The 461,134-nt window shown below is 36.7% G+C and overlaps 1 protein-coding gene across 4 annotated transcripts; it reads right to left on the reverse strand.

Moving 5' to 3' along the window:
• Nucleotides 1–108,375: 108,375 nt before the first annotated feature.
• LOC145687978 (ETS domain-containing protein Elk-3-like) lies at nt 108,376–391,045 on the reverse strand. Of its 4 annotated transcripts, none has more exons than XM_081761599.1 (6): nt 390,670–391,045; nt 313,909–313,967; nt 228,800–228,976; nt 158,842–159,094; nt 148,964–149,127; nt 108,376–111,535 (listed from the first exon to the last, which is right to left on the reverse strand). In XM_081761599.1, exons 2-6 carry the CDS (start codon nt 313,943–313,945, stop codon nt 110,871–110,873), a joined length of 1,296 nt encoding a protein of 431 aa, XP_081617725.1. In that variant the 5' UTR covers nt 313,946–313,967; nt 390,670–391,045; the 3' UTR covers nt 108,376–110,870. The 4 variants fall into 4 exon arrangements, with proteins under 4 accessions (XP_081617725.1, XP_081617726.1, XP_081617727.1 ...); XM_081761600.1 differs by lacking the exon at nt 390,670–391,045 and adding an exon at nt 331,149–331,263; XM_081761601.1 differs by lacking the exon at nt 228,800–228,976 and having other exon boundaries at nt 390,670–391,044.
• Between the last annotated feature and the right edge of the window lie 70,089 nt (nt 391,046–461,134).

Below are 461,134 nucleotides of genomic sequence, written 5' to 3' on the forward strand. Positions count from 1 at the left end.
TCTTAGACATATTACTACATTGTAATGAAGTTTATCCGCATATCAAATGAATTTGTCTCTTTCCGGTCGCATAGAATTTACTCAAAATATACTTCTCTATAACTAGGAGGTCTTGGTTTTTTTGATTATCTTTGACTTCTCACCAAATATTTTATACAGTTTGTTGCCAAGGAAATACTGAACATCTACGCACACGAACATAGCAAATTATACATACAAGGGTGAGTCAAAAGTCTTTCAAAATCTTTGAACACAACATGTCTGTATTTATTACAATACAATGATAGCTGGTTAACATTCAAAGTACAGTCCTTCGTAGGAATTAGGAATTAGATTTATGGGCTTGTCGGCATCTAAGGCCATTTAGCCTGTCACATAATATGAATGATGACGTCCTTCGGTGAGTACACTATCCGGGGAATGGGAAAAGAGAAAATTAATAGGGAAGGAAGGAAGCAGCCTGGGACCATTATGTTAGGTACCATCCCAGCATTTGCCTGGTTTGAATGAGGAAACCTAAGAAAAATCTCACTCAAAATGGCTGGCATGAGAAAGCTGTTACACTTTTTCGACAGAGTGCCCCCCACCGGGAATCGAACCCGAGACCGCAGGACTGCACCTCGTATTGAACTGTCTGCAACCACCTTCCTGCCAGTTTCTCTATTCCATATCGATACCCCATCATGATTTGGTCTCGTCAGAGGCAAAGAAATCAGTCATTGCTTTTCCCGCCTCCTCCTGGTTGGTGAACCATCTTAATTTCAGGAAGTGGGCTGTGAACCGAAACAGGTAGTAATCCGAGAAGGCAAGATCAGGACTATATGCCAGGTGTGGCATAAGTTTGATATTATGAAGTGTTCGAAATTTTTGTTGCGTTTTTCGGGCAGTGCACGAAATTTCTGGATCCAAAGAGTTGGTGTACTTTGGTTGACTGCACCTACTCCTTTCTCAGGCCAAATATTTGTCGTAGCTGCGACAACGTTACACTCGAGTTTGGACTCACAGAGTAAGAGTTCATTCCGGAAAAATGATTTTCCGGTTTCTGAAATCCCATTTTCCGTTTTCCGCTTTTCCGGAAAATTTTTCCGTCTTCCGTTTTTTCGGAAAATTTTACGTCTTTCGTTTTCCGGAAAATTTTCCGTCTTCCATTTTCCGGAAAATTTTCCGTCTTCAGTTTTTCCCGAAAATTTTCCGTCTTCCTTTTTTCCGGAAAATGTGGCCATCCCTAATCTGAACGTCTTCGCACTTCAGCAACTTCTGTAGCATCATCAACGTTTTCATCTTGAGAAAGTGTGGCCGTTTCTGTATTTTCTTCTATCATAGTGGGATGTCGCTCTCATGTGGTACCATAGACCACCATTATTGTTTCCAGACTTATTGTTAGTTACAGAAAAACAGTATACACATTTTGAAGTTAAAGCATTCTTCTCACGTTTGAAATGTTTCCAAATGTTCGACTTCTCCATTTTTTAGGTATGACTATTACCTTACGAGGTCTCAGCAAGCGATCACTGAAGTGTTTGAAATCAAAAGTTCTTTTAATTCCTGCCAGGGGTCTGCCCTCAGGGACAGCATAATCAGGGATTCCCCGAAAAACGCATGATCAGGAATTTTCCGGTTCATACGAATGCCCCCACGCAAACAGAAAAAAAAATAGGTGATTGAGCGAGTGTTCAAGTAGATGTGGCAGGAAGGAATGTTTCTACGCTGAGTTGCTCGACCTGTGCTCTCCAATGCTTTGTTAAGTTTGAGTTGCGTTTCTATAGCAATAGATGTTGAAGAGCATTACTTCATTTGTTTGGTTTCGCGTAGCATTTTTTATTTTTCTTAACCCGTCGTTGGTTGCAGTCCATTTTTGTCACGCGGTTGGTCGCGGGTGAGCCAAGCGTTCACCCAGATTACCAGACGCCCTGCTTTCGGATTATATGTCTTCATTTTTTACCCTTGTCGTTCGTCCTTCCCTTTTTTCTAAATACGTTTGTTCTATTCAAATCATCCGATTTTGTTATATATATATATATATTCAACATATTCATCCGAGCATATACAACATATTTTTCAAAGTAATTTCAGTAAATTTTGTAATTTCTTTGCTTTTAGCTGTAAGCCTCAATAATTAACATTTTTATTGTATAAGTAAGTTTTTGTTTGCTATAATTTAGTAGAATTTCAATTACATATGTTTGTTTATTAATATTTTTAATGTTTTATATCTGAAGAACAAATTGAATTTCTATAACTCTGAAAGGAAGCATTTGTGCACCCAGGTTGGTCTATACTTTTCGTCCTATCTTGGCGTTAGGAATCACCTCCCAAACGTTGTCGGTGTTGTTTTCAAACACCCTATATATATATATATATATATATTTGTATATAACGAAGATATTTTCCTGGATCTAACGCAGGGGGGCGCGGTGGCTCAGTGGTAGAGCGTTCACCTCCGGTGCTTGGGGTCCCTGGTTCGATCCCAGCTCGCGCCGTGTGGACTTTGTGGTGGACAAACACCGTGCTCGTGGGTTTTCTCGGGGTTTCCCCGTTTCCTCCCACTTTCTTCATTCCACCATTTCACTCATCTCTCATCATCACCGTCTCCTTTAGCCTAACCGGCATAACCGTGGGGCGTAAAACTTAAAGATTTCATTTCAAAGATTTCATTTCATTTCATTTCATTTCATGGATCTAACGCACACATTCAGTTTATTTCTTAATTTGTTGTCAAGGAGCTGACGAAAGAAATAGACTGTTATAACTACATTGTCTTCCTCTGGAAGAACAATGTGGTAACAGTGGTATGATAAAAGTAAAGAGAAGCTTGAAACTGCTTTCAGGCAACTTTGGGTCAGACTGTTGTTTCCATTTATGTCTCTATCTTATGTTCACTTCATATTATTCACTTATATTGAATATAGTTTTCAATTCGAAAGTGCTTTCGGCAACTTTGACCCACTGACAGCCTGACGAATGATGATGGAATGATTGGTGGAATGAAGAAATTGGGAGGTAACGGGAGAACCCCTGGAAAACCCATACACACGTTGTTTGTACCCCACAATGCCCACATGATACGAGCAGGAATCGAACCGGGAATCCCATGCACCGATGGTGGGCGCTTTACAAATGAGCCACCGAAGCCCGAAATATAGGCCTAATTTTCAAGTTTATGGGTTTACAAAGTGATGTGTACTTGCAATATAATAAATAAATATAGACAGAAGAAATTAAAATTGTAAGTAAATCATAACAAAATCCTTATAAAAGTTTAAGAACATGTTGAAAAGCACTGGAAATTTCTCTCTCGCGTGCCTATATCATTGTGCTGCTAAAAAAAACGTTGAAATGTTATGTTTTTAAAACACATTTTAAAAAACTCTATAATCTCACCTACAGTTTGGATGACGAACAACCTAGCTTTTTTAAAAAAGTGTATGAGTTCAAATTGATTAAACTCAAAAGAGACATTCACACTTTTCTTCTTCTTCTTCTTCTTAAACAGTACCGAGAGTGCCACAATTCATCTTAGCGTCCCTGAAGACTATGGATTCGACATTAATATTGATCATTTTCGATTACTTTTGGAAGCTCACACCTTCAATTTCCACCCCAGGCATATATTTGAACTTCAGGAAACTTGTCACTATTCATCTCAGCGATCCGAAAATTATTAATTCAACACTAATATCGATTTTCCCGACAATTTTAAAATGTCACCCTCCCATCCCCACTCTTAGGGATGCTTACCCCACCAGTATTTCTTGCTTCCCAGGTTATGCTTTAAAAGTAGCAGATTTGAACTATTTATAGCCCAAACATAAAAATGAATTATTTAGCAGCTATACACTTTTAATAATTAGACCTAATATATATATAGATAATTATATATCGATTTAATGAAGGCACCTAGAGTTGCAAATACGTGAGATGTCTTGGTTGCAGGCGATCAGGGTTTCGGACTGTTGGCATTGGTGTTATGCCAAACTCTATAATACGAAAGGAATAGTAGAACTCAGTGTGCAATGAACTGGGCAAACGGTAATAGAGATGCGTTCGAGTCGAGTCGAGACAGTATTTTCCTGTCAAAATTCGAGTCGAGACACAGCTCTTCCAATAGAAAAATATATATTTTTCGAGTCGAGACATCACTTTTGCAGCACATTTTCGAGTCAAGACAGTCTCAAATCTTGACTCGTGCGCATCCCTAAACGGTAATATTATAAAATGGTCGATCTTTCTGATTTCCAAGGAGACATGTTTGATTCAGTCAGTTTTGTGAGCTTTTAAATACACTTTATAACGTTTCAGTATGATTTTTCACTGTTGTTCCTCAATTCTTAATTTCATTTGGTAAATTCTTTAATTGGGAGCCATGAATTTTGGAAGTTTTTCACTGTCATTCCACTCACTCATTATATTAATATGGATAATACATTAAACACTTATTCTAAATATGCGATGTTCATGTGTACAGCCAGCCATAAAAGTAATTCCCTCCCCTAAGCGCTCTAATTCCTTTACTTGGGGTCCAGGTCATTTCCGGTTGTGAGAACGCCTAGAAAGATGCAACCCAACTTACACGTAACTTTTCTCGTCACTGACAGCAGTTGGTAGCACTGACTCAAGTCTGTGTGGAAGTAAAATTGTGAGTAGATGACGCACGAAACATTTCTGCATCTGAGATCAATCTCTCTGGTCCAGAGCGTGTTGTCCAATGAACATCATATGTTAATCTCACTATTGCTCTGTATGTAATGTATTTTTTCATTATATACTGTATAATCAAAGAAATAAAAACACTGATCACATATGAATCAGAAAGTGCATGAAAGTAGCTGAAAATATCAAATCTAGAACAACTGCTGGAAATAACTTTGTAAATGATTGCCTCCATTGAGATATCTTCTCCAATTCTCCTCATTCCAACATCTTCTTCTTTCTGGAGGAGAGAAGTTCTTGCTTATCACACTGAGTATGCATTGAAATTGAAACAAGAAAAGTTTCAGCCTGGTCGGGACTCGAACTTGGGTCCAGCAAATAGAAGTTCAATGCGCTAACCACTCACCCACTAGTTTTATTGTTCATGTGCTTGTCTTTATACAAAAAGTGTACAAGAACCAGACTGACTCCTAGGAATACAATATAATACAATACAATACAATATGTCTTACATAAAGAAAAGGAAATTGTAAAGTATAACAATAATCGTGAAAAATAAAAAAAAAATAAATAAAAACGAAAAGATAAACCTACATCATGAGTTGTAGCGTTTTTTTTTTTTTTTTTTTTTTTTTACGAGAAGGAAGGAGATTACTGCAATAACACTTCTAAAATCCTACTAAAATACTGCCTGTCCAACTCGGGGGGAAAAGAGCTTTCGGCGAGTGCGTTTTAAAAAATCCAAGTAGGTGCGAGCATCCAGCAAAGGTACATGGCGATGGATATACACAATTGTACACGCCAGTAGAAAAAGCACCGCGTGGTGTTTGGTCTGTGGAAAATAACGAAAATCCGGAAACAAAACATAGGATACTGTGAACTGGTGTGGAGGTCGACGACAAATTCGTCCTAAGAAGGACGTGAGACAGTTCCAGATAGCTGGAGCACCCACACACTGATCGAACCGGTGGGATAGTGTATCTTCTTTGGCGCATCGAGAACACAGTGGGTCAGGAACACGTTTCAGCTCAAATAAACGAGCGCGCGTAGGCACCAACTGATGCACCACTTGAAACCATTCAACCTGTAGGTATGAAGGTAATACAGGGGCAGAGATATTAGCCCATACCTGTGACCACGTAGTCTGAGGATATCGGTGAGGAATTCGGAGAATAATCTGATCGTTAGGCAACGAGAGAAGGAAGTTATACAAAGTGCGAGAATTGTATCCCGTAGGGCAGAGAACCACACCACTGTATGTCCAATAACGTATTAGTGAAGTAATGTACGCCGGACAACAATCAGCAAAGTTAATAAACGGGGGGCTCACAGGTAATTCATAACTAGGCCAAAAACATCGTATCCATTGCTGTGTGAAGGATTCGTTAATAGCAACTGCAGCATAGAAATCGAGCATAAACAGAGTTTCACATTTCAATCTGAGATGTACTAGACCCAGCCCTCCCTGTGAACGGGGAAGATAGAGTCCTGCACGTGGGATACGAAAATAGAAGCCACGCCATATATTCCATAGGAATAAGGAGTCAAACCGCTTAGCGAACAATTCCGGTAAGGGGAAAATTCGAGCCCGATACCACAGCTTAGGTGCAATGTATTAAATAAATATTGATAAAGTGAATACGATGAATTAAATGAAGGCGACGGAAACGCTGAGAAAACAAAAGCTGGCGAATTTGTAACAACAACGGGGACCAAATCTCCTCGAAAAGGGGAGTAGGTTGTGACGTAAACGGGATACCTAAGATCTTCAAGGAAGTGACGTGGGGTACACACGGCACCCCAGGCTCGTTAGCAGGTAAATGAAAACCATTGAACTGTAATAGGTTAGTTTTCTGTACATTATACTGTAATCCGGAACAAAGTGCAAAATGTTGCAACACTGCAAAAACCCGCGCCATACGAACAGGATCTACGCCGGTGATGGTGACGCCATCCGCATACCCAAATATATTTTGACTCAAGAAACGGGAGGGTCCAGGGGGGGTGCAGGGTGGCCAACCGTCGAAGTAAAGGATCTAATGCGAGTGCAAAAAGTATCGTTGACAAAGAACATCCTTGCCTTAATCCACGTTTCAGCGGAATAAGAGGCGACAGGTGTCCGTTAATCTGTATACGGAAATTGGCCGTGGTATATAAATTGTTAATGACTGTGCGGAAGGCTAAAGGAAACCTCCAGGCTTCCAGCACCTGCAACAAAAAACTGTGATCTAAACTGTCGTACGCTTTTTCTAAATCTACAGCTAATGCGCCCGCAGGCACCTACCGAAAATGAAAATAAGCAAAAATATCGCGCAAAGAGCGAAGAGTATAGGAAAGGTTATGCGTAGCATGGAGTGCTGCCTGATAAGGACTAATGTAGTGACGGATGATTGGTCGAAGTCGGGCTGTAAGCACTTTAGTGAACAACTTAAGATCGACGGGCAATAAAGAAATAGGTCAATAGTCCTGAACATAATGCGCTGCGCGGGATCTCGGAATGAGGACTAAGATAGCGGTATTACGACCCACTGCTTCGCCTCGTAACCAAGCATTGAATAAAGCGGTAAGAGAGGGACTGAGGTGAGACCAATACTGTTTATAAAACTGGATATTTAATCCGTCTTCTCCGGGGGCACTATGGCCCTTTGCCCGCCTGAGGACTGCGAAAATTTCTTCCGCACTAATGGGATTGATCAATGTCTGACACTCGTCATCCGTGAGATGGTGAGATAACGTGGACATAAACTCCGGGGCATATGAGTAGTCTATGGGACGCGCACGTGCAAAGTCTGTATAGTAGCGCGTGAATTCTTGTAAAATCTGCGAACAATTTGTAGTAGTAGTGCCATCTCCCAGAATGAGAGAATGAATGGCGGTGGAACGCCGTTGTCGCAAAATCCAATCAACATGATAAATAGTTATAGTCTCCTCCGGAAAGCGATGATAAAAGTCTTCCGACAAATACGCACTAATCGACGTGTGGGAGTAAATAGTTTTCAATCGGTGTTTGATACCGTTAATACAAGCCAGGTTCTCCAGCGAAGGCAGAGCATTCCAAAAGTCACAGAGAGCTTGATATAAAAATTCATGTAAATGGTGGTCGTCTTCCCTCGCGACCCGCCCTTGCCATTGAAAAAAACTGCGTAATTTAGGTTTACAATATAAATTCCACCAGGAAATAACAGAGGGGTAGTACCGCTGCATGCTGCACCAATAAGGTAAGCGACGCGAGAATTCCTCTACAACCTGCGGGCGAGACATGATGTCATTATTAATCTTCCAATAGGAAGGGCCCTGGGCCGGTGGTAGCAAGAAAGGCATTTTAAAGGCTACTTCAATCGCGGCATGATCGGACAGCGCCACAGGAATTGTATTTTGTTGTATCACCGCAGTGCATAAACTCTCTGAAATGTAAGCTCGGTCGATTCTACTCTTCGTCGTAGTAGTGCAGTGGGTGAATACATGCTTAGAGTTTGACACAACTAAAGCGTCTTTTAACTTTAGGACACGAATAAGCTCTGACAAAGTAGGACAAGGCGTGGTAGGCGTCAGAGAATCTCGGGGATCAACAATTGCATTGAAATCTCCGGCAATTATACAATGAGGAATTCCCGGAGGAAGTAAAGAAGAAATGGTAGTTGCATAAAACTCATTCCTCTCTTTTGCACGTGTAAAGCCAGAATGACCATATAATGCTATAAAACAAATGTTCTGAATATAACAACGTATAGCCCTTCCTTCAGGGGCTAACACAACACGATCATAACTCAGACCCTTTCGCACCAAAATCGCAACCCCAGTCTCTTGGTCGCGGTTAATAATAACTTGGTAATTGGTAAGAAAAACCAAAGATGTAAGCAGAGAACTTATTTCTTGTAGAAAACAAACGTCTGGTCGGCGGCTTTCGATAAACTGTTTTAGAAGGGCCTTATTATGATCGGAACTGATTCTATGAATATTGAGTGATATTAACTTAAATGAATTTACTGTTAACATTAGAAAATCACTCAAAAAGAAAACTATAACAAAAAGAAAAAAGTACTTACAAAGGTGAAAGGGATTCTTTCCCATGAACACTAGTAAAGTGACGCATTTTGAGACGAATAGAAAACAAACCGAGTGAACTTACCTGTACGAACACAAACACTAACACTGCCAAATACATCATAACCTACAATGTGGACGAAGCCCTGGAAAGCAGGTGTGAAGGTCAATAGCGAAGAGTAAACACACCACGCCTCAGGGCAATTCTGAATCAGATATTGCCCGATGTTGTGATCGTAATTCGCGTGGCTCAGCTTGGTCTATCCCTCGTGTAACATCAAGGGCACACTGTTCTTTCTTTCGTGTAGACGTTCGAGTAACTTTCCTTCTTTTTTGTTGTGAAGAAAAATCAGCTTGCACAGAAGTAACAGTATGTTCAGCTGAAGACGGGACATTATTGTCTTGCACTTCAGACAAAGAACCGGACGGAACTGTTAATACTTCCTGCTCCGACGGACGAGTCGAGTCAAGTTCCATGACATCCACAGGCGTATTCTGTAAAGGCGGGGGTCGCAGTTTCACTTCAGAATCTTCCATAACTAGGGCATTAGTTGTTCGAGATGAATTCACTTGGGATGTTCGTACTAACACTGGAAACTCGTTGGTATCAGTCAATGAAGGCAAGCCTGAGGAACTCTGATCAGGGGCCCGGGGGGCAGTGACAGAGAGCGAAGGTGAGCCAGAAGAGGGAAAAGAGCGATGCACTTTGCCAATCTCCGTCATGTGTAGAGACGTCTGTTCAGGGGCGGCCGTAGTTGGTTTTGCGTTCTTCAAAGGGCACGTGGCAATCGTGTGAAAATTACTCTGACATCGGAAACAAGTAATAGGCTGCCCTTCATAAGACACACTCACCTTACAACCGTGCACTATGATACGGGACGGTATATGCTTATGTATTTCCATGTGAACAATACGTACGCCACTGTCTATGCCTGGGGGAAAAGGGGCACTCCATAGTTGTGGTTCCACTTTGCGCACTTTACCATAACTTTTGAAATGATCTTCTAGGAATGATAACGGTAATTCAAGAGGAAAGTCATATATACGCACCAACCGAATGGGGTCATCAGCGGGGACGATCCTTACTATGCTTGTTTCCCCAGACACATGCGTGAATTCTACAGACGAAGGAGCTGTTGCTGCGAAATGTTCATAGGCTTGTAAATCTTTAAACTTAATATATATGCTATATGATTCCGCATGTAACTGGAGCGCACAAATGTTGTCGAAGATACGAGGAAACTTATTTTCCAACCACTGATATACTTGACTAGCATTAGGTTTGACATTTCTATATCTTCGGTCAAATATTAATTGAAATTGTAAGTCCTTCTTATATTCCATACTACCACAAGCTATTTAAACTGCAAAACACTGTACACACAGGGTGAGATTCACCGAGCACACTAAAGCACAAAACTTGTGGAAGAAGCACAAGTCTTTTCAACTAACGTATGAGTAGCGATATCAGGCACTCCAATGGGACCAAAATTACTCACGATGTGAACAGCTCGAGACAACGAGCTCAACTGCCCACCGCGCCATTTACTCTTCCACACTAACTAATACCTAGTTAAAATCGTTTCATTGAAAAATATAAACAAGATAGTCAAATATAGCAAAAACAAACAAATATAAACAAAATATAAATAAAAATATAAATAAAAAAATATAAGCAACTTGTGTGTGTGTCTTAATGACTTACTCGAGATTTCCTTGTTTAACTCAAAAACAAGTTATATAGACGTTCCTCAATGAGGAAAATATCACGAAATGTTCTTCAAGTTGAGGCTACGCCATTGGCAGGGCCGTAACTTGTCGAGGCAGGGGGCAACTGCCCCCCAGAGAAGCTCCCCGCCATTCGAGGGGGCCCATTTTGAGACAAAATTTTCTTACTCGATATACGATAGCAACATGAAATTAGAAATGAAGCTTCAAATAGGGTCTCTACATTACATAAACAAAACAACACACAGAAGGTAAATAGAACAAGAATGAGCCTTGGACCCATTTCAGTAAAAAAAAAAAAAATGTCTACTATTAGGGGCTCTAGAAATAATATTTATTCGTATGGCTTTGAGATGTATCAATATTGTCCCCTTAATAATTTTGTCATGTATCGAATGGGCCCAGGAAGTAACTAACGGAACCGCAGACCTTGCGTGTGCGGGAGGGCGCACAGGCTCCGGGAGGCCCATAAGGATTAAGAGAAAGTTGGAAAGAGGGGACCCAAGAATCAGAAGAACAACTTTCTCTAGGGGGCCCAAATAAGCTTATTAATGCTTGCTCCCCCACCCTCAGAAAAAATCTAAGTTACCGCGCTGGTCATCGGTTGCAGGCATTGTCCCGATTTACATTACATTTCGTCTTTTACATAACTTCTAATTTTCAAAGAAGAAAAGACGACAGAAATTATTTTCACATTCTTTAAATTGTATCAACACGTGTAGAAATAGACACTTCTATGTTTATGTTCCATTACTACTACTTTATTTTCTTATGTTCATATGAGGAATTTGTGGCAAATTGAGGCCACATGATCATGAGGCTTCTGATCATGAGACGCAATCCACTAGGGGTTCGAATTCCTCTGAGGAGCAGGGTCGGAATTTTAACTGTCCTCAGTATTTCTGTGTTCGTGTTCCTGTAGTGTTTGGAATACGTCGAAAGGACATGAGGTGCAAGTGGCGAACAATACTCCGGTTGGAGCGATATGTTTAAAAGAAATTGTGAAAGCAGGAAACTCCCATTGCAGCTACCTGGATCAAATCCCGTCGTAGCAATTATTAATTTCTCTGAATGGGAAGATAATGTTTATGTAATTGGTGTTGTAATTATGTCATTCCTTTATTATTATTATTATTATTATTATTATTATTATTATTATTATTATTATTATTATTATTATTATTATTATTATTATTACAGAAGGAAAGAAAAAGTAACATAGTCGAAGGTATTCATAGGAACAGGAAAGATATAGAGTATATCAGATGTTTCTTAGGTTTACACATGAACGCAATAATATTATTACGTTTACAGATAGAATCATCATTTTATGATAAGAAATGGAATATAAAGATTTGTTAGCTGATAACAGTAATGCATTTTGTTTCGCCTTTCTTCTAAGTAGAAAGGTGAGGTGACATCTTAAATAGGATCATTCTCGTGACTAGCGATCCCTACTTTAAGTTCGATCACTATTAGCAATTTGTGCACAGCTACGAACAATTCCTTGGAACTCATTTTTGGCTCATACTACAGCAGTAAGGACGTGTTTAGCCCTTATGTGTTCATCAATTCTTGTCCAAACACGTTACTTGCCAGACAGTTACGATGGTTGATACAGATGACGTAATTTTGTGTTATTGGTGTTTCCCCTGTAAAGAAATTTGTCTCAACTCTTAGACCCAGAGAAATTGAATATTATTCATGTTACTATACATGAGAAGTATCAGTTTTGTAGATTGTAGAAATTTACTGAATTGCCACACCCGGAATCGAACTCGCCTGCCCAACATTACGAAACTAAGGCTTGAGCCACTACTCTAAGACATCTAAGACATCACTGTTCTAGAAGAAGAAAAAATGGAACTGTAGTGAATTCAGGAATTACACACTTTTACGATTCCAGTGTAATAATGCTGAAACTTTCTGATTTCAGTCATGAAAAATAGTCAAGTATTATGCAGAGAGAATAGTGTAGAATAGAATAGAATACGCAGAAAGAAAAATAACTTATTTAGTTTGTAATAACTTATGTAAGTTATTACAAAATAAGTGCAAATGTGATTTAAAAATTAGTTAACAAGGAACCAAGACAACATGATAAGTCATCAATTACCGTTGAGTCCATTTTTCTAGTCGCTGCCTTAATCTAGATTTTTGGATAATTCAAATTTTTCTGGTCACAATGTGATTTCTATGGACGACAACACTGAAAGTTCTTCAGATTCGTGTTTTCGGGTGTAGAATAACATTATCTATTATTGTGGTAAGTTACATTTCATTATCTCTTTTCACTTAACGAAAAACGGGCAAAAGAAAAATTGTTAGCTTTTGAAAAGTATTTAGTAGTTTGCCCCCTTAACCCTCCATAGCACGCGTGGTCAATTGTAACATCAAGGCACGGGCGCGGAGTCTCACTCCGCGATATTTTTTTATCTTATTTTAATGTGTATTTTGTTTTGAAGCGATATTAAATTGTTTAATATTTTCTTTGCAATGTTTCTGACAATTCACCACGTATATTTTACAGCACAAACTTCTTTAACAGTTCTAAGAAAACTAAAATTTCTCTATCCGCGGAGTATCTGCGTCGTGTGACTCCGCGGCGCGTGCTACGGCGGGTTATCATGAGAATTATTTTACTACTACATGCATGCGCGCCGACTACGTGGGTGCTCCGGGCCTCCAGCACCCAGAAAATTTTTAGTTTGGTAGACACAAAATAAAATAAATATTTCTCTCTGGCCATTATCAAAAAATAATGAGGAATTAAAACGTAGAGATGGAAGTTAAAATTTATATCCTCTAACACATAATTGTTTGTTTTAAAGGCAACCAAACAACACATTTAAGTTAGTCATAGTGCAGTTTATGTTCACAACAAAATCCTTGCACAGTTTTTTCTGCAATACCATTAAAATTATTTGCTTTTATGACGATTTTTTAAATATTAATTTGTATGAATGTGGTATTTTTTTTTTTTAAAAAAAAGTAACGTGCTGATAATATGATTACCTCTTGCAATCATAGTGCATCATGTAACTTGTTTAAAATGTACAATTACATATGTACGATTACATACTAATGTTACATACGATTACATATGTTTAGAATATTCATTACTATAACTTATCCTTAAACTTGGACTCGAGTTTCAATCCGTTTCTGTTGCATTAATTCAGCAGTGTTACCGACTGACCTAGAGCAGCCTCTACTTATCCTTATAGTACCGGTATATTTTACTTTATCACAGCACAGCTCTTTATGACAGTATTCATAAAAGATTTCAACTTAAAAGAAATCAATCAAAAAAATATCCAGACTCCCCTGAAAACACATAACGCGTCCCACGATTGATATGCACCCACATAAATTTTGGAAAGTCGGCCCCGTTGACTACATGTATCTACAAATGCATTTTTTGTTACCACGTTAAACAAGTTAGTTACATGAGATTTGCTTTTGCATCAATCCGCTGTGTAAGTTGTGTAAAACACACACATAGATATAAATTACTCTAGTTGTGACTTTTCTTAGAGCATGACACAACGCTACCAATGCTAAGAGATGGCGTTAGTTTCAACGTCTATCAGACTAAAGAAAAGTATGAGCAATGACAAATTGTTCTGCAGTTGAAAAAGGATTAGCCAATTAAAAACGCTGAAACAGACGACAAGCCAATCAGCATGTTCGTTATTATCCCCAGTTACCCTCAATATAATCGATGAAACTAAGTGAAGAATTCGAGAAATAACTCGTAATGTTTCAAAGATATATATATATATATATATATATATATATATATATATATATATATATATATATATATATATATATATATATATATATATATATATAGGGTGTTAATGAACTATACCGACAAACTTTAAGAGGTGATTCCTCATATCAAAATAAGAGAAAAAATTCTTATGGACCTATGGCAAAAATTGCACAGTTCCAGAGCTAGGGCTGTCCAAAATCGCGAAAAAGCCAAATTTCAAGAAGCCCTGTTTCGAATTCGAGAAACTGTGGATAGTGATCCTTAACAGCGTAAACAGAGACACTCATACGCAATCCAAAAGTGCATATTTCATTAATCTTCAATGGGTGTAGAGATTATTCCCTGCAGGGTGAAGTTCCCAGACATGCCAGCAACCGAGTTTTGAGGTATATTCTAACTTTATGATTGGTCCAAAGAAGGCAAACGAGAAGACTAGATAGCACTGAACACGGAATCCTTTGGCGCGATGTCGGAAGTGTTAAGGATCGTCAGCAGCACGGTCTCTCGTACTCGAGAAAACTCATGGTGTGATGTTTTCTTTCTCGCTTATAAGTGAAGAAAACGTGAAATATACCGTGACGAAATATATATCATAACACATTATTCCTAACACAAAGAAACATGGAGCTGCCGGTTTCTAACACTTCCGCCTTCCCTCCGAAGCATTGGATGTTCATTGTTGACAAGGTTTATCTCCTGCCTACTTTGGATCCTTCTTGAAATCAAGGTATATCTGAAAACTCTATTGAAAACATTTCTGAGAATTACAACCTGTACGGGGCCGCGATGGCTCAGTGGTACAGTGTTCACCTCTGGTGCTTGGGGTCCCGGGTTCGATTCCAGCCCCCGCCAAGTGAACTCTGGGGTGGACAAACACCGTGTGCGTGGGTTTTCTCGGGGTTTTCCCGTTTCCTCCTACTTTCTTCATCCGACCATTTCATTCATTACTCATCATCACCGTCTCCTTTAGCCTAACCGGCATAACCGTGGGACGTAAAACTCAAAGATTTCATTTTCTTTTTACAACCTGTAGGGAATACCCTGTACATCTATTGAAAATTGATGAGATATGCACTTTTGGATTGTGTATACATGGCTTTCTTTACGCTGATAAGGACCGCCATCCACAGTTTCTGGCACTCGAAATAGGGACTATTGAAATTTAGATTTTTCGCGATTTTGGACAGCCCTAACTCTGAAACTTTGCACTTTTCGCCATAGGTACATATGAACTTTTTCTCTTATTTTGATGTGAGGAATCACCTGTTAAAGTTTGTCGGTATACTTCATTAACACCCTGTATATATATGTATGTATGTGTGTGGGGGGTGAGTGTATCTAAATGTTTAGGCCACAGACACAGGGAGAGAGTGATGGGGAGGTGGGGAAGATATTTTTTTTCACCCATAGATCAGGCTCCATCACATTAGGAACAAAAATTGTTACTGTGAATTAAAATTTGCGCCCTAGGCTTTCTGTGGCCAAAACCTTTCTTTAGTAATTGTAGTGAATAAAGAGAAAATGTAAGAAATGAGGCAAGTTTCAGAATTGAGGCCCTGAAAAGAAGGGTGAGAACATGAGAAAAGAAAAAAAGTTAATTTCTAAATATAAATCAAATCATAAACGTAACAAGAGGTAAAGGTAGAAATAAGTCTAAAACGTGAGAATAAGGTATTCGACCAGTTCTTGCTCCAACTTACGCAAAAAAAGAGAGAGATCTTCCTGATTTGGTAGAAATTACTTTGTCAGGAGTTTTATTCAGTGTAGACAGAGCCGTAGCTAGGAGGGCGAGCGGGGCTGTAGCCCCTCGCGCTGCTGGCAAAAGGGCACCGAAAGAGCAAGAAGAAAATAAAAAAGTGTTGTAAATGAGTAACGATGCGTCGCCCCGACAAGATATTGGTGCCCTATTAAATCAATATTGTAATTGGTTTGGAAAGAAACAGATTTGTTAAAAATTCCCTTGGTGGTTTCGCTTACAACCCAAATTTTTCAATAAGAGTCACAACAAGTTTTTACTTATTACTTAAAGAAAGTTATTATATATGATTACTTAATGATGATGTCATATACAAGGTGCCGAGTAATGACTCATAGTGTACCCAGAAGCGTTTTCAAAATCAGAAATAGTCAAAGTCTGAAATACGTGTTAGGCGTTTTGATGGTGATGAGTTTGCTTAGTTAATCATACTTTTCTACCCAATCGGAGTAAACACAATGGGTAAGAATGAAGGTATGAAAATGATAGGAATGTTGTTGCGCACGGAGAGTTCCTGCCTTTTATAAACCACTCTTCTCAGCTTTAACAAGATACCGAATATCTCAATCATTACGTGACTTATCGATCTTACATAACCACAGTACTGCTCCTCATGCTCCACCGCCTTGCATTATAGGCTTTAAACCATACTGCACAAGTGACCTTTTCCGAGTTATTGCATCCTTTACAAAATCAACTTTTCTTTTCTGTTGATGTCAATACTGTTCAACGACCTTTCTAGACTTGGAGTCAGCGTAAACAGTTCTTGTCAATATTTAATTTAAGGTGTCCAAAAAGTTAGTACCGCACTTCCTGTGTGCGCCTCCGCGTTTGCATTTTACACATGTTTCACGTTATTTCTCGAAAATTTTGCAACACTGATCTGCGTTTACCATTTCTTTTGTATTTATTTTCATTGTACTTCCAATGCTGATATCCAATTTAGGTCATTCGATTAAAAAAAACTTTCTCTTGGTTTGGCAATACTGTTCATCCGGTGATGTTCGTCAATACACGGGCAGGTGTCCTCCCTTCTCTAGTTGCTTTGTGGAAAATTTCGTTTCTCTGTCTCTTTTAGTTTCTTCGTTATCATGGTTGGACATTCTAAATTATATTATAATGTATAAATATAATTTCATGATTTTGTCGTCAAGTCGGCATGGATTAACGTTCCTGTAGGGAGTGGCTATTTCACGTATGCGTGTTTACGGTCAGATAGAATACATTTAGGAGGTGTGCGTATCGCAACACAAAATTACCCTAAATAAGGGACACCCTAATATATGTGTTTTAATATGTAAATTAGTAGCAAGTAACCTAAATTCAGAACTTTCATCAGACCTTTCATTCATCAAGAAATTTGAGTAATTACTATCATTTCAAACAAATACAGAAGCCAACTATATTTTGGATTTTAAATACAAACATTAAACTAGAGATGCAAGGGCTCGGAAAAAAACCGGCTTTTTTGGAAAAAAACTCGGTTTTTTCTGCTTCGCTTTTTTGCTTGGGAAATTTTGGGCTTTATTGAAAATTCTGCTTTAAATTGATAAACCAGATTTTGTTTCGCTTCTCTACAACACAAAAAGTCATTTAATTAGCGGTTGATGCCGATAATAATATAAAACCTCGAAAATAAACCATGAATTTCGAAAAGACATTTCAAACAGTTTTACTTCTCAACATATTTACATTATGAATTCCAAAGGATTAACCAATGTATATAATAAGATTTTTTTTAACCTCCTACATACAAAAGTAAGCAGGGTTGGCAAGAGCCATGGTTGTTTTTGAAAATGCCAAAAACCCGTTTTTTGGGGGGAGTTTAAACTAGGCTTTTTTGGTTTAAACCAGGTTTTTTTGGGTTTAGATATTTTGCTTTATGTATTTATATTACATATTGACAGAAATAAGTTTGTGTCGCCTTGGTGTTATTATGCAACAACGGGGTTATACTGGAAGAGGTCGCATAAGCTTAAAGAAGTCCGGTCAGTAAATTTCTTAAATTGAGAAACTCCCGCCCTAGCCATCGGGAAAATCCCGTCATTACTCTAAATGTAAAACAATAACGGAAAAAATCCTGTTATTGCTTTGCATGTAAAATTTAAAGGTCAACGTATCATAATCAGTACGCTAAAACTGAGGTATTAAATTACAAATTTAGTGCGTACATATCATTGAAAATACAATCCAAGCTAATGTTGGAAGCTACGTAGCAATCGATAAATTTTGTCAATTTATATCAGTATATTTAAGCAACATTGGCTTCTTTATAAAACAACAGGCATTGAGGCATGCAGAAATATACAATTTAGTTTCGTTTCGTATGTTCAGGCTTAACATCCTTACGTAATACCGAGGTTATCAAGGAGAAGACTTTCGCTTAAAGTGACATCCGAACCGCTACTTTGTTTACGCATGAAAGAAGGGTTGTAGTTCGACCGAGAATTGAACATGGGACACCTTGATTAAAAGGTAAAAAGGAAATAAAACTAATGCAGATTTTTTGATGTATGGAAACGTCACCATGAAGTTCACACGATTCGCATTTTTCGTACCTTTTATTTTTTTTCGGCTTAAACCAGTTGTTTATTTAAAAAAGAAGAAGAAAAACAGCTGGTGTAAACCAGCCAACCCTAAAAGTAAATACTTCTTTTAAAAAAATACTCAAATAAGTAGCAAAATTCTATGTAGTATTTTTACTTCAAAATATTCCATACCCTCTTTTTGAAACAAAATAAAATTAAAATAAAACATAAGAAAAATACTTAGATTTATATTATACCCTTAAAGGCTGCACACCTAGAGCTTTTGGTTTTGTATATTCTTGAAATTCTACAGTTTTATATAAGCACCATCACGGTTTATTCAGTCCTCAAGTTTTCTGTATTTTTAACAAGAGGGATTGAACATGAAGGGTGTGAGATAAGAACATGGTAACCCATAATTTTACTATTTTAAGAAATTAGAAATTTTCTGCTGCACAATCCATTTTGAAAGTCGGAAAGCTGATTTTTCACATAAGTCTATACATGAGGGATTAAACGAAGCGGTATGCATTGCTGCCTATCTGATGCTGCGTAACTCAGCAATTGAAAATTTGTTAGTTACCATGTTCTTGGCTCACACCCTTCATATAATTATGGAACTCTCCCCACCCCACCAACACACACAAAAAAGGACTACGGAATATATTTAAGTTAAGATAAATACAACTGCACAACAAACATGATTGACTGGAGCTTTTGCGCTTCTATCGAGAAGTCCGGAATTCAACTCGGCATTCGACCATTCTGACAAAACTTTTCTTCATTCCATCTATGAAGTAGAAATAGTGCGTATACTGTGAGTTGGCTGACTTCATTTCTTATTGTTTTTAAATCGTTATTATTACTAATTAGCAGCAGTGACGGTTTTGCGAGGGTTAGGGGGGCGGTCTTTCGGACTGAAGCCTGTTCCCCAAAATTACGGAATGTCTAAAACAAACGAAATATCTACTAGTTATGCCTTTACTCATTAACTTTAAGCTGCCGTCAAATAAAAATTACGAATGTTTAGAAAAACTGAACATTAGTAAGAAAAAAACCCTCCCAAAATACTTTTCTAAATCTGCCACTGATTCTCAGTATAAAATGATCTTCAAGGTTGTATCCGGAAGATTATCGCTAAATATATAAACGAAACGAAATACAGTATTAGTTGTGCCTGTACTCATAAACTTCAAGCTCCTCCCAAATAAAATTAGGAGATTTTAGAAAATGAAACGATCAGAGAAACCCGTCCCAAAGTACGTTTCTAAATCCGCTACTGATTATTTGTATAAATTAGTATTCCAGGTTGTATCCGGAAAATTATTGCTAAATCGTTGCACAGCTACAGTGTAACAGAAATGTGGAACTACGGTTAGACGGATATATTGAAAAACGTACGCTTTGACGGATATATAGAAAAACGTAAGTTTAACTTCTGCGTTAGAAGCTAGAGTACTAAGCTCTTAGAAATGAAACAGACGACAAACTGAAATGATATCGAGAAGAAAAAATATCGATAACTCAAAAGTTAAAATAAAGTTAAATAGCCTCTAAAATTGTCCTCAAATACTACATTCTTCATGTTAGCTTTAATTCGTAAAACATGTGCTCCATCCATCTTGATGGTGAATTTTAGAGCAAAATATGGCATTTAGGTCATGGAATTCTTATCTAAGTATAGAATATACTATAAGAAAGCTATTTAGATAGAAAAATCATGAAAATGAAAAAAGCCAAAATTTCCAAAATTCTCGTTTTTTTTTTCAAAAAAGCCGGCTTTTTATGTGAAAAAAAAAACCATCGATTCAAAAAAGCCGGCTTTTTTGCATCTCTACATTAAACATATTATTCACCTCCATTGATCAATGTTGAGAAACTCGAGAAAAGGTTCCTTCTGAATTTCCGGACGCTGTAATATCTAGCTACGGCTCTGATTGAAGATGTAAGCGTAAAGAGTGTTGATTTAGGCGCTTTGAAACATTTGGATGCTTTCATTTCTATCTGCTTAACCACAATTAATGTATGTTCCATATGATTATTTCAAGATCATATTTTCTTTGAGGAGTTTGCTATAGCATCTCTCAAGGAAATTTAACGTAATCACAACCTACGACGCAACAGAAGTTGTAATATGGGAGTCATAATTCCGCAACATTTCCATATTACTACCCGTACAATGTCTTCGATCAACCTACCTAATTTGGGCCTTCAAATGATATTACGTATTAACTTCTTGACGGATATGGCATCAAATGATCCCACATATTTATCGGGAAAATAATACGATGTTTTTTTTTTCACTAAGAAAAGTGCGAACTAAAGGTAAGTAAAAATAATATTCTGAAGCACTTGTTTTTACTTACCTTCAATTCGCACTCTTCTTCGTTTAAAAATTAGGATTATTTACCCGATAAATATGTGGCATCATTTGATGCCATATCCGTGAAGAGGTTGAATGCAAATATAATTTTTTCGGTTACCCACGTACGCACAGAGCAGTAGAACGGCAGTGTGCAGTGAACTGAGGAGATGGTGATAGTGTAAACTGGGAGAATTCTCTGATTTCCAAGGAGAGCATTTCGCTTGGTTATGTGGTGTTGAAATGCCAAATGTGTTGGTGTGTCGTGAGGAATTCTAAAGTGATGACATCCTACAAAACTCATGGCACCATGTCGGCGAAGAGGAACAGTGATAGGGGGAAAAAACTGGGTGAAAAGTCCAGTTGAGAATTACAGCAGATTTTCACTCAGAACCGTCGCACGACTGCAGTGCAAGTGACGGAGGAAGTCAAGCAGCATCCCTCACACTCTATGCCAACAATTACAGTTTGCAACGAGATTCATAACGTGGCTGTACAGTGTTGGGTTGTTCGGGCGAACCTTCTGATTAGAGATCATAGCGCTTTAGCGTAACACTAATAGTGCCGCGAACATGTAACATGGATCGCTGATAAATGAGAACGTAGGGTGAGTCATGGCTTACCTTATTTCAAACCACGAACCGTGTTTATGTGTGGCGAATTCCCAAAGAAGCGTATGATAATCAGTGTCTTTGTTCAACCGTGAAACCTGGCGGCGGCTCTGTGATGTTGTGGGACACAATATCCTGCTTTTCAAAGGGACCTGTTCTGACACTTAGGGTTAGGCTATTTGAGAAAGCGTTACCCCTGTAGCAAACGCGGCCAAGGTGGCTATTCAGTAATTTTACTTTCACCAGAGTTGTATATCATACTGTGAGCCAGTCAGGATGTCCGGTTCTTTTTGCCAGGTTTAGGTGTGTAATAGCAGAGTTCCAATACTCTGCACAAACCATCTTCCAACCAGCTGTTTCTTACTACAATCCCCTTGCCTGGCAACACGTTTTCCCTTTTTTCCCTTCCTTTTGAAATCTTTTAAACAGCAGGTGGTCTATTGTTCCGAAATGCACCAAATACGCTCGAGCTGACGTTTTTTCTGCGTTTTTATCGCTTTCGCGTTTGTGATTAGCCATCTACATTTAAACACATGGTTAGCGTATTCCAAGCGTACGCATGAGCAGTAAATACGCTTTGCTATCGCCTTAAATAGCCGGGTACTTACCGGTGATATCACTGCAAGTGATTATGTCGCCATTTAGAGAGCCATGTTCGTCCTATTTTCCACATGATGTTTTCAGGCAACGTCATCATATTACTGGATTATAATGCGCCCATTCGCTATAATGGAGCTTAGGTTGCGTGGTTTGAGGAACATCGGGATGAAGTTGAATTGCTCTCCTGGCCTGCTCAATCCCCAGCCTTGCACCTAAGGTGGTCATACGCTATATTAATCTGGTAAGTTGCATTTTTTCAGGTGTTCCCATTAAATTGATAAGGATATATATCCATTGGCTGAAACGCATTTAAAAATACAGCTGTGTATCTTCCAATTCAAACAAAATTCACTTGGTGAGCTCCTTCGTGGCTAAGGAGTTAACGTAAGTGCATTTGGCATGGGCGGTGGCTCAGTGGCCCAGTTACCCTCAATATATCATATAATTTCAATTTACTTTGGGCCTGTCAGCTATAACTCCATCTGGCGATAATCGATGTAACTAAGTGAAGAATTCGAGAAATAACTCGTAATGTTTCAAAGTTATATATATATATATAGGGTGTTAATGAACTATACCGACAAACTTTAAGAGGTGATTCCTCATATCAAAATAAGAGAAAAAATTCTTATGGACCTATGGCAAAAATTGCACAGTTTCAGAACTAGGGCTGTCCAAAATCGCGAAAAAGCCAAATTTCAAGAAGCCCTGTTTCGAATTCGAGAAACTGTGGATAGTGATCCTTAACAGCGTAAACAGAGACACTCATACGCAATCCAAAAGTGCATATTTCATTAATCTTCATGGGTGTAGAGATTATTCCCTGCAGGGTGAAGTTCCCAGACATGCCAGCAACCGAGTTTTGAGGTATATTCTAACTTTATGATTGGTCCAAAGAAGGCAAACGAGAAGACTAGATAGCACTGAACACGGAATCCTTTGGCGCGATGTCGGAAGTGTTAAGGATCGTCAGCAGCACGGTCTCTCGTACTCGAGAAAACGCATGGTGTGATATTTTCTTTCTCGCTTATAAGTGAAGAAAACGTGAAATATACCGTGACGAAATATATATCATAACACATTATTCCTAACACAAAGAAACACGGAGCTGCCGGTTTCTAACACTTCCGCCTTCCCTCCGAAGCATTGGATGTTCATTGTTGACAAGGTTTATCTCCTGCCTACTTTGGATCCTTCTTGAAATCAAGGTATATCTGAAAACTCTATTGAAAACATTTCTGAGAATTACAACCTGTACGGGGCCGCGATGGCTCAGTGGTACAGTGTTCACCTCTGGTGCTTGGGGTCCCGGGTTCGATTCCAGCCCCCGCCAAGTGAACTCTGGGGTGGACAAACACCGTGTGCGTGGGTTTTCTCGGGGTTTTCCCGTTTCCTCCTACTTTCTTCATTCCACCATTTCATTCATTACTCATCATCACCGTCTCCTTTAGCCTAACCGGCATAACCGTGGGACGTAAAACTCAAAGATTTCATTTTCTTTTTACAACCTGTAGGGAATACCCTGTACATCTATTGAAAATTGATGAGATATGCACTTTTGGATTGTGTATGCATGGCTTTCTTTACGCTGATAAGGACCGCCATCCACAGTTTCTGGCACTCGAAATAGGGCCTATTGAAATTTAGATTTTTCGCGATTTTGGACAGCCCTAACTCTGAAACTTTGCACTTTTCGCCATAGGTCCATATGAACTTTTTATCTTATTTTGATGTGAGGAATCACCTGTTAAAGTTTGTCGGTATACTTCATTAACACCCTGTATATATATATATATATATATATATATATATATATATATATATATATATATATATATATATATATATATATATATATATATATATATAGATAGATAGATAGATAGATAGATATAGATATAGGTATAGGTATAGGTATATAGATATATATCTTTGAAACATTACGAGTTATTTCTCGAATTCTTCACTTAGTTACATCGATTATATTGAGGGTAACTGAGGGTAAGCTCCTTCGTGGCTAAGGGGTTAACGTAAGTGCCTTTGGCATGGGCGGTGGCTCAGTGGTAGAGCGTTCACCTCCGGTGCTTGGGGTCTCTGTTTCTATCCCAGCTCGCGCCGTGTGGGCTTTGTGGTGGACAAACACCGTGCTCGTGGGTTTTCTCGGGGTACTCCCGTTTCCTCCCACTTTCTTCATTCCACCATTTCATTCATCTCTCATCATCACCGTCTCCTTTAGCCTAACCGGCATAATCGTGGGACGTAAAACTCAAAGATTTCACTTTCATTTTTGTTCATATCATAAAAATTTCATGTGCGCTACAAAACCTGCCCTGCATTCCGTGCCCCAATTTTGGCATGACTGTGCAGCAAAACACGCTTCCAGTTTATTGTAAAACGTCAACTGCTACTACTTGCCCCATTATGTACTATAGGTATTTTCTACTATTCGTGTAAGAATTACATATGTCCGTTCTGTGCATATTTTTTCCAATTTTTGTTCGCTCGCCACATTGGATCATTCATATTGCATTTTGCACTTTTAATATCGAATTCGTACACAGCGACCACGAAATCCTTTACCTACCCGCTTTCAGTTCCATAGCAGTCTTTTGCATTTTGTCCGCCATCTTGGATTCGCCATTTTGAATTTTTCACTTTTGGTATCCGACTCATACATAGCGACGTCGAATATCTCGATATTCCCAATTTCATATCCATAGTGTGAAGCAAAAAATAGAAACATACCAATAATTATGATGTACAGTGTACTGAGGTTTTCTTGATAATCAGGAAACTTAATGTTCTATCCTTTTTTGTAATTTATGTCCGCCATATTGGATCCGCCATTTTAACTTTAAATATTTGATGTCAGATTCGGATTCAGCTACTTTTTAAAACTATATATAACACGTCTCAAAATAATTACATCATAGCTTCCTATTTTGCCCAAGTTTTCTGGTGTTTCGGAGCGTCCCTTGTTCTGTTCTTCAAATGGTCGCCACGCCCCCTAAAGACCCCATTCAAGCGGGATATTTCACATGTGAGGTGTACTCGGTGTGACCTTTCCAACGATATATAACACTTACAGATCCTCGCGCACCACTTCAAGTACTTCCCTTGCTAGTTTGTTGGTGTTTTGCTTGTGTATGATACTGTAGAATTTGTTTACATTCTACAGTACATGGATTAAGTTAACATTGTAGGGAGTAGGATATGCTTTCCATGAGTTTAGATTATTGAAAAATAGAAAGTAGAAATAATGGTAGATTTATATGTAGAGCACGCCTTTGTAACAAATTGTACTAGTATGAAGTAAAATATAGAAACATACCAATAATTATGATATATGTAGAGTTTTCTTAATAATTAAGAAACTTAATGTTCTGTTTTCATTTTACAGCGTTCCCGTCTACTAGGTTTGTGCCTTCTTAATCTTACGAAAATAATGAGCAATAATTAATATTTCTTTAATCTTATTTAGAATATTTACATTCAACATGCATTTGGTCATTGTTTATGTTCTTAATTATTCAAAATTCATTATTAGTGGGTTTTCTAGTGGTATTCTGTGTACAATTTAATAGTAGAGTATTGTGGATGGTATCATTTTGTTCCTTATAAGGTAGGGAATTAGAAAAGTGATGATGGACATGTCAGATCCGAGACTGGGAGGGGGGGAGGGGGGAAAACTAATGAGTCATCGCTTACTTAACCCCTTATAACTTTGTTCCTAACCATTCGATTTTAATTTTCTTTTTTAAAAAAGAAAGGTCTAAGTACGTTCCACACATTATGTTATTAACGTAAATGTAGCCGTTTTGGTTAAAATTTCAAAAAAAAAGGTGATTTTCCTAAGAAAAAAATATTTCATTTGACAAAATTATCATTTTTATATTATTTATTTATGCCAAATAGCTAAATTTATAAAAGGAGCATGAAATACGAATAAATTTTTATTTTCAAAATCGTTGTTAAATAAAACATAAGGAAAAGAACAGTATACAAAATCTAATATTTCATTTAAGAGAAGCAATTAATACTTTTTAATTATCATTACACCTATTCCTAGAATTTATTGTATTATATGATCCATATTAATATTAATTCTGTAGATGTTCATAAGTATTTTAAAAATATGTTTTGTCATGGAATAAGCACTCCAGTCATGTGTTTTCTTATTATATTCATTTACTGAAAAGTAAAGGATACTCTTCTTTTGGTATGAATCCACACATTAGTCTTCGGGACATTTCCAGACTCTTGCTTCTTCTTCAATCTTCATAACATTAATTCTTCTTAATATTTTAATATACACTATACTACGCCATGACACCACATTCAGAACGCACTAAGAGAAGACAAGAAACAGTTAAAAGGGGGACAAAGGAAACACACAAACACTTCCTAATTTTCGTTCCTTCACGTCACAGGGATTTTACGCTGTTCAACCGATCGGCAGCAGGTCGAAAGACGGACGGGCTGGTTCATGAAAGAATAGAATAAGAAGTCACATAACAAAGGCTTTCCCTTAATCGAGTTATGACAGTGCTCAGTTCCTTCTTACTTCACGAGAGTTTATTATCCTTCGCATTATCCTAGTAACAGATTCCATATCTGCATAGTCCGCTTCGAGGTACCCATCTCATAATCATGATTCAAGTTCATCGCTGAGAGAAGCTCTCTAGGTCCACAAGGAATATCACACATTATTGCCTGGTATTGCCTTTTTCCATTAACAGTTTAACCCCAGTCAGTCATTGAAGGTAGTTCAGGATTTGCAACCTGTGCTTAACGTCATATTAGGGCTTGAAAATGTGCTCTTTTTATGGTCGGACGCAGAGTATCTTGTGTTGGAGGCATGCATGATCCATCGACTTGCTTTTTAGTGAAAAACCATCACCGCAATTCTTTCACGGATGTTATCTTCGGGATTCTTAAGTGTACAGAGCGTATAAATGCTTCCAGAACTCGGAACGTTTCTTCATTAAAAGTATCTGTTCCCAGTGATGACAAAGGGCCAAGTACTGTCTCATCAATGTCCATAAATGTATTAAAGAAACTTATTTTCGTTTTACCATAAAGTGATTCGGTGGTATCAGTCCCTGAGAGAGAATGCAATCCAATCAAAGCATCTGCTCGTTTGCGAACCAACGCTTGATATACCATACGAACAGAAATCTCACGTGTTTTACCTCCTGAGACAACAAACCAGGTATCGTGTGGAAGTTGAGTGTAGAAATTCGTCATCAGCGCTAGGACATCAGTAGCAGGAGAAAATATGTTTAGAGTTCTGCTCCGTTTAAAGTTGCGCAAAGAATGGCCCAGGTGATTTCACTGACAACAATACTATAAGATTGCTGCCAACTCAAAACAGTGTTGTAAAAATGGCATTGCGCGGACATCTATTTAGCTACGAAAAGAACTACTTAGCGAGGGGAAACATTGGTAATAAATGTATACCGCCGTGCAACGTCTACAAAAATTCTCTAAAAGGTGGTATAATATTAGTACCACCGTGCTTCAAAGAGTTAAGAAATAAATAGCCTGTATGTTCATTCAATGACTGGAGCATTATAGGAGGGAGGGGCAAAAAAACTACACACACATGGATCGTGTCTGGTTCTCATTCAAACGCATCGTACGTTCCTGGCATCGTTAAAATTGTCCTCCGCTCTTTGACTATTTTACGGGACCTCATCTTCCACCGCATCACAGGGTTACCATGGGAACCTAGTATGATTCACTGCATCCAGACCACCTTGAATAGTAAAATAATATATTTTACCGTAATCAGCCTAGAACTATTGAAGCCTTCCTTGTAGTAAGGGAGAACTCAAAAAATTCTTTATCAGTTATTATTATTATTATTATTATTATTATTATTATTATTATTATTGAAATTTTTGTTATCCTCATTATAACTTTGGGCAAATGAAGGATGGCCCGATGTTGAGTTTGCGTTTATTACCCGGAACGCCTCAATTAAAGAATTTGAATACGAATATCGCCACCGAAATCAACATTGTTGACTTAGAGGTACTGTAAGGAATACTCAGAAATAGAATTACCTACAAGAGAAGAGTTCAAGAGGCTGTCTTCCAGAAAAGTTGCGGTGAAAGCTATGTCTCGTCTCGGAACATATTCTGCTTCTATTTGAAGAGCTCAGTTACGTCTCGTCTCGTAAGCAACCCTGGCCAGAGACACGGAGAGATGGGTACGAGTGGATCTGCAGAAAGTTAGAGACCATTTTCAACATCTTCCCTTCATCAAATATTTTCATACCCATTGCTACCCTTGATTAGGAATGGCACAGTTTTAGAAACTACCCATTTTAAGTGAATCAACAGGGATATAAAAAATGTGTGCTATTGTATGCCTTATAGAAATCTTGTTTTAGTCTTCTGTTGATATTATGTTAGCCTTCATTTCCAGCGTGTAAGGGGAAAATAGGAAAAAAGTCCATACAGAATAGCGGCATGTAGAATCAAGACCAGGATCTTTTCAAAAATGAAAATGAGTTTTACGTCACATGTTTATGGTTTATGTCATGTAGGCTAAATGAGACGGTGATGATGAGAATGAATGAAATGATGGAGGAAACAGCAGAACCCTGAGAAAACCCACGCACACAGTCAGAATATCTTCAAGATAAAGATTAGGATTAGCAATTAGATTTCTGGGCTTTCAACATCTATGGCCATGGTAGCTCGTCACGTATGAGGGACAACGTCCCTCGGCGATTACACTGTCCGAGAAAAGGGAAGGAAGGAAGCGGCCTGGGATCTGTAAATTAGGTACACTCATGTCCAAAATTATTGTCGCATGTCTATAAATATGTTGTAGGAATATAATTTGATAACGAATTCTCTCGGTATTTCTTATAATGTTAGTATGTGTATAATCGGCAAAGACATGTATGTGACAATTTTCATGTCAAAAGAGCAGTAAATAAGAACAATAAAACGAAAATAAAACTTTCTTGTCCATTTAACAACATTTTATTTTACTCATTCTAATTTTCGTATTTATAATTATTTTCCTATGAAATTTACCTCAAATATACATTTCCCGATTATACACATAGTATCAGTGTTAAAAGTACCCTGCAAAATGATTTTCAAATTATATTCTTACAAGAAGCCAGTTATAGATATGCGACAATAATTTTGGACATGGGTGTACCATCCCGGCATTTGCCTGCTGTGAATGAGGAAAACTCAGGAAAACCTCATGCAGAATAGCTTACCTGAAAAAGCTTTTACACTTTTCGACGGAGTGTCTGCACCAGGAATCGAACCCGGGTCCGCTCATACCAAAGGTGAGAGCGAGAGCGACTACGCTATGTGGGTCCACTCTTCAAGAAGATAAGGTAAGAACATATAATTAATTACTGTCTTCAGTAACACTCTCTATATATTCGGAAAAGTCAAACATACGGAAGTAGAAGTAATTTTCGTCTTATAGTGTAGAATGTAATAAATATTTACAGAGAAACATAGAGTTAAAGTACACAAAATGCAACTATTTATGGTTACCAGAAGGCGCATGTTGAATTCAGGGATGTATGAAAAATATAACGAATCCCAGTCCAATTATTTCTGGCTTTCTAAACCGGAGTTGCCCCCTTTTAATTCAATGAACTTCTCAATTGCCTTCTCACTGGCAAAGCAGTGCTGACAAATTGGTACGTTGAGCAGGAATTGAATACAGGACCACTTTAACTAAAGGCAAGCGCTCTAACTATTTGGCTCTATGGAAGAAATAATGCAGCATTTAAAAAAAAAAATATATGAAGAGAGCATCACATGAATTTTAAGAAGAAAACATCAATCAACTTTTGCTTAAAACTTAGAAAGGAGAATCAATAATATTGTATATACATACGATAATAACACTATAATTAAATTTGTGTCCATATTTTGTTCTACCTGAACTAAATATGGAATCCAAAAATGTCCTTCTTTACACTAAGAACATTATATCGAAATGTGTCTTCCTTTCTTTCCGAACATTGTCATCTTCTCAAACAGAGGCTGGATTTCAAGTGGTACTTGACTATTCTGTAGCCGCATCTGATTTACGCTTACCTATGCATCCTCAAGAGCCCTTGTGGAGGGGAAAATCTTGCTGATTGGTCAAAAATGTCACGAGCTCATAGAGAGAGAGGTATGGAAAGTCAGAACTCTGGTAAATGGGTCATTGATTCATCGATATTGGTATTTCGTAGAGTTTGTTCAAAGAATTGCTCTTTCAATAATTGAAGGGAATGGATCCATAATCCAGTTAGTGTACAAAAAACTACAACTAGAACCCGTATAAATTTACTCTGCCGTGACTAATCTACTTTGGAGGATTAATTTCTCTTTCTATCTAAATTTTCCAATAAATGTGAATGTACCCAGTTTTATGGTATAACATGTAAATTGACTGTATTCTTTGTTGTCACTGAACACATAAAGTGGGTTCCATTTCCGTAACCTTTGCAGTTTGCACCTCTTATCAGGGGCGAACTAAAGTTTAAGAAACAAGTCATAGTTTTAGTAAAGTCAGTAGTAAACTTACGTGGTTATTTAGAGGGTCTTTGTTCCTTTCAAACTGTTGGCCTAGTGAGGCCAAACCTTGGACATCTAGTTACTGTATATTATTAAGAATAGTTATATAAGCATGTACTGTATTATCTTAATTGAACTGTGGTGGTTATTTATTTGTCCATACAGAAACGATGTTGATGCAGGTCAGTCGTCAGATAAGTTTAAGAAAGGGTTTATAAATAACTTTTTCTGTCCAATTCTTATATACTGTACAATGATAAAGAAAATCATTTTCGTGCGATGTAAGTTTAATCTAAAAGAGAGATACGAAACCTTTTGATTTTATTCAGCTGAGATATCGAAGCTCTTACGTGTATACTTTGTTCTTCTTTCTTTGTATTCTAACCCACAGGAAAATTGCCAAAAGTGAATATTTTTTAGTTTTTAAGCGGTCTAAAGTGAGGATGAAGAAATATCCATGTTATTTAAATGAGCGGTTTGTTGGGATACAAAAATAAACGGCGTTGAAAGTTGGGGCTCAAAATTCTAGTTTTTGTTTCCTGATATCTTATATATACATTGACCAAGAATGCAGTTAGATAGAGCACAATTTTAGGATTTCAACGGTATGCATAGCTCAAAATTGAAAATTTTGAACATTAGCCCATAGAAGAGCTTCAAGAAACTTGTTAATTTGTAAGGGTTACGTAAACCCATATACAAGCGTTAAAAAAAAAAAAACTTTCACAACGCGATAACCTAGTCAAATCAATTTTACGGGACTCTAAAGCGTTGGATTTGCCTCAATTTATGCAAATCGACGATGCCGATCAACCCGAATCCATTTTCACTATCGAGGGAGGAAGAAAGCTGAGAAGAAAGTATGGTGATCGTGACAATATAAACCGATTTCGTGATTTCAACGGATTTACACGTTTTACGGTCCATAAATAGCTAAAAAGTGATTTTTTTGACATCTGTCCGTCTGTTCGTCCGTTCGTCCTGGAACACTTATACGGAAAGTATGTACAAAATATACTCTTTCAGTAATACGTTTGCTGTACACTGAGAAAAATCCATTATCCGGACAGCGGTATATTGTACAAATACAAGGATTCGTTATGTTTACTAAGGAAATCTGTACGGAGCGTACTTTATCCATATACTACACAGGTACTGCCTTTTACCCGCTTAGATATTACATCATTTCGCTGCAGGATGTCTGACATCTAACAATCTTCTGTATTTTACATACATATACGTATGTTAAGTACTTCAGTTATACGTTATATACGTCCATCTGTACGTGAGATCCAGACCGCCTATAGACACTCTTTCTTTCGCCATGGCTGACGTCATTGAACTAGCGTCTTTTGCTTGCGAAACGAGGTTGTTACAATCGGAAAAGAAGAGAGGAAGGAAACAAAAACATGGGTAAGTGCACTAGTTAACTATTACTTTAGTTAAATATTCCATTAATTATATATTCTTTTAGTGTAACTTGCTTTAGTATAGTACTAAGTAAGTAATATAGTTTATGACTACAACTCGTTAATGATTGAGGAGAATGGAATGGGTGAATCTGAATTTTGAGAAATCTTTGAATATTAATGTTTTGAAACATTTTACGTTACAAGGTAGCAAAATGAATATTCATTCCGTTTTATATGTGACGATTTATTACGTGGTGCAGAGTTACTACAGGACTGCTTAACATAATTGCTAAGAAACCGTTTTCAGCGCGAAAATTCCCTTGTGTAGTGAAGATTTAGGCTTTAGGTCTCTGGGCTTTCGGCATCAATGGCCTTGTTAGCCCGTCACATATGAGGGATGACGTCCCTCGATGAGCACACTATCCGGGTAAAGGAAGGGAAGAAAGGATTTGGGAAGGAAGAAAACGGCCTGGGACCTATATGTTAGGTACCACTCCGGCATTTTCCTGCTGTGAATGTGGAAAACCCAAGGAAATCTCATTCAGGATGGCTGGACTTAAAATCTTTTGATACTTTTTCGACTGAGGAAATCGATCCCCAACGGGATCGAACCCGGGACCGTTCGCACCGAAGGCGAGAGCGTTAGCAACTACGCTACGCGGGGCCACTTGTGTAGTCTAGAAAACTCATTTTTATTAGGATATTTGCATTTTTTTTTTTTTTTTTTTTTTTTACTTTTAGTTTAACGCCCCATGATTGTACATAAACGTAAGTGAGAAGGTGACGATGAGATACATGATAATGGTGGAATCAAGAAAATGTAAGGAAACTGGAAAGTCTTAAGAATAACCACACCTACAGTGTTCACCAAAAGGCTATTTGTCGGGAGCAGGAATCGAACCAGGGACCTAACAGGTCAGAGGTAAGCGCTCTACTACAGAGCTTTCTTTTGTTTAAAGAACTTGTTTACATTGAAATATATATATTTGACGAAGATATTGATATATTTTACAGCCTCACTGAAATTTAAAAAAAAAGTAGTCAGGGAGAGCTTACTTGTCAGGTTTTTATTTTTTAAATTTAATTTGATTTGATTTCTATTTATTTATTTTTGCTTGTTATGTTCCCTAGTTAATTAATGTTTGGGTTACTGAGAATTAAAACCTTTTTAGTATTATTGTTATGGCATCACTTTGGAACCAAAAAGTTTGATTTTTTTTCTTGTGTTTTCATATAGGAAGTTGGTAAGTTTGTGCCTTAGCATTGGTTTGGTTTCTACTGTAGAACGTAATTGAAGGTCATGTTGAGTTGAGTCTTGGCGGGTTTGAGTTCGTGAAGTGTCAGGCACTGATTGTGCCCCTGTCTTCTGTCTGTGATGTTTCCTGGTTTTGGGCAGTGACGTATTTATGTTGAGGAGTATCAACGCAGGCCGCGTAACTACAACACAGCTTCAACAGCTCTACGAGTGCCAGGCGTTTGAATTTCACCCTTCGTTCCGGCGTGACTAATGCAGTATAGTACTAGGTTCAAATTCTATGGCTGGTAAAAACGGTATGGTAAGAAACACAACGTAATAGTTATTAGTTTAATTAGTGTTTCTTCATAGTATTGTTTCACTATTTCTAGAAGGAATTAACTATTAACGAAGTAATGAATAAGCAAAAACACACTTTGATTGACGTTTACGATTTCTCATACTCCATTGAGGATGTTTTGATCCTCAGTTGCGCAAACATCCAGTGTGCGTTTTTTTTTTTTTTTTTTTTTTTAATTTTTTGTTGCTTACACTGCCTTACAGATGAGGGTTATAGTTAAGGAGCCGTACTTCCCATTTAGGGAAGGACGAGAAACGCCATACTTTCAGGAATTATTCATTGACTATCTAGGACAGCGTTTCCCAACCGGTGCGCCGCGGCACACTGGTGTGCCGTGAATGGGCCGCTAGTGTGCCGCGAGGAAGTCGAAGCAAATTATTAATTCTATAGCAATCAAATTGCAAGACGAAGGAAAAATGTATATTTTTATTTCACATTACTATGAACCTCTACTATGAATCTACAACTTTAAGTTTCATACCGTGTTACTTTTCTGTACATTTTTAATGTTGAAAATATATATTGGTTATCATTGTTGTGACTATTATTGCTTCTTTATTGTTGCAGACTATTTTGTAACTTGAAAATTTAAAATAACATTCAATCCTTTCGACAAATTAAATACATTTGTATTTTAAAAGTAAAAAAGATTTGTTCGTTCGTTATTTAGTGATCTTATTTCTTAGTGAAAGGTTGGATACAGTTTTCGAACAAGAAAGCTTAGTTTTAAAAACCTGAGTCCAATATTTCATTGCAATTGTTTTATATTTTTAAATTAGAATGAAAAATAAGCATAATAATTTACCACGGGGAAAAAAACAGTGATTGAGCTTTCTTCTCTGTGAGAAGGAGATCAATAATCGCAGAAAAAATACTAGTTTTATATTTACAAATGATAATATCTATGAGTGCGCCGCGAGAATTCAAGTTACATCCGTAGTGTGCCGCAAGTTGAAAAAGGTTAGGAAACGCTGATCTAGGATGTTAAAAAGCAGGTAATAGACTGAGTTCTTGCCCTTGTACTTAGGGTGTTTAGGTAGTGCAACAATAAGATGTATCCCCGTGCACGGGAGATGAGAAGTATCTGTTCTTAACTATTACCCAGATGGGTTCCCTCGTGGCTAAGTGGTTAGTGTACACGCCTTTGGCGTGGGACACCCGGGTTCGATTCCCGGCCGGAGCTTATGTGGTTCGGATTTCACGTTAATCTGTAAGTCCATGTCTCATACAGCCTTGCTGCTGAAAGGAACGTTAAAATCAACTCAGCACTGCTTTACAGATGCAATTGTTCGATTCCGAGTTCGAATGAAGCTTTTTACGGGCAGGGGGTGACTTTTATATATACAATCCAAGCATTTTAGTTATCAGTCAGTGATGTAATATATATATACAGTAATATATACTGTAATATATATATACAGTATATATATATATTACAAAATTGAAAGTGACTAAGTTTATGACTCTCAATCTCTTAGGGCCGCGGTGGCTCAATGGTAGAGCGTTCACCTCTGGTGCTTGGGGTCCCGGGTTCGATCCCAGCTCCCGCCAAATGAACTTTGTGGTGAACAAACACCGCATGCGTGGGTTTCCTCGGGATTTTCCCGTTTCCTCCCACTTTCTTCATTCCACCATTTCATTCATTGCTCATCATCACCGTCTCCTTTAGCCTAACCGGCATAACCGTGAGACATAAAACTCAAAGATTTCATTTCATTTTCATTTCCATTGTAGCTCTCCCCGCAACCAGTGTTGCCAAACTGTTGACAATAAGTTTGCGAAACGAGAGGTGGCGACTCGAATTTAGGGTGAAAAGTCGCTATAAAAAATAATCGAGAAATTCATTGTCTATAAGCATTGTTTTAAAGTTGTAGATGTAAACTAAACAATATGTTCTACTCACTGCCGCAAATCCCGGGGGGGGGGATGACGGATACATGTCCCCTCCAATCTTGGAACTGAGGGGGAGTTTTCCCCAATAATCCGATTTGAAATGTGTTTTTTGGGAGAAATTTGATGATTTTTGTCCAATTGCTACAAAGGAACGTGAGATAAAATAGACGTCTCCCACAATAAGCCTCAAATCTGCAGCTTCCCAATGCTGAAGACAACTCTGATACTCCACAACATTGTTTTTCAACTTCATAACTATTTTGGACATCGCAAAATAAAAAGTATGGTAACGGTCTTACCCTTCCCCCCCAATGTTGAAGACAGATTTGCGCCGCTGGTTCTACTCACATCTTTGTAAACAGGGCGCAACCAATCCTTGAATTCAGGGATCATTTCAGATTGTTTCGGGTACTTTTGTTCATATTGTGGAGTCAAAATAGTTCCGAAATAATTAACACTACAGTACTTACGTTAAGCAATTTTTTGTAAAAGAAAAACTGCAGAATAATTAAAAGACCCCAAAGAACAAATATAACAAACATCCACATCGCCTTTATTCACGCATCTATAGCTAATCTTTTTGCTATCGGTAAAGATGTATTACGTGTGTCTCTCAACGGAAACTGCGAACTAAAGGACATCAAGTTTGTAGTTCTTCTTCGTTAGAGGACAAGGGCAACATAACAATGCAGGATTGTGGGCCAGTGGGTACGCTGTATTTCCAAACTCTTCATCACTTGCGCTGATTAAAACAAACAAACAGAAAAAAGAACAAACAGAAGCATTATTAGTTCAAAAACTGTTTTGAACTAATAATGCTTCTCTACAGATGAAAATTTTGTTTGCAGCAAAAAGTCGCTAAATGTATAAGTAGCTGAATCGTCATTTAAAAATCACCCATAAAAGTCTCCAATCGGAAAAATTATTCGTAGGGCGACCATACGTCCCGTTTTGACCGGGACAGTCCCGTTTTAGGGGCGTTTCCCGGCCTTCCCGTCAGTAGATGGAAAAAAGTAGTATTCGTCCCATTTTATGTAAATGAAAGAAGTAAATAACAAACCCAGTACCTTTACTCCTTTTAAAAGTATTAATAACAACAAAGAGGCAAAAATTGAACTGAAATTCCCTATATTAAACATACTCTATAGTTCGTAGTACTGCTCGAAAGACAGCAGAGATTTAGCAGTTGGTTGTGTGTTGAACAAACTTCAACGTGTCTTTCCTTTTTCATAAGTACCCGCTCAGTAACAAAGAGAGAGAGAGGGGGAACTCGGATATCAAGGCACTGATAAATGAAATGAAATGAAATTTTTGAGTTTTACGTCCCACGATTATGCCGATTAGGCTAAAGGAGACGGTGATGATGAGAGATGAATGAAATGGTGGAATGAAGAAAGTGGGAGGAAACGGGAGAACCCCGAGAAAACCCACGCACACGGTGTTTGTACACCACAAAGTTCACTTGGCGGGAGCAGGGTTTGAACCCGGAACCCCAAGCACCAGAGGTGAACGCTCTACCACTGAGCCACCGCGGCCCCAAGGCACTGGTAAGAACAAAGGTAGATCTAAAAGCCAGAACCTATCCCGTTTTTAACTGAAAATTTTATGGTCACCCTACGCTATCGTTGAGGTCGAATTCCCCTGATTTAGTGACTTTTCCCAAAATTGGCAACATTGACCCCCACCGAACAACACCAAGTCATCTGTAGCCTAGCAAGCATAATAGTGGGACGTAAAACTTAAAGATTTTATTTCATTTCGAACAACACCCCCAGAAACCTACTGTTATACCATTCCCAAAACACCCTTTTGTACAATTCTCCCTATTCGAAAAAAATTGTAAATAGCAGGGTTCATACATAAATATGGAACTCAATTTCCCTGAATTTTCCAGGTTTTCCAGGTATTAATTTTGCAATTTCCAGGTCTAGTGGAAGAAACTAATAATACGAGAACACATAAATTTTAAGAATACTATATTTATATATTTGAGAATGGCCACCCTTCTCCCCAATGAACGATTGCAATTAAATATTGAGTCACAAGAAAATAAATAATCAAAACAAATAAAATTTAAGTTGAAAAATATCAAGTTGAGAAGCCTACTAAGGGAATTAATTAAACACTTTTGTTCCATACTTGAATACATTCAAAATATATAAAAATATTGGGTTGGGAAAGAAAAAAGGGCCCGCGAGATTTTAACTGATTCTTGTAGTACTCGACGACAGAAATCGATTACTGAAAGAATTTTCAAAATCGGCGCAGGCAAATATGGAGAAAATCATATTTTCATGTACCTGTTCAAAATGGGGAAGGAAAAAGGGCCCGCGAGATTTTAACTGATTCTTGTAGTACTCAACGAGAGAAATCGACTAGTGAGGGAATTTTCAAAATCGGCGCAGGCAAGCATGAAGAAAAACCCATTTTCATGTACCGGATCAAAATGGGGAAGGAAAAAGGGCCCGCGAGTTTGAACCGTTACGATGTATGTTCACGAATGTGCTCGTCTTCTCAAATTTAGTTAATTACTGTAGCACTGAAACATGTGACACAGAGTCACGTTGTGGATGACTCTGCAATCGGCAACCACTGCACATATACTCCTCCAGTCCCACAGTTTTATTATTTCGATCCATTCCTCACGTGCTAACGGCATGGTTTAACATCTGCAAGAAAGAGGTAAATGTAACGTTCAATTGGCAATAGCTTTTCACCAAATTAAGCTGCATGAAATCTGATTGCATTTTTGACATACTGAGAAAATTCTAGCCCGTGGCCATATGTATCACATATCCCACCAGTTCATAATAAAAATTTTGAACACAAAATTACGGTCGTCCGTGTGATGTACTCCCAAAAGGCCTAATGTGTATCACCCACCTCACATTCAATGAAACCACATCCGTGTAGAATTTAGAAAGGAACTTCTTATGATGTATACAGTATGTCTCAAAAGTTCCCTGACATAGGGTAACTCTGTTATTATCAGAGTTACAGCAAAATGTAAGAGGAAAAATCATATCGAAATATGACGTTTTCAATCTAAAGTGAACACTTTTTTTTTTTCAAAAAAAATCGGACGAGATATTTGTGCTGTATACTCTTTATGCACCCAAATTTAAATGAAAATGCAACGTTGTCATTTACCTGGACCCACAACATAAGTGAATGAAGTTCCTGTTTGAAACGGGGGCTGGCCATCGAAATGTTAGCGCAAAAGAAAGTAACTTCATTCACTTATGTTGTAGGTCCAGGTAAATGGGAACGTTGCATTTTCATTTCACATTAGGCGCATAAAGAGTGTACAGCGCAAACGAGTCATCCGATTTTAAAAATTCCTTCACTTTAGATTGAAAACATCATATTTGGAGATGCTTTCCTCTCCTACATTTTGTTGTAACTCTGATAATAACAGAGTTACCCTATGTCAGGGGACTTTTGAGACACCCTGTATACCTTATTTAATGTATGTTTTATGTCACTATAACTGTAGTATAATTTAGTTTGTTTAAATTTACAATTTAATATAAGTAGATTCGGATTTACATGCGTAGGATTTTGTATGCATCTAACTAATGAATTCTTTTATATTCATGCTTCACTTAGTGACTTGGCTTTGGACTGCAACTGATTATTGTAACCCATTATTGCTTGAGAAGAAACAAGATATCCGAATCTTCATTTGAAGAAATCAAAGGTCTATTGGAAAGCTGGGGATTACAATCATTAATTTCTACATTTCAAGGTGCGTAAATTATATATTCTGTGTTTCTTGTTAAATTACTATTACTATTATTGGGTTTAGAATCAATCAAGCACTTCATGATATTTTATGGGGATCAAGATGGGTGCCGGATAGATAAGTATTTAAGCGTCAGGTTCTTAATTCTTTTCAATTTAATATTTAATCAATGATTATTTTCTCCCTCGTTATTCGGCCAAATCGTATTCCAAGATCATCAATTTTCATTACTCAATTCTGACCGTCAACCTACATAGCATATTCGTAGGACGTAAAACAAAGATTTCCTTTTTTTTTTTTTTTTTTTTTTTTTTTTTTTTCTATCTCTTTCCTCCATAGCTGTGAAAAATAACGCCTTCAGCATCATAAATTTGTATGCTACTTGCGCCTTCAGTCGTCTACTCTTCGGTGGCTCAGTGGTAGAGCGTTCACCTCCGGTGCAGGGGGTCCCTGGTTCGATCCCAGCTCGCGCCGTGTGGACTTTGTGGTGGACAAACACCGTGCTCGTGGGTTTTCTCGGGGTTCTCCCATTTCCTGCCACTTTCTTTATTCCACCATTTCAGTCATTTCTCATTATCACCGTCTCCTTTAGCCTAACCAGCATAACCGTGGGACGTTAAAGATTGCATTTTTTATTAATCTCAGTATTTTATAGTGTATTCTTAAGCTTAAGGTGATGTATAATTAAATTTTGAATTCAGTTAACTTATTTTATTTCTCAGATTGTTTTTAAAATGAATGTCAAACGTTTATTTTCATTCTTGAGTGTTTAAAGTGATGTATAGTTATTGAACATAGTATTTAATATTGTACTCTTAACGTGAAAGTGATATACAGTTAACTTTTGAATTCAGTTAACATTTTTCTTTCTGAAATTGCTTTAAAAAGTATGTAAAAACGTTTCTATTTTCTTTCTTGAGTGCTAAAAGTGATGCAAAGTTATTAAGCTTACTACTTTATATTGTATTCTTAACCCTAAACTGATACACAGTGCGTTTTTGAATAAATTATATCAAGTTATTTGAGTGACGAATACTGGTAGAAAATCCTGACTACTACTGGAACATTTTGATTTTAAGGTGACGACTACTGGTGCAAGGATTTTAAAATATTGTTTTTCCTTCAACGGCTACTCCTTTTTGAATTCTGACTATATGGTCATTATAGGAAGGATCAGTGAGTCCTTCCAACTATGGTACAGCTCCGACAGATTCACGATGCTCAGAGAAGAGACAAAATAGTGTTTTCAACCTTAAAGTGAGAACCATTGGCGTTTTTACCCTGCTATGCAAAAGTAAGTGAGTACTCCAATGGGGTTCCAATGCGGTACCTAATTTCTGCATTTTAGATATTTGGAAATACATGTCTCTAAAATGTAAACAACTGATTTTTTTTTTTTTTTAACTGAAAACTGCAACTCGGTAAGCCTTATGGATACCGAGATATGGGAAAATAAAGAGCGATACTATAGGTATGTGGGACTTGCATACTTGACGCTAGAATTCGGAAATTGAATTAAAATATGACTAACGGCTATCAAGATGTTGTCAAATAAAGGGAGGACCAACACAGTTAAGGGGTTTTAGTGTTAGATGCTAAAATTTCCGAAATCGGTCATAGAAAGTTAATAAACACCAGTAGCAATTTCATCTTAAAGTAATTAGATATCTTCAGGGGGTGTTAGAACATCATGGAGTCTACCAAAATTAAATTTTAAAAGCTTTTGAAAATATAATCTGACATTTGTAAACAATATTTGAAATATGTGTTTACCCAAAACTTCCAGCTAGTACATCTAACATCTGGAGAAACACTGAAATAAAAGCGTATGAGATCTTGAAATTTCGGAAACAATTATTGGTCGCAACAAAATTAAATCAGATGGGTACTTCTATGGGTTAAATGAGTACCTTAGTACAATTTCGATCGAAAATTTAGTTCAGTCCTAGGTTTTCTTCAGGCAATTCCAAGGGTTCATCGAGCTGTGCAAAAGAATGAAAAGTCGCTGTCAATATCTAAGATAGTCGAGAAGATATAAGGAATTATATATTTTATGACGTAAAAATAGATCTTTATGGATTTGTACTTTTGGGTCTTTCCCATAAGAAAAAAATTCAGGAAACTACTGTATATACCTTAATAGACAATTCAATGGACGGGGATACAGTAGCTTAGTGGTAGGGTTTTTAACTAGTCTTCTTTTGCAGAAACTATTGGAGTTTTCACTTATCCCATAGAGATACGATCATACTTAACTCCCTATTTCATTTTAAAATTAAATAAAAGGAAATATTTCAGTGTAGCGACCCACGATTATGCATTTTAGTCTCAGGGAGATTACGATTAAAGCAAGTGAATGTTGTTGACAGAATTGATGGAATGCAAAGGTGGGAGGAGAGGTAGTACCCCTAGAAAACCCACGAATACGATGTCCACTACAAACTGACGGCCGCGGATCGAACCACGAACCCAATACACCAGAGGTAAGCACTCTACCACTAAGCCACCGTGCTCCCGCCCATTTAATTTTCTATTAAGGTATATACGGTTGTTTTCTGAAATTTCTTCTTACAGCAAAGACTCAAAAGTACAAATCCATGTGGGTCTCTATTTTTACGACGTCATAAAATAATTTCTTATATCTCGCTTGCTGTATTAGATATTGACAAAAAATGTTCACTTATTTCAGAGCCCGATGAACGCTTGGAATTGTCCAAAGAAAATTTAGAGCTGAATTAATCTTTCGATCGAAATTGTACTGACAAGTCTGAGGTAGTCACTTAACCCATAGAAGTACCATCTTATTTAACTTTTGTTAGGATCAATAATTGTTTTCTGAAATTTCAAGATCTAATACGCTTTTATTGTATGGTGTCTCTCTAGCTGCTAGATGTACTAGCTGGAAATTTTAGGTAAATACATATTTCTAATACTCTTTACAAATGTCAAAATATATTTTCCAAAGCTTTTAAAATTTAACCTTGGTAGACCCCATGATGTTCTTAAACTCCATGGAAGTACCTAATTACTTTAAGATGAAATTGCTACTGATGCTTATTAACTTTCCATGACCGGTTTCGGAAACTTTACCACCTAACACGAAAATCCCATAACTGTAGGGATCCTCCCTTTATTTGACAATATCTTGATAGTCATATTTTAATTAATTTTCTAAATTGTACTGTCTGATATGCAAGCTCCACGTACCTATGGTGTCGCTTTTTATTTCACCATATTTCGGTAACTGTTAGGCGTACCGACTTGCAGTTTCGGCAAACACACACCTCTAACGTTCTTTAAAACGTTATTAAGACATATTTTAGAATATTTAGAAATGAGAGTTCTGCGAATATCATGGTACCCGAAAAGCCCCATCAGGGCGTGTGTGTAGTGTATTTAATTGAAATTACTTTTGAGGTTGTTGTAAGCCCTCGTAATTACATTTCCGAAACTGCACCATCTAGTACTCAAACCCCACACTTCTATGGTGTCGCTCTTTATTTTCCCATATCTCAATATCCATAAGGCTTACCGAGTTGAGGTTTTCGGTAAACAGATGTCAGTTCCTTACATTTTAGAGACATACATTTCCATATATCTAAAAAAATACAGACATTAGATACCCCATGGTACCCCGAACACCATTGGGGTACCCACTTACTTTTGAACAGTAATACATTTTGAGTTGTTATTCAGCATCAATAAACACTTCGTAATTTTTCTATGTGCAACCTAAAAGTCCATACCTGACCGAACAGATTTTGTCCATTTAATCTCAAAAATGTTAAGATACTTTGTATTGTTAAGGTTGGTGTGCCCACCCCCTTGTCCAAGCACTTCGCCTTTTCGCCACCAGATGCTCACTTTTTCATTTAGGAATCACTGCTGGTACCTCTACTGGGAAGAACTGAAAGATCGTAGCGCTCAGTTTGAATGTGTCCAGGATATCCACACTTGAAGTGGGCGGGGAGAGGAATCCAACAGTTTGTTTCTTTCATTTTTCTTTCTTTCTTTTTTTTTCGTGCACCTGCAGTCAGTCAGTCTATCTTTACAAGCCGTGTTCAGCTGGAGGGCAAAACCTCAACCATCGACGGGTAACATAAATCTTTTCTTTCTGCAGGCAGAAATAGAGCTTTTGTAAGAAAAGCGGGAATTAGGTTGCAGAGAATGGTCTTTCGCATCGCGGTGACAAATTTTCTTTCGTCTGTTTATTACATGAAGTTCTTCTTTTTTCTTTTTGACCAGAATATGAGGTAAATAACCAAAATGGTTCTTTGTATACAGAAAATAAGCAAACAATACTAATATTTTCTTACAATTATCAGTATTATATGATTTTTTTTTAAAGTATGATGCATGAAAAATGGACAGAATGAATTTTGACTTTCCTATTTGGGCACTATCCTTCTTAGTAGAGAGAATGCTGTGGCCCAACTAAAGGAGTGAAGGGCCGCAACACTGGGAGGCCCAGAACAAAAAGCGGCCCATTTCAGTTTCGAAGATAAACTTTATAATGTTAGGATGTTAAAAATTATGTGATGTTGTAACTATATCTCATAAGATAAGAGCTACAAGGCATAACACAACTGCGCGCCAAACGGTAACAGGAATCTCACTCGATTAGTCAGTGTGGTGCTTGTGCCTTGAATGGGGAAGGACGACGATATATCAGTGTGACTAAATGGCTGGGAGCTTCATTTCGAAAACAGCGCGACTTGTCGAGTTTTCGCGATCTGCACTACTTAGTGTATTTCAAAGGTGGGAAAAGGACAGTGTTGTTTGGTTCGTGAAACCAGCATTGAACCAAACAACAAAAAGTGGGGCGACCACATCTCATTAAAAATGTTGGATGTCGTAGACCTTTGAGGTTGGTACAGCAGAATAGGCGAAAACTATAGCACAACATAATAATAATAATAATAATAATAATAATAATAATAATAATAATAATAATTTTTTGCATATGTGTAAGTAGTGACTCACTAGTTAGGACACAGAAAGTCAAAACTCTGTTCTCTGTAAATTTTACGTCCCTCATGAACGTGGGAAAAGGGGGTCCGTTTAACATTTTTGCGGGGAGGAGCATTCGTCCTTACTTACGATACTGAGAGAATGTAAGGTAAAATAACAACACCAATATGTATATATATAAACTCTTGGCGCAACAGTCCCATGTGATCCGAGTGCAGCGGGCTTATATGAGTGGTCAGCAAAACTACACCCAACGTCGCCGCTATCTTTCAGTTCTCCAAATTTTCTCTCAATGTTTGGTCAACACCGCAATGTTTGAGTGTCAAACTGGGAATTAAATCCTGGACGACGCACGCCGTATCACTGTCGCTAATCATTTGGTGAAACTAAGGTTAGGGTGTTACTGAATTACTTTTGGAATATGCCATTCTTATAAGGTAAGTTCAAAAGTATTATTACATAATTAGAAAGCTCATTATCAGCCACGTATTCTTCCCTCTAATATTTCTAAATGTTTTCGAGATGTCATGTGTCAACAATGGTTGATGCACTTGAAGTTAATTTAGTTACTTGAAGAAGATGGTGGATTTATACATACATGATTAAAATTACTCCAATTTTTATTTTTATTCTTCTTTTTCGTAAAAAAAAAAAAAAAAAATACAAAATCATAATTTCAAACATTTTGGTAAATTTTTCATAATTTCAAGCGCGAACAGCCGGTTTCTTTCCTTATGTTTTGAACTTGGGATTTATATTCTACTTGTCACTTATCAGGAAAGTCATGTAATGACATGGGTCCCATAGCTAGAATCAGGGGCGGATCCAGAACCGACTTTTGGGGAGGGGGCGGTGGGTTGTCATACTGCTAGGGCTCCAAACTTTGAGATGGGTTTTCTTTATCTGGCTAGAATACATTATGCGGATAGAGGCAATGACAATTTTTGTCATTTCATCTCTCAAGATCTGTTAAATTTGACATTTATTGGACGGCATCAGTTTTATAATACGAATAAATTTTTCGCAGCAAGGTGCACATAGTGGTCGTAAGAAATGGCAAAAGCTACCATTGACCTTTATAGTTTGACTGATGCTTTTTCGATCATATTTTTTTTTAATGTATAATAATTTAGAAAATGCAAATTTATTCAAAATTCCTTTAAAATTAAAGTCGGCTAAACAGATATTCTTTGATTGTCTATTTAACAATGGTGGTCTCCAGCAATGAAACTAACAGCAATATGTGGAATCGACACGTACCATTCCCTAGATATTTCAATCGTAAATAATTGTGCCAAGTTTGGTCAATTTCTGGTAGAAAGTGTAGCAGATAAAATTGATTGCCCAATTAACAATGGTGGCTTGCAACAATGACACTAACAACAATATGAGAAGTGGACACTCCCATTTCTCGATATTTCAATCGTAAATGGGTGTGCCAAGTTTGATCAGTTTCTGGTAGAAATTGTAGCAGATAAAGTAGATTGTATATTTAACAATGGTGTTCTCCAATGATTGTTTATTTAATGGGACCCCCAACAATGAAACCAGCAACAATATATGGAATCGACACGTATCATTCCCTAGATATTTCTGTGATGAATGAGTGTGCAAAGGTTGGTTAGTTTCTTGTAGAAAGTATGGCAGATAAAGTTGATTGTTTATTTAACAATGGTGGCCTCCAACAATGAAACTAACAACAATATGTGAAATCGACACGTACCATTCCCTAGATATTCCAACGGTAAATCAGTATGCCAAGTTTGGTCACTTTCTAGTACAAGGTGTAGCGGATAAAGTTGATTGTTTATTTAACAATGGTAGCCTCTAACAATGAAACTAACTACAATATGTTGAATCGACACATACTATTCTCTAGATATTTCAATCGTAAATGATTGTGCCAAGTTTGGTCAGTTTCGGGTAGAAGTTGCAGCAGATAAAGTTGATTGTATATTTAACAATGGCGGTCTCCAACGATTGTTTATTTAATATGGTGAACCCCAACAATGAAACTAACAACAATATATGGAATCGACGCGTACCATTCCCTAGATATTTCAATCATGAATGGATGTGCAAAGCTTGGTTAGTTTTTTTGTAGAAAGTGTGGCAGATAAAGTTGATTGTTTATTTAACAATGGTGGCCTCCAACAATGAAACTAACTACAAGATGTGAAATCGACACGCACCATTCTCTAGATATTTCAATCTTAAATGATTGTGCCAGGTTTGGTCAGTTTCTGGTAGAATGTGTAGCAGATAAAATTGATTGTCTATTTAACAATGGTGGCCTCCAACAATGAAACTAACAGCAATATGTGAAATCGACAATCAATTTTATCTGATCGCTTGATATTTCAATCGTAAATGGGTGTGCCAAGTTTGGTCAGTTTCTGGTAGAAATTGTAGAAGATAATTTTAATTGTATATTTAACAATGCTGGCCTCCAACGATTGTTTATTTAATATGGTGACTCCCAACAATGAAACTAACAACAATATGTGTAATCGACGCGTACCGTTCCCTAGATATTTCAATTATAAATGGGTGTGCCAAGTTTGGTCAGTTTATGAGAGAAAGTGTAGCATATAAAGTTGATTATATATTTAACAATGGTGGCCTCCAACAATGAAACTAACAACAATATGTGAAATAAACACGTACCATTCCCTAGATATTCCAACGGTAAATGAGTGTGCTAACTTTGGTCAGTTTCTGGTAGAAAGTGTAGCAGATAAAGTTGATTGTTTATTTAACAATGGCGGCCTCCAACAATGAAACTAACAACAATATGTGAAATCGACACGTACCATTCCCTAGATATTTCAATCGTAAATGATTATGCTAAGTTTGGTCAGTTTCTGGTAGAAAGTATATCAGATAAAATTGATTGATTATTTAACAATAGTGGCCTCTAACAATGAAACTAATAACAATACGTGAAAGTGGCACGCACCATTCCCTAGATTTTGTAACGTCCATTAAGCAGACTGTATTCGTTTTGGGCTAGTTTTTGAATTATTCATTTTATTTTTGATTGTTTTAATTTTATTAGTTGTATATGTTAACATTGGTGACGGTGGCGCCATCTACCGTGTTAGAAACAAACTATTTGGTCGTTCAGAATAACCTTAAGTACAACCAAGTTGAGCACACCGAATGTAAAATTTTAAATGTTTTCTGATTTTTGTTTCAGGTATTTCGTGCATCAAACCAGGATTCTGCTTGAAAGACAGTGAAAAGAAGCAGTGTAGGTTGTGGCTAAAAATACGTCCTTTCTGAAGACAGACCCAATTGTACTTACATTCTTTTGTACGAACATATAACCCTAATAAAGATACTGTACTACAAATTATTTCTTTCTTCCATAAATTAGAATAAAATATTGTCTCTGTTTAAAGAAAATGTTTGTTACTGTTAAGTCATTTCAACTCTTTTTCTCTGTAATAAGAACATTATCTTTCGCAATATTTTTTTATCTTCGTGCTATTACGTTTGAATGAAGTAAAATTCTATACGAAGCACTATTATTTCAGACATGCATTAATAACTAATGTATTGTTCTGTATGTAAGACAATGTGTATACTGAACATGTCTAGCAAAGGTGTTGTTTTAATACAGAATCTGTAACTCAGCTTTTCAGTAGTCAACTTTATTGGGAATCCGAAGAAAGAAGTAAAAAAAAAAAAAAAAAAAAGTTCGACTTACCAACGTATATGTGTTCGAATTCTGGACTAATCCAAATTATCCAGAGAAATCATATATTTTTTGTTGCAATTTCAGATGTATCCTTTATCCAAGTCGTATGAAACGGAGACTTCATACATCGCTATACTTTGTATGAACTATGTTCCGTATTTACTTAATCACTTTGTAACTTTCTCTAGTGTTGACAAGGCCGCAGGTGTCAATCGAATAGTTTAGTGTTTCACTCATGTCACCTTGTGACTAAGGTACGTCCTGTCGGTATATATATATGGTACTGGGTTCAAGTAGCGATAAAATACATTTTTAGCATTAAACAAATGCAAAAGTCTACACGAAATGAGATACCATGATCTCTGACTTACGGATAACACCATGAACTAATGGTACTGAGTGTGATTGAGTTTACTAGTTACTATCTGGCTAAAATCAGTGTTCCTTTAGCTATAGTTCTTTTCGTGCTCTGAATTGCAAAGTTTGAAATAACAGTTTTAAATTATTGTATATATATATATAATATCTTCCGAGTAATTCTGAGAATCATTGCTCTTTCTTTAAGCAATGTATGAGACTGTTAATGCGCTCGTTGCTTAAAATGTTGCACTAAGAAGGATGCACCCACGAAAATCCAAATTTGCAGAATGTCTAGAGCAGGGAAGGATAAATATGTTTAGTCGATGGCTGCACAACGCCTCCGCTGTCACCACGTTGTCGCACAGCGAATACGGCGGACGTTTAAGAGTATTCTGCACTTACTATTAGGTATCGGCCTGGGAACTTTGGCGCAGCTACCCAGCCTCCTTCTTGGTGTTGCATTTTTATGGCGAGTACTGAGTAGAAATCATCTTGTGAGCGAACACGTTTTCAGCTGACACCATACTTTTAATTGTTGCGACATAAAAAAAAAAACATACCTGTTAATTAAAATGTACAGAGAAGTTGTTTGAGTTTGAATATAGGATTGTATATGGCTGTGCATTTTGCATTATTATTAAAGTGCTGGAACTAACTAACAACAAAGCATATGATAAATTCTTACAGTAATATATCACATATTGATTTACTCTGTATGAAAACGAAAATAGTTTAACATATGGTTAACCTCCTTTGTGCCCATAATTTTAAAATTAACGCTTGTGTCACTTTTCAACACTTGGCTTTGCAGTAGCTTCCCAACGAATTAGCAGGAAATCCAAACTTATAGGACACCCTGCAGGTAAATACATTTCTTTGGACACTTTCACTGCTCCAAACTAAGATTGTTAATTTTATTATTATTGGCACAAAGGAGATCAAACATATTTTAAGCTATTTAGTTTTCATACAGAGTAAAACAATATTTGACAACATTACAGTAAGAATGTATCATGCATTTTGCAGTATGTTGCAGCACTTTAATAATGGTGCACTATACGTACAATCTAGATCCTGCATATGTCCAATCCATATATTACAAGAAGGCAATACGTATGCGATACAGGTAAAATCCGTATATTTCATATGGACAACCTATTAGCTATATACATCCAATCCATACATTACATATGGCCAACCTGTACGCGACATACGTATAATCTATATGCTGCATGCATACAGTCTGTAAGCTACATATGTGCACTCTGTATGGTGCATATGGATATTCTGTATGCTGTATCTGGACAAGCTGTGTGCGACATAAGGAAAATCTGTATAATACATACGTACAATACGTATACTGTATCTAGTCGTACGTACGGGGCACAAGTACAATATAGATGCTGTCTTGGGGTTGAACGAAAGAAACATACGTAAAGAACGTATATTGCATACTTCTTGAAATTATGCTCCGTCCTGATAGTCAGTGTGTGTCGTCATTATTAACCCACATGCTACATACGATCCTGACGTCACAAAGCTAGATATCACCTCCGTATATATTTGTTACTGCAGATGACGTCACACGAATGACGTCATTGCACTTATGCAGACAGTGCGTATAATACATACTTTTTCAGCTATACGTTTGCTGCAGGATGTTATATACGGTTGTACGTTAAGTCCAGAAACTACAGGAATTACGAATGTAACCTACGTTTTTAAGTATGCCACCTACATTTTTTTTCTCAGTGTATGTTAAGTTCAAAAACTACAGAATTTACACATGTAACATATGTTTTTACGTATGCCACGTACGTTTTTTTCTCAGTGCAGATTTGAAACCTAAAGTACTAATAAATTTCAACCACATCTGCTTTTGGTAGAGCGTTGTGGGTTGCAATGATATATATTTTTGAGACATTGTTTCGATTGCAGAAAACCGTTTGTAACTATTTATTAACATTTCTGTTTTATGATTATAAACGTTGAGACCGGGAGTGGTTAATGCATAGAGGGTAAACGGAGGGGATGCCACTTATTCTTGTTATGCTAAATCGATTGCCGGAAACCACAACTCGATATCTGTTACCACTTTTGTTCAATGGAAATTAGTATTGAAACCAGAAGCAATATTATACTTGAAGCACTTCTGCTTTCGGTGAAATGTTCAGAATACTCATGGTGTCCTACCCTGAGAAGCTAAATCTTTTTTTCTTAAACTTCTTGCTATTTGTTACCGTTTACGATCTCTATCGATAAACGTTGAAACCGTAAATGACCAATCGGAACGACTTCTGGTTTGGATAAAGAGTTCTCGGAGATGGAAGCTATCCTTCGGATGCTGAATTGCCATCAAAGAACTGGATCTTGATATCTCTTATCTTTCTTTCTCTATGAAAATAAGTATTGAAACCGGAAGTAATAGTAAATTTGAACCAATTCTGATATTAGCAATATGTTGCGGGTATATTGCTAAACATATTCATAAAAGAAAATATATATTAAATATTTAGAATTATGACGTCATCACCTCCTATGTCTCGACGCAGGAAGGTGTGAAACCATACGTAATGTCTTCTACAATGCCTCTGGACTTAAAAAAAACGGACGGAAAAGCTCAAATAGGAGAGTTATAACACAATGTACCATGAAACACCCTTATGGTACAAATTGTACCATAAGTACCCCAAAGGGTTAATTATATGTTCTTTTGAGACCCTGAATCGATTGCAGAATACTGTTTGTCATTATCCATTACCATTTTTGTTCTATTGTGCAAAATGTGAAACCCCAAATTGTTAATTTGAACCGTTCCGGCTTGAATAGAGGGTTAACATGAAAGATGATTCCTATCCTTGGCAAGCTGAATCGATCGCAAGAAACCGTACCTCGATACATCTTACCGTTTTTGTTCTATGGAAATCAGTATTGAAACCGGACGTACTGATAAACTTGAACCACTTCCGGTTTTAGTAGTGTGTTTTGGATATTGTGATTGTATGATCTCTTGATACCGTAAACCAACTGGAGAAAACCGTTTGTCGCTATCTATTATCATTTTTGCTCTATGGCCATAAAAGTTGAAATCGAAAATGGTTAATTTGAACCATTTATGGTTTGAGTACAAGGTTAAAGGAAAAGACTGAGCAATTCTCGGCAAGCTGAGTTAATTGATGGAAACTGCATCTCGATATCTCTTGCCGTTTTTGCTCTGTAAAAATCACTATTAAAACCACACGTAGTAGTATATATCAGAAGAAGACAGAATTCGGTAGAAGACAGTCTAGCATAAGTGATGTTCGGTTGTTCAGAATAGCTGACTGTGACACTGATCACTACTTGGTAGAAGCGATAATAAGAGAGCTATTATCGTCGAATAAAGGTAATATTCAATGTCTGAATAGGGAGAGATTTAATTTAAAGAAATTAGAGGAGAACCAGTGGAGAGAGGAATACTAGATTGATGTTTCGAATAGGTTATCGGTTTTAGAACGTTCGGAGTGTCCTAGTGTTGAGGATACTTGGTTTGAAATCAGCAATAACACTAAAATTTCAGCAAAAGAAAAACTGGGACACGCGAAAATACGTAAGAACAAACAGTGGTTCGATAAGGAGTGTACTATACAAGCAGAGAAGAGAAAATAGGCAAAATTACGTTGACTACGAAATCCGAATGAAATAACTACACAAAATTTCGTAGACATCAGGCGCGAAACTTCCAAAACTTTTAGAACAAATAAATCCGATTTTTTGAAAGCTAAAATTAAGGAACTTGTAGATGATATTAAAAACAAAAATATTTGGGACATGTATAAGAACATCAACGAATTCAAGAAACGCTATCAACCTCGTCTCGCGCCACGAAAGAAAGTCAACGAAACAGTTCTCACTGATACAGATAGCATCTTAGATGGAAAGATTTCTTTGACGATTTGCTTAACACACAGCCAAAAAAGTAATGTTCGTGGAGAAAGGGAAATGCACACCGATAACGTATATTCCAGAGCTTAACCGAATAGAAGTAGAAATCGCTATAAAGAAATTAAAGAAACTGAAATCTCCGGGTGTAGATGAAGTTTACTTTGAGCTAATTTTTGCTGGATGGGAAAAAATGTGGAGCAAGATACACATACTCATTATCCTTATCTGGAACAAGGAGGAATTGCCACAAAAGTGGAAAGAATCAATCATTGTTCCAATTCACAAGAAAGGTGACAAACCTGCCTATAATAGTTATTGAGGCATCTCTCTTTTGTCAGCATCTTCAAAATCCTCTGAAACAATCTGTTAGGAAGATTGACTCCTCACACAGATGAGATTATTCGAGATTATCAGTGTAAATTTAGGTGAAATGGATCAACTACTGACCAGATATTTACCATTCGACAAATACTCGAAAAAGAAATGTGAATACAATACTCCGGATCAACAATTGTTTGTTGATTTTAGAAAGGCATACTTCTCGGTTAGGAGAGAAACATTGCACAACTTTCATACAGAATTTGGAATAATAAAAAATATAGATTAATAAAGATATGATAAAATGGATCCCAAAGTAATTGTCTTTAGCCATTGGCACTCGTAGAGACGATCACCACTGGAAAGTTTCTCTCTTTTTTAAACGTATTATTTGTGTTGTTTCTAAATCAAAGAACCCACTTGACTGCCACTTGGTTACATACTATGTACCTTCGAAGTACTAAACGACTATGGAGCCCAAAATTTGGATATTGCACATCACTTTTAATTTGTTTTCAACATTTTAAATAAATGTCCTCTTCACAGAATCACTAATTGTTGCTGCCAAGGCTTCTGCCCGCTGTGCACTATAGGTTGAAATAGTACGATACTAAAAGCTCCAACTCGTTCAATTTGCACAAGGGAATCAAGCCCACATTTGGTCATTTGGATTTATTTCGTTTTTAACATTTCTATCTGTGTCTTCTTTCAGAGGTTAAAATATCAGTGTCCAAATATTGTAAAGAACTCTTATAGTGTAGAAAAACAGTGCCAATTTCTCCATCTACTTAAGCGTACCGTACAAACTTTGTCTCTTCTTCTCAAATTTTGGTACCTGGTTTTCATTCCCTTGTGATTTGAGCGCCCTATTTCTTCTTCTGCTTCTTTTTCCTATTATTATTATTATTATTATTATTATTATTATTATTATTATTATTATTATTATTATTATTATTAGTAGTAGTAGTAGTAGTAGTAGTAATTATTATTATTATTATTATTATTAGTAGTAGTAGTAGTAGTAGTAGTAGTAGTAGTAGTAGTAGTAGTAGTAGTAGTAGTAGTAGTAGTAGTATTCGAGTTTCCCCACCAACCACCCCGAACTCCGTGCCATATTTTTTATGCAATTATTCAAGCAACGTCTATTAGCGACGTCCATTAGCTGCAAATACGCAAGTTATAGTGCACATAGCGACATCTATTAACGTGACTGTTTACTATTTAGGAATTAGCGTGACGCACTGAGTCGTTTGCCGTTTACTACTGTTTAAGGAATTTTCATAGCCCCTTGTATTTCTACAAACAACATTACACATTTCTTAACTAAGGTTGTATAACATTCTAGAATACTGTGACGCATAAACTAACATGTTTCTATTTTATGACTGGGATTCTAGTTTGGTTTGGTTCTTGAAGTTTAGCGCCCCTTTTCAGCACTGAGGCTATGAGAAACGTGGACCTTCAGTTCAAAGTGGAATCCGAATAATTGGAATGTATTCAAAGTTCAATGCTCTCTAACCGGAAATCGAACCCGGAAGCACGCAGATCAAAGCCGCATGTGCTAACCATTAGACCAGTGGAGAATTTTAAGTGGAATTCTGTAACATTGTACTTGCTTTCTTTGATTATTTTGTATGAATGATGGCCGGTAGAAAAATTTTCCATAATTTTCTTAGACAGAAAAAATCTAACAGATTTCCGACAATGGAAAAACGTATTACGCAAGTAGTTATTTAGTTTCTTGGTAAATGCCCCATTGAGAGATTTGTACTCTTTGTTGTCTCCACTTATGATTGATTGTTAATGCTGACCTGACCTCTATCCTCATCAGGATGTTTGCCTTTTCTTCTATCGGTCTTTGATGAAAGGCACCGAAGTATGGACATGCTACAAATAGAGTAGCTCAGTAGTCCAGGTAGTAAGGGATGTATTCATGGAAACCAGCAACAAAAGTGAAAGCAGACGTAAACATCTTTTGTCACTCTGTTGAAATGGAAAGCCGTAGAAACGTCGAACAAAGTTAAGTAGTGAAGGGAAAAACAGAAGCAACAAAATGCAAGGAGCTTTGCTGCTCGGAAACCAAGAACTTTAAGAATGACTGGTCTCTTTCATACACAGCCTGTGATGAAGCTAGTGTATCACCGTGATATCAGTTCGATCATTTTATTTCCAAGCAGTAACCAAAACAACAAATAATAATACGTTAGTTCTAAACGTTAGCTCGATTGCAAATTTTTGTCTTACGGCCAGTGTTGATTTCAGATTTCCCCGATTGGACTTTCAATACATACGAGGGGGGTACAAAATAGTACTGCAAACATATTGATAATTGAGATTGAGCGAAGGGATCATTCACTTGCCTTGGTCATCCGTCTCCCTTAGCCTAAAGGGCAGGGGTGTAGCCAGCAGGTTTATGTAGGGGGGCCTCGTCGTTTTTGAGGGGGGGGGGGGCAGCTACAAAGCCAAAAGAAATTATGTTGCAGCTAGTGTTTTTGAGGCCTGAAGAAACCGGCAAATTCTTGTTTCCTTCCGGGAAACTAGAAAACACTGGTTTCTAGCTTATTATTATTATTATTATTATTATTATTATTATTATTATTATTATTATTATTATTATTATTATTTGCTTTTTGTCCATAAATTATATTCCAGGTAGTTTTTATTATGTTTAACCAATAATTACTGTCCCGGACCAAACATTATACCTTTGTGCATAATTATTTTAGTTTAAGCCCTTGCACACAGAACCTATCTACATAAGGCTGATTTTCTTTGAAATTTCACTTATTTTCTTTAAGATTTCCTGACAAAAATAATTTATTATTATTTGTGACTAAAAAGAAACATAATTATTTTATTAACATCCATGTCTCATTTCCTGTTCTAGGGGTCGCCCACATATTACGTAAGGCTATTTTTGACCAAATTTTACCCCCTCCCTCCTGCTTGTCACACTTCGTAGCGCAAGGCCGAACCTCTCCCCTTTGTTACTTAACACTTTTGATCTTTGCTTTTCATTATTTTGATTATTTTACGAGTTATTACAATAAAAAAACTATTTTTAATGGTAGAACTTTTTATTACAAAATGCTTATATTATTGTGAATATATTTGTAGCGTTTTTCGCCAACAAATCAAAGTATTAGAGAATGGTAGACTCGTAATAATCTTTTATCCCCATAAGGTTGTTTAATTAACCAATCCTAATTCTTCAAAACTACTGTCGTTTCCCCAAGGAGATCGCATCCATCATTTTAGGTCACTGGTGATTGGGAAGGAGAAAGTACTGCGGAAGATGCAGTTTAAACAGGATTTAAAGAAATAACATCGACCTCTTCTTCCGAGATCCAGGATGTTTCGTGCATTTGAGGTTCGCCAGTGTTAACGATGCCGAGTTCTGTTGCTCGTCGACCACAGATTCGAAGTGGCTGCACACATGAAGAAACAGGGACATCTCGTTTGTAAACAAGCTTTCGAGCATTTTCTTTGGACTTCGGACTTCAGTTTACCACTTTACAAATTCTTTTTTTCCTAAATCAGTGCGAGAATACGAATAAAGTCGATTTCTTCAGAAATATTCAAATCCAAAAATAATAATAAAAAAGTAGTACGACATTAATATCCGACGAATTAGGTTTTTAATATCTTTAGGTCTGCAAATCGTGCATTGTTCCGTCGCGGAAAATATTTCACGAAAAAAAGTTTCTTCTGTTTTACATGCGAAACTTCTTCGAAGAAAAGAGTGGGTAATGATTCGAATCAGTAGTTTTAAATAATATTCTCAGAAATAGTGATACAAGTGGGAACGCGAAGGAATTTTAAAGCCGAGGTTACAATCACTAACAACTAACTCCAGAAAAGGGTGTGACGTAAATGTAACGCTGTGTTAGCCGCAAAACGGAGTTTTATTGTATTGTAATACACACAGGGTTCTTCACCAGTCATGCTGGTGTCTAGTGCGTCTTCGAATAGCTTCTGTATGATTCAATTTATATAGGCTGTAGTTCGCAACTTTCCGAAATAATGTAATTATTTATTTATCTATCTATATATATATATCTATATATATACAGGATGAACGGTAACTACGTGGACGAACTTGGACCTGGTGATAGTACATCTTAAAAAAAGCAAAAAAAAAAGTCCTAATGAGCATGGGGGAAATTCCATCCTGTTTAGGAGTGACAGAGTGTCGAAAGCGTGGGAACATGAACTTCAGAGGCCAACAGCTTAAAAACAATACATCGTGGAGAGTGCGGTTAAAAACGTCACTTAGAAAGTCGTACCTACTCTATTGAAAAATGCATATTTGAAAACGCAGCTACGTGTTCGCACGGGATTAACAACGTGTGACACTTCTTTCATTTACAGCATGTCTGGGAATCCCTCCGTTACATTGGGGAATCCCGTGCGCACGCATAGCTGCGTTTCCAAACATGCATTTTTCAACAGAGTAGGTATGACTTTCTAAGTGACGTTTTTAACCACACTCTCTATGATGTATTGTTTTTAAGCTCCTGGCCTCTGAAGTTCATGTTCTCACGTTTTCGACACTCTGTCACTCCTAAACAGGACGGAATTTGTCCCATGTTCACTACGACATTTTTTTGGTTTATATATATATATATATATATATATATATATATATATATATGTATATATATATAATGAAATGACTACATTTGTAACAACTCTTGAGCCACCCGACTGATTTCGATTAAATTTTCAACGTAGATGAGGTTCGGGCCCTGGAATGGTTTTTATAGCTTCACTTTGAAGGTGCACTTTGAAGAGAAGGGGAAGATATACAAAAATGATCGAAAATGACCAATATTAATGTCGAATCATAATTTTCGGAGTGGCTGATATGAACAGTGCCACTTCCGATGCCCCGTTTAAATCCAAATTCAGCCCCCATTGGTACTCCTAAGGGGGATAGTGACATGTAAAAATAATTGAAAATTACCGATTAATTGAAATCCATACTGAAAACGTTGTTTTTCACCACATTTTTAATCTAGTTACAGCATATAAAAAATGTGATGCAGGCCTACTTACAAATCAGTTTAGTACCATTGTTTTATGGTAGTATTTACAGTACCTTGTTGAAACGTTTGTCTTCAAAGTGTCAGATATAAATCGCAATAAATTGTGTAATCTGCTGTAAAATAAATAAATAAATAAACCATACTGTTTTCCGATAGGTATAAGCAGCAGATACCATACTATTTTTTGATTAGTATGGTAAAATAGTATTTTTCCATACTATTTTACCGTAAATTATTAATTATATGTAAACGTTGTTATTTGTAAGTGACTGAAACGAGGTAATCTTACAATGATGTTTTAAAAGCTGATCATTTGGGGGGGGGGCAGGAAATCATTGGGGGGCTGGCCCCGATGAGCCCCCCGTGGCCACACCACTGCTAAAGGGCATAATCGTGGTACGTTAAACCGATAGATTTCATTTCCCTTTTCAAACTGTTACCTCCTGCCATAGTGAATAAATGTTCTAAATCAGTGAACGAAAAGGGGGCCACGGTGGCTCAGTGGTAGAGCCTTCACCTCTGCTGTTTGGGGTCCCGGGTTCGATCCCAGCCCCCGCCAAGTGAACTTTGTGGTGGACAAACACTGTGTGCGTGGGATACCTCGGGGATCTCCCGTTTCCTCCCACTTTCTTCATTCCACCATTTCATTCATTACTCATCATCACCGTCTCCTTTAGCCTAACTGGCATAAGCGTGGGACCTAACACTCAAAGGTTTCATTTTCATTTTCAGTGTACGAAAAAAAAAACAGCACTCTTATAAAAAATTGTTGAACTTAGAGGACAGTTCTTTTTTACGATTGTTGACAGTTGATTGAAGCGATTGTTAGGATCCCACGTTAAACTTCAGCTCTATTCTTCATGTAGTCTCAGTGCTGAGAGCCAAGTGCTTCAGCATTATTTCCTTTATTTTTATGGTTTGGCGGGCGATTTTAGATCAATCCCATTAAGACTGAAATATTTCTCTTCAACACAGATTTAATAATAATAATAATAATAATAATAATAATAATAATAATAATAATAATAATAATAATAATAATAATAATAATAATTTGAATTTATTGATAGTAATGACCACAGGTTAAGCCATAAATGGTCACAAATACACAAAGAATATACAATGGAGGATTATGCCAGAGTAAATACAAAATAAAACAAAATAAACAAGTTAAAAACAAATGGTACATCAAAATATTTCGATCGGACACAAAATTGTATGTTATACACGAACTTAATACTAGCTTAGATTACAAAATAAAATTTCAACATGACCTCCATTCAAGTATCCCCGGGTTCAAATCCTGCTCCCGCCAAGTGAACTTTGTGGTGGGTTTTCTAGGGGTTCTCCCGTTTTCTCCCACTCTTCATTCTACCATTTCCTTCATCTCTCATCATCACCGTCTCCTTTAGCCTAACCTGCATAAGCGTGGGAAGTAAAACTCAAAATTTCATTTCATTTCCATTCAAGTATCTATAAAATTAAGAACTGTGAAGTAATGTATAACAAAATAAAATATAAAGAACACTGATAAAATTAAACAAAATTTCTGAAGAATATATATAACAAAGAACATGATTAGATAAAAATAAATGTACATCAAACAAAAAACAATTGGAATTTCATAAACAATATACCAGACGGAACAACGGTGAATTTATATATTTACTTGTAATACATTCTAAATATTGTTTTTTTTTTTAAAGTAGCGCAAAATTTACATTGAATAGATAGATTTTCAGAGATTTTTGTTTATATTCTCTACACTAATAAATAGTGTAGTATCAATTAATTTGTTGTTATATAAAATAGATCGATCGTCCCTGGGATTATGTGAAGGAACTCTAATATATAGATGTACAATTAGGTTCACCCTGCATGTGTTACAACGTGAATAAGCCTCATTTGCCTCAGATTTCTCCTAACATCAAGAGAGAGCAAATTAAGCCTTCTCCCCAATAGTCATCTCCTTCAATTTAAATTTGAATTTAAGCCAAACCAGGAAAGAGATTTGAATTGTCTCAAGAACTTGAGCAATACTAACAAGATTTCCGTTCCATATTAAAATTGCATATTCCAGATGAGATCAAACATAAGCACAATATAAAATTTTAGAGGTTACAATATCTTTAAAGTCTTCAGCAACCCATTTAATAAGCCCTAGATTCCTTATGGCTTTAGATACCATAGTAGAAATACGTTGATCAAATAATTGCTTATTATCCATCATAACACTTAAATTTCTATTAGTTGAAACAACTTTTATTGTATGATGATTGATTAGATATGAGAAAAAAATGATACATTCGTTTTCCTAGAAAACGATATAATTTTGGTTTTATTCATGCTCAAAGGTAGTGCATTCTGAATGGACCATTGGTAAACTGAATTAATATCAGCTTGTAATTTCAAGTGTTCCTGACAATTTACGATTTTAGAAAAGATCTTCAAATCATGGACATACAATAGAAACGGATATTTCAAAGATTTACTAATATCATTTATATATATCATAAACAAAAGAGGACATAGATTGGATCCTTGAGGAACACCCGAAGAAATATTGTACACAGATGATTTACAACTCATATATCTGACCACAAATCTACGACCATGCAAGTAGAAAGCAAATCAAAGTATCAAAGATTTAGGAATTTCAAAGGAGTCAAGTTTCTTAAGAAGAATGTAATGAGATATCTTGTAAAAAGCTTTAGCAAAATCAAAATAGATTGTATCGACTTGACCACGATTATGAACAACAGGAGAAACCAATGTCAAAACTTATTCTGGTTTAATTCCGTAGTTTTGCCTTTCGTAAATACACACTGTTCAGGAATAATACAATGTGCAACGGGACTATACATGTATACTATATACTATACTAGTTATAAATGAGTTGATCAAAATTTTTAGATATTACATCAAGAATAGAGATGGGTCTATAGTCAGTTACAGTCCTTCCATCAGTTTTCGGAATTGGGGTTACTACAACAGTTTTTCATACATTTGGATAGAAATAAGATGCTAAACTCGAATTAAGCAATGATTCGAGCAATTATTTCAGATATACCTTTAATTACAAAAATCGGAATTTGATCAAAACCTGCAGAAGCTTTAACGTTCAAAACTTTAATAATATCAAGCACCTGTTTGGTGTTAAAAGTTATTTTATCACTACAAAATTGATTGGCCATAGAAGTATCGTTACTATCATTTACATTAACTTCATCTTTGTGATAAACTGCTTTAAATTGCTTGGCTATAGCCTCAGATAACAATCGAGGATCAGAGACCAATTCCTTGTTAACTAATATTGCCTTATGACCCTCTTTATCATTAATTTTGTTTTTCGTGTACTTCCAAAATCTTTTAGGATTATTTTTAGGCTTTTCTTCATTTTATATTTAGTTGTATCAATAAGAAATTGCTTCTTAGAATTAGAACGATATTTGGAAAATGCTATATAATTCTGAGCAGATTGGGTTCTTTTGTACTTCTTATAAGCATTATTCTTTTTAAACAAATAAATTAAATTACGATAATATTATCTCGGATATTTAGAAATTGATTTGGTTGCTAATGGAACATTATTTCTAATTGATTCCAATATAACATTGCTAATATTTTGAGGAACAGTATCAATATCTTGATTCAACAAAATATTGGCCCACGGAATCAATTGGACTTCTCCATATAAAGAAAGATAATCGCCCTTCTGATATAGCAAAAAACTATCACTTGGTATCACATGTATTGAAGATGATAATTTGACAATTTTAATAGGATCGTAATACTGATCAGGTGGAACCAGAGACGTTACATTATTACTAGATTGAACATAGGTGTTAAATCGAGACTAGACATCCCAGAGTCAGCATTCGAATTCATATCATCCAAGAAATTAAATAAAATTTTAGCCTTGGATTTAGAATAATAGTTTATATCATTTGAAAAATTTCTGTCCGTCCAATCAACTTTAGATATATTGAAATGACCAATAATCACTATTTCATAGTTCAAAAATTTCACTCTTGACACAATATAATTAAGATAGTTCATAAAACTTGTAACAAAATAAATTGGATGAAAGTAACAGCATGCAACTAATAATTTTTCCCATTCAATGTATCAACCTCAATCCAAACACGCTGTTTCAGATGCTAAATCAAATTTCCTTTCACAATTAATGTTTGCTTTAACTGCTAGTAAAACGCTACCACCTCTGCTAAATTGATTAGCAATATAATTCCTATCAGAACGAAAACATTTGTAAGTTTCAGGAAAATAGTCACCAGTATGTTGATTATGACTAACCATGACTCTGTTACAGCAATAATATCAAAAGAACATTCAGCAACAGAAGAAAAAATATATTACTTTTAGTTCTAAGTCCGCAAACAGTTTTATACCAGATGTGGACTTCCATATTGAACTAGTTTTTGTTGTTCACATTATTGATCTGGTTTTCGGCATTAGTTGTTAAGAGTTTACCATAAAACGGACCAATTAATATACCACTGGGCCAAATCGTAGGGTCGTTAATAATTCCAAAATCAGTGCCAAACACTTCAACATGAAAATAGGCATAGGTATCATATTTTGTTTTTAATCTAGTACATTTGACATAAGTTACATTTCTATTACTGACAATATTTTCAACATCGCTTTCATATACTGATGGATCAAATCTAGTAACAAATAATGTTCTTTTTCTGCTTTTAGCAACCAAATCAATTTTGTCAGAACCACTACCAGAAACCAACTTACGTTGATTTTTAATTGAACCAGTACTGAAGTTCCCTCTATTGTCTGTCTCTCTTGATCTTTTATTTTCAAATCTATTTTTATTGCGTGAAATGATTTCAACGCATTGTTCTTTATTCGTATCAAGCTCTACTTCTTCCTGGCTACAATCTAGAAACTGTATATTCTCATTTCTAGTTAATTTAGGGAATTGATCAGGATCACTTTCATCTACAACCTTTGAATTCTTATGAGGAGGTTCTATTGATTCCTTCATCAAACAATTATAATTTTTTTTCAAAAGTAATTCTTTTAAGTTTTTTTTTCATTTTGGGACCTTAATTGCACTATTTCCTCTTTCAAGCGTTCAAATTCCCTTAGGAATACACGCTTCAGGTCATTCAGTTTATTCTCCATTTTTTTTTTTAATAAAAAGAATCGCCAGCAATTGACCTTTCAAGATCTCCATGATTACCTTCATGCTGAGATACTTCAGAAACCCTATCACCCTTTACACAAGTATTACATAAAAACTCGGACAACTGAATTGAATTACTGTCCATTTTCGAGTGTTATTCAACACATGCAAAATGACAATTAAACAATTATTGCATTTGATGGTCTACCATAAATGGACTGACTACAGAAAGAACAATTCTCGCCAGTAGGGACCATAGTATATTGTCTATAAAATAAATTCAATATTCACATGCATATATACAAAACAATTCTACACACTACTGGTCCTAGTATGTGAACTAAAATAAAAAAGAACAAAAAAGACATGTTAAACAAAATACACAAAGTTCACAAAAATTCGCTTCTCGACCTGCATTAAGATCTAAAAAAAGACCACACGACCCAGTTTTCCAAGTGAGGGACACAAAAACAGCAAAAATAGTAATTCCCTTTAGCCACTGGGAGCCTTTCTGCGACCCCACATTGAAGGTTGGAAGGCCGACTTACTGCTCGCAGTGTTACCAACCCTTCCACGAGGAGGCAGGGACAGTCGCTCACAAAAGGAAATTGGCCAGAAAAGAAAGGATGACCTTAAAGAAATGAGCGACCAAGGGACCAAAGGCCGAGAGGCGATAATAATAATAATAATAATAATAATAATAATAATAATAATAATAATAATAATAATAATAATAATAATAATAATAATAATATTTTCTCGCAAATAAATTTGTTGTTCAATTCGCATGATGTCAATTTACAATTTTAATGTAAATGTACATTAAGACTTTCACCACTTTATGTTGTCAGATACCGCTCAGCAATTAGTTAGCAGTGACAGAGCTATGTGGAAGTTTCCGCTGATTTGATAAGCTATATGAATATTTTGCTAATTGCAATTAGATTGGCCTTTCTCATTTCGCCCCCAGAAACCAGATAGGTACTAAGTGCCAAAATGCTAATTTCTCAGGAGAGCATAAAAACGAATGAAACACTAATTAATTCCGATTGTTTCTTTCTTCTAGAATTCAGTTTTCACTGCAGACCTTTCATATTGTCTCCTGCCACTTGTCTCCTTTCTGCACAACGTTAAACATGAAATGGATAGTGAGAATATGTACTTAGTTGGAAATGAAGGAAAATGGGGCTTAGCACCTTTCTGCTTTCTGGGGGCGATTTGTTCTCACCAGCAGATGTGAGCGTCAGCTGGACTTGCCCATCTTATTCTACAATGTCAGTGAATATTTGGTACAGAAGTATCTGTCTACGTACACTAATGTCCAGTGGCGAGGCTTGAGGGGAAACAGGGTAGAGAGCATCTATCCGTTAGAATTTCATGTGCATTAATTTTCAGTCTTTTTCTAACTTAAAATTTCCTATAATTTATTTTCCTTCTTTTTTTTTTTAAAGTTGACAGTGGATCCTTATTTAGCCATTGTTTCCTCGTAGGTAGACAGATCGTCCAGCGTCTAGCGGAACCTTGAACATTATCCCTGTGTTGGATCCATATTTCTGCATCACCCTATAGAAGCGTAGGAGTACGAGCCGCACGCGATTACATACCCAACTGTTTGCTTTGTATATACAACCCCTCAGAAGACGTCAGGCACTCTGTTACAAGGTTGGCAGTGTAGTATATGTTAAGCTAGATTTGTAAGTGTTAGAAACACCGCTACTTTCTTGTTATTTATTTTAAATCACCTTTCGAGCTCCCTCTATAAAATGCCAAATTGTTATAACGTACCATTGAAAAAACGATTTATTTTTACTCATTTTGTCATCTTGCGTGCCTAATATCCGAAAAAAAAAGAAATTAGCAGAAAGTTCAGATGCTGCATTGGATAGTCTACCACTATTGTGTATTTCGCGACAGTGACAAGTAGAAGTGAGATGATTACGGCAATTTTTTTCTGGGTAAGTGTTTACTTACACTATTATGAAATCCCTAACGTAAAAAGTTTCCAAAAGTTATGTGAAGTTTAGTGTCCCTTTTCAGCAACAAGGCTATATAAGACGTAGAGCTGCAAAATTAAGTTGGAATTGGAACCACCGTAATGCGTTGACAGCTTCAACGCTCTCCAAACGGAAACCAAACCTGGAAATACGTTTACCAATGGTCCACGCACTAACCACTATACCAGCGGGAAGAGCTTTTTTTATGCTGGTTAACAACTCATTTAAAGAAACTATTCTCACTATTGTGTGCAAGTTACTGAATATATTTTAATAGCTTATGATAAAATAATTTTCAGTGAACTTTGATGTTTGTGACTAAGATTCTTTTCCCCTTAATTGCCTCTACATCAAAGCAACCTGAACTAGTATTGGAAAATAATCTTATTGTTTCAGTTTTACGTCGCTATGTCGTTGCAGAAAGGTATCGTTCGCGTAAGGCTGCTCAGAAAATACGATTTGAATTTTACAACCTATCCATCTACCTACAAGGATGTACATGATAAATTAAAGAACAACGGAACTCACTCTTACACTGAATACATGTATAGATAGAGATCAGTGACGGATTTAGGTATTTTACGGTCTAGGCAACTTACGGTCGAAGGCCCCTCGCCGATCACTACACAACTCCTTGATACGCAATCCACGAATGAAATTGTTCCAAATGTTGATATTCTTTTTCTTTTGAGATCCCAGACAGGTTGCCTTGTTTGCTAGTCGGAAATCTCACCCTGATGGAGGGAATAATGGGAATACTTTTACTCATGCTGCATGTTCTAGTGGGCTACTTAGTAGAACTGTAAACGGGTCGATTAGGATTTTGTAAACTTCGTAATTTTACTGGAAGGCGCACTTGACCATGGTCATTATGGTGATATCGACACTCAGGAGATTTCGACACTTTTAAGGTCTGTCAAAGCTAGTGATCATACATGCAAGCGAGAAGAAACATTCAGTACGTGGAAGGTTAGTGTCGGTTCTCAGTGACAAGTTGCAGATAAGTTAATTTTGCCTGTTGCAAAGGAGGCAGAAGCCTCTAAAATAGATACATAAAGCTTTATTGAAGAAAAATATCCATGTTATAAGTTTCAGTAAGTAAAAAATAAGATATAACGAAAATATATATTGATGAAAGGAGGCAAAGGATTGGTATTATGATAGAGTATACCCTCTGTATGCGTGTGTGTCAGGCTGATACACATTGCTTGTTACAGTGATAACACGTGCCAGCTTTTGTTGATCAATGCATTTAGGGAATAAATCGACACTGATTGTAGAGAGATTTCGCATGTACTTCCTTTGTTATAAGGAAAGTCATCAGACAAAATTACTATCGTCTGGTTCATCTTATTAGTATATACATCGTAGGTTTAGGTTACATAACAAACACGCTTTCTCACCTTCTAGGTCATTTAGTCCTTATCAGCCTAATGGTAAAGTACCTTTGGTTTCAGCACAGTGCACTTATCAAAGATTCTGATGTATTAAAGAAAGCCCCTAATGTTGGTATAGAAATGTTGTCTCCCACTACACAGTACTCAAAATTGTCAATCCTTAATGTATCTTTCTTCTGCAGTTTGAAAAACAATTTCTCGTAGGAACCCTGGCAAAATGTTGTGAAAGAAGACTATGAGAAAGTCGTATCAGTTGGAAGAACAGTCTCTGTTGGATTCTTCGCATATGGATTCCGAAAATGGTTGTATTAAATTGTGATTTTCGATTATTGTTTATTATGCATAGTGAAATATTGAAAGCAATATGTTGCAAAACAGGTTGAAAATAAAATTACATGTTTTTATTGTTTCAGCAACGATGGAACAATGCAAAAACAGTGTTATTGTATTTCAACTCAGGTTGTAATGAATCGCAGAAAAGTTTGAAAATAATTTATATGTAGGTATCAGAAACCTTGTATCTAGTATTTCATTACGTTTTATGTTTGTTGTAATGGACACTGTTTTCAAAGATGTGAAGGATTTCATTGTTTATATAGTGTGGACATCTTCCATAGTAAGTGTCGATTTCTCCCGTAAGACTTCCAAAATCTACTGACCCGCACCATCCCGATTATGTGTTCTTGCATTTGTAACTACTGCATTCAAGGGGAAGATTTTGTGTTTTAAAGCTAGAGCAAGAATTACTGTGGAGCATTATCGCTTTTGCAGAATAAAATTATCGTAACTTTCAGAGTGGTGTCGAATTGTTTCTTAACGTGTCGAAATGTCCCTAAATGACCTTTATGTTTCGAGTTTTCTATATTGTTTTCTATATATACTCTTTTTCTTTGATATAAAGTATAAAATTTTAGCTATAATTAGTTGATTTAAATATATGTAGTCCACTGCTAATAGCTAACTTAAATGATTCACTTAAACATGTGGCCAATTTAAGAGCTGGTTGCAGTAAAATAGGTATTACGGACTTTATTAAAATAGTTTCATCTGGCTGCAGCGTTGCCAACCTTACTGATTTTTAAACTTACCTGCTGATCTACTGATGGATTTCAAAATAACAATAACAAATCTCAAAATAACAATAACAATATTTACCTTCGGTAGCAACCGAATAAGATAGGCTTTTGGCTGCAACAACTATCCTTCAGAGACTAGAAAACCCTTATAATAAACTTCCAGTTTCTTGATGTTGTGTTGCCTATAGGCCTATTCAGTAATTTTAACAAATTCAGAGTGCAGATTTTGGACACAAATATTGCTGCTTCCTTGAGAACCGTTTTTGAGCCTGAGAACCTGTGCAGTACAGGGACCAAAGGGTGGACTATTGGAAACCAAGTGTCTTTTTACCTCTAGAACAAATGTATTTTGGTCCGAAGCTAGGAGCTTCTTTACAATCAACAAATCTCCCGACACAAAACATGAATAGTTGCAAGACAAGGTGTTTTGATAAAAAATAAATAAAATAAATAAACTTAATTATTCACTGACAAATCCTCAATTATTCATTAAGAAAGGTGTACGTTTTATAGTTTAGAATAAAATATAATTGAACGAAGTAGATTTAAACAATATCATGTAAATTTAATTGAAAAAGAACTTTAGAATGCAGATTGATCGTTCGATGTTTTATTAATTTTAAAGATACCTACTAAAATTACTGAAATTTTCGAGCGGTTCTATTGATATCATGAGTTCTGAGGTTAGTGACGCTCTTTGGTTGTGTTGGATGATTATTGAAACGTTAGGAAACGTGTAAAGCAGAAGAGCTGGAAGGAAGAATCTAGGTGTGTGCACAAGTTTTTGTAATTAGGAAGGTGTCATGAAAATGGAGGAGTACAAAGTTTACCTATAGAACGTACGATCTCAAACTCTGAAAGCTGTTTCCGACGTCTAATAGGGGAGAGGGATGAATAATCTACTTAGATGTAGATAAACTACTTGAGAAAGCAAATCGGTAATTAGTTTCATTTGCCTAAACGATATTAAATATTAGTGTAGACCCTAAATCCTGCGTTCTTGCTTCGAATCCAGTGGCTGAATATCTTAAGATTTCGTTCACTTCGACGCAGGTGGAACTTTCAAGCATAGATTTGAATGCCTACCTTCCTCTTCATTTCTCATTGTTGTTGCTGATGTTATTACTGATATTTTATATATCATCTTATACAACCAGTATTGACGAAAATAATTGTTTGCTTTTATCTGAGAAATTACACAACAAGAGATTTATAAATTCCCATTTCATGGTTAGATAGTGGATATTCTAACCATCCATACAATATTATCGATTATCAAATATTCAATTGTTCCTAATAAGTAGACATCGGATTTTTCTGCACTTAAAGTCCATGAAATATGCATGCAACTATGCTGTTAAATGTGTTAAAATATACACTGACAATGCAATAAAAAGATAACATTTTTAAACATGCAGCAAAGCTGTGACAAAGTTTGTAGGTGAAATATAACGTCGAAAGTGTTCTTCCAGTGTACTACGTTTCCAGTGTACTAGAAAAAAAAAACAAGTTTTCGTTTTTAAGATTTACTCTTTCCCGTAACTATTCCTACAGTACATCACAAGATGTTTTTCTTCATTTTTTGGTGTCAGTTTGTGACATTTGTAACCAGAAAATGACCTGTTAACATGAATATGTGTTACTGATAATATTTATAGAGAGGAGCAACTTTAGTATCTATATTTTCTGGCAAGTTGAAATTGAATCCTTGAAAGTATTTTCCAATGGCTTCATTTTTTTCTTACTCGGAGTTTCTGACAGTAACATCGTCAACTTCTTTTCCACAGAGCGTCTGAATTCATGAGGAACAAACTGGAACACGCGCTGAACTTCATCAACCAGAGCTAAGCATTCACTGAGCAGCATTCCTCGCGTCTCTTGTTCTGAATTGATGTCGGCACGATATTACAATGAGTCGTTATCATTATCAGATTTTTCTTAACGTTTTAGCAATTGTAAGCGTCTTTGCTCTGCTGATCGGTTGCTAATATTATTGGTCCTTCATAAACTAGGCATTCTTCCATCCTCCCATGCAAAAAGCTGTTCTGTTGCGTAGACGTGTAAATGCATTAAAAATATAAACTAAAGCTGAATTTACTCCATGCTATAAGCTGGAAACATGCTATACGTCTGAAAAAAGAACTTATGTAATATGCGCTTAAACACTAATGAATGCTCTAACCTTTGAAATATGAATTATATGCACTATAGAACTTCAAATTCGAACTATACTATTGTTGTTGGAAACTCCTACCAAGTTTAACAGAGATGCATATAAGCAAATGAAATATGCATTTGCATAAAAATTCGATGTCTACTAATGAGTTTTCCTGACCAAAAAGTATGATATAGATATCTTTAACCAAACGCATTCTGTTAAACAAAATGTTGATATTTCAACTCAAAAGAATCAAATATTAGTAGCGGATGATGCTTACGAGCTTCAAAAATAATTTACATCTGAAGCGTTTAGAAACGATAAATTACAGCGTACTCTTTTATAAAATATTGCAAATATGTATTAATACCCACAGGGAGAGCTGCAGCTTTAAAGCACCATGTGACTGTGGTAGTAGCACTATCATATCAATCACCCCTTCTACAATATATTTGGAAGTTACTATCAAGCATTCCGGCAGGTGGCAATAGGGAATACCGGAGAGCATTTTAGCAAGGAACAGGATACAGACTTTCTCTCTCTCTTGGCCAGAAAGGGGAAAGAAATCTACCCATGGGAGCCCACTACTTTCCCAGTGGATGAAGTGCATCGAGTGTCACTTGGAATAGTGTACTATTGAATTATTGAGTGATTATTCAATTGTGGACATTATATGATATCATTGTGGCTGAAGAGGATATTGGATCATCGTGGGTTAATCTTTGTGGATGAAGAGACAAGTACCAGAAAATATAATCATACTATTTTACTTATACCTATCTGTACAGTCTGTCGAAGTCATCCTTTGTAACAAATCAATTTTAATATACAATACAAGGTAACACTTTTATCTTTCTTTTTGAAACCATTTTACTGACACCATTCACCACAAGTGTTACTGTGGTTACGTGCACCCTGACATTTGTTCCTAGGCAAATGCGACGGTGACATAACCATAAGTTGCCAATGCTCAAATGCGTAATGCTCAATGAAAATGCACAAATTTTCAATGAAACAATTTCTTTCTTTCTCTTCTTTTCGCTTTATATTTTATTTGTTCCATGTAGGTAATAATGCAATCTTTTATCATGAAACGCGTTTTATTATGAAAGTTGTATTATTTTATGAGCCTATAGTTTCATACATAAGCAGTATTAACAAAATAATTGATTATTTTTATCTATGCAAGTACACCTCAAAAACTTTAATGTATAAGCGCTCCAGCTATAGAAATACGTTTTTTGATGCTTGTATTTTATTTCTAATACGTTTTTTGTTTTTGTTTTCAACTCCCTTTTGATTGTTGATAGAGTTATAAAAGTATTTTCTTAAAGTTCAGAGGATAAATTAAATTGAACTTGCTGAATATAAGAAACTGAACCAGAAAATAACAACTATTTCTAAAATATAAATGAGAGAAAGTAAAGCGTAAAAGAAAATCTAATACAAAAAAAAAAAAGAAACATCAATCAGCCTTAAACGCTAAGTATAACCTGATAACTGAAACTAAAACATTGGAGTCACTGAAACATTAGAACCTTCATAACAAAAACGCAATACCAAGTAGGAGCGCTAATATAAACTAAGTGATTGAAAATTTTATAACAGTATTTAAAGGGATCACTCTTCGGGCCACTAGGATTAAGAAAATGATAACATACGTCGTCGCGTCACGGTTAAGAGGATACAAGTGTAACAAAATAGTATGGATTAGATAGCGACAAGAGCAACCGTTTAGCTCCTGTCAGGTACAAAATCACGGAAACGAATAGAGAAATATTCAAAAGCGCACCATTTCCACGATTGTATATTTCACCCTGATGACGCATGGAATCACAGCTTCACTGCAAGATCTCTGGTTTTCTCCTGATTGTCCTACACAAATGCTTAACATATCGCACACAGGTGTAGTATACACAAGTATTTTCAAACAGCAACCAAAGATCAAATAGTCGTCAAGGGATATTTAGTGCTCCTCCTGCACAACTTTTGAGACTTCCGATTGTGTATGGCTATGATAGAGTGTTAATGTGTGTGTGTACTCGACATAAGACTATTATTATATACGTAATATTAATTACTTTACGTTGGGGCGTATCTGTCGAGTTTCCTCAATATGTTTTACCCAAATGATGAACTAATGTTAATGTCTACCTATGCGATCTAGCATCTACGACATAAATTGCACTCCCGGTACGACCGCTAGGTCTCCAAGGCATTACCATCTGCCAGTTCATAGATGATATTAATTCCTTTCAATTCTACGACAGTAAATATAGTGCACCATATTTGCTGCACTAGTACATTACGCTACCTTTCGCGAAGAAGATTCGGATTTTCTTCCCGGTGGTGGCTCATGTCTTTTAAATTACATGTCAAACTACAGGCTCGGCCTGGGCACTGGAAAGATATCCTAAATTCCAACACAGCCAATTACTATGCATTTATTGTGTCTATATGTTACACAGAGTCTTTCGTAAAATTTAATCGATTTCATTGAAATTTGGAGTAGATCTTTATCTGAAACGATCTAAATAGATATAGCTATTATGATTCGGGTAATAATCGGTCATGAATATGTTGAATGAGTTTATTTCTAACCCTAAGTAAATATATGAGAATAACTTTTGTATTTTAAAAAAAATCAATTTTCGTGAAACATGGTATCTGTTTCATATGAGGATTAAAACTTGAACCTACTGTTTGGGGTTGAAAAGGGCAATACACTCAACTTTAAGGAAGACATCTTTCTGTCCCTTCTTCTGTACATGATTTTATAAGTATAGGTTGTGAACAGTCCTTTCCTTTTAAAAAGAATTTAAAAAAAAAACTCATATATTTTCTCCCATTAAGATACTAATCCACGCATTTTAGTGAAAGTGAAATAATAAAAACCCATGCAAAAGGCACTCAATCTTTTGCTGAAAATTTAAAATTCTACTATTCTATCACAAATTCCAACTTTAATAGGTTCCAAAACTCATTTCAAACAGCAGACAACGTCGATTTCAATGTACCTAAAATATTATAGAAACTGCTCCTTCCCCTTAAAATCGGAATTTTGGAAAATACTGAGACACGTGCTCACTTATTTCTAGTAAGAAGTTTATATACCGACTTCGTCTTCCTAACTTGAGAACTTTGTAAAATAATATATTTTTACAAAATTTAAACTCCTGTATCCCTTAGAATACGCCTTTGATCAGAGTGACATGATAAAAAAAGCAAACTAATTCAAGATAGGTACTAAGCTCCAAAATTCATTTCAAACGGGTTAGTCGATTTTCCTTGATAATTTACAAAGGCAACGTCGCTTTCAAAAAATGATTTTTTTTTTAGTTTTACGTCCCTCGGTTATGCCAGCTAGCCTAAAGGAGACTGTGATGATGAGAAATGAAAGTTTGGTGTAATGAAGAAACTGGGAGAAACCGGAAGAACCCCGAGAAAATCCACGCACACGGTGTTTGACCACCACAAAGTTCACTTGGTGCGAGCTGGGATCGAACCAAGGAACTCATGCACCATCGGTGAACGCTCTACCACTGAGCCGCACACATACACACACACACACACACACACACACACACATATATATATATATATATATATATATATATATATATATATATATATATATATATAGTGTCCCTCTATATCAAGTTTCATCGTCGTTAACTTAAGAAGCTCGTGAAAACTGTTTTTGGCATAAAATTTTAACCTCCTACCCTATTAGAATGGTATAGACAGCAGCTTTAAAAAAGAAAGAAGAGAGTTCTTTTTGTTTGAGAACATACCATTCCTCAAGATCAGTGAGTGCTATTCATATTGGCTAAGATATGTGTACATTTATGGAAACATCTCAAGACTTACCCTGGAGAGCAAACAGTGCATTTCTACTTGAAAGTAAATAACTGGATATATCTGTTGACTTTGTCAGAAACGCAAACAGATATACGTATACATGTTCACTTTCATTGCAATTTAGTGGAATTCGTTTTCAAATCGACATACCTTTCTGTGAGACTGTCAAGGAACTTTTTCATTTAATTGTCTTGTAAAGTATTATGTGCTTATTAATGTTTCTGATTTTTTGTTCAAATTGAAGCAACAAGGAATACTTATCCGAGTGTATGTGTCTTGGCTGTGTCATAGAATACTTTTCTCAAACTTGGAAACTCTATCCAAAAAATCTCTATCTTTCTGTTTGTTCTGCATATTATACGTAAGTGAGAGAAACATAACGGAAATACAGAGTGTCCACAGGAAACCTCCCTGATTACAAATATTAACCATGTCGGTCCCGGCGCACAGTGGGGCGAAAACGCAAAAAGCTGGCCAAAAGCAAAAAAAAAAAAAAAAAAAAAAAACGAAAGTTAGTAACATAGGAATTTTTTTATGTAATTGGCTAGAGTGATGTTAGAAGGACCCAAATCCATAAATAGAATAGAGTTTTTACTTTATTCCGACTACCTGAGCCACTCTTAAGTAGACCGTTCAGCAGGTCAAATGCGTAGAGAACAATAGAGGAATTGTGACGCGTCCGTTGAAACGGTTGTAACTTTCGAACGCTTTCATAGTTTTTAAATCTGTAAAGTTTTCCTATATCGTACTGGTAAGTAGAATAAGTGTATGAAGTGAAAAATTAATAATAATGATCTAATAATTTATAATTTGAATCGCAAGTCAGGCAAAATTTTCACATTGTTTATATATTTTATTAACTTAAAGCGTTGAAAACATTATGTGCACCCTCGTGCACCACGTTCATATTTTGTAGAATGGTAGTCTGAAAATTAAGTAATGCTGCCAAAACGTGCCAATTATGAAGCGTGTTGATGTTAATGATTGTTCATTTAATGTTACAGTAACAAGTTGTTGCAGTTATCATAACCGAATCAAATACCAATAATTTGTGTCGTTTAAGTAATAATACATTTCTAATAAATAAGAACGTAAGTAACAAGTAATTTTTCATCAAAATATGTGAAAAAGGTGAATGTTGTTAAAAATACATTGTGAAAATTACGAAGTATGTTGACATTCTTTTTATTCCGACGTTTTGGATCCGCCATTTTTTCAACTTTAGCTGCAGAATCGTAATCAGCAACCTCAATAACCCCTTTATCGCCACTTTAGAGAACATTTCTACGATTTTTTCGACTTTTGCAAATTTTATTCCGCCATTTTGGATCCGCCATTTTGTTTTTTTTTTTCAACTTTAGTTGCAGAATCGTAATCAGCAACTTCAATAACCACTTAATACTAAATTTCATTCAACTTGAATATAGTTATCATATTTTGGCCAGCTTTTTGCGTTTTCGCCCCACTGTGCGGCGTCCCCAACAGGGGACATAAAATATGAAGACATTATTTCTTTACAATTTTAAAATCAGACTGGCAACATTGAAAACTGTTTACAAGGGATGATCCATATATGATCATCCCCTATAAACAGTTTTCAATGTCTTATTTTAAAGTTGTACAGAAATAATAATGTCGTCATATTTTATGTCCCCTGTGCGGGACGCCGTTACTCATGTTTAATTGCATGGAAACTATTAGTGCTAGAGAATGACGGGTCGCGGTATCTTGAAGAGCAACTCAGTTTTTCTTTCTTTTTTGTCTATATATGCATTTCTATATGGGCCACGTTAGTAGCTCTCAGAATGTCCAGTCAATATTCAATCTCCCGCCGTGTATTGTGTACCATATCTGGAGTGATCGAGTTGATGGCTTCTTCAATTTTGTGACGAAGAGCAGGAATATCACGTACAGGTGTGGCGTAGACTTTATCTTTGACATAGCTCCATAGGAAGAAATCCATAGGGGTTATGTCGGGAGATGGTGGTAGCCAAGGAGTGGGTCCATCGCGTCCAATCCATCGCTGTGGAGACCGGCCTAAAGCAGTACGAACATCTAAACACCAGTGCGGTGGGGCACCATCCTGTTGGAATATCATGTTTGGTTGCAAAGGGAGTAGCTGTGCAAAAGCAAAGTGTTGTCCAGATAAACGGGACCAGTTATTGTGTGTTCCATGAAGAAAAATGGTCCGATAATTCTGTCGAGTAACAAAGCACACCACACATTCACTTTCTTGCTATCTCTGATATATTCACGAACAACGTATGGGAGTTCGTAATCCAAAAATGAGGACATTATAACGATTCACCTGGCCTGATGTGTGGAAGGTCGCCTCATCACTGAAAATACCAAGTAATCGGGAACATCCTCGATCCGTTCCACAATCTCCGTTGCAAACCTGGTTCGTTTTGGTAGGTTATTGGGCTGTAGCGCCTGAACTATTTGCACCTTATATGCATACAAACACAGTCTTTTGTGGAGCACCTTATGGACTGTTGGATGTGGGATGTTCAGCTCGCGTGATGCTCGGAAAACTGGCTTTAGTGGGCTTCCAGTGAAGGCCTCCCTGACCTCATCCACAGTTTACTTAGATGTTCGTGCTTTGCCAGAACCAGGCTGTCGGTTGATACTCTCCGTGGCTAAAACCTTCTTAAACCAGTTTTAATGGTTTTAACGTCTGGTGGGTCCCGTTGGTACTTTCGTCTGAAGTTACTTTGTACGTAATTGTTGATTTAATCTCGCCCAACCACATCACACACTGCGCTCTCTCTTGTACTGTTGTCATCTTTGTTCATGAACACCTGCAGCAAATAACAAAAATTCATATAAACTTTGTTACTGAACACCTACAACAAATAACAGTTAACAACCAACCACGAAAAAAAAAAACTTAATTGCTCTTCAAGATGCCGCAAACCGTTATTCTTGGCACTAACAGTGTCCATGCAATTAATATTTGTAATTAGGGAGGTTTCATGTGGACATGGGTGGCAAGGGGGCAAGGGAGCAGTTGCCCCCCACTTTTTTGAAGTAGCTCATTAAGGTATATAGTTTCATTGGGAAATGTAAAGTTTTTGTATGTATTACTAATTCATAGAAAAAAAATGGTACCATATAATATTGCCATTGCGTGAGTACGTTTTGGTTGTCTTCCCGTGGAGTTAAGAAAGCCACCGAAAATAACCCAAAAATTAACCTATTGGAGCACAACAATTCTAGCATACTTTCACTTCTTCTTACAAGGGCTCGATATGTTAGTCAACCGCTTTGAAACTAATTGACAGAACATTTCGCAAAAAAAAAAAAAAAAAAAAAAAGTTTTTCACAAGTTATTCTTTAATTGCACAAAAATTGACAGTTCCTAAAATGCCTTTTCTTCTTTCTAATAGTAAGGAATATTGATTAAAGAGAGAGAGTAGTATGAAACAACTTATACCTTTTCCATTGTTTTGCAGTTTAATATACAAGTGTGTATACAATTAAATTTAGTGAATTCAACATAATTCTAGGTTTTAGGATTATTTTGTATAACCGAAGTGTGGAGAATTCTAAGTATTGTGTTTTGATGAAGTCCAAAAAGTGAAAACTGCACCTAACAGCAACAAACATGTTTCGGGAAGCTGCAAAAGTAAATATTTCTTTAAAAGTAGCATATGCTTGTAGTATTCACACTTTCATTTTCCAAGAGTAATAACATACATTTAGTAGCATGTGTGGAATTAAAAATTCAGTTGTTCATTAATCCCCAGTTTCAAAATAACTTCTACAAAACAAACCTCATTATTTGTTACTGTAATTAATATGATCCTTTCTATTTACCGTTTTTTTTTTTTTTTTTTTTTTTTTTTTTTTTTTTTTTTTGCAAATTTGTTATTAAATAATCTGATCACATAGTTTTCCAGACAGAATTTTAAGATGTTCATGAGCAAGGAATCAAATTTCTTGTTACATCTTCATCGTTTAAGAGTACAAAGAGCAAGTGCCTACTTCTGTTGCTCTTGTCAATTTACTTAATAAAATATGAAATACGATATATGGTATTTTAACAGAAAAAGATAGTATCCTATTAGTTATACAATTTTTCGTCAAATTAACAAGGCAGAGTACCCAGGTGTAACACGCCGATTGTGATAAGATTGCACAGACATAAAGAACATCGAAAAAGAAGCGACACTTCTTTTTTTTATATATCGGCCAACAAGCACATTGAAAGGGTCAAATAGGGGCATAAAAATGGGTTCAAAATGAAAAAATGAAATGAAATGATTTTTTTTTTTAGTTTTATGTACCATGGTTATGCCGGCAAGGCTAAAGGAGACCGTGAAGATGAGAAATGAGTGAAATAGTGGAATAAAGAAAGTGGGAGGAAACGGGAGAAATCCGAGGAAACCCACGCACACGGTGTTTGTCCACCATGAAGTTTACTTGGCGGGAGCAGGGTTTGAACCCGAGACCCCATGCACCAGAGATGAACGCTCTACCACTGATCCATCATGTTTTTGACAATGACCGATTTATGCCATATTGCCAGGTTATAAGTGAAATATTCATTTACGAAATATGGACAAATTTGTCCGAAGTCTGTTTTGAGAAAATAGCCTGGAAAAAGTCACCCCCCACCAACTAATCCTTGTGAATATTTTAAGGACAAACGAATTTTGCCATATTGTTAGGCTTCTAAAACAGTATTCATATGCGAAATGTGAAGAAAGTTGCTTGACTCATTTCTGAGAAAATCGTTCTAAAAGAACTTATCACTAAAACTACCCTTAGCATATTTTCCCACAGTAGTCATACCACACATAGTATACCACAGTATAGGGTTGTTAATGAAATATTGATGTATAGGAGTTTAAAAAAAAAACTGTTAGAACCGTTTTGAAGTAAAATGTAACTTTCAATTTTCACCTTTCAGTAAACTACCGTTAAGTTTGAAAGTAGAAAGAAAACTCAAAGACACTCCTACGTATGCTTATAAAAACCTTACATTTAAAATCTGGTGTGGATACTTTGAATGGTATGGTCTGTAGGCGAGTAAACACATTTACATCGATATAACGTACAAACAAACGGGCAGACATGGAACAATCACTTTCCAGGTATGTAGAGTCCATGAAATGTGTAAATCTGTTGAAATCCCGAAATAGTTTTTTTTTTTTTTTTTCATGATCACTACACTTTCTTCTCTCCTATTGTCGCTTGAAAGTATAAACGAAAGTATAAAGGTAACCAAGAAAGTTCTATCGTTTTTTCGCCCACCAAATTCAAACATCGATATGTCACCTACGACGTACTTGGAAGATTACAGCAGCATCGGCGACCTTCTGCCAAAGTTCCGCAATGCCATGGGCCGGTAGAACTAGGTGGGCCGTGAAACGAAGAAAGTATAAAGTGCATTTTCCACCTCTATTAGGGATTTAAACTGGCGTCCTCTAAGGTGATCGTCCAAGGCATGGAACAGGTAATAATCGAACAGTGCAATATCCGGGGAGTATGGCAGATGCAATAGTGTTTCCCGTCCAAGGTGTAGAATGGTGTCCCGGGTCATCCTAACCACGTGAGGCTTAGCGTTGTCCTGTAACAGAAGGACCCCTTTGCGATTCAGAAGTACTGGCTCCAGAGCTTTGAGTTTTCCTTGCATACGGCTCAACTGCTGACAATACACAGTTGCATTGATGCTCTGACGAGCTGGTAGCAGTTCCCGATGCACGATGTCGCGAGAAGTCCACCAAACACACAGGAGGACCTTGCTCTGGTGAAATGCTGGTTTCGGCTGTTTTGGAACTGGTCCATGGGATGCTAACTAATGATGACGGCGCCGTCGAACTTCGTACCGGGCCCACTTCTCATCATCTTGTCCAGAAATGTCTCTTTCCTCAGAGGAGACAGCAAAGAATCACAGGTGTCTGCTCGCGTTGCCTTCTGGCCTGGAGTCAAATCATGTGGGACTCATCGACCCGACTTGTAGTACTTTCCAAGTTGATGGAGGTGCTGCCGAATGGTTTCTCCACTCACACTGATTTGTAGTCCCAGTTCCTCACATGTTTTGCTACTGTTCGCCTCAATAGCTGCCTGAAGATCTTTATTTTCCACGTGGTGCGTTTTCGAGTGTTTCGTCACCGTCCTTAAACTTGCTCGCGTAGTCACGACACCTTCACCAAAGGCTTGGCATATCTTCCGCCTCACTGCAACGGCGTTTGACCCCAGTTTAAACTCGTGCAGCATACACGCCTTTGTGACGCTCTGTGGAGGTCAAATGTTCACTCTGTCCTTACGCAAGTTCATGTTGTAACTGAACTGACACAATCAGGTGGTATGTTGGACATACCCACACCAACAACTGACCTTCGCCTTGTCTGCATTCGCATTCAACTCGCGATGTGAGGGCCAATGGAGCACAGACCTTCACAAAAGGCGACAGAACTTTCTTGGTTACCATTATATATGGAAATTCGTATTACCTGAATAGTGTGGTAAATCCGAGCAACATACCTATAATAACAAAATATGCCTAAATTAATGTTAATAACCTAAGGTAAGAAAGAGAAATAAAAGTTATACTTGCTACTAACCTTTTGAATACAATTGATTATACAGTCCTAATGTTTGTAGGAGCTAACTTACGATGCATTCTTGTTAGCTCACTGTAGTTTTAATTTACAACTAACATTTTTTTATTTATTTTTAGTAGCACAGGTCATAAAGTACTACTACGAAAGATTTAGGAGATTGAGATTGGATTGGAAGAGGTTTATACGAATTTCGGAACCAATGATAATGATAGTTTTAAATGCTTTTGGGCATTTGTAAACAACAACACACCATATGAAATCAAACTTTAAATACTTTAAATAGTTAGAAATTATCTCATGGCAAATTTCTAATTGTTTTTCTTTTCTTTTCTTTTTTCTTTTGATTTATAGTAAACCGAATTTCAATTATAAAATAAATTACGTTCTTACCGATTTTCCGTACAGAAATCATGTACTTGATATTTTACATTTTGAGCATGTTATGTTGGAAGAGGTTCAAAAAGTTATTAAATGTCTTAAACCCAAAGAATTTTGTGGTCCAGACGGAATTCCGTATTATATTATCAAAACATGCTGAGAGGTCGTACCTAAACAAATTAAATTTATTATTAATTTATCGTTTAAAAGCTAATATATTTTCCCAGAAATAGAAAGAAACAAAAATAACTCCTATATTAAAACCAGGCAACACAAATGTAATAACTAATTAGAAGCCTATTTGTATTATTAATTCATTGTATAAGGTATGTATATTGTATTACAAATTGTTTCATCATGTGAAAACTTTTGTTTCACCAAATCAGCATGGATTTATGCCAAACAGATCAATATATATATATATATATATATATATATATATATATATATATATATATATATATATATATATATATATATATATATAATTGTTTTGAAACAAAAGAAGAAAGGATGTAATGTACTTGGACTTTGCAAAGAATTTTGACAAATAATTGATCATGAAATATAAATCAAAAAGCTTATAAATTTGAATTATTCAAAAACTTAATGATATTGTTTTGCTCTTATTAACATAATAGAAATCAAAGTGTAATATTTGACCATAAAGTAACATTTAATAATCATTTGATTAGTATTATAAATTTAGCAAATAGAGTCTTAGGTTTTATTATCAGTTAAACAAAAAAATGTTCACAACCCTCAGTAATTATTAAGTTACATGTAATTCTCGTTAAGAATAAGTTGGAATATGCATCCGCAATTTGTAGTTCCCCGAGATATATCAAGTCAATTGAGATTATTGAACACAAATTTTTGAGGTACATATATATATATATATAACAAAACATTTAGGTCAGGCTCAATAACGTATTTGTCTGCAAATTCCTATAGCGAGAACATTTACATGTGTTTTATATTATTGTGTGCTTCCAGGTAATGCTATTATATCTTAACTTTGAATCCTTTGTAGTAGCCAACCATAAATATTTCCTGTAATGTGGGGTACAACGCCAACTCCGTATACCAAAATAGTTTGTTTGTGTTTCAAGTCCTGGTAGCTAAAGGGATTTATGTTAGCTGTCAATTATAATTTCATCATATCTGTCAATTGTATTTTTATAGTTGAAACATTTGCATGTCCAGCTTTAACACTGAAAAAACACTCACTCACAGATCCATTTAGTAACGAGTCTGTTCAACATATTTTTCAAAGTAATTTCAGTAAATTTTGTAATTTCTTTGCTTTTAGCTGTAAGCCTCAATAATTAACATTTCTATTGTATAAGTAAGTTTTTGTTTGCTATAATTTAGTAGAATTTGAATTATATTTGTTCGTTTATTAATATTTTTAATGTTTTATATCTGTAAAACAAATTGAATTTCTATAACTCCGAAAGGAAGCATTTGTGCACCCAGGTTGGTCTATACTTTTCGTCCTATCTTGGCGTTAGGAATCGCCTCCCAAACGTTGTCGGTGTTGTTTTGAAACACCCTATATATATATTCATGTCACCCTCTCAAGATTAATTTCCCACTTAAATTATTCTCGAATCACATTCCTTGGTGCAACACTATTATTCCAGCTGTGCACGATGTTAGTTACGCGCTTGGTATTCTTGCTGCAGTGTACTTGTGCTATTATCAAAGGACGATTTGTTCAGTGTACAATGAAGAATTATATTTTTATTAGTGTTCTGGAAAATTTAATTACGAAGCGTTACAAAAATTTCTTCGGTATCCTAGAATTAGTTTGTATAAAGGTAACCAAGAAAGTTTGTCACTTTTTCTGAAGGTCTGTGCTCCATTGGTCCTCACACCGTAAGTTGAATGCGAATGGAGATAAGGCGAAGGTCAGTTGTTGGTATGGGTATATCCAACATAGTACGTGGTTGTGACAGTTCACCTACAACGTGAACTTCCGTAAGGACAGAGTGAACATAGGACCTCCACAGAGCGTCATAAGGACGTGTATGCTGCACGAGTTCAAACTGCGATCAACTGCCCCTGCAGCGAGGCGGAAGATATGCCAAGCCTTTGGTGCGGGTGTCGTGACCCCGCTAAGAATGCAGTGGTGGCTTAACAAGTTTAAGGACGGTGGCAAAACAGTCGTAGACGCACCACGTCCGGAAGTCCAACACATGTTCAAAATGAAGCTCTTCAGGCAGCAATTGAAGAGAACAGTGGCCAGATATGGGAGGAACTGGGACTACAATTCAGTGTGAGTGGAGAAACCGTTCGGCAGCATTTCCATCAACTTGGGAAGCACTACAAGTCGTGTCGATGGGTCCCACAAGATTTGACTCCGGGCCAGAGGGCAACATAAGCAGACAAATGTCTTTCTTTGCTGCTGCGTCTGAGGAAGGAGCCATTTCTGGACAGGGTGTTGACATGGGATGAGAAGTGGTTCCTGTACGAACTTCCACGACGCCGTCATGATTGGTTAGCATCCCATGAATTGGTTCCAAAACAGCCAAAAAAAGCACTGCACAAGAAGAAGGTTCTCCTGTCTGTTTGGTGGATTTCTGGCGGCATCGTCCAACGGGAAAAGCTACCACCTAGTCAGAGCATCAATGCAACTGTGTACTGTCATTAGTTGAGCCGTGTTCAAGAAAAACACAAAACTCTAGAGCCAGCACTGTGAATGGCAAAGGGGTCCTCCCTGTTACAGGACAACCCTAAGCCTCACGTGGCAGGATGACCCGGAACACCATTCTACGCCTTGGATGGGAAACACTATTGCATCCGTCATACTTCTAGGACATTGCACCGTATGATTTTCGCCTGTTCAAATTCATAGTAGACATGCAAAATGCATTTGATAGCTTCTTCACTTCACGGGCCACCAAGTTCTATCGCGATGGAATCTATGGCCTTCCAGAACGTTGACAGAAGGTCGTCGATGCTGGTGGGGACTATTTTTCATCTTCCAGGTAGTTTTAGGTGACCTATCGATGTTTGAAGGTGTTGAGTGAAAAGGATGACAACTACTGTAAATTTTATGAAATGTGTTCCGTGCTTGTGTTTAGTATCTAAGCTTTTTCTTTTATTTCCATTAATTGGTATGTATATCGTTAACGTTTCAAACTCAAATGTACCGTAAATTGGGGTTACTTGGAAAATCTGAGACTACTTGGAAAACTGACATTTTTGGTGTGTGTTATATGGTTTAATAATGAGTGAACTATGGCATATAGTGGTTTTCTTCCGGACCAATGAAAGATAGGCACTTAAAAGAAACAATTTGGATGGTCATAAGTGTTGTGTCTTATTTATAGACCTGTCTAAAAATTCTCACAGCAATTGATACTTTGTGTGTGTGTGTGTTTTTTTTTTTTTTTTTAATTTTCTGCTAATTGTCCATGTGTTTCCGTAACGAAAAGTGATTTTTACCTGGTTGTACTAGATATCATTATTTTCAGAAGTTAACTATTGAGATGAATTAATTTATATTTCCCCTTCCTTTCTGGGACAATTTGTGGTCATACTTTTATTTCCTTCCGTGTTTCTACTAAAAGTGATTTTATGATCAGGGGATAGATAACGATGACATTATTGAAGTTTAGCCTGAATCTACCTACAACTTTATAGAACAAGTTGGTTTTCCATATGACTTTGCAGCAAAGAGTTTCAATATGTGAATTTTTGTCCTTATCGCGCTGTGTTACATTATTATTATTGTAACAGTACCATGTGATATTTTTACCCGCGTAAATGTACACGGGTAAAAATAGTACCATGTAATTTTGTAAACCAATGTAAGGCAATTACTGATCGGATACATACATAAATTTCATAAAATTATGTAGGGTATGTTTTAGTGTCATCAAGAGCTTATGTGTGTATTGGCATTTGCCAAACTTTCCCTTGCGTTGTTTGAAAACCTACTGTTTATAGAAGCATATTACAAAAACAATTTTGTAAACTGGTTCTGTAGGCCTTCAAGAAGACAAGTTTATCACTGTATTTAGTTTAGATTGGTTCAACAATTTATTCTGTTTAACTAAAAGGTTATGCAAAAAAAAGTTTTTTTTTTTATTTAAAACAGCCTAGGAACACATTACTATGAGAGAAATATAGGCATGTTGCATATCAATCTTCTCAGGAAAGTGTGATCTTGCAAGTGCTTTTTTTTTCAGATAGTCAAATTTTTCACACAGCTCTTACTACTATGAAAAGACATATTTTCCAAGTAGCCCCCAAAACGGTGCTACTTGGAAACAGCACATTTTGGCTCCTGGGAGGCTTCACTCTCAGTAAAATTTTGTTATGACTGCAGAAAAAAGTAAGATAGACTAAGCTCTAGAAACATCACAAGAATAAGAAAAATTAATTGCAATTAATAACAAGGGGTAGTATGAAAAAAAGCTTTCCAAGTAACCCCAGTTTACGGTATATCTTTGTATCATGGTATTTAAAGCTCATTGTTCTAGTTTTTCTTGATACGCTCGTATTTTATACGCAGTTTCACAGTTATTTTAGTTTATTTAGGATCCATATATTTGTTTTGAATTTACGGTACATATTTAGACTTGATATCCAATATTTGTATAAACCCTATTAAATAAAAAAAAGAGGTAAGAAGAGTAAATCAGGTTAATTAGTTAACTCTAGTTTACACACAGTAGTAAATCTAATTGATTCCAGAGTTAGATATTTGGTAGTGCAAGTATCAATTTTCTATGTTCAACTGAATATAAAAGATATTGTGTTCAAAGTTAACTTCATTACTCAGAGTACCGTAATATTTAGAACATATTTTCGGTAAACTTCATAAATTTTTGACCTGGCTAATTACACAGGCCGACGTTTTTAAACTTTTGAAAAGTTACAGAAACAAAACTCACTGTTTCTGACTAATTTTAGGTCCCTGAATATGAATATGATATCCATTTTATTACGTTAGCTCGCATTTTTGCGTAACGCATAGTTGCCAGATTTACCATAATAGGGAAAATGAGCTATTATGAAGTGTACCGGCCAATGAGCTGTTAGCGTGCCGAAAGGGAATCAACTTCATTTTGACAGTTGGTCAAGAACGACATTCAGTTTTAAAAATTCTTAAAATTAATTTATTGAATCAAACCAGTAAAAAAACTATATATTCTGTTTGTGTATTAGCACTAAAAAAACTATATATTTTGTTTGTGTATTAGCACTAAAAAACTATATATTCTGTTTGTGTATTAGCACTAAAAAATATATATTTTGTTTGTGTATTAGCACTAAAAAACTATATATTCTGTTTGTGTATTAGCACTAAAAAACTATATATATTCTGTTGGTGTAGGCTTATTAGCATTTACATACACAGAATAATTTATAAAGTCAAATGTTTAGAGCTGCAAATAACACCATCTGCTTTACTTTTTTCTTTTATGAAATGTTGGGTCCCTAATTGCATTTATACAAAATGAATTTGTAATGTTCAGAATCCCGTTGTATGATGTTGTTTATAAATTTTGGATACCATTTTCTGAGTTAAAAGTTATACAAGAAATGTGAATGTTGAGAAAATTTTATTTTTACAGAATGAAGTTTCATAATATTTCAGTTAACAATACTGTTTTGGATTGTAATAGTTTGTATCTAAAATTTCTGACAAAGTAACTATAGAAGCATTATTTTCCATTTTAGGGAAAACTAAGTTTAGTTTTACTTTCCCGTTACAAGTTTGCAAACTACTATAATAGTAATATAAGTAATAACTGATACGTTTTATAAGATAAGGCTAATCATTTATATTGACAGGAACACTTGCAAAGTGTAGCATAATTTAATAATTTCTTTGTACAGCAGCATAATTTTGAGCACTTCTAGTTGTATCCACATTTGACCATCTTCTAACAGGTATTAGCAACATTGTGAGCTAGTGGTCTACTATGCCACGCTTAATTGCATGCATGGAGAGCATGCCCGCACCGTTCGGTCTATTTAATGGACGGGTTCCGCAAGAATGTAATGCACCCCGCCCGTAATTCCTCAATATACGCTATTGATCCTCGTGCACGAAGTGCACCGTCAGAATTTGTCCCCTAATTCTGACTCGCCGAAGCGATGTAACCCCCATTCTCTGAGGGAGTGGGATACGCCCACTGCGCGGCCAGACCGAAGTCCTGAGTGCCTACCACTGCGCGGCCAGAGCGAGTCAGTCCTACCATGCTCTTAGGGATGGTACCGAGACCGAGACGGACTGTTATATACCGAGACGAGACCGAGACCGAGACGGACTTTTAAATACCGAGACGAGACCGAGACAGACCTCTATAAGTCGAGAAGAGACCGAGACGAGACTTAGGTTAGTCTCGAAAGTCTCGGTCTCGTCTCGAATATTGATATTGATAGATACTAAAATTACCTTCACTCAAAATTTGTTTCGGTGCTGTGTTAGATAATATGAGAACGGTTGACTCATGTACAGTGGCGTATTTAGGGGCTGGTTCTCGGGCTCAAACCCTCCCGAAATAAATTTATGATAATTTTTTGCATTGTACGTAGAACACAAATGTTTCTTACTCGTTCCTCAAGCCTCTCCCGAAACAAAATCCACTGCTGATGCAAATAGAATTCTCTCTCTCTCTCTCTCTCTATATATATATATATATATATATATACACCCAGGTCCGCCCTGCATGGGTTCCTGGGGCCCAACTTTAACCCTTTCACAGAGGAAGTCGACTTTTGTCGACAGAAACAAATTTCCTTAACATGCGAATGTCGACTATAGTTGACGTGTTAAAATTTGTTTGTCCGTATCTTGGCTTTGTCGAGAGTAGTCGCCAAAGTTGTACCGTTCATTTTTGTTTGTGTTCTATTGTTTTCGATAAACAATAGAAATCACACAGAAAACCTTTGGCGACTGCAATCGATAAACCCAAGATACATACAAATTTTAACACGTCGACTATAATCGACATTCGCAGGTTACGGATTTTTTTTTCCGTCGCCTTCCACAGTGAAAGGGTTAATTTTAAATGGAAGCAAGGGGTGGGTGGTACCTCGTTCGATAGATCTTGAAAAACTAAAAAGCGTTGTGGCAAAAGATCTTTCATATCGGGCACTGTATTCAAAATGGCCGCCAAGACATACAGTACCACTAATATGAAAACGGTTGAACATAAATGAATCGAACAAAAACTCAAATAGAAAATGTCATGCAGCACATCGATTTATATTGTCACGGAGACTCCCAGGGCCACCCTTCACGGGGGCCCAGGACGCAACTTCAAAATTGTAAATGGAAACATGAGGTGAGTGATACCTCGTTCGACATATCTAAAAACTAAAAAGTGCTGTTGCAAAAGATTGTTCATATGGGTCACCGTTTTCAAAATGACCACCAAGACATGGTACCTGCATCAGGTAAAACGTCCAGTATCACTAATATGAAAACACCAGAACAAATATCCGAATAGGAAATCACAGAGGGTATTTATCATTCTATAGCTCGGGAATGTTGCAACAGTCGAAAAGATGATTAGAGTGAAAGTGCCATAATGGAAAGGAAGAAATCTAACGCCTAGAAAATTATCGCTCCAATCTCACTCCGTACGTGAGTGAAGCGGGAAGGATCGGTGAAATTGCAAATGAGAGCCTTAGTTTTTGCAAATTGTATCTACGAAACAAAGTTATTTGAAATGTGTTTTTATAAGAGATAAATGTCTCTGTAATGGGATAAATTATGTAAAATTATTGTTAAATGGTACCTTCCATTTTGATTGCGGACAATGTTTTGATGCAAAAATGAATCAACTGAAATGCGAAACCAATTTGTCGAACAATGCAATTTTAGAACAATGTTTACAAACGTTGGTTTTGTTCAACAGTCGTCTCCATGATATTGGTTCTCTTCTTTTCCTTCTATGTGTTCTTTCATGTGATAGAATATGAGTTTCAGAGAGATGTCCACAGTTACATTCCGAATAACTTTCAACGGTAATTTCAGTTGTGATCCTTAGTAACGAAACGGTACATACTGATGCAGATATGTCCCAAAAATCTTGGACGCAATGCGTTAAATTACCAGGGGCGAAGAGGCGGCTAAAATGTTGTTAAACTTGAATTTCACCTTATTTTTATTCACCTTATTTCACTTTATTTTTATTCATTATAGTACCAGCCATTTGTACACACAAGTGTTTCAGACAAACAATATCTATTGCAAATAAAAGGGAGGTTCTCATTTGAGATTTTACCATTCATTCCCGCTTCACGTACTTACGGACAGAGATCGGAAAGATAATTTTCTATCATTTCCTCTTTTGCATCATGTCAATTATATTTTAATAATCTTTTTCTCCGTTGCATTACCCGGTATACTCGAGCCGTGAAATGATAAATACCCTCTGTGCTTTCCTATACGAGTTTTATTGTGTTCATTTATCTCCAACTATTTTCATATTAGGGGTCTAGTGGTACTGGACGTTTTATCTGATACAGGCGGCCACTTTGAAAACGGCGACCCATATGGAAAATCTTTTGCTACAACTTGTTTAGTGTTTCAAGATTTATCCAACGACGTATCACTTGATCCATATTTCGGTTTAAAATTTCTAAGTTTGGCCGCCTTGAAAGGCAGCCCTGGGAGCACTGCGAGAACATTACTCGACGCGCCCCATGCCTTTCCTGTTTCCCTTTCTGACTGTTTATTTATTTTTTTTATTTATTTGTTTGTACCTATTACAGGAAATAAATCCCAATTACAATAGGCTTACTTATTAGTAAAACATCAGTGAGTATAATATAAAAAAAGGAAAAAAAAGAAAAAAAGGAAAAGAAAAACGTTCGTTTATCTTCAACTGTTTTCATATTAGTGGCACTGGACGTTTTATCAGATATAGGCACCATGTTATGGCGGCCTTCTTCAATACGGTGACCGATATGAAAAATCTTTTGCCACAACGCTTTTTACTTTTTAAAGATCTATGAAACGAGGTATTACTCGCCCCATGTTTCCATTTAAAATTTTAAAGTTTGGCCCAGGTATCCCATGAAAGGCGGCCCCGGGAGGCGCCACGACAACACCGTTCAGTGTGCCCTATGGCATTTCCTATTTGAGTTTTTGTTCGGTTCATTTATGTTCAACCGTTTTCGAGATATCTCCGTGGAAAGATTAAAATGGCCCATCCTGGATATATATATATATATATCCACGGTCCCAGTATATGATCAAGGGAGGGGCTAAACCATGGTTTGCCGCTTTATCCAGTGCAAAGAAAGTAGGATTGAAGCCCATTTTATCCAGTGCATACCTGAGTGTTAAGAGGGACTATAGTCCCGATAGCCCTTCCCCAGGAGGATCTGCGATATATATATATATATTAAAAGTGCTGAAATTTTGTACCAAGTTGGGAAATTCTTCTTGATACTCTGCAATATCACTAGATAAACAAGCAATGTTGCTAAAGCAAAATAAAGTTGTATTTTCTCAAATTGCGCTACGTAAAGTATTACATATTTCTAATTTAGTTATTTAACAAAACCACAATAGCCCATACATTATTTAGTGCAGCTTGGGAATCTCTATAACTCAAATGGCATGGACGGTGCAATGCGCATCAACTGTACCTTAGCGTCAAATACTTTGATCATGGGATAATATATTTCGAATGAATGAAGGAACAAAGTTACAAGAAACGGAAAATTTAAATGTTTCTAAAGACTTTACTTCGAAAACGCGCTGACATATCACGTCTCATCATGCAGATGCTTCCAAAAGACTATGCTTATAACGCCATTTACAACAACTGTTATTTCAAATCGTTTCAGAGATAACAAACACATTGGTAGTGATTGTTATGCTGCTTAAAATGACGTATTTGTATTAAATTCTTATAATGATTATTGTTTTCCTTTGCTTCTATAACATTACAACAATAGTTTTTGGTGGTTTTAATTACAAGTCGCAGTTACATTATTTTAAGCATTGTTGCCCACTTAAATAAATTGCTAAATATTATTCTAAATATGTGCAAATAACGTAGATAAACTGCAAAATATTTTAAAATTACTCGTAATTTGTTTCATGGTGCAAGAATGCTTTCAAGAGACGACGTTTTTCATAGTCTTTGGGCTACTTATGATGCTAATGTTTAAGTCCTCGTTCCAGCAATACATGTAAATCCAAATTGTAACTGAAATTAAATGTAACTGATAGATTTTCAGTAACACTAGTTGTTCCTCCTAAGCCTTAGGCCTGCTGTACACTTTAGATTAAGACCGTGCTTAATTAAAAGTTCTAATTACACCCTAATTACATTTCACTTGCTTTAGTTTGACCACCGACCACCTCAAACTCGATCCATACCATATAGCTATATGCAATTATTCAAGGACTTACAGTTAGTAATACACAGTGTTCACTTTTGTTTTGTTTTGTTTTAGTTTAACGTCCTACAGTTATGCTAGGGTGGCTAAAGGAGACGCGGAGCTAATGATTATAGTGGGATCCGAACCACTTCGGTCGTTCAATTTTACTCTACCGGAAATCGAACTCGGGACCACGCAAACCGAAATCAAGAGTGCTAGCCGCTAGACCAAATGAGAGTCCTCACAAAGCTCACATTGTGTTGATTTAAATCATTCAGTCAATGTTGCCAGATCTGAAGATTAAAAAGTAGCGTGCCTGTACTCCGAAAGTAGCGAATTCGATCTATTTGTAGCCCAAATATATAGAAATGAATACTGATGGTGCTAATGAAATAATTTAATATGAGCTGGAAAGTGTGCTGGACGTATTGCAAGAAGAAATTATGATCGACTTGCTTCAATTCAATTCTAGACTGGATACCACGAGACAAAAACAGCCTAGGAAACCTCCGCATACAAGAAGGTGTGACGAAATCAAGAGCCACTGAGGAGTAACCTGGAAAAGAATTGCTCAAGTTAGATAGTTGTGGAGAAGACTTGGAAAGACCTTCATCTAGCAATGGATTGATAATGGTTCATTATGATGATGGAGATGATTTTATTATATCTGGACCTCGGAGGTAAACTAAACAGAGTCATAATTTCGTAATTTTACAGAAGCGAAAAACCGGTTCCTCAACTAAGACTAAATATAGAACTTTTACTAGGTAAGGTAGGGTAAAAATGGATCCAAAATTTAATGAAAATTATAGAGCGAAAAAAAATATTTTTTGACTACTCAATCCATCATTTTGCAGCAAAACTACGAAAATTAATACAAAAGAAAACTAGAAAGTTAAGAATCACTTGTTTTGGCGAGTGAGAAAAAATAGATACAGATAACTCGAATTAGCTATATACTTATATAATATGTACTTGTGTCCATGTTTCGCAAGTAATTTTTAATCAATATAAAATTTCAACGTAATGAACGCAAGATTAGTTTTCTCGAATAAAGATTGCATGCACCGTTGAGAGCTCAGGAATAAGATTAATCTATTTTACGGCACTGGATATGTGCTTACGTAATGCAATACGACCTTATGAACTTGTATAAGAAACAGAATGCACTTAAAATGAGACGCGAGCTATGCGAAACATCGGACTTTGAATCTAACTTGTTTTGTGATCCAACTCGAGACCTCACATAGCAAAGATGAGTGTAGTAGCTCCCACCACAAGGTTCAGGACGTTCGTGTTATAAAGTTTCAATTAAACACGGAGATGTGAAACGGTAATATAGCATTTCATCAATTTCAAACAAAATACGTATATTGTAGTAATAATTTACCCTATTTGTTAAGATAATGAACGTTATATTTTGTTTTTAAAATGACAGTCAAAGCAGAATATATTGAATAATAAATGAGAAATTGTAAAGTTTCAATTTTGGTACGTTTAAATACATTCGTGCTGCTATGTGTTGCGTTATCCATTAGGAGGTACTGAACAATTCTGATTCAGAGGAAGGAAATAAACTACTGTACAGTACTGGAGTTAATTTAATAGAGTTTAATTGTATAAGCAGTTCTGAGGCTATATGAAACAAAGTCTATTGCTGAAAGTGAAATATGGGTTCTATTAGGGTTTTAGCGTGATATACCCACTGATCATTGAACATGGAATACGTGGAAAGCATTAGCACTAGCAAATTAGCTATGAAAAGGTACTCCATACCATAATTCTAAGTCAAAATGAAAGGAAAAATTAAACGGAAACGACAGACTGTACGAGAATAATACTTTCACTATTTTAATTTCACACTATTTATTTCGAGACCGAGTCCGAGATCGAGGCAAGCATCTGTTGACCGAGACGAGACCGAGACCGAGACGGTGATTTTTTACTCGAGACGAGACCGAGACCGTTATTTATCAACCGAGACGAGACCGAGACTGTACAAAGTCTCGTCTCGTCTCGTCTCGATACCATCCCTACATGCTCTGCATGCATGGCGCCCGTGCGTTATAAGGCAAGCTCACCTCCCGCCCGTGTTCATCGTTACCCAGATTCCTGGGATTGGCTCCCACAAGCTACCGAATCCCACGGTATGACCACAGCCAGGCAGAGTCCAACCCAAATCCGGGGTCACAGGCAATGCCCGAAGGGGCTTATTCAATCCCTGCCCTGCCTACCTCTATCGTTCAACTGGCAACCGCCGTGTCGTGTAGAGGTACCACGCACACGTCGAGATACTCCCGTATCTCATCCCGGACCCAATGGTAGGTGTTCAGCCACCATTTGAGTTTGGTGCAAGCCCATATCCTACAGAGTTTCCTCCCTTTAGCAGGTTCAGAACCGTTACCCAGATCCCTGGAATTGGCCCCTCCTCCACCTCCGTTTGGTCTCTCCACAAGCGGGAATCCGACACCCCCCCCCCCGGTAGGGTCGTCCAAGCAATATGGGACTTTCTCTAATTACGGTAGAGGTACACCGTACATTACCAGAGCCAATGACTGATGTAGACCGTTTGCTCAAGACAGACATTGTCATTTGGGAGCTGTGTCTCCCCTGGTATGCCCGCCCAAACAATACGAGGCTACCTATCTTTAACGTGTTTAGGTACCACGTACACGTTGTAGCCAAGCTACTTGTCCGAATCCCGATGGTACGTGTAAGCCACCATTAGAAGGGAAACCCACACCCTTCCTTCGGTAGGGTCGTCCAAACAATACGGAACTACCTCTTCTTACGGGAGAGGTTAACCGTACATTACCAGACCCAATGGCTGATGTAGACTGTCTACCTTTAAAGACAATGGCCATTTGGGAGCGGCGGCTCCCCTGGTAGGGTCGTGGCTCCTGCACCCAGTGAATGTGCAAGCCTGGGACGAAGGAGTGACCCACTTCCTCAGCGCTCCTGAGGTGCGAGTATGCGTTAGGATACTAGGTATCCCATCCCGGACCCATGAGAACGCATTACGCTCTCTTTGAGGGCAGTACCTACATCTTCCTCCCGGTAGGGCACTGGATCCGCCCACCCAGGGCACACCAGTTACCCACTCTTTCATACGTGTTCGGGCACCACGTAGCCTTATCTCCCGGACCCAAGGACACGGCTTAGTTGCCCATTTTGGGGGATACCCAAAGGCTCGCCCCCGCCGGTAGGTACGGCAGCCTAAACTACCTACCCCACTGAGAACGTGATGGGGTCACACGTACTCTCCCAGATCCAATGGCACGAGTTAGTCGCCCATTTCGGAGGATAGCAAGGCCTCACCTCCGCCGGTAGGTTGTTATCCTGGTTCGCACCCACAACTAAGTAATCGTTGCCAGCTTTTAGCACAGGGTAGACAAGAGTGTAGCGTGTTTCCACGCTGCTCCCGACCCTATCTCCCCCTGAGGGTTACCGAGCCACCACAAGGCATGTGACCCGGCCATACACAAGGGGTCCATCCCCCTTTCTCAGCACGGGCTTGGGACCGGCCACGGCGGGGTTGCGGTATTAGCAGCAATGAGAATATTGATCCATATTGGTAGGAGTCTTGTTAGCTTCGTTTTTCCATCCATATTTGCAAGGATCTCGAAATGTAACTTCGGCCAAGCAATGATACGGAAGAGGCAATTCTGTGTAAGAGGCAATTTTTCTAGATTTTGGGTTTTCTGGTAGAATATTGTTTTCCTTAAATTGTTGATGGTTGTTTTTTTCCTTACTTCCATATAGGTTAATCAAAGATACTTCAACAGATTTGAATTCGGTTGCGTCAAAATCAAGGAGAGTGAAAGGGTTAACCGTGTTTACTAATGTCTTAGTGACTCAGGGCTCTTCTTCCCTGCTTCAAATGCCATACTTTTCGACTTTGCTGTTATTGAAGAAGTTGAGTCATATCCGCCGAGAACATACCATAGTCGTAGAGCACTACTTTTAAGTAGTCTGAGAACTGCTGTGGGTAAATTTTTCTTTTGTTCCCTAAGTAAATTATTCTTTTGTTATTTCCTGTTCCGAAATGTATCAACAGTTGACAGTCTTCTGCACCTGTTAAAATGATAAACTAAAATGACAACATCGGAATCCATGGTTCGTACTAGTATTGTACTTGCTCCTTCTCTCAATGAGTACAGCACATGTAACACAATCCTGGTGTCAGCTTCTTCAGGGTTGCATCTTTCTTTCATGTTGTTTCCAGACCCAACATGACAAACGGTATCGTTTGCAGTTATGTAGAAATCACTTTGTACATCTTTAAAATTTGAAACAGATTCGTCGCTTAGATTTAAATAATTCCTGTTTGTTTTGCGAGTGACGCAAAAACATTGACCAATCTCTCGGTATCCTCCCATTTGGGCCTACTTTCTGTCTCATTCCATAACCTCGATCTTAATGTGTCTGTTTTTATGAAAGTTTCATAGTAAGTGTCCAGACAACATGTAATGCCAATATTTTTCTCAATCCAACTTTAATTTGCCTCAACAAACACACAAAAAACTAGTCTTCAATTGTTATAGTACCGACCGTACGAGTCAAAATGAATCAAGCTCCACCATCCCAGTTCATAGCATGACAATTTAAAAGGTTTGGCTGAAATGACATCGACTGTTTCATTGGCCTGAACCTCATTATGGAGGCACACAAGGACGTCAGATTTCTTGGAACGGTACATCTTGCAAACTACTTGCAATTGAAGGAGGGTATTCTTGAAATTCATTTCGTTCACATTACCTTTTCTCGATTGTACAGCTATGCACATTTGGATCAAAAGAGAAACATTTGCTCTTGATATTCTCAATTGCTTTTCTTGTACCCGCTTACTCTTTGGTGTTTTGAACAGCAAAACATTATTTTTTCTGTATTGGGGTGTCAAATGGTTTACTTCTTCTAATGAGGACTTCATTCACGAAACTGTCATATTGTTGTTTACTTTTATCCTAAAGCATTGACACTGATTCTTTGTGTGTGCTAAGGTCTCCTTGAAGATTCACTAGTTCATTATCGAACTCGAGAAATTGATTTCCATTCTTCCGAATCGCTTCAATCGTGTTCTTCACATCACATAGAAACTCTTTTTATCCTTTTGCCATTTTATCATGATGAAAGTAGTCACATTCATTATATTCATTGTCTTCATAACTAACTAACTCTATGGCCTAAGGAACCCGGAAGTTCAATGCCGCGTTCGCAAAAGCTCTCCACTGACTTCTATCCTTAGCTAACTGCATCCAGTTTCTACTTTGTATTCCAATCTCTGCGTGATCTATCTTAATATTGTCCTCCCATCTGCGCCTAGGTATTAATAATGGTCGTTTTCCGATTGGTCTTCCAGTCAAAACTTTGAAACCGTTTCTACTTTCTTCCATCCTAGCTACATGACCCGCCCACCTAAGCCTCCTAGACTTGACGACCCTAACAATGTTGGGTAAACCATATAAATTATGTAGTTCCTCGTTATGAAGTTTCCGCCATTCCCCATTCCCGTTTTTCTTGGGTCCGAATATTCGTCTCAGGATCTTGTTCTCAAATACTTTTAGTCTATGTTCTTCCCTCAGAGTAAGTGACCATGTTTCGCAACCATACAGAACAACAGGCATGATTATCGTTTTGTATATTTTAAGCTTCAAATTCCTCGACAGAATTCGCAACGACAAGAAATTTTGAACCGAATAGTAACACGAACTCCCTGCTTTGAGTCGACATTTAATTTCTCTGTGAATATGATTTTCGTCTGTTAATATTGATCCTAAATATTTGAAACTATCCACTTTATCAAAAGTATTATTTAATATTTTAACGCATCCATAATTTGCTGTATTCCGGTCCCGACGCACTTCCATGTATTTAGTCTTCTCTGCATTTACTTCTAAACCCATGTCCCTGTAAGCGCTTAATAAGATCTCTGCATTTCTTTCTATTGTTCTCCTATCATTTCCTATTCAATTCACATCATCAGCGTATGCCATAACTTGGTGAATACCGTTCAACTGTAGGCCCTGGTTGCTATCTTTGATTTTCCTTATAGCGTATTCCAGAACGAAGTTAAATAATAATGGCGACAACGCATCTCCTTGTTTCAGGCCATTTTCGACGTGAAGGCTCGTGGACAAAAATTTTCCTACCCGGACTTTACTCTGGGATTCATTTAAACATATCTTAATTAATCTAATTAGCTTTCTCGGTATTCCAAGTTCTGTAAGAACGTTGTATAATGTTTCTCTCCTAACCGAGTCGTACGCTTTTCTAAAATCAATAAATAGTTGATGTACCGGGGTATTGTATTCCCACATTTTTTTCGCGTATTTGGATGTTGACAGAAGAGAAATACCTCGATAATTATTACAGTCAGTTTTGTCGCCTTTCTTGTGAATTGGAACAATGATTGATTCCTTCCATTCTTATGGCAATTCTTCCTTGTTCCAGATGAGGAGAATGAGTTTGGGTATCTTGTTCCACAATTTTTCGCCTCCAGCTAAAATTAACTCAGCCGGAATTTCATCTACACCCGGAGATTTGTGTTTCTTTAATTTCTTTATAGCGGTTTCTACTTTTATTCGGTTGGGTTCTGGAATATACGGTTCTGTGGTGTGTATCTCCTTTTCTCCACGCACACTAGTTTTTGGTTGCGTGTTCAGCAAATCGTCAAAAAATCTTTCCATCTATTTAAGATGCTATCCGTATCAGTGAGAACTCTATCGTCACATTTCTTTAATATATAAGCACAAGGTTGATAGCCTTTTTTTTTTAATTCGTTGATTCCCTTATACATGTCCCGGAGTTTTTATTTTTACTATTATTTTCAAGTTCCTTAATTTCAGCTTTCAGAAAATCGCGTTTCTTTGTTCTAAAAGTTTTGGAAGTTTCCCGCCTGATATCTGCGAAATTTTGTGTAGTTATTTCATTCTGATTTTGTACCCAGTGTAATTTTGCCTGTTTTCTCTTCTCTGCTAGTTTAATGCATTCCTGGTCGAATCGTGGTTTGTTCCTACGTATTTCCGCGTGTCCCAATTTTCTTTTGCTGAACTTTTAATACTATCTCTAATTTCAATCCAAGTATCATCAACACTATTGCACTCCAAATCTTCTAAAGCCGAGAATCTATTCGAAACTTCAATCTGGTATTTCTCTCTTACCTGACTCTCTTCTAATTTCTTTAAATTGAATCTCTCCGGTTTCGGACAATGAATATTACTTTTATTCAACGATAACCTCTCTTGTATTATCGCTGCTACCAGGTAGTGGTCAGTGTCACACTCAGCCCCTCTAAATGACCGGACATCAATTATGCTAGATTGCCTTCTTCTATCTACTAAAACATGATCAATTTGATTATGTGTTTTTCCGTCTGGTGATGTCCAAGTGTATTTATGAATGTCGCGATGTGGGAATTTTGTACTCTTAACGATTAGGTTTTTGGATGTTGCAAAGTTCACGAGTCTAACACCGTTGTCATTACTTTCCTTATGCAGACTTTCGTTCCCTATAATCGATTTGAAAATATCCTCTCGTCCTACCTTCGCATTGAAATCCCCTAATAGAATTTTCATATGGTATCGCGGGAGTTGGTCAAATATCCGTTCCACTTCTTCGTAAAATCTGTCTTTTATATCGTCATCCTTATCTTCAGTTGGGGCATGTACATTTAAAACAATAATATCACACCACCGTCCCTTAAGAGTAATAAAAGAAAGTCTGTCAGTGCCAAATTCAACCCGTTTAATTGCTGGTAATATACGTTTATGAACGAAAAACCCTGTTCCTAACTGGTGATTTTTATTTCCTTCCCCGTAAAAGAAGGTAACATTTCCGGAATTCACAGATCCATTTCCTTCCCACCTAACTTACTAAGCTCCTACTACATCCATCCTGTATTTCTCTAATTCACTCGTTACGGATCTTAACGCGCTTGCGCTATAAAGACTCGTAATATTCCATGTTCCAAATCTCATGTCCATTTTCTTTTGCTGAGGTCGTGCCAAGTTATCTGTCCTTGTCCAAGGCTTTTGTAAATATTTCTGAACAAGTGTTTTTTTTTTTTTTTTTTTTTTTTTTACAGGATAAGGTAGTTAGCCTTACCCAAACCCCCAACCTGGAGGACCATTCCTAGTCGTCTGTCCGCGACTGCTTATTCAGTATATTTGCAGCTAACCTCAATATTTAGAGGCCTTCTCCTCGATCCGCAACCTGAGGACGTGCCATGCCGTGGTGACAGGAACCCACGTTACACGGTCATTGTCCTCATACCCAGAATAAATCTTAGAGTCTTTAAGTCGCTTATTTACTTCAGGAGCAAACATAGACCAGTTCGGAAGAGCAATTGGATCTTAAGTTGAGCCAACTACTTCCCCTGTTTCCTTTAGTATCTTCTTTAGCAGTTCATGGCCTTGATCGATTGCAATGAAAAAGATTTTTTTTTCCTAAATCTATTGAGAGTCCTTCCAGCTGACAGCCTTCCAATCTTGAACTCATTAAGGACCGATTTTGGTACTTGTTTCATGCCATTAATATGGATAGGAACCCATTTGGCATAGTGATAGTGGTCATATGCAAAAAAGAGACCTCAAAAATGTATCAAGTTCAAAACTGCAACATAAAGTTCAAAATTTCCCTCACTATGAGCACGTACAAAAAGACCAGCAACAAAGCCTTTAATTCCATAACAAGAATCCAATACGCAATCTTTGGGTACATACTGTTGTTCTTAACTCAAGTATCAAATTCAATTTCCGGCTATACTTCTTCATAAGCCTCATTGAGGAGTGCCTGCAGTGCTATGTATGTTATCTTATGCGCGTATCTAGCCTTTATAACATGTACTGCTTTCAGAATACTATCTGAGATTTTTCGAGAGGTTAAACCAGCTTCGACAAGAGCTTCAATACATCCTGATATCTGCAAGATATCTCCAATCTCCCTTGCACTGTGTTTTTCTGTATGAAAGCATCCAAGCATGATCACAATATATTTAAGAGAAGCTCCACTTAAGTATCTTCATTATACCATAAATTGACTGATCCCCAATTATCACGAATATCTGGTTTGGATTTAAATGATGTATGGGTTTCTTAACCAACTCCATTGCGTGAAGAATCATTAGTGGATCATTAGACAATTCCTTAAGCAAAGGTAACAATCCACTAATGTTTGGCTGCAGTTTCGTTACTATTTTTTTTAAAGATAGGCTAAGGAAGTAGCTCCAGCATGTAATTGTTTGAGAAAGTTGTAACGAGAAAGTAAAACTAAACTTAGTTTCTCCTACAATATAAAATAACGCTTCTATAGTTACTTTGTCAGAGATTTTAGATACAAATGATTATAATCCAAAATAGTATTGTTAACTGAAATATTATGAAACTTCGTTCTGTAAGAATAAAATTTTCTCAACATTCGCATTTCCTATACAATTTTTAACTCCGAAAATGGTATTCAAAGTGTATAGATAACAGTATATAACGGGATTCTTGACATTACAAATTCATTTTGTATAAATTCAATTAACCTGCTTTACTATGATGCAAAAGAATACGATTCTATCTTCTTCCTGTGGGAAGTTATTCGGTTTTAAATATTTTACTAAAATATTTACGAGTGAACATATTGATGACGTCATAAGTCTAGGTCTATTAGAAGGTCATTTCTCCCACCCTATAGACCTATTATTAACTAGGTGACCTAAAGACTAAGTCTGCTGTGGTGGAACATCTTTAACTCTTATTTAATGATACGAGTATAACATAACTATAAATTACAGCTACGAAGCCACCACATCATGTCTTATATAAAATCACATAACTACCCTATATGAAAGGATACAGAAAACATATTGATATTGGGTCCGCGGTGGGTCAGTGGTAGAGCGTTCACCTCTGGTGCTTGGGGTCCCGGGTTCGATCCCAGCCCCCGCCAAGTGAACTTTGTGGTGGACAAACACCGTGTGCGTGGGTTTTCTCGGGGTTCTCCCACCGCAGCCCTTTTGTATAATTTTCAGTTAATTTACTTTTACAATGCTTTTACCTCTACTCTGTAGGAAATTATACGCGCTTAACAATTCTATAGGAAATTTCACGGGCAACCATGTTGATGACGTCATAACTCTCGATCTACTGGAATACCAGATTGCCCCCCTTATATTGTTTGTGTATACGACCCAAAGAATGAATCAGCAGTGGTGCAAACTTTTATACACACGGTAACTCCCAGCTCAATTTAGCATTGGAGTTCATACCTATTATTTTATGTATATGAATGAAAGAACTCCAATAGGAATCATGTAATAGAGTCTTTGACCGTGTGTATTACTGATGAGGTCAGAGCCGGACCGATTGCTCCAAATCTAGCCCTGCGCCTAAGAGGGCCCCGCGCTAGTGCCGTCTACTCTACTCTCCAGTGCTGTTTTAACAGTATATTAGGTCCCAGAACAAAAAGCGTGAAGTGATCCCTATGACTAAATTTTGCTCCTAATACATGCCATTCTGCGGAGTCCCCGGCAGAATGCTTGCGGGGCCCCCGGCCAAGTGACTATGGTACCGTTAAGATGGCTCTGCTACTCTAGGTTTTCAAGTACATACAAGAAGATATTGCAATAAAGGTACATCCATAGACCCCACAAGAGAGGGTATGGCCTCTCCCTAACAAGTAAATGAATAGTTTGTATTACGTTTCCAGGCATAAGCAAACATTTTCTGAATTAAATGCTGCAGTATTTCCTTTACTTTTTTTACGTTTAAACATCGGTTGTAAAAATAGATACTATGTCCAGGGAGTATTCTGCACACCCCAACATCCCTAACACTCCCCCAAATTTCCTTACGCACACCCCTAGGCGTAAAAATTTTATTTTCTTTGAGTTTGTATATAAATGTATATCAATATTTTGGGTGCACATCCTCTTTTATTTTGAACATCCCACTAACAAGGGACATGTTTCGTTTCGAACGCGAGGATCAACATAAAACTTGGTAAACATATACAGGACTAAGTACTGACCATTGTATGATGTGTCATTCCCGTGTAAAGCTCGTTTTCCTCCGACAGTGCCACGTATCCTTCGAAACACTAGCAGTTAGATTCCACGTTATAGGTGGTGAGTGAAGAGTAGTCAGGTGCGTCAGTGTATGGTAGTAAGCTCGAATTAGTGTTAGGTGTGGTAGTCAGTGTGGAAAAAAATGGGGCGGGCTGCTGGCATTAACCCCCTTCATGTAGTTGAACTGTTAAAAGACAACCGAAGGTGCAGATTTAAGAATCAAACATCAGTTGGAGCAGAAGATGAGTAATTTGCTACATTTTGGTGCAATTTAATTATCAATGAGTACGAAGATGAATTAGAAATGATACACAGATCGACACTCGACAGAGATGATAAAGAAAATGTCACGGCGCAGATATATATGATAGCAGTTCAGAGCGGGAAGAAGCCAGCAGTCCAGAGTGGGAAGAAGACAGCAGTCCAGAGTGGAAACAAGACAGCAGCCCTGAGCGGGAACAAGGCATTAGTCACAGCGAATAGGACGTATCTTCAGCATGAAAACTGAAAAGAACAAATATTTTATCGCAGTTTACGGACGAGGAAGTCCGGAGTATATACAAAGATTATCATGAAGGAGAATATAACTCGTACAGGAACTTTCTGACACGACACAAGAAAATTATTTCTTTGAGTAACTGCAAACTTATTTTGGATTATGAACATGCGCTATCTACGAACTCCGCTTCATTTAAAGGGAATGGGGAAATGAAACTCCAAACAATGAAGTGCGAAATCATCAGATTATTTGACGAGGCGCGAGAGCATGGAACATCAGTGCATTACTGTTATTTACAGTGCTGGGCTCTCCAAGCGATAAAAGAAGTTGGCTTATCGCATTTCAAAACGGAGCCGACTTTCATTGAAAATCTTCAGAAACAAGCAGGCATTATTTCACGAACGATTACGACCTTTATCAAATAATCTGATTATTTCACATTTCACTGTTTGGAGTTTCATTTCCCGATTCTCAGTTCCCGCTCTGGACTGTTGTCTTCATTCCGCTCTGAACTGCTATCATAGATATCTTTCTGTGCCGTAACATTTTCTTTACCATCTCTGTCGAGTGTCGATGTGTGTATCATTTCTAATTTATTTTCGTACTCATTGATAATTAAATTGCACCAAAATGTAGCAAATTACTCATCTTCTGCTCCAACTGATGTTTGATTCTTAAATCTGCGCCTTAGTTTGTCTTTTAATAGTTCAAGTACGTGAGGGGGGTTAATGCCAGGAGCCCGCCCCATTTTTTTCCACACTGACTACCACACCTAACACTAATTCGAGCTTACTACCATACACTGACACACCTGACTGATCTTCACTCACCACCTATAACGTGGAATCTGACTGCTAGTGTTTCGAAGGATACGTGGCGCTGTCGGCGAAAAACGTGTTTTACACGGGAATGACATACCATACAGTGGTCAGTACTTGGTCCTGTATATGTTTACAAGTTTTATGTTGATACTCTGGCCTCATTTCACGGGGACGAACACTTCTTGTCTTGTCTTTTCTAAACTAAACTAAATTAATTGTTTAAACAAATCATTTCACAGTCACAAAAACAAGTAGTATTATGACTATATTCTTTTCAGATATATTGCTAGTTGTAGATTTACACACACACACACACACACACACACACACACATATATATATATATATATATATATATATATATATATATATATATATATATATATATATATAATTTTATATCGAAATGTACCTTAAATATGTTTAGTCTATTAACTTTCATGCATTATTTAAGGGCTCATTTTGATTGTCATCCATTGTGGCTGCAAAATCTCTATTAAACTTTTGAAATGAAATGAAAATGATATTTTGTTTTTATTTGACGTCCCATGATTTGTTCTTAGGTGATGAGTGACTATGAAATCAAATTGTGTGTGCTTTCTTACCGGGAATCGAGCTCGAGACTGTGTATACCACAGGCGCAAGCGCTAACCACTAGACCAGCAGGAAGAGTGCAATATATATATATTGGTTCTGCAGACCGCGGTACAAGTTAGTCGTAAACCTGGGGCCCCGCAAAACGTTTCCAATCGGGCCCCGCACCACGTAAGGCCGGCCCTGGATGAGGTACTCCGGTGAAGGTGCTTACCTTGGATTAAAACTGGGCTACTGCTTTGAGTTTCACTTTAAAGAAAATAGCAAATCACTTATCCAAGAATATCCACCGATTTAATGATAAATTGCAAATTAACATTTCCGTGCAGCACCGTGTCTGTTCTGGCTATATGACGGCAGTTATGCTTTATGTGGGATCCGAAAGCCTACTTGTTTTCATTCATGGCTTTCTGCCCTCACCACGAAAAGTAGGTGTCATTATCTTGGCCATGAAAGTAAAAGGAAGTTGAAATGGAATGGAAAGTAATGACAATCCATTCTCTAATCAGAACGGAATGGCCAATGAAAAACGATAAAACAAATGATTAGTCAATCAAGATGTTAGAAATAATTTCCAGATATACCCAAAATGACTCCTATGTCATTACTCATACAACTTTCATTTACTCTATTGATCATGAAAGAATAGAAATGATATTTTTCGTAGACTCAAGTTAACTAAAGTTTTAATTCGATAACGATGTCACTTACATCCTCCATTCCTTGGTTCTGCATATTAACCCTTCTTTCGCCAAAAATATACTTTTTATACAGGGTGTTTCAAAACAACACCGACAACATTTGGGAGGTAATTCCTTACACCAAGATAAGACAAAAATTATAGACCAACCTGGGTACACAAATGTTTCCTTTCGGAGTTATAGGCTGCCGAAAACATGAAAAAAATAATTTTAAATGTCCATAGCTCCAACACTATGGGACGTACCGTAGTCGGATCAGGACTTCACTTGGGAACTAGTATGTGCCCTTTCCAAATATCCAAGTTTCAGAATCCTGCGGTACCTCTGCAACAATTTTTACGGAGGTAGTTGGTGAGTAGTTCAGATTATATGCCCGTAGCTAAACTCCCTCTATAAAAATTGTTGCGTGAGTACCTTAGGATTCTGAAACATGTATTTTTCGATAGCGCAAATATTAGTTCCTAAGTGGAGTCTTGACCTGACTACGCTAGGTCCCATAGTTTTGGAGTTATGGACCTTTAAAGTTAATTTTTTCATGTTTTCGGCAACCTATAACTCCGTGAGGAAGCATTTGGTACCCAGGTTGGTCTTTACTTTTTGTCTTATCTTGGTGTCAGGAACTAGCTCCTAAATATTGTCGGTGTTGTTTTGAAACACCCTGTATAAATGGCATCTGCTACTTTTGAACGACCACTCCTCCAATATTTAAATATTCAGTAAAATACATTTACGTATTTAGGGAGGCTATAAGGCTCATTCCCCCTCTCCTTGAAATACATTTGTTATTTTTTCGCATTCGACGCACAACAATAATCCTTCTTACCAATTATAAGAATTTCATTGACTTGCAATTTTCTTATGCTCTTTGTTCAGAAATAGTACTGTATTTGTCAAATTTCATTTTGTGTAAAAACTGCGTTCTTTTTTTCTTTCTTCGTCCATTCTACTCTTCTGTTTGTTTTCTTAGTTATTACTTTCTTTCGTTTCTCATATCATACTTTCGACGGTTTTTAGTAGTGATCAAGTCGCCCGTTGTCAGTAACACCAAAACAAAGAGAAGTTGATAAGCGAGAGTTGTTCCGTACCAATTTGCGTGGACAAAATGGCACTTGCATCATAATGGGACTTTAGTTGTTATAGCAAAGGGATATTTACGTCGTTTGGTTATAAAGACAGGTAAATATTTGAATTAAAGAAAATCAAGAGGGGAGAATAAGTAGCCCGGAAAATTAGGTATGCCAAGATGATGCTTCCTCTGTCTTCTATGAACAGAATAAAAGTTTAGATTTACTGCTAAATTTTTGTGTGTGTCATATCAGATAAGATTCACCATTCTGCAATTCTTGCCATTAAAACTGCAATTAGAATATTTCAGCTTCAACTTCAACGGAGCTCAGATAAAACTGAAAATTTCCATTTTTTTAAAAAAAATGAAATCAGTTAAGTTAAAATGAGATTACACATATTCAACGTGTATTTGCAGGAGCGTTATTTCAGATTTGGCTGGGTGGGTAAGATTCTCCACCGACACACGAGTATCACGTTTTTTTCTTTTTTTTTTTCTTTCTAGTATACTAGTAGATAACACTGTGCGACAATGAAAATTGCCGCAAAACAAACACCTGTGATGCCTATTAAGTACAATGCCCTGATGGCGATAGTGAAAACAGTTTGTCTCTATCACGTAAACTTTTCTCTGGAAACGCAAGATTATCGGCGTAAACTGCATGCTGTTTATGTTTTGTACAGCTCGGCGATTATCAGCCGGGTGAGAACATAATACACGTTCAAAGTATACGAGGGTGTTTGTTAGTGACATTGCTTGGAGGGATAGGCGGGTGAGGAAACAGGTAGGTACTAGATACTCACTTGGTAAAGCTGCGGTGGAATTGCAGTGATTTGCGTCAGTTTGTTGCTAGTGGAATCACGCAGTGAATATGCCTGTAGTTGTTGTCAATATTCCCGACCTTGAAACTATTGTCTATACACGGGTGTGTGTTTCTTGTGTTAAGCGATGTCTAGAATGTGTGTTAATTCACCAAACAGTTTTTGTTGTGAGTAGTGAGTTTACGACAAAGTCCCAACGACATACCTTTTCTCCGCTCGTCAAACAGGTGTGCGAGTTACATTTTGAGTTAAAGGTAGATGAAGGTAAGTGTTGGGTGCCACAGAACTGTTGCTCACATTACTCTCACTATTGAAAAGGCTGGTTGCAGGGAACCCACCCATTCATATCATTTGCTGTACTACAGTTATGGAGGGAACCGAAAGATCACATAACAGAATGCTACTTTAGTTTAACAATAGTAAAATGAATTACAAATAAATCAAAGAGTTTCATATCAAATTTGGAATCAGCAATGCGCCCAGTTCCGCATTCTGATTCTCTTCCAGTTCCAAAATCACCAGCGATATAGACACTTGAAGATCAAACAGGCGGTGGTAGTGACAAACAAACAGATCATGAAGATCTTGAGTACATGCCATTTACATTACAGTCCCAACCACAGCCACTATCACAAGCAGAATTGATCGACCTTATAAGAGATCTAAATCTTTCAAAAAGGCAAGCAGAATTGCTTGGTTCTCGTTTCCAAGGAAAAAAAAAAACTTACTAAAACCAAACACTAAGGTATCATTCCCAAAACGACAGCTTGGTCTTTTCACCTTTTTCGCAATGAGAGAGAATTTGTTATATTGTAAAGACATAAATCGGCTATTTGCAAAATTTGGGTTAATTCACAATCCAGATGAATGGCGCCTATTCACGGATTCCTAAAAAACTAGTCTCCCAGCCTTGCTATTGCATAAAGGAAACGAGAAGCCTTCGATACTAGTGGCCCATTCAGTTCAGTTAAGAGAAACCTACGACAACACAAGACTACTTCTAAACTATATTGGCTATTCGAATTACAAATGGAAAGTCTGTGATGATCTCAACGTTCTGGGGTAATGCAGACTGATTACACAAAATATTGCTGTTTTTATGTCACTGGAACAGCAGAGCAAGGAAGGACCGTTACATAGTCAAACATTGGCCTGATAGAGAAACCTTCAATCTTGGTGAAAAAAAAAATGTGGCAAATGAACCCCTTGTTAACAAAGACAATGTGATGAATTTTGAGAGAGTAATAGACAAAGATGACAAAGGTTTCCAAGTTCCAAATACCCTGCGATTAGTGTAGTAAAAACCAAAGAAGGTATTTTCATTGGGCCTCAGATTCATGAGTTGATGAAAGACAGTACCTTTGGAGAGTTGCTGACACATACTGAGAAGACAGCTTGGTTTTTCTTCTAAAATGTGTGCAACAACTTCTTGGGTAATACCAGGTCTGAAAACTACAGAGAACTGACAGAACACATGCTGAATTGTTACAAATCTATGGGGTGCAACATGTCCCTTAAAATACATTTCCTACATTCGCATTTGGATTTTCTCCACCTAATCTTGGAGATGCCAGTGAGGAACATGGTGAGCGATTTCACCAAGATATCTATGCCATGGAAAGACGATATAAGGGAAGTTGATCACCAAACCTTTTGGCAGACTACTGCTGGACACTCTTGCAAGAAGTTTCACCATCCACCCACAAACGGAAAGTTTCCAACTGTTTAACGTGTCGAACACGTTGCTACTTTGTCTTTTATGAATTACAATATAACGCTAACTGTATGCAATATAGGCTAAGTGGTATATATGACATATGTTTTCCAGGAAAATTGGTACCTGATGGAATGTTTTTGATTTCATTTTCGTAATCAGCGCATGCGAATTAGTAAAGAATACCTTCTTTCAACTCCCAACAAGACACAAAGATCCAATTTATTGCACTGTGTAATCGATTAAAATACATTTAATTTTCAAACTTAGGTGGGCAACTGCCCCTGCTTTCCAGTGTTGTGCATAGCCCCCCGAAACAAAATCGTAAATACGCCACTGGTAAAAGACGTATGCATTATTACAGGAAGTAACTTACTTTAACCTTGAAACTAATCTATTCCCTTAACTGAGGTCTTCCAGCTGCATCTGTAGATAGTGATTCTCATCATGAACATTGATCTTAAAATATCAGGTCGTAGTGGTTTTTATTACTATTATTGAAACCGGCTATTATGTTCTTCTTTCTATACAGAAGATTTTATTACTTTTTTTTTTTTTACATATGGCACAACATATCACAACATCTGAGCACATGCTCAATGGTCCCTTTACATGTTACAGCTATAAACAAGGTGCATTGAGATACAAAACAAAAGTGATTTTATTATCATTTACAAGACGTATTTAGACGCATACTTTGGCACAATCAAATCGAGAACACAAAGTCACACACAAAAAACAAAACACAAAAATGCTCAGTCACTCGAATTAATTTCTACATCACTTGGTCCAATGTAACACAGCCAATTCTAATCGTCAAATTAGAGGAGGACTATTTTACAAATAATTTCATTATATTTTCCACCATTCTCTGCTTTTCCTTGAAGGAATCTTGCTCATAGAGACATACGTTGACTTTACAACACACACACACTGACACACAAACCAAAACTATTTAATTTATACACATGTATATACTATATTTATATATAAAAACTTTCAGCTGTCTTTAATTTACGAGTAAACAAGATAAACGTGTTTTGTCACCAGGAGTTCTTCACAGATTGTTGATATATCCCAGAAACTGGGTGCATTGTTTGGACGCCACAATACAAAACAGAAATCAGCAAGTAAGTGCCGAAAATGTATAATAAAACTATAAAATAAAATGTTTGACGGTACGTACAACTTCGACGAAATGTACAAAGAAACTACCACTGATAGAAATACTCTTTGTTCATTATGGCTCAAAAGTTACGTTTCATAAACTGTAACTATATGCAATACTAGAATTACCACCTTTAAGTAGGACTGTAACACAACTACCTTAAAAATATTGTCAATGGAAATCTGCTCTTAAGCGAATAGCTTGTTACAGAATGCTGTACATCTCTATGAAGAATCTAGTTCATTGGTACTATAAGAAGTTAGTGTCTTCCATCACAGGAATGTTGATGTGTACAAGGAATACCTGTATAAAATGAAACCATTAATACTTGATTGGTGGCTATCTCAAATCCTAATTCTCAAATACCAAAACCTAAATTTATATGAGTACCGTTTAAGTGGATATTGATTCAGTTATGAACATGGCTTAGCAATTATTGTTAAGAACAGAAACATGAATATTCGATCAAAAATGTTAGAACAAATTACCATTCTTACTGATCAATTCGGAAGATACTTGTTACCACCATATATTCTTGGGCCAATTGCTTGTCATTAACTTGATGCAAATAGTACTTTGGAGAGTTTAAAACTTGACAAGTAATGCAGACGAAAACTACAATGCAGCTGTTGGTAGTCGCTAGTACGTTTGCCAAAGAGGTAGAAATTTGTAGTATTACATTTGCTGATAAATTACAACAAGATATTAATGATAAGTCATAATTCTAAGACATTAACTTCAGTATTCGATGGAGAACTTTATTCCAACTCAAATTATTATTCTATGCCTTCGATGTTAAAGTGTTAGAAAAATCTAAGGTATGAAAATTAAAGTAATGTGATCTATCATTTTAACAGATTCTCACAAACTGATATGTGTTTTCACCGGAAAATATGGAGATTTAGGCATATACAAAACACTATACAATACACATGACAATGATGTTAAAATATCTTGCTATCACTGTGGAAATTGTAGAAGCATAAAATACTATTAGTGTGGTAGTATGAAATATGATAGTAATACAAATACTCGGGAGACACTTACGAACTGAGTGTATCATAAACTTTAATACTAAAACACTGAATCTCCAACTGAACACTATAAGCAGAAACTAACAATAATCAATTATCACCACAAAAAATCCAGATTTTTAAGATATCTTACATATAAAATGAACTAAAAAATATAAACAACCAGGTAGAAGAAGCAAACAGAAAAGAATCAAATAACCTACTGTATGATTTACATTTCCGAAGTTGCTCCTAAAGACAGACTTTTTAAATTCTTGGCCAAACTTAAAAATTCCAAAAATAAGCTCTAAATTGGTACCAATATGTGAACATCAAATTTCAAATCACATTCATTTTTCTGTCGTTGGTTGTTAGGAGTTACAATATTATTGTTGATAGGAGACACTTTTTCCCTTAATTTCTATACTGTGAGACATTTTATGTATAGGATATAGTGCATTGAATCAGGTACGCGAATTCACCGAAAAGAAGATAAACATGGTTTAGACCGTGAGGTATTGATTAAATTACATTAACGTACTTTGTAGTTCTTATACTCACTTTTCTTCAACGTTCCCATTTCACACCAGTAAGTTAATTACGTCACTTGTTGATGTGTTCGCTAGACAGCGAATTATAGAAGAACGCTGTTGTCAAATGTAAAAACTCCAGTCAATTAGGTCAAACTATAACTCTTATCTGACATTTTTATGCATCGACAGCAATCACCTACGCTAAGCATAGGCTATATGGTGGCGAAGAATGTTACCAGTACTGTACAAGATATTAAAACTTACTGCTGCTTGAAGTTACAAGAATAGCTTATATAGTTGCACGAGTCAAGTCACGTTATAAAAGAATGATGATCAGGTCAAATTTACTGAAGAACAGAGATGGGTTTTGTGGGAGAAATTAGAGCTAATGGTGATGTGGAAGATGTAGAGGTAGACGGATATACAATTGGAGGAGGTGCCTGATTGTACTGCGAAAGATTACCAGGAAACTGAAAATGAGTCCCAGCAGATGAATAACATGGACTTAATGTGGTGATTGGACTCAGTGAGCTCCAGAAGTGAAGTGGCCCAAGTGGTGTTTTGGCAGTAAATGCCTGGAATTGAGGAGAAAGTGTCACCATCGGTGTGTGCAAAGAAGATGCAGAGAGCTGTCGAGGACTGGCTAAAGAACTTGAGACGATCATGTTCTCAATAGATAAGGGACTAGGTTTCGATTTCATGATGGATGAGGTAGAGCCTCGTCTGATTGGAGACCTACTTCTTTCTGGTGACCTTCGTGATTTTGTATCCAAATTAATTGGTTGACACGGTGAAAGAGTGGTGCGAGACACCTCGCTGCCAGAGGAAGCTTCTTCGTCTCGAAGCGATGAGGGGCTTGAAATGCGAACATCCGGTAATTTCTTCCATACTGGCGTTGTATCTCTAAATCCATGTGGAGCACCAAGGGCCGGAAACGTTCCTCCGAGGTTGAAAGCTGCCGGGTGACATTTCATACCGGAACACTGGGATGAATGCAGTTCAGAAACTCCTATATAAAAAAAATAAAACATAATTAAAAAAAACAACTTGATATTTTAAAATGATTTAAATCGATATACATTTTAAGTGTAAGTCACGCTTAACCTAAAATACTCAAAATTGTCTACCTTTAACTTGAGCCCACTGAAAATTTCATGTTAAAATGTTATATTCATACACAAGCAACTTTACACAATATTTATGAAAAAAAAAAAAAAAACATAATTTGTAAATCATACTTAGTACAAGCTAATGAGTGCTAAAGAAGAATCCTTTAACACCAAACGAAAACTTCAATGCTCATTACATATATATTATAATTTATTTAAGCTTGCGTTACAGATTCTTAATTTTAGTCATTAACATTTAGAAAAACGGAAATAAGTTTTTGTTTTACTCATATGTGCATGGTATGGACAATCCGAATTATCTTGTATTATATTTTATGAGTGTATTTAAGATTATATTTATATGTTTGTGTCTCTTGAAATTTTCATTAAGGAAAAAGGAAACCTGGAAAATGTGACGAGTTAATTAACTAGTGTTACATCTTAACTTTCATTGCATATTATTGAAACCAAACTCAATCAAAAATAATCTAGACTTATAAACGAAACATAAGGATTCAGTAATATTCGCGCCATTTTATAATGGTCAAGGTAACTGTAAAATAAAAAGATAACTTGAAATTTGGAAAACATTATGTTCCGCATCATAAGAAATGGAACGAAATACAATGGTAAGACTGTTTATACATACACAGTACATGGATCATGAGTATTTCTCAGCTCTACATAGAATCTAAGAAAAACCTTAGTACATTTCATAGTGCTTGTTATAACATAAAACACTATGCTCTCCGAACTTCAAGTTAGTTCTTATGTTTCACAATTACTTTGCTATTTCATAATGGTTCAAATATTGTTTACAAAGACTATAAACACCACAAAAATCTTAAATGGGTAACGTAATCAAGACATATTATTTGATCTTGTGTAAGGGTATGGAAAGCACCTCAAATTTGTTAGTGTGTTGACGTCATGGTATTGTGTTTATTAAAGATTTTCTTTCCAAGAGTGATTTGGAACAGTTGACCAATGGACAAAATACTAAACACTAGACAATATTTCGAGAGAGACATAAACTGTAAATTTATTTGTAAATCTAGACATAAACTGCAAACTTTCTCTGTAAATTGAGATATGAACTGTAAATGTTTTCTGTAAATCAAGACATAAACTGCATATTTTCTGTAAATCTTAACATAAACCGTAAATTTATCTATAAATCCAGATGTAGGCTGTAAAATTTTGCTGCAAACCCAGACACAAACTGCAGTTTTAAAGATATAAAATCCAGACATAAGCTGTAAAATTACAAAAATTCACTGAAAAATGTGCACTAATGGGTTCTTAATTTGCAATCATAAACAAGGATAACATGAGGAAGATAGTTGATTCAGAGTAAATAACTAAGTGTAAATTCGTTTAGATTATTGGTTGTGAAAGTAACTGATCACTATAGAATATATATAAACTGTATTCTTTGCGAAAAGCTTCACTGCTGTTCGCCAGCGACGTAATAATAATTTCGCCAGTCGTTAGTTGCACTTCTGCTGAGAAATCTGTCCGACAATGAGAAAAATCTTCAAATCGTTAGTTGTTTAACATTATAACTAGCTACACTGAGAAAAATCCATTATCCGGACAGCGGTATATTGTACAAATACAAGGATTCGTTATGTTTACTAAGGAAATCTGTACGGAGCGTACTTTATCCATATACTACATAGGTACTGCCTTTTACCCGCTTAGATATTACATCATGTCTCTGCAGGATGTCTGATATCTAACAATCTTCTGTATTTTACATACGTATACGTATGTTAAATACTTCAGCTATACGTTATATACGTCCATCTGTGTGTAAGATCCAGACCGCCTATAGACACTCTTTCTTTCGCCATGGCTGACGTCATTGAACTACCGTCTTTTGCTTGCGAAACGAGGTTGTTTACAAACGGAACAGAAGAGAGGAAGGAAACCTGGGAAGCCTGGGTAAGTACAATAGTTAACTATTACTTTAGTTAAATATTCCCATTAATTATATATTCTTTTAGTGTAACTTGCTTTAATATAGTACTAAGTAAGTAATGTAGTTTATGACTACAATTCTTACTATTGTAACTCGTAAATGATTGAGGAGAATGGAATGGGTGAATCTGAATTTTGAAAAAACTTTGAATATTAATGTTTTGAAACATATTATGTTTCAAGGTAGCAAAATGAATGTTATGTGTTTATTCATTCCATTTTATATGTGACGATTTATTACTTGGTGCAGATTTACTACAGGACTGCTTAACATAATTGCTAATAAACCGTTTTCAGCGCGGAAATTTCCTTGTGTAGTGAAGATTTAGGATTTAGATTTCTGGGCTTTCGGCATCAATGGCCTTGTTACCCCATATGAGGGATGACTTTCCTCGGCGAGTACACTATCCGGGGAAAGGAAGGGAAGAAAGGATTGGGGAAGGAAGAAAACGGCCTGGGACCTATATGTCTGGTACCACTCCGGCATTTGCCTGCTGTGAATGAGGAAAACCCAAGGAAACCTCATTCAGGATGGCTGGACTTAAAATCTTTTGATACTTTTTCGACCGAGTTCTCCCCCGGGATCGAACCCGGAACCGTTCGCACCGAAGGCGAGAGCGCTAGCGACTACCCTACGCGGGGCCACTTGTGTAGTCTAGAAAACTCATTTTTACTAGGATATTTGCAAAAATTTTTTTTTTTTTTTTTTTTGCTTTTAGTTTAACGCCCCATGATTGTACATCAATGTAAGAGAGAAGGTGACAATGAGATACATGATAATGGTGGAATCAAGAAAATGTAAGGAAACTGGAAAGTCTTAAGAATAACCACACCTACAGTGTTCACCAAAAGGCTATTTGTCGGGAGCAGGAATCGAACCAGGGACCTAACGCGTCAGAGGTAAGCGCTCTACTACAAAGCTTTCTTTTGTTTAAAGAACTTGTTTACATTGAAATATATATATTTTACGAAGATACTAACATATTTTACAGCCTCACTGAAATTTAAAAAAAAAAAAAAAAAGTAGTCAGGGAGAGTTTACTTGTCAGATTTTTATTTTTTAATTTAATTTATTTTTATTTTTATTTATTTTTGCTTTGTTATGTTCCCTAGTTAATTAATGTTTGGGTTACTGAAAATTAAAACCTTTTTAGTATTATTGTTATGTCATCACTTTGGAACCAAAAAAGTTAGATTTTTTTTCTTGTGTTTTCATATAGGAAGTTGGTAAGTTTGTGCCTTAGCATTGGTTTGGTTTCTAGAACGTAATTGAAGGTCATGTTGAGTTGAGTCTTGGCGGGTTTAGAGTTCGTGAAGTGTCAGGCACTGCTTGTGCCCCTGTCTTCTGTCTGTGATGTTTCCTGGCTTTGGGCTGTGAGGTATTTATGTTGAGGAGTACCAACGCAGGCCGCGTGATATACAGGTAGCTTCAACAGCTACGAGTGCCAGATGTTCATCTTTCGTTACGGCGTGACTAATGCAGTATAGTACTAGGTTCAAATTCTATGGGTGGTAAAAATGGTCGTGGTGTGGTAAGAAATACAACGTAATTGTTATTAGTTTATTAGTGTTTCTTCATAGTATAGTTTCACTATTTCTAGAAGGAATTAAGTATTAACGAAGTAATAAATAAGCAAAAGCACACTTTGATTGGCGTTAACTATTTCTCATACTCCATTGAGAATGTTTTGATCCTCAGTTGCGCAAACATCCAGTGTGCGTTTTTTTGTTTGCTTACACTGCCTTATAGATGAGCTCCCTCGTGGCTAAGTGATTAGTGAACACGCCTTTGGCGTGGGACACCCGGGTTCGATTCCCGGCCGGGGGCCGCGGTGGCTCAGTGGTAGAAGGTTCACCTCTGGTGCTTGGGGTCCCGGGTTCGATCCCAGCCCCGCCAAGTGAACCTTGTGGTGGACAAACACCGTGTGCGTGGGTTTTCTCGGGGTTCTCCCGTTTCCTCCCACTTTCTTCATTCCACTATTTAATTCATTACTCATCACCGTCTCCATTAGCCTAACCATCATAACCGTAGGACATAAAACTCAAAGATTTCATTTCATTTTTTCGATTCCCGGCCGGAGCTTATGTGGTTCGGATTCCACGTTAATCTGTAGGTCCACGTCTCATACAGCCTTGCTGCTGAAAGGAACGTTAAAATCAAATCAGCACTGTTTTACAGATGCAATTGTTCGATTCCGAGTTCGAATGAAGCTTTTTACGGGCAGGGGGCGACTTTTATATATACAATCCAAGGATTTTAGTTATTAGTCAGTGATGCAATATATAGACCTATATATATTACAAAATTGAAAGTGACTATGTTTGTGACTCTTAATCTCTTAAGAGCTGCGGTGGCTCAGTGGTAGAGCGTTCACCTCCGGTACTTGGGGTCCCGGGTTCGATCCCAGCCCCCGTCAAATGAACTTTGTGATGGACAAACACCTTGTGCGTGGGTTTCCTCGGGGTTCTCCCGTTTCCTTCCACTTTCTTCATTCCACCTTTCATTCATTGCTTATCATCAGCGTCTCCTTTAGCCTAACCGGCATAACTGTGGGACGTAAAACTCAAAGGTTTCATTTCATTTTTTCTTAATCTCTTTGGAATCTTGTACTTAGGTTCACAGCGGAAGCGACGAAATAACTCGACTCATCCATTGTAGCTCTCTTCGCAACCAGTTTCCAAAATGTTGGCAATAAGTTTGCGAAACGGGATATGACGACTCCAATTTTGGGTGAAAAGTCGCTATAAAAAATAATAGAGAAATTCATTGTCTATAAGCATTGTTTTAAAGTTGTAGATGTAAACTAAACAATATGTTCTACTCACTGGCGCAAATCCGTGGGGGGGGGGATGACGGATACATGTCCCCTCCAATCTTGGAACTGAGGGGGACTTCTCCCCAATAATCCGATTTGAAATGTGTTTTTTGGGAGAAATTTTATTATTTTTGTCCGATTGCTACAAAGGAACGTGAGATAAAATAGATGTCCCCCAGAATAAGCCTCAAATCTGCAGCCTACCAACGCTGAAAACAACTCTGATCCTCCACAACATTGTTTTTCAACTTCATAAGTATTTTGGACATCGTCAAAAAAAAGTATGGTAACGGTCTTACCCCCCCCCCCTCCCAATGTTGAAGACAGATTTGCGCCGCTGGTTCTACTCACATCTTTGTAAATAGGGCGCAACCAATCCTTTAATTCAGGGATCATTTTTTTGTAAAAGAAAAAGTGCAGAATAATTAAAAGATCCCAAAGGACAAATATAACAAACATCTTCTTCGCCTTTATTCACGCAATCTATAGCTAATCTTGTTGCTATCGGTAATGATGTATTACGTGTGTTTCTCAACGGAAACTCTGCGAACTAAAGGACATCAAGTTTGTAGTTGTTCTTCGTTAGAGGGCAAGGGTAACATAACAATGCAGGATTGTGGGGCAGTGAGTATGCTGTATTTCCAAACTCTTCATCAGTTGCGCTGATTAAAACAAACAAACAGAAAAAAAGAACGTAAAAACTGTTTTGAACTAATAATGCTTCTCTACAGATGAACATTTTGTTTGGAGCAGAAAGTCGCTAAATGTGTAAGTAGGTAAATCGTCATTTAAAAATCACCCAAAAAAGTCTCCAATCGGAAAAAAATATTTTTTGTCGCTATCGTAGGGCGACCATACGTCCCGTTTTGACCGGGACAGTCCCGTTTTAGTGGCGTGTCCCGGCCGTCCCGTCAGTAGATGGAAAAAGTAGTATTCGTCCCGTTCTATGTAAATGAAAGAAGTAAATAACAAACCCAGTATCTTTACTCCTTTTAAAAGTATTAATAATTAATAATAACAAAGAGGCAAAAATTGAACTGAAATTCCTTATATTAAACATACTCTATAGTTCGCAGTACTGCTCGAAAGGCAGCAGAGGTTTTAGCAGTTGGTTGTGTGTTGAACAAATTTCAACCTGTCTTTCCTTTTTCATAAGTACCCGTTCTGTAACAAAGAGAGAGAGGAGGAAATCTGATATCAAGGCACTGATAAGAACAAAGGTAGATCTAAAAGTCTAGGGTTGCAAGAACCTGTCCCGTTTTTAACTGAAAATTTTATGGTCAACCTACGCTATCGTTGAGGTCGAATTCCCCTTATTTAGCGACTTTACCCAAAATTGGCAACATTGACCCCCACCGAACAACCAGGGTTGAATTCAGGGGGTAGCCCGGGGGGAATCTCCCCCCCGAAGAAAATTCATTCCCCCCCGGAGAAACTCCCAAAATTTCAGTCACAAAATGTAGAAATTACTTCACCCAATTATTTGCTTTTCTGTCCGTGTACGTGCAGACGAAATCCGATCTCTCAATATACATATAAATGACGCAGACCCATTCTATATAAATGTTAACATGTAACATCTAAGATAGAATACCAAATAGTGAATAAAACTTGTATTTCTTAACGCTATGACTGAGTTTGGCAGAACATGAAATTGTTAACTGTTGAAGAAAGGTTTGTATTTTAGTAGGTACTATACTCTCGCCCTATATTATATATTAGTAGGTAGCACTAGCACAGGTTGAGATACGAAAGGAAAGATAGGGAAGATCTTTCGATCATTCCATATAATCTCTCATGTCAGCAGACTTCAGTTCTTGAAAATATACAGTTCCTACATTATTTGAAATAGGGCGCCTAAATCCCATTTCTCGCATCGGAAGTAACAGACGTAAATGTGTTTTACGATTGTTAAAGTAAACACATCTTTCTTTAATTAAAAATAATTCATTAAAGGGTGAGATTCAGTGGGCGTCATTTAGAGGGATCAGGGAGGAACAGTTATCCCTCCTTGATTAGAGACTTATATAGAATTTATCAATATGATAATAGTATATAAGTGAAAGATTGCTATTGAAGGTGGCCAAGATCCTGCTCAGTGCCGTTCCATGGGGGAGGGGCAAGCGGGGCGACGGCCCCGGGCGCCGAAGTAAGGGGTGAAAAATTCGGGAGGGAAAAAGAAAAAAGAAGGAAAGAAAAACAGAGGAATGAAATACATGTGGACATATATAAAATGAAAGGAAAAAAGTAATGAAAAGTGCTCAAAATCAAGGAAAAGCAGGGTTTACTTTTTAAAATTTTCCCACCTTTGGCGGCTGGTCTGTCGACCTCACTCATATATACGGGGATGCCGTCGTATACTCTCGCGCCAAGCGCTGATTTTCCACGACACGGCACTAATCCTACTGAAGATTTCGTCAACTAAACTATTGATGTATATGCAGTGAAGAAACCAAGGCTAATATGTTTGATTTAGAATCAGAAGTGTGAGAAAGAATGATAACTTTTTATTAAGATATTCCTAAGTATGTTTGTTTTAGGAGAAAAAATATTTCAGTTAATTTAAATCTTTTTAAAAATTTTTACATTAGTAACAAACAGTAATTACTGAATATAGGAAATAATAAAAATAGTTACTGTAAATAGCAGTTAAAGTTTAGTCTAAACTATTTTTGCCAGTCTTTATTTAATGTTTTAGATGAAATCAAACGATTGTTTTCTTAAAATTATAATCTCATTGAATATTTATCAGCAATTAGTCTCAATATTAGGTAAGATGTGTATGTGAATAGAATTGTTAAATATGCTGCTTTCTTGAAAAAAATACAGAAAAATAACCCTCCCCCGAGCAGTTGACATTCCCCCCCGGGTGTAAATGTCTGAATGAAACACTGCGAACAACACCCCGTTATCTTTAGCCTAGCCAGCATAATAGTGGGACGTAAAACTTAAAGATTTCATTTCGAACAACACTCCCAGAAACCTATTGTTATACCATTCCCAAAACACCCTTTTGTACAGTTCTCCCTATTCGAAAAAAAAAATTGTAAATAGCAGTGTTCATATATAAATATGGAACTCAATTTCCCTGAATTTTCCAGGTTTTCCAGGTATTAATTTTTCAATTTCCAGGTCTAGTGGAAGAAACTAATAGTACGAGAACACATAAATTTTAAGAATACTATATTTATATATTTGAGAATGGCCACCCTTCTCCCCAATGAACGATTGCAATTAAATATTGAGTCACAAGAAAATAAATAATTAAAATAAATAAAATTTAAGTTGAAAAATATGAAGTTGAGAAACCTACTAAGGGAATTATATAATACTTTTGTTCCATACTTGAATACATTCAAAATATACAAAAATATTGGCTTGGGGAAGAAAAAAAGGGCCCGCGAGATTTTAACTGATTCTTATAGTACTCGACAACAGAAATAAATTACTGAAAGAATTTTCAAAATCGGCGCAGGTAAACATGCAGAAAATCGCATTTTCATGTACCGGTTCAAAATGGGGAAGAAAAGACGACCGCGAGATTTTAATTGATTCTTGTAGTACTCGTCGAGAGAAATCGATTAGTGAAGGAATTTTCAAAATCGGCGCAGGCAAACATAGAGAAAATCTCATTTTCATTTTCCGGTTCAAAGTGGGGAAGAAAAAAGGGCCGCAAGATTTTAACTGATTCTTGTAATACTCGACGAGAGAAATCGACTAGTGAAGGAATTGTCAAAATCGGCGCAGGCAAGCATGAAGAAAATGGCATTTTCATGTATCAGTTCAAAATGGGGAAGAAAAAAGGGCCCGCGAGATTTTAACTGTTTCTTGTAGTACTCGACGAGAGAAATCGATTAGTGAAGGAATTTTCAAAATCGGCGCAGGCAAACATGGAGAAAATGGCATTTTCATGTACCGGTTCAAAATGGGGAAGGAAAAAGGTTCCGCGAGTTTGAACCGCTACGATGTATGTTCACGAATGTCCCCGTCTTCTCAAATTTAGTTAATTACTGTGACACTGAAACATGTGACACAGAGTCACATTGTGGATGACTGCAATCGGCAACCACTGCACATATACTCCTCCCGCCCCACAGTTTGATTATTTCGATCCATTCCTCACGTGCTAACGGCATGGTTCAACATCTGCAAGAAAGAGGTAAATGTAACGTTCAATTGGCAATAGCTTTTCACCAAATTAAGCTGCATGAAATCTGATTGCATATTTGACATACTGAGAAAATTCTAGTCCGTGGCCATATGTATCACATATCCCATCAATTCATAAAAATTTTGAACACAAAATTACGGTCGTCCGTGTGACGTACTCCCAAAAGGCCTAATGTGTATCACCCACCTCACATTCAATGAAACCACATCCGTGTAGAATTTAGAAAGGAACTTCTTATGATGTATACAGGATGTCTCAAACGTTCCCTGACATAGGATAACTCTGTTATTATCAGAGTTACAACAAAATGTAAGAGGAAAAACATCTCGAAATATGACGTTTTCAATCTAAAGTGAACACTTTTTAAAAAAAATCGGACGAGATGTTTGTGCTGTATACTCTTTATGCACCCAATTTTAAATGAAAATGCAACGTTGTCATTTACCTGGACCCACAACATAAGTGAATGAAGTTACTGTTTGAAACGGGGGCTGGCCATCGACATGTTAGCGTAAAAGACAGTAACTTCACTCACTTACGTTGTGGGTCCAGGTAAATGGCAATGTTGCATTTTCATTTCACATTGGACGCATAGCGAGTGTACAGCGCAAACGGGTCATCCGATTTTAAAAATTCCTTCACTTTAGAATGAAAACATTATATTTGGAGACGCTTTCCAAAGTAGTATAATTTAGTTTGTTTAAATTTACAATTTAATACAAGTAGATTCGGATTTATATGCGTAGGATTTTGTATGCATCTAACTAATGAATTCTTTATTTTCATGCTTAACTTAGTGACTTGGCTTTGGACTGCAACTGATTATTGTAACCCATTATTGCTTGAGAAGAAACAAGATATCCGAATCTTCATTTGGAGAAATCAAACGTCTATTGGAAAGCTGGGGATTACAATCATTAATTTCTACATTTCAAGGTGCGTAAATTATATATTCTGTGTTTGTTGTTAAATTACTATTACTATTATTGGGTTTAGAATCAATCAAGCACTTCATGATATTTTATGGGGATCAAGATGGGTGCCGGATAGATAAGTATTTGAGCGTCAGGCTCTTATTTCTTTTCAATTTAATATTTAATCAATGATTATTTTTCTCCCTCATTATTCCACCAAATCGTATTCCAAGATCATATATCCATTTTTGATCGATATATCCATATTTTTGATCTCTTTCATATTTCTATATTTTCGATTTTTGATATTGTTTATATTTCGATATTGCTGTATTTTTCGATATTTCGAACAAGTTTCGATAGTTTGTCAATATCGATTATCTATATCTAAATTCGGATATCCCAAAGCCCTATCGAACCCCCTCCGAAATGAAGTTTTTGGCTATGGACCTGATTAGGGATGCGCACGAGACAAGACGAGACAGAATTTTTGTTACGAAATTCGAGACGAGATAGAGCTCTTCCAATAGAAACGGATCCAGTTTTCGAGACGAGACATAACTTTCGCGGCACCTTTTCGAGAGGAGACAATCTCAAATCTTTTCTCTTGCGCATCCCTACACTTGATCATGAGGTATAAAAAAAAAAAAAAGTTAATGAGAAATACCGGTAACATGTAAATACAATATAGGTAGCTAAAACATTTTTGTTTTCATTCTTCAGTAATGCATTATTATTAATCTCAGGGGGGCGCGGTGGCTCAGTGGTAGAGTGTTAACCTCCGGTGTTTGGGGTCCCGTGCTCGTGGGTTTTCTCGGGGTTCTCCCGTTTCCTCCCACTTTCTTCATTCCACCATTTCACTCATTTCTCATTATCTCCGTCTCCTGTAGCCTAACCGGCATAATCGTGGGACGTTAAACTTAAAGATTTCATTTTTTATTAATCTCTGTATTTTATAGTGTATTCTCAAGCTTAAGGTGATGTATAATTAAATTTTGAATTCAGTTAACTTATTTTGTTTCTCAGATTGTTTTTAAAATGTATGTACAAACGTTTATTTTCATTCTTGAGAGTTTAAAGTGACGTATAGTTATTAAACATAGTATTTAATATTGTACTCTTAACGTGGAAGTGATATACAGTTAACTTTTGAATTCAGTTAACATTTTTCTCTCTGAAATTGCTTTAAAAAGTATGTAAAAACGTTTTTATTTTATTTCTTGAGTGCTAAAAGTGATGCAAAGTTATTAAGCTTACTACTTTATATTGTATTCTTAACCCTAAACTGATACACAGTGCGTTTTTGAATAAATTATGTCAAGTTATTTGAGTGACGAACACTGGTAGAAAATCCTGACTACTACTGGAACATTTTGATTTTAAGGTGACGACTACTGGTGCAAGGATTTTAAAATATTGTTTTTCCTCCAACGGCTACTCCTTTTTTAATTCTAACTACATGGTCATTATAGGAAGGATCAGTGAGTCTTTCCAACTATGGTACACCTCCGACAGATTCACGATGCTCAGAGAAGAGACAAAATAGTATGTTTTCAACCTTAAAGTGAGAACCACTGGCGTTTTTACCCTGCTATGCAAAAGTAAGTGAGTACTCCAATGGAGTTCCAATGCGGTACTTAATTTCTGCGTTTTAGATATATGGAAATACATGTCTCTAAAATGTAAAGAACTGATTTTTTTTTTTTTTTTTTTTACTGAAAACTGCAACTCGGTAAGCCTTATGGATACCGAGGTATGGGAAAATAAACTATAGGTATGTGGGGCTTGCATACTTGACGCTACAATTCGGAAATTGAATTAAAATATGACTAACGGCTATCAAGATGTTGTCAAATAAAGGGAGGACCAACACAGTTAAGGGGTTTTCGTGTTAGATGCTAAAATTTCCGAAATCGGTCATGGAAAGTTAATAAACACCAGTAGCAATTTCATCTTAAAGTAATTAGATATCTTCATGGGGTGTTAGAACATCATGGAGTCTACCAAAATTAAATTTTAAAAGCTTTTGAAAATATAATCTGACATTTGTAAACAGTATTTGAAATATGTATTTACCCAAAACTTCCAGCTAGTACATCTAACATCTGGAGAAACACTGTGAAATAAAAGCTTGAAATTTCGGAAACAATTATTGGTCGCAACAAAATTAAATAAGATGGTACTTCTATGGGTTAAATCAGTACCTCAGTACAATTTCGATCGAAAGATTAGTTCAGTCCTAGGTTTTCTTCAGGCAATTCCAAGGGTTCATCGAGCTGTGCAAAAGAATGAAAATTCGCTGTCAATATCTAAGATAGTAAATAAGATATAAGGAATTATATATTTTATGACGTGAAAATAGAGATCTTTATGGATTTGTACTTTTGGGTCTTTCCTAAAAGAAAAAAAATTCAGAAAACTACTGTATATACCTTAATAGACAATTCAGTGGGCGGGGACACAGTAGCTTAGTGGTAGGGTATTTAACTAATCTTTTTTTTTTTTTTTTTGCAGAAACTATTGGAGTATTCACTTAACCCATAGAAATACGATCATACTTAACTCCCTATTTAATTTTAAAATTAAATAAAAGGAAATATTTCAGTGTAGCGACCCACGATTATGCATTTTAGTCTCAGGGAGATTATGATTAAAGCAAGTGAATGTTGTTGACAGAATTGATGGAATGCAAAGGTGGGAGGAGAGTACCCCGAGAAAACCCACGAATACGATGTCCACTACAAACTGACTTGGCCGTGGATCGAACCAAGAACCCAATACACCAGAGGTAAGCACTCTACCACTAAGCCACTGTGCCCCCGCCCATTTAATTGTCTATTAAGGTATATACGGTTGTTTTCTGAAATTTCTTCTTCTTACAGCAAATACTCAAAAGTACAAATCCATGTGGGTCTCTATTTTTACGACGTCATAAAATACATAATTCCTTATATCTCGCTTGCTATATTAGATATTGACAAAAAATGTTCACTTTATTTCAGAGCCCGATGAACGCTTGGAATTGTCCAAAGAAAATTTAGAGCTGAATTAATCTTTCGATCGAAATTGTACTGACGAGTCTGAGGTTCTCACTTAACCCATATAAGTACCATCTTATTTAACTTTTGTTAGGATCAATAATTGTTTTCTGAAATTTCAAGATCTAATACGCTTTTATTGTATGGTGTCTCTCTAGCTGCTAGATGTACTAGCTGGAACTTTTAGGTAAATACATATTTCTAATACTCTTTACAAATGTCAAAATATATTTTACAAAACTTTTAAAATTTAATCTTGGTAGACCCCATGATGTTCTTAAACTCCATGGAAATACCTAATTATTTTAAGATGAAATTGCTACTGATGCTTATTAACTTTACATGACCGGTTTCGGAAATTTTACCACCTAACACGAAAACCCCATAACTATATGGATCCTCCCTTTATTTGACAATATCTTGATAGTCATATTTTAATTAATTTTCTAAATTGTACTGTCTAATATGCAAGCTCCACGTACCTATGGTGTCGCTTTTTATTTCACCATATTTCGGTAACTGTTAGGCGTACCGACTTGCGGTTTCGGTAAACACACACCTCTAACGTTCTTTAAAACGTTATTAAGACATATTTTAGAATATTTAGAAATGAGAGTTCTGGGAATATCATGGTACCCGAAAACCCCCATCAGGGCGTGTGTGTAGTGTATTTAATTGAAACTACTTTTGAGGTTGTTGTAAGCCCTCGTAATTACGTTTCCGAAACTGCACCATCTAGTACGCAAACTCCACAGTTCTGTAGTGTCGCTCTTTATTTTCCCATATCTCGATATCCATAAGGCTTACCGAGTTGAGGTTTTCGGTAAACAGATGTCAGTTCCTTACATTTTAGAGACATATATTTTCATATATCTAAAAAATACAGACATTAGGTACCCCATGGTAGCCCGAACACCATTGAGGTACCCACTTACTTTTGAATGGTAATACATTTTGAGTTGTTGTTCAGCATCAATAAACACTTCATAGTTTTTCTACGTGCAACCCAAAAGTCCATACCTGACCTAACAGATTTTGTCCATTTAATCTCAAAAATGTTAAGATACTTTGTATTGTTAAGTACAACCAAATTAAGCACACTGAATATAACATTTTAAATATTTTCTGATTTTTGTTGCAGGTATTTCGTGCATCAAACCAGGATTCTGCTTGAAAGACAGTCAAAAGAAGCAGTGTAGGTTGTGGCTAAAAGTACGCCCTTTCTGAAGACAGACTCAGTTGTACTTACATTATTTTGTACGAATATATAACCCTAATAAAGATACTGTACTACAAATTATTTCTTTCTTCCATAAATTATAATAAAATATTATCTCTGTTTAAAGAAAATGATTGTTAATGTTAAGTCATTTTAATTCTTTTTCTCTGTAATAAGAACATTATCCCTAGCAATATTTTTTATCTTTGTGCTATTGCGATTGGATGAAGTAAAATTCTATACGAAGCACTATTATTTCAGACATGCATTAATAACTAATGTATTGTTCTGTATGTAAGACAATGTGTATACTGAACATGTCTAGCGAAGGTGTTGTTTTAATACAGAATCTATAACTCAGCTTTTCAGTAGTCAACTTTATTGGGAATCCGAAGAAAGAAGTTAAAAAAAAAAAAATGTTGGACTTACCAGCGTGTGTGTGTTCGAATTCTGGACTAATCCAAATTATCCAGAGAAATCATTATATATTTCTTTGTTGCTATTTCAGATGTATCCTTTATCCAAGTCGTATGAAACGGAGACTTCATACATCGCTATACTTTGTATGAACTATGTTCCGTATTTACTTAATCACTTTGTAACTTTCTCTAGTGTTGACAAGGCCGCAGGTGTCAATCGAATAGTTTAGTGTTTCACTCATGTCACCTTGTGACTAAGGTACGTCCTGTCGGTATATATATGGTACTGGGTTCAATTAGCGATAAAATACATTTTTAGCGTTAAACAAATGCAAAAATCTATACGAAATGAGATACCGTGATCTCTGACTTACGGATAACACCAAGCAACTAATGGTACTGAGTGTGATTGAGTTTACTAATTACTATTTGGCTAAAATCAGTGTTCCTTTATCTATAGTTCTTTTCGTGCTTTGAATTGCAAAGTTTGAAATAACCGTTTTAAATTATTGTGTATATATATCTTCCGAGTAATTCTGAGAATCATTGCTCTTTCTTTAAGCAATGTATGAGACTGTTAAATTGCTCTTTCCTTAAAATGTTGCACTAAGAAGGATGCATCCAGGAAAGTCCAAATTTGCAGAATGTCTATAGCAGGGAAGAATAAATATGTTTAGTCGATGGCTGCACAACGCCTCCGCTGTCACCACGTTGTCACACAGCGAATACAGCGAACGTTTAAGAGTATTCTGCACTTACTATTAGGTATCGGCCTGGGAACTTTGGCGCATCTACCCAGTCTCCTTCTTGGTGTTTCATTTTTAATGGCGAGTACTGAGTAGGAATAATATTGTAAGCGAATGCGTTTCCGGCTGACACCACACTTTTAATTATTGCGACATTTAAAAAAAAAAAAAAAAACCTGTTAATTAAAATGTACAGAGAAGTTATTTCTGGAAAATTCTATTCAAGCCTCTTGTGGTAACAACTGCACTTTAGTAGAAGATACTATTAAGGAAAAGAATGAGGTAAAATAATCTTTATATCGTACAAGCAATGGATGATAACAGCTTAATAAATGATTGTACGTAAATCTTGTTTGAGTTTGAATATAGGATTGTATAAGGCTGTGCATTTTGCATTATTATTGAGGTGCTGCAACTAACTAACTGCAAACCATATGATAAATTCTTACAGTAATATATCACATATTGATTTACTCTGTATGGAAACGAAAATAGTTTAATATATGGTTAACCTCCTTTGTGCCAGGGGCGGATCCAGAGGGGGGCGATCGGGGCGATCGCCCCCCCCCCCCACAAGAGGAAACTTTCTTATTTTATATATAAATAAACCCATCCATAACAAGTTTGGAGCTCTTAAAAGTAGCAGTATTACCGCCGACCGCCCCCCCCAGAAGTCCGTCCTGGATCCGCCCCTGCTTTGTGCCCATAATTTTAAAATTAACGCTTGTGTCACTTTTCAACACTTGACTTTGCAGTAGCTTTCCAACGAATTAGCAGGAAGCCCAAACTTATAGGACACCCTGCAGGTAAATACATTTCTTTGGACAGTTTCACTGCTCCAAACTAAGATTTGAAAAGTGTAGTATTGTTAATTTTATTATTATTGGCACAAAGGAGATCAACCATATTTTAAGCTATTTTTGTTTTCATACAGAGTAAAACAATATTTGACAACATTACAGTAAGAATGTATCATGCACTTTGCAGTATGTTGCAGCACTTTAATAATGGTGCACTATACGTACACTCTAGATCCTGCATATGTCCGATCCATACAGTTAAGTACCGTGTTGTGCATCAGTTCCATCCCCATTTGATTGCATTTATTTATTTCATATTCTGAGCTATAACTGATGACACAGCACCGGCACATGGTGGAGATGTTGTGAGGCTTACGCCTTTGTTACGATCCTAAAATTTTGATAAATTTCGATTCTAAATATTCGGTAGATGCTTTAAGATCCCAAATTTTGAGTAATTTGTACTGTGTAATTTTTGTTTGTCGAGAGAAATTAAGTAGAGTTACTTTTTAACCCACCCGTCCACCCTCGCTACTTTATTCATTTGCTCTGTTAGAGTAATTTTTTGTTTTGTTGTATTTTAATCGAATGATAAGTGGGTGAGAAGAGAAAATTTTGCCAAGTTATTATATTTTGTTTTTCTTTGTGGTGTTGGATATATATACATAGTAGTGTAAGATATTTATTATAAGTGTGATTTTGAAAATAGATATAATGGAGAATACTAGTGTTATGTCTTCTACTATAGATCGTTTAGTAGAACCCCCCAAATTTTCCGGCAAATTGAACGAGTCAGTTCAATCATTTTTTAGTCATTTTGAGGATTTTTCTGTCCTTCATAACCTACGTGATGTACAGAAACGTCATTTGTTGCCGTATTGTTTAGAAAATGGGGCTCGTGCTTATCTGCTAGCTTTACAATCAACCGCAGAATATGATAATCTCATGTATGTTCAGATTAAGAAGAAATTAATAGAGGCTTATGAAGATAATATAGTTTCGCAAGTTTTAGAGCAAGAAATGAGAAATAGAGAACAGTTAGATTCTGAATCTGTTTTAGATTACATTTTTCATAAATGGAAATTAATACTTGAGTACGATCCGAAGATGCCAGTGACCGAACAACTTAACTTGATAATCGATGGGTTATTGCCTTCATTTTATTCTGTAGTTGTAAGAAAATCGTATAAGACTGTAATTGAGTTAGCAAAGTCCTTAGGTCTAGAGGAAAGAGTTAATTTTCTTGTCAGAATGCGTAGTCAGCAATTGAAGTCCTTGGCAATAACAAACGAATACAATATACATCCTGTTAGTAAGAATGCTATACAGCAAAAAGAAAATACTTTAGATGTTAATATTCAGAACGAAAATGAAATTGTAAGTCAGCCTGAAGAAAAAAATACATTGATAGCTCAGTTAGACGGTATCAAAGTCCAGTTACAAGATCTTGTGCAAAGAACAGCGCTCGCGAAAGTTTCTCACGCACACAAAGGAAAATCTGTGTGTATACAATCTTATGAGCATTCGCGTTTGGAGCGAAGAAATCCTATTCATGAATCCTCTCCATCTTTTGCTTATCCGTTGCCTTATGCTTCTGTCAATGTAAATGAGAATGTTAAATCGAATAATAGGAATAAAGTAGACAATAATATGTGTAATAATGTTAGAAATAGTAAGCGATATTATGTTCCTATTCAATATGAAGCTGATTTGCCTCATGTTAAAGCATATATTGATAATAAGCCGCATTTATTTCTATTGGATTCAGGCAGCACTGTCAGCTTAATTTCTGGTAATAGTTTAAGCAATAAGCATAAAATACTCAAAGGAACTACTTTTATTCGTGGTATCACTGGAAATTCTCAAGGAAGTGATCAAATCGCTTTAGTGAAATTTAAATTAGGAGGACAGTATTTTACGCATCCTTTTCGAGTGTATAATAATTTTCCATATAATAGCATAATTGGCCAAGATTTTTTAAAAAGTCATCTTGCAATGGTTGATCACAATAAGAATTCTTTTAGTTTTGTTAAATTTGGTATTCCTCCAAGAATTGAATTGCCGCCATACGTATCTTTTGAAGAAATTTCTAACCATATAGCAAAATTATATAAACCTCAATTTTTAGTGGCTCGCTCTGTTGTTTTGCCTCCAAATTCAAGTGTTCAAGTTACATTGAAAAAAGTAAATGATCTTGCAGGAAATCGCAATTTATTAGTTCCCAATGAGTTAATAGATACGCAGGCAGAAATTTTTGTGCGTAAATCAGTTGTAGACGAAATTCATCCGGTAATATCTGTGATTAATCCTACCAAAAGTAAACTCTACTTGAAAAAAGATGTTGTTTTGGGTTCTGCCGAAAATGTTATCAGTAATACCAACTTTAAGAAACAAAATAGCACTAATAATAAGGTTCATCAGGTTAATGCAGCAGATACGAAATCTTTTCCTGAAGGTTATGATAAATATAGAGTAAATGTTAACCCTGAATTGTTGCCACATCAACAGCAGCAATTATATGATTTAGTAGAGGAATTTTATTCTAGTTTTTCTTGGAATGAATTTGATTATGGTTGTGCTAAAGGATATAAGCATAAAATTGAATTAGTAGACAATATCCCAGTAAATCGACCCCAATTTTCGATACCATTTCATCTACGGGATGAGATCAAAAAACAAGTAGATATTTTATTGAAAAGTAAGATCATTGAACCTAGTATTAGTCCGTATAATTCTCCGGTAATGCTTGTTAAAAAGAAGAATGGACAGTATAGATTTATACAAGACGGGAGATTTTTGAACAAAAAAATGGTTAATGACAGTTTTCCGGTTCCTCCTATCCAGGATATTTTGACTAATTTGGCAGGACGCAAATATCTATGTTCTAGTGACGTTTTTGGAGCGTTCTTTAATATTCCCCTCACTGAAGAATCTAAACCTATTACAGCTTTTTCGATTCCGGGCGTGGGATCGTATCATTTTAATTTTTTGCCTCAGGGTGTCAAGACATCTACTAGTGGTATGAACAGATTAGTGAAACTCACCTTGGAAGGTCTTCCACAAGATAAAATATTTGCTTATGTTGACGATTATTTTTGGTCTAGTGATAGTTTTGATGAAATTTTGCAGTTAACTCGTATGTTGCTTCAAAGAATAAAAGAAATTGGTTTAAAGCTTTCCCCAGAAAAAACAAAATTGGGATATTTTTCATTAGATGTTTTAGGTCACACTGTTAGTAAAGATGGTTTGTCTATTTCGAAACGAATAATTAACTCAATTTCCAACTATCAACGTCCCAAAACAAAGAAACAAGTCAAAAGTTTTTTAGGATTGGCTTCTTTTGTTCGTTCGTATTTACCTAATTTTAGTCAATTAGCAGAAGCGTTACTTTCTTTGTTGAAAAAAGACGCTCCTTTTCGTTGGAAGGACGCACAGGAGACAGCATTCAATAATATTAAACAAGCCATCATTTCAGCACCTTGTCTCATGAGATACAAGCCTGATTATCCTCTGTATCTCTATTTTGATGCCAGCAAAGTCGCTCTTTCTGGACTAATCAAACAACCACAAAATTCACCTGACGATACAAATCTAGTTCCTATTAGTTATTGTAGTCGTGCAACGTCTCCTAGCGAGAAAAAATTACACCCATATCAGCTTGAATTACTAGCATTATTGTACTCATTACGTTCATTTAGGTATTTTCTTTTAGGACGTCATTTTTATTTGAAGACAGATTGTCATAGTTTAATTTATTTGAAGCAAACAAAGAATGTAAGTAAGATTTCTAGATGGTTGAGTGAGATCGAATCGTATAATTTCACTATTTCACATATCAGTGGCTCCAGTAACGTAGAGGCAGACGCCATTTCACGTTTTTCTAACCCCCCTAGAGATTTGGAAGACGAGAAAAAGAATCAAGAAGATCCGAAAATTTTGTTTACTCAGACCACAAATTCATTTTCAATTTTAAATGAGCCAAATCTGGCAACAGAACAGCGTAAAGATCCGTTTTTTAAAGATATTTTTTCTTGGTTGGAACAGAAAGAAAATAGAAATCCTAAAATAGAACGCCAAGCATTATATTTTACTATTAAAGATGGAATTTTGTATAGAAAGCAGAAAACTTCTCAAGGTATAAGATTTTTAGTTGCAGTTCCTACTTCTTTGCGTTATAAAGTTTTTAATGCTTGTCATACGTCAGCATTGGGATCATCTCATTCTGGTTATTCTAAAACCTATGATATGTTAGTAAAAACAGTGTATTTTCCCAACATGAAGAAATATATATATCAGAAGTGTAAAGAATGTACGATTTGTCAAGTATCGAAATCGAAAATTGGTTCTCCGTATGGTACATTGCTTACTTATCCCTCCGTTCCCCCTTTCTATCGCATCCACATAGATGTAGCTGGGAATTATTCCCCCAATAATATGTTAAATCACAAATATATGATAGTTGTAGTAGACAGTTGTACTAGATACATAATTGCAGATTCCCTTCCTGATGTTACAGCAAGTACTTTGGCTTCATTTCTTTATCATAAAGTAATTTTAAAGTTTGGAATTTTTTATGAAATTGTCTTAGACAAAGGCAGTGCATTCACTAGTGGACTATTTAAAGAATTATGTGCTATGATTGGTGCTAACATGCGTTTTGTAAATGTACATGGGCATTACAGTAATGGTGTTTGTGAAATTAGTATTAGAAACATAGAACAACGATTGAAATCAGCTTTATGTGACAAGGATTTAGGAGAATGGATTGACTTATTACAGCCCATAGTTTTTTCGCTTAACGTCACCAAGAATTTATCGTCTCAAATTTCACCATTTGAATGTCTTTTTGGCTTCAAACCTAGGTTACTTCATCAGGCAATTTTAAATACCCCGTGTCAATACGAAGAAAATGCCGTTCGTTTACAGCAATTACAAGAGATTAGAGATAAAGCGCAAGAAAATCTTTACAAACGTCATAAAACGGCGACAAAATTTTTTGACAAGAGACATACGAAACCAGCTTTTAAAGAAGGAGAAAAAGTTTGGATATTAGACACCACAAGAAAGAAAGGTCACGCCAAAGCATTTAGCGGAAAGTTTATTGGTCCAGGCATAATTGAACGTGTGGAAAATCCAAATTCATATTTTGTTAAGTATAAGACCGCCCGAGGATCTTACAAGATAGACAGCATAGCAGTTCAGAGATTGAAGAAGTTTTATGAGAAGGAAAACCCGGAAGAGGAAGACCACCTTGAAGACTCTGACGAAGAGATGCCTATCAACGTCTGCACGGAAGACCATACGATGAAAAAGAAGAAGACGAGACGCGAAGACCATCAAGGACCACCAACTGAAGAGATTTTCAACCCCAGGAAACAATGTTTGGAAGAAGAAATTTTCATCCCTTCTCTTCATATTAAGGATGTTGTGATTGCCGAAAATCTACCAACGTGGGCAACTATAGGGAAGAATTCTACAGAAGAAAAACCGAAATTTGCCTGTAATACTGCCATCAATCAGAAGATTAGTATTTATAAAGGTAACATAGTGGATATAAAAGCAGATGCCTTAGTAAATCCAACGAATGAAACCTTAACTCCTTTAGGTGGTGCAGACAAAGCCATTCAAGACGCAGCTGGATCTGAATTTTTAGAAGAATGTTTGACCATATCATCATTGAAGCCAGGAGAAGCGAAGATTGCCAATGGTTATCGTCTACCAGCTAATTATGTAATTATGACATGTGGACCACGGAATTCAGACAAGAAGATTTTACGAGAGACGTACAAAAATTGTTTTAAAGTGATGTTGGAGAATGACCTATCTACAATTGTATTACCTAATATTTCAACTGGAGCATTTAAATTTCCGAAGTTAGAAGCTGCCAAAATTGCCTTAGCTACAACAAGAATATTTTTAGAGGAACATCTTGATGACGTAAACCGTGTCGTATTCTGTGTTTATGATAGAGAGAATTGGGACATTTATCAGCGATTACTCCCCATATATTTTCCCATTGATGAAGAATCTGTTAGTCCGTCTGTCCGTACGTAACTTGTATGTGGACTACTTTTCTTGAAGATTGGATTGTGCATAGGAACACCTTGTAGATGGATGATGAACTTTCTTTTAGCACTGGCCACGCTTAGAAGTTAGTTTATCTTGGTTTTGAATTGTGCATCCAAATCCACCGGTGGAAAACTTCGAAAACTTAGAACACTTTGAAACTTGGAATACTTCGAATTTTGGAACATGTTAGTATCTTCAAGAATTGTACCATTTCGTTTGATTGGACAGCGTATCATTACAGAAGTTTCTTACTTTTATTTTTTTTCAAATGTGAGTATGTGAAGAATGAAGAAAATCAACGACACGTATATGGATAGATATTTCGATGGATATATTAAGAAGATGTAAGAAGATTGAAATCAAGATCGCAAGAACCATGCTCCATCCTTTAGATGTCTAGTATTCGATGCCCGAAGAGGACAAGATTAAAGAAGAAAGAAGATGAAGATAAGAAGAATTTATATGTTAGTTAGGGTTGTAGGTTATATGTGGTGAATAGTTCTCTCGTGCTGATTTCATATAGTTTGATTACAGCCAGTATATGGGGCTATAACCATATCTTGGAATTTTTTTCCAGTCTACGGACGCTTTAAGCCTAAATAACTTAAAGCTCATTTTTCTCAAACTGAAATCAGTACCCTTCTTGTGCAGTCTAACTTTACTATCTTTGGTTAGCTAGATAGTATTACACCGTTTTTTTTCTTTTCGCGTATTAGTCACGTGTGATATTGATGTTATTTTCTGCATTAGAGGAACATATATATATATATATATAGAGGTCTACATTGGATTATGAAATATTTATTTATTTGATTATGATTTTTTATTATACGCATCTAAGTTTTGATAATCTGTGTAAGTGATAATTAAATTTAGTATTATTCCTACCTTTCATTTCCCTTCCCTGAGCACTTAACGGAACTCCAAACTAACACATGTCACTCACAATGATATTATGCAAGCACTAATGTTTATTTTTCTTTTTCTTATTTTCCATTTTCCCAGAGACGCTGTCGTCATATCTTCAGGTCACCTAGTAAACTATATGAACTGTCTTAGGAACGCACACTCAGCATTTTGCAGTTTGTGGTCAAGGATTAATTCAAAACAAACAATATGTTACACAAAGAACTCTCTTACCTTTAACGAACAATTTTTTTTTTGACTTTCTTCAATATTTTTATTTTTTCTTTTTCTACTACGGAAAATTAAAATTTTCGTGTATTTTGATTTCGAGGAGGGGGTGTGAAGTATCTGTCTATTGGAAATGAAGTGACTGTGTATTTGATATAAGGAAGCATGAACTTTTGGAAACTTATTGAAGAAAACTTTGACTAGAAGTGTACATTCTCAGACACTTGTTGTAAATGCATATTTGTTAAATAAACTCGACTAGCTTCCTTCTTTCCTTTCCGCATACCTTCGAGCACAGCCTGATACTTCCCGATTAAGTCATCATTCTTGAGTTGGACAAAACTAGGAGGAACAGAACAACAAAGGGTATTCGACACGCGATCAAGAGAGGTGCAGGATCATCGGAGAGAAGCGGATCCCACCATTGGAGGACCACCGACTCCACAAGTCAAAGAGTACCATTCTGACGGTTCATCGCCGCAGACATCTTTAAGTTTGTCACCAGAGTAGTAGAATGAAGGTGTAGGAGGACAACATCGCAAAGACGCATCATCGACGCCCCTTGCAGACCAAAAGGATTAAGATTCAGATGTTGACTGTCTTCAGCTAATCCAGACTTCTTCAGATATTCATTCCAGATGACCAGGACGACACCAGCTTCGTTGGATATGTCAGGCTAGTGCTCATTCCTATTCTTTTATTATAACCTTTCTCTTTCTCTCACCCTTTCCCCCAACTAGTCATTTTCTAAATTAAAACATTTGAATTTTATTTAAATTCAACCACAATTTTACAGTTAAGTACCGTGTTGTGCATCAGTTCCATCCCCATTTGATTGCATTTATTTATTTCATATTCTGAGCTATAACTGATGACACAGCACCGGCACAATACATTACGAGAAGGCAATACGTATTCGATACAGGTAAAATCTGTATATTTCATATGGACAACCTATTAGCTATATACATCCAATCTATACATTACATATGGCCAACCTGTACGCGACATACGTATAATCTATATGCTGCATGCAGACAGTCTGTAAGCTACATATATGCACTCTGTATGGTGCATACGGATATTCTGTATGCTGTATCTGGACAAGCTGTGTGCGACATAAGGAAAATCTGTATAATACATACGTACAATACGTATACTGTATCTAGTCGTACGTATGGGACACAAGTACAATATAGATGCTGTCTCGGGGTTGAACGCAAGAAACATACGTACAGAACGTATATTGCATACTTCTTGAAATCATGCTCCGTCCTGATAGTCAGTGTATGTCGTCATTATTAACCCACATGCTACATACGACCCTGACGTCACAAAGCTAGATATTACCTCCGTATATACTTGTTACTGCAGATAACGTCACACGAATGACGTCATTGCACTTGTGCAGACAGTACGTATAATACATACTTTTTCAGCTATACGTTTGCTGCAGGATGTTATATACGGTTGTACGTTAAGTCCAGAAACTACAGGAATTACGAATGTAACCTACGTTTTTAAGTATGCCACCTACATTTTTTTTTCTCAGTGTAAATTTTCCAATAGTTCCTGTCCTGTGTTAATTCAATTCATTTCGGGTAGTTATTTGCTCACAACATTAAAACTTCCGTACATTGTTCTCCTATTGCCTTGCTGATCTATTCCTGCCGTTTCTAACTGGGTGCTTTTCGATGTCACATTTTGTTGGTTTTGTTCTCAGTAAATCATGTTGAAAGAAGGAGCTGGTAGTAAAAACCAGCGATGACGAGCAAAGAAGAACATCAACAGGTGCACGGGCGTCTCTGGTGGGAGGACGGGGGACGCGTCCCCCCAAAAAAAAAATTGAGTACGAGATAAATGGATCAATGCTGAAAGTGTTTAGATCTATATTTAAGAGGTAAAAACAGAGACAGAACAAATTAAAGTTATATCTGTTCTTAAACGTTAGGTTAATGCGATTAGAATGTGCACTTAGAATGTGTGTCACTTTCAAGGAAGTTTTTTTTTTTTTTTTTTTAAGTTACGTTTCTTGGTTAGTCAAAATAGTCTCGGCTGCAGGCACACAATTTTTTCATTGCCTAACCAGCAACAATTAGTTTCCATGACGAAGGGAGACTAGAGAAGAGAAGAAAAGGATGTATAGACAGTTTATCTGCGAATTAAGAAGGGAAATCTACAAAGACAGGTAAATAAACAATAGAAGCGAAGGTGACAAGAGGAATTTTAAAAAAGATAGACAAATTTAAATATTATATATGAGAGTAAATTTCATGCGAATACTGTAGACGGGCAGCAAGGGACAACTACTATGACAATAAAGAAACTAAAGATAGAAATGATTGTTTAATGAGCGAATTGAGTTTAAGGAAGATGGAAAGAATACATTGAGGAGCCGGATGACAGCAAGAATAAACTGTACATGTTATACATTAAAACGGAAAACGAAGTAAACGAGGATGATTCATTGGACAAGTTCAAAAACATATTGCGAAATGAAGAACAAAAAGGTAGATAATTATTAAGAATACAGAAGGATGAAAATCAAAAATTCGAAATTCACAGTCAAATCAAGTGTCATTGTAAGACTTCTTTCAGAAAGTTAAGATTTTGTTAGCTAAAAAGTCGAAATATATGAGGACTATAAAACTACACTGCTGCAAATGCGTTTAAGAACACTGAGTACGAATTCACCGGTAGAACTATCAAGGTGAAGAAATTACCTAAGAACCGTATTATATATAAACTTTTTTTTTTCGGCAAGTAGTTTACCAGTGATGGAAGAAAATTATGATGGATTATGTTGCTAAACGTAGAAAGAGCTGATGCCATTAGTGAAGTAGATTCCAGTTTACTCATAATTTTGACGTAACTTTAGTTGGGGTCTACTAGCATTCTAGTCGTCCCCGTCCTCCCACAATTTTAACATGCCAGAAACGCCCATGAACAGGTGATATTGGTATTGCAGGCATGTCACTCGTGGATGCACGAGTACTCATTTTTCTCGTAGTAACGATTTGAGACGATGAAAACTGTTTCACCTTTCAGGTTTGACCCATAGACTCTACCACAGTGGGTACCTTATAAGATTATGACCTCAACGTGACCCATCGGAAGAGTGGATAATGAGGATACGCCTGATACAGAGAGGACAACTCTTCCTAGTAGTCAGTATCTAATTGAAAATCCAATGAGGTTACTAGCATCTCCGAAAGAAGATTTCCTGTCGTTTCAAAAGGATTAGCTACAGGGCCGGCTTTGTCATATGTGCAACACATGCATTTGCACGGAAGGTCAAAATTCTAAGGGCGGCAAAATCGACAATAACTATAGGAGTAGTTCGACAGAGAAATGCATTTTCTACAAATTATTTCCATTTGTAGAATTGAAAATTATAAAAGGAAAGGTGTTTGTTTTATCGCGATACGTTCAGTCGTTAGCGATAACAGAGGAAAAAATATTTTGTGACGACGTCATACGTGGCCAAGCAGCGAGAGCAGGCTTCCATACACAGTGCCATGCATTTCGTTTGTGAGAGGTGCGGTGGCACGTTCTAAAATGCGATTTCCTTTCCCATAACTGATTGCAAAGACTCAGAAATGTCGCCTGCATGTAGAAAATGACAATATGTGATGGTGGGCTGCACAAAAGTTTTTATATTATAAAACGTAGTTTTTTTCTACAAACCATAAGTTCAGCGTTTCACAAAAGAAGCTACAATTTCGAAACCAATACCATGTAAATAGATGGCAGACGAGATTGCTACAACACCTAAGTACCTTTTCTTTCATCATGCTTCCGATTCCCAAACATAGGTATGTTCATTTTCACGTTTTGTTGCAATTTTTAGCGCTGACCCTATAATTTTGTGCTTCAAGGTATGTACAGGAGCGCGACATATGTGGCAAAAATGAAATACCATTTGTAAAGTTTTTCAGAATGCGAAAAATACTTTGCCGATTAAATTTGTTTCATTCACATCATTCTCCGCGGAACAACTCTCGTCACCTGTTTCATCATCGTTACTTGATACAGAAAAATTAAACGAAATCAATGTCCTGAGGAACACTGTCATCGTCACTGATTCCTTCTACTAGCCGGTATGTTTCACTCTCCAATTCACATTATATAGCAGTTGTATTTACATTTATTACTGAAGCAGTACCGTCACAATCATGAGTGACACCATTCTCAATCTGAGTGAGGGCTGTTCCACCCTCTAATGCCTAGTCTCGACTACAACAGTCAATTTCGTCTTGTACGATATTTTTAGGTTGGTAACTGGACATAGATCGGCGTTTATTCAATGGCTCGGATTCTAAACCTTTCAATAATATACCTAGAACAGCATTCTTTCTCAGTTTGCGTGTAAATAATTCTCCTGGAATTAGCTTTTCTTTCTGTAAACATGACTGCTCGAAGTCGGACACTTCAAGATGTTTGGAACAAACACGAGTGTTTTTATTTGGCACAATTTTTTTGCTATCGATTTTCTTGAGCCATAATTTATATCGATCTGGTGATTTCTCACGACTTGCAAGCTAAAAAAAGAAAAAAAAATACTACTTCATGTTCTCAGCTTAAATCGCACGAGAATTACAACTGAAAACAACACGTGTTTTCTACTTCGCACCAGTGTTTCTTTCAGAAAAAATGTTCCAGGGGAGGCACACTTAGTATTTGGAGGGGCACATTATTTTCACACAGTACTATTATATTTATTATATTATAGACGTATTATTTTGGTTTCTTCCGGGGGGAACTATCAGAGCTCAGGAAGACAGTGCCACCACCAAATACATGTATGGAAGAAACACTGCTTCGCACAACACTACGTAATTACTGCTCTCTCTCTCTCTACTCTTTTTATACTAATGCTGTAGAAAAAACAACTAAAAAAACGTCCGTCAAGAATTCAACACAAACCAAGACTGCTAACGTACCAAAAAGTCAATATGTTAAATCCACTGCACTATTAAAGTTTATCAGTTGCGTACAAGGGAGTGGTTGCTGACTCACATTGAGTTCCACGTGTAGCCCACAAGTGACGTCAGCATTTGCGATTCATCAAAAACAAATGCCTATAGAAGCTGAACGAGACGGCCTATCAAGATTTTAAAAATACGGGTCTCTCATTTTTTGTTACTCTTTCTATTGCACCAAACTTGTTTTTAACCCGAACTGCTCCTTTAAAATAAATATTTCTTGTAGCAAACAGATTTCATGATGATGGTAGTTAAATTTACTAAGGTGACCTTCAATTTGAATACTACATTCATATATCATGTTTAGGTCACATTAGTTCTTTCTGGAGAAAAAGGGCGGCAAATTATGCCTTTGCACGCGTCGGCAAATTGCCTGGGCTGGCCCTGATTAACTAACACATTTTTGAAGAGGAGTGTTGGGCTAACGCTCTCGCCTTCGGTGCGAGCGGTCCCGGGTTCGATTCCCGGTGGGGGCACTCGGTCGAAAAAGTGTAAAACGCTTTTTCAGGCCAGCCACCCTGAATGAGGTTTTCCTGGGTTTTCCACATTCACACCAGGCAAATGCCGGGGTGGTACCTAACTTATAGGTCCCAGGCCGCTTCCTTCCTTCCCCAATCCTTTCTTCCTTCCCTTTCCCCGGACTGTGTGCTCGCCGAGGGACGTCATCCTTCAAAACGTGAAGGGCTAAGTGACCTTAGATGCCGAAAGCCCAGAAATCTAAATCCTAACCTAAGGAGCGTTGGAAACGCGAATTACGCAATAGACTGAAGACTACCTCCCAGTTATACATACTGACGCTGTAAACTTTCCTAGTAAGTAAAAATCTACCGAAAGTCCAGCGTTGGCGCGTCAAGGTAAGCTCAGTTCCTCCCAGTGGCATTAGAAAGCGTCCCGATTCCGAATTGCACGGTACGATCACAGCCCAGCAGAGTCCAACCTGCGATCCAAAAACACACGGAGAACCAGGGAAGGGCTCCTACCTGCCTACCTCAGATAAAGGTTGAGGTAGCATTTGCGCTTTTGGAACTAATGATCAATGTAAACAGTTCATTCGAAAGTAGGATGAACCTCTCCTCCTTTGGCAGGATTTCATCGTCGTAAAATCTGTCTGTAAGGCAGAGAGAAATCAAAGCGATGAAGAAGATTTAGTATGCTTCCACTGTAGTGGGATTAAGTAGGGTGAAGACTATTCGCATACGACCAATTTCCCTACTTCGTCATTTTCTCTCCTTGTTCTCTCCGCCTTTCCTCCGATCGTGAACAAATGCTCTTGCGTCATACATTGGGCAGTCAGATTTTCATTTTATTTGATATGAATTTAGAATCCCGTTCAGCTGCGAGACCTATAAGACGTGGACCTAGAGTCTAATATGGAATCCGAATCACATAAGCTCCTGCCGGTTATCGAATTGGTCTGCTGGAAATGACTATTCTATCCCAATTTCTTTTCCCTAGGTGCCTCCCAACTAACACCATATTTTACCTTATGGATTTAGAAATAGCAGTAGCATATCAAAAGTTAAGTTTTTAAATTTTAAATCTTAAGATTATCTTTCTTTTCAGTATTCTATAAAAAATAAACTTACAGTAAAATTCAATGAACGAACATCTTTTAAATATCAGGTTTTTAAAGTAATTCTGCTGACTTTGTATATTTATAAACACCGATTTTGATTCCAAAGTAATTAATCTTAAATAATACTGTACATTTCGTTTTCCCTTAATTAAATGCGCTTTTAATGTTCGTACTTGTGTCTCAGATCTGTGTGACAATCGGAAATAACAAAGCTTTTCCTTTAAATAAAATTTCATCATAAAATAGCCCCTCTTGCTGTATTTTTAATCCTGAAGCATAATAAATAGGCCTACCCATAAGGAAAATAAATATAAACATAAATAAAATAGTTATAAAAATAACCTGATTTGGATGAAGCAAAATTCATGCCAGTCGTGACGAAAAGAAAAAGTAATGTAGATGTGTGGCGTCTGAAAGTTCTCTCCCATCTTGAAGCGTATGGCCCCTTATTATTATTATTATTATTATTATTATTATTATTATTATTATTATTATTATTAATCTCTTTAAACATTTGATAATATAGGCAATACAAATCATACCTTATTTTATCCTCAAACACAGTTTAAAAATGTTTATTGGCGCTAAAAGATATTACGCAGATATTTATAAATACCTAGGTAATCGGAGATTTTCCTTTCTATTAAAAAAATGACTAATCAGACCAAAACTCTCCCAACTAAGTTGTAAAGAGTTATATAAAAATACCATATCATATCATTGGTAAGATGTCCTCAAGTATCGTTCACATTTTATAATTAAATCAAGAGCTATATGTATCATGTACCAACTATTCTCAGTAGAAGCTTTATTCTAGACAAGAATTACAGGTTAATGGATCTAGAATATCTTTGTTGGTTGTAAAAGAGTTACATATATAAACTCTTAATTATAAATAATTACTACATATTATTAGTCATATACATAGAGAGTCGCTGTGTAGGGTTTAAGATAAATATGAGTTGATTTTGAGTTTAACGTCCCTTTCAGCAGCGACGCTATATGAGGCGGGACCTACTGATTAACGTGGAATCTGAACCTAGGGTTGCCAACTGGTCGGTTTTTTTTTTTTTTTTTTTTTTTTTTTTTTTTTTTTTTACCGGCCTGGCCGGAAATATTGCTGTCATTTTGATAAAAGCCGGTGACCGGTACAAACTTCTTACCAACCTCTTTATGAACGTTTTTTTTTATTTGTATCTAGTTCGAAGTATAGATTTCAAAAATAACTTTCATTATGTAAATCCAAAACGGTCACCTTTCATCATCTATCAACGATTAATATATTTTGTTCATCTGTTTAAATAATATTAAAGAGATGACAGGGACTGTATCAGGGAAAATTTGAAATTTACTTGTAAGAAATTTTATACATTTATTGAGAGTGAAAAAGGATTTCTTAAAGCAATATCCTAGAGTTAAAGTATAAGTTTAAAGAATAAATTTCATTTTCCAAATCCAAAATTGTCACCTAAAGTTTAATATAGTTGTGTTCATCTGTTTCGATAATTTAAAAGAAGTGGCAGTTACTGGTAAATACAATAAAATGATCAATGCCAATTTCAGTTTCTCATTTATAGCACAATGTATCTATTAAGTTTATTAGTGAACGTACTAAGGATATACAGAATACAGGTGCTAATACACTTTTGTTCACGATAGTACATTACTTTCCCATGCATGGGTCCCAACAGAGATACTTCACATTTAGACCTACATCATAGGAAAGTTTCAAGGGGTACCAGTTTATTTTCCAGAGTTGGCAACATTATCCGAACCACGTGAGCTCCCGCTGGGAATCGAAGCCTGTCTCCTACACCAAAGGCGTGTACACTAACCGCTTAGCTACGAAGGAGCTCGTTAAGACAAACGTAATAACCATTCTGCCAAAACGTCTGAAAAGAAACACAAAAGTACGCCTTTTTGCATCTTTGTCCAAATGAAGGCAAGGGGGAAGGGAGAAAAATGGGCAATTGTGATCGTATGAAGGTCAGCTATGTCTCATATTATTTTGCGAGGCTGCATTTATAATCCAAGTGATGATGGCAAATTTACAAAACTCGTGTTAGATTAATTTCTAAGCATGAAACATAAACATCCATAATAAAATGGGACAGAAACGCACACACATTTATTATGACAATAAACGTCATTTATGTAGCCAATTGAACACAAATTTTACGCTACTCTTATTTTCCCACGTTGGGACATCAAGATGTGGCGAGAATGTCTCTTTCGGTAACAAAGTGAAGATACGTTCTACCATGCATTAGTCACTTCAGTTTATCTTATTAATGACGCACGCATTTTTCTTAGCTTCATTTCTGTGGAAGTGTGACTCATCCATGACGCTCTGGATATAGTAACCGTACAAACGACATCTTGTAAATTGAAACTCGTAAAGTATTTACTGGAACAATTTCTAACAGATCTAGTGTTCAAACACGCCGAGTAAAACAGGGAAACATTGTGCTAAATGGTTTGAATATGATGTTAGTAGTAGTTGCATTAAGAAATCACACTAAAAATTGCGAAATTTCAGTAAAGTTTATTTACAGGTCTTTTCTACACTGGCACACTCGTATTATTAATATTATTATTATTATTATTATTATTATTATTATTATTATTATTATTATTATTTACAAATAACTCGATAGTAAGAAACAGTGTGGAAACGCAGAAAAAAGTCTTTAAAATGATATCAGGCTTAAGAGTTCGATTCCCGGTGAAAACATTCGGCCAGAAGGGTGTAAAAGCCTTCCCAAACCAGCCATCCTGAATGATTTCTTTCTGGTTTTCCTCATTCATACCAGGCAAATACTGGGTTGGTTCCTAAACATAAAGGTCTCAGGTCGCTTCCTTCCTTCTCTATTTTCCCGGGTAGTGCGATAGTCGAGGAGCCATCATCCCTTACAGAAAAAAGCCCATAAATACAATTCTTAATATATCATAGATATTGTGTGGCCTACTTTGTAAATTGCAGATATTATTTTTTACATTTTAAGGTATTCATAAAAAAATCACAATAAGTAATGGTATACGTAGCGAATAAATTTGAGGGGTAAATTTGGATGAGCGTAACTAGCAATTCTTTATTTTTTCAGGAGAGCAGAAAAACAAACGCCCTTATCCAATTAACCAACGTATTCACACAATATTTTTGGAGACAGGCGTTCTCTACGCAGCAGAGATATTACCTTAACACCACCTAGACACATGCGGACATGTCCAAACTTGCAGAAAATATATCTCATTTTACCGAAAATAGGTCGATACGCCCTTATCCAAATTACCACTTCATTTGATATATAGGGCTAAGGCTGCGGGCTAGGAAATTTGCTTCGCCTTAATGCAAGTAGTTTTCCAATTACGTACATTGCAATGATGAGCCATCATTTACAATTATATGGACGGTTTGAAGTCACCTTTTTACCTCCTGAAATTAACGCGAAAGTTACTGTGATAAATTCGGGAACAAATCAAATCTTTCCTTTATCACTAGAACTTTCACTGCCATCTGTTGGTTGTTGAATGAAGTTTTGACTTGCGTCTAGATCTGTTTTCTGCATCTTTCGTTTTTTTAATGACATATACTACTGTAATTTTAACCTGTTCATATGTCTCCACTGGTAATCTATCTTGAGACTACATACACTATGCCAATGGCGGATCCAGGGAGCGATAGGGCCGATTGCCCCCCCCCCAGAAGAGGAAACTTTTTGGACCTCTTAAAGGTAGCTCTAAGTAGCAGTATTCCAACCCACCGCCCCCCAGAAGTCCGTCCTGGATCCGCCTCTGCACTATGCAAGCTATAATAGCAAGTACCTCCAAAAATACGATGATCATATTGCATCATATTGCCTTGTTTGAGCTGTAGACTTAGTTTCCAAATTTTGTTAATTTCCTTTATATTGTTTTCTTTTTTAAAAGTAAAATAGAACTGAAAATATAATGTGATTATTTGCACAAAATCTTCATTTGACGCATTTTACTTGTTCTGCGTTCCCAGAAAAATTAAATATACAATTACACGTGTGCCTTTAGATCAAAAGACACAGCCTGATACTACAGATTGCCTTAAGTATCGTTTGAATAGGAAATGAACAAGAAAAGAAGGTTCGGTAAGAAGGTTCAGAAAAATAGAGAGAGATGGCAGCACCAGTACCGCAAGAAACTGCATTTCTTCAGAAACTTACGGTGATGTATAGTAGATATTTTTCTTCAAAAACAGATTTTACAATTATTTCCCAAAAGTTGTAAAATATTATGAAGAGTAATAATAATAGTAAACGACTTTATAAATACTAGTACTTTGGCCTCTAATTTTTCTTAATTTTATGATACAAAAGTAAAGAATTAGTACGTTCAGTATACAAAGAAATGAAGTTCACTTTTTTGGTCATTTTTGACATATTATTTTATTTGAGATCTCTATCTTAAGCTCATTTCAGAGATTAAAAGATTCATGTCTAGATATTGTAAGAACTCTAGAAATTAGTCGATGACAGGAAACAAGGTAACCTTGGGAAGGAAGAACTCACGTATATGATGTTGTCCACCACTGATTGACACGGGTTGAGATTAAACCAAGGACTCTCATACCACGGGTGAGCGAGCTCCAGCACTGAACCACCAAATAACTATGCACTATAACGTCTACTTATTATCAATATTATTTGAGATACAAGATTAACATTTATTATTATTTTTATATTATTATTATTATTATTATTATTATTATTATTATTATTATTATTATTATTATTATTATTATTATTATTATTATTATTATATAGATTCTTACACAGAATGTAGACTTACTACAACAATTCGTTTTCTGTTTAAGTGGAATAGCGTAATTCAATCCAGGCAGAATAAATACATTTAAACTGTAACTCTCCCTAAGACAGAATATATTAATTGGTGTTCCCTATCCTAAAAATTGTCCCTTTGAATAGTGTGTACCTTGAGAGCATACACGCAAGAGTAATTAAAGCTATGGGTTATATGATACCACACATACGTATTTCTTTTACAAATATATTTTTATTGAGTACTGAACTGTTCCAATACACTTAGAAGTGTCTTTCTTTTAGAGATTTTCTCTAAAATATACTCACCCTCCTTAATTTGAAATCAACATAATAATAATAATAATAATAATAATAATAATAATAATAATAATAGAGTTGAGTTGAGTTGATTTTAGTTTAGCATTCCTTTCAGCAGCGAGGCTATATGAGACGTGGACCTACTGATTAACGTGGAATACGAACCACATGAGCTCCCGCCGGGAATCGAACCCGGGTCTCCCACGCCAAAGGCGCGTACGCTAACCGCTTAGCCACGGATGAGCTCTAATAATAATAATAATAATAATAATAATAATAATAATAATAATAATAATAATAATAATAATAATAATAATAATAATAATAATAATAATAATAATAATAATAATAATAATAATAATAATAGATTTTATGTTTGTACTACTCGTTCATCCTAAAATCGAAGAAAATTGATTGATGACATCACAATAATACTAAATGGAGAACAATCTTCTAAATTATGCTATTTTTAATTACCAACATTTATTTAAAGTGCAATATTTAATTTTTAATATTTCAAAATGAATATACATTTGAATTTTAAAACATATTGGCTTATATACAAGAAAATGAAAAAAAGCGTTTTTTTTAATGCCCGTTAAGACCTTGAAATAATTTTGAAAGTATACTAGGATAAAAGAATACCTAACCCGGTGGTCCAGTCGCTATTGCACGTCCCTTTGTTGCAAAGGGTTCCGAATTCGATCTCCAGTGGGAGATAATTGAAATTTGAACGCACTACCCGGGTTCGAATTCCACCACAATGTAAGTCCATGTCTTGTATAGCCTCCATTCTGAAAAGGCGCGCTGAATTTCAACAAACAACAGCAAGATAGTTGAATCACAGGTAATATGAAGGGTACACAAAAAAGGGGCTCATTGCACTTTTTTCTTCGAAAAAACCGATATGGACAATGCACTACGAATATTGTAAAGAAATGACTCGTCGCAGAGAAACTTACATAAAAAAGAGCTATACAAGGAAAGAAGGCGCCCATCAACATTTTACATTGCTTCTTTTGGCAAAAATGTAAAATGTCGACTAGCTCCTTCTTTCCATGTACCCTTTACATTTTAATGACAATTTAAGGAAACATTCAAGAATAATAATGTTCGGAACATAACTCTTTTCACTCACTTACGTCCAGTTCAGCTCTGAATCCAGAATTATCACAATCCACCTTTTTCTTTGAACTAATATTTGTGTAAAGAGACTACTTCCAATTATTTCTGTAGGCCTAAATTGAAAATGCCACCATAGGCTTTACCATCCTCCATTAAGTTATGAAATAAAACTATTTGATATTTTAGATAAAATTTAATTTATTTTATTGAAGGAAGCGTGATCAAGTTGTATGTTATTTGGTACGCTATCAATAACCCCAAAGCCGGCCCTACGCAATTTGCTGCCCCGTGGAATGGCATCGTTTCCCAATTTCCCTTTATCCAGAAAGAACAAATCACGGGGCGGCACGATTTTAAGAATGCTTTCCGGTCATGAACAACGAATGGACGGGGAAGAACACTCGCACTTAGAAAAACCTAAACACAGCAAATACAATTTTGTAGTGTCTGTTTTTTCTTTAAATAATAAATTATGTTAACGAAAAATAAAGCAAACACACCTGCAGAGGAAAGATGGTAATCCTTTTTATATAATTCCGTATCGAACTTCAATCTCAATATATGAGTTTACAATTCCAGTGCAACTAGCTCTTTTATCTTCATTTCTTGATTTTCTTTCCACATCTGTTAAATTTTTTTTAAAAAAAATCTTGTTTCCACCTTCAAGGATAAGGAACTTGTTTGTGACAAAGGCAAGACTAGTTTTCATATCAAAATTATGAGAACTAAATAGAACAGGTGTTCACTACTGTTCGAGAATTGAGTTCCCGTATTTGACAATAATAAAGAAATTCACGCTGGGATTTGTTTGACCGTTTCCTTTAGCACTATCCATATGACCTAATGCGAACTAAACATAATTTATAAATGTAGTATTGAAATAGAAGGTCAGCTTAGTAAATTTAACTATCATCACCATGAAGCCTGTTTTCAATAATGTAGTTATGACAGTTAATATTTTAATAATAATATCTTAAATATTATAGTTATGACAGATTTTGCCACCCCGTGCAAATGCTCGTGTTAAACATATGGTAGAGCTGGCTTTCAATAACTCTAAACTCTGAAAGGGGCGATTTTGTGACGCATTGTGTGACTAAAGTTTTTTTTATATATATATTTATTTATTAAAAGATATAATACCAAATATTCAAACTTATTGCGCAAATTCGAGATAAGGCATCTTTAGAAAATGTAATAAGTAATAGTAAACAATGTATACCTGTAAGAGACGAATTTGTGGGGAAAGCTCCCAGTCCAAATCCTGCACCTGGTGCTCCATAGTACAACTTTCCACTGAAAACGTTTGTCTTCTGTAAACTTTCCATCTTCACCCGAAATGGGATTTTGCTCTCCATTTTCACGATTTCTGGGAATGACACGAATCTGAAAAGTATTTATGTATTATTATTATTATTATTATTATTATTATTATTATTATTATTATTAGTAGTAGTAGTAGTAGTAGTAGTAGTAGTAGTAGTAGTAGTGGCAGTAGCAGTAGTGGTAAGAGTAGTAGTAGTATACAAGGTGGACGAGAATTTACCGTCCCGTGACATTTATTAGTCCCTGGAGTCAATGGTCTGTATGTCATCATCCTGTACCATACAAAAACCAAGGACTGCCGGTAGTAAAATTGGGTGTAGTTAAATTTACATTGAATGTGCACCACCCGGTCGTGACATAATATCACGCGGTACCAGTCCGCTTTGCACACACAGCTTTATTGATTTAAAAAAAAAAGTGATTTACGTACGCTATGAAACTAGGGATGGCCGGATCCGGATCTGGCCGGATCCGAAGATCCGGATCCTTTGGATCCGGATCTCGGATCTGGGTCCGGATCTCGGATTTCGGATCTGGATCCGGATCTCAAATCTCGGATCTGGATTCGGATCTCGGATCTGGGTTCCCGAAATCCGGATCTCAGATCTTGATTCTTATCCAAACCCACATCCCACCCAAATTGTGATAAACTTGAATATCAAAAATTCACCGAAAGTAATTTCACGAAGTCCTGACAGTGAAGAAGAAAACAGAAAATTAAGACGGATATTGACAAGTTATTTGTCTCCTTCATTCTACACTAAAGATCAAATGCTTGCCTTACTAAAAAATAATCTGATTTGACCTGGATGAAAATTCGAATGTCGAATCTAGGTCCATCCGGTTGCAGGACCGAGATGAAGTACACACATACTTATATTTGAAACCGGAATACAAAACTCGAATATTTAAATTTCTTAATACACCTATTTCATTGACAGTTAAGACAAGTATTGACTAGTTTTTACGTATATTTATCTTGCTCAGTCTGCTCTAAATATCAAATGTATACCTTACAATTAGATTTAATAATTATTTAGTAAATCACAATATGAGCACCGAGAATAAACTATGAATTTTGGTGCCTCTTATCTAGATTTGAAATTTCGGACTCATACATAGAATCAGGCTGAAAGATAAATATTTGAGATCTGGACACCGAAACAAGTGCTAGTACCAAGATCGTAGCCGTTTTACCTAGGTAATGCGAGCGGAAGGCGAGCACTAATTCGGCATGTACCAGTACTTTGGGGAACACGAGAAACTAAAAACAGATAAATATTCTTTTTCAGGGGCAAGTTGCGCTTTAACATGACTTTTCATGAGTGTTGTGTTCAAATACGAAAACTGTAATGGCGACTTGTTTGAAATAAATGCCTTTCCTTTTTTAGCAATAAAGTTAGGTACTTTCACATTGAATAAAAATTAGCAAAGCACATTTCACTGATTAGAGTGCTGGCTCTTATGGAAGCTTACACACTGAACCGAAGATTTCCTCATGTGGGTATCGGATTGCCACAATTCACCTTGCTGAAAGACGTGGTTTATCAGGAGGTCGGCCAAGGTTCTTTTGGACTTAGCCTGAAGACTGCTTCTGGTCTCAATTATTCCCATATAACAAGACTAACCATATATAAAGTTGGTTCGAAATGATTTAAAATATCACTAATTGACCTTAAGGGGATAATCGCGATTTAAATATTCGTAAATCAGAAGAGATGTAAAAGTTAAGCGTTAAAATAAATCCGATAATTCCTAATGCAACCTAATGATAGCAATAAAACTCCTTATGTAACATTTTCAAAGCTAAGATTAACAGTTTTGTTCCTGAAGAGGGTTTATTGCAACATAGAATATTATAAATCCAATTATCATAAGTAGTACCTCTGACATCCCCGCATTTCACATCACCATCGCCCTTCATCCTGACAAGTGGGCAATTCACTTACCCACAATGACTTTTCAGGCATTCCAGTGACATCAATATCTCAGTTTGGGTTTGGGATCATGCTTCGGTGAACCTTGACTATCACCATCAGCAGCTATTAGAGAATCAGAACTTATTTCTGTATTAGACAATGTGGGTAACTGTAGCTTTTCGTCTATAGAAGACAGAGAGCGTGCCTTAGGTGCCCGTGGTCATGGGTTCAATTCCCGGAGAGGCACTCAACAATTTCGATGTTGACCCAGCATCGTGAGGACAATTGGGGAGTTATCTTAAGTAAGAGGTAGCGGCCTGCAGTCTAAAAAGCCGGCATTAAGGACTTCGGGTGTCGATGCGTTGACTACACATCCCCACTTTCAACGTAAGCCCGCTGGTAGGAACCAAAGGACTGTCGTGCCAAGAATTTAGTTTGTTTTAATCATCATAAATGGCTTCTTTATTATTAAATTTTATCCAATATTTTCTTTTCAACTAGTTTGGGAAACTCAGAGCTAGCTACTTGTTTTATTTTTAATTCATGTTCATAGTTAGCACAACTAATCACTAAGGAAAACAATCTCTTTCAATAAAATTCGCCTCGCGTCTTTCGTAGCTCCAAATTTAGTTACTTTTAGTTTTCTTTTTTTTTTTTTTTTTTTTTCAAGTTGAAGGGCGGTTTATCATTTTCCCTTCGCTTACCCTATTCTTTTTTCTAGTTTTACCTATGTTTCTTTGCACGGACATTGCGCCTATACGCACTGCTTAGTGTGTTCGTTTTTCAAAAGCGGGCCATTTTCCTGCCACTATAGAAATTAAAAGTGCACTGTATCAGAGAAATATTAATTGACGTATATAAGTAAGTGAATATATCTGTGACGAAACCATAATTACTCAGTTTTTGCATCGTACATAGTTTCCTCATCCGTATTAATCTCTTCACCCCCGCTTCCTGAATTCCAGTTCTAGTATTCATTCTTAATGGGGGACTGATGTCTCATGTAGGCTTATTAACTATAACATCAGCAATAAAGAAAGTACGGTTTAATTTGCACTAATTTTAAAACATTACGTTAATTAAATAATAATAATAATAATAATAATAATAATACGGAGCGAGCTCAGGCTACTTGTTAGGATTCTTGCTTCGCAATTGGATAATACCAGGTTCGAATTCGGAGACCAGCCATCCTGACAAGATTTTCCAGGGTTGTTTCTCAGTTATACTGGGCAAATGCTAGGTTAGTACCTTGATCTAAGGCTCTAGAGACCTTCCTTTCATTCCTTTTCCAATGTGTTTATCTGTTGATTACTACCGTGATCTGCTGTGTAAAATGGCCTCTGAGGATATATCTGGTAGCTTATAGTAAATAAACAATAACGACGTAATATATCTTCACGAAACGTGTGGGTTAATTTAACTATAGCCTTACAGTCCCAATAGATAGCTAAAGTTTCAATATCAATTTCCTGACTTTTATATAGTATTTTCATATTGTTTCAGCTTTCAATTTTCTCATGTATGTTCCCACCGAGAATTGAACCTGAGATCACATGAACAAATGCGAATATGTTAAATATTTTTGAACACTTTAATATACAAAACACAAAACGCTTCAATGATACGATGCATGGATATGTTTAGGTTACGTCCTGCAATGTATAATTAAAGAAGCTAGGAGGGTGAAGAAAAAAATAACAGAAATCTCTTTTATATTTACTCCTTCAACAAACTCCCGACCTCAGAAGGGCAAGCCATAAGTTAGGTAATAAAATCATACAACGAACACAACCATATCGCTCTCCTGAAATTCTCGTGTGTATTTTAAAAATTTACTGTTGTTCCACGCCAACCAGTCTATATTTTTTGTTGTATATACCTTCGAAGTGAAAGATATTCATTATTATATTTGTTGGTGGTTGGACTCGTGAGTCAGAAACTACTATTAATAAAGAGTTTGTTTTGTCTCCTATCCCTGCGATTAGAAGGGCCTTATCTAACAGATATTTCATTTGTATATGAGAAAAGAAGAAAGTTTATTTTCTAAGAATAACATAAATATTTTCAATGTGAAGCTAACATTAAGTTTCGAAGAGGAGCCAAACAGAAGAATTTGTTACCATTTATATCAGTTTTCAGACAGTTCACTACACTCTGAAATGGGAAGAAATCGAACTGGGAAACATTTTACTACAGAGACTTCGACAGAAAGTTCAACATGCAAATATTGTAAGGTTAAAATAAAATAAAGAACAAAGGTAACACAAACGTGTTATGGAAACATTTAAAAGTACAGCAACCTACTATATCAGTGAATCATAAAAAAAAGTTTTAACGAATTTTATATATTCAATTTTATCATCACAATTTCAGATGTAGGTTTGGATACGAATCAAGATCTGAGATCCGAATTTCGGATCCAGATCCGAGATCCGGACCCAGATGCGAAATCCGAATTTCGGATCCAGATCCGAGATCCGGATCTGAGGTTCGGATCCGAGATCCGGATCTGAGATTCGGATTCGAGATCCGGATCTAGGTCCGGATCCGGCAAGATCCGGATCCGGATCTCCCTGGATCTGGGATATCCGGATCCGAAAATCTTTGGCCATCCCTATATGAAACATAGCTGAGCGAGCGTCAGCTAGCGAAGGGGGATAGAAGCTCCGAAGAGTTCGTTTTATTCGACTTTATCACAAAGATAATACCGGGTGAGGTTAGATTTACACTGAAGTTCCACCATCCGATCATGACGTAATGTCACGTTATATAAGCATCATTGTGATAAAGGTGAAATAAAACTAGCCTTGCGGGGCTTCTAACCCCCTTCGCTCGCTGGCGATCGCTCAGCTATGTTTCATAGCGTACGTAAATCACTTTTTTTTATCAATACAGTTCTGTGTATAAAGTGGACTATTTAGCACGTAACATTATGTCACGCTCGGGTGGTGCAACTTCAATGTAAATCTAACCTCACCCCTAAGTGTACATTCATTCATGATTGATAATGTACTAACCGAACTGAATGAAGTAGGTTTCAATGAATAGTATATTATACGAAGGCCACTTTATTTTTTTATTTTTTTATTTTTTCCGTTTGTTTTTAATGGTTTTAGCCAAAAGGTAGTAGGCCCTAAATTATTTCCAATTCGATCGCTGATATTAAAAAAAAAAAAAAAAACATTCAAATAGAATAATTTGAAATCAAATAAACAGGGGTGTAATGGGGCTTATTTAGTGGCAAACAAACACTCTTAGGTAGACTCACAGAAAATTGATACTTGGAATAGCTTTTATACATCACTACACATGCATATGAGATAAAAATAATGTTACATTACTTTGCTCAAGAACATAGTTTTCAAATAACATAAACTATTTTGTAATATTCTTTCTCTCCTTTGACTCCTGGTATGTCTTCTGGATTGACTTTAGAAGTGTCTTGGTAATCCGATCTAACATACATAGATGTCCTTCTTTTCATAAAAATAAATAAAAGTACCTCATCATGGCTAAAGAATAATGCCAATACTTTATTTAACAATCTCAGGGTGAAGAACATCCGGTGGTACTTTCCACGATTTTACAAGCCCGTGTAGTACTTGGGAGGTAAGAGGTTAGCGTACCTAGAGTAGCTAAGAGGTTAGCGTACACGTCTTTGCCCTGGGAGACCCGAGATCGATTCGTGGCCGGAGCTCATGTAGTTCGGAAATAAAATGAAATCTTGAAGTTTTACGTCCTACGATTATGCCGGCTAGGCTAAAGGAGACGGTGATGATGAGAAATGATTAAAATGGTGGAATGAAGAAAGTGGGAGGAAAGGAAAGAACCTTGAGAAAACCCTAACACATGGTGTTTGTTTGTGTGGTTCGGATACAACGTTAAACTGTAGGTCCACATTTCATACAGCTTCGCTGCTGAAAGAAAAGCTAAAGTTAAAGCAAATCCAATCAAAAAATCGCATAGTCTCAGTGCTGAAAAAGGAATATTAAATTCAAAACACTCCGGCAATAAATTTCACCTTCTGAAATTACAGATTCAATTCCTCCTTTCAAACAAATGATCTTCTTTCCCGTTGTAAACTTTACATTAACACAACTAATTTTCTTGTTATGATATCTTTGTCATCGGGTTGTCTAATTGAAGAAACCCGTCATGGATATCCATCTTCTATTTTATGCTCATCCCGCCTGACTCACTGACAACGCACAGCTGTACTTCCATTGCTGTGTAAGTTGTCCCAGTCACTTGATAATCACCGTTAACAAATACATCCGGCTCCAGCACAAATCGTAGAACGAATGCAGCCCAATCTACATATATTTTACGGACATGGTAAATTGTTGTAAAAATAGTTTTAATAATTATTCCTTTAATATACTTTACTCAAATAACGTTCTTTAAAAAAAAACAAATAATCAAAATTGAAAATAAATTACTTATATTTACATACTTGAAAGAGCGCAGGAACATAAATATCTACATAGAAAGAAATGTGGCTGTAGTTCTGTTTTATAACAATACAAACGTCAAACTTTAAATTGAATCATTTGAAATTATATAAGCAGGGGTGTAATGAGTCGTATAAGAAAGGATATGGCGTATACCTATTTTTTTTTTTTTAGTCCAGTATATACTTACCTTAAATTTACAAAAAAAAAATGGAGTGTAAATTTACAAAATATGGAATGGGTGTATTTTATTTGAAAACGGTCGAGCGTGTACCTACCAAAAATTCTAACATTAAACAGCTTAAAATTACCCCAGATGACTGTACATTACATTATTCTCGTTACACATAGAAACCGATAGATATTGCTAATCACAGACGATCTCTAGTTAGCAATCATCTTTCATCCATCTCCGTACTGGGAAAAGTTTGTTTACTCTCTCTGGCAAACAAAACTCATGCACCTAAATCCACTAACCAGCAATAAAATTCTATTATATTTCTGTATATACAAACCAGGACAAAGCAAACATTTTCAGTATATAACTTCAGATCATCTTCACATCAAGGCCACACTTTTTTTTTTCGGAACTTCCGAGTAGTAGGTTTAATTTACTACTTGTTCTCGAAGAAATTACAATTTGCTTTATTTAATATTAGTTGTTCCGCCAAGCATTCATCCTGCTATACACTATACAGGGTGTTAATGAACGATACCGACAAACTGTAAGAGGTGATTCCTCACATCAAAATAAGAGAGAAAGTTCATATGAACCTGTGGGAAAAAGCTTATAGTTTCAGAGCTAGGGCTGTCCAAAATCGCGGAAAAGCCAAATTTCAACATGCCCTATTTCGAATTCGGGAAACTATGGATGGTAGTCCTTATCAGCGTCTTTCATGCATACGTAGTCCAAAAATGCACATTTCGTTAATGTTCGATGGGTGTACAGAATATTCTCTGCAGGGTGAAATTCCCAGACATGCCATCAACCGAATTTTGAGATATGCTCTGACTTTATGATTGGTCCAAAGTAGGCAAACAATATGTCTTGATAACAGTAAACACAGAATCCTTTGGCGCGATGTCGGAAGTGTTAAGGATCGTCGGCAGCATGGTCTCTCGTACTCAGAAAAGCGCATGCTGTGATGTTTTCTTTCACGCTTATAAGTGAGGAAAACCTGGAATACTATATTGTGACGAAATACATCGCATCACACGTTATTCTGAACACAAAACAACCCCCCCCCCCCCAAAAAAAAAGAGAGAGAGAGAGAACATGGACTTTCCATTTCCGAACACTTCCGAATAATCTCTGAAGCATTGGATGGCCATTGTCGTCAAGGCTTATTTCCTGCCTACTTTAGACCCTCCTTGAAATCAGAGTATATCTGGAAACTATATTGAGAGCATATCTGAGAATTACATTATCTAGGTAATACCCTGTACACTTATTGAAAATTGTTGAAATATGCACTTTTGGTTTGTGTATGCGTGGCTTCCTTTACGCTGATAAGGACCACCATACGCAGTTTTTCGAATTCGAAATAGGGCATGTTGAAATTTAACTTTTTCGCAATTTTGGACACCCTAGCTCTGAAACTATGCACTTTTCGCCATAGGTCCATATGAACTTTTTGTCTTATTTTCATGTGAGGAATCACCTCTTACAGTTTGTCGGTATAGTTCATTAACACCCTGTACATTAAAACCATGCTTAAAGTTCTAGTCATTTACATTTATATTATTATTATTATTATTATTATTATTATTATTATTTTACCTTGCCCACCAACCAGTCCGAACTCCTTATCATATATATTCAATTATTCAAGAACTTCAATATACAGGCAAGCGATAGCGAAAGTAGTGACATCTATTAGTATAACTCGTTATTATTAGAATTAATGTGACCCAGAAAGTGAGATTTTTGCCTTTGTACTAGCAACTACGAGAGTCCGTCAACAAAGACTAAGAGTATTTTTCGTTTATCGCACACAGCAAAGAAAGACTGTTGACAAAATGTCGAATAATAAAATCAGATCAGCCCTGATTGTTGGACAAATCGTCTGTGCATAGGATACGAACATGCCATAACAATTTGCCAGGTACCTACGTACGAAATGGAGTCGATTCGTGAAGATCAATATACTTCTCGAAAATTTCATGTTCATTTTAAGGAATCCGGCATGGAAACGTAGAGATTGTTGCAGGCATAGGCGGATCCACGAGGGACAAAGGATCGTTTCCACCCCTTTTAGCGTCACAGTCACTTGTGGTGCAAACTTCCCGTGAGAGACAAAGTTAAGACACTTTCACCGATCTAACTCCCAGAAATCCCTCCCGGATCCGCGTCTTGTTTGCAGCTAGCATATAGTGACGATATTCTACCACAATCTACAGCTCTTTGATGGTTCAAGGGATTTAAGGAGAGCCATGTTTCAACAACAAAACTAGGCGGTCCAAGTGCTCCAACAACAACAGTAAACGAAACCATGATTAGCTTAGCTGCTGCCATTATTAGTGAAGACCGACGAATAGCAATTGATATACTTGCAGATATGTTACACATTTTCCGTGATAGTGCTTTTTCGATTCTGCATGATCACTCGAATATCAGACGCGTTTTTGCGAGATGATCCCAAGGTTACTGACACCTGAACAGAAGATGGTGGAAATGAAAGTGTGTAGGGAACTAATGTCTGGTAGTGAACCATGGAGATGCATACCAGAATTTCATTATTATAGGTGATGAGACTTGGCTTTAACATTACGACCCGGAAAGCAAACAGCCTTGCTTAGTATGGAAATCATCTTATTCCACGACGCCAGAAAAGGTGTAGTTTGTTGGTCGGCAGGAAAAGTGATGGTCATTTCTTTATTCGACTGACGTAGAACGGTATACAAACATGAAGTCCTTTCACATACAATGGTTACTGCCAAGTATTAAAAGTCTGTTTTGAACGTTCTTGCTAAACATATCCAACGACAATGACCGGAACTATATCCTTCTGGTTGGCCTCTTCACGATGACAATGCATGCTCGTGCAACGCTCTTACTCACCGAAACATTGAATGTGTCTATCATCCTCCATACTCCCTAGACTTAGCTTCCTATGACTTTTTCTCTTCCCCTGTCTGAGAAATGAGCTAAGGGGATAGCGTTTTTCGGTTCTTCGGAGGCGATCGTGTCGCTAATGCATGTTTTGAGGAAAATGTCAAAGGATGGTTTTAAGCACGTGTTCCAGTACTGGCAGACACATTACACAAAGTGCATCCAACTCAACGCTATGTTCAGATAGCCCTCGTACTAGGAGATTCTAGCACTGACTCATATGGGACTGATAATATCTGTTCTTGTTTTCAACAATTCAATTAAAAACACAGGACTTGTGACTACTTACCTATATACAAATTTCTGTCCCAGGACTTTCTTGATTATGTTCTTGTCATAATAATAACGGAGAGCACGGCTTAATTTGTCGTAATTCATGTTGGTTTTATTCTTCCTCAGACCCCACAGCCGAGCCACTTCTTCTGCGTTCACAAGCTTAAATTCCCCGTCGTTGTTAGTCCACGTGATGATATGGGTATATTGGTTACTCAACAACAACTCCAGTAGGAACTGCCACAATGTTATGTTGGTCTCCATTACCCCTGCAAAACACAAAGCAAACATGTTTTGTTCACAAAATATCAGTATTATATTACGAAGTTGTCACTAATAATGAACAATGGGTAAGCTGAGCCAGAGAAATCACAAGAATGTATTCATAGTATCTCGGAAGAAGCTGTTATCTCAATTGTTACCAGAAGAAGAACAGACACTGCAGCTAGTTTTAAATAATAACTAGCCTTAGGCAGATGGGGCTTCGCACCAAGATCCCCCCTCGTGTGCTCGGACTACCTCCTCGCATCTCATATGTATGAGCCTTTGCTTCTTAATACACTGCTTATCACTCGCAATATATAAGGCTACAATCTTGCCAAATTTAATCATTGTATCTCTACAGGAAGTACCCAATAATTTTGGGATGTAGAAGGTGTCATATAAATAACATAGGGAAGATTTTTCAATAACATGGGATTGTCCATAAATCCACTCTAAAGTTAGAAATTTATATTTTTGGTGATTTACTTAATTGACGCTGACGAAAATGTATATACAAGCATACCGAATTTCAAGTTTTTATTCCAATTCGAAGTACCTAAAACAAGAGATTATAGGTCCAAAAATACCCATTTAAATAACATGGGAAATTTCTTCATCCAACTTTAAACCCCCTAAAAATGAAAAATATTAAATTTCGGCAATTATTCTGTGGGTTAGTCCAAGAAGGCTACAATCATATCAAATGAAATCATTGTAGCCCTAGAGGAAGTGCCTAAATATTTTGGGGTGTAGAAGGTGTGTCATATAAATAACATGGGAAAGATTTTTCAAATGCCCATAAACTCAAATTGAAATTTCTATTCTTGGTTATTTATTTAGGTAACACTAATAAAAACGTACAAACATACCGAATTTCAAGTTTTTTATTCCAATTCCAAGTGCCTAAAATGTGAGATTATATGTCCAAAAAAGACTCGTTTATATAACATGGGGATTTCTTTCATCTCCCCCTTTAGACCCCTATTTTTTTTAAAAAAAAATAACTTTTAGCAATTTTCCAGTGAGTTTGTCTCAAAAAGCCACAATAATGCACAAATTTTAACTTTCCACGAAGTGCCAGTTATTTTATGTCAGTTCATGTAGTTTTATATATAGTTAGGAATAAGTTCTGGTTCGAACCTGTTATTACTATGCCTGGTAACAGGTTTGATAACGGATAGGTTACACAAAATATGAGGTATTGAATCGTGATTGTGAAGCTACCTGAATTAAGCGAACCCACCTAATAAACTGCTTGGTCGTCACAGCCCAACATGAAAATAAGGTCACATTTCTGTTTCCGTGGTCATAGAAATAGTTTAAACCAATTATTTATGACTGGCCAATGTATGGCGAATACTCAAAGCCGGAGAAGCAATAAGAGCCAAAGACCAAAAGAACAGGATGGTCTGTAAGTGTTGGTAGTGGCGATCCACGAGTAATGTACTGACCTAAGACCATATCAAGGGGAACATCATAACCAATAATAATAATAATAATAATAATAATAATAATAATAATAATAATAATAATAATAATAATAATAATAATAATAATAATAATAATGTGGGAGAGTTTCATCACTTTAAATACTTACAAGGGACACCCGCGAACTTCAACAGGAGAAACTGGATGAAATTTCTACAGTAAACTAATTTCAGATCACTGAATCCAGTGCTGATAGTCGTTTCCATGCAAAATCAAGCAGCCGAGCAGTGGCGGCGCCAGTTAGTGGAGTATGGACCAATTTTCTAGACAAGGTATGAGAAGACACGAGAAAATTGAAATACTCAATGTAGCAAATATGATTAACGATTGAGTCTAAAATATGTAGAAGTTCATGTGAATGCCTTACGTTAATCACAGTGTTACCAACTCATTAAAAATCTTGTGTGAAAGTGGTAATGGAAGAAAGTATCACAATAATGCGATGTATTGTAAAACAGAAAGAATCCGACACATTATTCGGGAATGAGGCCTTGTCATGTTATAAAACAGTGTTGCTAACTTCATAAAGTATAAAAGTGGTAATAAACATAGGGTATAATCAAAGAAAGAAAGAAGGAAAAGAAAAGAAAACTTTCAATCCGACAAGATAAGCGAGAGTGAATCAGCACGCACATAAAGAAAGAGTGGTGTTACTGATGTTCATGTAATTCGCTGCATCTGATGACAGGCGCCATCTTTGTGTATGGACTTTAAGAGTAACAGAGAAGTATCACGACAAGACATCATTATTATAAGGACCAACATAAACATGGGACCGTCGAGGCAACTGTGATACTAGTAAAATGGTACAATACTGAAGAACTTAAAAATACATACGCGTCTACATTGACCTGCAAGTGTGCAAGAACCAGTTAATTCTCAAAATGCAGATGTGGGTTGTCAAGGAAGTGGTCAAAGCACAGAGACAGTGTACAGTATGCACATTCTACTGACTCACAGTCAGTATCACTTCTGCATGGTAACAATCCTATGTCAAATGCTACACTAATGACATAACATTAACAAATGACAACATTACTGATCCTGTGTCGTACCCTGCCTTTTGCCAGGCATACTGCAACATAGGCTTGTAGATCGGTGCTGAAAGTTGATTGTAGATTATAGAGTGCAGCTTAATAATAAAATAACGATCGTGTAAATTCATCTGAGGTTAGTCACATTGGAGCCGTACGAAATCAACGGTCTTCCGGAAATAAAGCTTGTATTGCCGAAAGAATCAGGCATCAAGGGGTTGACAATATTTCGTTGTCTTTGGTGGTATTACCTTCAATGTAAGATCTTTGTTTGGGAAATACTCTTGTAACAGTGAATGATCATTGTGCCAATCTATACTATTATCACTATTGCACACAACCACATTCTACCCGCAACGAGGTGCATCTGCTAGTACATCACTCACGTGTCTGTATCGTTCTATGCTGGAGTTCCCAAATACTACTGTCAGATGGCACCTGTCACCAGACGCAGCGTAGTACATGGATATGAGTAACACTACTCTTTCTTTTTGTACCGGCTGATTCATCCCGCTTGCCTTATCTGATTGAAAGTTTTTCGTAACTTTATGTTTGTTTATAACTTAAATGTATGACCTCTCTTATACTTTTAGTGTCCCCCGTGGATGAGTGGGTACTCTCATCGCCTGGTAATCAATGAGTCCCGGGTTCGATTCGCACTGGAGGGATCCCACTTTAAACCCTAGGTCCCATCCTAGGACGTCATCATCATCCCATGGGAGGAAATGGCAAACCATCATGGGTCAGGGACCTTCAGGTAAAGACCTGCCGTCGGACAGAATACTATACTTCATCATTATACTTTATGAAGTTAGCAACACTGTTTTATAACATAACAAGGCCTCATTCACGAATAATATGTCGGGTTCTTTATATATTACAATACATCGCATTATTGTGACACTTTCTTCCATTTCCATTTTCACACAATATTTTCAATATTTCCATTTCTCAATATTGACAACACTATGATTAACAGAAGGCATTCACATGAACTTCTACATATTTTAGACTCAATCGTCAATCGTATTTACTACATTGAGCATTTCAATTTTCCCGTGTCTTCTCATACCTTGTCTAGAAAATTGGCCCATACTCCACGAACTGTCGCCCCCAATGCTTGACTGCTTGATTTTGCATGGAAACGACTATAACCACTGGATTCAGCAACCTGAAATTAGTTAACTGTAGAAATTTCATCCGGTTTTTTCCTGTTCAAGTTTGCGGGTGTCCCTTGTTAGATGTAGTGTTAACAAATAGAAAGTCAACGACAAAAAACAATCAAAGGAAGAAATAATTTTACTACCGTAAACAAACCATTTTCACTTTCACGACTAATGCATCGCCGGGAAATCAAACCTATATATGTATATCGTATTGAATAGATCTAAAAGTTGATCACTAACTTGTATACGAGAAAAGAGGCTGAAAATTTTCGGTGGCAAAGTTTTGACAAATAAATGTTTGGTTCTAAATGAGAGGAGAGAGAAATTAAGGCTGTTGACTACATAGTTTATTATTATTATTATTATTATTATTATTATTATTATTATTATTATTATTATTATTATTATTATTATTATTATGTGGAAATATTCTGCTCTTTAAAATGCACGGGGATTTTAATGGTTTGAATTTTACTTACTTCTTCAAACAGAAGTTACAGAAGTTAAATATCTGTTGTCTAAACGAATTTGTTGCGTTATTCAGATTGTCTATAAAGTCACGTAACATTTTTCACTTACAAAAACTTTATTGAGGTAAGGACAAGCATACCGAAAGGTGGAACACCTGTTATGAACATTGATCAGTACTTTTTATCAAGCTTTCCTGATAGTTGCAACTTTTACTCTAACTTCAACTCACACATATAGACATTCGCACAATAAGAAATCAGTAAATTTCAACGTGATGACCTTATAACTGTACAATTGTTTTACAGTGCTCTTCTGTGGCTTAAAACACTCGTTCGAGCATAGCTGGTGTAATCTCTGCTGCAGCTGCGTTGATGTGTTGCTGTAACTGTTCTACGCCGGTGACTTATCTGATACACACAGGACCTTAAAATATGTATGTCTATACGTGTGATATACATTAAACGTTACAGTTACCAGGAAAACTTGTTAGAAAGTACTTAATTCATATTCATAGTGTATGTATCCTTCAGTATGCTTGTCCTTACGTGAATAATGTTTGTGTGAATGGAAATTGTTAAGTGATTTTATGAACATCGTGCATATAAATTTATTATTACTTAAATTTATGTATAAATATTGGAGAATTCAATCGATTTGGAGGGGAAATTAGTAAAAGTAAGCCGTTAAAATTCCAATTCATTTAAAAAAAATAGGAAAAAGGAAAGGAAAGGAAGAAAGAAAGAACAACACCGTAAATGAATCAGCTAAAGAATCAACATGACGCAGTATAGCATTCTTACGGAAATTATGCAATCTGGAACTTCACAATCTGTATTCATCTCCGAATATCATATGGATAGTAAAGACAAGACATCTAATACGGGCTGATCACATCACTTTACATCAGAAACTCGTACGGTGCGTACGAGTAAAGTCTAACTTCGGAAGTATAAAAGGTTTTTTGGTAGATGAAGAATATAAAAGTATGATATAAAGCAGGATCGATTGGTATTTTCAATAATCCAAAAATTTTAGTGATTCCAATTTTGACATTTTGATATTGTCCATTTTACGATACTTCGATATTTTCCATCTTTAATAGGTCTAATAATTATGATAATGTTCATGTTTATATGTGTGTGTGTGTGTGTGTGTCTATCTGTCATCAGATGTTTGAATAGAAGGGAGTGACCTACAGCCAGCAACTTTTGTACACGGATAGATCTTCACCAGGTCTAATTGCGTGCGAAGTTGCCTTTAATTTTATTATTTTTGGGTTGGGATGGAGACTTGTGGGGAGGTCAAAATGGATGCAAAAGTCAATGCATTCTTTCCCGGTTTCTAAGAACGCTTGCAAGTACTCAAGCAATAGGGCATATTTGTCATGCAGGCTTACATAACAACACAGGATAAACACTTGGGCAACGGAATAAAAATCATCTTCTCTTTTTTATCCAGGTTCTGAATCATGATCCGGCGACGATGGATGCTTACAACAAGTTTTCTAATAAAAAGATAGCTATGATGCTCTACGCAAAAAGCAATAGTTGAATTTTTTAGTGATTCAACAATTGAACAGCACTTTTGTCACTTTGCTAGATCATTTTTCAGTTTTGATTGGCGATAGAAGAGAAGAAAGTATAGTAATCACGAACAAATCTAATTCGAGATCTCAACAGACTCGCACATTTCATGGGCTCTACATGCCGAAAAGGTGATTTTTGGATGTCTGATTGTACTCATTAGGAAATCAATTGTAATCAGTCTCCCCGTGCAATCGCACCCTTTTCTCCAGAAAAAGCAAATCTTGAAAGTCCCGATTTTAATATGCTATCTCATCATAAACAACGAAGGGGAAGAAAAGTGGATTCGCATTCGAAAAGGCCTAAACTCTACAGATACAATCTTGTTTTTTTTTTTTTTTTTTTTTTAATAATAATCTATTATATTAGTGAAAGATAAAACACACACACCTGCAGACGGTAATCCTTTTTATAGAATTCAATATCGAATTTCAGTCTCAATATATCTTTGCAATTCCAGTGCAACTAGCTCTTTTAGCTTTATTTCTGGATTTTCCTTCTACATCTGTTAAGAAGTTTAGAAAAAGAAACTTGTTTCCACCTTCCCTGGTAAGAAACTTGTTTGTTGCAAAGAAAAGACTAGTTTTCATATCAAAACTGTGATAACTAAGTAAATGGAACAGGTTTCGCTACTGTTCCAGGCTTGAGTCCTTGTATTTGACAACAATCAAGCAATTCATGCTAGGATTTGTTTGACAATTTGCTTTAGCACTGTCCATGTGACCTAAACATGATTTACGAATGTAGTATTCAAGTAGAAGGCCAGCTTAGTAAAATTCACTACCATCAAAATGAAGTCTGTTTCCAACGAGAAATATTTATTTTAATTATATAGTTATGGCAGATTTTGCCGCCGTATGGAAATACACATGTTGCACATATAGTAGAACTGGTAATTGTGCCCAATGTATGCACACTTAGCGCTGTGCGATATTTGTATATATAGATAGATCAGTCGATATTCTTAAATATCGAAACATTGATACCAAAAAACACTTATTATTATTGCGGTAATTTCCCATCCTTTAATATCGATCAAATATCGATATTTTGTAGATATCGATTTTCAGTATCCAAATCTGAATATCATACAGCCCCAGATACGGGAACAAAAATCGAGGCTGGATTGGCTTAGTATGAAATAGGATCTAACAGAGAGCTTTTATCTGCGGCATCGAACCTTCTTTGGACTATAGAATAACTAGTTATTTAAGCACCGCATTCAGGCTAATCCGCACAGCATTCCTTTATGTAGATTTGAAGAGCCAACTCAATTTAATGCTCGGAAAATCTTAAAGTAGAGGTTATACAAAAGGAAGAAGTGGCTGTTGTTTTTCTTTGTCTCTTTTTCTTAATAGGAAGTCTTGAATGTCGAGTTGCAGTCGATTAGCTGGTGGGTTTGAAGGTGACCGCCCAGCTGAGTGAACGTAACAGTCTCATGAAGATAAACGAGCAGCTTCACACTCACAACAAGCAGCACGTGTGAGCTACGAACTGTCTGAGGCAGACTTATCTTCGAGATGAAACAAACGACTTAACGAACAATAGACTGGCAACAAAGAGAGACAAACAACAGAACAGTCTTTTTAGGCGCTTTCCCTTTCACTTCAGATTTTTTCCTCGTTTTCATCATAAAAATAGAAAAGCTGTATTTGATGCTATCATTCAATTGTTGTTGATGCAAGAGTCAAAGTGTACAGTCAATTCGTAGAAAAATTATTCATTTTAAAATAAATTATTGTTAATTTTATTTGATTTGTAACACTAAGAAATTCAACAACGTTCGACTGTAGTCATAAAAAAAATTGAATCACGTCCCTAGATTACCCTATTTGATTATTTATGTATTTATATTTCTAGATATTGGTAGCATTTACGGCCTTAAGCCTGTCATGTATGCATGTCCGGCCCCATGCAATGGCATAATTTGCCGCCCCCTCCAGAAGAAACAAATCTTAAGAGACACTATTTTAAGTATGCTGCCCAACCATAAACAACGAAACGGAGGGAAAAAGCACTCGACCGCAGAAAGGTCTAAACCAGCGTTTCCCAACCGGTGTGCCGCGGCACACTGGTGTGCCGTGAATGGGTCGCTGGTGTGTCGCGAGGAAATCGAAACAAATTATAAATTCTATAGGAATCAAATTGCAAGACATAAGAAAAATGTATATTTGTATTTCACATTTACTATGAACCACTACTATGAATCTACAACTTTAAGTTTCGTACCATATTACTTTTCTGTATATTTTTAATGTTGAAAAAAAAAGTATTTATCATTGTTATGACTATTATCGCTTCTTTATTTTTGCAGACTATTTCGTAACTTGAAATTTTAAAATATCATTCAATTATTTCGACAAAGCAAACATACAAATTATCTACATTTAAGTTTTAAAACTAAAAGAGATTTGTTTGTTCGTTCGTTATTTAATGATCTTTCTTGTTAGTGAAGGTTGGATACAGTTTTCGAAAAAGAAAGCATAGTTTTAAGAACCTGAGTCCAATATTTCATTGCAATTGTTTTCTATTTTTAAATTAGAATGTAAAATAAGCATAATGATTTACCACGGGGGAAAACCAGTGATCGAACTTTCTTCTCTGTGAGAAGATCAGTAATCACAGAAAAAAAAATACCACGGTATTTCATATTTACAAATAATAATATATGAGTGTGCCGCGAGAATTCAAGTTACAGTCGTAGTGTGCCGCAAGTTGAAAAAGGCTGGGAAACGCTGGTCTAAGCACTACAAATACAATCTGTGTTTGTTTTTTCTCTTTAAATAATAATCTATTACGGCAGTGAAAGATAAATCAAATAGCCAGCAGAGAAAAGATGGTAATCATTTTTTATAGAATTCAATATCGAACTTCAATGTCAATATATCAGTTTGCAATTCCATTGCAACTAGCTCTTTTATCTTTATTTCTTGATTTTCCTTCTACGCCTGTTAATTTTATAAAAATGCTTCCACCTTCAGTCATAGGGAAATTGTGACAAAGACAAGACTAGTTTTTCTATGAAAATTGTGATAACTAACTAAATGAAACAGGTGTTCACTACTGTTCCAGAATTGAGTTCTTGTGTTTGACAACAACCAAGCAATTCATACTGAGATTTCGTTGATCATTTACTTTAGCACTGTCCATGTGAACTTAAACTAATCCGACCTAAACATGATTTATGAATGTAGTATATAAATAAGTCAGTAAATTTAACTACCATCATCATGAAGTCTGTTTCCAACAAGAAATATTTGTTTTAAGTAATATAGCTATGACAGATTTTGCCGCCCTCGAAACTTCCAGTCCCGTATAAATGCATGTGTTGCACATACGGTAGAGCCGGCCCTGCACTTAGGAGTAGATTTACCATACGTCAGAGATTCAACCCAATGTCCAGGATTAACTCATGTCCAGAAATTTCGTGTTAGTCAATAGACGGCCGGGAAATTTTGCTCTGTTTAGTCAAGCGATTGGCTACGATAAGCCACGGCTAGACTGTTGAGGCAGACAGGTGACACATAACAGTCGCAAACATTGCTCCTCCTCTCGCTTTCCCACATTTAGTAGCGGGATTTTCTCAAACGCTGGGACAAGTGTTAAATTGTTTCTAATAATGAGATTTCCACATAGCAAGATCCATATGCCCAAATTGCAGATTTGTAATTAATTCCATATGAAATCAACCATTTAATTAATGTTAAAAGTTTTTTTGTTAATTTTTTTAATTTAATGGGTTAATTTTAATTGTTTAATTTGTTTTTTATAAATATTTCCAACTACCATAAATTGAAACGCTCGACAGGTACTCTAGCTTTGATAGAAATTTTAAGATCGCTCTTCACTAGAATACGCATCTTACTGAAAGAGACATTATAAAATCCAGGTTCGAGTCAAGTGCTAATTATGTTTAGATTTTTTTTTTTCTTTTTAACGGACGAACCATTCAGACATCGTAAGGCAAGCTAATAGTCCGAGAAAACAGATAAAAAATTAACTGTTCTTTAAAATTCTACTTCAATATTACTTGCTATAAGTGTAAAACAAGTCGAAATTTCAATCATAATAGCAGCCAGGGGCGGATCCAGGGGGAGATCGGGGTGATTGCTCCCCCAAAAGGAGAAACTTTCTTATTTTATATATAAATAAAACCCATCCGAGAGTTCTTAAAAGTAGCTCTAAGTAGCAGTATTACGACCTACCGCCCCTCCCCCCCAGAAGTCCGTCCTGGATCCGCCCTGATATCAGCTTCAGAAATATTCGATCTTCATATGCATCGAGATTCAGAAGTGAAACACAAACGGGTCAGTAGCTCCTCCTGGAAATTCAGTTACTTCTAGATTCAAAATGAAAAGTAATAAAGAAAACGCAAGTACCATTTCTAATTCAAACGAAAACTTAGAAGAAAGTGTTAGACTGAGACAACTTTGGTTGGTCTGCAGTTTATCGTCTCCCTTCAACACCGAGTCTATATGCGAATGGATCTACAGTTTAACCCTGGGAGTCCCAAACGGGTCCATTGGACCCATACGACTTTTCGTTTATTAATTACAGAGAAAATTTTCGTGAGTGGTCGCTAATATTCCGTGACTTTTTCTTTATGATCCTCCTCTCCCATGTTATGTGAGAAATACTTTGTTCCTTTAAGTCAGGTGGTACATATAAAAATTATAGCATTGTGTACCAGGTGGGTCCAGTGGACCCATTGTATATTTTAAATACGAATCTTGGTTCAACTTTGGTTTTGATTTACATTGTGCATCACAGATGGCAGAATTAACGTCAGCGTATTCTTTATTCTTTGTTATCAGTATTACGTTTTAAAATGTTTTACTTATAAAGGATTTTAATGCAGTTTTAGTAAGTTTTTCTAACTAATTATTCCTTTTTTACGTAATGTCTACTGGTTTATGGTGTTCTCCCTGAAACCTCTTCTCAGGGGCATATTATAAATTTCTACCTATAATATATTCTAAACTAGCCAGGGAATGTTTCACTTTAGTCATTGGATTTAGTGTGTGAGGATAATGGCAAGTGGTGGACTTTCCGAAAACGACATACGCCAATGTCTGTTGGCAGAAGAGGAGGATTTTTCTGGTGATTCGACAGATGATGGAGAAGTGGAATGTGAATTATTAGAGTTATCTGCAAGTGAGAGTGATTTTTCTGATGTTAGTGACAGCGACGTGCAAGATGAAGCAAACATTGGAATTTAGTACCATTCACTACCAGTCGCGGGTGTGCTGGTGCTGCCAATGTAACTAGAAAGGACCGTGGTCTTACACAGTATGCTAAAAGGGAAGTTGATGATGAGAAATCTGCTTTTTGTCCATTTTTTCGTAGGAACATTCTGGAAACAATTTGCAAGTGGACTAACAACAAAGGTAGGATAAAATTTCCAAAGGGATCATAATTTTCAGTTTTCTGGAAGCAAATATTTGCTACTTGTAATCTAATGTTGTTATTACGTGCATTTAAAAGGTCGACTATTTCATTATGCCTAAAAATTAGAACTTCTGTTTGAGCTCATATAAAGAAATAGTAATACTGCTAAGTTACCATATTTCTAGTATACGGTATAACTACGATAACTACGAAGTGTATTCTATTATTTCTTCATAAATACAGTGCAAAAATGACATTGTTTAGTATTTCGTTGTTCATTTTCTCCCAAAAATTTAATTATATGGCTAGAAGGTCTCAATATATTACTGTGGGTCCATTGGACCCGACTGGTACACAAAGGTATAAAAATATGTCTGGAGTTCCAGGGTTAATATGGAATCCGAACCACCTTATTATTTTTTTCAAATTTAAAGATTCTACAACCGGAAATCTCATCCAGAACCCCATGCACCAAAACCGCTTGCGCTGCTCACTACGCAAGCGGGGAGCCTTACACTGACACAAGAAAATGATTTAACTCATTGTCATATACACATAAGTGTTACTATTATAGTTTTGACATTTCACAATGTTCATTGTTACTTTCTATTGTTGTAAACAGTAGCTCATAAAACAGAACGGTGCATCATAAAAAGAAATGTTTGTGTATTATGAACCAGTGAGTCGCAGAAAGAATGATCATCCGTGTTTGTTTGAAAGATAACAGAAAAAAAACAATAAACGAATTGAAAGCAAACCTTGAGGCATTATTAAAGGCTACTAAAATAAACATTCAGGGACAGTATTTACCAGAGAGATGAAGCACTTCCAAACAAAGTGATCATCTCCCAAACAAAATATTAGTCAGTGCCTTTCAGAATTAGAGATTCTAAATTGGCATATATTGTCAAAAATAACTTTAAAATATTACATTGTGAGCTTTAAAGTACCAATAATAGTTAGTTGGTTTCAAGATTATAGTCTCTTTGCAGCTCTATGAGACGTTGAACTTAACATCACAACGCGGAATCCGAACTGTATGAGCTCTCAACGGAGATCGAAGCCGGGTCTTCCGCGTCAATGGTGCTCATGTTTACCATACCCATGAGAAAGTACTTTAAAGTAACAATAATAATTTATAGATAATAACAAAATATTTTCTGTAAAATTTGTAGCATTTGTTTCATATAACGCATAGCATTGGCGTAGAAAAGACGTTTGCAAGTGTTATTGTCATAATTCTATTGTACACTGCCGGACTATTTAAATAGCCTTGGGGAGGAGAACAATAACGATAGCTTCTCATCTGTGGAATATTAAGTGCTGTCACATTTCTAGAATCCTCTGCAATTGGAATAGTGTGGCATGCATTTTTGACGTCCAAACTAGAGTAATATATTGTTCCTCCAATTGTAAACAAAATATCATAAATGGGAGGCAAAGACATGCTGTGAAGCACTGGATGCTTATTCAGCAATCTTGAATCCAGATTCTCACATCAATAGAATAAAGCAATATCAACTATCTCGTGACCAGAAAAAAAAAAACACACACACACACGGAACAGTAAGAAAAAATCTCGAAAAATGTGCCTAATTATCCATTATTTAAATAATCCGTACTCTACTCATAATCGAATCCAGAACCCTACTGTTCATTAAGACGCTTCCACTATGTCATTCTGTAAAGTATACTTAACACTGGGGCGTAAACTGAGAATCGAACCCTGGATCATAGGACCTCAGTCTATCTAAATCTTAAACTGATTTCTCACAGAATGTTGTGAGAGATAGAGACAAACATGAGCTGAAGAGCATACGAAACTGACAATTGAATGATAAAGAGGTTTTAGTTTCATTACTTGTTCTTATAACGTGTATAAAGGCTGTGCTGGAGATACGAAGCAAGGAATTCTATCAGAAAAGTTTAACATGAAAACGCATTTACATTGTGGTCCTTGTGGTAAACCTCGAAGCCTTCACCTCTTCTTGACTTACGTAACTTATATAACTTTTAGGAAAAATGACAAGTCTAGAGCTGAAGTGTAGGCTTGAAACGTGTTGATTGAACGTAGATGGTCCTTTTATATAGAACTGTGGAATGCAATCCGCATGCCTTTCACATTTACTTGTCTGGAAGTTCTACATGTATGTCTGATAGAACAAAATAAGTTTTGTGCTTATTTCAATAAAGTGGACAAAGTTCGGGAAACAACCTTGACTTAATCCGTCAATTCAGACAGTTAATATTTTGTACTAAAGCCAGCCTTGAATTGTTTACATAGATTTTTTTCAAAAGTTCGATTATTTACAGTAATATGTATCGGAGTGTTAAAATTTGGTATACTACAAAATATTAATTAAAACAATTAATCCACATGACACCAAAATTGACGAGGTAAAGAAAGACCACAACAAGGAAGACCACATTCATCCATCATGTAATTGCGACTCCATTTCAATTGCGACCCAAGTCCTTGCATGATTATCCAGTCATTTTTCAGCCAAATAAAAAAGGTTTATGATTTGCAAATCAGTGTTTATTTATGTATTTTTACTTAATTATTCATCTTTACTTATTAATATTTTATTCAACGACATCTGATGTTGTTAATTCGAACGTATATATGAGGGACAGTCAAATGATAACCGAATACACGCAAAAAAGTACCAATGAAATATTTTTATTCAAAAGTAATTACCAGACACGTTAATGCATTTATCCCACTGGGAGACCAGATGATCAGTTCAAGTCTTGTAGAAGTTAGATCACTGACGGATCCACAACCTCACATATTCTTGCACTACCTTGTCCGACTGAAACAGACGTCCACGAATGCCTTTCTTCATGTCCCAAAAAATGTGACAATCACAAAGGGAAAGATCTTGGCTGTGCGGAAGATGGTGAAGTGTTTCCCAACTAAAACTCTGAAGCGTATCCCTCACCAGATTGGCAATATGGGGACGGGCATTAATTTCACTTTGACGGTAGAACTTAGGGAAGGAGGATAGGAGGGGGAGATATATAAACATAAATAAAAATAACTCTTGAACTATCGGATCGATCTCGATCAAATTTACAACCTAGATTAAGTTTAACCCTGCGATGGATTTTGTCATACCACTTAGACGGTGTAACTTACAAGTGAGGAGAGGACAGACATTGTAAATGATCGAAAATGACCTATATTAGTGTCGAGTCCAGTTTTCGGAGTTTCTAAGATGAACAGTGACACTTCTAATGCCGTTTAAATCCAAATTCAGCCTCGCAACATGGGGAGAAGAGGGGGATATATAAATTCATCGAAAATGGTCGATGTCAAAGAGCGCTTTAGTAATAATAAAAAGTGACTGACTAACGAAACATATTACTATTTTTTTTCTTAATTTAACTCACCGAAGTGGGTAATTGATTCTAGTAATATAATAATATTTATTTATTTATTTATTTGAGAAAATATAGAATATAGATCTTCATGCACTGCAAAATTACTGGTTTTCAAAACTTGATGTTAACGAATACCGGTATTGTACGTAATGAGAGAAGAGCGATACACTTTCGCTTGAGCCTTATTGTGGACACTCCAGGCATTATTCATGTCCTCCCGACAAATTACAGACGTTACACAAGACTTAAATTTCTTTGTTTCTAACTAAGCTTTTGGGTCTCGACGCTTCTCAAAAATATTTATCTTAAATCAGTGATATATATTGATATGTATCAGTGACATATCAATCTGAAGTGTGAAAAACTCACTCACACTGATGGTGGAATTAATGAGGTTTCGGAAATTGTTAAGGTTTCGCACCTTTGCATTTGTGCTATGCTATTGCAACTTAACTGAACATCTGGTCACGTATTGTGATTACTTATCAGCGTAAATTACAACATAATTATAGTTACTAAATATTTTACAATCTTGTTACTAAATACAACGACAAAGCAAAGCATTTCCCTTGCACGCCACACGAAGGCTTGTGTAACGGTTATGAAGAACATAGTATAGTATGTTTTGTGCTGTTTGTAAAGTAGAAAATACTCGTTTATTAGTCTTATTACAGGGAAGTAGATACATCATAAACGGAAAGTGTATGCTGTTAAGTTCTCGCTGAGATTACAATGATAGCTATCAATCAAAACAACTATCCGTGGTGCCCTCTGACCTATCTGTCCTGCAGAGATGTTTATTACAGTTATCTATTTACAAAAGAACTTCGTATCTTTCTTTGTAAATTTTACTCTACAAGTATTATTTGAAAAAAAAAAGACACACAGAGAGAGAGAGAGAATGGATTTAAATTTGTTGGAAGAATTCAGAAATTCAGTAAAACACTTCAAAATAGAAGTAAAAAGGGAAAACAGATAGAATATGCTGGAAACACATGCATTTGCACGGGGCGTAAAGTTTCGAAGGGGGTCAAAATCTGTCATAACTATATAATTAAAATAAATATTTCTTGTTGGAAACAAACTTCATAATGACGGTAGTTAAATTTACTAACTTGACCTTCTATTTCAATATTACATTCATAAATCATGTTTTGGTAACATTAGTTTAAGGTCATATGGACAGTACTGAAGCAAATGGTCATACAAATCCCAACATGAATTGCTTGACTGTCGTCAAATACAAGAATTCAATTCTCGAACAATAATGAACACTTGTTCCATTTAGTTAGTTATCACAGTTTTGATATGAAAACTAGTCATGCCTTTGTCACAAACAAGCTCCTTATCATTGAAGGTGGAAACAAGTTTACTTTTTTTTTAATTTTTAACAGATGTAGAAGGAAAATCAAGAAATAAAGATAAAAGAGCTAGTTGCACTGAAATTGCAAACTGATATGTTGATATGGAAGGTCGATATTGAATTCTTTAAAAACGATTACCATATTTCCTCTACAGGTCTGTTTGCTTTACCTTTAACTAACATAATATATTATTATTTAAAGAAAAAAACAGACACAACGGGATTGTATTTGTAGTGTTTAGGCCTTTCTGATTGCGAGTGCACTTTCGTTCCCTTTTCTTGTTCATGATGGGGTATCATCCTTAAAATCGTGGCTTTTAAGAATTTTTTTTTCTAGAGAAAGAGAGTGGCAAATGATTCCATTGCACAGAGATGCAAATTGTCTGGGGTCGGCCCTGACAGTGGGGTTAGGCAATTCTTCGAAGATTCGATAAACTCCCACAAGACTTCAATATTGCCATATTCTACGAATAACACTTCACAAATATATTACTAACACCTTTACAAAGATACAATATTGGTCTCCATCCCCCCGCAAACAAAAAAAGATCTGTCTACATAACTAAATTGAGAAGTTGATAAGTACTACTTGATACTTAAAATGTTACATCACAAGACCAAATTGCCTTGGTTGTTCATAAGTTCGTTTGTTTTAGTTGAAACTCAACAACAGTGAAGTTACTTAATTGTTTATTGAAACTAAGATTCCCTTCTCAGCACTGAGGGTGTATGAGACATGGACCTATAGTTTAAGGTGAAATACAGACCATCCTAATTACCCACAAGACAAGATTTTGGGCTTTCTCGTCTCGAAAAGTTAAACCTGAAAGTGCACCCTCGTCTCGAATATTATACAGGGTGTATAAAAAGGACTTTACAACTTTGAAATGTCATTCATTATTTATTATTTATTTATTTATTTAGCTTACAGGCATGGTTTTGGTATAAGTTTTTTTCCCTTACATCTACAGAGGTTCAATGCGGCTTATATTGTTGATGCCGCACACTTCCCATCTGAAGTCGATTATCTGCAGCATGTCAGGTGTAACTTGTTCAATTGTGAGGTAGATCCTACCTCTGAGCTCTGGTAGAGAAGCCTGTAAGGGTGGAACAAACATGGTATCCTTGATGAAGCCCCCCCAAGAAAGAAATCAAGAGGTAACAGATCCGCTGAACGTGGGGGGAATACAATTGGCCCACCTCGGCTGATCTATTTACCTGGGCTAGTAAAGGCAGCCATATTTGCTTCAACTGCCGCTGGCATTTGCGGTGGTAGTGTACTACGTGAGTCAAAACTTGATGTATTTTGCTACGACACCAAAACCATGTCTGTAAGATAAATGAATAAATCAAAATGAGTTTTCAAAGTTGTAAAGTCTTTTTTAATGCACCCTGTATATGTATCTATTGGAAAAGTTCTGTCTCGTCTCATATCTCGACTCGAATTAATAACAGGAATCGAACCAGAGGCTCTGTGAACCAAAGATGCTTGCGCAAAGAACTAGACCAGAGGGTGAAGTTATTGGAGAAATCGATGTACAGCATAATATAGAATCCAAAAATACACACAATACCATCAGGCAGCAAACGCTTGTCTTCAACACCTGAGGTTCAGCGTTCATTTACCAATGAAAGTCCACACTCCATTAGTCTGTATGTCATGTTTACGGGACGAAAAGCTTAATCAGTTATATTTGCATAAACTTTTATTTTACTCTAACGTAAGATGGTGGGTTGGGTTGTTCATTTTGAGTAGTTCCTTTTCATCACTGAGACTGAATGAGAAGGAACCCGCAGTTTAATGTGGGATCTGAACCACGTAAGCTTTCACTTTAAAACCGAATACTACTCTCCTGTGCCGAAAGCGTGTACGTTAACTATATAAGGCAAAGGATCTATTTAGATTATATATATATTCAGACCGATAACTTGCCTTTTCTCATTCCAAAAGTGATTGATTCCTCATTTACCAAAATAAACAGTATTTTACACTAAGAGCAAAACAAATGAGAAAATTAAAGTTTGGTGTCGAAAACCGCTTCTACAGGGTATTTCAAAACAACACCGACAACATTTGGGAGGTGATTCCTGACATCAAGATAAAACAAAAAGTATAGACCAACCTGGGTTCACAAATGCTTCCTTTCGGAGTTATAGGCTGCCGAAAATGTCAAAAAATGAACTTTAAAGGCCCATAGCTCCAAAACTATAGGGCCTATCGTAGTCGGGTCAATACTTTACTAAGGAACTAATATGTGCTCTATCCAAAAAAAAAAAAAAAAAAAATACATGCTTCAGAATTCTGCACTACTTCCGCAACAATTTTTATAGAGGTAGTTGGTGAGTACTTCAGATTATATGCTCGTAACCAAACTGCCTGTACAAAAATTGTTGCGTGAGTACCTTAGGATACTGAGACATGTATTTTTGGATAGAGCACATATTAGTTCCTTAGTAAAGTCTTGAACCGACTACGGTAGGTCCCATAGTTTTGGAGCTATGAATCTCTAAACTTAATTTTTTCACTTTTTCGGCAGCCTATAACTGCGAAAGGAAGCATTTGTGCATCCAGGTTAGTATATACTTTTCGTCTTATTTTGGTGTCAGGAATCACCTCCCAAACGTTGTCGGTGTTGTTTTGAAACACCCTGTATAACCATTCTTTAATCACACAACATTTGGAAATTACAGGAAAATCGACGTATCACAGATAGAAATTAAACACTTCAACGCCTCACTAAAAGTATTTGGTCAAATATGTTTTATTATTTAAATAGAATATGATTTGAATATTAGCATTGCGTGAATGTTTAATTATCATAAACACATATAATTGATGAAATTTAAGCGAAATTTGATTCAAAATACTTTTCTTACTTAGAAGTTTTTTCTTTGGATTTCTTTTTTTAACGCTAGGATAAATAAAATAATGTATTGTTGCTGTTATTGAAAGTAGCTATATTTGAAATGCTCTTCCAAGAATTTACATGTTTTCGATTATAAATAAAATTATGTAATTGAAATGTCAACATGAAGGATGTGGAACATACGTTCTTTCTGGACATTTCGTACAATGCACCGAACTTATCTGATCCTTGTACATTTCCTTGAAATGAATAGAAAAAGGAAAAAAAACGAGAATATAAATTTGAACACATTTGTAGTCATTTTCAATGATCATGATGTTAATATAATTGTCAAGTGCCATAGTATATAAGATAGGATGTTTTACTACGCAGTCATGACTAGAAACCGAAGATTGAATGAATGAGTTTCATAGAATTCGTAAGGAAATTGTAGTGGGTGTCAATTGATTTTTGGTGTGTTCCCTTTTTCATAAACGTGTACATATTATTTATACACCTTCTTCGCATATTTACGCAGCACTGATCGGGTTACGTAAATTTAGTCACAGTTGTAGTCATGTGGATACTTTCCCATGCTCCATGAATAAAGCTTCATATAAACAGTGATTTCCTTTCACTTATGTAATGTTGGTAAACAACACACTATCTTTTCGCAGCAGCTTCACAAATAAATATCTATTAAGAAATATATTATTTTTGTCTGTTTCATACGAAATTCTGGTGAAAAAGTGGAAGGACAAAATTGCCACATAGATAAAAATCATTCATGGAATTGTAATAATGTGAACAGTTCAAGTGATGTACCATTGGTTATTGGTTTTTCTGAGCAGTGAGGACGTCAAAGGAAGCAGCTACAGGTAAAGCAAAAATGTTCAATATTATTGTGGATATTTACTCTCTTATTAGCGTGCTTTTTTAAGCATTGGCGAAGCTGGTAGTCAGTTAAAACGGATTGTTTTGCTTTTAATGTAGTCCTGTTAGTTTAACGTTATATTCAGCACAGTGGTTGTATGAGGTAACCCTAGAGCAGCGTTTCCCAACCGGTGTGCCGCGGCACACTGGTGTGCCGCCAATGGTCCACTGGTGTGCCGCGAGGAAATCGAAATAAAATTATTAATTCATGGCAATCAAATTGCAAAACATAGGGAAAAATGTATATTTGTATTTCATATTACTATGAACCTCTACTATGAATCTACAATTTTAATTTTCATACTCGGTTACTTTTCTGTACATTTTTAATGTTGAAAATAGTATTTGTTACCATTGTTATGACCATTATTGCTTCTTTATTCTTGCAGACTGTTTCGTAATATCTTTCAATCTTTTCGACAAAGCAAACATGCATACAAATTACCTACATTTGTGTTTTAAAAGTAAAAGATTTGTTTGTTCATTCGTTATTTAGTGATCTGACTTCTTAGTGAAAGGTTGGATACAGTTTTTGAAAAAGAAAGTGAATTTTATAAAGTATCTCATTGCAGTTGTTTTCTATTTTTAAATTAGAATTAAAAATAAGCATAATAATTTACCGAAAACCAGTCATCGACCTTTCTTGTCTGTGAAGAGATCAGTAATCACAGAAATAAATTACCACGGTATTTTATATTTACAAATAATAATAATAATAATAATAATAATAATAATAATAATAATAATAATAATAATAATAATATCTACATGAGTGTGCCGCGAGAATTCAAGTTACACCTGCAGTGTGCCGCAAGTTGAAAAAGGTTGGGAAACGCTGCCCTAGAGGATAATACGATTTTAGGATTACATGCGAGTGAGCGGAGGTTCACGTTGGTTCAGTAGCAGAACACTCACCTCCAATGTGAGAAGTCTCTGGTTCGATCTTAGGTCATGAAAGCTTGTAGTGGACAACATTATATTTATGGGTTTTTCTGGAGTTCTCATATTTCCTTCTCCACTCTCATTCCACCAGTTAATTCATAATCTTTCACTAATCGTCCGTCTGCTTTAGCCTCAGAGATGCAAATACGCTTGTTGTAGCCCGAGGCAAGAACTTGCCTTAGCACCCCCTGGCCAACTTAACCAAAACGCTCCCCCAAATATTTGCTCAATTTGCGCCCTCCCAATCCGGCGCCCGGCGCACAAGCCCCGTTGCCCCTACTTACGTCACTGTTTAACCTGAAAGAAATAAACGTAGAACGTCAAATTGAAGAGAAGGAAAGTAAAAAGGATTGCATACAAGGGTTGGTAATGGCAATATTGTTATAATTCATACCTGACTTTTTGCACTAAAGAACAACCCCAGTTATATTCCTTCAATGTAATCGCTTCCTATCATTATCACCTTCTGCCACAAGTGCTGAAGGTGCCGTACACCTTCACCGTGTCAATCTTATTTATATCCTGCACGGACCCCCATATGACACAGATGATAGCTTGTCTTGTGTCATTGCGCTTGTAGTGAAGTAGATCCTTCAACTTGGTGAAAAAGTTCTCACGAAGTCAGTGAAAACATTGTTGTCCACTGCGCCCACGCGCTACTTCAATTTTGATCTTTGCACGCTATTTGTCTTTCCCAAACATATTGTTATCGCGCTTCCACTTTCCTCATCTACTTTATGCCACTGCTGGTTTTGACTGAAAAACACACAGTCGTTACCACTCGACACACTTCCCGCCTTACACTCTCTTATCAGTTACGGAACTCTCGTAATGCTGAGGTACAGCCCTGTGACGTGAGAAGTATTGCCACTACATTTTATCCAACCTATGTATACTCCCACGAAACGAAAACAAATGGAGAGAAACCGTCCACTCTGAGAATGAAGGGAGATGTAAAACCTTGGTGTTTGAGACACGGAATCTTCCGATTATGTATCTTACTGCATATTCTAGTATTAAGTTAACGTTTCGTAAATCCTGTCATTTCGAAGTTCTTGTGTAAATGCATGCTACTGTCAGAACTGGTATGTTTCCTACCGCGGAAACAGGTCGTTCTTCATTGATTTTAAGAGTAAATGTGAAATGTGTATTATAAGTACCCACTGCATTTACAATATAGTCAATTGTTTTATAATTCACTTTCTTATTCCTGGGGGGGGGGGGGGGCACTGATTCCACCAATTCTTTCTTCATCATTCACTTACCTTAATCGTCCGTCTCCCTTAGTCTAGCGGACATAAACGTGGGACGTTAAATTGAAAGATTTCATTTTTGCTTTATTGTGCCTCAAATTAACGTTTAATTAAAGATTTGTCCAAGAATTTTCGTTGTAAATAACAATTAGAGATTTTTTTATTATTATTACTTTTTGCAAAGAAAAAAATGACTAAGTTCAAGCTGAAATTTTGATGACCCACAACTCGGAAACCAAAAGCCTAGGCACACCATAATGCATATTAAGTTCACGTAAAAGTCAGTATTTTTGCAGAGACTTTTTATTGAACTTATTAGAAATTTCGTAAATAAGTAGTGGATACGCACACCAACTGTAGTGGTTGGCTATTTCAGTGAAATATCAACTAAATATGAGTACGGGAAGTACGTGACTTGTATTACAAATAAGTGCGGAATGTACAGTCTTGTTTGCAGAATCTTGGCCACCCAAGAAGTCCATATTGTGCCAACTGTACGCAAGAAATTTCAACACTTTGGTATTGAAATAAACATCTCAACCGGCGAAATAAGAGTTGAGTTCTTTTACTATGTCCTGGAAATGGCCAGTCTTTTTTAACAATAGTGTACACAGTTATTCTTATGAAGTTTCTAAGAAAAAGACCTTTCAGTAAGACAAGAAGAAGGTAAAAAGAGCAAGAACATATTGCAGGATAATTGTAATATTCCTCATAGGATATCAATGACACAAACAAAATAGATTTACTTACAAGCTTTTGTTTCTGTAAGGTTAAACCTGCTAATTTCTTAACCCACAGAAGTACTTTGATAACGAAAAGTCATTTCTCATTTTACATAACAATGCCATCTCTATGATAATTGCTAGTAATTTTATTAGACGAAATCATAAATTATAATCATAGTACAAGAGAAATAAGCAAGATTAAAAACTTCTATATTTTATTATTTGAGGTATCGTATCATGACATAATAATCTGTCATCGATGACAAATCGGAAGTTTAATAGACAATCCTCGGAATTCGTGGAAATTTTTATGACATCTCAAAATAGTCACTCGAACTTATCGCACTCCTTAGCCACAAAGACTACAACCACATCCGATAAGTTTCCTACTCATACGCGATTATCCAAGCATAATTTCCCTAATATAATGCGTAACAGGACATAAATAAATCTAAGTTCATTATGCACTTTTCCTTTTAGCTGAGCAGATATTGACTTCGAATTACGAATAAATGTCTCGAATAGGGTTGCACAAAATGATATGCAGGACATCAATTAATAGAAATAACAACGAATTACCAAGCAACTTTGGATAAGCGTATTTACATTTTTTTTTGTGACTAATTGACAAATTTATAAATTCAAGTTTGAGAAACTGTATCTAGTTAATAAAACCTTTAGAAAGATACAAAATTTTATACTGGGCAACGTACACATCTTTGTAAACTGAATTCGTATGACCCGAGTTGTCACACATCTTCTAGTCAACTAATTAAAGAAACATAAAACTTAACTTAGTATGATGTTTTTATCCTGTGAAAAAAAAAAAAAAAAACGAATACTCGATTTAGGGACCTTCAAAAATTTCGTAGCCCCTGATCCACAAAATAATTATTGCCCAAGATCGCAATCTTTTGATTCATTTTTTTGATCATTCCTAAAAATTTTGTTCTGGTTGAAATGTTTTTTGGAAGCTATAACAATTCAATTTTTTCTTTCTTTTTTTAAGTTTTCACTACTTTGTTGTAGACCGTGCCGATAGCTTGTGTTATATTTGTAGTAATAAAGAAGTCGAAAGTTAATTATATATTTGATTTTCTCTTTCCAAAATCGTGTATACTGTTCAGAAACTAAACACTGCTACAGAAATAAAGAAGATTTAAAATATAACTAGCTGAGATAACTAATATGACGTTCTTTCTTAACTACATAGGTAACGAAGGAAATTCTGTCGCTTTTTCACCCACCACCTTCGAACATCGATATCTCACCTAACACGTACCTGGAAGATTAAAAATTGTTCCTACCAGCATCGACGACCTCTTGCCAATGTTCTGGAAGGCCATGGATTCCATCGCGGTAGAACTTAGTGGGCCGTGAAACGAAGAAGCTCAAATGCATTTTGCAACTCTATTACGGATTTGAACTGACATCCTCTAAGGTGATTGTCCAAGGAATGGAACAAGTGATAACCGGACGGTGCAATGTCCGGGAAGTATGGCGGATGCAATAGTGTTTCCCATCGTAGGCGTAGAATGGTGTCCAGGGTCATTCTTGCCACGTGGGACTTAGCGTTATCCTGTAACAGGAGGACCCCTTTGCGGTTCAGGAGAGTTTTGAGTTTTTCTTGAACATGGCTTAACTGCTGACAGTACACAGTTGCATTTATGCTCTGACCAACTGGTAGCAATTCCCGTTGCACGATGCCGCAAGCAGTCCACCAAACACACAGGAGAACATTCTTCTGATGCAGTGCTGGTTTCGGCTATTTTGGAACCGGTTCATGGGATGCTAACCAATTATGACGTGGCCGTGGAGCTTCGGGCAAGACCCACTTCTCACCACATGCCAACGTCCTGTCCAGAAATGGCTCCTTCCTCAGACGAGAGAGCAAAGAATCACAGGTGTTTGCTCGCGTTGCCTTCTGGTTTGGAATCAAATCATGTGGGACCCATCGACCCATGTCTGGCCACTGTTCGTCTCAATTGCTGCTTGAAGATCTTCATTTTGTACACGTGTTGGCCTTCTGGCACGTGGTGCGTTTTCGAGTGTTTCCTAACCGTCTTTAAACTTGTAAAACCTCACGGTACTTTCTGCGTAGTCACGACACCCTCAGCAAAGACCTGGCGCATCTTTCGCCCCATTACATCGGCGTTTGATCCCAGTTTGAACTCGTATAGCATACACGCCCTTATGACGCTCTGTGGAGGTCCCATATTCACTCTGTCCTTTCGCAAGTTCACGGTGTAACTGAGCTGCCACAACCAGATAGTATGTTGGATATACCCACGCCAACAACTGACCTTCGCCTTATTTTCATTCAACTCAAGGTGTGAGGGCCAATTGAACACAGTCCTCCACAAAAAGCGCCAGAATTTTCTTGGTTACCTTTATATATGAAAAATAAACCTTGTTATATGTAGTTATAATTAAAAACTATTTTAAACTACTTCTACAATATTATGATACATTTTAAAAAATCGTCTTTTTAAAATTTCAATCAAGAGATGAAGATTTACAAGTGATTTTTCATTCTTGCACATAAAGTTATTAAACATTAAAATGTAACGATTTATAATGGGTGTTGTACGAATGAATGATATGATTTTTAGATGTTGATATAATTTCTACTTTGATGTTGATATCTTTCTACTGAAATCAAACATGATGTCTGGGGGATTCTTCTTTATCGCGTAGAAAAGTGTAAAATGAAATGTTACTATGTTCTCGTTGTTTCCAAAATATATTTTGAAAATTCATTAAAAGGAGGAAAAATAATAAAACAATGACTTTTTCGAACCGTGGCCATAAAGGCAATAATTCGGTGTGGAGGTTTTTCTCGGTTCAACCAATATTGATTTGTCATTCATTTGAACAAATTAGATAGTGAAAGTGTCGTTCTCCGGTTGTAGACCAATCGAATTAACCTTTAGTAAGAGAAAGAATTATTCTGTATTTAGTAAAACGAAAGAAAGAATTTTCTGGAGAAATAAGTGTCCGCCTTATTTGTGCTAATTTCTGCAATAATAAATGTTATTTCAATGGGTATACTTCAGTATGTATTACAACTAAAGTTCAAATGTATTACCACCCAATACACGGCGAGCTTTTGCTCTTGCGTTATGCATGTCACATTTTGTGTATTGCAGTGTTGTCGAACTTCCGCAAAAAATCTTCCTATTGTTTATTATTACTGTCTGTGTTTATTGGTTTACAATGTGTTGTTATTATTTATGTTAATAATATTCAAAATCGTTCGTCTAAAGTTTATTTTTCATAATATGGTTTTGAAATTTTAGTATTAAATAAAACTCCTTCGGCATCACGTTTTTTTTTTTTCTTATTTTCAGTTTGCGTTCAGTAGCGATTTTATGAGTTCTAAAAAATGTACGACCTAAATCACATATTTGTTTCTTCTTTTTCTTACGATTGGGACTATGCTTCAATGCAAACCGCTAGGCCTATAAGCACAAGTAGCTGATATACATAGCTTTAAGTATCAATATTGTTGAGAGGTTCGGGCGAAAGTTCTCGCCAGAAGCTTCGAACTCATGGTATTCAGATCGTATTAAAATGTAGAACAACATTTTAAATAGTGGCTTCCCTTAAAAAAAATACAACGGTAAAAATTTAAATTGTCACTACGTACAAGCTAAGGGAAGCAATATTATTTAATGTTCTAAATTTAATTCCTGTACACGGCTTTCTGAAGATGTATGAATCTTTCTTTCTTTATCTTGTAGCGAATAAAAAATAATTATAACTAATGCGACTTCCGTGAAGAGCCGCCATTGGTTTGAAATAACTTCTATGCAGAAAAGATACACTAAAGTAAGCAAAAGAGCAAAAAAAAAAAATATTTACATAGAAACATCATTGATTTTTTTTTTTTATGGATTAAGAATAAGGAAAATTGTAATTTCCATGTTTCGGATATTTAAAGAAGTGGACAATAAAAAAAAAATATACATGTGACCAAACACTTTATTCACATGTGATACTAGTTTATGCACTGCCATGTACTCTGAGCATTATTGTTACAGGCATTCAGTACTGTTAATACCTCTTATATTGATTTCATATAATTTATATACATAATTAGAATATACATTTATTACGCATATTTTGTCCAACATATACTACGTTAGAACATATAACGCAAAATCTGAAAATAATATCATTACCATCTGTGTCAGCATGTTTCGTTTACTCTTTATTTTCTATGCTTACAATATATACGATTTTCTAATTATGCCAGGCTGACAGTGTATGTCTACTGGAGTTGCAAAGAAGTTCCACAACCTTACATTGTTAAAAGAATCAAACTCAAAAGCGGCAGATCTCTGACAATTGTTTTAGACGACGGGTCTGTTGAGTGAATGAACCAATGTTAGTATTAAACTAACTCTATAGCCTAAAAATAAAAATCATCATTACCGCAGAAACCTTACCAGGGAATCATATTCTGGGATAAATCAATCCAATTAAGGTTACCATTACTCACTTCCCTCAGGTCTAATTTTCATTTTGTCTGTTTACGGCTAACTCAGAGGTATTTTTGACAAAAGTTTTTTCAACTCCAATACCAGTACACTGTTTGCAAATTAAGTAAAATGTGATGTACTTCGGAAAGGAACAATTGAATTGAAATTCAATCAGAAATTATTGAGAAATTTTATTTTCACGAGGATATTACTTTTGACACTGCTCTACTCTACTCTACATTTTTTTTGCACTCTACAATTAACAATTTTATTTATTTATTTATTTATTTATTCAACACAACAGGCTATAGGCCCAGTTACAGTGTTGTTCCCTAAAAATACATTTACCCATTCATCGAAAAATTATTTCTTATATTGGAATTTAGCATCCCTTTCAGCATCAAGGCTATATGACAAGTGAACCTACAGATTAACGTGTGTTCCGCTCCACGTGAGCTCTCACCGGGAATCGAACCCCACTCTACAAATGTAAACGAGAATTGTGACCACACAGTAATACTGTGACAATAAAATTGTGAGGATGTCCGATACTGAATAACACATTGTGTTTACTTCATACTGCAATCACAATATCAACTTCTTTTCGAATACAAACTTTAATTAGAGCAATAAATTGTGTATTCCTTTTAAAGCTGGAGATAAACAACAGAAAAAAAAAACAATTTCCACGAACCATTATTCTGAAAGCGATTAGAAAGCGCTAAGTCTGAAGAAACGGAGTATAAATAAAAGTATTCATGGATCAGTATTTTAATATGCATTAAATGTACTCTTACATTTTGAATATGCAAATCAAAAAAAAAAAAAAAAACAGAGATCCCTACTGTGCCTGCAACGACACTCTAGAAAAACAAGGGAAAATCCAAACCAAATAAGACATTATATTGGAATACAACAAACAATCTTTTCAATGGAAAAACTTCTGGTAATCTAAATTTTTTATTTAAAAAAATCTTTAGAATGTAATCATGAACAATCGAAGCTTTGAAATTTTTTTTATCTTTTTTACTTGTATGAAAATAATTCACCTACATCTTCTCTAACTATATCTCTTTTTCGCTAAAGATGATCAACAGCACAGGAAGTTCAAAATTTGGTCTGGTACTTATTTACTTACCTTAAAAAAAAAAAAAAAAAGACTTTATTAAATCAGAAAATTCCATTTGAAAAGCAATAAATGCTTCAACTGCGGAAAGAAAGAATTAATAAACCACATTTAAGGAATAATAAATAAACAACTACTAACTCGAGAGAGAAACAAGTGTGAATTGAAGAACGCATTCCAGACAACAACCCTTGGAAACCGAACTACATCTATTGACCGCAAACAAAGCCACATCTTGCAATAACTTTTAAGAATGAACTGCAAGTACTTTTTGGAATAACAATAATAATAATAATAATGAAATGCTTTCTGAGAAAAACTGGACGGATGATTTACGAATGTAGGGAGCAAATACTTTATGTTTCTTTAGAAAATAAAATATATCAAAGAGGTACCCAAGTTCTAGTGAATGAAAACCACAAACACCCAAGCTAAAAAAATTTTTCTGTTTATTATTCCAGTTCGTATGTATGCTAGTGAACTTCAAAGAAGCGCTGAATAAAACTTTACAAGTTTATTTTGGTATACAATATGCACAAGGTGCATGATTCTTTTTTCTACTTGTGCAGACAATAGCATTTTTGAAAAGTTATTTGTCTTCATTGTACGCAGTAACTTCAATATCGAGACGATATAAAAAAAGTCTTTTTCATATCTTCTCACTGGCATTCTTTTACTTCTTCAGTTGATTTTTTTTTCCTAAAAAATAGGGATGCTCACGAATTGAGACACACTTTGTAAAATTCAAGACGAGTCGAGACATGAGTCGACTCGGAACTACTCGTAAAAATCTCGACTCGACTCGAATGTCTCGAAAATCTTTCTACAACTTTTAATATTATTTTGAACCACGACATCGGCAACTACGACTGAAATGAGCACCTGACCATCACCAACTGGACCTTGGTGCATTGGCAGAGCGTTGCATTGTCTGATGAATCCCGATACCTTCTTCATCATGACGATGAGAGGGTGCGAATCCCTCGTGTTTCAAGGGAACAGCTCCTTGACATCTGTATTGCAGGACGGGCACTAGCTGACACCGGCTAAATTATGCTCTGGGGAACATTCACGTGAGCATCCAGGTGTCTAGTGGAGCTCGAGCAAGGCATCATGACAGCTGAGGCGTATCGCACACTGCTTGCAGACTACGTACACCCCTTCATGACGACCATGTTTCCCAACGGTAGTGGCATTTTTCGACAAGATAATGCACCATGTCACAAGGCCATGAGTGTAAAGGAGTGGTTCGAGGAACACAGGGGCGAGTTGCAAGTGATGTGCTGGCCCCCCACGTCGCCGGATCTGAACCCAATTTCGAAAACATTTCGGAAGCGATTGAAGGTGACGTCAGAGCGCATCGCCCCTGCCCCGAATTTACGGGAATTAGGTGACCTGTGTATGTACGTGTGGTGCCAACTCTCTCCAGCGACCTACCAAGGATCATTGCGTCCACGCCAAGACGCGTCGCCGTTGTTATCCGTGCCAAAGGTGGACATACTGACAATTATGTAGGTAGTCATAAAGTTCTGGTTCTGCGTATATTTTAACTCATATATTTTGTCTCGACTCGAATTTAGAGACGTCTCGTCTCGAATTCGAGCCGAGTCTACAAACGAGTCGACACAGAAACACATTTTCGAGTCGAGACACGAGTCGAAACAACAACATATATGAAAAATAAATAAAATTTACTAACTTCTGAACCACCCGACCGATCTAAATCAAACTATCAACATAGATGAGGTCCAGGACTGGGACATTATCATATCACTTTGACGATGGAACTTACGAGAAAGGGAGAGATGTTAAAAATGATCGAAAATGACCGATATTTGTGTCGAATCTATAATTTTCGGGATCGCTGAGACGAACAGCGATACTTTAATGCCGTTTAAATCTGTGCCACTGAAAATAAAGATGATATATATCACAGTTACTAAACAAATAAGATAAGGAGCTGTGCAGTTGAAGAGTTAAAATTTTTGTTTTATCCCAGCGAAGTGGGTAATTGATACTATTCTATTATATAACCAGCTGAGAATGCTCCCAGAGCATTGCCAGAACGAACTTATAAAGAAAGGAGCGGAAAGGATAACTGTGATTGTTAATACATGTAAAAGATTTCTTTTTTTTTCCGCACCTTATTCCGTTTCTCGCAAAATTTCGCAAAATATCGTCTCTCTATGACTTACAGTTCCCGAGATATGGCTCGTTAAAGCTCCCGAAATTCGAACTTTTTTGGCCAATATCTAGGGAACGGTAGCCAATTGGTCAGTAGCCAATTGACCAATGGCCACCGGTTACTATCAAAATGCTCACCCTCCTCTTAGGTATTGATCAACACCAATATAATCTCTCTATGTCTTACGGTTTCCGAGATATGACTTCTTAAATCTCTGGAAATCGACCCTTTTTTGGCCAATATTTTGAGAACGGTAAGAGTGACGCCAAAACTTTAATCAGTTTCTCAGATAGTTTTTGATGCTCAATCGAATGCAGGGTTTAAAATTTAAAAAAAAAATCGCAAATAACAGATGGACAGACAGCCAGACAGACACACAGACGAAGAAAATTCAGTACCGAAATTTTTAACTTCGTTGAAAATGAAAAGAATCTTATTTGTGCTTGCATCATGGTAAAGCGGTTAAACCGTTTGGAATGAATCTTCTTGGATGTAATTATCACATACTTCTGTCGTTGTGTTTTCAAATGGCACTACGTCAGGATATTACAAGTTTCAGACTTACATGTGAAACATAAATCTACAACACCACATCTTTTATTCAGCGATGCCAACTAAGGATACTACTGTATTACAAACATCAAAAATTTAGGAGGACACTAGAATAGTAACAACGCAACTAAAATAGACGGAGTGGTGCACAGCTGAAGTATCTTAGTATCTGATACTATGACCATGATATGACACATTTCGAAAGAAAATAGGAACAATATTAGGAGGAATTGGAAATTTCACTTAAAGAAAACACACTTTCTTTAGAAGAAGTGTTTAGATAGGTATCATATCTAAGGGGTTTATATGGTTTCTAGTAGACGAAACAATCATTATGCTGTTTTCAGCAATTTGGCATATTAAACCATTCCGAAGATATGATAAACAATGTTAAAGTTTCCAACTCTGCTTAGAAACAAGTATTTGTGGGAAATAATTGTTGTTTTCCTTTGTTTCTACATATAGCATTATAACGATAGTATTTGTGTAGATGTAACTGCAACAGTACAAATATTATTCACCTTTTTTAAAATTGTCAGAAAGTGCTAGGGGTGTCAAATTATTCTGCTCACTACTTATGCATGAGTAGTGAGCAACTCAGCGTTAAGTTTGCATCACACTGAATTAACTTCTGATCTAACAGATTTCGAGTTATACCTCTTTAATATATGCCAATATGACTATCATAGGAGTAAGGAATAAATTGCCACCTACAATGATGTTGTGCGTGAGACAAAAACAATAATTTGCACTAAAACCGAAGCAGGAATAAAATAAACACTGAATAAATTTATCTAGTAATTGTTAATGTTTTGACTCTGATCGATTCGATTTTAGCATCCCATTCAGCAGCGAGGCTATATGATACGTGGACCTACAGTTTAACATGGGATCCGAACCCTATGAGCTCCCGCCGGGAATCGATTTCGGGTCTCCCACACCAAAGGCGCGTACGCTAACCGCTTAGTCACGAAGATGTTCTTAATGTTTGTTTTTTAAACTTGAATAATCTAGTTAAAAAGATCGTGTATTATTTTCGACTGCTCTGAATTGTTGAAGATCAACTGCTAAAACGAGAGTATAAAAGCAGGAAAAGCAATGCCACACAATTTGTCTCCACACTTGCGGTGACCATGGGAACTACGGTGCTGCCATGGGAACTTCTCCGTTCGCATCAATTGGCCTGCCACTGGCTGATTATACTTATGGTGATTTTGATAACGATGTTTGAATACAAAATTATTTTTTTTTTCTGTTTCATTTGATATCGAACCGATCTTCTTTTTAGTTTGACATTCCACAGCTATACTTCAAGGCTACGGAAGTCGGTGAAGATGATGAACCAAATGGTGAAGAAAGTGAAAGAGACGGGAGAACTTCGAGAAAAAACTCAGCCAAACGGCGTTTGTTCACCACAAAGTCCATTTGGCGAGACTTAGTATAGAACCAGGGCCCCAAACACCAGAGGTGAGCGCTTTATCACTGAACCACCGCAGGACGTAGTAATATGTTTTGTTTCCTAAATAACGTAAACACGCTGAAATCTGAAAAACAAATCTCTGAATCAGTGCTAAGCTTAGATTTCTCCCAGAGAGGGGAGTTTCAGTACACGAGGATTGAAAAATAAGAAGTATTCTTGTAAGCATACATGAATGCTGATATAGCGTCGGGAGAGGAATTTTGTAGATCCGAGTTGGAATTTCTTCCCGATCCAGCCCCCGAAACCATCACTGCTCTGAATAAGACACAGATTTAAGTATGCACCATGTTATGAGAAAATGTACTAGTCGCGAAAATTAAGGAATCTAGATAAATTCGATGACTGGTTCCTAACTTGTATGAAAAAAAAAAACGAAATGGGAGGGCAATATTAACATATCCTCGTAAAAGAGACCATTTCAGTTTAGCCGATGGCTACATTACTGTTATATGCCTACATCAAAATTCAAGTTTTCTCGAAATTACGAGAATGATACTTAGTTCGATTTTGCATAACATGAGTCCTCTTGTATGGCTTTGAATGAAAATAATGTAAAACAGAACATAATTTTGACAGTTGATACTTCAAACCCTTTCTCTGTTTTTTTTTAAAATCATAATCATAATTGCATGGAATACCTTCTGGAAAAGTTCATATAATGAGAATTAGATTTAGATTACGTGTGTAGTTTTAGTCACAGATGGAAAATGATATTTACAACTGAATCTTCACTAGAAGTAGAGCAAAAATGTTTATTTTACTAGAAGAAAGTTGTACTCATATCCCTGATTAGTATGGCAATTAGAGATTCTAAGTATTGTTCCTTCTCGAGTAAAATGAATACTGGTGATTCCAGTAAATATAAAACAGGTACTTAGATAGCATATGTTGAGTATCAAAGCTTAACAATCTTTACTTTATGCATTCTATACCACAGGCTAACAAGGTAATATATTGTATTAGATGTCAAAATTCATGTCAAAATTTTAACTGGAAACCCAATTCGAAAAATACCATTAGGAAGACCTAGGAGCAATTAGGAGGTCAATACTAAGATGCATCTCGTAGAAATAGGAATACGAAGTTGAAACTGAATCTAGTTGGCACTAAAGAAAGAGCTTTTATGAATGTGGCATTGAATAGTTAGTCAAAATGGAGGCCACTTACCACATAAACTCATAAATTGTTATTGCATCAGTGATTTTTTTTTTTTCGTTGGACACAAGTCAATTATTATTATCCACTCACACTCACTAATTAACAAGTTGAAACTCCTTTGAGAAGTCACAAGACTAATGCCTTTAGGAAACAGAAATAATACTGATGTCAATGACGCACTCTCAGGAAGGAAATGTGGCGTTGCAAGAAAACGGACGTCGCCCACTAAAAAAGATGTACGCAGTGTTTATGTATTTCCGGGCAAAATTCTCTCATTTTTCACATCAACAGATGACGTAATGGAGTTTACAAAACCAACAGTAATTGTTCCCCCCAAAACCACAATACGATATAGAACTTTTTTACTTGATATGTGCACAAGGATAACAAAGGTACTTTTAGTTCTCTGTTGAACGCAAAACGATTTCAGATTGAACTCTTTTAAGATCTTATGCTACTTACGATTTCGTTTTCAAGTTGTAACCAGAAGAGACCTTCAAGATTTTCAACAACACATGAAAGTAAAAGAATTACATTACGGTTAGAAACGTAACCAACAATATGAAAATTTTGCAAAGTATTTGGTAGTGCGATGTGAGCCTTTGATCCAACGAATCCTCATTATAAAAAGGTATTCAATGTCAGTGTGTGCATCACGCTAATTTTTAATAGTAAACAGTGAAGGTAATAAATGTCGCTACCATGCTTTCTTATCTGATTGATATCAACAGATGTCACTATCGTGCAGGCAATTTGCAGATTTAAAACTATTGGAACTATTTAATTGAAACTTAAAAACTGTATTGTTTCAAATTTAATTATTTCAAGGACAGGGGTCGCAGCCATATTTCGATTTGCCCATTAATACTTGTGTATGTTGGTTAGTCGAAAAAGTTAGTGAGTTTTTAAGTTAGCGCGATTTTAACCTATAAGGTACAGTACAGCGAGTTGAAGATTCGAGTGTAACAACAGGTGTTCTTAAAAAGAACGTCTCCACTTCCCAATCCTATCTCTGCAGGTCTCAAAATAACAAATTAACAAAGGACAATATCAAAACTTAGCTTCATACCAGTAAAAAAGCTTAGAAAGTACCATGAAATAAAGTGGTTAGTATTTCTCAAGAAGTGTTCATTAATCTGTAGTTTGAGTCTGAATTACAGACAATCAAATTACATACTGATAAACAGTGATGTTTCACACCACTTTGTAAACAAATCTTTAACATTGTTTAAACAAAACATAACTATATATTTTGTTTTTCTGTTATTTTAATTATATCTATAGAGACCTCTTCTTAGAAACAAAAGTTTATTTTTAATCTATTTTCAGTTTCTGAGAAATTAATAAATCTTATGAGTATGCGTATCATACAACAGTGAATTTTCCAATAAACGATTCCTTTCATTTCTGAACAGTGAATATCATTACTGTTGAGTCAAGGCCAATAGGAATTGATATTCGGGAAATTGTCTAAATGAACATATACAACTCTGAACTGACTAATCAAATCTAAAATGAACGAAAAATTCCAGGGTAAATTGTTATTGTGAAATCAATTTACATAATATTATTTTGTATTTTTATATTTAACCCAAATAATCGTCGAATGATAAAAAAAATTACGATATCAAGCTCGATTTTTTCTTTTAAAATCTCCCGTGGCATTCTCTTCATTCTGTTGAGGGCTACCATGGCTCAATGGTAGACAACTTACCTTTTGGTTCGTCCCTGGTTCGATCCCGGCAAAGTAAGTTTGTGGTCGACAACATCGTGTTAGTGGGTTTTCTTGAGATACTTCCGTTTCCACCTACATTATCATTCCACCAATTCTTCCATCATCATTCTCTTGCCTTAATCATCCTTCTCCCTCAGTCTAACAGCTATAATCATTGGGCGTTAAAACTCAAAAGATTTCGTTTCATTTTTATAATTTTCTTTCTTATTATTCCACCAATAACGATCTTCATAGACTGGAATTGTAAGTACAGGAGTAATTTCAAGGGGGTGGCCCGTGAATGAAACCTTTCGGAAGTAAGAAGAAAACTCAACGTCATATTTCCGTACATGTTGAACGTGGGTTTAAGAATGAAGCATTAAAATGTTGCAAATAAGTTAACTCAGGACATTTTGCAGGATATTTTAAAAGAGTAGGACATTTCTCGATTTTCTAAGCGTCTTCACAATACGCAAGACAGCTCCTTGAAAAACAGTACTGTACTGCAAAAAGCAGTACGCCTGGTCACCCTAGTTTGAGCTCCCAAATCTTGGACTGGATATGTCTACTTAATCACGTCGCTTTAATCCCTCAGATCATATGAATATGCCAGTCACCATCCATTCGTCTAGATGCGAACACCATAGTACTAGAAGCAGTTTAAAATGATCCATACTACCTGTGAGAACCTGATTTGATTATATATATATATATATATATATATATATATATATATATATATATATATATATATATATATATATATATATATTGCATAAGCATACGTAGACTATACTATTTGTTTACAATAACAAAACATGGTTAGGAGGTCCAGGTGTGAATTTATTATTTAAAAAAAATGAAACAACAGAAAAGGATAAACGAAAGGAAAATAAAAAATGGCATCGGAGTGCTCTAGTGCACAATGTCAATGACAAGAAAGCACTTAACAGACAGCATTGGCCCCGTAGCACCTTTCCCTTTTTCTTCTTTTATTGAAAGGTGAAGTAGAATGAAGGCACCACGATTCTTTTCCCCTGTCCTTCCCTGCGTTGGTTTGCCCCTTGAAAAAAAAAATGTTTTCTGCACAGACATTTGGTCGTAAAATGCACACACGTATCATATTCAATCCTCCTCTCTAAACTCTTTCCATCTGAAATAATTATTTGCAACGCGTGAACTATTAGCATTGAACGAATGGCAGGTGGAACCATCTCGTGTTCAGTGGCCATCAAAACTTCTCTTATTAACCGTGTCATAACGCTAAAGAAGCAGAACATAAGCGTGACTAAATCTCAAAACATGTTCCGTAAATAACTCTCTCTCATTTCTATATTCCACTTCTATTTTACCATTCACTTAAGCAAAATATCTCATTTTCTTTTGTTCCGGGCTAGATTTGGAAGTATGATCACCAAATTAGTTTTCCAAGGAATACATGTAAATGGTGCTTCCATGTGTTCATATATGGTTACACAAGTTGGGTCTTGTGGAAAGCAAGCTCGCACTTTTTTTTTTTCGCAACTGTCTGAAAATAATTTAATTTTCCGTTAAATGCAACCATTTTTTATGGGTAGTTTCCACACTAATTACAATGGAATCGTTCAGTTTAGCGTCCCATGATTATGCCCTTTAGGCAAAAGGAGACGGTGACTAAAGCTAGTGAATAATGACGGAAGAATTGGTGGAATGAGATTGTGGGAGGAAACGGGAGTACCCCGAGAAAACCCACGGACACGATGTTGTCCGCCACTAAAGATATGCCACATTGACTTGATCTCTAGTCTTCCGTTGCAAGCGCTGCTATCGGCTGAAGGAATTCCACTCGCTTTCTCTCGCTTAGCAACAGCTGAACCCTTATTGGCTCAACGCGTGGGTGTGTGAGGATGTGAGCTTTAGTTCGCATTTTTGCCACGTCTCAAGACATTTTGGCAGCACAATAACTGATTTGGTCGGCCCCCACTAACTGTGACATAGCAATATTTAAACCATATTCATTATTAGAGTGTGTTCTGTGATGACTTGTGTGTCTTTAAACGTTGTTAAATATACTTTATTGTATCCGTACAACCATTTCCTTAATTTTATAGTTTTTATTCTATAAACCATGTAACACTAAAATAGTGTTTGAGACCTAAGACTTGGGTGAACTAGTGTTTCTCATAAGACTCGTAACATTTCTCGTCTAATCTAGAATTTAAAAACGTACTTCTCGTCTCGTTCACGAAACGAGACAAGAAATTCTCGTCTTAATGAGCTAGCAACTGCACCACCGATGAGAACCAACTTACACTGGAATCAATAACACTCAAGAACGAAGTAAAAAGAAATCGGCCAATATTTGTAGTTAAAGATGCCGCTCCGATGTTTACCACGTGAGACTGACAAAATACCTTAAAATGACTATCAGACTGGCCAGCCATTGGATTCGAAGTCGAAATTGCAATTGCGAGACATAAGAGTTAAGTATTAGTGTAACTCCACGCCTTATTAACGAAACGAAAGGGTACATAGACTTCGAAGTTAGTTTACAATGTATGTACACACATGTCCAAAATTATTGTCGCATGTCTATAAAAATTTTGTTCCAGGAATATAATTTGATTACGAATTCCCCCGGCATTTCTTATAATGTTAGTATGTGTATAATCGGCAAACACATGTATGTGGCAAATATCGTCAAAAGAGCAGTAAATAAGAACAATAAAACCAAAATAAAATTTTCTTGTCCATCTAGCAACATTTTATATTATTCATTATAATTTTCGTATTTATAATGTTTTCTTATGAATATTACCACAAATATACATTTCCCGATTATATACATAGTATCAGTATTAAAAATACCCTACAAAATCATTATCAAATAATATTTTTGCAAGAAGACAGTTATAGATAAGCGACAATAATTTTGGACATGAATGTACATTTGTAAAATACGATGGTGGATTGGAAAGTTCGTGGTCTGACCTTCAAAATTAGAATATACTTGGATAAGTTATGTTTTATTTTTCCACATAATCCCCCTCGACCGAGATACATTTATGCCACCTCTTCGGTAGTGCTTCTATACCACTTTAAAAAAATGATTCCTCGAGCCCTACAAAATATCCCAATACAGCATTTTCACCTCTGCGTCCGAAGAAAATCTCTGACCCCACAAAACTTTCTTGGGTTTCTAAACAAGCGAAAGTACGAGGGGTCCAAATCAGGCCAATTGGGCGGATGCAGCAACAGTTTGAGCCCACAAAAATAAATTTCTGTTATGGATGCAAGGGACATGTGAACGCGCGCATTGCCCCGGCGAAACAAAATTTCCGTCACTTCCGCCGACTTAGCGCCTTATAAACTTCTCACGTGAAACTATAGAGAAACGATATTCTACACATTGACTACCAATGGATATAGCTACTCAGTGAATATACACAAACATAAAATAATTGCTTTCTTCCTAGTCAGGCCACGAACTTTCCAATCTACCCTGTATACTGAATTGCTATTATCACTCTCACGCCTGTGCTTATGTAATTATGCGGATTCCAGCTTCCTGACGGTTTAGTGCATTTTTAAAAGATGTACATCAGATAGCAAAAGAAAGGTAGGGATGCGAAATACATAGCAAATACATCTTTACACATTGATTTCAATATGAATCCAACATTTATTGATATTGTTGGGTAGAATTGCTACAATATCACTTCAAATAAATGATCTTTCGCTTACATAAAAATATCTTTTTTTTACAACAGAAACATAAAGCAGAAAAGTAAAACAGATGCAAAACTTGTTTATTACTGTAATTATTGGATAAAACTGTTACAAAGTTGCATGAAATAAATGCTTTTTTGCCTCACGAAAAATGTAAAAAAAGAAAAACACTAATATAGAAAAAGTATGAAAACCTTGTGTATAGGAAGTTTGTTTTTGTGTGGTACAATTTGATCTAATATTGTACAGAGAGAGCAACTCAGAGATTTAGAAATGAACAAAATAAGTATATCTATGTTTAAACTTGTATTGATTTGTCTCTTGAACATGTACGATGCATGTGGTCTTTCTTTTTTATATTTTCTCCTCTAATTAATTCTTTAGATTATTTTTTTTTGAGAATAGCTAGATAATGATTCTGAGAATCATAAATCATTATATTTAGAAATTTTCAATCTCCCCATCAAAACTATAATTAAACATTAGCTCATCTAAAACATTCGCTATTTTCTTCATCGTTTTGTTTCATATAAACAAAGAATAAAACTTAAATTGATTTTAGCACAAAACATTTAGTAAAAACATTCCATGTCCATCCACAAAGTACCGCCAATTGACAACAGCTTTTTGCTTTCAAGATTATCACAATTTCATTGCTAGATGACAAGCACATAATAGTTTCTTTTGCGTGCAAATCCGAACAAGTTTTCCACACAACCAACAAAAGGTCACCACCTCGATCTAGACTCAGGTTTTGTCCAGGTGCATCCCAAGTCCTGCTCAAACTTAGCATCGAAAGAAATAACTCCAATCATGGGAAATTCCAAGAATACAATTGATGTTAAAACACTAGCCTCTGCTACTAAAATAACCATGAATATCGAACTTGGGACCATTATTTTTTATTGTTTATAAACGATCTGCCGAAAATGAATAAATACCAGATTGTTTATTGTTTAGAGACGATTTTAAACTATATAAATAGGTTAATAATATTAATGACGCGTTCCAACTACACACTGAAAAAAAAGTCCGTTATCCAAACGGCGGTATATTGTACAAATATACGGACTCTTTATGTTTACTACGGAAATCAGTACGGAGCATACGTTATCCATATGCTACATACTTTTCCCGCTGAAATGTTACATCATGACGTTGCAGGATGTCTGACATCTAACAGTCTTCCGTATATTACATAGTATACGTATGTTATATACGTCAGCTATATGTTACATACGTCCATCAGTATGTGAGATTCTGACCGCATATATACAGCTCTTTCGTTTGTACAGAAAGTACATTTATTCGGAAAGTAGGTATAAAATATAATTTTTCAGTTATACGTTTGCTGTACGTTAAGTCCAAATACTACAGGATTTACACACGCAACCGAAGGATCAATACATATATGGAACGAATGATGGAAAGCTACAAAGAGAGAGTAAAGCGACAGATTTAAATGTAGCAATAAGCGGTCATCTTACGTACGAAACTCAAAGTGAATATATCATTAAAGAATCATTCCGAACACTGGACTTTGTAATCAGAAATACGAGCTCGTACAGCTGATTTCAGAAACGTAAATGTATTATGTAGTTAATATGATAGTTTTATAAGAAGTAAATTAGGATATGCGTGTACAGTTTGGGCACCTTGGTATCAATATTACATAAAAAGTATTGAAAGGGTACGAAATAATTTTTTTAAGATATCTCTTTTATAACAAGTACAAAAGATCTTCATATCAAGATAAAAAATATCTTAGAAAGCTTTATTAATGGAATTTAATAACTATAGCTTACATGATAGAAAGGAGATAATCGATCACGTATTCCTGTACAAAATAGTTAATGGATAAACTGATAATTGAAATTATTAAATTTCAGCATCAAAAACCATAGCCTACGAGTGCGATTACCTTTTTTTATTGTATTAAATCTAATAGCATTTTACGCCAAAACACCAACAACCAGAATTACTAAAAAGCATGACCATTTAGTGAAAAACGGTTGTGATGTTGCGTTCACAACCACCATTGTACAGTAGACAAATGTTTTAAAAACATATAATTGTAACTGACGCATTTATTTTTTTATAGAAATTCCTTGAGCTACTGATTTGTAATGAAATACGTACAGCATGCAATTTTGTAGTTTATGAAAACTTTATAACATAAAGATGCTGTGATATACAGGTAAAGCTACGATTAGCACTTTATTTCTAATATATGCAACTATAATGAGGAATTATTTTCTTTATTTGGTATATGGAGATGTGACTAGGATAAGAATTATTTCATTTTCTTGTTTTTTTTCTTTATTATATTTTTGCTTGTACCTATTGTAACAGGAGTAATAGCTCTGTAACAAGTAATAATAAATAGATAAATAACATATTATTATTATTATTATTATTATTATTATTATTATTATTATTATTATTATTATTATTATTAATATCCATCATATACTTTGAATTATGATTCAATGGTCTAAAAATGTATTTGATACTTGTTCGTTTTAAATTTAATAAAATTTCCACGTATATTGTAAACTAACTACAGAAAACAAGTCCAATGCGCTTTGAAAATTACATTTTTTATGTGAAGGAAATATTTATGTAACAAATAACCTACATAGCTTTTCTAGGTAACTCTCAGTAACTAGAATACTGCGTACAAATTCATTTTGAACGACGGAACAGGGAAATATCAAACATTTCCATCGGAATGAGACATAAGGACATGAAGATCTAGATTACGATAAAGTTTGCATGGTGCATTATATTAACTACATTGTTCATTTCCTACAGAGCCGGACATGTGTCATAGTAGGTGTCGTAAATATTAAAATCTGGTTTCTTTATTCTCAGATATCACCAATGTCCTGTCATATGACTGTTTCAAATGAGGTAATCCCCTCTTGTCTACACTTAGAGTGAATTAATGGTAATGTTTATTAATTTACATAATATATTTGCCATTGCAATTTGTCATGTGCAGTTATTAGGTACACTAGACAATAGATGTTATTTTCTTCAGAAAGATTGTTTTCAAAAGCTACATGATATAACTATCACATATTTGAACTAATATATGTACAGTAATACAACAGAGTTTTCTCGTGGCTAAGTGGTTAGCGTACGCACCTTTGGCCCGAGTTCGATTCCCGGCTGAGCTCATGTGGTTCGGATACCACATTGAACTATAGGTCCACTTCTCATATAGCCTTGTTGCTGAATGGGACGCTAAAATCAAATCAAATAATGCAACAGAATTGTTTTACATTGAAAACAAAGAAAATATTGCTTACACAAAGAATCAAAGAATTACATCTGGCAGAGAAATAAAATACACTTCCTTTCTCTGGGCTTGATTTTAAGCTCGATCTCTCATGAGGCACATATGATTCTGATCCCACGTTTAAACTGTAAAAAATGAAATGAAATCTTTGAGTTTTACGTCCCACGGTTATGCCGGTTAGGCTAAAGGAGACGGTGAATATGAGAAATGAATGAAATGGTGGAATGAAGAAAGTGGGAGAACCCCGAGAAAACCCACGCACACGGTGTTTGTCCACCACAAATTTCACTTGGCGGGGGCTGGGATCGAACCCGGGACCCCAAGCACCAGAGGTGAACGCTCTACCACTGAGCCACCGCGGCCCCGTTTAAACTGTAGACCCTCCCCTATTCCATACCGTTCATGATTTAAGGCATTTAATCTTTAGTAATCAAGATTTCATCTAAATGTTCTACTGCCTCGGTGTTTGTTATTATTTCAAACAATGTCAAAAGTACTAAGATACGAATTATAATTGCCCAGTACAGTGTTTCTCAAACAATAACATAACCTAACCGCAGTTTCTACTCAACATGCTATAAATAAGATGCAAAAGTGCAAACAAAAGAAATTTGGATCGCAAAATGCTTTGCATTTGCGACAAAAAAGATCATATGGCGCGTTTAGTGCACAAAAGAAATTGATGTAAAGGGCGTTTTGTTCTTCACGTTTACCGTAAATCGTCTATGTGATTGAATGTGCCACTTTCTGGGAACTTTTACCAAATAAAACCTTTTGAAGAAATTCAAATTTTCCACCCCTTATAACTTTGCATTCGTTCATTCGTTAGAAATATTTCATATCATGGTCATAGTATTTAACATTATCATATTTCCAACGTGTACTGACATTCGTCTTGCTTGCGTTATTTCTTACTTAGAACCCTCCAAAACGTAGGTATTTAGGAATGTTTGTACGATATTGCATCGTCCTCGATTTGTGTAACACTAAAGAATGAAGTGATATTGTAACTTTACTTTGATATCCAGATTTGAAACACGTAATACTTTGACAAAGTGCCATTAAGAAAAATGCAACTTTATGTTGAGCTGGCAATTTTGTTCATTGGGTGGTATTGCGGAGTAAGTCAAACAATGTATCCCTGTTGCTAGTTACAAAATTTTATTATTTTTTATCAATTAGTTTAAAAGTTATAAGGGTTTCAAGATAAATGGTGCACCTATATATGTAAGGCCTTAATAAACTATACCGACAAACTTATGATGTCATTTTCCGCATCAAAATTTTAAAAAAAAAAGTGCCATTCAGGAAAATGGCATTCTTTCAGATTTAGCGTCATCTAAAAGCGTGGAAAAAATAAATTGCAACACGCGTTATTTTGAACAGGTATAATTCCCAGACATGCTCCCCATAGATTTCTTTAGGACTTTAAAATGGGTCTAACCCGTCTAAAGTAGACAAAAAGTAACCCATGACAACAGTGAACATGTAATGCGTCAGCAGGATGTCGGAAATGTTAGGAACCGCAAGCTTCGTGGTTCATTGCGTATTTTTCACGCTTTGGACGACCGTAGTTCAGAAACTTTGGATTTTCCCCCACATAAACTTTCTTTTTCTAATTTTGACGTGAGGAACCATTCTTAAAGTTTGACTGTAAAGTTCATTAGCATCCTGTACACACACATACACACACACACACACCAATAATTATTGTCCCCGGCATGTTTAAAATACTTGAGCTGGGATGGCTGATGGGGGATATTGTAGACTAATGTCTTAGATGCCTATATCCTAAATTTTAGAACCATGGCTCTTATATTAATATTTTTTTTTGTCGTTTCAGGCGTGAGAGGTGGCACCTAGCTTGAAAAATGAAGAAAACCAAACAACGAGCTGTCATCACGTACCTCCAGAAAAAGGGGTTAAGCCCAAAGAAGATTCATGAAGACATGATCAGTGTGTTGGGTGATGGGGATCCTTCCTACCAGGTGGTAAAGAACTGGTGCCGCGACTTTCGTTGCGGCAGGGAGAGCTGTCAACAGGTACCTGGTGCTGGTCCTCCAACAGCATGAACCCCCAAAAAACATTGATGCTGTGCATGATACGATTATAGCAGACACACGAATCACGGTGCAACAGTTATCATACATCATGCACATCTCTGTAGGCTCAGTGGAAACCATTGTGCATGAACACTTGGGATTCAGAAAGGTGTCAGCGCGATGCGTACCCAAAATGTTATCTCATGAAAATCAGAAAGACAGAGTTCGATGTTCAAGGACTGATTTGGAGGTTATGGGAGCAGATCTGAAACAGTTCTGTGATAGATTTGTGACAGTGGAGGAGACGTGGCTCCACCACTATGATCTCGAGTCCAAACGACAGAGCATGGAGTGGCGGCACAGCAGTTCGCCTCCCCCACGCAAGTTCAAGGTGCAAGCATTAGCACGCAAGGTTATGGCCACATTTTTTGGGATACAAAGGAGTACTCCTTATTGACTACCTGGAGGTTGGACACACTATCACGGGTGCCAATTATGCAGCCCTAATCCCTAAGTTACGCGAAACAATCAAGGAAAAACGGCGCGGGATGTTGCAGCGAACAGTGCTGTTCCACCAAGATAATGCTCCGGCCCACAAAAGCCACCTTACTGGTGCCACAATCCATGCTGCTGCTTTCGATGTGTTGGAACATCTTCCTTACTCACCCGACCTTGCTCCTAGTGACTTTCCTTTGTTCCCAAAGTTGAAGGAGCACCTCAAGGGGAAGAAGTTTCACTCAAATGCAGCTGTTATTGAAGCCGAGAATTACCAAACTTTGGTCACGAGTACCTTAGTCCAGGCTCGAGATCAAGACGAAGTACTTTTTTATAAAATTCGAACAAGGGGGGCTCAGGGGGGCATTTACCGGAGCATGTAAATGTAGTACAAAATGACAGATATTAGCGTCGAATTCACAGTTTTTGTGGCCGCTAAGATCAATGGTGATACTCCATTCGCAATTAACTTCCAAATTCACCCCATTTGCCTGCGGGCCGAAGGTCACCAGGGTGGATACCGAGACATGTAAAAATAATCCAAAATGACCGATACTAGTGTCAAATCCATAGTTTTCGCGGTCACTGATATGAATGGTGATACTTCCACAGGCGTTGACTTCCAAATATAGCCCCATCGGCTGGGAGCCAGAGGTGTTTTTTTTTTTTTCTTCAAAATTCGGACTGGAGGGTCTCAGCGGTCATTTACCGGGATATGTAAAAGTAGGAAAAAATGATCGATACTTTTTCTTTCGTTGTTCAGTTTGTTTTCATAGACATTTTATCTGACCCAAGGGAAGAATGGGTATTTCAGCTAATATATATATATATAAGAAAAATCTCCAAGGTCAAATAATTAAGATGGAGATCTCCTGTTATTCTGGTTTCTCGATTTCCTTTCCCGGAAATTGTTTACTTCCGCAAAACGGAAAGACAAATAATGAAGCGTTAACCGTTGAAAAACTGTGAAAATAATGAACACATGAAGTATGTAAAGATTCATTGAAAGCTAACATTAAAAAAAAGACAAGAAAAAAATAACTTGTCAAAAAAAATAAAGATAATAATTGTTGCAACCAGATCCAGTGAAGCAAATGATTGTAAAGGAAAAGAATGAAGACAATGAAGAAGGACAGATGTTCCTATTAACGACATTTAAGTGACCACATGCAGTGGCTTATACACATACAAGACTTTCACAATTAGCAGCACTGCTATAATTTTACAAACTAACAGCAGTAGCAGTGATTTCTCACCAATCGAAACTGATTAAGTGCTAACTATCAAGTGATTGTTTTCTTTCTGTAAGAGAAGCAGTTCAGTTTTTTTAGCATGTTTCATTCTGCTTCCATCACTAACAAGCAACTAAATTGGAAATTCCTTCTTGATTGATTGTCTATTATGTGTCACACTCACTCACTTCTTGTATGTGTCTGAAAACTCACATACACAAACACAAAACAAGACACACGTAGCATACGATCAACAATTTGTACAGTTGTTTGTTTGTTTATGGAAGTTTTAGTGGCCCTTAGCAGTTTGAGGCGCAATCCAAACCAGCATAATGCGTTCAATTTTCTCAAGTTTCTTCCACTGGGAATCGAACTCGGGACGGTGACAGACTCATATTTCATAGAGTACATTTTAAGGATGAGCTGTATTTGTCTAATCTCTTAAAGCTGGTCATAAAGATAACTAATATTTCGTATTAATTTAGTTCTTTACCATCATATATATATATATATATATATATATATATATATATATAGAGAGAGAGAGAGAGAGAGAGAGAGAGAGAGAGATTAGTTGGAAAAACAAAATTTGAAAAAAAAATGCACGTAATAATTAATTGTGACGGAATTCTTCATATACAAAGAGTTAAGAACCAGAAATGAAATCTTTTAGTTTTACGTCTGAGCGGTTATGCCCTACCGCTTAGAAGAAGAAAGAAATGGGAGTGCCCTCAGAGAACCCAAGGACACGATGTTGTCCAACAGAAATTCACATTGTCTGGGATCGAACCTGAGACCCCTCACACAACCAAATGAACATCATTCTATCACTGAGATACGGAGACCCCTTGGAAAACAAAGTTAGCCCTCTCCACTGTACCCGAAATTTACCTAACATTGCAGTCTTATTGTCCAATATGTCACCTGTAAAAATAGCTGTCTCCAAACCATAATGACAACTGAAAATACCAAGCGAGTGAGGAGCAGAAAAGATTACCACTTCTCTCGTCCTTTCACTGACAGCGCTATAGCAGACAAAGAAGTAGGGTTTTGTTGGGTATTATTGACAATAACTGTATTGTCAATTGAGGTGTATTGTCATTTAACACACAAGGGACCAGAGTAATTCAAATCAGAACAAAATAATTACAAACTGTTATCAACATCATTTTATATTTTCGAATAAACACATTTCTTTCTGGAATATATATATATATATACAGTGGCGGATCCAAGGGGGGCTATAGGAGCTATAGCCCCCCCCCTTGACGCTCAAATATACACTGGATAAAATGGGCTTCAATCCTGCTTTACACTGGATAAAACGGCAAAATATGGTTTAGCCCCTCCCTTGAGCATATCCTGGATCCGCCCCTGTATATATATAGATAGATAGATAGATAGATAGATAGATAGATAGAGAGAGAGAGAGAGAGAGAGAGAGAGAGAGATTGGACAGAAAATCTAAAGTGTTTCCAAAGTGTGAAAATCATACCTAGTATGGTGTGGGGCCTCCTTTTGCTTCCAAAAGAGCTTGCATCCGACGTGGAATGGGCGTATACAGCTCCTGAATCGTGGTGTGTTGAATTTTGTAACATTGTTCCTCCAAAACATGCTCCAGTTCCTTAAGGGATGCTGGTGGAATTTAATGAGACCGATCATGCCTTTCTAACTCAGACCACAATGGCTCAATGATGTTCAGATCTGGTGATTGTGGGACCCAGGGGAGGTGTGATAGCTCCTGGTCATGCTCCTCAAACCATGATTTCACCGTTTTTGCAGCGTGACAGGGTGCCAAATCATCTTGGTAGATGCCATCACCATCAGGGAACAATATTTGGGCTATGAGTAGAACCTGATCCCTCAAAATGGCCTCATACGCCTTAGCATTCATCATTTCATGCAGGACTATGATGGGACCTGCAGAAACCACGACATCACTGCCCATACTGTAACAGAACCACCCCCATGCTTTACAGTTGAGAGCAGACAATCTGTATCATAGGCCTGCGATAGTGTTCTCCATACGTAAACACGACCAGTTGTTGGAAACAAGGTGAAGGTCGATTCATCGGACCACATTACGTGTTTCTAATGCTCATGAGTCCACGCCTTGTGATCCTTGCACCACTGGATACGCCTCTTCGCATTTACTGCTGTGACCAGGAGTTTGGCGATAGCGGTCCTGCCATGAATTTTCATTTTATGAAGTTCCTGTCGCACTGTTTTCAATGAAACTGGGTTCCGTAGGCCGGAATTGAGTTCAGACGTAATTTCCATTGCATTGGTCTCCTTTTTAGCTGCTACAATCCGTTTTAATGCCTCCGGTCCTTATCTGACAGGATTGTTTTTCGACCACTGTTGTGCTTTGCAGACGTCGTTTGCCCATGAATTGTGTATTCCCTCGTGACGTTGGACAGAATGCCTTTTGATACCCCCACAATGTTCGCCACTGTTGCCACTGAAGCTCCAACCAGACGGGCACCAACGATCATACCACTTTGGAAGTCTGTTAGGTCGCCCATTTTACCACACCACGACACTCACAGGTGACCAGATTACTGCTGACGGAAGAGGAAGGTCCACACGACACATTAAAAACAAAAAACGATCGGCAACCGCAACATGCGTTGTACAGTGGAGAGCCAAACTTACGTGTCCTGTATGAAGTGTTTTTAGATTTTTTGTCTAACCCCTGTATTTTTTTTATTTTTTTTATTAGCCTTTAAATTGTGGCATGTTTTATTGGGTCACCCTGTATAAATCATATAGAAAATAACTAAAGAACTACCACGATATACCACATTGATAACTGATAAAATACCTAAATTGATTCTGGACAAACAAATATTCCTTGAAATCAATTACACTTGGGGGCTTTCTTATTTTTATACTATCGTCAATTACCCGCTTCGCTGGGTTACAATAAGGTACATTAGTAATACGTTCCGTTCCTTTAGTGAGCACTTTTCACTATTATTAAAGCGCCCTCTGATATCGGCCACTTTCGATCATTTTCATATATATGCCCCTCCCCCTCCCCCAAGTTTCAGGGCTGAATTTTTACTTAAACGGCATCGGAAGTGTCACTATTCATATCATCGACCACGAAAACTATGAATTCGACATTAATATCTGTCATTTTCGATCATTTTTAAATATCTACTCCCTCTCCCTTCGCTAAGTTGCACCGTGGAAGTAAAATGATGAAAAACTTACCAGGCCCGAACCCCATCTATATTGAAAATTTGATTCAGATCTGTCGGGTGGTTCAAGAGTTATTAAGTCACAAACATGATCATTTCCAGTTTTCTATATATAGATAGATGTTTGAATTTAAAACACCTAGCACAACATAATATTGGAATCTTTTGATTGTCTGTTTGTATATTTTTAGCGTCTTTTTTTCAGCACCATGGCTATATGACACGTGGATCTACAATTTAAAGTAGAACCCGAACCACCATATTGCGTTCAATGTTCTCCCTCCGAGAATCCGTGATTACTAAAGAAACTAGATTGGCTATTGATTGTTTAGAAATGTAACAACTCTTTTGAGCACCAAGGCTCTATGGACTTACAGCTTAACACTTTTTCTCCTGACATTATATAGCAATTCCAGTTTCCTGTCAGTTCCAGTTTAGTGCATTTTTAAAAGATGTGTATCAAATGGTAGAAAAATGGTAGGCATGCAAAGTTTATGGAAAAAAAAACTCTAAACATGAATCAAGATGAATAGAATTGCTGGGTGTAACTGCTACACAAGCGCACACTCGGAATTTTTTGTTAGGATCTAATACTACAAGCCACTACGTCTACGGGTATTCTATGTACGATTGAGCGGGTATTGTTCTGCACCTGAAAAGACGATAAGTAATTGAAAAATACTTCCACCTATATTTAAATATATATATAGAACTAGATTGTTTCTATAAGAGAAAGAAAAAAAATGAAATGAAATCTTTGAGTTTTACGTCCCACGGTTATGCCGGTTAGGCTAAAGGAGACGGTGGTGATGAGTGATGAATGAAATGGTGGAATGAAGAAAGTGGGAGGAAACGGGAGAACCCCGAGAGAACCCACGCACACGGTGTTTGTCCACCACAAAGTTTACTTGGCGGGGGCTGGGATCGAACCCGGGACCCCAAGCACCAGAGGTGGTCTATAAAAGAAAGAATACAGATGAAGTGTAAGATCAAATTTTCATTCTACGTCAATCATTTCTCTGCTAAACAAGTATAGTTTTACCGAGAAAGTGTACAGATGTACGTTGAGTTAGGAAATTTTGAGGGTTCTGGACCCGGTGGACCCTCCCGCATGGGTGCGGCCCTGTTGCTACAAGATAATCAAGTTAGATTCTGGGTTTGTTCGCTTCCATTAATAAATTGCCGAGAATCCTGCTCAGATTTAGGATTGAAAGTGTTAATATAGACTTTTTCTATGTACTGTCTCGTTGGGAATCGAACCTAGGTCTCTCAGACTAAAGACGATAAATCTACCCATTTAGTCATGTAGGAATCCTACTACTGAAATTAAAATAGAGCGTTAGTTAAATTAAAGAAGAAAAGGTTATTTTTAAAACAATCCGATGCTACGAAACCCAAACGCTCAAGAAAATCTCATGCACCCGCTGAGATCGCTGCAAGACAACGAATGGAAAAATAATTATACAAGAACGCTGCCAGAACGCAAAAAAGAATTTTATACTGTTGGAAATGTGCTGAACCAAGGTTAGGAGCAGAGGAACTTGTTCGCAGTCGAAACTTAGTTTCAATTCTGAATATAATATGAACTTAATAATAATAATAATAATAATAATAATAATAATAATAATAATAATAATAATAATAATAATAATAATAATAATAATCGTAATAATATCTCTCCTTATTGGACTTGTGCCTAGCGGTGCACGTGGTCTCAGGTTCAATTCCCAGTGCGAGAGCCTTGATATTTGAACACCTTACGGTAGTTAGAATTCTCCTTTAACCTGTACATCCATGCCTTATATAGCCTCGGTGCTAAAACGAGACGCTAAATTTTAACGAACGAACTAATAATAATAAGTTAACTATGATATAGATTGTGTCCTAACTAGTGATGAGCGCAAGAGTCTTGGTCTTGCAGTTTTTGCAAGAGTCTTGCATGCAAGACCAAGACCAAGACCAAGACCAAGACCAGGAATCCCGATGCAAGACCAAGACCAAGACCATACCTGCAAGACCAAGACCAAGACCAAGACCATATCTGCAAGACCAAGACCAAGACCAAGACTCTTGCGCAAGAGTCTTGCACAAGTAAGGTACTACTTGATTTTTTATAGAATGTAAAAAGGAAGGGGAAAAATCATTACATCTTTCACGTGAACTTCTTGGCTCCAGTAAAAATACCGCCGGAGTGAATTTGTTCCCAGTAGTTTATGCAATCCATGTGAGTCAATTTGCTCCTGTAACATATAGCTACAGTATGTCGTTTTTTGAATCGGTTGTCCACGAGACGACCGACAGCATAATTCTATGAATTGTTACAAGCTATAATAACTTCAGTGTCTGATTTACTTTGGTCATCATTTGATCATTCACGACGGCCCATGATTGGATTTTGGGAAATCATACGAAGAATAGTTGTGTCCTTAAGAAGTGGATAAGCAAAAATAAACTAGAGCATGTTATGGACACGGTAACTCAGTGGCAGAGCGTGCACCTCTGGTACATGGGGCCCTGGTTCGATCGCAGCTTGCGCTATGTGAGCTTCTTTGGTGAACAAACACCCTGTGCGTGGGTTTTCCCGTTTCCTCGTACTTTCTTCATTCCACCATTTCTCATCATCACTGTTTCCTTTAGCCTCAGTGTAATAATCGTGGGACGTTAAAGTAGATATTTCATTTTATTTCAAAACATATTAATGGTGTTCTTCTTCCAAAACTAAAGAAATGTAATATTGAACATCGGCAATTCCGTACACCATAGGTGCCGACTACATGGCCTTGGCTCTGAGGTTCAAGCATCCGTTGGAAATTTTTAATGTGTAATTATAAAATTAATATTGAAATAACATTTTCATGACATTGACAAAAACTTAGCGCATGTGACCGCAAGTTTGATTTCATAGATGGATGCTTATACGTTGAATAATTGTTTATCAATATAACTTATAGCCCCCTTAGGTATACGGCATATCTAGGATTCAACGATATAACATTATATAACAATAAATAATCTATATTCACAACTGAGAGTAATTTCGTACTTATTTCAAATAACTTGAAGTTTGATGCCGTTATTATGTATTTCTAATGTAGGTCAAAAGTATTTATATAAATTGAGTTTACACAAAAGACATAGACAGTTGAATCGTTTTCAGTTTTCACTCAAATTATTCTAAAATATTGTGGCCGCGGTGGCTCAGTGGTAGAGCGTTCAGGTGTTTGGGGTCCCGCGTTCGATCCCAGCCCCCGCCAAGTGAACTTTGTGGTGGGCAAACACGGTGTGCGTGGGTTTCCTCGGGGTTCTCCCGTTTCCTCCCACTTTCTTCTTTCCACCATTTTCATTCATTTTTCATTATCACCGTCTCCTTTAGCCTAGCCGGCATAATCGTAGGACGTAAAACTCACAAATTAAATTTCATTTCATATTCTAAAATATTGAGGTTTAATTATTATTATTTTAATTTTTTCTCTCTATTTTGGTCAATATTGCAAAACATATCATCATCGTCATAATAATAGCTATTCTGCCATTATTGGCAGGTCACTTGCTGCAGCTGAGAAGCTTCGATGACTGTGGTCCTCAGCTAGTCTCTTCGTCTTAACGTAGCAATATTCTGTCTTAATATCTTTCTTCAACTACAATCTCCTTCGTCCCCTCCTTCTAGCACGTCCCTCATAATACAGTTCCTCCTCAGTCAATGTCGTCCTCTTCATTACATCTAAAATTCTTCTTTTCTCCCCTACTGCTACTATTTCTAAAACCTTCGCATTCGTTTTCCGTTCAACTCAGCTGATTCTCTCCTTTTTTCTCCATGCCCACATTTCGAAAGTCTAACTGTTTCATCGTTTTTGCGTAATGTCCTTGTTTCTGCCCCATACAGTACATATTAGAATCAGTAAAACAAAATCTCAATATTTAATTGGAAGTTTGTTTAATACAAGGATTAGCTAATCGTGGTTAAAAAGAAAGATCTGACGCCTTTAGAGTGTAAAAATAATTTTGGAATTTATGGTATTTCAGTGATCTGTGCCGTCTTGGTTTTCTTTCATGCGTCTCAATGTCAGGGGTAGCCTCCCCAGTTTGGAAACCAGTGGAGTATTGGATCTGTTAAAACATAAAAATATTACGAAATGTTGTGATTTATCTTATAAGTAGTGAAGCGTGATCACCCATTGAAAAAAAAAGTAAAGGTCATCGCCTATGTTGTACAGTATCATCACACTTACACGAAGGTAAAATATATTACATTTAGAAACATACATTGTATTTCCCTCACTATTGGCGCAATGTAGGATTTATTATCCCTTATATCCAGAGTAAAATTTACTTATGAAAATCATAGATTTCTTAAAAGCAAAACTTGCAAGACTCTTGCAAGCAAGACCAAGACTGGGTGTGCAAGACCAAGACCAAGACCAAGACTAGGTGTGCAAGACCAAGACCAAGACCAAGACCGAGGGTTCCAGTGCAAGACCAAGACCAAGACCGCATGTGCAAGACCAAGACCAAGACCAAGACCACCCGGGTCTTGGTCTTGGTCTTGCATTTGCTCATCACTAGTCCTAACAACGCAATTGCTATAAATGAAGCCATTGCTCCAAAACACAAAGGGCCTTATGCAGAGTCGTTGTGACGCGTGATTAGTGCCATACTAAAGAGTTCGACTAACATATGTTTCCTGCAGTATTCAGGCCTTTAGTATGACTCTAATCAAATGTCAAAATGACTCTGCATAAGGCGGAAAGAGCTTATGGATGTAATATAATATATATAATTATGTTGTATAATAATATTATCATATTATATTTTTAAATAATGTATAATCTTATTGGCACAGAAAACGTTCATTGAACTAGAAGTCGGAAAACAATCAACAAGGTTTATTAAAAAAATCATCGCAAGGGATTTCCAAAATCAACATCATCAGCAGTTTTTGTAAAAACTAGACCAGTGGTTCTCACCTTAATTCCTATCACGACCCTCATATTATCATATCCTCTTTCCAACGACCTTAATTTCTGGTTTGTAATAAGCTTCTGTGGGATGTTTAATACACTTATTGCGGAGATCTCACGATATTCATCTATTTCTATAATAGTAGAATATATTTCTTGTATATAATGTAAAGGAATCAATGTGTAAACACACCCTTTATAATAGTAAATACAGTAACTTCCCTAAAACGGAATGGCTTAAAATCAAATTTGGTCAATTCATTCATATTACAAATATAGAGTCCGATCCGTCATACTGTTTCAAATTGGAGACCGTATGAATATTTTAAAACTTCGTAACAATCGTAACTCTCTTAAGAGTCTTCATCCCGGCGAAATTAAAATACCGCTAATTTTACAGTAATTATGTGATATCTTCAAATAGATAAAAGATAATTGAAATATGGAACAAGAGCGCCCTAGACAATATTATTTTGCGTGAGGTACCGTTATCACAAGTCACCTAGTGGCTTTATGTTTTCAGCTGTTTAGAAACGCAAAAATAAATGCCGATTTTCAAAATGGCTCAAAATTGAAAGCAGATAAGTGAGTCATGACAACGGTTTCTCATGTAAAATGATATTGTCTAGGGCGCTCTTGTTCCACATTTCGATTATCTTTTATCTATTTGAAGATATCACATAATTAATGTAAAATTAGCGGTATTTTAACTTCGCCGGGATGAAGACTCTTAATTTTGGGTCATATGATAAAAAATAAAGTGACTTCTAATTTTGGTTTAAAAACACGGATAATTGTTTAAAAAAAAAGTGATTGAGTGCTTTAAATTACTTGATAATGTGCGTCAGGAAGATTGAACCGGACATTGCCGCACTAGTGAAATCACAGTACGCTCAGGTATCTCATTAACTTTCAATTTTAATTGTATTTCAATATGCAGGTTTTGTTATGTTTTTTTTTTTTCTGGTATTTCAATACGCAGTTCTCGTGAGTTTCATATCGTACCTCTTTCATTTAAATTGATTTTTAAACAACTCTTCACCTGTTGAAAACATTTAGTAGACTTTTTTTTTGTTCTTAACAGTATGTACAAAAATAAAAATATGCATATCAGAACAAATTTTAAAAAATATATATTTAAAAATATTTTCTGGTATTAGATTCTAATTATATTTCTCTCTTCCGCTTATCTTCGCGACCTCCAAGTTGAAAAACCCTGGACTAGACTACAATCTTTAATTGTAACCAATTGGCATAAACGTCTCTTGTAAAATTTGACTGAAGATAATTTTATTAGTGTTTATGGGAACTAGTGTTTCCTACGAGACGAGACGAGACGAGATGAGAAATAAGGGTTTGTCTTCTTGTCTCGTAAAATTTTATGGAAGTCTCGTCTTGCCTCAATTCTCGAAGAATTTGTTCTTATTTCGATTCTCAGAGAGATTTTCTCCTCGCGTCTTGAAAATGTATTTCCTCGTTTCGTAGATATACAGTATGTTCAAAAAGTATGCCCTTATATTTTCCCCTTAACTTCATCTGAAAGTAATTAGAACCCTTCCGCGTACCGAGAGGCTTACGAGCGGTGTGGTATAACAGCATTTAAACCGTATTTCTTGTTGGAAAATATTGTGTAACGACTTGCGTATCTTGAAACGTTGATCAAAGTTTTTCACTGTGCTCGGATAATCACTAAATCAATTTATAGTGTAACACTAAAACAGTGTTTGAGATTTATGAGTTGGGTGAATAAGTGTTACTCACGAGACTCAAAAATGTATGATCTCGTCTCGAATTTAAAAAGATGATTCTCGCCTTGAGTCTTTTTTTTATGAAAGAGACCTTTGGGTAAACCCTAAGCCGAGAAAGCGAGAGATTAACATAAAGAAGAAATTTAGAGATTCGTACAAACAATCCTGAATGGATTGGATTGACAAGGATAGAATTGAATAGATACATTTTCTTTCTTCAGCAAGGAATCTACGGGTTCCTTATGCCAGTGGACAACTGGTTTGTATAGGAAATCCGACCAAAAACTTCAGTTCTATTAAATTTAATATAAGTTATTAAATATTAGAAAATGGTAATCGGCAATTAGAACAAACATAACTTTTTATGGTGTTCAATTCAATACAAATATTTTAGTTTGAAGCAACTCTTATTATCAATATTCAAAGACCAATAAAAATATTTTTAAAAGAATAAAAAAAATGTTTTGATAAGTTATTTACGATCATAATATTATCTTGTAGTGTAAGTTACGTTATGAAGGCAATCCTTAAAAGCAATCTTAGTGAATTGCAACAATTTGAGTTTAACGTCTCACTTTTTTTTTAGCACTGAGGGTATACCAGACGTGGAGAACCTACAATTTACTGTGTAACGTCCTTCGCCTGAACTTTTGAATTGAAGGTAAAAAATGCAAATCATTTAGCCCTGGAATAAGTCTCATCATTCAGTAAATATCAAGAGACAGCTGAATGTTGTTTATGCACTCTTTTCTAATATTCTTAGGCCATTATAATATGAATGCAAATATTTTAAAACAACTTCAAAACTTGCTTTATTGTCATGACAGTAAATTATATAATTACAATTCAATTAATTTGTACTCCAAAAGGGTTATATCCAAAATGTTTTAGAAGTTTCCGAAGCTAAAGCGTACTTGATGCTCTCCCACCAAAAATCGAACCCGCGACCTCGTGTTGTATATATTTGATATAAAGGTGAACCCGTTAGAAATGGGTTCAACGTCAGTGGGTGAGGTGCACGAGATCCAATAACTAACTGGTTTATATTAGCTTTGCTATCCTAAAGAACTAAAACTAGAAATACAGATCACTGAAAAAAAACAACGTTTATTTTAAAATAATAACTGTGTAACAGTTTTCACCAACTAAATTAACATGTTGGCTTCATCAGACCCTGTCAGAGACAGTGTCACAGATGTCAGTCTAATGAAGCCAATATGTTCAGTTAGTTGGCGAAAGTGTTACACAGTTATTATTTTAAAATAAACATTGTTTTTTTTTTCAGTGATTTGTATTTCTAGTTTAAGTTACGAAGTTCCAAGTTCGATTCGCGGTGGGAGAGGATTAAATTGACTACAATGGACCAGTTAGCACTTTATACCATAGGTCCCATCCTACAGAGCCTTGCTGCTGATTGAGGGCGTAAATACAAATCAGCTAATCAATAAATCAACAAATATTATGAATTTTTAAGAAATAGTTTAAGCTGTTTTACCAACTGGTTTTCTATGAAATAACAGTGTTCGCAACAGAGCAATAAAAATTATCGGTGCAACGCATCGAGGCCCCTGGACGAAAGGATCCTGCAACTGGTATTTAGAGCTTATTTTAATTCTTACTGAATATTTAAATTATTTTTTTATTCATTTTGTGTATGTGGGATGTGTACATTATGACATTTCCGATTAGTACCAAACTTATTTTGACCCCTCCCTCCTATCGATAAAATGTAAATAATAATTTTAATAATAATAAAACTTATTTAAGTACTAACAGTTTATTTACATATGCGGTGTAGTATACCCAATATCATGCAGATAGGGAGCTTAGGTTAAGTCCTTGGGGTGTAGAATAACAAAAGAATCACTGAAACGACAGCGAAACCGATCATCAATATATAATTATGATAATTATCAAAACTTTACGTGTAATGTTTGCTAAAATCAAAATATTAATGGAGAATTCTGTTTTGTTTTAATAGTGGTAGTTATCCGTTCACGGCTCCCAGAAGAGGATAGCCAGCCATTGTAGCAGCAAGAGGACTCAACGAGAGAAGGACCCGCAGCACGAACTGGAGTACCCTATATATAATTCAATTCAAGGGGGCCCATTGTGATGGCTTCCGGCAAGGGAATCAACTAATAGATCTTAAAAAAATATTCGCTGATTCGGGGGTTCATAAATACTCTCCTACACCTGGACCACGAAGAGATTTGTTACTTTGCGTTGCTTTGCAAGGGAGAGGTCCCAAATTTGAATCCTACGATCGGCCACTCTGACTTGGGACTCCATGTTGACATGGGTGGAGACCAATTTCCTTTCAAAGTTTCTTTCTCGTGTTTTGCTGAAAAACTGGGCTCAAATCCATATTAAAACTATTTATCAAAATAATGGTTTGTTCATGAAAGTTATTATATATTTCCTTTAAATCACATAGAATATTCTATGAGAAAATGTTAAACTTATAACTGATCTTGAGTAATTATAGCGCACTAACTAATCATAGCAAATAGGTAAATAGGAGAAAGAGAGTGAAAAGGAAGAAGATACATATTTGATCATAGAATTATGTTGATCATAGATGAAACAAGTGTTGTTAATTATAATAGCTTGTAGATTTATAGATTTATTTTAATCTACCAAGAGTTTGTTAATTATTTCATTTCATATTAAAAAACAAAAGTTGTCATCAGTGAGATCAGTGGCATTTCTCTAGCATGCCATGCAGAAATCAGGAATAAATAAAATAAACAAAATCCGTTTGTGATTTACCTGCTACTATCTTCAGATATTTTTTTTTTATAAAAATAAATAACAAAAAAGTCACAATATCACTAACACAGTATTATTCGAACCCACAAGCGTTGAGACGAATCCATCGTCTCGTAACACACTGCTGAGCTGCCCTTCATTTGAGTTCCGCGCTCGCTTCCTATGTGGCTCCCCGCGTCCCGCGCCAAACTGTTCCGACAATAATTGTAGTTTTCCTCCTCAGCCCCATAAGAGTCAGACCAATAAACGGCCTAGGGGAACTGACTGTATGACACACGGGCCAATCCTTGACATCTTTCCTCGAACACAATAGATAACACACTGAACTGTCCTGTCTTGCATATTAACCAACAGGAGAAATGGCTACGACAGGTGAAAGATTTTTCTCTCACCCTTTTAATTAGAATATTGTGAGTGACGTCTGATGAAATGGATCAGCTACTCTGCAGCTCTATGTTGATGGATTAATACGTAACCGAAGATGGCTGTTGTGAAACAAATATAAAATGCGTCAAAAACCAGGCGAAGTAATTACGAATGCTTGCAATTACAAATAAAGCATACACTTTGAAAGCTTTACTGTCATATTGGATTGATGACTTATGGTTAAACGGTTAAATTTTCCTTTTCCATATGGAAAATTCGGTTTCGATTCTCAGTGAGGCTTCTTGTGGTTCAGTTTTTAATAATCTTAAAATTGTATTTTCTGAGCCCCTTCGTTGCTATAAGGTTAGTGTGCGCACCTTCCGCGATGGAGACCCGGGTTCGATTCCCGGCAGGAGTTCATGTGGTTCAAGTCTTACGTTAAGCTGTAGGTCCATATGTTATCTAGTCTCATTCCTGAAAAGAGATGCTAAGCTCTAAAGATAGAAAAATAAAGAATTGAAGACTTTGGGGCAAAAACAGGTTAAGTCCAAAAAATGAAAATGTAAAAGGAGGTAGCTTCGCAACGGTTTCCACTCATCCGATTTTCTTCAAACTTGGCACATATATAGTAAACCGAAAAAAAAATCGACACGTATTTTTTGTTTCTTTCGGAAAATAGGTTAAGGGTGGCAAAGGCCCCCTTTTCAAAAATGGGCCATCTTGATTAAAAGAGCCACATTAAAGAAACGAAACTATGGCGATGCAAAGATGACTTCAAAGTAGAAAATGACGGGTTTTGTCGTTTTTGCGAGAAAAGAGTTTAAGGGGGCAATGGCTCTCTTCGAAATGAAAAAGGACCCGCACAATCTTTACGGAAATTAGATTTCGGTGAAATTGCTTAAAATCGTGATATGTTGTAGATATTGTGTACCTGAGAAAAAGTCTCAATGGACACAACCACCAATCACTGACCGTTTGGCCACTACAGGGCCACTTTTTTGAAAGCAGCCGAAGATAGTGATATTCTGGATTTTGATGAAAATGACTGAAACTGTGATATGTTGTAGATATTTTGAACCTGAAAAAAATTCTTAATGGACATAACCACCAATCACTGACCGTTTGGTCACTACAGGGACACATTTTTGGCCCTGGGGCAAATGCAAGCTAACTCTGGCTAATCATGTACTAATGGAACAAGTAATTACTAGGAAGTGTATTGTTGCTAGATAAGGGCTTACTGGAGTGCAACAACTTGTCCATAGCTGTTAGAGTCAAATTGTCGTCTTCACTGGGAGAATGCAGTCCCCTCACCGACCCCAAATTGTAATTGGCTTTTTATATGATAAGAACATCGAAATATTCCCTCATCCACCCTACTTCCCTTGTCCATCTCCAAGTGATTTTTGCTTTTCAATGACTGCAGGATTCTTTGCAAGGCAGACGTTTTAAGTCTAGAAGTGCCCTCAGAAGTGTCCTTTTCGGATGTCTAAAACTTACCTTCCAAAAAGCCCTTTCAGACGCCTTTCTTAGTTGAATACATATTCTGTAGTTTGTAGTAGACACTCCTTTAACCTACCCGGCATAACCGTGTGACGTAAAACTTAAAAAGTATATAGTGGAATTCGTTCAAAAGTGTCAGAAAGATAAAACTCGAAAATTAAATGCTAGAGAGTTCTGGGAAAACGGTACGTAATTTCCGCTCGTAACACGTATATGTATGAAATATCAACAACACGCCCTGGGCGATTTCTGCGGAAATCGTTCAGGAAAGCTCAATCTCACCAGAAAGCAATTCTTAAACTTTTTCAGTTTAACGTCCCGCGTTTATGTCTGTTAAATTTAGTGAGATGACGATCAAAGCAAGTGAATGATGATGAAACAATCGCTGGAATGAGAAAGTGGGAGGAAACGGAAGTACCCCGAGTAAACGCACGGACACGATGTTGTCCACCATAAACTTATGTGACCGGGGATCGAACCAGGGACCCCGCGCAGCAGAGATAAGCCTGTACCACTGAGCCACCGTGCCCCCTAAACATTTTAAAATGAGTAATAGGGTCATTAATGAAATGCTTATTTACAAAGTATAAACAAATTAAACTCCCCCGTTTTCGATATAAAAAAAAATCATCCGAAATAATTTCAAACCACCAATAATCTACCCCTTCTTCATTTAATCATCCTAATTCTTAAGGTAGTGTTTATCAACCTATAGAAAGCTTATAACACAGTGCTGCTTCAAGAAATCTGGAAATGCCCGAGAAGTAGAGGCGTACCAGAAACGTATGTTCACCAATCTCAATGAACGCATGAAGAAACTAAGAGAAGAATCAAGAGTAGCGTAAGCTACACTGGTTGATACCTGTCATAGTAGGATTACATTAGGGATCTTGCTTGATCTCATATATCATCCATGATTATTATTTTTTGAGGAGCTGGTACCACACGTTCTCCACTAGGGATCTGGCAACACCACTATTCACGTGCTGCCTACCGCCTATACATGTGCAGCTCAAGCACGAGTCTCTCTCTTCTTGATTACAAGTCCGGCAGGTGGCAGTGGGGGAAGCGGCCCATGGAATTCGATTGGTGCCAAACGGAAGATTCAAGTTATATTCGAGTCTAATGAGGATTCCAATTTACTGAGTGTATTGTTTGAAAGTAATTCGTGATAGTGTTGTGCTCCTAGATGAAGACACTTTAGTGACCTGTGAAGCGAAAGAAGATTAATCACCTTGCAGAATCTTCAAAGCTAAGTAGCTGAATACACATATTTTTTCTAAAGAGTATCCCCTTTTCAAGTTTTGCATAATGTTTTGTAATTATTCGTCAATATATTCTTGGAAGTTAAACGACGTGTTTCGTTTCTGTTTGCATCCCTAGTTTCCACCATCCAGTTTCATCTACATATATTGCAGGTAAAAAACACGGACACTTCTCTCGTTACCAGGCAATGTGCTCGTTGAACGGCCTCAATACGATGAAAGACCATACTATGATGTCCTGTCTGAAGGTATTATGGACGCATCGCCTTCGTGTATGGTGCTTGAAAGTGGCATTGTCTTACGTAATTAATATCAACAAAGAGAAGTTAGAAGAGAAATTGGAAGAGTGGAGAAGACTTTTGGAGGATTAAAAAATAGATTAGAAAAAACTGAACATATGAACTTTGGAGGAGATTAAGAGAAAACAGGTAGAAGGACGTGATATAAAGAAAGTAAATACACTTAAATACCTAGTTTTTACTGGTAAGGATGGGAATTTAGGTGCGAAAGATTTCAGTTATACTTTCTGATAAAAGGAGAAGTGTCATAAGTGAAAGAAGAGCCTAGTAGTTCGTAGTGAAACCACCAATGCTGCATGAAACAGAAACTTGGGGAATCAAGAAAGCGCAAGAGAAGAAACTGAACGTGGCCGAAGTGAATATGCTCAAGGGGATGTGTGATTTTACCACGTTAATAGATAAGATCCGAAACGAAAGAATAAGAAGCTGTGTTAAAGTGACTGAGAGAATCTATTTCTTTAAAACTAATATGTTTAAACTTTGGTCCCGATATGTTAATCCGTATGACAAGTCTGTTGGATTGGATTATAGTTAAAGATCCCTTTTAGCATCAAGGCTATATGAGACATGGATCTATAGCGTAACGTAGGATTCAAACCAAATAAGCTCCCACTGGGAACCGAACCCTGGTGTCTCGCTCCGAAGGCGCATATACTAATCACATACCCACGAGCAAAAGTCCCTTTCAGGTCTGGAGCACACACGTGAAGACAAGCGGACGAACAGACGAACGGACGTCCCAAAACCATTTGATCGAAATATGGGTACCACGAACTCGTAAAGTAACTCTCAACTGCATTTTTAAATATAATTTTGGGACTCATTTTTAAATCTAATGAGACACACAATTTCAGTAAATGCATTCCTCTTTCTTTCTTTTTATTTTCTTTATTTTCTTTCTTTCTTTCTTTCTTTTTACGAAAACAATAACTGTGTTAACTTATTATGTGCTCTTATGTAAACATCTAATTAGGGCGGATTGTCCCGGGCTCCATTCTCTACACATTAAAGCATTTCTGGTATTGATGAAGGATTGGAAAGGGCGAAGCTACTAAATTAAGGTGTAGTGATCCTCATGTCAGAAAGCCAGCAAAATGAGGATGGAAATCGAGATTCTGACCATAAATTACCAAACGAAAAACAATTTGGACGGCTAGATATTATTTACTTTTAATACAAATATATATATTATAATTTAGCAGAAGACGAAATTTAAACTCTATACCGTTTCCTAAGTAATGTGATGAGTTAACTGTCTTGTATAATATTGAGTAAGCAATTAAGTAGTAAATCTATATTGCATCAAGATTTTTCTTAGTTTTTATTTAAATGAAGAAAAAAAAACTTCTCAAACATGTATGAAGTAAAGAGAGAACAACTTTATACTTCGTTCGAAAATTTAGAGTAATTAGTTTTTAATATATACTTAAGTACTCTACTTAAGTTCAATTTAAAAGTTAAGTTCATCACAAAGACTTCACCACCACCTAGCACTTCTTTACTACCGCAAGTTGGTCGCGATCCGTAGGTTTAGAATAATTAGTCATTCTGAAACAAAATCGATGAATAAATTTTGAATTCCTCCTATATCTTTATAGGATGTTCGAGAAAGAATTGTGCAGTTTCGTGGGACAGCTGTGCAGGAGTGATGTCATTAGGGTGTTTGAACGATGCGTCGTTTTGTTTGGCAACTCCCACAGAGCACTGAGTGACGAGATTGGAATGGTCAAAGAACTGACGTATTGTTGATGTGTTATCATCAGTGAATTAAGTAGCAACTTTGCATATTACGACGTCATATTTAGTGTACGTAAAGTGTGTGCATGAACAAGAACGATAGTAACCACACAGGAGAAAATCCAGTGTGTTGTGGTTGGCAGAACACAAATCAGGGATAGCAATCGAAAGACAATTTAGACGCCAGTATCAGAAAATGAAATGAAATTTTTTAGTTTCACGTCCTGCGGTTATGTCGGTTAGGCTAAAGGAGACGGTGAGGATGAGCAATGAATAAAATGGTGGAATGAAGAAAGTGGGAGGAAACGGGAGAACCCCAAGGAAATCCACGCACACGGTGTTTGCCCACCACAAAGTTCACTTGGCGGGAGCAGGGTTTGAACCCGGTACCCCATGCACTAGAGGTCACGCAAGTATCAGAAATCACCACCATATGCAAACAAAATTCAGCGTTGGTACAAATATTTCAAAGAAACAGGTATTGCGACAAAAAAACATTCTACCGGAAAACCGCGTACGTCAGAGGAAACCGTCGAAAAGGATAAAACATGCATAACCTACAGAAGTCAATTCCATGCCGACTATCGAGTCAAGTCTTCCACCCACGACAGTTTAAGACTTGATTCACAAGAGTTTATGACTGCATGCGTGCAAAATCCAACTACTTCAGGAAATAAAACCACGAGACAAACCGCGAGAGCATGAATTTGGTGTGAATATGGTTCATAGAATTAATGATGATGATTAATTTTTATCTGCATTTTCTCTGAGTTAACATTTGGTGTGTTTTGAAGAAGAATCAAATCACTGGATATTTTCTCTTCTCCGAAAAAACGGTCACCTTGAATTCGTACCAGGATATGTAGGAACTGTTTGTTTTTCCACAAATTTGAGACCTCGGAAACATCTACCTATAAAATTATCTTTCAGCACAATGAGAATCCCTCAATTTGCTCGTATTGTTTCATGTATTTTGGATGTTTGTTTTGGAGAACAGTGGATCGGACATCAAGGAATCATTCCTTTGTCACAAGAAGTCCTAACCTTACATCAATATTTTTTTCTTGTGGAGTTTTATCAAAGATGTTGGGAATTATTTAAAATCGATAATGCGAACATATGAACCACCTGAAAGCAAGAATCAATAGGGGGATAGGATCTGCATGAAACTCGCCAGGATGTCTGTCGTGGTGTGAATGGTGCACACATAGAAACATACTGACATGCAAACACACTTTAACATTTTTCTGGATCCAGATAACAATGTGTTTGTTTCTGCATAGAATAGAATACTTGAGTTGCCAAACTAAACGGTGTATCACTCAGCTACATAAGTGTAATCACTCCTGCAGAGCAGCCCTACGGAACTCAACCATACTTCTCGAAGACACTGCACAACCTAGTAGCTCCAAGTGTAGGATGGGTTGTATAACTTCCGGTACTTTTCCTTAATTAACACGTAAAGGAATTAAGCATTTAACTCTGAAAGAAGCCACGTTTATGATGTTATGCCTAAAACCTTCTCAAAATTATAGGGCAACAATTTGATGAGAGTTTTATGGGCAATTTCTTATATTTACAAACTTAACACACAGGTCAAATATAGTGTTTTGAAATAATTTATAAGTAATTTAAGGAGCGTTGCATACTATTAACAGCGATGAAAATAAAGTGTTTCTTTAAAATAATAATAATAATAATAATAATAATAATAATAATAATAATAATAATAATAATAATAATAATAATAATAATAATAATAATAATAATAATTCATGCACTACACTTATGCTTGCTCATTTGTTTTGAGGTATCTGTTTCAATGTCGTCTCCATATGTTATAGTATTCCCGCTTTCTTTGCGTTTCTTCTATCACACATTTTATCACGTCTCTCAGAATACAATATCTTCTCTGACAGTTTACTACAGGGTGTTCAATATACAATGCAACCCGGAGTTTGGGGTAGTGGAACTTTCGGAAAGTGCACTAAGAACCACACTGTTGCCAGATGTAACTGAAGCTTTTTTTTTTTTTTTTTGCAAAACATGTAAATTGACTCATAACTCATACGTATGGATGTTCTGTCGTTAATTTTCAGTTTTTTTTTAGTTAGAGTAGCTTGGAAACTATGGAGCAGGAAAAAAATAATTTTTCATTTCCACCGATAACTAATCGGATGGGGGAACTAGAGAAATCGTAGTTTTCATAAATTAACACTCTGAATTGACAATATTACTGATGTTTCAGTGCATCAAAAGGTGTGTTAAAGATCTGTCTACATTATGCAACTCCTGAAAACAATGAAAAAGAAACTTTGAAAAAAACTTTTACTTGCATGCGCTCGGCAACACTGCTACTATCACGAAACGAGTCATTAGCTCTACAGCGATGTTGGAAGTGCCCTCTGTTTTGATTCGGTTCACACGTTTCACCATGTTGTGAGCAACTTTACAAAGAGTAGAAGTGTTAATGTTCTCAATGGCACTGCGAATGTTCGTCTGCAGGAAGAGCTCCTTTCCAAATACCACTTAAGTCAGTTTTTCTCAATTTTAAACTTTTTATGTTATTATGATATTGTGGGCAGTGCTTAAAGTGACATCAGATGAGGTGACGGTATGGAATAAATATAACCATATATATATATATATATATATATATATATATATATATATATATATAGAGAGAGAGAGAGAGAGAGAGAGAGAGAGAGAGAGAGAACTAATATGTAAATGTTGCACGCTCCACTATCATCAGTGGCATATATACTGATTTGCTGGCTTGAGCTACCACTAACCCTTACTCGTATAACTTTCCTTTACTCTTCACTCACGCGCAAGAAACCGATTTCTCCAGAGGCAACTGATCCTACCTGGCAGGCCGTTCGTACTCTGCGGATGTAGATGGAGCGAAGGGGAATGCGTTCATAGCTACACGATTCTTGCTGCAGAGAGGAACATTTGTGAAACATACTTCGACCTCACCCTCGCCATCCATCTTATGGAGGAAACTTTCCTTTTAGTTTGGGGAAAGAAGTGAATTTCTTCGACTGCGTCGCCAATTTGTCATTCAGTCGTGAGGTCTTTGACGAGTGAAGATCGTGGACGACCTAGAATGGTTAACCAGTCGGTGCACAGCGAATCCCGTGAAATAATTAAATGTAACAATTCTGTCCACATCCAACAAATGAAGGGTCTCGGCTACATCAACTTGTCTTTCCTCTTTCGAGGGAGGTACGGGAAAGCACATACTATTGACAGCAGCGCCAGAAGGGGCATACTCGAAATAAAAAGGCTCTAGTCCCGGCAAGGAACCGAATTTCCCTTCTCTAAACTAAATGAACTTAAAAACTTTTGAACATCCAAATATAAAAGTGTAAAAGGCTTGCCTAAGCGGCTTGCAAGGCTTAGGCTTTCTATTGTTGAACTAGCCTTTAGATTTCTGCCTCCAAACTGATCGTTGAGCAATAGTGATTACGAAGTGGGGAAAGAAGCAGAGGCGGTATGCTTTCGTAAAACTTTTGCTTGACCATATCGGCGATCTAAATGTGGAAGAACACCGATGGTACGTTTACTTAAACATCGTATTTACAATGACATAGCTATCCAACGCGGCCTTAAGTGGATTAAAACAAGAAAACACATATATGTTCATATGTTTTTCGTCTCGTTTGCAAGGCTTTGTAGGCAATCTCGTCTCGTCTCTAGTATCTAATATTTAATGATTCTTTCCAATTTCATTTCCATTTTCAAAAACTTCTTCTGGTCTCGTCTCATGTTCAACACTAATTTTCTTATATAGTTGTAAACACAGAACTCCAGACAAAATGAAAAGAATAATTTTGAATTTAAAAAAAAGAGTCCTGTGAATATCAGAGACGGATCCAGGTTAAACATTTTAGGCGCGCAGTACAGTAGTTAGAATTGTTTGAGGGGGGATGGAATAGCTCTCACAAATGTTAAAAAAATCAAAAGCACAAATTCTGCAAATGGAATAGGGTGATAGGGAACTATTATTAACTTTTCAAAGCAGCAGCAACGAAATCTTTGATACTACAAACATATTTGTTGACTCAACATCGTACTTATTACTGTGTAAAATCTTTCTTTTTTCTACATGCAAATTACAATTTAAATATGTTATTTTTACCGGTATGCCATACTGGCCGATTTTCTAACTTTCGGATGCATAACCGGCTCATACCGCCTCACTTTAAGCACTGATTGTGGGTGAGATGCACATATTAATCTTGAATAAACTGCAAAACTCACTCAAGTCTCACTGTGGCTCAAAAACTACGTTTTTTTGCAGAGTCCACCTTAGCCATTGAAGTTTTTTTGTGTTTCCTGTAAATTTTAAAAATATGACTTAAGTAGTATTTGGAAAGATTGTTCTTGTATACCCCTTGCTTCAAGTAGCCCCATACAAATGAATAGCAGTGTTACCGGGTACATGTAAGTAAAAGTTTATTCATGATAATTTCAGTTTCTTTTTCGTTCTTTTCAGGAATTGCATAATGTAGACAGATCCTCAGCACGCCTTTTGATGCACTGAAACATCAGCAATATTGCCAATTCAGAGTGTTAATTTATGAAAACTACGATTTCCCTAGTTCTCCCTTACAGAAGCCTCATCCGATTAGTTATGGGTGGAAATGAATTTTTTTTCTGCTTCATAGTTTCCAAGCTACTCCAACTAAACAAACTGAAAATTAACGACAGAGCATCCATACATATGAGTTATGAGTCAATTTACGTTTTCTGTCAGAAAAAAAAAAAAGATTTACACCTTCAGTAACATCTGGCAACTCTGTGTGGTTCCTAGTGTACTTCAATCGTTGTTTCCCAGTTTAAAAATATATGCATGGACAAAGCTTCATTTTGGTATAACCATTATTTGTGTATCGCTTCAGGTTCAAAAGTTCTACTACCGCAAACTCTGGGTTGCATTGTATATTGGACACCCTGTACAATACGCGACACCCGAACTGGCGTATGACCTTCAGTGCTGCTCTCACGTTGACCAACCCGGTTGGAGCGATGTTGCCAGCGCAATAAAGTTGGAAGACTACTTCGGCCGGATCTAAGATAGAAATGTGACGTTTCTGCTTTAAAAGAGCAACCAAGGGTTATAAAATATATTTTTTTTCTGAGAATATTGGTAAAACAAGCACGTTTCTAGTTTATTTTTTCGTATTTTACGCCTGTTTTTAATTTCCTGTGATTTTTTATTGCGGCTATTTCCTTATTGCGAAAGTGAATTTTATCAATGAGAATTAGCTTAAAAATATTCATTTTATGAATCCCCTCTAATTTTAAATGTGTGTTGTGCAGAGCACTAGACCAGTTTTAAACGGAATTTACAACTATAATTGTTTATTGTGTCCCTCTGGCACTACTGCGTAGAACTGTCCAAGGAAAGTAACCTCAATAATTGTCAAAGCCATATTATTATTATTATTATTATTATTATTATTATTAGTAGTAGTAGTAGTAGTAGTAGTAGTAGTAGTAGTAGTAGTAGTAGTAGTAGTAGTAGTAGTAGTAGTAGTAGTAGTAGTAGAAGTCATAACAGCTGTTTCTAAACCTCTTTATAACCAGTATCTTGTCCTTTTTTCACTTTAATAAATTTCATCTCTCCTCCCCCCTCCAAATTTTACTATCTCACTTTAGGCAATTTTTTCCATTCTTTTTCATACCTACATTTTGAAAAACCTGTAATTCTTTTCCATCGATTGCTTGATAAACAAAGAGTAATAAATTCGTTAATTATTTCTTGGTAAGAACAAAAGCTACTAACCTTCACTGTGTCTGCGTCTGTAGGCCGTCTTATCCTTACGCTTGGGAGCAGACTTGGGCAGAGATTGATGGTGTTTAGTGTCATTTTGTGATGCACCGGGGGTCTTAGTGTCTTCTTCCACCTCCTCTTTTTGCCCGTCAACCACAATCACCTCTTCTTCTGAACTGGGAGAGGTAGCTAAGGAAGAAATGGAGATTCCACAGGGTATTGAACTCGGATCATTGCACAGGAATAATAAAAATACAGAGCAACATAGGACATTTTTTCAGACAACCGCAACACAGCAGATAATACGGACATAGATGATCCTTGAAAGGTAATAAAAATATTCTACAGGTATATTACAAGGTCACACCCATTTATCGATTTCCTGAATAAGAAGTACCGACGATAAAGGAATAGGTAAGTTCAATGTTATCATATGGTTTTGCATTTCAGTCAACAAAATGTATGAGCTATCAATAAAGAACTTTTATCCTATGTTAACATAATAAATTGAGACATGTGAATAAATGTCTTCTTAATTTTTTTAAATATGTTCTTTTCAAGGTATGTCGTGAGATAACGATTACTATAAGCTTAGAGCTCCGGGCAAATCGCAATTAACCACTTCCATTAGCTTGTACAACTTTAGATTCAAATACTATTTTGTTTGGCCGTAAGCGAAAAGACTATCCCTTCAGAAAGAAAAAAAAAACTTAACTTCGTCATCCATTTAAATAATTTCAATTGAAGTGTCCAGGAAAAGAATCCAAGATACACTATTGGGTAAATTTTACAGATAAGATTATTATTGATGATGTTTATAAAGCTCCTTCCACTTTGTACGGGTGTTTTTCTTCTTCGAATATCTCAAAATGAGTGTTCCTTAGTTAGTTGCTAGTCAATTTTTTCTCGTTGTTTGATTTATTGTTACCATTGAAAGAAAACAATGTAGAAACTATACATACTATAGATGAGTGGATAAGCTATCGAACGAAAGAGTGTTAGAAATGTCAGGAGGGAAAAAAAGGAGTATACTGAATGATTAGGGTTAGGAATTCAATTTCTGAGCTTTCGGTAGAGATGATGTCCCTCGGCGATCACACTACCCGCAGAATAGGGGAGTAAAAAGGAATGGGGAAGGAAGGAAGAGAATTGGGATCATTATATCAGGTACCACCCTGGCATTTGCCTGTTGTGAATGAGGAAAACCCAGAAAATGTAACTCAAGATGACTGGCCTGAGAAAGCTTTGACATTTTCGAATGTCCCTATCAGAAATCGAAACCGGAACCGCTCGCACAAGAGTATACTGAAGACTATTTCAACTAGTACGAATAATGAGTCAAAGGGCAATGACTTGACAATGGCTGCATGGGATGTAAGGTGAATGTTGAAACCTGGGAAAATGAGAGAAATTGCTGATGAAATTGTTAATAACAGAATTGATCTGATAGCGCTCCAAGAAATAAGATGGAAGGATTCAGGAAGAATAAATAAACAGAATTATACAGTATTATATAGCGGACATAGTACAAGAACAGGTCAAAGAGGTACAGGTTTCATGATCAATAAAAAAAAAAAAAAAAAAAAAAAGTAAGAATAGCTTACTAGCATTTGGACCGATTAACGATAGCCTATGCAGAATTAGACTTAAAGGACGGTTTAGAAACATCACGGCAATGTCGGTCCACGCTCCGTATGAGAAAGAGAAACAACATCATAAAAAAGAATTTTACACAAGTTTAGAGAAAGTGTGCAACAAAATCCCCAAGTACGATCACCTGTTAGTAATGGGAGATTTTAAAGATAGGAAAAGAAGATTTCCTGAGTTATGTGGCCGAAAAGCACATACTACATGAGGTCAGCAATGAAAACGGTAAAATGCTAGGAGAATTTGCGCAAGGAACAAAATGCTAATTAAAAGTGCATGGTTCCCACACAAGAAAATCCATAAAGGGGTGTGCAAAATACCAGGCACGGGAGAAGTTAATCAAATAGATCATGTGCTAACATCAGCAAGACATAGATCATTGGTAATAGATGGCAGGAGTTGCCGAGGACCAAACTGCGACTCAGACCATTACCTAGTCAAAGCAGTAATCAGAGAGAGAATAGCAACAGTACAAAGCGTTGAGACGACAAAAAGAAAAATGTGGAATACTGACAAACTCAAAGATAACACAACTAAACAAGAGTATCAGGAAAAATTATCAGCGAAACTACAAGTCGTCAATGAAGATGATATGAATAAGAACTGGGAAAAAATAGAAAATGTTTTGAAGGATGTAGCCGAAGAAACAATAGGGAAAAGAAAAATGTAAGGATGATAAAGAGTGTAAAAATATCATACAAGAGAAAACAATGCTAGGATGAAAATGATGGCAAAGAAACAAGGCAAAACTGTGAGCGATACCAGGAATTAAGGAGGAAAGCTAACAGAATGTGCAGAAAGAAAAAGAAAGAAAGTATAAATTACTAGATGAAAAAATTGAAAAAAAAAGAACTCAACGAACAAAACGAAAGAAAGAAATTCAATAAGGCGATGGATAGACTGAAGAAAGGATTCCAACCAAGAATGATAGGATGCAAGAATAAAGAAGGCACACTACTAACGCAAGATTAGGAAATCGTGGAAAGATTGGCCCAGTACTTTGAAGAACTACCAAATGTAAAAGAACAAACAAACGAAGAAGAACAGGATAAGAACGAGGAGAATCAAGAGGTAGTACATCCATCAACTAGAGAAGAAGTACAGAACTGCATAGGTAAACTCAAGAATAATAAAGCTCCAGGAGAAGACGAAGTAGTGGGAGAACTAATCAAATATTAAAGACACACCATAATCAACGCGATCCACAGATTGATAGTAAAAATATGGACAGATGAAAAAAAGGCTTGGATAATGGACAACCGGAATTATTTACCCAATCTTTAAGAAAGGAGATGAAACAGCATTTGAAAACTACAGAGGAATAACACTGCTAAACACAGCATACAAAATACTGACTGGAATAATACTGGAAAGAATGAAGGTATATACAGACAAAATAGTGAGAGAATACCAATGTGGATTCTGTCCAAACAGGAGTACTACAGATCAAATTTTTTGATGACACGTATGATAGAAAAACACATGGAGCATAACACAGATCTGTACAAGCTATTTGTGGATTACAAGCAAGCATTTGACAGCATATACAGAAAAATGCTACTTACAGCCATGATCAGTATGAGAAACTTAAAAGCGAAAGTTAAAATCGGTAACCAGCTTACAAATAGCTTTCCAATCAATACCGGGGGCAGGCAAGGAGATGGACTTTCAACGACCCTATTCGTATTAGCATTACACCACGCAGTAGCCAAAATAGATCAACCAAAATAGTGAACCAAAACAAAACCAAATTTATGATATTGTCATCTGAAACAAGAAGAAAAACACGTAATTTGAAAATAGGATATAAGGAATTTGAGGGAGTAGATAAATTCACCTACATAGGAAACGTCATAGACAACGGAAACAAAAAGATTGCATGTAAACAAGACAGAACACAAGTGGGAAACAGGGCATATTTTGCAAATCTCCAAATATTCAATAGTAGATTAATCTCCAGAAGTACAAAACTACAAGTTTACAGGACATTAGTGAGGCCAGTTATAACGTATGCATCAGAAACATGGACACTCACTACAGCAAGTGAAGAGGCTTTAAAGAGAACGGAGCGAAGAATAGTGCAGAAAGGTTATGGACCTGTAATGGATGGAGATATATGGAGAAAGCCGTATAATGAAAAACTGGAAGCAATAATCCAAGGAGAGAACATCGTATGCTTCACCAAAAGTCAACGGATTAGGTGGTTAGGCCACGTCGAGCGCATGGATGATGCTGCAATGTCAAAAAGAACGTTCAGGGGAATGCTATATTAGAAGCAGCGAGTGGGAAGACCAAAGAAAAGATGAATAGACGACGCGATGGAAGACCTAAAGCGCATGAAATTGAAGAGTTGGAAACAACTAGCGTGCGACAAGAAAATATGAAGGCTTCTCGTACAGGAGGCCAAAGCTCACCCCGAGCTGTAGCGCCAAGGAGTAAGTAAGTAAGCAACGAATAATGAGTTTCCCAATTGCCGGGCAAACCTATATTGCACATAAAAATGACGGACCACTGCACTAAACTTTCTCGCTCAATTTCTTAAGTTATATCATGTTATAGTGCAGTATTTTTTTTTTTACGAAATATGAACAAAATTATGTTCCCGGAAACTTTGTTCGAAGAAAACTTAGTGGTAGTAGTAGTAAAAGAAGAAGAAGAAGAAGAAGAAGTAATAGTAGTACGAATTATTTGTTCGCTAAGCTTATGTGTCAAGTTGAACATGTTGGACCTCTTCCCCCGAAATAAAATTCTGCGTACGTTCCTGATTTCACGGACATTTTAATGATATACCAAATGAAGGGACTCTAAAAGCAACTTCAAGTCTGAGTAGGGGTGTATCCAGCAAATTTATATTGGAGAGCCAAGACTTCTTCAGGGAGGCCAAACATTTACATCAGCATATGAAAGATTAATAACTCACCATATATAGACTACATATATATTACACATATTATTATTATTAGTATTATTATTATTATTATCATTTCCTGTTGAAACATAAATTTTGACACTGAGCAAAATTAGAATTACAAGTTGTAGGAAGTATGGTAATAAACTTTTGATAGAGAAAAATATTTTTAGGAAGTCCATTTATATAGCATATATACCTAGTCTAGCCATAAATACTCTTACATTTTTTGACGCACGCTGTACATCCAGGGGAAGGTCAAAAGAATCGCCAATGTGCTCACAGGAACTTTGATCCAATATGTGCTTGTCTGTGAAAGAGAAAGCATTAAGCTGGAGGTGAAACAATGGAATGGGACGACTACAAAAACCGTGTTGCCGTGAGAGCGTTACATAAAGTTAGACAATCTGCAAGTGACATTTTTAAGACGCTACAAAAGCTTCAAATCAGTCGTATGTTTGTGTATCATACTATTGAGCTTTTCAATGAAATCGCGACTGTGAAAGGTCATCCGAGAACGGGTCGTCCACGCAGTGTCAGGACTCCAACAGCCACAAAAGCGGTGGCCGCTCGTGTGTGGAGAAATGCGGTAAGGAAATAGGGTATCACGGCCTGTGAAATGAACATTTTGAAATGGCCAATGTCCAAGCTTCTGTTCTAGAATCATGGACTATGGGTTTATCGCCTGGGTACAGGACATTACATTGAAGCACGCATAAAGAAACTGACGGTGGTAAAATGCAGACGTCTTCTGCAACGGTACGCCCATAATGGTCAGCGGAAAATCCTGTTAACCGATGGGAAAATATTCACCATTGAACAGTCGTTCAATCGGCAAAACCATAGGGTGTATGCATCAACCTTTCCGGAAGACCATATAAAGTTTCAAAAAGTTCAGAGGGCCGAGCATCCCTCCTCAGTGATGGCGGGGTGCGGGTGAGTTATTCTGGCTCCACCCAGCTGTATTTTTGCAAAACATGGAGTTTAAAACCAGTGCCCGAATGTACGAAAGCGTCGTTTTGAAACCTAGTGTGATGAGGTTACGTGGCGCATTGTTTCACAACCAACCCTGAACCTCCCAGCAGGATTCTGCTCCCACCCACGAGGACAGGTCAACTCACGGATGGGTTCAGTGTCATGTCCCTGACTTTATCTTGCCTGAAGATTGGCCCAGTAGCAGTCCGGACCTGAACCTTCTGGACTACTGACTGTGGTCAGTGCTGGAGGGCATCGTCTACAAGAGGACACCCCACCATTGACAGTTTAAAGCGTTCCTTGTTGACAACAGTGGCGGATTTTTCCCTGGATGTCATCCGTTCCGCCATAGACGAGTAACCACACAGACTGATAGCCTGTGTCCGTGCAAAAGCTGACCATTTCGATCAGTGATTAGTACCGTGTGTAGTGGATGCACTTAAGAACAAGATACTCAAAGCAAATTAAAATCTCTCTCATGAAAGTTGCGTTATTCAGTTTTTCAGTTGTGACAGTATTTATAGCTAGACTAGATCTTCGCCCTTGTCTGTGTAAATAAAAGGTATAGGGCACCGCATTGAACTTTCTCGCCCTAATTTCTTAAACTAAATCATTTCATGCTGCAATCATAAATACTTCAGTTATGATTGCAGCATGAAATGATACGTCCAAGCAGACGAGTAACCACACAGACTGAGAGCCTGTGTCCGTGCAAAAGCTGGCCATTTCGAACAGTCTGTGTGCCGCTCGTGTGTGGAGAAATGCGGTAAATTTCACGAACGGTAGTTTATTTCATATATGTTTTCGGAAGACTTCGTTCGAAGAAATCTCAGCCCAGCCTCAAAAGTAAACTACCGTTCGTGAAATTTTTAATGATAAATGACTGTCATATATTAAGGTTATTTATGAAACGTTTGTTTATGAGATATCAACAAAATCGCATGAGTCTTATTTGAGGAAACAGTAAGTAATAACAAGAAAACTATCCTTGTAAACATTTTCGTGGCCAATGATTTGTACAACATTATAGTTATTAATGACATATATTATGAACAAAATTGGCTGAGTCGGTTTTGAGACAAACTTACCTGCAAGAATAAACCATTCCTTGAGAAATTTTATGCCATATTGTTAGATTATTATTAAAACATCTGCCTAGGTATTAATGAAATATAGATGTGATCAAAAAATACGATGAATAATTTTATTAGAAACATAGGAATAAGCTTACATAGAATTTGATTTAATCTCCTTCAAAGTACTGCCGTTGGCTAGTAATGCGCTTATCCCAACTTTGAATCCATGATTGGAAACCTTTCTGGAAGGCTTTTTTTGGAAGGGCATTCAGTTGCTATGTCGTGGCCATATCAATGTCAGGAATGGTGTTAAATGTTTTCCTTTAAGCACAGTTTTAATTTTTTGGAAGAGTCCAAAGTTGCATGGTGCTATATATGGAGAACACAACGAATGTGGACAGACAGGAATATTTTTTCGACCAAAAACTCGCGGATTAAAAGCAAGGCATGACACGGCGAGTTTTCGTGGTGAAGAACGAAGCCATTTACCCATTTAGTCAACGGTTAAAATGCTTTTCGCGGACCCATACGAGATGTTTAGTTCTCCGGAAAGCTCTCGAATAATGGTTTGCCTGTTAGAACAAGTCATTTTTGCCAGTTTTTGCACATTTTCTTCACCGACTCCTTACCATTTGAATCGCTCATACCACTTATAGTCTCCAATGCCACCGCTTCATCGCCATACACTGATTTTGACATTTTGTGAGTCTCTTTGCACTTTTTTTTGCAGCTTAGAACAAAACTTAACGTTGGTGCTCGACAGACACTCTTAACACGTCCTCACTCTTCTGCCTCTGGAAGCCAACTAACATGTTACAACTCGTTCAAACTCGACACTGACTATACCAAAGGTTTAGGATACTGGGCTTACTAGTTGAAATGGATACAATATCTATAGATGGCACTGTGCAATTACATTCATCGTACTTTTTGATCATACCTTGTAATGATCTCCTTAGTCATTTTTGAGAAAATCGTCCTGGCGAAACTCTCTCCCAAGAATAACTAGCCCTTGTGGATTTTTTCGAGACAAATTACTTATGCTAGGCCTATGTTATCAGGTTATTGATGAAGTGCTTCGGTTGTATTTTTTTTTTTTTTTTTTTTTTTTTTTTTTTTTTTTTTTTTTTTAGAAAATAGTCCGGAAAACTCACCCCTAACAATAAATTACCTCTTCTGCATTTTTCTTGGAAAAACGATTTATGGCATAGCATAAGGATTGTTAGTGGAACATATGTTTATGAAGTATGTACGATTCGTTAGAACCAATTTTGAGAAAAGCGAATTGAAATTGTCACCCTTCAATAAATTACCCTTGATTTTAGAGGTAGGAAGGAAATTCAAAAAACGTCCCTAGAGATTCTTATTAAAACTTAAAGTTTCAAATTTGGACACGATATGTTGAACAATATGGCCTCTAGACGAGTGAACATCTACATCAGGACGAACTAACACACGGACGAACAGACGGATAGATTAAGTATTTTGCCTTTTGGCAGGTCGTGGGATTGAGTGTTTTTTTTTTTCTATTATTAATGTTTGGAGCTGGAAATGTTTCTTCCACCTTTCTCTATCTTCAGCTTCCTCTTTTAACTCCCAATATTTTCTTCTATTCTTCAAGACTCTTTTCTATATGTTACGACTCTTTTATATAGATCATTTGTGACAAAAACCGCTTTACCAGACAGGTTTAAAGAAAAACTTCCTTCCCATATGCTCTATTCTTAACTGTACACAAGATTTCAGCAGATTAGTTATATACTGTGTGCTTGGTCTTTTAACTCTTTTTCGTTACCATAAACAACAAAATTTACCATCTGCAGGTGCGAATAGAGAGCTTTAAAAAGTGTAGGTTTAAATATTATTATTATTATTATTATTATTATTATTATTATTATTAGTAGTAGTAGTAGTAGTAGTAGTAGTAGTAGTAGTAGTAGTAGTAGTAGTAGTAGTAGCAGTAGTATTCGGCTCTGCTTTAGCCGCATTGTTTGCGCGCGCGACCTTGGTGTGCATGGTCCCTGGTTCTATTCTCTAAACTGCAAAATGTGAGGATTCACTCAAACTGGAGGAGTAGAATTCGGTATTTAAACTCTTAATTAAAAATTAAAGGATACATATTTCGACAATTTAGCTTCTAACAGGGAAAGGAACAACTTCTATAATATCCAAATTTTTTATTCTATATAAAGAAAAAAACTTCGTTTAAGTTGGAAGCAAGAAGCAAGTACATAACCTGCTAAAATAAACTTAAATAAATAAACTTAAACTTAAAGTTGTTTCAACCTTTTCAAAAATTCAACACTTGGAGGAGACAATTTCCAGTATTAACATTTCCAATTCTTTATTCAGAAAATGCTTCATGTGAGTATTCGCTGAAGTTGAGGCGCGAAATTCGATTAACAAATAATCAAAAATGAGTAAATATGTGTTACAGTGTTTTCGACTATTTCGCTTCTGAAAGGGAAAATAGGGCCAATTTTTACAATATTCAAATATCTTGTTTTATATTCACTAAATCTCATTATTTCCGTGAAGAATGGGAACTTATGTTTTTTCTATTATAAGCATCCGTCGTATCCTTTAGTAAACATGTTTAAATAAACTCCTAACAGTCGAACATACTTGGTGAGCCAGGAAGTCATTTAGGGGGGTTGAGCCCCATTTGCTTCTCCACCCGTGGTTACACATCTGAGCCAAAAAGATAAGTATTAATAAAATTACCTGCAATATAAATATAATTTCTCTGAGAAGACCACGCAAAGCGTGATTCAAAGATTAGATCGAAAATATGACATAAAGTACTACTAGTATGACATAAAGTACAAAAATTTTCAATGTTTAAAATATTCCAGAAAATCAAGTATATGGTTCTTAGATCTGAAACTTGTTTGGAACGTTGTCTGCTATCCAGTCTCTACGTAGACAAAAAATTGAAGGTGAGTCTCGTTTATTTCGTTTCAAAATGAACATTCCAAAATGGCCATTTCTATATTTCCAACCGCAGTGTTCAGAGCTTTTTCTTTCAACGTTCTGAAGTACGTTTAAACGTGCACAGAACACAGAACGTTGTCCATTCCATTAACTTTCATATGGTTTTGGATTGAACTCATTATCTTTAAAACCTAAAGAGTTACAGCGTTTAACGAAATCCTCTGAAAAGTACAAAATACGCACACGCGCCTATACAAAATGGCCGGCCTACAAACAAACCTGCCCGGCTAAAAAATAAATGAATACCCGTTTTCAACTCCCTGAATATGGTACAATCTTAAGTAAAAAATTAATACAAGGTTGTCCCAAAAGTTCGTAAACACTTGCTAACAATTGACATTTTATTCGCCAAGTATTTACATACCAATCATTATTCCTCAAAATAAAGACCTAAGACTTTCTACCATCGAACTGCAAGCATTCAGATCTGGTCCAACTACCATTCAGGCGGCTTCGAATTAAAGAATTCTTGACACGCTTCTGCGACTTAATCAAATGATTCGAATCGGCGGCCCTTCAGAAAGTGTTGCATTGAGCGGAAAAGGCCGTAATCTGATAGAGCACAGTCCGGACTGTATGCAGGATGTGGCAAAACTTCAACGCCGTCCAGCTCTGCAAACTTGCTTAGGTCTTCCTGGCGGTGTGTGGCTTTGCATTGTCCTGCTGCATCAACGCGCGCTTTCGGTTGATCAAAGTCGGGCACTTTTGCTTCAACTTGTCGTAGACCCGCTCCAGTTGCTGACAGTAAAGTTCGGCATTGACGGCACGACCATTCGAAACCAACTCAAAATGCACGATTCCTTCAAAGTTCCACCACACGCACAACATGACTTTCTTGCCGAAGCGACCTTGTTTTGGAACTGACGGTGTTTCTTGCCCTTTCTTAACCTATCGCTTGTCTCGATTGTGCTGGACCAGATAGACCCATTTCTCGTCCGATGTCACAATACGCTTCCAAAAACAGTCGTCCAATGGATTACTGAGTAATTGGCGGCAAATTTCAACTCGCTTGTTGGCTTGTTCTTCGGTGAGTTCGTGCGGATCTTGGCGCGGCTTTTTGTGAACAAAATCAAGTTGCTTCAAGTGTCGGTGAATTGTCGATTTGCCAACTCGAAGCTCAACAGCCAATTCCCGAGTGGTCGCTGAAGGTGCAATATCTAACCCAGTTTGGAAGTGTCCATCATCCAAATTTAACGTCCGTCCGGAACGAGGCTTTTCTTCAAGACTCGTGTTGCCTGACTCGAAACGCTTGTAGCACTTTGAGATCGTAGCATATGCAATTGTTCCTTCACCTTCGGCAGCACAAATCTCTTCTGCAGCTTTTCTGATTGAGAGTCCTCGCTTCCAGCAGTAGCGAATCAAAACTCGCAGCTCCATTTTATCAATTGCAATCTGGAATACGCAAATGAAGAGCATCACTATCACGATATAAACACACAAAACACTTAACAATTGCATAAAATTTCAAGTTTTTGCATGTGTTTACGAACTTTTGGGACAACCTTGTAAATAAATAAATTTTGTCAGCAACTTTTGACCTGGAAATTAGTCGATTTCATTTGGATTGCCCCATCTATCAAAGTATTGCATTGTGTTCCAGTGTTGGTTCTAGTTAGTACTTACTAATTGTTACTAAATAGAAGGAACGAGTTCATAGTGTATTAAGGACTAGTGATGGAATGGGTTACGAAGTTCGTGATCCGTGACTCGAAAGACCCAAAGGGAGTCAGACCCATGATCCTCCAGATCTGGTGACCCGGACAGATCCCTGACCTGGAATGGCCTAATCTGTTCTGCACATGCCCATGACCCGGAGCGTCCCATGGGAACAGATCCATGACCCAATCTGACCGGAATGACCCAGACAGGTCTAGTATGACCAGGGGACGATGAAACATCTAATACATGGGAGTTAGTACGAGGCTGCTAATCTAACTTAAACGAAACGATTGTTTCTTCTCCCTCTGTTCCTTACTAAATCTATAATTTTCTTTCTCCCTTCTTTTTTGCATCTGTACGTATCAAAGCACGGTAACTGAAAAATAAGTACAAGCCTTATTAGAGTATAAACATGTCAGAATCAGAGAAAAGTTATGCTACAAAGTTTTCTTATGACGGATCGCCGAAGTTAAACGAGCAAATCTGTACACTTGTCATTTATAATATAAAAGATTTAGCTGAGCCCAAAAAGCGTTTTATTACATTGTTTTCTAGAATATATGTTTAAGAACCAGTGTATTATTTATCATTATGGGAAGACGAATAAACATGAAGTTATGTTTGAAATATTCAACGTATAATATCTTGATTAAAACATGTCACAACCGGAATCAAATAAATAAATGTTCGAGCTAGAGTAGTTGACATTTCAGCTCCTCCCGGGTCGCCGGGTATGCTCGGGTGAACGGGTCTATCTGGGTCTCCGCATCTGTACGGGTCACTGGTTCTGCCTATGTATCAGGGTCTGTTCATTTCAAAGGGTCTAGGTTTTTTATTTTTATTTTAAAAGCCTTCACTTCTCCCAGCCGTTGCCTGTATTTTGAAAACTTATTACATGGCAGTAGCTTCTGCTTCTTATTTGCTTTTCTCTTTTCTTCTCTTTCTTGGTTTTCTTTCTTCTCTCTTTTCAATTTAATCAGCTTTAGCTGAGAGAGCGACGTAATTCATCTACAGCACGTTACCTTATGTATTGAAATGTGTCCATTTTCTCTTCTTTTAATTATTTTTATGATATTATTTTAATTTATTTATTTTTTATTGGATCAAAAGATCTAATGTATTTCAATCAAAACTTTCTTGTATGCTTTATATCTGGAGAACTACATATAGTGTAGCCAAACCCAAACCCAAACTTAACTCAATATAATGTGCTTATTCCGTAGAAAATACAAACGTTCTATTTAGAGTCCGTTAAAAAATTTTGTGGCCCCTGATCCGGAAACTGATTATTGGCCAAGATCGCAATCTTTTGATCCATTTTTATTTTCCTAAAATTCTTGTTACAATACACAATCCCCTCCACCATCGAAATCAACAACACACACACACGTAAAACCGAAAAAGATAATCAAATTATTTCGTCGCTTTTTGTTTTCATCGATACTTTTTTACTTTTGTGTCCTTTCCTTTCCTTATGTTTTGGTTCTTTTCTTTCCTTATTTTCTTATTTCTTCGTTCTTTTTTTGTTACTCACCTTGATTGTCATTTTTCACGTATTTCTCTTTGTGGTACCTCTTTATAATATATCACTATGGTTTCTTCCTTTATATGTGAGTATTCTCACATACATTTTTAAACCTTGCTTCTTTTCTGGTTTTCGCCTGTTTCTCTTAAACTAAACCACTTTAAAATATATTTGAACTAATCATTTTTCACTTTAAGATTATTCACTATATTTTGACCTTAGGTTTTCTCCTGTTTTTTTTTACTGTTATTATTAATAATTCATTTATTCACTATCACCATTTTTACCGTCAAATGGGGTGAATAGAAACATGGGGGTGAATAGAAACAAAACTCCCAGATTAGTTTTGGATTTATCTGGACGATAAATTAATCAAGAAAACTGAAATTTCTTAACATAGTCTTATACGGCTAAAGTGTCCAGAGCAGAGACAAAATGTTTTACTGAGTTGGGAACACTGAGGTAGACGGCAGTAGCATTAATGTGTTACTGAGATCTTACACGGTATTTTAGCGCTCCTTAAACTTTCTTGGTAAGTATGACATTTTCATATTTGTTGCATTTGAACATATGCCTATTTTGTAGTTTGTTGTTTCATTTACTGACGTTCATAGTAAAAGTTTTCCTTTTGTAAATTATTTTTAATCAAAATTTAACTTTACTGGGTTATTGTTATGATTTTTAATTAGTGGGGTGAATAGAAACACTTCTTGGAAAATTCTTGAAATTCCTCAGGGAGTGGAAAATTCTTAAGGAGCAGAAAAAAGGACCTGATAGGAATGTATCAACCATCTCTAAGAACAAATTTCCAAGTCTTCTGAAAAAAAAAGTGTGAAACTGAAGGAGGAAAATATCAGGGCTGGATTTGAAAAGTGTGGAATTTTTCCCCTTTGTCGAGACCAAATACTGAGGATGTTGCCAAAAAAAGACAATGAACGAGAAGAAACAGAACAGCAAAAGTCATCTCAGACTGTAAACCGTTCCCTTATGGATCTTCTCAGGAGCATGAGAGAAGATAAAAAAAATTAAATAAGGGAAGAAGAGAGTACGAATAGATGTTTCTGGTAAGAGTTTTGGTTTGTTTTCTGAAAATGATACATTTTCATCAAATCACAACGAAACTCAACCTACATTTGTATTGTCGGAAGAGGAGAAAGACAACACTCCAGAAGACAACATTCCAGACGATCACGAACTAGATGATGATTTTCTAAAGCTGGTGATTTTGCTGTGGTAAAATGAGAAGCTAAAACTCGATGAGACTATTCAGCACCCAAGTGCGAAAATGGGAACATGATGCATATGTGGGAGTGTTTTATAAGAGAGCACATAAACAATGAAATTTTCAGAACGAAACTGTTGGGTTTTATTAGGAGTTCGTCAGCACGCTTTAAGTATATGATAACTTTCGGGCCCCTTCGTGGCTAAGCGGTTAGCGTACGCGCCTTTGGCGTGGGAGACCCGGGTTCGATTCCCGGCGGGAGCTCATATAGTTCTGATTCTACGTTAATCAGTAGGTCCACGTCTCATATAGCCTCGCTGCTGAACGGGACGTAAACCTCAAAATCAACTCAACTCATGATAAGTTTCCCTGATGATTTCAGTGGTTTAAATCTTATTCAAATATCATCAAAACTATATGGTCGTTTATACCTATATTGTGCATTGTATTGTTTTATAAGTTTGTAACTTATGTAATACTGGTCCTATTGAACTAATATCTTGCAGGTATCAAATAAATAGTTCGTTTCAACAAATACGCTGTTTCTTTTTTACCTTTCCAATAGTATAAAAGAAACAACAATGAAAATAAAGTAATTGTTTCTATTCACCCCATGGGTAGGGGTGAATAGAAACATTAAGAAAAATCAAGGTGAAGAAAAGTGGAGTTGATAAATTAATATGACGTTTACTGAAATTCATTAGCATCTTAAGACCTTTCTTTTGGAAAAATCTGATACGCGAAATCTTTAACATTACCAGACTTATATTCTCATATAGCCAAAAATGTGTTTCTATTCACCCCATTTGACGGTACGCTTTTTACTTTGATTCGCTATGGTTTTCCCGCATTTTTCATTTCACATTTTCACTAATTCCTCATTTTGCTTCGGTTTTCCAATTAATTACTGGAAAGATTTGCAACCACTTTCTATTTTCCACTCATAAACCCCAAACCAACCGTTATTGATCGTACTAATGAAAACAGAAACTCAAAACAAAACGTGAGAGGGATGTTCTGGAGCAACAGCTAAGTGACGACAATCCAGATCACAAAAAATTTGTGAATGGGTTCAGGGAATATATTTATGTGAACCGAAGTTTATGGGTAGCATTATTTGGTCGTATGAAAAAAAATGAAATGAAATCTTAAAGTTTTACGTCCCACACTTATGCTGGCTAGGCTAAAGGAGGTTAGGTGATCATGAGAAATGAATGAAATGGTGGAATGAAGGAAGTGGGAGAGCACGCACACGGTATTTGTCCACCACAAAGCTCACTTGGCGCGAGCTGGGATCGAACCAAGAACCCCATGCACCAGAGGTTAACGCTCTACCACTGACCCACCGCGGCCTCTAGTGTTGGTCGGATGAAATACAATTCAATCTTAATGAAATTGTCAATAAGTATGATCGAGTGTACTGGGCTGAAGATAATCCTCACATAACAGTTTGAAAGACTGCGAATTTTCCTGATGTGTTTTGTCTCCTAGGGGACTCATTGCACTTGCCAGGAACAACTTCATGTTGAAAAGCAAAACACCAATATGTCTAAAGCTTCAAAATTTTCAATGAATATGTTTTGCCTGTTTTGACATATCGGAGACGTAGACACCAACAAAATAAGATATTCATAGTCTGCAGATTATACAAGGAAGCACTGTGGGGTAACATGGAAAAGAATTGCCAAAGATACGAGGGCTGTCTAGAAAGAAGCAGATGTTTTGGCCTATTTCGGCAGTGGACGGGGCTACAGTCGCCATCTTCGTGTCAGATCGTTGTCATATTCAGTACGCATCTAGCTGTGGTAGCGTGAGAAAGGACGCTCTTACTGTCCTTTCTGTGACGTGTTACAATATGCGTGATGGAATGGAAAATCCCGCCTCTTGTACTTCAGAGTGGTACTGTGAAACACTGCAAAAGTTAAGGCGAGCGATTCATAACAAGCACCGGGAAAGGAGTTTTTTTCTTCACGACAACGCATATCCACACACGGTCAAGCGTACTCGAGAGCTCTTGGATGGTTTTCGATGGGAGGTGCTCGATCATCAACCACACAGTCCGGATTTGACGCCGAGCGACTACCACCACTTCCCTTGCTACACAACGTTTTGATACTAACGCCGAACTCCATGCCGGTGTAAATCAGTGGTTGAAATCGCAGGCGGCAGTTTTCTACCGCAACGGTATTGAAAAACTTGTGCCATGGTATGATAAGTGCCTTAATTTGCATGGTGATTATGTGGAAAAACAGTTTAAGAGTATACATTTCAAATGTATATAGTACAATACAATTTGGTTTATTCATTCGGTTACTCTTTTTATTTCAAAACGTCTGCTACTTTCTGGACAATCCTCGTAGATGGGTATGGAGAAGAATTGGAGAAACCTTCATTCAGCACTAGATTGACAATGATTTACTCTGATGATGATGATAGTGGTGGTGTAAACAGTTTTGCAATGTCTTCATTATGAATTAAACACGTATAAGTTTCCCGTGCAGCTAACGATTAGTTCAGGGTTCGATTCCTGTCAGTGGTAGTATGTTAAATTGATTACGTACGCATATCACTATTTTCTTTCACCCTCGCTATCTTCTACTTTGTACGCTGAAGTTTGTTTTCAGTAATATTCCAATTGCAAATCTTTCAGTTTAACGTCCCACGAATATGGCGGTTAGGCTAAAGGAGATGATGATTAAAGCAAGTGAATATATGATGGAAGAGTTGGTGGAATGAGAAAGTGGGAGGAAACGCGTGTATCTTGAGAAAACCCACGACATGATGTTGTCAACCACAAACTTACTTGGCCGGGAATCGAACAAAGGACCACACGCACCAAGTGTAAGCGCTCTACCACTGAGACACCATGCCTCCAATATTTCAATTGCATCGTAATGTTGGGATAAAACAAAAAAAAAAAAACAAGTGAAAATCAAATTTATTTAAGGTTAGAAAGACAAACTATACCCAATTCAATAGGTAGCAGTGTAAACTGAACCTCTGTGAGGAAGAAAATAGTGTGTTCGAACAAAATAGCCGAAAAGATATGTAACACTCTTCCTTCCCTTGTTTTACATACTTTTTTTTCTTCCACTCTGTTTCTGGTTTCTTTTAGCACCTATCATTTCTTGTGGGTCTACTAACACATGCAGAGGAACAGAAACTTGAGATCGCGTGATGGAAGAGATGTCCAGGAGAGAAAATTGGAAACGCAGTCACAAGAAGTGATGTTTCGAGCACAGCAACAGAAAAGTGACGTCACAGTTCTCAGCTGTCATAAACGCTTCTTAAAGATTATATCCCTATCGTCTCCGCTATAGTAAACACGCTTCCTGTGTCAAGACAATAAAAGGAAAGAGAAAGAGGATAGAATCTTGAAGAGCTCGTCGTCTCGCACGCGCCGACACTTTTTGCTCGACTTCTCCCGCCCCGGCCCCGGCTGCTGCGAGATACATTAACATATTTCATCCAGTTGCCCATCCGACACGGATGTTTTTCCTCTTGAATTGGGAGACGTAATTACAATGGCCCATGAAGTCAGCAGCTAGGCTGACGTAAGCCCCTTGCGTAGGATGGCCACCAAGGCGGTCGACCTAATACATGTTGACTTGTATTTTACATTAATTTGGATAAAAAAGGATGCTCACTTCCGGACTGTTTCCTCCATATCACTGAAGAATAACATTGCTCTCGGACCCGTCATTCCATACATATTCACACACAAGTCCCACAGCAAGTGCAATGTTGTTCTTCAGAAGTCTACATAGGAAAAAAAAGAAAGAAAAAGAAACACATAAAGTAGGCGAACAGGGCATATCATTTTCAGTTGCCTCTTCCAAGTGTTTATAAGATAGCGACTCTTAAGTAACATTTCCGGATTAACAGTATCTTTGTAATTATTAAATTGAAGTACTAATGGTGGCTCAAGGCTATAAATTAACTGTTTACAATTAAAGCAGGTACAGCAATAACTCTTTACAAAATAACCATTTTTTTCTCTTTTATTTAGAGAGAGGGGTTGCGTCCATTATTTTACTATAGGTATCTGGTGATATGTTGAGGTTGAGGTTATTTCCAATCGAACTCTCTTCCTGCTCAGCTGTTACCTTCTTTTCTCTCTACCTAAGAGATAGGGGTTGGATTGATTGATTTGTATGTATGTTCTTTGTCGACACCGAGGCTAAATGGGATGAGATCAACAGCTTGAAATAAGGTCTGGACTACTGATGCTCTTCCAGTGAGAATCGAACCTAGAACAACGTCCATCAGACGCTTGCTCGCTGACTGCTAGACCAACAGGGAGGGCAGTATGTGGCTCGAATTACACATTAAGCTGTAGGTTCACGTCCATGAGTCTCAGTACTCAAAAGAAATAAGTATTTTTATAATTTCCTCTATCAGTTCAAAATCTTTTGTCGTCGCAAATCTTGTCGAGGAATTTGAAGCTTAAAATATACGATAACCATGCCTTTTGTTCTGTATGGTTGCGAAACTTAGTCGCTTACTCTAAGGGAAGAACAGAGACTATTTGAGAATAAAATCTTAAGACAAATATTCGGACCCAAGAGGAACGAGACTATGGAATGGCGGAAACTTCATAACGGGCAACTGCATAATTTATACCGTTTATCAAACATTGTTAGGGTCATAAAGTCTAGGTGGGTCAGTTGGGCAGGTCACATTGCCAGAATGGAAGAATGTAGAAACGCTTTCAAAGTTTTAACTGAAAATCCAATCGGAAAACGTCCATTAGGAAGACCTAGTCGCAGATAGAAGGACAATATTAAGATTGATCTCGTAGAAATAGGAATACAAGGTAGAAACTGGATCCAATTAGCTAAGGATAGAAGTCAATGAAGAGCTTGTGTGAAAGTGGCATTGAACCTCCGGATTCCATTGGCCATAGAGTTAGTTAGTTACTTAGTTAGTTAGTTAACTACACACAACTGAAAATGTATGAAACGATGCACACGGTCATATTTGCATAATACTCAATTAGCGATGAGTACAAGTCTGCTTGCGAGCGCGCAATCAATTAGCACATGAGATCCCATGTCTGATTCCCGATCAAAGGGCATCGAATGCAGTACAAAGGTTGAGATCCCACTTTCAAGAGTAGGTCTCATTCTATAAGCCTTGGTGGAAAGAAAAGACGAAAACACGAATTAATTAAGCAATCAATCGGGATGAAAGAGTGGTAAGAAACGAAAAATATCGTGATTAGAACTAAGGAATTTGCATACAAACACAAGTCACTAGTTTTGAATACGTTGCTGGTATAATTAATTGTGATGCAAGTTATACTCATATATTATGTTGCAAATTAGTGATGAATCTGAAATGCATGCCGTTTCATTATTTTTGTTTACAGTTTAACATCCTTCTACAGCACCTACGCTCTATATGAAACATAGACCTACAGCCTAACGCGGAATCCGACCCACATGAGCTCCCACTGGAAATCGAACCCGGGCCTCCCGAACTAGAAACGAAAATGGTAACAATTTAGCCATAAGACAGCTCTGTATTTTGTGCTGTGAACGATTAGGCAGAAACATGAAACACAACATATGGAAGACACTAGACAATGAAATGAGATTTTGACACATGATAGGTGCTTAGAATGTGATGCCTAATGTATATAGTAGGACTACCATACACAGATAGATCCTTTTGTGAGTATTCTAATAAGATAAACATGGAGACATTTCGTGGGCTTTCGAAACCTTACGGTAGCTTAATATCAGTACTGATTGATAACTTGTAATTTTGAATAAAATGAATTCAGATGCAAAGCGTGGTTTTCTAATTAGGGAAATTGTGATTTTTTAATGCGTTATTACACTAGTTGCTCCTCCGAAGCCTTCGGCCCGCTGTACGCTATGTATTAAAAGTTATAATTCTTTACATTTAACATTTTTTTACATCAACCAACATACGGTTATACAAATAATAATGTTGAAATCTAAATATGGTTACGGTACTTGTCTTAAAATAAAGAGCAAAACACGTTCATGATTACCATCATCACTCTCCATTTTGAAGTAATTAAATTGAAACAGTACTTAAAAAAGAAAAAAAAAAGTGGAATTAAATCGCCACAATAGTTTTAAATCTGCAAATTGCCTGCACGCTAGTGCCATTTCTTGGTGTCGGGCATGCAATGCAGGTAACGACATCTGTTAGCGCGACTGTTAATTATTCAACGTAGCGTCACTCCTTCTATAACAGGGATATTAATAGCTCCTTTATTTTATTGTTCAATCTTGTTTTTTTTTTTTTTTTTTTTTTTAACATAATGGTTATCCATCTCTCATTCAAAACACAATGTAATCTTATCCAATGCAGAGGTAAAACAAACAAACGGGATTCACATATGTATCTTTACTGTTACTTCTTTACGCCAAAGTCGGGGCCATGGTGACTCATTGGTAAAGCGCTCACCTCTGGTGTGTGGGGGTTCCTGGTTCGGTCTGATTTTCGCGAAGTCAGCTTTGTGGTGAACAAACACTCTGTGCGTTGGTTTTCTTGAGATTCCCCCGTTTCCTTCCACTTTCTTTATTCCACCATTTATTTCATTACCATCATAGGGCCGCGGTGGCTCAGTGGTAGAGCGTTCACCTCTGGTGCTTAGGGTCCCGGGTTCGATCCCAGCCCCCGCCAAGTGAACTTTGTGGTGGACAAACACTGTGTGCGTGGGTTTTCTCGGGGTTCTCCCGTTTCCTCCCACTTTCTTCATTCCACCATTTCATTCATCGCTCATCATCACCGTCTCCTTTAGCCTAACCGGCATAACCGTGGGACGTAAATCTTAAAGATTTCATTTCATTTCATTTCATTACCATCATATCATCAATGCCTCCCTTTGCCTAGAAGCATATTCAGGTATGTTAAACTATAAATTTCAATTAAATTCATTTCACGCCGAAACACTACATTATTCCACATAGAGCCTGCTTCCTTCTTAGTGTAGCTAAAGGAGATCTCAGGTTCCATTCCCGGTGGAAGGGCATCGAAAGCATCACAGTAGTTCAGAAAATGCTAGTTCTCGTCCTACATAGTCACAAAGCTGATAAAGGAGAAAACAAAAATCAATCATTCAAATACATTATTCTATGTACGGTTAAGTAAACATGGCTTTTTTTTTTTACGTGTGTGCCTAATTTTTAATTTTCGCGACGTTCAATTTATGCGTAATTTTTAGCCATTCAACACTTTCGACGTAACTCCTATTCGACCCTGTTTAAACTCACGAATGATTTAAATTAGTATTATTATTTCAAGGATCATATTAGGATATTACTTTTTAGAAATTTGTTAGTTTCAACTCTTAGGCTTGACCTTGAGACGCCCACTGGTAGTGCAGCTGATTGGTTGAGTGGCAAATTCTTCTCGAGAACGACTACGTGTCCCAAGAGACAGTCTAAATCAAGCCTTGGTCGAAATAAATAAAGAAAAAACAATTAATACATTCCAAATTTAACCACTGGCATGTTGAAGTAGGAAAATAAAAGAACGCAAGGCATGTATCTATTCCGATTTTTGAGTTTTATCGTGATTGAGCGGCTTCCACTTGTGCTTTCTAGTGAACACGTACAACCAGGTTCAATTTTAGGTGGAGGTGCTTGCCTTGGATAGTTCGATTTAAACATTAGAGCTTGTCTCTTATGATCTTGGTGCTGAAAAGGAAGCTAAACTGATACGAACTAGCATATGAATCGCGTGTCTAATTATTTTAAATTACAAGTCCAAATACCGAATTTCATGTATCAAACCTTAAGAGATTTTCAGACATGGACATCTTATTATGGTCATTGTAGTCCCACTTCTTATTTCCTCCTCACATCTTTTCTTCTCTTTCTACGTCAAATTTCAGATTGTCTAAAAATGATGAGACTTTGAAGGATCGTTTAATGACCTTCTGACACTTTTCCGACAACACCATCATCTCGTCGCTACAGGACTTCCGTTGTTTCTGCTCAAATACGTGCGACACGTGGTTTTCACGTCTCTTGAAACTATGTTAACACAAATCAGGGAGTTATGCAGAGTTCGAAACAAATGGTAGTCTTACGGTGCCAGGTCCAGGCTATACGATGGATACATTAAAACCTCCCAGCCATATTATCTCAATTTCTGACAAGTCATTTTAGCACGCGGTGTGGCTTTATCGCGGTGCTACACGACACCCTTTCTGTAGACCAGTTCTGGCTGTTTCTTTTGAATTACAAGATGCACCGGCTCTAATTGTCTACAGTAGAAGTCCTAATCTATTGTTGTGCCCAGCGGTAGCAACTAGCAACTCGTGATCCACGACCTCTTTTCCATTCCACCAAATGCTCTGCATAATCTTCCTGGGCCCTAGTGTGGGCATTGTCTGGTGTCAGATGTTTAGGTTACTTGGGATGTCATGACTGCTTACATACCAGGCTTGGTCGAACTTTAGCAGAATATGACTCACTTTTTCTATGATTTGTCACGCACTGCGAGGAGCATCTTGCAGACTTCAAAATTTCCAGAACAAGGGCAACGGAACCATTTTTTGGCTGTGCTCTTGATAAAGTATTTGACCCATAAAAGCACATTTTTTCACGAATCTGCGCAGCATTTTCACCCTTATCGAAATGAAAGTGTAACATATAGCTCAGTTTTGCGAAAGGTTTACTCAACTTCATTACGAAATACCTTACGTCAGATTCCAAGAATTTCAACTATTTTTCCGCGTCTGCTAGCTGTAAAATGGCATTAGGTCTGATCCGCTGCAACTCACATATACTGAGATTTGAGACACTAATGACATCTCGTGCACAAAGAGTTCAACACTTTTCAGACGACCTGATATCAAAAAACGCTGAAACACGTTTCTCAATATTTCAAATGATAACTCCAAATATTACTCTTTTTATTTTCCTAACCTTCGAAATTTCGAAGTTATGGATTTTTATTATAATAATTATAACTCCCTTCCTTTTCCTTCCCACTCTATTTCCTCCCCTCTAGATAATAAATATGAAAACACGATGAAACACGTAGGCCTATGTAATTATTTTAAACAAGAATTCGAAATACGAATTTTCATGTCTATAACCTTCAAATATTCCAAAATATGGACATTTCAATGTAATGATTTCCATCTCCATTTTCACCCTTTCTTATCTAACTTCCAAGAATCTTCTTTATGTGGTATCTTAAGTTATAATTGCTATTATTGTCCAAGTTTGAAATGTCTAGCTTAAGCGATTTGGGTTGTGCGTTGATCAGTCAGTCAAGACTTTTTATAAAAAGTCTGGGACCATAGGTCAACTACGTCATCAGTAAAGGTACGAAAAAGATGGAAAGAAAGGAAAGTTATTGAAAATACGTAATTTTCTATCTAAAATGGTTGATTATTTTTTTTTCAATCGCACCAGCTGTTTGGGCTACACAATGATAAGCAGCCCTATGTTAAATGAAGATGCAACGTCGCCAGTTGAAAATGTTGATCACTTGGGCCCTCACCATACCAACAATACAGCATTGTTGGGAAACGGATTCGATGTACTCTAGCTTTCCTCACAAAACAATGTTCATGTTTTCCGTGCCCTTATGTTGAGTTCAAAAATCCTGCTGAACCAGAAACGTTATTTTCTAATTCAATCTGTGATGACTTATCAGTATGGAGCCCAAACGATTGATAATATTGAAAAAATCAGATTAGATCACAATTTTAGATTAGAAGCCACTCGTTTCCAAGATTTCTCCTCTTTTTCCATTTCTGGTATCTTTATTCATATCGGAGAGTTGGCCTATGCTCCAGACTTTTGATACACCTTGTATATGGAAATTGTTGTTTCTCTGTGCATTAATATCAGTAATATAGTGGAAAACATTATAGTAAAACCTTCATCGTTAATGGTCACATCATTTATTGCGATGTACTTCAAACTTTCTACCTAACTCTTTGGTGAGAGTGATTGTTTCGCAACATGTAAATCAACACACGCTTCTCAATATTCTCTGAACTTCCGGAACACCAATGTTGTCATTTGTATGGTTAATACTATCCATGTGATTTTTTTTTCTTTCTTACTTCTGTCAACACCATCAAGCATCTTCAAACATGCATCAGTGTATGCAATCAACTGGTATTACCTTGTTATTCTTACTCAACCCACTGCTAAACCATTCGTAATAAAACATCTGCATGCTGTTAAGAAATGTTTCGCCCGATTTGTAATGAAATATCTGCAAGCAGACGTAAATAATGTCATTTGTTGTGGGAAATAAAATGGTTGCTGAAGATTATGAAACGTTATGGATATCCTTCCTTTTCAAAACATATACTGTGATCTGTGACGGAAATGCCCATTTTGCTGATCTACTGGTTGGTGGCTGTGGTTCTGGTGCACGAAGTCTCGGGTTCGATTCCCGGTAGGAAACCATAGAACACACTACTGTGGTCCACATCATCCCTTAAACTGTAGATTTCGTCCTATATAGCCTCGCTGACAAAGGATGTAAATATAGATAAATTAATCAAGAACTTGTTGGTAATATCTGGAACCTAATGCTGGGATGGTACTTAATATACAGATCCCAGGCCGCTTTCTTTCTTCCCCGTTCCTTTCACTCTTCCGTGGAAAGTGTGCTCGAAGAGGGACGTCATCCCTCATAAAAATTAAATGGTATTTTGTAATTATTGGCAAGTTACTTCTCGCAACTGAGAAGCTTTCATGTACCACGGCCTTCAGCTAACCTCTTCGTCTTCAGGTAAAAATTTTCTGTTTTAATGCGGTCCATCACGTATGGCTTCCTTTGCTTCCTCTCTCTCTCTTTCTGGCCACCATGCCCTTTAACATGTCCTAAATAATGTCCATCAGGAAGTCGCGGTCGGAAAAAGGGATTGCCGCAGTCCACGTTGGCGGGCCGCTGTAGGTAGCCGGCACCCGTCCGCGGCGGCACGACGATCTACGTGTTCAAAGTTGCCAACCTTTTGCCGAGGCGGCAAGCAGTCGAAAATCGTAAAATAAAATGCCCTTTGCCGACTCTTTGCCGACTGTTGCCGACCGTCAGAGTCGGCAAAACAGTCGGAAAGGCCTCTTTTCGACCCTCTGCCGACTCCTTATGCCGGCCTCTTTTCGACGGCTCGCCGGCGCATTTACTGCGTCATTACGGCTGTTTGCCGACTGTTCGGCAAGATAACTATTCATCACGGTCGCAAATCGCACTGAAAGACGCCGGCGTCCGGCAATCCGACCGCGGCATCTGATCGGCATGGACAAATTGTCCGACTGTAGGTGGTAGAACCCTGATGGGGATACAGTTCAATTCCAGCAAATGTCCAAAGCAGTTTTCCTCTGGTTTTCAATTACATCTAAAATTTTCCTTTTCTCCATCACTATTCCCAACATCTTCCATTCACTTTCCGTTCCACTCAGCTAATCCTCTCCATTCTTCTCCACACCCATATTTGCTGCAATTAAATTCAGTATCCTAACAACTTTCTTTAAAAATGAAATGCCGAGCGTACCGTTATTTGTCTACTGTTCATCATATTTCTGCATGTGCACAGGGTTTCCGGTAGGAAAACATTCAAATATGAACGCATTGTGGTGCTTTGGGTTCTACTTTAAACTGTGATTCAACGTCTCATAAACGTCGTTGCTGAAATGAATGCTAAGCTCCATTCCAACCAATCATATTGTAAAGTTCCATACGCTCACACACAGCAACCACGTTTTTTTACTACGGACACGTGTTTTCACGTTTTTAATACAAACAATAGCAGACAACGGAAAGAAACCACCAGCAAGGCCCGAAGAGGATTCGGGAAAACTGTGAAGACCCTCATGAGTCCTCTCTCCAAGAAGACGTCTACAAAAAAGAAGACCTCATGAAGAGGTAATTATCAGTCTATCGCTGATCACTCATCTAAACTTTCTCCGGGTACCGTCATGGGCAATGGAGAATTCTTTTAAAACCATCTCTTGAGGCTACTATGAGCGAAGGAGATATCCTTTAATACCTACTCCTGAGAGTGCTATGAGTGGAGAAGCTATCCTGGATACGTGTCTACGAGCTAAAAACAATTGAACGTTTAATTCGAGTTTTTTTTTCTGAGGATCGTTATTTAACTCAGAGAACATTTAGAAATTTACAAGAACTGTGTAAAAACTTTTATAATACTTTATTTTTATAATAAAAGGGGATGGGTCTAAATCCCTAGTCCGTTATTTCAGACTCTACCAAACAGAACATTGCAATATTTTTGCATGTTACCTCCAATTCAATGAATTTCATTCATTTTTTTATTTTAAATTTTACTGACTCGAATGAGAGAGACATGAACACAGATACTTTGAAGGCAACTAAGCACATTCATTCTCAATGCGAGATTCGAACATACAGTTGTAATCTCCTCGTAATTCTGAATCGAATGTTTCGGATAGCTTAGATGTATCTACCAACAAACTCCTTTGACCACTGCAATAATTGGAAAACGTAACTGATGTAAGTGATTTTCATGTCACTCTCTTTCTTTCCCAGCTGACTAATTTGTTTAATCCATTGTGATATTCTTCATATGCTGGAATGTATTTTGATATTAGCAATGTGCAGGACCGGATCCAGGATTTTCTGAGGGGGGTTGCACCAATAACTATCAGTACATTTGAATCAATTTTATTTTTTAAAAAAAAAAATGCCTTTAGGCATCTGTGATGTGTATGAGGAACTGACTTAAACTATTGTGTTTAGCAAAACCGCTTTCTTTTAAGCCCGAAAGGGAAACATGACATGAAATTTATAGGAAAGTATTGCTATTTCCACTGCCAGTTTCTCACTTTAGATAGTGTATATTCAGAACGGAAGGGAGGGGTGCACGTGCTCCGGTGCACCCCCCTGAATCCGTCCCTGCCAATGCGTTATATCAATTGGGAATTTATACTTTCAGAATAAACTTTACAACATTACTGAAAGATAATTTTATATTCTGATAACCCTATTTAGCCGTCCTACGCATTCTTACACTTTCCGGAACTACTTTCGTCAAGAACCACATTTTAAAAAAAAATCTATTTTGCAATCTGTGAGCCAAAATGGGAGCCATTCGCTTCCTCAAATTACTCTTAAAGTGTCCAGCACTGCTACGTATTACACACGTATTATTGTTCAACGTTATCCAATCATTCTGTTTGTATAATAATTTGACAACGTGTTATTTAAAAATAAAGAAGTTCATATCTGATTGGTGACACTGTTTTACTTATGGCATTGGGCAGCACGGTGGCTAAGTGGTAGAGTGCTTACCTTGGTTCCATCCCCGGCCATGTACGTTTGTGATGAACAACATCATGTTCGTGGATTTTCTCGGGGCACTTCCGTTTCCTCCCACTTTCTCATTCCACCAATTCTTTTACCATCGTTCACTTATCTTAGTCATCGTTCGTCTCCCTTAGCCTAAAGGGCATAATCGTGGGACGTTAACATGAAAGATTTCATTTCATTTTTACTTATGGCATTGATGGCAATGCTCATGCATAGCTTGTGTAGTATGCACAATGTTTCTTGTAGATGGATTACACGTGTTTGAATATATTAGAATTTATCTTTAAATTTTACTATTGTATTGATTCACGTCTAGCAAATCTGTGTAGCTCCATAACTTTTTGACCACTAGCAGCAGCACTAGCTTTTTTTAAAAAATGTTACATCTTAATGAGGGCTTACTAAACCTAATTTCAGACTTAAAATCCATTTCACAGTTAGAATTATTCGTTGTAAGACACTGTGACCTTAGACCATCTTGTATTTTCTGCAACAGAAAACATTTTTAAGGCAAAAAAATTACAGTATCATCAGGTATTAAAACAAGAAGGAAACCATACTTTTATTAAGTAGTTCGAAATATAGAAATCGACAGTCTAATTAAGTAATTTTTGAGGATAAATATCTGAGGTCTCATTAAGTAATATTAAAACATAACTCAGATAGGACGAACCTAAAATCTCACAAAGAAAGAAACTACAGTCTCATAAAGCAACATTTGGAAGACATAAACTACAGTTTCGCAAAATAATTTTGAAATACAGGAAACTACAGTCACGTTTAGTAATTTTTAAGAACAAAAGCTAAGAACCCAATAAATACTTTTAAGACCAAGAACTAAGGTCCCAATAAGTATTTTTAAGACAGAAAACTACTATCTCTTTTAGTAACTTTTTACAAACAATAACTACAGCCTCATTAGGTACCTAACTTTTAAACACGGTAAATTAGAGTCCCATTAATAATTTTTAACGACGGAGAACTGCAGCTTCATTGAGTAACACTTTCTAAAGTCAAAAAATTGCAGTTTTATCGAATATTTTTTGAAGATAAAAAATAACAAGATAAAAGCACAGTCTAATAGCAGTCTCACTAATAAGGTACATTCGCGAAATGTTCCCTCGGGATTCGTGTAAAGCTGATTCAAATGGAAAGTTTTCCGCGGCCGAATGTATGTTGTATTAATTTTAGCGGCCCATGCCGGTAATTTTCATATTTATGGCCTTCATATATCCGGAATTCAATCAAACACTTCTATAACGCTCGGACAAAGAATTGTTTTTTGTTTCTTTAGATGTAATTGGACATGAATGTGGGCATATGCAAAACAAATTGGATCAAGTACTGCTTCTCTGACACATCTTACCCACCGCCATTTTAGATCTGCCATATTGGATTTAACTTTCGTTTTTTTCAAATGGAAACAGTTGCAATACATCAAATTCATGAACAATTTTCTCGGTAATTCACTCGTGTAGTGAATTTTGCCACAGCTTGTACCACTTGGAAGGTATTGAATGTTAAATCTCTTCAGGTGTTTCACGAATAGACATTGCACAGTAATATCAGTTGCTCTTACGTTTTTGATGTTGACAAATCAAAACAATTTCTAACTGAAAAAAAAAACTGTAGATATAAAAAAAAAACACCTTGACAACATTGCTGCCATAATCATTATATTCTATGAGTGATTGTTATTGCTTCCATATTATTCTATAACAAAGGACTATTGTATTACGGTCAAAATGCCTAATGTAAATCCAGATACGACCAGATTTGAGTGAAGACCTATCATTTCCGTATTGACGTATCTTGTGTGTATGTAGGTGCGTTCAGAAAATTTTTCTTCAACGATAGTCACGTAAAATATTACATATACACACAGGGCAAAGTTTCTATTTGGTTCAATATTCGTGAAGTGCCTGACATTTAACATGCAATACCTTGCAAACGGTACAAGCTACGGTAAAACTCACTACGCCAGTGAATTTCCGAAAAAAAATGTACATGAATTTGATGTATTACTTGCACCTATTCCCATTTGAAAAACTGACACTTGAATCCAATATGGAAGATCCAAGATGGTGGCCGGGGTGGGTAACATGTATCAGAGAAACAGTACTTAATCCCAATTTGTTTTACATATGCCCACATTCATGTCCAGTTACATCTAAAGAAACTAAAAGTAATTTTGTTTCCGAGCGTTATAATAGTGTAGATTGATTTTCGGATATATGAAGCTCATAATACCGACATGGACCGCTAAAATTAGTACAGTACAGATTGGGCCGCTGAGAACTTTGCATTTGAATCAATTTTACACGAATCCCAAGGGGACACTTCGTGAATGTACCTTGTATTTTTTTTAAAGATAGAAGAGTACAGACTTGTAAAGTCTGAAGATACAACGATTTGTTTTAATATTTATTTGTGTTATTTCATACATGTCTGAAGCTATTTTAGTTAGAAAATATTAATAATGAACTGAGAAAAATATTTGGAAAGAAATAATCAAAGTTATATACAATAAAGGTACCATACTTAAATTTGGTTGCTGTAACTGAGTAATATACCCTAGGAAATCCTCAGCAGGAATGGACAGACCGAATGGTAACCGTTGATCTAAATTCGCTATGTAAATACATCAGAAGAAAAGTACTTTTGAACGTGACTGTACAAATTTAAAAGATAAGGAGTCCATAAGATTGCTTTGCACCATTTCACTTCAGTTGATGATGCTTGTGTAGATAGGACATCCTGATGCTTCTTTCAGCGTGGTCCGTCGTACTGTTCAAGACAAGTTCAAGACAATTGTTGTCAGTATCCACCTACCATTCATAATACAACGATAGTAATAAATCGTGCTTGTGTGATTGCCACTGAACAATAAAAGTAGAGAAGTTGCAATGCTAAACGTGAGCAAAAGAATCTCTACGTAAAAACACACCTGATCACGTAGTGTTGATTTCCTTCATTCTTCTAATTTCCTTGCCGCTATATTGAAGAACAAATTAGTCAAATACTCTTTCTCCATGAAGGAAAATAACGAATAAGTGATCGTGAAACATCAGACAAAGACTGGAATCTAGGAACTAAGAAATATAACGGATTTAGTACAATAGGAAATGATTAAATTTTTAATCATTTTCACACGAAATGTTTTCGATCTACCAAGTAGATGATAGAAATATTTGTCATACTTTTAAACTTATAGGAAGTTAATAATGCAGCTATAAAGAAAAGCACATAATCAGATATAAAGTTTAATAAATTAGGATTGCTATGTTTGCTTCTCTAAAGTTTTATTTTCGCATTCAGACTTGCAACCTAAAGAACATGAACTCGCACAGAGATTTAACCAAGCTCATCGGTAGAGATGGCGTGGATCAATGCAAACTTGACCCATGACCCATTGACCCACCACCCATCGTGATCGAAGACACTGGAGCCACGACCCACCGTGATACACTCTGTCCCACCATGACGCACTCTGACCCACTATTCATCGACCCACCAAAACCCATCGTTATCAACTCTGACCCATGATCCACGCCCTTCTCTCCACTGACTAAAGACTTTATACTTGTAATGATACAAGGCTGTGAAATTATCACTAATCGGAGTTGTTATTTCTATGATCCATCGCTCTGTTACCATACCGGTGGATCTGATCTTTATGATATAAAATGGTAATGCCTTTGTCATGGGCCATATTAGGGTGAATTTCAATTTAATTATCATATATAATTATTTCATTGTTGAATTACAGATACTTTCCAGTGCAAAACAGGATGAAAGTTGAAAGTCGCAAATCAAGGTAAAGTAGGCCAACCTAAAGGGAGAAAAACAGTAAAATTCGACTGTGTCTTGAAAGCCAAGTACCAAATACAAATATCAATATCCAAAAGTGGCTGAAGTAAATAGGAACAAAATGGAGACCTTGAAAGTAAAACGTAGACAAATTCACCAGTGTTCAGTAGATACTGTCTACAATAAACTGAACAGAAGTGGGCCTGTGGGTCAGAGTGGATCATGGTAGCTCGGTGGGTCACGTCCTGTTGACCACGACCCACTAACCCACTCACAAATCTTGACCCACGACCCACTGACCCATTCCATCTCTGGTCATCGGCTCACATGAAAGGCTGGAATCTTTATAACAGGCGCGACGAAGCCACTTAGTTGGAATTGCAATTTTTTGCAAGTTGTTCAGATATGTATCACAGCATATGTTTTCTCACAAAGTCTATAAGTAACTTCAACACATATTAACTAAATTGTTATAGCCACATCCAAAATGCTATATTTCTACGGAAATTGTCGTCAACCCGAAATTGTGAACAAAGTAGAAGAGGGTTGTATAGCTGGGTAGAAGGTGCATACATATGCTTGTAACTACAGTAATCTTTTATTATACCATCGAATATATACTTACATTGCGTGGTTTGAGCACTACGTTTAGGGAAAAGCCTAGTCTGCTTGATACACAAATAATAATTGTAAAATGCAGCAGTTAAATACTAACCAAAAGAGTAAATATTATAAATATTCTCAAACAAATACAGTAAGGGATGAATGGCATTTGATGCCAGAGCAGCAAGTATTAGAACGAAACTTAAATAAGAGAGTACGGTGGCTCAGTAGTAGTGCTTACCTTTAGTGCGTAGGATTCCTGGATCGACCTCCGGCCAGATAAGCTTGTGTTGAACAACATCGTGCCCATGGGTTTCCTCGGGGTACATCTGATTCCTCTCACTTTCTCATTCCACCAATTATTTCAACATCATTCACTTGCCTTAATCACCGTCTCTTTTAAACTACAGGGCATAATCATGGGGACGCTAAACTGAAAGATTTCACTTTTTAAAACTTAAATAAATTATAAAAAGCAACATTTTTAAAATAAAAATATAAGGGAGAGATACATTGGAACGTTGGAGATAAAAAGAGTTAGCAGTTACATAGAGGTAAGTTTCGAGCTTTCGCAGTTTAGCTAAGATGGCATTTACATTTAAACTAAAATGAACTATGGTGGTATTTGTTCAGATATTCTTCTCTTTCGAAATGAAGAGAAGAACAAAAGCAATACGCAAAGACAAAAAGTATTACCAGTACCAAACATTAGAAAAATAATAATTGCTACGAAAGACTAACAGGAACAGATAAGCTCCTAACGACGGGACTTACAATTGTGGCTAAACTATGCTAAGAACAGGTGTTCAATAGTCCCCAACGGACTCGAACCAATGTTCACTCGCACTAAGATTACCAAGATGTTGGTTGAAGTGACAACTATACAATGAATGTGAACATGCATTATTATTATTATTATTATTATTATTATTATTATTATTATTATTATTATTATTATTATTATTATTATTATTAGCGTACTTTTGAATTTGCATGGCGAAATTACTGTATAATACGTTATTATTTCTGAAATTTTCCTGCATTGTATGTAATTTAGTTTCTTAGTGAGCACTAAATTGTCTCCAGGGCACCGAATAAATTAATTACGGCATGCATTTTGATGTAAATGTCATTACAGGAAACACATTACCGGTTCGTTGCAAACGTCAGGGCTGAACTTAGCAATATTTGGCTTATAATTTTAAGTGATAAGATAGTGTAGGGTTGACGCGCTGAACTTGTGAGTAATACACCTAATCAACGTAGGTTCAAATCCTTTTCAAACCAAAGATTCTTTTGCAAAATCATTGTAAAGAATCGGAAAGTGACTTATACTAAATGAGCAATCCTTAAGAAGGTGGAAGCAAACACCTGTATCTTGATGGAGGCGATTTACGAATGTTGATTGGCAAAGGGCAAAGGAATTACCAGAATATTCAAAACACTTCATTGATCTGCAGTATACACTTTTCGTGTTATCGTTCTCAGAAAGAAACACTACACCGTTTGTTATCCAAATTGTGGGTAGAGCAATCGGTGTAGTATTGCTATCGTGCTAGACTTCCAATCTCGGTTCGATTTCTCGTTAGCTGGTATCATTTTTTTCGTATAAAATAAGGGCTACAAACAGAGATCCATCTACGGTTGGAGAACGAACAGGGCATCACTAGCGAAAATACGAGTAAAGAGTGTGTGCGATCTTCATCATACACTGTAATGATAAGTAGGTTTTTGTTTATATTCGCCTTTATCACTGATTTCTTGGCGTTTCTCTATCATGTCTTTGCCTCTTCCTTTTTCTTTTTCTCTCTCTATTCATTTTTATTTCTCACACACAAACACACACATACACACACTTTATGTGCATGTATGTGTTCTAGAGTTAAAACCGAGCCAGAGCCCGATCAACCCGGTGTGGAAATTCTAGTTAACTGGGAATTTCGGCGTTGTGTTTTTTGTGCTTTGGGGATAACATCTCCAGTCCTAGTCAACTATAAAAGAAATACTGTTTACGCACAAGGAAATAAGTAAATTATTTTTTATTCTCCAAGTTACCGAGTCTGAATCAATCACCGTGTCACTACAGGTTCGAATCCTCGACCCACTGGTGGTCCGAAAGCTAACCCATATCACTTGATTGATGCGATGACCCGTTTCAGCTCTAACGTGTTCATTTGGCGTGGGAGTTCCGGGATCGATTCCCGGCGGGAGCTCACGTGGTTCGGTTAATCGGTAGGTCCCCGTCTCATATAGCCTCTTTGCTGAACGGGACGTTAAACTCAAAATCAACTTAACTCTAACGTGTTCTTTCTACCTGTGCGAATTACAACGTTATATCCACAATAAACGAAATCGAGACTAGTATTCGGAAGAGATAAATCTTCGGAATGCATTTTATGTTCTTCTCGTTTAATATTTATTTAAAAAGGAATTTCTATATATTTTTCACTGTCTTGGTTTTGTTTAGGTTACTTTACCACTTGGCACGCCGTGTATTATTATTTTTTTTAGTTAGAATAAATTTCTATTTCAGTAAACGTGTATGAAAAAGACTGCTACATACTGTATGAATAAAACTAGTTGTAGGAGGAAATAACTGAATGGGAATCTGTTAGAGTGTATTTATATAGCTTAATATTGTGGTCTCGATATGGTCCCTCATTCCAAAACTTGTAATTGCTTTCACGGGACATTTTTGGAGAGAGGGGGAGTTGTGTGAATCACAGTGTTTTGGCATTCGGGATATGAGTGGTATGTAGTTCGGATCTTAGAACCTTAGGTGAACGGATAGTTTAGTATAATGCCTGCAATAATCAGTTCGATGTCTTATAGCTGTTTGTATTAGGCATTCTTATTATTAAGCTGTTTGTATTAAGCGTCCATTTGTCATCTTTTTGGTTTGAAGGGACGCATTCCACTCTCAGTTCCGGGAGCATCTCTCTCTTTCTCTCTTTGTATACATCATCTATATATATATATATATATATATATATATATATATATATATATATATATATATAAAGAGTGAGAGAGAGAGAAACTTTAGAACTGAGGGTGGTTTTCGTCACAAAGGGTGAAGATCGGCAAAAGAGCATAGAAATTTTGTGGCATTCCTGAAAGGATGGTCTCTGCAATAGGCACATTTCTGAAGACATTTGCCTACTGTAGAGCCTCACATGTGCGAAATTCGGGAAAATTTCGTTTTTCCGATCACTGTCCTCTGATACATACCCCTGATTGGATATACATGCTTTCTCGTTTTCATTGTTTCACTTCTGTAATAAATGTCACTGGAATTTTTACCTCGTTTTCACTTAACATTATTAAAGGGGTAATACGCTCTCTCTTACCGCCTCTCATGTGCTGTATGCATTATTAACAAATATAAAAAAGTACTCCTGGGATTGGATGTAAAATGACGTCCTTTGGATTCACCTAGGTATAATCTAGTGTGTTAACCACTACACCAAGATCGCTGCTTGGTAAGTGTTTTAGTTGTTGGCATATTTATTCGCATTTGAATTTTATGTTCCCACTTTGCACAATTTTTACTCTTTTTTCTTCGTTTAACAGCTGTTTCTGGAATTCTCTTTCGGCGTCATCCTTTATTTACGTCATGCAGTATTCGAGTTCACACTTTGTGCTCCTCTTCAATGTCTTATTCAGATTAGGCTTTTCTCCTTACCCTTCACTACACTTTTGATTGATTTAATTCTCATATTCTCCGGAATGCCGTACTCATAAAAGAGATGTACATTTACTTTCCTTTGTACATTTGACATACAGTACCATTTTGTATGTTTTCAGAGGCTGCCATACGCTGTTATGTATGACGCTATGGGAAAATCCATGAATGATGGTGTAAGGAAAGGTCAGTGGATCTCATTATCTGTGGTTCATTTGCATTCAGTGCTACTGCTGAAAACGTAGGTAGCACCGGTCGGAAGGGGACAACCCTATTCCGTCGAAAGAAAATTACAAAGAAGTAAGAAACTAAGTAGCTTCTATATGGCCATCCTATGATAAAATAATCCTTGGAGTCAAATCGAATGTCCAGAGCGGGAGTACTATAAAAGATCTGAAGATTAAAATGAAGAGAGAAATTAAGTTAGAAATATGTAACGTTAGAACTCTGTTTCAAACAGGAGAGTTTCAGAAAATAGAGAGAAAACCTAGATATAGTAATGGCTCAAGAACTAAGGCAGAGTTCAAGTGATAGCCCAGCCCCATGACAGGATAGCTCATAGCTTAGGAGCCGAATTCTTGCTTAACATCAAAGTTTTACCTACGATTACTAGATTACCCATTTGTACCGGAAACCATCCGTTTGTTAGAACCCTTTTAACCCCCTTCAATTACAGTCACACACACACAAAGTTCTGTGTAGAAAACCTCAGGGTATGGATTCGATATATTTTGTCACGCCGAATCCTAATTTCGAAACCCCAGGACGATTAACGGAGTCAATTTTGTTTTATGGGCGGGAAACGTGTGTCCTCCCTATTCAAAATCGCTCAGGTTTTTCGCCCATAAAACAAAATTAATACAGTTAATCGTTCTGGGGTTTCAAACTTTGGATTCTAAGTACCGAAATACATTGAATCCGTACCCTGGTGGGGTTTGCTGCACAGAACTCTTATTTGTGTGTGTGTGTGTGTGTGTGTGTGTATGTGTGTGTGTGTGTGGTTGCGTTATCGATAAAACGCTTTAAAATATCTCGTTTTTCTCACTGTAGCAAAATGCTTATTTTCGAACTGAAAATGAAATGAAATCTTCCAGTTTAACGTCCCACGATTACCCCCTTTAGGCTAAAGGAGACGATGATTAAGGCAAGTGAATGACGATGGAAGAATTGGTTGAATGAGAAAGTGAGTGGATACGGGAGAATCCCGAGAAAACCCGCGGACACTATGTTGTCCACCACAAACATACTTGGCCACGGATGAAACCAGGGACCTCACGGACCAGAGATAGGCGCTCTACCATTGTTCTCCTCCCTCAAAACTTATTTTTGTTCATCTCCAAGAAACACAGGAAACATTAGGTAAGTTTTACAGTCTTTGTTTTCACACATGTCAAGTATAATCAGTATTGAGTTAAATGTTAAATATTCGGTGGATAGCTGAGAAAAGTATCTTCAATGTTTTGCATTATAAAATTGATGTTAATATCTGAAACACATTCAGTACATATATTGTGTACAGATTACCACGATCGTATTGTGTAGAGGGCAGATTGACCGCAGAAAAGTATGAGATCTCACCAGAACTGTTATAGAAATATAACTGTCACACATCTTCTCTTTAACGGTAACTATAGTCTTACCAGCAGTTTGTTATATCGAATTTATAAAGCCCTCCTTGCTGGTCTAGTGGCTGGTGCATACCCTTCCGGTGCACGTTGTTCGAGGCTCGATTCCGCGTGAGAGAGCACCAAAAAAATTTTAAAATCATTTACTTCCATTAATCATCCGTTTCCTTTATCCAGAAATATATACGTAGAACGTTAAACTGAAACATATAATTTCGAATTTATAAATAATAGAATATTCTTAACCAAACTGAATGGGTGGAGGATGATGTGTGTGTGCCCTAATTGTGAATTCATGAATGGGAGAAACAAGGATTCATTATTAACAGCTTTTACCATAACGGGGTAGTGTTTATAGTAATGGTTTAAAGTAGGGATGAGCGCAAGAGTCTTGGTCTTGCAGTTTTTGCAAGAGTCTTGTATGCAAGACCAAGACCAAGACAGGAATCCCGATGCAAGACAAAGATCAAGACAAAGGGGTGTAAGACCAAGACCAAGCCCATGCCTGCAACACCAAAACCAAGACCAACACTCTTGCGCAAGAGTCTTGCACAAGTACCGGCACTACTTGAATTTTTTTTATAGAATGTGAAAAATAGGGGGATGGATTTCTTGGCTTCAGTAAAAATGCTACTGGAGTGAATGTGTTCCAAGTAGTTTATGCAATTCGTATGAGTTGATCTGCCCCTGTAGCGTATAGCTACAGTATATCGTTTCCTGAATTGGTTGTTAGCGTTTTCTGTAGATATTGCTCGTTTTCAAGCCACACAGCTGTCACCTTGCGCCATGTGAGCTTTTTTGGTGGACAAACGCCGTGTGCGTGGATTTTCTCGGTGTTTTTCCGTTTCCCCCTACTCTCTTCATTTCACCATTTCAGTCATTTCTCATCATCACCGTCTCTCTTAGCCTTGGTGCATAATCGTGGGACGTTAAACTAGATGCTTCATTTCATTTCAATGCATGTTAGTGGTGTTCTTCTTCCAAAACTAAAGAGAAATGTAGTATTGAACATCGGTAATTCCGTACACCATAGGTGTCGACTACATGGAATAGCCTTTTCTCCGAGACCCAAGCATCCGTTGGAAATTTTTAATGTGTGCTCATAAAATTAATATCGAAATAACGTTTTCACGACATTGACAAAAACTTAGTCCATGTGACCGCAAGTTTGATTTCATGGGCGGATCCTTATAAGTTGAATAATTGTTTATCAATATAACTTTTAGCCTCCTTAGGTATACGGCACATCGAGGATTTAACGATATAGCATTATACCACAACAATAAATGTATATTATAAAATTGAAAGTGACTATATTTGTGACTCCTAATCTCTTGAACCACCTGACCGATCTCGATCAAATTTTTAACATAGATGAGGTTTGGGCCTGAAAGTGTTCTAATCATTTCACTTTGACGGTAAAACTTAAGGGAGGGGAGAAAGGGGAGTTATAAAATAATAAATAAATCTTGAACCAGACGACCAATCTCGATCAAATTTTTAACATAGATGAGGTTCAAGTCTAGAATGTTATTTGTCAGTTCGCTTTGATGGAGCAACGTAGGGGAGGAGGAGAAGGGGAAGATGTACAAAAATCTATATTAATAAAAATAAAAAGTGATTAAGTTTGTGACATAATAGCTATTGAACCACCCAACCGATCTCAATCAAATTTCTAGCATGTATGAGGTTCGGGATTGGATTTTTTTTTTTTAGTGTTTCACTTTGATGGTAGAACCTAGGGTTGGAGGAGGGGAGGGTGATATATATAAAAAATTTAGTGACTCTTGAAACACCCGACCGATCTCGATCAAATTTTCAACAAAGATGAAGTTTAGGTCTGGAACGATTCTTATCATTTTACTTTGACGGTGCAACGTAGAGGAGAGGGAGGACGGAAATATATGTCAAAAAATAAAAATATAAGTGACTGTGACTTCATCACTCTTGAACTAGCCGATCGATCTCAATCAAATTTTCAACATAGGTTCAGACTTCAGGTGGTTTCTATCATATCACTTTGACGGTGCAGCTTAGGGGAGGGGGAGGGGAGAGATATTTTAAAATAATCGAAAATGACCAATATTAAAGTTGAATCTATAGTTTTGGTCGTCGCTGAGGTAAACAGTGACACTTCCGATACCGTTTACAACCAAATTCAGCCCCGTAACTTGGGGAAGGGGGAGATACATAATAATGATCAAAAATGGCCAATAGTGTCGAATCCATAGTTTTCGGCGTCGCTAAATTGAACAATGATACTTCCGATCTCGTTTAAATGCAAATTCAGCACCGCAACTTGGGAGAGGGAGAGGAAGGATATATATATATATATATATATATATATATATATATATATATATATATATATATATATATATATATATATATATATATATATATATATTGTATATATAAATTATCGAAAATGACCATTATCAATGTCGAACTCATGGTTGTCGAGGTCATTGAGATGAACAATGATACTTCCGATGCCGTGCCTTGCAACATGGGGGAGAAGATATATAAGTTTACTGAAAATGACCGATATTAGTGCCAAATCCATAGTTTTCGGGGTCTCTGAGACGAACAGTGACACTTCTGATGCCGTTTAAATCCAAATTCAGCACCGCAACTTGGGGAGGAGGAGGGGAGAGAAATATAAAAATCATCGAAAATGACCGATGTCAGAGAGCGCTTTAGTAATAGTAAAAGATGACTGACGAACGAAATATAGACCTATTATTATTATTATTATTTTCTTTTAGTTTAATCCAACGAAGTGGGTAATTGATGCTAGTAATCCATATTCACAAGTGAGACTTCAAATAACTTGGAGTTTGATGCCGTTATTTTGTATTTCTAATACAGGCCAAAAGTATTTATATAAATTGAGTTTACACAAAAGACGTAGACAGTTGAGTCGTTTTCAGTTTTCATCAAATTAATCTAAAATATTAAGAGGTTTGATTATAATCATTATTATTTTAATTTTCTCTCTCTTTTTTTGGTCAATATTGTTGAACATATCATCACCATCATCATAGCTATTCTGCTATTATTGGCAGGTTACTTGATGCAACTGAGGAGCTTCGACGTACGGTGGTCCTCAGCTAGCTTCTTCGTCTTGACACAGTCTCCTTCGCTCTCTCCCTCTCTCTCCTTCCACAATACCCTCTAGCACGTCCCTCATAATGCAGTTCCTCCTCAGCCAATCTGCCCCATAGAGTACATATTGGAATCAGTAAAACAAAATCTCAATATTTAATTGGAAGTTTGTTTAATACAAATATCAGCTATCAGCTAACCGTGGTTGAAAAGAAAAATCTGACACCTTTACAGTGTAAAAATAATTTTGCAGTTCGTGATATTTCAATAATCTGTGCTGTCTTGATTTTCTTTCTTGTGTCTCAGGAGTAGCCTCCCCAGTTTGAGAACCAGTGGAGTGTTGGATCTCTTAAAAAAGTATAAACAGATTACGAAACGTTGTGATTTATTTTATAAGTAGTGAAACGTGGGGGCATTAAAAAGAAATAAAGGTCATCACCTATGCTGTACACTATTATCATACTTACGCGAAGAAAAAACTGTTATATTTAGAAACATACATTGTATTTCCGTTACTTTTGGCACATTGTAGAGTTTATTATCCCTTATATCCAGAGTAAAATTTACCTATGAAAAGCATAAAAAAATTTAAATGCAAGACTTGCAAGAGTCTTGCAAGCAAGACCAAGACCAAGACCAAGACCAAGAACAAGAACAAGGGTTCCAGTGCAAGACCAAGACCAAGACCACCCTGGTCTTGGTCTTGGTCTTGCATTTGCTCATCACTAGTTCAAAGTATAAAGTGAAAATGGTTTTAGGCAGTTTATTTAAGACGGAAAGACAGAACAAGAATTTTAGGAATGATTTTTAAAAAAAGCATCAAAAGATTGCGATATTGGTCAATAATTAGTTTTTGGATCAGTGGCCCCTAATTTTTTTGAATGGCCCCTAATCGAGTTTTCGTATTTCTTATTGAATAAGCACACCATACTGTGTTAAGTGATAGTTTGGGTTTGGCTACACTATATGCAATTCTCCAAATATAAGGCCTACAAGAAAATTTTTGCTTGAAATATATTGGATATTTTGATCCAAAAAGAAATGTTGCGTCCAACAATCGCCAAAGAAAACTTACACAGAGTAAGTAATAGCAATGAACTTAAAACTTTTTCATCATCCATGAACCTAACAAACCCACATACAGTAGTTACAATGCAACGATGTGTGTAGTATACAGGGTGGCCCAAAAGTAGGTATACACCCCTGCATTGATCAAGTATAACATACTAGCTTATAGGTTTATTTGCTTCGGCTGTTTCGAGCTTACAGTGTAAGTAAAAAGACATTAAGAACAAATAATAAAGAAACTAGGTCTACCCGTTTGGTACAATAAGAAATGATATGAAATACAGTGAGCTGATCAGTACGGGACTGTACACCTACTTTCGAGCCCCCCTGTGTAACTAAATGATGTAACATATTTCGTTTTGAAGTACTTGTAAAAGGTTAATCCAGCACTTCAACTAAACATGACATTACTATATTTTCTTGAACTAAAGTTATTTACAAATTAGAAGGAAATGTTGCAATCAATTTGATTACAATAAATGGACAATCTGCAATTAGAGATTAAAAAAAAAAAAAAACAATAGATCTAAATCTTGGAACTAAATCTTGAGGAATCTTTAAAGAAGCAAGTCTGTTACGCAAATCATTAGTAGAAAACCACAAATATTCAGAAGTAAGGTCAGCGGTTTTCTTTTTTTTTCTTCTTCTTTCTTAAAAAAGTACCAATCAACCAGTGATGCAATTAAAAGAAATAAGTTTGATTTCCACACACTATGAAATGCAACATACATTCAATTATTTCTCAAGCACCAGAAGGATGTTACATCAAGAAAATAACATCAATACGAAAATGATTTTTAGGAGATGAAATACTAAAACTTATTACATATTCTGAATTTCTCCATAAAGCTGAACAAAATATTAGAGTCTTATAACATGAGTACATTATTGGAAATTTTGAGGGAAATACGAAGAGTCATATTACTCAACGTGTGACACATAAATCACATAACATGTAAGAAAGGTTGATTGTTCTTTATGAAAGTTGTTCCGAATGAATGGCGTTAGTTCAGAATAAAAACATTCACAGTGCTGAAATTTAATATTAGATTCGGGGACTATCCTTTGGCTAGCTGAGGGATCTGTCCTAGACCCACGGTTTTGCTCGACCTACGGCCTCTCATTTCTTAAACCAACAATTCTACCGAAGTTCAAGTTTCTTTTCCTATTTCAACTATCTAAAAGATAAGATTATGTATCTCAAGAAAACGATCATTTAAATAATATGGGAATTTCTTCAGCCTCCTTTAGATTCCTTAGAAATTAAAAATATTCATTTTTGGCAATTTTTCTGTGGGTTAGTCCCGGAAGGATAGGATCATGTCATATTTCATCATTCTAATCCTGACAGAAGTACCTAAACATTTTGGGGTGTAGAAGACATCCTTTATAAATAACACGGGAAAGATTTTTCAGTTCCCCATTAAATCACTCTGAAGTTGGAATTTTTTTGTTTCTGCTGATTTACTTAGGTAACGCTAACTAAAACGTACAAGCATATGGAATTTCAAATTTGTATTTCAATTCCAAGTACCTACACCCGCCGCAAAAACACTTCAGACCTCATAGCAAAAGCACAATAAATACAAAAAAAATGTGAAATGCTATTACCAACGTATTACATACAACAGAAAATGCATACATTAGTACGGAGTCATGTTGCATTTACTTTTGAGAACCATTTCAATGCGCTTGGGCATGGAATCACTAAGTATTTTGAAGTAAATTAAGTCCATGTCAATATACATTTTCTTCATTACTGTTTGGAGTGTTTGTAGGTTCTGAAACTTCTTCTGTCCCAAGAATAACTTCATACCATGTCAACAATTTTCGATTGGACTTACATCGAAGATATCCCCAGGCCATTCTAACATCTTGATATGTTGTCCCTGAAGATTGTTCGCTACCTTTTTATCCTTATGGCGAGTAGCGTTATCATGCATGAAAAAAAAAATCACAATCGTGGATATGTAGCATATCCACTAAATGGTTCTGAAAATAAGTTTATATAAATGTCTACGTTCATCATCACATTTTGTAGTAAGAAATATAAACCTCTTCTACCATTTGCACTCGAAAAACACCTCCAAATCATTACAGACTGGGAGTGCCAAACAGTCGGAACCGTATACTTTGGGTCGTATCCACCTGAAGATTATGGACGTCGAACATTAACAGCTCCCATTTGGAACAGTTGGACTGTGCTTCCGTCGGAAAACATGACTTTTCTCATGCAGTCGGTGAGTAGAGGCTTCTTAGCAGCAGTACGACACGGCAAATCCAGGTCTTTCTGCAAACGGTGCTGAATTGTACGAACACAGACGTTTTCTAACAGACTCCAGTGCATTTCTTTAAATTCTGCCGCTGTTAGTCAAGGGATCTTCTTTACTTCTCTCTTTAGAAGAAGGTCTGTAGGTTTCGTTATTTTTCTTGGCCTTCCAGTACAGTGCCGTAACAAAACTCTTCGAGACCCCGATGCAAGACGACATTTGGGGGACCCTCACAAGCAAACGTGTTTTTCAATATAATAGTAAAAGCAGCAATATTACACAGACACACACATATACACAGAAATACTTTCCTCCAAAGTAATCTTAAATAATGGAATAACATAAGATAGAAAGGGTATAGTTACATACTACATCAATTACAATTTACAATAATTTTACAGAGCTTATGAAAAGCACAGTACCACATATAGCATGCAAAGTAAGTGAAATGTCTTTTCAGTATTAGTCAAAATGAAAGAAGTATTAATCACATAGATTTTTTAAGAGAAAACAAAAAAAAAAAGAAATGATGTTATTCATAGTGTACCATAGTTATACACATGTTATTTACAGGAAAGAACATCATGATTAAGAAATAAAAAGGGAAATAAGAAGGAAAAAGGGAAACAATCTACGTTTAAAATAGCAACATTCGTTAACCTTTGTTGTGAGGTACTACTTCTCAATCAGTTCTTTACGAGCTTTAGTTTCGAGAACGAGCGATCAGTAGAAACCATACATCCTGGTATTGTTAGAAAAATTGTAAATGCGGTAAGCATATCAGGAAAAGACGTAGAATACCCGTTTTCCACTAAGAACAAAGCTATTTCCCGAATATTTATTTACAAACTTTTTGCAGTTTCTCTTGAAATGTTTCTGAAATAATCAATTTCGAGCACAGGTCTTTTGTGGATTTTATAAGCTCGTCATAATTTTCCCGAAGATCTTTCATTTGCTGAAGTGATTTCTTCAGATTTTTCTCTGCTATTTGCAGAGCAATATCAGAAAACTGCAAAAATTTTGGAAGTTACATACATAGACACTAGGATCTTTTACCAAATGACTAGCATCAACACAAATTCAAATGTCTCTATCTTCTTCTCAGCTGCTCTCAACTCATCTGGTTTCTCCTTGTGAGTACCGAATTTGTCCTGTCCCAGTACCGAATTTGTTCTTTGGAACCACAGTCGGAGGCAGTCCTTTGGCCGCTGCCAGAACCTTCATTATGGTTGATTTTGAATGACCTGTAAGTTTGCATATCGTCTTTATGGGGACGTTTTCATTTCTCTGTGCAATGATGCTGGCTTTTTCCGCAAAGCTACAGTACTTCCCTGGCATATCGCAAATTCCCAACACAACTGCAGCAATAAAATATCAAACACAAAGTGCACCACACGAATACACATCCATTTATAACACACACTATAGCAGAAATCACCCTCTAGTTGTCACCCAACAATAAAAAAATCAACTGAACTCGCTTACCAGCAGTAATACACTAATCTCAGACATTCATGCGAATACACTATGTGTTCGAAACAAAACAACAGTATATATAAGATTACAAAATGGTAGATTAGGGCAGCTTTCACATGAGGTCCGAAGTATTTTTCCAGCGGGTGTAAAATAAGAGATTATAGGTAAAAATAAATAAATAACATGGGAAATTATTCATCCCCCTTTAGACCCCCTAAAAATTAAAAATGTTCACTTTTGGTTATTTTTCTGTCCGTTAATCCCGAAAAGTTACAATCATGTCAAATTTAATCATCATAGTCCTATAGGAAGTACCCAATAATTTTGTGGTGTAGAAAGCGTCCCATATAAATAACATGGGAAAGTCTTTTTAGTTCTCCATAAAACCACTCTAAAGTTGGGATTTTCCACTGATTTTTATTTCTACGGACTTATTTACGTAACGCTAACGAAAACGTACAGCGGGGGACACTTCTAAATGGTACACCTTAGCCGTAAATCTCCATATGGCTGTACCATTTAGAAGTGTCCCCCGCTGTACAAACATACCGAATTTCAAGATTTTATTCTAATTCCAAGTGCCTAAAGCATGAGATTATAAGTAAAAAAAGATCCATGTAAATAACATGGGGAAATTCTTCATCCCCCTTTTAGACTCCCTAAAAATTAAAAGAAAAAAAAACTTTTGGTAATTTTCCTATTGGTTAGTCCCGGAAAGTTACAATCATGCCAAATTTCAACTTTCCACGTCAACCGGAAGTACCCCTTTAATTTATGTCAGTTCATGTAGTTTTATACAGGGTTTTTCAAATCAACACCAACAAAGTTTAGGAGGTGATTCCTGACACCAAGATAAGATAAAAAGTATAGACCAACCTGGGTGTGCAAATGCTTTCTTTCGGAGTTATAGGTTGCCGAAAACATGAAAAAAATAACTTTAAAGGTTCATAGATAGTTCCACTATTATGGGACCTACCGTAGTCGGGTCAGGACTTCACTTAGGAACTAGTATGTGTCATATCCAAATATCCATGTTTCAGAATCATGCTATACTCCTGTAATAATTTTTATAGAGGTAGTTGTTGAGTATTTCCAATTATATGCCCGTAGTCAAACTGCCTCTATAAAAATTGTTCCGTGAGTACCGCAGGATTCTGAAATATGTATTTTTGGATAGAGCATATATTAGTTTCTAAGTGAAGTCTTGACGCGACTACGGTAGGTCCTATAGTGTTGGATCTCTATGGACCTTTAAATTTCATTCGGCAGCCTATAACTCCGAAAGGAAATATTTGTGCACCCAGGTTGGTCAATACTTTTCGTCTTATCTTAGTGTCAGGAATCACCTCCAAAATGTTGTCGGTGTTGTTTTGAAACACAGTGTATATAGTTAAGATGTTACAGTACTTATGAATTTGAGTCTCGCATTGTTTTGCAACGCCACTGTTATAAGGAGGTCTCTCGTGGCTACGATATTAGCGCACACGTCTTCGGTAATTCGATTCCCAGCAGGAGCTCATTTAGTTCGGATTTCACGTCAAACTATAGGTACGTCTCATAGAGTCTCGCTGCTAAAAGGTTGGTAAACCCTAATTCATCCATCCAATCAAAGTTGTGAAGGACGGGATTTATTATAAATACGAGGTTCGAACCATAATTGGGTTTTAAATCTGTCGCAATTGGTAGATGCACAGACCATCATGCAAGATCAATCCTCATAGTTTTGGTCGTTCCTTACACACTATCTCGCCTCTAAAAGATCTGTATTACAGAACCACACCACGGGGCCCGGCTGCATAACTTATGGCATTAGTGATAATGCCTTGGACTGCATTATAAGGCACAGCGTGTTCACAAAAGCACTCCATGATTTTGTTATAAAATGAAAACCTCTTGGAATTTTGTATTCTTTTTTTGCCTAAAGGAATATCAACGCATAAAGTTTCATGTGGTATTTGTAAATGACAGGTATTGGATGTGGAAAAACATCTATTCCTGTATAATCAAGCTCATCCACACCCTTCGAAGTATATCAGGTGTGATCGTGTTGATAGCTTATGTGATTCGTTCCTTCAGAATTTTCATAGTTGGGTGTAGTGGATACACTATGTCTTTGACATACCTCCACAGAAAGAAATCACATACAGTAAGATCCGGTGACCTAGGAGGCCACTGGAGAAACACTTGGTTATTGCGTCCCGTACGACCAATCCATGTTTGACAGCAGCTCATCGAAAAACTTGTAGAAGATAGAAGATAAGGTTATTCTTTTCACGTATTATATCGCAGTGAAACAAGAAAAAATGTGACGTCATCAGGCCACAATGGAAATTCAGCGAGCTCGACACTTTAATTGATGAAAAAAGAAGTTGAGTTGATTTTGAGTTTAACGTCCCTTTTCAGCAGCGAGGCTATATGAGACGTGAACCTACTGATTAACGTGAAATCCGAACCACATGAGCTCCCACCGGGAATCGAACCCGGGTCTCCCGCGCCTGATGAAAAAGGAATTACATATATTGTAAGATCATGTAGGAACAACAAAGAGTATAAAAATGTGAGAAATGTATAAGGAAGAAATCAATGAAAATGTATATGATACAAGAAAGTATAATGATGACAGTAGAAGAAAATAATGAGCACATAGCGTGAAGAGCAAAGTTTTAGAAAGATAGAAAGAAATACATTGAGGATATGTATGCAAAAGCAGATAGATGAAGTGAGATGTGAAACAGAGAAATGAAGTAAGTGATGGTGACAGTGGATATGCTAATTTTGAGGCAAGTTTGAGAAAACAGCATGCGAGAAAAAGAATGAGAAGGTAGCTGAGGTAGATAATAGAACTTATACAGATAGAGTTAAATAAAAACACGAAGAGAAAGGGAAGGCATTGTGCCATACTATAATGAAATTGGTATAGGAGACGGGAAAGTAATCAAGAAATTTCTTTGAGACCGTAATAATATTATATGCTAAGATATCGACGCCACAAAGATGCATGGGTTATTTGATTAGTCTCATATCACAACAAAAATTATATTTTCAGTACTGCACAAAATGACTGTATGGGGGAAAATTGGAAAGTTGAAAAGGAACAGTTATAAAGAAAAAGAAAGTAATATATGTAATTCTTATTGATTTACAAAAGGCTTGTCATCAAGTGAAATGGGAAATTTTGACTGGGGGACTTAAGAAGATTGGGTTAGAATTAAAAAGTCCGTGGCTTATCAGAAACTTATAAATAAGTCAACTAATAAGAGTTAGATTAGGAAAAAATTACAAAGGAAAATGTTATTTAAAAAGAAATTAGACAGAAATGTTCTTTCCCACCACCGACAGAAATGTCTCTCACCAACATTGGTTCATATTTATTTAGAAGAAATAGTGAAAATGTGTCGATCTTGAGAAGACAGTACTTTGGCAAGTAGCAGAAGAATTTTACCTGAGTGTAAATATGCGGCATAACACTTGTTGCGGAGTCTAAAATGAAAATAAACACAATGTTAAATAATTTGAGGAAGATATGAAGAACATGAGATAAAAGTAAATATTAAAAACATGAAAGCAATTAATAATTGAATCAATTGATCTGTATCAACTACATAAGTAAGGAGGTCAAAAGTAGAACAGATGACTACTATCCATTTCATAAAGATAGGCCCCTGACTTGGCGGTGCTGCCGTGACGTCCAGTCAAAACTTATATTGCATTGTCGTACCTCGTTGGAATTGTTGGAATGTTGTCTTTTCAATACTTAAGACATACAAATTTTCTTTGTACTGTGTAGTGAGAAAAAAATAGAAATTAATGAAAAAGTGCGTATTTTTTCGTACTTTTTTGGTAAATCAATGTTCATAGGACTATATCTCGGAAAGGAGATAACATGAAATAATTTCCTGTGCACCATATGTAGACGCATATGTTACCTGTAAGTTCTGAAAATTTCATTACTCAACACATAGTAATTTTCTTGTTATTCAGTAAAAAGTGAGACATTATTATCTCTGAATTGCTGCGGTGTATTAACAATCTGAAAAAACTTTTAGAAAGATCTTAAAGTAGCTTTTTCAACCAAACTGTTTTGACTTGTTTTAAAAGGTAAACAATCACAAATATGACATTATGATTTTCTCAGCTTTGCGCCCTTCGCTATCGCAGTTTATACGGAGTGCTACGTTGCCACATTTTCCTGGCGTATATACACTCTCAGACGGACGGGTATTTAAACTTGTCACGCACACTGTCTGGCACTTTTTAGAGATAGGCCCTATTTTTAAAATTTTATGTCTCCACAGATTTTAAACCAATTTCTTAGAAATTAACAGGATATACAAAAAATGTGCCAAATGTTCAAAATTAGAAAAGCGAACTCTTATTTTGTTTGGATTTGCATGTGATGGTCTTCGAAAATTTGTTGCTTTTTGTCAGTTTTTCACTTACTGCACGCAGTACAAAATACACTTGCACGGAAACAAATACAAGCATAAACTTTATTATATGATACAGCCTTAGTTGATATGTAATATTAAGTTTACACTTCACAGAAAATCTGTTCCACCACTTGACAGACATATTAATAGCTCTTGCGTAGTTGATTTGTAAAAATCGCGTAAAGCTGGCTTCCGTACAAGGCGTATGTGAATAATTAGTGTAAAAAATTCCTTGTTTTTAATTAAAGTAACACGCTTTCATTTAGAAAACAAAGATTTTTGTTTTAGTATTTTTTTCTTTTTCTCAATCAGCTGTTTTGCGTATTGATTCACAACTTTTACTACTATTCCTGAGGGAGCTCATGTAGTTTGGATTCCACGTTAATCAGTAGGTCGACGTCTCATATAGCCTCACTGCTGAACAGGACGTTCAACTCAAAATCAATTCAACTTTTTTTTACTATAAAACTTCATCGGTAAAAACAGCTGAAACACTTTATATGCGGAATACTCTGTAGATAGCCCAGCATTTTGATCAATTCCCGGGATACCACTAAACAGGGGTATGCATTTACTTGAATTTTATCGCTCCAAGCTACATCAGAATCTGTCTTTGAATAGAAACGACACGTTTTTTTCTCTTTCCCGGCGCAGCCTCAGGTTCACTTGAAACAGAGTTACTATCTTGTTCACTCCCGAATACGCCACTGAGCACAGAATAATTAATGTCATTACTATTCATTACTAACTCATAACCGTCTGAGTCGGAGTCATTCATCAGTTCTGCAATTTCATTATCGCTAAAAATTTTGCCTCTTCTGTTTGTAATACCGCCGCTTGTAAAGGAATATCCATATATATTTTTAATAAAAAACCACGACATATACTAAGGAAAATATAAATGCCCATTCGTCCGTCTCATTGCAATGAACCCATATGGTGTGGATGCATGTCTAAGTTTTTGACGCCTACGAACCGAAGGGAAGTGTTGAAGACGTAATGAGTGCAACGTGATTAGACGCAAATACAGCCCTCGTCACCTACACATTGCATAGTTTTCTTTCGTTGAAAGAAAACAAAGGACCCATTCTGTGTTATTGTACATTCGGCAGGGGAATTGATAGCAGAACTTGGGTGAACACGTGATTGCTAAGGATACATTTCTTTTTAACCTTTAACATGTTTGGAAGCTGGAAAGTGTGTATACTGATAGATCTCGAGGTAGAAATGGAGCCATTGTTAATAAGTATACAGGAAGATAACAGGAACAGCGATGAGTCAACAAACCCATTACGAAAGTGAATGAAGTAAATAGATTAAGAGATGAGTTTTTGGATGTTTTACTTCAACGTTTTATTTCGAATAAATTGAGATGTGTAATGCATTATTATTATTTTTATGATGTTGTGAAAGGTTATAATAAATACTTTTTCCTATTACATTCTTATGAAGTAAGCTTCGCGCTACAAACTTCCTGAACGCGACAACAGTGCACGACAGCGTTGCCGCACTTCCACTTACTGTATGCTGTTTCTTCATATAAGCGCGGGGAATTTAAAGATTGGGCTGCAACATGGCTCACCGCTTAACGCAGAGAACATGTTGAAGTAAATTTTTAAAAAAAAAAAAAATAAATACTCTACCAACTAAACCTTTTTATGTTAATAGTTTCAAACATTTGGAACACTAGACTTCCAAATTTTCGAACAGTGTTTTGTACGTTTCTCTAACTACCATGGTAAAGGAGATCAGAGCGTCGTACATTTGTTTTAATTACACAAAATGTATCAAGTGATGAAAATTGAACTTTTCACAACTTACAGTTAATGGATGCATCTACATATTGAACACAGGAAATTATTTTACGTGATCTCTTTTCTGAGATATAGTCCTATAAACATTAATCTACCAAAAAAATACGAAAAAATACGCACTTTTTCATTAATTTTTATTTTTTTCTCACTGCATAATACAAAGAAAATTTTTATGTCTTAAGTATTGAAAAAACAACATTTCAGCAATTCCAACGAGATACGACAATGCAATATAAGTTTTGACTGGACGTCACGGCAGCACCACGAAGTCAGGGGCCTATCTTTATGAAATGGATAGTAGTTTTTGGCATCTATCTAACTAACTAACTCTATGACCTATGGAACCCGGAGGTTCAATGCTGCGTTCACAAAAGCTCTCCATTGATTTCTATCCTTAGCCAACGGATCCTGTTTTTACTTTGTAGTTCTATTTCTGCGTGATTCATCTTAATATTATCCTCCCATCTGCGCCTAGGTCTTCCTAATCGACGTTTTCCGGTTGGTCTTCCAGTTAAAACTTTGAAAGCGTTCCTATTTTCTTCCAATTTAGATACTGTCCATCTGTCTCTCCTAGATTTGATGGCACTAACAATATTTGGTAAACGGCATAAATTATATAGTTCCTCGCTATGAAGCGTCCGCCATTCCCCATTCCCATTCCTCTTGAGCCCGAATATTCAGTTTTTTTTTTTTTTTTTTTGTATCTAGATATTATTAGTTGTGAAAATAAGAAGTGTTAACAAGAAATAAAACCATGAATAGGAATGGACAAAGAAATCTTCAGGAAGAAAAATAGCATATTTTGTAGATGTTTGAATGAAGAGTTAAGAGTCGGGCGCATGAAATATTTCATGTGGAATATTGTACTCTATGAGACAGAAACATGAACAATGCACAAAAGTTATATTAAAAAATCAGACGCTTTCGATATGTGTGTGTGGAGAAGAATAAAGAAAATTAGCTGGGTAGAACTGAAAAGGAATGAGGAAGTACTAGAGAAAGTAGGAAAGAGAAGAACAATAGTAGACGTAATTGAAAAACAGGAACTGGTTCTCATACATTGTTTAAAAATAAGTTCTATTCTAAGGAAGGTGTTAAGTTTAATGGAAGGAAAAAAGGGAGAAGAAGGGAACTATTGCTTTTTTTTCTTTTAAGGTTGGTTTAAAGGGACAAGTTTTGCCGATAGATGGCACTACAGTTTTCATATCTCTCCCATGTATTTTTTACCATCCACAAAAAATCACGATTTTTCGTACAAATTTCAACCTAGAGACTTCAAACTTTTAGAAAGGGAACTTCATAATCTATCGAAGGCAATAATCCGTGCCGATTTTTTGTTTAGAATTTTCTTCATTGTTGAAATGGCTTGATTGTTGGAATGGATATCCAAACCTTTAACAATGAAACTGTTTCAACGATGAAGAAAATTCTAAATAAAATATCGGCACGGATTGTTCCCTTTAATAGGTTATGAAGTTCCTTCTCTAAAAATTTAAAGTCTCTAGGTTGAAATTTGTAAGAGAAATTGTAAATTTTCGTGAAAGGTAAAAATACATGGGAAAGATACTAAGACTGTAGTTCCATCTATCAGCAAAACTTGTTCCTTTACACTAACCTTAAGGAACATTTTTAAGTCAAGATGAAGAGATTTACGTAAAGCTTGGAAACCTCTTGTCTTGCTTGGCAGTTGGTTTTCCAACAATGAAAGAATGCCTTGAATGGTGACGTCATCAGTAGTCTAGCTTCAATAGTTGTCGTGTAAATGACAATAACACTCTATAATATGATCCTGAATGATAATTTGAATGAACTAATTGACAAACCATCACTAAAATATATAAAAAGGAAGGATTTTAAAAATATGATTAACTTGTATGGTTTATTGTTAGCTTTATATTTCACATAAGATCTATTTAAAAAAATGAATTCGTCCAATATATGAAAACTTGATTTTATAGTCTTATAATCAGAGCTACTGTAACGTAGTCGATAAGCAGCTCGGGTTCGATCCAATCAGAGACAGGCAGGTCTTCACATTCTACTCCCGTTCTGATGCGGCTCTGAAGTTCGCCCAGCTTCTTTAAAATGGGTACCTAATACAGCTATGAAAAGTAAAGGGATCAGAGAGTGATTGTTGCTATTTCACCTCGATGAGGGACGAAGTCAAAAAAAGTCTGGTTCCTTTAATTCCATGCACAGCCATTGGTCCTTCATGGCCTATACCAAAAGGGCGCGATATTTACTTTGATAATCAGCGATATGATTAACATTTAAAAGTATGGCATATTTAAGTGATGTTATGTCACCTAAAATTTCAAATACGAGGGATGATCAAAAAAGTTACAAAGCATAACACTTTTATATTATTCACTGTAACTTAACGAAAATTTATTTGTAGATTAATAACATGTCTGCCTTGATGCAGGTTTGAAGATTTCGGATTCCAATCATGTATATCTGACAATGAGAAGCAGACATTAAAAATGACGGCTCGTCTGGAAAATTGGTCAAAAGTAGAAGTGAGGTTAGTGGTACGGTGCTTGTGGGCCAAAAGCACTACACCTGCTGACATACATAGGCAGATTGTAAAGTTGTATGAAGAGGGCTGAATTTCAGAGCAACATGTAGGTAAGTGGTGTGTCTTTTAAAAAAGACAGATCAATATTATTAACGACAACCCTAGACACAGTGGTGGACCCAGTACTTCAACCACTAACGTTACACTTGGAACGACTAGAGCACCCTTTCTACAGCCCTGACCTAGCCCCAGCGACTTTCACTTTTCCTTATTCTAATGCAAAAAAAAATGGCTGGCACCATTATCTCGCATGCGATTATGTCAAAACCGATGTCTCACGGTGGCTACGAGAACTTGACGCAGATTTCCATGCAAATGGTATAGAAAACTTCATCTGCCGTTCAGGTAAGCGGTTGAACAAAGACTATGATTACGTTGAGGGCTATTGTTGAGTGCCCTCTATCATCAGGTGTGTTAATCTTCCAGCTATGTCTCACACATAAACCATAATAAGCTTTATAACTATTTTCCCCTTGTATATATATATATATATATATATATATATATATATATATATATATATATATATATATTAAATTATGTTTGATTCTACTTCTTCCCCCGTTCTTTCTACAGGTGGCATACACATTATATCTACCTGACTCAAAAATAAGCGCTCTATGAATAGAATACAGTGTAGATACTCGTATCTGATGCATAGAAATTACGTGTACTTCATTTCAGTACCTTTCTTTTTTCTTTTTCTTTTTTTTAATAGATCCTAACAATCAGACGATCTAACCCTGACTGTCGTCTTCTACATTCCTTCCTGATAATAAGTAAGTTGCTCATGCAACTGAAGTAGTAGAACAAATCACACAAAGCAAAGCGACAACTTTTATGGATTCTACAATTAGTAACAAGCTCGTAATTCAGAGATGATGTGTTTTAGGTCAACGCACTTTTCCTCTGTAGATGGGTCAACACTCAATTGTCCGTCGACAGTTGCATGGTATCAAAGGTTCAATGGAGATGCTGCTATGTGACAAATAAATGGGAAGGGTCAAAACGAGCGAAGGGATATTTCGAAACACTAAGAAACGAACGGATAACGCTATAATTGCTAGGACCACCAGTGGATTTTTTTTTACTCTATTTTGATTGTTTTAGGACAAGGATTGTTAATTCAGACGCCATTATTTCAAACCAAATATATTTCTTTAAAGATATATGCTTATCGATTGTAGATAAACAGTTTGCCAGCTTCCATCGTACTTTGAAGGTCCTTGGTTTGAATCCAGAGGCCGAAACTGGCAATGATATTTTATCATGATTTTTTTTTTGCCTTACCTTCGAACAGTAAGATAATGGCATTAAGTAGATTCTCTGTCCAGTTTTCATACACATTTTTTTCTCGTGTTTTATAGTCTCCAGGATAAATTATTTGAAGCTCTATTTTGAATTATGTTAATAAATAAATAACATTTCTATCTAAACCAAGTAACAGACAATACTTTTCCACATATTAATAGGAAAGACTAGTTAGGTGTTCCGAAAAAAAGGGTGATCTTGGTCTTTTAACCTAAACATCCTGTCAGTGTTAGAGTGTTTACTTCTAGTGCGGTAGACTCCTTGGTTCGATTCCAGCTCGTGCAAAGCGCGTTTTGTTGTAGACTAACACCATATGACTGGGTTTTCTTTGCGTTCTTTCATTTCTTCCCACTTACTTTATTCCACAATTTCATTCTCATCATCACCGTCTTCTTTAGCCTACACGGCGTAATCGTCGGACGTAAAACTGAAAGATTGTAAGCATCGTACCCTAGATGGTATGCGACCCAAAAAGTAAGCATGTAGAATGGGTTGCATATCTTGTAGGTTTAGCAAGCAAATGGTTTCGTGAAATACATATAGGAGTGTTAATACTGTCATACTGTAATTTCTGTTTAGATTTAAACAACCAAGTTATTTATTGTTTTATTTTATAATAGTAAGTTAACGCATCTTAAAGTAGAAATCAAGAAGTCGTCTCGCATGTTCGAAGTGTATTGATATACAAGACGCATGTAGACTATAAATGTATATTTAGAGGGCTCTGCAAGTACTCAATTGGTTAGCAAGTTCACCTCTTCCTTTACGGAATTGAAACCAGATTCAATTTTCAATGTTGATACAGAATTGTAGGTAGTTGAAAGCATCTTCTTAAACCCTATACGAAGGTTCCTTCTCATTGACACTATAGAAAGTCAAGAGTGGCTTATATCGAACGAATACGGGAGCATAGTGGATGAGTGGTAGTGCGCTTACTCCTGGTGCAAGAGGTCCTTGGTTAGAGCCCAGGCCATGTGAGTTTGTGGTAGACAATATCAGGTTCCTGGATTTTCGCGAAGTTATCCTGTTTTTTTTCCATATTCATTAACGATTCGTCTCTTTTAGCCTACAGGATATAAACGTGGGACATAAAACTGACAAGGCAGGGTACCCCGGTGTAACACGACGATTTCAATAAGACTTCATAAGCATAGAGAACCTCGAAAAAGAAACGACACGTATTATATATATATATATATATATATATATATATATATATATATATATATATATATATATATATATATATATATATATATGTCAACAAGCACATTGAAAAGTTCAAATAGGGGAATAAACATACGGTCAAAATGAGATTATGTGGAATATAGCGAGAACGAGAAGAGATATCGGAAAACGTTAAATGTACGAAATACTACCCAGAGTTGATGCACTCAATGAGGTAGAATGCACCCATCCGAAGAAAGCAGAACATCCGGAAATAGACCAATCACATGCACAACATTGTCACAATGTGTTACGGAAATGAGCGAAGAGTGTGTAAGAAAGAAGAAACAAAAACAGAAAATACCTGTTTTTGCTTTGGGTGCATACGCCGCCTGTATGCGAAAGAGAAGCAGGTTCATCTCAATACATGAAGATGGAAGAATGCGCAGGAAAGATGCTAACGCCATTCGTATAGACAGTGAGCGAGACAATACTGCTTAATGGATTGTATATATTGCCTTATAGGAACAACGATGAGATACATGTTGGAAACGAAGATGTGTGTAGACAGTAGTAACACAAAAATAAAAATGTTACTATTACTGTTATGTTGTACGTACATGTGTACGCGTATTTTCGTAATGATGTAATTACTGTTGCTATTTATCTTACTATGTGGACCACCTGCTATTACATTTTACTGTGCTATACATTTTGTTCCCATTACGAGATATATGCAACACATTGCGCAGTACTGTCTCGTTGGCTGCCTATATGAACGGCGTTTGCATCCTTCCTGCGTGTTCTCCCATCTTCCCGCATTGAGATGAATCTGTGTCTCTTTCGCATAAGAGAGACGTATGCATCCAAACTAAAATGCCTATTCTCCGTTTTCGTTTTTTCTTTCTTTCTGCTCCTTGCCACACTCTTTGCGCATTTCCGTAACACATTTTGACAATGTTATTCATGTGATTGGTCCATTTCCAGCTGTTATACTTTCTTCGCACGGGTGCGTTCTACCTCGTTGTCTTGCGTCGACTATGGGTAGTATTTCGTACAGTTAACCTTTTCCGATATCTCTCCTCTTTCTCGCTATATTTCACATAATCTCATTTTGATTCCATTTTTAAGCCCCTACTTTACCCTTTCGATGCGCTGTTGCCCGACATAAAAAAAAAAACATACATGTCGTTTCTTTTTCGACGTTCTCTATGTTTGTGAAATCTTATTGCAATCGGTATGTTACACCGGGGTACCCTGCCTTGTGAGATAATTTCATTGTTTCACCAAAGGAATATTAGTTGATGTGCACAAATGAGCGCCTGTGTAATGAAGTTACACAGTTCTTATATGCGTGGTATCCAACTAATATGCCTGTCCTATTACTCAAGTTCATAATATCAAGTTTGCCGTAAAACTTTTACAGAGGAAGGGAACTGGCCACCTTACCACTGCTCTACTAAATTACTGGATAAAATAACTTCGTTAGGGTAAGGGGGCTAGAACCTGCTTCTGCCAGAACACACACACATGAAAATGAAATGAAATATTTCAGTTTAACCATCCACGATTATGCTCAATATGCTAAGGGAGACGGATGATTAAGGCAAGTGAATGATGATGGAAGAATCGTTGGAATGAAAATGTGAGAGGAAAGGGAATGAGAAGGTGGGAGATACCAAGAAGACCCACGATGTTGTTCACCACAAACTTACTTGGCCGGGGATCGAAACGGCACCCATGCACCATAGGTAAGCGCTCTACCACTGAGCCACCGTGCCCCACCTCCCACAGACAGAAAGATTGACATACCTTTTCTGAAATAAACTCAGGTTGCAAAACCTAGAATTAATGGACGATATCGACCTATACCATCCGTCTAAATACAGTGCAGTAGTTCCAAGTTTCTCACACGCTCTTCACAGTTTAGTATACTTTAAAAAGTTGTTCAAGTATATCTTCAATGAAATGAATCCTTGTTAAATGTTACCGTACTTTTTTCTCCTTAGCAAACCACATGATAAACTATAATGACTGTGCTTGATAGTCTATGAAGCAAGGACCATTTTTTCTCTCTTTCTCAAGTGGGGCAAGAACACTCCGGTGACCAGGTGTTCCGGTGCTTCGTTCCGGATCCAACCGCGCAATCACTTGGATGAGCTCAATAAGTTTAATACCAAGCTTCCTTCCTCGGCTCCTCGGGCCGCCTGACGAGGTTAGCCGGGAATTAGCTGTCCCAATGAAGCACATCCTGCCGGAAAGGGGGGCAGGAAACGCGTAATCTTCCCTCCATGAGAAAATTGGACTGTGTTGAGCGGAGGCAGGGATGAGGGCGGGCACTTAGTCGGCCAGTTTACCCGCACTTTGGAATCCCATATGCCACCACCAGCTGCAAGCAACACTTCACTCCCTCCTCAGCGCCTAATTAATCGTTCAATCTTCGCCTCTTCTCGAGATAAGCGTGTAATGCGCAATATGACAATGGAGAGGGGAGGAACTTAATCTGACGTTGTTACTAAATCATCTCTATTATTTGACTTTGAAAGTTCATGACCCAAAAACTGTTAAAGTAGGCAAGTATAAATGATCGAAAAAATCAACAAATTACAGAAAAAAACAACTGACAACAAGTGAATCAATCTTGATTCAGTAATTTGTCTTACCGCTGAATACAAGGACTGTTAAGGTGTGCTGATTGATTTAGCATCCATGATCGAAGTTAGCGTCCCTTTTCAGCATCAAGCCATTATAAGACTATTTCTACAGTTTGAAGCAGAATCTAAATTACTTTAAACTAACATCGAAACCACGATTCTTCGCCAGAAATGCAAGAACGGGGATTAAGATTAGGAATTAGATTTCTGGGTTTTCGGCATGTATGACCATATTAGCGCGCCACATATGTGGGATGGCGTCCCCCAGCGAGCACACTATCCGAGGAAAGGGAAGGAAAGAAGCGGCCTGGGGCCATTATGCCAGATACCACCCCGGCATTCATCTCATATGAATGAGGAAAACCCAGGAAAACTCACTCAGGATAGTTGATCTGAAAAAGTTTTAGATTTTTCCTACCGAGTGTCTCTACGGGAAATCGAATCCGGGACCGCTCGAACCAAAGACGAGAGTGTTACCGACTATGCCGCTGCAAAAACGGAGAAACCATAAAGGTTTAAACTTAAACAAACATTATAATACATGCAGAGATAAAAAGAACAGTCCCTGTAAACGTTTACCGATAACGTTTCTAATAAATTTCTCAGTGGAATTCGTACGAACGATCATGCGGGAAAAATATATTATAGGGACACTATATTAAGTATAGCAAATCAAACTAGATAAGTCAAAAGTAGATTTTTATGTTATGAATCTATTTTGATGTTCAGATCAGCGTCACATGAGTATTCTGTCATTAAGTTAGCGGGTTACTTATTACAAACTGAAAATTCTTCATTACAAGTTTGTAAGTTTGTTTGGGGTTTTACTTTCCTTTTTATCATCGAGTGTATATACGTGAGAAGCAAATAGTTTTAACTGCGAATTCTGAGATTCCCGTATCAAAGGTGAGAACGGTAGACTTTTAGCCACTAGAGTTATTCTACAACTTGCTCTAGTCAGAATACTTCTTTAATTTCAATTACATACTTTTTTTTTCTTCTTTCTCTGTTTCAGTAAATCTTTCACCACATTTCTTCTAGTACAACTTCTCAAAAAGTGACCTAACGAGTTCCTTATCTTGTGTAAACACCTCCAATCTTCCCTCTGAAGTTTTCTCTAATGGTTCCTCGTTGTTGTTGTTGTTTTTTTTTCAACTCAGTTAAATTTCTTTACTGTTTTGTTTATAACCATTCCAAACGCTTCAATACTTCAATATTTTTGTAGGAGACCCTGATTCGATTCCCACTGGGAGTTCACACGACTAATATAGCCTTGTTGCTAAAAGGGACGCTATACTTCAATTCGATCAACCAATTTTGGTATTTGTGTGTGTGTGTCCATGTTTCTGCATCTATCCATGGTCAACAGATAGAAGTTTTTCAAGCTACCTGCATTGCTATTCTTAAATCTTATTATTTCTTTTAAGACATTAATTAAATTTCCCTATCAGTTCTTGGTGGTAGGTGTATTTTATTTATTTATTTATTTATTTACTTATTTACTTATTTATTTATTGTTACAAATATGTCCAAAGAAGACTACGAACATTTTTTTCACACTTTTGATTCGCTTGGAATTAAAATCTTCCAGAAAACACACAACACTGCGAAACAAACAAGTCGAGACAGAAATGCAAGGACGACATATCATTCGGAGCGAGACAGGAATACATTTTAATATATCACATCAATCACATAAAGGTCATTCAAAAGTTCATTGAAAAGTAAGTACCAATCAGAATGGGATCGGTGGAAGATCCCTGGAAGTTGCGCAACACTTCTCTATTGTGAATTTTATCAATTCTCCTTCACCTACGGAAGATTAGAGAAAAGTTTGTGTAAATTTTCTTTTCTTTTCAGATACAGAGACATTGGTCAATCGTATGTATAAAGAACGAGCATGTTTATTGTGTACAATATAATTCTGCTGCTTCAAATAGTAATCTACAATAGTGTACAATATTCGCAAAACTAAAACAGACTAGACGCTTAATTATGCAGTGTATTGATCACTATTTGTGACTACAATACCAGCCAAGTGGTTCTCAACCTTTTTCGACTGGCGCTACACTTAACTGAAAGTCCAGGACATTGTGACAAATTTGTTTAATATTTTTATTAGTAATAATAATAATAATAATAATAATAATAATAGTGTAACCCTTGAAGCTTTCATAATGTAATGACTGTATGTGGTGCTGAGCATTATTGCTGTTGCTGGAGGCGTTGACTGGTACAGTCTTCTTTTAAAGTTGATTAAATTCTTCGTGATTTTTAAATTCTAAACTTTTCCAACACAACCTACAGCAGTGCATGACACACCAATGCGTCGCGACACAACGGTTGAGAATCTCTGTAACAATCAAAGAACAATTGAGTTTGAACCAGCTGAAAATACACGATATTACAGTATTCATCGAAGTCCAAACTAATAATTCTATGGCGTGAGGAACCCGAAAGTTCATTAACATAGAACAATGCCAAGTAGTGTTGCACACGAGACCAGACGAGACGAGAAATAAGAATTTCTCTTCTGGTCTCAAAAATAATGTACAAGTCTCGTCTCATCACAAAGAGTTCTTTCTCGTCTCATCTCGATTCTCGAAAAAGCTTTTCTCATCTCATATTGATTCTCGAAAAAACTTTCCTCATCTTGATTCTCGAAAAAGCTTTTCTTATCTCGTCTCAATTCTCGAGAAAAGCTTTTTCTCATCTCATCTCAATTCTCCCAAAAGCTTCTCTCATCCAATCTCGATTCTTGAAAAAGTTTTTTTCTCTTCTCATCTCGGTTCTTCTAAAATCTTTTCTCGTCTAATATCGATTATCGAAAAAGTTTTTTTTTCTCGTTTCATCTTGATTCTCGAAAAAGTTTTCCTCATCTTATCTTCATTCTTCAAAAAGTTTTTTTTTCTCGTCTCGTGTAGATTCTCGTAAAGTCCTTTCTCATCTAATCTCGATTCTCGAAAGTTTTTTTTTTTAATTCTCGTCTCATCTCCATTCTCGAGAAAGTTTTTTTTAAATTCTCGTTTCTCGAAAAAGCTTTTCTCATCTCATATTGATTCTCGAAACAACTTTCCTCATCTTGATTCTCGAAAAAGCTTTTCTTATCTCATCTCCATTCTCGAAAAAACTTTTTTCATCTTGTCTCGATTCTCGAAAAAGATTTTCTCGTCTCGTTTTGTAAATGTATGTGCCAAATATATACTCTACTTTTCGTTAGTTTTATCTAGAAGTTATCAGAATTCTTCCGCGTCACAAGAGATCCACACATAGTGTGAGATATAACCATATTTAAACTAAATTTATTATTCAAGTATATTGTGTTAGTGTAATGACTTGCATAGTTTTAAACGTTGATAGATACTCTTCATTGTGTTCGTACGAACACTTTACCAATTTATAGTTTTTAAACTATGAATCATGTTACACCGAAACAATGCTTGAAATCTAAGACTTGGGTCAACTAGTATTTCTCAAGACTCATGATATTTCTCGTCTCGACACAATTTTAGAAACGTACTTCTCCATCGTCTTCGAGAAGAGACAAGAAGTATATCGTCTCCTAGGCAACATTAACACCAAGTCATTGGATCCTATTCAATGACACACCGATCCTTCTGTTATTACTACCACTTTGTAAAAATCTTACTTTATATTATCATTCAATTTTCTTGATCTACCCAAAGGTCTCTTACCAATAGGATTTCCGACTAAAACTCTATACACAGTCGATGTGTTTTCTACAATGTCGCATCCTAGGTATGTAAGACATCTCAGTTTTATTATTTTTTATTACATCCAGTGACTTCTGACCATTGTGAAATTCATTGTAGGGTAGCTTCATAAATTAACCCGTTAGTTCATTTCTTTTCGCGTCAAGCATTTTTTTTTATCAAGTTTTTGTTTTCAAAAACATTTTTAAAAAAATCTCAGTCTCTGCACATCAGCAGCCAACTTTTATATCCGCGAAATGCGGTGAGCAAAATGTTGCTTCGATAAATGATTAATTTTTAATTTTCTTTGATGTTAGCCGCGACGGTACGCTATAGTAACATGTATTCTTGAAATTGATCTCTATTTTAATTCCTCATTAATTTCGTTCGTGTTTCATTTTTTTAATGTATGTTCATGAGACCTACTATATTTTTCCCTGTGACATTCAAGCTCGCAGTAGAAATTTTAAAAATGATGGAAATATTCATGGGATTTCCTTTGAATTCGAATGGACAGTGCCTGTCACGGAACAATATTTGGATAGCCAACAGTCGACCAGTGATTATGCAATAACGTCCAGACATGTTCCACAGAACGTCTTGTTTCCGAGACAAAAGCGGGCATATGAATTTCAACAGAATGTTTGCGGGATGTCAAGCTGTCTAAGAGGGACTTTCCCGTACATCCTGATATTACGGAACTTTCCCCCGTACATCCAAACATCCCAGAATTTTCCCGTGGAAGGACTAATGGATTGGATGTATTCCCTGTCAGAAAAAAAAACGTGTTTATTGTATAATACGATGTCACAAGAGCATCCAGTGATAGACAATTTTTGTTATAGACAAATTTTATTCTTCATAAATAAGCTGTATATCGTGTTATATGTATTTTAAAGTATAAAACATGTATTTTGCTATCCTTTTATTATGCCATTATATGTGTATTTTAAAGTGTATTATCACACAATGATAGAAAACTGTAATTAGGCATTTGCCTGTTATTTCCCGAAATAAATAAATATCCCGGAACTTCCTCATACCTCCTTATGTCTCGGGACTAATGTCCTCTGAACGTCCAACGATATAGTTGTCCTATGTAAGCTACCACCTATCCTACATTATTATTATTATTATTATTATTATTATTATTATTATTATTATTATTATTATTATTATTATTATTATTATTATTATTATTATTATTATTATTAATTGTCACCCCGAAGTCTCCGTCCTTCTGCACATTATAGGTTAAAATTGCTTAAATACAAGCTCTAATTATTTACTTGCCCTAACAATAAACAGCAATGCATACACATGTTCAATATCATCAATATCCATTTTGAAATAATTAATTTGAAACAATACAATTTAAATTACAATTAAAACGTCATAATATATGCACTGCAGAAGTACATAAATATTAATGGTCAAATCTAAGTATGTCCACAGCCCTTGTTCTTGAAATAATTTGAAACAATAGAGTTTTAAAATTTCAATTAAATCGTCCCAATAGATTTAAATGTGCAAATTGCCGGCACGGTAGCGACATCTATTGATATCAACCAGATAAGAAGGCATGGTAACGTTATCTATTACTGTCACAGTTTAACTATTAAAAATTTGCGTGACCCACAGATTAAGACTTTCTCCTTTATAATTAGAATTAGTTGAACCAACAGCTTATGCAGCACTGAGAGTTACTTAATAAAATTTTTCGAATTAATGGTTACATTTCTAACAGTAATGTACTATTTTATTCTTGTGTGTTGTTAAAGATCTAGATCGTTTATTGTTCACTGATATCATAAGAAGAATTCTTGTTGCAATTTGAAAACAAAACCGCAAGTAGCATAAATGATTTTTTTTTTTAAAAAAAAGGTAATTTGAATTCGTTTTGTAATCCAACAGAGAACTATTAGTACTTTAGTTAAAATTTGCAGACAATGGGCGTTATGCCAAGTTGTTTTTAGCGTTAAGAGCTTGACTAACCCATGATGCTAATTTTCATATTTAGTAACACGTAAGTGAGTTAACAACGAGTTATTTCTTTAAAAAAAAATAAATAAATAAATAAAATGCCAACCACGACTTTCTTGAAGGATGTCCAAATACAATAGGAGAAATCAATATAACAGAGAATAGGGACTTGATTTCTCCTAAAATGTTTGAGCCCTGAAGTAAAGTCGTAGCTGGACTTCTTCGATAGAAATCGCTGTCGTTAATCAAGCTCTTAATACAACGCTAAAACCGACTATGCATAAGGTCCATTAAGTTTAGAGTTCTGTATTTTAGAAATAGCCTGGTTGTGTACTATTAACGTTATTCACAAACTGACATGTTCTTGTATTATAAAATAGATTAATTACGATGTTTCCCTTGATGTTGGCTCGGCTTCTTGTCATGCACTTTGTCTTACCTACACTCCGTTCAAAACCTATTTCTTTATACACCGCCAGAAAGGTATTAACTTTTTTTCACTGTTCTGTATTGCATACGGTTTGGGTACAAAACCTCGCGGCGACAACCTCGCGGACCAAAACCTCGCCTGGCCAAAACCTCGCCTCCCAAAACATCGCGGCCCAAAATCTCGCCAGGCCGAAACCTCGCCTGGCCAAAACCTCGCCTCCCAAAACCTCGCGGGACAAAATCTCGCCGGGCCAAAACCCCGCCTGGCCAAAACCTCGCCACCCAAAACCTCGCGGGCCAAAACCTTGCGCCCCAAAATATCGCCATACCCAAAATCTCGCCTGGCCAAAATGTGAATATTCCAACAGATGATAAGGATGACGGTATAAAAGACGCTGTTTCAGAAGAAGTATCACGGGTATTTGACCAAGTCCCGCGATACCATATGAAAATTCTATTTCTGTATTAGAGGATTTCAATGTGAAGGTAGGGCGACAGGATGTTTTTAAACTGGTTATAGGGAAAGAAAGTCTGCATAAGGAAAGCAATGACAACTAACGAGGTTAGTTTCGTGAACTTTGGCACATCCAAAAACTTAAAATTTTAACAAAAATCTAATAATATTTATGAAAGTATGAAATAATATATGAGTTTTTACGACGTCCCTTGATTATGTCCTATAGATTAAAGGAGACGTAGATGACCAGGATGAAGGAAATGATCGAATAAAGAAAGTGGGAGGAAACGGGAATAACCCGAGAAAGCCCACGCACACGATGTTTTGTATCTTCTTCTTCTTCTTCTTCTTCTTCTTATTATTATTATTATTATTATTATTATTATTATTATTATTATTATTATTATTATTATTATTATTATTATTTCTAATGTGGAATTGCATATTAAGAAACACATTGGGTAAATTTTAAAGAAAAGTTTCATTCGCGGCGAGGTTTTGGCCCGGCGAGATTTTGGGTGGCGAGGTTTTGGCCCGGCGAGATTTTGGGCGGCGAGGTTTTGGCCACGCGAGGTTTTGGCCCGGCGAGATTTTGTCCCGCGAGGTTTTGGGCGGCGAGGTTTTGGCCACGCGAGGTATTGGCCCGGCGAGATTTTGTTCCGCGAGGTTTTGGCCGGCGAGATTTTGGGCGGCGATGTTTCGGCCGCGAGATTTTGTCCGTATCCCATTGCATACATATTCCAATAATCATGCTCTATTGAAAAGTGCATTGTATATTGCATAAAATTCACAAAGGGGGGTTCCTGGCTCGATCCCAGCCCGCTCTAAGTAGACTTTGTCATACACAAACACCGTGTGAGTGGGTTTACTCGCGGTTCTCCTGTTTCTCCCCCCCCCACACTTTATTCACTCACCATTGCACGCATTTCTCATCATCACCGTCTCCTTTAGCATAGTCAGCATAACTGTGGGACGTAACACGGAAAAAAATTCATTTCATTTCAAAACTCTCAAAGAATAAAAAGCTGACGAAATGTATACGTAATGGATGTGCGTTATATTTTACTTCTGTGTTTGTTTAGAATACATTTCTAAACACTATATTACATTTTTAGCAGCTGCACTCTCCTATTATTATTATTATTATTATTATTATTATTATTATTATTATTATTATTATTATTATTATTATTATTATTATGCCTTTTGCCTTTTGGAAGTTCCGGCAACAAATATTTTATTTTTATTATTATTTGTTTGGTCCTAGAAATGTTTCTTCCACGTTTATCGATCTTCTGTTTCCTCTTTTAACTGCAACATTTTCGTCTATTTTTCAAATCATCGATCAGTTATGTTCTTCTCCTACCTATTCCTCATTTTCCTTCCATCTTTCCTTCTATGGCGGTATGAAGAAGACAATTAGATCTGCAAGATATGTCCATTCCAATTGACCGAAGGATGCTGACTAAAAGTGCCCTCTTCTTTCCTATCTCTTTTAAAACTTCTTCGTTTGTACTCTCTCTCTGCCCATTTTGTCTTCTCGATCTTCCTCTAAAACTACATTTCGAAGCTCTTTAACTTCCGTAATGTCCAAGTCTCTTAACCATACAATTCCAGTACTCCATATATAGCATTAGTCTAATATGAAGCCTGCCAGTATTTTTTTTTTTTTTTTTGAATGCTTCTTTGGCTATGACAATTCTTGACCTGATCTCTTTGGTGCAGTACGCGTCTTTCGTAAAAATATTTCCAAGTTACTTGAAATTATCGAACTTTTCAATTTCTCTTTGTTCTACTCTGACAAGTAAGTGCGCGTTCCCACGGAATATTTTCGTGACTATCGATTTTCGATGTTGATTTAAATTCCACATATTTTCCCAGTGTCAACTATTTTCTCAATCATCTCCTGTAATCTTTCTTCGGTTTTAGCTATTATAACCGTATCATCTGCATACTTGATCTTGTTAATGATCTCTCCTCCAATCTTGAAATCTCTAATTCCCATTAATGCTTCCTTTACTAAACATTCACTGTAAAGGTTGAATAATTGGGCAACATACTACATTCTTGTCTGACTCCTTTTCCAATCTCCATAACATTGCTTTCTCCTTCATTCAAGCGCTCCTACTAGGTCCATCCTATATTTATCTAACTTATTCGTTACGAATTTTAACGCGCCTGCCCTATATATATATATATATATATATATATATATATATATATATATATATATATATATATATATATATATATATATAAAACTTATATTTCACGTTTCAAATCTCATGTCCATTTTCCTTTGCTGATGTCGTGCCAAGTTATCTGTTCTGGTCCGAGGTTTCTGTACATATTTCTGAGCAAATGTCTTCTTTTACACGATGAGGATGTCAGCCTCACGCCAAACCTCCAAGATGAGGGACAACCCCTTGTCGTCTGTCTCCGACTGCTTATTCAAAATATGCGCAGTTAATTTCTGTATCTAGAGGTCTTCTCCTCGATCCGCCACCTAAGAACGTGCCATGCCGTTGTGAAAGGAACTCATCCTTCTCCCCTTAAGACCCGGTGAAAGTGACAAGATGAAAACCTGGCTCGAGTCTAGTGCTAACTATGCTCAAAAGTTGATTCCAAATGATTCACTTATTTTCTCATGCTGATGAAACAGGCAACTTTGATGTTATTTTAGTATGTAGAGAATAACAGAAATTTCCTTCTCCTCTTTTCTTGGTTCGATCCCAGCTCAAACTAAGTGAGGTTTATGATGGATAAACACAGTGTGCGTGGATTTCATCGGGTCTCTCGTTCCCTCCCACTTTATTCATTCGACCACTTCATTCATTTCTCATAATCATCGTCTCTTTTATAGCTTATCTGGCATAACTGTAGAACGTAAAACTTAAAGACTTAATTAGGTTAGGTTAGGTTAGTGCAACGTCTTCACATATTCACTACACAAGTTAGGGCAACGTCTCTGTAAATCTGTACCCGTGTTCAGAATACAAGTGCTCGTTACTTTCCGACAATTTGACCATGCGGTAATCTTGCGCTAAGTAGTTCCCTCAATTTACCAAAAGAGTTCCATGTTTTTTTTAACCACTTATTAAAAAAATAAACACAACTTTCGCTCTCCTTACATACTATCAAGCACACAAATGAACAAATTATCCATTCTTTCCCGATAAATCCTCAAAATTTTGCTAGAAACAGAAGACCAACTTTCTAATTTAACCCATAGTTTTCCACCACTTTTGGTTTCACTAGAGAGATAGAGTGGAGATTAAATAGATCCTTGGGGCACTTAATTGATTGCGGAAAATGGCTTGTTGATGTCTATTACCGTTGTAGCTTGATAGCGATCAATGTTAAAACTGGATTTCACAAGACGATATCTGTATTTATTATCGTTTACACTCTATAGCGAGCAACGTAAAGCCGAAAGTGGTTGATTTCTTCTACTTTCGGTTCGAATGAAGGGTTAAGAGAGAAGGTGGTACCCATTCGTTGAATGCTACGAAACCGACACTCGCTATATACATGGTGGCCCAAAAGTTGGTATATACAGTACCGTACTGATCAGTTCATTGCATTATTGTTATCCATCAGGTACACTTAGTTTCTTTATCTGTTCTTAATGTGTTTTTACTTACATCTTAAGATCGGAAGAGCCGAAGCAAATAAACTCATAAACTAGAACGTTATACTTGATCCATGCAGGAATGTGTACCTACTTTCGGGTCACCCTGTATTACCGTCCTTGCTCTATAGTGATTCCATTAAAACCGGAATGGTTGATTTCTACCATTTCCGGTTTGGATATAACATTCATCAATAAACTATTCTAAATTGGTGACCCTGTATACCCTGGCCAAAATTGACGGTGATCCACCAAGTAGTTATATATATATACGGTGTAGGATGTTTCAAAAGAACACCAACAACATTTGGGAGGTGATTGCTGACGCCAAGATAAAACGAAAATTATAGACCAACCTGGGTGCACAAATGCTTCTTTTCGGAGTTATAGGCTGCCAAAACATGAAAAACTGGACTTTCAAGGTCCATAGGTCCAAAACTATGGGACTTACCGTAGTTGGGTCAAGACTTTACTTTGGAACTAATATGTGCGCTATCCAAAAATACGTGCTTCAGAATCCTAAAGTACTCACGCAACAATTTTTACAGAGAGAGTTTGGCTATGGGCATATAATAATTTGAAGTAGTTACCAAATACCTCTATAAAATTTGTTGTGGAAGTACCGCAGGGTTCTGAAACATGGATATTTGGATAGGGCACATATTAGTTCCTAAGTGAAGTTTTGACCCGACTATGGTAGGTCCCATAGTTTTGGAGCTATAAACGTTTAAAGTTCATTTTTTCATGTTTTTTTGGGCAACCTATAACTCCGAAAGGAAGCATTTGTTCACTCAGGTTGGTCTATGCTTTTTGTCTTATCTTGGTATCAGGAATCACCTCTCCAACGTAGTCGGTGTTGTTCTGGACCACCCTGTATATTGTCTCCCAGACCCATACACACACACACATACGAACAGACAGATTAAACATGTAAAGAACTTTTGGTATATCAATCTCCTTAAAAATCACTGTATTCGAAAGTGATAAAAATACATTTCCATGTAACAGAAAAAGCTTTGTACTCTTTCGTATTTTGTCCCTTTGCTTAATAGCAAAATATCTCTTCCAAAAGTGAGAAAAACGTTATGTAAGCTAAATACGTCGTTTAAACCTGTGTAGGCTAGTATCTTAAGAAAGTCACAAGAGAAGGAGAGAGAACTTCTCATCCTTAATGGCATTAGTCGTTGGTATAATCTGAGTCTTGTCAGCACCCTTCTCCGTGTGATTAACTCTAGACAATAGTATTTCAGCCCCCCTTAGCATCTAATGTGCATCATCATGAAAGCTAATTGGATAAGTAAAGGTCTGGTAATGCATTTCCCAGGATTGCCAAGTTTCTCCTGCAACCCCCAATGCTGGGTGTCAATCAGGCAGCTTTGCTCGTGTCGTTTTGTTAACTAGTGTGTCATTTAGCTTAAGAACGGAAACATCCAGCTTGTTAAGAAAATCCGTCACTCCACTTAAAGCCACACGCACTCATACACAAGAACTAACATGAACAATACACACACACACACACACACACACACATGCACACACTGAGAAGTAAATCCGAATCTGCTGGTACTGAAATAGCCTTGTGTTTCACATACACATTACTACGCAACAAACAAAAAAATTTGAAGAAGGAAATAGTAACATTTCATTGGAAGGACAATGCGGGTAAAGGTACGAGTTTCCGGTTTGATTCCTCCGTTAATGGTCTAGAGATGAATGTGCGTGTTATCCGTGGTCATGATCCCAGGTTTGATTCTCGATTGGAATTTTTTGCCTCGGATACAAACCCAAGTAGGCTAATAGTACGGATCGTATTTTAAACAATAAGTTATTTATCATATATAGCACCGATATTAAATTGGGACGCTAAATTCCAGCCAAACAACCATCCTGTTTAGTTCTGTTTTATCTGAATATTAGCAGAATACCCTTTCTTCGCACGGGGAGAATACGTTTCATTTTGACACAAAGGACTGAATTTGGATTTAAACGGTATCGGAAGTGTCACTGTTCGTCTCAGAGACCCCGAAAATTATAGATTCGACACTAATATAGGTCATTTTGGATCATTTCTATATATCTCCCCCTCCCCACCCCAAAGTTGCTGGGCTGAATTTGGATTTAAACGTCATCGGAAGCGTCACTGTCCATCTCAGCGACCCCGGAAACTATAAATTCTTCACTAATATCGGTTATTTTGGATCATTTCTACATACCTTCCCCTCCCCTCCCCAAAATTGCGTCGCGGAATTTGGATTTAAACGGCATCGGAAGTGTCACTGTTCATCTCAGCGACCCCGAAAATTATGGATATTATTATTAAGAAGAGGAAGAGAAACTAGTTGGAACATTGGATTAGAATGAACTGTAGGCTCTCATGAAGGATATGCTAGAGGATATAGTGTCAGGAAAGGGAGTGAGGGGCGAAGGAGACTACAATTAATGGACGATACCAGTCCAAAAGAGAAAAATCGTACGTGAAGACGAAAGGGTTAACGGAAGACCATGTAGCATGAAAGCTTCTCAGTTGCGGCAAATGGCCTGCCAATAATGGCAGAATACCTATGATGATGATGATGATAATATTGATTAGAAGCAGCTCATAATTCATTATCATGATATTTAAAACATTCGACCTACAGTATTTTCAATATGCGTCCCTTATCTATTTCACTTGAAATCTCGTTGTTATGAAAAGTCCATACCACTTACCTTAGGTCTGTTTCAGAAGTTTGTGATGCTTTAACAGACTTAGACGACAACGTTTCACTCTAATGAGAATGGTTTATTGGTTTGAAAATTATATGTATATTTGAATTAAGTAGAAACTTATGTAATTCTACTTGGAAAAATAAATCTTCATCTTGGGTTAAAAACATTGATCATTTAGTATTGTTACAAGATCTATAATGCACATTTACTTAGTATATACTTACAATGGTTAGTTTAAAGTTATAAAGAGTACACACGACAATTTGAATATCCTATACGTAACTAGTAATGCAGTGCATGGTAGAGCAAGACAAGAATTAAAAAAAAAAAAAACATTCAGTGGCTTTAGCGTATAAATTTAATATAACAAAGATTCAGGTTGTGGGTGAGTTAAATCTGAAGCAACAGAGATTATTGACATTGCCCGATAAAGAATAACACGTAATGTTTCAATAAAATTATTTTTTAGCGAGAGTTACTATGAAAAACATGGACACAGCACACAAAGTTTTAGATGCACTACGACGATCAGAATAGTGTCTTATAGATCTTTGAGTGTTTTATGGAATTGTCATACAGATGGCGCTAGGGTGAAACTAACTATAACATATAGTTCTTTATATTACTGTTCTGACAAACTCTTGTATTTCCAGATTTTGTAGGCTTGGTTTTGAAAACTATTTGAAACAATTAAATTTTAAAGAAGTAGCCGTTATTACTTTGTTTTAAACTAACCCCATCTGTACGACAATTCTATAAACTATTCGAAGCTTGTTCGTAATTGTCCAAACTGTTGTTCATCTGGTTACATCTGCACACACACACACACACACACACACACACATATATATATATATATATATATATATATATATATATATATATACATAGAGAGAGAGAGAGACCCACATAATATTCGTTTACTCCACGAAAAAAGTCAAAGTCCCAATATTATACTCTAGCTTAAATACTTATTTCAAAGTTTGAAAAAAAAGCATTATGGGTCATTAAGAAAACTTTAATTTCATAATCAGACTTGTGTATTTGTTTGCTAAAATTTTAATCGCGTAAGCTGCATAAGACAAGCACTATAACAATGTAGAATCGGATTTTTTTTACTCGTAATGTGGATTGAACTCGGAACCACGCACATACAAAAGTTATCCATGCAAATACATACCCATCCAGACACAAACGTGGAAAGGTTTCATCAATACACTGGTGTATAAATCGAAACCCAGACTCAGAATAAATTTTCGCAATACGTACAATGTAATATTCAGGCATCAATACATGTGTGAGTACACTAATATGAAATCGAATGATGGATCAAAATTACAAACAAAATAAAATATTTTATGTCTAAATATTAGTATATGGTTCTAGAAATTGACCTAGCAATTAAATACGTCTGTGCTAGTAAAAACAAAAAGTATTTGAAAAATGTATGGATCGTGTGATGTTTTGTAAACACATGTTAACATTATTCCAGAAATAAATAGAGCGGAAGCAGTTGCCAGAAAGCAATATGACAACAATTTTATCAACTCTTTTCTAACCGAAGTCTTCATTCTCTTATTTGTATTAAAATAAAACAAAGAAAAAGGTCATGCCTCATGGGAGAAAAAATAACAATCAACAAAATAACATACGCAACTTCATTTATTCTCATTTCGCACGTTCGTTTCAGCGAGTTCATTAGAATTTGAATCAATAAGAATACTACAAACATCTAGTAACGTATTTAATATGAGTTTTTATGTGTGTAATATTTCGTCTCGTGTACAATACTACGTGTTATACCCAAGTCTCAGATTTCAAATACCATTCTAATGTTACCTGATTAATAGTGTCGAAACTAACACTCGTAAACTGATTGTAAATACAACGTGAGACTATGTATGAATGTTATCAAGATGCACAAGTCATTACACAATTGAAATAGTGCATACTCCGTATTATGCACTATACATTCAAAAGATGTTAAATTATAAAATAAATAGAACAGAGTTTGATTATGGTCACGGGACTTTTGATACACCCTGTATATATGGTTTAAACGAAGATCTCACAATTTATATATTATTATTCTCTTTTATTTATTTTATAATTTAACATCTTTTGAATGTATAATGCATTCTGAATATTTAATTACTTCTTGTACAGTATAATGTAAAGTTTTGTTAAGTAAAACGTTTGCTAAGTAAGATGTTTTTAGACGTATAAAGTAAGTTAAGTGGGGAAAAAGGAAACCCTAGAGTTTTAAAGCAAACTATAGGCCTTATTTTAGGCATTTTTACAGCTCTAGAGCAAGCTAAAGGAGGGGTGACTAATCGCAAACTAGTAGCTGTCCATATTTTTTTTCCGCTTATATAGGCGCTTTATGTAACGCGGTGGTGTTCCTGTGTCCTCGTCATGCGATTCGAATAAAAAAAATAAAAAAAAAAATACTTTATTAGTCATTAGACAACATAGTTGCAATAGTGCAAGTGTTCTTGCCTCCACCTCAGGTCGTCTCCAGCTATAGTACTCTTATTAAGATGCATAAAAGCACATGTCGAGTGCTTGTAAACACAAGCACATGTTTGGATGTTTGTAAACACAACCACTTAAGATATTACAGTATGTAGATTAGCTAATAGAAGGTTCGAAGGTAGAGCCTCGTCATATGCTACTGGTATTGCGTAATTTGGAATTCCCGAGTTACATGACCACACGAGACAAGAAATAATGTCTTTAATGAACTTACGTACACCAGACAAACGATGCTGGTTTGCAGACCTAATTTACCTATATAAGATTATCAATGGTAAAATTGATTGTGAATTTTTACTATCACAGATTAACTTTCGAGTTCCTCCCGGGCGAACTCGTTCTCTTAATTTGCTAACATACGAGACACCTAGATTATCAATTGTAAAACGCTCCTTGCAAGGGCGCCAATCCTGGGTGGGCGCCCCCCCCCAAAACCTCATGTGGCCCCCCCTATTGTATTTATGAATATACAATGTTTGGCATAATTTTAATGCAATTTGTCTCAAAATCCTCATATATATATACCTTCTGCATCTGAATGCCCCCCCCCCAAAAAAATTACAGAGAAATCGGTGCTCCTGGCTCCTTGTTTTATAGACTAGCGCATCATTACAATACATTGATAACAGGATGTAATATTTTTACTTCTGAACAAAACTTCAGAGATCAGCTAAAGAGAACATTGTAAATTTATAGGTGAACCTTCTGTGTTTGTATTTATTTATTTTTTTTTATTTTTTATTGTTTGTTTTCATTTTATTTGTTATTGTTATGTTGTTTAGTTTCAGTCAATTGGCTTAATGCTGTATGAAACTCTGTGAATAAATACATTGAGAGAAAATTCTCTTCTTCTACATATATTATGTGTTCCCATATCTTTTACTGGACGTATAATACATGGACATACAAATCCTTTAGCTTCCAAATATCAAGAAGTTGATTTTTAAGTATGACATTATTCATGTAACGTAATGGTAAATTTAAGATTTCCCTATATGGCTTAAATAAACATTGCAGAAGGCAATCTTGGCCCATTATTCTTTTAGATTTAAGTTTTCTTCTCACCTAAATGTTCAGTTTCTTGTAATGGAACAAAATGCGAGATTTGCATTAGCTTTGTTCCTGCTTGATTAAAATGTATTTAATTTTTGTATTTGCATAAATATCTGTTTATACAGCGTTGCAAATACTACAATTATTTCACTTCATCTCCATTCACCCTCAAGGATTGAGGTATTATTGCTTATTACTATCGTACAACTGATGAATGGCCGAAATAGTAATAAATAATGTGTTTCTTATGTTTAAATTGCTTATTTATTTATTTATTTATTTCGGAAAAACAACAGGCAAATGCCTAATTACAGTTTTCCCTTATTATATGGTAATACACTTTAAAATACGCATATAAATATTTGTAGTAAAGGTTATATACTTTTTCTGCATTTTCTAAAATTAATTTCGTTTTATTCTTCTTTTAAAAAAAGTGATACTTGTTGAAACGCCAATTCTTAAAACCGGGAGAGTAAGTTTATAGGAAATATGTGAATCTCCTTTCTTCTTAGCATATTTATTTTGCTAAAAGTGTGATTATAGAAATGCAGAACACACTCTACTTTTGGCGTAAATATTAAAATAACCTACACCCACAGAATACGCCTTTAATCAAATTGATATGAACAAAAAAAAAAAAACAGCTTGAAGTGGGTACTAACTGTCTTCCAAAAGTCATTTCAAACGGGTCACAGGTTTTCCCGCCTCGGAAAGCTATAAACTAGACACAAACCTCAGTCATTTTTGACATTTTATTTTTCACCTACCCCTCCCGTCTACCGATGAGGAAAAACTTGGACTTAAACGGCGTTGGGAGCGTCACTATTCATTTGAGCAACCCTGATAACTATGGATTGCATATTAACATCAGTCATTTCGCAGTATTTTTATATACCACTCCTTCCAACATCCACCTCTTCGGGTGTCTTACTCCCACATTATTATTTTCAAGTCAAAAGTCATGTCTGCCAAGTTTGCTTAAAATTGCTCCAGACGTTTCGGAGTTATGTTTGAATATACATTCATACACATATATCCAAATATGTCAATATAGACGTGTAAATTACCAAATCAGCTGGCATTCCCAATTCAGCTGGCTAAACCGTTTTTCGGACAGACGCCAACCATCGTACAGGATACTTCCATCAATCTATCGGCGCGTGTGTGAAACCATGTGGATGCTGGTCGACCCCGTCGTGTACGAACACTCGTTGTGGCCTAACGCTTGTTAGAAGCTGTGGACAATTAACAAGATACTAAACGGCGTGACAAACATCTTGGCATTTGAAGGCGGCGCTCCAAGTTCCCTTTAAATGCTGCTAGCAAATGAGAGTCCTGCGGTATTGCCACGTTTATTGTGTACACATTCACTTCAGTCTATTCCCTGCCACCTGATGGCGCTGTAGTGCGTCTGCTTAGCCAAGTCATAGCCGCAACCCTTTACCACTTGGCAACGTCGCGTCAGAGCTTGAGTTTTATTAGTTTAGCTGAAATACCAAGATGTTTGTCACAGGCTTTAGTGCGAGTGAACTTAGATGGGGGGGGGGGGGGAAGGCAGAAAGGGAAAAGGGTGGAGGCTACAATTGTTATAGTTGGATGGCCATATCTCGAGACATGAAATTTGGTACTTAGATTTATCATTTAAAATAATTAAAGATATGTTTCAGCGTTTTTGATATTTCCTCTAGAAAGGGAAAAAAAGACAAGTAAACAAACAGAAGTGGGATTCCAGTTGTTAAAATATGGCTATATCTCAAAATCCGTTAAAGGCATGAAATTTGGTGTTTGATCTTTTCATTTAAAATGATTAATGAAGTATTTTGGCGTTCTTTTATTTTTTAAATTTTCCCTACAAGGAAAGAAAAGGGGTGAAGAAAGAACCGAGGTTGAAATTGCCAAAATAAGATGATATTTCGAAATCCCTTAAGGTTAGAGGCATAAAAGTTGGTGTTTAGGATTTTCATTAAAAATAATTGAAGATGTGTCTCCTTCAGCTTTTTTGATGATCACTTTAGTAAGGAAGAAAAAGATGGGACGATAAAAAAAAAATGGGGGTTGCAATTGTTATAATAACATGGTCGTATCTCGGGATTCCTTAATATGAAGTTTTAAGGAAAACTAACTAAATATGAAGTTTTAAAGGAAAAATTTAATGACAACAAGAAATTCAAGGTAATTCCGGTGATTATTGGTTCCAGGGGAGCAATTAGTAAAAGTGCTAAAAAATTTTTGAAAGAATTTAATGTGCCTAATTTTATTGTCAAGCGTATTGCTGTACTAGCTCTGAAATCAAGTATTGAAATTCTTAATGCGCATTTAGATTATACCAACTAGTTTTATTAGTTTACAAACAAGGATGATTTAGAAATTTTTAATGTAGTGTTGAGACGATTATGTTTATATATAACAGAATCAAAGGCTTTTAATGAGTTTAGGTATTTTAATAATTGGTTTCTTGTTCATTATATTTATTTATTGCCTTTTTATACTGGAAATGTTGGTTGGATAATTTTATCATGTTACTTGTTATAATGTTGTTGCTGTATATAAATGTTTGGAAAAATTTATTACAATTATAGATAGTTCTTTTTTTTATTGTTATTATTTATGCTTTATCTTTCATAACTTGGTCTGTGGTGTACTTGATAATGTTTTTAGTTTTTGACTTGTCTGTTTGGGTATTATTGGATTATTAAAACTTTGTATTTTATTGAGGGTTACACAACTATGAGTATTAAAAGGTTGTATGATATGTGTTGTAACAGAAGTAACAGTCAGAACGAAGGTAGTAAGAGAGAGAAGGGAACTGAATAGAGTTATACATATACCTATTACTATACAAATTTCTTTTACGAAGTACCATTGCATTTTACTATTGTTTTTGTATATATAATGTGTGTTAGTTTAAATGAATGTATTGGTTTTTAAAACTGAATAAAGATAAGAGGGGGTCAAAGTGGTTCCTAAGATGCTTAAATTTTTACCAGCTCTGGGAATACCCCTTTGGGCCTTTATGTTAAAGATATGTTAGGGAGATAAGAAGTGCTAGGCCATAGGCTGAGCAAATGCCGGGGTCCGTGGGTGAAGTCCTCAGTTAGCCGAAAGCTAGTATAATGTATATTACAGTAACATTACACAAACTCACTATTATGCAGTAAAATATGAGAATGTTTCAGAAAAACCTATAAATTTGAATATCATTTTATGCCTACATAGTTCTTTATCCACAGTTTTCTGATAGCAAATGAAATCCTCCACAAACTCGTATGGCCTGAGATCAAACAAAGGACACCTCACACTAAAAGCAAATGCTACACTACTAGGTTACTACTACCTTTTAGACTAACTGATTTATTTTTATTTACATTCTTCTTTAGTAGCTAGGCTACATGTTACAAAACCTACAGTTTAAAATGGAATCTGAACCATTGTAGTGTGTGTGTTCAATGCTCTTCCATCAGGAATCGAACCCAGAATCCTGTGCACCTAAGGCAAGCCCTCTAGCCATTAGAGTAGAGAAGAAATATCACTACCCTTTAGAGTGTTATGTAAGAGTATGGACTAATTTTATATAAGATCCATATATGCTCCTAGATACACTTTAAACCGGAAGTAAAATTGGAAGGTTTTTATTTAAAAAATCGACCGAGGACTATACACTTAAATAACTATCCCAGCATTTGTCGGACACGATTTAAAAATTCCCTGAGAAACTTTATTTAAGATGGATGAGTGTGAAATTCGAACTTAGGGAGTAGGATTAGAAATAATATTTCTAAGTTTTCGGCATTATGGTCACTTTAGCCCGTCAGATATGAGGGATGACGACCCCCGGCAATTACATTGCCCGGGTAAGTGAGGAAAGGGGAATGAAAGAAGTAGCCTCAGAACTTCATGTTAGGTAGCATTCCGGTATTCGCCTGGTGTCGGTTAGGAAAACCCAACTCAGGACGGTTGGTCAGAAAAGGCTTTTACATCTTTCCGGCCGAATGTCTCCACCGGGAATCAAACCTGGGACTACTCGCATCAAAAGCGAGAACGTTAGCGACTACGCTACGTGAGGCACAAATTCCACCTTAATACCTTATTTCACATACGTAAATTATACAAACCCAAATTCATTACCTTGAACAATTTGGAATTTGAACAGTTTGCGACGAACCATACGATATGCAATGCAGAGAGCTGTTCCTGTATTTACGGTATGAGCTCTCTATTATTATTATTATTATTATTATTATTATTATTATTATTATTATTATTATTATTATTATTATTATTATTATTATTATTATTATTATTATGTCTGGCTTCCTGTATAAAAAAAGCAACAAAGCTTTTTATGAGATAAATAGACAACCATAAACTCTTTAAGTGTCACATACTACAAACTTTTATTTGTATATAGGCTTAATATAAAAAATAAGCAATAAAAGATATCATTAAAAAAATAATTATAGTTTGTGCAGGTTATTTGATCGGAAATTGCGCAGCAAATATGATTTTATTTTCGCCTTAGATCACCGCAACCACGCAATACATTTTTAAGACTTCCCAGTTTTCAAACCAACACATTCACACAAGTAAGTTTCTTTATCAAATAGATTTTTGGTTTTGAGTGATGTCGCCTTGATGCCAAGATTGAATTTACTTCTCACAATCACTCTTGAGGCTTCCTTTTATGTATAACTTTGCCTGATGGTTAGCTATCATGAAGTTGGTTTCAGACAATTGCGAAATTTGTCCTCTTTATATTTTTTTTTCCGACAACTTCTATATTATAGGCTTCCTTTTAGAAGTTATGGGAGACCAGTTTGAGCATAGTATTTTTAAAACTGCATTTTGGTTGCCTTAGAAACAGTCCACCATTTACACTACCGCTCTCAAATATACAGTCGTGGCCAAAAGTTCGCAAGCACCTTGCCGAAAACGGTATATTTATACGTGCTATGAGCTCCTTCGTGACTAAGCGGTTTTACGTATGAGCGTTTGGAGTGGGGGAATTTGGGTTGGATTCCTAGGCAAGCTCATGTGGTTCGGATTCCACGTTAGTCAGTAGGTCCACGTCTCATATAGCCTCGCTGCTGAAAGGGACGCCAAACTCGCAATCAACATTAACTTATACTTTTTATGTTAATTAACGGATTTAGAGCTACTTTTCTCACTTATTTTAATCTGTTATGGCTTCAGTTTTGTAGGAGCAACAAATGTAACTTGTTCCTGAAACGTGATTGTACTTTGTTTGATCGTTATGTATGCTTTGAGTAGCAAGTGGCAAACCAGTTGCGAACGTGGTTCATGAATACTGCTTCTTAAGTAATTGTTGATATTTACAGTTGGTAATCATAAATTGTTGATTTTTTGTTGATATGTGTTGAATAGAACACTTAGCTTCTTGTTGATAAGCAAAAAAGGCATGATTCTAGATGTTGAAGCAAATAAGAAAATACTCCATATAGTGGTACCATTAAAATAGATTAAATATAGGAGTTCCCACGAATTAACTAGATATGTGCTTCATAATTAATAAAATTTATTTGTTTTGATATATTTCATGTTTAACTAAAATATTTTTGTAATCTCTTATTTTTCTAACTTTTTCTTTAGGTAAACAGTCAAGCGATGTTCGAAACTAAAAGAGGCAAAAAATTGATCCCGAAGATTAGAGCTCAGGTCAGCATACTGCACGAAGAAAGAAATTCAAGTCACCAGATTAAAGCCATGCCAAAGGTAGCACCTATAGTACTGTCAGTAAAACATTGATGAGAATAAAGGAATCTGGTTCTTATAAATCACGCCATCAAAAAGTTCAGTTCGATCCAATAAAGCTCCAGCAATCTCTAAGAAGTTCTTCATCGAAAATACAAGCAAGCCTTCCACAAGATGTCAGAAATCCTAGTTGCAGGACCATTAGACGACAATTGTCTAATGCAGGTTTGAAATCATACACTCGTGCTCAGAAAACAAAGTTATCAGCACCGAAAAATAAAAAAAGGATTATGTTCCATTCTGCAACCGCTACAAAAACTGAACAACGGAACAGTGCGAGACATTAGGTTTCCCGAGGAGCAAGATTTCCACAATTCTTCAGTTATTATAAACATGTTAGGCGTCCGAGAAACAAGCGATATGATTCTTGTTTTGTTATTCCAACTGTAAAACACACATAAAAGGTGATGGTTTAGGAATCAGTTTCAGTCAAACTATATGGAAGACTTTGGACTATGCCAAAGAATACTACCTTAAATGGGTCTGTACATTGCAAGATAGAGAAATTTCGATACTTTCTGGATATTCATGAACGTACTTACTTCCAGCAAGATGGAATTTCCTGCAATAGTATTCAAACTGCTAAGTCATGGCTTGTGTCTAGCGGACAAGGTCGGATTAAGGGGGGTTTAGGGGGTTGTAGGACCAGACCTCCAGATAGACGGGGGGCCCCACTCTGATCAAAATCTCAAATCGCTGTCTAAAAAGAATCATACAAAATACAATGATCATCATAAGATAAAATATGACCACAAATGTGAAACAAATTTCTTCGTTTGTTATATTCTCCGTCTTAATAAATTAGCATAATTCAGTTTTAAAAAAGAAGATCGAATCTACCGTAGTGCATGAGATCGTGGTTCATATGTTCTTGTTGAATAGAACTATTCTTCAGTCTCATATAATTATAGAATATCCAGTCCCGATCCTGCAATGCACGGCTTGGTTGATGTCGTAGAGCTACGTGTATTCCCCTAACTTTCCTAATGTACTTTCACAGAAATATATTACGAACCACATTTTTTTTTTACTAGTCTAGGACTGCCAGATGGGTTAATCTGGCCCTGCTAGCCGATAAAGATTGCTTGAACTTTGACCAGGCAGTTCACTACACTTAAATGCAACGAGAACGCATGATATATCACAAAGAAAAAAGTGGGTTGACAACGTACAATAACCTTGTGCAACAAGTTAGGAATGTACGGATTACTGAAATTACTCCAAATATTACAATCATTTACCACATTCCATGCCTAAACGAATACAAGTGTTACGGAATAAGGTGCATGCTTCAAAGTATTAGAAGCCAAATTGTTTTCACGTAAGCTTTCATTTACCATTTTCCGATGTGACGGAAAGGTGACAGATTTTTTTTTTTTTTTTTTTTTTTTTTTTTTACAAAAAGTAGCTTTAAAACAGTTAATTTACATCTCAAGAGTAAATATAAGTTTTCGACAAGGTAATTTCAAACTTTTGATCACGACTGTTTATGTATTCTTGCAATTACTGAAAGATTTGCGCAATTTTGAAAGTTAGAAATCTTCTACTGGGAAGTTTGAGTAGTTTTCAAGTACATCAATTCCTTATATTTATATTTTTGTTTGCGTTTCTCGTAAATGTATGGTAAAAGTAAAAAAAAAAAATCAAACAACAATCGAAACCTCTAAAATACCAACGATGAATGTTCTTGTGTGTGTGTGTGTGTCAGCATACTCTATGAACCTTCTTTAATCATTAGCACTCTTATTGGTTCACACATCGCGGATACGAGTGAAATTACAGGTCGAATAGAAGCAATTCTGAACATTATATACTTCTCAAGTCTTCGTATCTGAAACTTAAGATTGGAGCGTAAATAGTTGCTATCCTATCGATCTCAATTGTAGATAGATTATGGCCCTAAAAACACTCAGATATTTGGAGTCAAATGATAACTGAGTGTGAGTCAAGTGATAACTAGCAATATACGAAGTGTGTTCAAAAAGTATCGAACGCTATATTCTCCCGCGTAAATCAATGAAGCGAGAGAGACTTTATTCAGTGTATATGTAGAGGGGACACTCATGCGCAATTGTGATTTTTTTCCCGCGCGCAGAAAGAATCAAGCGCTGGCAGTCGGCCAACGAGATAAGACGTATAGTGAACAGTCGTAGGATTTTAGTTTTTTTGTAAAATGACAGAAAAACTTGAGCACCGATATTGTATTACATTTTGCCAAAACCTTGATGATGCTCAAGCGGAAACCATTCAATCTTGAACGAGAATTTGGTCATGAAGAGCGTTTCCGTGAAATTTGATTCAGGCATTCATCGCCAAACATCTCTTTATGTCTCTGGCTCCCTACTCACCTGACATTGCTCCATGTGACCTTTGATTGTTTCCCAAGCTGAAAATGTCACCAAAAGGGGCCCGATTTGAGTCGAAGACATCATGCTGAATGCGATGACACGGTTACTCACCATTCCAAAAACTGCGTTCCAGAAGTGTTTTCAACAATGGCAGGAGAGTATGCATGTGTGTATTACCAATGAGACTACTTTGAAGGGGATTAGTGTTTCGGATTTCCAAATCAATAAATGTATTTTTGCCAATCAAAGGATCGATATTTTTGAACACACCTCGTATTTAAGAAAAATCTAACTGAAAATGATTAACCCTTAACAGAAGGTTCAACTACAGTATGCATATTTTAACGACTTTGTAAAGTTGGGATTTATTCAAATCAAAAATTACATCCAAATGGTACTAAAGAGAGTAATGTGGTATTTTCACGGCCCGAAACAGTGACATAAGAAGATAGAGGGCAGGTGGATGAGTGATAAAGCACTCATTTCTGGTGCGAAGGGTTCATGGTTTGATTCTAGACCAAGTGAATTTCTTCTGGTTAACTTCGTAAATATTCATAAAATTCTTCCATTTCCTCCCACATTCTCATTTTACAAATTATTTCCTAACAATATTTGAAAGCCGCCTTAGAAAGAGCAATACTTTTTCTTGCTATTGTGGAATACGGTTGTGAGTTAACGGAGAATGTTACCGGCGAGGAGATTGATTGATTTGATTTTTGCGTTCAGCGTCCCTTTTAGCAGCTAGGCTATATGAGACGTGGACCTACAGCTTAACGTGAGATCCGAACCACATGAGCTCCTACCGAGAATCGAACCTGGGTTTCTTACGCCAAAGACGCGTACACTATCCACTTAGCTACAAGGGAGCTCTAGCAGCGAGGAGAACTGGAACAACAAACAAGATAGGATCTTATTATTAGTGGCAAAACTCACTAATGTTGCATAAGTTATTTTCTCGACTTTAAAAAATATGTGAGGATAAATCTTGGATAATGACGGGTAACACTTATGTACTATTCAAGTCATCTATATTACCTGTAATGTAACTTGATGTAAATAAAGTTTTCCGTTATCAATAAAAAATAGTCGAAGCCGGGTTAAAAGTAGACTATTTTCTATTCTAATTCTGTCCAAAATGATATATCTTCAGAACGTTCAGAGAAGAATTTGTGGATATTTCAATTGATAAATGAGCAAATATTATGATGTATCCAATTCTCCAGATTTTAATAAGCAATATAAGCATTTACAGCAACTAGTGAGAAAACTTACGAAATACTTAAGATAAAGCAAGGTGAATATATTTATATTTCAACCAAAGCAAGACAAGTCATTTTTAGCTCTAAGAAACACATCAGGAAATGATCTGAATCATTGTAACGTAAGGTAGTTTATACTTTTTAAGTCACGGCCAAATCACTCAAAGCTAACCCAATTTCTAATTCAAGCAGTACCTTTCCGTACTGTACGTGCGTAAGTGTAGAAACAAACCCTGTGAACATGATGTTGTTTCTATAAATATGACTTTTTTTTAAGAATAAAACAAAGCAAATGAAATTTGTATCCGCAATTGCACAAACTTACCTTCATTTGCCACGTTTTCGCTGGTGGTGTCAGTCATGTCCAATTCGGAACGTGATTTTCTGGAAGAAAGAAACAATAAGATTTATAATTTCCTAAAATTAGCTAGCAATAATTATATTCTGTAGATCATGGTTTCTTAACCTAAGAGTCGCGACACTTAGGGTATCGCGAAGGAAGAGGAAAAAGATAAATGTAATTAGAATCTGGTAGCAAAAAAATATTTTTTAAAGATTATTTTGGATTTGTTATTTACAAAGACATTTTTATTTTCATATTTTTGTCAGATACTGCAAGCAATATTAAACAAAATTTTAAACAGATAAAGAATTGTTTAAAAAAAAAATAGAATAAAAGAAACGCAGAACTGGTGAAATACCGCATATTAAAGTACAATTCAAAATGACGGGAAATGTGAAATCTAAGCCTGGTGTGATTTGACTAGGTTTCACAAGCGATAAGTAATAATAATCAAAAAACTGATTACAAACCGGAAATGCCTGTACTCATAGGGCTCGATAGCAAGAAGATATGATAAAAGGAGTCGTGATATGAAATAGCTTGATAAAACCTGTTGTAGATTAATCGCTCCTTATTTTCTTCTTCAAGTATATTTTCTGACATAATTATACGTTTTATGTATGACTTAAGAAACCCACAAGTAAATCGATGCAAAAATAAAAGTCGGCCAATGGATTCTATCGTGTGTAAATCCAATCTAATTATAATTCTAGTTGCCTATTTTTTTTTTATTATTATTATTATTCACCTAAAGCCCTTATTTTCGGTTTAAATTTACAGTAGCAACGACTCTTGTTCTTCCGCTGAAAAAAGTAATTTCAATATTTAGCGTTGCTGTTATTTGTCTCGTGTTGTTTTTGTATAGGGGAAGGTAGTCGAATTCTGCGCGCATGTGTTTCTTGAACTTGGGATCCTTTACGACACATTGGTTGCAGTTGCGACCGTCACTAGTAACTAACATTAAAGGAAGGAAGCCATTGTGTCAAATTTTTAGGCTATAACTGGCCGTTGAATTATTTGTTCCTTGTTGATGTTAAATTTTCTTCAAAAATAATTAAGAGGTACGTTCTATACATTATATATTTCTAGGTAGTTACTTTCCTGTGTTACGCAAGTTCCTGTCACCACGGCATGGCGTGTCCTCAGGTTGCGGATCGAGGAGAAGGCCTCTAGATATAGAGGTTAGCTGCGAATATACTGAATAAGCAGTCGCGTACAGACGACTAGGAGTGGTCTGCAGCTTGGGACTTTGGGTAAGGCTAACAACCTCATCCTGTAAAAAAAAAAAAAATTGTTCAGAAACATTCACAAAAGCCTCGGACAAGGACTGATAACTTGGTATAACCTCAGGAAAAGAAAATGGAGATGAGATTTGTAACATGCAATATTAAAAGTCTTTATAGGGCAGGCGCGTTAAAATCCGTAACGAGTGAATTAGAGAAATACAGAATGGACCTAGTAGGAGTTCATGAAGTTAGGTGGGAAGGAAATGGATCTGCGAATTCCGGAAACTTTACGTTCTTTTACGGGGAAGCAAATAAAAATCACCAATTAGAAACAGGATTTTTCGTTCACATACGAATATTACCAGCAATTAAACGGGTTGAATTTGTTGCTAACAGACTTTCTTTTATTACTCTCAAGGGACGGTGATGTGATATTATTGCTTTAAATGTACACTCATGTCCAAAATGATTGTCGCATATCTATAACTGTCTTCTTGTGAGAATATAATTTGATAATCATTTTGCAGGGTACTTTTAATACTGCTACAACGTGTATAATCGGGAAATGTATATATGTGGTAAATTTCATAGGAAAAGAATTATAAATACGAAAATTAGAATGAGTAAAACAAAATATTGCTAAATCGACAAGAAAATTTTATTTTCGTTTTATTGTTCTTATTTACCGCTCTTTTGATATGAAGTTTTTCACATACATGTCTTTGCCAATTATGCACATACTAACATTGTAAGAAATACCGGGCGAATTCACTATCAAATTATATTCCTACAAAACATATTTATAGACACGCGACAATAATTTTGGACATGAGTGTACATGCCCCAACTGAAGATAAGGATGACGATATAAAAGATAGTTTTTACGGAGAAGTGGAACGGATATTTGACCAACACCCGCGATACCATATGAAAATTCTATTAGGGGATTTCAATGCGAAGGTAGGACAAGAGGATATTTTCAAACCGATTATAGGGAATGAAAGTCTGCATAAGGAAAATAATGACAACGGTGTTAGACTCGTAAACTTTCCAACATCCAAAACCTAATCGTGAAGAGTACAAAATTCCCACATCGCTACGTTCATAAACACACTTGAACATCACCAGACGGAAAAACACATAATCAAATTGATCACGTTTTAGTAGATTGAAGAAGGCAATCTAGCATAATTGATGTCCGGTCGTTTAGAGGAGCTGATTGTGACACTGATCACTACCTGGTAGCAGCGATAATACGAGAGAGGTTATCGTTGAATAAAGGTAATATTCAATGTCCGAAAGCGGAGAGATTTAATTTAAAGAAATTAGAAGAGAGCCAGGTAAAAGAGGAATGCCAGATTGAAGTTTCGAATAGATTCTCGGTTTTAGAAGATTCGGAGTGCACTAGTGTTGAGGACACTTGGATTGAAATTAGAGACAGCATTAAAATTTTAGAGAAAGAAAAATTGGGACACCCGGAAATACGTAGGAACAAATCATGGTTCGACCAGGAATGCATTAAACTAGCAGAGATGAGAAAACAGGTAAAATTACGCTGGCTACAAAATCCGAATGAAATAAGTACACAAAATTTCGCAGATATCAGGCTTGAAATTTCCAAAACATTTACAACAGAGAAACGCAATTTTTTGAAAGCTACAATTAAGGAACTTGAAGATAATAGTAAAAATAAAAACATTCGGGACATGTATAAGGGGATCAGGGAATTTAAGAAATGCTATCAACCTCGTGTTTATACATTAAAGAAAGCTGAAGGAACAGTTCTACTGATACAGATAACATCTTAAATTGATGGAAAGATTTCTTTGATGATTTGCTGAACATGCAGCCAAAAACTAATGTGCGTGGAGAAAAGGAGATACACATCGCAGAACCGTATATTCCAGAACCCAACCGAATAGAAGTAGAATCCGCTATAAAGAAATTAAAGAAACACAAATCTCCGGGTGTAGATGAAATTCCTGCTGAGTTAATTTTAGCTGGAGGCGAAAAATGTGGAACAAGATACACAAACTCATTCTCCTTATCTGGAGCAAGGATGAATTGCCACAAGAGTAGAAAGAATCCATCATTGTTCCAATTCACAAGAAAGGCGACAAAACTGACTGTAATAATTATCGAGGCATTTCTCTTCTGTCAACACCATATAAAATACTTTCAAATATTCTATTAGCGAGATTGACCCCATACGCGAATGAAATCATTGGACATTCTCAGTGAGGATTAAGATGAAATCGATCAACTATCGACCAAATATTTACCATTCACCAAATACTCGAAAAAAAAGTGGGAATACAATACCCCGGTACATCAAATATTTATTGATTTTAGAAAGGCGTACGACTCGGTTAGGAGAGAAACATTATACAACGTTCTTACAGAACTTGGAATACCGAGAAAGCTAATTAGATTAACTAAGATATGTTTAAATGAATCCCAAAGTAAAGTCCGGGTGTCCACGAGCTTTCACGTCGAAAATGGCCTGAAACAAGGAGATGCGTTGTCGCCATTATTATTTAACTTCGTTCTGGAATACGCTATAAGGAAAATCAAACATAGCAACCAGGGCCTAGAGCTGAACGGTATTCACCAAGTGATGGCATATGCTGATGATGTAAATTTAATAGGAAATGATAGGAGAACAATAGAAAGAAACGCAGAGATCTTATTAAACGCTTGCAGGGACAAGGGTTTAGAAGTAAATGCAGAGAAAACTAAATACATGGAAGTGCGTCGGAACCGTAATACAGCAAATTATAAATGCGTTAAAATATTAAATAATGCTTTTGATAAAGTGGATAGTTTCAAATATCTAGGATCAATATTAACAGAGGAAAATCATATTCACGAAGAAATTAAATATCGAGTAAAAGCAGGCAATTCGTGTTAATATTCGGTTTAAAATCTCTTGTCGTCGCGAATTCTGTCGAGGAATTTGAAGCTTAAAATAAACAAAACGATAATCATGCCTGTTGTTCTGTATAGTCGCGGAACATGGCCGCTTTCTCTGAGGGAAGAACATAGACTGAAATTATTTGAGAACAAGATCCTGAGACGAATATTCGGACTCAAGAGAAACGGGAATGGGGAATGGCGGAAACTTCATAACGAGGAACTACATAATTTATACGGTTTATCCAACATTGTTAGGGTCGTCAAGTCTAGGAGACTTAGGTGAGCAGGTCATGTAACTGCAATGGAAGAAAGTAGAAACGCTTTCAATGTCTTGATTGGAAGACCAATCGAAAAACGACCATTACTAAGACCTAGGCGCAGGTGGGAGATCAATATCAAGATCGATCTCGCAGAGATAGGAATACAAAGTAGAAATTGGATCCAATTGGCTAAGGATAGAAGTCAGTGGAGAGCTTTTGTGAACGTGGTATTGAACCTCCGTGTTCCATAGGCCACAGAGCTAGTTAGATAGGTAGTTATTTTCATGTTCCAATGTTCCATTTATATTGAACAGTACAATTGACATTATAATCACGGCAAATCGTGGTGCTAACCAATATATAATATTTTGTATTTTTGAGGTTTTTTGTTAAATGGCAGAATGGATTTATTCTGCTCAAAATCGATGGAATAATTCTGCGCAGTGCGCATAATTACACCTCAAAAGTTTTTATGTTATGGACAAGCGTACGAAATAGAGCCGCAAAATATCGTAACTCTCTCATTGCAGATGCTGAAACAAAGAGAAAGTACAACCACGGGAGATAGTTATACAGAGGAACTACTAAGAGAACCTATCAGTGATGTTAAAAGTGGGTGTGTGATTCCAGAAGCTGAAAGTTTGTACGGAATAGCAGAGTCTACTATTCATCTACAGATGAAAAGTGGAAATACAGGACGCTTACTCTCGGTGGAAAACCAGTGTTCTCGCAAAAACAAGAACGCGAATTGGCGCACTATGTGATTACCGTTGCAAATTTATTTATTTATTTATTTTTGTATCACACCTATTATATAGACATCGGTGTTTGGCATTCGAATTTGCTGAAGCAAATCGAATTGTCCACAATTTTGATCGAACTACCAAACTTGCTGGAAAGGACTGGTTAAGATTGTTTCTTTAAAGAAATCCAAGAATAAGCCTTAGAGAACCAGAGGGAGCAAGTTTGAATAGAATGAATGGATTCAATAAAGAAGTCGTGACACTATCCATCAATAACCTGGAAACAGTAATGGAAAAATACCATTTTCCCCCAAGTGGAATTCTCAACATAAGAAATGGGTACTTCGAACATACAGAAACTTGTTCGAATTTTTGCACCTAAAGGTCAGAAACAGGTAGGTACTGCTATTTCTTGCGTGCGTGGAAAGACGGTCACTGTCGTGTGTACTTGTAGTGTATCTGGAATCTTTGTCCTGCTCATGTTTATATCCTCATGGTGTCGCATGTCACAACAATTAGGAAAAGAAGGTCCAATGAAAAGCGGATTAATGGTGGAGCCAATGGAGCCCAGGCTCCGGGGACCCCAGGCTCAACGGGCCCCTCAAAATCCATCTTTTTAATACTAAAATATAGCAATCAACTTATTATATTATAGGCTTCAGACCTATGCTATTTTTTTTCCGCTTGCTACGCTCGCGGTATCACTAGAGTTAAGTCTTCTTCCACCGCGTCTTCACGGTACTTATTTCGTGAGGGAGTGAGCTATTTTTGGCCTCTATTACAAATCAAATTATTAGCTTGTGATACCAATTTCTTTGAAATATCTCTGTCACTTCAATGTCGTTTAATGACATAATAGGATCCTTTGGAGAGCAAAAATGTAGGAAGGAAACTTTTCTAATATTGTAGCCTTGTACAGCTTTACCTATTTGTATATAATTTTTCTCCTTTTACTCTATTAGTGTTTTTACAGGGACTGTTGACCATTTGGCTTGTATTTTGCATTCGTGTGTTACACTGCAGTATATGAGCATTTAACTGTTAATAATGAATGTAGTTAAATTAATTATTGTAAATTTCCAGCACGTTAAAATATTACAACACAGTTATCAGTGTTTCAATAAGCCTATGGGACAATAAAAGGCAGCAAAGAAAATTTATGCGCTGGAAATATTCGTAACATAGGGTCCCCTTGAAATAGTTGGCTCCAGAATCACAAAAGCCATAATCCGCTCATGGGTCTAATATGTGTAAATCTATGCCTGCAATAAGAATGGATGGACTAATGAAGAATTGCTTATGCATTGCATTTATCATTTTAGAAATTTTGTGCGCCCATCTACGACCGATCCAGTCCTTCTAATGCTTGAGAACCATGCTTGCCATATTTCACTCTGAATTCACATATATTGTAGAGATGATAACATCATAATGTTACCAATACCTCCCCATACATCTCATAGGCTTCAGCCGTTAGACATTGCTTTCTACGCACCACTGGAAACAGCGTTTTACAAACAATGTTCTTTGTTTTTGAAATCAAAGAATACAATGAGAAATAAGTTATCAACGAGTAGCAAAGACCGTGAAAACGATAAAGTACACACTACAATCTTGACCAATATTTTCGATGAAGCATACGTCAAAATTGCAACGATGAACAAGGCCATAGCTGGATTTAGAGTTGCGGTATTAGTGCCATTAAACGCTGACAAATTTTCAGAATCAGATTTTCACAATGTTACTGCGGAGGCACCTAACATATAGTCATTACTGCCGAAGATGATGAGGACAGGTTGGTGCAAAACGCCGAGGAAACTAGTCGTGATTGTGGAATTAATACTTCAACAGAACATAGTTTTGGTGTTGCATCTCAGAATGACGAAGAACTTTCTATGTCGATTATTCGACCTAACATGGGACAAGAGAATTTAAAACCCCACGATGAAGCACTTCTTTCATCTTTAAAGCTCGCCGTTGAAATGTACACCCAAGACAACCACAAATAAAATGCAACAGTTAGAAATTTTGATATTCACCCCCATCAAGGAACGATTAAATCAAACAAGAGGTACATGAAGGAAATAGCTAAAACTACGAAGGGAGAAATTATACACAAGAAGAAAAAGAAACGTATTAATCCAGGAAGAAACTACAGAAAAAAAAACATCAACTTCAATTCTATGAACAACGATTCCGAAGATTCTGTATAATCTTTAGATGAACAAATTTGTGATGACAATGATGATAATGATATTCAGTCTATGTTTTCTAACGATCTTTGTGTTTTGTGCGGGGAATTTGGAATGGACGGTGAAGAATGGTATCGTTGTGTGGTTTGTGGGTTTTGGTCGCACAGACAGTGCAGCGATTGGGACACAGCAGACTATTATATCTGCGACTTTTTGTTTTTTAAAAAGATAAAAGAGAATGAGCGAATGGTTAGTGTGTCTTTAAGCCAATAAGAACTCTCGATAATCTTGACACTTGCTGTAGAGTTAATGTTACTGATACAATATTATAATATTCTATAGGTATTACCTGTTAAAATAATTGAAGATATAGTTATTTCATGTACTTTTGTTATAATATTTTAGTATAATAATATTCTTTAAAACGAGCTTTTTTTTTAAATGAATACGTACTTCATATCATGAGTTTAAACTCAAACTTCGCATTTAAAGTTAAATTATTGTGAATCCAAAATGTTTTTTGTGATATTGTTTCCCCTTATCATCGCATGTAATACTTTTTCAGTTACAAAGAAACTAGAGATTAAAGTATATAGTAAAACTTGTAGCCCATCTTGTCGTTTCTTTTTCTGAACCACTCCATCTATATATCTAAACATGTTATTTGTTATCTAATTGTTTCCTTGCTTTAAACAAATACATTTACTTCGCGCACAATTATCACATATTACCGGCAGTATTACCCAACTAGTTGGGTAATTCTGCGCAGATGTATAGTTCAGATTTTTTGTCTATTATCGAGTACTTGTGTGAGCTTTTATTCAAACTACGTGTTTACCATGTTTACTACACAGCAAACAATGACTGTGCAAAGTCATGTCGTTATGCTTAAAATACAGCGGAGAAATAACGATTTTTCCTTAAGTGCGCAGAATTCCACCACTTTCCCATATAGAAGTGCGAAAGACATGTACCATCTTGTATACATGGTAACTCCAAGTTCGCATTAAATATTATCCGGATCAGGGCAGGGAGAAGCAAGAGAGCCCGCGCGTTAGCACCGGGGTGGATCTGTAGGAAGTACGCTTGTTAGCGACAATGGGTATGTGTGTAAAGGAATCTATGTTTGTTTTATCATTTTCTAATATGACAATTTGTTGTTATTGTTGAAAGAAGTTCCTTTTTTTAGTTTACGTATAGATAGTAACCAATGAAGCTAATGTAAACTTGACTTTTTTTCATAAGTTTTCCAACAATAGTCTATGCACATTCCACACATTTCCTTCTCAAGTGACGCATCGTGGGCGTCTCAATTTAATCATCTCCACTTATTCACTGGAAACCAGCCTACATATACCCATGATGAAATTCTGACTTAGTAATCCACGTTAACTTATTTGTTGGCTATTTTCGTGAGAATTTTTGTTTTTGAAAAGACTGACCTTCTGTTTATCACGGTGATCCAATGCTCAACTTTTCCATTCATACAGTACACGAAGCAAAATTATAGGAGTTCTTCGTGGCCGAATGGCTAAAGCACGTGGTTTCTCTGTGCATGGTCCTAAGTTGGATTCCCAATGGAGTGTTTGCTTGGAACACAAACTCTTCTAATGAATCAGATCCCACTTTAAACAGTAGGCCCTGCACGAAGCACGTAGTGCGGGTGGACGCTGAATCCAAGGGGAGGAACAGTTGATATAAGTTCAATTCAATCTTGGCTCTGACTTCCGAAGTTTAAGTACACTACTTACAAATTACGTTTTGATACTACATTGTTTTACTATACTCCAGGAAAAAAATACTTTAGTTCTGCGTCTCACCGTTATTCCAGCTAGGCTAAAGGGGACGATAAGGATAAGAAATGAATGAAACGGTGGAATGAGTAGAGTGAGAGAAAACAGAATAACCTCTTGAAAATTCACGCTCACGGTGTTGGTCCACAACAAAGTCAATTTGGCGAGCTTGGATCGAACCAGGGACCCGCGTACCAGAGGTGAACGCTCCACCACTGAGCCACCGCGGTACCCTATACTCCAGGAACAAAACGAAATAACTTACTCTCTATAGGCTATGGAACCTGAAGGTTCAAGGAGCACTCACAAAGCTCTCCATTGACTTCTATCCTTAGCCAACTTGACCGAGTTTCCATCTTAATATTGTGAAGATTAATATTCTGGTCGAAGCTTCCTCATTACTGCTGGATAAGTTAAAATTTATTTGCAAATTGCAGAAAATATTTTCTGTGCTAAATACATATGAGCTGAAAAGAGTTCCTGTCCGTTATGAAGAGGATGCTAAAACGCTGAGAGCTCAAATAAGACTGTTTGTGTACTTGTGTGAGAGTATGCGTTAAAGGGTCTGTCTGAGCTTTCTCCAGGGGCGTTATTGGGACACCAAGGCGGCAATTACCCTCCCTGATTTTGACATTTGTATGCATTTTAATCCATAAGATAATAATATACCAATAAAAAATTGAAAATCTACTGAAATCCAGGAATTTTTCACCACAGAGATGGGGTTTTTCAATGAAAACTTGACCCATAAGCTCCTGACGCACCACCCACCATGACCTACTCTGATCCACGATCCACCATGCCCCAGCTACCCCACAAAAAAAAATCATCGTCATCAACTTTGACCCATGATCCACGCCCTCCACTCCACTGACTAAAGAGTTTACACTTGTAATAGAACAAGGCTGTGAAATTATCACTAATCGGAGTTTGAATTTCTACGGTCAGTCGCTCAAGCGCCGCTCTGTTACAATACCATGGATCTGACCTTTACGAGATAAATTGGTAAAGTGTTTGTCATAGGCCATATTACAATGAATTTGAATTTAATTATCATATATAGTTATTTCCTTGTTGAATTACTGATACTTTTCAGTGGAAAATAGGGAAATTTAAAAGTCAAATCAAGGTAAAGTACACCAACCTGAAGGGGAAAAAAAGTGTAAAATTCGACTGTGTCTCGAAAGCCAAGTAGTAATTTCTATTGCTATTTTTACAATTACAAGTATCAATATCCAAAAAAAAAAAAAAAAAGTCTGAATTTCATTTCTCACTGAGATATAGACTACTCATCTCAGGTAAGTAAATTGAAACAAAGAAAAAGAAAGAAAAATGGAGGCCTTGAAAGTAAAACGTAGACAAATTCAGCAATGTTCAGAAGATGCTGTCTACAGTTCACAGAGCAGAATGAGTCGGCGAGTCATGGGTGGATCGGTGGGTCAGAGTGGATCACTATGAGTGGTGGGTTGCTGTGAGTCACGTCCTGTTGACCCACGACCTACTCACCCACTCAAAAATCTTGACCTACTTGACTTACGACCTACTGACCCATTTGACCCACGACAACTGACCCACTCCAACTCTGTTGCTCCCCTCCCCTCTCCCCAAGCGAAATCTGAAATGACGCTGCTAGCTCTCTTCCATAATAATACATGTTTTTGCCAAGACAAAACCCCTTGCCAATATTATGAAGCTGTCCGCTATTGAGAAGTGTGTCCGTTAAGAGAGATTTCACTTGACATAGTAGAGTACAACAATGCTTAACATCTTTTATACGTATTTGACCTCATATACTAAATAGACGTCAACGTTTAATTAGTTGTCTTGTCGCACAAAACAAACAGAAACGTAATCCCCAGAATATTTATGGTTACCAAAAACCATGATCAAATTAGTCAATACATTCTACAGAGTTTGACAGAAGGATATCCTACAAGCAGGGGCGGATCCAGAGGGGGGCGATCGCCCCCCCCCCCCCAGAAGAGGAAACTTTCTTATTTTATATATATAAATAAAACCCATCACAAAGTTTGGAGCCCTTAAAAGTAGCAGTATGGCAACCCATCGCCCCCCCCAGAAGTCGGTCCTGGATCCGCCCCTGCCTACAAGCGAGGAAACAATTGTACTGGCTACTATATCATTCCGGTATTTGCTTCATGCAGTAGAGGACTGGTGGAAACTCGAGTACGGATAGCCGACTAGTGGAGTCGAACCAACAACCATTTGAAATGAAATGAAATGAAATCTTTAAGTTTAACGTCCCACGGTTATGCCGGTTAGGCTAAAGGAGACGGTGATAATGAGAAATAAGTGAAATGGTGGAATGAAGAAAGTGGGAGGAAACGGGAGAACCCCAAGAAAACCCACGAGCACGGTGTAAGAACCATTTGATTACGAAGACAGAATGTTAACCGTTTGTCTCTAGTTTACTTACTTTTTTACGAATATATTTTGCTGGGTATGATTATTCTATACAACATGTGATCATTTGCCCTTCTTTCATACGTCATGTACATCTTATAGATCTGTTTTGTACACATATGGCACATTACAATGGGAGTACATCATGTGCGTGAACAAGGCAATATGGAAGTGCTAAGAAGCAAGTAATTGGGCAACTATTCAATCCACGCGGGCCAATTGCTAACCAGGATGTTTCATCTAGTTGATGGCAGCTTGCGACGAACGAATAATGCATATAGTTTCATATACATATACATATAAAACTGTATGCATTATTCGTTCGTGTGTGTGTGTGTGCAGAAGCATTTTCATGGCACAATTTCAATCTCTCACAGAGCAAACTGTTCGAAATAATTATCTTGCACACTCTTTATGGGATGTTGTTCTTTCTTACGCGATGCATTGTGGTTTGAATGGAACAAGAAGCGTTACCGAGGGACGCTACAAACAATAGAGAATCAAGGCTTCACCATCAAAAAAGGAACGGGAAGGGAGTGGGAATGGGATTTTAAGAAGGAAAAAAAAATAAAAAAAGTTTCAATACAGGCAGAAAATCCATTGTTGTCAATGTAGAAAAAAGACTTGGAAAGACTCGTCTTCCTTTGGTTTCTGTTTCTAACCAAGATGCTTTCCAAGCATATTAAAAATGTGTCTCGTTCTTTTTTGTTTAATGATACATAGACAGAAACAATGACACATAGAAATAAGTATATCTAGGCGCCAACTTAAGTAAATTACACGAGTCACCGTACTGATAAAGAAGTTTCTACTTTAGGTGAAACAGATCGTGCAAAGAGTCAAATCAATTCAGGATAATTTCTCTTCGTATATATATATATATATATATATATATATATATATATATATATATATATATATATATATATATATAAGCGAAGCGTGCGTGGTCCCGGAACGATTTCTGATCATGGCATATATTTTCGACTTTGAGTAGAGTGCAGTAATGATACGGGTCATGGCCTCGAGTGACTCGGTCTGATCCAGACAGACCCGGCGAGTCGGACAGCTTCGTGACCCGTGCAGATTCCGCGTGGCCCGGAGTCGAAGAAACATCGTCATATTTATGGAGAGTATTGTGAGGCAGTTAAAATATTCTAACAAACACAATACTCTCCTATCTCTTTCTCTTATCATTAAACCGATATTTTTCTATCTTGTTGTGTGCGTCTGTGTGTCAAAGCATTACTCTGAAAGACAACTACAAGATATGTCAAGGTTGCACATTACCACATGACCATTTTGCTATCAGACTCACTCAGGCTCGAAAGGGATCAGCCTCATTAAAATCAACAACTCTCAGGCTCAGTAATATCAATGAGGTTCATGCTTGTTTATATTTGCTCTCGATCGGCCTCAGGTTTTGCAATTCTCAATAAGCCTTGCGTTCATCAATCTCATTAGGACTCGGGCTCGCTCAGACGAGAGCTCTGGCTCACAATTTACTTATCGGGCTTGCGCTAACATCGGCTCGCTTTCAATTATGGAGCTCGAGATCGACTGGGCTCGCGAATTTCTACATCTTTATTACCTGTAATTTACGTACAAGATACAAAAAGGTTACTTTTGTTCTGTCCCTCATGCTGATAATGTAGCATCACCTACAAGTATAGCAAGCACCAATCCAACATAAGAAAAGAAATACGTTGTTAACACACTAAGAATACTGCTGGAAAAATACAATCTGAGAGACATGAAAGGAAGGAAAATGGAACAGGGGAGAAGAAGAGCACACAGTTAACGCAGATCAAGAGACGAAGAATCAGGAGAAATAGTAGTGATATTACTCACTGCTCAGAAATAATTATGTATCGTATTGAATTGAATTGAAAAATTCTTTATTCAAGCGGGCGAGGTTCAGCATATTGGTGCTCTATCACCTAACCATTGCCAGGGAAGTACATTGAGCTATGCAAAAAACATACAATCAATTGAGTCAAAAGATACGGTTTATATACAACAAAAATACAGGTATACATTAAGATGATAAAAAAGAAAAGAAAAAAGTAGTACTTTTAACAAAACACACACGCACGCAAAGTACTACAAGTGAAGAAAAAAGCATACAAATACAAACATGAAAACAAACACAAACCGATCAATAACATAGAGAAAAAATAAATTATGCTTGTGATTCCCAATGCAGAAGGAGGGTGTTGAAATATTTTTACAATGCATGATTATTTAATAAAGAATTGCAACATAATTGTAAGGGTAATTGTAACGTTCCGCTGTTATGGTGAACTTGAAAACATTTTGCATATTTTCGAACGTTACCTAGTAAAACTTTAGTTTTATTATTAATGAAATAACGTCCAAGCCTCTTATCAGGACATAGCGTCCTACAGGTAGTATGCGCACAAACTGTGAAAATCAAGTTTTTCGCACTCCCAACAGAATGTAATTAAGACTCTCTATAGTAGGATACAGGAAATCTAGAGAAAATCTCATTGGTACAATTTCATATCATTATTCCTTCGTTATCAGTTTTGAAGCCAGGTCTGTTGAAGAACATGCGTGACTGTGCTTTATTATCTTATAAATAAGTATAGTACAATTAAATATATATATGGAATATATAAGTATAGTACGCATAGTTTATTTTTACTCAAACGCAATATCAGTTTTTCTTTTCTTTTTTGCAAAGACATTTGTAATTTTGTATTTTGAAAATGTTTTTTTATTCTTTATTAACTTTACTGTTTGTATTACTATATAGTAACTAATAAATACATTTGAAAATATAAGAACAATATAACAAAATATAATAACAACAATATATTATAATCGCAACATATGATATTATTTTTGTCCTTCTGGCAGAACGTTTCTGTCCTACTAGCAGGGCTACAGCTTCGTCCTACCGGAAGGACAAATGTCTGAATGTTTAAATTATTAAACCTCAGAACACCATAATCGGGTTAAAATGACCCGGACACTCAAAAATGTTAATTTCTTGTATATTAACTATCATGTACACATCCAAATTTCTATGTATTATTCACGCTCATGTCCAGAGGTCTTCTGTAGAAAGTATACTGTTCCTTGATATAATTAGTAGATATTTTAGAAATGCATATATTGCCAACATGGGGTCAACTTCCATATCAAATTTTGTCAAGATCAGATTATTTCTGTAGATCGCAAAGAAAATGTACTCTAACTAGGGGTAAGTCCAAAGTTGAACCTTGAATCTGGGCATAACCTATATATTTCCTGAAAGGTTTGTCGAGAAAGTTCCAAAACAGGTACCAATTTCTTGCTCGGAAGTGACCTCACTCCTTCAGAGTTGGAAATATATAGAACAACTTGACCTATATGTCCTATATATCAAAGTGCTCCGCATGAGTAGTGGGTTAAGAATATAATATGTACAACCCAATTAGCTCCTATATCTAGATAATAAAGCCATGTAATTCACATGTTACGGTTCTGGCAAGATGGTGCTGCCAGGACTTGGTCTTTGTTTTTAAGGTGTGAGGGTCACGTAACACACACTCCTCACGATCACTCTACAGCGTGATAGTGAGGATCACTAATATAGAATATTTATAGTGAGATAATCAAGTTTTTGGTTTGTTACCTTGATATAAGATATAATTTGGTAGTGCATATCATATTCTTAATCTACTAGTCATGCGGAGCACTTTGGCATATAGGACATATAAGTTAAGTTGTTCTATATCAGTGGTGTCCAATTATAATGAGCCTGAGGGCCATAGCCGCCTTTACTAGTAAGGTGGATGGCCGCAACTATTATTATTATTATTATTATTATTATTATTATTATTATTATTATTATTATTATTATTATTATTATTATTATTATTATTATTATTATTATGTGTTTGTGGAAGAAAGTGGTGTATTTCTTGCGCCTTATGGCTTCTAGGCAGAGTTCGAGGAAGAAAGATTCTCCTTTTTCAAGCTAGACCAGATGTATTGGTAATTGAAGTAATCGTCCCTTTCAGCAACGATATTTTGCCTGTAGTTACACTACCGACTGCAGTGTTGCTGTGGATGCCCGCGCCTTTTTGTTGTACAGAAGCGCTAAATGGATGCCTTATTTAGAAAGAAGTGTGGAAACATTAGAAGAATGAATAAATATAAATGAAAATATTATCAGTAATAACAATCGTAAATCGTGAGAGCTTTGTGGGCCGCAGAAAATGGTTTGGCGGGCCGCCATTTGGAAAGCTCTGTTCTATATATTTCCAATCCTGAAGGAATGGGGTCACTTCCGGGCAAGGAATTGAAGCCTGTTTTGAAACTTGTTCAACAAACCCTTTCAGAAAATATATGTTACCCTCAGATTCAACATTCAACTTTAGACTCGCCCCTAGTAAGTCCGAAATACAAACTTGATAGCCAATGAGGTGGAAACCAAATGTCTGCACAGGGAAGTGTCATATGCATGCCAAGAAGTTCTTCTCCCGTGCCAAGTTTGATCAAGATACGATGAGTTCTGTAGATTAGGTAATATATTGACCTCGTGATCGATTTCCTTTTTTTTTTTTTTTTTTTAATAAAATAAAGAACACAGATAAAGTCTGGTTAAGACAGTAAAAGAACTACATGAAACGCATATATTTCAATGTATGGAAAATAGAATATGGATACCTATCATTAACTCCTTCAGTGCGTAATTTTCAGACGCGAACCGCTGTAAAAAAGTGTAGTTTATGTTACCTTTTAATAACTTTTGTTATTAAAAGGTAACATATATTAACATTTTAATATATTAAATAATAACATATATTATTTAATAACCGAATTTGTTACCTTTTAATAACTTTTGAACCTCTGAAGTAATCACAATGAAATTTTCGGCATTATGATCTTTGTTCCTTTTAATTAGCTACTATAACTTGTCATAGTCGTATTTATGGTTATCATAATCATCATCATCATCATCATATGGTTAGGTTACACAAAATTTGGGAATGCCTCAACAGATCAAGTCCAATTTTTCTGTGTGGTCTGTTGGGGTTCCTAGGTGAGCGCAAACTCGCTAAATATTGTCGGGAATAACATTACTCATACTATGGGCAAGTATATTCGCCATACGCAATACAAAATAGCCAAAGCAAAATGAAAGCGTATATATACGCCATCCGCACAGCAGGTGCGTTTTGAAGACACGAGTTAACTCGCCACCCACACTGAAGGGGTTAAAGTCATCACTACTCGTGAAGACGTACAATCAGGGACAAAAGTTCTTTCCGTTTGATGAAATTAGTTTCGCAAATAACTTCAGAATGGAAGGACAATTTGAGTACAGTTTTCAGTAAATTAAAAATAATGTAATTTTCTGTACGTTACAACTACTGTTATTCCAAAAATATCAACCACACTACCGTTATTCCGGAAATAAATTTCACCAAACTGAAAGAACTTTTGTCGCTGACTGTACATTGATTGACTCCATTTACGAACTAGATAAGATAATTGCTTTAGATGTCTACGTATTGCAAGAAAGCAGAATACAATAGCTTATTTTCGTTCAAGAGTAACGGTCGGACAGACTAATACTACACACTCTTCTAAGGCCCATTTAGCGTGATTCTAATAAAATAATCTCTACCAATACACTATAAATATAGATACTTACTTTAAATGATATTTACGTAACGATCAGCAATTATTCTCCATAATTTATCTTCAAGACGAGCTGAAACGTAGGAGCAACTTCTGGCTCACATTAATTGCTTTCTAAGAGTTATATGTATACCTCTTATATATACCGATATTTTTTGTTATTATAATTTCATCGAATAACAAGCTTTAGAGTATCAGAACTAAATTCTTTTGTTACATGTTTAGAAAAAAAAAAAAGGTTGTTTAATTTCCTCATTGGCATTTCTGTTTCTTGAAGCATGTTTTCCAAACCAAAATGTTTTAACTTAAACTATAGCACTAGAACAATGTATTACCAAATATAAACTTCTACAAACGCTTGCCACGAACAACGTTTAGCATATAACATTGCCGGATATATTTACCCACACACAAAGTGTTTCGAAAATACGTTACAAAACCTTCAGGAATTGATTCTTGAACATGATGATAACAAAAATTTCTTATGTAAAACGTTGGGCAGAAATGCTTTGTTCCTAGTTTCTTAAGGTTTCTGTCAAATGCTTTTCTGATATTGAGTTTTTGTTTGTTTGTTTCAGGAAATTGCTGATAATTTTTAAACCTAATTTATGCGCAAAATGAGTTTTCTAGCATCTGAGAGTTTAGTGGTGTAAATGATTACCTAATTAACTGTAAATGGTTATGCTTATGTACTTAATATCTTGTATTTTCAACGAACTTAAAAAGTTCGTTACTGACTTCTCTATGTCTGTGTATCTGTCCGTCTGTTTGTTATTTGCGATTTTTTTTTTCAATTTTGAACCCTGCATTCGATAGAGCATCGAAAACTATCAGAGAAAGTGATTAAAATTTTCGCGTCACTCTTACCGTTCCCGAGATATTGGACAAAAAATGGCCGATTTCCAGAGATTTAGGGAGCTATATCTCGTTAGCCGTAAGTCATAGAGAGATCATATTGGCGTTGATCAATATGTAAAAGGATGATAAATATCCAGTTGGCCAGTAGCCACCAACTAATATCGGTAACAAAATGTTTACCATCCTCTTACGTATTGATTAACATCAATATCATGTCTGTGACTTACCGTTTCCGTGATATTGGCCCAAAAAATGCCAATTTCTAGATATTTAAGGAGCCATAGCTCGGGAACTATAAGTTGTAAAGAGATGATATTGATGTTGATCAATACATGAGAGGATGGTAAATAATTTGGTACCAAGTAGGAACCGGTAGCCACTGTCCAACTGACCACTGGGCAAACCAGTAGTCAGTTGGATAGTGGTCTCAATTATTCGGGAGCTCCTCCGTGGCTAAGCGGTTAGCGTACGCGCCTTTGGCGTGGGAGGCCCGGGTCCGATTCCCGGCGGGAGCTCATGTGGTTCGGATTCCACGTTAATCAGTAGGTCCACGTCTCATATAGCCTCGCTGCTGAACGGGACGTAAAACTCAAAGTCAATCAATCAATCAATTATTCGGTACGAAAATGTTTAACATTCTATTAGGGATTGATTTACACCAATATCATCTCTTTATGACTTACCGGTCCCGTGATATTGGCCAAAAGATAGTTCCGATTTCTGGAGGTTTAAGAAGCCAAATATCGGGAACTGTAAGTCACAGATGTCATATTGGTGTTGATCAATGCCTAAGAGGATGGTGAACATTTTGATACCAAATAGTAACCGGTGGCCACTGATTAACTGTCTGCTGGCCAAATGTTCACCGTTCCCCAGATATTGGCCAAAAAAGTTCAAATTTCTAAATATTTAAGACGACATATTTCGAGAACTGTAAGTCATAGAGAGATTATATTTTACTAATTTTTTGCGAGAAAGGGAAGGTGAAAGAAATCTTGTGGATAAAAAGATTTACTTTTATATCTAGGAACAATGACATGTATCCTTCCCGCTGCATATCTCTATTCTTTTTAAGTTTGTTCTGGCAAACTCATCTGCATTCTCAACTGGTATAGTTTTATATTCAGTAAGATGCATAAGTGAAATATTATGTGCACCTTCTGCTACCTCATAATATTTTGTATGTACTTTAATGACAACTGTATTGCTTACATGAGAATTTCTTGAGTTTTGTAAGTTAATGAAACAGGCAAATAATTGAAATGAAATGACATAGTCCATAGCTTCAGAATAGATATTAGATACACATGTTTCTCAGGTGGTATATGCAAAGGGAAAAGTTGGCGAAATTTGAAATATTCAATAATCAATCGTTTCAGATTTTCATCCTTTTGTACTTTACAGTAATGAACATTATATATATATATATATATATTTGTAGCCCAAATATTTAAATAAACGCTATTCTATTGATTGGTATTGTAGTAATGATAGGGACGATATTGCGAAAGTTAGTATTTACAAAATTTATTTTGTTGGGTTCTAGTGTTTTTTCGTCTTCCATTTCTGTACAGACACGTGAAAAATATAATGTAATACATTTAAAAATGTATATAAACATCTGAAAGTCTGAAAATAGTTATAGCTTATTTGGTAAGATAGTTTAGTAATGCAGAAAATAGTGTTAAAGGATAATACCATTTTATGAAAAATCACAAGAAAATCTATGAGGGTAACGTTTCCTAAAAACCTTTATAGGACAGAAACTACGAACTTCCAGATTTCTGCTGACATAAATGTTTTATTATTATTATTATTATTATTATTATTATTATTATTATTATTATTATTATTATTATTATTATTATTATTATTATCTATACATAAGGAATACGTTCCTAAAATTTTGAAATGCATTTTTAAAACATCCTATGCCTCCAAACCGAGGAACTACAAAATAAATACCAAAAAATGTTTATAAAGTTAAAAAGTCATTGATGTGCACTCATTTCCAAAATGATTATCGCATATCTATAACTGTCTTCTTGTAAGAATATAATTTGATAATGATTTTGCAGGGTACTTTTAATAATGATACTATGCATATAATCAGGAAATGTATATTTGTGGTAAATTTCATAGGAAAAGAATTATAAATGCAAAAATTAGAATGAGTAAAACAAAATTTTGCTAAATGGACAAGAAAGTTTTATTTTCGTTTTATTGTTCTTATTTACTGCTCTTTTGACATGAAATTTGCTACATATATGTCTTTACCGACTGTACACATACTAACATTATAAGAAATAAAGAGCGAATTCGTTATCATATTATATTCCTACAACAACATATTTATAGACATGCGACATTAATTTTGGACATGAGTGTACATAGAATTATTCCAAATAGTTTGTTCTAGCACGTACTTAGCCATTATCCCTGGTCTAGTGAATAGAGAGCTTAACTTTGCTGCACAAGGCCTCGGGTTCGATTGTCAGTGAGGCGCCATCTAACGCACTACAGCGTTTCAAATCCCATTTTATATTGTAGGTGTCTTTCTATAATATATCTTCAGTACTTACAAAAGACGTAAATATAAATCAATTAATATCACACATGTTGATGTGTGTTTAAACACTCTCACATACGAGAAAGGAATGCAATGTTCAACATATATGTCGACTTTAACGTCCTATTATACACCAAGATTCAAAGAGATGGTGATGGATGATAATAGTGGAATGACAAAAGTGGGAGAAAAGTGGAGAACCTTGAGAAAATTCATGTACACTGTGTTTATCCACCACAAAACTTACTTAGTGGGAGCTGGAATTGAACCAAAGACTCCCACGCACCAGGACCACTGCAGTTTTCTTCAAAATTATGTTACAAAGTCTTTCTTACTCCATCGAAAGCTTGTTGACTGTAAACAAGTGTTTGTTGTTCTTGACATAATTATTATTATTTTTAGCTTAAGAGTCTTCATCCCGGCGAAATTAAAATACCGCTAATTTTACAGTAATTATGTAATATCTTTAACTAGATAAAAGATAATTGAAATATGGAACAAGAGCGCCGTAGACAATATTATTTTGCGTGAGGTACCGTTATCACAAGTCACCTAGTGGCTTTCCGTTTCCAGCTGTTTAGAAACGCGAAAATATATGCCGATTTTCAAAATGGCTCGAAATCGAAAGCTGATAAGTGAGTCGTGATAACGGTTTCTCATGTAAAATAATATCGTCTAGGGCGCTCTTGTTCCACATTTCGATTATCTTTTATCTATTTGAAGATATCACATAATTACTGTAAAATTAGCGGTATTTTAATTTCGCCGGGATGAAGACTTAATATCCCACTTATACACTGAGGCTAAAGGAGACGGTGATTATTAGATAAGTGATAATGACGAAGGAGAGAGGAGTCTAGTTAATCTTCCAGCTACTCATGCCACTGGCAAGTATTAATGAAATGCTATACTGATATCAGAAAAATAATATTTAGAAGAGAAAAAAACATTTAAAGGTATTTTTAAAAAAGGTCTTCTTTTAAATAACACTTTTAACAAACAAAAAAAGCATACTAAAATTTTAAATATATATATATATATATATATATATATATATATATATATATATATATATATATATATATCTGTTCTTCAGAAAGTAGCTTTTTTCTGAAAAATCTATGCATGACTGATAAAAGATAGAGATCACCGCACTAAACTTTCTGACTTGAATTTCCTAAATTAAATCATGGTATCCTGCAGCATTTATTTATGAAATACAAACATAATTACAATTCCGGAAAACTTCATTCGAAGAAAATTCAACCCCAAAAATAAACTACTATTTGTGAACTTTGTAATGACAAATGACTATCATATATTAGAACTATTTATGAAATATGAAGAACATCGCCTGAGTCATTTTTGGAAAAATTGTCCGAAAATAACTTACCCCCAAGAATAAACTACCTTTTGCGAATTGTTTCACAACAAATGAGTTATGCCATATTACCAGGTTATTAATCAAATATTTGTTTATGAAATATGGATAAAATTGCTTGAGTCGTTTTTGAGAAAATTCTCCGGGAGAAACTCATCCCAAGAATAAACTATCCGTCCTGGACTTCCTTGAGAGAAATGGCTTATACCAAGGGTTTTTTCAACCTTTTTCATAGGCATAGCACCAATATATATTCATTATTGATACCACCATAAGGCATATGTACCACCAAAAGCGACTCACGTACCACCAGTGGTAGGCGTACCACAGGTTGAGAAACCCTGACTTATACCATATCATAGAGTTATTAGCGTAACGTTCATTTATGAATTACGAAGAAAATCATTAGATCTGTTTCTTAGAAAGTTTCAAATTTTGATTTTCACCCCTCAGTGACCTACCCATATTTTTTGGGGTAGGAAGAGAATCGCCCCTAGAGAATTTTATATATCCTTAAGTTTTAAATTTGGTCTCGATACATTGAACGGTATTTGCCTCTAGGTAAGTGAACATCTTTACATTGGGACTAACGAACGAACAGTCGAACGGACTTCCAAAAAGAACTCTTTCGACCTTTTCACCACGTAGGGACTACGAAACGTGTAAATCCGTTAAAACCTCGAATTATTCTTTTTTTTTTCACGGTCAGCATGCTCTCATCTCTCCTGTCGTAAGTAAAAAAAAAAAAAAAAAAAGGAGAGAATTTATATATAATATAATCACTTGATTTAGATGAGAATTGAAGAACTGAAGCATTCCCCTGAATAATGCTGTATGCAGTCCCGGATTCACGTATAAGCTAAACAAGCTATAGCTTAGGGCCTCACTCGCTTGGTTGCTCAAAAAAATTAAAGAAAAAACTGATTGTAATGTAATTTGCAAATACAAGAAAAAGCAAATAAGATAAAACGCACATACAACAATAATATTTTGTATTGTTATGTACTAGGCTTTTATGAAGCAAGTAATAGGGCTCTATTTCTCAGCACCACTTGTACTGAGGCCCTTGTTATCCAGCTCCGCTTATAATACAGCCTCTGTTTCCCAGCCCTGCTTGTAATGGGCCATTGTTTCCATTTAGATATCCATTAGGTCAATAAATTAGCATATAGCATATATTCGAAGCTTTAAAAAACGACATTTTGTCGCTGAAAAAGAAAGCTTCACGTATAAAGGGCCTCTTTCAATAGCTTATGGCCCCATCAAACCTAAATCCGGCATTGGCTGTATGGCACATTTCAGTAAAACCGAAAGGAACTACAAGGGCTGAATAAAAATAATCGCAACCTTGTTATTTCGTACCTTATTTATTTATTTATTTATTTATTTATTTGCACAGAGGAACACCTATTAGATTCCTTCAATGATGTCGCCTCTCATGTCTATCACCTTCTGTCACATGTACCGTACACCGTCAGAAGATGATAAGAGAGGTACCGTCAGGTGCCGCATACCGTCAGCGCGCCAATCTTTGTCGATATTCCGGAGGGACTGCCATACGGCACGGATGATTGTTTCTCTTGCATCGTAGTGTTTCCCGCGAAGTGATTCCTTCATTTTGGCAAAGAGGTCGTCACGAAGTCCCTGAAAATATTGTTATACTGTGCTCACGTGCCACTTCAATCTTGATCCACACACGTTGTTCGTCTTCTGAAATATATTGTTATGGTGCCTCGACTTTCCTACTCTACAGTACTGCTGCGTTTGAATAAGTAACACACAGTCGTTACCATTCGCCACACTTCATCGCCTCACAGTCCCTTATCAGCTACGGAACACTTGTAGTGCTGTGACAGCTGTCTGGCGTTAGAACCGTGTTGTCACTACTTTTTATCCAACTTATGTATATACAAAACAAAAAACTAGTACGCTCGCATATATACAGCAACGCTCCCTGTAGAATTTGCTAATATTCTAGCGCGATATCTTTGACAATGGAGAAATGAGCCTTACTGTATACTAGTTACGTTCTGTAGAACACGATTCTATTGATAATTCCGTAAATTTTAAAAATGTTCTATACAGCGTTGTTTAGGGAAATGCTTCAATTGATAAATCTATTTATATGAGAGCGTCCCTTATGCTTTTCTTTTAGTTATGTATAAATAGAACTTTTTATGGTAATTTTCTTGAAAACAAACTGTTTTCCTTTTACTTTTTTTTAAAAACAAAGCTTATTTTTATTTCTTATTTTATTCTTTTACTTTTAGTACGATTTATTTATTTTTTCAAAGAAAGTATGTTTTTTAAAATATTTTTACTTTATTTGATTCAAATATTTTATGATAAATCGTGAAAATCTTAAAATATGTTCCAACTTTCGGGCATTGGCCCCATATACTAGATAATTCCGATTTACGTAAGAGTGCTGCTAATTGCATACAAAAGGTTGATATCTACCTTCAAAATCAAAGTGCTAGCTTAAATAACTGGTGTTCTAAAAATAACGCCCACCGACTACAGAGCACTATTCTACAAGTGAAAATAAAGCGATATATATATATATATATATATCGGGTCCTCATCTGGAGATGCGAATTGCACTACTATGTGGCAACGTCGCAGATAAAAAACCACAGAGAAGATCTACCAATCCATCAAACAGTTACATCGATTCTTGCCAGATGGCATTTAAAGTCGATAGACGTTGATATTAGTACCACTTATTACTGCAGCAATTGATATAGCTGCTTGATGTATTCGTAGAGCAATGGTTACATTTTAATCTACGACGTTCCCACATACTGAAATTTTTGATTCCCTATAGCGGCTGAAGGAGACCCAGAGGGTATGCCACTATAAATCATTTTCGCTTTATTTTGGCCTGAAGAATAGCGCTCTATTGTCTGTAGGCGCCATTTTTAGAACACACGCTATATGTAAATACATAAGAGTAACAATGGAATAATGTATTGTCACCTGACATCGTTGTGCAAAATGTCATTATGGTATAATGTTGGGTAATGAACGGAATTAAGGTTGCAAGGTGTGAGGACATAGTTAAATCTTTCTAATCGGGACGGGGACAAATAGCCTCGTTGCTGACGTCCCCAGTAAACCTTACTCAATCAATCAAACCATTCTAAACTAAAGAAAACCATACAAAAAAAAAAAAAGAAGTTCCCGTGTAGCCTTCTTTGGAGCATATGATATCGGGTTCGGTTGCCAACGGGACCATGGTATTTCCTCTCAGCATCCTTAGACAATCGTAGAGTTACTTGAATTCCAAAGTATTGAACACAGGCTATGCATTCACCACGCACCACCAGCTTCAAGTTTATTTTAACGTTTTCAAGGGTTGTTTTGGAATTGCAGTTAAATTAATCAAGAATGTCATTTAGGGAATTGTTGAACCTACAACAGATAATGTGGGATACTCTTTGGGATTTATTGTAGACGTCAATCAGACTTTTTAGAACTGTTTTTAAAACGTTTTATACAGGGTGTCACATAACTGTGTATATGATGTTTGACTGACTGTAGTGTTTGTAATTCTGGATAAAAAAAAAAATTGATAGAATGGATTGAAAAAAAATGATAGATGTGTAATTCTGGATAGTGTGAGCCTGAGAATGCGGATAACGGCCACTGAACTTAGAACCGTTAGTGTATGCCAGACATGATGGTCTCTGGAACAGCGTGCGCCTTGCGTGCGCTTGTATTCTGTAATAAACACACGTGGAGGCGAGACGGAGCTCGATCTCCCGTTTGACACCACTTGACTTTTTCTTACGGGTTGTTTTAAAGGACGATGTGTATCAACATCACAAAAGCAATTTGGCCGAACTACGGGAATCTATCACAGAAGAGTTCCACAGGGTACCAGTACGGGTTTGTAAAGCTGCTAGTGACAATGTTCCTCTTCGTCTCCAGGCATGTACCACTTCGGATGGTGCATTGGTGAACCATGCCATGGAGAACAAACATTAAAATTCTTGTACGGAAAAGTGTGAGTATAATATGTTCATGTTCAACTTATGTTGCTAGTCTTTGAAACATATATATATAAAATTATGGACCACCCTGTACATTCAGCAAATTTTGAAGGTCAGGATACCCGTTCAGGAATCGTTTCTGATCTTCGAGTGGACTAAATCAGGAGCTCTGATTGAGGAATTGCTGATGAATCTCCGAAAAAGAGACTTAGGAGCACCTTTACAAGAATGGTTGTTGTGTTGAATTTCTAGCAGTGAAATGACGAGGTACCTTTTCCATAATCGTTTACATCCAGCGTATAAAGCATCCATTATCTATGCTTCATTTTTGAAAATATCATTGTACCACACGAACCAAGAGTGTCATTTCAGAATAGTTATATATGTATGTGTTGATTATCTCATATTATGTAATTTTATTATGATGCTTTTGAACTTTCTTGTTTTCTACGTTTTCTTTTTGTTTCCCCGTAGCAACATTTCGAATTAGCTCATCCTCTCGAGAATGTTATTTTAACACAAAAGCTTTCCCGTTTAACGACATCCTTTAACCTTTCATATCAAAACACATCTTAATACACAAAACGTTTTGCTGTTCTCTCTAAAGTGTTCGTTCCTGACATAAAAATAATGAATTTAATTTTCCTTCTTCATTATTTTTTACTTAAAAGAATCACAAAGAATCACCAGGATTTGTTTCATGTACTTTTGTCCTAAGTAGCAATTGAGATTTTATTTGTATTTTCAGAATATCTAAAAAACGGGGTAAGTCCAAATCACGATTTTGATGAACCATAACTCAGGAACTAAAGATCTTCACACCATAATATTATATCCCTACTACACTGAGAAAAACAATTGTAGGTGGCATACTTAAAAAGGTAGGTTACATGAGTAATTCCTGTAGTTTTTGGACTTAACGTACAGCAGACGTATAACTGAAAAGGCATGTTTTATAATACTTCCTGTATGTGTTCCATCTATACGCACTTTCCGTATGAAACAATATAAGCGGTCAGGATCTCACACACAAATGGACGTATATAACATATAACTGAGGAATGTAGCATAAGTATATGCATGTGATATACGGAAAACTGTTAGATGTCAGACATCCTGCAACGGCATGCTGTAACATCTAAGGGCAGTACATATGTAGCATACGGATAGCGTACTCATTTCTGCAGTAAGCAAGAGGATACCGTATATTTGTATAATATACAGCTGTCCGGAGAACGGATTTTTCTCTGTGTAACCTTGTCAGAATCTACTCTCATGCCAAGTTTGGTCAAACCGGACAGATCCGAGATAATAGGTCTGCTATATATTGCAAACAAACAGAATTTAAAAATGTGCATCCGTTCAACAGTTATAATTCAGAATAACGGACTAAAATACAATCTTGTAAGTTTCACTGCGTGATTCTAAAAAAATTGTTAATACACATAATACTAAAACATTCGCGTCAATTATTTCTAACTCACGCAATAACGTTCTATCGAAGCCAGAACATTTTTTTTTTAAGTTATTGATATATATATTTAGTTTTCCTCATCTCGATAATAATCCCTGTTGTCCTGTAAGTCTGCGAAATGTGGTCACTTACTTTGAGGGAAGAACGTAGACTGAAAGTATTTGAGAATAAAATCCTGTGACCCAAGAGGAACGGGAATGGGAATGGCGGAATCTTCATAACGAGGAACTACATTATTACAATTTTACCAAACATAGTTAGTGTAATCAAGTCTAGGAGGCACAGGTTGGCAGGTCATGTAGCCAGAATGGAAGAAAGTAGAACGCTTTCGAAGCTTTAACTGAAAGTCCAATCGGAAAACGTCGATTAGGAAGACCTAGGCGCAGATGGGAGGACAATATTAAGATGGATCTCACAGAAATAGGAATACAAAGTAGAAACTGGATCCAGTTGGCTAAGGACAGAAGTCAATGATGAGGTTTTGTGAATGCGGCATTGAATCTCTGGTTACTATAAGTGATAGAGTTAGCTATATATGTACGTACCGCTTTGATGCCAATTTCCAAAATAAAAGTGGAAATTTTTAGGAGAAAACTTTGAAGTTCAATATATCATGAAAAATGAATACTCCTTTTATGGTCGCAACCGCAAACATAATTATGAAGCTTATTTTCTAATGCTGATAGTCAATAACATTCTAATGATGCGATTTACATGAGATGTTGATGTTGAACATTTTCTGCTGGAAAATTTCAATTTTGAACTTACACCAGAGGTAGAAATGAAGAAGAACGCAGATGGACGTCGTTCAATCACTTTCCAAAAATATTTATGGCGTTGCCCATTTTCTACAAAAAAAGGATACAATGGGCAAAAACAGGCACGGAAGACTGCGTGACATCAAGCGTCCCATTCCCTTTTCAGATTCACTTTTACTCCTGAATTACACCGTTTGAAATCCAAGCGATCCATGTATATTGAATCAAGAACCTTTCTCCTGACAGAAAATCATAGAAGATAAAGTCACTATATGCTCTGAAACTTAAAAAAAAAAAGAAAAAGAAAAAAAGGACGAAGTATTGCAAAACCAATGTTTGTGCTCATACATATATATTGTATATTCAATCGGGTAAACTTCCTGCTTACAACGAAATATTTTCACTTGTCTCGTGTTGAATAGCTAAAACGACGGTGACTTCTCCAGACAAAATGATGTAAGTCAACAATCAGAAAAGAGTAGAAATTAACATGCCTTTGTTAGAAACTCATCTAACAACTACGCCAATAAACACTTAATGTTCCGTTTTGCATTCATTTTAGAGTGTTGCTTTTGCAGTTGCAATTTGCAAAGAAGAAGAAGAAAAAATACATATGTGAGCTGCGACTGAGGACACGACGTATGTTTATTTTGAACAGCAATGTTTATGCATTTCCAAAGAGGCAGCTGTCATAACGAAACATGGTCTTTACACATCTCTTGGAAGACATTCCACTTACAGTAACGAATAACCAATGCAGCGTCTAAGCACTCTTTCCACAGGCGACCAAATCTAATGCAGATAAGAGTTTTGCAGTTGCATAGTACAAGGAGTTATAGCTACAAAAATTTCAAATAAAAGAAAAGCCATTACCATCTCAATGTAAAGAGAGCTAAAGGCAACGAAATATTTTCTGAAACAACGGACAGCTCTGAAAGGCTTTTCATTACTCAACTTTATGTATAAACAGCGTGTAAGTTAGAAAGAGAGGATTCCATTTTCTCAAGAATACTACTTGGATTTCAGTTCTTATTCAAAGAGCCGCATTGGTTAAGTAGCTCACTTTGGGAGCGAAGAACCCTGAGTTCGATTGAATGTTGTGACAAGTAAGCATTACACATGGGTTTCGTTCGAATACTCCTCGGGCTTTCTCCAACAGCTAAATGGTATCAAACTTACCTCTCTTTGAGATAAGTCACAACGGTAAGAATTTAAGTTTTATCGCCGCATGCTAAGGAAGGAAAGTTTTATGCAGCTGCAGAAGAATACTACATTAGGTAATCTTTCTTCTCTTAGATTGTAACAACAAAAAATATTTTTTTACCCATGTGATTTCCCTCAAGATCCGCTACTGGTTTCGTCTTTAATTCAATTTCCGCTAGGGTCACAGTCGGCTAGACCACTGACTAGTATTTCGGAAAGAAGGAAAGGAAAGATAGAAAATGTTGAGTAATTCAGTGCCTATAATTTACAGGAAATGATAGATAGAATAAACTTTATGAAAAATAAACAAAATAAACTAATGCAAGATGAAAGTGTGAAAGCATCCTAATTTTTTCTTTCTTACAATTAAGATTAAAAAGATGATATTATGCAAGGTGTGATCAAAATGTACGATGTACGATGAATGTAGTTGCATAGTGTCATCTATCGATGTTCTACCCATTTCAACTAGTAAACCCATAGCCTAAACCTTTGGACATGTTATGACATGTTATTGTGCACTGATTACCCTGATGAACCACTCCTTATGTTCCTAATGGAAATTCAAATCTTTCCCACAATGCAACAAAAGAGACTCGGCGACACTACCGGCTGGAGTTGTAACTAACTGCATCGTCTGCTACTAGCAGTAGCTAACTGTATCATTGGCTAATTCTATGAGACTCACGCGCTCTGAATGATTTGATTCGTTCTTGCTTAAAGTAGTTCGTGGTACCCAACTTCCTTGAGTGGCGGCGCCACAGTCTCCACAGTTTCAGCGGGAAGAGCAGCTGAAACCTCTTATACTATATTATTACTTTATGTTATTGTGCTGCCAATTTGTCTTGATCCGTGGCAAAAATGCGAACTAAAGCTCACGCCCATGCGTTGAGCCAATAAGGGTTCAGCTGTTGCTAAGCGAGAGAGCGGATGACGAATGAGAGTGGAATTCCTTCAGCCGATAGCAGCGCTTGGAATGGGAGACTAGGTGTCAAGTCAATGTGGTATATCTTTAGTTGGCTTCCGGAGGCAGAAGAGTAAAGGTGGATTTTCATGTGTCCTTTACCTCCGTGAGTTGCGAGCGATTGTGCTAAACAGCCAATGAAATCACGCATCGGAGATGGCGCGCTACACTCGCGTCAGAGTAGAAATTTGTTCAATTCTGACGGAAGTAGCGCGCGTACACTATTGTATTCACTGACTAACATGGCGGAAGTCGCAAACTTTCTATTTTACGCATGCGCATTAGCTAGGGAGTAGTAATTTGGCGCAATACACGCACGGATGTATGCAAACGAAAATAATTTACGGTGAATACGCTACATGTGATGCTTCCGTTCTAACGCGGGCATGAAAATCCGCCTTAAGAACACTTTAACAATGTCTGTCGTGCGCCAGCTTCAAGTTTTGTTTCAAGCTGAAAAAAAAAAGTGCCAAAGAATCTCAAAATGTCAAAATCAGTGTATGGCGATGAAGAGGTGATATTGAGGAGTGTTTACAAATGGTATGAGCGATTCAAAAACAAGCAACGATCGAGGCGTCCTTCGACATAAAAAAACGGATGAAAACGTGCAAAAAGTGGCACAAATGCAGGGGTGTAGCCATGGGGGGGCCCATAGGGGCCCGGCCCCCCCAAATGACTTCCTGGCCCCCCCAAATGACCAGCTTTTAAAACATCATTGTAAGATTACCTCGCTTCATTCACTTGAAAATAACAAAGTTTACATATAATTGATAATTTACGGTAAAACATTATGGAAAAATACTATTTTACTATACCAATCGAAATATAGTATGGTATTTCCTCCTTATACCAGTCGGAAAACAGTATGGTTTATTATTGTTTTTTTTTTTTTTTTTTTTTTTTTTTTTTTTTTTTTTTTTTTTTTTTTTTACAGCAGATCTCTCAGTTTACTGCGATTTATATTTGACACTTTGAAAACAAACGTTTCAACAATTTACTGTAAATACTACCACAAAACAATGGTACTAAACTGATTTGTAAGTAGGTCTGCATTACATTTTTTATATGCTGTAACTAGTATTTAAAAATAAAAAAAAAAACATATTTATACCAGATGAAAAATTTGGTGAAAAACAACGTTTTTCAGTATGGATTTCAATTAATCGGTAATTTTCAATTATTTTTACATGTCATCATCCCCCTTAGGAGTAATAATGGCCACTGAATTTGGATTTAAACGGCATCGGAAGTGGCACTGTTCGTATCAGCCACTCCGAAAACTATGATTCAACATTAATATTGGTCATTTTCGATCATTTTTGTATATCTTCCGCTTCTCTTCAAAGTGCACATTCAAAGTAAAGCTATAAAAAACATTCCAGGCCCGAAACTCATCTACGTTGAAAATTTAATCGAAATCAGTCGGGTGGCTCAAGAGTTGTTACAAATGTAGTAATTTCATTATATATATATATATATATATATATATATATATATATATATATTACAGAGTGAATGGTAAGTAAGTGGACAAATTTGGGCGGGTGATAGTACATCTAAAAAGAAGCAAAAAAAAAAGTCGTAGTGAACATGGGAAATTCCATCCCGTTTAGGACTGACAGTGTCGAAAGCAATACATCATAGAGAATGCGGTTAAAAATGTAACTTAGAAAGTCATACCTACTCTGTTGAAAAATGCATGTTTGGAAACACAGCTATGCGTGCGCACGGAATTCCCCAAAGTAATGGAGGGATTCCCGGATATGCTGTAAAGGAAAGAAGTGTCACACGTTGTTAATCCCGTGCGCACACGTAGCTGCGTTCTCAAATATGGATTTTTCAATAGAGTAGGTATGAGTTTCTAAGTGACGTTTTTAACCACACTCTCCACGATATTGGCCTCTGAAGCTGTTTTTGAGCTGTTGGCCTCTGAAGTACATGTTCCCATGCTTTCAACACTCTGTCATTGCTAAATGGGACGGAATTTCCCCCATGATCACTAGGACTTTTTTTTTTTTTTTTTTTTTTGCTTTTCTAAGATTTACTATCGCCCATCCAAGTTCGTCCACGTAGTTACCGTTCACCCTGTATATATAGATATATAAATAAATAATTATATTATTTCGGAAAGTTTCGAACTATAGCCTATGTAAATTGAATCATACAGAAGTTATTCGAAGACGCACTAGACACCAGCATGACTGGTGAAGAACTCTGTGTGTATCACAATACAATAAAACTCGGTTTTGCGGCTATCGCAGCGTTGCATTTACGTCACACGATTTTCTGGAGTTAGTTGTTAGTGATCGTAACTACCGCTTTAAAATTCCTTCGCGTTCCCACTTGCATCGCTATTTCTGAGAATATTATTTAAAACTTCTGATTCGAATCATTACCCATTCTTTTCTTCGAAGAAATTTCGCATGTGAAACAGAAGAAACTTTTTTTTCTTGAAACATTTTTTGACGGGACAATGCACGATTTGCAGATCTAAAGATATTAAAAACCTTATTCGTCGGATATTATTGTCGTACTACTTTATTATTATTATTTTTGGATTTGAATGTTTCTGAAGAAATCGAGTTTATTCGCATTCTCGCACCAATTTGTTTAAAAAAAGAATTTATAAAGTGGTAAACTGAAGTCCGAAGTCCAAAGAAGATGCTCGAAAGCTTTACAAACGAGATGTCCCTGCTCCTTCACGTGTGCAGCCACTTCGAATTTGTGGTCGACGAGGAACAGAAATCTGTATCGTTAAGACTGGCGAACTTCAAATGCACGAAGCACCCTGTATCTCGGAAGAAGAGGTCGATGTTATTTCTTTAAATCCTGTTTTGACTGCATCTTCCGCAATAAATTCTCCTTGCCAATCACCAGTGTCCTAAACTGATGGGTGCGACCTCCTTGGTTAATTAAACAACCTTATGGGGATAAAAGATTATTACGAGTCTACCATTTTCTAATACTTTGATTTGTTGGCGAAAAACGCTATAAATATATTCACAATAATATAAGCATTTTCTAATAAAAAAAAGTTCTACCCTAAAATAATCAAAATAATGAAAAAATAAAGATCAAAAAGTGTTACGTAACAAAGGGGTGGGGTTCGGCCTTGCGTTACAAAGTGTGACAAGCAGAAGGGTGGGGTAAAACTGGTCAAAAATAGCGTTACGTAATATGTGGACGGCCCCTAGAACAGGAAATAAGACATAGATGTTAATTAAATAATTATGTTTTTTTTTTAGTCACGAATAATAAATAATTATTTTTGTCAGGAAATCTTAAAGAAAATAAGTGAAATTTCAAAGAAAATTAGCCTTATGTAGATAGGTTCTGTGTACAAGGGTTTAAACTAGTTATGCAAAAGGTATATTCCGGGTCCAGTAAGGAATTTGGTCCGGGACAGTGATTATTGTTTAAACATAATAAAAACTACCTGGAATATAATTTATGCACAAAAAGCAAATAATAATAATAATAATAATAATAATAATAATAATAATAATAATAATAATAATAATAATAATAATAATAATAATAAAGAAGAAGAAGAAGAAGAAGATGAAGAAGCTGGAAACCAAAATTTGCCAGTTTTTTCATGTTTCAAAAACACTAGCTGCAACATAATTTCTTTTGGCTTTGTAGCTGGCCCCCCCTCAAAAACGACGGGCCCCCCTATATAAACCTGCTGGCTACACCCCTGCACAAATGATTTGTTCAAACAGACAAATCACCATTCAAGAGCTTTCCAAAGAATAAAACGTCTCGTATCGTTCCGTGGACACCATTTTAACCTCCGATTAAATGAGCAAATGGCTTCCTTCTTTAACACGAAAAACGTGTCGTGTCACAACTTGCTCTTCGATCTACGAGTTTTTGGCTGAATAATATTTCTGTCTGTCCATATTCGCTGTGCTCTCCAGATAAAACACCAAACGACTTCTGACTCTTCCGAAAAATTAAATCCGTGCTTGAAGGAAAACGTTTTGACACCATTTATGACATTGAGAGGGCCACGACAGAGCAGCTGAACGTCTTTCCAAAAAAAAAAAAGCCTTCAAGAAATGCTTTCAGTCATGGATTCAACGTTGAGATAAGTGTATTGCTAGACAAGGACAGTACTTTGAAGGAGATTAAATCATATTCCATATAAACTTATTATTTTTGTTTCTAATAAAAATATTCACCGTATTTTTTGATCACACCTCGTATTTTTAAAAAAAGTTCTAGCATACACAGTTAGCTATACAAGTCTGAGGCGTTTCAAATTTCCTTCAGCTGGTATCACACCCAGCTTATATTAGCGGTTTTAGCAGGTGATTCCCTTTGCTTCTATAGTTTTCAATGAGGTTTCTCATGGAATAGTTCATTCTCAGGTTTGGGTCCAAATTTTTGGTTCGATTCCTTGTGGGAGTACAGAGTTCTACTAACCTGTCGGTTCGTGTAATGGTGAAAAGAGAAAGTTAAACCCTTATTGGACTTCGGTGTCCAATCTCATATCCTTCCAGGACAAGCATATTTTTTTAAGAAATATATCTTAATATAGCAAACGCTTATTTCTTCATAATATCTTATTCAAGGGGTTAAAACCATGGTGAAAAAAAAATCATTTAAAAAAAATCATTTTTGTTGATTTTTTTTATTTAAATCGATTTTTTTGATTTAAATCAAATCTTTTTCTTCGTATAATACAAGTCGCGAACTGAAGAAAAAACATTAGGAATTAGTATTAAATGTTAATTATGTCATTTAAGTGAAAGTATTGGGTTTTAATTTTGAATTAATTCCCAATTGTTAACCTATTTTAATACCAAACAGTTTCTTAAGCATTAAGGAAAAAGTACAGCAATGTATATCAACATGACACTTTTCTTTTCACGAAAGTTACTGATATTTGACAGGGGCATATTTTTAAACAATTGGGACTAGCTAGCGGCACGAAATACGTATAAAATACGTAAATTTCGCCTAAAATTAACTAACTCACTCTATGACCTATGGAACCCGGAGGTTCAATACCATGTTCACAAAAGCTCACCACTAACTTCTATTCTTAGTGAACTGGATCCAGTTTGTACTTTGTATTCCTATTTCTGCGAGATGCAACTTAATATTGTCCTCACATCTGCGCTTAGGTCTTCCTAATGGTCGTTTTCCGATTGGACTTCCAGTTAAAACTGAAAGCGTTCCTACTTTCTTCCATTCTCGCTACATGTCCTGCCCACCTGAGCCTCCAAGATTTGATGACCCTAACAATATTTGGTGAATGGTATAAATTATGCAGTTCCTCATCATGAAGTTTTCGCCATTCCTCATTTCCGTTCCTTGTGGTTCCGAATATTCGTTTCAGGATTTTATTCTCAATTACTTTCAGTCTGCGTTCTCCCCTCATCGTAAGTGACCATGTTTCACAACCATACAGCACAACAGGCATAATTATCGTTTTATATATTTTAAAGCTTCAAATTCCTCGACACAATTCGCGACGATAAGAGATTTTGAACTGAATAATAACACGAATTCCCTGCACGAATTCCAAAATAAAAAAATCAAGATGATCAGTTCGAGAAGAAGAAACACTTGTGATTGTTAAAAATATGCTTTATGTGATGTGCAAAACAGTTCAAATGCGAGTTGTCCGTGCATTTAAGACATCTATACATAGCAGGCACGTTTTTATACTTTTCTGTTGGCTATTTTATTTCCTCTAACAATTTTTTCTGCACAGGTGCGGCAAATTTTCTGCGATCACATCGCAGATCGCGGCATGTTCTGCAATGGGGTCAAGTATCCACTTTATCAAAAGTATTATTCTATATTTTAACGCATCCAAAATTTGTCGTATTACGATCCCGACGAACTTCTATGTATTTAGTACATAAATTTCGCCCAAAATTTTAAAATCTATTTTTTTGTGTGTGTGTGTCGGAGAGGGGATCGGACCCCTCTAAATACGCCCCTATTATCTGGAAACAAACAAATAGACGTGGACACAAAAGAGTTTTCATCTTAAATGTCCATGGTGATTTCCCCGTTGGAATAGAAATTTTAAAACCCTGTGTTACAAAGAGAAGAAAGCAGGGTTCACCCGTAACCCGTTCAAACGGGATTTTCCCTGATCGTTCCCTACATGATACTCGTTTTCATATTGTGCTTACATACATTTGAGTCTCATTGTATTATGATTATTATCTTCCATAATCGAAATAACAGAAGAGAAACGGGATTTTACTTACTTTCACTTTAAATTAATTCATTTCGGAATTTGATTTAAATCAACGATTTTTATTTTAAAAATCAAGTAATTTAAATCTTGATTAAAATCGCTATTTAAATCAGACTGATTAAAATCGTGATTTAAATCAGACTGATTTAAATCAATCCACCCTGGTTAAAACCCCGTAACCTCTTGTGTACGTTACTGATAACAGGGTAAGACTACACCTTTCTATAATGCAGTGACTATGTAGTACCTAGCATTGTTGGTGCCGTTGAAGGCATTGACCGGTACTCAAAATAGATTCTAACTAATTGGTTCACTGGATTCTAAAATATCGTGACATGCTCTATGAAATTGCGCGACACATCGTTTGAGAACCACTGTTGTAACGGGTAGAAACATGGCCATTATGCAAAATTGATTTTAAAAAAAATAGGCTTTCTAAATGTGACAGTGGAGAAGAACAGAGAGAATTAGTTGCGTTGAACAGAAAACGAATCACAAACTGTTAGAAACAGAGGGAAGAAAATAAGAATTGTAGATGCAATCGTAGATGCCAACCTCGAACAATGGCCCCACTCTGACACCTCAAAGGAAGCACACGCTGAGTTTAATGAAACTAGGGTACATTTTAGGAAACATCGTTAGTCATATTTTATTTAAGATGGGGTGAATTCATTCCCTTACCTCTGACTAGTTTTAACACCAAGCACCAAATCTTAAGTCTTAAACAAAACACACGCAATGTTTCACAAAAATTGCAGAGTTTTCGCAAAATTTCTCACCTCACACTTAAAAAATAAAAATAGGGAGTGCTAAATTCATCCCCTTGTTCTTGTTCGACTTGAACTCCAACCGACAGCAGTAATTCTTAAACCTGCAAGGAAACTTAAGTCACTTTTTGTTATGGACTTTGTTTACAAAATTTATCCTGAAACACGTTGACCTCTTGTAACTGACTGATGTCAACCCAAGCAATAGGCTGCATCGAAAAGTCTCGAAGAAAACACACGCTATGCTACATAAATAGCTATTTAATGTCTATGAAGTATACAGTTTAAACATTTACTTTTCAATAAGAGGTGAATTTACCTCTTTGCAAATGAGTAATTTCAACTCCATATGTCTTAAGTAGCAGTGTACACGTACACAGAAACATAAATACATGAAGTTCGCTGGAATCGTAACACTGCAAATTATGCATGCGTCAAAGTATCAAATAATATTTCGATAAAGAGGATACTTTCAAGTATCTAAGATCAATATTAACATACCAACATCATATCCAAGAAGAAATTAAATGTCGACTGAAAGCAGGGAATTTGTGTTATTAGTCAGTTCAAAATCTTTTGTCGTCGTGAATTCTGTCGAGGAATTTGAATCTTCAACGATAATCATGCCTGTTGTGCTGTTGCAAAACATGGTCGCTTACTTTAAGGGAACAACGCGGACTGAAAGTATTTGTGAATAAAATCCTGAGACGAATATTCGGACCCAAGAGGAACGGGAATGGGAAATAGAGGGAACTTCATAACGAGAAACTGCATGCTCAGGTGGGCAGGTCATGTAGCGAGAATGGAAGAAAGTAGGAGCAGTTTCAAAGTTTTAACTGGACGCCCAATCGGAAAACGACCATTAGGAAGACCAATGGCGCAGATGGGAGGACAATATTAAGATGGATCTCTCAGAAATAGGAATACAAAGTAGAAACTGGATCGAGTTGCCTAAGGACAGAAGTCAATTGGGAGCTTTCGTGAACGCGGCATTGAACTTCTGGGTTTCATAGGCCATAGAGTTAGTTAGTATACCCAGAAATACATCAAGGAAAATTTCAAGTACTCAATCTTACATTGCTACAGAATACACATCATTTCTGTATATCACACACATCTAAAACAGTATATGTTTGTATTTTCATATCTTGTTTGAAGGGGTGTTAAAACCCAGAAACTCACTCTGCGTACACCACAATCTCAAGTTTCAAACAAAGCACATAATGCTTTACAAAAATTGGAAAATTCTTACGAAATTTATGCTGAAAGAATTCAAAGTGGTGTAAATTTATTTTTTTCATTCCTATTCTGACCAATTTCTACTCCTAATATGTGGATTTGTTCGGAAGTCACAAAAACGAATGCGCTATACTGCATCAAAATGAAATTTGTTTCCAAAAGTTATAGCAGAAAATTATTATTATTATTATTATTATTATTATTATTATTATTATTATTATTATTATTATTATTATTATTATTATTATTATGGTTATGGTTATGGTTATGGCCAAACTTCAAAGTAATAATGAATTTGTCCCTTTTATTCCTGACTATCGCTCCCCGCATCGGGGATAACAAAGGGGACAGTTGCCCTCCCCTGAATTTTCGAAAAGGATTCAGTTCTTAGAAATATATATTAAGTTATGTCATCACATATATGTTACATTAAATACTACAGTACAAATGTATGTTTGTTTTACTTAATACAGTTGTGCAATGGTGGAAATGATTAACTACGTCCTACAGAAAGAAAAACATTCGTAATCTTCAACGATTCGTGGCAAGATTTACAATGGTAAATGGTAAACTATAACAACAACCTGAATTCTTTGGTTCTTCAGCCATGTCTGGGTACGGTAAGCCAAATGGCGCACCCTAAGCTTGGAGATGAGTTGTCAGAGCATCAGCTTATAGGGCATCATTTGACCTTTCAAAGTTGTAATTCGATGTATGTGTAGCTCCACCTAATTGACTGGTCAATACGAATTTATGTACCCCCACCAGGAATCGAATCGAGGACCACACGGACTAACACTCGGCTACACAAAATCGCTAAAACTAATTCAAGGAAGCAAAAATTTAGAGGATCTATAGAAAAGATTACATTTTCAAACATTAATAAAATTCGAACAAATTCGTGCTGCAATTACCTCAGTATGATAATTGCCAAATAAAGCACATGCAATCTGCAAAGTACAAAAATAAATCCTTACTTTGTACTTAAGTCAAGTGGCTTTGTACTAAACAACTCCATCTTCGATAAGTCGCTCTGCCACTGTAACCACTTTACTTAAAGAAATCGAACAAACCACTGTTAAATTTGCTAGCAGTGTCCCATACGTACCCGTCAACTGCCACACGACAAACGTATTCTTTCTTTAACACGGATATAGACATGAAAAATAAAACTGTGTTTGTTGTTATTATAACACCCTTAATTCTAAACTAGTATAAGGTGTGTCAAGGTGTATGTTTACAGTTGTGATAAGAGCACATGATAGTAATACGAAAATAAGTACTATCTAATGTCATGTAAAGTCACAATGGTAACAGGATATGAAATACGCATTCAAATACTAAACCTTTTATCGATATTCGTGATTCCCACTACCAACCTAATCGAAAACAAAAATATAATGTTTTGTAATGTGAGTAATGAATGGAAGTACACAAACGTGGAAATAGGATGTAATGCTTTGTACACAACAACAAATTTGATATTCATTTGAAAGTTTAGTATTCGAATAGGCAATTTAAAAGGAAAACATTGTTTGAGTGTAGCTTATCGTCCCTTACCAGTGTCATACCATTTTTCTTACAGTCTATGAAGCAGTGTAACCAGTAAGTTTTTGTTGGGGTATTATTATTATTATTATTATTATTATTATTATTATTATTATTATTATTATTATTATTATTATTATTATTATTATTATTATTATTATTATTATTAAGTATTCTGCCTTTTGGCAGGTCCTGGGACTAATGAGTTTTTTTTTGTTTGTTTGTTTTATCCTTCTTAATTTTCAGTTTAGGTCTGGAAATGTTTCTTCAACGTTTCTCGATTTTTAGCTTCCTCTTTTAACCCTTATCCGGGCAAGCTATTTTTGTAACGTAGACTGCAACTGGGGCCTTACCAACTCTATTAGCCTTACCAACTCGATATGTTCATAACTTTAACTTCGACCAAAAATAGAAGAATTCAGAATTTTATGACATCGAAATATTTATGGTTATTAAGAAATTCGAAGAAAAATATGCAGCTACTGGGCCTGGGAGGCCCCGGTTGCCCGGATAAGGGTTAACTTCTTCCAATATTTTCTTCTATTTTTTTTCAAATCACCAATCACTTGTGTTCCTCTTCATCTTATTCCTCGCTTTCCTCCCATCTTTCCTTCCATGGCGGTATGAAGATGGCCTTTCTCCGAAGGATGGGGGATAGAAGCGTCCTCTTCTCTCCTATCCGTTTTAAAAGATCTCCATTTGTTGCTCTTTCTGTCCATTTTGCAAGTATCTTCTCCATCTTCCTCCAGCATCACATTTCGGAAGTTCTCTAAATACTTCTTCTCTAACTTCCGTAATATTCAAGTCTCTGGAACATAAAGTCCAATAGACTCCACTCCATATATAACACTTGACCAATTTCTACCTTAGTCCAATATTAAGCCTCCTAATCTTTTCTGATCTTTTCTTGTTGAGTGCTCCTTTGGCTATGGCAATTCTGAAACTGATCTCTTTGGTGCAGTACGCGTCTTTCGTCAAAATACTTCTCAGGTATTTGAAATGATCGACCTCTTCAAGTTCTGTAGGGGTAGACATAACTTTTTAAAGGACCAGGCTTTTACATACTAGACCAAATCAAAAGTCTTATTTTAAGATATAAGTACAAGCATTAATTGCTCACAATATTATTATTATTATTATTATTATTATTATTATTATTATTATTATTATTATTATTATTATTATTATTATTATTATTATTATTATTATTATTATTGCAATATGCTACCCTGTTGAAATAGGTATTGGTAGTGCGTGAATTTAGAGTCACAGGTTGTAGAACATGTAACAATAGTCTCCACTTATTTCACAGGAATGTTTTGGAGTTGGTGGTCTCTTTAATTCTTTGTGTTTGTATATATATATACCAGAGTACCATTTATGTTCCTTGCTGCTCTTTGTTGTTCTGTAGCTTTACAAGTCATGGTATACACTAGCACACGACTTCGACACTAGCATGCATTTTCCTGTAACAAAATTTGACAGTTAGCATTGTTTTTACGTTTACTGAAGTTTCGTTAGTTTATTTCTTCCCTATAGAGCATTTTGTTGGCATTGATCATGTAAATATATGAAAAACTCATATTATATGGCGTATGCTGATGATGTAAATTTAATAGGGGATGATACGAGAACAATAGGAAGAAATGCAAAGGTCTTATTAAACAATTGCAGGAACATGGGTTTAGAAGTAAATGCAGATAAAACTAAATACATGGAAGTGCATCGAAATCGTAATACAGCAAGTTATGGATGCGTTAAAATATCGAATAATAATTTTGATAAAGTTGATACTTTCAAATATCTAGGATCAATATTAACAGAGGAAAATCATATTCACGAAAAAATTAAATGTCGACTGAAAGTGGGGATTCGTATTATTATTCAGTTCAAAATCTCTTGTCGTCGCGAATTCTGTCGAGAAATTTGAAGCTTAAAATATATAAAACGATAATCATGCCTGTTGTTCTGCGCGGTTGCAAAACATGGTCGCTTACTCTGAGGAAAGAACGCACAATGGAAGTATTTGGAGAACAACATTCTAAGACGAATATTCGGATCCTAGAGGAACGGGAATGTTAAATGGCGGAAAATTTTGAAAGGAGGAACTACATAATTTTTATCATTTACAAACATTGTTAGGGTCATCAAATCGAGGAGGCTCAAGTGGGCAGGGTTATGTAGAGAATGGAAGAAAGTGGGAACTCATTCAAAGTTTAACTGGAAATCCAATCGAAAAAACGATCATTAGGAAGATCTAGACGTAGATGGGAGGATAATATTAAGATGGACCTCACAGAAATAGGAATATAAAGTAGAAACCGGATCGAGTTGGCTAAGAATAGAAGTCAGTGGAGAGCTTTTTTGAATGAGGCATTGAACCTCCGGATTACATAGACCATAGAATTAGTTAAGGGTCTTCACTACAGCGAAATTAAATTACTGGTAATTTTCGAGTTTTTCTGTGATATCTTCAAAACAAATAAAAATATTCAAAAAACAGAAACGTAGTGAACTAGACAATACGATTTTTTGTGTGATGCCGTTGTCATAATTAATCTATCTGCTTTCAATTTGCAACTGTAGATAGATTTAATATTTTTTTGCGGGTTCTGTAAATAGCGGGATACCTAAAGCAAATAGATGAATTGAGGTAAAGGTATCACATACAAAATCGAACTATCTAGTTTACTACGTTTCTGCTTTTCAAATATGTTTATTCGTTTTGAAGATATTACAGAAAAACTCTCAAATTAGCGGTAGTTTAATTTCGGTGTAGTGAAGACCCTTAACATGCTGCCAGTTCCTACGATAACTCCCTTCATTCCTATTCGAGAAATTGGTCATAAAATCCCACATAATTGGATTTTTCCCATGGATTGGGATCACCGCACGCAAGTTACGTCGTCTAAGATACATTGAGGCCTTAAAACGATCGTTCAACATCTATCAATAAAAAGAGCATATCTGAAGCGAATAACAACCTTCGAATTAATAACAATATCAACTGTGATTTGCATGTATGTATTTGGTTCGTCAACGATTCCTTCTCTTCGGTAGAGAGCGTTAAAAGTTCCATAGGTTATTGGTTGATAAACATTCCGCGATAATTGTGATAACGGTGACTAGTATTTCTGGTAGAGAGCGTTAAAAGTTCCATGGCTTATTGGTTGATAAACATTCCGCGATAATTGCGATAACTGTGACTAGTATTTCTGGTAGAGAGCGTTAAAAGCTCCATAGTTTATTGGTTGATAAACATTCCGCGATAATTGCGATAACGGTGACTAGTATTTCTGGTAGAATTGTAAACAAAGCCGTCAAAATATAGTACGTATATCAGTTGATACATGATATTGACTTGTACAAATTATATGCATAAGGATAAATTCTGATGCGTGGTTTTTGAGAACATTGTTAAAATGTATATCGTTCTTTATTAATTTATAATATTATTACCGGTTAACGATAACAAAATGAAAAAAAAACGAGTCAGTACCAATCTATAAATCTCATCAGCTGAACAAAACGATTTTAAATCCTCATGCAGAGTTTTTCAGAAAAAAACATTTTTATACATCTAAAAACTTGTTGTGTACGATGACCAAGCCACCTACTAAGATGAAAATGATCCTAATGTATGCCCTCGTACGAAAATTTTCATGATAAGTGGCAAGATGGCAGTACAACTAAAAATTATGAATGGTGCCGCAATGGCTCAGTGGAGCCCACCACGCTAGTCTAGTGGCTAGCACGTACGTCTTTGGCGTGCGGGTCCCGGGTTCGATTCCCGGTGAGAAAGCCTTTGGAACTTTAACTATCCTCGATGTTTGCGTGTTCGTGCCCCCTGTTGTTCTAGGTTAATAGAAAAACGAGTTAATCGAGTAAGACAAGTAGAAACTTAGTATTACGTAGTTAAGCAAATTAATGAGGCACGTTCGGTGAATAAGTTACCTTTAAAAAAATGGTAGAGCGTTTACCTCTAGTGCATGCGGTCCCTGGTTAATCCTAACTTGCGCCAAGTGAGCTTTGTGGTGGACAAACACCATGTGCGTGGGTTTTCTAGGGGTTCTGTCCAAGGGCGCCAGTTTCTCTGTAACTTTGGAGAGGGGACATTCGTAAAAAATACATATAGCAGTACATATAACAATAAAAACTACATACAAAAATACATATTCATAAAAATACAGGGGACCCATATGAGCTTTGGGGGGCGGGCTCCCCCGGCCCCCTCAAGATCGGCGCCCTTGGTTCTCTCGTTTCCTCTTACTTTCTTCATTGCACCACTTCATTCATTTCTCATCATGACGTCTCCTTTAGCCTAGCCGACATAAGTGTGCAACGTAAAGTTTGAAGATTTCATTTCATTTAATTTCAAAATATTATGATTAAATATAAAACTTTCATTAGAATATTGTTCAAATGAGACATACATCAATTAGGGTTGCCAACTGGCCGGTTTTTTAACCGGCCTGGCCGAAAATATTGCTGTTATTTTGATTAAAGTCTGTGACCGATACAAACTTCTTACCAGCCCCTTTATGACCGTTTTTTTTTTCAAATTTGTACGTAGTTCGAACCAGTTTCATCTAGTTCGAAGTACTGTAAATACAAAACTGCCAAATTTCATAATCTATCAACGATTAATATATTTTGTTCATCTGTTTAGATAATTTTAAAGATATCACAGGGACTATATCAGGGGAAATTTGAAATTTATTTGTAAGGAATTTTATACATTTATTAAGAGTGAAAAAGGACTTCTTAAAACAATTTCCTGTAGTTGAAGTATAAGTTTAAAGAATAAATTTCATTTTCCAAATCAAGAATTGTCACGTAAAGATTAATAAACTTTCGTTCATCAGTTTCGATAATTTTAAAGACGTGGTAGTTATCGGTAAATGCAATAAAATGATCAAAGCTGATTTCAGTTTTTCATTTATAGCACAATGTATCTATTAAGCTTATTAGTGAATGTACTAAGGATATACAAATACAGGTACTAATGTACTTTTGTTCACGATAGTACATTTCCTTCCCATGGATGGGTCCGAACAGAGATACTTCACACTTAGACCTTATCATAGGGAATTTTGAAGGAGTGCCGTTTTTTTTTTTATTTTCCATAGTTGGCAACCCCAATATCAATCGATAGATGACTTTAAACTGAATAAAAATGAGAACAAATTCCGATGCGCACTTTTTGAGAAAATCGGGAAAATGAATATGGTGCTAAAGAGTGCCCTGCTCGAACTAATTTTATTCCCTCTCCCTTCTCCCAATATCAATAATCTCATTCGCCCATGGTTATTCTCACTTTCGGTCTTCACTCAAAGGAGTGGGGGATCAAGAGGGTGCGATCGCCCCCCAGAAGAGGAAGCTTTTTTATTTTATATATAAATGAAACCCATCCCAGAGTTTGGAGCTCTTAAAAGAAGCTCTAAGTAGCAGTATTTCAACCCACCGCCCCCCCCTTCCCCAGAAGTCCGTCATGGATACGCTCCTGACCCAAAGCCTCACAGATTTTATACAGTTGAAGTACAATACAAGGAAAATTCACAAAAAGAATGTTTCCTGTCTTAAGTTGATTTGTTTCTCTAAAGACTGTTGAATCAGATTTTTGATTCAATACTGCGTCTAGAAATCCGGTTGTGCTTGTAATCTTCATTATGTGTCCTATAAATATTAATCATTTTAAGAACTCCGCAGTAATTCAATTATGATTCATTGCTATTATTCACTTCCTTTTTACCCTGTACAACCTCACTACTTCTAATTTAGACGTATGATCTAATGTCAACCATCTTACAATATGCTTACATAAGACATTTTCTCCAGGCCGAAGAAGGAAACTGTGTTTTAATTCAACAATAGGTCTGTGTTAAAGGAGAGTATTTTCAAGGATATCTAAGATTTTTTTTTATTGACATATTCCTCCATTTTTCCCTCAGTTCACGGTATCTTAGTGGTAGCGCGTTTACCTCTACTACTTGTGGTCCTGGGGTTCGATACCCGGCCAACAAAGGCGCCGATTTCTCTGTAAATTTGGGGGGGCACATTCAGATGCAGAAGGTATGTATATGAGGATTTCAAGACAAAGGGCATTGAAATTATGCCAAATATTGTATTCATAAATACAATATTAAGCCCACATGAGCTTTGGGGGGGGGGGGGGTGCAGGATCAGCGCTTTTGCCGGCCAAGTAAATTAGTGATGGACAACATCGTGTCCGTGGGTTTTCTTGGAGTGCTCCCGTTTCCTCCCACCTTCTCGTTCCACCAATTTTTCCGTTATCTTTCACTTGCTTTAATCACCCGTCTCCCTTAACCTAACGGGCATCATCGTGGGACGTTAAACAGAAAAAAAATCAGAATATATTTTTATTAAGTTTGCTTAAAGTACTAGATAAATGAAAACAGTAGAATAATATCTTCATAAATAACTCGCTTTTGTTGAACCATAATGTGACATTTTTTTTTTTTTAAATAAATTTGAAATATTTTGAATACGTATCCCGTTGTAAGAAAAATAGTCTCTAAATTCACAAAGAGATATTGTGAGTCTAGCAAAACTTGTCAGATTGATGTGATTAAATTGCAAATATTTCTAACATTTCTAGGAATTATCATTTTGTGGGAGCCTATTTAGCAATGATCAGTTTCAATCTTGACATTTAAAAGAAAATTAAATATTCCGTTGTTAAAACAAATTAAAAGGGGCACTGAAATACTAGTTGTGTGCTTTATTTACGAGTTTAACTTCACTCCAAGGATAAGTTTAGAATGTCAACTGTTTTCTTGCCTTAGTCGAACAAGTTTTCATTATCCAAAATCTGCAATTTGATAGTGGACATATCGTACACCCATAATAAGACCCGTAACTCTAATTAGGTTTTGGGGGCGCGGTGGCTCAAGTGGTAGAGCGTTCACCTCCGGTGCTTGGGGTCCCTGATTCGATCCCAGCTCGCGCCGTGTGGACTTTGTGGTGGACAAACACCGTGCTCGTGGGTTTGCTCGGGGTTCTCCCGTTTCCTCCCACTTTCTTCATTCCACCATTTCATTTATTTCTCATTATCATCGTCTCCTTTATCCTCACCGGCATAACCGTGGGACGTTAAACTTAAAGATTTCATTTCATTTTTTTAAAAATTAGGCTTTAAATTGTTATTAACTTCTACTGTGTTACAATTGTATTTTGTATGTATTTAAAAAAAGTTTTCTTTACAATAATTGATACTATACATATTGAAATAACGTTAGAATTCCTTAAAACGAAGTTTTTTTTTTCTAAATACAACGATTTTATTCTTCTTTCCTGTAAAATTAATATTTTAGAGTATCACTCTTATTCTGGAGATGTGATACGTTCATACTTTCACAAGACAAATCAAATCGGTTAGCATCGAAATGTTTAAGAGAGTTAATTTGCAATTCATTTCACACTTATGAAACATGTTTGCTTAAAGAACTGAAGGGGAAGAAAAAACAGAAAATGTATGAATGGCATTTTCATAAAATGCTTCATTTATATAAATAATTGGAAACTTCAGTTCTGCCAAATTAAATAAATAAATAACAATAAAGAAAACAGTTAAATTAGTAGGTCTAATATTCTACTGTTAAACAGACTTTTTTCCACATCCACGAAATAAGAAAATGTATTCTTATGTTTACTCTGTAATATCCGTAATGTCCAACTTGATTTTAGTAATTGAATAGTTCAGAACAGATACACAAATATAGAAGGTATAGCTATAATCTTCATTTGGGTCAAGCCAAAGGGCAGTACGGCTTTAGACTTCCATGACCTTGGTATTGACAGGGGCTGATGTGCATTAAGATAACATACGTGATTTTCCAGGATTTAGGATTTATATTTCTGGGCTCTTGGCATCTATGGCCATTTAGCCCGTCACGTTTGAGAGATGACGTACCTCAGCGAGCACACTATAAGTGGAAAGGGAAGGAAGAAAGGATTGGGGAAGGAAGGAAGCGGCCTGGGACCTACATGTTAGGTACCACCCCGGCATTTGCCTAGTATGAATGAGAAAAACCCAGAAAATATCTCATTCAGGGTGGCTGGCCTGAAAAAGCATTTTATATTTTTTCGACCAAGTGTCCCCACCGCGAATCGAACCCGCGACCTCTCGCACCGAAGGCGCGTGATTTTTCTATCGTGAACAGATTAGTCAAAGGAGAATGTAACGAATAATAAATAATAAATAGTAAAATTTGAAGTTCGGTCTAATTAAGTACACTGTTATTGCATTCAACTGCGTTAACTGGTATGTGGGATTAAACAACACTGATTCAATACGAAGGGTACAAAAGTAGTATTTGGAGTTGCCAATTGCTTGATCAGAGTTTAATTGTATGGCCAATACTAAGACTATATGAGACAAGGTTTGCTGCTTAAAATGGGGTCTGGATCATTTGTAGGGATTTATCCAAAGTCGGATACACCCACTAAGAACTGAACTCGCGAACACACACATAGAAAGGACGAGCGTTATCCACTTAGCTATGAAGGGGTAAGCAACCTACATTAATTCTCCAGTGAAGAACAAAATTTAAAAAATGAGAAGTGGAAACGACAGGCAATAAGATGATCCTATTTACATATTTTTAACTTTCACACAATTTATTTCCAGACAATCGAGACGAGACCGAGACTTGGCCCTCGAAATCTGTTGACCAAGACGAGACCGAGAATGAGACGGTGATTTTCCACTTGAGACGAGACTGAGATCGAGGACAGCTATTTATCAATCGAGACGAGACCGAGATTGTATAAGGTCTCCTCCCAATACCATTCCTAGCTTTTGAAAATGCATTAGATAAACATATTTTGTTAAGGTAGAGTGAACTCGCCACTTCACTAAGAATATTGTTTCTTTGTTTATTTATTGACGTTTAGCGTACACTTTTACAGCCGAGGTTATGTTGAACGTGAACCTACAGTTTAACGTAGAATTAGAAGCACCGTAGCACTTTCAATGCTCTCCCTCCGAAAATCCAACCAAAGGCGTGCGCGCCAACCACTAGACTAGCAGAAAAGACGCTGACTAATTTAAGCAACGAGCAACGAGTGAGTTTATTATGTATCAAAAACTAAGCCATGTTTCGTAAAAATACCGTATTGTTTTACAGAAACATGCAACGGACCCTCGTCCCACGAACACATAGAAATGGGTGTTGAGTCGAATGGCAGAAGCTCAGTTACGCTCGCTTCTACTGTCAGTAGAGAAACTGCAAACACAGCCATGATATATATATATATATATATATATATATATATATATATATATATATATAAGGGCGAATCGAAGGAGGGCTATAGAGGCTATAGCTTCCCCCTTGACTCTTAGGTATACACTGGATAAAATGGACTTCAATCCTGTTTTACACTGGATAAAGCGGCAAACTATGGTTTAGCCCCTCCCTTGATCACATCCTGGATCCGCCACTGTATATATATATGATGTAAGGAAAGTGGATAATAGTCCTTCTTTTGTTGATAAGAAATAAAGAAATGAACTCACACCAGAATTAGAAATCAACGGTGTGGAATTTCGAAGCAGTTTGTGATCAAATCATGAAACGTATCGTCTGTTTCAAAAGAGGATATTTTTTGGTTACGTAAATATTCCTAATTTAAAATCTATCAGAAATACTTTGGTATTAAATTAACTTTTACGTGTGTAGTTTTAACTGCATTACAATACCGTGCCATAAATTAAAATGAAAGTTTAACGTACCCATTATGTCCTTTAGGCTAAGAGTGACGACACCATAAATTAGTACGGGACAAGAAGTTACAAGGAACAATACATAAATTTAAAACACAGGCTATATTCACTACACAAAAAAGGATTCAAGTGACAAATTATTAAGTAAGCTAATAAATTCAACTGAAGACAATAAATAGGATCACGCAAAATGTACATTCAGGAACGAATGGGCTTGCATTAAAACAATAATTAAGAATATTTAAATATTTTCGCCTAGCTATTTATGTGCGAGGAAGGATCAGGAACTAGGATTCAAAGCCCATATTTCTGGAATTTCGCCTGTTATAGAGGAATGAATAGTATGAAGTAATTTTAAAACATGGAGTTGGCAACTGTGCAGAGTTTCAGTAACCTGCCACCTTCGGCGCTAGTTGTAGGTAAACACAAATGGCGACTAGTTTGGAAATCTGGTCTCGCGAAGAAGTCCGCTCAGTTATTCGATTTCTGTGGGCGAAACATGTAACCGTGGGTGAACTTCATCGGCAGCTGGTAGAGGTTTACGGCCAGGATGTCTCACCGAGAGCGGTCATCTTTCTTCACGACAATGCGCACCAGCATACAGCCCAGAAAAAAAAATCACGCTGTTGAAGCAGTTTCCCTAGGACATTGTTGACCACTCTCCCTACAGCCCGGACCTCGCTGCAAGCGACTTTCACCTGTTCCCGCACTTTGAAAGGTGGCTTCTGACAGATAGCTGCACAAGTTGTAAACAAAACGAGAGGGAGGATTGTTCGCCAATCGCAGCAGTATTCTTTCACGCCGTTGCTAGGCAACGAAGGTCATTGACCGCGCTGTTGCCGGTAGTTGAAACGACTTGTTAAACGTCTTAAGTTTGTCTCCAGAGCTGCTGTCTCTGTTGCGGAGCCTCTGGCAACAGCGCCTCCAATACTCCACGTGCTTTACCCAACTGTCAGAAGTCACCTTTCAGTAAATCGAGAATAGAAGGCCGTCGCTTCGCTTCAGACGAGGAGGTGAAACAGCTCGTGACAACGTGGCTAAACACTAAAGGACAGGTTTTTTACCAGGATGGAATCTTCAACCTCATCCCACGATGCGACAAGTGCCTCAACCGGTATGGAGACTATGTGAAAAATAACCTGATGTGTATATACTATCTGTTGGCTGTATTGGTTGTATGAAATAATATATACATGTTTCACTGCAGGCTTTGTAAACTTACTTTCTGATCACTCCCCGTAACTCGTAACTCTTACACGTTTAAGGGTTGCATATTAGCGTTACGCAAAACACATTTAAGAATGAATGAGAAATGAACAACCACCATTAAATTCACTGTTAGCAGTGAAGATTTTTGGTTCTATTCACGAACTGGACCGAAAAAAAAATCGCTCTAGCTCTCTGTATATTGCAAAAGAAAAAAACCTCAAAAATTGCTTTCATTCAAAAGTTATTGTGTGGTGTAACGGACGGACGAACTAACATTACAATCTTATAATGCCTACTAACGTGATCCTTAAAAAGTAAGTTAGTGTCATTACTTTACTTGATCATAAGTTATACGTAAATAAACACTATGTAACAAGAAACACCCTCGATTTAGAAAATATTATTATTATTATTATTATTATTATTATTATTATTATTATTATTATTATTATTATTATTATTATTATTATTATTATCGCTTAAATATACAGCGTATAAATCGTGAGATGTTAATTTTGTACCTGTTAAGGAAAGGTGTTCCGCGGTATTGGGAAGATTTTTTCCGGCTTAGTCCATGTGTTATGTTGAGTTGAGTTGAGTTGATTTTGAGTTTAACGTCCCGTTCAGCAGCGATGCTATATGAGACGTGGACCTACTGATTAACGTGAAATCCGAACCACATGAGCTCCCGCCGGGAATCGAACCCGAGTCTCCCACGCCAAAGGCGCGTACAGATGTGTTATGTTGAGATTAAAAGAGACTGTTGCAGAGCTAAAATTCTCATCCAGAGAAGTCGGAACAAAAACCTATAATATACGTTGTATATGTAGGAGCAACGCATATTATAGGGAGGAAATGACAGGGGAGAGTACAATTGGAAGGGGAGTTCGACAGGGACGCTGTCTCTCGCCTACATGATTTAATATTTATCTGGAAGCGATAGTGAAAAAGATCCTACCAAATGAAGACGGCATTTCAGTAGGAGGTAGAATTTTATTAGGTGTTCACTGTTTGCAGATGATATGGCGCTTGTTGCAGAATCTGAAGAGAAAATCAATAATGTGTCAGAAAACTTGAGGAAGGGCCGTGAAGACTATATGATGAAAATAAATGTTACACAAAAGCCATGATGATTGGAACAAAGGGGTCGGTGTCAAATATAGAAGTAGGAGCAGAGAAAATAGAACCGGTAAGTAGTTTTCGATATATGGGTAGTATTATTAGTAATATGACATGTGAACGTGAAATAAAAGCAAGAATAGGAATGGAGAAAGAAGCCTTAAGGAAGAAGAAGATAATATTTTGTGATACCTTGAATAAAGAGTTGAGGAAAAGACTCGTAAAATGCTTCGTGGAGAGTATTGTATTTTATAAATCAGAAACATGGCCATTACGCAAAAAGATGAAAAGCAATTGGAAGCTTTCAAATGTGTGTGTTGTGAAGAGTGGAAAAAAATAGTCGGGTCGAGCGGAAAAGAATGAGACGATGATAGAAATGGTAGGGGAGAAAAGAACAATTTTAGATATTTTTGAGAAGAGGAGAAAAACTGGTTGAGACAATAACTAACTAGTAAGAAGGAACTGCAAGAGGGTATAGTGGCAGGAGGGGGCGAAGGGAGGCAGGAGGAGAGAGGGAGGGGACAATTAATGAACGATATCAAAACAGAAAAATCGTATGTGAAGGCGAAGAGGTTAATGGGAGACCGTGGAGCATGGAAGTTTCACAGTTGCAGCAAGAGACCTGCCAATAATGGCAGAATACCTATGATGATGATACTGGAACATAGCATTTTCACCCTAAATGTTAGAAAACTTCTATGTTGCGTTAGACCTAGGAAAATAATATTGCAATCTCACTTTTTTACTTCCCTAAAATTATAATATTGACCTTAGAGGGGACAAGCGGATGGGCACCCTCGTGGCTTCGACAGCTTCCCCAACTGCGCCCCTCCTCAGGTATGCTGTATTGTAGTATAGATCAAATAATATGAAATTATTATTTTAGGTATATAAACAATAGTTGTCCTCCTGAAAATACATCTGCCATCCCGCTTGCACTCCCTCAAGAAATTAATGCTGGTATCGTCAATGGATTTTACCCATATTCAACAGCTAGTCATTAACAGATTTTCAAACTTACTTCTCACGCGTACCTCTTTCCAGCTTGCAATGTCATCAAAACGTCACGTGAAATGTTAACATGTCATGCTGTTGATATTAGTATATATTTCCACACAACAATGTTTTTTTAGAGTAACAATTATGTTGAACGTTGTGTTCTTTTATTCACCGTGTACTAATCAGAGAAACAAATTGTTTGAATGTTTACTATATGTGACAGGACAGCAAAACGGAATTCCGTTAAGCAAAGCACCTCATTACAACACGAGCTGCAAACAATAAGGAAAAACATACCCACTTCTGGATAGGGAGTTACAGAATGTAGGTAACAGACAAAGATAAAACTATCAAGGAAGAGTTTTTCCATGTTTAATGGGAAGTATCGTCTTCTTTAGTGTGGGGACCTGAATTCGATTACCAGTGAGAGCTAATGTAGCTCGTATTTAACATTAAGCTGTAAGACCGCATTAATATATTATCGAGGTTGAAAAGGAACTTTATACCTCAAAGCACCCAACAGACCAAAATTATTCAAAAGTTTAATTCGATTACAGTAGAAACCCATTGTATCACAGGTACAACCATGTCCTCCGAAGTCTAGTTGAATTTTCAACTTCTTTTATGCGTGCAATCTAGACAGAATTTCCAATAGCCTCGATGTAGCGGAGATTTATTCTCTCTTTTTATCCTAGTCCAAATGTCACTTAGGAATTCATCCAATGTCCGTGAAATGGATTCCTGGGAAAATCTGCCAGGTCGAAGTGTGATACTGAACACAACTCGTGTCAATTCCGAGATCGTAAAAGTATAAAACCGTTCTGCCCTTGGGATGACCCATGGAGAGCGTACCTGTATCTTCTACTTTCATAGGAGTAAGGTTTACCATCGTGTATGCTCTGAGCTAGAACTACTGAATTCAGGACCGGATTAAGGGATGGAGTTAGAGGGGCTATATCTCCGAGTTCCAGGTGGACAGGAGCCTCCACTCTGATCAAAATCTCAATTGGATATGTAAAAAGAATCATGAAGATACAATCATCATCATAAAACAAAAATTTTAGGAATGGTCCAAAAAATGGATCAAAAGATTGCGATCTTGACCAAGAATTTTAGTAATGATGGAAAAATTGCATCAAAAGATTGCGATCTTGGCCAATAATTAGTTTTTTGGATCAGGGGCCACAAAAGTTTGGAAAGGCTCCTAACTCGGGTTTCTGTATTTTTACGGAATAAGCACATCATATTGAGTAAATTGTTAGTTTTGGTTTGGCTACACTATATGTTGTTCTCAAAATATAGGGCGTACAAGAAAATTTTTGATTGAACGAAATATGTTGATTTTTTTTTTTTTTTTTTTTTTTTTTTGATCAGGGGCACAACATTTTTGAACGGTCCCTAAATCGAGTGTTCATATTTTTGCGGAATAAACACATCATATTGAGTAAGTTGTTAGTTTTGTTCTGGCTACACAATATTCTCAAAATATGGGACGTACAAGAAAATGTTTGATTGTATGAAATATATTGATTTCTTTGGATCAGGAGCCACAAAATTTTTGAAAGTCCCTTAAATCGAGTTTTCATACTTTTTACGGAATAAGCATATCATATTGAATAAGCACATCTCTGACCTGAGATATCTACATAAAATAGTTAATGGAAACTTAAGATCGGGAATATTACTTCAGGAACTATTCTTACGTGTTCCTTCCCGCATCACCCGGAATACCCACCTATTCCATCTCGCCCGTCCTAGGTTGGCTGTTATACAGAGGTCTCTTTTTTATAGAATACCAAACTGTTATAATCAAGTAACAACTGATGTGGACATTTTTTCGAGCTACCCAGTGTTTGAAAGAGCAATTAAGCGAGCTTTGACGGAATAGTTTTACTCTTACACTCTTTTTTCTATGTTGTTGTTATTGTTATCTTGTTTTTTCTTTCTTTTGTTAGCATGTTCCTGTGTAAAACGGCAAAGTTATGCTGTATCCGTGAATTTGTTCAATAAATAAATAAATAAATAAATTGTTAGCTTTGGTTTGGCTACACTATACGTAGTTTTCAAAATATGGGACGTACAAGAAAACATTTGATTGTATGAAATATATTGAATTTTTTGGATCAGGGCCACAAAATTTTTGAACGGTCCTTAAATCGAGTTTTCGTATTTTTTACAGAATAAGCACATCATACTGAGTAAATTGTTAGTTTTGGTTTGGCTATACTATATGTAGCTCTCGAGATATAAGGCCTACAAGAAAATTTTGTCTGAAATATATGGATCTTTTGATCCAATTAAATATGACCAAAAATATGAAACATATTCCCTTAACTTTCCCACTGTACTTTAACAGAAATGTATTAGGTCAAGTCAGCAGGGCCCACATATTTTTTTCTAGTCCCGGGCCCTTAGATAGGTTAATCCAGCCCTGACTGAATTAAAGATGGACTTTAAGGCTATTACAGAGTAAACATCAGGAATGTTTCCTTATTTCATGGATGTAGAAACGTCTGTTTACCAATGAAGTAATAATAATATTTATTATTATTATTATTATTATTATTATTATTATTATTATTATTATTATTATTATTATTATTATTATTATTATTATTATTATTATTATTATTATTATTAAATTTGAGAGAAGTGAAGTTTCTCTTTGAGATTCTAAAGTAATTTTGAATAACAGATTATAGAAGTTCGTCGGAATCGTAAAACTGCAAGTTATGAATGCGTTAAAATATTAAATAGTTCTTTTGATAAAGTCGATACTTTCAAATATCTTGAATCAATATTAACAGACGAAAATCATATTCACGAAGAAATTAAATGTCGACTAAAAGCAGGGAATTCATGATATTATTCAGTTCAAAATCTCTTGTCGTCGCGAATTCTGTCGAGGAATTTGAAGCTTAAAATATATAAAACGATAATCATGCCTGTTGTTCTATATGGTTGCGAAACATGGTCGCTTACTCTGAGGGAAGAACATTGACTAAAAGTATCTGAGAACAAGATCCTCAGACGAATATTGGGACCCTAGAGGAACGGGAATAGGGAATGGTAAAAACTACATAACGAGGAACTACATAATTTATATCGTTTACCAAACATTGTCAGGGTCATCAAATGTACGATGCTCAGGTGAGCAGATCATGTAGCCAGGATGGAAGAAAGTAGGAACGCTTTGACAGTTTCAACTGGAAGTCTAATTGGAAAACGGCCATTAGGAAGACCTAGGAGCAGATAGGAGGACAATATTAAGATGTATCTCGCAGAGGTAGGAATACAAATTAGAAACTGGATGCAGTTGGCTAAGGACACAAGTCAGTGGAGAGCATTTGTGAAGACGACATTAAACCTCTGACGTGAGTTCCATAGGCCATAGAGTTAGTTAGATTATAGAAGAAATGCATCCAACTTGAAAAATGTTACGAAACAGGGCTTCTAGGAAAGAGACTCTCAATATTTTTCGTATAATGTATTTTCAATTTGTATTGAAATTTTAAACAAATAAGCTTTGTGCCTAATAGCCGGTGAGTGTGGTTGGAACAAGTAGACGTATGTAAAGAGGAATACATTATTGTGCGGAAAAGAGTTATAGGACTCCTAGCACAGATTCGGTAATCTGATTACAAATACTATGATTGTATTTCAAACTACAGCCCGCGTAGAGATAGAGAAAAATAATCTTTGTAGAACTTTTGTGGCTCAGTGAAAATAACTTTAGAAATTCTGTATTAATATACACTCTGTTACACGTTTTTAATGTAAATTGCTGGTTGATAACTCAAAACAATTCTCTTGTTTAATTTGATGTTCTCTCTCATTTCATGGTCTTGCCCTATCCTATTCATAGATTTCTGCTCCTACTCTTCACCAATCTGAAGATTTTACAATCATTTTTTAAAGGAAAGTTTGTACCGTTACTTATACGATTCGTTGTACCAAAAACAACAATTTTTAAACATATCCCCTGGGTAATTTCTGAATTGTGAAAAAAAAAAGAATGTTGGTAAGCTGAGATCTTATGTTTGCTTCATAAAACTGAGTTTCAGATAATGTTGATAATACCCTCTTTCAGTAATTAAAATAGTTGGGAAAAGAATAAAACATATTGAATCCTAGGGATGCGCACGAGACAAGATTTGAGACAGTCTCGTCTCGAAAATGTGCTGTAAAAGTGGTCTCGACTCGAAAATTATATATTTTTCTATCGGAAGAGCTGTGTCTCGACTCGAATTTTGTCCGGAAAGTTCTGTCTCGACTCGACTCGAGCGCATCCCTATGAATCCCAACTCAATTTTTTTAAAAACGCTTTCGATAAGCTACATGATCAGAAGTGGCATTTGCCCCTCTTTCTTCCGTGTATACACGTATGAATGCGGCTATCCAAGGGCAATTGATACACTATCTCACATGTAACTTAACAAAGTACGTTTTGAGTGAAAATAATTTTAGTAATACTTTTTTTTAAATCTAGATTCGAGACGAGACACAGACTTTTGAGACTTAACTTAGTCTCGTCTCGGTATAATCCCAAGTTACAAATGTTTGTCTTGGTTTCGGTCTCGGTCTCGTTTCGAGTAGAGTCTAAGGCTCGGTATGTTGACTCAGTATCGTCTTGATTTAAAAAAGTCTGTCTCGCTTTCAGTACCATCCCTACGTGAGAGACCTGGATTCGATTTCCTGTTAGTTCAAGGACTAGAATTTAGCTTCTCCTACATGGAAACCATGTACTGATAATTCACATTATAATGATTTTCTTTCATACAAGAATATGCGTTTATTTGCCTCCTAGGTGGCACGGCTTCGATCCCTAGTCAGGAACGATAAATTTTTCAAGTTCCAATGCGACTCTGAGGCTCATAAATAGTTCCAATGCGACTCTGAGGCTCACTCAGCTTCTTAAAAAAGCAAATTTAAAATAAATTAATAAGTTAAAAATTACATACAACCAGGGGCGGATCCAGGACGGACTTCTGGGGGGGGCGGTCGGTGGTAATACTGCTACTTTTAAGAGCTCCAAACTTGTTATGGATGGGTTTATTTATATATAAAATAAGAGTTTCCTCTTGTGGGGGGGCGATCGCCCCGATCGCCCCCCTCTGAATCCGCCCCTGCATACAACGTTGGAAATTTAAGATGTTATTATTACTCAAATACGAAAACAAAGATCTTTAATGCACATTAATAAAATAAGCATTCCTTTCAATGGGAGCTATGAGGTTTGTCTTTTTTTTTTTTTTTTTACAAGAGTTTGAAAAAGAAATAATATACTTCTATTTATTTATTTTTGCGGACTTGATGAAACATAATCATGGACTGGATCGCAGGCATTTGATCATTACTGTCTTACAAGATAAACAAGGCAATAAGAAATGAGAAATCGTTCCCAGTGAACAGTGAAATGATACACAAAGAAACATTCATACACAACTAGAGCCCGGAATTGATAACGGTATTTCTTGTACCCAACGGCCTAATAATGCATAACATTCGGATTTGTCACCCAGATGTCATGGAAATTTCATAGCATTATCAGTTCTCAAATACGAGTTTGTTTTCATAATTGGAAAGACAACGATATGTGTATGTATATGAATCAAATGTTCTTCGAAACAAATGGGAAAAATGCTTTATGTATTTCTTTTTGGTAGCATTCATTAGTTACTTGATTATGTGCAAATAGGCCAATTTAGGTTCTTTACGCTGTGCAGAATGCAATTTCCCAGTGACTTCCAAGTAGGGATGGGAACGAGTCGAGCCGAGTCAAAGGTAGTTTTTTCGAGTCGAGTTACTGTTTTTGAGATCGAGTTTCGAGTCGAGTTGAGTTTGATACATGGCTTGCTCGCTTAGCTCGTTTTGAAATCATGGCCTGGTTAAACTGGAAAGCGAAAGCCATGAGAAATGTAAGCCGTAATGTGGAATATTTTTAGTGTTGATCACGAGAGGGGACACTGCATCTCATCTCGTCTCGATAACGAGACCACAATAGATTTTTTTAAAAAATAAAAGGACAGCCTTAAATGTCGTGAGCACCAATATATGTATATACTGTAGTTTTTACCATCAAGGCTGAGACCTGCACGGTCGTATTTCTGAACCTAAGCAGAAGCCCAACCCGGGTAGTGATGTCAACGGGCTCGGCTCGGCTCAACTGAGCGAACAGCTCGAGCCGGTTCGGCTGGGATGAGCCATCGGCTCGGTTCAATTGAGCCGATGACCTGAGCCGGCTCGTTCGGGATGAGCCACCGAATCGGTTCGGCTCGATAGCTTAGGTGAGGTGTTGACTCGGCTCACTTCTCCATTCGGCTCGATAGTAGATGAGCTGTGAGCCGAGCTACTCGATCCGTTGACAACTCTAAACCCGGGCTGAGCACCGCGGGGATTCAGATAACTGCTAACTCCAGAACAGAAAAATAACAGGGTTGCCGGGGTATTCTAAGATGGATATAGGCCTATACATGATGTGTCTCATGTTACCCCTCTTTAATCAAATTGATGTCGGTATCAATTTATCTCCTGGTATACACCTTTATGCTATATCCGTGTTGAAGCAGCTCTCACGTTATGAATACTCATAATTAATTTATTAATACATAAAATTTACCATATTTTCCAATATTTTATCATATATATTTGGTCTAGGAATTAATTCGTGCGGTTTTTAATAAAAATTGAAGCTTTATTTCAAAAACAAAGTAAATGAATACGTTAACAAAAATATTGTCCATCGCTAGCCACTACTTTCTCCCATCTTTCAGGCAATTTACGGATTCCGTGTCGAAAGAATTCCTCATCTTTTGACGCAATCTAATCAAAGATCCATTTTTCGATATTTTCTGAAGAAGTGAACCGCTGTCCAATCAAATCGTTATTCATGCAATCGATCAAGTAGTAGTCAGACGGAGCAGTGTCTGGTGAATATCGCGGGTGGAGTAACACTTTCCATCCGACATTTTCCAAATAGGTTTTGACCGGTTTTGCGACATGTGGTCGAGCGTTATCATCTTGATAAATAAGTTTATTATGCCTGTTATTCCATTCTGGTCGTTTTCAGGCCAGAGCTTGCTTCAATTGTTGTCGCATTAATTGTTGTCGATAGCGGTGTCCATTAATAGTTTCACCAAGTTTCAGAAGTTCATAGTACACCACACGTTTCAAATCCCACCATATATACAGCATAACCTTTGCACAATGAATATCTCGTTTCGGTTGTGAAGGACCTGGTTCACCTTGCTTCACCCAGGTCTTTTTTCGTTTAGGATTCTCGTAATGAATCCACTTCTCATCACCAGTTACAATTCGACGCAAAAATCCCTTCCTTTTCTGTCTTTGAAGCAGCAATTCGCAAACGGTTTTTCTTCTTTCAACGTCTTTCTTTTCAATTCATGTGAAACCCAATAAGACATCTTTTGAATCATTCCTATGGCTTTGAGACGTTTGGAAACTGTTGTTTGCTCAACTCCAAATGCTTCTGCAAGTTCGTCCTGCATTTGACACGAATCCTGATCAAGCAATGCTCTCAATTCTTCATCTTCAAATTCTTTTGGCTGTCCAAATTGCTTTTGGTCTTCCAAGCTGAAATCACCACCTTTAAACCGTGCAAACCACTTCTGATACGTTCGCTCAGCTAGAGCATGGTCACCAAACACTTCCACTAAAATATGATGACTTGCGGTAGCACTTTTCTTCATGTTAAAGCAATGAAGAATAACTCCCCGCAAAAACACTTTATCAGGCACAAAATGCGCCATTTTCAGTTGAAGAAAAAATGTTGTTGTTTCCGCTTCAAGCAACTGACATATACTAAACAAGATGCTCAATGACAGTAGTTTTCAACGCATGTTTGGATCAACGAAACTATGGGACAATAAGCTAGTTACGCCATCTTTTGTAAAACCGCACGAATTAATTCCTAGACCAAATATATATCTCGAATTACCCCCTCCAACCATAATTATCAACATTAAATCTTGTCTTTATATATGTGAATGTGTATAGCTGTGTTGAAATGGCTCCCATTATGAATGATTAATAAAAGGGATAATTCAAAATTGATCACTTTTCTGAATATCTTATCATAGGCTATATGGAGATATTACTAATTTTTCAGTATTAACATATTGCTTTATTATTATGTTTTTTCTGTTAGTATCAATCATTAGAGGTCTGCGCGGATACAAAATATTGCATCCGCATCCGTACCGCATCCGCAGCACCTCTATCCGCACCCGCATCCGCAACATCTCTATCCGCACCCGCATCCGCAGATAATGAGGTAGCAAATATATACAACTTACATATTCTATAATACACGTATTTTTCTGAATCAAATGAAACAATATATTAAATCAGTTTCCTCGTGATCAAATACTAACTACGATAAATAAATTGCTATATAAGCCGTGCAGATACAAATGAGAAATTAATGAACGATTTATGTACTTAGCCAAGATCTTCAAATGCAGATGTCGGACCAAAGTAATGCCACGTAGGTAATATCCCCTCAATCGACTAATTTTAGAGCACGTCACTAAGTTTTTAAACTTCATCATTACTCATAAAAAAGGGGCAGTTGTTCTAAATACAAAGGCGAAATAGAAATAATCTTTATTAAGAAATAAAATTTAATCACAGGACCGCAAACACATCCACATATTCTGAATTGACACTAGCACCAGTAATTGCACTAAATTTAAAAAAATAATAAGTGACGAAACTAACAACGCAATACAATGCATGCTTTCACGATCAAGCTCATTCGTGGCTAAGCGGTTAGCGTACGCGCCTTTGGCGTGGGAGACCCGGCTCAATTCCCGGCGGGAGCTCATGTGGTTCGGATTCCACATTAATCAGTAGGTCCACGTCTCATATAGCCTCGCTGCTGAACGGGACGTTAAACTCAAAATTAACTCAAGCTTTCACGACAACGCTTTTGCTGAAACTAGAAGTGAAAATAATTTCGAATACAAATAGGAAGTCTATACCGTTAATTTCGGGAAGAGGCAATAGAGGAAGTTTAGAATTAACTGCTTTTTTTTGCAGCACCCACTCATTGTTGGACACATTTAGGGTAGGAGAAACACGTGTGTCAAGTTAGCATACACACATTTAGCCAACACAACAAAAAGTATACAATCGTTAGTGCTACGTTAGTGCTGGTTAGTGCCAGCTTTCCAACGTTAGTGCTGCTATACTTAAAAAAATAGAGCAACTTTTTTGTTGTATGCCAACTTGACGTCAAGTTAGCATACACATATTCAAAAATTAAAGCACCAACGAAAGTAATTATAAAAATCGTTAGTGCTACGTTAGTGCTGGTTAGTGCTAGCTTCCCAACATTAGTGCTGCTATACTTAAAAAATAGAGCGACTTTTTGTTGTATGCCAACTTGACGTCAAGTTAGCATACGCATATACAAAAATTAAAGCACTAACGGGAGTAACTATACAAATCGTTAGTGCTACGTTAGTGCTGGTTAGTGCTAGCTTCCCAACATTAGTGCTGCTATACTTAAAAAATAGAGCGACTTTTTTTTGTATGCCAACTTGACGTCAAGTTAGCATACGCATATACAAAAATTAAAGCACTAACGAAAGTAACTATACCAATCGTTAGTTCTACGTTAGTGCTAGCTTCCCAACCTTAGTGCTGCTATAATTAATAAAAATAGAATGCCTTTTTTGTTGTATGCCAACTTAACGTCAAGTTAGCATACGCATATTCAAAAATTAAAGCACTAACGAAAGTAGCTATACCAATCGTTAGTGCTACGTTAGTGCAGGTTAGTGCTAGCTTCCCAAAGTTAGTACTGCTATACTTAAAAAAATACAACGACTTTTTTGTTGTATGCCAACTTGACGTCAAGTTAGCATACGCATATACAAAAGTTAAAGCACTAACAAAAGTAACTATACCAATCGTTAGTGCTGCGTTAATACTGGTTAGTCAGGGGCATAAATAAGGTCCCCGCATTGCGGGGCGGTGGCAGGCCATCAGGGGGCCCCAAATCGTGAAGTTAGACGAGAGAAGGGGCCCCACTACACGCTTTCTGCAGGGGAGCCCTCAAGGCTTTAATTATGCCACTGTGGTCAGTGCTAGCTTTTCAACGTTAGTGCTGTTATTAGGGATGTGCTCGAGTCGAGTCGAGACAGAATTTTCCTGACAAAATTCGAGTCGAGACACACCTCTTCTAATAGAAAAATATACGTTTTTCGAGTCGAGACAGCACTTTTACAGCACATTTTCGAGACGAGACAGTCTCAAATTTTGTCTCGTGCGCATCCCTAGCTGTTATACTTAAAAATAATGCGACTTTTTAGCAAAATTAACTATATCAACCGTAAGTGCGAATACGATTCTGATATTCTCTAACTTGACTAGAAAGTTACTTTTTGGTAGGTGAAATTTTAAAAAATAACATTTTGTTAGTTTGTTAGAAATTATTATTTCATTTGTTAAATCTAATTCTTGAAACATTTTTAAATAATATGCTTTTTGTCAAATATCTAATGTTAATTAAATTTGAATGAGGCCGTGAGTTATAACAATATTTGATTGTTAAATTTTCAATGTAAAATAATTAGGCAAAAAACCCTTTTTTGTGATTATATACAAATAGTAAATATATTTTAATTATGACAGTTATATCAAAGCTGACAGTAATAGTATCTATCATAACATAAATAAAGTAAGTTGGCCCAGACAAAGGCGATAGTTTTAGCGTAAAATCAGTATTTTTTAAAAAATAAAAAATCCTTTTTTGGTTTCTTTATTCATGGTGGACAGATTTACCAAACATCTAACATAAAGTTTGCATACTGGTTTCGTATTGGTGTGAACGGAACATTTTATGGAGATTGAAACAATAATTTGCAATAATTTGGGTAAAGATCATCACGAATCTAAACCGTGTTTTTCTACGTTCGTAAACTTGGCCCTCACTTAAGGCACTAACGATAAAATTACACTTGTTAGTGCTTCTTAGTGCACCAATCCCTAATGTTAGTGCTTCATTAGTGTAGGTGATACAAGTAAAAAATCTTTGGGAGGCCAAGTTCATGCTGCTCCATACTTCAAGCACTTACGAAAAATTTAGTGCACCAACCCATAACGTTAGTGCTTCATTAGTGTAGACTCTAGAGTCAAAGCAATGGTGCATGCTGACACCACTTCAAGTACTAACGAATAAATTAGTGCCAGTCGTCGTTAGCGCTTCTATTAAACACTAATAGTTTCGTTTGTGCTTCACTATTAGTGTAGATTGGCAAATTATATCACGAAACACCCATAAAAAATACATGAGAAATTTTTCATTGGGTGAAATTCCCACCAAATTCAAAATCAGTAATGATATATTCTACTGCAATTGTTATTACTTCGTTAGTACTTGCTAGTGCATCAACTCCGAGGATTAGTGTTTCTTGTGAATGCTTTTCTGGGGAGGGGTAGTAAGCTTCCCCTAAGTTTCATCTTCTGGCGTCAATGCTATTGAAGCACTAATGTTGGGAGTTCTGCAATAAGACCCACTAACGTAATAGTAACCATTAAACTATATATGATCATTAATATTTTGAAATTTGGCGGGAATTTTAGAAAATGGAAAATGCCACATGTCGAAATTTAGCCCCTCACGCATCTCAAATACTACCAAAACTTTTTACATGGTTAGTGCCTTGTTAGTGCACATTACTGCACTAAACACTATCCTTAATACTATGATAGTTTAGGAGTTTTAATGAATAGCTCTCGTGGGACTAAATTGAAATTTATCGAACTCTACAATAATTATCCTACAAAGGTGGAATAAACACCAGAAGTTAGTGCATCGTTATTGCTTGCCGAAACACCAATCATAGTTTATGAGTTATAAGTGAATAACACTCGGGGTTAAATTTAATTTTATCTAATTTTACAATAATTGTCCCACAAAGATGGAATAAACGTCAAAGGTTAATGCATCGTTAGTGCTCCGAAAGACACTAGGCATTAACGTTAGTGTTATCGTAGTTTAGGAGTTATTAATGAATATTTCTTGCAGGGCTAACTTTAGATCTTTCAATTTTGATACAATTTTACACTAATTGTCAGACAGAAATGAGACAAAACCAGCGGCCAGTGCTCAATAAACTAAGCACTAACATTAGTGCTGTCATAATTTAGGAGTTATTAATGAATAACTCGGGCGAGGCTAAATTTAAATTTATCGAATTTTACAATAAGTGTTCATTAAAAGGTAGGACAATCGCTAAAGGTTAGTGCTTTGTTAGAGCTCAAAAATACTAAGCACTGACGCTAGTGCTATCATAATTTAGAAGCTATTAGCGAATAACTCGGAGGTAACTCAATTAAAATTTATCGAATGTTACACTAATTGGGCAAAAGTTGAAACACCTGAAGTTAGCCCCGCCTGAGTTATTTATTACCAACAATACACTGACCACTGGTGATTTTTCCATTTCTGTCTGACAATTAGTGTAAAATTGTAAAAAAAAAAAAAAAAAGAAAGAAAGAAAGAAAAAAAAAGAAAGATCTCAAGTTAGCCCCGCACCAGTTATTCATTAAAATCTCCCAAACTACGATAGTCTGACGTTAGAGTTTAGATAGCACTAACGTTAGAGCGTTTTGGAGTACTAACGATGTAGTAGCCTTTGACGTTTATTCCAACTTCGTGAGAAAATTGTTGTAAAATTCAATATATTTGAATTTAGCCCCGAGTGAGTTATTCACTTATAACTCCTAAACTATGACAACACTAACCTTAGAGCTTAATGTTTTGTAGAGCTCTAACAATGTACTAACCGCTGGTCTAGTCTCACTTTTGTGCCACAATTACTGTAAAATTGTGTAAAAGTTGAAATATCAAAAGTTAGCCCCGTCCAAGCTATTCATTAATAACTTCTAAATTATCATAGCACTAACGTTAGTGTTTAGTGCACTAATGTGCAGTAACGAAGCACTAAACATGTAAAAAAAAATAGTAGCACTTAAGAAGCGTCCGGGATTAACTTCAAACACATAGCATTTTTCATTATGTAAAATTTCCGCCAAATTTAAAAGCACTAATGACCATATATAGTAAAATGGTTACTACTTCGTTAGTAGGTCTTATTGCAGAACTCCCATCATTAGTGCATCAATACTATGGACGCTAGAAAATAAAACTTAGGGGAAGATAACTACACGCTTGCCTCTCAGCACAAAAGCATTCACGATGAGAAGCAGTAATACTCGGAGTTGATGCACTAGCAAGTACTAACAAAGAAATAACGATTGCACTAGAATAGATCATTACTACTTTTGAATTTGGCGAGAATTTGACCTAATGAAAAATTTCCCGTTTTTCCAACGGGAGTTTCGTGATATGTAATTGGCAATATATAAACTAATATTGAAACACTAACTGAGCTATTAGTGTTTTCTAGACGAAGCACTATCGATTGCACTAGGTTTCATCGTCAGTGCTTTCTTGGTGGCTAAACCTATTGAAACACCAAAGTTGGGAGTTGGTGCTCTAAGAAGAACTAACGAAGCGCTAACGATTGCACTAGAAGAAATTATTAGTGCTTTTGAATTTGGAATGAATTTGACCCAATGAAAAATTTCCTATGTATTTATTATAGGAGTTTCGTGACATAAATGGCTGTATCTACACTAATAGTGAATATCTAACGAAACTATTAGTGTCGTCTAGAAGCACTAACGACTAGCACAAATTTATTAGTTAGTGCTTGAATTTTGGGCCAGCGCGTAAAATTGTTTTGGCTCTAGAGTCTACACTAAGGAAGCAATAGCGTTAGTGGTTGGTGCACTAAGAAGCACTAATGATACACTAACGAATGGCACTAAACTTTTCGTTAGTACTTGAAGTAGGAGGCTAGCGTGAACTTGGCCCCCCAAAGGTGTATTACTTGTAGCACTTGCACTAACGTTAGGGGTTGATGCACTAAGAATAAGTAGCGATACACTAATGATTGCTCTACAAGAGGTCATTAGTGCTTTTGAATTTGGCGGGAATTTGACACAATGATAACTACCCCATGTATTTCTTATGGGTGTTTCGTGACGTGTAACTTACCATAACTACATCAATACTGAAGCACTAATGAAACTCTCAGTGTTTTCTAGAAGCACTGACAATATATAATGAATGGCGCTAATTTTTCGTTAGTGCTTAAGATGGAGGTTTAAGTTCACGCTGGCTTCCCAAAGATATTTATCTTGTACCAGCTACACTAATGAAGCCATACATTAGAGGCTGACGCACTAAGAAGCACTAACGATACACTAATGACTGGCACTAAATTCTCCGTTAGTGCATGAAGTGGGGGGCAGCGTGAACGTGCCTTCACAAAGATTTTTTACTTGTAGCACCTACACTAATGAAGCACTAACGTTACGGATTGGTGCACTAAGAGGCACTAACATTTGGCACTAATTTTATTCTTAGTGTGTCATGTGGAGACCAAGTTCACGGGCGTAGAAAAATAAGGTTTAGATTAGTGATGATCGTTCTCCAAATTATCGCATCAGACGGTTTCAATCTCCATAAAATGTTCCGTTCACACCAATACGAAACCAGTATGCAAACTTTGTTAGATGTGTGTGGTAAATCTGTCCACCATGAATGAAAAAAACAGTAAAGGATCTTTTATTTTTAAAAAATACTGATTTTACGCTAAAACTATCGCCTTTGTCTGGGCCAACTTAATTTATTTAAGTTATGATAGATACTATTACTGTCAGCTTTAACATAACTGTCATAATTAAAATATATTTAATTACCATTTGTTTATAAACAAAGCGATTTTTGCCTAATTACATTAAAAATTTAACAATCAAATGTTGTTATAACCCATGGCTTCATTCAAATTTCTAACACTCAAATTTAATAAACATTAGAAATTTGACAAAAATAAGATATAAAACCATTGTTTCAACAATTAGATTTAATAAATGTATTAATAATCATTTCTAAGAAACTAACAAAATGTTTTTTTTTTTAATTTCACCTACCAAAAAGTAACTTTCTATTCAAGCTACAGAATATCAGATTCGTATTCGCACTTAAGGCTGGTATAGTTAATTTTGCAAAAAAGTCGCTTTATTTTTTAAGTATAGTAGTACTAACGTTGAGAAACTAGCACTAACCAGCACTAACGTAGCACTAACGATTGGTATAGTTACTTTCGTTAGTTCTTTAATTTTTGTATATGCGTATCCTAACTTGACGTCAAGTTGGCACACAACAAAAAAATCGCTCATTTTTTTAAGTATAGCAGTACTAACGTTGGGAAGTTAGCACTAACCAGCACTAACGTAGCACTAACGATTGGTATAGTTACTTTCGTTAGTGCTTTAATTTTTGAATATGCGTATGCTAACTTGACGTCAAGTTGGCATACAACAAAAAGTCGCTCTATTTTTTTAAGTATAGCAGCACTAACGTTGGGAAGCTAGCACTAACCTGCACTAACGTAGCACTAACGATTGTATAGTTTGGTCGTGTTGGCTAAATGTGTGTATGCTAACTTGACACACGTAGGAGAAACAACGCATTGGTTGTTCTTTCTTTCTTTACCAGAAGCCCAGAACATACATACATATACACAGACACACAAGAAGAAAGAGAGAGAGAGAAACAATTGCTGTTATAGAACTCCAATCCCTCGGAATGTTCATTGAGGTCCGTGGCACCTCTCCGAAGAGAGAAATCTGTGGGGTCCAAAAGGAAACAGTGAAGAAGATTTTTTCATTTTTTTTTTTTAAGAGAGAGGGAGAGAAAAAGATGAGCGTATGATGTGATTTGTTTACTATTTCGGTCCTACGCGCTTCTCCAGTTTGTCACAAAAAGCAAAGATAATTCTGCTGACCAGTTTTCAGTTTATGGAAGGGGATGCGGTGTTTTAAATTAGGGTTTTGGTTCCTGACCTCTCAGGCTAGAAAAACTTTGTTTGAAGACATTTCTTCCTCTTCAAGGCGAATGGTCCGAAAATTTTCAGCTTTATCAGAGGGGCTTTGGCGGCAATTATTTTTCTTTTTTACTGCAAATAGCGGTACTTGAGGAGTAGTGATGGGGCCTGTCGTTTCTTTCCGTTCAGGTCAGAGATGTCATTCACCTACAAAACGGTTGCTAAAAATATTGAAAACAGCAATAAAAGGACAACTCTCTCGTGTCATTTTTGAGTCACAAGCGTCAAACACACTTGTATTTTGATTTTAGTATTTTTCAACTGGTTTCAAAACTTTTAATTCAAAACGAACGTCTTTAGTGCTCTTTCCACCATTATCAGAAAATTCACGGCATTTTTTTCGGTAGAAAAAATGTAGAAAACATTATCCGCAACTTTATCCGCTATCCGCACAGAAAAGAGATATATATCTGCAAATACCCATTTTGATGCGGATATCCGCATCCGTGCAGACCTCTATCAATCATTATAAAGAATTCTAGTGACAAAAGATATCATACTTTAAATTATCTTCATAATAATCTTTCGTAATATTCCTATATTGTCTTTAGCTGTATAATTTTCCTATGGTATTTTTAAATTCCTCATATTTAGAATTTCTTGCGAGAAGAATAATCGTCATCTAGATTCTAGAATAATAATAATAATAATAATAATAATAATAATAATAATAATAATTATTATTATTATTATTATTATTATTATTATTATTATTATTATTATTATTATTATTATTATTATTATTATTATTATTATTCTGACTTTCGAGTAAGTATGAAAAGAAAGTTCATCATTCCTATGCAACTCGATACAATGACACATGCCAAACAAGTTTCTCTTGTGGTTTAATGCCAATCCAGTCCACCTAATAACTTAATTTTACCAGAACTGACAATTATCATGATGTTCGCTAAATCCTCTCATATCATGGTAAAAATGAAATGAAATCTTTAAGTTTTATGTTCCATGGTTATGCCGGTTAGGCTAAAGGAGACGGTGATGATGAGAGATGAGTAAAATGGTGGAATGAAGAAAGTGGGACGAAGCGGGAGAGCCCCGAGAAAACCCACGAGCACAAAGTCCACACAGCGTGAGCTGGGATCGAACCAGGGACCCCAAAACACCGGAGGTGTACGCTCCACCACTGAGCTACCGCGCCCCCCAAATATCATGGTAAATAAAGTGCTGACTTCGTTTCTTCATATTTTCTACGGCCGGAAATTCTCTTTTATCTTATTCATTGGAGGCAAACATTCTTACAGATTTAGACTGGACTGCAACTGAACACGTGTGGTTATTGTTCACCAGCCCTGCAACTCTGCAAGCAAACAAGTTACCATCAAACGGAATCTGTAATCAGAGGTCCCTACCGAGGTTCAGACTTTTCTTTACTGAATAGTTTTAAGCTCTTTCCTTTTTTATAGTAGGCAATAAAAACAGGAGAAGAACAATATTACTTTTCTGCGGCAGTGTGTCATTTATTTGAGCAAAGCTATGGTAGTCAAAATTTGCAGACACTCCTCAAATAACGGAAAGAATCTCACAGCTATTTACAAAGGCAATCGGAAAAACAAGCTCATTTCTTTGCTTTCACGAAATATTTACGTGTGTGACACTTTGCGTGCTGTTATTATTATTATTATTAATAATAATAATAATAATAATAATAATAATAATAATAATAATAATAATAATAATAATAAGTTGTAGTAGTAGTAGTAGTAGTAATGTCATTAATAATAATTGTATTGTGTATGTATGATACTTGAAGAGAGTACTTGAACTACACACACGATTCGGCTCGATTTGGCTCGACTCGACTCGAAACTGGAACCAAATTCGAGTCGAGTTGTAGGAAATTTTTCGAGCCGAGTTCAAAGATGTCTGTTTCGAGTCGAGTCGAGCTTCAAAGAAAACTCGCTCGTGCCCAACCCTACTTCCAAGCAGGCCGGTAGCCAGCCCAAAAATGTAGGAGGGGCGGCTGAAGTTAGGGGCGGCCGATCCAACTATATTATAGTTCGTCACCATATTATAGTTCATTTGCAAGCCTAGCGTGAAAAGTTTAAGTGGGCCAGCAAAAATTTAGGGGGGTCGCTAGATGAAACCCTGGATACGGGTCTGCTTCCAAGTATCAGTAAGAAAGGCACGTAGCCCTAACTCATATAGATCTTATGTGGGAAACATCCCAAAATAATTCAACTGTTAGCTATGTTAATTAATAACATTTCTCTACTAAAATGTCACATTCTCTTGACACGAAGGAGGGAGAGCACGTGCAAGGTGTCCTCTGCTTCCATCATTGTGTCCATGGTTTTAATCAGTATTTTCTCATTTTTTTACATGTTTTAAGATGGGCGAGATATGGCGCTTGCAAAGGAGGTACGACCAGGGGCGGCTCTACAGTGTGTGGAACACGTGCATTTGGACGAGGTGGAAAATATCGAGGGGTGGCAAAATCTGTCAGAACCGTATTGTATAAAATAAATATTTCTTGTTGCAAACAGACTTCATAAATTATGTTAGTTAAATTTACAAACCTGACCTTCTATTTGAATATTACATTCATAAATCATGTTTAGGTCACATCAGTTTGTCACATGGACAGTGCTAAAGAAAATGGTCAAACAAATTGTTGTCAAATACGAGAACTCAATTCTCGAACAGTAGCGAATACTTGTTCCACTTAATTAGTTATCACAGTTTTGATATAAAAACTAGTATTATCTTTGTCACAAACAAGTTCCTTATCACTGAAGGTGGAAACAAGATTTTTTTATTTTCATTTTTAACAGATGTAGAAGGAAAATCAAGTAATAAAAATACAAGAGCTAGTTGCACTGGAATTTCAAACTAATATTTTAAGTTTGAAGCTGGATATTAAATTTTATAAAAAGGATTGCCATCTTTCCTTTGCAGATGCTTTTGCTTTATCTTTCACTAACATAGTAGATTATTATTTAAAGAAAAAAGACAAAACGAAACTGTATTTGTAGTATTTAGACTTTTCTGAGTGCGAGTGCACTTCCCTTCCCCTTCGTTGTCCATGTGGGGTAGCATACTCAAAATCGTAGCTTTTAAGATTTGTTCTTTCTGAAGAAAAGGTTATGGCAAATGATGCCACTGAAGGGTTGGCCAGTAGCCACTGGTTACTATTTGGTACCAAAATGTTCACCGTCCACTTAGGTATTGATCAACACAAATATCATCTATAACTTACGGTTCCCGAGATATGACTCCTTAAATCTCCCGAAATCGGAACTTTTTTGGCCAATATCTCGGGAACCGCAAGAGTGACACGAAAAATTCAATCACTTTTTCAGATTCATAAATTACTTCTGCTCTAGCATCCATTTTTCAGTAACGAAACTTGACAATCAACACTGATTTCAATATCATTGAGGATTCGTTGACCGGCTTTCCACCCATCAAAAAATGTATCTGTCGATGAAAAACGGTTGTTGCCAATTGCGATGAAAATTCTCTTTATCCCTTTTCGAGAAATTAATGTAAAAAAAAAAAAAATGAATGAGATTCTTCCCACGGCTTAGCATCTTTGCATAAAAGGGTAAATATAAAAGGAAGAATTGTTCCACTCGTGGCTCTGGATGTAAGTCGCATCGGTAAAAATTACATTTTTGTCGGGACAGGATAAGGGAAGAAGACCTATTTAGTGTCCTAAATCTTGCATACAACAACTAATACTCTAGGTAAGTTTCTTCCCTTAGCTTCAACCAATGCGATTTCCCTCAAAAGTCACCACTAGATTATTCATTAATCTAAATATTTAAATGCTAGGTTTATATGTTTGTCTCCAAAGAAAATTTTATGTGTTTGTCTCCAATCCTTTCGACAATGAACTCTCGAAAACCACAAGTGCTAGAAACTTGCCGTTTTCATTGGTCGATTCCAAATTTTGCGTAGATTGTCCAGTTCTAATTGAATATTTAAAGAAAAAAAAGACCGTCATTTCTTTATTACATTTTTTTAGGGGTACACTGGAAGTATCGAAATTTTAAAAAAGTAAAGCGTCATATAATACGAGTTATGTATTCCAACACAACAGAATTGTCTAGAGGGGTTGTATATCTCTGAGGCGTTTGTTTCATGGACAAATGATAATGAAAAACGGAGGATAACCATTTCTTCAGTCTAAGATGAATCTTTATTGTCTGGAGTGTTTTGCCCAATGAACACCATATATCACTGACATTATAATTAATTGTGTGTGTAATGTATTTGCTTATTACATACTGCATGCAAGAAGAAAAAAAAAAAAACACTGGTCATACATGTATTAGAAACTCAACTGGAAGTAGGCTCAAATCATGCAAACGGTGCGATATATTGAAAAAATAATCGAAAAATCTATCCTTTATGGTACCCCTTGCCGACTTTTATCAAGACGTCTTTCACTTGTATCTGTAAAGGGACATGTACGGATGTTGTGAGGAATGACAAGGAGATTCATGCTCATATGCGAATGATGTGCTGTGAAGAGAGCGCAGGTTCAACTAGTAATAATATTAATACGAGAAGGGATCAATTTTATCTTTCAAAGAAAACAGAAATATACCTACACTATATCTCCTCCCTTATTATCCGTAGCTGCTAATCGGAAAAATGAGCTTTGAAAATCATTTTTCTATTACTATTAGTAACGCAATAAAGAATGGTAAGGTATTAACCTGCAATTCTGCATTAAATAAAGGGCACTCTGGGCATCCAGATGACGCACGTTCAAATTCGTGTGTTACGTGCTTAGGCATCGACTTCTGATGCCATCGCTTCTTTCTTCGCGTTGCTATTTCTTAAGTGCCCTCGCGACGCTGCGTCGACACCAAAAAATCGCCTTCTTACTGAAATTTCACATAACCCGTTAACAAGAACTCTACACGTGCTAAGTAATTAGTCTACGCGTGAGTTTCTAATATTTATTAATTTTTTGTTTACTTATTACAGTGACAACAATAGCCAAGGTGTCTTAGGAAGAAATGTTTGGAAGGATACGGTCCATATTCTATATTTAAAGGTGTCAACCCATCATTGACCATCTAGGACTAAAGAAAAACTTGGGGGCTATGGTGTCTCAGTGGTAGAGCGTTCACCTCTGGTGTATGGGGTCCCTGTTTCGATTCCAGCTCGTACCAAGTGGGATTTTGTGGTGGAGAAACACCGTGTGTGTAAGTTTTCGCAGAGTTCTCCCATTTTCTCCCACTGTCTTCTTTCCATCATTTCATTAACTTTTATCGTCACCATTTCCTTTAGCTTACACGGCATAATCGTGGTAGGAAAAAAGAAAGATTTCATTTTAAACTGAAGTGCGGATTTAGACGAAATCGATCAACTATCGACCAAATATTTACCATTCGCCAAATACTCGAAAAGAAGTGGGAATACAATACCCCGGTACATCAACTATTTATTGATTTTAGAAAGGCTTACGACTCGGTTAGGGGAGAAACATTATACAACGTTCTTACAGAACTTGGAATACCGAGAAAGCTAATTAGATTAATTAAGATATGTTTAAGTGAATCCCAAAGTAAAGTCCGGGTAGCAAAATTTTTGTCCACGAGCTTCCACTTCGAAAATGGCCTGAAACAAGGAGATGGGTTGTCGCCATTATTATTTAACTTTGTGCTGGAATACGCTATAAGGAAAATCAAAGATAGCAACCAGGGCCTAGAGTTGAACGGAATTCACCAGGTTATGGCATATGCTGATGATGTAAATTTAATAGGGGATGATAGGAGAACAGTAGAAATAAATGCAGAGATCTTATTAAACGCTTGCAGGGACATGGGTTTAGAAGTAAATGCAGAGAAAACTAAATACATGGAAGTGCGTCGGGACCGTAATACGGCAAATTGTGGAGGCGTTAAAATATTAAATAATGCTTTTGCTAAAGTGGATACTTTCAAATATTTAGGATCAATATTAACAGACGAAAATCATATTCACGAAGAAATTAAATGTCGACTAAAAGCAGGGAATTCGTGTTACTATTCGGTTCAAAATCTTTTGTTGTCGCGAATTCTGTCGAGGAATTTGAAGCTTAAAATATATAAAACGATAATCATGCCTGTTGTACTGTATGGTTGTGAAACATGGTCGCTTACTCTGAGGGAAGAACATAGACTGAAAGTATTTGAGAACAGGATCCTGAGAAGAATATTCGGACCCAAGAGGAACGAGAATGGGGAATGGCGGAAGCTTCATAACGAGGAACTACATAGTTTATACGGTTTACCCAACATTGTTAGGGTCGTCAAGTCTAGGAGGCTTAGGTGGGCAGGTCATGTAGCTAGGATGGAAGAAAGTAGAAACGCTTTCAAAGTCTTGACTGGTAGACCCATAGGAAAACGACCATTAGGAAGACCTAGGCGCAGATGGGAGGACAATATTAAGATGGATCTCGCAGAGATAGGAATACAAAGTAGAAACTGGATGCAATTAGCTAAGGATAGAAGTCAGCGGAGAGCTTTTGTGAACGCGGCACTGAACCTCCGGGTTCCATAGGCCATAGAGTTAGTTAGTTAGTTAGTTGAGTCTCTGCCGTATTCGAATCCGAGATCTGTTGATTGTGAATCATGAACGCTAACCTATCATCTATGTTTCCTTGCTAATATAAGGAATATAATTATAGTAATTAAGTTGTTATTAATCTTATACGCAAAACTGATGTTGATATGAATCATTTATCTGTCTTTGTCATGTCTTACGAATATCTTTGAATGTTCCATGGAGATCATATTGTAAACTGTCATGTATTGATACTTTCAGGAATACCTGTCAACTGAACCTTGAGAAAGGTTTGTACTTTGCTTGATTGTTTCATTGGTTATCCATGGTCAAAATATGTGATGAATAAAGGTATGAAACTTTAAATAAATCCCTAATCTGATCCTGTTATTGATGTGTGCTTTTCATTGGACTTTCTCTATGATATGAGATCTTTTCGGACACCTTTGTGACCTTGTTCTCTGTGATTGACTCTCACTGATGACTTCGATTATTATGTAAATCATTGTATTATATTTTATGTAAGATAGGTCAGAGACAGAGCAGAAAAAAAGACAGGTTTCCAATGTACGTGTAGTGGTTGTAACTGTTTAATAAAAATTCTGTTTAAGAAGGACTATTAACAAAAAAAAAAAAGATAGAAAAGAAAATAAAAGGAAAAAAGCGGAACTTCGATAAACGTTGCGTCAGAGAACATTAATCTGTTGGTTCCTGGAACTGGTCCGGAACTAATAATGTACGTACACCTGCTGAAAAACTTACCTTCATAGAAAGGTCATTGTCAATATTTAAAAAAAATGATAATATGCAAGTGCTTTTGGTTTCAGTTCATAATGACATGCTACGTTTTTTAACAACATTTAAATGTTGCTGACATTTATTGTAATCAAATGTTGAGATCTCGTTAAGAGCAGAACGTTACTAGAAAATAAGACGGTAAAAAAATTTATGAGGAGATGACAGAAAACTAACCTTGCAGTCGGTTTCTAAGGCGCATCTCAGTTCAGCACGCTGTCTTCTGATTGCTTCTCAACACGGATAGCAGACGATATTGCCCACGAGGTCTTAACACTAAACCCACAGATGATTACGTGCGTGAAATGAATGCAGTTGCCACCGGGATCATAGTCCGTCAATACACCGGTTGATTACTAACCACTTTGTCGACGTCTTGATGATTTCCGATTTCCTCTTTGTAGTTTCAAAGACAAGTGACCGGCAAATTAAAACAACATAAATTCAAACTTCGTAGCCAGCGGGATGAGAGCACAGGTTCGTTGACCAGCAGATGCTGTGTAGAAGGTGTTCCAGTCAAGTGCTGCGATGCGAGTTTCTTTCAATGCTCCCGGAAGTTCCTGGCTAAGAGTAAACAACAGACAGTAGTGACGCTCGAAATATTTGTGACGTCAGAAAATTCCAGTTTAGCTAGGTCTTATGAAGTCCCGAAGCAAAAGTACCCGTTGGCGCTCCCGGCTGTTCGTGGGACAACTAAATGCGATTATGCAAACCAATTGTTTCTTTCGTTTAAGGGGGAGGAAGGGGCGGAGAAAAGGTGTTGAAGGAAGGCAAAATCCAATTGAAAGTTATACGGCTACCCTGTTCTCCTATAAAAAAAAAGGGGAAAATAACCTAACTATTATGTGTATCGTGTAGTGTGTACAGTGAGGCTTTAACAAATTAAATGTGCACCTTGTGCATTAAAATTAGGTGCAATTTTCATATTTGGAGCTTCGATACGACACAAGGGCCAAAGGTACTTTTATCTTAATGTGTGATAAATCCTGCATATGGATGAGAGTTCATCACTATTAAAAAAAAAATCAGTAAAACATGACAATCACTTACTTGTAGCCACAATATAGCCATAATCATCATCGTTATCATAAGTAATCTACCATCACTAGTGGCCACTTGCTGCAAATCGTTTTGATCTACCAATTATTCACTTTAATACTGTACATTGATTTGGCCAGTTTATCCTCCCTGCTTTTCCTTCCATCTTACCTTCTATCATCCTTCTTGATAAATTCTTTCTCAGTCAATGTCCCAACCAGTGTATCTTCCTCATTTTTAATTACACCTAACATTAATCTTACTTACCCTACTAAGCTCATTCATGGGTAAGTGGTTAGCGTACGCGCGCCTTTGCGTGGAAGAACCGGGTTTGATTCCCGGCGGGAGCTCATGTGGTTCGGATTCAACGTTAATCAGTAGGTCCCGTCTCATATAGCCTTGCTGCTGAAAGGACTGTTAAACTCAAAATCAACTCAACTCCTTCCCCTACTATTCCTAACACTTCTTAGCGTACATGTCTTTGGTGGTGGAGACCCGGTTTCGATTATCGGTGAGAGATTATATAGTTCGGATCCCACGTTAAGCTGTAAATCCATGTATTACATAGTCTCAATCCTGAAAAAGACGCTAAATCTCCCATCAATGAATGAATCGATCAAAGCCTATCACTTCCTCATTGGTTTTCCGTTGTTACCTTATTTTATCCATTCTTCTCTACACTCACATTTCGAAAGTTTGTATCTGTTTCTTAACTATTTACTCAAAAACCTGTATATTATACCATTTTTATTCCTTTTTTATTATTATTTCTATTGTTGTTTTATTTTACGCTATCAATTCGTAGCTTAGGAATGCGAAAGGTCCATGGTTCGATTCCAGGTGATATAAATTTGCCGTGAGCAACATTGTCTCTGTGGGTTTTCTCTGGGTACTCTCGTTTCCTCCCACATTTTCATTCCAACAATCCTTTATTAATCACTCACTCTCATTAATCATCCGTCTCCTTTATCTTAAAGTGTATACTCGTGGAACCTAAAACGTAATTATTTCTATTCGCTTACGCTATCAACATCTATTAAAGCATGTCGTATGCACTGCAGCAAGATATTACATTTCGCCTATTTTAGTCCATGTATCCGTCAGAAAATTGCTCTCTTCCTTTGAGGAATCCTTTGCACCCTCAGTTTACACAACCGCTTACTGCACCTTTGGATTCTCTGCGTGCTGTTTCTTTGTGTGCCGCCTGTCGTCGCCGTTTTATAACTCGTCGTTTTGCCACAATTCCAAGTCGATTTTGATTTCGTCACACTTTCGGATGCCCATAACTCTGGATCGATGTAGTATTCGACTTTCTGTTACATAGACACTTTTCCTTGTTTCCATGTCTAGAATCACCTCCCAAGTGTTGTAAACAACAAGCTGTTACATCCTGCATATTGTTCTATACATCGTGTCGTGTCGTGTTGTGTCGTCCCGTAAAGTTTGCAGAAGTGTCTCGTATCGATTACCAAAAGATTCTTTTACGTCTAGTCTCCACTATCAAAAAGATTTTGTGACTTTATCTCGAAAATTTCTTATCTTGTTAGTAAATTTACAACTTGCATTAGAAATCGGCAAATTTGCATCCGGCTTTATTGGAAAGCGTGCAAAGCATACCGAAAGCTGGATTCCAGTAACGGAGTTACATGGGCCCAACCTTGCATTCATTGTCCCATACAAGCTTGACCCAATCGTTTTAGGGTAAAGATATACCGAAGATACCTCGCGGTCGCTATCGCAATGTCTAGGTCTAGATGGATGAAGGACGCATATAAAGAAGAGGTCGCACGCTCCATGTAAGTTCTCAGTTTGAGGAGAAACATTACTGTGACGCGTGTGAGATTATTGCATAAAAATCATTGCAAAACCACATTTTGAAATTGAAAGGAAGAAACAGTTTATAAATACGGATGGACGCCATACGAGACATGAGGAATGCTAAAGTCGCAAAAATATTTGAGTCTCACCTCTTGTCCATCTCTATCAATAAATCAAAGACTTTTACATTTTTCAATTTTCGTGAAGAAATGTCCTCTTTCAACACGCAGGATAGAAATCATTTCCCAGCAAAATTTAAAAAAAAAAAAAGCAGGTATATTTTCGGGTTTCAAAGTTTCGAGGTTTCGAGGGTTACTAACTTCAGCAAATGATGTTTCGTCACTCCAATTCCATTATTCGACGTTTGCTCCCTGTGAATATGTGCATGTCTTTACAAGTATTTATTTACCTTATATCAGGAACGAATTTAGAAGAAACCCTTTCTTATTAATCTCGGAATCATGGGGAGGAAGGGCGTGGATTTTATAAGCATAGATACGATTAATAGTAGCTTCTTTTTTTTTTCTTTAGAAATTCCACAATTTACGGACTTCAGCCCGAAAGCCCCCTTCCTGTAAATGCCACTGCCTCATATAATAATCAGCTATAGTTTAATTCTCAAATAAATATGAATAACTTATCTGATATTCCCATTTCAGATGTTATTTTCTTCCATTCTCTATTTAAAACGTGCCAAGAGAGCGGTAGCTAGAGGAAGGCGAGCGGGCGTGATAGGAAGAGGGCGTGGTTGCCCCGGGCGGATATATATATACAGTGGCGGATCCAAGGGGAGGGCTATAAGGGCTATAGCCCCCGCACCCCTTGACGTTCAGGTATACACTGGATAAAATGAGCTTCAATCCTGCTTTACACTGGATAAAACAGCAAAATATGGTTTAGCCCCTCCCTTGATCATATCCTGGATCCGCCTTATATATATATATATATATATATATATATATATATATATATATATATATATATAGGGTGTTTCAAAACAACACCGATGACGTTTGGGAGGTGATTCCTGACACCAAGATAAGGCAAAAACTATAGACCAATCTGGATGCACAAATACTTCCTTTTGGAGTAATAGACTGCCGAAAACATGAAAAACTGAACTTTAAAGTTCCATAGCTCCAAAGTTATGGGACCTACAGTGGGCGGGTCAAGACTTCACTTAGGAACTAATATGTGTCCCACCCAAATATCCATTTTTCAGAATCCTGCGGTGCTTCCGCAACAGATAAAACAAACTCGGTTGTTTATCATCGCGACCACTAATTCACCCTCGCGGTCGACCTCTAGGTCGCGATGTAGCGCACATCTTCGGTATGTGCTTATCCATTTGAATCCATGTGTTTGTGTCAGTATCGACTTAGCGACCGCGACCTCGATCTCGAGGTCTCTTTGGTATGTTTTTACCCTTAGGATTTTTACCCTTTGTTTTAACATCGATGTTCAACGGAAGCATCTCTGTGGCCCGTGTTCTTATTGGTTCTCCCTGAAGCGCTTCACGGAATAAAGTCTTCGTTTGTTTAGAATTTCGTCTGCAGAGGATTGTGTGTGTCTATGCTCGAGGATCTAAAGTGTCGCTTGCAAGTAAAACAAAAGCAAATTGTGTGAAAGAACGCGTTAAGAGGGCAAGTAGCGTAGAAAGCCAAAATTCAAGCACGCGCTAACTGTCCTAAAGCTTTCTTGCTACTTGGGAATACCTCACTTTTGGAAGTAGACTTGGTTATTGTGCACTTACAAGAGAATATTCCGATTTGGTGAATTCAATTGCTGAAAATGATTGCTAGCACTGGATTCAGCGCCAAAAGAAACAGAAAACAAAAAAAATTAGGTATGATCCCAAAAAAAAAAAAAAAAAAGATCAAAAGATTGCGATCTTGGCCAATAGTTAGATATTGGGTCAGGAGCCACAAAATCTTTGAACGGCCTCTAGATGAATCGAGTTTCCGTATATTTTGCGGAATAAGCACATCAAATTGAGTTAGGTGGTAGTTTTGGTTTGGATACACTATATGCAGTTCTCCAGATATAAGACGTACAAGAAAACGTTTGGTTGAATGAAATATATTGTTTTTTTTTTGATCAGGGGCCACAAAAATTTTAAATGGCCCCTAAATCGAGATTTTGTATTTTTTTTTTTTTTTTTTTTTTTTTTTTTTTTTACGGAATAAGGACATCATACTGAGCTAAGTGGTAGTTTTGGTTTTGTTGCACTATATGTTTGGGTAACCAGGGCAAGAGTGAACGCTGGGGCAAGAGTGAAAATGCTATTGACGAAGAAGTGGTAACGTCGGTAAACAAGCGAATATTGAACATTAGTTCGGCATGACACATGTTACAACGGAAAAGGAGGGGAGCCGTGTGCGAAAGTAAAAGATTTGTAGATAAGTGTCGTAGTTTATAATGTAGTTTCAGTTGAAGTTGCAGGATTGGAAATATTTCCTGGAAAAGCTGTATAAGTTCGTATTTCTTATCAGTGGTACGCAAAAGAAAAGTGCTCTGGCGGGAGATGGCAGGCAATTATTGGAAGATGCCTGAAGCGAGGCAAGAGTGTACGGGGCAAGTGTGAACGTTCACACTTGCCGCTTGTTTTAAAGTTGAGTAAAGAAAATGTAGGAGCCAACATGTAACATAAAGTAAAATACATTTGCAGAGGTAAGACAGAAGTTGGCGGCTATAGACTACTAACAAAACGTTTGCATTATCGTTTAGAATTTCGCAATCCGAGTTGTTGAGCATATGTCATGTCGCACGGGTACACAAAAGAAGCTAGAAATTCGCATCAGAGTCATCCACACTCATGGGTACGCCCAGCCAATTCAGTAGGGAATTGTTTTCAGATACACCAAACGGTGAAATGAGGATTTCCTGTATCATATGCGAGTGGTGTAACGAATAATGTTCCAATCTTAATTAAAGGAAGTCTGTATACGTGTGTGACCACTGTGTGCATCACAAGTAACATTTTTGTGCTTCGTGATGAATGTTGAACTGATTTTCTCCTATTTTCATATTTTGTAATTATAACATTTATGATATACAGTACTGTAACATTTGTTGGCAGTTCCATTTGACACTACTCTGTTCGGTATTTTATAACTTACTTAGTTCCATGTAACCAGTACATATATATCTATGATTTAAAGTTTTTTTTTTATGTTTATGCCTACGTTTCTGTTTTGATTCGACTGTACTAGTACATCGTTGCCCCAACCCTTGTTTACTCTTACCCCACCATATGGGGCAACAGTGCAAAATTTTTCCTTCGTCAAAACTATGTTATGCCTCTTGTATCCTCTGCCAGATTTGTCGCAATTAAACTGTATATGTTAATAGAGATAACAGGCTTTCACATAGAGAACATATTGTGTTTTTCTCTGTCACCATTCCACCGCAATTCTTTGATTTACAAAAAGTGTTCACTCTTGCCCTGGTTGCCCATAGTTCTCGAGATATAGGGAGTACAAGAAAATACTTGATTGAATGAAATATATTGGATATTTTAGATCAGGGGCCACAAAATTTTTGAATGGACCCTAAATCGAGATTTCATTTTTTTTATGGAATAAGCACACCATACTGAGTTAAGTGATAGTTTTGCTTTGGCTACAGTATATGTAGTTATCGAGAGAGAAGGCGTACAAGAAAATTTGTAATTGAATGAAAAACATTGGATTTTTTGGATCAGGGGCCATAAAAATTTTGGATGGCCCCTAAATCGAGATTTCGTATTTTTTACGGAATAAGCACATTATACTAAGTGGTAGTTTTGGTTTGGGTACACTATATGTAGTTCTTCAGATATAAGACATAAAAGAAAACGTTTGATTGAATGAAATATATTGGATTTTTTGGATCAGGGGCCACAAAAATTTTGAATGGCCCCTAAATCAAGATTTCGTTTTTTTATGGAATACCGACATCATACTGAGTTAAGTGGTAGTTTTGGTTTGGCTGCACTGTATGCAGTTCTCCAGATATAAGGCATACAAGAAAATATTTGATTGAATGAAATATATTGGATTTTTTGGATCAGGGACCACAAAAATTTTGAATGGACCCTCGAGATTTCATATTGTTTGCGGAATAAGCACATCATACTGAGTTAAGTAGTAGGTTTGATTTGGCTCAGTATATGTAATTCTCCAGATATAAGGCCTACAAGAAAATTTCTGTCTGAAATATATTGGATCTTTTGATCCAAAAAGAGGGCGTTTAGTGGCAGACCGTATACACGGTGGGAGATAAATGAGAGCTAAGTGAGAAGATAAAACGTAAAGAATGCACTGAGAAAAAAAATTGTAGGTGGCGTACTTAAAAAGATAGGTCACATGCGTAATTCCTGTAGTTTTTGGACTTAACGTACAGCAGACGTATAACTGAAAACGCATGTTTTATAATACTTTCTGTATAAGTGTTCCATCTACATGTACTTTCTGTATGAAACAATGTAGGCGGTCAGGATCTCACATACAAATGGACGTATATAACATATAGCTGATGAAGGTAACATAAGTATATGTATGTGATATACGGAAAACTGTTAGATGTCAGACATCCTTCAGCGGCATGATGTAACATCGAAGGGCAGTGCCTATGTAGCATGCGGATAACGTGTGCTCCGTACTGATTTCTATAGTAAGCAAGAGGATACCATATATTTGTACAATATACCGCTGTCCGGAGAACGGATTTTTCTCTGTGTGTATAGAAATGATATGTTAATTTTGAAACGAGTAGAGGGATTGAAGTCAAATATTGGATATGAGGAATGCATGTAGAGCTCCACTGAATAGACGTAATGTGAATTATGGGTTACATCTAAAAAGCCGCCATGTTGGAATTAGCCCAGGAAGAATATACGGGAAAGGGGTCATCTGACATATGACTCTTGAGGCACACCGTCTATTGAAATCAATAGTGGTCAATACAGTTTAAGACTTGTGTTTAATTGCAACTGTTATTAAACTTAAGAATGATTCTGTGATTGATACAAAAAATGGAGACAACAGTGGACATATTTGAAAAACGATAAAGATGGACATTCGGGCTCGTCACAGCAGTCTCCGGTATTGAAATTGAGGCAGTAGTCGACAGGTGTCATGAATGCGCCAGGTACTGTTTGCAAATATCCAATTTTGTAGAAAGTATATCTAATCATAGCTTGAAGCTTTGGTGCTGTAAACTGGAACTGTGTGACTGATTGCAAGTTAATGAAGTTGTCCTGTTGTCATATTTTGAAGTCAGATGACAGAAAGGCGATGTATATTATATATTTTACGAAATGCTTATACGGCCGAAAGAAGAACACATCCAATGATTTTATGAGTGACTGCAACCATCAGGGATAAGGAGTCGGGTAAGTCTAACATTGTCCGGTTTCTGCACCAACTCTTCATCTTTGTTGGTTCTTCGTGGATCAACGAGGAGCAGCTGCTTTATCTGCTCTATAGAAGGCCAGAAAACGTCAGTCATAAACTCTTTCAGGTTGTCTTTGGTCATATTTGCACTTTTACCAGCATGCAAACGAATATTGGATAGATCAAGACGTTTGTTGGCTGGAAAGTTGCCTCATTCACGTCTGTGGTTGTTTCTCATTCACCTCACCTTTAAGACAGTATTGCTACATTACCATAGCGTGGAACGCCTCCTGTTACAGAGGTCTCAAACTGTGTTGGATTTCTTTCGTTAGATATTTTATGTCCAAGAATGACCTTTAATTCCTATTTAAACAGCATATACTATTACATTTTTATTATGCCCAAATGAATCGATTTAGAAACTTGATTGCGCATAACTTCGGAATTAAAGGTCTGCATGCCATATTTTATTTGCTGCTACAGCAGGTTTAGATCTATTATCATGTCACGTTTGATCCCGATCGGATAAGTTCGGTGTATGGATTTTTGTTCTCGAAAATTTGACCGCCCATTACTTTAGAATCCAAAATTTTCCCAACACAATATTTCGTGCGCATAATTAGCAGGTTAAGGTCTACTAGCTTCTCAAATTTGATTCCGATCGGATGAGATCGGTGTATGGATTTTTATTTCCGAAAATGTAACTCAAAATTTGAGCACCCATAACTCTGTAACCGAAAATGCCTGGTACACACAATATTTCCCATACTTAGATAGCAGATCAAGGTCAACCAACAAGCCAAACTTGATCTTGGGATGAGTTCGGTTGTAGTCGTACAATATACAAATGCCTGAGAACTCCCCAACCATTTCTGGGGAGGAGCACTTGAATTCAAATGAAGTGTTGATAATATCAAAGAAGATACTGTAAGTCAGTGAAATCACAGCAGTTCGACATGACCGTCCTCCATATTCAAGCAGAATTGCCATCTCTCCACGGTGAACCTAAACACAAGCTGCAACATTGCTGAGGTAATTGTACTCACCTGAAGATTAGGGATTTGGCGTACCTGCGTGAACGCATTTCGGCATCAGTGCGTAGAATTATCCCAGCAATGTGAAGAAATATGAATTTCACTGTTATATAAATGGGTCTCGTATTCTTAATCTATGCACAGAAATAACAGTTTGTTATTTTGGAGTTTAGTGTCCCGTCCAGCACCGAGGAATATGATACATGAACCTATAACAGCATTGCCTAATCTTTCTGATCTCGTTTACCTCCTCTAGTGACTCCTAATTTTCCGCGGCCCCCAAGATTTGATTTTTAATATATTTAACATATTATAAAAATGAAGTGATAAACTAAAATTAAATATACTATACAGTTGTTCGGGAAATACGATCGGTATACCAATCAGGACAATATTTTGAATTCAACACTCTTTAATGTGATAACTGATGCGATTATTCAGATATTAAATTCCGCATTTATGGATCAAACCTGGGCAATTTCAGACTTACATCTGATTCCGAACTATTTCCTGTATTTGTGTTTCACATTTACAAAATGAAAAAGTAGCTCGCACAGATATGTAATGGTAAAATAGCAATAGAGGTCTTACAGCCTTTCGGAAATTTTAGGATAAGCTACATTAAAGTTACCATACATTATCGTAATTTTACGCGCGTAACGTACTCGTGTAAACCCACGTCGTTAGTTTATACCAGTAACACTGTTTATACACTTTGCGTGAATTTACGACCGTGAGAAAGGAAAGGAGCTGTTGAAAGTAACAGCATATTTCGAAAAAATAGAATGATTTCAAAGTTATTCAAACCATAAGTCAAGAAAAAGTTATCTCTTGTGAGAATAATGGACCAGACAAAGGAAAGGGGGGAAAAAATACCTACTGCTTGGAAGTAGTTTCATCTGAGGGGCTTTTCTGCACCCCTTGTACGGCGAAATTTAAACAAGCTCCAACTTTTTTATCCGTAAAGAAAATTATGGATGCATATTACGGAGAATCACAACACTACAGTTTAGACAACTACTCACAAGACTAGTGTAAAAAATACGCGCGTAAAATCACGGTAGTGTATGGGCAACTTTAGCTAAAACCAAACCACAGTAACGAAAATGAGGAAAGCAGAATTTTGAAGTCGATCACAAGAAAGCTTGATTGTTCTTTGTCAGAAAGAAGTTAACATGTCGAGTATAGATGGGAAATTTTCATCTAATGATTCTTTCTTTAGGATAAAGCAGAAAACACTGTCTTAGCTAAGACGCTAATTACCCCATATCTGCAATTATACTTTCAATAATACCACAAAAAAGTGTTGTTCACGGAATATGAGAGGAATCATTTTCCTTTCTCTAAACATTGCACCACAAATTTAACTTCTTAATTATTGCCCCTATTTTGCCTGACACAGAAAACACAGTGATAAATGTAGCTTTAATGCTCGAGTTAAGAAAATTCAAGGTGATAATTTAGGAGAGGACTTCAAATCTGTTTTGTGGAGAGAATCCTTTGTAAGAGCTTTCTAACAAAATCTCTTTTGCGGAGAGAGTATCTTTCTAATGTCATTAAGAGAAACACTATGCAAAATCAAACAAAATGTTACGTAAAAATGCTTATGGTACATTACAACTATCCCAAGTGTGAGAATATGATAAGATTTAATGGAAATAAAATATCCCGGTCATCCCGCTTTTAATCTGTCGTAGTCCCCGGGGATCGGCGGACTACAGACTGAGTCCAGACCACGTGAAATCCAAACCACATGAGCTCCTAACGGGAATTAAACTCGGTTCTCAAGCGCCAAAGACGCATGCGCTAACAATATAACCACCAATGGGTTCTGTACACCGAATATGAACACACCAAACACTGGTTGATGAGTGTTTCTTGCACTGCTACTCATTTGTATGGTATTTCAGTTTGTCGGGACATGATAAATCTATATGCAAATAGTGGGCATGCACAAGGAAAGAAACAGTGATATTAAAGAATTTTATTAAATGCCCCCATGTTCTTAATTTGAACTGCAGTAACTATACATTTTCATTTCATGATTTTTTTTTCCTTTTCCGTGCAGAATAGTTGCTATGAAAATATCAGCACGCGGAATGTTTTCATTTGTTTTCTTGATAAACAAAGATCAAAAACAAAATACGGTAATCAACCAGAGCGTATTTTACAAATTGATCTTGATTCAGTTGAGCTAGATGTACTGAACTTAGGTTTTCAATGGTGTAACAAAATTCATTGAACCAGAATCAAGTTAGAAAGTTTAATTTTGAAGGCGTTTAATTGAACACTCATTTGAACTTTGTTGATGTACACGGGCGTTAGAGAACTTTTTAATTGAAATTCTCGAAAGATAAATTCGTGGCAACGTAAGATGGAGCTTAACTCCCTTCCTCTTTCAATTCTTGCCTAGTATATAGCGCGTTCACTCAACAGAAGTGCAATTCAGCAAATTTCTTTTAAGTTCCTGTGCTGATTTTTTACAACAGCATCCCTTCCTCCCTCTTTTCACCGCAGTTGCGGGATTGCAACGTCTTAACACCCACTGTGTTTGTTCTTTCTTCCCAATACTGTGGCTAATATAAAAGAGATGTCAGGCAATGTAAGGCTACATTGTCACGCTAAATGAATCTTGTAGCTGTCATAAGAAAAAAACAAAAAAAAACTTGCAACCCGATCTTTCTATTTACTATTTAGATGTTACAACTTCTTGAAAGCAAGAAAGGTGTCTCCACACATGCAGCACTGCACTCTAGTGGACAAACAGTGAACCTCCTCATTAAAAACGTGTATTTTGGCGCACTTCCCCTTCCTGTCCAAAAGAATTCGTTGTTTCGGAAGCAGCGAAACTGTTTTTTCCTTTATATCAGCGGGAGGGCGATAGCAGGTACCAAGCAAGACGTCCCAGAAAGTTACACACTGTTTAACTCCTTGCAAGATGGAAAAAAAATATTTTGTGACCCTTTCAAGACTATGTGCACACGGTGAATTTTGGTAGGGTTTCAAGATTTTTTTTATGACAGTTACGAGTTCTTCTAACGTGGCAACCCATCTTAAGAACAAGGAAGCTTGTTTTGGGAACAGGGATTAAGCATAACATATATATTTAAGAAAACTATCAGATGTAAGTTATATTGAACAACAATCTTCGAACTAACTTAAAAAACAGCGTTTAGAACTGTGGCAACTAAGACTGCAGGTGGAGTTGACGAACGACTGTCAATTGTTTGAAATGAGGGTTATGGTTAGCCATTTAGCTATCGGGGGTATTTTGCGCAAGATCCCTCGGGCAGTGACTTATTTTTGGCACGAGTCACCGTACTTAGAAGGCGGAATTCTTCATATACGAACCGCACTTCAGTTGAAGAAACGAACTATACATTTATCCTCGTTAAGATCACGAAATGAGTTTTATAAGATGGCAGTGTTAGAAAGTACGTTACTCCGCATGATAATTCTTGAACGAAAGTGAATATTTGAATTCTGTTCTCTCCAATAGATGGCCAGCGCAATTCCCAGACAGCACAATGCACGTACAGTATCCGTATAGTACATGTACAATGGCACGGATGCAACATGTGCATCATCTGTATAAATGCACGCCTGTACATGTGATGCACATATACATGCCAGGTCCTATTCAACATCTTCACGTGCACAGAACATGTGCAACGTACACGTCCTGCACAAGTGATTTACACCTACCGCGCAGGTGATTTACAAGTAGCACGTATTCGATTTATATGTAGTTCACAGGTGATTTACATGTAGGACAGCGGTGATTTACACGTAGCACACAGGTGATTTACATGTAGCACACAGGTGATTTACACGCAGTAACCAGGTGATTTACATGTAGGACAGAGATGATTTACACGTAACACACAGGTGATTTACATGTAGGACAGAGATGATTTACACGTATCACACAGGTGATTTATACGCAGTACCCAGGTGATTTACATGTAGGACAGAGGTGATTTACACGCAGTACCAAGATGATTTACATGTAGGACAGAGATGATTTACACGTAACACACAGGTGATTTAGCTGTAGGACAGATTTGATTTACACACAGTACCCAGATGATTCACATGTACGATAGAGGTGATTTGAAACAGTACCCAGATGACTTACATGTAATGCACACGTGATTTCCTCGTAGTACAGAGGTGATGTAAAAACAAATTCGAGATGGAACGAAGAAAAAAAGAAGTTAAATATTTGGTGTCTTACGCAGTAACACAATCTATAACTACATTTTTTTTTAACAAGAGTTTCATTCCCATCCAATGGATGGGCGGGCCGTAGAAGGCAACACCTTCTCTGTGGCCAGAGATATTTTCAACTTTTGGAAGTAGATGACATGGAGAATGATTTCAGGCTATAGAATAATGTGGATTGAAGTAAGGAACTAATAGCAAATCAAGTTGACGAGGATTTGTAAGAGGTGGCTATTGTGTTAAAATGTTTCTTGGGTACATGTGCGGAGGTTATGAGCAATATATATGTGGATTTCGGTGGTAGATACGGCGGTCAGGATTATACTGATCTATGGCTTCGGTGTATTCGTATATTGCTAACAGATGATCCAGTGGTGGGTAGGCATAGCGCGGTACAGCAGGAACTTGGTCTAACAGCTCATGGACAATGGGATGTGCCAATTGTATTCGTGTCGCTATGTAGCGTTGGCGTAGATGGTAGAGGTGTGGCAAAATAGTTGGAAATTGCGCACGACGATATATTTCAGCAGTGGGAGTATCGAAAGCGAGAGAGTAGGCCAGACGTAAGGCATGTCTTTCGAGAACTTTCAGACGTTCATAGTAAGTTGGTGCTGCTGATAACCAGGCAAGATGTCCATACGTGAGAGCTGGGCGTACGAAGACTTTATATGTTAGCAGTAGAAGTTGTGTATTAAGACCCCACGTGGTGCCTTTAAGGTTTCGTAAAAGGTTCAAACGGCGCCGGATATTAGCTTCCAATTGTTTTAGATGAGGCTTCCAAGTAAGATGTTTATCAAATATTACTCCCAGATATTTGAGACTGTTTTGAATTGGGATTGGAGAGTCAAAAAGGGTTAAATGTAGACGTTCCGGATTGCGACTGTTGCAGTATTTATTGTGTTTGAGCCCAATGAGAGTCATTTGAGTCTTAGTGGAATTCAGCTTTAGCTTCCATTTCAGGCACCATGTAACTAGTTTGTCCAAAGCTGGTTGTAGGAGTTGATTAATGCGATCCACTGAAGATCCCAATGCGACATAAGCGGTATCATCAGCAAATTGTAAGGCATATAGTGGGGGCTGAGGTTGAGGCATGTCGGCTACATAAAGAATATATAATAGAGGAGATAAAACAGATCCTTGGGGCACACCGGCGCGGAGTTGAAAGATGCGTGATTTTGCACTGTTGATCTGAACGAAAGCCTGGCGCTGATGTAGAAAATTTGCTATTAATCGGACATAGCTGTGAGGAAGCAGACGTTTGAGTTTGTAAATTAACCCCTCATGCCAAACAGTATCAAACGCTCTTTCAATATCAAAGGAGATCAAAACAGATGGTAAACGCTTATTAAAATGGTTGACAAGTAGTGTAGAAAGTTTGAGTAATTGATCAGCAGTGCTATAGAGTGGACGGAAACCAGCTTGAATAGTTGGTAGTTTGTTCGTGATTTGTAGATAGTGATGTAGCCGTTTTACCAGAAGACGTTCTAGGGTCTTGCTAAACACGTTAGTAAGGCTAATGGGTCTGTAAGATGACACAGCAGTTGGATCTTTGCGAGGTTTTAGAAAGACCACAATTTTAGCAAGTTTCCATGTAGTTGGAAAATAGCCTGTAGATAAAATAGTTGTATACAAAGAAGCAAGTAAGACTAGAAACGCCACAGGTGCCTTAAGCAGTTGACGATACGTAATTGAGTCTGCCCCCGGAGCTGTGTTGCGACGGCATTTAAGAACAGCTGTAATATCATCTGATGTTATTGGAGCAGTGAGCTGATTTGTGGGATCAAGGTGGTAGTTGAAATCAGGTTGAAATGATGGCTGCACTAGAGAACCAGCGTGTGAGATATGGGTATCTGTAGGACAAGTGAACAACGGTGTAGTGTGTGGAGTGAAGACTCCCTCAAGATATGTAGCGAAAGCAGTTGCCTTTTCTTCATCCGTCGTTGGTACTTGGTCAGCACATATGATGGGGTATTGTGGGCCCTGTTTCTGGAATGTGAGACGTTTAAAGGTATTCCAGAATTTAGTAGGATTTGTTTCTTGGCGCAAAGCATTACAGGAGGCACGCCAGTCTAGTCGTTTGCGGGCTACTATGTAGCTCTGTACCGTTCGTTGGAATTGACGATGGAGAAGAAGAAATCGGCGGTCATGTGTGCGACGAAACTCTGTTAAATACTCGTGTGAGCGCCGGAGCAGATCGAGGGCGCGTGCTGGTAAACGAGGTCTAGATGATTTGGTGGTACATTTAGGAACTGCGTAATCCGTAGCGTGAGAGACTATGTCAGTCAGAGTATGTGAGAGTGTTTCAATAGATGCAACTGTTGTGAGAGTAGGTGCAGTAGCCGGCAGATTTTCGGTAATATAAGTGCTGTACTGATCCCACCGAGCTTTGCTAAAGTTATATCTGGGTGTGCGTGGTGATGCAGATGCAGTGGATGTCAGACGTGGAGTTATAGAGAGAAGTATTGGTAGATGATCACTACCTATGGAACCAAGGACATCTATAGTAGTAAGTGGTAACAGATTATTGGAAATGATTGCCACGTCGGGACTAGTGTCGCTTTCCGGACGAGTAGGATGCGGCAGCTGCAGTAAAGAACTATGGGTAGTTTGGAGGAAATCATGAAAGCGTTGTTTCTGAGCTGTTGTACGAGAATGGTAGTTGATGTCTGCTAAGAAGATGTATGTTTTAAAGTTGAGATCTAAGTATGTCAGAAAACGATACGGAAGTGGCTGTGTAGATCGAACATAGGTGGTAGCGATGGTAATAGTAGTAGCTGGAAAATAGAGTGTCTGTATGACGTGTTCGGGATATTGCCCGGGAGAAGGTGGTATGATATGGCGCCGTGGAATAGAATGCTTAACGGCTATTGCTGCACCACCACGTGCGATGTTTTGTGGCAGATCAGAGCGTATGAGATAATAACGTGGAAGATAGAAGCGGTCAGATCGTTTTAGAAAGGTTTCATTAAGAAGGATGCTATCTGCATTGTGCTGAGTTGCTAAAGTTTCTAGGAGAACTCGGTTGGTAGGTAGCGAACGAATATTGCAGAATAGCAATGTAATAGTCGTCCTTCTCTGACCTGTACTATTCATGATGGGTGTCTGTATGAAAATGGAAGTAGGTTGAGAGTCCGGAATATGTAGCTGCCATGTGGAGCTGGAATATATCGAAGGCGGCTTTAGTTGCATGATTTAGTATAGCCTCACGCTGGAAGGGAAAGGCATTTTGAAGAACGATAGTGATGAACTTCAAAATACTTTCCACAGTAGGTGGTGGTAAGTAAGATGTTTGTGTGGTCGCTGTGGTACTAGTCGGACGTGATGAGACATGAACGCGTAAAGGTACAACAGTCTCGGGCTTATCTGGAAGTGGTTTAGGTTTGCCCTTACACTTGTAGGAGTAAGTTGGATGTTCCCCGTCACAAGTGTTGCATCTGGAGGGTTCGTTGAGCTTAGGACACTCCTTTATTTTATGATCTCCTTTGCAGTGGGAGCAGACGGAAGGATTTGTGCACTTGTTCGTTGGATGCGCATTATAAGTTAGGCAATTTTCACACCGTAGTGAGAGAGGCGGGGGTGTGCGTGAAGGCTCGACCCGATGGTGGCAACGGTAGATGTAGACACCGTTATTTAGAAGATCGTCTACCAGTGCTGGATCATCTGTTAGTAGTCTGACCATATATGTAGGGCCATTAGCATTTTTAATACGGAGAGCTCTAGTAGGTTGAATCCCATCTTGCTTTAGTTCCTCTAGTATGTCTTGTTCGGTATAAGTAGGATCAACTCCACGGATAACTACAGAGAGTAATGGAGTACGCCGAGGCGGAGGTGGTGTTTTGATATGAGGACTTTTAAGGAGTTGAATTTTCGTGTTAACGCCAAACATTGCTGGTCCCACTTTATAGATTAGATGCTTATAAAGATCGGGGTTCTTTGTTTTTAGGATGATTCCGTTAGAGGTCTTGTTTAATTGATGGAGGTCCAGTCTAGAACAGTATCGTATTAGTTTTTGGTAAAATTTTTTGATGTCCATGAGCTCAGCAGGAAGATTAGTAAATAGAATTGTAAAAATGAGAGTAGGAACAATGTCCATAGTAGCTTCGGAAGTAGATGGCGTAGATTGAAGTTGGATGCTGGCTGTACTGGTTCTAGGAGGACTGCGCAAAGCATCAGTGTATCTAAGCTTTTTAGGTGAGCGTGAACGGTCTCTGTTTGGTTCGCGAGTTGGTGAGAGGCTAGAGGTAGAAGAGTGAGATGCTGAACGTGCACGCGCTCGTGGGCGGTCTAGTGGTGGACCCATAACAGTCGGCGGTAGCTTATGCCTCTCAACTCGACGGTCCGGTGGATCAGAGCCCGGCATTAGAGAAACTCCTTAAGTACTGCCTTGTCGAAAATTGGGTAATAATAAGCGGTTAGAAGATCAAACGATAAATAGCACACAACTGATTTCCAGTAGCTCCGCCTCCGAAGAGGAGAGAATCAATTAAATCGAAAAACCAAAGAAATAGCAAGGTCGTCAACTTAGAAGCAAGTACGTCTGTTTACCTCCGTGGAGGATTATAATCAATTCGACGGTTGTTTTCTTAACCTCAAAGAGGCAAGTATTCCAACCGTATATGAGAAGATCGCGGCTAAAATAAACCAATGGGGATGGAATATCTGAGTGACTTGATTATTTTTCTCCGCCAGCTACGGATACCCTATTTTTTTTACCTGGTTAGAGATTCCAGGTGGCCAGTTCATAACTACAAAGATTTTTTTTTTTTACGTTTACCCGCTTAAAGGGTTGCGCCCTTTCTTCGGGAAGAGGTCGGATTGTATAGGAGCATCAATTTTAATATGAGAGGGTCTAGGTGGTGTTTAGTCATCTTTATTTAACATTTTATTCAGTTCACTCATAGGGATGGGCATCAATTAAGTGAGGGCAATTTTCATCTGCCATGGATGCTAAGGAAGATCGTCTGGCTGACATATAAGTCGTAGTCGTTCCTTAACTTCGGCGCCTGAAATGAAGAGAACATAACAAAACACAGATGCGATGATTCAGGTTCATCTGGAGCTATAAAACATACGGTGAAATCACAGAAATAGACGGTAGGCAAGACAGGAAGAGTGGTAGATGTCATGAGGGTGAAGTGCTATGACGTCACAACACATGGGTATTGTTAGTAAGACGAATGCTGTTAGCTTCTGTTCCTGGGGCGACTCAGGAACTAATGAAGACAAAGGCAGCCCTGTTAGTGGTTGATTTACTGTGCATGAGATGGATAGATGAGCGGTGAAACTGTGCCAGGATGATAAATGTCGAAAACTTCCGGATCGACGTTCTCGCGGCCGATGTTCAAATGATACAGGGTCATCAGATGTTGTAAAGGTGTCGGATAATAAACAGCAGGGGTGTCATAGTCTCTATCATAGCGGAGAATGTTCAGGAATACTGGATGAGCAGTTGTAATGCGTTTCGTAATGTATTTTAAGCGGAGAGCCTCAAGATGGGATAAGAGCGGGGGAAAATGAATACGGTCGTAGAGTAGACGGGTTGGGTGGGGGAGCTGGATACGGAAGGCTAAACGAAATGCATGGCGTTCGAGTATTGCTAGCTTTCGATAGTACTTAGGAGGAGCTGGCAACCAAGCTGTGTGACCATAGGTTAAGACCGGACGCATGAAAACTTTGTAAGTGTTTAGGAGGAGATTTGAATGTAGACCCCACGTGGTACCAACTAGTCGTTTCAGTAAGTTAAGTCTGTTTTTGGCTTTCTCGATGACAGTGAGAAGGTGCGGTGTCCAAGTAAGCTTGGAATCGAACACAATGCCCAGATACTTAAGAGTGTTATGGATGGTGACTGGTGAGTTCTCAACATGAAGTCGTAACAAATGAGGATTTCGGTGTACTCTAGATCGACGACCAGATGGTAAGAAAACGATAGCTTGTGTTTTAGTAGCATTGATAGCCAAACGCCAAACGTTGCACCAGTCAACAAATGTGTCAATTGACTGTTGAAGGCGTTGTTGGATACCAGTAATTGTCCGTCCGACAGCGAGAAATGCAGTATCGTCAGCGAATTGGAAAAGTTGTGTACCAGGAGTAGTTGGTAAGTCGGAGACATATAGCAAATACAGCAGAGGAGAGAGAGAAGATCCCTGAGGAACGCCAGAATTAAGGAATATTGGAAATGACAGAGCATCATTGATCGATATGTAAGCAAGTCGGGCTGTGAGAAAGGAGTGTATAGTTCGTATGTAAGAGAGAGGAAGTTGGAAAGAGTATAACTTGTATATAAGACCCTGGTGCCAAACTTTATCGAATGCTTTTTCTAGATCGAATGTAACCAGACATGATGGATGACCCTGGTTGAATTGATTGTATATAGAGGTGCTGAGACGTAACAGGGGGTCCAGAATGCTGAAATTGGGGCGAAATCCAGCTTGATGCAATGGTAGAAGAGCGTTAGTCTCTAAGTGATCGTGGAGACGACGCACTAATATACGTTCAAATATTTTGCTGAACGTAGACGTCAATTGTATAGGTCGATAAGAGGTAACGTCAGAGGGTGGTTTATTAGGTTTAGGAAAGAGTAATACTTTTGAGGACTTCCAAGTGATGGGGAAAAAACCAGTACGGAGTATAAATGTATAAATAAAACTGAGGATGGTGAAGACAACAGGAGGTGCGTTTTTAATGAGAGTATAGGTAAGCCCATCAAAGCCTGGTGCAGTATTTCGTTTTTTAAGGAGAGTAGACTGGATGTCTGGCGGTTGGATGGGTACTGTGAGTGCATTATTTGGTTCCAGAGCGTGACTATGATGTGGTTGCAAATGTGTTAAGTTAGGATCAGATAACCGATCGATTTCTGCAAGTAAACGCTGTGGAGTATGCCAGCCAGGTAAGGGAGTAAAGATATTTTGGAAGTGGGCGGCAAAGGTATTGGCCTTGTCCTGATCAGAAGAGAGTGCTTGCTGGTTTACAACTAGTGGGTATGGTGTCCTTTGGAATTTGCCAACGAGTTGATTGAACTGTCGCCAATATTTGGTAGGATGGGATGTTTCGTTGAGTTTATTACAAGTTCTGGTCCAGTGAAGGCGTTTGTATGCGATTATGTAGTTATGAGTGATTCGAAGATATTGTCTATGAAGGCGAAGTGCTTCTAAATTACGGCTGCGAGTGTATTCTCTGTAGGCACGTCGAGCTGCAGTTATGAGAGAAAGGTATCGTGGAGGAAGTTTCGGTTTGTGCGGGGAAATATATGCGGTTGGAATGTGGTGATCAGCTGCTGTTTGTAAGGTCTGAGTGAGATGTTGCACGGCAGTGTCTAGGTCATGTTGTGATGTTAGCTCTAAAGTATCAGAAAGTGCTGCGGTGATGGTCGCTTGGTACGCTGGCCAGTTGGCCTGATGATACATATAAACTTTTCTCTTCGGTATGGTATGGTGTGAAGAAGTGTTGGTAGCAAGAGACAGCTTAATAGGAACGTGGTCGCTCCCCAAGGAATCCAAAACGTCTATATTGATATGAGAGTTGAGTGTTGTAGAGGATATAACAATATCAGGTGTGGTATTGCTAGATGGCCGAGTTGGCCGAGGAAGTACATGGAAGTGGCCGGTCGTATTAAGCGTGACGAAATTCAAAAATCGTTGTTGTTCGTGTTGAGGCCGGCTGTGAAAATTGATGTCTCCCATGATAATGAATTTACGATAGGTGTCAGAGAGGTACTGAAAAAACTGATATGGTATATCCTGTCTCGGCCTGACATAGATGGTTGCATAAGCTATAGTATGATTCCTGAGATATAAGAGAACAACATTGTATTCGGGCAACTGAAAAGCAGGAGGTAGGATAATAGACCGATGGGGAATGCGAGATTGCAAGCCAATAGCTGTACCTCCATGGAGACGAGCGCCGTTCGGTCCATCATGTCTGTGGAGAACGTATTTAGGAATATAGCAGGGTATATAGGGAGCCAGGAACGTTTCGTTGAGAGCAAAAGCGGTGATGTTTTCCTCCAGAAGAAGTTGTTGAAACAGTACTTGATGCGTAAGAAGAGATCTTATGTTCAAAAATAAGAAATTGTAAGCCATAATGATGTGGACCAGAAGTATGGAAATAGCACTGATACTACGGAGCATGTTCAAACAGCCGTTTCAATGGGTTGAATTTGGAAATGAACGTTGGATCCACTGTATGTGGCGTGTAATGTGAGATTGTAAAGAAGTTTAGCGGAGTGAATGATTTGGTTGAGGACGTGTTGGCGCTGAAATGGCAGGATGTTCTGTAAAGTAAGAGTTATGAATCATAAGAGGTCTTCTACTGTGACAGGATGTGTCAGTGAGTTTGCAGGTGGGGTGCTGTCATCAGAAGTTTTGATAGGTGCTACTAATTCTGGCTTATCAGGTGCAGGTGCGGGCTTGGCACGACAACGGTAACTGTATGTAGGGTGTTTTTCAGGGCAAGTGGTGCATTGAGGAGGTGCGCTTGAATTGGGGCAATTTCTGGTCAGATGATTGCCACTACAGTATCCGCATTTGACGGTGTTTGTGCAATTATGGGTGTAATGATCGTTGTAGGTTTGGCATTTCTCGCATCGTATTGGAAGAGGTGGAGGCGTGCGAGAAGGCTCTACCTTGTAGCGGCGGCGATATATATAAGCACCGTTAGCCAAAAGATGATCAATTATTTGCTGCTGGTCGGTCAAAACACGCACAAGGTAGGTAGGGCCATTGTTGTTACGAATTCGAATACATTTTTTGATTTCCAGGCCCTCGTATCGCAGCTCATCAAAGATCTCATCGTCAGTGAGTTCGGGTTCAATGCCTCGGATAACGACTGAGAGAAGTGGTGGACGACGAGGTGGCGGAGGTGTTTTCCGCTGGCTCGGATTGAGAGGTGACAACACAGCCTGGGGTCCAAAAATTTCATAGGTAGCTTTGTTTCTAACATGAATATGAAAGTTAGGGTTAGGCGATTTCAATATGATTCCATCCCTAGTAGGAATGATTTGGTGGACATCAGCGCGCGGAACATATTTATTGATTTGCATAAAGATGGCACGTGCAGTCCGGTACTTGGTATCGAAATTCTTTAGGATGAAATTATACATGGTTTCTCTGTTAGCTGGCAAGGTAGGAGAGGATGGCGCATTAGCCCAGTCCATCTCGGAGTTTCTCGCAGTCACTGTGGCATTGGAACATTCTCCATCAGAGCTATAGTGTCTTGGTTTCTTAGCGTCTGATTCCTTGGAGTGCCCAATCGGAGATCGTGAGCGAGATCGAGATTCAGTTTGCTTAGAGGTATCTGCTTTAGTGATCTTCGTACCAGCAGAATGACCTGGTTTCGTGGTTGTACCCTTCGCTCCCGTCGGGGAGGGGGGCATGATGATGATCTAAACTAGCAACGATGCGATTCAGATGAAAGTGTTGTTAGGCAGTAGTATGAATGAAGAGCGAGAGGAAGCCCACTGTGGCTCTCACTTGAGGAAGCAATACGTCCTCGCGGAGATGTCGGTCAGTGCAAGCACTGGCCCTCCACAACAAGAGATGAAGAAACGATTAGATGATGATGACCACGGGCTCCCACTTGAGTCAGCAATACGGACTGCAAGGGGATGTCGATTGTCTAGAGCAGAACAATCCTCCCTAAATGAACAAAAAAACAATTAGATGCTCACAGAGCGTTAAGAATCAAGCTCAGATATATGAATCGATGATTCGACCCTGAATTCTGAGTTGATGTGATGATCAACTACAAAGACATCACCTTCAAAGTATATAACAAGTAACTAATAATTGTTAGTGAGAATTTTAGTTTTGGAGTTTATTATTTGCAACGAGCAAAGCTTTAGGCAGTATCTTTGACATGTTTGCCAAGTAAGTAATAACGCAACATATTCTACTGTAATCAGTCACGAAAATAATTTTGTAAACCTATGAACTGTCTGAGAGTAGTTACATCAGTACAATGCTGCCACATGTTGATATTGTATCCTAGCTCATTGGACGTTATGGAGTTTTTACAATCATTCAGCTGTTATTCGTCGAAAAGTCTCTATAACACCGCCTGGAGGAAAAACGACACCTACCAAAAATGGAGGTTACTTTCTGTTGATGAGAATGAGAGTAAAAGAATGAAAGTAAAAGTATACACTTGCACGGTATTATGGACGTCTCATACACACGTGCAGTAGCCGTCCAAATACCCATTTGCATACAACGGCTTAAGCACCGGTAACTTAAATGTGCTTCATCCACGCAAATGCACATGTGCCCATCCACTGCTCAAGCATGAGTTATGCACATGCGCTGCATCCACGCAAAAGCACATGTGTACATAACGACTACAGCACGGGTTATATAAATGTGTGCTTCATCCATGCAAATACACATGTGCACATAACGGCTTAAGCACGGGTTACGTACGTGCGTTGCATCCATGCAAATGCACATGCGTACAGAACGGCTTAGGCACGGGTTATATAAATATGTGCTTCATCCATGCAAATGCACATGTGCACATAACGGCTTAAGTGCGGGTTCCGTACGTGCGCTGCATCCACGCAAATGCACATGTGTACATAACGACTACAGCACGGGTTACATAAATGTGTGCTTCATCCGTGCAAATGCACATGTGCACATAACGGCTTAAGCACGGGTTACGTACGTGCGTTGCATCCATGCAAATGCACATGCGTACATAACGGCTTAGGCACGGGTTATATAAATATGTGCTTCATCCATGCAAATGCACATGTGCATATAACGGCTTATGTACGGGTTCAGTACGTGCGCTGCATCCACGCAAATGGACATGTGTACATAACGGCTACAGCACGGGTTATATAAACGTGTGCTTCATCCACGCAAATGCACATGTGCACATAACGGCTTAAGCACAGGTTACGTGCGTGCGCTGCATCCACACAAATGCACATGTGTATATAACGGCTACAGCACGGGTTATATAAATGTGTACTTCATCCATCCAAATGCACATGTGCACATAGCGGCTTTAAGCACGGGTTCTGTACTTGTGCTTCATCCACGCAAATGCACATGTGTATGTAACGGCTTAGGCATGGGTTATGTAAATGTGTACTTTATCCAAGCAAATGCACATGTGCACATGTACGACTTAATCACTGGTTATGTACGTGTGCATAACCCACGTAAATGCACATGTGCACATACACGGGTTATGTATGTATGCTTCATCCACGCAAATTCACGTGTACGGCTTATGCACGGGTTATGTATGTGTTCATCATCCACACAAATGCACATGTGCAAATGTACGGCTTATGCATGGATAGTGCACATGTGTCGTACACGTACGTGTTGTCTGGGTTATCTCTGTCGAGTTTCTTAATGGAGACAATTCCTTAACATTTTAACAGGTAACGTTGATTTTAACTTCTTTCCATTACTCCAGAGGTAACTCTTGACCGAAAGCGACTTTTTGAATTACCTTTTCTGCAATATATATGTAGAGCGATTATCTCGAGTGAATTTTACAATGAGGTCAACCCGTTTACATCTTTTGGATAACAGTGACATATAACATTCTGGAATTGAAACAAAGATGTATAATTGACTTGCTCAGGGAAATATAACGGTACGTTAGTAATTTTCGAGTAGTCTGGAAAAGAAGGTTCAACATTCCCATGTAATTCAATGAAATGACAGATACTAAACAAGCTTTCCCCTGCCATTTGCAGATACATTTCCGAAATTAAACTACCTACATGCTGTTCTGTGGTTCGATCCAACCCCATTCCATCTAATAATTCAATTTCACCAGAAATGGCTCTTTATCATTGTGTTTCCCCGAGTCACTCAATTGTAGGACGCTAGGAGTTATATATTGTGCCGTTAGATGGTAGCAGTTGACATCTACAGAACGAAATTGAAATTTCGGGTAGTACTCTCTACTTTCTCTAGCAGAGTTTATACTATACATTAATTTAAGTTAGAAAATAATGCATTTGCGGTTGTGAACTAACATTTGGGGCTTTCCTTTAGATGATGCAATATGATCGCCCTTAGAGTTTTTCGCTATACTGACAGTTACTTTGAATTATACCGTCTCCCTTAGCCTAAAGGGCATAATTATAGGACCTTAAACTAAAAGATTTCATTTCATTTTCTTTGAACTATAGTGAATAACTTAAGAGCATTGAAAAACATTAAACATTTTGAAAATGGGTTGCTTCGTGATGAATTTAACTTTAGCGTTCATTTCAGCATCAGGAGTACATGAGACGTGGACCTACAGCTTATAACATGCGATTCGAAACAGAGGAGCTTCCACCGGGAATCGAATCCAGGTATTACGCGTACGCTAACCATCTTCAAAATGCTATTACACGAACAAATAGTTGTTTTCAAGACCCTTCGTATAGTGTATAAATTTGAGTGCCCAACAATTGTCACGTCGTAAACTGAGCACTCAAATTTCTGGTCTATAAAATAAAATGATAGAAACGGTTATTGTAGTGATCGCAATGAGTCGTGAAGCTTTACCTAGTTCTACCGTTTTCACCAGCAAATAGAACGCGAGAGTGTGTTCCGGTCCTCAATTCCCATCCATTAAATTTTGCGAGTCTCGTCTCTCGCACTTCACAGAGAACATCTTTTCAGACCACTGTTGTCAGAATACCGCTAAGTTCTGTTCTGTTAAATTCTCTCGTCTTTGCTTATTGTCTTTGTTCTTGTCTTTGTCTTATATTTTCGCTGATATTATTTTTACTGTCTAATTCTAGTGTTCTGTTTGTGTTATAGTTCTTTAAGCGTTGTTTTTAGTCACTCGTTCACCATATCTACAAAGTTTGAAAACATTATTGGTGCACTTTCCCTGTTTGATGTTTCCTCAAGTGTGCGGTCCGAAGGCAGCTCTACGAATCGTACCAAAGTATTCCGATGTATTACACGTGATGCAAAATAGTTCTCTGATTGGTGTATAGCCTAGGATTCACGAGTCGTTGCGGTTACTATAGTTCATATAATAGCATTTTACTGATACTATCTGTCATACTTTCTACACTTTTTTAAAAAAATAATATCATTATCTTTAAGTTATCCAATAAAATTTTAAAAAGTGGGCGTGACCTTAGGAGAAAAATAAAAAGCTTGTGGAAGTAGTTTCCTGAAATATCCATCGGATTTACTTGAACATGATTAAAGGCTAGTAAACTGAAGAATTCTCTGCATAAAAGCATCAAAAAGAAGTCATCAATATTCGTAATAACTCTGCTTCCGCTCAACTAAATTAATCTTGTTACATTTTGACATTTTCGAGGTTTCCTTTCTGTCACATGAACAAGTTCATGCCACAAGACAGCCAAAAGAAAGAAAAAAAGTGTTCTTAATGGATTCTTGAAGTAAAAAGGATTGCGACTTTTTAGTAATTTTCTAGACTGCCTGAGTCAGTACATAACTGTAGTGATAATCCAATTGGTGTGTTCCACTTCCGGAGATTGCCATTCATACGATGATAATTCTTGAATGAAGTTCAATATACAGTAAAATTGGACCATCTTGACTAATGGCAAATGTTGCCCCTGTGTATTTATAAATAAAATTCTCAGTTTCATTGATATACACAGATTGTATAAAAATTACTCCCTATTTTATAAATCCTATAGGGGCACGGTGACTCAGTGGTAGAGCGCTTATCTCTGGTACGTAGGGTCTCTGGTATGATCCCTGACCGTATAAGTTTGTGGTGGACAACACCGTGTGCGTGGGTTTTCTCGGGGTACTTACATTTCCTTCAACATTCACATTCCACCAATTCTTCCATCATCGTTCACTTGCTTTAAATCATTATCTCGCTTAGCCTAAAGAACATAATAGTGGGACGCTAAACTGAAAATTTTCATTTTCATAGATCTTATAACTTTGTTCTTTGTCATTAGAAATATTTCTAAGGCAATTCACAAACTGATGACATTTTGTTTTCTGTTATATTTCAGAAGTTTTGAGCTTCAAATAAAGAACGTCAGAAGCCTCCAGTTTTGAGAGTGAAACAAAGGACGAAAACAATCAACGAGCACAAGACATGGAATTGAGTTAACGCAACAGTAGGCCTAAAGAAGTAATGGTACTCATAGACCGCTTGAAATTTGATTTAAATCATAAGAAGGCACAATGGCTCCGCGGAAATGCTTACCTCAGAAGCAGAGACGACCTACTCCTGATTCCGTCCCAGCCTACGAGATGGTCTTAGACAACACCATATCCGTCGGTTTTCTTAAATATCTCCTGTTTCCTTTAGCATTCTCATCGATTATTTTATTACCATTCGCTTGTGTTGATACCAGGCCCGTAGCCAGCCCCAAAATTTAGGGGGGGCGGTAGAAGTTAGGGGGGGCCCGACCCAATCATATTATACTTCATCACCATATTATAGTTCATTTGCAAGCCTACCGTGAAATTTTATGGGGGCCAGCCAAAATTTAGGGGGGTGCGGCCCCCTCTTGCCCCCTGTGGATACGGGCCTGGTTGATACCCTTCTACTTTATTTTGAAAGGTGTAACGTGAAAAGATTTTAGTTTGCTAATTAAAAAGGTAACCAAAAAACGTCTGTCGCCTTTTGTGGAAGTCTGTTTCCAGTGGCATTCACATCGTGAGTTGAATCCGAATCGAGATAAGGCGAAGGTCAGTTGTTGGTGTGGATATATCCAACATACTACCTGGTTGTGGCAGTTCAGTTACGCCGTGAACTTGAGTAAGGACAGAGTAATCATGACACCTACACAGAGCGTCATAAGGGTGTGTAAGCTGTACGAGTTCAAACTGGAGTCAAACGCCGCTTTAGCGGGGCGGAAGATATGCCAGGCCTTTAGCAAGGATGTCATGACTACGCGGAGAGTGCAGCGGTGGTTTAACAAGTTTGAGGACGGTGACGAAACGCTCGAAGACGCACCACGTGCCGAAAGACCAACATATGTACAAAATGAAGATCTTCAGGCAGCAATTGAGACGAACAGTGGCCAGGATCAGGCATGTGAGGAACTGGGACTAAAATTCAGTATGAGTGGAAATACAATTCGGCAGCTGAGTTGTCAACTTGGGAAACACTACAAGTTGGGTCAATGGGTCCCCCATGATTTGACTCCGGTCCAGAAGGCAACGCGAGCAGATACCTGTGTTTCTGTGTTGTCTCGTCTGAGGAAGGAGCCTTTTCTGGACTGGGTGTAGACATGTGATGAGAAGTGAGTCCTGTACAAAGCTCCACTTCGTACGTCATCATTGGTTAGCATTCCATGAACCGGTTCCAAAACAGCCGAAACCAGCACTGCACCAGAAAAAAGTCCTCCTGTGTCTTCGTGTTTTGGTGGACTGCTTGCGCGGCATCGTGCATCGGGAACTGTTACCAGCTGGTCAAAGCATCAATGCAACTGTGTACTGTCAGCAATTGAATCGTGTTCACGGAAAACTCTAAACTCTGGAGCCAGCATTTTGAATAACAAAGGGGTACTGTTGTTACAGGACAACGCTAAGACACATGTGGCTAGGATGACCTGGGACACCATTCTACACCTTGGATGGGAAACACTATTGCATCCGCCATACTTCCCGGACATTGGACCGTCCGATTACCACCTGTTCCATTCCTTGGACAATCACCTTAGAGGACACCAGTTCAAATCCTTTGTATAGATGCAAAATGCACTTGACCTTCTTCGCTTCACGACCCACCAAATTCTACCGTGATGGAATCCATGGCCTTACAGAACGTTGGTAAAAGGTCGTTGGTGCTGATGGGGACTATTTTTGATCTTTCAGGTACGTTTTAGGTGACATATTGATTGTTCGAATGTTGTGGGTGAAAAAGCGACAGAACTTTCTTGGTTACCATTATATTTTCATTTTCCTTTCAAAGTTCGATGTGTTCAGTGTCACTTAGAGGAATCCATAACTTAGTATTTGGATAGTACATCAACCAAATCAAGCAGTCTCGAATCTTCTTTGGCTGTTCGAGACTGAACATTACATTTATTTATATATTATATATGCATGTCTTTATATCTTATGTACACTCTTCACCATTAGAAAGGAAACGCCCAGGAAACCTTGATGGATGCCCACATTTAGTGCACATATAGAACATAAAAGAATAGACAATTGCTTAACACAACAGCGCCGTGCAACAGAAGAAGTACCGGGTGCAGTTTAATAAAATTTATTTTAATTTTCTTCTGTTGTACGAATTTCACAAGAAACGGACATTAACCTGTCATCCGAACACCAAAATCAAATGTAGTCCATTCGATAAACATAACAAAGATATGTTCATGCACAAAAAATTAGGTGACATGGGCAATTGAGTAAGTCCCTGGAGCCCATTAACCCTGTTATTATAAGGAAAATCGTAGACTCGCACTGACATAGCTATTGCATCAACACTGTTCATTGGAAAGTCATGGTTTATAGTTCATTCTCTTTAGTATGAAACAAGCTTTCCAGAGGTACTATGTATTGGGGCCTATAATGTAGTTGAACAGGGAAAATTGGGAGAATATCGGAAAAATTCCCTTCAGAAATCCCTCCCATCAACTTTGGACCCCTCTGGACTGGCCCCGGGTAAAAGCACAGAATCTAAATGTATCTCGAAAGATATTATAAGGGATAAGAAATGTGTGTGCAAAGTTTTGTATTGATAGACGGAATAGGTATTAGAAGAAAGCGTGTATTGATATACAAGCTTTCCCCTCATATCTTGTATATCTATCACCTAATTTTCTTCATGAACATATCTTTGTTATGCTTATCGAATGGACTAGGCTTGATTCGGGTGTCCGAATGACACGTTCATATCCGTTCCTTGTCAGAAAAGTCATGATGATCTCATTTTGAAATTTAGATAATAAAGAAGGCGCCGAAATAGTTAAATTCACTTTTGTAATTTGTGAAATAAGTGTTGTAACATGAACCAAGTGTAGCTGAGGTACAAGAAAAGAGGTAGACCACCCATACAACTACCACCTTCTGCAAACTACCATTCAATTTGCCGTACATGCAAAGCGAATGGTAGCGAAATCTTATTTCAATAGGTTAATAAAAATTTAAAAAAAAAAAAATAAAAAATGAAATGATATCTTTGAGTTTTACGTCCCACGATTATGCCGGTTAGGCTAAAGGAGACGGTGATGATGATAAATGAATGAAATGGTGGAATGAAGAAAGTGGGAGGAAACGGGAGAATCCCTAGGAAACCCACGCACACGATATTTATCAAGAAGCAACAGGACAACTCCGTAGTATTTCCTTAGATCTTGTAGTAAAAGGGTAGACTTCGTGTCACTTACATTACAATATCGGAAGTGTTAGATCGATAATAATGCAGCGTACAGTCAATGACAAAAGTTCTTTCGGTTTTGGTAAAATATATTTTGGGAATAAGGGTAGTATGGCTGGAACGTACAGCAAATTACATTCTTTCTAATTTATTGAAAACTGTGCACAAATTGTTTTTCCATTTTGAAGTTATTGACGAAACTAATTTCATCCAACGAAAACAACTTTTGTCAATGACAGTACATTCTGCAGGATACGGGCCTAAGAATTCTGTGGCGTTAACTGGCTAATCACATTTGTGGGAAACCCGGGTTTGATTCCGGACGGCAGCTCATGTGATTCGGATTTCACGTAAATCAGTAGGTCCACGTCTCTTATAGCCTCACCGCTGAACGGGACGTCAAACTCAAAATCAGTGTTGTGGTGGACAAACACCGTGTGCGTGGGTTTTCTTGGGATTCTCCCGTTTCCTCCCACTTTCTTCATTCCACCATTTCATTCATTACTCATCATCACCGTCTCCTTTAGCCTTACCGGCATAACCGTGGGACGTAAAACTCAAAGATTTCATTTTTTTCTTTCAAAATCAGTGTTCAAGATCAAAAATATCATGTTCAGTGCAGAGATGGAGTGGGTCAAGTGGGTCAAGATTTCCGAGTGGGTCAGTGGGTCGTGGGTCAACAGCATGTGACCCACTGCGACCCACCACCCACCGTGACCCACTGCGACCCACCACCCACCGTGACCCACTGTGACCCATCACCCACCGTGACCCACTGTGACCCACCACCCACCGTGACCCACTGCGATCCACCGACTCAGTATGATCTACCGACCCTCTCTGCTCACTGCATTGTAGAGAGTATCTTCTGAAGACTGGTAAATTTGTCTCCGTTTTACTTTCAAGACCTTCATTTCCCTTTCTTTTCCACTTGTTTCTGTCTACTTACCTGAGATGAGTTTATCTAACCAAATGAAAAAAAAAAACTTCGGGCACTTTTGGATATTGATATTTTTATTAGTAATAATAGCAATAGGACTTATACTACAACTTGGCTTTCGAGACCTGTGGGCTTTTAAAGCTAACTACTGGAAAAAATACATTTTTGAATCACTGTAATATATAAATTATTTATAAAAAATTGAAAGTAACTATGTGTGCCTGATCATCACGGTCAAATTACAAAGTCAAATGAAATTACTTTTGGTATATAGTTAGGCCTTAATCCAAATTGGGATGTTATATTGCATTCATTATAATGCATAATATCCTAAGGAGGTAGTGAGTATCCGAATTTTTGCGAAAAAAAAATGAGTATCTCGCAAGCCGTTAAACTTACGGAGCTGAAATTCAGCGTATTAACTCTTTATTGAAAATAAACAGAATATGTCCTAGCAATTTTTTAAAATTCTCCTTTATGTGTGTGTGTGGGGGGGGGGGACTTTCTATATATGGAAAATTGGTAGTGAGTTGGTTTGTAAAAATTATCAAAAACGATCGATGTTATTTAAGAAAAAAAATCAGAAACAAAAAATACAGTGCTTGATTTGACTTCATATATCAATTGCTTTCTGCTATAATAATTGCTGAAGCTTTTGTTTATTATATGGAGCGCTCACAGTACAGGGCAATCAATCCATAAAGTTGTGAGAAAAATAGGCATAAAATTTGTACTGTAAGCTTAATTACACAGAAATTTTAGGTTTGGATTGTACGCATAATTGTATGGAAAATTTTACACTTTTTTTCCTTTATGTTGGTCTACTTACTTTGATTTGAAACTTTGAAATTTCATCCTTTTTTCCACTGAAAAATATTGATAATTCAACAAGGAAATAATTATACTATGATAATTTAATTGAAATTCATCGTAATTTGGCACATGGCAAACAGCAGTGTGGTAATTGAAGTTGAAGAAGGAGGGAAATTCCCGTTCACCTCTGAACACTTTCCAGGAACCTCGATCCCTTTCGCTTTCTAGACGGGGGAGGGAACTTGGTAATGGTATCAAACCTTCATGTGTAATTACAAAAATTAAATTTATAAACAAATAAGAAATCATCAGTTTATCAGGCTTAATTGATAATTTATTCACAAAATACCCTATCAAAGGCGTGGTAGATGAAGTTTCTGTTCTACATGGGTCGACATTGCCAACTGACATGGTCGATATGGAAAAGATGTTGTATGGTGATAGAGAGATGATACTTCTTGCTGAGTATTTCAAAACTGACCAAGAAAAATCGTTATCAGACTTAAGTAATACTTATAACAAGTAGATTGTCGATGAGAAGTTGCAGAAATCGAGTAGAAATATTATCAATTTCCACGACAGAGTGCGAACGGGGATTTCCCTTTATGAATTTACAGATGACTGATATTAGAAATAGTTTAAGCGCTCAAACATTGTCTAACTTGTTGCTCATCAATTTTAATGGCCCACCGCTAGACAAGCTCATAGTAGACGAGCTAGTTATTTCTTGGCTGAAGGGTGGACATCATTCCACTGCGGATGATTTACCGCCAAAAAGTTACCAACAGGAAATAAACCCAATTTCAGATTTGTTTTAAGGTGGAAAATTACGAGTTACGGAAAATGTATACTTGTATTACTAATGGCTTATTTGTGTTATTCAACTTTGTACCTACTTTTTAGTAACTCTCTTCTTTGCTTTAGGTAAACTGCTTTTGAATAAATATTCATAATAATTGCAATTATGCATATTTGTAACTTAAATTTAACGTGGTGTTTTAGTGATTACACAAATTACAATTATGAGCATACTTTATGGAGATGCTCTCACATAGGGTACCCGAGCACCTTTATACACTATGAAAAACTGATTTTTCATGTCTTTTGTGAGAAAAATACTGTGAACTGAGAAACCATAACCGTTTCCATATTGTACAGGGGTATTTTCCTGCGAATAGAAGTTTCTTGTGGAATGCGTTCAGAAATTAACACTTGCAAGAATACTCTCTTAGTACAAGTATATTTTAGGCACACACTAATTTCCCCCCACCTCGAACTGTTTCAATTTCCTCACGGACAAACACTTTACCATTTTATATCGTAAAGGTCAGATCCACCGTTATTGTAACAGAGTGGTGCTTGAGCGATTGACTAGAAATTCAAACTCCGATTAGTGACAATTTCACAGTCTTGTCTTATTACAAGTGTAAACTCTTTAGTCAGTTCAGAAGAGGCCGTGGATCGTGTTCAGAGTTGATGACGATGGATTTTGTTGAGTCAGAGTAGGTCAAAGTGGATGAGAGTGGTTCATGGAGGGTGGTGGGTCAGAGTGGGTCACCGTGGGTGGTGGGTCGTGGGTCACAGTGGGTCATGGTGGGTCGTGGGTCACAGTGGTTCATGGTGGGTGGTGGGTCAGTGGGTCGTGGGTCACGGTAGGTGGTGGGTCAGTGGGTCGTGGGTCAAATTTTCATTGACCCACGCCAACTCTGGTTCAGTGTTCTTATCATTTGTAGTGAACATCAGAGAGACTGAACATTTATTTGCAAGAGTGGAGAAACTAAATCGTTACAAAGAGTGCACATCTAAGATCATTCTAGATAATATATCAATTGAGTATAACTGCCGATTTGTAATAAACAGTACCTATATACAACAACTGGTATAATCTTCAAATAATTATGTTAATTATATTAAAATTATATAAATATTATATATATCAAATATTTATATTAATTCAAATAATTAATATAAATAATCATATTAATTATAATTATGTTTCACAAGCAAGTCCAGAATTGCTTAACTGTATTTTACTACACTTTAGCCTGTTAAAAATGCCAAGGTAGAATATCATAACCGCATCAAGTTTATAATTATATCATTGCGAGAAGAGCTTCATTACTATGTCCTAAGAATAATGCAGTTTCTGCGCTCTGAATCATACTCAGTTGGGGTGCATAAAAGTTCTCTCTTCTCAAAACGGATGTCTATTGAGGGACTATTTTCTGTTACTAAATATACTCACAACGGAAGAGAGTGTGCCTTCAAGAACTGCGGCTAATAGCAATTGTATACGGGAGAACTAGTAGTCATGTAAATGGAACTTTGAAAATTGTTAAAATTGTACGTGATTCACTACAGTAATAACAAACGTGTTTTGCGCCATTTCACCTTCAAAAATGTACAGTTTGTACTTCTTTCCCGTACAAACTGTGACCGGTGAACAAACTGTAAACCAACTGGTGAACAAACTGTGACTGGTGTTCTTTCCCGAACAAACATTTCTTCACATGCTCACTACATGGCTTATGCCATAGCTCCAACATAATGATGCAAACTTTATCTATCAACTGGATGGAGCCCCTTGCCATTTTCATCGCAATGTTGTGAGAGAAACTGTCACACCGCTGGATTGGGTGAGCTGCTCACAATGGTCGACAGCTTTTGCGTTGGCTACCAACATTTCAAAGACATTGTGTACAAACCAAATCTATCCTAAGATGACCGATAACTGCAGGAACACATTACTACTGCAATGCAAAATTTTGATGAAAACAGGCTGAAACCAGAGGTGGACCTAGATGGTAAAAACGGCGGGGGAAGGGGGATCCAGAACCCAAACTATGATAGGTATATCATTTTACTATAAAATTTAAAAAATGTATAAATAATAGCTTAAATTATTTTAGTTAGTCAAAAATTAGGGACCGAGATCCCCGGCCCCTGAATTAGATCCGCCACTGGTTGAAACGGGTCTGAGAGGAGTTGCATTATCAAATTTATGTATGTAGGGTCACAGAAATGGGTCACATTGAGCATTTGTTTGTTACTGTATCACAATTTTCGTACTTAGGTGTAAAATTTTAATGCACAATATTAATGAAAAACATTATGAGGAGTTGAAATCGTTCAAATTATGCTGAAACAACTTGTATACTATGTATATAGGGTGCAGCATAAGTAACGCCCCAATTTTAATTACTCAAATTTATTACACTATTTAAATGTATAAAATAAAGTACAGCAGTTTCTTATAAATGAATTATTGCTCCATGGAAACAACGAAACAACGTCGCTCATTGAGATTAAATAACGTTTTTTTTTTTTTTAATTCCCACCTTCTTGCTCAATAATGTTGGACTCTACCAGCAACATTTCTACAAATCTTTTGGCATATTTTCACGTTAATTTTAGAAAATTTGTCAGAAATCGCTTGTTTTAACTCAGGAATTGTTTTTGGTTTCAGGCTGTAAATAAGGTCTTTCAATGCACCCACAAAAAAGTCAGATGGTTTTAGGGCTGGTGACCTTGATGGCCACTCAATTGCTCCATGTCGTCCTGTCTACCTGCCCTCAAAATGAATATTTAATCATTCCCGAACGTTTAACACATTGTAGGGTGGTGCACCATCCTGTTGAAAGTAATTGTCATTCTAATTTTGAACTCGGGGCCAAAATTCAGTTTGTAGCATATGTAAATAATGATCTTGATTAACAGTACCATCAAAGAACATCGGCTCAATTATCCCCATTGAAGAAATGGCAGCCAAACTATAACTCCTGGTAAGTTACCATCTTTTTCCAAAATGACATGTAGGCTAGCATCGTTCCAGTACACTGAGAAAAAAATGTAGGTGGCATACTTAAAAACGTAGGTTACATTCGTAATTCCTGTAGTTTCTGGACTTAACGTACAACCGTATATAGCATCCTGCAGCAAACGTATAGCTGAAAAAGTATGTATTATACGTACTGTCTACATAAGTGCAATGACGTCATTCATGTGACGTCATCTACAGTAACAAGTATATACGGAGGTAATATCTAGCTTTGTGACGTCAGGATCGTATGTAGCATGTGGGTTAATAATGACGACACTCACTGACTATCAGGACGGAGCGTAATTTCAAGAAGTATGCAATATACGTTCTGTACGTGTGTTTCTTGCGTTCAACCCCGAGACAGCATCTATATTGTACTTGTGCCCCGTACGTACGACTATATACAGTGTACGTATTGTACCTATGTATTATACAGATTTTCCTTATGTCGCACACAGCTTGTCCCGATACAGCATACAGAATATCCGTATGCACCATACAGAGTGCACATATGCAGCTTACAGACTGTCTGCATGCGGCATATAGATTACACGTATGTCGCGTACAGGCTGGCCATATGTAATGTATGGACTGGATGTATGTAGCTTGTAGATTGTCCATATGAAATATACGGATTTTACCTGTGTCGCATACGTATTGCCTTGTTGTAATATATGAATTGGACATATTCAGGATCTAGATTGTACGTATAGTGCACCATTATTGAAGTGCTGCAACATACTGAGAAATGCATGATACATTCTTACTGTAATGTTGCCACATATTGTTTTTCTCTGTATGGAAACAAAAATAGCTTAAAATATGGTTGATCTTCTTTGTGCCAATAATAATAAAATTAAAAATACTACACTTTTCAAATCTTAGTTTGGAGCAGTGAAACTGTCCAGAGAAATGTATTTATCTGCAGGGTGTAAGTTTGGACTTCCTGCTAATTCTTTGGAAAGCTACTGCAAAGCCAAGTGTTGAAAAGTGGCACAAGAGTTAATTTTAAAATTATTGGCACAAAGGAGGGTAACCATATGTTAAACTATTTTAGTTTTCATACAGAGTAAATCAATATGTGACAATATTACTGTAAGAATTTATCATACCTTTTGCAATAACTTAGTTGCAGCACTTCAATAATAATGCAAAATTCACAGCCATGTACAATCCTATGTTCAAACTCAAAAAAGACTTACGTACAGTCATTTATTAAGCCGTTATCATCCATTGCTTGTACAGTCACGAAAGAAAATATTCTTCAGTTGACAAAATTTGTTTTCCTAAAAACTCAACAAAAAATTAACCTATCAGAGTACCGACTTTGGCAGGTTGTCAAGTTATAACTATTCGAAGAATAACAACAAAAAGATCCAAATTAATTAATTTGTTGCCGAGCTATTGGCAAAAGAAAATTTGTCAACTGTCAAATACTTTCTTTTCCGTGTGTACTATATAAAGACGACTTTACCTCATTCTTTTCCTTAATAATATCCTCTTCCAAAATGCAGAAGTTGTTACCACAAGAGGCGTGAATAGGATTTTCCAGAAATAACTTCTCTGAACATTTTAATTAACAGATAAGTTACTTTTTAAATGAAGCTATAATTAAAAACATGGTGTCAGCTGAAAACGTTTTCCCTCACAAGATGATTCCTAAACAGTACTCCCCATTAAAAATGCAACTTCAAGGAGACAGGGTAGCTACGCCAAAGTTCCCAAGCCGATATCTAATAGTAAGTGTCGAATATGCTTAACCCTTAACATACCAAGCGGGGTACTCTAGGGACCCCAGAGAGTGATATTTGGTGATACTGCCGCAATTATAAGAATAAATTTATTCTCGATTTTTATATGTATCCTGCAACCCTTTGAGATATCAATTACATGATTAGATCAACGATGCGTTTCTTTAAAAAATACAAAAAAATAAAAACACACTTCAAAATGTAAAAACTCCATTGTTAAACCTGTGTTTCAGATTTACGAACACACAAGTATAAAATTGTATGAAGAACTGAATAGTGTTCAAATATACATAATATTTGACGTCAACAATGTTCATTTAACTTAAGTATGCTTCTAGACATCCAAAAAATAATAGTTGGAGTAACCCTCTGCAATACTATGTTGAGAAATTAAAATAATACTTGGGGTCCCCAGAAGACTCCAGCTTGGTAAACAACTTTGACGACTTAGGCTTGCTACGTTAAGGGTTAAACTTACCGCTGTATTCGCTGTGGGACAACGTGGTTATAGCAGAGCAGAACTGACACAACATTGACAACCAGAACGACTGTAACACAGCGAGACATCGAGAGGATGTTCTCTTCTGGTATGGTAAGCCATGCGTCTTACGATCCAATGCCACAGCTCATCAACTGTAGCTGGCGGAGTTCACAGGTATGAGAAGCTGTGCAGCCATCGACCAAACATATTTATCCTTCCCTGCTCTACACATTCTGCAAATTTGGACTTTCCTGGATGTATCCTTCTTAGTTCAACATTTTAAGTAACGAGCAGTGTAATAGTCTCATACATTATTTAAAGAAAGAGCGATGATTCTCAGAATTACTCGGAAGTTTCTAGTTTACAATTATATACATATATAGATAGATATAGATATAGATATAGATATATAGATAGATAGATGTACAATAATTTAAAACGGTTATATCAAAGTTTGCATTCAGAGCACAAAAAGAAGTATAGCTCTCGGAACATTGATTTTAGCCAGATAATACCACTAGTAAACTCAACCACACTCAGTACCGTTAGTTGCTTGGTATTGTCTATGAGGCAAAGATCATCGTATCTCATTGCGTGTAGATTTTTGTATTTGTTTAACACTAAAAATTGTTTGTCGCTAACCGAACCCAGTAACATATATATACCGACAGGACGTACGTTAGTCACAAGGTTACATGAGTGAAACACTAAATTATTCGATTGACACTTGCGGCCTTGTCAACACTAGAGAAAGGTACAAAGTGATTAAATAAATACGAAACATAGTACATACAAAATATAGCGATGTATGAAGTCTCCTTTTCATACGATTTGGAGAAAGGATACATCTGTAGAGAGCAACATAAATGATTTCTCTGGATAATTTGGATTAGTCCAGAATTCGAACAAAAATAATTTTGAAATTCGTTAAGTCCAACATTTTTTCTTTCTTTCTTCGGATTCTCAATAAAGTTGACTACTGAAAAGCTGAGTTACAGATTTTATGTTAAAACATATTCACTATACCATTGCCTTATTCACAGAACAATACATTAGTTATTAATGTATGACTGAAATAATAGTGCTTCGTGCAGATTTACTTTATCCAATCGGAATTGCACAATGATAAAAAAAATGTTGCAAGGTATAATGTTCTTATTTACAGAGAAAAAGAGTTGAAAAGACTTAACGCTAACAAAAATTTTCTTTAAACAGACATACATTTATTCTAATTTATGGAAGAAAGAAATAATTTGCGGAGCAGTATATTTATTAAGGTTACATATTTGTACAAAAGAATGTAAATACAATCGGGTCTGTCTTCAGAAAGGACGTGCTTTTAGCCACAAATTACACTGCTTCTTTTCGCTGTCTTTCATGCAGAATCCTGGTTTTGTTTTGATACATGAAATACCTGAAACAAAAATCCAAAAATATTTAAAATGTTACATTTTAAAATATTTAACATTTTTTAGATTAAATGGACAAAATCTGTTCGGTCAGGTATGGACTTTTGGGTTTCTGGTAGAAAAATGATGAATTAAAAAAAAGTGTTTGTTGATGCTGAACAACTCGAAATGTATTACTATGCAAAAGTAAGTGGGTACCCACTGGCGTTCGAGGTACCATGGGGTACCTAATATGTCTGCATTTTTAGATATGTGGAAATATATGTCTCTAAAATGTAAAGAACTGATATCTGTTTAGTACAGAAAACCGCAACTCGGTAAGCCTTATGGATACCGAGGTATGGGAAAATAAAGGACAACACCATAGAAGTGTGAGTTTTGCGTACTAGATTGTGCAGTTTCGAAAACGTAATTACTGAGGGCTATCAACAACCTCAAAAGTAGTTTCAATTCAATACACTACACACACGTCCTTATGGGGGTTTTCGGGTACTATGGCATTCGCAGACCTCCCATTTCTAAACATTCTAAAATATATCTTAATAAACTTATAAAGAACGTTACAGGTGTGTGTTTACCGAAACCGCAAGTCGGTATGTTTAACAGTTACCGAAATATGGTGAAATAAATAGGAACACCATAGGTATGTGGGGCTTCCATACTTGACAGTAGTTTAGAAAATTAATGAAAATATGACTAATGGCTATCAAGATATTGTCAAATAAAGGGAGGACCCACACAGTTATGGGGTTTTCGTGTTAGGTGGTGAAATTTCCGAAATCGATCATGAAATCTGAATAAGCACCAGTAGCAATTTCATCCTAAAGTAACTGGGTATTTCCATGGGGTTTTAGAACATCATGGGTCTAAAAAGATTAAGTTTTAAAAGCTTTGGAAAATATAATTTGACATTTGTAAAGAGTATTAGAAAAGATAATAGAGTTACCCAAAACTTCCAGCCAGTACATCTTACAGCTAGAGAGACACCGTGAAATAAAAGAGTATTAGATCTTGAAATTTCATAAAACAACTTTTGATCTTAATAAAAGTTAAATAAGATGGTACTTATATGGGTGAAGTGAGTACCTCACACTAGTCAGGGCAATTCCGATCGAAAGATTAATTCAGCTCGAAGTTTTCTTCGGGTAAATCCAAGCGTGATAATTCCTAGCGTACAAAAAGAATGAAAATTCTTTGTCAATATCTAATATAGCAACCGAGATATAAGTAATTATGTATTTTACGAGGTCGTAAAAATGGACCCACATGGATTTGTACTGTTGAGTCTTTGCTGTAAGAAGAAGAAATTTCAGAAAACTACCGTATACACCTTAATAGACAATTAAATGGGTGGAGGCACGGTGGCTTAGTGGTAGAGTGCGTACCTTTGGTGTATTGGGTCCCTGGTTTGATCCGTGTCCAAGTCAGTTTGTAGTCGACATTGTATTCGTGGGTATTCTCGGGGTACTCCCGTTTCCTCCCACCTTTACACTCCATCAATTCTATCATCAACATTCACTTGCCTTAATTTCATTTTAAAATTAAATGGGCAGTTAAGTGTGATCGTATCTCTGTGGATTAAGAGAATACTCCAGTGTAGTTTCTGCAAAACATACTAGGTACACACCGCACCACTAAGTTACTGTGTCCTCACTGATTTAATTGCATATTAAGGTATATACAGTAGGTTTTTGAATTTCTTTCTTATAGCAAAGACCCAGAAGTACAAATCCTTAAAGATCTCTATTTTTACGTCATAAAATAAATGACTCGTTATATTTTGGTTACTATATTAGATATTCACAGGGAATTTTCACTCTTTTACACAGTTCGATGAACCTTTGGAACTGCCTGAAGAAAACCTAGAACTAATCTTTCCATCGAAATTGTACTGAGGTACTTACTTAACCCATAGAAATACCATCTTATTTAATTTTGTTGGGACCAATAATTTTTCCGAAGTTTCAACATCTCATACTCTTTTATTTCACGGTGTTTCTCTATATGTTAGATGTACTAGCTGCAAGTTTTAGGTAAATACATATTTCTAATACTCTTTACAAATGTCAAGTTATATTTTCAAAAGCTTTTAAAATTTAATCTTGGTAGACTGTAAGATGTTCTAACACCCCATGGAAATATCTAATTACTTGAAGATGGAATTGCTACTGGTGTTTATTAACTTTCCATGACCGGTTTCGGAAATTTTATCATCTAATACGAAAATCCCATACCTGTATTGGTCCTCTCTTTATTTGACAATATCTTGATAGCCGTTAGTCATATTTGAATTCATTTTCCAAATTGTACCTTCAAGTATGCAAGCCCCACATACATATCGTGTCGCTCTTTATTTTCCCATGTCTCGGTATCCGTAAGGCTTACCGAGTTGCAGTTTTCGGTAAACAAATATCAGTTCTTTACATTTTAGACACATGTATTTCCATATATCTAAAATGCAGAAATTAAGTACCGCATAGTACCCCTCTACCCCATTGGGGTACCCACTTACTTTTGCATACCAGGGTAAAAACACCAGTGGTCCTTACTTTAAGGTTGAAAACATACTCTTTTGTCTCTTCTGTGAGCACCGTGAATCGGTCGGAGCTGTACCATAGTTGGAAAGAGACACTGATCCTTCCTATATATGACCATGTAGTCAGAATTCAAAATCGAATAGCCGTTGAAGGAAAAACAATATTTTAAAATCCCTTGTATTGCACCGGTAGTAGTCATCTCAAAATCGAAATGTTCCAGTGGTAGTTAGGGTTTTGTACCAGTGTTCGTCACTCAAATAACTTGACATAATTTATTCAGAAACGCACTGTTTATCAGTTTAAAATTAAGAATAGAGTATAAAGTACTAATCTTAATAACTGTGCATCACTTTTGGCACTCAAGAAAGAAAATAAAAAAGTTTTTACATACTTTTTAAAGCAATTTCAGTAAGAAAAATGTTAACTGAATTCAAAAGTTAACTGTATATTATTTTAACATTAAGAGTACAATATTAATTACTATGTTTAATAACTATAGTGACTTTAAGCACTCAAGAATGAAAATAAACATGTTTGTACATACATTTTTAATACAATTTGAGAAACAAAATAAGTTAACCGAATTCAAAACTTAATTATATATCACCTTAAGATTAAGAATGGACTATAAAATACTGAGGTTAATAATAATGCATTAGTGAAGAATGAAAACAAAAATGTTTTTAACTACCTATATTGTATTTACATGTTGTTATTTCTCATTAACATGCTTTTTGATAACGCACGATATGGGCTAGGGGTACGCACGAGAAATGATTTGAGACTGTCACCTCTCGCAAAGGTGTCGCGAAAGTTGTCTCGTCTCGAAAACTGTATCTGTTTCTATTGGAAGAGCTATGTCTCGTCTCGAATTTCGTAACAAAAATTCGTTACACATGCAGTTTTGTGTAAAAAGTGAAATGTATAAATACAGGAGAGAAAACATTGCAAACAAACATTATGTTAGTATGTTGAACATACTTTTTTGTATGTGGTGCAAAATATCTTCATCTATGGGGTTACTTTGCACCAAAGTTTATGTGAAATGAAATCTTTGAGTTTTACGTTCCACGATTTTACCGGGTATGCTAAAGGAGACTATAATCATGAGAATGAATGAAATAGTAGAATGAAAACTGTGAGAGAAAACGGGAAAACCCCGAGAAAACCACACACAGTGTTTGTCCAACACAAAGCCCATTTGGCACGTGCTGGGATCGATCCAGGAACTCCACGCAGGAGAGGTGAACGCTCCATCACTGAGCTACCACGTCCCCAAAAACACAACCTCAGAATATACTTCATATAGAGTAGAAATGAAATGAAATCTTTGAGTTTTACGTCCCACGATTATGCCGGTTAGGCTAAAGGAGACGGTGATGATGAGTAATGAATGAAATGGTGAAATGAAGAAAGTGGGAGGAAACGGGACAACCCCGAGAAAACCCACGCACACGGTGTTTGTCCACCACAAAGTTCACTTGGCGGGGACTGGGATCGAACCCAGGACCCCAAGCACCAGAGGTGAACGCTCCACCACTGAGCCACCGCGACCCCTCATATAGAGTAGAAGTAACAAGATGTAAAAAAAAAATGGCCCGTCTGGAGGACATGTAAGCTAAACACCAATACAATTGTTACAGATTTATTTACTTGCACTGTTTAGGCTGCACATCGCAACACCAATATCATTATGTCACATCCTTTCAAAACTATGCTAACTGCAACGTAGACCTGCTTTGCTTCGTAATGTCCAAATAGTTGATTACTGTGCTCGAAAGCAGGCAAGTAGCATACAAATTTATGATGTTGAAGGCGTTATTTTTCACAGCTATGGAGAAAAGACATGAAAACGAAAAGTAAAAATAAATCTTTGTTTTACTTCCTACGGTTATGCTATGTATGCTGACAGTCCCAAATGAGTATTGAAAATTGATGATCTTGGAATACGATTTGGTGGAATAATGAGGGGGGAAGGGGAAATAGACATTGATTAAATATAAAATTGAAAAGAAATAAGGGCCTGACGCTCAAATATTTATCTATCTGGCAGCCATCTTGATCCCTCTAAAATATCATGAAGTACTTGATTGATTCTAAACCCAATAATAGTAATAGTAATTATAACAATAAACACAGAATATACCTAGATATAATTTACGCACCTTGAAGTGTAGAAATTAATGATTGCAATCCTCAGCATTCCAATAGTTCTTTGGTTTCTCCAAATGAAGATTCGGACATCGGTTTTCTTCTCAAGCAATAATGGGGTACAATAATCAGTTGCAGTCCAAAGCCAAGTCACTAAATTAAGCATGAATATAAAAGATTTTGTGTTAAATATTTCAATGTGAATTTCATGAAATAGAATTCATTAGTTAGTTACATACAAACTCTTACGCATGTAAGTCAGAATCTACTTGTAATAACTTGTAAATTTAAACAAACTAAATTATACTACAGTTATAGGGACATCAAACATATATTCCATAAGATATATAGGGTGTCTCAAAAGTCCCATGACATAAAGCAACTCGATTATTATCAGAGTTACAACAAAATGTAATTGGGAAACCGTCTCCAAATATGATGTTTCCAATGTAAGTTGAAGGAATTTTCAAAATCGGATGAGCCGTTTGGCTGTACACTCTTTATGCGTCCAATGTTAAATGAAAATGCAACGTTGCCATTTACCTGGACCCACAACATAAGTGAATGAAGTTACTGATTTTTACGCTAACATGTCGATGGCTAGCCCCCATTTCAAACAGTAACTTCATTCACATATGTTGCGGGTCCAGGTAAATGGTAACATTGCATTTTCATTCCACATTGGGCGCATAAAGAGTACAGCCCAAACGGCTCCTCCGATTTAAAAAGTGTTCACTTTAGATTGAAAACAACATATTTAGAAATGGTTTTTCCTCTTACGTTTTGTTGTAACGTCAGAGGACTTTCGAAACACCCTGTATACATCATACGAAGTTCCTTTCTAAATTCTACACGGGTGTAGTTTAATTGAATGTGAGATGGGTGATACACATTAGGCCATTTGGAAATACTCTCACAGACGGCCGCCATTTTGGATTAAATTTGTTTGTTATAAACTGGTGGGTAATGTGATATATATATGGCCACAGGCTAGAATTTTCTCAGTATGTCAAATATGCAATCAGATTCCATGGAGCTTAATTTGGTGAAAAGTTATTGCCAATTGAACGTTGTATTTACCTCTTTCTTCTAGATGTAGAACCATACCGTTAGCACGTGAGGAATGCATCGAAATATTCAAACTGTGGAGCGGGAGGAGTGCCTGTACAGTGGTTACCGATTGCAAACAGAATCATCCACAATGTGACTGTGTTACATGTTGCAGTGTCACAGTAATTAACTAAATTTGAGGAGACGGGCACATTCGTGAACATACGTCGTAGCGGACGATCGTAGAGAGCTACAGATGAAGCAACGCCTACGGCAGTGCTGACTTCTTTCTCGATGTGGCCCCAGAGGAGCACACGTCATTTATTAATGCAATGTGGGTTGAGTCATAGGGTCTGCGCGTGTATAAGTGCATCCGTACAAGGTGCAAATGAAGCAACATCTCCACGAGAACGATGTTGATCGCCAAGTGCAGTGAGTAATTATGGTTAACATTTTTATGCAAATACTCTTTTCAGATGAAGCTGACCTCTACGTAAATGGGAAGGTTAATAGGCAGAACATGCACAATTGGTCACCTGACAACCCCGCGTGCAAGACCCCTCCAACATGACCAGCGCAAAGAAAATTATGTTGTTGGCAGACAAATGAGGAATACGTCTAATCAGTCACTTTTTCATTCCACAAAATTAACTGCGGAATAATACCTCACGCTCGTACAGGGATAGATATTGCGAGCTGCGATGCCCGAGGATGGTACATTCTCGCAGTTTTTTCAACACCACGGCGCTTTCTTCATTATGGATTCGTATTGCGTCACTACTTGAACAATTTTCTAGAACATGGGTTGATCGACGAGAGGCAGTTGAATGGCTGCTCGATCACCGGACCTAACGCTGTTCAATTTCTAGCTAAGTGGAAAAGTTAAGGCTATGGTTTGTGCAGTAAATATTCACAATTTTTATCATCTAGAACAAAGTATCGCCATCGTCTGTGCACAAATTTGACCCTATATCCTACTTTGTGTCCACAGCAATTGGAAGAAGCTTCTACAAATGTTTATTGCTCAGTAGGAACATGTGGAACATATACTATAACCAGGGGTAAAAGTGGACCTGAAAAGGTGGGGGGACGGTAGGTAGCGGCATCACTCCACGCCGTTCCTCCTGCCTATCTCTGCCCATTGTACCATTTTAGGATCTGGGGGACGTCCTACATATTTTTCGAGGTGGGGAACTGCGTCCCCCGCGTTCCCCCTCGCTTTTACCCCTGACTATAACAGGGAAATGTGTTCGAAGTGGGAAAAATCAGAGGCGGTGTGTTTTATTACGATTTTGACTCGACATATCGGCTATCTAAATGTTCAAATGCAGTGAGGTGTGAAGCCTACAAGATTGCATTTCTATTTACATAATGTCTGAAAACCACTGGAAAGATTCTTTTAGTTACGGAGAAAAAACGGAGAGACTGATCCATCCATCGTGAACAACTTTCTGGAAAAAAATAAATAAAAATAGCCCTTACCTTGTATCAGAGAATTATACACGAAAGTGCTCAAAAACCGACTTTCAATATTAACAATTTCCAGCGGGAAAACTCCTGGACCACACACTCGAATGAGGGGTATTTCAAACTCCCGTAAGATCTGCCCCCACAGCAATCCCCTAAATCCGCCCATGCTCAAAATACGACGCTTATAAGAATTCAGACAAGACGACACATACATACATACGAAAGAAACAATTCAATACGGCACATCAAAATATAAACTAGATGAACTTCTTTGAAAACACCTCATTTTAAAAACAAAATGTAGAAAAAGGTAAAAATGTCAGTATTGTCAACTTAGAATCTACATAAGAAATAAAATCTTTTTATGTGCAAAGCTATTCGTCAATACGTATAAAAAATGGATTTATTAATGGTATTTAGCATTTATTCTTCCGTGAAGGTATATCTTGATCACTAAAAAACCAGAAACGGTATGTCTCTATCACTGGAAAAAAAAACAGAAGGGTATGACATACCACTACATATAGTCTCACTTGGTTCACTGCCAATAACATTTCACCAGAATAAGTTACATGATATCTGATTGCATATTTGACATCCTCAGAACATTTTAGTGCATGGCCATGTATCACACTACCCACTTATCGTCCGTATTACAATTTCGAATCTAAGATGGCGACCGTCCGCGTGATGTAATCCGAAAGTATCCCTCTGGGCCTAATGTGTATCTCTTATCTCGCAATCAATGTAACTACATCCCTGTAGTTTTCAGAAAGGATGACAAGGGACTTCTGATGCATCCTGTATATAATAGTTGTATCAATAATGACGGGTATACCGGCTAGGCTAAAGGAGACGCTGATGATGATATAATGAATGAAATGGTGGAATGAAGAAAGTGGGAGGAAACGGGAGAACCCCGAGAAAACCCACTCACACGGTGTTTGTCCACCACAAAGTTTACTTGGCGCGAGCTAGGATCAAACCAAAGACCCCAAACACCAGAGGTGAACGCTCTACCACTGAGCCATCGAGGCCCGACAGGAATATTTGTTGAAGTCTACTGTCTTCTTCAGTACCAAGGTTACACAAAAATGAGCCTATGGTTTTGATGGAATTCGAACCAACATTATATGTATACTCTCTCAGCGAGAATCAAAGCTGACACCAAGTTTACATATGCGCGCGCATTGTATTTTACTTATATAGCTCACAGAGCTATGGGCGAGCAAGCAAGGCACGTGCCCCGGGCGTGTGGTTGGAGGGGCTACTAAAAGAGAGGTTATATATTAGTACTTTTCCATTTTGGTGTTTAATATTTTTCATCAGAGTGCGAAATCATGAAATCAAAGTGGGGGAGACTGAAGAACTGAAGAGAGCGAGAGAGAGGGGAAAAAAAAGCTGCGCAGTCTTACACTTCAAAGAATTGTAGTGAAATGAGAAGGTCAGAATTCAAGATGACATTCGGATGCTTGGCACGAAGAAAAACATTGCAAGCAATTTTGAAAAAAAAAGAAAGAAAAAAAAAAACTTAAATAATGTGATATATTTTGTAGGCTTTGGATATGTATGTTTTAGTTGGCATCAACAATTATTGGTGTGTTTTGTCACAATTGACAGTTTAGCGAGAGACTAGGCTAACTGACAATTTTAACTTTCTGAAAGAAAAGGAAACAAATGAAAACAGCACGTTACAAAGGATACGACTGATATTCATAGTTTGGCTTAGTATACAACAGGGGTGGATCCAGGATGGACTACTGGGGGGCGGTGTGTTGTAATGCCACTACTTACAAGTTAGAGCTACTTTTAAGAGATTCAACTCTGGGTGGGTTTTATTTTATATTAAAATACACAAAGTTTCCTCTTCTTGGGGGAGATAGACCCTCCCTGGATCCGCCCCTGTCTCAGGACAAGCCACACAGACAAGTGGTTGAGGCAAAGGTCAATTAATGACATTAGTATGCTGTTCCGTCAAAATCTCAATCTTGACCTGGATGTAAGTTAGCCTGGTCTCTCACTGAACCCCTCAATTGAATGTTTAATATGTAAATTAGGCACTTCTACATCACAAACAGTAAATATAACCTACCTTATTCTACGCTTTTAAATGCATTTCTACAACTGATTGTAACTTTAAAGGTTCTCGTGAAGATTAGCTGGCGGAGGTTACCTAACATAGCCATGAGTTATCAAATTAACAGTTGTGCTTCGTGGGTGATGATAATGATCCTGAGGTTAGATGTTAAATTGGACTCGAGAGCGGAACAAGGGCTGATCTTATTCGTGTCTCAGACGGGGCATGGAATGGAACGAATATGAAAATAAGGTTGCTGTAATAGTTTTTCATAGGGTTTGTAAGATTTTCGAAACACTTGGCATTTTTTTTATCAAGACTTGACATTTGTTTAAGATAAAAATCAAGACTTGGCAATTTCAAGTTTCATCCCCCTCCCAATCTTGTTATGCTCGCTACGCCGCTGTAAGCAATACATATTTTCGACAATATTCGTTGTTCATCTGTTTCCGCTGGGTTCCAACGTGGTGAGCTGCATATGGGACTTTTAATAGTGTTATTATAATGAGAAAGAATTGCAAATTATGTTCATGTTCCTAAAAGAGGGAAATTGAAAGAGAAATTAAATTAAAAATAAATAAGGGAGAGAAAAGTAATTACTTGAAAATAAAAATAAAGTCTTTGAGTTTAATGTCCCACGATTATGCTGTTAGGCTAAGGGAGTCGGTGATTAAAGCAAGTTAATGATTATGGAATATTTGGTGAAATGAGAAAGTGGGAGGAAACCAAGTCCCCGACAAAACTTACGAGCACGTATATGAAAATGAAGTAAAACATACACTGGCCTATGCTTTCTTTGTCTAGCAGAGTCATAGTTTGGAATCGAAAATGTGTTTTGAATTCTTGTATTTAGAGATGGAGAGTGTAAGTAACGAAATCACTTAATACATCCATTAAGATTTCGGAAAGCGAAATCTAAATTTAGGTAAGCTAACTCCATGTATCAACTGCTTGCATCCGCTTCGTACATTGTTCGAAGGGTCACGAAACAAATCACCTCATTTAGTCTACACATAGCTAGTACTAGCGTTGATTACCTGCTTCGTTGGGTGCAAATAAGAAAACCAGTAATACATGTATGTTACGTTAGTCAGTCACTTTTTTTTACTATTACGAAACGCTCTCTCATATCGGTTATTTTCGATCATTTGTAAGATCCGTCTCCCCTCTTTCCCTCCCCAAGTTGCTTGGCTGAATTTTTATTTAAATAGTATCGGAAGTGTCACTGTCCATTTCTGCGCCCCCGAAAACAATGGATTTAGATTAGGATCAGTTCACTTAACTTAGTAAGCCTACACAGCTTTGGCGCGGCTCGACTTGTTGGAAAGCAATCCAAAATCTAAACAAATATATCGATGTCATTGGGGTTTAGTAAAGTGTGTCGTAAGTCAAGAAGATTGAGAATCACTGCCTCGATTATTCACTTCAATTAATCATCAAACTCCTTTAACCTGAAGTACATAATCGTGGAATGTTCAATTAAAATTATAATTTTATGGCATCTAGAAAATGCACATATCGTACATTACGTTACATTACCATTCAATCGCAATAGGTTATTACAGACATGTGGTTGGCTTGAAGCTTAGCGTCCTATTCAGCGCCAAGACTGTGTACTACCTACACCTACAGCATAATATGGAATCCTACTCGCATGATCTTCGATCAAGATTTGAATCAACGGGAGGATGAAGACTTTCCCTCTCGTCAAGTAATTTCCCCAACTCGCCAAAGAATTTCTCCCTTGCCGGGAAAATATTTTCCCTCATTTCATATTTTACATATTATATACTATATATTATATCTTGCATCACTGAGAAATAAAATGCTTGGATTGTATATCTGAAAAGTCGCCCCCTCCCCGCAGGCACGTAGCCACGATTTCGCAATACGGGAGGTCTGTGACGAAATACTGTGGTTATCACACCAGGGGTTTGATCAATCTAAACTATTTTACTGACAACATATCCATATTGATTTGTTAGGACAAAAAATGAGGATATGTTAGTAAGTATTTTAATTAAAGAATTATGAAGAAATCTTGCGTAAAAGAATAGAAAAAAGTATTGACAAAGACATAGTCTTCCAAGGTCATTCGAACTCGGTTCTTCTCGTCTTCTTTCTATTTCTCTTATCTTAGTTCAATGCCGTCAAGGATAGCAACGAGATCTCTTTCGGGAGTAAAGACATCCTATAAAATGAATTGGTGTTGCCGCGAAATTCAAAATGGTTCATATTATTGGTAATTCTGGGCATTGCTTAAGTTCTGACAGGCTATCTGAAAGAACCGGTTTATCGATCGTCATTTGTAGTCCATAGGGTTACTGGCGCAAGTCCCGGGGGGATGAGGACATGTCCCCTCCAATCTTAGAACTGGGGGGGACTTTCCCCTCAATAATCCGATTTGAAATGCGTTTTTTGGAGAGAAATATGATGATTTGTGTCCGATTGCCACAAAGGAAAGTAAGATGAAATTGATGTCCCCACCCCAGAATAAGCCTTAAATCTGCCCGCCTCACAATTTTGAAGACAACTCTGCTCCCCTGATCCTCCGCAGCATTGTTTTTCAACTTCATAATTTGAACATCCTTAAAAAAATTATGAGAACTGTCTTACCCGTCCCTCCCAATGTTGAAGACAGATTTGCGCCGCTGCATACGGTTAACATGGAGCTAGATGGAATTCGGAATGTTCCGTTACAATAATATCCAATTTCAACTTGATCCGCCCCCCCCCCCTCCCGTTTCCTCCACACAAAGCTCCTCGTAAGAAAGAGTAACCAAAACGCTTATTGTAGCTTTATATTTTTGAGGCTGATTCATCTGTTTCTTTCTGTTTCATCTTTCCTTAATATTTTTCATTTCTGGATCCGAAGGGGGGGGGGGTCTGGACCCACCCCTTGGCTACGTGCCTGCTTCCCGTAAAAAGCTTCATTCGAACCCTGAATCAAACAACTCCATCTGTAAAGCAGTGCTGAGTTGATTTCAATATACTTTTCTGCAACGAGGCTGTATGAGACGTGGACTTACTGATTAACATGGACTCCGAACCACTCCCGCCGGGAATCGAACGCGGGTCTCCCACACCAAAGGCGCGTACGCTAACCGCTTAGCCATGAAGGAGCTCATATCTATAGCAGTGTAAGCAACAACAACAACAACAAAAAGAAACACACATACATACTAGAAGTTTGCGCAATTGGGGATCAAAACATTCTCAATGAAGTATGAGAAATAGTAAACGTCAATCAAAGTGGGCTTCTGCTTATTCTTTACTTCGTTAATACTTAATTCCTTCTAGAAATAGTGAAACAATACTATGAAGACACAGTACTTAAACATAATCGAAAGAATAAGACAAGGAAACAGAGTAATTTCCGACTAATTAAACTAGTCATATATACTATACCTAACTGTTACATTGTATTTCTTACCATATTACGAAAGCGATATAACTTTTTTACCAGCCATAGAAGCTGGACGCAATCCAATACTGCAATTTAGACGCTGTAACGAAAGCTGCAAGTCAAACGCCTGACACTCCTAACTCTTCAAACTGTGTAATAGCTGTTTCAAGCGGCCTACAACTTATGACCTTGAAACTATGTGCTAGTAACCAAATTAATGCCAAGGTACGATACAAACGCCCCAACTTGCCACAATGACGTCAACACAAGGAAAAAAAGAAAAACAACTAATTTTTGGTTCGAAAATTATGAAACAATAATAATAATAATGTAATTCTCAGGAACTCAAACATTAGTTAACTAGAGAACATAACAAGCAAAACAAAACAAAACAAAAAAAAAGAATCTTAAACGTGAGCTCTCCCTGACTGCTGTTTTTAAATTTCAGTGAGGCTGTAAAATATGTTTTGTTTTATTGTTAAAAAACAAAAAGAAAAAGAAAAAGAAAAAAAGAAAGGAAATAAATTTTGTTGCAAATATCCTAGTAAAAATAGGTTTCCTAGACACAAGTGGCTCCGCGTAGCGTAGTTGCTAACGCTCTCGCCTTCGGTACGAGCGGACCCAGGTTCGATTCCGGTAGGGGCACTCGGTCGAAAAAGTATCAAAATCTTTTAAGTCCAGACATCCTGAATGAGGCTTTCTTGGGTTTTCCTCATTTCATACCAGGCAAATGCCGGGTGGTACCCAACATATAGGTCCCAGGCCGTTTGCTTCCTTCCCTTTCCCCGGATAGTGTGCTCACCGAGGGACGTCATAACTCACATGTGACGGGCTAACAAGGTCATTGATGCCGAAAGCCCAGAAATCTAAATCCTAAATCTTCACTACACAAGAAAATGTTCGCGCTGAAAACGGTTTCTTAGCAATTATGTTAAGCAGTCCTGTAGTAAATCTCCATCAAGTAATAAACCGTCACATATAAAAAGGAAAGAATAAACACATAACATTCATTTTGCGTACCTTGAAATGTAAAAAGTTACAAAACATTAATATTCAAAGATTTCTCAAAATTCAGATTAACCCATTTCTTTCTCCTCAACCATTAACGAGTTACAATAGTAAGAATTGTAGTCATAAATCACATTACTTGTTTAGTACTATATTAAAGCAAGTTATACTAAAGGAATATATAATTAATGGAATATTTAACTAAAGTGATAATTTACTATTGCACTTACCCAGGCTTTTCTTTCCTTCCGCTCTTCTTTTCCGTTTGTAAATAACCTCGTTTATAAACCAGCTCGCAAGCATACGACAGTTGTTTCATGACGTCATCTATGGTGCAAGAAAGAGGTGTCTATAGGCGGTCAGGACCTCACACACAGATGGACGTATATAACATATAGCTGAAGTATTTAACATACGTATACGTATATAAAATACGGAAGATTGTTAGATGTCAGACATCCTGCAGCGACATGATATAACATCCAAGCGCGTTAAAGGCAGTAGCTGTGTAGCATATGGATAAAGTACGCTCCGTACAGATTTCCTTAGTAAGCATAACGAATCCTTGTATTTGTACAATATACCGCTGTCCGGATAATGGATTTTTCTCAGTGTATGCACAACTATGGCGATGGATTGATACACCTGTTCAACTTGAAGGTTGCTTCATCTGACCACCATATATTATCAAGAAAAGTCTTATCTTCAACAACTTTGTTCATAAAAATTACACAAAACTTTAACTGACTGTCTTCATTTCCATCATGCAAACTTTTTAGCACCCGAGGGATGTAAGGTATCATCATAAGTTTCTTTAAGACTCTACAAGCACTTCTATCACTAATACCTAACTCTTGAAAAAGGCGTCTACTGGATTTTTGAGGAGTGTTCAACAATGATTCTCTTACTTTTGTACACTTTTCCACACGTGTTGCTGAAACTTGCCTACTGGATCTTGGAGCACCATTTAAACTTCCTGTTCTTTCAAATTTACTTATTAAACTTGTGATATTTCGATTCTGCACCTATCGAACGTTGAATTCTACAGCTAACAAACGAGCGGTTTCAGCACCTTTTCTTATTTTCGCAGTAAAGTTGAACTGTTCTCGCTCTTTGCACATTTGTTAATCGCAAGCCCATACTTATCTCAAATTCCTACAATAAGAAGAAATAAATATTTATTGTAAAATATTGTAAGACATTGTAAAACTAAACAAACAAACAAAATATAAAAAGAAAAGAAAAATAATATCTAATAGTAATAATATGTAATAGAAAGCAATGGAAGCTGAAAAGGGTGTTACTTATGCCGCACCCGATATACTACTGTTCCTATTTTTATTTTTAGTTTATTTTATTTTTTTAAATAATTTTCCAGTCAAAATACACTGTATATATACAAAGCCATGTGTGTTGGACCTATTTTGCAAAATAAACATCATTGTTCAAAGAGGGACTACTTTAAGTGGCCCATCCTATATAGCAGCGTTTCCCAACCTTTTTCAACTTGCGGCACACTACGAGTGTAACTTGAATTCTCGCGGCGCACTCATAAATATTATCATTATTATTTGTAAATATAAAATACCGTTATATTTTTTTTCAGTGATTACTTATCTCCTTCTCACAGAGAAGAAAGCTGGATCACTGATTTTCCTTCGGGTAAAATGATTATGCTTATTTTTCGTTCTAATTTAAAAACAGAAACCAATTTCAATGAAATATAGGATTCAGGTTATTAAAAATATACTGTACTTTCTTTTTCGAAAACTGCATCCAGCCTTTCACTAAGAAGGAAGATCATTAAATAACGAACAAACAAATCTCTTGTAGTTTGAAAACACAAATGTAGGTAACTTGTATACATGTTTGCTTTGTCGAAAGGATTGAATGATATTTAAAAATTTCAAATTACGAAACAGTCTGCAACAACACAGTATGAAAGTTATAATTTATTAACTTGGTTAATATACGTTACAATTTTTAATTATATGAAAATTAGAATTGTTAAATAATACTAGTAATGTAATAATTTTTCAATAATATCTATTGAAGGTTACAATTGTTTAATAATAATGTAGGAAGGTTACAATTTTTGAAAAATAAGTAAAAGACGTTGGTGCACGATTCAGAATTGTGCAACTTGAGCTTGATGTTCTTTCATAATATTCTTCAATTGTGGATGGATAGTTGATAAACGCACCCTCATATCGTGTTGCAGAGTTTATAGTTGTGACCTGTTCTCACACTTGATTGTGTTCATTGCAGAAAATTAGGGATGCGCACGAGACAAGATTTGTGGCTGTCTCGTCTCGAAAATATGCTGTAAAAGTAATGTCTCGACTCGAAAAATGTATATTTTTCTATTGGAAGAGTCGGTCTCGACTCGAATTTTGACAGGAAAATCCTGTCTCGACTCGTCTCGTACGCATCCCTACAGAAAATCCTGTTTCACTTAAGCAGGACGTTGAAAAGGGAATTAGAACTTTTCACAACATTTGTAGAAATAGCTGGATGTTCTCTCCGGAGAGAAATCCATAATGATGCCATGTATTGCTACAAGTGCTGAACTTCGGTCATTCCTCACATCGACAGGTTCAAAGTAATGTGAAATACAAATATACATTTTTTTCTATCTTGAAATTTGGCTGCTATACAATTAATCATTTTGTTTCGATTTCCTCGCGGCACACTAGCGACCAATTCGCGGCACACCAGTGTGCCGCGGCACACCGGTTGGGAAACGCTGCTATATAGGATGTATCTAAAGACGATTTACAACGTTTCGGAAGTTAATTTACTCCTAAAAATAATTGGATTTTTAGTTTAGTATTTTAACTTTCAGCAGCGAGGTTACATAAGACGTGGACCTCGTAATTAACGTGGAATCTGAACCACATGAGCTTCCACCGGGAACCAAACCCGTGTTTTCCACGCCAAAGGCGTGTACGCTAACCGCTTAGCCACGAGGGAGCCCTCCTAGAAACAAGAAGAAAAACAGTAAACAAGCTCTACAAATCGCTTGGTTTCAGAGTTTCAGGCTGCCGAAAGCGTGAGAAAATGAACTTCACTTGGAAATAAGTGAATATCTCCAAAACTATTAGGAATTAAGCTGAGGCGGGCATTTTACCGTCTTAGAGTTATATACTCAAGAATGATTCAGAATCTTTAGTGGTGGCACAAGGCATTTCCCGACAAGAAATGATACCCGGATCACCATTAAGAAAGATGAATCTGATTCATGGCATATGCAACGACATCCAGCAAGAAACAAAAAATTCATTGACAGAACATCAATATCTTGAATAGAATCAAAATGCGAAGGGTTTGGTGTGTTGTGCATAGTTGCATAACAACAGCAGAAATGAGGATTCTGATAACGAATTAGATTTCTGAGTTTTAGGCAATCACACCAGGGGCGGATCCAGGGGGGCGATCGGGGTGATCTCCCCCCCCCCCCAGAAGAGGGAACTTTCTTATTTTATATCTAAATAAAACCAATCCGAGAGCTCTTAAAAGTAGCTCTAACTAGCAGTATTACGACCTACCGCCCGCCTAGAAGTCCGTCCTGGATCCGCCCCTGAATCACACTACCCGGAGAACTGGGGAGGAAGAAAAGAATGGGGAAGGAAGAAATCGGTCTGAGTCTATTAAATCAGGTACTATCGAGAATTTTCCTGATCTGAATGATGAAAAAAAAAACTCACCTAGGATGGCTCACTTGAAAAAAAGATTTTATACTTTCTCGACCGAATGTCTCCACTGGGAATCAAACCTGGGACCGCTCGCAAAAAGGCAAGAGCATTAGTGAGTACGCTATGCGAGGCCACAACAGCAGGAAATGAGTGTAGTGGATAAAATGAATTAAATAAGTTCTTCAGTTTGATTACCCACGATCATAACCTGTGGGGTAAAAGAGATAAGTGATTTGTGATATTTAATAATTTTGAAAGATTTCATGCAATGAAGATGTGGGAGAATATGAGACTATCCCCGAAAAAACAAACAAGGACACGTTATTCTCAAGCACAAACTCATTTGATCAGAGATCCAGTGTCGGCGATTGGACATTAAAAAAGGGGGAGCAAGACATGATCTGAATATTTGTATATCAATATTGGTTTTCCTGGTTGTTTCTAACAGGTTGTATAATTAATAAGATACTATTCTATCTTTTTCGGTTAAAATACCGTATATCGTATTTCATATTTTATTAAGTAAATTTACAAGAGCAACGCAAGTAGGTACTAGCGCTTTGCAGGCTCGAAGCCAGCCCAAAAATAAAGGGGGATCGGTAAAAGTAGAGGGCCCGATCCAACCAGATTATAATTCATTTTTAGACTACCGTGAAAATTTTAGGGGCCAGTAAAGATTTATGGGGATTCCGGCCCACTTTATACCCCTCATGCATACGGACCTAGCCCTTTTGTATTCATAAACAAGGAAGGTGTGAAAAGAGACTTGATTCCTTGCTCATGAACACCTTAAAATTCTATCTGGAAAACTGTGTCATCAGATTATTTAATAACAAATTTGCAAAATAAATAAATACCAGTTGAGAACGTCTCAAGAGCATTGCCAGAACGAACTTGAAAAGAATTAAGAGGGGGAGCGGGAAGCATAACTGTGATTGTTCCTAGATGTAAAAGTAAATCTTTGTATCCGCATTTTCTTTTCTTTCTCGCAAGAATTAGCAAAATATTATCTCTCTATGACTTACAGTTCTCGAGATATGTCTGCTTAAATATCTAGAAATTCGAACTTTTTTGGCCAATATCCGGGAACGATGGCCAGTTGGCCAGTAGACAGTTAAACAGCGGCCATCGGTTACTATTTGGTCCTAAAATGTTCACCATCCTCTTAGGTATTGATCAACATCAATATCATGTCTGTATGACTTACGGTACCCGAGATCTGGCTCCTTAAATCTCCAGATCCAGATATCGGAACTATCTTTTGCCCAATATCACGGGAACGACAAGTCATAGACAGACGATATTGGTGTTAATCAATTCCTAATAGAATGTTAAACATTTTCGTGCCGATATTAATTGATGGCCACTATCCAACTGGCCATTGGTTTGGCCAGTGGCCAATGGTTACTATTTGGTACCAAAATATTTACCATCTTCTTAGATATTGATCAACATCAATATCATCTCTCTACAGCTTATGACTCCCTAGCTATGGCTCCTAAAATAACTAGAAATTGGCCATTTTTGCCAATCACGGGAACGGTAAGTCATAGAGAAATGATATTAGTGTTAACCAATACCTAAGAGTATGGTAAACATTTGGTACCGATAATAATTGGTGGCCACTGGCCAACTGGCCATTGGCCCGACCAGTGGCCAGTTGGACAGTGGCCACTGGTTATTATTTGGTACCAAAATATTTACCATCCCCTTAGGTATTGATCAACATCAATATCATCTCTCTACAGCTTATGGCTCCCTAGCTATGGCTCCTTAAATAACTAGAAATTGGCCATTTTGGCCAATATCACGGGAACGGTAAGTCATAGAGAGATGATAATAGTGTTAACCAATACCTAAGAGCATGGTAAACATTTGGTACCGATATTAATTGGTGGCTACTGGCCAACTTGCCATTGGCCAAACCAGTGACCAGTTGGACAGTGGCCATTTGTTACTGTTTGGTACCAAAATATTTAACATTGTTTTAGATATTGATCAACACTAATATGATCTCTCTATGACTTACGGTTCCCGAGATATGGCTCCTTAAATCTCTGAAAATCGGCCATTTTGTGACCAATATCTCGGAAACGATAGGAGTGATGCGAAATATTTAATCACTTTCTCTGATAGTTTTTGATGCTCTATCGAATTCAGTGTTCAAGGATGCAAAAATCGCAAATAACGGACTGAGAGAAAAACAGACACACACACACATAGACATACAGAATTCGGTAACGAACTTTTTAAGCTCGTTGATAAAGGACAATATTAATCATAGTAATGAACAACGAGGATTGTTTTGTAAAAGTTATATTGAACTGGGGATTAATGAACAACTTATATTTTTAATTCCACACATGCCGTGAAATGTATGTTATTACTCTTAGTAAATAATATAAAAGTAACAAAGAAATTTCGTCTCTTTTTCACCCACTATCTTCGAACACCGACATCTCACCTAAGACGTACCTGGAAGATCAAAAATAGTCACCATCAGCATCTACGATCTTCTGCCAACGCTCTCAGAGGCCATGGATTCCATCGCACTAGAACTTGGTGGCTCGTGAAGCGAAGAAGGTATCAAGTGAATCTTGCGCTTCTACTAGGGATTTCAACTGGCGTCCTCTAAGGTGATTGTCTAATAAATGGAACAGATAATAATCGGGCGGTGCAGTGTCCTTGGAGTATGGCGGATGCAATAGTGTTTCCATCCAAGGTATAGAATGGTATCCCGGTCATCCTAGCCACGTGGAACTTAGCGTTGTCCTTTAACAGGAGGACCGCTTTGCGATTCAGAAGAATTTTGAGTTTTTCTTGAACACGGCTTAGCTGCTGACAGTACACAGTTGCATTGATGCTCTCACCAGCTGGTAGCAGTTCCCGATGCACGATACCGAAAGCAGTCCACCAAACACACAGAAGACCTTCCTCTGGTGCAGTGCTGGTTTTGGCTGTTTTGGAACAGGTTCATGGGGTCCTAACCAATGATAAAGTACGAAGTGGAGCTTCGTACAGGACCCACTTCTCATCACATGCCAACACCCTGTCGAAAAATGGCTCCTTCCTCAAACGAGATAGCAAAGAAACAGAGGTATCTGCTCGCGTTGCCTTCTGACCCGGAGTCAAATCATGTGGGACCCATCGACCCAACTTATAGTGTTTCCCAAGTAGTGATGAGCAAACGTAAGACCAAAACTAAGACCTGGGTGGTCTTGGTCTTGGTCTTGGTCTTGCACATCCGGTCTTGGTCTTGGTCTTGGTCTTGCACACCCAGTCTTGGTCTTGGTTTTGATCTTGCTTGCAAGAGTCTTGCAAGTCTTGTTCTTAAGAAATCTTATGCTTTTCATGGGTAAATTTTACTCTAGATATAAGGGATAATAAATTCTACAATGCGCCAATAGTAACGGAAATACAGTGTATGTTTCAAAATTTAATACTGTATAGTTTACCTTCGTGTACGTATCATGATAGGGTACAACATAGGCGATGACCTTTATTTTTTATGACCTAGGTTTTTATACATGCATTTATGCAAAGGAATGACTCAAGGAAGGGTTCGAACCACAACTCCAGGGTCACATCGGTGTTTTAGGTGGGTTCCGGCCTTTGCCTAGTGGGAGTGAAGAAAACGAGGGAAAACCTAGTCAATCCAATGACAGCGTGCCGACGTATCATCACCAAAGGAAGTCCGTGTTCTACTCTGAGTTACCAAGAAATGATCACGTTTATTTGGGATCAGCATGCAGTATTACTACTTGCTTTCGAGGCAAAGGGTACATAATTACCAGGATATACTATGCCTCACTACTGCGTGCGTTCCGGGAATCTGTAAAATCCCACAACGTGGAATGCTGACAAAAGGTGCCAGCCTCCTGGAAAACAACGCACCCGTTCACTACTCCAATGTTGGCCAGACAGATGCACGACCTTCGGTATGAAATCCGTCTAGTTCGCGTTTTCTCTTTACCGCACACCATCTTCACTGCACCTCTTCCCAACCATGCGTCATTTTCTAGGGCAAGTAGGCTACTTCTGCGATGTTGCCACGCTGCTTTCTGAGGTGCAGTAATGGATTTTAGACGACTACACGTTACTTCACGTTTGAACCTATAACACAGCAACGGTGCAGAGTTACGAGCTGTACATTACTACATAACTTAGATAGGTATGCAGGATTACACATGCAAAATTTCATCGTTCTATGACACGTGGAGGTGAGTCAAGGTAAAATTTCCTCGCGCACCTCTAAGTGAAAATGTTCCAAAGTACTTGTAGAATACTCCCTTGAAAGGAATGCATCGAATTACCACTCACCCTGTATAATCCGAATGTTCAGTATGTGCATTTTCTGGGGTGTGTCTAAATTTGGTCATGACAAATGCAACAGAATGTTGCAAAGTCTCAATTCACTTCCTTGGATTAGTTTAAGTAACAGTCGTTTTTACCTCCGATTCATATAAAAGAATGGAAATGTGGATTAAGGTCAATAAGGAAAGCCCAAGTGGTAGATAGCTTCTCGGATGATACAAAAATGCAATCTGACAAGATAATGCAGTGTAAAGATCAACCTTCAAGAGCATCTTTGACGATTCTTTTTAACTCCTTTGCAAAATCCGAAGAGGTACACGATGTCGCTCCCCCCCCCCCCCCGCAAGAAAATTTGAAAGGGCCCAGAATATTCCTAGTGTTTTATTTCCTATGAAATAGTTTCAAATACTTACGTTTTACAAGAAATCCTTCCTTCTTCCGTCCGCAGACTCCCGTATAAGATATGTCTTTTCAATGGCCGAAGCCCTTTCATGGTTGATTGACAACATTCTCAAGTCTCTCCTGTGTCATTGAACACCTTAAATAGCTTTCGATCCTCTTTAAGACAGAATGGCCTTTCAGCGGAAGCCACAGTCACGGGTAAAGTCAGGAATAAAGCAAGAGTAGTCAAAACTTCAGGATAACTGGGATAACTTCAGGATAACTTAAAAACTTCAGGATAACATAATAACTTCAGGATAACATAATAACTTCAGGATAACTTAATAACTTCAGGATAACTTAATAACTTCAGGATAACTTGGATAACTTAATAATATTAAACTCAATGTATAGTAATAGCGCCAATTTAAGAACAGTTTTGATCTTTGAAATACGGTTTTTAAATCCAGTTCGATGAGAAATCAATTCCAATGGTAGCGGCGGGCAACGTCTTGCTGGTACTTCTTTTGTAGTTTTTCAGCCTTAACTAAAATTTCTTCGTCTGAAGGGTTCGCAAGTTCTTTCGAGAATATGATTGAAAATTCATCAAGAATTGTCTGTAACGATGTAAAATGGTTCTCTACCTCATTGTATGCAATATCTAGACAGCGACACAACTAGGCTAGTTGTCGTCCCGGGCAAAAATTCGCCTTAGCGCTCCCCCTGACCATACAAAATAAAATGCTCCCAGATTAATTTTGATATTGGCATTACACAGTAATTCTCCTATTCCATTTTTTTTTTCAAATGGTAAAGCTTGATTTCAAAATTGCAATATATAATTTAGTGCAAGATAAAACAACAAACTAATTAATTCGTATGGACTTATATTAATAACTGGAATTCACAATGTTTTTGCAATTATATCGGGATATGCATATGTGTCGAATGAATTAACAGTCTTTTGCTTTAGAGTAGAATATTTAATTATGATAAACAGTCAAGCTGTTGTTTCGAATATTAAACTCTACATTTTGCAAATCTCTTAAATCGATGTAAGCTAAGTTAAATGAAAACACAAAAAGGTGGAACTAAAAGTTTAACTTTGCGGGCACTTTTGGCTGCAAAGATTTTACAATGTTCTCAAACGACAGCTTTGAAGCTTAACTATGCTCTATGGATATGATTCTAAGGTTGGTAAGCCGTTGTTGTCCTGTTAAATTTCTGAGGTATTTTTATATGATTTTTAGTTGATTGCCTTCCTTTCCTTGCCTCATAATGAAACTTTTCCACCCCCCAATCCGTTGTTCCGGGCACAAGCCTCGTTCCCCCTTAGTTACGTCACTGTTTCCAGAAGACTATTGCAAACATTAACCCTGAAACAAGCCTCTGTACCCGAAAACCGATTACCTTCTACCAGTTCGTTTTTTTTTTTTTTTTTTTTTTTCAACTGGATTGCCCTTTTTTCTACGAACACAGGGTTGACTTTCCACTTCGCAGCAACAGTTGTGTCCTCTTGTTTTATTTAATGGTATTCTTCTCTCATTTTCTTCAATACCTCTCGGCTCTCTTCAAGAGTGTGTAAAGCTTTCTTACGGTTAATTAGTTTAATTTGGAGAAGTTGCGATTCGATATTCAGTTGTGAAAATATTTTTGACAGTACCACAGTCAGAAAGAAAAAATCGAAGGAAACCATGATTTTTGCCAATCGCTCTGCTTCTGATACCTCATTAGCCTTCTTACTTGTCAGTGAAAGTTTCCAGAGAATGTAAAAATCCTTAAAAAAAAACTTCTTCAATCTCGACCCGTCTAGAAACTTCGTTTCTAAGCTATCGTTTGCTTCTGTAAAATTTACATAGCGAATAATGAAACTCATTTGATCTTTCTTCGGCAAATCTTGAATTGCATCAATGAGTAATGAGAAAAATTGCACTCTTTTAATTTCCTTCAACAAATTATTTTTTAAGTTTGAAGACAGGCAATGGATGATATGATTGTCAGTAGCGTAACGCAAAAATGTCGACCCCCCGCAAGATTATTTTTGAGCTCCCCTTCCCATGCCCATTAACTTCCCACTATATTATGTCTCTGTAGAAGACAATGGTTAAAAATCCATGGAATATACTAAAAATACAATTAAAATTAATACTCACAGATAAAGGCAAAAATTATTTTCCCTTAACCTTCAAGTGCTAAGATGATTTTTTTAAACTGATGTTGCTAGAATGGATGAATTTTCACCCAAAACATATTTTTCTTTTCTAAAGTAAATAATGTTGTTAAGGGAAATGGATATTCCATATTCAGCTCACTTTTTGTAGCCTATAGTTCTTGGCATTTGCTTCGCGGTGTGCTTCCAAACCCTGCGGCCCTCCTCGCACTGCAGGTCCCTCAGTTACGCCACTGATGATTTTGAATATCATGGCTGAGATACTTAGTCTCGCCTTTGGGTAGACTGATTATCTGTGCCATTGTAGGATCATATTTCAATCGCTAACAACTGTACGAGAGACAAACAATTTCCATCGTAGCTTCTATCATAGTCTTTACTGCCTCTAAATGCTAATGTATTTTTTACTAATGTGAGTGTAATATTTCAAAGTCTCTTCAGAAGCTGGGCCCAAAACTTTGCTTCAAATTTCCTTTCACTCATCAATGGTTTAATCCATTTTTCACTTATCAAAAACCAAAAATGCTGAAATGTGATTTTGAGATTTACTGTGCTGCTTTATTTTATTTATTTATTTAAATATTTATTTTGATAATCCTTGCCGAGTTTCTGATCCCTGTTGCCCACCCACTTTTACTTTCACCACCAGGCAATAACCAACATAGCAAGCAATATGCATAATCCAGTATCTTTCAGTTTAACTTCCTGCAATTATGCCCATTAGGCTAACAAGTAACACTTCCCAAGTGTAAAACTCCAATTTTGATAAAATTTGGCAGGTAGATACTACACATAAAATAAACAAACACGTGTTTTTTTTATTTTCTGCGGAAAAACGGTTTTAGGGGGGCGGGGCAAAAACCACCACCCAAAATTTTGGAAGTTGACATCCGAAAGGCAAAAACAAGTTGACCGAAGTGAACAAAATTGTGCACAGATATTGTAGACGTAAAATGAGGGAATACGGGTTTCGTATTTTCCTTTAAAAAAAAGTAGGGTGGGGCACGGACCCCTCCAAACTTTGAACATGAAATATCAAAAGTGCTAATAAGTGTGTCAGATGTATGTAAAGAACATGAAGAATTGTAACGAAACTTTGTGTAGTAATAATACGCAATAAATAAACCAATACGGATTTTTTATTTTCTGCAGAAAAACGGTTTTAGGGGGCAAAAGACCCCATCCAAAATTTTGAAAGTTGACGCCCGAAAATCAAGAAGAAGTGCACCGAAGTGAATGATATTGTGCACAAATATTGCAGACGTAAAATGAGGGTACACGGGTTTCGTATTTTTCTTAAAAAAAAAAAAAAAAAAAAAAAAAAAGTTGGGTGGGGCACGGACCCCTCCAAACTTTGATAATGAAATATCAAAAGTGCTAATAACAGTATATCAGAAGTGCCTAAAGGACATGAATTGCAACGAAACTGTGTGTAGTGATAATTCGCAAAAAATAAACGGAAACGTTTTTTTTTTTTTTTTTTTTTTTTTTGCGGAAAAACGGTTTTAGGGGGCAAAAACTCCCACCCAAAATTTTGAAATTTGACGCAAGAAGAAGTTAACCAAAGTGAATGAAACTGTGTACAGATATTGTAGACGTAAAATGAGGAAATATGTATTTCGTATTTTCCTGGAAAGAAAACGGTTGGGTGGGCCACAGACCTTACAAACTGTTGATTATGAAATATCAAAAGTGCAAATAAGTATACGTCAGAAGTTCCTAAGGGATATGAAGAATTGTAACGAAACTTTGTGTAGACACAATTTGCAAAAAATAAGCGGAACGTGTTTTAATTTGTGCGGAAAAGCAGTGATGGGGCGATGGGCCCCTCCGAAAGAAAGTAAATATTACCGTAATAGCGTAGGAAGATGTGGACCGAAGTTAATGAAATTGTGTGTAGATATTGTATATGTAAAATAAGGTCTTTCGTGTTTCTCTAGTGTCCCTATCCGATTTGCTTCAAATTTGGCACATCAACAGCAAACAGGAAATAAATCGACACGTGTTTTGTTTATGCGGGAAAACATTTCAAGGGTTAAAGGCGCCTCCTGAAATATTATAAAATACGATATACTGTTGCTTACTGTTGATCTGCCAAATTTGAAGATATCGGATGGGTACACTTGTGAAACACGGAAGGCCTTATTTTACATATACAATATCTACACACAATTTCGTTTATTTCGGTCCACTCCTTCCGCCACCCAACGCCTCGGTCCATCGAAGTTTTTTTTTTATTTTTTTTTAAGGAAAATACGAAACACGTATTCCCTCATCTTATCTCTACAATATCTGTACACAATTTCATTCACTTTGGCCCACTCTTGCCTTTTGGGCGTCAACTATCAAACTTTTGAGTGGGTGCTTTTACCCATAAAACCATTTCTCCTCAGAAAATGAAAAAAAACGTATTCGTTTATTTTTTTATTTTTATTTTTTTATTTTTATTTTTATTTATTTATTTATTTATTTTTTTTTTTTTTTGCATATTGTCTCTATACAAAGTTTCGTTGCAATTCTTCATGTTCTTTAGGCGCTTCTGGCAAACTGTTATTAGCACTTTTGATATTCCGTGATCAAAGGTTTGAAGGGGTCCGTAACCATTTAACCATTTTTTCCAGGAAAATACGAAACACGTATTCCCTAATTTTACGTCTACAATATCTGTGCACAATTTCGTTCACTTCGGACCAGTTGCTTTTGCCTTTCGGGTGTCAACTTTTAAAATTTTGGGTGGGGGCTTTTGCCCGATAAAACCTTTTTCCGCAGAAAATAAAAAACACATATTCGTTTATTTCATGTATAGTATTTACCTGCCAAACTTTATCAAAATCGGAGTGTTACATTTGGGAAGTGTTACTTGTAAGCGAAAAGGATGATTAAGGCTAGTGAATGATGATCAAAAAATCAGTGGAATGAGATTGTGGGAGGAAGAGGAGTACCCTGAAAAATCCCACGGACACGATCTTGTCCACCACAATATTACCTGGCCGGGATCGAACCAAGGACTCCACCTACCAAAGGTGAGCCCTCTACCACTGACCCATCACCATATCTCTCCTGCTTACAATTAAAAATGATAATGCCAAGTATACTCGTACACTGTACCAGGTATGTGTTAGTATGAGAACGTTCCTTTTCAAATGTTTTGAAAACTTTTATAGTGGCTCGGGAATCGTTACCTCTATGAAAACTGAGTTATTAGGTAGAATGTGTTAGAATCGGATCACAGAACAGTACGTAGGTAGTTGAAGTTCGGAAATGTACACTCATGTCCAAAATTATTGTCGCATGTCTATAAATATGTTGTTGCAGGAATATAATTTGATAACGAATTCGCCCGGTATTTCTTATAATGTAAGTATGTGTATAATCGGCGACGGACATGTATGTGGCAAATTTGATGTCAAAAGAGCAGTAAATAAGAATAAAACGAAAATAAAACTTGCTTGTCCATTTAGCAACTTTTTCTTTTACTCAATCTAATTTCCGTATTTATAATTATCTTCCTATGAAATGTACCACAAATATACATTTCCCTATTACACATATAGTATCAGTATTAAAAGTACCCTGCAAAATCATTATCAAATTATATTCTTACAAGAAGACAGTTATAGCTATGCGACAATCATTTTGGACATAAGTGTACCTCCACATGGCAGAAGAAGTTTCATTGGTATGTGGCATTTCATGGTAAATTTCAAGTCAAAGTGTGATTTAAAAGACAGTTCTGTTTTCATACAATCTTGCGCCATCTATTTGTGGAACGATGACAGATTATCTCATCTTCTCTTAGATACAATAACATTTTTATTATTGCAAGTGCATTAGTAATTCTTGTTATTTAATTACGGTACTTAATTAACTGGTTGATTTGGAATTTAGCGTCCCGTTCAGCATCAAAACTATTTGAGACGTGAATCCGAACCACACGAGTTCCCACCGCGAATCAAACACAGGTGTTGTTCGCCGAAGGCTCGTATGCTATTTTGATACTTGAGAAACTCCGAAGTTAACCCTATGTCTTAACCCTATCTTTATTTATTTATTTATTATTTTGACAGTTTTAGAGCTACTAGACACGCACGAATCGTTAGTTCACTTTATACATTGGCATGTCTTTAAAAATTAAATAATGTTTTACTTAAAACCGAACAAAACTGTAGCTCTTTATATGATTTAGATTAATATCAATCAGGTAACCCTGGTGTAACACAAGTGAAGAAGACAGCTCCTCACAAAAGCCCAGAGGGACCGATCTGAAACCAACTTCACTTCGAAAGTCCTGGTCTAGTCCAATTAGGGCCTGAGAACTAAAATGATTTGAATGTAACTTAATGAAAGATGCAGTTTTCAAAAACTCAGTACGATGTCAACGGCCTTAGCTTGCAGAGTGGATTTGGTAACCAAAAGTTTAACAGAAAATATTTTCGAATTTGAAAATCAAGTCTCGATTCAGATCAATTATAACATCAACTACATTCTTCCTGTTATACCTGAAGATTAAACGAATACAAAATTTTTACAATAAAAAAATATAGAGTTAGAATGAAATAATCCCGAAAGGAATATTGAAAAATAATTACTTACTAGAAAATAATGAAAATACGTATATTAAAACACAATGCTTATAAACAATTATAAGCACTTTCGTTAAATATCTCATCAAATAGGAAGAGTAAGAAAAATGAAATGAAATCTTTAAGTTTAACGTCCCACGAATATGCCGGTTAGGCTAAAGCAGACGGTGATAATGGGAAATGAGTGAAATGGTGGAATGAAAAAAGTGGGAGGAAACGGGAGAACCCGAGAAAACCCACGATCACGGTGTTTGCCCACCACAAAGTCCATGTGGCACGAGCTGGGATCGAACCAGGGACCCCAAGCACTGGAGGTGAACGCTCTGGCACTAAGCCACTGCTCCCCCCCTCCCCAGGAAGAGTAAGAAATATATTGGAATTAAGTTACATAATAGTAAGTTCACAGCAGAAGAAGATAAAACTATTGGAATGGTTGCTTGTTTAGTTGGACTTCAGCGTCCCTTTTCAGCATCGAAGCTATATGAGAAGTAGACCTACAGTTTAAGGTGGAATCCGAACCACCATATGTTCAAATTTTTCAAGGCCCTCTCACCAGGGTCCCATACACAAAATCTATTGGAACGGGTTGCTCGGTAAGAGTAATGGAGAGATAAGAATAATAAATGAACAGATACATTTATATGGAACGTGCAATTATATATTGTACATAGATTTTATGTGTAACGAGGGGTCTACACGCATTCAACAGAGCAAAAGCATTATTCTATCAAACACCTTTTCTAAATACAGAAGCTCAACCTGGTTGTAAAATCATAAATTCAAAACATTCTTTATAATCTCTTCCATGCACATCCTAACTACATATAAAACTACATGAACTGACATAAAATAACGGGTACTTTCGGTTGATGTGGAAAGTCAAAATTTGGCATGATTGTAGCTTTTCCGGACTAACCCACAGAAACTTTGCCAAAAGTGAACATTTTTAATTTTTAGAAGGACTAAAGGAGGGATGAAGAAATTCCCCATGTTATTTAAACGGGCGTTTTTTTCGACCTACTATCTCTTGTTTTAAGTACTTATTATTAGAATAAAAATTTGAAATTCGGTGTGCTTATACGTTTTTGTTAGCGTTACCTAAGTAAATCACCAAAAATACAAATTTACAACTTTACTGGAGTTTTATGGGCAACTGAAAAATCTTCCCCGTGTTATTTATATGGCATACTTACGATGCTGTTAATCTAAACGGTTATTGTTATCTTACGTTTGGTGTTTTATGAGCAATTGAAAAATCTTCCCCGTGTTATTTATATGGCACACCTACCATATTGTTAATCTGCACGGTTATTGTTATCTTACGTTATCATTATGGCAGTTACTATTAATTGTTCAATTTTATTTAATGCTACTTATTTTTAACGATTGTTATATGTGATATTTATTATGTGTGCTATATACCAAATCAGTACTTCAACTAATTGTAATCGTTCAGAGATGCATATCTTGAGCACTGAAGAATCTACTCCCGCGGTGTGTGGAAGAGAGTACATATTTTTGTATACTGTAACTTTACCTCACCTTTCGCTCAGGAGGAATTGATTCTACAAATTAAATAATAATAATATTAATAAATAAGATAAAATAAAACAAAAATCCACAAACTTTTCTTTATAGAATTTCATAAACTACAGGTTTTTTCATAAATACTTTCCTCGAGAAATTGATAATTTTTTTGAGATACTTGCACAAAACTAGAATTCACCTTCTAAAATCAACCCCACTGCTCAAATTAAGGATAATTTCAAGGATATGCTGAGGAGGTCTCCACAAAATTCCAG

Source organism: Thermobia domestica, chromosome 6, assembly GCF_964235325.1.
Source record: "Thermobia domestica chromosome 6, izTheDome1.hap1.1, whole genome shotgun sequence".
In the NCBI taxonomy this organism is placed as follows: Eukaryota; Metazoa; Arthropoda; class Insecta; order Zygentoma; family Lepismatidae; genus Thermobia; species Thermobia domestica.

Excerpts from the sequence above, each read along its gene's own strand:
- LOC145687978 (XM_081761599.1), bottom strand. The coding sequence starts at position 313,945 with ATGACTGACACCACCAGCGAAAACGTGGCAAATGAAG. Across the intron at positions 149,128-158,841 it reads GGACAGAAATTTGTATATAG|ATTCGTGTCATTCCCAGAAA; the intron begins GTAAGTAGTCAC and ends AATACTTTTCAG. Across the intron at positions 111,536-148,963 it reads CACAAATTCGTCTCTTACAG|GAGTTTCTGAACTGCATTCA; the intron begins GTATACATTGTT and ends TTTTTTATATAG.